This window comes from Phalangium opilio, unplaced genomic scaffold, assembly GCF_054372755.1.
Source record: "Phalangium opilio isolate 3A_F unplaced genomic scaffold, DU_Popi_V2 ptg000098l_1, whole genome shotgun sequence".
In the NCBI taxonomy this organism is placed as follows: domain Eukaryota; kingdom Metazoa; phylum Arthropoda; class Arachnida; order Opiliones; family Phalangiidae; genus Phalangium; species Phalangium opilio.
Genome location: NW_028324201.1, coordinates 1,599,706 through 2,103,564, shown reverse-complemented (window position 1 = coordinate 2,103,564; position 503,859 = coordinate 1,599,706). Strand labels below are relative to the sequence as shown.

At 40.8% G+C, this 503,859-nt stretch overlaps 9 protein-coding genes, 2 long non-coding RNA genes and 580 other non-coding genes across 591 annotated transcripts; 308 read left to right on the top strand and 283 right to left on the bottom strand.

The window, feature by feature from the left end:
• The first annotated feature begins 40,227 nt into the window (after positions 1-40,227).
• On the top strand, positions 40,228-41,494 carry LOC149633729 (uncharacterized). The gene is made up of 2 exons (XM_089851022.1): positions 40,228-40,735; positions 40,827-41,494. Exons 1-2 carry the CDS (start codon positions 40,228-40,230, stop codon positions 41,492-41,494), a joined length of 1,176 nt encoding a protein of 391 aa, XP_089707148.1.
• A 28,321-nt stretch (positions 41,495-69,815) lies between these two features.
• Positions 69,816-71,389, bottom strand: LOC149633728 (uncharacterized). The gene is made up of 2 exons (XM_089851021.1): positions 70,901-71,389; positions 69,816-70,397 (listed from the first exon to the last, which is right to left on the bottom strand). Exons 1-2 carry the CDS (start codon positions 71,387-71,389, stop codon positions 69,816-69,818), a joined length of 1,071 nt encoding a protein of 356 aa, XP_089707147.1.
• Positions 71,390-119,578: 48,189 nt separating this feature from the next.
• On the top strand, positions 119,579-119,700 carry TRNAL-CAA (transfer RNA leucine (anticodon CAA)). The gene is made up of 2 exons: positions 119,579-119,616; positions 119,655-119,700. It is a non-coding gene; the product is annotated as a tRNA-Leu (tRNA).
• Positions 119,701-119,956: 256 nt separating this feature from the next.
• TRNAL-CAA (transfer RNA leucine (anticodon CAA)) lies at positions 119,957-120,078 on the top strand. The gene is made up of 2 exons: positions 119,957-119,994; positions 120,033-120,078. It is a non-coding gene; the product is annotated as a tRNA-Leu (tRNA).
• Positions 120,079-121,089: 1,011 nt separating this feature from the next.
• TRNAL-CAA (transfer RNA leucine (anticodon CAA)) lies at positions 121,090-121,211 on the top strand. The gene is made up of 2 exons: positions 121,090-121,127; positions 121,166-121,211. It is a non-coding gene; the product is annotated as a tRNA-Leu (tRNA).
• A 1,387-nt stretch (positions 121,212-122,598) lies between these two features.
• On the top strand, positions 122,599-122,720 carry TRNAL-CAA (transfer RNA leucine (anticodon CAA)). The gene is made up of 2 exons: positions 122,599-122,636; positions 122,675-122,720. It is a non-coding gene; the product is annotated as a tRNA-Leu (tRNA).
• Positions 122,721-122,787: 67 nt separating this feature from the next.
• TRNAL-CAA (transfer RNA leucine (anticodon CAA)) lies at positions 122,788-122,909 on the top strand. The gene is made up of 2 exons: positions 122,788-122,825; positions 122,864-122,909. It is a non-coding gene; the product is annotated as a tRNA-Leu (tRNA).
• A 67-nt stretch (positions 122,910-122,976) lies between these two features.
• On the top strand, positions 122,977-123,098 carry TRNAL-CAA (transfer RNA leucine (anticodon CAA)). Its single transcript has 2 exons — positions 122,977-123,014; positions 123,053-123,098. It is a non-coding gene; the product is annotated as a tRNA-Leu (tRNA).
• Positions 123,099-124,486: 1,388 nt separating this feature from the next.
• TRNAL-CAA (transfer RNA leucine (anticodon CAA)) lies at positions 124,487-124,608 on the top strand. Its single transcript has 2 exons — positions 124,487-124,524; positions 124,563-124,608. It is a non-coding gene; the product is annotated as a tRNA-Leu (tRNA).
• Positions 124,609-124,864: 256 nt separating this feature from the next.
• On the top strand, positions 124,865-124,986 carry TRNAL-CAA (transfer RNA leucine (anticodon CAA)). The gene is made up of 2 exons: positions 124,865-124,902; positions 124,941-124,986. It is a non-coding gene; the product is annotated as a tRNA-Leu (tRNA).
• A 256-nt stretch (positions 124,987-125,242) lies between these two features.
• Positions 125,243-125,364, top strand: TRNAL-CAA (transfer RNA leucine (anticodon CAA)). Its single transcript has 2 exons — positions 125,243-125,280; positions 125,319-125,364. It is a non-coding gene; the product is annotated as a tRNA-Leu (tRNA).
• A 1,199-nt stretch (positions 125,365-126,563) lies between these two features.
• Positions 126,564-126,685, top strand: TRNAL-CAA (transfer RNA leucine (anticodon CAA)). Its single transcript has 2 exons — positions 126,564-126,601; positions 126,640-126,685. It is a non-coding gene; the product is annotated as a tRNA-Leu (tRNA).
• A 2,709-nt stretch (positions 126,686-129,394) lies between these two features.
• Positions 129,395-129,516, top strand: TRNAL-CAA (transfer RNA leucine (anticodon CAA)). Its single transcript has 2 exons — positions 129,395-129,432; positions 129,471-129,516. It is a non-coding gene; the product is annotated as a tRNA-Leu (tRNA).
• Positions 129,517-130,715: 1,199 nt separating this feature from the next.
• Positions 130,716-130,837, top strand: TRNAL-CAA (transfer RNA leucine (anticodon CAA)). Its single transcript has 2 exons — positions 130,716-130,753; positions 130,792-130,837. It is a non-coding gene; the product is annotated as a tRNA-Leu (tRNA).
• A 256-nt stretch (positions 130,838-131,093) lies between these two features.
• TRNAL-CAA (transfer RNA leucine (anticodon CAA)) lies at positions 131,094-131,215 on the top strand. The gene is made up of 2 exons: positions 131,094-131,131; positions 131,170-131,215. It is a non-coding gene; the product is annotated as a tRNA-Leu (tRNA).
• Positions 131,216-132,414: 1,199 nt separating this feature from the next.
• Positions 132,415-132,536, top strand: TRNAL-CAA (transfer RNA leucine (anticodon CAA)). Its single transcript has 2 exons — positions 132,415-132,452; positions 132,491-132,536. It is a non-coding gene; the product is annotated as a tRNA-Leu (tRNA).
• Positions 132,537-135,999: 3,463 nt separating this feature from the next.
• TRNAL-CAA (transfer RNA leucine (anticodon CAA)) lies at positions 136,000-136,121 on the top strand. The gene is made up of 2 exons: positions 136,000-136,037; positions 136,076-136,121. It is a non-coding gene; the product is annotated as a tRNA-Leu (tRNA).
• Positions 136,122-136,943: 822 nt separating this feature from the next.
• On the top strand, positions 136,944-137,065 carry TRNAL-CAA (transfer RNA leucine (anticodon CAA)). Its single transcript has 2 exons — positions 136,944-136,981; positions 137,020-137,065. It is a non-coding gene; the product is annotated as a tRNA-Leu (tRNA).
• Positions 137,066-137,321: 256 nt separating this feature from the next.
• Positions 137,322-137,443, top strand: TRNAL-CAA (transfer RNA leucine (anticodon CAA)). The gene is made up of 2 exons: positions 137,322-137,359; positions 137,398-137,443. It is a non-coding gene; the product is annotated as a tRNA-Leu (tRNA).
• A 1,953-nt stretch (positions 137,444-139,396) lies between these two features.
• Positions 139,397-139,518, top strand: TRNAL-CAA (transfer RNA leucine (anticodon CAA)). Its single transcript has 2 exons — positions 139,397-139,434; positions 139,473-139,518. It is a non-coding gene; the product is annotated as a tRNA-Leu (tRNA).
• Positions 139,519-140,904: 1,386 nt separating this feature from the next.
• Positions 140,905-141,026, top strand: TRNAL-CAA (transfer RNA leucine (anticodon CAA)). Its single transcript has 2 exons — positions 140,905-140,942; positions 140,981-141,026. It is a non-coding gene; the product is annotated as a tRNA-Leu (tRNA).
• An 822-nt stretch (positions 141,027-141,848) lies between these two features.
• TRNAL-CAA (transfer RNA leucine (anticodon CAA)) lies at positions 141,849-141,970 on the top strand. Its single transcript has 2 exons — positions 141,849-141,886; positions 141,925-141,970. It is a non-coding gene; the product is annotated as a tRNA-Leu (tRNA).
• A 67-nt stretch (positions 141,971-142,037) lies between these two features.
• On the top strand, positions 142,038-142,159 carry TRNAL-CAA (transfer RNA leucine (anticodon CAA)). Its single transcript has 2 exons — positions 142,038-142,075; positions 142,114-142,159. It is a non-coding gene; the product is annotated as a tRNA-Leu (tRNA).
• A 67-nt stretch (positions 142,160-142,226) lies between these two features.
• TRNAL-CAA (transfer RNA leucine (anticodon CAA)) lies at positions 142,227-142,348 on the top strand. Its single transcript has 2 exons — positions 142,227-142,264; positions 142,303-142,348. It is a non-coding gene; the product is annotated as a tRNA-Leu (tRNA).
• An 810-nt stretch (positions 142,349-143,158) lies between these two features.
• TRNAL-CAA (transfer RNA leucine (anticodon CAA)) lies at positions 143,159-143,280 on the top strand. Its single transcript has 2 exons — positions 143,159-143,196; positions 143,235-143,280. It is a non-coding gene; the product is annotated as a tRNA-Leu (tRNA).
• A 1,192-nt stretch (positions 143,281-144,472) lies between these two features.
• Positions 144,473-144,594, top strand: TRNAL-CAA (transfer RNA leucine (anticodon CAA)). Its single transcript has 2 exons — positions 144,473-144,510; positions 144,549-144,594. It is a non-coding gene; the product is annotated as a tRNA-Leu (tRNA).
• A 623-nt stretch (positions 144,595-145,217) lies between these two features.
• Positions 145,218-145,339, top strand: TRNAL-CAA (transfer RNA leucine (anticodon CAA)). Its single transcript has 2 exons — positions 145,218-145,255; positions 145,294-145,339. It is a non-coding gene; the product is annotated as a tRNA-Leu (tRNA).
• A 636-nt stretch (positions 145,340-145,975) lies between these two features.
• Positions 145,976-146,097, top strand: TRNAL-CAA (transfer RNA leucine (anticodon CAA)). The gene is made up of 2 exons: positions 145,976-146,013; positions 146,052-146,097. It is a non-coding gene; the product is annotated as a tRNA-Leu (tRNA).
• Positions 146,098-147,301: 1,204 nt separating this feature from the next.
• On the top strand, positions 147,302-147,423 carry TRNAL-CAA (transfer RNA leucine (anticodon CAA)). Its single transcript has 2 exons — positions 147,302-147,339; positions 147,378-147,423. It is a non-coding gene; the product is annotated as a tRNA-Leu (tRNA).
• A 1,388-nt stretch (positions 147,424-148,811) lies between these two features.
• TRNAL-CAA (transfer RNA leucine (anticodon CAA)) lies at positions 148,812-148,933 on the top strand. The gene is made up of 2 exons: positions 148,812-148,849; positions 148,888-148,933. It is a non-coding gene; the product is annotated as a tRNA-Leu (tRNA).
• Positions 148,934-148,999: 66 nt separating this feature from the next.
• TRNAL-CAA (transfer RNA leucine (anticodon CAA)) lies at positions 149,000-149,121 on the top strand. Its single transcript has 2 exons — positions 149,000-149,037; positions 149,076-149,121. It is a non-coding gene; the product is annotated as a tRNA-Leu (tRNA).
• A 252-nt stretch (positions 149,122-149,373) lies between these two features.
• On the top strand, positions 149,374-149,495 carry TRNAL-CAA (transfer RNA leucine (anticodon CAA)). The gene is made up of 2 exons: positions 149,374-149,411; positions 149,450-149,495. It is a non-coding gene; the product is annotated as a tRNA-Leu (tRNA).
• Positions 149,496-149,562: 67 nt separating this feature from the next.
• On the top strand, positions 149,563-149,684 carry TRNAL-CAA (transfer RNA leucine (anticodon CAA)). The gene is made up of 2 exons: positions 149,563-149,600; positions 149,639-149,684. It is a non-coding gene; the product is annotated as a tRNA-Leu (tRNA).
• A 67-nt stretch (positions 149,685-149,751) lies between these two features.
• On the top strand, positions 149,752-149,873 carry TRNAL-CAA (transfer RNA leucine (anticodon CAA)). Its single transcript has 2 exons — positions 149,752-149,789; positions 149,828-149,873. It is a non-coding gene; the product is annotated as a tRNA-Leu (tRNA).
• Positions 149,874-150,317: 444 nt separating this feature from the next.
• Positions 150,318-150,439, top strand: TRNAL-CAA (transfer RNA leucine (anticodon CAA)). Its single transcript has 2 exons — positions 150,318-150,355; positions 150,394-150,439. It is a non-coding gene; the product is annotated as a tRNA-Leu (tRNA).
• Positions 150,440-150,506: 67 nt separating this feature from the next.
• Positions 150,507-150,628, top strand: TRNAL-CAA (transfer RNA leucine (anticodon CAA)). The gene is made up of 2 exons: positions 150,507-150,544; positions 150,583-150,628. It is a non-coding gene; the product is annotated as a tRNA-Leu (tRNA).
• A 66-nt stretch (positions 150,629-150,694) lies between these two features.
• TRNAL-CAA (transfer RNA leucine (anticodon CAA)) lies at positions 150,695-150,816 on the top strand. The gene is made up of 2 exons: positions 150,695-150,732; positions 150,771-150,816. It is a non-coding gene; the product is annotated as a tRNA-Leu (tRNA).
• Positions 150,817-151,636: 820 nt separating this feature from the next.
• Positions 151,637-151,758, top strand: TRNAL-CAA (transfer RNA leucine (anticodon CAA)). The gene is made up of 2 exons: positions 151,637-151,674; positions 151,713-151,758. It is a non-coding gene; the product is annotated as a tRNA-Leu (tRNA).
• A 67-nt stretch (positions 151,759-151,825) lies between these two features.
• On the top strand, positions 151,826-151,947 carry TRNAL-CAA (transfer RNA leucine (anticodon CAA)). The gene is made up of 2 exons: positions 151,826-151,863; positions 151,902-151,947. It is a non-coding gene; the product is annotated as a tRNA-Leu (tRNA).
• Positions 151,948-152,202: 255 nt separating this feature from the next.
• Positions 152,203-152,324, top strand: TRNAL-CAA (transfer RNA leucine (anticodon CAA)). The gene is made up of 2 exons: positions 152,203-152,240; positions 152,279-152,324. It is a non-coding gene; the product is annotated as a tRNA-Leu (tRNA).
• Positions 152,325-152,955: 631 nt separating this feature from the next.
• On the top strand, positions 152,956-153,077 carry TRNAL-CAA (transfer RNA leucine (anticodon CAA)). Its single transcript has 2 exons — positions 152,956-152,993; positions 153,032-153,077. It is a non-coding gene; the product is annotated as a tRNA-Leu (tRNA).
• A 256-nt stretch (positions 153,078-153,333) lies between these two features.
• TRNAL-CAA (transfer RNA leucine (anticodon CAA)) lies at positions 153,334-153,455 on the top strand. The gene is made up of 2 exons: positions 153,334-153,371; positions 153,410-153,455. It is a non-coding gene; the product is annotated as a tRNA-Leu (tRNA).
• A 67-nt stretch (positions 153,456-153,522) lies between these two features.
• On the top strand, positions 153,523-153,644 carry TRNAL-CAA (transfer RNA leucine (anticodon CAA)). Its single transcript has 2 exons — positions 153,523-153,560; positions 153,599-153,644. It is a non-coding gene; the product is annotated as a tRNA-Leu (tRNA).
• A 66-nt stretch (positions 153,645-153,710) lies between these two features.
• Positions 153,711-153,832, top strand: TRNAL-CAA (transfer RNA leucine (anticodon CAA)). Its single transcript has 2 exons — positions 153,711-153,748; positions 153,787-153,832. It is a non-coding gene; the product is annotated as a tRNA-Leu (tRNA).
• An 820-nt stretch (positions 153,833-154,652) lies between these two features.
• Positions 154,653-154,774, top strand: TRNAL-CAA (transfer RNA leucine (anticodon CAA)). The gene is made up of 2 exons: positions 154,653-154,690; positions 154,729-154,774. It is a non-coding gene; the product is annotated as a tRNA-Leu (tRNA).
• Positions 154,775-154,841: 67 nt separating this feature from the next.
• Positions 154,842-154,963, top strand: TRNAL-CAA (transfer RNA leucine (anticodon CAA)). Its single transcript has 2 exons — positions 154,842-154,879; positions 154,918-154,963. It is a non-coding gene; the product is annotated as a tRNA-Leu (tRNA).
• Positions 154,964-155,218: 255 nt separating this feature from the next.
• Positions 155,219-155,340, top strand: TRNAL-CAA (transfer RNA leucine (anticodon CAA)). Its single transcript has 2 exons — positions 155,219-155,256; positions 155,295-155,340. It is a non-coding gene; the product is annotated as a tRNA-Leu (tRNA).
• Positions 155,341-155,971: 631 nt separating this feature from the next.
• TRNAL-CAA (transfer RNA leucine (anticodon CAA)) lies at positions 155,972-156,093 on the top strand. Its single transcript has 2 exons — positions 155,972-156,009; positions 156,048-156,093. It is a non-coding gene; the product is annotated as a tRNA-Leu (tRNA).
• Positions 156,094-156,349: 256 nt separating this feature from the next.
• TRNAL-CAA (transfer RNA leucine (anticodon CAA)) lies at positions 156,350-156,471 on the top strand. Its single transcript has 2 exons — positions 156,350-156,387; positions 156,426-156,471. It is a non-coding gene; the product is annotated as a tRNA-Leu (tRNA).
• Positions 156,472-156,538: 67 nt separating this feature from the next.
• Positions 156,539-156,660, top strand: TRNAL-CAA (transfer RNA leucine (anticodon CAA)). The gene is made up of 2 exons: positions 156,539-156,576; positions 156,615-156,660. It is a non-coding gene; the product is annotated as a tRNA-Leu (tRNA).
• A 67-nt stretch (positions 156,661-156,727) lies between these two features.
• TRNAL-CAA (transfer RNA leucine (anticodon CAA)) lies at positions 156,728-156,849 on the top strand. Its single transcript has 2 exons — positions 156,728-156,765; positions 156,804-156,849. It is a non-coding gene; the product is annotated as a tRNA-Leu (tRNA).
• A 67-nt stretch (positions 156,850-156,916) lies between these two features.
• TRNAL-CAA (transfer RNA leucine (anticodon CAA)) lies at positions 156,917-157,038 on the top strand. Its single transcript has 2 exons — positions 156,917-156,954; positions 156,993-157,038. It is a non-coding gene; the product is annotated as a tRNA-Leu (tRNA).
• A 67-nt stretch (positions 157,039-157,105) lies between these two features.
• Positions 157,106-157,227, top strand: TRNAL-CAA (transfer RNA leucine (anticodon CAA)). The gene is made up of 2 exons: positions 157,106-157,143; positions 157,182-157,227. It is a non-coding gene; the product is annotated as a tRNA-Leu (tRNA).
• A 255-nt stretch (positions 157,228-157,482) lies between these two features.
• TRNAL-CAA (transfer RNA leucine (anticodon CAA)) lies at positions 157,483-157,604 on the top strand. The gene is made up of 2 exons: positions 157,483-157,520; positions 157,559-157,604. It is a non-coding gene; the product is annotated as a tRNA-Leu (tRNA).
• A 256-nt stretch (positions 157,605-157,860) lies between these two features.
• Positions 157,861-157,982, top strand: TRNAL-CAA (transfer RNA leucine (anticodon CAA)). The gene is made up of 2 exons: positions 157,861-157,898; positions 157,937-157,982. It is a non-coding gene; the product is annotated as a tRNA-Leu (tRNA).
• A 67-nt stretch (positions 157,983-158,049) lies between these two features.
• Positions 158,050-158,171, top strand: TRNAL-CAA (transfer RNA leucine (anticodon CAA)). The gene is made up of 2 exons: positions 158,050-158,087; positions 158,126-158,171. It is a non-coding gene; the product is annotated as a tRNA-Leu (tRNA).
• Positions 158,172-158,802: 631 nt separating this feature from the next.
• Positions 158,803-158,924, top strand: TRNAL-CAA (transfer RNA leucine (anticodon CAA)). The gene is made up of 2 exons: positions 158,803-158,840; positions 158,879-158,924. It is a non-coding gene; the product is annotated as a tRNA-Leu (tRNA).
• Positions 158,925-159,180: 256 nt separating this feature from the next.
• TRNAL-CAA (transfer RNA leucine (anticodon CAA)) lies at positions 159,181-159,302 on the top strand. Its single transcript has 2 exons — positions 159,181-159,218; positions 159,257-159,302. It is a non-coding gene; the product is annotated as a tRNA-Leu (tRNA).
• Positions 159,303-159,369: 67 nt separating this feature from the next.
• On the top strand, positions 159,370-159,491 carry TRNAL-CAA (transfer RNA leucine (anticodon CAA)). Its single transcript has 2 exons — positions 159,370-159,407; positions 159,446-159,491. It is a non-coding gene; the product is annotated as a tRNA-Leu (tRNA).
• A 66-nt stretch (positions 159,492-159,557) lies between these two features.
• TRNAL-CAA (transfer RNA leucine (anticodon CAA)) lies at positions 159,558-159,679 on the top strand. The gene is made up of 2 exons: positions 159,558-159,595; positions 159,634-159,679. It is a non-coding gene; the product is annotated as a tRNA-Leu (tRNA).
• Positions 159,680-160,499: 820 nt separating this feature from the next.
• TRNAL-CAA (transfer RNA leucine (anticodon CAA)) lies at positions 160,500-160,621 on the top strand. The gene is made up of 2 exons: positions 160,500-160,537; positions 160,576-160,621. It is a non-coding gene; the product is annotated as a tRNA-Leu (tRNA).
• A 67-nt stretch (positions 160,622-160,688) lies between these two features.
• TRNAL-CAA (transfer RNA leucine (anticodon CAA)) lies at positions 160,689-160,810 on the top strand. Its single transcript has 2 exons — positions 160,689-160,726; positions 160,765-160,810. It is a non-coding gene; the product is annotated as a tRNA-Leu (tRNA).
• A 255-nt stretch (positions 160,811-161,065) lies between these two features.
• TRNAL-CAA (transfer RNA leucine (anticodon CAA)) lies at positions 161,066-161,187 on the top strand. The gene is made up of 2 exons: positions 161,066-161,103; positions 161,142-161,187. It is a non-coding gene; the product is annotated as a tRNA-Leu (tRNA).
• A 631-nt stretch (positions 161,188-161,818) lies between these two features.
• TRNAL-CAA (transfer RNA leucine (anticodon CAA)) lies at positions 161,819-161,940 on the top strand. The gene is made up of 2 exons: positions 161,819-161,856; positions 161,895-161,940. It is a non-coding gene; the product is annotated as a tRNA-Leu (tRNA).
• Positions 161,941-162,196: 256 nt separating this feature from the next.
• Positions 162,197-162,318, top strand: TRNAL-CAA (transfer RNA leucine (anticodon CAA)). Its single transcript has 2 exons — positions 162,197-162,234; positions 162,273-162,318. It is a non-coding gene; the product is annotated as a tRNA-Leu (tRNA).
• A 67-nt stretch (positions 162,319-162,385) lies between these two features.
• TRNAL-CAA (transfer RNA leucine (anticodon CAA)) lies at positions 162,386-162,507 on the top strand. The gene is made up of 2 exons: positions 162,386-162,423; positions 162,462-162,507. It is a non-coding gene; the product is annotated as a tRNA-Leu (tRNA).
• A 67-nt stretch (positions 162,508-162,574) lies between these two features.
• Positions 162,575-162,696, top strand: TRNAL-CAA (transfer RNA leucine (anticodon CAA)). Its single transcript has 2 exons — positions 162,575-162,612; positions 162,651-162,696. It is a non-coding gene; the product is annotated as a tRNA-Leu (tRNA).
• Positions 162,697-162,763: 67 nt separating this feature from the next.
• On the top strand, positions 162,764-162,885 carry TRNAL-CAA (transfer RNA leucine (anticodon CAA)). The gene is made up of 2 exons: positions 162,764-162,801; positions 162,840-162,885. It is a non-coding gene; the product is annotated as a tRNA-Leu (tRNA).
• A 67-nt stretch (positions 162,886-162,952) lies between these two features.
• TRNAL-CAA (transfer RNA leucine (anticodon CAA)) lies at positions 162,953-163,074 on the top strand. The gene is made up of 2 exons: positions 162,953-162,990; positions 163,029-163,074. It is a non-coding gene; the product is annotated as a tRNA-Leu (tRNA).
• Positions 163,075-163,329: 255 nt separating this feature from the next.
• TRNAL-CAA (transfer RNA leucine (anticodon CAA)) lies at positions 163,330-163,451 on the top strand. The gene is made up of 2 exons: positions 163,330-163,367; positions 163,406-163,451. It is a non-coding gene; the product is annotated as a tRNA-Leu (tRNA).
• A 1,198-nt stretch (positions 163,452-164,649) lies between these two features.
• Positions 164,650-164,771, top strand: TRNAL-CAA (transfer RNA leucine (anticodon CAA)). The gene is made up of 2 exons: positions 164,650-164,687; positions 164,726-164,771. It is a non-coding gene; the product is annotated as a tRNA-Leu (tRNA).
• Positions 164,772-164,838: 67 nt separating this feature from the next.
• On the top strand, positions 164,839-164,960 carry TRNAL-CAA (transfer RNA leucine (anticodon CAA)). The gene is made up of 2 exons: positions 164,839-164,876; positions 164,915-164,960. It is a non-coding gene; the product is annotated as a tRNA-Leu (tRNA).
• Positions 164,961-165,215: 255 nt separating this feature from the next.
• On the top strand, positions 165,216-165,337 carry TRNAL-CAA (transfer RNA leucine (anticodon CAA)). The gene is made up of 2 exons: positions 165,216-165,253; positions 165,292-165,337. It is a non-coding gene; the product is annotated as a tRNA-Leu (tRNA).
• Positions 165,338-165,968: 631 nt separating this feature from the next.
• On the top strand, positions 165,969-166,090 carry TRNAL-CAA (transfer RNA leucine (anticodon CAA)). The gene is made up of 2 exons: positions 165,969-166,006; positions 166,045-166,090. It is a non-coding gene; the product is annotated as a tRNA-Leu (tRNA).
• A 67-nt stretch (positions 166,091-166,157) lies between these two features.
• Positions 166,158-166,279, top strand: TRNAL-CAA (transfer RNA leucine (anticodon CAA)). The gene is made up of 2 exons: positions 166,158-166,195; positions 166,234-166,279. It is a non-coding gene; the product is annotated as a tRNA-Leu (tRNA).
• A 67-nt stretch (positions 166,280-166,346) lies between these two features.
• TRNAL-CAA (transfer RNA leucine (anticodon CAA)) lies at positions 166,347-166,468 on the top strand. The gene is made up of 2 exons: positions 166,347-166,384; positions 166,423-166,468. It is a non-coding gene; the product is annotated as a tRNA-Leu (tRNA).
• A 1,954-nt stretch (positions 166,469-168,422) lies between these two features.
• On the top strand, positions 168,423-168,544 carry TRNAL-CAA (transfer RNA leucine (anticodon CAA)). Its single transcript has 2 exons — positions 168,423-168,460; positions 168,499-168,544. It is a non-coding gene; the product is annotated as a tRNA-Leu (tRNA).
• A 67-nt stretch (positions 168,545-168,611) lies between these two features.
• On the top strand, positions 168,612-168,733 carry TRNAL-CAA (transfer RNA leucine (anticodon CAA)). Its single transcript has 2 exons — positions 168,612-168,649; positions 168,688-168,733. It is a non-coding gene; the product is annotated as a tRNA-Leu (tRNA).
• A 255-nt stretch (positions 168,734-168,988) lies between these two features.
• On the top strand, positions 168,989-169,110 carry TRNAL-CAA (transfer RNA leucine (anticodon CAA)). Its single transcript has 2 exons — positions 168,989-169,026; positions 169,065-169,110. It is a non-coding gene; the product is annotated as a tRNA-Leu (tRNA).
• Positions 169,111-169,741: 631 nt separating this feature from the next.
• On the top strand, positions 169,742-169,863 carry TRNAL-CAA (transfer RNA leucine (anticodon CAA)). The gene is made up of 2 exons: positions 169,742-169,779; positions 169,818-169,863. It is a non-coding gene; the product is annotated as a tRNA-Leu (tRNA).
• A 256-nt stretch (positions 169,864-170,119) lies between these two features.
• Positions 170,120-170,241, top strand: TRNAL-CAA (transfer RNA leucine (anticodon CAA)). The gene is made up of 2 exons: positions 170,120-170,157; positions 170,196-170,241. It is a non-coding gene; the product is annotated as a tRNA-Leu (tRNA).
• A 67-nt stretch (positions 170,242-170,308) lies between these two features.
• On the top strand, positions 170,309-170,430 carry TRNAL-CAA (transfer RNA leucine (anticodon CAA)). Its single transcript has 2 exons — positions 170,309-170,346; positions 170,385-170,430. It is a non-coding gene; the product is annotated as a tRNA-Leu (tRNA).
• Positions 170,431-170,497: 67 nt separating this feature from the next.
• Positions 170,498-170,619, top strand: TRNAL-CAA (transfer RNA leucine (anticodon CAA)). Its single transcript has 2 exons — positions 170,498-170,535; positions 170,574-170,619. It is a non-coding gene; the product is annotated as a tRNA-Leu (tRNA).
• Positions 170,620-170,686: 67 nt separating this feature from the next.
• TRNAL-CAA (transfer RNA leucine (anticodon CAA)) lies at positions 170,687-170,808 on the top strand. Its single transcript has 2 exons — positions 170,687-170,724; positions 170,763-170,808. It is a non-coding gene; the product is annotated as a tRNA-Leu (tRNA).
• Positions 170,809-170,875: 67 nt separating this feature from the next.
• On the top strand, positions 170,876-170,997 carry TRNAL-CAA (transfer RNA leucine (anticodon CAA)). Its single transcript has 2 exons — positions 170,876-170,913; positions 170,952-170,997. It is a non-coding gene; the product is annotated as a tRNA-Leu (tRNA).
• Positions 170,998-171,252: 255 nt separating this feature from the next.
• On the top strand, positions 171,253-171,374 carry TRNAL-CAA (transfer RNA leucine (anticodon CAA)). The gene is made up of 2 exons: positions 171,253-171,290; positions 171,329-171,374. It is a non-coding gene; the product is annotated as a tRNA-Leu (tRNA).
• A 1,198-nt stretch (positions 171,375-172,572) lies between these two features.
• Positions 172,573-172,694, top strand: TRNAL-CAA (transfer RNA leucine (anticodon CAA)). Its single transcript has 2 exons — positions 172,573-172,610; positions 172,649-172,694. It is a non-coding gene; the product is annotated as a tRNA-Leu (tRNA).
• Positions 172,695-172,761: 67 nt separating this feature from the next.
• Positions 172,762-172,883, top strand: TRNAL-CAA (transfer RNA leucine (anticodon CAA)). Its single transcript has 2 exons — positions 172,762-172,799; positions 172,838-172,883. It is a non-coding gene; the product is annotated as a tRNA-Leu (tRNA).
• Positions 172,884-173,138: 255 nt separating this feature from the next.
• Positions 173,139-173,260, top strand: TRNAL-CAA (transfer RNA leucine (anticodon CAA)). Its single transcript has 2 exons — positions 173,139-173,176; positions 173,215-173,260. It is a non-coding gene; the product is annotated as a tRNA-Leu (tRNA).
• An 820-nt stretch (positions 173,261-174,080) lies between these two features.
• TRNAL-CAA (transfer RNA leucine (anticodon CAA)) lies at positions 174,081-174,202 on the top strand. Its single transcript has 2 exons — positions 174,081-174,118; positions 174,157-174,202. It is a non-coding gene; the product is annotated as a tRNA-Leu (tRNA).
• Positions 174,203-174,269: 67 nt separating this feature from the next.
• Positions 174,270-174,391, top strand: TRNAL-CAA (transfer RNA leucine (anticodon CAA)). The gene is made up of 2 exons: positions 174,270-174,307; positions 174,346-174,391. It is a non-coding gene; the product is annotated as a tRNA-Leu (tRNA).
• Positions 174,392-174,458: 67 nt separating this feature from the next.
• On the top strand, positions 174,459-174,580 carry TRNAL-CAA (transfer RNA leucine (anticodon CAA)). Its single transcript has 2 exons — positions 174,459-174,496; positions 174,535-174,580. It is a non-coding gene; the product is annotated as a tRNA-Leu (tRNA).
• A 1,575-nt stretch (positions 174,581-176,155) lies between these two features.
• Positions 176,156-176,277, top strand: TRNAL-CAA (transfer RNA leucine (anticodon CAA)). Its single transcript has 2 exons — positions 176,156-176,193; positions 176,232-176,277. It is a non-coding gene; the product is annotated as a tRNA-Leu (tRNA).
• A 255-nt stretch (positions 176,278-176,532) lies between these two features.
• TRNAL-CAA (transfer RNA leucine (anticodon CAA)) lies at positions 176,533-176,654 on the top strand. The gene is made up of 2 exons: positions 176,533-176,570; positions 176,609-176,654. It is a non-coding gene; the product is annotated as a tRNA-Leu (tRNA).
• Positions 176,655-176,910: 256 nt separating this feature from the next.
• TRNAL-CAA (transfer RNA leucine (anticodon CAA)) lies at positions 176,911-177,032 on the top strand. Its single transcript has 2 exons — positions 176,911-176,948; positions 176,987-177,032. It is a non-coding gene; the product is annotated as a tRNA-Leu (tRNA).
• Positions 177,033-177,666: 634 nt separating this feature from the next.
• On the top strand, positions 177,667-177,788 carry TRNAL-CAA (transfer RNA leucine (anticodon CAA)). The gene is made up of 2 exons: positions 177,667-177,704; positions 177,743-177,788. It is a non-coding gene; the product is annotated as a tRNA-Leu (tRNA).
• A 67-nt stretch (positions 177,789-177,855) lies between these two features.
• On the top strand, positions 177,856-177,977 carry TRNAL-CAA (transfer RNA leucine (anticodon CAA)). Its single transcript has 2 exons — positions 177,856-177,893; positions 177,932-177,977. It is a non-coding gene; the product is annotated as a tRNA-Leu (tRNA).
• A 67-nt stretch (positions 177,978-178,044) lies between these two features.
• TRNAL-CAA (transfer RNA leucine (anticodon CAA)) lies at positions 178,045-178,166 on the top strand. Its single transcript has 2 exons — positions 178,045-178,082; positions 178,121-178,166. It is a non-coding gene; the product is annotated as a tRNA-Leu (tRNA).
• Positions 178,167-178,422: 256 nt separating this feature from the next.
• On the top strand, positions 178,423-178,544 carry TRNAL-CAA (transfer RNA leucine (anticodon CAA)). Its single transcript has 2 exons — positions 178,423-178,460; positions 178,499-178,544. It is a non-coding gene; the product is annotated as a tRNA-Leu (tRNA).
• A 67-nt stretch (positions 178,545-178,611) lies between these two features.
• Positions 178,612-178,733, top strand: TRNAL-CAA (transfer RNA leucine (anticodon CAA)). The gene is made up of 2 exons: positions 178,612-178,649; positions 178,688-178,733. It is a non-coding gene; the product is annotated as a tRNA-Leu (tRNA).
• Positions 178,734-178,989: 256 nt separating this feature from the next.
• TRNAL-CAA (transfer RNA leucine (anticodon CAA)) lies at positions 178,990-179,111 on the top strand. The gene is made up of 2 exons: positions 178,990-179,027; positions 179,066-179,111. It is a non-coding gene; the product is annotated as a tRNA-Leu (tRNA).
• A 67-nt stretch (positions 179,112-179,178) lies between these two features.
• On the top strand, positions 179,179-179,300 carry TRNAL-CAA (transfer RNA leucine (anticodon CAA)). Its single transcript has 2 exons — positions 179,179-179,216; positions 179,255-179,300. It is a non-coding gene; the product is annotated as a tRNA-Leu (tRNA).
• A 634-nt stretch (positions 179,301-179,934) lies between these two features.
• On the top strand, positions 179,935-180,056 carry TRNAL-CAA (transfer RNA leucine (anticodon CAA)). The gene is made up of 2 exons: positions 179,935-179,972; positions 180,011-180,056. It is a non-coding gene; the product is annotated as a tRNA-Leu (tRNA).
• Positions 180,057-181,064: 1,008 nt separating this feature from the next.
• On the top strand, positions 181,065-181,186 carry TRNAL-CAA (transfer RNA leucine (anticodon CAA)). Its single transcript has 2 exons — positions 181,065-181,102; positions 181,141-181,186. It is a non-coding gene; the product is annotated as a tRNA-Leu (tRNA).
• A 255-nt stretch (positions 181,187-181,441) lies between these two features.
• Positions 181,442-181,563, top strand: TRNAL-CAA (transfer RNA leucine (anticodon CAA)). The gene is made up of 2 exons: positions 181,442-181,479; positions 181,518-181,563. It is a non-coding gene; the product is annotated as a tRNA-Leu (tRNA).
• A 1,009-nt stretch (positions 181,564-182,572) lies between these two features.
• TRNAL-CAA (transfer RNA leucine (anticodon CAA)) lies at positions 182,573-182,694 on the top strand. The gene is made up of 2 exons: positions 182,573-182,610; positions 182,649-182,694. It is a non-coding gene; the product is annotated as a tRNA-Leu (tRNA).
• Positions 182,695-182,761: 67 nt separating this feature from the next.
• TRNAL-CAA (transfer RNA leucine (anticodon CAA)) lies at positions 182,762-182,883 on the top strand. The gene is made up of 2 exons: positions 182,762-182,799; positions 182,838-182,883. It is a non-coding gene; the product is annotated as a tRNA-Leu (tRNA).
• Positions 182,884-182,950: 67 nt separating this feature from the next.
• TRNAL-CAA (transfer RNA leucine (anticodon CAA)) lies at positions 182,951-183,072 on the top strand. The gene is made up of 2 exons: positions 182,951-182,988; positions 183,027-183,072. It is a non-coding gene; the product is annotated as a tRNA-Leu (tRNA).
• Positions 183,073-183,328: 256 nt separating this feature from the next.
• On the top strand, positions 183,329-183,450 carry TRNAL-CAA (transfer RNA leucine (anticodon CAA)). The gene is made up of 2 exons: positions 183,329-183,366; positions 183,405-183,450. It is a non-coding gene; the product is annotated as a tRNA-Leu (tRNA).
• Positions 183,451-183,517: 67 nt separating this feature from the next.
• TRNAL-CAA (transfer RNA leucine (anticodon CAA)) lies at positions 183,518-183,639 on the top strand. Its single transcript has 2 exons — positions 183,518-183,555; positions 183,594-183,639. It is a non-coding gene; the product is annotated as a tRNA-Leu (tRNA).
• Positions 183,640-184,273: 634 nt separating this feature from the next.
• TRNAL-CAA (transfer RNA leucine (anticodon CAA)) lies at positions 184,274-184,395 on the top strand. The gene is made up of 2 exons: positions 184,274-184,311; positions 184,350-184,395. It is a non-coding gene; the product is annotated as a tRNA-Leu (tRNA).
• A 1,008-nt stretch (positions 184,396-185,403) lies between these two features.
• TRNAL-CAA (transfer RNA leucine (anticodon CAA)) lies at positions 185,404-185,525 on the top strand. The gene is made up of 2 exons: positions 185,404-185,441; positions 185,480-185,525. It is a non-coding gene; the product is annotated as a tRNA-Leu (tRNA).
• A 255-nt stretch (positions 185,526-185,780) lies between these two features.
• TRNAL-CAA (transfer RNA leucine (anticodon CAA)) lies at positions 185,781-185,902 on the top strand. The gene is made up of 2 exons: positions 185,781-185,818; positions 185,857-185,902. It is a non-coding gene; the product is annotated as a tRNA-Leu (tRNA).
• Positions 185,903-186,158: 256 nt separating this feature from the next.
• TRNAL-CAA (transfer RNA leucine (anticodon CAA)) lies at positions 186,159-186,280 on the top strand. Its single transcript has 2 exons — positions 186,159-186,196; positions 186,235-186,280. It is a non-coding gene; the product is annotated as a tRNA-Leu (tRNA).
• Positions 186,281-186,911: 631 nt separating this feature from the next.
• TRNAL-CAA (transfer RNA leucine (anticodon CAA)) lies at positions 186,912-187,033 on the top strand. Its single transcript has 2 exons — positions 186,912-186,949; positions 186,988-187,033. It is a non-coding gene; the product is annotated as a tRNA-Leu (tRNA).
• Positions 187,034-187,100: 67 nt separating this feature from the next.
• TRNAL-CAA (transfer RNA leucine (anticodon CAA)) lies at positions 187,101-187,222 on the top strand. Its single transcript has 2 exons — positions 187,101-187,138; positions 187,177-187,222. It is a non-coding gene; the product is annotated as a tRNA-Leu (tRNA).
• A 67-nt stretch (positions 187,223-187,289) lies between these two features.
• On the top strand, positions 187,290-187,411 carry TRNAL-CAA (transfer RNA leucine (anticodon CAA)). Its single transcript has 2 exons — positions 187,290-187,327; positions 187,366-187,411. It is a non-coding gene; the product is annotated as a tRNA-Leu (tRNA).
• Positions 187,412-187,667: 256 nt separating this feature from the next.
• On the top strand, positions 187,668-187,789 carry TRNAL-CAA (transfer RNA leucine (anticodon CAA)). Its single transcript has 2 exons — positions 187,668-187,705; positions 187,744-187,789. It is a non-coding gene; the product is annotated as a tRNA-Leu (tRNA).
• Positions 187,790-187,856: 67 nt separating this feature from the next.
• Positions 187,857-187,978, top strand: TRNAL-CAA (transfer RNA leucine (anticodon CAA)). Its single transcript has 2 exons — positions 187,857-187,894; positions 187,933-187,978. It is a non-coding gene; the product is annotated as a tRNA-Leu (tRNA).
• Positions 187,979-188,234: 256 nt separating this feature from the next.
• TRNAL-CAA (transfer RNA leucine (anticodon CAA)) lies at positions 188,235-188,356 on the top strand. Its single transcript has 2 exons — positions 188,235-188,272; positions 188,311-188,356. It is a non-coding gene; the product is annotated as a tRNA-Leu (tRNA).
• Positions 188,357-188,988: 632 nt separating this feature from the next.
• TRNAL-CAA (transfer RNA leucine (anticodon CAA)) lies at positions 188,989-189,110 on the top strand. Its single transcript has 2 exons — positions 188,989-189,026; positions 189,065-189,110. It is a non-coding gene; the product is annotated as a tRNA-Leu (tRNA).
• Positions 189,111-189,366: 256 nt separating this feature from the next.
• Positions 189,367-189,488, top strand: TRNAL-CAA (transfer RNA leucine (anticodon CAA)). The gene is made up of 2 exons: positions 189,367-189,404; positions 189,443-189,488. It is a non-coding gene; the product is annotated as a tRNA-Leu (tRNA).
• Positions 189,489-189,744: 256 nt separating this feature from the next.
• TRNAL-CAA (transfer RNA leucine (anticodon CAA)) lies at positions 189,745-189,866 on the top strand. The gene is made up of 2 exons: positions 189,745-189,782; positions 189,821-189,866. It is a non-coding gene; the product is annotated as a tRNA-Leu (tRNA).
• Positions 189,867-190,122: 256 nt separating this feature from the next.
• On the top strand, positions 190,123-190,244 carry TRNAL-CAA (transfer RNA leucine (anticodon CAA)). The gene is made up of 2 exons: positions 190,123-190,160; positions 190,199-190,244. It is a non-coding gene; the product is annotated as a tRNA-Leu (tRNA).
• Positions 190,245-190,500: 256 nt separating this feature from the next.
• TRNAL-CAA (transfer RNA leucine (anticodon CAA)) lies at positions 190,501-190,622 on the top strand. Its single transcript has 2 exons — positions 190,501-190,538; positions 190,577-190,622. It is a non-coding gene; the product is annotated as a tRNA-Leu (tRNA).
• Positions 190,623-191,067: 445 nt separating this feature from the next.
• TRNAL-CAA (transfer RNA leucine (anticodon CAA)) lies at positions 191,068-191,189 on the top strand. Its single transcript has 2 exons — positions 191,068-191,105; positions 191,144-191,189. It is a non-coding gene; the product is annotated as a tRNA-Leu (tRNA).
• Positions 191,190-193,140: 1,951 nt separating this feature from the next.
• TRNAL-CAA (transfer RNA leucine (anticodon CAA)) lies at positions 193,141-193,262 on the top strand. The gene is made up of 2 exons: positions 193,141-193,178; positions 193,217-193,262. It is a non-coding gene; the product is annotated as a tRNA-Leu (tRNA).
• Positions 193,263-193,329: 67 nt separating this feature from the next.
• TRNAL-CAA (transfer RNA leucine (anticodon CAA)) lies at positions 193,330-193,451 on the top strand. Its single transcript has 2 exons — positions 193,330-193,367; positions 193,406-193,451. It is a non-coding gene; the product is annotated as a tRNA-Leu (tRNA).
• An 853-nt stretch (positions 193,452-194,304) lies between these two features.
• On the top strand, positions 194,305-194,426 carry TRNAL-CAA (transfer RNA leucine (anticodon CAA)). Its single transcript has 2 exons — positions 194,305-194,342; positions 194,381-194,426. It is a non-coding gene; the product is annotated as a tRNA-Leu (tRNA).
• A 256-nt stretch (positions 194,427-194,682) lies between these two features.
• On the top strand, positions 194,683-194,804 carry TRNAL-CAA (transfer RNA leucine (anticodon CAA)). The gene is made up of 2 exons: positions 194,683-194,720; positions 194,759-194,804. It is a non-coding gene; the product is annotated as a tRNA-Leu (tRNA).
• Positions 194,805-195,626: 822 nt separating this feature from the next.
• TRNAL-CAA (transfer RNA leucine (anticodon CAA)) lies at positions 195,627-195,748 on the top strand. The gene is made up of 2 exons: positions 195,627-195,664; positions 195,703-195,748. It is a non-coding gene; the product is annotated as a tRNA-Leu (tRNA).
• Positions 195,749-195,815: 67 nt separating this feature from the next.
• TRNAL-CAA (transfer RNA leucine (anticodon CAA)) lies at positions 195,816-195,937 on the top strand. Its single transcript has 2 exons — positions 195,816-195,853; positions 195,892-195,937. It is a non-coding gene; the product is annotated as a tRNA-Leu (tRNA).
• Positions 195,938-196,004: 67 nt separating this feature from the next.
• TRNAL-CAA (transfer RNA leucine (anticodon CAA)) lies at positions 196,005-196,126 on the top strand. The gene is made up of 2 exons: positions 196,005-196,042; positions 196,081-196,126. It is a non-coding gene; the product is annotated as a tRNA-Leu (tRNA).
• Positions 196,127-196,382: 256 nt separating this feature from the next.
• TRNAL-CAA (transfer RNA leucine (anticodon CAA)) lies at positions 196,383-196,504 on the top strand. The gene is made up of 2 exons: positions 196,383-196,420; positions 196,459-196,504. It is a non-coding gene; the product is annotated as a tRNA-Leu (tRNA).
• A 67-nt stretch (positions 196,505-196,571) lies between these two features.
• Positions 196,572-196,693, top strand: TRNAL-CAA (transfer RNA leucine (anticodon CAA)). Its single transcript has 2 exons — positions 196,572-196,609; positions 196,648-196,693. It is a non-coding gene; the product is annotated as a tRNA-Leu (tRNA).
• A 256-nt stretch (positions 196,694-196,949) lies between these two features.
• On the top strand, positions 196,950-197,071 carry TRNAL-CAA (transfer RNA leucine (anticodon CAA)). The gene is made up of 2 exons: positions 196,950-196,987; positions 197,026-197,071. It is a non-coding gene; the product is annotated as a tRNA-Leu (tRNA).
• A 632-nt stretch (positions 197,072-197,703) lies between these two features.
• Positions 197,704-197,825, top strand: TRNAL-CAA (transfer RNA leucine (anticodon CAA)). Its single transcript has 2 exons — positions 197,704-197,741; positions 197,780-197,825. It is a non-coding gene; the product is annotated as a tRNA-Leu (tRNA).
• Positions 197,826-198,081: 256 nt separating this feature from the next.
• TRNAL-CAA (transfer RNA leucine (anticodon CAA)) lies at positions 198,082-198,203 on the top strand. The gene is made up of 2 exons: positions 198,082-198,119; positions 198,158-198,203. It is a non-coding gene; the product is annotated as a tRNA-Leu (tRNA).
• Positions 198,204-198,459: 256 nt separating this feature from the next.
• On the top strand, positions 198,460-198,581 carry TRNAL-CAA (transfer RNA leucine (anticodon CAA)). Its single transcript has 2 exons — positions 198,460-198,497; positions 198,536-198,581. It is a non-coding gene; the product is annotated as a tRNA-Leu (tRNA).
• Positions 198,582-200,532: 1,951 nt separating this feature from the next.
• Positions 200,533-200,654, top strand: TRNAL-CAA (transfer RNA leucine (anticodon CAA)). The gene is made up of 2 exons: positions 200,533-200,570; positions 200,609-200,654. It is a non-coding gene; the product is annotated as a tRNA-Leu (tRNA).
• Positions 200,655-200,721: 67 nt separating this feature from the next.
• TRNAL-CAA (transfer RNA leucine (anticodon CAA)) lies at positions 200,722-200,843 on the top strand. Its single transcript has 2 exons — positions 200,722-200,759; positions 200,798-200,843. It is a non-coding gene; the product is annotated as a tRNA-Leu (tRNA).
• Positions 200,844-201,508: 665 nt separating this feature from the next.
• On the top strand, positions 201,509-201,630 carry TRNAL-CAA (transfer RNA leucine (anticodon CAA)). The gene is made up of 2 exons: positions 201,509-201,546; positions 201,585-201,630. It is a non-coding gene; the product is annotated as a tRNA-Leu (tRNA).
• A 256-nt stretch (positions 201,631-201,886) lies between these two features.
• Positions 201,887-202,008, top strand: TRNAL-CAA (transfer RNA leucine (anticodon CAA)). The gene is made up of 2 exons: positions 201,887-201,924; positions 201,963-202,008. It is a non-coding gene; the product is annotated as a tRNA-Leu (tRNA).
• A 1,198-nt stretch (positions 202,009-203,206) lies between these two features.
• On the top strand, positions 203,207-203,328 carry TRNAL-CAA (transfer RNA leucine (anticodon CAA)). The gene is made up of 2 exons: positions 203,207-203,244; positions 203,283-203,328. It is a non-coding gene; the product is annotated as a tRNA-Leu (tRNA).
• Positions 203,329-203,773: 445 nt separating this feature from the next.
• TRNAL-CAA (transfer RNA leucine (anticodon CAA)) lies at positions 203,774-203,895 on the top strand. Its single transcript has 2 exons — positions 203,774-203,811; positions 203,850-203,895. It is a non-coding gene; the product is annotated as a tRNA-Leu (tRNA).
• Positions 203,896-203,962: 67 nt separating this feature from the next.
• Positions 203,963-204,084, top strand: TRNAL-CAA (transfer RNA leucine (anticodon CAA)). Its single transcript has 2 exons — positions 203,963-204,000; positions 204,039-204,084. It is a non-coding gene; the product is annotated as a tRNA-Leu (tRNA).
• A 633-nt stretch (positions 204,085-204,717) lies between these two features.
• On the top strand, positions 204,718-204,839 carry TRNAL-CAA (transfer RNA leucine (anticodon CAA)). Its single transcript has 2 exons — positions 204,718-204,755; positions 204,794-204,839. It is a non-coding gene; the product is annotated as a tRNA-Leu (tRNA).
• Positions 204,840-204,906: 67 nt separating this feature from the next.
• TRNAL-CAA (transfer RNA leucine (anticodon CAA)) lies at positions 204,907-205,028 on the top strand. The gene is made up of 2 exons: positions 204,907-204,944; positions 204,983-205,028. It is a non-coding gene; the product is annotated as a tRNA-Leu (tRNA).
• Positions 205,029-205,472: 444 nt separating this feature from the next.
• On the top strand, positions 205,473-205,594 carry TRNAL-CAA (transfer RNA leucine (anticodon CAA)). The gene is made up of 2 exons: positions 205,473-205,510; positions 205,549-205,594. It is a non-coding gene; the product is annotated as a tRNA-Leu (tRNA).
• A 256-nt stretch (positions 205,595-205,850) lies between these two features.
• On the top strand, positions 205,851-205,972 carry TRNAL-CAA (transfer RNA leucine (anticodon CAA)). Its single transcript has 2 exons — positions 205,851-205,888; positions 205,927-205,972. It is a non-coding gene; the product is annotated as a tRNA-Leu (tRNA).
• A 1,386-nt stretch (positions 205,973-207,358) lies between these two features.
• TRNAL-CAA (transfer RNA leucine (anticodon CAA)) lies at positions 207,359-207,480 on the top strand. Its single transcript has 2 exons — positions 207,359-207,396; positions 207,435-207,480. It is a non-coding gene; the product is annotated as a tRNA-Leu (tRNA).
• Positions 207,481-207,923: 443 nt separating this feature from the next.
• TRNAL-CAA (transfer RNA leucine (anticodon CAA)) lies at positions 207,924-208,045 on the top strand. Its single transcript has 2 exons — positions 207,924-207,961; positions 208,000-208,045. It is a non-coding gene; the product is annotated as a tRNA-Leu (tRNA).
• A 67-nt stretch (positions 208,046-208,112) lies between these two features.
• Positions 208,113-208,234, top strand: TRNAL-CAA (transfer RNA leucine (anticodon CAA)). Its single transcript has 2 exons — positions 208,113-208,150; positions 208,189-208,234. It is a non-coding gene; the product is annotated as a tRNA-Leu (tRNA).
• Positions 208,235-208,488: 254 nt separating this feature from the next.
• On the top strand, positions 208,489-208,610 carry TRNAL-CAA (transfer RNA leucine (anticodon CAA)). Its single transcript has 2 exons — positions 208,489-208,526; positions 208,565-208,610. It is a non-coding gene; the product is annotated as a tRNA-Leu (tRNA).
• A 256-nt stretch (positions 208,611-208,866) lies between these two features.
• Positions 208,867-208,988, top strand: TRNAL-CAA (transfer RNA leucine (anticodon CAA)). The gene is made up of 2 exons: positions 208,867-208,904; positions 208,943-208,988. It is a non-coding gene; the product is annotated as a tRNA-Leu (tRNA).
• An 819-nt stretch (positions 208,989-209,807) lies between these two features.
• TRNAL-CAA (transfer RNA leucine (anticodon CAA)) lies at positions 209,808-209,929 on the top strand. Its single transcript has 2 exons — positions 209,808-209,845; positions 209,884-209,929. It is a non-coding gene; the product is annotated as a tRNA-Leu (tRNA).
• Positions 209,930-210,183: 254 nt separating this feature from the next.
• TRNAL-CAA (transfer RNA leucine (anticodon CAA)) lies at positions 210,184-210,305 on the top strand. The gene is made up of 2 exons: positions 210,184-210,221; positions 210,260-210,305. It is a non-coding gene; the product is annotated as a tRNA-Leu (tRNA).
• Positions 210,306-211,124: 819 nt separating this feature from the next.
• TRNAL-CAA (transfer RNA leucine (anticodon CAA)) lies at positions 211,125-211,246 on the top strand. Its single transcript has 2 exons — positions 211,125-211,162; positions 211,201-211,246. It is a non-coding gene; the product is annotated as a tRNA-Leu (tRNA).
• Positions 211,247-211,313: 67 nt separating this feature from the next.
• TRNAL-CAA (transfer RNA leucine (anticodon CAA)) lies at positions 211,314-211,435 on the top strand. Its single transcript has 2 exons — positions 211,314-211,351; positions 211,390-211,435. It is a non-coding gene; the product is annotated as a tRNA-Leu (tRNA).
• A 67-nt stretch (positions 211,436-211,502) lies between these two features.
• Positions 211,503-211,624, top strand: TRNAL-CAA (transfer RNA leucine (anticodon CAA)). The gene is made up of 2 exons: positions 211,503-211,540; positions 211,579-211,624. It is a non-coding gene; the product is annotated as a tRNA-Leu (tRNA).
• Positions 211,625-212,068: 444 nt separating this feature from the next.
• TRNAL-CAA (transfer RNA leucine (anticodon CAA)) lies at positions 212,069-212,190 on the top strand. The gene is made up of 2 exons: positions 212,069-212,106; positions 212,145-212,190. It is a non-coding gene; the product is annotated as a tRNA-Leu (tRNA).
• Positions 212,191-212,635: 445 nt separating this feature from the next.
• TRNAL-CAA (transfer RNA leucine (anticodon CAA)) lies at positions 212,636-212,757 on the top strand. Its single transcript has 2 exons — positions 212,636-212,673; positions 212,712-212,757. It is a non-coding gene; the product is annotated as a tRNA-Leu (tRNA).
• Positions 212,758-213,391: 634 nt separating this feature from the next.
• TRNAL-CAA (transfer RNA leucine (anticodon CAA)) lies at positions 213,392-213,513 on the top strand. The gene is made up of 2 exons: positions 213,392-213,429; positions 213,468-213,513. It is a non-coding gene; the product is annotated as a tRNA-Leu (tRNA).
• Positions 213,514-215,276: 1,763 nt separating this feature from the next.
• TRNAL-CAA (transfer RNA leucine (anticodon CAA)) lies at positions 215,277-215,398 on the top strand. Its single transcript has 2 exons — positions 215,277-215,314; positions 215,353-215,398. It is a non-coding gene; the product is annotated as a tRNA-Leu (tRNA).
• A 630-nt stretch (positions 215,399-216,028) lies between these two features.
• TRNAL-CAA (transfer RNA leucine (anticodon CAA)) lies at positions 216,029-216,150 on the top strand. Its single transcript has 2 exons — positions 216,029-216,066; positions 216,105-216,150. It is a non-coding gene; the product is annotated as a tRNA-Leu (tRNA).
• Positions 216,151-216,969: 819 nt separating this feature from the next.
• Positions 216,970-217,091, top strand: TRNAL-CAA (transfer RNA leucine (anticodon CAA)). Its single transcript has 2 exons — positions 216,970-217,007; positions 217,046-217,091. It is a non-coding gene; the product is annotated as a tRNA-Leu (tRNA).
• Positions 217,092-217,535: 444 nt separating this feature from the next.
• Positions 217,536-217,657, top strand: TRNAL-CAA (transfer RNA leucine (anticodon CAA)). Its single transcript has 2 exons — positions 217,536-217,573; positions 217,612-217,657. It is a non-coding gene; the product is annotated as a tRNA-Leu (tRNA).
• Positions 217,658-218,479: 822 nt separating this feature from the next.
• Positions 218,480-218,601, top strand: TRNAL-CAA (transfer RNA leucine (anticodon CAA)). The gene is made up of 2 exons: positions 218,480-218,517; positions 218,556-218,601. It is a non-coding gene; the product is annotated as a tRNA-Leu (tRNA).
• Positions 218,602-218,856: 255 nt separating this feature from the next.
• Positions 218,857-218,978, top strand: TRNAL-CAA (transfer RNA leucine (anticodon CAA)). The gene is made up of 2 exons: positions 218,857-218,894; positions 218,933-218,978. It is a non-coding gene; the product is annotated as a tRNA-Leu (tRNA).
• A 632-nt stretch (positions 218,979-219,610) lies between these two features.
• Positions 219,611-219,732, top strand: TRNAL-CAA (transfer RNA leucine (anticodon CAA)). Its single transcript has 2 exons — positions 219,611-219,648; positions 219,687-219,732. It is a non-coding gene; the product is annotated as a tRNA-Leu (tRNA).
• A 256-nt stretch (positions 219,733-219,988) lies between these two features.
• TRNAL-CAA (transfer RNA leucine (anticodon CAA)) lies at positions 219,989-220,110 on the top strand. Its single transcript has 2 exons — positions 219,989-220,026; positions 220,065-220,110. It is a non-coding gene; the product is annotated as a tRNA-Leu (tRNA).
• A 1,388-nt stretch (positions 220,111-221,498) lies between these two features.
• TRNAL-CAA (transfer RNA leucine (anticodon CAA)) lies at positions 221,499-221,620 on the top strand. The gene is made up of 2 exons: positions 221,499-221,536; positions 221,575-221,620. It is a non-coding gene; the product is annotated as a tRNA-Leu (tRNA).
• Positions 221,621-222,064: 444 nt separating this feature from the next.
• Positions 222,065-222,186, top strand: TRNAL-CAA (transfer RNA leucine (anticodon CAA)). Its single transcript has 2 exons — positions 222,065-222,102; positions 222,141-222,186. It is a non-coding gene; the product is annotated as a tRNA-Leu (tRNA).
• A 444-nt stretch (positions 222,187-222,630) lies between these two features.
• On the top strand, positions 222,631-222,752 carry TRNAL-CAA (transfer RNA leucine (anticodon CAA)). Its single transcript has 2 exons — positions 222,631-222,668; positions 222,707-222,752. It is a non-coding gene; the product is annotated as a tRNA-Leu (tRNA).
• Positions 222,753-223,008: 256 nt separating this feature from the next.
• Positions 223,009-223,130, top strand: TRNAL-CAA (transfer RNA leucine (anticodon CAA)). Its single transcript has 2 exons — positions 223,009-223,046; positions 223,085-223,130. It is a non-coding gene; the product is annotated as a tRNA-Leu (tRNA).
• A 633-nt stretch (positions 223,131-223,763) lies between these two features.
• Positions 223,764-223,885, top strand: TRNAL-CAA (transfer RNA leucine (anticodon CAA)). Its single transcript has 2 exons — positions 223,764-223,801; positions 223,840-223,885. It is a non-coding gene; the product is annotated as a tRNA-Leu (tRNA).
• Positions 223,886-224,139: 254 nt separating this feature from the next.
• TRNAL-CAA (transfer RNA leucine (anticodon CAA)) lies at positions 224,140-224,261 on the top strand. The gene is made up of 2 exons: positions 224,140-224,177; positions 224,216-224,261. It is a non-coding gene; the product is annotated as a tRNA-Leu (tRNA).
• Positions 224,262-224,328: 67 nt separating this feature from the next.
• On the top strand, positions 224,329-224,450 carry TRNAL-CAA (transfer RNA leucine (anticodon CAA)). The gene is made up of 2 exons: positions 224,329-224,366; positions 224,405-224,450. It is a non-coding gene; the product is annotated as a tRNA-Leu (tRNA).
• Positions 224,451-224,705: 255 nt separating this feature from the next.
• On the top strand, positions 224,706-224,827 carry TRNAL-CAA (transfer RNA leucine (anticodon CAA)). Its single transcript has 2 exons — positions 224,706-224,743; positions 224,782-224,827. It is a non-coding gene; the product is annotated as a tRNA-Leu (tRNA).
• Positions 224,828-225,649: 822 nt separating this feature from the next.
• TRNAL-CAA (transfer RNA leucine (anticodon CAA)) lies at positions 225,650-225,771 on the top strand. The gene is made up of 2 exons: positions 225,650-225,687; positions 225,726-225,771. It is a non-coding gene; the product is annotated as a tRNA-Leu (tRNA).
• Positions 225,772-226,215: 444 nt separating this feature from the next.
• On the top strand, positions 226,216-226,337 carry TRNAL-CAA (transfer RNA leucine (anticodon CAA)). The gene is made up of 2 exons: positions 226,216-226,253; positions 226,292-226,337. It is a non-coding gene; the product is annotated as a tRNA-Leu (tRNA).
• A 633-nt stretch (positions 226,338-226,970) lies between these two features.
• On the top strand, positions 226,971-227,092 carry TRNAL-CAA (transfer RNA leucine (anticodon CAA)). Its single transcript has 2 exons — positions 226,971-227,008; positions 227,047-227,092. It is a non-coding gene; the product is annotated as a tRNA-Leu (tRNA).
• A 67-nt stretch (positions 227,093-227,159) lies between these two features.
• TRNAL-CAA (transfer RNA leucine (anticodon CAA)) lies at positions 227,160-227,281 on the top strand. Its single transcript has 2 exons — positions 227,160-227,197; positions 227,236-227,281. It is a non-coding gene; the product is annotated as a tRNA-Leu (tRNA).
• Positions 227,282-227,725: 444 nt separating this feature from the next.
• Positions 227,726-227,847, top strand: TRNAL-CAA (transfer RNA leucine (anticodon CAA)). Its single transcript has 2 exons — positions 227,726-227,763; positions 227,802-227,847. It is a non-coding gene; the product is annotated as a tRNA-Leu (tRNA).
• Positions 227,848-229,047: 1,200 nt separating this feature from the next.
• TRNAL-CAA (transfer RNA leucine (anticodon CAA)) lies at positions 229,048-229,169 on the top strand. The gene is made up of 2 exons: positions 229,048-229,085; positions 229,124-229,169. It is a non-coding gene; the product is annotated as a tRNA-Leu (tRNA).
• Positions 229,170-229,236: 67 nt separating this feature from the next.
• Positions 229,237-229,358, top strand: TRNAL-CAA (transfer RNA leucine (anticodon CAA)). Its single transcript has 2 exons — positions 229,237-229,274; positions 229,313-229,358. It is a non-coding gene; the product is annotated as a tRNA-Leu (tRNA).
• Positions 229,359-229,802: 444 nt separating this feature from the next.
• On the top strand, positions 229,803-229,924 carry TRNAL-CAA (transfer RNA leucine (anticodon CAA)). Its single transcript has 2 exons — positions 229,803-229,840; positions 229,879-229,924. It is a non-coding gene; the product is annotated as a tRNA-Leu (tRNA).
• Positions 229,925-231,124: 1,200 nt separating this feature from the next.
• TRNAL-CAA (transfer RNA leucine (anticodon CAA)) lies at positions 231,125-231,246 on the top strand. The gene is made up of 2 exons: positions 231,125-231,162; positions 231,201-231,246. It is a non-coding gene; the product is annotated as a tRNA-Leu (tRNA).
• A 67-nt stretch (positions 231,247-231,313) lies between these two features.
• TRNAL-CAA (transfer RNA leucine (anticodon CAA)) lies at positions 231,314-231,435 on the top strand. The gene is made up of 2 exons: positions 231,314-231,351; positions 231,390-231,435. It is a non-coding gene; the product is annotated as a tRNA-Leu (tRNA).
• A 444-nt stretch (positions 231,436-231,879) lies between these two features.
• TRNAL-CAA (transfer RNA leucine (anticodon CAA)) lies at positions 231,880-232,001 on the top strand. The gene is made up of 2 exons: positions 231,880-231,917; positions 231,956-232,001. It is a non-coding gene; the product is annotated as a tRNA-Leu (tRNA).
• A 444-nt stretch (positions 232,002-232,445) lies between these two features.
• On the top strand, positions 232,446-232,567 carry TRNAL-CAA (transfer RNA leucine (anticodon CAA)). Its single transcript has 2 exons — positions 232,446-232,483; positions 232,522-232,567. It is a non-coding gene; the product is annotated as a tRNA-Leu (tRNA).
• A 444-nt stretch (positions 232,568-233,011) lies between these two features.
• On the top strand, positions 233,012-233,133 carry TRNAL-CAA (transfer RNA leucine (anticodon CAA)). Its single transcript has 2 exons — positions 233,012-233,049; positions 233,088-233,133. It is a non-coding gene; the product is annotated as a tRNA-Leu (tRNA).
• Positions 233,134-233,200: 67 nt separating this feature from the next.
• Positions 233,201-233,322, top strand: TRNAL-CAA (transfer RNA leucine (anticodon CAA)). Its single transcript has 2 exons — positions 233,201-233,238; positions 233,277-233,322. It is a non-coding gene; the product is annotated as a tRNA-Leu (tRNA).
• Positions 233,323-233,766: 444 nt separating this feature from the next.
• On the top strand, positions 233,767-233,888 carry TRNAL-CAA (transfer RNA leucine (anticodon CAA)). The gene is made up of 2 exons: positions 233,767-233,804; positions 233,843-233,888. It is a non-coding gene; the product is annotated as a tRNA-Leu (tRNA).
• Positions 233,889-234,332: 444 nt separating this feature from the next.
• TRNAL-CAA (transfer RNA leucine (anticodon CAA)) lies at positions 234,333-234,454 on the top strand. Its single transcript has 2 exons — positions 234,333-234,370; positions 234,409-234,454. It is a non-coding gene; the product is annotated as a tRNA-Leu (tRNA).
• A 67-nt stretch (positions 234,455-234,521) lies between these two features.
• Positions 234,522-234,643, top strand: TRNAL-CAA (transfer RNA leucine (anticodon CAA)). Its single transcript has 2 exons — positions 234,522-234,559; positions 234,598-234,643. It is a non-coding gene; the product is annotated as a tRNA-Leu (tRNA).
• A 253-nt stretch (positions 234,644-234,896) lies between these two features.
• TRNAL-CAA (transfer RNA leucine (anticodon CAA)) lies at positions 234,897-235,018 on the top strand. The gene is made up of 2 exons: positions 234,897-234,934; positions 234,973-235,018. It is a non-coding gene; the product is annotated as a tRNA-Leu (tRNA).
• A 1,011-nt stretch (positions 235,019-236,029) lies between these two features.
• TRNAL-CAA (transfer RNA leucine (anticodon CAA)) lies at positions 236,030-236,151 on the top strand. Its single transcript has 2 exons — positions 236,030-236,067; positions 236,106-236,151. It is a non-coding gene; the product is annotated as a tRNA-Leu (tRNA).
• Positions 236,152-236,785: 634 nt separating this feature from the next.
• Positions 236,786-236,906, top strand: TRNAL-UAA (transfer RNA leucine (anticodon UAA)). The gene is made up of 2 exons: positions 236,786-236,823; positions 236,861-236,906. It is a non-coding gene; the product is annotated as a tRNA-Leu (tRNA).
• Positions 236,907-237,161: 255 nt separating this feature from the next.
• Positions 237,162-237,283, top strand: TRNAL-CAA (transfer RNA leucine (anticodon CAA)). The gene is made up of 2 exons: positions 237,162-237,199; positions 237,238-237,283. It is a non-coding gene; the product is annotated as a tRNA-Leu (tRNA).
• A 67-nt stretch (positions 237,284-237,350) lies between these two features.
• TRNAL-CAA (transfer RNA leucine (anticodon CAA)) lies at positions 237,351-237,472 on the top strand. Its single transcript has 2 exons — positions 237,351-237,388; positions 237,427-237,472. It is a non-coding gene; the product is annotated as a tRNA-Leu (tRNA).
• Positions 237,473-237,539: 67 nt separating this feature from the next.
• TRNAL-CAA (transfer RNA leucine (anticodon CAA)) lies at positions 237,540-237,661 on the top strand. Its single transcript has 2 exons — positions 237,540-237,577; positions 237,616-237,661. It is a non-coding gene; the product is annotated as a tRNA-Leu (tRNA).
• Positions 237,662-238,103: 442 nt separating this feature from the next.
• Positions 238,104-238,225, top strand: TRNAL-CAA (transfer RNA leucine (anticodon CAA)). The gene is made up of 2 exons: positions 238,104-238,141; positions 238,180-238,225. It is a non-coding gene; the product is annotated as a tRNA-Leu (tRNA).
• A 1,011-nt stretch (positions 238,226-239,236) lies between these two features.
• Positions 239,237-239,358, top strand: TRNAL-CAA (transfer RNA leucine (anticodon CAA)). Its single transcript has 2 exons — positions 239,237-239,274; positions 239,313-239,358. It is a non-coding gene; the product is annotated as a tRNA-Leu (tRNA).
• A 2,144-nt stretch (positions 239,359-241,502) lies between these two features.
• On the top strand, positions 241,503-241,624 carry TRNAL-CAA (transfer RNA leucine (anticodon CAA)). Its single transcript has 2 exons — positions 241,503-241,540; positions 241,579-241,624. It is a non-coding gene; the product is annotated as a tRNA-Leu (tRNA).
• A 2,711-nt stretch (positions 241,625-244,335) lies between these two features.
• On the top strand, positions 244,336-244,457 carry TRNAL-CAA (transfer RNA leucine (anticodon CAA)). Its single transcript has 2 exons — positions 244,336-244,373; positions 244,412-244,457. It is a non-coding gene; the product is annotated as a tRNA-Leu (tRNA).
• A 256-nt stretch (positions 244,458-244,713) lies between these two features.
• TRNAL-CAA (transfer RNA leucine (anticodon CAA)) lies at positions 244,714-244,835 on the top strand. Its single transcript has 2 exons — positions 244,714-244,751; positions 244,790-244,835. It is a non-coding gene; the product is annotated as a tRNA-Leu (tRNA).
• Positions 244,836-246,034: 1,199 nt separating this feature from the next.
• TRNAL-CAA (transfer RNA leucine (anticodon CAA)) lies at positions 246,035-246,156 on the top strand. Its single transcript has 2 exons — positions 246,035-246,072; positions 246,111-246,156. It is a non-coding gene; the product is annotated as a tRNA-Leu (tRNA).
• Positions 246,157-246,601: 445 nt separating this feature from the next.
• On the top strand, positions 246,602-246,723 carry TRNAL-CAA (transfer RNA leucine (anticodon CAA)). Its single transcript has 2 exons — positions 246,602-246,639; positions 246,678-246,723. It is a non-coding gene; the product is annotated as a tRNA-Leu (tRNA).
• Positions 246,724-246,979: 256 nt separating this feature from the next.
• Positions 246,980-247,101, top strand: TRNAL-CAA (transfer RNA leucine (anticodon CAA)). The gene is made up of 2 exons: positions 246,980-247,017; positions 247,056-247,101. It is a non-coding gene; the product is annotated as a tRNA-Leu (tRNA).
• A 633-nt stretch (positions 247,102-247,734) lies between these two features.
• Positions 247,735-247,856, top strand: TRNAL-CAA (transfer RNA leucine (anticodon CAA)). Its single transcript has 2 exons — positions 247,735-247,772; positions 247,811-247,856. It is a non-coding gene; the product is annotated as a tRNA-Leu (tRNA).
• A 256-nt stretch (positions 247,857-248,112) lies between these two features.
• On the top strand, positions 248,113-248,234 carry TRNAL-CAA (transfer RNA leucine (anticodon CAA)). Its single transcript has 2 exons — positions 248,113-248,150; positions 248,189-248,234. It is a non-coding gene; the product is annotated as a tRNA-Leu (tRNA).
• Positions 248,235-249,056: 822 nt separating this feature from the next.
• On the top strand, positions 249,057-249,178 carry TRNAL-CAA (transfer RNA leucine (anticodon CAA)). Its single transcript has 2 exons — positions 249,057-249,094; positions 249,133-249,178. It is a non-coding gene; the product is annotated as a tRNA-Leu (tRNA).
• A 633-nt stretch (positions 249,179-249,811) lies between these two features.
• TRNAL-CAA (transfer RNA leucine (anticodon CAA)) lies at positions 249,812-249,933 on the top strand. Its single transcript has 2 exons — positions 249,812-249,849; positions 249,888-249,933. It is a non-coding gene; the product is annotated as a tRNA-Leu (tRNA).
• A 1,578-nt stretch (positions 249,934-251,511) lies between these two features.
• Positions 251,512-251,633, top strand: TRNAL-CAA (transfer RNA leucine (anticodon CAA)). The gene is made up of 2 exons: positions 251,512-251,549; positions 251,588-251,633. It is a non-coding gene; the product is annotated as a tRNA-Leu (tRNA).
• A 256-nt stretch (positions 251,634-251,889) lies between these two features.
• On the top strand, positions 251,890-252,011 carry TRNAL-CAA (transfer RNA leucine (anticodon CAA)). The gene is made up of 2 exons: positions 251,890-251,927; positions 251,966-252,011. It is a non-coding gene; the product is annotated as a tRNA-Leu (tRNA).
• An 822-nt stretch (positions 252,012-252,833) lies between these two features.
• TRNAL-CAA (transfer RNA leucine (anticodon CAA)) lies at positions 252,834-252,955 on the top strand. The gene is made up of 2 exons: positions 252,834-252,871; positions 252,910-252,955. It is a non-coding gene; the product is annotated as a tRNA-Leu (tRNA).
• A 256-nt stretch (positions 252,956-253,211) lies between these two features.
• TRNAL-CAA (transfer RNA leucine (anticodon CAA)) lies at positions 253,212-253,333 on the top strand. The gene is made up of 2 exons: positions 253,212-253,249; positions 253,288-253,333. It is a non-coding gene; the product is annotated as a tRNA-Leu (tRNA).
• An 822-nt stretch (positions 253,334-254,155) lies between these two features.
• TRNAL-CAA (transfer RNA leucine (anticodon CAA)) lies at positions 254,156-254,277 on the top strand. Its single transcript has 2 exons — positions 254,156-254,193; positions 254,232-254,277. It is a non-coding gene; the product is annotated as a tRNA-Leu (tRNA).
• An 822-nt stretch (positions 254,278-255,099) lies between these two features.
• TRNAL-CAA (transfer RNA leucine (anticodon CAA)) lies at positions 255,100-255,221 on the top strand. Its single transcript has 2 exons — positions 255,100-255,137; positions 255,176-255,221. It is a non-coding gene; the product is annotated as a tRNA-Leu (tRNA).
• A 1,221-nt stretch (positions 255,222-256,442) lies between these two features.
• TRNAL-CAA (transfer RNA leucine (anticodon CAA)) lies at positions 256,443-256,564 on the top strand. The gene is made up of 2 exons: positions 256,443-256,480; positions 256,519-256,564. It is a non-coding gene; the product is annotated as a tRNA-Leu (tRNA).
• A 256-nt stretch (positions 256,565-256,820) lies between these two features.
• On the top strand, positions 256,821-256,942 carry TRNAL-CAA (transfer RNA leucine (anticodon CAA)). Its single transcript has 2 exons — positions 256,821-256,858; positions 256,897-256,942. It is a non-coding gene; the product is annotated as a tRNA-Leu (tRNA).
• An 822-nt stretch (positions 256,943-257,764) lies between these two features.
• On the top strand, positions 257,765-257,886 carry TRNAL-CAA (transfer RNA leucine (anticodon CAA)). Its single transcript has 2 exons — positions 257,765-257,802; positions 257,841-257,886. It is a non-coding gene; the product is annotated as a tRNA-Leu (tRNA).
• A 1,011-nt stretch (positions 257,887-258,897) lies between these two features.
• On the top strand, positions 258,898-259,019 carry TRNAL-CAA (transfer RNA leucine (anticodon CAA)). Its single transcript has 2 exons — positions 258,898-258,935; positions 258,974-259,019. It is a non-coding gene; the product is annotated as a tRNA-Leu (tRNA).
• Positions 259,020-259,652: 633 nt separating this feature from the next.
• Positions 259,653-259,774, top strand: TRNAL-CAA (transfer RNA leucine (anticodon CAA)). The gene is made up of 2 exons: positions 259,653-259,690; positions 259,729-259,774. It is a non-coding gene; the product is annotated as a tRNA-Leu (tRNA).
• Positions 259,775-260,974: 1,200 nt separating this feature from the next.
• Positions 260,975-261,096, top strand: TRNAL-CAA (transfer RNA leucine (anticodon CAA)). Its single transcript has 2 exons — positions 260,975-261,012; positions 261,051-261,096. It is a non-coding gene; the product is annotated as a tRNA-Leu (tRNA).
• Positions 261,097-261,352: 256 nt separating this feature from the next.
• On the top strand, positions 261,353-261,474 carry TRNAL-CAA (transfer RNA leucine (anticodon CAA)). Its single transcript has 2 exons — positions 261,353-261,390; positions 261,429-261,474. It is a non-coding gene; the product is annotated as a tRNA-Leu (tRNA).
• An 822-nt stretch (positions 261,475-262,296) lies between these two features.
• TRNAL-CAA (transfer RNA leucine (anticodon CAA)) lies at positions 262,297-262,418 on the top strand. The gene is made up of 2 exons: positions 262,297-262,334; positions 262,373-262,418. It is a non-coding gene; the product is annotated as a tRNA-Leu (tRNA).
• Positions 262,419-263,051: 633 nt separating this feature from the next.
• On the top strand, positions 263,052-263,173 carry TRNAL-CAA (transfer RNA leucine (anticodon CAA)). Its single transcript has 2 exons — positions 263,052-263,089; positions 263,128-263,173. It is a non-coding gene; the product is annotated as a tRNA-Leu (tRNA).
• Positions 263,174-264,373: 1,200 nt separating this feature from the next.
• TRNAL-CAA (transfer RNA leucine (anticodon CAA)) lies at positions 264,374-264,495 on the top strand. The gene is made up of 2 exons: positions 264,374-264,411; positions 264,450-264,495. It is a non-coding gene; the product is annotated as a tRNA-Leu (tRNA).
• A 256-nt stretch (positions 264,496-264,751) lies between these two features.
• Positions 264,752-264,873, top strand: TRNAL-CAA (transfer RNA leucine (anticodon CAA)). Its single transcript has 2 exons — positions 264,752-264,789; positions 264,828-264,873. It is a non-coding gene; the product is annotated as a tRNA-Leu (tRNA).
• A 1,576-nt stretch (positions 264,874-266,449) lies between these two features.
• TRNAL-CAA (transfer RNA leucine (anticodon CAA)) lies at positions 266,450-266,571 on the top strand. The gene is made up of 2 exons: positions 266,450-266,487; positions 266,526-266,571. It is a non-coding gene; the product is annotated as a tRNA-Leu (tRNA).
• A 256-nt stretch (positions 266,572-266,827) lies between these two features.
• Positions 266,828-266,949, top strand: TRNAL-CAA (transfer RNA leucine (anticodon CAA)). The gene is made up of 2 exons: positions 266,828-266,865; positions 266,904-266,949. It is a non-coding gene; the product is annotated as a tRNA-Leu (tRNA).
• An 822-nt stretch (positions 266,950-267,771) lies between these two features.
• TRNAL-CAA (transfer RNA leucine (anticodon CAA)) lies at positions 267,772-267,893 on the top strand. The gene is made up of 2 exons: positions 267,772-267,809; positions 267,848-267,893. It is a non-coding gene; the product is annotated as a tRNA-Leu (tRNA).
• A 256-nt stretch (positions 267,894-268,149) lies between these two features.
• Positions 268,150-268,271, top strand: TRNAL-CAA (transfer RNA leucine (anticodon CAA)). Its single transcript has 2 exons — positions 268,150-268,187; positions 268,226-268,271. It is a non-coding gene; the product is annotated as a tRNA-Leu (tRNA).
• A 443-nt stretch (positions 268,272-268,714) lies between these two features.
• Positions 268,715-268,836, top strand: TRNAL-CAA (transfer RNA leucine (anticodon CAA)). The gene is made up of 2 exons: positions 268,715-268,752; positions 268,791-268,836. It is a non-coding gene; the product is annotated as a tRNA-Leu (tRNA).
• A 1,200-nt stretch (positions 268,837-270,036) lies between these two features.
• On the top strand, positions 270,037-270,158 carry TRNAL-CAA (transfer RNA leucine (anticodon CAA)). The gene is made up of 2 exons: positions 270,037-270,074; positions 270,113-270,158. It is a non-coding gene; the product is annotated as a tRNA-Leu (tRNA).
• Positions 270,159-270,414: 256 nt separating this feature from the next.
• Positions 270,415-270,536, top strand: TRNAL-CAA (transfer RNA leucine (anticodon CAA)). Its single transcript has 2 exons — positions 270,415-270,452; positions 270,491-270,536. It is a non-coding gene; the product is annotated as a tRNA-Leu (tRNA).
• An 822-nt stretch (positions 270,537-271,358) lies between these two features.
• On the top strand, positions 271,359-271,480 carry TRNAL-CAA (transfer RNA leucine (anticodon CAA)). Its single transcript has 2 exons — positions 271,359-271,396; positions 271,435-271,480. It is a non-coding gene; the product is annotated as a tRNA-Leu (tRNA).
• Positions 271,481-271,736: 256 nt separating this feature from the next.
• TRNAL-CAA (transfer RNA leucine (anticodon CAA)) lies at positions 271,737-271,858 on the top strand. The gene is made up of 2 exons: positions 271,737-271,774; positions 271,813-271,858. It is a non-coding gene; the product is annotated as a tRNA-Leu (tRNA).
• A 1,200-nt stretch (positions 271,859-273,058) lies between these two features.
• On the top strand, positions 273,059-273,180 carry TRNAL-CAA (transfer RNA leucine (anticodon CAA)). Its single transcript has 2 exons — positions 273,059-273,096; positions 273,135-273,180. It is a non-coding gene; the product is annotated as a tRNA-Leu (tRNA).
• A 634-nt stretch (positions 273,181-273,814) lies between these two features.
• Positions 273,815-273,936, top strand: TRNAL-CAA (transfer RNA leucine (anticodon CAA)). The gene is made up of 2 exons: positions 273,815-273,852; positions 273,891-273,936. It is a non-coding gene; the product is annotated as a tRNA-Leu (tRNA).
• A 1,011-nt stretch (positions 273,937-274,947) lies between these two features.
• TRNAL-CAA (transfer RNA leucine (anticodon CAA)) lies at positions 274,948-275,069 on the top strand. Its single transcript has 2 exons — positions 274,948-274,985; positions 275,024-275,069. It is a non-coding gene; the product is annotated as a tRNA-Leu (tRNA).
• A 634-nt stretch (positions 275,070-275,703) lies between these two features.
• On the top strand, positions 275,704-275,825 carry TRNAL-CAA (transfer RNA leucine (anticodon CAA)). Its single transcript has 2 exons — positions 275,704-275,741; positions 275,780-275,825. It is a non-coding gene; the product is annotated as a tRNA-Leu (tRNA).
• An 8,556-nt stretch (positions 275,826-284,381) lies between these two features.
• On the top strand, positions 284,382-284,503 carry TRNAL-CAA (transfer RNA leucine (anticodon CAA)). The gene is made up of 2 exons: positions 284,382-284,419; positions 284,458-284,503. It is a non-coding gene; the product is annotated as a tRNA-Leu (tRNA).
• A 256-nt stretch (positions 284,504-284,759) lies between these two features.
• On the top strand, positions 284,760-284,881 carry TRNAL-CAA (transfer RNA leucine (anticodon CAA)). Its single transcript has 2 exons — positions 284,760-284,797; positions 284,836-284,881. It is a non-coding gene; the product is annotated as a tRNA-Leu (tRNA).
• An 822-nt stretch (positions 284,882-285,703) lies between these two features.
• Positions 285,704-285,825, top strand: TRNAL-CAA (transfer RNA leucine (anticodon CAA)). Its single transcript has 2 exons — positions 285,704-285,741; positions 285,780-285,825. It is a non-coding gene; the product is annotated as a tRNA-Leu (tRNA).
• A 1,577-nt stretch (positions 285,826-287,402) lies between these two features.
• TRNAL-CAA (transfer RNA leucine (anticodon CAA)) lies at positions 287,403-287,524 on the top strand. The gene is made up of 2 exons: positions 287,403-287,440; positions 287,479-287,524. It is a non-coding gene; the product is annotated as a tRNA-Leu (tRNA).
• Positions 287,525-289,290: 1,766 nt separating this feature from the next.
• TRNAL-CAA (transfer RNA leucine (anticodon CAA)) lies at positions 289,291-289,412 on the top strand. The gene is made up of 2 exons: positions 289,291-289,328; positions 289,367-289,412. It is a non-coding gene; the product is annotated as a tRNA-Leu (tRNA).
• Positions 289,413-289,479: 67 nt separating this feature from the next.
• TRNAL-CAA (transfer RNA leucine (anticodon CAA)) lies at positions 289,480-289,601 on the top strand. Its single transcript has 2 exons — positions 289,480-289,517; positions 289,556-289,601. It is a non-coding gene; the product is annotated as a tRNA-Leu (tRNA).
• Positions 289,602-290,046: 445 nt separating this feature from the next.
• Positions 290,047-290,168, top strand: TRNAL-CAA (transfer RNA leucine (anticodon CAA)). The gene is made up of 2 exons: positions 290,047-290,084; positions 290,123-290,168. It is a non-coding gene; the product is annotated as a tRNA-Leu (tRNA).
• Positions 290,169-290,613: 445 nt separating this feature from the next.
• Positions 290,614-290,735, top strand: TRNAL-CAA (transfer RNA leucine (anticodon CAA)). The gene is made up of 2 exons: positions 290,614-290,651; positions 290,690-290,735. It is a non-coding gene; the product is annotated as a tRNA-Leu (tRNA).
• A 1,199-nt stretch (positions 290,736-291,934) lies between these two features.
• TRNAL-CAA (transfer RNA leucine (anticodon CAA)) lies at positions 291,935-292,056 on the top strand. The gene is made up of 2 exons: positions 291,935-291,972; positions 292,011-292,056. It is a non-coding gene; the product is annotated as a tRNA-Leu (tRNA).
• Positions 292,057-292,312: 256 nt separating this feature from the next.
• On the top strand, positions 292,313-292,434 carry TRNAL-CAA (transfer RNA leucine (anticodon CAA)). The gene is made up of 2 exons: positions 292,313-292,350; positions 292,389-292,434. It is a non-coding gene; the product is annotated as a tRNA-Leu (tRNA).
• Positions 292,435-292,689: 255 nt separating this feature from the next.
• TRNAL-CAA (transfer RNA leucine (anticodon CAA)) lies at positions 292,690-292,811 on the top strand. The gene is made up of 2 exons: positions 292,690-292,727; positions 292,766-292,811. It is a non-coding gene; the product is annotated as a tRNA-Leu (tRNA).
• Positions 292,812-293,430: 619 nt separating this feature from the next.
• TRNAL-CAA (transfer RNA leucine (anticodon CAA)) lies at positions 293,431-293,552 on the top strand. The gene is made up of 2 exons: positions 293,431-293,468; positions 293,507-293,552. It is a non-coding gene; the product is annotated as a tRNA-Leu (tRNA).
• A 256-nt stretch (positions 293,553-293,808) lies between these two features.
• On the top strand, positions 293,809-293,930 carry TRNAL-CAA (transfer RNA leucine (anticodon CAA)). Its single transcript has 2 exons — positions 293,809-293,846; positions 293,885-293,930. It is a non-coding gene; the product is annotated as a tRNA-Leu (tRNA).
• Positions 293,931-294,563: 633 nt separating this feature from the next.
• On the top strand, positions 294,564-294,685 carry TRNAL-CAA (transfer RNA leucine (anticodon CAA)). Its single transcript has 2 exons — positions 294,564-294,601; positions 294,640-294,685. It is a non-coding gene; the product is annotated as a tRNA-Leu (tRNA).
• A 256-nt stretch (positions 294,686-294,941) lies between these two features.
• TRNAL-CAA (transfer RNA leucine (anticodon CAA)) lies at positions 294,942-295,063 on the top strand. The gene is made up of 2 exons: positions 294,942-294,979; positions 295,018-295,063. It is a non-coding gene; the product is annotated as a tRNA-Leu (tRNA).
• Positions 295,064-295,319: 256 nt separating this feature from the next.
• Positions 295,320-295,441, top strand: TRNAL-CAA (transfer RNA leucine (anticodon CAA)). The gene is made up of 2 exons: positions 295,320-295,357; positions 295,396-295,441. It is a non-coding gene; the product is annotated as a tRNA-Leu (tRNA).
• Positions 295,442-296,056: 615 nt separating this feature from the next.
• Positions 296,057-296,178, top strand: TRNAL-CAA (transfer RNA leucine (anticodon CAA)). Its single transcript has 2 exons — positions 296,057-296,094; positions 296,133-296,178. It is a non-coding gene; the product is annotated as a tRNA-Leu (tRNA).
• A 444-nt stretch (positions 296,179-296,622) lies between these two features.
• Positions 296,623-296,744, top strand: TRNAL-CAA (transfer RNA leucine (anticodon CAA)). The gene is made up of 2 exons: positions 296,623-296,660; positions 296,699-296,744. It is a non-coding gene; the product is annotated as a tRNA-Leu (tRNA).
• A 256-nt stretch (positions 296,745-297,000) lies between these two features.
• On the top strand, positions 297,001-297,122 carry TRNAL-CAA (transfer RNA leucine (anticodon CAA)). Its single transcript has 2 exons — positions 297,001-297,038; positions 297,077-297,122. It is a non-coding gene; the product is annotated as a tRNA-Leu (tRNA).
• Positions 297,123-297,566: 444 nt separating this feature from the next.
• TRNAL-CAA (transfer RNA leucine (anticodon CAA)) lies at positions 297,567-297,688 on the top strand. The gene is made up of 2 exons: positions 297,567-297,604; positions 297,643-297,688. It is a non-coding gene; the product is annotated as a tRNA-Leu (tRNA).
• A 1,185-nt stretch (positions 297,689-298,873) lies between these two features.
• Positions 298,874-298,995, top strand: TRNAL-CAA (transfer RNA leucine (anticodon CAA)). The gene is made up of 2 exons: positions 298,874-298,911; positions 298,950-298,995. It is a non-coding gene; the product is annotated as a tRNA-Leu (tRNA).
• A 445-nt stretch (positions 298,996-299,440) lies between these two features.
• On the top strand, positions 299,441-299,562 carry TRNAL-CAA (transfer RNA leucine (anticodon CAA)). The gene is made up of 2 exons: positions 299,441-299,478; positions 299,517-299,562. It is a non-coding gene; the product is annotated as a tRNA-Leu (tRNA).
• A 256-nt stretch (positions 299,563-299,818) lies between these two features.
• TRNAL-CAA (transfer RNA leucine (anticodon CAA)) lies at positions 299,819-299,940 on the top strand. Its single transcript has 2 exons — positions 299,819-299,856; positions 299,895-299,940. It is a non-coding gene; the product is annotated as a tRNA-Leu (tRNA).
• A 255-nt stretch (positions 299,941-300,195) lies between these two features.
• On the top strand, positions 300,196-300,317 carry TRNAL-CAA (transfer RNA leucine (anticodon CAA)). Its single transcript has 2 exons — positions 300,196-300,233; positions 300,272-300,317. It is a non-coding gene; the product is annotated as a tRNA-Leu (tRNA).
• A 67-nt stretch (positions 300,318-300,384) lies between these two features.
• TRNAL-CAA (transfer RNA leucine (anticodon CAA)) lies at positions 300,385-300,506 on the top strand. The gene is made up of 2 exons: positions 300,385-300,422; positions 300,461-300,506. It is a non-coding gene; the product is annotated as a tRNA-Leu (tRNA).
• Positions 300,507-302,272: 1,766 nt separating this feature from the next.
• TRNAL-CAA (transfer RNA leucine (anticodon CAA)) lies at positions 302,273-302,394 on the top strand. Its single transcript has 2 exons — positions 302,273-302,310; positions 302,349-302,394. It is a non-coding gene; the product is annotated as a tRNA-Leu (tRNA).
• A 256-nt stretch (positions 302,395-302,650) lies between these two features.
• Positions 302,651-302,772, top strand: TRNAL-CAA (transfer RNA leucine (anticodon CAA)). The gene is made up of 2 exons: positions 302,651-302,688; positions 302,727-302,772. It is a non-coding gene; the product is annotated as a tRNA-Leu (tRNA).
• Positions 302,773-303,027: 255 nt separating this feature from the next.
• On the top strand, positions 303,028-303,149 carry TRNAL-CAA (transfer RNA leucine (anticodon CAA)). Its single transcript has 2 exons — positions 303,028-303,065; positions 303,104-303,149. It is a non-coding gene; the product is annotated as a tRNA-Leu (tRNA).
• A 67-nt stretch (positions 303,150-303,216) lies between these two features.
• Positions 303,217-303,338, top strand: TRNAL-CAA (transfer RNA leucine (anticodon CAA)). Its single transcript has 2 exons — positions 303,217-303,254; positions 303,293-303,338. It is a non-coding gene; the product is annotated as a tRNA-Leu (tRNA).
• An 821-nt stretch (positions 303,339-304,159) lies between these two features.
• Positions 304,160-304,281, top strand: TRNAL-CAA (transfer RNA leucine (anticodon CAA)). The gene is made up of 2 exons: positions 304,160-304,197; positions 304,236-304,281. It is a non-coding gene; the product is annotated as a tRNA-Leu (tRNA).
• A 256-nt stretch (positions 304,282-304,537) lies between these two features.
• Positions 304,538-304,659, top strand: TRNAL-CAA (transfer RNA leucine (anticodon CAA)). Its single transcript has 2 exons — positions 304,538-304,575; positions 304,614-304,659. It is a non-coding gene; the product is annotated as a tRNA-Leu (tRNA).
• Positions 304,660-305,480: 821 nt separating this feature from the next.
• Positions 305,481-305,602, top strand: TRNAL-CAA (transfer RNA leucine (anticodon CAA)). Its single transcript has 2 exons — positions 305,481-305,518; positions 305,557-305,602. It is a non-coding gene; the product is annotated as a tRNA-Leu (tRNA).
• Positions 305,603-305,858: 256 nt separating this feature from the next.
• On the top strand, positions 305,859-305,980 carry TRNAL-CAA (transfer RNA leucine (anticodon CAA)). Its single transcript has 2 exons — positions 305,859-305,896; positions 305,935-305,980. It is a non-coding gene; the product is annotated as a tRNA-Leu (tRNA).
• A 444-nt stretch (positions 305,981-306,424) lies between these two features.
• Positions 306,425-306,546, top strand: TRNAL-CAA (transfer RNA leucine (anticodon CAA)). The gene is made up of 2 exons: positions 306,425-306,462; positions 306,501-306,546. It is a non-coding gene; the product is annotated as a tRNA-Leu (tRNA).
• Positions 306,547-307,179: 633 nt separating this feature from the next.
• TRNAL-CAA (transfer RNA leucine (anticodon CAA)) lies at positions 307,180-307,301 on the top strand. Its single transcript has 2 exons — positions 307,180-307,217; positions 307,256-307,301. It is a non-coding gene; the product is annotated as a tRNA-Leu (tRNA).
• Positions 307,302-307,935: 634 nt separating this feature from the next.
• On the top strand, positions 307,936-308,057 carry TRNAL-CAA (transfer RNA leucine (anticodon CAA)). The gene is made up of 2 exons: positions 307,936-307,973; positions 308,012-308,057. It is a non-coding gene; the product is annotated as a tRNA-Leu (tRNA).
• An 823-nt stretch (positions 308,058-308,880) lies between these two features.
• Positions 308,881-309,002, top strand: TRNAL-CAA (transfer RNA leucine (anticodon CAA)). The gene is made up of 2 exons: positions 308,881-308,918; positions 308,957-309,002. It is a non-coding gene; the product is annotated as a tRNA-Leu (tRNA).
• A 633-nt stretch (positions 309,003-309,635) lies between these two features.
• TRNAL-CAA (transfer RNA leucine (anticodon CAA)) lies at positions 309,636-309,757 on the top strand. The gene is made up of 2 exons: positions 309,636-309,673; positions 309,712-309,757. It is a non-coding gene; the product is annotated as a tRNA-Leu (tRNA).
• Positions 309,758-309,824: 67 nt separating this feature from the next.
• TRNAL-CAA (transfer RNA leucine (anticodon CAA)) lies at positions 309,825-309,946 on the top strand. The gene is made up of 2 exons: positions 309,825-309,862; positions 309,901-309,946. It is a non-coding gene; the product is annotated as a tRNA-Leu (tRNA).
• Positions 309,947-310,202: 256 nt separating this feature from the next.
• Positions 310,203-310,324, top strand: TRNAL-CAA (transfer RNA leucine (anticodon CAA)). The gene is made up of 2 exons: positions 310,203-310,240; positions 310,279-310,324. It is a non-coding gene; the product is annotated as a tRNA-Leu (tRNA).
• Positions 310,325-310,579: 255 nt separating this feature from the next.
• On the top strand, positions 310,580-310,701 carry TRNAL-CAA (transfer RNA leucine (anticodon CAA)). Its single transcript has 2 exons — positions 310,580-310,617; positions 310,656-310,701. It is a non-coding gene; the product is annotated as a tRNA-Leu (tRNA).
• A 67-nt stretch (positions 310,702-310,768) lies between these two features.
• On the top strand, positions 310,769-310,890 carry TRNAL-CAA (transfer RNA leucine (anticodon CAA)). The gene is made up of 2 exons: positions 310,769-310,806; positions 310,845-310,890. It is a non-coding gene; the product is annotated as a tRNA-Leu (tRNA).
• Positions 310,891-311,146: 256 nt separating this feature from the next.
• TRNAL-CAA (transfer RNA leucine (anticodon CAA)) lies at positions 311,147-311,268 on the top strand. Its single transcript has 2 exons — positions 311,147-311,184; positions 311,223-311,268. It is a non-coding gene; the product is annotated as a tRNA-Leu (tRNA).
• A 634-nt stretch (positions 311,269-311,902) lies between these two features.
• Positions 311,903-312,024, top strand: TRNAL-CAA (transfer RNA leucine (anticodon CAA)). The gene is made up of 2 exons: positions 311,903-311,940; positions 311,979-312,024. It is a non-coding gene; the product is annotated as a tRNA-Leu (tRNA).
• A 633-nt stretch (positions 312,025-312,657) lies between these two features.
• TRNAL-CAA (transfer RNA leucine (anticodon CAA)) lies at positions 312,658-312,779 on the top strand. Its single transcript has 2 exons — positions 312,658-312,695; positions 312,734-312,779. It is a non-coding gene; the product is annotated as a tRNA-Leu (tRNA).
• Positions 312,780-312,846: 67 nt separating this feature from the next.
• Positions 312,847-312,968, top strand: TRNAL-CAA (transfer RNA leucine (anticodon CAA)). Its single transcript has 2 exons — positions 312,847-312,884; positions 312,923-312,968. It is a non-coding gene; the product is annotated as a tRNA-Leu (tRNA).
• Positions 312,969-313,224: 256 nt separating this feature from the next.
• TRNAL-CAA (transfer RNA leucine (anticodon CAA)) lies at positions 313,225-313,346 on the top strand. The gene is made up of 2 exons: positions 313,225-313,262; positions 313,301-313,346. It is a non-coding gene; the product is annotated as a tRNA-Leu (tRNA).
• Positions 313,347-314,355: 1,009 nt separating this feature from the next.
• Positions 314,356-314,477, top strand: TRNAL-CAA (transfer RNA leucine (anticodon CAA)). The gene is made up of 2 exons: positions 314,356-314,393; positions 314,432-314,477. It is a non-coding gene; the product is annotated as a tRNA-Leu (tRNA).
• Positions 314,478-315,866: 1,389 nt separating this feature from the next.
• TRNAL-CAA (transfer RNA leucine (anticodon CAA)) lies at positions 315,867-315,988 on the top strand. Its single transcript has 2 exons — positions 315,867-315,904; positions 315,943-315,988. It is a non-coding gene; the product is annotated as a tRNA-Leu (tRNA).
• Positions 315,989-316,244: 256 nt separating this feature from the next.
• TRNAL-CAA (transfer RNA leucine (anticodon CAA)) lies at positions 316,245-316,366 on the top strand. The gene is made up of 2 exons: positions 316,245-316,282; positions 316,321-316,366. It is a non-coding gene; the product is annotated as a tRNA-Leu (tRNA).
• Positions 316,367-316,433: 67 nt separating this feature from the next.
• TRNAL-CAA (transfer RNA leucine (anticodon CAA)) lies at positions 316,434-316,555 on the top strand. The gene is made up of 2 exons: positions 316,434-316,471; positions 316,510-316,555. It is a non-coding gene; the product is annotated as a tRNA-Leu (tRNA).
• A 67-nt stretch (positions 316,556-316,622) lies between these two features.
• TRNAL-CAA (transfer RNA leucine (anticodon CAA)) lies at positions 316,623-316,744 on the top strand. The gene is made up of 2 exons: positions 316,623-316,660; positions 316,699-316,744. It is a non-coding gene; the product is annotated as a tRNA-Leu (tRNA).
• A 67-nt stretch (positions 316,745-316,811) lies between these two features.
• Positions 316,812-316,933, top strand: TRNAL-CAA (transfer RNA leucine (anticodon CAA)). The gene is made up of 2 exons: positions 316,812-316,849; positions 316,888-316,933. It is a non-coding gene; the product is annotated as a tRNA-Leu (tRNA).
• Positions 316,934-317,377: 444 nt separating this feature from the next.
• TRNAL-CAA (transfer RNA leucine (anticodon CAA)) lies at positions 317,378-317,499 on the top strand. Its single transcript has 2 exons — positions 317,378-317,415; positions 317,454-317,499. It is a non-coding gene; the product is annotated as a tRNA-Leu (tRNA).
• Positions 317,500-317,566: 67 nt separating this feature from the next.
• TRNAL-CAA (transfer RNA leucine (anticodon CAA)) lies at positions 317,567-317,688 on the top strand. Its single transcript has 2 exons — positions 317,567-317,604; positions 317,643-317,688. It is a non-coding gene; the product is annotated as a tRNA-Leu (tRNA).
• A 67-nt stretch (positions 317,689-317,755) lies between these two features.
• On the top strand, positions 317,756-317,877 carry TRNAL-CAA (transfer RNA leucine (anticodon CAA)). The gene is made up of 2 exons: positions 317,756-317,793; positions 317,832-317,877. It is a non-coding gene; the product is annotated as a tRNA-Leu (tRNA).
• A 67-nt stretch (positions 317,878-317,944) lies between these two features.
• Positions 317,945-318,064, top strand: TRNAL-CAA (transfer RNA leucine (anticodon CAA)). Its single transcript has 2 exons — positions 317,945-317,982; positions 318,019-318,064. It is a non-coding gene; the product is annotated as a tRNA-Leu (tRNA).
• Positions 318,065-318,334: 270 nt separating this feature from the next.
• Positions 318,335-318,456, top strand: TRNAL-CAA (transfer RNA leucine (anticodon CAA)). Its single transcript has 2 exons — positions 318,335-318,372; positions 318,411-318,456. It is a non-coding gene; the product is annotated as a tRNA-Leu (tRNA).
• A 1,012-nt stretch (positions 318,457-319,468) lies between these two features.
• Positions 319,469-319,590, top strand: TRNAL-CAA (transfer RNA leucine (anticodon CAA)). Its single transcript has 2 exons — positions 319,469-319,506; positions 319,545-319,590. It is a non-coding gene; the product is annotated as a tRNA-Leu (tRNA).
• Positions 319,591-319,845: 255 nt separating this feature from the next.
• Positions 319,846-319,967, top strand: TRNAL-CAA (transfer RNA leucine (anticodon CAA)). The gene is made up of 2 exons: positions 319,846-319,883; positions 319,922-319,967. It is a non-coding gene; the product is annotated as a tRNA-Leu (tRNA).
• Positions 319,968-320,034: 67 nt separating this feature from the next.
• TRNAL-CAA (transfer RNA leucine (anticodon CAA)) lies at positions 320,035-320,156 on the top strand. Its single transcript has 2 exons — positions 320,035-320,072; positions 320,111-320,156. It is a non-coding gene; the product is annotated as a tRNA-Leu (tRNA).
• A 255-nt stretch (positions 320,157-320,411) lies between these two features.
• TRNAL-CAA (transfer RNA leucine (anticodon CAA)) lies at positions 320,412-320,533 on the top strand. Its single transcript has 2 exons — positions 320,412-320,449; positions 320,488-320,533. It is a non-coding gene; the product is annotated as a tRNA-Leu (tRNA).
• A 67-nt stretch (positions 320,534-320,600) lies between these two features.
• Positions 320,601-320,722, top strand: TRNAL-CAA (transfer RNA leucine (anticodon CAA)). Its single transcript has 2 exons — positions 320,601-320,638; positions 320,677-320,722. It is a non-coding gene; the product is annotated as a tRNA-Leu (tRNA).
• Positions 320,723-320,972: 250 nt separating this feature from the next.
• On the bottom strand, positions 320,973-321,054 carry TRNAS-UGA (transfer RNA serine (anticodon UGA)). Its single transcript has one exon. It is a non-coding gene; the product is annotated as a tRNA-Ser (tRNA).
• A 75-nt stretch (positions 321,055-321,129) lies between these two features.
• On the bottom strand, positions 321,130-321,211 carry TRNAS-CGA (transfer RNA serine (anticodon CGA)). Its single transcript has one exon. It is a non-coding gene; the product is annotated as a tRNA-Ser (tRNA).
• A 75-nt stretch (positions 321,212-321,286) lies between these two features.
• On the bottom strand, positions 321,287-321,368 carry TRNAS-AGA (transfer RNA serine (anticodon AGA)). Its single transcript has one exon. It is a non-coding gene; the product is annotated as a tRNA-Ser (tRNA).
• A 74-nt stretch (positions 321,369-321,442) lies between these two features.
• Positions 321,443-321,524, bottom strand: TRNAS-CGA (transfer RNA serine (anticodon CGA)). The gene has a single exon. It is a non-coding gene; the product is annotated as a tRNA-Ser (tRNA).
• Positions 321,525-321,599: 75 nt separating this feature from the next.
• On the bottom strand, positions 321,600-321,681 carry TRNAS-CGA (transfer RNA serine (anticodon CGA)). Its single transcript has one exon. It is a non-coding gene; the product is annotated as a tRNA-Ser (tRNA).
• Positions 321,682-321,756: 75 nt separating this feature from the next.
• Positions 321,757-321,838, bottom strand: TRNAS-AGA (transfer RNA serine (anticodon AGA)). The gene has a single exon. It is a non-coding gene; the product is annotated as a tRNA-Ser (tRNA).
• A 74-nt stretch (positions 321,839-321,912) lies between these two features.
• TRNAS-UGA (transfer RNA serine (anticodon UGA)) lies at positions 321,913-321,994 on the bottom strand. Its single transcript has one exon. It is a non-coding gene; the product is annotated as a tRNA-Ser (tRNA).
• A 75-nt stretch (positions 321,995-322,069) lies between these two features.
• On the bottom strand, positions 322,070-322,151 carry TRNAS-AGA (transfer RNA serine (anticodon AGA)). Its single transcript has one exon. It is a non-coding gene; the product is annotated as a tRNA-Ser (tRNA).
• A 74-nt stretch (positions 322,152-322,225) lies between these two features.
• On the bottom strand, positions 322,226-322,307 carry TRNAS-UGA (transfer RNA serine (anticodon UGA)). Its single transcript has one exon. It is a non-coding gene; the product is annotated as a tRNA-Ser (tRNA).
• A 75-nt stretch (positions 322,308-322,382) lies between these two features.
• TRNAS-CGA (transfer RNA serine (anticodon CGA)) lies at positions 322,383-322,464 on the bottom strand. The gene has a single exon. It is a non-coding gene; the product is annotated as a tRNA-Ser (tRNA).
• Positions 322,465-322,538: 74 nt separating this feature from the next.
• Positions 322,539-322,620, bottom strand: TRNAS-AGA (transfer RNA serine (anticodon AGA)). The gene has a single exon. It is a non-coding gene; the product is annotated as a tRNA-Ser (tRNA).
• Positions 322,621-322,694: 74 nt separating this feature from the next.
• On the bottom strand, positions 322,695-322,776 carry TRNAS-UGA (transfer RNA serine (anticodon UGA)). Its single transcript has one exon. It is a non-coding gene; the product is annotated as a tRNA-Ser (tRNA).
• Positions 322,777-322,851: 75 nt separating this feature from the next.
• Positions 322,852-322,933, bottom strand: TRNAS-CGA (transfer RNA serine (anticodon CGA)). Its single transcript has one exon. It is a non-coding gene; the product is annotated as a tRNA-Ser (tRNA).
• A 75-nt stretch (positions 322,934-323,008) lies between these two features.
• TRNAS-AGA (transfer RNA serine (anticodon AGA)) lies at positions 323,009-323,090 on the bottom strand. The gene has a single exon. It is a non-coding gene; the product is annotated as a tRNA-Ser (tRNA).
• A 74-nt stretch (positions 323,091-323,164) lies between these two features.
• On the bottom strand, positions 323,165-323,246 carry TRNAS-AGA (transfer RNA serine (anticodon AGA)). The gene has a single exon. It is a non-coding gene; the product is annotated as a tRNA-Ser (tRNA).
• Positions 323,247-323,321: 75 nt separating this feature from the next.
• TRNAS-CGA (transfer RNA serine (anticodon CGA)) lies at positions 323,322-323,403 on the bottom strand. Its single transcript has one exon. It is a non-coding gene; the product is annotated as a tRNA-Ser (tRNA).
• A 75-nt stretch (positions 323,404-323,478) lies between these two features.
• On the bottom strand, positions 323,479-323,560 carry TRNAS-AGA (transfer RNA serine (anticodon AGA)). The gene has a single exon. It is a non-coding gene; the product is annotated as a tRNA-Ser (tRNA).
• Positions 323,561-323,634: 74 nt separating this feature from the next.
• TRNAS-UGA (transfer RNA serine (anticodon UGA)) lies at positions 323,635-323,716 on the bottom strand. Its single transcript has one exon. It is a non-coding gene; the product is annotated as a tRNA-Ser (tRNA).
• A 67-nt stretch (positions 323,717-323,783) lies between these two features.
• TRNAS-AGA (transfer RNA serine (anticodon AGA)) lies at positions 323,784-323,872 on the bottom strand. Its single transcript has one exon. It is a non-coding gene; the product is annotated as a tRNA-Ser (tRNA).
• A 74-nt stretch (positions 323,873-323,946) lies between these two features.
• Positions 323,947-324,028, bottom strand: TRNAS-UGA (transfer RNA serine (anticodon UGA)). The gene has a single exon. It is a non-coding gene; the product is annotated as a tRNA-Ser (tRNA).
• A 75-nt stretch (positions 324,029-324,103) lies between these two features.
• TRNAS-CGA (transfer RNA serine (anticodon CGA)) lies at positions 324,104-324,185 on the bottom strand. Its single transcript has one exon. It is a non-coding gene; the product is annotated as a tRNA-Ser (tRNA).
• Positions 324,186-324,259: 74 nt separating this feature from the next.
• Positions 324,260-324,341, bottom strand: TRNAS-AGA (transfer RNA serine (anticodon AGA)). Its single transcript has one exon. It is a non-coding gene; the product is annotated as a tRNA-Ser (tRNA).
• Positions 324,342-324,415: 74 nt separating this feature from the next.
• TRNAS-AGA (transfer RNA serine (anticodon AGA)) lies at positions 324,416-324,497 on the bottom strand. Its single transcript has one exon. It is a non-coding gene; the product is annotated as a tRNA-Ser (tRNA).
• Positions 324,498-324,571: 74 nt separating this feature from the next.
• Positions 324,572-324,653, bottom strand: TRNAS-UGA (transfer RNA serine (anticodon UGA)). The gene has a single exon. It is a non-coding gene; the product is annotated as a tRNA-Ser (tRNA).
• A 75-nt stretch (positions 324,654-324,728) lies between these two features.
• Positions 324,729-324,810, bottom strand: TRNAS-UGA (transfer RNA serine (anticodon UGA)). The gene has a single exon. It is a non-coding gene; the product is annotated as a tRNA-Ser (tRNA).
• Positions 324,811-324,884: 74 nt separating this feature from the next.
• On the bottom strand, positions 324,885-324,966 carry TRNAS-UGA (transfer RNA serine (anticodon UGA)). Its single transcript has one exon. It is a non-coding gene; the product is annotated as a tRNA-Ser (tRNA).
• A 67-nt stretch (positions 324,967-325,033) lies between these two features.
• TRNAS-AGA (transfer RNA serine (anticodon AGA)) lies at positions 325,034-325,122 on the bottom strand. The gene has a single exon. It is a non-coding gene; the product is annotated as a tRNA-Ser (tRNA).
• A 74-nt stretch (positions 325,123-325,196) lies between these two features.
• Positions 325,197-325,278, bottom strand: TRNAS-UGA (transfer RNA serine (anticodon UGA)). Its single transcript has one exon. It is a non-coding gene; the product is annotated as a tRNA-Ser (tRNA).
• Positions 325,279-325,353: 75 nt separating this feature from the next.
• Positions 325,354-325,435, bottom strand: TRNAS-CGA (transfer RNA serine (anticodon CGA)). The gene has a single exon. It is a non-coding gene; the product is annotated as a tRNA-Ser (tRNA).
• Positions 325,436-325,509: 74 nt separating this feature from the next.
• Positions 325,510-325,591, bottom strand: TRNAS-UGA (transfer RNA serine (anticodon UGA)). The gene has a single exon. It is a non-coding gene; the product is annotated as a tRNA-Ser (tRNA).
• Positions 325,592-325,666: 75 nt separating this feature from the next.
• On the bottom strand, positions 325,667-325,748 carry TRNAS-CGA (transfer RNA serine (anticodon CGA)). Its single transcript has one exon. It is a non-coding gene; the product is annotated as a tRNA-Ser (tRNA).
• Positions 325,749-325,822: 74 nt separating this feature from the next.
• TRNAS-AGA (transfer RNA serine (anticodon AGA)) lies at positions 325,823-325,904 on the bottom strand. The gene has a single exon. It is a non-coding gene; the product is annotated as a tRNA-Ser (tRNA).
• Positions 325,905-325,978: 74 nt separating this feature from the next.
• Positions 325,979-326,060, bottom strand: TRNAS-UGA (transfer RNA serine (anticodon UGA)). Its single transcript has one exon. It is a non-coding gene; the product is annotated as a tRNA-Ser (tRNA).
• A 75-nt stretch (positions 326,061-326,135) lies between these two features.
• Positions 326,136-326,217, bottom strand: TRNAS-UGA (transfer RNA serine (anticodon UGA)). The gene has a single exon. It is a non-coding gene; the product is annotated as a tRNA-Ser (tRNA).
• A 74-nt stretch (positions 326,218-326,291) lies between these two features.
• On the bottom strand, positions 326,292-326,373 carry TRNAS-UGA (transfer RNA serine (anticodon UGA)). The gene has a single exon. It is a non-coding gene; the product is annotated as a tRNA-Ser (tRNA).
• A 67-nt stretch (positions 326,374-326,440) lies between these two features.
• Positions 326,441-326,529, bottom strand: TRNAS-AGA (transfer RNA serine (anticodon AGA)). Its single transcript has one exon. It is a non-coding gene; the product is annotated as a tRNA-Ser (tRNA).
• Positions 326,530-326,603: 74 nt separating this feature from the next.
• TRNAS-UGA (transfer RNA serine (anticodon UGA)) lies at positions 326,604-326,685 on the bottom strand. The gene has a single exon. It is a non-coding gene; the product is annotated as a tRNA-Ser (tRNA).
• A 75-nt stretch (positions 326,686-326,760) lies between these two features.
• TRNAS-CGA (transfer RNA serine (anticodon CGA)) lies at positions 326,761-326,842 on the bottom strand. Its single transcript has one exon. It is a non-coding gene; the product is annotated as a tRNA-Ser (tRNA).
• Positions 326,843-326,916: 74 nt separating this feature from the next.
• TRNAS-UGA (transfer RNA serine (anticodon UGA)) lies at positions 326,917-326,998 on the bottom strand. Its single transcript has one exon. It is a non-coding gene; the product is annotated as a tRNA-Ser (tRNA).
• Positions 326,999-327,073: 75 nt separating this feature from the next.
• Positions 327,074-327,155, bottom strand: TRNAS-CGA (transfer RNA serine (anticodon CGA)). Its single transcript has one exon. It is a non-coding gene; the product is annotated as a tRNA-Ser (tRNA).
• A 74-nt stretch (positions 327,156-327,229) lies between these two features.
• Positions 327,230-327,311, bottom strand: TRNAS-AGA (transfer RNA serine (anticodon AGA)). Its single transcript has one exon. It is a non-coding gene; the product is annotated as a tRNA-Ser (tRNA).
• Positions 327,312-327,385: 74 nt separating this feature from the next.
• On the bottom strand, positions 327,386-327,467 carry TRNAS-UGA (transfer RNA serine (anticodon UGA)). The gene has a single exon. It is a non-coding gene; the product is annotated as a tRNA-Ser (tRNA).
• Positions 327,468-327,542: 75 nt separating this feature from the next.
• Positions 327,543-327,624, bottom strand: TRNAS-CGA (transfer RNA serine (anticodon CGA)). Its single transcript has one exon. It is a non-coding gene; the product is annotated as a tRNA-Ser (tRNA).
• Positions 327,625-327,699: 75 nt separating this feature from the next.
• Positions 327,700-327,781, bottom strand: TRNAS-CGA (transfer RNA serine (anticodon CGA)). Its single transcript has one exon. It is a non-coding gene; the product is annotated as a tRNA-Ser (tRNA).
• Positions 327,782-327,856: 75 nt separating this feature from the next.
• On the bottom strand, positions 327,857-327,938 carry TRNAS-AGA (transfer RNA serine (anticodon AGA)). Its single transcript has one exon. It is a non-coding gene; the product is annotated as a tRNA-Ser (tRNA).
• A 74-nt stretch (positions 327,939-328,012) lies between these two features.
• On the bottom strand, positions 328,013-328,094 carry TRNAS-UGA (transfer RNA serine (anticodon UGA)). The gene has a single exon. It is a non-coding gene; the product is annotated as a tRNA-Ser (tRNA).
• A 74-nt stretch (positions 328,095-328,168) lies between these two features.
• TRNAS-CGA (transfer RNA serine (anticodon CGA)) lies at positions 328,169-328,250 on the bottom strand. Its single transcript has one exon. It is a non-coding gene; the product is annotated as a tRNA-Ser (tRNA).
• Positions 328,251-328,325: 75 nt separating this feature from the next.
• TRNAS-AGA (transfer RNA serine (anticodon AGA)) lies at positions 328,326-328,407 on the bottom strand. The gene has a single exon. It is a non-coding gene; the product is annotated as a tRNA-Ser (tRNA).
• A 74-nt stretch (positions 328,408-328,481) lies between these two features.
• On the bottom strand, positions 328,482-328,563 carry TRNAS-CGA (transfer RNA serine (anticodon CGA)). Its single transcript has one exon. It is a non-coding gene; the product is annotated as a tRNA-Ser (tRNA).
• A 75-nt stretch (positions 328,564-328,638) lies between these two features.
• On the bottom strand, positions 328,639-328,719 carry TRNAS-AGA (transfer RNA serine (anticodon AGA)). Its single transcript has one exon. It is a non-coding gene; the product is annotated as a tRNA-Ser (tRNA).
• A 74-nt stretch (positions 328,720-328,793) lies between these two features.
• On the bottom strand, positions 328,794-328,876 carry TRNAS-CGA (transfer RNA serine (anticodon CGA)). Its single transcript has one exon. It is a non-coding gene; the product is annotated as a tRNA-Ser (tRNA).
• Positions 328,877-328,950: 74 nt separating this feature from the next.
• TRNAS-CGA (transfer RNA serine (anticodon CGA)) lies at positions 328,951-329,032 on the bottom strand. Its single transcript has one exon. It is a non-coding gene; the product is annotated as a tRNA-Ser (tRNA).
• Positions 329,033-329,107: 75 nt separating this feature from the next.
• On the bottom strand, positions 329,108-329,189 carry TRNAF-AAA (transfer RNA phenylalanine (anticodon AAA)). The gene has a single exon. It is a non-coding gene; the product is annotated as a tRNA-Phe (tRNA).
• A 74-nt stretch (positions 329,190-329,263) lies between these two features.
• Positions 329,264-329,345, bottom strand: TRNAS-UGA (transfer RNA serine (anticodon UGA)). The gene has a single exon. It is a non-coding gene; the product is annotated as a tRNA-Ser (tRNA).
• Positions 329,346-329,420: 75 nt separating this feature from the next.
• On the bottom strand, positions 329,421-329,502 carry TRNAS-AGA (transfer RNA serine (anticodon AGA)). Its single transcript has one exon. It is a non-coding gene; the product is annotated as a tRNA-Ser (tRNA).
• Positions 329,503-329,576: 74 nt separating this feature from the next.
• TRNAS-UGA (transfer RNA serine (anticodon UGA)) lies at positions 329,577-329,658 on the bottom strand. The gene has a single exon. It is a non-coding gene; the product is annotated as a tRNA-Ser (tRNA).
• A 75-nt stretch (positions 329,659-329,733) lies between these two features.
• TRNAS-AGA (transfer RNA serine (anticodon AGA)) lies at positions 329,734-329,815 on the bottom strand. Its single transcript has one exon. It is a non-coding gene; the product is annotated as a tRNA-Ser (tRNA).
• Positions 329,816-329,890: 75 nt separating this feature from the next.
• Positions 329,891-329,972, bottom strand: TRNAS-AGA (transfer RNA serine (anticodon AGA)). The gene has a single exon. It is a non-coding gene; the product is annotated as a tRNA-Ser (tRNA).
• Positions 329,973-330,046: 74 nt separating this feature from the next.
• Positions 330,047-330,128, bottom strand: TRNAS-CGA (transfer RNA serine (anticodon CGA)). Its single transcript has one exon. It is a non-coding gene; the product is annotated as a tRNA-Ser (tRNA).
• A 75-nt stretch (positions 330,129-330,203) lies between these two features.
• TRNAS-AGA (transfer RNA serine (anticodon AGA)) lies at positions 330,204-330,284 on the bottom strand. The gene has a single exon. It is a non-coding gene; the product is annotated as a tRNA-Ser (tRNA).
• Positions 330,285-330,358: 74 nt separating this feature from the next.
• TRNAS-CGA (transfer RNA serine (anticodon CGA)) lies at positions 330,359-330,441 on the bottom strand. Its single transcript has one exon. It is a non-coding gene; the product is annotated as a tRNA-Ser (tRNA).
• A 74-nt stretch (positions 330,442-330,515) lies between these two features.
• TRNAS-CGA (transfer RNA serine (anticodon CGA)) lies at positions 330,516-330,597 on the bottom strand. Its single transcript has one exon. It is a non-coding gene; the product is annotated as a tRNA-Ser (tRNA).
• A 75-nt stretch (positions 330,598-330,672) lies between these two features.
• TRNAF-AAA (transfer RNA phenylalanine (anticodon AAA)) lies at positions 330,673-330,754 on the bottom strand. The gene has a single exon. It is a non-coding gene; the product is annotated as a tRNA-Phe (tRNA).
• Positions 330,755-330,828: 74 nt separating this feature from the next.
• On the bottom strand, positions 330,829-330,910 carry TRNAS-UGA (transfer RNA serine (anticodon UGA)). Its single transcript has one exon. It is a non-coding gene; the product is annotated as a tRNA-Ser (tRNA).
• Positions 330,911-330,985: 75 nt separating this feature from the next.
• Positions 330,986-331,067, bottom strand: TRNAS-AGA (transfer RNA serine (anticodon AGA)). Its single transcript has one exon. It is a non-coding gene; the product is annotated as a tRNA-Ser (tRNA).
• A 74-nt stretch (positions 331,068-331,141) lies between these two features.
• On the bottom strand, positions 331,142-331,223 carry TRNAS-UGA (transfer RNA serine (anticodon UGA)). The gene has a single exon. It is a non-coding gene; the product is annotated as a tRNA-Ser (tRNA).
• Positions 331,224-331,298: 75 nt separating this feature from the next.
• Positions 331,299-331,380, bottom strand: TRNAS-AGA (transfer RNA serine (anticodon AGA)). The gene has a single exon. It is a non-coding gene; the product is annotated as a tRNA-Ser (tRNA).
• Positions 331,381-331,455: 75 nt separating this feature from the next.
• Positions 331,456-331,537, bottom strand: TRNAS-AGA (transfer RNA serine (anticodon AGA)). Its single transcript has one exon. It is a non-coding gene; the product is annotated as a tRNA-Ser (tRNA).
• Positions 331,538-331,611: 74 nt separating this feature from the next.
• Positions 331,612-331,693, bottom strand: TRNAC-ACA (transfer RNA cysteine (anticodon ACA)). Its single transcript has one exon. It is a non-coding gene; the product is annotated as a tRNA-Cys (tRNA).
• A 230-nt stretch (positions 331,694-331,923) lies between these two features.
• TRNAS-UGA (transfer RNA serine (anticodon UGA)) lies at positions 331,924-332,005 on the bottom strand. The gene has a single exon. It is a non-coding gene; the product is annotated as a tRNA-Ser (tRNA).
• Positions 332,006-332,236: 231 nt separating this feature from the next.
• On the bottom strand, positions 332,237-332,317 carry TRNAS-AGA (transfer RNA serine (anticodon AGA)). Its single transcript has one exon. It is a non-coding gene; the product is annotated as a tRNA-Ser (tRNA).
• Positions 332,318-332,391: 74 nt separating this feature from the next.
• TRNAS-AGA (transfer RNA serine (anticodon AGA)) lies at positions 332,392-332,473 on the bottom strand. Its single transcript has one exon. It is a non-coding gene; the product is annotated as a tRNA-Ser (tRNA).
• A 72-nt stretch (positions 332,474-332,545) lies between these two features.
• On the bottom strand, positions 332,546-332,628 carry TRNAS-CGA (transfer RNA serine (anticodon CGA)). The gene has a single exon. It is a non-coding gene; the product is annotated as a tRNA-Ser (tRNA).
• Positions 332,629-332,701: 73 nt separating this feature from the next.
• TRNAS-CGA (transfer RNA serine (anticodon CGA)) lies at positions 332,702-332,783 on the bottom strand. The gene has a single exon. It is a non-coding gene; the product is annotated as a tRNA-Ser (tRNA).
• A 75-nt stretch (positions 332,784-332,858) lies between these two features.
• TRNAF-AAA (transfer RNA phenylalanine (anticodon AAA)) lies at positions 332,859-332,940 on the bottom strand. The gene has a single exon. It is a non-coding gene; the product is annotated as a tRNA-Phe (tRNA).
• A 74-nt stretch (positions 332,941-333,014) lies between these two features.
• Positions 333,015-333,096, bottom strand: TRNAS-UGA (transfer RNA serine (anticodon UGA)). Its single transcript has one exon. It is a non-coding gene; the product is annotated as a tRNA-Ser (tRNA).
• Positions 333,097-333,171: 75 nt separating this feature from the next.
• On the bottom strand, positions 333,172-333,253 carry TRNAS-AGA (transfer RNA serine (anticodon AGA)). The gene has a single exon. It is a non-coding gene; the product is annotated as a tRNA-Ser (tRNA).
• A 74-nt stretch (positions 333,254-333,327) lies between these two features.
• Positions 333,328-333,409, bottom strand: TRNAS-UGA (transfer RNA serine (anticodon UGA)). Its single transcript has one exon. It is a non-coding gene; the product is annotated as a tRNA-Ser (tRNA).
• A 75-nt stretch (positions 333,410-333,484) lies between these two features.
• On the bottom strand, positions 333,485-333,566 carry TRNAS-AGA (transfer RNA serine (anticodon AGA)). Its single transcript has one exon. It is a non-coding gene; the product is annotated as a tRNA-Ser (tRNA).
• Positions 333,567-333,641: 75 nt separating this feature from the next.
• On the bottom strand, positions 333,642-333,723 carry TRNAS-AGA (transfer RNA serine (anticodon AGA)). The gene has a single exon. It is a non-coding gene; the product is annotated as a tRNA-Ser (tRNA).
• A 74-nt stretch (positions 333,724-333,797) lies between these two features.
• On the bottom strand, positions 333,798-333,879 carry TRNAC-ACA (transfer RNA cysteine (anticodon ACA)). Its single transcript has one exon. It is a non-coding gene; the product is annotated as a tRNA-Cys (tRNA).
• A 230-nt stretch (positions 333,880-334,109) lies between these two features.
• Positions 334,110-334,191, bottom strand: TRNAS-CGA (transfer RNA serine (anticodon CGA)). Its single transcript has one exon. It is a non-coding gene; the product is annotated as a tRNA-Ser (tRNA).
• A 73-nt stretch (positions 334,192-334,264) lies between these two features.
• Positions 334,265-334,346, bottom strand: TRNAS-CGA (transfer RNA serine (anticodon CGA)). Its single transcript has one exon. It is a non-coding gene; the product is annotated as a tRNA-Ser (tRNA).
• Positions 334,347-334,421: 75 nt separating this feature from the next.
• On the bottom strand, positions 334,422-334,502 carry TRNAS-AGA (transfer RNA serine (anticodon AGA)). Its single transcript has one exon. It is a non-coding gene; the product is annotated as a tRNA-Ser (tRNA).
• Positions 334,503-334,576: 74 nt separating this feature from the next.
• TRNAA-UGC (transfer RNA alanine (anticodon UGC)) lies at positions 334,577-334,658 on the bottom strand. Its single transcript has one exon. It is a non-coding gene; the product is annotated as a tRNA-Ala (tRNA).
• Positions 334,659-334,716: 58 nt separating this feature from the next.
• Positions 334,717-334,798, bottom strand: TRNAS-UGA (transfer RNA serine (anticodon UGA)). Its single transcript has one exon. It is a non-coding gene; the product is annotated as a tRNA-Ser (tRNA).
• A 75-nt stretch (positions 334,799-334,873) lies between these two features.
• Positions 334,874-334,955, bottom strand: TRNAS-AGA (transfer RNA serine (anticodon AGA)). The gene has a single exon. It is a non-coding gene; the product is annotated as a tRNA-Ser (tRNA).
• A 74-nt stretch (positions 334,956-335,029) lies between these two features.
• On the bottom strand, positions 335,030-335,111 carry TRNAS-UGA (transfer RNA serine (anticodon UGA)). The gene has a single exon. It is a non-coding gene; the product is annotated as a tRNA-Ser (tRNA).
• Positions 335,112-335,186: 75 nt separating this feature from the next.
• Positions 335,187-335,268, bottom strand: TRNAS-AGA (transfer RNA serine (anticodon AGA)). Its single transcript has one exon. It is a non-coding gene; the product is annotated as a tRNA-Ser (tRNA).
• Positions 335,269-335,343: 75 nt separating this feature from the next.
• On the bottom strand, positions 335,344-335,425 carry TRNAS-AGA (transfer RNA serine (anticodon AGA)). The gene has a single exon. It is a non-coding gene; the product is annotated as a tRNA-Ser (tRNA).
• Positions 335,426-335,498: 73 nt separating this feature from the next.
• On the bottom strand, positions 335,499-335,581 carry TRNAS-UGA (transfer RNA serine (anticodon UGA)). Its single transcript has one exon. It is a non-coding gene; the product is annotated as a tRNA-Ser (tRNA).
• A 75-nt stretch (positions 335,582-335,656) lies between these two features.
• On the bottom strand, positions 335,657-335,738 carry TRNAS-CGA (transfer RNA serine (anticodon CGA)). The gene has a single exon. It is a non-coding gene; the product is annotated as a tRNA-Ser (tRNA).
• Positions 335,739-335,813: 75 nt separating this feature from the next.
• Positions 335,814-335,894, bottom strand: TRNAS-AGA (transfer RNA serine (anticodon AGA)). The gene has a single exon. It is a non-coding gene; the product is annotated as a tRNA-Ser (tRNA).
• Positions 335,895-335,968: 74 nt separating this feature from the next.
• Positions 335,969-336,050, bottom strand: TRNAS-UGA (transfer RNA serine (anticodon UGA)). Its single transcript has one exon. It is a non-coding gene; the product is annotated as a tRNA-Ser (tRNA).
• Positions 336,051-336,124: 74 nt separating this feature from the next.
• TRNAS-UGA (transfer RNA serine (anticodon UGA)) lies at positions 336,125-336,206 on the bottom strand. Its single transcript has one exon. It is a non-coding gene; the product is annotated as a tRNA-Ser (tRNA).
• Positions 336,207-336,281: 75 nt separating this feature from the next.
• TRNAS-AGA (transfer RNA serine (anticodon AGA)) lies at positions 336,282-336,363 on the bottom strand. Its single transcript has one exon. It is a non-coding gene; the product is annotated as a tRNA-Ser (tRNA).
• Positions 336,364-336,438: 75 nt separating this feature from the next.
• Positions 336,439-336,520, bottom strand: TRNAS-AGA (transfer RNA serine (anticodon AGA)). The gene has a single exon. It is a non-coding gene; the product is annotated as a tRNA-Ser (tRNA).
• A 75-nt stretch (positions 336,521-336,595) lies between these two features.
• On the bottom strand, positions 336,596-336,676 carry TRNAF-AAA (transfer RNA phenylalanine (anticodon AAA)). The gene has a single exon. It is a non-coding gene; the product is annotated as a tRNA-Phe (tRNA).
• A 388-nt stretch (positions 336,677-337,064) lies between these two features.
• TRNAS-UGA (transfer RNA serine (anticodon UGA)) lies at positions 337,065-337,146 on the bottom strand. Its single transcript has one exon. It is a non-coding gene; the product is annotated as a tRNA-Ser (tRNA).
• A 73-nt stretch (positions 337,147-337,219) lies between these two features.
• TRNAS-CGA (transfer RNA serine (anticodon CGA)) lies at positions 337,220-337,301 on the bottom strand. Its single transcript has one exon. It is a non-coding gene; the product is annotated as a tRNA-Ser (tRNA).
• Positions 337,302-337,376: 75 nt separating this feature from the next.
• On the bottom strand, positions 337,377-337,458 carry TRNAS-AGA (transfer RNA serine (anticodon AGA)). Its single transcript has one exon. It is a non-coding gene; the product is annotated as a tRNA-Ser (tRNA).
• Positions 337,459-337,532: 74 nt separating this feature from the next.
• TRNAS-UGA (transfer RNA serine (anticodon UGA)) lies at positions 337,533-337,614 on the bottom strand. Its single transcript has one exon. It is a non-coding gene; the product is annotated as a tRNA-Ser (tRNA).
• A 75-nt stretch (positions 337,615-337,689) lies between these two features.
• TRNAS-CGA (transfer RNA serine (anticodon CGA)) lies at positions 337,690-337,771 on the bottom strand. Its single transcript has one exon. It is a non-coding gene; the product is annotated as a tRNA-Ser (tRNA).
• Positions 337,772-337,846: 75 nt separating this feature from the next.
• TRNAS-UGA (transfer RNA serine (anticodon UGA)) lies at positions 337,847-337,927 on the bottom strand. Its single transcript has one exon. It is a non-coding gene; the product is annotated as a tRNA-Ser (tRNA).
• Positions 337,928-338,002: 75 nt separating this feature from the next.
• Positions 338,003-338,084, bottom strand: TRNAS-AGA (transfer RNA serine (anticodon AGA)). Its single transcript has one exon. It is a non-coding gene; the product is annotated as a tRNA-Ser (tRNA).
• Positions 338,085-338,159: 75 nt separating this feature from the next.
• On the bottom strand, positions 338,160-338,241 carry TRNAS-CGA (transfer RNA serine (anticodon CGA)). The gene has a single exon. It is a non-coding gene; the product is annotated as a tRNA-Ser (tRNA).
• A 75-nt stretch (positions 338,242-338,316) lies between these two features.
• Positions 338,317-338,398, bottom strand: TRNAS-AGA (transfer RNA serine (anticodon AGA)). The gene has a single exon. It is a non-coding gene; the product is annotated as a tRNA-Ser (tRNA).
• A 75-nt stretch (positions 338,399-338,473) lies between these two features.
• Positions 338,474-338,554, bottom strand: TRNAS-AGA (transfer RNA serine (anticodon AGA)). Its single transcript has one exon. It is a non-coding gene; the product is annotated as a tRNA-Ser (tRNA).
• Positions 338,555-338,628: 74 nt separating this feature from the next.
• On the bottom strand, positions 338,629-338,710 carry TRNAT-UGU (transfer RNA threonine (anticodon UGU)). The gene has a single exon. It is a non-coding gene; the product is annotated as a tRNA-Thr (tRNA).
• A 232-nt stretch (positions 338,711-338,942) lies between these two features.
• TRNAS-UGA (transfer RNA serine (anticodon UGA)) lies at positions 338,943-339,024 on the bottom strand. The gene has a single exon. It is a non-coding gene; the product is annotated as a tRNA-Ser (tRNA).
• Positions 339,025-339,099: 75 nt separating this feature from the next.
• Positions 339,100-339,181, bottom strand: TRNAS-CGA (transfer RNA serine (anticodon CGA)). The gene has a single exon. It is a non-coding gene; the product is annotated as a tRNA-Ser (tRNA).
• Positions 339,182-339,256: 75 nt separating this feature from the next.
• On the bottom strand, positions 339,257-339,338 carry TRNAS-AGA (transfer RNA serine (anticodon AGA)). Its single transcript has one exon. It is a non-coding gene; the product is annotated as a tRNA-Ser (tRNA).
• Positions 339,339-339,412: 74 nt separating this feature from the next.
• On the bottom strand, positions 339,413-339,494 carry TRNAS-UGA (transfer RNA serine (anticodon UGA)). The gene has a single exon. It is a non-coding gene; the product is annotated as a tRNA-Ser (tRNA).
• Positions 339,495-339,569: 75 nt separating this feature from the next.
• Positions 339,570-339,651, bottom strand: TRNAS-AGA (transfer RNA serine (anticodon AGA)). Its single transcript has one exon. It is a non-coding gene; the product is annotated as a tRNA-Ser (tRNA).
• A 74-nt stretch (positions 339,652-339,725) lies between these two features.
• Positions 339,726-339,807, bottom strand: TRNAS-AGA (transfer RNA serine (anticodon AGA)). The gene has a single exon. It is a non-coding gene; the product is annotated as a tRNA-Ser (tRNA).
• Positions 339,808-339,879: 72 nt separating this feature from the next.
• On the bottom strand, positions 339,880-339,961 carry TRNAS-CGA (transfer RNA serine (anticodon CGA)). The gene has a single exon. It is a non-coding gene; the product is annotated as a tRNA-Ser (tRNA).
• A 75-nt stretch (positions 339,962-340,036) lies between these two features.
• Positions 340,037-340,117, bottom strand: TRNAS-AGA (transfer RNA serine (anticodon AGA)). Its single transcript has one exon. It is a non-coding gene; the product is annotated as a tRNA-Ser (tRNA).
• A 73-nt stretch (positions 340,118-340,190) lies between these two features.
• TRNAS-CGA (transfer RNA serine (anticodon CGA)) lies at positions 340,191-340,272 on the bottom strand. Its single transcript has one exon. It is a non-coding gene; the product is annotated as a tRNA-Ser (tRNA).
• A 75-nt stretch (positions 340,273-340,347) lies between these two features.
• Positions 340,348-340,428, bottom strand: TRNAS-AGA (transfer RNA serine (anticodon AGA)). Its single transcript has one exon. It is a non-coding gene; the product is annotated as a tRNA-Ser (tRNA).
• Positions 340,429-340,501: 73 nt separating this feature from the next.
• TRNAT-UGU (transfer RNA threonine (anticodon UGU)) lies at positions 340,502-340,583 on the bottom strand. The gene has a single exon. It is a non-coding gene; the product is annotated as a tRNA-Thr (tRNA).
• A 75-nt stretch (positions 340,584-340,658) lies between these two features.
• TRNAS-AGA (transfer RNA serine (anticodon AGA)) lies at positions 340,659-340,740 on the bottom strand. Its single transcript has one exon. It is a non-coding gene; the product is annotated as a tRNA-Ser (tRNA).
• A 75-nt stretch (positions 340,741-340,815) lies between these two features.
• On the bottom strand, positions 340,816-340,897 carry TRNAS-CGA (transfer RNA serine (anticodon CGA)). Its single transcript has one exon. It is a non-coding gene; the product is annotated as a tRNA-Ser (tRNA).
• A 75-nt stretch (positions 340,898-340,972) lies between these two features.
• TRNAS-UGA (transfer RNA serine (anticodon UGA)) lies at positions 340,973-341,054 on the bottom strand. The gene has a single exon. It is a non-coding gene; the product is annotated as a tRNA-Ser (tRNA).
• A 74-nt stretch (positions 341,055-341,128) lies between these two features.
• Positions 341,129-341,210, bottom strand: TRNAS-UGA (transfer RNA serine (anticodon UGA)). The gene has a single exon. It is a non-coding gene; the product is annotated as a tRNA-Ser (tRNA).
• A 75-nt stretch (positions 341,211-341,285) lies between these two features.
• On the bottom strand, positions 341,286-341,367 carry TRNAS-AGA (transfer RNA serine (anticodon AGA)). Its single transcript has one exon. It is a non-coding gene; the product is annotated as a tRNA-Ser (tRNA).
• Positions 341,368-341,442: 75 nt separating this feature from the next.
• On the bottom strand, positions 341,443-341,524 carry TRNAS-AGA (transfer RNA serine (anticodon AGA)). The gene has a single exon. It is a non-coding gene; the product is annotated as a tRNA-Ser (tRNA).
• Positions 341,525-341,598: 74 nt separating this feature from the next.
• Positions 341,599-341,680, bottom strand: TRNAS-UGA (transfer RNA serine (anticodon UGA)). The gene has a single exon. It is a non-coding gene; the product is annotated as a tRNA-Ser (tRNA).
• Positions 341,681-341,755: 75 nt separating this feature from the next.
• On the bottom strand, positions 341,756-341,837 carry TRNAS-AGA (transfer RNA serine (anticodon AGA)). The gene has a single exon. It is a non-coding gene; the product is annotated as a tRNA-Ser (tRNA).
• Positions 341,838-341,912: 75 nt separating this feature from the next.
• Positions 341,913-341,994, bottom strand: TRNAS-AGA (transfer RNA serine (anticodon AGA)). The gene has a single exon. It is a non-coding gene; the product is annotated as a tRNA-Ser (tRNA).
• A 230-nt stretch (positions 341,995-342,224) lies between these two features.
• On the bottom strand, positions 342,225-342,306 carry TRNAS-UGA (transfer RNA serine (anticodon UGA)). Its single transcript has one exon. It is a non-coding gene; the product is annotated as a tRNA-Ser (tRNA).
• Positions 342,307-342,381: 75 nt separating this feature from the next.
• Positions 342,382-342,463, bottom strand: TRNAS-AGA (transfer RNA serine (anticodon AGA)). The gene has a single exon. It is a non-coding gene; the product is annotated as a tRNA-Ser (tRNA).
• A 74-nt stretch (positions 342,464-342,537) lies between these two features.
• On the bottom strand, positions 342,538-342,619 carry TRNAS-CGA (transfer RNA serine (anticodon CGA)). Its single transcript has one exon. It is a non-coding gene; the product is annotated as a tRNA-Ser (tRNA).
• A 75-nt stretch (positions 342,620-342,694) lies between these two features.
• TRNAS-AGA (transfer RNA serine (anticodon AGA)) lies at positions 342,695-342,776 on the bottom strand. Its single transcript has one exon. It is a non-coding gene; the product is annotated as a tRNA-Ser (tRNA).
• A 74-nt stretch (positions 342,777-342,850) lies between these two features.
• Positions 342,851-342,932, bottom strand: TRNAS-UGA (transfer RNA serine (anticodon UGA)). The gene has a single exon. It is a non-coding gene; the product is annotated as a tRNA-Ser (tRNA).
• A 75-nt stretch (positions 342,933-343,007) lies between these two features.
• TRNAS-AGA (transfer RNA serine (anticodon AGA)) lies at positions 343,008-343,089 on the bottom strand. The gene has a single exon. It is a non-coding gene; the product is annotated as a tRNA-Ser (tRNA).
• A 75-nt stretch (positions 343,090-343,164) lies between these two features.
• Positions 343,165-343,246, bottom strand: TRNAS-AGA (transfer RNA serine (anticodon AGA)). Its single transcript has one exon. It is a non-coding gene; the product is annotated as a tRNA-Ser (tRNA).
• Positions 343,247-343,319: 73 nt separating this feature from the next.
• Positions 343,320-343,402, bottom strand: TRNAS-UGA (transfer RNA serine (anticodon UGA)). The gene has a single exon. It is a non-coding gene; the product is annotated as a tRNA-Ser (tRNA).
• Positions 343,403-343,477: 75 nt separating this feature from the next.
• Positions 343,478-343,559, bottom strand: TRNAS-CGA (transfer RNA serine (anticodon CGA)). The gene has a single exon. It is a non-coding gene; the product is annotated as a tRNA-Ser (tRNA).
• A 230-nt stretch (positions 343,560-343,789) lies between these two features.
• TRNAS-UGA (transfer RNA serine (anticodon UGA)) lies at positions 343,790-343,871 on the bottom strand. The gene has a single exon. It is a non-coding gene; the product is annotated as a tRNA-Ser (tRNA).
• Positions 343,872-343,945: 74 nt separating this feature from the next.
• On the bottom strand, positions 343,946-344,027 carry TRNAS-UGA (transfer RNA serine (anticodon UGA)). The gene has a single exon. It is a non-coding gene; the product is annotated as a tRNA-Ser (tRNA).
• Positions 344,028-344,102: 75 nt separating this feature from the next.
• Positions 344,103-344,184, bottom strand: TRNAS-AGA (transfer RNA serine (anticodon AGA)). Its single transcript has one exon. It is a non-coding gene; the product is annotated as a tRNA-Ser (tRNA).
• A 75-nt stretch (positions 344,185-344,259) lies between these two features.
• On the bottom strand, positions 344,260-344,341 carry TRNAS-AGA (transfer RNA serine (anticodon AGA)). The gene has a single exon. It is a non-coding gene; the product is annotated as a tRNA-Ser (tRNA).
• Positions 344,342-344,416: 75 nt separating this feature from the next.
• TRNAS-AGA (transfer RNA serine (anticodon AGA)) lies at positions 344,417-344,497 on the bottom strand. Its single transcript has one exon. It is a non-coding gene; the product is annotated as a tRNA-Ser (tRNA).
• Positions 344,498-344,571: 74 nt separating this feature from the next.
• On the bottom strand, positions 344,572-344,653 carry TRNAT-UGU (transfer RNA threonine (anticodon UGU)). Its single transcript has one exon. It is a non-coding gene; the product is annotated as a tRNA-Thr (tRNA).
• A 232-nt stretch (positions 344,654-344,885) lies between these two features.
• Positions 344,886-344,967, bottom strand: TRNAS-CGA (transfer RNA serine (anticodon CGA)). The gene has a single exon. It is a non-coding gene; the product is annotated as a tRNA-Ser (tRNA).
• Positions 344,968-345,042: 75 nt separating this feature from the next.
• TRNAS-AGA (transfer RNA serine (anticodon AGA)) lies at positions 345,043-345,124 on the bottom strand. Its single transcript has one exon. It is a non-coding gene; the product is annotated as a tRNA-Ser (tRNA).
• Positions 345,125-345,198: 74 nt separating this feature from the next.
• On the bottom strand, positions 345,199-345,280 carry TRNAS-UGA (transfer RNA serine (anticodon UGA)). The gene has a single exon. It is a non-coding gene; the product is annotated as a tRNA-Ser (tRNA).
• A 75-nt stretch (positions 345,281-345,355) lies between these two features.
• Positions 345,356-345,437, bottom strand: TRNAS-AGA (transfer RNA serine (anticodon AGA)). Its single transcript has one exon. It is a non-coding gene; the product is annotated as a tRNA-Ser (tRNA).
• A 75-nt stretch (positions 345,438-345,512) lies between these two features.
• TRNAS-AGA (transfer RNA serine (anticodon AGA)) lies at positions 345,513-345,594 on the bottom strand. The gene has a single exon. It is a non-coding gene; the product is annotated as a tRNA-Ser (tRNA).
• Positions 345,595-345,667: 73 nt separating this feature from the next.
• TRNAS-UGA (transfer RNA serine (anticodon UGA)) lies at positions 345,668-345,750 on the bottom strand. The gene has a single exon. It is a non-coding gene; the product is annotated as a tRNA-Ser (tRNA).
• Positions 345,751-345,825: 75 nt separating this feature from the next.
• Positions 345,826-345,907, bottom strand: TRNAS-CGA (transfer RNA serine (anticodon CGA)). Its single transcript has one exon. It is a non-coding gene; the product is annotated as a tRNA-Ser (tRNA).
• A 230-nt stretch (positions 345,908-346,137) lies between these two features.
• TRNAS-UGA (transfer RNA serine (anticodon UGA)) lies at positions 346,138-346,219 on the bottom strand. Its single transcript has one exon. It is a non-coding gene; the product is annotated as a tRNA-Ser (tRNA).
• A 74-nt stretch (positions 346,220-346,293) lies between these two features.
• On the bottom strand, positions 346,294-346,375 carry TRNAS-UGA (transfer RNA serine (anticodon UGA)). Its single transcript has one exon. It is a non-coding gene; the product is annotated as a tRNA-Ser (tRNA).
• A 75-nt stretch (positions 346,376-346,450) lies between these two features.
• On the bottom strand, positions 346,451-346,532 carry TRNAS-AGA (transfer RNA serine (anticodon AGA)). The gene has a single exon. It is a non-coding gene; the product is annotated as a tRNA-Ser (tRNA).
• A 75-nt stretch (positions 346,533-346,607) lies between these two features.
• On the bottom strand, positions 346,608-346,689 carry TRNAS-AGA (transfer RNA serine (anticodon AGA)). Its single transcript has one exon. It is a non-coding gene; the product is annotated as a tRNA-Ser (tRNA).
• Positions 346,690-346,764: 75 nt separating this feature from the next.
• TRNAS-AGA (transfer RNA serine (anticodon AGA)) lies at positions 346,765-346,845 on the bottom strand. The gene has a single exon. It is a non-coding gene; the product is annotated as a tRNA-Ser (tRNA).
• Positions 346,846-347,233: 388 nt separating this feature from the next.
• On the bottom strand, positions 347,234-347,315 carry TRNAS-UGA (transfer RNA serine (anticodon UGA)). Its single transcript has one exon. It is a non-coding gene; the product is annotated as a tRNA-Ser (tRNA).
• A 73-nt stretch (positions 347,316-347,388) lies between these two features.
• TRNAS-AGA (transfer RNA serine (anticodon AGA)) lies at positions 347,389-347,470 on the bottom strand. Its single transcript has one exon. It is a non-coding gene; the product is annotated as a tRNA-Ser (tRNA).
• Positions 347,471-347,545: 75 nt separating this feature from the next.
• TRNAS-AGA (transfer RNA serine (anticodon AGA)) lies at positions 347,546-347,627 on the bottom strand. Its single transcript has one exon. It is a non-coding gene; the product is annotated as a tRNA-Ser (tRNA).
• A 74-nt stretch (positions 347,628-347,701) lies between these two features.
• On the bottom strand, positions 347,702-347,783 carry TRNAS-UGA (transfer RNA serine (anticodon UGA)). The gene has a single exon. It is a non-coding gene; the product is annotated as a tRNA-Ser (tRNA).
• A 75-nt stretch (positions 347,784-347,858) lies between these two features.
• Positions 347,859-347,940, bottom strand: TRNAS-AGA (transfer RNA serine (anticodon AGA)). The gene has a single exon. It is a non-coding gene; the product is annotated as a tRNA-Ser (tRNA).
• Positions 347,941-348,015: 75 nt separating this feature from the next.
• Positions 348,016-348,097, bottom strand: TRNAS-CGA (transfer RNA serine (anticodon CGA)). The gene has a single exon. It is a non-coding gene; the product is annotated as a tRNA-Ser (tRNA).
• A 75-nt stretch (positions 348,098-348,172) lies between these two features.
• TRNAS-AGA (transfer RNA serine (anticodon AGA)) lies at positions 348,173-348,253 on the bottom strand. The gene has a single exon. It is a non-coding gene; the product is annotated as a tRNA-Ser (tRNA).
• A 74-nt stretch (positions 348,254-348,327) lies between these two features.
• TRNAS-UGA (transfer RNA serine (anticodon UGA)) lies at positions 348,328-348,409 on the bottom strand. The gene has a single exon. It is a non-coding gene; the product is annotated as a tRNA-Ser (tRNA).
• Positions 348,410-348,483: 74 nt separating this feature from the next.
• Positions 348,484-348,565, bottom strand: TRNAS-UGA (transfer RNA serine (anticodon UGA)). The gene has a single exon. It is a non-coding gene; the product is annotated as a tRNA-Ser (tRNA).
• Positions 348,566-348,640: 75 nt separating this feature from the next.
• TRNAS-AGA (transfer RNA serine (anticodon AGA)) lies at positions 348,641-348,722 on the bottom strand. Its single transcript has one exon. It is a non-coding gene; the product is annotated as a tRNA-Ser (tRNA).
• A 75-nt stretch (positions 348,723-348,797) lies between these two features.
• TRNAS-CGA (transfer RNA serine (anticodon CGA)) lies at positions 348,798-348,879 on the bottom strand. Its single transcript has one exon. It is a non-coding gene; the product is annotated as a tRNA-Ser (tRNA).
• Positions 348,880-348,954: 75 nt separating this feature from the next.
• Positions 348,955-349,036, bottom strand: TRNAS-AGA (transfer RNA serine (anticodon AGA)). The gene has a single exon. It is a non-coding gene; the product is annotated as a tRNA-Ser (tRNA).
• Positions 349,037-349,111: 75 nt separating this feature from the next.
• TRNAS-AGA (transfer RNA serine (anticodon AGA)) lies at positions 349,112-349,192 on the bottom strand. The gene has a single exon. It is a non-coding gene; the product is annotated as a tRNA-Ser (tRNA).
• Positions 349,193-349,266: 74 nt separating this feature from the next.
• Positions 349,267-349,348, bottom strand: TRNAT-UGU (transfer RNA threonine (anticodon UGU)). The gene has a single exon. It is a non-coding gene; the product is annotated as a tRNA-Thr (tRNA).
• A 232-nt stretch (positions 349,349-349,580) lies between these two features.
• TRNAS-UGA (transfer RNA serine (anticodon UGA)) lies at positions 349,581-349,662 on the bottom strand. The gene has a single exon. It is a non-coding gene; the product is annotated as a tRNA-Ser (tRNA).
• A 75-nt stretch (positions 349,663-349,737) lies between these two features.
• Positions 349,738-349,819, bottom strand: TRNAS-CGA (transfer RNA serine (anticodon CGA)). Its single transcript has one exon. It is a non-coding gene; the product is annotated as a tRNA-Ser (tRNA).
• A 75-nt stretch (positions 349,820-349,894) lies between these two features.
• On the bottom strand, positions 349,895-349,976 carry TRNAS-AGA (transfer RNA serine (anticodon AGA)). Its single transcript has one exon. It is a non-coding gene; the product is annotated as a tRNA-Ser (tRNA).
• A 74-nt stretch (positions 349,977-350,050) lies between these two features.
• TRNAS-UGA (transfer RNA serine (anticodon UGA)) lies at positions 350,051-350,132 on the bottom strand. Its single transcript has one exon. It is a non-coding gene; the product is annotated as a tRNA-Ser (tRNA).
• Positions 350,133-350,207: 75 nt separating this feature from the next.
• TRNAS-CGA (transfer RNA serine (anticodon CGA)) lies at positions 350,208-350,289 on the bottom strand. Its single transcript has one exon. It is a non-coding gene; the product is annotated as a tRNA-Ser (tRNA).
• A 75-nt stretch (positions 350,290-350,364) lies between these two features.
• Positions 350,365-350,446, bottom strand: TRNAT-UGU (transfer RNA threonine (anticodon UGU)). The gene has a single exon. It is a non-coding gene; the product is annotated as a tRNA-Thr (tRNA).
• Positions 350,447-350,521: 75 nt separating this feature from the next.
• On the bottom strand, positions 350,522-350,603 carry TRNAS-UGA (transfer RNA serine (anticodon UGA)). Its single transcript has one exon. It is a non-coding gene; the product is annotated as a tRNA-Ser (tRNA).
• Positions 350,604-350,677: 74 nt separating this feature from the next.
• On the bottom strand, positions 350,678-350,759 carry TRNAS-AGA (transfer RNA serine (anticodon AGA)). Its single transcript has one exon. It is a non-coding gene; the product is annotated as a tRNA-Ser (tRNA).
• Positions 350,760-350,833: 74 nt separating this feature from the next.
• Positions 350,834-350,915, bottom strand: TRNAS-UGA (transfer RNA serine (anticodon UGA)). The gene has a single exon. It is a non-coding gene; the product is annotated as a tRNA-Ser (tRNA).
• A 75-nt stretch (positions 350,916-350,990) lies between these two features.
• TRNAS-AGA (transfer RNA serine (anticodon AGA)) lies at positions 350,991-351,072 on the bottom strand. Its single transcript has one exon. It is a non-coding gene; the product is annotated as a tRNA-Ser (tRNA).
• Positions 351,073-351,147: 75 nt separating this feature from the next.
• TRNAS-UGA (transfer RNA serine (anticodon UGA)) lies at positions 351,148-351,229 on the bottom strand. The gene has a single exon. It is a non-coding gene; the product is annotated as a tRNA-Ser (tRNA).
• A 75-nt stretch (positions 351,230-351,304) lies between these two features.
• On the bottom strand, positions 351,305-351,386 carry TRNAS-AGA (transfer RNA serine (anticodon AGA)). The gene has a single exon. It is a non-coding gene; the product is annotated as a tRNA-Ser (tRNA).
• Positions 351,387-351,460: 74 nt separating this feature from the next.
• Positions 351,461-351,542, bottom strand: TRNAS-UGA (transfer RNA serine (anticodon UGA)). The gene has a single exon. It is a non-coding gene; the product is annotated as a tRNA-Ser (tRNA).
• Positions 351,543-351,617: 75 nt separating this feature from the next.
• On the bottom strand, positions 351,618-351,699 carry TRNAS-AGA (transfer RNA serine (anticodon AGA)). The gene has a single exon. It is a non-coding gene; the product is annotated as a tRNA-Ser (tRNA).
• Positions 351,700-351,774: 75 nt separating this feature from the next.
• On the bottom strand, positions 351,775-351,856 carry TRNAS-CGA (transfer RNA serine (anticodon CGA)). The gene has a single exon. It is a non-coding gene; the product is annotated as a tRNA-Ser (tRNA).
• Positions 351,857-351,931: 75 nt separating this feature from the next.
• Positions 351,932-352,013, bottom strand: TRNAS-AGA (transfer RNA serine (anticodon AGA)). The gene has a single exon. It is a non-coding gene; the product is annotated as a tRNA-Ser (tRNA).
• Positions 352,014-352,088: 75 nt separating this feature from the next.
• TRNAS-AGA (transfer RNA serine (anticodon AGA)) lies at positions 352,089-352,169 on the bottom strand. The gene has a single exon. It is a non-coding gene; the product is annotated as a tRNA-Ser (tRNA).
• A 74-nt stretch (positions 352,170-352,243) lies between these two features.
• TRNAT-UGU (transfer RNA threonine (anticodon UGU)) lies at positions 352,244-352,325 on the bottom strand. The gene has a single exon. It is a non-coding gene; the product is annotated as a tRNA-Thr (tRNA).
• Positions 352,326-352,557: 232 nt separating this feature from the next.
• TRNAS-UGA (transfer RNA serine (anticodon UGA)) lies at positions 352,558-352,639 on the bottom strand. Its single transcript has one exon. It is a non-coding gene; the product is annotated as a tRNA-Ser (tRNA).
• Positions 352,640-352,714: 75 nt separating this feature from the next.
• Positions 352,715-352,796, bottom strand: TRNAS-CGA (transfer RNA serine (anticodon CGA)). The gene has a single exon. It is a non-coding gene; the product is annotated as a tRNA-Ser (tRNA).
• A 75-nt stretch (positions 352,797-352,871) lies between these two features.
• TRNAS-AGA (transfer RNA serine (anticodon AGA)) lies at positions 352,872-352,953 on the bottom strand. The gene has a single exon. It is a non-coding gene; the product is annotated as a tRNA-Ser (tRNA).
• A 74-nt stretch (positions 352,954-353,027) lies between these two features.
• TRNAS-UGA (transfer RNA serine (anticodon UGA)) lies at positions 353,028-353,109 on the bottom strand. The gene has a single exon. It is a non-coding gene; the product is annotated as a tRNA-Ser (tRNA).
• A 75-nt stretch (positions 353,110-353,184) lies between these two features.
• TRNAS-CGA (transfer RNA serine (anticodon CGA)) lies at positions 353,185-353,266 on the bottom strand. The gene has a single exon. It is a non-coding gene; the product is annotated as a tRNA-Ser (tRNA).
• A 75-nt stretch (positions 353,267-353,341) lies between these two features.
• On the bottom strand, positions 353,342-353,423 carry TRNAT-UGU (transfer RNA threonine (anticodon UGU)). The gene has a single exon. It is a non-coding gene; the product is annotated as a tRNA-Thr (tRNA).
• Positions 353,424-353,498: 75 nt separating this feature from the next.
• TRNAS-UGA (transfer RNA serine (anticodon UGA)) lies at positions 353,499-353,580 on the bottom strand. Its single transcript has one exon. It is a non-coding gene; the product is annotated as a tRNA-Ser (tRNA).
• Positions 353,581-353,654: 74 nt separating this feature from the next.
• Positions 353,655-353,736, bottom strand: TRNAS-AGA (transfer RNA serine (anticodon AGA)). Its single transcript has one exon. It is a non-coding gene; the product is annotated as a tRNA-Ser (tRNA).
• Positions 353,737-353,810: 74 nt separating this feature from the next.
• Positions 353,811-353,892, bottom strand: TRNAS-UGA (transfer RNA serine (anticodon UGA)). The gene has a single exon. It is a non-coding gene; the product is annotated as a tRNA-Ser (tRNA).
• Positions 353,893-353,967: 75 nt separating this feature from the next.
• Positions 353,968-354,049, bottom strand: TRNAS-AGA (transfer RNA serine (anticodon AGA)). The gene has a single exon. It is a non-coding gene; the product is annotated as a tRNA-Ser (tRNA).
• Positions 354,050-354,124: 75 nt separating this feature from the next.
• On the bottom strand, positions 354,125-354,206 carry TRNAS-UGA (transfer RNA serine (anticodon UGA)). Its single transcript has one exon. It is a non-coding gene; the product is annotated as a tRNA-Ser (tRNA).
• Positions 354,207-354,281: 75 nt separating this feature from the next.
• TRNAS-AGA (transfer RNA serine (anticodon AGA)) lies at positions 354,282-354,363 on the bottom strand. Its single transcript has one exon. It is a non-coding gene; the product is annotated as a tRNA-Ser (tRNA).
• Positions 354,364-354,437: 74 nt separating this feature from the next.
• On the bottom strand, positions 354,438-354,519 carry TRNAS-CGA (transfer RNA serine (anticodon CGA)). The gene has a single exon. It is a non-coding gene; the product is annotated as a tRNA-Ser (tRNA).
• Positions 354,520-354,593: 74 nt separating this feature from the next.
• Positions 354,594-354,675, bottom strand: TRNAS-CGA (transfer RNA serine (anticodon CGA)). The gene has a single exon. It is a non-coding gene; the product is annotated as a tRNA-Ser (tRNA).
• A 75-nt stretch (positions 354,676-354,750) lies between these two features.
• TRNAS-CGA (transfer RNA serine (anticodon CGA)) lies at positions 354,751-354,832 on the bottom strand. Its single transcript has one exon. It is a non-coding gene; the product is annotated as a tRNA-Ser (tRNA).
• Positions 354,833-355,064: 232 nt separating this feature from the next.
• TRNAS-UGA (transfer RNA serine (anticodon UGA)) lies at positions 355,065-355,146 on the bottom strand. Its single transcript has one exon. It is a non-coding gene; the product is annotated as a tRNA-Ser (tRNA).
• A 75-nt stretch (positions 355,147-355,221) lies between these two features.
• Positions 355,222-355,303, bottom strand: TRNAS-CGA (transfer RNA serine (anticodon CGA)). The gene has a single exon. It is a non-coding gene; the product is annotated as a tRNA-Ser (tRNA).
• A 73-nt stretch (positions 355,304-355,376) lies between these two features.
• On the bottom strand, positions 355,377-355,458 carry TRNAS-CGA (transfer RNA serine (anticodon CGA)). Its single transcript has one exon. It is a non-coding gene; the product is annotated as a tRNA-Ser (tRNA).
• A 230-nt stretch (positions 355,459-355,688) lies between these two features.
• On the bottom strand, positions 355,689-355,770 carry TRNAS-UGA (transfer RNA serine (anticodon UGA)). Its single transcript has one exon. It is a non-coding gene; the product is annotated as a tRNA-Ser (tRNA).
• A 75-nt stretch (positions 355,771-355,845) lies between these two features.
• Positions 355,846-355,927, bottom strand: TRNAS-AGA (transfer RNA serine (anticodon AGA)). Its single transcript has one exon. It is a non-coding gene; the product is annotated as a tRNA-Ser (tRNA).
• A 74-nt stretch (positions 355,928-356,001) lies between these two features.
• Positions 356,002-356,083, bottom strand: TRNAS-UGA (transfer RNA serine (anticodon UGA)). Its single transcript has one exon. It is a non-coding gene; the product is annotated as a tRNA-Ser (tRNA).
• A 75-nt stretch (positions 356,084-356,158) lies between these two features.
• Positions 356,159-356,240, bottom strand: TRNAS-AGA (transfer RNA serine (anticodon AGA)). Its single transcript has one exon. It is a non-coding gene; the product is annotated as a tRNA-Ser (tRNA).
• A 75-nt stretch (positions 356,241-356,315) lies between these two features.
• TRNAS-AGA (transfer RNA serine (anticodon AGA)) lies at positions 356,316-356,397 on the bottom strand. Its single transcript has one exon. It is a non-coding gene; the product is annotated as a tRNA-Ser (tRNA).
• Positions 356,398-356,476: 79 nt separating this feature from the next.
• Positions 356,477-356,548, bottom strand: TRNAP-AGG (transfer RNA proline (anticodon AGG)). Its single transcript has one exon. It is a non-coding gene; the product is annotated as a tRNA-Pro (tRNA).
• Positions 356,549-357,116: 568 nt separating this feature from the next.
• On the bottom strand, positions 357,117-357,188 carry TRNAP-AGG (transfer RNA proline (anticodon AGG)). The gene has a single exon. It is a non-coding gene; the product is annotated as a tRNA-Pro (tRNA).
• An 89-nt stretch (positions 357,189-357,277) lies between these two features.
• Positions 357,278-357,349, bottom strand: TRNAP-AGG (transfer RNA proline (anticodon AGG)). The gene has a single exon. It is a non-coding gene; the product is annotated as a tRNA-Pro (tRNA).
• Positions 357,350-357,437: 88 nt separating this feature from the next.
• Positions 357,438-357,510, bottom strand: TRNAP-AGG (transfer RNA proline (anticodon AGG)). Its single transcript has one exon. It is a non-coding gene; the product is annotated as a tRNA-Pro (tRNA).
• An 88-nt stretch (positions 357,511-357,598) lies between these two features.
• On the bottom strand, positions 357,599-357,670 carry TRNAP-AGG (transfer RNA proline (anticodon AGG)). Its single transcript has one exon. It is a non-coding gene; the product is annotated as a tRNA-Pro (tRNA).
• Positions 357,671-357,758: 88 nt separating this feature from the next.
• On the bottom strand, positions 357,759-357,830 carry TRNAP-AGG (transfer RNA proline (anticodon AGG)). Its single transcript has one exon. It is a non-coding gene; the product is annotated as a tRNA-Pro (tRNA).
• A 248-nt stretch (positions 357,831-358,078) lies between these two features.
• Positions 358,079-358,150, bottom strand: TRNAP-AGG (transfer RNA proline (anticodon AGG)). Its single transcript has one exon. It is a non-coding gene; the product is annotated as a tRNA-Pro (tRNA).
• A 249-nt stretch (positions 358,151-358,399) lies between these two features.
• On the bottom strand, positions 358,400-358,471 carry TRNAP-UGG (transfer RNA proline (anticodon UGG)). Its single transcript has one exon. It is a non-coding gene; the product is annotated as a tRNA-Pro (tRNA).
• A 247-nt stretch (positions 358,472-358,718) lies between these two features.
• On the bottom strand, positions 358,719-358,791 carry TRNAP-AGG (transfer RNA proline (anticodon AGG)). The gene has a single exon. It is a non-coding gene; the product is annotated as a tRNA-Pro (tRNA).
• An 88-nt stretch (positions 358,792-358,879) lies between these two features.
• Positions 358,880-358,951, bottom strand: TRNAP-AGG (transfer RNA proline (anticodon AGG)). The gene has a single exon. It is a non-coding gene; the product is annotated as a tRNA-Pro (tRNA).
• An 88-nt stretch (positions 358,952-359,039) lies between these two features.
• On the bottom strand, positions 359,040-359,111 carry TRNAP-AGG (transfer RNA proline (anticodon AGG)). The gene has a single exon. It is a non-coding gene; the product is annotated as a tRNA-Pro (tRNA).
• Positions 359,112-359,520: 409 nt separating this feature from the next.
• TRNAP-AGG (transfer RNA proline (anticodon AGG)) lies at positions 359,521-359,592 on the bottom strand. The gene has a single exon. It is a non-coding gene; the product is annotated as a tRNA-Pro (tRNA).
• Positions 359,593-359,678: 86 nt separating this feature from the next.
• TRNAP-AGG (transfer RNA proline (anticodon AGG)) lies at positions 359,679-359,751 on the bottom strand. The gene has a single exon. It is a non-coding gene; the product is annotated as a tRNA-Pro (tRNA).
• Positions 359,752-359,839: 88 nt separating this feature from the next.
• Positions 359,840-359,911, bottom strand: TRNAP-AGG (transfer RNA proline (anticodon AGG)). Its single transcript has one exon. It is a non-coding gene; the product is annotated as a tRNA-Pro (tRNA).
• An 88-nt stretch (positions 359,912-359,999) lies between these two features.
• TRNAP-AGG (transfer RNA proline (anticodon AGG)) lies at positions 360,000-360,071 on the bottom strand. The gene has a single exon. It is a non-coding gene; the product is annotated as a tRNA-Pro (tRNA).
• Positions 360,072-360,160: 89 nt separating this feature from the next.
• Positions 360,161-360,232, bottom strand: TRNAP-AGG (transfer RNA proline (anticodon AGG)). Its single transcript has one exon. It is a non-coding gene; the product is annotated as a tRNA-Pro (tRNA).
• A 247-nt stretch (positions 360,233-360,479) lies between these two features.
• On the bottom strand, positions 360,480-360,551 carry TRNAP-AGG (transfer RNA proline (anticodon AGG)). The gene has a single exon. It is a non-coding gene; the product is annotated as a tRNA-Pro (tRNA).
• Positions 360,552-360,959: 408 nt separating this feature from the next.
• Positions 360,960-361,031, bottom strand: TRNAP-AGG (transfer RNA proline (anticodon AGG)). Its single transcript has one exon. It is a non-coding gene; the product is annotated as a tRNA-Pro (tRNA).
• A 568-nt stretch (positions 361,032-361,599) lies between these two features.
• TRNAP-AGG (transfer RNA proline (anticodon AGG)) lies at positions 361,600-361,671 on the bottom strand. The gene has a single exon. It is a non-coding gene; the product is annotated as a tRNA-Pro (tRNA).
• Positions 361,672-362,079: 408 nt separating this feature from the next.
• Positions 362,080-362,151, bottom strand: TRNAP-AGG (transfer RNA proline (anticodon AGG)). The gene has a single exon. It is a non-coding gene; the product is annotated as a tRNA-Pro (tRNA).
• An 88-nt stretch (positions 362,152-362,239) lies between these two features.
• Positions 362,240-362,311, bottom strand: TRNAP-AGG (transfer RNA proline (anticodon AGG)). The gene has a single exon. It is a non-coding gene; the product is annotated as a tRNA-Pro (tRNA).
• An 89-nt stretch (positions 362,312-362,400) lies between these two features.
• Positions 362,401-362,472, bottom strand: TRNAP-AGG (transfer RNA proline (anticodon AGG)). Its single transcript has one exon. It is a non-coding gene; the product is annotated as a tRNA-Pro (tRNA).
• Positions 362,473-362,719: 247 nt separating this feature from the next.
• On the bottom strand, positions 362,720-362,791 carry TRNAP-AGG (transfer RNA proline (anticodon AGG)). Its single transcript has one exon. It is a non-coding gene; the product is annotated as a tRNA-Pro (tRNA).
• A 567-nt stretch (positions 362,792-363,358) lies between these two features.
• TRNAP-AGG (transfer RNA proline (anticodon AGG)) lies at positions 363,359-363,431 on the bottom strand. The gene has a single exon. It is a non-coding gene; the product is annotated as a tRNA-Pro (tRNA).
• A 408-nt stretch (positions 363,432-363,839) lies between these two features.
• Positions 363,840-363,911, bottom strand: TRNAP-AGG (transfer RNA proline (anticodon AGG)). Its single transcript has one exon. It is a non-coding gene; the product is annotated as a tRNA-Pro (tRNA).
• A 729-nt stretch (positions 363,912-364,640) lies between these two features.
• TRNAP-AGG (transfer RNA proline (anticodon AGG)) lies at positions 364,641-364,712 on the bottom strand. The gene has a single exon. It is a non-coding gene; the product is annotated as a tRNA-Pro (tRNA).
• Positions 364,713-364,800: 88 nt separating this feature from the next.
• On the bottom strand, positions 364,801-364,873 carry TRNAP-AGG (transfer RNA proline (anticodon AGG)). Its single transcript has one exon. It is a non-coding gene; the product is annotated as a tRNA-Pro (tRNA).
• An 88-nt stretch (positions 364,874-364,961) lies between these two features.
• On the bottom strand, positions 364,962-365,033 carry TRNAP-AGG (transfer RNA proline (anticodon AGG)). The gene has a single exon. It is a non-coding gene; the product is annotated as a tRNA-Pro (tRNA).
• Positions 365,034-365,121: 88 nt separating this feature from the next.
• On the bottom strand, positions 365,122-365,193 carry TRNAP-AGG (transfer RNA proline (anticodon AGG)). Its single transcript has one exon. It is a non-coding gene; the product is annotated as a tRNA-Pro (tRNA).
• Positions 365,194-365,440: 247 nt separating this feature from the next.
• TRNAP-AGG (transfer RNA proline (anticodon AGG)) lies at positions 365,441-365,513 on the bottom strand. Its single transcript has one exon. It is a non-coding gene; the product is annotated as a tRNA-Pro (tRNA).
• An 88-nt stretch (positions 365,514-365,601) lies between these two features.
• Positions 365,602-365,673, bottom strand: TRNAP-AGG (transfer RNA proline (anticodon AGG)). Its single transcript has one exon. It is a non-coding gene; the product is annotated as a tRNA-Pro (tRNA).
• Positions 365,674-365,922: 249 nt separating this feature from the next.
• Positions 365,923-365,994, bottom strand: TRNAP-UGG (transfer RNA proline (anticodon UGG)). Its single transcript has one exon. It is a non-coding gene; the product is annotated as a tRNA-Pro (tRNA).
• A 248-nt stretch (positions 365,995-366,242) lies between these two features.
• Positions 366,243-366,315, bottom strand: TRNAP-AGG (transfer RNA proline (anticodon AGG)). The gene has a single exon. It is a non-coding gene; the product is annotated as a tRNA-Pro (tRNA).
• An 87-nt stretch (positions 366,316-366,402) lies between these two features.
• TRNAP-AGG (transfer RNA proline (anticodon AGG)) lies at positions 366,403-366,474 on the bottom strand. Its single transcript has one exon. It is a non-coding gene; the product is annotated as a tRNA-Pro (tRNA).
• Positions 366,475-366,562: 88 nt separating this feature from the next.
• On the bottom strand, positions 366,563-366,634 carry TRNAP-AGG (transfer RNA proline (anticodon AGG)). The gene has a single exon. It is a non-coding gene; the product is annotated as a tRNA-Pro (tRNA).
• Positions 366,635-367,043: 409 nt separating this feature from the next.
• On the bottom strand, positions 367,044-367,115 carry TRNAP-AGG (transfer RNA proline (anticodon AGG)). Its single transcript has one exon. It is a non-coding gene; the product is annotated as a tRNA-Pro (tRNA).
• Positions 367,116-367,201: 86 nt separating this feature from the next.
• Positions 367,202-367,274, bottom strand: TRNAP-AGG (transfer RNA proline (anticodon AGG)). Its single transcript has one exon. It is a non-coding gene; the product is annotated as a tRNA-Pro (tRNA).
• An 88-nt stretch (positions 367,275-367,362) lies between these two features.
• Positions 367,363-367,434, bottom strand: TRNAP-AGG (transfer RNA proline (anticodon AGG)). Its single transcript has one exon. It is a non-coding gene; the product is annotated as a tRNA-Pro (tRNA).
• Positions 367,435-367,522: 88 nt separating this feature from the next.
• TRNAP-AGG (transfer RNA proline (anticodon AGG)) lies at positions 367,523-367,594 on the bottom strand. Its single transcript has one exon. It is a non-coding gene; the product is annotated as a tRNA-Pro (tRNA).
• An 89-nt stretch (positions 367,595-367,683) lies between these two features.
• TRNAP-AGG (transfer RNA proline (anticodon AGG)) lies at positions 367,684-367,755 on the bottom strand. Its single transcript has one exon. It is a non-coding gene; the product is annotated as a tRNA-Pro (tRNA).
• A 247-nt stretch (positions 367,756-368,002) lies between these two features.
• Positions 368,003-368,074, bottom strand: TRNAP-AGG (transfer RNA proline (anticodon AGG)). The gene has a single exon. It is a non-coding gene; the product is annotated as a tRNA-Pro (tRNA).
• Positions 368,075-368,322: 248 nt separating this feature from the next.
• TRNAP-AGG (transfer RNA proline (anticodon AGG)) lies at positions 368,323-368,394 on the bottom strand. Its single transcript has one exon. It is a non-coding gene; the product is annotated as a tRNA-Pro (tRNA).
• Positions 368,395-368,482: 88 nt separating this feature from the next.
• TRNAP-AGG (transfer RNA proline (anticodon AGG)) lies at positions 368,483-368,554 on the bottom strand. Its single transcript has one exon. It is a non-coding gene; the product is annotated as a tRNA-Pro (tRNA).
• Positions 368,555-368,643: 89 nt separating this feature from the next.
• On the bottom strand, positions 368,644-368,715 carry TRNAP-AGG (transfer RNA proline (anticodon AGG)). The gene has a single exon. It is a non-coding gene; the product is annotated as a tRNA-Pro (tRNA).
• A 407-nt stretch (positions 368,716-369,122) lies between these two features.
• Positions 369,123-369,194, bottom strand: TRNAP-AGG (transfer RNA proline (anticodon AGG)). The gene has a single exon. It is a non-coding gene; the product is annotated as a tRNA-Pro (tRNA).
• An 88-nt stretch (positions 369,195-369,282) lies between these two features.
• On the bottom strand, positions 369,283-369,355 carry TRNAP-AGG (transfer RNA proline (anticodon AGG)). Its single transcript has one exon. It is a non-coding gene; the product is annotated as a tRNA-Pro (tRNA).
• Positions 369,356-369,443: 88 nt separating this feature from the next.
• Positions 369,444-369,515, bottom strand: TRNAP-AGG (transfer RNA proline (anticodon AGG)). The gene has a single exon. It is a non-coding gene; the product is annotated as a tRNA-Pro (tRNA).
• Positions 369,516-369,603: 88 nt separating this feature from the next.
• Positions 369,604-369,675, bottom strand: TRNAP-AGG (transfer RNA proline (anticodon AGG)). Its single transcript has one exon. It is a non-coding gene; the product is annotated as a tRNA-Pro (tRNA).
• A 247-nt stretch (positions 369,676-369,922) lies between these two features.
• On the bottom strand, positions 369,923-369,995 carry TRNAP-AGG (transfer RNA proline (anticodon AGG)). Its single transcript has one exon. It is a non-coding gene; the product is annotated as a tRNA-Pro (tRNA).
• Positions 369,996-370,083: 88 nt separating this feature from the next.
• TRNAP-AGG (transfer RNA proline (anticodon AGG)) lies at positions 370,084-370,155 on the bottom strand. The gene has a single exon. It is a non-coding gene; the product is annotated as a tRNA-Pro (tRNA).
• Positions 370,156-370,404: 249 nt separating this feature from the next.
• Positions 370,405-370,476, bottom strand: TRNAP-UGG (transfer RNA proline (anticodon UGG)). Its single transcript has one exon. It is a non-coding gene; the product is annotated as a tRNA-Pro (tRNA).
• Positions 370,477-370,724: 248 nt separating this feature from the next.
• On the bottom strand, positions 370,725-370,797 carry TRNAP-AGG (transfer RNA proline (anticodon AGG)). Its single transcript has one exon. It is a non-coding gene; the product is annotated as a tRNA-Pro (tRNA).
• Positions 370,798-370,884: 87 nt separating this feature from the next.
• On the bottom strand, positions 370,885-370,956 carry TRNAP-AGG (transfer RNA proline (anticodon AGG)). The gene has a single exon. It is a non-coding gene; the product is annotated as a tRNA-Pro (tRNA).
• Positions 370,957-371,044: 88 nt separating this feature from the next.
• On the bottom strand, positions 371,045-371,116 carry TRNAP-AGG (transfer RNA proline (anticodon AGG)). The gene has a single exon. It is a non-coding gene; the product is annotated as a tRNA-Pro (tRNA).
• A 409-nt stretch (positions 371,117-371,525) lies between these two features.
• Positions 371,526-371,597, bottom strand: TRNAP-AGG (transfer RNA proline (anticodon AGG)). The gene has a single exon. It is a non-coding gene; the product is annotated as a tRNA-Pro (tRNA).
• An 86-nt stretch (positions 371,598-371,683) lies between these two features.
• Positions 371,684-371,756, bottom strand: TRNAP-AGG (transfer RNA proline (anticodon AGG)). Its single transcript has one exon. It is a non-coding gene; the product is annotated as a tRNA-Pro (tRNA).
• An 88-nt stretch (positions 371,757-371,844) lies between these two features.
• On the bottom strand, positions 371,845-371,916 carry TRNAP-AGG (transfer RNA proline (anticodon AGG)). The gene has a single exon. It is a non-coding gene; the product is annotated as a tRNA-Pro (tRNA).
• An 88-nt stretch (positions 371,917-372,004) lies between these two features.
• On the bottom strand, positions 372,005-372,076 carry TRNAP-AGG (transfer RNA proline (anticodon AGG)). The gene has a single exon. It is a non-coding gene; the product is annotated as a tRNA-Pro (tRNA).
• Positions 372,077-372,165: 89 nt separating this feature from the next.
• Positions 372,166-372,237, bottom strand: TRNAP-AGG (transfer RNA proline (anticodon AGG)). Its single transcript has one exon. It is a non-coding gene; the product is annotated as a tRNA-Pro (tRNA).
• Positions 372,238-372,484: 247 nt separating this feature from the next.
• Positions 372,485-372,556, bottom strand: TRNAP-AGG (transfer RNA proline (anticodon AGG)). Its single transcript has one exon. It is a non-coding gene; the product is annotated as a tRNA-Pro (tRNA).
• Positions 372,557-372,804: 248 nt separating this feature from the next.
• TRNAP-AGG (transfer RNA proline (anticodon AGG)) lies at positions 372,805-372,876 on the bottom strand. Its single transcript has one exon. It is a non-coding gene; the product is annotated as a tRNA-Pro (tRNA).
• Positions 372,877-372,964: 88 nt separating this feature from the next.
• TRNAP-AGG (transfer RNA proline (anticodon AGG)) lies at positions 372,965-373,036 on the bottom strand. Its single transcript has one exon. It is a non-coding gene; the product is annotated as a tRNA-Pro (tRNA).
• Positions 373,037-373,125: 89 nt separating this feature from the next.
• On the bottom strand, positions 373,126-373,197 carry TRNAP-AGG (transfer RNA proline (anticodon AGG)). Its single transcript has one exon. It is a non-coding gene; the product is annotated as a tRNA-Pro (tRNA).
• A 247-nt stretch (positions 373,198-373,444) lies between these two features.
• On the bottom strand, positions 373,445-373,516 carry TRNAP-AGG (transfer RNA proline (anticodon AGG)). The gene has a single exon. It is a non-coding gene; the product is annotated as a tRNA-Pro (tRNA).
• A 26,329-nt stretch (positions 373,517-399,845) lies between these two features.
• Positions 399,846-400,730, bottom strand: LOC149633147 (uncharacterized). The gene is made up of 3 exons (XM_089851020.1): positions 400,221-400,730; positions 399,973-400,158; positions 399,846-399,912 (listed from the first exon to the last, which is right to left on the bottom strand). Exons 1-3 carry the CDS (start codon positions 400,271-400,273, stop codon positions 399,846-399,848), a joined length of 306 nt encoding a protein of 101 aa, XP_089707146.1. The 5' UTR covers positions 400,274-400,730.
• A 5,195-nt stretch (positions 400,731-405,925) lies between these two features.
• Positions 405,926-407,131, bottom strand: LOC149633146 (zinc finger BED domain-containing protein 4-like). The gene is made up of 3 exons (XM_089851019.1): positions 406,375-407,131; positions 406,158-406,315; positions 405,926-406,111 (listed from the first exon to the last, which is right to left on the bottom strand). Exons 1-3 carry the CDS (start codon positions 407,129-407,131, stop codon positions 405,926-405,928), a joined length of 1,101 nt encoding a protein of 366 aa, XP_089707145.1.
• Positions 407,132-411,950: 4,819 nt separating this feature from the next.
• LOC149633145 (uncharacterized) lies at positions 411,951-416,922 on the bottom strand. The gene is made up of 2 exons (XM_089851018.1): positions 416,088-416,922; positions 411,951-412,825 (listed from the first exon to the last, which is right to left on the bottom strand). Exons 1-2 carry the CDS (start codon positions 416,920-416,922, stop codon positions 411,987-411,989), a joined length of 1,674 nt encoding a protein of 557 aa, XP_089707144.1. The 3' UTR covers positions 411,951-411,986.
• Positions 416,923-421,347: 4,425 nt separating this feature from the next.
• Positions 421,348-422,658, top strand: LOC149633144 (uncharacterized protein F54H12.2-like). The gene has a single exon (XM_089851017.1). The coding sequence runs from the start codon at positions 421,348-421,350 to the stop codon at positions 422,656-422,658; it is 1,311 nt and encodes a 436-aa protein (XP_089707143.1).
• Positions 422,659-426,630: 3,972 nt separating this feature from the next.
• On the bottom strand, positions 426,631-428,718 carry LOC149633143 (uncharacterized). The gene has a single exon (XM_089851016.1). The coding sequence runs from the start codon at positions 428,716-428,718 to the stop codon at positions 426,631-426,633; it is 2,088 nt and encodes a 695-aa protein (XP_089707142.1).
• A 40,797-nt stretch (positions 428,719-469,515) lies between these two features.
• LOC149633142 (uncharacterized) lies at positions 469,516-474,954 on the bottom strand. The gene is made up of 2 exons (XM_089850992.1): positions 474,709-474,954; positions 469,516-474,648 (listed from the first exon to the last, which is right to left on the bottom strand). The coding sequence occupies exons 1-2, from the start codon at positions 474,952-474,954 to the stop codon at positions 469,516-469,518; spliced, it is 5,379 nt and encodes a 1,792-aa protein (XP_089707118.1).
• Positions 474,955-481,190: 6,236 nt separating this feature from the next.
• On the top strand, positions 481,191-482,814 carry LOC149633141 (uncharacterized). Its single transcript, XM_089850991.1, has 2 exons — positions 481,191-481,789; positions 481,860-482,814. Exons 1-2 carry the CDS (start codon positions 481,191-481,193, stop codon positions 482,812-482,814), a joined length of 1,554 nt encoding a protein of 517 aa, XP_089707117.1.
• A 13,134-nt stretch (positions 482,815-495,948) lies between these two features.
• On the bottom strand, positions 495,949-499,424 carry LOC149633140 (uncharacterized). Its single transcript, XR_016373574.1, has 3 exons — positions 499,354-499,424; positions 499,182-499,277; positions 495,949-496,356 (listed from the first exon to the last, which is right to left on the bottom strand). It is a non-coding gene; the product is annotated as an uncharacterized LOC149633140 (long non-coding RNA).
• Positions 499,425-499,495: 71 nt separating this feature from the next.
• LOC149633139 (uncharacterized) lies at positions 499,496-500,209 on the bottom strand. Its single transcript, XR_016373573.1, has 4 exons — positions 500,123-500,209; positions 499,959-500,056; positions 499,779-499,886; positions 499,496-499,702 (listed from the first exon to the last, which is right to left on the bottom strand). It is a non-coding gene; the product is annotated as an uncharacterized LOC149633139 (long non-coding RNA).
• Positions 500,210-503,859: the final 3,650 nt, after the last annotated feature.

The following is a 503,859-nucleotide window of genomic DNA, read 5'->3' as shown; positions in this document are numbered from 1 at the left end:
TATAATCGATCTTCGATACTATGAACGAGGCAGCGGCAGTCGTTATTTCCTGAACTTTAGCACCAGCGAAGGATTCAGCCTGAACAAAACAGGATGGCAGACATTGATTGATTTAAAGCCGCTGATTGACGAGGATCTCAAAGCTAAAGGGATAGCTGTCTGTCGCATGCGCGAATTAATTTTAAACGAGCTCACTACCACTTTGTTTGACGTCACTTCCACTTGCGCCAACGTCGAGTGTCGAAAACAAATATGCCACTCTCAAAGCTGCTCGGAATTTGACACAAATTTCAGCGATCGAGTCGAACGTAATTTGCACGAAGCGCTGCCTCAATTGGATCGTGAGAAAATTTTGCATCAATTTGAGACTGAACACGGATGGATCGAGGATCAAGAGGATATTTACGCTTATTTTGTCAACAGTTTTGCCGATTTAAAGAATGCCTTGATTTATGGCTATTAAAATGTACTGATATAGCGTATTTGTTTAACTGATATTGTTTTTATAAAATACCTTTGTGTGTATTAAATAAAGTTGTTTATTGGGAAACCATTTAGTCGTTATTTATACTTGTTGAGACATGGACGCTAAAATTAGAAAAATTTATTACGACGTGGCTAATCCGGCCGCCTATGGGTCGCTAGCGAGGTTACAAAAGGCCTTACCGCACGTGCCAAAAGCAAAATTAGTCGCCTTTCTCGAGAAACAACCGGCCTACACGAAACACCGATTTCGACGTTTCCGATTCAAAACCAACCAGGTGTACGCTTCGAGCATGGACGATGTTTTTCAAGCTGATTTGTTGGATCTACCGAAATTGAAACGTTTTAATAAAAATGTTCGCTATGTTTTGTGCGTCATTGACGTCTTAAGCCGCTACGGATGGACAATACCTCTTAGAAACAAAACATCTGGCGAGGTTATCGAAGCTTTTAAAAAAATATTTCGAGAGAGGATCCCTTTAAAAATATACACTGACTTTGGTGGGGAATTTAGTTCGCGCAACTTTGCTTCCTTCTTGAAACGGCACAATGTGCAAATACATTTTGCCCGGAGTCAGCATAAGGCTAGTTTAGCCGAGCGTTTTATTAGAACAATTAAGGAACAAATTGCCCGGGTTATTACAGCCACAGGGAATAAAAATTACGTTAAATATTTACCTTTAATTACTCAAGCCTATAATGAACGGGTTCATTCAACTACTGGAATTGCACCGGCTCATGTTAATATAGATAACGAGTCAATCATTTGGAATAAACTGTACGGGAAATCAAGCGGCATTAATCGATACGCACCGAGGCTTAAAGTTGGCGATCACGTGCGTCTCTCTATAGCTAGTCGGGTATTTAGAAAAATTAGCTCGGGAGGTACGTTTACTGACGAAATATTCCGCGTTGTTGACGTCATACCCAGGTCACCACCCGTCTATCGCGTAGCGGATTTAAAGGGGGAGCAAATTTTGGGTGTTTTCTACGGCGCCGAACTACAAAAAGTCTCGTTACCCGAGACTAAATTATGAACACTTCGCAAATAAACGCTCTTTTAACTTGCGACAAAAGAACGCGACCCTACTATTTAGGATGCTTCCCAGTAGACAGACTCCCAGAACGTCCTAAAAGGCCAAAATTTTGCTTTATATTCAATAACGAAGCTGCTGGAGAGGCTGGAGAACATTGGATAGCATGCTTTTCTAACAATGACACGGTAGAAATGTTTTGCACTTACGGAAAGTCGCCGCGATACTATAAAGTTAATTTAAAACGATACGGGAAACGAGTTGTTTACAATAAACAACAAATTCAACATCCATTTTTTCAACTGTGCGGTCTGCATTGTAGTCTGTACCTAGCGCTCCGTTGCGAGGGCGTGGCTAGACAGACGATATTAGATGCCATCTATGACCAGAATCTTAAACTTAACGATTATGTCGCCTTATTATATTTATCTTTACATTTAAAAAAACATGTACACAGATATTGTTCGCAATAAAACAATTTTTTATTTGTCTTAATTTTACATTTTATTATTTAATATCACGCCATTTATGGTGTTTAGCTCTTCGTTCGTTAGATGGCACTACTGGACCGAGATTTTGAAGTTCGTCTTTCTTTTTCCGAGGTTTTTTCTGTTTTTTCTTGTTCTTCTGTTTAGCGGAGGCCGTCTCAAACAGGTTTTCCAAGTCCGTTAAATTGTCCCCGTTTGCCTCCGCTAAATTCTCTTGTTCATCGACAATTTCTTCTTGAAAAGCGTCCGGATTTGCATAACCGACAGCCCCTTCTTCTAGTTCTCTTTTTGGCGTAAAAAATGTGTTTTGCAAACGATTTGCAAGAACTTCGGCCTGCCGTTTCACCATATCTCCAACATAGGTCGGCCCATATTGCTGGTAAAAATCTTCTCGTGTTGGTGTCCCCGCCGCCGTTTCGCTTTTAAAAACCTTTTGCCGAGGCTCGGTTCGTTTAGGCGTAGTAAAAGAACTGCCAGGCGTGCTTGTTGTCGGTGATGACGTGGCATAGTTCGGCCATGACAATTGTTTTTTTCGCGGGGGCATTTTAGGGGTGACCGGTAATGGCGGCGTGGGGACATTGGACATTGCTTGTGTTACGACCTCAAATTTAGGTAAAGGAATTTGTTTCTCGATACTTAAATATTTCTTAAAAGCGTCTAAATATTTATATAATTTATCGTAAGCATTCAATGGCGATTTTAAAATATCATCAATCTCTCGGTCCAAAGCCGAGTGTTCTTGGGCAGCTGTTGAAGTTACTGCGCTAGCGGGGACAAGAACCATTTGTTTCATAGTTTAGCAGCTATGGCTTGGACAATTGAAGGCAAGATTGCGGCAAGCAACGTCGTAAGAAAACCACCTGATTGCTGCAACAACAGCTTTTTTTTGCTTTTCTGCGACAAGGTACTTGATCCGAGTTGTCTAATAATTTTCTTGTACTTTGCTAGCTTTTTCTTACGGTCTTTACTCAAATAAATGCCCCCGCCCTTTAAATTCTTACAAATTGTCTGAAGGCTCTTTAATTGGGGCGTGCTACTATTGTTTAAGAGGGTTCGCCGTTGTTTACAGCTAGTTTGACGCAAACTTTGTAAATAAGGGACAAATTTGGCAAACTTTGTCGAGGGACGGGCTACGAAGAGTCGGGAGCCTTTTCCTGATCGATGTTTAACGCGCGGGGCCATTATTCAAATGACAATTAAATTTAATCGACATAGACATACATAGGCGATTCGTGAGGTAGAACACGCGACCTTAATCGTAAATTTTCCGGAGTTTCTTGTTTTAAATCAATTAACAAATAACTATAGGGTTCTTTAGTGGCTAGCCTGTACGCATCCGTAATACGTCTCGGGTTATCTGGACTTATTTGTTGCGCTAAATATCTAATAGAGGCAACATCGCGAGGATTTTTCATTATTATAAAATAGGAAGAGTTTTGAGAAATTATCCGCGATTGGCTACCCTTGGGAAACAGTTGTTGAGTAATAATAATGACCGTATACCCTAAATGATGCGACGTCACGCACACTAAATCGGCAATATGAGTTTGCTTAAATAATTGGCTAGCTAAGTCGTCTAGTATCAAGTAGGAATCGCGATTCATTTCCCAAAAGTCCGGATCGGCCGTTGGCAAGCCTTGAATAAATTGAATTCCCGGAATCAATTGTTTCAATTTTTCGTAGTTTGGCTGCCAGGCCGCGTAGCAATAAATAACCTTTTTATGCGGTGGGTCAAACATAAGCTGATGATTTTGCAATAAGTTACTTAAAAGAAAACTCTTCCCCGCTTGCGTTGGCCCCACGATTAGAAACTGAGCGGGTGTTTGGAACTTTAAAGAATGCGAGACTGACTCGGTTGGATTCATCTTGATTAATAAACATTTTTATTTTAATTAACAGTTTATATATATATATATAATATATATAATCAAAAATACAATTAACCCAAAGACCCTTAATAAACACAAATTAGAAAATCTTTAAACAAAATAAACGAAACCCTTTTACCCAAAAAAAAAAATTCCCCTATGAAGTAATTGTTTTTTTTAAAAGTTTCTCTTCTAATTCCAGACAACGCTGGCGGAAGCGTTGGGCGTTGAGGAGGTTAAAGTTGACGCGCGACTCGGAGGGTGGTAAGATGTAAACACGCACTACTGTAGCGAACACGACGGATGGATGCGCACGCGCACTTTTTCGGTTCCCGACCGCTCTTCGTTGGTGGTTGGGCATGTCTGAACCAGATGGTCACAAACATCCGTGCCATCGTTGGTCGGGAAGTCGGGAAACCCTTGCCGCAGTGGTTTGTTGTTGCACGGCTTTTTGGAAACCATCGCGCACGATGGACTGTGCTTACGATGTTCCCTGGATGGACTGTCCGTGCAACGCCACTGGTACAGGGCAATGCCGCAAAAGGCGCAGCGCGTCGTCTGTGTTTCTACATCTGCAAGATAGAAACCGTCTTTGGCCAGGGCTTCGATGGGAACGCAAGATTCCCACAAGCCCTCGAAAGTATGTCTTCGCCTAGCCTCGTAATTCATGCGAAAGAGATGTTGAAGCGGATGCTGACTCTTTAAAACCGTACGGTCGACTGGTTGTCAAATCGGCGTTCAACAATCTCTTATTCGAGGTTTGGCGAAATCTTTTGGTGATTTTAACGGCCTCTAGCTGCAACTTGTATTTGTCCCGTTTAAAATTAAAAGGGACATTGACTGTAACTTCCTTTTCCGGATTCATCGCCACACTTTCAAAGGTTTCAAAGTCAAGTTTTTCCAGATTTTCTCGATTTAACGTCAACCCTTTAATTTTCTTGACTTCTTTTCCTTTGCTAGTGCGAAACGAGTAACTTTTGGCACCGGTACTACAAAAGGAAGTTATATAATCACCGCCGAGTTCGTCCGCCCAGCAACCAATATGATTGCCAGTTGGAATGTCAAACTTTCCCGGTAGATGGCGGTAGATTATAGAGTCGGTGTCACAATACAAAGCTGCGCGGTCTAATTGAAGCAGCATCTTGTTCAATTCGAGTCGCCCGTAGCAAGAAACGAAGCTCCCCACGATGGCCGACCCCAGTTTGTAGTCTAGAACGTAATCGCTTTTGGCTTTGTACGATAAGAGAGCGATTGACTCCGTAACTGGCCGTAAGTCGACTAATTCCAGAGTGTAATCGCTCGCGTATCGTATCAATTCGTAATAATTGTTGATAAAGATGCTGCGAATCTTTCCCGTATTTAGCGCCATGCGACCCCAAAGAGAATTTAAATTAATTTTTGCGATATTACGCAGGGAAGGATTTGATTGAATATCCGCCACTGTTAGAGAAAGCTTTTCATTCCGGTTCATATCAGCGATATAGGCCTCTTTCTGCAGAGGTGTTTGCGCGTGAGCGGGAAATCCGGAATTCTTCACTTTCAAGGCGATAAAATCAGTCATGTACTGCGAGAAGAAATATTCCTTTTTGGGATAGTGATAAACTTCGAATATATCGAGGAGTTTATAACCATGTTCCAAAGCGGCATAGACTTCGACCGTTGGCCAGACTGATTCGAAAGCCCGCTCATTGACCGTATGATCGCAGATTTCCGCTCGCAGTTCTAAACACGTGCGACAGAGGGCGTAGGCTAATTTACCACCGCTGCGGAAAGGAATTAAGGGGATGTGAAGATCTTGAGGGGCCAGCAGGCGACAACTCATAACACCAAAATACCACCCTGGCGATTTGTCAAAATCTCTGTTATAGATAATGGGATGGCCGCTAGGGTACGGAAAATCACGACAGACTTTCGGATACAAAGAAATAATATCCTTGTAGAAAATTTTCTCCTCGCCTTGCACGTGGCAGTTGAGAACAAAATTTTCCGTTCGTCCCCCATAGAGAGCGCTACGAGCTGATATTTGAGGTCGAAAAGTTAAACTTTTGCAGAAAGCCTTAGCTTCGGCGTTTTCTTTTAAAAGCTTAACAAATTGACACTCAAAAATCGATGTGTACTCGTAGCCGGGCATATTCTCTTTAATAAAAAGCTCTCTATCTAGAGTCCGCTCGTACAGAAATCTGTTGCTAGCCTTGAGTTGGGTATTGTAGACATTTAGTTTTTGACATGGACAACCGTGAAAGTAGCAACCGTGGAAATCAAAGATTTTGGGCGGAGTTTCGCTATAACCATCGACTAAATAGCGACCCACGCGATATTCTCCACCGTAGCTTAAAGCAGTGCGCAATTTTATATCTTCCGTTTTCTCCACCCAAGCGAGATATTTTAAGCTAATTTGACTGTGATTAAATTTTGCGTTATACCCATTAGAAGGAACGATACCCATGCTGTAAGGTTTATAGTAATTGTTAAGATAAATAGTTGTTAGAGCACCCGCCAAAGTGATATTTTTTAAGCAGAAAGGGTCTAATTTTGTTAGATCAACGTAGATTTTTCTAAAAGCTTCGACGCCTTGTCTCAGGACTCGGACATCTTGAATGCAATATTTAATAAGCTCCTCTTTGATGTTGTAAATAGATCCTTCCATTGACGCGTACCAAGTTTGAAAATCTCGATAATCATTGGCCTTCATTTGAGCTACGTTAAAGTACGAAGCTTCAGGGATGACACCAATGTAATTAAGATTTTCTTCGGTATGAAAATCAAATGGAAAGAATCCTTTCGCCACATCGCCGAGGCTAAACATGCTGGTGAAATTACGCAAAGGCTGACTAATATAGTTATAGCTATCGAGAAATCTAATTTGCGGTCCCTCGAGATGAATCATAAGAATTTTACTGCCGTCAAAAATAACGGCAGGGGTGACGTGTCTATGAACTAAAGCGTTAAGAATTAAGAAGTTATCAAAAGCTTTCGCGTAATGAGCTACGACTTGCGTGTTAGTAAAGCGTGGTCGGTACGTTTTACGTTTTTGTCCAGTCAAAACTACCTGCTCTACGCTAAATAAATAATTTAAAAATTGCTCGACGCAATTGGCGCCGTAAAAAATTTTGGTTTCAAAGCCATCTTCAGTCTCTACGTCGCAAACTAGTAAAATGGGGACGTGGATATTATTTCTAAGAATAGTCTCAATGTCGTAATAAATAAACCGCGAGGCTTTCATTTTGGTTTCCAAAGGCATAACAAAATGTTCACCTGGCGGATGAGCTATTTTACACTGAGAGCATTCGGGATTGCAATCGTGGTCCTCACCCATCAGTCGCCCACATTCTAAACATCGTTTTTGGCTATCGCAGGTGCCATTAAGAACATGAGTGTCGAAGCAGGGGCCGGGGAAGAAATAGCGGTGGCATTTGTCACAGCGTTTTAAAACGTCCTCGCTGGTCGAATGAAAAGCTTCTCCTTGGCAGCGGAAACAGATATAGGGTTTTGTATCCTCGGGGCATTTATGCTCTTTTAACAATTCGTATTTATAAAACGATTTTAAGCATAAATCGCAAGAGATACAACCCCCCATCATGCCGTGCCAAGTTTTTGCAGGGTGGATATGGTCACCAATTTTTAAGAGATAGATAAATTTAGGAGCTTGGGGTCCTTTGAAAAATATGGTAAAATTATTCGCAGCATCAACTATTACGATCCGATAATGGGGAGCTAAATAATTTTGAAATTTTTGAATATCCTCTAGAGTAACGAAACCTTCGGGGACGCCGGCTTTTCGGTGCAAGATTTTCGCAATGTTACCTTGAAGGTCACTATTGCGTCTCAGTTTGTCAAAATTGTTCCGATTAAAGGGAGGACCTTGCTTATTTTGACGATAAAAATTGCGATCGGCCAGCTCTTTACCCAAAACTAAACTCCGAGCAAAACAAAGGTTATCATTATTTTCCATAAAAATAAATTGGTTATTTTGTTTAACGAAATAATCCAAATTAACCAAAGTTCTATTTTTTATGGACTTATAATAAACTCCTATATTCGCGTCGAGGTTTAAAAAAATAATGTCAAACTGAAAATCTTCACCATTAAAGACAAAGTCTCGACTAGATTGCGTTACTCTATAGATGGTGCGCATAATTCGTTTACTGGTGAATTTATCAATTTTTATAAATTTAATATTAACGGGGGTCGTCAATCCGGGGGAGCTTAAAACAAATCGAACCCGATTATACCCGGGATTCTCGGTTACTAATTTCCGTATAACTTCGTCGAGAATTTTTCGAAAAATTCGAAAAAAATCTCTTGTTGGGATGTCATTCAAATTTTTGAAAGCTATACGCAAATCGATTTGTTTACAGTGCCATTTGCGACTCATTTTGTCTAGCTGCCGCTCAATTGTGTAGTACCGGTTTACCTGCGCGTGTTCTTCTCTCTCACTACCCTCCGAGTCGCTGTCGCTGCTACTGCTGTCGCTCATTTTTTAAATTTCTATCAGAAATAAAACAATTAGAAAAGACTTGGCTTGCAGATTTATTGTTAAATAGATACGTACTTTACCGGGGGGCTGCTGTTTAGCTTCCTCGTCCTGTTTGACGGTCTCCACCAGCTTCTTGAAGGCGTTAAGGAATTTAACGCCTTCTTTGTTGTTTTTTTTTAAAACTATTTTCAGTCTTTTGTGGTTACACTCCCAGACCTTATCAGGCTGGGAGTTTCTAATATCGAAAAATTTATAGACTGCCGCGTCTATAAAGTAATCCCCCTGGCGTGGGGGGACTTTAGTTTCGTAGTACTGTCCTTCCTTTCTAACGCGAAAGGAGCCCTCAATACCACTGGACCCGACAATATTTTTCTGCAGGACGTCCTGCACAAAGCTTTCGTCGTCCGAGTCCAGCAGTATTTCGAGGGGTTCTGGCTTCAGGAACTGGGTGATGGTTCTTTTTCCACTGCTGGTAGAAGGGGCTGGAAAATTTTCTTGCGACGACGGCGGTGAATTAAGGAGCGATTGTGATAGAGACTGCGATTCTTGATACTTGTTCATGGTGGCAAGTTAGATTGTGAAAATACAATGCCGATGCTCCAGCTTTTATACCAAAATCTCAGGGCCATTTTTTTAGAATACAGGCCCAGATATGGTTTTTTTTTTATAAAACCACCTTATTTTACTTTTATTAAGTGTATCAACAAGCGATTTGTTAATTTAACCTTAAATGCATTTTTTATTGACGAGTTGATACTGGAGATTATGAAGGATATTAGCGTAGATTCGCATATAAAAAACACCTCTATAGTTTAATATTAATATACGTTTATTCATATTTAAATCATGTTAAAAATAATTTCACTTCCTTCCAGAATAATTACTTTTAACCTTCATCAAAAAATTTTGCCTATAAGGAAATCTTATGCATATTATTCGAATTATATTATTCCAATCACACCCAGACAGGCTCAAACAAACTTTGCAGACCCATAAAAAAAAACCTGCCCCCCTCGGCCTTCTGTCAAGGTAACTCCTTCTTAACCTTCGTGCATAAATTTTTAATATCACACGATCTTATTTTAATTACTTAAATCGTGACTAGACAAGTTTTGCATATAGAAAAATAAACCTAGACCTTGGAGAGATTTCTCATTCTATGAATATATACCTAATTAACTTTTTCCTTTTTATCGAAAAAAATAGTTTCTTAACAATCTTGAAAGCTAGACACTATTAGAATTAACCTCCATAATTTACTATATAAGCCCCGTGTTTCAAGGTGAAAGTTATCAGTTGTTTAACTTCTGTTACTTAAAAAACAATCCCAACCAAGATGTCTTTCTCTACCGCTCCTCGATTACCCGCCCTGTCGTTTGTCAAAATTCATCCGGCAGCGCTTACTCCTCGTCGTGCCACTCCCCACTCGGCTGGACTGGACTTATATTGTCCAGTAGATACCATGATTGAACCGCATGGTGTCAAAATCTTGTCGACCGGGTTAGCCGTTATGCTACCGGCGAACAGCTACGGTCGCATTGTTGGCCGTAGTAGCTTAACGGTCCAAGGGCTGTTTGTCGCCGAAGGGACTATAGGTATGTTTATTAGTTATTTTATAATGCCCAACAGTATAATATTTCTAAAGAATAACAATAGACGCCGACTATCGGGGCCCCCTGAAAGTGGTCATAGCCAACGTAGGGGAAACCCCCTACACTGTCCGGCGGGGCGATAGAGTTGCCCAATTAATAGTTACACCGGTGCTATTGTTAAGGCCGTTGGAAGCAGCGGTAAATAACTTTAGTTTTAATTTAGGATTCAGCGTGTAACACGTTTTATATATTGTTTCTAGAATCTAACCCCAACGCTTCGTGGGAGTGGGGGGTTTGGCTCGACTGGTGTCTAGTCATTTTTTAATGGTGGTGGGTTCTTTTGTAAATATCTTTGTTATTATTATACATGTCTTTTTGCTAGTTATTGTATATACTTTATGTTATTAAAAATTTTTATTTGTAAATTTGTATTTTCTTTTCAGACTTATAATTATAGGCTTATTGTACTAGCTATTTCAATATCATTTACTATTGGAACCCTCCCAATATGCTGTGCCGCATTTTCTTTTTTGTTTACGGGTTCATTAACTCTTTACGAAATCGAGCACATTACTAGCAAGCCAGCGATGAATATAGTTTAAGTTTTGGTTTGAGTTAATAAGATGACGTCATGGGGTTTAAAAATAGCCTGTAAGAGCTCGGGCCAGTCCGGACTTGTCTCAAAACCTTGGTTTGAAACCAATCTAGGGTTGGAAGTTTGGTTGGAGTTGGTTGGATGGCGGCCATCTTGGGGTGGCGGCCATCTTGGATCCATGCGTATTTGTATAGCTATCACTACTAGTTTTCAGCTTCATTTTGAACCTAATTTCATAATTTTACATAAATTATTTCGCTTTCAATAAATTATTGTTCCTAAGCCTTGGCCATGTTTTTGTTTAAGCAAGCCGGGACAACACGGGTCGAGCTAAAATAAGTTTCTAATGCTATATCTATGGAAAATGGTTTCGAAAGTGGACTCTACCTGTATTTAGGAGTCGTTTTCAAAATGTTTTCGATTTTTATTAACTCTGGGTATTTTATGAGACGTGAAGTAGGTTTTGAGCTTCATTTTGAACCTAATTTCATAATTTTAAATTGTATTGTTTCACTCTCACTAATTTTTTAATCCTGGCTCTTGGTACTTTTTTGTGTTATTTAAAAATATTACACAACGGTATTGTTTGTTTTCTAAAATAACATTTAATATTATATATGTGCGTAATTTTAATTAGTGTATTGCATTGCAATAAACAATGTTTAAACTGTGAATGTTTGTCATATGATTTGTTGTTACAACTTTAAAACTGTACGACTAACTGGTTTATATTGGAGGTGTTTAGCCTTTTCAAACTTTTGGGAAAATGTTGTGTAGTAAATTGTCCAGAAGAGGGGGAACCAGGCGTTTCACAATAGGGTCAGCCATTTTCTGGATGTGTTGTTGATTCCCACAGTTTAATACAGGGCTCTTTTCGAGCTTGGGAATTAATAAAGACTCTAGTTTTTTCAGGATTCTTGATCTTGGCAAGTACGGTATTGTAACTTCCACAAAATTTTGAATCACCTCGAATGTCGCTACTAAAGCTCTACTGGGATTCCGAAGATTCCCTCTATTAGCAATGTCAATGAGCCCAAATAGAGGTGAATCAGATGCTGGCACACTTATATTTACATAGCAACATGGCTCAAAACTATCATCCTTTTCACAGAAGCGAAGAATTACCCCTCCAATGTAGGCCAAACTAGCTTGCTTGATGAAAGGGGACTGAGTTTCAGGGAGTTGGGCAAGTTCATCAAGTGTAGCCATGATGGTGTCAGGTATGACTTTTGAGACGTCATACTCTTCTAAGGGGAAAATATCTTCATCATGGAAGGTTTTTTCTTCTTCAGGCAATCCCAAGATTGGTGTGAGGCTATCTTGTCGGCCGTTGGCACCAACAAACTTGTTAAATTTTTTGGAACCGCAACGTAGAATGTTTTCAATGGCAAAAACTGCTGCCCTGGCATCTATTAGATCGTTTCCCCCGGAAGATTGTCGCAAATTGCAAAAAAACATTTCAACACAATCGCTTGTAAGTTTGCTTGTTAGAATGAAGTGGAAACCATTAGACAAAAGATATTTTACGCATGCTGTTGTAGATTGCGACGGTAGAATGAGACATTCAAGGGTTTCCTTGGTTAAAATATTGGGTTGGTTATCTTTTAGATCCTTTATGTAGTCAATGAATGTGTTTTCCAGCCAGTCGATTCGTTCATCGCTTATTGAAAAGAATGGCATTTTGTCTATATTTTGACTTTGTAGATAATGGGACCGATTTCTAATGTTATGCATGTCAAACCACTTCTTCATTACTCGTAAGTAGTCAATTGTTGGCTGACAATTTTTAAATTTAAATGCTTGTGGGTGCGAAAATCTATTATCTTTTAAATATTGTAATGCTGTTATAACTTCAGTTGAAAAGATGTCTAAAGCTCTACCAACATTCTTTTTTTCAAATTTGTTGGATACACGTGCTTTCTTGTTAATTTTTTGACCGGTTTGATGCTCATATCTTTTTGAAGCTCGTATAAGGTCTTAATGTATGACCCGGATATGTCAGTTGGATGGTTCTCTTGTTCAGTTGCCTCCAGTAATTGTGTTCGGTCATTTTTAATTGCATGACTTGGATCAAAACTTAGGAATAATTTTTTACTGTTGTCTTTAGGATGAGTGACCTCCGCCTTAAGGACTCTTGCACCACCACCAAACCTTCTAAATAAAGCGACATTTGTTTTGGCATTGTCAGCAACGAGTCTAATGACAATAAACCCGCAATTTTCGACTTCACGAATAACTGTGACGGTTAGATCATAGAGGTCTCTTCCTGTAAGCTGCTTAGAGAAGAAAAATGCTGCTGGTAATGAAATGGATGTTGAGATGCCATTGATGAGGAAACAGAGAAGTTGATTAGCAACAACTGGATCACGCTTGGAATTTTGAAGTTCTTCCGCGGCTTTAGAATTGTACCTAGCAAATTTCTCTTCGATGAACTGTGTTGTGTCTTTTAAGCCAAATAAACGGTCTAGTTTTCGATCATATATAAGTTGACTGTTCAGTGACATTTCATCAATAGCGATTTTTCATGATCATTTAATTTTTTGGTTTCGAGTGTTAGCCTCTTTTAAATGAGGTCAGTGACGCCACTTTCTCCATCCATCTTCACCACATGAGATTTTAAAGTTGAATTGCATGGTAGCTTAATTAAAGTCCTTGCAAATCTGTAACCCTTTGGTGAACAATATCTCCAAAGCACGCATTGCCTAATATTGTCATAATCCCATCTAGGGCATTTCTTGGGGAAGTTCCGAATTAAATCTAATAAAAACAGCGCCTGGCTAGACTCATTTTCATCAGCTGTTTGTTGAATAATTTTTACTGAAATGTGAAACAGGTATATTTTAGTTGAATTTATAATTGAAATTCTTTAAAAAAATCTAATTGTTCTATCAGGAAGCGATCCAGTATCTGCAAAAGATGATGGTGACGAGCAAATTTTGACAACTTCAGGGTCTATATCTACCAATAAACCAATTTCTTCTTCAACATCTCTGAGTAATTCGGCAGTACCATCCCAAGAGATTGGAGAACATCATCTATATATTTAAACTTAAGTAAGTTAATGATATAACTTGTGAAAAAGGTACTGATGGTATTTGATTAAAGGCAGCAACACTGGCGATGAAGAGACTGATGATATTTCCCAAGAAGGCCCTCACAAGGCTAGAGATAATGACAACTATGGGCAAAGTCCCAATAGGCATGATGCTGATTTCTGTATTATTGATGATCCATTTGTTTCCAATGGTTTGATTTTCAGCTATTTTTACAATGATTATTTGAATAGTACTTATTTTTAAAGGACTATTGGACTCTTATTAAAAACGAGGACTACCGCGCCGCCATGGCGTCTGCTCTTGAGAATCTTAAACCATAGATAATAAAGAGAAGGATCGGAAGGTATGCCTTCCGCTTACGCGCTGACGAGGATGCCGCCGCGCATGCGCTGGTTTCAGGAAGTAGAACTTACCCAGTTTGTTATCATTGTTGAAGCGCGGCGAGCTCTTGCCCTACCTTCCGATCCTTCTCTTTATTATATATGCTTAAAAAAAGAATTCACAACAAACAAAGAAAATGGAATTGGATTTGATCAAAATCTGGATCAGCCAGAAGATTTGGGTAATGAGCAGGAAACATTTGTGGATAAACCTAGCGGAAAAGTATATTTCCCCTGTTTTGAGTTGTTCATGCAGCTGCTTGATATAAAATTGTGGCGAACTGACAACAAACTAATTTTGATTAACAGTTATATTTAGGATCAGGACTTCACTTGGATTCTCACAAATGGAACGATTGCTTGCTAGCACAGAATGAGTCCAAGTTTACCAAGAATCTTGCACTGATGATTTGGGGGAGCAAGGAGCTTAGTGGGAGAAGCGTTGCTGGTATTGCGTCTAACAGAAAAGGACCAAATCAAAACGAACTTCCTAGGCCCCCACTTACCCCTCAAAAGCTGAATATCATAAAGGGTAAATTTGAATTGTTTTATGAATAGCCAATTGTTGCTAAAATAGAGGAGGAAAACAGCAACAATCTTGTCTTTGTGAATACCAGAAATGACCGTAACTTTTTCTTATTATAACCATTTAGACTGCGTTCGGTACCATGCCAAAAATAATGGCAAAACCGATGATAATCAAGAGGCTGCTACAAAAAAGGTGAATAAAGTGTTGTCCGAAAAAATTTCCGATCTCCGACGGACACTGATCAAAAAATAATTTATTTGTCAATATTTAACAATAAAATTTTCAAGTTTTATATGGCGTAAAATCATTGATACATTTTACTGTAAATTTTTTAATACCAGTGAACACCATCTGGTTGATACCATTAGGTACACCAACAGCCCCAGTTGGATAAAACCATTCTGCATACCAATAACCACCATTTGAATAAAACCATTAGGCATACCAATAACCACCATTTGGATAAAACCATAAAAATACCACTAACCACTAGTTGGATAAAACCATTAGAAATACCAATAACTACCATTTGGATAAAACCATTAGAAATACCAACAACCATCATTCGGATAAAACCATTGAAAAACCAACAACCACCATTTGGATAAAACCAGTAAGCACCATCTGGAGATATGTTCCAAAACACATATGGAACCATTAAACCACAAAGATATGGTACCAATGGGAGAATTCTAACTGTTTTTTATAAGGGCATCCTCTTGTCTAGCACGTCAGTCCAAATTAAGAGAAAACTCAGTCCTAAATGGGCAGGTCCCTTTAGAATAGTTGACAAACATTCTACTGTAGTCTACGAGTTAGAGAAAGCTAACTCTGGACAGAATGTAGGAAAAGTCAACTAAGAGCATCTAAAACTTTATTGGACAAACGTTGGTGTCTTCGACAATCAATCGTTTCACAGTCACAAGTTGCAGATGATCCTGAGCCAAGTTTATCAACGGGCGGTGGTCGCGCGCATCACCCCCTGCGGAGACTTCCTCAACCTTATCATCTGATACGTCAGAATGAACAACGCTGGACAATCAGACAAAAGATCAACAGATCATTCCTGCAGTTCCACTCGCACCTAGCCTACCTACTGTCTATGATAGTGAACCAGGCATGGCCCCACCAATCACGATATGCAAGCTTTTCAGCTCACTAGTCCTTAAGGTGCATTCGCAAAGGCGCTGAAAGCTGAATCCAAAATCAGTTTTAAGCTTACCCTTTTGCATACAGTCAGAAACTGGTTTTTTCAAGCCGAAGAGCAAAGCAGACGATGAAAGCAGGCTTATTTTAAGTTTCCGCCGAGATCAAACCGAGGTTGATCTTTCAGCTTCTAAGCCGTACCACGTGACGCCGCGAGCCAATCAAAATAGTGGCGCAGGGGTGAACGTTTTGAAATTATTTAGGCGCAAATTTTAAAACGGTGAAAGTTGCGTTTTTGGCTTGGGCCTCAAAATGTTTTCCGGAAATACCGTAAAAGAATTAATGGAAAAAGAGAATGATGAAAAAAAGCGTCAAATATTTGACAGAAGAGAAAAAATAATAAGCGCCGTTCAAACCTGCGATATTATATGGAACAAGTGTTTACCGGAACATAAGGATAATATTGCTGTAGATGCAGCTTGGGATCATGTTTCCAAAGTGACTGGCTTATCAAGTAAGTACAATTCCTTTAAATATCAGCAGGTAGAAATATAGACTTTTTCTACTTGCTAAAAGGGAAGTAATTTTTAATGCAACCATAATGTTTGACTATGATGACATTTTTCATAGAAATTCTTGCAAAAAAAGAGTGGAAGTATTTGCGAGACCAGTTTCGCAACACTTTAACATTAATAAATGTTAAAAAATGTGGATCAGGATATGATCCTGCTAAAGATTTGAAAAAGCGAAGTGGCCATACTTCAAACAAATGTTCTTCTTGAAGGATATACTTGCAAAAAGAGAGTATGTAAATCACACCCATAAGAAAAAAACAAAGGGGGTGGGACAATATTCACGGTTTTGGGTAGTTCCTGCTGTTATCGACCGGTTTCTAGGAAAAATCCAATTGAATTTTTTGCATATTATAAAAGTTTAACATTTTTTGCTATTATTTAGTTTTTCAAGCAACATAGAACTTGAGGTAAAACAAGATGAATTGTGCAGCGGTTTCGCCCAGAAACCGTTGCAGACGACAGTGGACGAAAGCTTAAACTTTTAAACCTTTGGCTTATGCTCAGTCCACTGCCGTCTTGTAACTACCACGACCCCACACATCTAGTTTTTTCCGATTGCCACCCATCCCCCTTTTGCGGAAAGGAGTTAGCATCCCACTGGGAAGGAATAAAAGAGAAATTTTATATTGTTAGAACGCATTCGCAGTCGCATTCACGGACAGAATGTAGTCGTCACCGTTGCTGAACCGCGTGGTTCAGACAGATTTATGTTTAATTTATGTTTAAGTTATGTTAATAAAAGTTCAAAGAGTTTTTGATCTATCGCTATGTCTTCTAATTTGAAATAAGGTTAAAAGTTAGTCTCTAACCAAGGACCTCCGAAAGCGGCACATCCAAGAAAGAACCTGGGTAACATGATTTTAACACTTAGCGTTGTGACTACGGTCCTCCTTTATAAGGATTGACTGAACGCCTTGTTAACGGACGTCGATTCCGTTGCAATTGGATGCTCAAAAAATGACTCAGAAGCGACCAAAGTGAGTCCTAAGAATTCTCACCACTCTGAACTTCATAAACTAACTGCTTATGTGTTTCAGATTCTTTCAGACCTTGCTGCAGGTGGGACGCTTGAAACTGAACAAGGGGAAGAAATTGAGGTTCCACCTCAAATTGATTTAGAAAACCCATGTCCCTCTACATCACAAGCATCAATTTTGAAACCGCAAACTTTGCCCCATTCTCATTTTCGACCACCGGTGTGCGGCAAGCGCAAAGCAAAGAAAAGACACCTTGAAGATGACGATATTGATGAGCAAATAGCTCAAATTGACAAGTAATCATTGTCAGGGAAGCCAAAGTCGGTATGAAATAATATGGCTGTTTTGGAACTATAATTTTAGAGTTACGCTGAAAGTCGCAGAAAGTACTTCCAATAATGTACAAGAGGACGCATTTGATAGATTTGGGAAGTACATTGCGGACATTGCCAGGAGAGTTAAAGCAGAAAAGCGAAACCAATTTGAACTGAAACTTATTCAAACAGCCTTTTCTTTTTTCTCAGACTATGAATAATAATAACATGATACATTGTAAATAGTAGTATTTAATAAAAATTCGCGTAATATATATTCACAGAACCACAATACAATTATTAATTTATTTACTAAATTTTAACGAAGTGTTTTGAGTGTGTCTGGTTTGGTTACGCCTGGTATATTCCATTGCCATTCAACCTGTCCATTTTCTGAAAAGAAATATTCGGCAAACTGATCGCGAACGGCAGCAGCGTCTTTTAAAAAATTCCTTGCTCGAGTTGACTGTACATTTGCAAAGGCATTAGATTGTTCATTTCTCCACAATTCATTTTCCACATAACCAGGGGGGCAGAAAACCTTTTTTGGTCCATCCACAACCGCTTCTTCTGTCATTAGATAATTATGTAGTACCACCGCGCCTTTGGTGACCAGATCAACATTGTTTGGTGCTAGAATTATTGGTCTCCTAAAAATTCGCCACCTAGCTCCCAATATTCCGAAGGCGTTTTCACTACACCTCCTTTGAGAAAATCATTACATTTATACATATTTAATCTAGAGATTTAAAAAGGTTGTTTAAGAAAGTTACCATGCTCGACTGAGCCGATAGTTAAAGACCCGTTTTTGATTATCCAGGGCTTCCCGGTTGTATGGTTTTAAAAAATCAGGGCGCAATTGGAATGCGTCATCACCAACCATGACATGGGGTGCTAGTATTGTTGTACCTGGCAGAAGCGCTGGTCCTGGCATATTTAATTTATTTTTTCTAAGGCATTTCCAATATCTGAAGCTTTAAACACCCCCCCATACCAGCTTGAACCATAAGCACCAATATCAACGGCAAGAAATTTATAATCAGCATTAACTACCGCCATTAGGTTGATAGAGTTTGTTCCCTAGAAATGGTTAAGAAAATTTACTATAAAAAGTTAAATTAACATTATTTTAAATTCGAGTGCTCATACTTTATAATTATAATACATGGATCCTGTGTGTGCTGAATTAAAATATGCTTTCCGTCTACAGCACCAATGCAATTTGGGTATTGCCATATTCCATAGTATTTTGCCACAGCATCAGCCCATGTTTTTTCAGTAGGCATCTGAAAAGTGATATTAATTGTGTAAAGAGGAAACTATAAATAGTTTGAACTATATAATTACGGGAAAATAAATGGGTCCTAAAACATCCCATAAAGCTTGGCACGTTTCTTTCACTATATAGTGTGTCGTGGATATACCGGTTCTAAAAGCGTATGCAATAGATACCAGACTATTTCCAGTAGCCAGATATCTTCACAATTCAATTAATTAATTAATTAATTATGAATATAATTATTTAAATTACTAAAATTAACTAATTAACTGTGCTTACCTTAATGTGAGTGCCAATCTTTGAGCTGGGGAAATCGGCTCTCTTGAAACAGGGTACTTTTTCAAGGAAGTTTTTAATAAAATCAACAGTTTGTCAAACTGTTCTGGTGCCATACGGGTGTAGTTTTTAAAATAGGCGGGGTCATGCAATCTCATTGCTTTTAACTGTAAAAACCAAGAGAGGGTAAATTAAAGTCCCCCATCAGAATGAATATGTCATGATTGTGTATAACCTCAGAGATGCCGGTCAGGGCAGCACATAGCGCAACTACGTACTCTTTTTTAACTGGCGTTGGAACATACGCACAACCAGTTAATATTGACCTTGTGTTACACTTGGCCGAGGCGAGCCATAATTCAACTTGGACCCCTGATGATGTTGTCAATAAATCCGAGTTAATTGTTTGTCCAATAGGATGAAATTTCTCGTGTATTGCAAGCATAACACCACCTCCACGCTGGCGAAAGACAACATAATGGCTGCTAAATAATTCCGAATTTGTCACATTCGCATCCAACCAGGTTTCCGTAAGCGCAAAAATATCCGAACTAAGGTTTTCCGATACCAACTCTATATCGCGTAGTTTGTTTTTTACACTCCGAACGTTTGATAAAAAAACGATAGAAAATGCGATTTTTTAAAACAAGATTTGGTATAAGGTTTGTCTCTAGCCCTAAAGCCATTGACTGGCAACTCTTGAGCAAGATTCAAATCATTAAAAAAAATGAATCGTTCAACTGTGGGAGACCACAATTCAAACAAGTAAAGCATTATTGCAGTTGAAATTTCAAAAATTACGTTCTGAATATACGCACTTTGAATGAAAATAATTGCAGCACGAGGAGCACATAGTTCTTTTCTGATTTCACCGAATGACCTTTGAACAAGAATTACAAGTACTACGTTTTCCCGACATAGTTTTTAAAACGGCTATATCAGCGCGAGGCTTAAGCATACACGGCGCGAGGCCTAACAACCAATATTAAAAATACTGAGACTGGAGCACTAAAAAAATGCGACTGCTCTCGATGAAATCCAAACACCCAATCATTTGGGTCCAATAAAAACTGCGGCAAAAACATTGACTTAAGAATTGAGTAATTGGTTTTGATGCAACTCCTCAATACAGGCATATTTTCATCATTAGCCGAACATATGTTTGACGATGAATTGGACTCCCAACATCATGTCAACGCTTTAATAAAACGAATTTTCAAAATTTACTTAAAAATTCGTTTACATAAAATCAGCAAAGACATTAACAAGAAGCTGTTAGTAAAAAAATTAACAAATTAATCCTTTTTCAAGGGCAATAAAGTGTTGCAAAGGCTAGCAGTTTGTTAAATAATAAAATATATATTCCTCTCTCTCCCCAGAGAAACACTGTTATAGTTGCTTTCCATTGATTTATTTTTTATCTTGAACATAAATATATAAATTAACTCGAATATTTAATTAAAATAATTAATATCAGGGCCCACAGCATACGTGTTCCAAGATATGTTTCCTCTCTCCGAATTTTTCTTTCGTGACGCTGGTGCGCATGACTGAAATAAGTTAACCAATCATATTCCAGCATTAAATTCAAGAAATATATTTTAGCTACCGCTGCCGCCGCATAGTATCGCATGGCCTTTTTCCCCATAATGACGTAAAATACATAAATCCTGTGGCGTCAGCAAAAACCGCCCTCAATTGTGAAAATTCAACAGTAACTCTATGTATCTCTGTGGGTCAGCCTTTTTCTCGAAAAAAAAACGAAACCACAGATGTCGGCAGGCAGATTACAGAGATGGGGCTAGTACTATCAGTTTACTACTATCACATCGAATACAAGAAAAGGATTATACATAGAAACGCCGACCCTTTCCGTCGCCTACCTCTACCTGTGCAACACACGGAACCACCATTGCCAACGGAATAGTTTCTTTTGACGGAGAGAATTGACAGCAGTCCTACACCCACTGCAACTATAAGAAGAGAAACAAAATAGATCTACTACTACTAAAAAAGTCTATCTATACGAAAAAAGTTACGGCCAATCAAAGAACCCTCCTTTAGCATTAGAGGCGGTATCAAGTCTTATCTAAGAGAGCGACCGCTCTCCTAGAATCTACTTCTGATAAAAATTCTCGACAACGTAATGAACGGGTGGAATCGTCATGACAAAGAAGCTGGAAATGAAACCTTACTACACCCGACATGACGAACTATCGACTATGCAAGGCGTAGTAATGATTTATTATTATTTTTATTGGTGGAGAGAGGGGCTCACGTCCTAGCGCCGATGCCACAGACATATCGCGCACTTCATATTCAGGCCTTGAAGGGACCCGTGGCCGCGGCGTAACGTAGAATTCGTTCCACCGTCATGGAATAGACCAGAGAGGGCTGCACAGTATGTGAATCAAAGTGATCTAGTCTGAGTGAGGCGAACTAATCGCACTCGCACAGTATGTGACAGGGGGTTTCTTCCATTCCCCCGGCACGACCGGCAGAGAGGGTCCTCAGCAAGGCCCATCAAAAGGAGGTGTCTATTTAGCCGACAGTGTCCGGTCAAAAGACCGGTGGCCAGCTTAGTATCACATCTGCTGAGAGAAATAAGGTACCTAGCCCGAGACCTGCAGGGGCCATTGGCAAACTGTTTCGTCTGTCTCTGGCCCTCCATATTACGCCAGAGCTGATTTTGAATGACATTCAACCTGTCATGCAGGCTTCGTCTAGCGTACCCGTAGGGGATGGGGACGACCGGCGCCGGTCCCAAGAACTTGGCCTCCGACCTCTTTTTGCAAACCTGTCGGCTTGCTCATTTCCATGATGGCCGCTATGCCGAGGCACCCAGTACAACTGGATCCTGTTGAGAGACGCCAGTCGCACAAGCAGATCAAGGCAGCTGCGCACCAGTTGAGAGGTAATCTGACACTGGTTCAGCGCTTTCAGGGCGGCCTGACTGTCAGAGTAAATTCTCACAGTCCGTCCTTTATACCCTTTCTTGGTGCAGTAGTCCGCGCAATAACAGATCGCGGATATTTCCGCCTGAAACACAGTCTGGCAGTAGTGGCCGGCACCAGCGCCGGAATCAGTCTTAGAACCATCGGTGAACCAAATAGTTTCACTCCCGGTACCAAGAGGCAGCGGGTTAGTCCACTCGGTCCGACTGGGAAGGTGGATGCTGAATGGGTTTGTAAAATCAAAGCTGGTAACGGTTTTGTCAGAGCACTTCGTCAGCGATGGCTCAAGTGCAGCATACTCCCGGAAGAGCTTAGCATGGCCGTTATCCCAAAGTCTGGGTGCCCAGCAGCCATAATTGTAGAGTCTGTAGGACCCCATGGCAGCCCCCTCCTCAACGAAGAGATGAAGAGGAAGCATGTCAAGGAGTATCTCCAGGGAAGCAGTCGGGGTCGAACTCATGGCCCCCGTGATACCAATGCAGGCCAGCCTTTGAAGCTTGCGTAGGACAGCCTGCACCGTCTTGAGCCGGACCCTCGTCCACCAGACAAGCGCCCTGTAGGATACATTATGGGTCTAATGATCCCATTGTAAAGCCAGTGTACGGCCATGGGGTTGAGACCCCGTTTGCCGACAGAGCTCGTGGTTCTCCAGAAAAGAATTTTGGCCTTCTTGATGCTCCGATCAAGGTGCTGCTTCCATGTAAGTCTGCAATCGAAAGTCACCCCCAGGTAATGCACCTCGGAGGACATTGTCAGGGCCTGACAAAAAAAGGAGATATCATTGAACAGGTCTTTAGTATTCTTCCTCGTAATAGAAACAAGGGCAGTTTTGCCAGGATGATCAGAGAAGTTAACCACCCGGCACCATTGCTCCACGTTAGAGAGAGCAGAGCTCATAAGCGTGGTGTTAGTAGCCGGGAATTTCCCGGAAACCACTATCACAACATCGTCCGCATACCCGAAGCACCGGCAGCCCCTACACCCTCGAGGAAACCCCGGATTTCTTCCACCACCAGGCTCTACAACAGGGGAAGAGAACTCCACCATGAGGGCAGACCACGCTGGTGGTCAACCCCCAGAGAGTCCCCAAAGAGGGACGCCGTCACCTCGCGGCTGATAAGTATGGTCTTGGTTCAAAGGCCAAGAGTGTCGCTGATACCATATATCTTAACAGCTTCAGTAATAACTGAGCTGGAGACCTTATCAAAGGCCCTCTCAATATCGAGGATGATGGCCAGTGAAATTTCCTGAAACTCGAATGCCCTATCCAGGCAATTCGTGAGGCCGTGAAGGGCCGTCTCAGTGGATTTGCCTTAGGCAAAATGTGCAGAGGAGAGGGGTTACCGAGAGTACCTCGTCTCTATTGTCCCTGTCCACCAACTTATCTAGAGTTTTGAGGAAGAAGGACGTCAGGCATATGGGTCTAAATGCCTTCGTCTCGAGATAGCAACATTTTCCAGGCTTAAGAATAAAGATGACCCTAGAGCGCTTCCAGTCACGAGGTATGTGACCGAGAGCAATGCAAAGTCTAAATATCTTGCATAACGGAGAGACGATGTGATCAAAGCCCTCCTAAAAAGCCGAGGGAAGACCCCATCGGGTCCCGGAGACTTGTAGGGCTCAAAACAATCGACAGCCCAACCGAAGCTTAGGAATCGTAACAACCTGCGTGGCTACTAGCCAGTCCTCTCTCTTCGCCCTGTGCGGAACAGGGAAGAGAGAGTCAGGTCTTGTTGGATTGATTAAAGTAAAGTTGGGAAAATGGACCCCCAGCATATGCTTGAGAGTCTCAGCCCCAGACTTAGTGTACACACCCTCTTGCAACTTAATAGTATCAAGTCGATGCGTATTATCATTCGCGAGAATCTTCATGACCTTTGCAGTAGCCGGGACACTAGAGACTTGCTCACAGAAGGTCTTCCAAGAGTCCCTCTTGGCAGCCCTAATGGCCCTGTTGTAGGTATTAAGAGACTGTCTATAGCTAGCCCAGTCTCCCTTACGCTTGACTTTATTAAAAAGCCTTCGAGTGCATTTCCGAAACCGACTAAGATCCGCATTCCACCAAGGAACAAGCCTTGAGTGGTTTACGGTCTTAAGTGGACAGTTTTGGTGATAGGATTCAATAATAGAACACTGTAGGAAACCAGCCGCCCTCTCAAGATCCTTAGGTGAAGTTAGCTTAGGGGTATGACCCTCTCCGTAGCGTAGGGTTAGGTCTTCCCTATAGCCGGCCCAATTGGTCCGCTTTGTACTCTTTCCCTACTTTTACCGTCCCACCAGACCCAATCGTTTCCGAAGTTACGGCGCGTATTTCTCTCAGAATTCGAATCCACCCCCTATCATCCTTGGTTAAATCATGGGAAAGTGAGAGACATATTGAAAAATCGAGTGGTAACAGTAAATGAAAACTGACCCAAGTCCAAAATTTATCATTTTACGTAGGTAGAAAAACAAGGCACTTGAGTAACTCTCCCGCCAAGCCTTCTTCTACAACCCACTTCTTTATACCCTCTTTTGTGGTAGGGACAATAGGAAACGGTAGAAGTGGGATCGTTTCGAGTTCCTACCTGACGTCATCCGGTTCGCGAAAACAAAACCAACACCTGAAAAATATTTTTGCCGCCAAGCCCGACTTGATCCGGGCGGAAAGTGTTTTCCCAAAACTAGGCGAACAAGATGGACCAAGGGCTGTGCCTTAATACTAGTTTTACACGGCTCACGTGGCCCCCAATATGGTTGATCTCCTTAAGGTATTATTAAAATAAACCGTACCACTAAAAAACATTACTGAAACACAATCTTGCATCCTTAATTTCTAATAACGTCACATTTCAAATATTATTAGTATAATTTTTTAAACCATACGATTCAAATAATGTATCTAAAACCAAATCTTCCCTTCACTCAAAAAGTCCGCGAAATTTAAACTACCTTTCTTTCCTCTCTCTCTCTCCTCTCCGAGCGGGAAGCCCCTTCCCTATTCCCCAGGCAGGAAGTTCTCTCTCTCTCTAGTCTCTACGTCGCGCTTTCATTCGCTTCTCTCCGAGCTTCTCTCTCCAAATCATGTACGCTCTCTCCGTATCGTGTACGCGTCCGGCACAGGTACAGGCGCTTGGGCCCTTTCTTATATTTTACCGGAATTAAAATTCCTTGTAAAATTAACAATATGGCCCCGGCCAAAAAACGTTTTGCCTAGGCTAGCTAAATTTATTGTAAGGTGACCCCGGCCTAAACCTTACAAAAATCTCCTAATTTTTGGCACTAATATTTGTGCCAAAAAAGTTAATTTAACAACTATTTTATATGCATAAAAGCATTTATCTTTTTTGTTTTTATACAATTTTAGAATTAAAAATGAGGTTGAAGGGATGCTCAGCCAGCCAGGGTCGGACCTATATTTTGCAGAACCTCTAAAACGCGAATAAGTAAAAACCTGGATAAAGGAAGCGCGTGAGGAAACTTTTTTTACGCTTAGAGGATAGGCAACTCCCTATCATCGACGGCAGCTTATTCGATATTTAATGTGTTACAACTTTGGTTCTGCGTGCTGATAACATACGAAAGAAATATTTCGAGACAACAGACAAAAAATACTCATCTTCAGGATTTAAAATGTCGAGGTTTTAAATAATGTAAATCAGTATTTCCTTTGTCTGTTGTCTGCACGCACAAAGCTACGTTAATGATCGCCACTAAGCCGCTTCAACATAGAAATCTGGGTTTGCGCGTGCTGACAACCAAAGCTGGAACAGATTATATATCGAATAAGCTGCCGTCGGAGATAGGGAGTTGCCTATCCTCTAAGCGTGAAAACAAGTATCCTCACGCTCCTCCTTTATCCCTGGTGAAAACATTACTGAATTTTTAAAAAATTCTGCCCTCTCGTGAAACCCTTAATTACCATCATTAAATTTACTATTTAAATTAAATAAAATTACTTAAATAATAAATACATTAGCAATATATAATTATTTAACTTTAAATCATCACGATCAATTAATTGAAATTATAATGCTAAAAATAGATAGATGGCTGGCTATATAGCTAGATTTGAAAATTTGATCTTGCTGAGGTTGCATAGTTTACAGACTAGGAGGATTCATACCATTTACGCGAGGAGGCCCAACTTTAAACTCACCCTGTGAGTCAGGCCTCCTTGTGTAAATAGTATGAATCCTACTAGTCTGTAAACTATGTATTCTCCCTTATTATCTAAATGTTCATTTTTTTGAGGAGCTTAAGTTGTAGATTTTTTATTTGATTTATTCATAGTAACGTTATTTTAACCACCAATACCCTTTTATTTATAGTTGAGTAACTATGTTTTTAGAATGATAACTTAATTTAAATGTGATGTCAGTTTGTAAATCTAGCTAATTGAATTCCCCCTTTCCCACAGAGGTCTGAAATTTAAATCACTTGGCAGAGAAAAGAGGTCGTTAACGTTTAGTTACAGACTCTCAATGGGTATTTTAAAAACTAGGATTCTTAAAATTGAAATTCCAAATTATAATTAAATACTTTTTGTTTGATACGATCTGGGGTTGGCAACCAGTCTGGGTGAGTATCGGGCTAAACTTTACTTTAGCTCACGCATTTAAAATACAGTTTTTTCAATAAATATCATTTATTCAAGGTTAATTTTAGGCTAATTTCGTAATTTGTTAAAATTAAGGTGCGGAAACTAATTAAAATATCTAAACTTTACTTTAGCTCGTGCATATTAAATACAGTTTTGTTCAACAAATATCATTTATTCAAGGTTAATTATAGGCTAATTTGTTAAATTTAAGGTGCGGAAACTAATTAAAATATATATTTTCCATGTTTTTTAATATTTTACCCTTTACCTTTTGGTTAGATTATTTTAGTTTTTCAAATAATATCACACCTTTTCCATAATATTGTTGTTTATCTTCATTTACTTCCCAAATAATATTATGCATTTTCCAATATATTGTATTTTGTTATCTTCATTTAAGTTCCGAAATAATATTGCCCCTTTTCCAAAATTTTGATTAGGTTAAGGTTTGGCCGTCATTTAAGGGTTATATTTTTAGAAATCCTTCTAATAAACTCTGCCAATTATGGACGACAAAAGCTATGAAAATATTGATTAAAATAGTTTCCGCAACTTAAATGTAATTAATTAACATAAAACTGGGTCCTACGGTCCATTACATTCAATTCTGGCCGTGTCTGGGTACATCTGTCAACAGAAAAATTAGACATTCTAATATCACACACATCCTGTGAACTCTGGCCAACATTTCCTATCACTGTTTCATTTTCAGCTTCAGAGCAAATCTCTTCTTCTAACAATACATCATCAGCTTCAGATGTAGAGTCTAAATTACGAAATACCGAAGATTTTCAAAATAAGCTAATAATATATAACAAAAATCAGTATGGAGTAACTGATCTTACCAATAATATTTATTATGAACCAGTCTGGGTGAGTATGGTCAAACAGTGTTAAGGACAACCTATCAAATGAATTTTTATTTTAATATATAACATCATTATAAAACCATTCTACTTACCCGAGACGAAATGCATTGAACATATTCTAGTATGTTCTCTTAAGGACTCAGGTCCAAGGCCCAACTTTTGTAACCAAAGTTTACGTCGCTTAGCGCATAATTTGTACGATGCTTCTCCTTGGTTTTTTAAAATGCCCGGTATTCGAAAGAAGCGAGTTTTCTGTTTTACTTGAGCAGCTTCTACAACTCTTCAAAGAACAAATTCTAACCGTTTTATTCTTAAAAACTGGGTACACAACACGTTAAACCGACAAGCCTATATCTACCAAAATGTCGTCGGCACAAGACGAAGGGGAATCGGAGCTGGTTCAGTGTTAACGCAGTTTCTTAAACCAAACTGAAATGACTCAGTTTGGGTTGAGAACTTGAGAGTGACTCTGTATTTATGACATCTCATTTTGCCCTCTATTGGATGTATCAAAACTTTCGTTAAATTCAGAAAAATAATTTCAATTGAAATTAAATACGTTACGCCACCTATGAGGTGTAACGTGACCTACGGGTGAATTTCGAGTTGAAAATTCGCGGGAAATTTAAAATTCGAAATATTCATTTATGAAAAAATTCATCAGTTCACAACATTTCCAGTCACAACATATCCAGCCAGCCGTCCAGCCAACAGAGGTCGGAACAATAAGTTTTTCAGCTCTAAAGAGCGGCAAAACTTAAAAAAACTATTGGCTGAAAATGAACACTGTATCTCAATAGGGGCCGGAAAACGCCCCCTTCCACTGTAAAACCGAGCCCTCTTTAGCATAGAATCAGGAGAAGGGATGGGGGTGTTAATTTTGAAACAGTCGTGGTCATTCTGTTTTTTTGACTCTTCATAAATATTGAAAAAAAACTATTTAACGACCTTGGCCGTTCCTTTTTTATTTTTTTATAAAGCAAACAATCTACCCTTTAGAGATCTCGCGTTCATGGGCTGAAAAAGTCACGGCCCGCTCACGTCAAGAAAGGCTTTCTAAAGAGGAGTTCGAGATTTCTAACAGTGTTAAGAAAGGGGGAAAAATTTAACCCCCTATCTATGGAGTTAGAAGTAGTTCTTACCCCAGGAGAGACATACGCTATACCAGCTATTGTAATTGTTTACTTCCTTGGCTAATTTAATGGTCTTCTGCCATTAGCTAAAATGTGTATCAATAACAAAAGAGACTCAACTAACATTAAGACATGTGCAGTTAGGTTTGTAAACGACAATAAATAAGTCAAATGACGAAATGTTCATTTCCAAGTGTACAGGGTCGATCCCTTGGGGACAGGGGGAGGCTCCCCCTTAAAATTATATTTAGTTGGCAAATTGACGCTCACTTGGCAAAGTGAAGATCAGGGAGATTGAAAATGGACCTAAAAGTTAAGGGAAAAATATTTTGGAGTGAAATTGAAATTCTGGAAAACAGTATCAGAGTGACCGGAAAATGTATTTTCTGAGATTTGAGCAGAGACCAAAAATCGTGGAGCTCGCTTCGCTCGCTCCGAATATAACCTTAATTGAATTCAAACAATACAGTTTTCTTACATTTATAACAATAATGACTCTTGTCAAAATAATTCGAGTCATTTTACAATATTCATTGTACGAGGGACCATTTGACCTCATTTTCTCAGCCCATAGACTGTGGTTCATTACAAGACACACTTTTATAACGTTTTTAATTACAAACAGAAGTCCAAATTAAGGAAATCAGTGAAGTGATTTGCTTTGAAAGAGTGTTGGCAACTTAGTAGGATTTTTCCCGACCCAGGTCTTTTAGGTATCTTCATTTAGTAATTTTAAGTTACTTTCGGTTCACTATTTTTTAAATAATTAGTTACTTTTTCACTTACTAGTAAATTATTATCAGGCCTGCGTATTATCCTATAATTTCGACAATTTTATAAAATATCTAGATTCAAAGTCTTTGTTAGCCATGTAAGTTATTGCAAATGGTCAGGGAAAATTGATAAATTTAGTCAAGACAATTTGATGAATTTGGTCAGTGAAACTTGATAAATTTGATCAGGAAAACTTGAAAAATTTGAATATTTTATCTGGGAAATCGGTTAAATGTGGGAATTTCACTGTTTAAGTGTTAATAGTGCAGATTATGCAGTTAAAATTAGTGCATTTTCGAATTTGCTCGGTTAAAAAGTTGCAAGTGACATTTTGAAATAAATTCAGTGATTTTAAATTTGACACTGGAAAAAGAGTAGCATATTTTGAGAATTTTAAAGCTTTATAGCGTTTTGGCGCATATTTACATATTGTCAAAGCCATGCGGAGTGATATTCCATATTAAACCTAGTAGGAAAAAATAGTCCAGATATATGACTGTAACTTTTCTTCCATATTTTAGCTGGGGGTGGGGCTAAAAAAGGGGTGTGGGAAATGTTTCAAATGGAAGTAGGAAAATCCACTTTCAAACATTGGCAACACTGGAATCATCTACCCTACCGTCTACGAAGAGTGTGCCAATTTGCCAAAGCTTGGCAAAAACGTTTTTTACGCCATGACAATAATTTTTGAAATTTCTTTTTAATTATATAGGATTTATAGGCTTATCATAATGCCATGAACGTAGTCTGGTGAGGTTACACTGTTAAAAATAAAGGTATTTTGAAGGTACTACAAAATACCTCCGCGACCTTTTTAGTACCCATAATCGTATTCTATTAGTTGTCTCACAGTGCAGGTATTAAATGATTTCGAAAAAGGTATTTTAGAAATATAAGGTATGTAATGAAACCTTTTAGGGTTTCAGCGCATCTGGTGGTATGTTATCGTACCCTTGAAGTAGAAAAGGACTTAACAGATTCCTTTATAAGGATTTTTCAGCTCCGGCGTGCTGATTATAACTAACACTACTAAAGTAAAATACATGATATAATACTTCTATGCCAAAATCTCTAACACTGACTGTTTACTTCACCATTAGCACTGGTAATGGCAGCGTAGACGAAATCTCTATTGGAATATTATATATAAAAATAAGGAAAAGGTTCGGTAGGGTAGAATAGGGTAGTAGTTTTCTACCCGAGATTTCAATTTAAATCTCAAGTTTCCTAGCTAGTGGTTTTTCTTAAATATTTAGTTACATATAATTAATAATAATTAATATAAATTAATGTGTGTTTATTATGAGGAATATAACATACAAGCTTGGCCAACAACCTCCTAAAGGGTAGTGGATTTACAGGCGCTGTTAAGGTAATTAAACGAGTAGTTGAAATATTTCTAATTTGCATATGAAAACTACGAGAAAGCAATGTGAGTTTGACTGGGCGTTGATGGTCCAGTCAAGTACAGATAATCAAATTTTCAGATTTGAAGACATGATTATAAACCGTGAAGTATTTGAAAAAATTCTTATCATAGTTTTTTTCACCATAATTTCATTTCCTCAACATTGTTTCAACATGTATTTTGCTCTGAATGGTAGTTCTAGAAAAAATGGCATCTTCAAGAATTTTTATGGGTTACTAGTTTTTCACTAGAAAAAACGGATTTATGCAAGAAGAATGTTCGACGTAGCAAATTCCCTACCCATCCTCGACTACTTTGTAAGTTTTGATGGGAGTGGCTTTTAATTTCAAAACTCGCGCTCGCCATCTATCGGCATTATCCTCATATATTTTAGTCTTTAAATATAGATACTGCATAAGGCAAGTAAATAATAACAATTATAGTACAAAGAAATAAAATCCAGGACTTATAAGGCAAGTAAATAATAACAATTATAGTACAAAGAAATAAAATCCAGGACTTAAAGTAAATATTTAAAGAGACATCAATTATATATATTCTTAACTTTGAAACTTAATTCCACTAAATCGGGAGTTATATCGCATTGTTGTCCACTTTACTTTTTTACCACTGGCGCACTTTCGGAAAAATTATCTTACCACGAAAATAGAAATAAGAATAACGAGAAGTCGCTATATACAAAATTTTTAGGTGGGGTCAAAATATAAGCAGAGGAAGTTTCTCAATAAAGTATGCGAGGATGGTACCAGAGGCTAAAGCTATGATCCGACGTTCTTAGTACATAAATCCGTTTTTGATACTAGGTACTATTTTAAACTAACATTTGTTATTAGGGGTTTCAAATACTCGGATATCTAAAAAATTGAGCTTGATTAGTTAAAATGTTTACGTTTTAAAATCGGAAATATTGCGAAGCGGAAATTTAAATAGGCCGTTTTACTGCGATATAGTTATTAGTGTTCGAAAATATCTGTAGGTTAATCGTGATCTTTTGTGAGCTATCAACGAGTTTCTTTCCATTCGGCATGAGATTCGCTCACAACTGGTCTGTATAGAGCGACAGATCGCTCGCTAAATCTGTAAAGACGCTTAGGTGAAAAAGAACAAACACTGTTATTGGAAAAGGTTCAGATGGCGTTCGGTTTTTAACCATGGAGGGTTCAATCGACACAAATGGTGCTATAAAAAACCTAAAATGGTAAAATCTAAAACAATGGTTCACTGGTGTACCTTAAAGGGTTCATCCGCATGAAAGGCTCCTATATAAACCTTTTAAGGTTCAAATTATCTCGATGCAAGGTTCAGAGATAAACCTTACGAAGTTCATTTGAATAAAAGGTTCAATCCTAAATCTTGTAAGGTTGAATGACAAACCTCACATGGGTCATATGAAAAAAGATTCAATGCTAAACCATGGAAGGTTCAAGTATAAACCATGGAAGGTTCAGGTATAAACCTTGCATGGTTCATTTAAATATAAGGTTCAATTCTAAACCATCGAAGGTGTAGTAAGAAACCATACAAAGTTAATCTAAATAAAAGGTTCAATGCTAAACCATGGATGGTTCAATGCTAAACCATGGAAGGTTCAGGTATAAACCTAGCAAGGTTCATTTAAATATAAGGTTCAAATCTAAACCATCGAAGGTGGAGTAAGAAACCATGCAAACTTAATTTAAATAAAAGGTTCAATGCTAAATCAGGGAAGGTTCAGTGAGAAACCTCACAAGGTTCAATGCTAAATCAGGGAAGGTTCAGTGAGAAACCTCACAAGGTTCAATGCCATAACACTAAATGTTAATTTTTATTAAGGTTCAAATTAAAAAAAATTGAAGGTGCTTAATCACAATTTTAAACGTTTAATGATAAACCATTACGGGCGCCTCAGGTTGCGGCTCGTAATATTTCTTGACGGAGATTTATATACTCCTTTTAGCACGTTTGAAGGGGAATAATAATACATATCACAAATTTAACGTAACGAGTTTTGAATTTGAGGGGCTTACAAATTTGAAATATATTTTTAAAATGTATGCTCTTATAACCACTAAATAATGTGTACATTTGAGGTCGCATTATGTCACCGTTTTTAAGTGCATATAGCGGTGTTTTTTACGTACGATACTACTGTTCTTTAAATTTTACTAAGCGGTATATTTAGCGCTGTCAAGCTGGAAGTAGCCTATTTCTAAGTATTTTGTTTCAGAACCTTTTAGCTCAAAATGCACAAGAAATTCAATGGACGAAACCATTTTGGGTTGAAAAGGTAGGTTTTTGGTTTTGAGGAGTCGGAAACTTGCTTATTTATAAGATTTTGCAACATTATTAGCACGAATCATTTTCTATAGAGTATTTCGGCTCACTGCCTTTATTAGAGCTTGTGGGAAGTTAACATGGAGTGATACTACTCTATTGACAGTTTTGGTTTTCTAGTTTGGTCACAAGACTACAGTTTTTGATGCATTTCCTTTCTCTCGGTTTATTCTCTCTTGCACCCTGCTACTTTGATTGAAAGGCGTGATAAGAATGTCGTCCGCGAAACTAGCATTTGCAGAAAGGATGGTACAGTCGACGCAATTAAAAACTTTCTCTCCCGCGACGTCTTGTTTTAACAATAAGCCGCAAATTATTGATCTGATACAATTGATAAAAAACCTATCTTATATTATTGTTTGAATATATTTTTTACAAAGTGTTTTTTTTTAAAGTCGCCACTTCCCATTTCCAAATGCTAAATAAGGGGTTTTGAATCATTAGGGATGATTTTAAAGAGAAAGTGAACAGTTGAACATAGCTCGTCCAAATAACCGAATGACATTCCAGTAAAGGGGCAGTGATGTTAACTGTAATGTTCTGAATACACGTCCACCACGGAATCAATGCATTGAGCCATATTCATATACCCTTTAATATTACACAAATGTATACGTCAACAATTGTAGAATGATACTTCAAATCTGCCTTTGGTGAAGATGTGGCCACCGGTGCGACATTCTGTTCCACTATGGTTCGCAAAGGCCAGAGGGTGGAAAGAGATTTCCATCTAGATTAGTAGCGATTCTTCAATTCTTGATGTCAGTTTCAACATAAGTCTGCATGAACGTTTGGTTGAAAACCGCGCATTTCGGAGAGAACCATCTAGAAATTCAATGCCCAAGCAATTCCCTCAATATGTCGCCCATTGAAAACCGCTTGTCGGAAATAGATGTTTACACATTCAAAGCAGAAAGGGTCACAAAATAGTGCCTACATTTGAGAAAGTGGTCGTGTTCATTGTATTCAACTAATTGGGGTTCGCAATAAACAAGATGACGAACCTTTCAACACTCTAAGAAATGAAAGTGTTAGAAACGTGTTAAAACGGTGTAAACACCGTAAAAACACCCGAAAGAGAGTTTTATTACCTTGATTTTTAGGGGCCAATTAAAAGTGTAAATACGGTGTAAAATAACACTATTAAAACACCGTTTGAAATTAAACATGAACAAGTTGGGAAACCAAAATAAACCTCTCCGAGCCGAGACGAATTTACTTTCCAAACACAGGTCCACCAGCCAATGAGACAAACCGGAAATACATAGTTCTAATCGGCGAGATATTGCCATGATCATTTGTAAAGTTTAAAGCGTTTAATAATTTCCTTCGTATCCTCAATAATTCTAATGAGGACCTAATATCTATCACTTAAATGTGTATTTAACTTTCGGCTCACTCTGAACCGTTAAGACCTCCTATAAGAGGACATGAAACAAGGACAATTATGGTTAAGATCTAGGTTATCTTATCTCATAGACCCAGTCGTTTCAACACGTATGGAGAGATGAAGTATTAACATCCTTATTATTTAATGAAGCTAAAAGTTACGTTTACACTATATATAAATGTAGTAAAGATGAATTAAAAAGTAAACACCAAATTTTAAATGTTAATATCAAAAGATGTTCTTGGAATATTGAGATGAAACAGCTTTATAGCTACACAACTACTAAAAGAATCGTAATGCCGAAAATTATTTAAGTATTTCCATTTAATATTCTGCAAAAAGAAAATGTTATCGTTTTGTAAGAGATCTTTTCACCCTACTCGCTTTATATTAACTTTGATATGCGTGTACTGTTTCGATTCAGATGCATTCATTACTCGTTCTATATTAACTCTTACTTGTGTCAGTACATAGAAATAAGTTTATCTTAAATAATTAATTAAATATAAATGATATTAATTATTTTAATCGCCAGTAAATAACTTTAAAAATAGTTAAATCCTTTAAAATAAAGTTGTTCCTATTTTCTTTCGAAACTTTGCTAATATTGACGTTTAAAGTGAAGGGTACCCCTCTTGCCCGCTTTATTCAAATTTTGGGGTATATATACGATTCGTTTCCATTATAATAATAGATAAAAACGCATTCGCGTGCACCGATGGTGGAAGCCCTGCCATTGGGAGGCTAGACGTTTCTCGTAACCCTAGCCGATCGCCGCGTATATCTTGAAACCAATAATAGATAAAAACGCATTCGCGTGAACCGATGGTGGAAGCCCTGCCATTGGGAGGCTAGACGTTTCTCGTAACCCTAGCCGATCGCCGCGTATGTCTTGAAACCAAACGATGACGAAGGAAAAGAAGCCAGAATGGACTGACTGGCGTCCATGTGGAATGGACAAAGACCTGAAGATGGTGGTGCATAGAAGCTGGTGTCAATGTGGAATTGACGAAGAACAGAAGATGGTGGTGCATAGAAGCTGGTGTCAAGGTGAAATTGACGAAGAACAGAAGATGTTTGTGCTTGGAAGCTAGCAAGTACAGACTAGTGTCTATGTGGAGTGGACGAAAACCAAAGCTGGTGGTGTTGGAACTCAAGTAGAATAGCCAGAGGAGACAAACCCAAATTTCCGTGAACTGTCAATGCAGTCCGGAAATTGGGAACACGTTTGCTCCGATACGCAAACTGCGAACGCGGTCACGTGGGGTCTGACAGACAGACACACAGACACACAGACAGACACGGCCGGTGTAATACCTCTCCGTGACATACGTCACTCGGAGAGGTAAAAATTATAATACTGCGGGTTTCTTAAATAAGGCCTTTCATTTTCATTAATATTTTAATTTTAAAGTCAATACAAACAGTAAAAAAATTATTGAAAAACGTAATTGTTAAACCTTTTTTTAAAGATGATATTCATGAAAGAAAACAGTTTCATCCTTTAAATAAAACTACCAAAGAAATTGGTAATCTGGCGGTGTTGTACCTTCATAAAACTATGCTCTTACAGGTGTTAAGCGACACTCTTAATAGTGTTAGGCGATACTCTTAAAAAACGAGACTAGGTTTGGTATTGGCCTCACAGTAGGGCCAGCTATTGAAGCCAAAGTGGGGCACTTGCTTTTGTGACATGTTTTATCATTATTTTGAGAAAAATTAGAGTACTAAATGGATTTTTTTGTAAAATCTGTAGTGCAAATTAGATTAAACGCGTTTCTGGTGCTCGAAAAACTCTTAATGAAAAGAGATTATTAAATTTAACAAGAACGTCTATATCTACTGCTTGAATATTATAGCCTCCAAAACTAATTTAATACCCTATGCATTTGTACAAATCAAAAACTTTCTGCCTTTTACAGAAGTTTATAAACCCGTTAAAATGGCTTTATATGCAACAACCCTCGCTTAAAGAGGTATAGTTCTGCATGTGAGAACTTTCCTTTCTATAGGGGATGAAGTTCTCTCAAGATGGAACCCTGCTATGAATATAGCACCAATTGCTAATAATACTGCGGATAGTCAAAATTTTATTAAACAGTAAAACCACAAATGTTAAACTTTTTCGAAGCCATAGTGTAACGTTAATAATTAAATTTTGTTAAAAAGAAGAGAGGACTTATGGCAATAAAATACAAGTACTTTATTAGGTGTAAATTGCCTAATGAAAATACACTTGAGATGAGAGCTTTCGGCTCGAGAGCCTTCATCAGTCATACTAAAATCTAAAACGCGTGACACACACGAGGTAACCTCGGTTTTTTAAAAAATCATATCACGCCCTCTTTTGAACAAGATGCCTGTCGTCTATGACTCCCCAATATTTTGCTTCAGCACAGCCTTGATTTAAATTTAATATCCCTGATTTTTTAATAAATATACCTTCAATGAATTTTCTTTTTCGCCAATTTTTTTCCCGATATAAAAATTTCTGGATATTTAAAATCCATTACGTGACCTTTCGACTCCCAAACATGAACCGCTATGCCGTTTTCTTTATCAAAATTTTTAATGCATTGCTTATGCCCTGAGAACCTATTTTTTAACGTTTGTTGTGTTTCACCAACATACGTTTCGCCGCATGTTTCACATTTTACTTGGTAAACAACGCAGCGATTATCCAATAGGTTAATATCTCTTTTAGGCCTATTTTTAACTAAGTGATTGTTTAAATTTTGTCCACGTATATTTAATAATTTAATGTTGAATTTATTTTTTAATAATCTACCTAATTTTTCACTAATTCCCCTAATATACGGAAGCGCTAAGCATGGTTGAGAGTCTCTAGGTCTGTTGTAGTCGTTATTAACAATATTATTTTTAAAAATCGAATCAATTAAACCATTTGGGTAATTACTATTAATTAACTGATTTTTAACGATGGCTTTATCAGTCTCAGGTTCGTCGGAGATATTTTCTATGCGGTGTTTTAAGCTTTTTACTATACCTAACTTTACAATTTGGCTATGGCAGGAGTTATAATCTAGAAATTTTTTACAGTGAGTGGGTTTTTGAAAAAGAGTACATTTTAAACTATTGTCATTATTTAATCTTTTGGTCATTATGTCTAGAAAGGGTAGACTGCCATTATTTTCTAATTCGATTGTAAATTTAATAGAATTATCTACCATATGATTTTTGATGGTGTGACGTAGCGCATGACTGTTGAACACTTGACAGACGAAAAGTTGGCACGGGACTTCAAAATTAAATTCCAATAATCCAATTCCAACAATAATTGTATTAGTTTTCTTTACAAAGCTACTTCTACCATTCAAATGGACATCATTTTCTAAAAGAATTTCATTATTTGCGAGCTCGTTAATAATTGAATAGAGGCATTTCAAAATTTCCTGGCCACCGCCGCGTTTTGTTCAAAAGGTTTCATGACACGTGAGACTGAGCAGGGGCGGACTGGCCACGGGGCTGGTGGGCAATATCCCACGGAGCCGGAGGCAAAATAAGGGTTTGGGGGCCGGTCGGTCGGCCACGCCGACTGACCGTGGCGTTGATCTAAATGTCTTAGTACTAATTGTTTGGTAATTTTTATTTTGAATCAATTCAAAAACAGTTTGAAAACAAAAAGATAGGAAATTGGGGGAAGAAGCCTCAAGAAGAAGGTTATGAACTTGCAAGGCAATGCAAGCCATTGGACTTGTATTTTTTTCTATATGATATTAGCAGCCTAGGCGAAAGATAAGCTTTACGACCGCTCTTTACAAATTTACAATCGTAAAAAATTGGTTCCCACCGTCCCACGGCCCACGCCAATATAGCCACAGAGAGAAAAGTTTCAAAAGGCTTTATGGGGAAGGGGGAAGAAAGTGGCTAGTGCACGTGACATGAGTCACTGAGTTGAGAAGCAAAAATATTTTTACTTTCGGTTTTCGTTTTCAAAGCCATAATAATGCACACATTTAGTGGTTAGCGTAATAGCGTTATTTTGTACTTTTAAATTTTCCAAACTTATCAAAATGTCGAGCCCTGAAAAATCAAAAAAACCAAAGAAAAGAGTATATAAGGGAGGCGCAGAAAAAGCTAGGGCTAAGAATGTAGAAGGTTTAAAAACTGCAGCTTCTGATCCTAAACAGAGAAAATTGAGTTTTGGACCAGTGCCTATAAAATCTCCTGACCAAGAATTGTTCCCAGTTAATGCGGATCAAGATCATGATGCTGACGAATCAGAACTTCTCGATCGACCTACATCATGTCTGGAATTAGAGCCTTTAGTGACAAGTGAGATTAGTGAAGAGACTGACGTTAGGTCCGCTGATGGTGATTCCACTGAACCACCGACAGAGTTTCGTCAAATTCTTCCAGAACTTCCTGATAACGAGCTCGTAACAACGAAAACAGATGAATGTAAATTGCAACAATCAGACCAGCAATCGCAACATGGAAGTCAAGGATCCCAAACCAAAGAAATTATTTCACTATCACCGGAGAGAAGTTTGCATAGTTTCTTCCAAATAACTATAAACTGCAGTACAATACAAAAATTGGAATTCATTCAGAAACATCCAGTACAGCCTGAATCAACCGACGTGGATTTGTATTTTAAAACAGATCGCTTGTATAACAGAACCGTTGGAAGTCGAAAGATACATAGGAAGTGGCTAACAATCCATGTTATTGATAAGAAAATTCAAGCTCTTTATTGCAGTATTTGCCTGGCATTTTCCAACAAAGACAGCAGTTTCAAAAGTGGTTGCACAAATTTCCGTCACATTTACGATGCGGTTGAAAAACACGAAAAAAGCGTGAATCACAGCTCGTCAGTAGAAAGCTACATAGCCGCAACTAGTGATAAGTCTATAGCGGGCCTCATTATCCCGAACCTTGTGTCAGCCAAAAGAGCCCAAATAGAGCAGAACATTCATGTTTTGAAAAAGGTTTTCGATGTTGTTAAGCTAATTGGCCGACAAAATTTACCTTTTAGAGGAAGTTCATCACACGAAACCTTAAGCAGATTAGACGACGAAAGCGTGAATCATGGGAACTTTCTTGAAATTATGCGACTTTTAGCTGATAGCGATCCCATTCTTCGTCATCATTTAGAACTATCCATTGCAAAAAGTAAGAAAAGACAAGAACAACTAAAAGATCAGGGAAAATCAGGGGCCTTGGCTCGTGGAAGAGGAGGCCTAGTAACAATGCTTTCAAAAACAACTGTTAACAAGGTGATTTGTGGTACGTTAAATTCAATTCGAAAACAAATTGTTAAAGAGATAGGGAATGGAAAATTTAGCGTGCAAATGGACAGCACTCAAGATATCGGTGTTTTCGATCAAGCAGCGGTTTGCTTGCGCTATATTTGCGATGATAAAATTAGAGAAAGGCTATTTGCTATCTTAAAAGTTAAAGAATCGTCCGGTGTCGCTTTGCACACTCTACTTAAAGAATGTTTTGATGAGCATGGTTTAAAGTTTGAAAATTGCATTGGAGTATCTTTCGATGGCGCTGCAAATATGAGAAGTGAAAATAAAGGGCTAAGAGCCCAGATAGCAAAAAATAACGAGAAAAACGTTTATATTTGGTGCTAAAGTCACTTGCTTAATCTATGCATATGCGATAGCTGTGATAATTTGGAAGCGAAGAAATTTTTTGGGTTTTTAAATAGACTTGCAACTTTCTTCGGTGACTCTTACAAAAGAATGAGTGTTTGGATTCAACTAAACGAGAACATCTTTGGCCATAATCAACTTCGGCGCCTTCAGAAAATAGGCGAAACAAGATGGTGGGCTCGCGAGAAAGCTGTTGATTGGGTGTATGGAGAAAGTCCCCTGTTTTGTACCGTAACTAGCGCACTGCATTTTATTACGAAGTCTTCCAATTTCGATCCCAAATGCTCATCAGAGGCAAGCTCCCTTCTTGAAATACTTTGCGATTTTAAAGTCATTTTGACAGCGCACGTATACTTGGCCATTTTTGTTCAAGCTGGACCTGTGGCTAGATACTTACAAACTAAAAATATAGATTTTCTTACTGCGTGGAACATGGTTGAAGATTTGAAAGATGAATTGTCTAAGCTGGATTTCAAGAAAATTTTAGATAAAGCTACATTGTTTGCCAATCTTAAAAATCTCGACCTTAATCGTTACGGCCTACCTGACAACATTTTGGTAAGAAATGAACTGAAGATCCAACGTCTTTCTCGAAAACGTAAACAAACAACATGGCGAACTGTGCGAAGATGAGAGCCTTGAAAGCCCAATTGATCGTTTTAGAGTGGAGGTGTTCCGCGTTATACAAGACCAACTATTTAGTAGCTTAACGGAGCGTTTCTCCGATAACCGCAAACTAATTTCGAGTGCGCAATACCTACACCCACGTCATTTTTCGGAAATTCAAGAAAGAGGCATACCCCAGATAGCTCTTTCAGAGATATCAAGACTAGCGAATATTGACGAAGATCCTTTGACGAAAGAGCTGGTCTCATTTACCAAAATATTCCAAGGCTTAAGAGCATCCCTCAATTCAAAAAATGAAGAAATTTACGGAGATAGAGAGCCTGGTTCTGATGTAAGCCTTGATGGTCAGGACCTGTTAGGAGAACCAGAGGCTCCAGAGCCAGAGGCCAGTATTTCAAAAGCACAAGTAGCGCAACCAAAATCTCAACCTCGTTTTACAGCTTCATGTTCCAATGTTGATTGTCACGGATGTCTGATTTGTTGCTTTCAGCTTCTTCATAAATTTAATCTACATTCCGCAGCTTACACTAACCTATATCTGGCCTACGAATATTTATTAACATTGTCATTTAGCCAAGTTAGCTGCGAAAGAGCATTTTCAAAATTGAAAATTATAAAAAACAGACTGAGATCGTCCCTTGGACAAGAAAATCTTGAAGCATTGATGTTGATTTCGGTTGAAAGAGAACTACTTTACAACGTACCATTAGCGATATACATCAGTATGTAGTAAATTCTTCCCAACTAATGAGAAGTATCTTAACATAAAATGCTTTTAATCAAAACAGTGTGAAAATAAAAAGTTGCTACTACTGAAATGTTTTTTAATTACTTACTGTGAATTTAAATTGTTAATTACTGTCAATTTAAATTGCTAATTAGTCACATTTAAATGTTATTTAGTCACATTTAAATTCATAATTAGTCACATTTAAATTGTTAATTAGTCACAAATGTTTTAGCCGTTTTATAGGGTTTTATGGTTAATTCACCTTATAATGTAAAAGTGAAACGTGGCTGGAGAACGGTTTTGGTCCTTTTGGGAAATTGGGGGCCGCTAAGATATGAAATTTTAGGGGCCGCGACCCTTCAATGCCCACCTCACGAAAACACCGCCAGTCCGCCCCTGAGACTGAGTTGTCGCTTATTTATCTGGCGCTCTCATAAAGATGGTTACTAACCCTTTACTGTCACTCTCTACACTATTAAAATATGTTGTCCAAAATTGGATGTAAATGGATCCAAACGGCTGACTCTGAGACAGCACAGTTTTTGGTCTATTTTTGGATAACGTAATTTGTGTCCAAAAACGGACGGCCAAATGATAAGCCAGATTTGGAGTCTCATCCAAAATTGGATACAGAATAATCTATTAATGGATCAATTTTTACCCAGAAATGGTCAGGATGTTATCCAATTTTTACCCAAGTGGGCAAAAATGCACTAGTATCCTCCCAATATTGGACTAATATCAAGCCAATATTGGATTTATATCAAGCCAATATTTGACATATCAAGCCAATATTTGACTAATATCAAGCCAATATTTGACTGATATCAAGCCAATATTGGACTAAATTCAAGACAAGATTGGACAAATTTCTAAACGATATTGGACTAATATCAAGCTCATATTGGACTTATATCGAGCCCAATTGGTGTGATACCTAACCTACACTGGACAAATGTCGAACAATATTTGGCTCATATGAAGCCAATATGGATGCTAGATTCTTTACTTCACCGAGTGATGTATGCTCTGGAGAGGTTCTGTTCTCGACATATCCATCTTTCTGAGTGTGTGTGTTTGTGCCTGTCTGTCTGTTGTTACACCCCAAGGGATTGCTTTGGCAGTTTCCTAATCTGAACAAAAGTGTTCTCAATTTCACAGTTCAAGTGTTCAAATTCACAGTTAACCGAATTGTGGAATATTATAAAACTGTACAACCGCAGGTACATGGACCACTATTTCTGTCATCCCTAATCTAACTCCACCAATTTCTGGTCTTTTAGACACTCGCGAAAGAGGCATATTCTAGGAGTCAAACGTCAATAATAGCTAGGTTCAAATGATAATAGGGAAAACCTCTCTTAAAACGATACAACTAAAAGTATGATAAGTAACTCTCGATAAAAATAAATAATATCAAATAGTTTTAATAAAATATTTGAGAAAAACCTATCTTAACCAAAAAATCTGTAGTCAAATTTTATATAGGACGAGTAAGGAAGATTGGGTCACTGAAGCTCTTTCCAAAGTTAATGTAAGACGAGTATTGATATCGTTAGTTAATAGAAACGGAATAAAGAAGTCGTTTTGAGGTAAATGACCAAAAGATGTTTCAATTGTGACTCTCTGAAATATTGTAGGGGAAGTGGATTTTTACCTCTCTCTGGGGAGAGGCTTTTGTGTCTGTGTTTTGTTTTAACTTCTGCAATAGCTTATCAATAAAGAGAAATGATTGATGAGAAATAGGTAAATATTTATGTAGGTGATCCTCAAATATCATTTCGCTCGCCCCTTTTTACCTTAACCATTTTATATACCTTAACCCCTCTTTGTTCGAGTCAAATCGTGAGATATGGATGGGTTTCGCACCAAGAATCGAAGGCATACATTTTTGGATTAAAGCTACCATTTTTGGACCGTTACATCACTTCCCATCCAAATTTGGACTATTTGTGCAAATTTGGATAGTTTTAGCACCAAGAATCGAAAGCATCCATTTTTGGAATAAGGCTACCATTTTTGGACCCTTACATCACTTGCCATCCAAATTTGGATTACTTTGTGCAATATTGGACAGTCATTGGACTCTTTTTTCTAACAGTGTATAGCTCACTAAAATTGTTCCACAATTTCAGCACGGGTGTCCGCATATTTCTACTTAGTTACCGCGAGTGTTCGAACCTCAAACACTTCTCGATAAATAAAAAAATTTAACACTGAATTGCATCCTGGTGGTAGAATTGATTTCAATACCCTCCTCCCCTGAATATCTCATCCAGTAAGCCCCTTCGATGTAAGAGTTGTACAAGAAGGTTGACCCATAGCCGTCTCTGCGCACTCTCTCGACCCAAAGTGCCAAAAAGTGAGATGGAAGTCAGAGTTTTACCCTTTGCAGATAAGAGGCTTATTGCAAAACAATAGGAACAGACCTTGAAAATGAACAGTAATGGTTAATTTTCGCCAAGTTGGTTTCTTCAAAATCCAGACTGTACGCTGACTGTGATTCTATGAAAACGAACGCTGCTACACGTTTTGTTGCGCGATCTGACCTATGACGAAGAGGAGATTAACGATTTATTCCAGGCTTCACGAAGCGAACTTACATAAAATGTTTAATATCACTAAGAGGTCCGTTTGCGTGCCGTTACTATGCATATATAATGAACAAATGCACTCTTTGTTTACCCGGAAGAGAAAAATCGTCATCTTTTAAATATTAGAAATGGGCCTCATTACAGCAAAATGAGTATATTCAAGAAGGGATTTAAATAAGAAGGCATAAGTCGCGAGATTTTACTCTAATACTCTTACGCCAGTGTCAGTGGACAAGAAAGCCGCATCCCTTTAATGTCCGTCATTGCTCTGCGCTTTCCTGTTGGATCCCTTGGGGATAGGTCATACAGTCGCGAATATCGCATTCCGACTAGAGAAAAAACAAACCTCGAGCAAAGAAAACAGAAAATGGAGGCTTCTGCCGTTGCTTAAACGGTAAGACGCTTGTTTTTAACTGGCATTAAGAAGTTAGTGAAAGATTTTGAACCTATCTTGAGAGATTTTGAGTATGCGTCTCTACGTGAAAATCGTTCATTCTAAAATTATTTCTAAATCGAATCAAGTGTCCTGTATTTATGATTTCGTGAGTTCCAAAAACCAAACCAAGGCTTAACGAAAAGGTAAAAGAGACAAATGGTGGAAAACATAAAGTAAGATAAAATATTAAAGTCTCGCTTCCGATTCCTACCCACCCATGAAGGGGGGATTGCCGACTATCACGCGCGCACCGGACGCTGTCATATGCCTTCTTTTATAAATTCCTTTTTGGTATATTTTTATTCCTTCAGATTTTAGTATTATTACCCAAACCATTACTATGCATATATATTCTTCAAATGAGCTCTTTGTTTACCCAAGAGAGAGATAATGATCGTTTTAAGTATCTTGTTTGAAATGCGCGATCATTACAGCAAATGCGTACTCTCAATTATTTTAGATTTTAGGAATATTAAGGGGATTTAGATTTATGGCAGATACTAGAAGGTGATAATAGAAGAAGGATGACACTCTGAATCCTCTTAACACTTTAGATACGCAACGTCATTTTTCCCAGCCTCTCACATTTTTTGTTTGCTCTTTCGCTCATCAAACTTCAGATGGGCATGGCTTCGTATTAGGCTGAATTCCATTTAACTGTTTGGTATCAATCTTCAGATATCAAACCACAGGCCTTGAATGTCTCGACGTGGGATAAAAATCCACAAGTACGCCTAGGCAAATAGTTAAGGAGCACTGATAGAGTAATGATGAGGGAACTATTTATCGCATATGTGATTCGGTTTAGTACCCTTGCTCCAAAATGTTAAGGGATGTTGGGAAGAGTAACGTTACACTTACCCCACTTTGTGGTACACTTCTCTCGAAGGAAAGTATTATATACTTCTGCAGTTACTGAGATAAAGAGAAAATAAGAGAGTATAATGCTTGGGTCAAAATTTAAGTTTAGCCCTGCTTTCTAACTTGCATGAAGGTCTTCCTGTTTTTTCACTTTTCTAGGCCTTCAAGTGGCCAATCAGGAGGCTAAAGGTTAGGTATTGTGTTTCTGGAAAGCAGCGCGGGACAGTATTTTTAATAATAATAGCTACAAAACTAGTTAACGCATAGAAATTCCGATAAACCTATCTTTATCATACAAAGCGAAAGAAAACTCAGAATATATTACTTTTTGTCCTATATATTTGGTTAACCTCAGTTCAATTGAACAGTTTTTCGGAAAGGAACTATTTAGTCGGCAAACCTACGAATCAAGTCGGGACCAATTGATTTTATAACGGAATTTTAAAGTCGGGCATAAGGTTATATTTCGGACAGTCATAAGATATCAAAGTCGCCACTATTTTACCCTTCATTTTTCCAAGGGCCATCGCTAATTAGCTACAGTACATTCGGCATTTTTTTTATAAATATAATTTTTTCTATAATCAAAATAGAATTTTAGCTTAGCAAGTTAACTTTGGAAACATGAAAAATCAATAAAATTTACGGAAATCGTTTTAGTATTATATTATTGATCTAATTTGTTCCAAAAATTAATGTCTGGTCATTTCATTCTCTCTTTAATGGTAACACTTGCGTGTAACTTTATCGTTCTGTTTCGTTACTTGTTCAATTTATCGTCAAAATGTTCAAATGGACAATTTTCCAAGGATGAAAGTTCAAAAAGTTGCACGGATGGTATGTACAATGGCAAAATTAGCCATTTAAATTAACCCATTTGGAAGGGCCTAAATAAATACTAAGACTAGGTTGAGATATGAATATAGTTTTTCATCAAATTTTCAATAAACCCGTTTGAATAGTAGATGAACAATCTTTATTAATCAAAAATGTCTTGATTAGAATCAAGACTTAAAAAAGTATCGATAAGACTGAGGTTATCACTTGACTTAAGGTTCAGATATTAATTTTTCTTTTTAATTGAAACTTAAAGACATGCTTAAGAAAAAACAACGTTCCATTACCGTTTTCCGTTGAAATAACTTATTTTACAGGTTATCAATTTCAAAAATTTACTTATCTCGGGTTTTCGGGCACAATTCCATTCCCCCAAAACATTTTATCATTACATTAATTACTTTTGAGAGAGTACGTGTATGACTTTGAGTTTTAAAAGGTTCCCCCATTTGTGCCCGGCATGCTTCGCACTTCGCAGTGGAACAGTTGAAAACAATGGCGGAAAATTAAGTAGGGACAGTTAGATTTCTACTCGTGGTTATGTAAAATGATGTAATGTCTAGTGTGCTTCAGTCAACAGTCATACTGTTCATTCTCATAGCTCAGGACATGATTAATGGTACTCACCTATTTCTCTCTCTAGTTTCAAACAATGGTTAGAGACTATTCAGTGCCGCTGGTCGCACATGATGATATTTCAACTACAGTTTACATCAATTCTCCGTAGTCGTACTAGCGGGATTTGTTCTGGACATGTCTCGAAAGGGTGCTTGTTGTAACTTTTTAAAGCAGTGTTGCCAATGTGTGGGTAATTTCTCACAGTGGGAAATTTAAGTTTGATGTTAGGCTCTGTGGGGAAAAGGTAATATTTTTCCGAAATCGATCAAATGTCGGAATTTTCCTGTTAAAGGGTTAATAGTGCAGACTGTGCAATTAAAATTAGTGTATTTTCGAAAATTTTAACCGGTTTAATAATTTCAAGCGACATTTTGAAAAAAACTCGGTGATTTTAAGTTTGGCGCTGAAAAAAAAAAGAAAGCCTATTTTGAGAATTTTAAAGCTTTATAGCATTTTGGCGCATTTGTACATATTGTCAAAGCCATGCGAAGTGATATTCCATATTAAACTTAGTATGATAAAATAGTCCAGATAAATATAACTGTAAAAAAGGGGTGTGGGAAATGCGGCAAATTTTTAAAATGGAAGTGGGAAAATCCACTTTCTAACATTGGCAACACTGATTTGAAGGTTTTGGTCATGGCTAAACAGACCGCTTATTCAGTTTTTTTAAAGCTTATTTTGACACTTTATCTCTCAAAAGTAATTAATGTAATGATAAAATGTTTTGGGGGAATGGAATTGTGAACGAAAACCCGAGATAATTAAATTTTTGAAATTGATTACCTGTAAAATAACGGAAAACGGTAATGGAACGCTGTTTTTTCTTAAGCATGCCTATAAGTTTCAATTAAAAAGAAAAATTAATATCTGATCCTTCAGTCAAGTGATAGCCTTAGTTTTATCGATACTTTTTAGGACTTGATTCTAATCAAGACATTTTTGATTAATATCTGTTCCTTCAGTCTTCATTTTAGTTAAGATTGTTAAGAAACTGTTTTACATTTTCAAAATCTGCACTAAGCAGAAACATATATAAAGGGGACCGTAACTTTGCTTTGGTCCCATTGAACCGAATTCCCATTCGACAGAAGGGGGTTTTTTTGGGGGTCCCATTCGACCGAACGTAGCCAAAGGTGCGATTTTATTATAGTCCCATTGGACCGATATTCTATTGAAGACATACTGTGTGGTTTTGCATTAAATATATTTTTAATTTCACAACTTATTATTGTTAAAATAAATGTGAGTTGAAAATGTATTACTGCACTTATTTTAACTACGTTTTAATTACGGCGAACCTCACCTACCCTAGCCTAACCTAACCTAACCTAACCTAACCAAACGTAACCTAACCTAACCTAACCTAACCCAACCCAACCTTGTTTGGAAGTAAAAAGATTATTTATATGAGTATTAAAAGCCCGCCTCTTACCACGAACAATTTATTAGCAATAATAGAAATATTTTGGAAAAGATGTCAGATAATTAATTGGAGAATATTTTGGAAAAGGTGGCAGCTAATTAATAGGAGAATATTTTGGAAAAGGTGGCAGCTAATTAATAGGAAAATCTTTTGGAAAAGGTGGCAGCTAATTAATATGACAATATTTTAGAAAAGGTGGTAGCTAATTAAAAGGAGAATATTTTGGAAAATGTGGCAGCTAATTAGTAGGAGAGTGTTTTGAAAAAGGTTGCAGCTAATGAATAGGAGAATATTTTGGAAAAGGTGGCAGCTAATTACTAGGAGAATGTTTTGTAAAAGGTGGTAGCTTATTAAAAGGAGAATATTTTGGAAAAGGTGGTAGCTAGTTAAAAGGAGAATAGTTTGGAAAATGTGGTAGCTAATTAGTAGGAGAATGTTTTGGAAAAGGTTGCAGCTAATTAATAGGAGAATATTTTGAAAAAGGTGGCAGCTAATTAATAGGAAAATCATGGGAAAAGGTGACAGCTAATTAATAGGAGAATGTTTTGGAAAAGGTGGCAGCTATTTAAAGGGAGAATATTTTGGAAATGGTGGTAGCTAATTAAAAGGAGCATATTTTGGAAAAGGTGTCAACGAATTATTGGAACCAAACCTTAACTAACCTAAGCTAACCTAACCTATGCTAACCTAACCTAACTTAACCTAACCTAACCTAACCTAACTTAACCTATGCTAACCTAACCTAACTTAACCTAACCTAACCTAACCTATGCTAACCTAACCTAACCTAACCTAATCTAACCTAACCTAACCTAACCTAACCAAAAGCACCCGAAACCAAAATATTAAAATTTTAATTTAAAGACATTGATGGAACTACCATTAAGACTGTACTTCATTTTAAGCACAATTTGTTTATTAATTCTATATATCTCTTGCCTTGAAAGGAATGAAAGTGAGCGTTTTAATTACTATCACGAAACATTTACATTTAATATTATTAACATACCTTTCAGAGATTCGAACCAACAACCTATCGCTTCGCAGTCCAACATCGTATCCACTACACCACCGAATCGCAGACGGCTACAGTGTTTCAAGTTATATTCATGTATTTTTTAGGGGCATATTCGGACGATTGGGATTTCGGTCCATCGGGAATATAGCCATTGGGCTGGAAATCTAAAATCATTGCGGGATATTCGGTCGAATGGGATTTTGGTCCATTGGGAATTCGGTTGAAAGGAACGATACCGTAACTTTAGCTCAATCAGTCATTTATTTATAATGATACTACAAAAAAAAACATAACTCATTAAAAGTTTATATTCTTATTATAATTAATATAATACAATTTTTTACAACCGTTTATTGAAACGCGAGGCGCACCCCTAAAAATTCCAGAAATAGGACCAAATTGACAGTTTTACACAATTTTTTAAAACGCTGATTTATGCCTGTTTAACCTTTAGCTCATACTTTTCATAAGCCCAATATGAAATTCGGATATCCTTAAAACTTCTCAAAGACGATCCGAGATTATCAATTTCAAACTTTTTTGTAGCATAAACCAACGTCTGTTTGATATTAAGCTTATAAATCTTAAACACAATATAGTCAGGGCAATGCCGACTCAATTTATAAGGGCTACCTTAAAAGTCCACAAAGATGATCCAAGATTGTTAATACGCCTAAAAAGTGCCCTCTTCAAAATATGTAGCCGGGGAAAAGAGAGCGTGGTCGAGTGGGCTATGCTAGTGGGTATTTGGGTAGTAAGTAGCGGGGGTTGGCACTCGACAACGCAAGGCAATTCGCGCCAGCGTGGGAAATAAGGCGGTAACACAGGGCAAATGGCCAGTTTAAAAATTGCCTGGTACAGTTCAAAAATTAAATCGGAGGGGGTCAGTGGCCCACGAGACTACTTAAAAAATTCAATGGTAATCAGAGTCCACACCTTAAAATTCTAATATTTTAATTATCCACTTCTTTAGCTTAACAGACGACGTGCTCTGGTCAATGGTCACGGAGCAGTTTATTTATTCCAAGTCAGGAGGGTCGCTGGCCTAATGTCCAGTTTTAAAAAAATCCTTATTTCCCACCCCTACTCGCGCTATAGCGCAAGCAGCCTGCGACGTGTTGCGCGTGATCGAGTAGGCTATGCTCCGGGCAAAAGAAATCTTCAGTTCAGCGTTGTAAATAAGGCGGTGGCACAAGGAAAATGACCAGTTTAAAAATTAAATCGGAGGGGGAGCAGTGGTCCACGGGACCACTAATGAAATTCTAGGGTAACCAGGGTCCAGACATTATCTTAACTATTTTAATTACCCACTTCTTTAGTTTAGCAGACGCCGCGCCCTGGACAATGGTCAAGGACCAGTTCATTTATTCCAGGGCAGGGGGGTCGCTGGCCCAATGTCTAGTTTTAAGAAAATCCCTATTTCCTACCCTGCTTCAGTTGGGAGTCCTGGAGCTCCTAAAGACCAGAGATGCATATGACAAGGATTCATTTCTCATAAGCGAGAATGGCCAACCCTGTTGTGTTAGATACAGCCTGGCAGCCCGGTATTGGTTTACTTCTAAGTCAGCTGGGTTTTCACCTTTAAAAGTTAATACAGCCCTTTGAATTTAAATAATTAGAAATGAGAAATGTTATTAAATGAATAAATCTCTACGGTTGCAGTTGTGTCGAAATGAGAGCAATTAAATATGTGTCTTTGATATTTAGCTCTGATAATTTCAGAAACTTAATAAAAAATAGTGTTACGTATTTAACCGGAATTTATTTTAATTAATTTATCATTTAACCAGAATTGATTTTAATTAATTTAAGAATAAAGTGCTATAAAGTAAAAAGCCCGAGAATGGTATCCTCTTAAAAGCAGAACTTCGGCCCATAAACGTAAGTTTCAAACAATTTTTGGTAACGTACACTTGCGTCTAAAAAACATCTATTCCCAATAATTTCTGAAACTTTGACTTCTTTGAGAAGGATTAATAGCAGAACCGCTGAACAGTGTGTTACATATTTAACTAAAACCGAAAATAATATCATTTAATTAAACATTGCGTTATAAAAGACAACACAGCCACAAATTGGAGGAGCTACCTCGGTCGGTATGTCGAAATTAAGAAAACGTTGTAACAAATCAAATCATACTCCCCTCCCTAGTTTATTATGTTTTGGTTGTTTACCTTCTATTAATTTTGACAGTTAGGCCTACTTAAAAATAATCTAGTTCTTAACCTTTTTTTGTTGACACTTTTAGGCCTACAGGAATTTTTTGACCTATTTTTTTTGCCCTTATCTCGCCGCCTGCACATGCGCATTCAGCTCTCCTAAATGATAAAAAGGGGGTGCAGACGACGGGACGGGGGCAGTAGTTCATTTTATGGCAGTGTGTTCACCGGGATTATTTGTTGCCTAGTCGGCTTAAATAAAATTATTTATTATTTATTATTATTTATTCCTCTTAGTACCCTTTTTGCTAGGATTTATATGGAACTATGTCCTTAGCCGCCCTGGTAAGAAACGCTGCCCCTCTTTAAGTTTTATTAGTAGCCTGCAACTATTTCCCCCTTCGAGGTCCTGTTTAAACAGGTTCAGCTTTAACCTAGTAAAAGCTTGCACGAATCCGTTACAACGTGTTAGAGATCCAATGAACAGCAATGGTTTTTACCTTTAATATAGAATTTGAATTTAGATAATTCCAATGTAAAATGTTATTAAATGAAAGAATCTATGCAGTTCTGTTTGTCATAATTTCCCTCGAAAACTTATCGCCAACGTTTAGTCATCGGAGGTTTCATCATTAAGGTGTAAAATTTACCTCTAAAGCTTATTAATGTGTCCTAGCTGTCCCAAATAACACTGTAGTAATTGATAGATCTACCAGTAAGAGTAACAATTAATTTGTTTATAATTTATTTGGACCTACCGACAGTATTCGTAATGTCTGGCTTTTATCCCAACGTTTAGTCATCGGAGGTTTCATCATTAAGGTGTATAATTTACTTCTAAAGCTTATTAATGTGACCTAGCTGTCACAAATAACACTGTAGTAATTGATAGATCTACCAGTAAGAGTAATAATTAATTAGTTTATAATTTATTAGGACCTACCGACAGTATTCGTAATGTCTGGCTTTTATCCCAAATAACCGAAGATGATGTTGCATATAACAAGGCACCCTAGATAAAATAACGGCTGGAGCGCGCTTATTTTTTTCAACCCAAAAGTGTAATTTTTGTTTGCCAATTTTCGCCAGTAGAGGTGCACGTTTTCAATTGTATTTTCGCGCCAAAACGGGAATTTAAACGGGAGTCAGACCAAGATGGTGGGCTGAAACGAACAAATGAGGCCAGGATTTTCGAGGTAAGTTTCATTATTATTAATAAATTATACAAAACAACTATAAATATTTCTTTAGTTTTATGAGATACACTCACATTTCATATATACTAAAAACAATTTATAAGAAATAAAACTTTTTAACATAACTATAGTTTATTTAGGAAAGCATGCTGTTGTCAGGGCTAAAAGTAATTTGTTAACCGAAGATAGCTTTTTCTATTATTAATTATTATTAATTACTACTAATTATATTATTTTTCGATGTAGATTTCTAAGCACAAAACATATTAGAGTTCCTATATCACACGTCAGAATGGTTATGTGCATTGTGCCAAATTGTAAACAAAAGGAATGCAAAGGAATGAAACACCTTCTAGATGAGCAGAATGCAATTAGCTTTCATTCTTTTCCTAAAGATGAGACTAGGAAGGCTAAATGGATAAGTGAAATATTTGGTGAAGACATAAAATGTATAAAATTATCTCGTGTTAAAATGTATAAAATGATCTCATGTGTTAAAATGTATAAAATGATCTCATGTGTTAAAATGTATAAAATGATCTCGTGTTAAAATGTATAAAATGATCTCATGTGTTAAAATGTATCAAATGATCTCATGTGTTAAAATGTATCAAATGATCTCATGTGTTAAAATGTATCAAATGATCTCATGTGTTAAAATTTATCAAATGATCTCATGTGTTAAAATGTATCAAATGATCTCGTGTTAAAATGGATCAAATGATCTCATGTGTTAAAATGTATAAAATGATCTCGTGTTAAAATGTATAAAATGATCTCGTGTTAAAATGTATAAAATGATCTCATGTGTTAAAATGTATCAAATGATCTCATGCGTTAAAATGTATCAAATGATCTCATGTGTTAAAATGTATAAAATGATCTCGTGTTAAAATGTATAAAATTATCCCATGTGTTAAAACTGAAAGCATAAAATTGTCTCATGGGTTAAAAAAATTACAAATAAAGTTTTTTAAACCTTAAAAAATATATAAAGTTATTGAATATTATCACCTTTGAGCTGTCCGTTACTTGCTAAGTTTCTACTGCTTCAAAAGTTCGCGCCTTGAAATTGATGAATTGTAACGCCATCTAGGTATAAGATGGCCCTTTTCTATACAAGCTCCGGCCGCCCCTTACTAGAGCAGCGTGCACCAGCCGTTATTTTATCAGTACGACCGTGGCCGTTTGTAGCAAAATGCTAACGCTAGGGGGTTCGCTCATTCCTCCCTGTACTATACTATGGCTTCCAGCTTCCTCTGTTAAGGTATTTTGCCCTCTCTCTCTCCTCTTTTGGCGCTCTCGTCTTTCTCTCTTGCCTCGCATATCGCCGTGTGATGTCGCCTTTGGCAATGGTCGCATTTTACTTTCGCTTTGCAGTATTTCGACATGTGATTCGCTCTTAGGCATCGGAAACACTTTCGCTTTCTCTTTGAAACCTCTATTTTTTCGGCTAGTGTTTTTCCGTTGCACTCAATGGCGCTATGAGCTTTGTCGCAAAATTGGCAAATTACTTCTACGCTATTTGACAGAGCCAAGGACGTTGTTTTCTTGGGTCTCTGCTGAAACGAATATTTTTCGTATCCCTTGCTTCCAGTAGCGTCGCTAGGGTTTGAAATTTGGGGGGGGGGCTAAATCTGGGCAAACTAGTTATTATAAGAACTTAATAAAAAAAATTTATAAAACTATCCGTAAATTTGTGTCAACGTGAAATTATTCGTATTTTAAAGATATACAACCTTTTATTGAAAAAGAGTACGGAACCGAACTCGTTTTAAGTTTATTTTTAATTTGTGTTAGCTTTTAGTGCACACTATTGGGACTCCCTTCGAAAGAACATGAAACATTTTACTTGTCTCAATCTGTTTTTTCTCAAAATTGTACTGTTTGATATTGAAATTCATCTCTGCTGAGATTAAACTTAACGAATCTATCATTATAATCTTTTATATATTGCTACAGAATTTTAGGTTGGTAACAGCAATTATATGGTAGGGTTTACGGATTATTTTGGGGGGGCTAAGTTTGGAATTTGGGGGGCTATAGCCCCCCAAAAAAGGCCAAGTGACGCCACTGCTTGCTTCTATACTCCTTGGAGGCATTTCTATAATTGTTTTGTTCGCTACTCTCTAAGACTCTTCCGTTCGACCTTGTAAATGCCTGGGCCCTTTCTCTGCTCTCTAACTCTTTCCTGATGAATTCTAATAGTTTAGCTACTACTAATTGGTTTGAACCGTCAAGTTTTCTGCTGTATTCTAACGCTAGGTCGTAGGGAATCATCTTTGTGATTGTGTGGTGCAAAAATCATCCATCTGTCGCTAACCCTAAAGATTCCAAACTCCTTACTTCAACGATACATTGGTCATAGAATGTACGCAAGGCTGATATGTCGCTAGAACGCGTAACTGGAGCCAAACTGGATATATTGTTCATGTGGGCGCTAATAAGCTATTGCCTTATAATAATTTTCTCCAGTTGAGGCTAGACCTGACACGGAACTTGCTGCCAGTCCCTTTATGTACGACTTTAAATATGTAAATGTATCTACCTTTGAAAGCGATCCATTGTCATGAATTGTTATTTTATATAGATCCCAAAAGCTTAGCCATTTTCCTGGATCACCATAAAATGGTTCGAGATTTATTTTGGGAAGCTTTAACCGAGACGCGAGTCCGCTATTATACCCGATCGCGATTCCGTTATTAGTCCCGCTTGAAGGTCCTTGATTTTGAATCACGACACCTTGTTGACTTCCGGCGCTTTGCTGTTGACTTCCGGAGCTCTGCTGTTGACTTCCGGAGCTCTGTGGTTGATTTCCGGTGATCTGCTGTTGATTTCCGGTGCTCTGTGGTTGAATTCCGGCGCTTTGCTGTAGACTTCCGGTGCCTGTAGGGGTATTAAATCCCGTCGGTGTAGCGTTAATTGCATTTGCACCCGTTATTAAAGCAGAAGCTGATGATTCTATATGTTCTTCGATGGTATTCTCAGCTTCGTCTCTGCAGTCATTAATCTCGTCTTCATACTTTAGGACACTCTGTAGTTCGTTGTCTAATTCCTCTATAGTCGTCAGTTCATACACCATTTTGTCCAATTCTTTTAATTCTTCTTCTCTGTTTCGAAGATGGGCTAAGTCTTTTTGTAAACATCTTACATCTGGTGCGCTATTTGCAAGTTCATTGTTAATCTTCGTTATGTATTTGGTCACTGACGATCGCTTTGACGCACGAACCTTCTTTAGTCGCTCTAAACTTTCCATTTTTGTTCACCTCTGTTGACCGATTAAACTAACTTTATCTAAAATTTTCTACGCTTAAGTACCGAATTTTCTCTATCTATTTAACTGTCCCGGGTTTCGGCACCATAAAATAACTCATAAACTCTTTGGTTATTTTAACTAAGGCTCTGGTTTGGACTTACGTTAAATAAAAACTCGGATTTAGAAATTAAGAAAAATTGTTTAATTGAAAAAAATGGAGATCGAACTTGTCGCTCTGGTTTCGCTTTATGCACTGAAGTTTTTTCCCTCCAAAATCTCTCTCGTTTTCACCCTTTTACCTGGGAGGGGCTAGACCCCACACCGCGATAAGTTTCTCTTTCTTTTTGGGTTTTGAAAAACTTTCCCTAGATTCTCTACTTTCTCTACTTTTTCGCTGAGTCAGAAGCAACAAATTCGATAAGACACAATTACAAGTTTCACAAAATAAACAAAATAAACAAAATAAACTCTAAATCCCCACACTCAATAGACCAAGCCATACAATTCACATTAGAAATAGAAAAAAAATAGATCAATGCCATTTTTAGACATTCTAATCAAAAAAGAACTGAATACAAGTTGAGCACCCAAGTATACAGAAAACCATATTCAGTAGCCATGCCACCACATGCAAACTCTCAGCACCCCCTTAGCCAAAAACTTAACCTCCTCCTATTTTTTTATTGACCGGGCAACAAAAATTTGCTCCAACCAAGCAAATTTTAACCAAGAAATTAATTTTATCAAAGAAATAGCAAAAAATCGGGGTTTGACAATTCTATATTAAATAGAGGCATCGACCGAATAACCCACAGGAGCTTAATAGAAAAAACACCACTTTCAAAAACGAATTTAAAACCGCTGAATACATTATACTCCCTTACTTCTACAACGTCTCAAACAAAATCGGCAATGAGTTCAGAAAAATTAAGTAAAAACCCATTTATAGACCCATTAAAAAATTAAATAACAATCTCATACCACTTAAAGAAAAAGTCAACCCTTTAGACAATTACGGTATTTATAAAACTAATTGTAGCTGCGATAGATTTTATATTGGCCAAAACGTAACTTAAAATATAGACTCAACGAACATAAGGCCAATGTCCGAAACAGAAGAACAGCCACATCTGCCTTAGCTGAACTCATTGCCGACACCAACCATAAACCCGGTTTTGAAACTACAAAAATTATCAGCAAAACAGACAATTACCTAAAATTAAACATAAGGGAGTCCATTGAAATATTAAAAAGTAAAACACTAAACCCAAACTGTATACTTAATAGAGACGACGGCCAAGGTAGCATTATAGCACAAATATGGCTTGACAGCCCGATATTCTGAGTAATTAACCACTTAAATCTAAAATATAAAAAATCACGTGTACCTTTAAAAACATTAGCTTAAAATATTTGTGTAATTTAAAAAATACGAGATTTCGTAGAATGTACTGCTAACTGTCAGTCTGAGACCTGAAGAAGCCCCCGAATGGGTCGGCGAAACTAGTCGACATTTTAAAATAAAGTGAATTTTATTATCCATTAAGTGGAATTTCAATCCTTTTTAACTTTTTATTAACTGGTCCGAGAGAGAGCCCATTGCTGTATGCTTTTTCAAGGAACCACTATGCTTGGCTCTCGATCCCCTGTATTGACCGCATCCGGGTTAAAAATACTGCCAGCCCAGTGCTGTTTCAACACGTTGATGATAACACTTTGTTATTGGCATCTACGTCCGCCATATCGCACGTCGTTCGGAGTTATGAGGAGTATGGCCTGGCTTCCGGTGCGAAAATATACCTTGACAAGAGTTCCGGCCAATGGATTGGCTCCTGGGCCACTAACGCGGCGACCACCATTTCAGGAGTGACGGTATCATCTTATCCCCGTAAGTTTCTAGGAGTTCATTTAACCCATGATGTGTTCTCGAATAATGTAATTAACACACACTTAATGTTTATTCGATACAACCGATTAAAATCTAATTACAAATTATGGTAAAACTTTATCGTTCGCGTCGGCTCTCCGAATGCCCCTTATCGCCTTTCGTCTACAGTATTTATAGTTGGCTGATACATTGGTTTTTTACTATATACATTCTAGTTTTTTCCTACTCTATACAGTGATAGTTTTTTATGTGGAGTAGACGTAACAAATACCCTCCCTTTTTTTACATAGCGTGATTAGTAACTGTCAATTAGTTTTAGGTAGTTTGGTACCGCGCTGGGGTTTTCTTGTCCGTTGGGCTTTCGTTTTGGCGATAGAGGTAGCGGTAGTGTCCAAAGATTCGGGAACTACTTTCAAACTTTGTCGGATGGATGATTCATCTATGATGTGTCTTCTGAATTCGGCGGACGATTCTGCTATGATGTCCAATCCGGGTTCGGTGGATGGTACGGTTCTTGCTTGCGGTATACTTGATGTCATCTCTCTAGCTGGTGACTGAGTTGACTGGAAGGGTCTAATGGGTTGACTGGCTAGTAAGCGATTGTCCGGTGGTTCTGGCATTTGATGTTCTCTTTCGGTGAAAGAAAATAGTCCCGTATGTCCGTAACTGAAGTCTATGTCAGCAGAAGGGTTGTTTGACGTCGCTTCAAGATGACATCTGACTCGTGGACGGATCTGATTTCTGTGTCGTCTCACTTCGCCGTACATGGTGGTGACGGAATACATCATATTGCCCATGACGTTGACGATGGTACCCGTAATCCATTTATCGCCGGATCCGAAATGGCGTACGTAGACCGAGTCGCTCACGAAATATTTGGGTAGAGCCGTGTTCGGCACATGCGTCGAATTTCTCGGATGGCATATATCGAGATGCGTCGTCACGTTCCGGCCCAGCATTATTTCCGCGGGCAAAGGTCCGTTTGACGTTGGTGTCCGTCTATGGTTGAAGAGAATAGTAGCAATTCTCTTCTTCAGAGGTCCGGCCGTATGCATGTTGAGACCGCTTTTGATGATGCTTTCTGCATCTGACGCGTGAGAGATCTTCTTGAGACTGTCTTTTATGGTCCTGACACCTCGTTCTGCGGTTCCGTTAGACGCCGGATGGTAAGGTGCGGATCGCAAATGCGTAATCCCGTTCTGATGAATAAATGACGCAAATTCAGCACTTGTAAAACATGTGCCGTTGTCCGTGACGAGTGTGTTCATTACTCCAAAACGGGCAATTAACTCGCGAATAAAGGTGATGACGGCGTGAGAGGTTTGAGATGACGTGATCGCAACTTCGAACCATTTACTATAGGTGTCGACGACAATTAGGAGATAGCGTCCGTCAATCGGACCAGCGAAGTCCGCGTGCACGCGTTCCCAAGGCTTCCTTGATGGCGGCCACGGATGATAGTGAGTTGCGGGCATGCTGGCGTGACGCTGACAAGAAGCGCAGGATTTCGAGAGATCTTCTATGTCTTTGTTAATTTGGGGCCACCAGAACAGGGATCTCGCAACTGTCTTCATTGCCACAATACCCTGATGGGAACTGTGTAGTTCTTGAAGGAACTTCTTTCGCATCGCCTGGGGAATGACAACTCTATTTCCCATTAGGATGATATCTCCGAAGGTTGAGAGATCGTTCTTGCGTTTCCGGAAGGATTCCAGTTCTGATGAAGCTTTGGATCTCGGCCATCCGAGGGTCTTATAGCCTCGTAGGGTAACAAGCGTCTGATCAACAACAGTGGATTCGGCCAGTTTTTCAGCCGTGACCGGGCCGTTGATCGTGGTATCTCTGAGGGCGAAAACGTATTCCACTGGTGCTGGAGTGTCCGTGATATTCCCAATGGGCAGAGGTGACCGACTTAGGGCATCAGCATTTGCATTGGCTGAGCCTTTCCGGAATCGTATCTCATACGAATATGCTGCAATGATCAATGACCATCTTTGAATCCTTGCTGCCGCCATAGGAAGTACTGGTTTATTGGCAGCGAAGAGCGTGATGAGAGGCTGGTGGTCCGTGTATATGATAAATCTTTTTCCGTAGATGTAGTCCTTGAATTTCTTTACTGCGGATAATACGGCTAACCCCTCTCTATCTAGCTGAGAATAGTTTCTTTCGGCCGCTGTCAGACTCCGCGACGCAAAAGCGATGGGCCTCTCAACGCCGTTGATGACGTGCGAAATGACCGCCCCGATTCCTGTTGGAGAGGCATCCGAAGCTATGGTAATTTCTTTTTCTACGTCATAATGGACCATCACGCCGGACGATCTGATGGCTTCCTTTGCTTCGTGGAATGCGGAGGCTTCCCGGTCACTCCAGGTCCATGGTGCATCTTTCTTTAGTAGTGCATATAGCGGAGCCAGTCGTGTGGCGTTCTTCGGTATGAATCGTGCGTAGTAATTTAGTAGTCCGAGAAATGACCTCAATGTTTCCACGTTACGCGGAGTAGGCGCGTCCATTATGGCGGTCATCTTCTGATTTTGTGGGTGAATACCGTATTCGTCGAGAGTATGTCCGAGGAATTCAATTTCAGTCTTGAGGAATTGACATTTCTCTTTCTTCAGTTTAAGGCCAAAGTCCCTTAGTTTTTGAAGGACTTGGTCCAGGACTCTCAGGTGTTCTTGTTTGTCACGCCTGCCTATGAGCGTGTCATTTTGGAACGGCGTGACTTGATGGACGTCATTAAATATGGTCTCCATGATGCGTTGGAAGATGGCCGACGCCGAGGCCACGCCAAAGGGGAGGCGGTTGAAGCGGAATAATCCCAGTGTGGTGTTTATCACTGCGTATTTTCTGGATTCCTCGTCTAACTGTATCTGATTATACGCTTCCTTCAGATCTAGCTTGGAAAAGAATCGGCAACCGGCCAGCGTAGCGAATATCTCTTCGGCCCTTGGGAGCGGGTACGTGTCAATATTCAGCATCAGAACTTTGGCATTTGGCGAGGGTTCTTCCTTGCCCTGCGTCCTTCCTATCCGAATTGAAGAAACTATTTGTGGAGTTTATTTGGGGCTCAGCGTACCACGCTATTGACAACGTTACTCTTACACGAGGGGACAAACTAATCATTGGCTGCGACGCCAATGTTCATCACATCACGTGGGGCAACTCTGACTGCAACAGGAGAGGTGATAATCTACTAGAATATTTAGTTGGTTGTAAACTCTATATTCTCAATCAAAACAATGAACCTACTTTTGTTACTTCAAATATAAGGGAGGTAATTGACCTCACGCCAGCCACAGAAAACCTCGCGTCTTCCGTGTCTAACTGACATGTGTCTAATGAGCCGTCTCTGTAGGACCACAGGCACATCTGCTTCACTGTCGCGACTACCTCTGTCCCGGTGGAGACGGAGATACGCAATCCAAAACGGACCAATTGGGCCGGCTATAGGGAAGACCTAATCCTACGCTACGGAGATGGTCACACCCCTAAACTTACCTCACCTAGGGATTTTGATAGGGCTGCTGGTGACTTACAGTGCTCCATTGTTAAGTCGTTTCACCGGAACTGCCTACTTAAGACCGTTAACCGCTCGAGGCTTTTCCCCTGGTGGAACGCGGATCTCAGCCGGCTTCGGAAATACACGCGCAGGCTCTTTAACAAAGCCAAGCGAACGAGTGACTGGACTGGATATAGACAGTCCCTTAATACCTTCAACAGGGCCATTAGAGCTGCTATGAAGGACTCCTGGCGGACCTTCTGTGAGCAAGTCTCTAATGTCGCTAGACATGAAGGTCCTAGCGCACGATAACACACATCGACTCAATACTATTAAGTTGTAGGAGCATGTGTACACTAAGTCTGGGGCTGACACTCTCAAGCATATGCTGGAGGTCCATTTCCCTGACTCTACTTTAATCAATTCAACAAACCCTGACTCTCTCTACCCTGTTCTGCACAAGGCTAAGAGGGACGACTGGCTTGTAGCCAGACGGTTTGTTACGATTCCCAAGCTTCGGTGGGCTCTCAATTTTTTTGAGCCCTACAAGTCTCCTGGACCCGATGGGGTCTCCCCTCTGCTTTTGCAGGAGGGCTTTGACCACATCGCCTCTCCGTTATGCAAGATCTATAGACTTTGCATTGCTCTCGGTCACATACTTCGTGACTGGAAGCGCTCTAGGGTCATCTTTATTTCCAAGCGCGGCAAGGTTTCCTATTTCGAGGCGAAGGCATTTAGGCCCATATGCGTGACCTACTTCTTCCTCAAAATTCTGGAGAAGCTGGTGGACAGGTACATTAGAGACGAGGTACTTTCGTTAACTCCTCTCTGATGGGTCTTGCTGACGACCCTCTCTCCAGGTCGTGCCGGGAGAAGGAAGAAACATCTGATCACGTACTTTGCGAGTGGGACTGCTTCGCCTCGCTTAGACTAGAACATTTTGATTCACACACTGTAGGGCCCTCGCGGGTCTCCTCTATTACGGTAGAGCGAATTCTTCGCTACGCTTCGGCTACGGGCCTATTCAAGGCCTGAATATGAGGTTGCACAATATGCCTTCGGCACCGGTGCTAGGGCGTGAGCCCCCCTCAATAATAATAATAATAATAATAATAATAATACACGTCCCAGGTCCTAGGGTGGCTTTGGACTGGTCGATGTTGCTTTCAAATGACAAGCCTTCCGCCTGCATGAGGCATGTGGTCTTCCATTGGACGAGTTGGCCGCTTACGATCGCGCCATTCATGTCTTACTGCTCAAGGAATATGGAGGTTGGCTTATTTCTTGGTACCACGCTTTTCGCTTATCATTTCGACACGCCGCCTCGTTATGGCGAAATATTGCGCAGTTAGTGGTCGTTTTTGCAAAACCGGAACTTGCACGTCGCACCGGTCGAAAACCCTCTTGAAGAACCCCTCTTCTTTAATTCTCGCATCCCGCTGCCTCCTACTCTTGGCCTCGAGCGTATAGTACTGGCACGCGCTGGGTTCCGCACCCTTCGCGACATCCACCATGGTGTTGGACCGGGCTTCTTGCCACCTGCCGCTATTTCGGAACAATATTTTCTGACTGATCTCTACATGCAGGTTCCGACGCCTCGGATGCACCGCTTATATGAAGGCGATAAAGACCAGTTTGCCTCCCGAGTGGGTACGCCTCTGCTTGCGTCCGGCGCCATCTCTGGACTGCAATGCTTTAAGGTACGGTTGATCTCGGGTGATGGCACGACGCGTCCGTTCTCGGTTGAATCCGTTGGTTCTTTGCATCGCGCACTCCTGCCCCCACCTCCTCATCTTCGGGCGAGCACCGGTGGAATCTTTTTATACACGATCCTCAGCCACGGCTAAAATTCAAGGACCTCACGAACAGCCATCTGGGTCCGGTGCTATACCCTTTGGGAGTCAATTTTCCAAGCATTTTGTGTGTATACTTTTGATCCTGGGTTTAAATTTAATTGTACCAGATATAACTTATGTAATTTTTCATTGTTACGCGTCTTCTAACGATAAACCTATCTTATTTTAGCAGGCTGACTTGAAGTTAATTAGTATTGTTAAGCATGTATTATGGAAATATCGTGGTCAATTGGCTGTCAAGGCGGGCCTTGGTATAGTTCAGCCTTTTAGTGTTCCAGTATTGCTTGCCAGGGTACGTTCCTTGCCCAAAAATGTATTCCATTATTATTGCACCAGCAAGCGCAGGGAGGAATAACAGCGACGAATGTATTCACTTTTAAATTGAGGTGGAGTTTTACCTCTGCATTGCCAAGATGTAACTAAGAGGGGGGTCGGCTGTTCTTTAATAACTGGGGCAACTAGAAAATTATGAAGCCAATATACTAACGTAGATAATAGTATGGACTGTGTTCAGATCTATGCAACATTGTACTAACAATAGTATTTGGACATAACGTTAACAAAGTTAATTTTGTCTGTTTTTCATCGAATAAAATGAAAATGTGGGGAATATTTTTTGATAATTCGAGGCAGAATGTAATTCTGTAGCTAGTAAAGACAATTTTAACTCAATATTACGATAATTTTGGTTAATTATTGCATTTCAAAATGAATTTGATCCAAACTTAGCTAGACCAAAATGGATATATATACTAAGCCAAATCATCTCCACGGCACCGAGCTCAGTATCCTAAGCTTGGAGCAGGTAAATCCTGTTGCCTCGAAATCGAGGCTTTAACGGTCTGGAGTGGACCGAAAGTTAATTACACGCTTAAATTATGCCTACATTTAAGATTAATGTAATAGTCAGATTTCATTAGATGGCCTCTTTTATTTCAGGGATATTTGAGTCATACCTAATTTTAACACATTTAAGAAAGTGAAAAAACCAATTCATCTCCACATCCTAAAGCTTCACGGCGCCACAAATACTCGCATAGGTGCATGTCCAAGTCCTTGGTTAGAACACCTCCTCGACAAATACTCCTTTTCAATATAAAGTAATAGTCAATAATTTAGTACTATCGCGGCGATTATCCGGACATAATTCGATGCGAAACCTTCCTCCACGGCGTTCGCTTCCAGTTTGAAGCTCTATCATCCCAACAAACCATAGTCCGTCAACTTTACGGCCTCGATGGTACTTAATTTTGCCAATTTTGGTTTCGTCTATCTCTACCACCAAACCCTCACCCCCAATTTGGTATTCCTCCACCATCATTTTATCTATTGTCCTAATAGTTAGCTACCACCTTTTCTACAATATTCTCCTATTAATTAGTTGCCACCTTTTCCAAAATATTCTCCTAGTAGTTAGCTGCCACCTTTTCCAAAACAATGGTTCCAATAATTCGTTGCCACCTTTTCCAAAATATTCTGCTATTAATTAGCTGCCACCTTTTCCAAAACAATGGTTACAATAATTCGTTGCCACCTTTTCCAAAATATTCTGCTATCAATTAGCTACCACCTTTTCCAAAATATTCTCCTATTAATTAGCTGCCACCTTTTCCAAAATATTCTTAAATATGTTAAAAATGTGTTTGACCCTAATAACCCTGAAATAAAAGAGGCGATGTAATGAAATCTGACTATTCCATTAATCTTAAATGTAGGCATAATTTAAGTGTGTAATTAACTTTCGGTCCACTCCAGACCGTTAAAGCCTCGATTTCTAGGCAGCAGGATTTACCTGCTCCAAGCTTAGGATACTGAGCTCGGTGCCGTGGAACGGTGGTGGAGATGATTTGGCTTAGTATATCTATGCATGTTGGTCTAGCTAAGTTAGGATCAAAACACATTTAGAAATGCAAAAGTTAACCAAAATTATCGTAATATTGAGTTAAAATTGTCTTTACTGGCTACAGAGTTACACTCTGCCTCGAATTATCAAAAAATTTCCCCACATTTTCCTTTCATTCGATGGAAAACAGACAAAATTAACTTTGTCCAAATACTATTGTTAGTACAATGTTGCATATATCTGAACACAGTCCATACTATTATCTACGGTGCCATTTTAGCTGCATAATTTTCTAGTTGCCCCAGTTACTAAAGAAACCCCAAGGGGTCGACTACAAGAGCAAAAAGGTTTGAGGAACGGGACTGACTAAACGCGGAGGGATAAGCAATGTTGAAACGGCTGAAGTCGAAAATAGTTTGGATACCTTTTCATTAAACAAGTCGTTTCTCTAAGAGTCAAAAGTAACGAAGTTTGTCTGTCTGATTTAGTGTATTACAGCGCGTTCTGTACCGAGAGAAATGATCTGCTTTGGGAATAATTTAAATTTTTATACTTTCAAAGTTATAATATCATAACTTTTTGTGACTAATGAAGTATCATTTTTTGTATGACGTAAAAATATGTTAGCTGAACTTTTCCTTTAACGAATACTGAATGAAGTATACTAAAGCTATGTTCGCACTTCCACGGGAGTCAGTTGACAACTCGTTAAACCAACTAGTTTTGAAACACTCTTTATAGCTAGTTCGAAGCGATTTCAACAGCCTCGGTTCACACCTTTTCTGTTAGTGAGCTGCCTACTTATCTTTTCGTTGGTGCTGTTTGCTAATACTAGTCTCACCCCATGTAAAATACCCCTGAAAACTAGAAACTAGCTTCTGAAGCCGCTTTAAGTTGGTTCGCGAAGCAACTTCAAGAAACCGTGTTTGCAATTAGCTTCTCGAGTATCAGGTTTGTTCACACTTAACTTTCAAAGCGTTTTGAATCGCTTCGAACCTGTTTCCCATGCAAGTGTGAACGTGGCTATAGTAGTGCGAGGCCAAATGGCGCTACAGAGAGATGATAACTAATTTACTAAACCCCTTTTTAATTGTTGCGCTCTACAGTTCGTGACTGATGTTTTCAGACGCGCGCTTTGACCTCTAGATCATAATTTCATAAGTTCTCTCCGTCATACGTTCATTCCATAAGTTTGGGCACTGCTTACAAACTGGAGCTTGTCACGAAGTGGCCTAGGTAGGCCATAGATTCAGGGTAAAGCGACGTACGCCTGGTGGGTGAGGCGCTGCTGTCAGAGGCTTAGAAATGCAGACTAAATAGGACATAGATGGAGGAAGTCCTGCAAAATTTACGAACACCGAGTGTAGGCCTAGTCAATTGACTCGCTTCCGTCGTTCTGGTAGAACTAGCTCGAGCTGTAAGTCTCTCAGTAGCAATACGAACTTGTATAGGAAGTGCACTCATACTTATGTAACGTATCTTATACATAGTTTACAGGCATGGAGGATTCCTACCATTAACACTAGGATACCAAGCGACTTAGAGTGTAATATTGTCCGCTATTTTACGCTCTAATTTGCCTGGTCTCTTTGTGCAAATGATATGAACCCTCCTTGCGTGTAAAATATGTTTAAACTTATTTCTGCAGCGTTTAAGATTGTATATTAATCGTCTGTAGCTTTCTACGTAATGTCAAGTACCTTTGAACTAAAGTATAACATCTAGCAAAAATGCTGCGTCACGCCATCTTGTTTATTACACAAACGCGTCATTTTTTCTGTACATTAATTTATCCATTTAATTCGATCCTTCCCTGTTAATAAAAACCTATTTAATATATAGTTTTTGAGTGGCTTGGTTTGTAACAACTTGCAATTAAAAAAACTGATTTTACGTTTCAGAAATAAAGTGTAAAAACTGGATTTTTTAGAGATATTTGCTGCTTTTTTTTACATTGGCATTTTCTATAGAGTATTTGCATTGATTTTAGAATGAAAGTTTCATCGAAAGTACCTTACATTGAGGCTAGATCTCCCGTAATATTTCTCCATGCTGGCAGATTGTTAGTAGGCAAAGAAGAAACGGAATTCCCAGTTCTTATCCCACCACTGAGATCCCTGACTTGGGGGATATATATACGATTCTATGCTCGAGTTAAGGAGTTTCTGCTTTGCTACATGAACAGTCGAGTCGTAATCCGTATGCAAAAATCCAAGTTAATCAACAGGCTTTTCGGTAATGTTTATGAATATTTATTAGAAATATCGTCGACATTTTTATTTTCGAGCCGTATTTGAAGGTGTTTCGAACCAGATCAGAGGATATTCGAAGATCTATTGAAGAATTAGAGAAAGTATTGGACGAATTTGAAGATTTTTCGCCAAAAATGCGACGAAACTTAAGTAAAAGAATGGAATAAAACCTAGAACTAAAGAAAAATGCGATAATCTCAGTATTAAGTAAGTTTCTGAGCTAATTTTGACTTGACATTAAGCCTAATGACCATATAATAAACCTGAAATTAGTGAATCTAACGAAAAGCAATGTCACTTCATTTTTTTGCAGCGCGAAATCAGATCCTGTCAGGCAGTCTTTAGACATCCTGGATACCGTTCTGGCCCAAATTGAAGACGAAATTAATGATACCAAAGATAGATATGATTCTTGCAATGATGAAGACAGTTTTGACGAGTAGGTTCAATATAGACTCTTTTTTTATAAATACGATTTCAGTTTTATTTGTTTTAAACTCTAAAATGCAAGAAGGAAAATGAAGAGATTTCCTTTCTGTTTTTTGTCTTTGCTAGGTCAACAGAGATAGGAGGCAACGAAGCGGAAAGAGAGTCACAAGGATCAAATTATAACCTAGCTAGTCCATCATCCAAACAGGTTTATTTAAAGGGTTTGTCTGGAATATTTTTTGCGAGAATTAAAAAAAAGGGAGGAAATTTTTGTTTGATTGTTCAAATAAATGTATAGCAATTAAAGTTCAACCCCTCTAGATTTAAAGGTTAATAAATGTTTCTTATATTTAATACTACAATAGAAGATTGAAAAACGTGTGTTTTTCAGTCCTTGAAATTCTATTCGAGAAATAGTCATAAGATTTATACTGAAGTCCTCTATCGTTCAGTCAAATGGACATACGAAAATTCGAGAATTCGAATATTATTCGCCTGTTTTGAAATTTATGAAACTGACAATTATTCATCAAAATGCATTAAGTAGTACCTCAAGAGTAAGATAAAGTTTCGCCCGCAAACTTATTGACAGTTATAAAATCATGTTAATATTTTACTGTAATATAATTTTGTCGATTGTTTTATAGGGTATTTTACGAAGAGCATAAAATAAGCGCTTTTGAAATTTCTAAATTAGATACCGCACCTGATTTTTCAACGTAAGTGAAAGGGCAATTAGATCAAAATTGAAGTATACTAAAGTACAAATTTTGAATAACCTTTAATCTTGTTTTAGAATGCTAATGTTATCATAATACCAAAGCAACTCTCATTTTTCGATGGTCGACAAGAATACTAGTCCAGCTCCGGTGTTCGATACGGCCAGGACGATTATCGTGTCCGCTGCCCCCAAGAAAGTGATGTACACTTCCTTGTCCTTCTTAAATATGGACACTGTAAGCCCCACAAAACTGGTAGGCTTACCTAGAGTGAATACACGTACTTTTATAATCAAAATTTATAATTGACTCACCCAGCCATCTCTCAAAAATATTACAAAGTAAAAACATTAAAGTAAATAAACAAAAAGGTGCTCGGGCCTTCTCTCTTCGTCGCTGGAGCCATAAGATATCCCTCGTCCCATCGGTTCCTCTCTTTTATACACAGGGTCTTGAGTCGGTACTAAGGGTTCCTACCCCCTTTGACTTTTGGTCAAGGGGTTAAGTCTCTGTCGGGATTCCGACGAGGACAGCTGCGCGTGTTGTTTTGCAAGCGTGTGATCGTTCCATCGATACCCCAAATGCGCCAAATTTAACGCTAAGGGCACGGCGGCCTACCAGGGGTAACGGTTTTTCGCGCTTGCGAAATGGCCGTTACAGCTCCCCCACCCAAAAATTACTTATTGGGCAGGGCTGCGTTCCTCTAATGCCGGGAAGAAAAGGTCATCCTCCTCTTCCCTGCTGCTGAAATGGTGCAGCGCGTCCGAGAATTTGTACGAACTCGACGGAACCGATGACGTTTCCGACAACCTGGGAACCGCGGCTGCGGCCCCCTCATTCCCCCCACTCACCCCGATGAAATCATCAGGGTTGAGTGTCCTTCCCCTAAATATATTTGGGGTGGGACCCTCAACACGGCAGGCCATTTGGCCAGCCGGCCACCGGCCTTCACTAAAATAGATCTGGCCCGCATGGCACCAAGTAGCGACACTATGCTTACTTGGCTGGCTTCTTATGGGCAACGGGGTTCGTGCCAAGCCTCGCCGCCACGCTCTGCGCTGATGCGCCTGGTGTGCGCCTTTGCTGCTGTTGTTGGTGCTGCTGCTGCAGCCGTTGCTGTGGGGCTCCGCCACACCGGGACCTGCTCCTAGCCCCGTCCTTGCCGCAATTGCATGTGCAGGTACAACTATTTAAATTGCACGTATGCGCCATTTATATTAGTCATCGAATATTTATAGGGGTTCTTATAATCTCTCGGAAATCGAAAATCAAAAGAGTGTACCCCCACCCAAAAACTTTACAAAGGGTTTCCTCTGTTAGAACGTAAATTGTACGAATGCCTAGGGGGGCTCTTTTCGCTCTCTCCGCTCTCTCCTATTACGTCTAGGCCGAACTTTACTGATAGCATTGTCAGGCGAGTTTTCACCGGCGACTTTGCTATCCAGCAGAGGCTCCCGTCCGGGGTGGAGCGTACGCTTTCAAGTTAGAAACATGCGAGACACCTGCGAATTTTCGCGAGGTTTTATCCTCCAGCCTGTACGTCAACGGGGTTGTTCTTTCCTGCACTTCAAATGAGCCGTCGTACTTTTTCGCGATCGAAGCCGTGAAACCACGACTCGCATCGAAAAGTGGGTGCGAACGGCGCAAAACAAGGGCGCCACGTCGAAAATACACGTGTCTCCAACGCTTGTCGTAGTGCAGTTTCTTCTTCAGCTTTGACTCCTGCAGGTTACGCCTTGCATGATCGATAACATCATGAAGTCTAACCTTCAGTCTCTCAGCAAGCAGATCTGGGTCTCGGTTCTGGTAAGTATTTACCGGTTCCAATTCCCAATCTAACGGAGCGCACAGCTCCCTACCGAAATTAATCGCCGCGGGCGTGAACCCAGTCGAGCTGTTTTCAGCCGACCTTAAGGCGAAGCCCAACTCAGGAATACGAGCATCCCAATCCCTATGTTTCTCAATATAAGAAATAATCATAGGCTTGATACTCCTATTCATGCGCTCAGTAATGTTTGCCTGAGCATGATACGGAGATATATTTTTCGGGCGTATACCCAATCTTTTTCATGTCTCCTTGAATTTCGGACTGGAAAACACAGAAGCATTATCAGTAATCAGTTCCTTTGGGAATCCCGATCGACAGAAAACTTCAAATAACTTCTCCCATATTTTCTCCGTAGTCATTTTTCCACCCACTTAGTGAAATGGTCTACGATGACGAGCAGGTATTGATTACCCTTGGAGCTGCGGGTATAGGGACCCATGAGATCACAGGTCACTAATTCCCACGGCCTTTCGCAACGAACGCTTGATAGCAATCCGGGCGTTAATTAGGCAGATGGCTTCGCTTTTTAACACATCTCACAACCCCGAAAATACCTCAAAACGTCGCGCTTCATACCCGACCACGTTACTCGGGATTGTAAACGTTTATACGTTTGACAAACACCCAGGTGGCCGGCAAGGGGCTCGTCGTGAAAATATTTGTTTACCTCTAGTCTTAAGCTTCGAGGTATTACCACCTTCCAAGCTTTCTCTAGGGCATCCTCATCCTCCTCGTCCCATGGTGCAAAGTATCTTAATAGCAACCCATCCTTATCCATTATGTACTGATCTAAAACTGCCCCGGCTTGAACCGCTGTTTCCAGGTCTACAGAGCTTCTAACCCGCTCTAATTCCTCGATTAAACGAGATAACTCTTGATCAGTAACTTGGGATTTTATTATGGTTTCTCTATTAAAGGGTAAACCCAACTTGGGTTTGTCACCCCCTACTGTTGCTACCAATATGACGGCTTCTTCGTCGGCCAAATCGGTTTCAATTGGAGCCCGACTTAGAGCATCGGCTACCAAATTTAATTTACCAGGGCGGTATCGCACCTCGTAATTAAATGGTTGCCGGCCTAGAGACCATCGGGCTAATCTATCAACTGGTTCCTTCATCTTCTTAAGCCATTGAAGGGCCTGATGGTCGGTTTCGATTATCACACAAGTACCTTCAACATACATTTTGAATTTCTCGAGAGCGAATACTACTGCAAGACATTCTAACTCCGTAGTGGAATAATTACGCTTAGCTAGAGTCAGGATACGACTTAAAAACCAGATAGGCATTAATCTTCTATCTGTCTCTTGTGCCAATACTGCACCCAAGCCGTGGCTACTAGCATCGGTTTGAATAAGAAATTTCTTATTCAAATCAGGGAGAGCTAATTCCGGGGTACTCTACCTTTTCCACTAATTCCCGCATAGCGTTGGTATGGGTTTCCTCCCAACGCCACGTGCAATCCTTCTTAAACAGGTTATATAAAGTACGAGCTATTCCCGCAAAGTTTGGTATAAACTGTCGGTAATAACCTATCATGCCAAGAAATCTTTGTAATGATTTCACGTCTCGAGGGATCGGGAATTCCTCAATCGCTCGAAACTTATCCGGATTTGGCATACAGCGCCCTGGACCAACCTTATAACCATGAAGATTAACGGTATTGGTGAAAAGTTGCATCTTGCTTGGATTAATAGTTAATCCGACATCTTTAAGGCGGCCTAGAATTTCTCGAATGTGAATCAAATGATCCTCAAACGTCTCGGAATATATGGTGATATTATCATAAAAACCGAGAGCGAAATTCCATTTACAGGGTCCTAACACGCGGTCAACTAATCGCATGAAAGTTGCCGGTGCGTTTTAAAATCCAAAGGGCATCTTTACGAATTCGTAAAGTCCCCTATGGCACACGAAAGCTGTCTTTTGTATATCACTATCTTTCATCCTCACTTGGAGGAACCCCTTTGTGAGATCTATTGTCGTGAAATACCGCGCCTTCCCTAAGTACGCTAAAATATCAGGTATCGAAGGCATTGGATACCCTCGGCGGTTGTCACGTCGTTTAACCTCCGCACATCTACACAAAGCCGTTTGATCTCACCCGGCTTTGGGTTAGCTTTCTCAACAAGAACTATCGGAGACGCCCAGGGACTATTGGATGGTCGAATAACTCCCAGTTCCAACAACTCATCAAAGGCCCTGTCGATCTCCTCCCTCTTCTTATTGCTAACCGGACGGGGATGACACGCTTTAGGCCTAGCGTCACCCGTCTCTATAGAGTGCTCAATTAGCGAGGTTTCGCCAGGTTTCTTTGTGAATATACTTTGGAATTCGAAAGCATATCCACCAACCTAGCTCTTTCATCTTTGCTACAGGTCGATTTCGACGCTAAAGCTTTTAACACATTTAAGGGGTCTTTTTCGCTTTTGACAATTTCGCCAAAGCAAGTAGACGCCCCTTTTTCCATTTCTTCGGTATCGAACGGGATGACTTTTTGAGGGAAGGGACCGATTGACCACCCACCTTCACTTAACCTAATTTCTATCCCCGATCCTCGAAGAAATTTCTCCCAAAAATAACTGAGGGTGTAAGACCTCGCACAATAAGAAAGCGCTGCCGTCTTTTCCCTCCGGGCCAATATACCTGGAGACGGATATCTCCGGCTACGCGGCATGTGCCGCGACCGAATCTAACCATTGTTCTATTAGCTTTTATCGCCATTTCTCGTTCTTCGAATATGGGTATGAATTCATCGCCCAACAAAGAAACTGACGATCCGCTATCTAACAAGCCAAGGAACGATTGCCCCATAGCTTGAAATCTCAACAATGGGGGAGTTTTCCTGCCAAAATCGGAACAGCGATTAACCGATGGCGCGAAAAGTCGACTTTTCGAATTTCTTGCCTGGTTTTTGGCCCTCGTTATTTTGGTTTAAATTATATCACGAGGCCCCTCCCAAGAACAATTCGGATTTCCGATTATCTTGGTTGCCTCGTTTGCCCATTTCCCGGATTAGTACACTCCCTTTTGAAATGGCCGGGTTGGTTACACTTGTAACAGCGCCCAATACCCTGATTACCCCTCCTTTGGACTGGATTTCCGCCATTGGATTGTGCATTAAAAGTTGCACCAGAATTATTACCTGAGCGAGTATTTACTCCGCTCATCACTTGTATCAGTACTCTAAAATAAGAGTACGGATCCAAGGCTGCTTATCCTACTCCCACCTGGTTTCCCGCAAATGCATTTGCATCCGCAGAAACAGACATAGTGACGGCTTTACTAACCGATTGATGCGATTGCTCAATCGTAGCGCTTGCCCCATATGCCAAACCAGGTTCTAACGATTCCGCCATTGACGGTGAGGGTCTGTACATTACCTCGGCTAGGAGATCAGATTGAATAATCTTAGCCTCCTCAGCCAATTCAGCATGGGTAGCGAATGCTTTCCCCCTTAGAATTCTACGGTATGTCGGATGACACTGCCGTAGGACTCGCTGAATTTGTACCGACTCAGACTCCGGTGTTTCTAATCGGTGAGAATACTCCGATAAACAATGGATGTACTGAGTCAATGGTTCATTTTCTCCTTGAGTTCAGTTATCCAACTCAATTTGAATGCGCCTAGAGTAATCAGTAGCCTGATACTCTTTTCTAAAACAATCTCGGAATTCCGAAAAGTTTTTGAAAGCGGCTGAACCCCCCCACAAATTTAAACCAGCGATCGGCCGGCCCTGACCTGGGGAGTTTGCGTTGGATTTCCAACGTTAGCTGCCCCACTACCTGAGACAAAACCTTGGAAAGCTAGACGCAGGGCATCACGAATAATTTGACTCATTTGCAGCGCCGGGTCTCCGGACCTTGCTCCTTCGTCATTATTAGAAGAACCCCCGGATCTAGTTCCCGGCATAACTAAATAATAGCGAAATCGCTATATCTAATTTTACTTAACTCTACTAACTAACTATCAATCAACTAAATCGGCTCGCGACCACAACACTCTTTCAAATTAAACTTAGAGAAAAATTAAACTAAGTACATGAATTACTCTATGTTCTCAAAGCCCCACGTTGGGCGCCAGTTTGTAAGCCCCACAAAACTGGTAGGCTTACCCTAGAGTAATACAGCACTGTTTTTCAATACAATAATTTATTTCCACTCACCCAGTCATCGTTTAAAGTAAAAAAGTAAGAAGTAACGTAACAAAAAATATAAGTAAAAAAGTGAGCTTCCTCTCCTCTGTCAGCAGCCAAAAGATGTCTTTTTCGTCCCCGGCCCCTCCTTTTATAGACACAGGGTCTCGAATCGGGTCTAAGGGTTCCTTCCCCCTTGACTTTTGGTCAAGGGGTTAAGTTTCTGTCGGGATTCCGACGAGGACAGTTGCGCGGTGCAATAGAACTTTCTTAGACCCCCATGATAGTTTTACAAGCGTATGCACGTTCCGCTGCCACCCCAAGCTCGCTAATTTTAACGTTATGAGGAGCAACGGCCTACCAGGGTTAACGCCATTTCGCGTTTGCGATATGGCTGTTACACGCCTTACCGGTTATTGCCGCCAAATATGCCAATGATCCAGCCACCGCTGAAACACTTGCTCGCCAGGTGCTCGTTGTGGCAATGAGCGATACCGTTATCTCTGCCATTGCATCTTACGCCCAAAGGCGCAATGCGCGAAACCCTTACTACCGACTCGCCAACAACCTACGTTAACTCTTCTCTATTTCTATTGAACGCTCCGACACCGACCAACCTTCAGACGCCGAATCCATCTGCTCCCAATAATCTTCCCGCCTCGTTTATTCCTGATTTTACTTTATCCCGTTATTTTAAGTTTAAACGCCCGCGGTGTCGGTACACCGCTGAGTTCAATACGCGCTCGTGACAACGTCTCCCGTTTCAATCCGGCCGTCCTCTGTCTCCAAGAAACTAACATTTCTAAAGCTTTCTCGTTATCGTACATTTGGGCCCAGTGGCCTTTTGTGTTTCACCACGCGTGTGCTCCGTCCCCTCGCGGTACTGGTGTCTCCGTCGGTTTACATCCGTCCATCAATAACCGTCTCACAGCTTTCGATTCTTTTGATGGCCGTTGCATTTATCTACGTTTTCGCCCGGGTACCCTAGGTTCATCAACTGACATCCATCTTTTTAACATTTATCTATCAGCCACTAATGACACTTTGGCTATTGCCACGATAGAGTTCGTTTCTCAGAAGTTACGTACCATAGATCCCTCCGACACCATCATTCTTGCTGGTGACTTTAAATGCTGCCTCCACCCGGACTTTGACCGCTCCAACTGCCGTGAATCCCGTTTTGAGCTATGCGTCCCCTTACGTGCCTTATTAACAACATATGAACTTAGTGACGTTTACCGTTCCCTAAAATTTTATCGGCAAGACTTGATCGCATTTACATAAACTCATCGTGCCGGGTCCATAGCATAGAGCACGTACCAAGATTTTTTCGGATCATGACGCGGTTCTTTGTAAACTCGTACCAGTCGTCGGTAGTCTAGCTCAATTACCAGTCGACGGTAGTCTAGCCTTATTACCAGTCGTCGGTAGTCTAGCCTTATTACCAGTCGTCGGTAATCTAGCCTTATTACCAGTCGTCGGTAGTCTAGCCTTATTACCAGTCGTCGGTAATCTAGCTTAATTACCAGTCGTCGGTAATCTAGCTTAATTACCAGTCGTCGATAATGTGGCTTGATTACCTGTCATCGATAATCTGGCTTAATTACCGGTCGTCGGTAGTCTGGCCTAACTACCAGTCGTCGATAATGCGGCTTGATTACCTGTCGTCGATTATCTGGCTTAATTACCAGCCGTCGGTAATCTAGCTTAATTACCAGTCGTCGGTAGTCTAGCTCAATTACCAGTCGTCGGTAGTCTAGCTCAATTACCAGTCGTCGGTAGTCTAGCTCAATTACCAGTCGTCGGTAGTCTAGCTCAATTACCAGTCGTCGGTAGTCTAGCTCAATTACCAGTCGTCGGTAGTCAAGCTCAATTACCAGTCGTCGGTAGTCTAGCTTAACTACCAGTCGTCGGTAGTCTAGCTCAATTACCAGTCGTCGGTAATCTAGCTTAATTACCAGTCGTCGGTAATCTAGCTTAATTACCAGTCGTCGGTAATCTAGCTTAATTACCAGTCGTCGGTAGTCTAGCTCAATTACCAGTCGTCGGTAATCTAGCTTAATTACCAGTCGTCGGTAATCTAGCTTAATTACCAGTCGTCGGTAATCTAGCTTAATTACCAGTCGTCGGTAATCTAGCTTAATTACCAGTCGTCGGTAATCTAGCTTAATTACCAGTCGTCGGTAATCTAGCTTAATTACCAGTCGTCGGTAATCTAGCTTAATTACCAGTCGTCGGTAATCTAGCTTAATTACCAGTCGTCGGTAATCTAGCTTAATTACCAGTCGTCGGTAATCTAGCTTAATTACCAGTCGTCGGTATTCTAGCTTAATTACCAGTCGTCGGTAGTCTAGCTTAATTACCAGTCGTCGGTAGTCTAGCTTAATTACCAGTCGTCGGTAATCTAGCTTAATTGCCACTCGTCGGTAATCTAGCTTAATTACCAGTCGTCGGTAATCTAGCTTAATTACCAGTCGTCGGTAATCTAGCTTAATTACCAGTCGTCGGTAATCTAGCTTAATTACCAGTCGTCGGTAGTCTAGCTTAATTACCAGTCGTCGGTAGTCTAGCTTAATTACCAGTCGTCGGTAGTCTAGCTTAATTACCAGTCGTCGGTAGTCTAGCTTAATTACCAGTCGTCGGTAGTCTAGCTTAATTACCAGTCGTCGGTAATCTTGTTAAATCACCTTTATTGTTACTGTCTCTAAGGCAGTTGGTATTTTTATATTTATTTGTGGGGTTCTTTTCCAACTTAACTTGTTAGCTAACACAAGCTTAGGTCTGCTTGTTTTTTAACCACCACGAAAATGGGACCAAATAGGCTTAACCGTGCTAACATTATAAACTGACTCTTATCCATGCTAAAATATTGCAGATTGGAATGGTTTGGAAAATTTGAAATTAAACAAACTTAAACTTAAATTTAATCAATGGAAGTTGGTAAGCCGAAAATCTTAATACCAGGCTTTCGTTTAAAACCGTTTTCTAGTCAAACAAACGAATAGTTATTGCATTACTGCTACCACAAAAAGGTTATTTGTAAAATATTTTCCAATGTTATTTCTATGGAAACATTTTGAGGTTTTCGTCAAAATCTATGATTATTTTTATTGAAATGAAAACCTTAGCAACTTCATTTTTTATAAAATAAACTATTAAATGGATCTCTTTGAAATTTTAACCATATAATGAGGGCCCGAATTGTAGTTCTGTGGATTTTTTTCCAAACAATAAATACAATACAAAAAATTATATCCAATCAATAACTCTTCCTTATACATTAAAGTCAGTATGAAGTCTTATCTAAGAGAGCTACCGCTCTCATAGAATAAGACTTCTAATGTATAAGGGTATTGGATGTAACATTTTTAAAATTCTGTTAACTATTTTGAAAAAATTCAGCAAAACTACAATTCGAGCCCTTATTGTGTGTTTAATCCACCGAATGGTTTATTTTATAAAAAATAAAGTTGCTAAGTGTGTTTTCATTTCCGTATCTTTTAACGAATAAACAGGAAATTTTCTCATAGAAATAACATGGGAATTTTTTGGAAAAAAACCAATTTCTTACTAGTGTTTAAGAAAAACTATACGTTTGCTAGTTTTGGGAACAGTCTTAAATGATCTTTACACTATAATCTAGGATAATTGTTCTTGTTATTAAGAACAGTTAATTTTAAGTATGTTTAATTTGAATTTAAATACCCTGATTTTTTTACCATGGATGTGCTATGGGTGTACCTCGTATGAGCAGTTCTCGAAATAGCAACCGCGTTTCCAAAAGCGGTGTTTTTCTAAAGTGCTGTTTTAGAAATAAAGGCTGCTTTTTTGGGAAAGAGCAGTGTTTCTGTTGAGTTTTGCGCATTTTTTAACAATACAGATGTATTCGTTAGTTTCAAAAACTCCCTTTTTCTGTGATCATTTAATCAGTAATGTGCCCTACTAACGGATCGTGTTTATGAATTTTTTTTCAAAGTACACTTGAATATTGTACTATTCTTCAGGCTGTACCAGTTTACGATTCTCATACCAGGATAGAAAAATAATTCGTGAAAGATTATTTAATTTCGAAAGTAGATAGTTGTAAACAGTAATTTTTTTAAAAACTATTTTACTATTTGTGAAGTCAGTGAAGATAAACAACAATATTTTAGAAAAGTAATATATATATATATATTACTAACCTAAGTCTAACCAAACGATACAAAACCTAACATCACCTGAACTAAAACAATTTAGTTGCAATAATCAATTTTAACCTAACCAAATTATCCATATCTGACCTAGTTCTATTTGAGTTCATATAACCCAGCTGGGCCAGCTTACACCATAATAAACAACTATCGTTTTGCTCTTTAAAGAACTGCTGTAACGGTACGCCTAGTTTACAAAAACCGCTTTATCGGTAATTGCTGTAACGTGTAACTGCCGTTTCGGGAAACCACAATTTAGGGAACTGCTGTTATGAGGACCGAAATTTTGAAATCCGCTTATACGGAAACTGCTCATGTGAGGGATTCCCTGTGCTATTACACTCGAATAGGTTAGCACAATCAAGTTCAGCCTTTGACTAGGTTAATATTCCATATAGTATTTCCAGTAAATCTACTTGATGATTTTACAAGGAAATGCCCTAGTGAAGGTGAATTAAACTTCAGTAATGCCACCTTCAGCCTGTTAAAATCGTCGAATCTAAAACCGTTAACTTTAGTTATAATAAATTGAATTTCCTAAGCCTTAGACTACCGATAACACGTATTCTAAATTAACGATTAAAGGTAACTTTGCTAGATTACCTATTAAGGCTAATAAAACTAGATTACCGACGGCGGGTAACTACGCTAGATTACCGATTAAGGCTATTAAAACTAGATTACCGACGGCAGGTAATTACGCTAGATCGCCAACTAAAGGTAATTAAGCTAGATTACCGACGGTTGGTAATTAACCAAGATAGAAGGATTTGGTGGTCAACACAATCAAAAAACTATGCCTACGTATCTACCCTGTTCTAGTCCGTCAATTATTCGTTCATGTAAATTTAATGCACCAGTTAATGTAGAATGTCCAGGCACGAAACCTGATTGCATGTTGTTACACAGACTATTATCGAGGGCAAATTTCATAATTTGGTGATCTGCACATTTTTTTATAACTTTTGACACCGTTTGAAGAATAGAGTTATCTCTATAGTTATTTAAATCCATATGATCACCTGACTTATAAAGTGGTACCACCTTAGCTTCTTTCAATTTTTCTGGGTAGGTTCCAGTGGAAATTGATAGGTTTACAATTTTGGTTAGAATTGGGGCGTTAAGAATTGCTAAACCCTTTAGTAGGCAGACTGAGATGCCGTCTGTACTTATGGCTCTACTATTTTCGAGTTTCTTTAATATATTGAAGACCATATCTTCTGAAGGAATGACATTTCATGGTTGAAGGGAATAAAACAGTACGGGTCAACTTTTTGAATGGCTTGATTTTTGGTAAAATGGTCGTTAAATAATCTGCAATATCGTCGTTTTCTGTAACTATAATGTTATTAACTAACAGGGATGTGACAGTATTATTTTTACTTTTTTATATATGGCTTCAAACTCCAAATGCTTTTTGAATCGGGTGATTTTGCAACCTTATATTTAAAGAAACTATTTTTAGAATTTTACCTCTCCGAGTGACGTATGTCACGGAGAGGTTCTAATTTCGACGTGTCGGTGTGTGTGTGTCTGTCTGTTGCTATTGACTTACACCCCAGGGGACCGCGTTCGCAGTTTGAAAATCGGAGCAAACGTGTTCTCAATTTCCGGAAATTTCGAAAATTGTATTATACTTATAGGCTATTACTCCATTGCCTGTCTAACACCAACAGCCTCTGGTCTATGCCCATCCCACATGGACAACAGTCTGTACACACTGGCTTCTAATCACCACCTTCTTATGGTCTTTGTCCATCCTACATGGACACCAGTCTGTACACACTGGCTTCTAATCACCACCGTCATCTGCTCTATGTCCATCCCACATGGACACCAGTCTGTACTTACTGGCTTCTAACACCACCATCTTCTGATCTTTGTTTTTGTCCATCCCACATGGAAACCAGTCTGTACACCTGGCTTCTACTCCATCATCATTCTTAAGGTTAAGACATACGCGGCGATCGGCCAGGGTTACGAGAAACGTCTGACCTCCCGATGGTGGGGCTTCCACCAAAGGTTCACGCAATTGCGCTGTTCTTATCCATAGCTGCGATTCGAAACCCTTATATACTACCTATTTGAGTAACGCGAAGCAACCGGCGTATGCTTCATTTCAAACGCCAATATTAGTAAAGTCTCTCAAGAATGTTTAATTGTTCTTTATCAAAACGATGTAACGCTCTATAAGGCGAACAACTAACGAAGAAAATACTTAATATTAATTATATTTATTTAATTATTTAAGATAATCTTGTTTCTCAACTCAAAATTAATACGGAAAGAGTTAAAAAGCAGTCTATGCTTTTGTCTGTGTGTGTCCGTCCATTGTTACACTAGTGCGTCGCGTTAGCAGTTAGCCTTGTGTGTTAAGAAATCACACAGAACCTTAATATTCCCTTTTTCCATAATATAAAGTGAATATGTGGAAGTATTTTTCGTAATTATGATGCATTTAGTACTTTTGTAGCTTTAAAGCTCCGTTTCATTTTGATATACCAAAGATTTTTTTTAATATTGTTATTTGAAATGGCTGTTTTGTATATTACTTAAGCTATACTACATCTGTATATAGAATAATCCTTGGTATAGTGATTTCATGAAGAAAATTAAGACTTAGACTCCGGCCGGTATATCAAGTATTATCCGCAATAGGCTTAGTGAAACAAAGAGTAAATAATTGAGGCCTGAGGTGAAGTAAACTTTGAGCTTTGATTTTTGTGTCTGAAATGAAGAGACATTAAAGGTTCAGAGTGAGCCGAAAGTTAAATACACTCTTAAATAATCAGGTTAAGATTTGATAATAGAAGAAAAGATCGTGGTGGCAATTAGAATAGTAAAAGGGCTAATGGTAAACGGGTAGTAGCTACAGACTTTTTATTCTCTTTATGGTGCGCATTGACTATTAGTGCGTCTAGCTACAATTTAGCTTTGGTGTTATTTAACGTTAACATTCATGTTGGCAAACTAAGAATATTGTTGAGGTGAGACGAGACGATAGTGTTTACACTGCAAACCAGTTGTGAATGTAGCTATCAGAATATACGGTAAACAGCTGAAGCGTAGACTTCATTTCCTCTTCTTTCCCCATTGACTGATTTCCATATGTCCAAGATTTATCCTTATTGGATGTAAAATGTCGTCTGCTTTACTGTATATTCGCTATGCTTGGAATACTGCTTCAATATTTCGTAAATTTTTACTTCAAAAAAGATAAATGATTCCATATCTAGGTAAATAAGTTTGTAGTAGTAGACCTCTTGACTCGGAGAGGTTATATTTTGGTTTTCCCAACTCTTTTAAACATTAAATTAACAGTATTTCTTAGATTCCGATACGTTAATAGTTTTGAAGGGTTTAAATAGGATTTGTTGTTTGCAATGTCACGTTCGTGCATCATATTTTTTATTACGTTAGTGAGCCATGGTGGTTAGTTAATAAATTTACCTCATTACTTTAGTGGCATAAAACTATCTAAATTGTACATCAATATATCATTTAACTGAGTGACGGCCTGACTAATTTCAATAATATTTAACTTCTCTAAGTCTGTCGTAAAGGATACTATATTAATGTAATTGTTTATTTTTAGGTTCGAACAGTTTAGGAATCATGTAGTAATATTTGTAAGGAAATTTTAACATCAATAATTGTAAGCCTGCACATTTTAAGTTACATATTTTAAACAGTTGTACTTGTGTTTTAGAATCATAAGCTTGTACCTTGTGCCTATTTACACGACGAATTGGAAGTTACATCAATGCAGTTTTACTATAAAGATTTGACAACATTAACAGCGCATATACATAAGACGGATGTTTCTTCTGATGTATTTGGAGCGTTTCCCAGGGAAGTAAGTTCTGATCTTTCCTATAAGCCTCTTCAATGTAACTAAGAGGGAAAGACAGGGAGGTAAAACTTTGCCTTTTCTCTTGGTTTTCGGCGCCTGAAAAGAATACTCTTCTGAAAAAACCGAGTAATCAAATTTCGAGTACTTTTTTTGAAAAAAACTAGTACTGCTAGGTGTAGTTAGAAAACAATTAATCTTTTTGAAACGAATTTTCGTTCGAGGTAAAACCGAGTGATCCACCTCAAAGATATTGTTGGAGCTACCATTAAGACTATACTTCATTTTACGCACCAATTGCTCATTATTTCTACATATCTCTTGCCTTGAAAGTAATGAAAGTGAACGTTTTAATTACCATGACAAAACATTCCTTTCGGAGATTCGAATCAACAATCCTTCACTTCGCAGTCCAACACCGTATCCTCTACACCTCCCAATCGATGACGGCGTTAGTGTTTCAAGTTATATTCATGTATTTATTACGGGCATATTCAGACGATTGCGATTTCTGTTCATCGGAAATATAGCCATTGGGTTAGAAATCTAAAAATCATTGCGGGATATTCGGGCGAATGGGATTTCGGTTGAAAGGGAACATACCTTCGAACTCGGGTGTAGTGCAACGATTTCATCCGGTTGGACCCAAATCCCATTCGGTCGAAGAAAAATGCGCAGTTCAAATTGCTAAAGTATGTAGTAAAAGTCTACATCGGACAAATGTCTTTTGCATAAATGTATGGTATAAGTCAACATCGGGTAGGGTTACGAGTAATCATTTTAGCACTGTCAAAGATAACTTATCGAGAGGTTATTCACTCACACTAAACATTTCTTTACGCTTATGAAGCTTATGAGCTGTTTAATGGTCTTGGGTTTGAGCGGCGGGTAATTTTATAGCACTGTTGAAGGTAAAGAGGAGACATCGGGGAGCTATTAGCTCTCAAAAAAATTTAGGCACGCCGATTAAGGTATATTTATAAGTTACGGGTAATAATTTTAGCACTGTCGAAGGTAGTAAATTGAAGGGCTAATATCTAAGTGTATATGGGAACAATGCTGCGTTAATATATTTCTAGACCATTAGAGAAGGAATATTCCCTACTCATTGGGTATTACCTAACCACACGTAGCTAAAAAGGGGTTAGCATCAAAGTTTTATCATCGATTTTTCATCAAAAATTGATAAAATCGATGGTGCTGATCAACCCGGTAGCATTTTTGAGTTAAGCAATTAACAAATCCATTTTTTATTAATAGGTGTACCACTGGACACTTGCTTCTTATTTTCTTTGGGCATTATATTTAAGTGTATTAGACAATCTCACTCAATCATTGTTCGCTCACAAGAAAAACAACTTCCTTTATAAGTAATGTAAGAAAAACGTGGATATACTTGGATTTTTAACACTAAACAGTAAGTTAGTTACCAAATTACTAAACAGAATATAAAATAAAATGTTTTCAAATTGAGGTTGGTGATAGTGAAGAGGAGATACTTACAAAAGCTTCAATCAAAGAATATATAGTTTGAAATTTCATTTTCGTTAAATTTTATCTTCATCCACTTATCTTCTCCAAAGCCGTAGCAAGTAGTATTTTATGTTCAAACCTCGAATTTATATTATTTTGTTTATGGGGATGGAGTGGGGTGTTCGACTTCTTACTAGAGGGATTTATATGCAAGACAAACACCTACGTCTTTTCACTTATGATTCAACCTCGCTAAGGCTAGACAAGATGTTAGAATGCAGTCAGTTGTGGAGAGTTAAGGCCTTTTAACGAGAACGAGGGGCTTATAAAATTTCTGAATCAAAAGTGAGCGCGTTTGATGGTATGTGTCAATTGAGAGTCAAAATAGATTCTAATCCAAATTTTAATATTCAACATAATACTCAATTTTGTACATAAAGTTTAACAAACTTTTATAGGGGTCAAAATAAAAAATCAAACATATATCTAAGGGAGGTTTGTACTTTATAACCTCAATGGAATGTCTCCTTTTAAGTTTTAAACTTAATTTTATGGGTATTTAATTTTATAGTGATGCACTAAAATAATAATGTTCAAAAATAGAAAGTTAAGATTTTTTAAAATTGAATCAGTCCGTCAACCATAACCTAAGTTCTTTAACCATAGTTTAAAGTCAGTTTATCAAAACAGTTTCAAGTTTTGAATTTCTTACGACAAGTGTTCTTCTTCCACATTCTTATTAGGGGCAAAGGTTTCTTCTTTTCTTCTAACACGATTTAAATGTTAATTATTTTTTTCTTTTAATATTTCGCGCACTCGCGCTTCTTCTCTTCTTTTTAGGGGTAAAAAAATTCTCCGAGATTTTCTCCAAAAAGTAATAATTCAAAAATTAATAAAATTGAAGGTTTCAATATAAAATAATATTCCGTACTTATAAGGTTTTCTTAAGGATTTCTAAGGATGAGGCGACAGGGTTTCGTTTAAGTGTTTCAGGTATCGACTGAGGGTGGGACAAGAGGGACTTCGTATATATAACTTCTAGTTTCTCGCAAGGATCTCTGGGACAATGACGTTTCTTGATTGACTTTGGTTTGGCCAATAGTGGTCCATATTCATGACATAGCCGGGCGGATTCATGTTATCAACGGTTAGGCAAAACTTTTAAATCTGGGACCAAATACGGATTGGTCAGTTCAAGGGATAAAAAATATTCTAGAAGTTTATTGGGCCAGGTACCAGGATAGTGACCAAGGATCTTGTTGCTTGGGGTCCAAAAAAGCGTGACATTTCTCTGCTTTCTTGGAAAATGCTTTAGTGGCCAGGTGTTTCACTTTGTACTGTGGATATAGGGGTATAGGATAGTTCTAGAAAATTCGGTGTCAATTTTGCTGGGCTAGTTCCTCCTTTATTGCACGAAACCGTGAATTTCTTTCAGATCATTTAAAGGGATAAGGTTAAGTTTAGAGGGTTAATATTTTCTTTATAATGTTAATTTAAGGTATTTTGTTATAAATTTAATGATTAATTGTAAATTTTATCTGATTTTTTAGTTAAGATGGTTATACCGTTTAAAGCAAATGTTGGACCGGGTGCTGGCTAACCTTCTATGCATGAAGCTCGACACAAGGCTATGCCTATGTTATTCTGGGTGTGGCGAGGTATCGCTACATAAGTGAATCATCTTACAGAAAGTTTACCAAATTAGGGCTTAAAGTTCATAGGGGGACCTTTCCTAAAACAACCGTGATTCACGTAGGGACATTCACCAAGGTACCCATTACAGCCCCCCCCCTCCAAAATTGGGGCACAACTTCGACAACATTCTTCATTATACATTAGCACGATTATCTTTAAACAATGACAAAAGTTGGCCAAACCAACAAACAAAACAAAACCAAAATACAGTATACTGAAAATCCAACTACTAATTGAACAAAGACAGGAACTTATGGTAACGAAAAAAACTAAGAAAAACAATTTATGGTTTGGTCTACTTTGCTCTTTTATAAGTTTTCTCACTGCTAGAATATTTAGGTCAATCTCATTTGAAGGCTTTAAGGCCGCAAATGGGGACATTTCATTTCATGTTCGGTCACCCATTTCTCTACCTACTCTAGTTTCACTCGGGGAATTTTTAACGACTCCTATTAAGCGAGAGTGAAATTGAGGACCCTTGTTATCCACCTCCTCCGAAGCCATTTGATTTTTCTCAAAACTTAGCTCTTCATAAGCTACTTCTACCGCATTATCTGGCTGAATGTCCGGGTCCCGCCCTTTACCGATGGTCGATACTTTGGGTATAGACGGTCTATAGTTATCGTTCATACTAGCACGACAACTAATAGATGTATGACCGAACCTGTTACACTTATAACATTGTAAACCCGAATCTTGTTTTCTCGGTAAATAATTATTAGGGGGCTTACCACAATTACCCCAATTTTCACTTTCACCCAAATTTTGCCTATTTCCGTTATACCTTTAATTTGCTTGAGCACTAAGTTTAAAATTTTGATTGTTTCCTCTATGACGAGCTATTGCCACTACCAGACAAAGAGGGAGGACTATCCTATCATATTCTGTAATTCGTTCATTTAGACTTTGAGCTCTTTGACCTACCTAGCGATGCTAAATAAACTCATTTTCGGTTCAATTTGACGACGTAAGCGCTCCTTTTCTAACATATACGTCAGAACGCATTCATTTGGCTTTTGCTTCCTACGCGCTAATTTGTCTTCAAGTTGATTTCAGTAATCGATACCAACAAACGCCCTGCAAAAACTATCGCGAAATTCCTCCCATGTACCGAAATCGACGTGTGCCCTATCCCACCAAAGATCTCCTTACAAAAATCTTCTTTAGAACTCTTTAGAAAATTCCTTGGGAAATTTCTTTAGAAATCCTTAAGGGGTTCTTTGGGAAATTGGGGAATATTGGCCTCTTTTTCTTTGGAAATATCTTTGGAATTTCCTTGGGAAATAAGTTTGGAATTTCCTTGGGAAATAAGTTTGGAATTTCCTTGGGAAATAAGTTTGGAATTTCCTTGGGAAATAAGTTTGGAATTTCCTTGGGAAATAAGTTTGGAATTTCCTTGGGAAATAAGTTTGGAATTTCCTTGGGAAATAAGTTTGGAATTTCCTTGGGAAATAACTTTGGAATTTCCTTGGGAAATAACTTTGGAATTTCCTTGGGAAATAACTTTGGAATTTCCTTGGGAAATAAGTTTGGAATTTCCTTGGGAAATAAGTTTGGAATTTCCTTGTGAAATAACTTTGGAATTTCCTTGGGAAATAACTTTGGAATTTCCTTGGGAAATAACTTTGGAATTTCCTTGGGAAATAAGTTTGGAATTTCCTTGGGAAATAAGTTTGGAATTTCCTTGGGAAATAAGTTTGGAATTTCCTTGGGAAATAAGTTTGGAATTTCCTTGGGAAATAAGTTTGGAATTTCCTTGGGAAATAAGTTTGGAATTTCCTTGGGAAATAAGTTTGGAATTTCCTTGGGAAATAAGTTTGGAATTTCCTTGGGAAATAAGTTTGGAATTTCCTTGGGAAATAAGTTTGGAATTTCCTGGGGAAATAAGTTTGGAATTTCCTGGGGAAATAAGTTTGGAATTTCCTTGGGAAATAAGTTTGGAATTTCCTTGGGAAATAAGTTTGGAATTTCCTTGGGAAATAAGTTTGGAATTTCCTTGGGAAATAAGTTTGGAATTTCCTTGGGAAATAAGTTTGGAATTTCCTTGGGAAATAAGTTTGGAATTTCCTTGGGAAATAAGTTTGGAATTTCCTTGGGAAATAACTTTGGAATTTCCTTGGGAAATAAGTTTGGAATTTCCTTGGGAAATAAGTTTGGAATTTCCTTGGGAAATAAGTTTGGAATTTCCTTGGGAAATAAGTTTGGAATTTCCTTGGGAAATAAGTTTGGAATTTCCTTGGGAAATAACTTTGGAATTTCCTTGGGAAATAACTTTGGAATTTCCTTGGGAAATAAGTTTGGAATTTCCTTGGGAAATAAGTTTGGAATTTCCTTGGGAAATAAGTTTGGAATTTCCTTGGGAAATAAGTTTGGAATTTCCTTGGGAAATAAGTTTGGAATTTCCTTGGGAAATAAGTTTGGAATTTCCTTGGGAAATAAGTTTGGAATTTCCTTGGGAAATAAGTTTGGAATTTCCTTGGGAAATAAGTTTGGAATTTCCTTGGGAAATAAGTTTGGAATTTCCTTGGGAAATAAGTTTGGAATTTCCTTGGGAAATAAGTTTGGAATTTCCTTGGGAAATAAGTTTGGAATTTCCTTGGGAAATAAGTTTGGAATTTCCTTGGGAAATAAGTTTGGAATTTCCTTGGGAAATAAGTTTGGAATTTCCTTGGGAAATAACTTTGGAATTTCCTTGGGAAATAACTTTGGAATTTCCTTGGGAAATAACTTTGGAATTTCCTTGGGAAATAACTTTGGAATTTCCTTGGGAAATAACTTTGGAATTTCCTTGGGAAATAACTTTGGAATTTCCTTGGGAAATAACTTTGTAATTTCCTTGGGAAATAAGTTTGGAATTTCCTTGGGAAATAAGTTTGGAATTTCCTTGGGAAATAACTTTGGAATTTCCTTGGGAAATAACTTTGGAATTTCCTTGGGAAATAACTTTAATTTTTCTTGGGAAATATAGGGAAGATTATGAGGTAAATTGATTTAGCCCTCTAGAAACGAGGATAGTTCTCACATGCAGTACCATATCCCAATGCAGGGAGTGCAGTTCTTAAATGCTGAACAACACCCCTTAAAGCGCGCGCAGTTCTCGCATGCAGTGCGAAACTGCTTATAAAGTCAAACATTTGATCGAGTTAGAAACATCCGAAAACGGCAGAAAGTTTTAACCTTGTGCTAATGTATGAGGTACTAAGTGGGTTTTGGAAGCTTAAATGACCAAGCAGTAGATACAGATGTTGTTGCTAAGTTTAATAATGTATTTTCACTGAGAGTTTTTTCAGTACCAGAAACGCGTTTAACCTAATTTTATCTACAATATTTATAAAAAAAAATTATTTGGGACTCTAATTACGCTCGACATAAAGTTAAAACATGTCACAAAAGAATTAATTTTAGGTTAGTTTTACTTTTCAAAAGCGAAAGTTTCGACTGCCAGTTTATACTCCCTACAAATCAAAACATAAAATTTTAAATACGCGTATTCTACTTTTAATTTAATTTATCCTTTGCATAAACACCTCACGGATTATTAAAGGCAAAAAACCAAAATGGGTAAATACGATAGATCATTACACTCTGTGTAATCGGTGTGCCCGGCTGAACATTAGACACTGAATATGCGTAATCTTTAAAGCCCTGCCCTTGACAGTGCTAAAATGATCAAACTTAGTTTTTTCTTAGCGATTTCCGGGAGTAAAGATAATGCGTTCAGGGTTGGCGGTGGTTTAGGCACTAAAATGATGTTATATTTATATTAAAATATATGCTCAAAAACTACGAGGTTTAAAATTATTAGGTGGTATCATTTAAATTACTACTAAAGCAATTGTCATTTTTCTCGTTTTATATAATAAGGAAAACATACTGAGAGTGAGCTTAATTTTTGCTCTTGTAGGGTTCGATATTTCTTCGTCACAAGCCATTCGCTTCAGCGTTGGACCTTTCATCTTGATAATTGTCATTATCGTCAATTTGTTCAACGGAGTCTTGAAAGCCAACTACTCATCTCAGAAAAGAGAAAATATCAACAGTGTAACCGATGCCTTGAGATTATCTGAGGACATCCCGATTTATTTAAATCCTGGACCTATAATTGATAATGAAGTTTGTCAACGGGTAAGGATTTTATACTTTTTTCAAAGAAGATTTTTAGAGTCAGTCAAAGTAATATTCGAATCATTTCAGACTGAAACTGCAATGAAAATGCTCTGCGGCAAACTGTGGCGGCAAGGAAACACATCTCCTAATTTCGAAAAACTATCTAGAGGAAAGGAAATTTGTTTTGCGGATATATCTCTGTTTCAGATGTCGTCCGTTTTCTCAGAAATTGATAACAAACCCACTCTTCTGGATCTTTACCTTGGTTCTAAGAAGTACTTCGATAAACCGATGGTTTTTCACGCAAAATGGCCAATGAATCCTGAAGCTCTGAAGTATATAAACCGAAGGTTGGTTTCCTTACTATCATAGTTCAGTAATACTCTGCGTGCTAATGTTTTTCATTCAGAACAATTAAAAATCGCAGAAACTGTTATCCCGTCTAATAACGGTTTCAATTAGTAGAACTTTATTAAAGACTAGCAACAAAGGTGTTGCAGTTGGGACGTTTTTATTACTTTTCTGATCGCCATTTTAAACGATGACGACAAATCGAACTTAGGCCCGTTGATAGAAAGGGTGTAACACGTAAAATCATTACCCGAAATAGGAACCGCTGTTCTGAAAAACAGCGGTGTAGTTCAAAAGTTCTCTTTTTGAAAGAGCGGTTGCGATTTTAGCCAATAGCGGTTTTTACCTACAATTTTGAACCATTCCTAATCCTACGGTTTTTTTAAGTAAAAAATCATAGCCTATCAAGTGCAACGAAACCTAAAATTGCTTATAAAGTAGAAAGAAACCTAAAATTACCTATAAAAAAAACCTCTCCTCACCTATCAAGTAACCTAACCTCACCAATCATGTAGCCCAATGTTACCTGTCATGTAACTTAACATATTACCTATCAAGTATCCTAATCTTACCTGTCAAAAACAAGCAAAATTAGCCTTACCAATCAAGATAAACCTGGTTCAACGTAACTTAATACTATTGGGGTTTAAAATAACCAAACTTAACCTTACCTAATACTATTAGGGTTTCAATTAACAAAATTTAACCTGATCTAATTATTCTAACTGACCTGGTACTATTTAAGTTCAAATAACGCAACATAAACCATCCTAAATGACAATTGTTTTTCAAACCCTGGTTGTAGTGCTCTCAAGGGAGTTGCTGCAACCTTCAGGTTTACGAGAAGCGCTGTGCAGGGATCTGTCGTTATGGGTAAACGGAATTTTGAGGAAAGAGCTTTTTAGGGAAGCGCGGTTATGAGAACCTCTATCATAGGATCCGCTCATACGGGAACGGCTTAAATGAGGGTTTATTCACAGAATAAAGGGAGGGTGTGAACTAATTACTAGAGAAATCGGTTGAAATGAGCTTACGCCATTCAAAACCGAAAGGTTTTTCCATCTGTGACCACCAAGATGGCAAAGGATTGGAATAATCATTGTTTAAAAGAGTAACTTCCTTGCCTATTTCAGTCTCCTAAAGCGGTTTTGGGCTCAGCGTTGATTATCAATTGTTCAGCCTAAATCTATATAAACAGAACTAAATAATTGGGAGAGGCTCCGCAAGACGACGTATTTAATTTACCTACTAGCTGTTACCCTCGACTTTGTTCGCTTAAAATTAATAGAGTTTCAAACAACGAAACTTGAATCATAAACGCAATGCAAAAGAAATTGAACGGCGCTCAAAGATCAGATTTTTAGGCTCACTCGGATTCCACCTGTTTTACGCTGCTGATTAGAAAACTTTAATTATGACCTATTCGTGATTACAGAATGCGGGCTTTCTTCGAAACTGGTCAATTGACACCGTGGCTACGCTCCCTCAGGAGAGACTACCACATCGTATTGGACCATTCGGAGAATGAGAACGAAGTACATGTACTCAGGTTCAAGGACATTGCAGCGAAGTTGGCAATGTGGGCGGCAATGCTTGGAGTCGCTTCTTTCGTCTTCATCATGGAGATGCTGACAATGTTCATGTTTCATTAAACACTGGGATGATGGGAACATTATAAGAATGTAACCAGGTTATTAAGGGTTTTTAGGGCAGCTGATCAAATCCAAAAAAGATTTCTAAAACAGCTTGGTTTTCGAAGTTTACTCGTAAAAATTTAGCTATAGCTAGGTATTGACGATAAAATCTAAAACAGAGTTAATCTGCATACGATCGCCATGTTCATTCTCTTTTTAGCTTATTTGTATAAAAAAACACTTAACAAACAAGAAGTATCGATATCGCATCTTCCTAGTGGCGCTTGCTATTGTTGGGTTTAATACTTTTAGCTATTCTTCAGGGCCGCTTTCTTGTCAAAATTTAAATGTGAAATTAAAACTCTCTGCTCTAGCGTGCAATGTCGAAAAATAATGTTAAAATTCATGTTAAAATATTTTGGGCAAATGGAATTATGGTGAGAAAACGAAGATGAGTAAAATTTTCAACTATTTCCTTTTTCATCATCACGTCTCTAAACCGAAAAGTTTAAATATCTTTAGATTAGACTCAGAGAGGTCGTGACATTATTTGTGGTCACTGATGACATAAAGTATCCTCGTAACTTGCACTATTAACTGTATTATACAATTTACATTTAGACCACGAATCCTATGAAGTATTTTTGACGCGATATATTAAAAATGCGTATCAACGTAGCGTCTGGAAAGCACTGATACATTATTAAATATAGTAGATGTTTTAAAGTGGAACACTCACGTTAAATCAGTATTAAGAGATTATAATATTTATATTACACAATTGTAACCGTAAACATGTTCTTGTTCAGCATTGTATATTTTAATTACAATCTGCAATGTAATGAGTAAATTGCTTAGGGCAATTCTCAAAATTTTATCCCCGATCTAATAGAGCATTAAATAACAAAATGTTACGCACGCCTTCATAAACCCATCGATTTCCAAAAAAAATATTATGTGGAGCAGATCGGACGAAGACGTAGTTTCACTATTCACGAGCTCGAGCTGCACGAAGAATAAAAACGAGCAAGCCCTTTTCCAGGGTTGGCAAAAATTGAGTTTTTTTTAAAAAAAACAAAAGTTGTGTTTTTTATTGTTTAAAACACGATTTGTTGTTTTAAACTGTTTTTTAAACAAGTAGAAAAAAAACAGTAAAAAACACAAAAAAACCTAGTTTAAAACATGTTTAAAATCACTCTTGCCCATCTAATAGCCTATATATTATACATCGCGGCTCTCCATTTAAGCCACTACTCCCGCTAGCGCAAGGCGCTTATTTTCACAGCCTACCTGATTAAAAAAAGGTCTTGGTTTGGACCAAGAAAGAAAAAACAAACGATGAGAGTGACGTTTATCAATTGACTGAAGATCCGATATTGCGATTTTTCTTTATTTATATAATTTATTCCTTAATCACAATTTAATTCAATCAACCTATTTAATTGTTAATCGATTTATTCCCTCCAAATTAATTGAAAAATAACATATTTGAGCTTTTTCAAGAACAAATTAGATTTTCCGAAATTATTTTATGATATTAATTATTTTGAAGGTAGTGCGTGTTAAACGATCAATACAGAATATGTGAAATATTCTACTGACTGTTTAAAAAGAGCAAGAGCTCCTTAAATTTAGAATTTCAAGGTGTAAGAAATTGTCCGTGTGGAATTAGAACCAGGGACCACTTGAACCCAAAGCGAGTATCATACAGCTTGACCAACGGACCACGAAAACGTATTGAGAAGAAAAACACGAAAAGACGAAATCAAGAGCTCCTAAAATTTAGAATTTGAAGGTGTAAGAAACGGTCCTTGCCAGGGTTGGCAAAAATGTAGTGAAAAAAGTTTTGTTTTTATTGTTTAAAACACGATTTAAAATTAGATTTTCCGAAAACATTTTATCATGAAATGAATTATTTAAAAGGGAGTACGTGTTGAGGGATCAAATTTGAATATTTGAAATGTTCTACTGACTGTTTAAAAAGAGCAACTGATCTTTTCAAAACGAAAATGTAATTTTTTAATAGCGCATGCAAAATGAGGGTGATGGGTAAAATTGTTCATTTAACCCCAAATGTCCAAATGCTTGATTTCTTTTGTGGCCACTATTAAGGAATTTTCGCTTCCATACTGCAGAGTTTCTTGGTCAGAACTCATACATTTCAAACTTCACCACCCCTTTCTACTTTGTAGGCGCTTCACGTTTTCCGTTTACGGATTAAGCGTATTAATTTTAGCACTGTCAAGGGCCTGGCTTTAAATATTACGCGTAAGCACTTTAGAACAGTAAAATGTACCAACAGTGTAGAAAAACGTAGTTCCTTTACCTTAGATGGACGACAAAATAAGTTATTCTTAATCAAATTATTGAATATCAGTCTTCAATACAGACTGGTAACGGATAAATCAACTGGTAGGGTTTCCAAACAATTAAACACTCATATGAAACAGTCAAATTATTGCAAGGTTTTGACTGAAGCTTATTATTTCTATTATATAATATTTTCGCTCATTTTGCAAAAAAAACGAGTTAAAAATATTCGAAATTCCTCTCCATAAAAAACATGTTTTAAAGTGTTTGTTTAAAACGTTTTAAACAAATTAATGTTTTTTTATGGCTGTTTAAAAGAAGTTTTAAACCAAAGTTTAAAACAATTTGTTTAAAACTAGCCAACCCTGGTATAGCTGCACAATGTCATGATTATTTTGCTTTTTTTTTTCATTTTGACTCAAATGTTTTCAGTTTTGTAATCTACTAACTAGCAGTTCAATAATCTACTAACTAGCAGTTCAATAAAAATCAACTACCCTTTTTAAGAGTAAACTCGAACATGTCGCCACAAGCATCGTCGTATATAAATATCTCAGGCTGGGTTCGAAATTTCAGACTCCGTTTTAACCGAAGGATCCGGCATTTACACGAAATCACGTACGCTTCTAGAAAAATGGCAGTCTTTGAAAATATCACGAAATTACGAAATAAAAGAGGAAATTTCGACATCTTTGGCTAAATCATGAAATCAAGAAGAAATGACGAAATCGTTGGCAACATCGTGAAATCAGTAAAGAAATCCTGAAATATTTGGTGAAATCGCAAAATCAAAGAAAAAAATCTTTTGGCAAAATCAAAGATGAGATCCCGAAATCTTGGTCGAAATCACGATATCTTTCCGAAATCGTGAAATAACGAAATAACGTACGCTTTTTGGGAATGTCAGAACCCTCGATTTCAACCCCTCAGCCGGAACTAGAAAATATTTTCCGTTGAGCTTTCTGAGGTGGTGGAGGCTCCGGCCTGGCTAAAAGGGGTGGGTAAGAGGTGTGTTTTAAGTGGTAAAGTTTGAATACAATTGAGTCTGATGGACCTTTCACTCTCCAGACTCGATTTTTTATTTTAGTAAAAGACTGGTGATTTGGGTAGTCTTTTGATACGAAAGAAGGGACAAAACTCATGTCTTTCTTTTTTGTGACATAGCTCGTCGTTAAGCTGAAAATACGCGACTAAAAGCTGGCGTCGCAAGTTGCTTTTGAGGTTTCAAATAACCAGGTATATCTCTTAAAGATAAAGACATACAGCTCAAATTTCTAATGTATCAGGGATACATATGAATTGTGAAGTAAACACATCCAAGTGAATCACGGATACATATCAAGGGTGAAGTAAAAACATAGAAGTCAATCAGGGATTACCTTAAGGATAAAGGCAAATTTAAAAAAGCCTATTATATCAAAGATATACATCAAGGGTAAAGACCATAAAGTTTAAAATATTTTAATATAAAGACTAAATAGTTTTAAAATGTTAGTACAAAATAAAAATATTTATTACAGTGGCATCGTAATAGCCTGTATGTCTTTCAAACTCTTAACTAAAAACGATTATTCAGTTATATATTGAAGTTTTCAACAACTATAAATAAATAACAGCAACTTAGCCTTCACACGTAGTGCCCTTTGCTCTTTCTGTATGAAAATGAATCTCTCACTACTGTTATTCGATTATAGCCTGTACGAAACGACAAGCACTTTTCCCGACGGCCTTTTCCCGACGGCCTTTTTCCTAGGTACCAAAGTATCTACACACGAAGGAATCTGATCCACGAACCGCTTAAAATCTTTCTAGACACGTTTTTTATTGTAAAATGGATCTTTTTACCGTGACCTTTGTTACTCTTTTTACAAAAGAAAAAAATCAAAGAATTTTTTTCCCCAGGGGATTAAAAAAAAAAGAAAAAAAGAGAAAAAAGAAGGGAAAATAAAGTAAAATTGGAGGTTACTAATTCACCTTTTTAAAGCATTCCATTTCTCTGAGGACCGACATCTTTAAACATTGAGAAATATAATAATCTATTTGATAAAAAAGGAGAAAATTACAGAATGGCAGGCCCTGACTATTTAAGAAGCACTTTGGTAGTAACCTCGGTTGCTTAACCTTCGATAACAATTGCTGGGATCTTTAATTCAGAGAATTATGGTTTTGTGGTACAAAAGCTAACTCAATCTGGTCTCCATTACACTGATGCACAGACCTATATTCCTTCTGAGTCAACAAATCAAATGAATTTTGTAGGGACTCCTGCTCAAATTGCTGACATGACTCAACCAAATGAAATACCTCCTGCTATTGCCAGATTTTTTGAAGAAACACTATGACCTGCAGCACCTACCCCTTATCAGATTTACTATATGACAAAGAAGGTGCCAGAAACATCAAGAGCTTTTCTTTTGCAAGATGAGGATGTAGCTGCCTTATCAGAGTCATATGACACTTTCCTACCAGCAGGTGCGACCCTTACTGATCCTGGATTGTTGAATAACTACAGAAATGCAGTCCGAAAATTCAGGAGAGCTTTGCCCACACTCCCTTACTGCTCTGTCATGACTGGAAATATTGAGACGAATTTTGAAGTGGGAATCTGTGCCCATGAGATATAGCAAATGGTCAGAATAATGATCCATCAACAGAATCAGAGTTGAGATAGTAAGTTCAGAGTCTCATGTTGCAGACACTGTAAGAAAATTCAAGATCGGAATGGAATCTCAAACACTGGCTGTTCCAATTGATAAGAGATCAAATAGAGTATCAGATTTCGCTATGACTCTGGATGAAAATGGTGCCCTGGTCGAAATTGAGAATTCTGGCACAATGCTTTTGTCAACAGCAATTGCAAAGAATATTCAAACTGGTGATGGGTCTTTGAAAGTGAAAGTTCTGGCTTCCTGTGACCAACTGGAAGAACTTTTGCTTGCAATTATCTTGAAGTTGATGTTGCTGTAGCAACATTAGAGCAAAAAAGAGATGCTACAAGATTTGCAAGATTGCATTACCATAGATGTATGGAAGGTCAGCCAAACAACAGTGCAGGTCAGCCTGTTATATATGTGACTGAAAATTGTACTTTTGAAACTGATCACTATGAACTCTGGACTAACTACTAAATAGCAATTGCTGAAGCAAATTGCATGATTGAGGAGGCCAGAGGATTTAGTCCTCAAATTGCTAACATAGACCAGCTTTTCTTAACACATTTTATCATCTTCAAAGTGTTAAGAATTGGGTTTGCTGGATTCTACAGACTCCAAAGAATCATCTATGGGATGGGCCAAAGAATCAGAGGGAAGGCTAAGTACATTTTGCAAAAAAGCAGAAGCAGACATGCCAGAGAGATGGCATCAAAAATCTCTGCCGGTACTGAGATTTACTTACCTACTTGGATTCTAAATGGACATAGACTCCAAGATATGATTGGTATACTTAGTTGTGGAGAGTTCTGCAATTTAGAGGATACAATAACTGAGCCAGCATTGTCATGGAGATACATCAACAACTTCAAGAGAGAAACAACCTATGGCACTGGCATTGCTGTTATTGCATTCCTCTTTGAGAATAGACTAGCTGAGCTAAAAAACCAACCAATGAATGATCCCATTTACTCAAGCCTCCATGCTCTCCATCAGCTGATAATGGGGCGAAGGTCCAATTTTGACAACAACAACTTCATTAGAGGAAACGCACTCGGAGTCAAACTGATTCACAATGGAGTGGTGGTCCCGAAGCTTGCGGTGGAGCTAGGGTCGGACAATACGGACGAATATCTCCCACCTGATTGCATTTCTGACACGTGAGATTAGCATTAAAATGTGTGTTTTCTGCCCACGATTTGAGGGTTGATTGGATTGTCTAAACCGACCGCTATTAGACGTATTGGTCTGCAATGGTCGAAAACTGTGATAATTTGATCGCCCGGCATTCCCATATTTACTTCTCTAGGGTCTATCTGACCCGTTATTCAAAGGACGTGGGTGTTGCGGTTTACTAGATTTTCTATTTGCGCCATCGGCGGCAGCTTCCTCCCGTTTCTCACTTCGTACGACCTGTTCAATACCTCAAGCATCATCGAGTAGGTCAAGAATATTATAATACGTTTTTGTCAAAAGATATTTCTTAATCTTATTCCGCAAATTACTACGAATATGAGCAGTTTGTTTCACCTCAGAGGGTGGCACGTTTAATTGGCGGAAAAATTTCTGAATTTGTTCAACGTTTTCACATACGATTATCCCCCCGTTGTGACGTGTAAATTTTTAAAACATTTTTTCGTGGTCTGATTAAACTTAACGTTATTTTCTTGAACCACAATATCAAATTTTGGTCACAATGGTCGCGATTAATTGTCGCGGTCCGGGTATCACCTGCCCTTGCAATATTGGTGGTGGTGACTATTTTAAATTTTATTTACTTTGGTTCGTATTGTCTAGGGGTATGTTATTTGATAAGAGCTTCTCTTAAGGAGAGCCAAATGTATCTTATTCATATACAAATATAACAAACTAATATTGTTCGCGTTGTATTTTACGCGAAAGTCAAATTGCAAATCAAAGATAGAAACCATAACGAAACAAATCCTTGGCGGCGCTGCGTGGGTCGGCTTTTCGAGCTCCTGGCGTGTACCTTCGATGATGAAAAGTCGCCTCGTGTTCGACCTCGTTCTGCTTGCGATGTACCGATAAACGTGAAGGATCTTCTCGGTCTTGGTCAGACACACGGATCTCGTGTAGAAGAGGTAAAAAAAGGGCAAAAGGCGCTCTCTTTAACCTTCGCAATCTCTTTTATTAATTTTCGACGAGCTGGTCCGAAACGGGGTTCCCATCACATTCGCGGAATGCCGGTTTTAAAAAGGTCACGTGGGTCATGACAACAGCGTGACGACATTAATGCTCTTAGTGATTGGTGCTTACCCCCTTCTTACGGTTTGGGCAGCCAACCAACACTTTTTTCTGCATTAAAGGTCACTGGACCTCGCCGCGTCCCTACGCTGACTGTCGCGTCTTCGTGGCGCGCATGAGACACAAAATGTCCCTTTAAGTTTGATTAATGCACTCACGCACAAATACTGAAGCCGGACGCCAAAGTTATCGTGCGATCTAAAGGGGAGGTTGTCAATGTATAGGGGGAAGCTACCCGTCCAGCAGGCAACCTTCCCAAAATTCACAAAAGGAAACGTAGAAAGGGTTTTTTCTTGAAAGTGCGAAGTAAGCCTCGGTTTGCTTCATTGTCACCGTCATATCATGGTGGTCTCGTGTTTTCCAATCGAGTTTTTATCCAATACCTTATCAGTCACTTCAGACTTTCCCGTCAATACCCCACATTCGCCACCTCTTGGTTCGGAAGACTGTTTAATTCATTCTGCTATTAAGATCACAAATTGTTCTAAACTCCTGGGCTGCGTTCAGTAACTGCTAGCGTACGCAGCGCTGCGCGCACGGAGACCGATTTTTTTACTGTGCGGTTTTTCGCACTTCCGGTTTCTACGTCACGCTAAGCATCGGTGGGACACCGATCGCAGCGGCTGGAAGAGCAGGTTTTTCCGATGCGAATAGGATTGATGACGTCTTTAGTTGAAGTTCAACATTACGAGCAATGCTTACAAAAAGTATTAAAATATTTCTTTATCAGACAATAATGGAAACACACAATTTTGCTGTATCAGTTGAGGACTACAATCGAATCATTACTGGAAAGAGTTATATTCATTCCATTTAAGAGTAGGCGAAGCGCGATAACGACCTGGATTCGAGTTTATTTGCTAAGCCTTTGCACAAACAATGACCGCTTTAGCTTGGGTTTTACATTCTACTGAACAGTCATGCTACATTTTATAATTATTAACAGAACCAAAATTTGCTGCTGCTTGTCTCAATAAAGCAATCAAAATAGGTGTGAAACCTGGGACTCGATTCTAAACCTATCGTTAGGCCACGTAACGACAAAGAATTGTCGTTATCGTTCAAAATTGTCGTTACAATGAGAAAATTGTATTCTAAGGTTCTCGTTAAGAAAATTGTCGGCTGATGGCGACGTAAATTGTCGGTAACTGTAACTATAGTAAAAAGTTACCGTTAGCGAGGCTAGGCTATCGTTATGTGCGAGAAATTAGAAATTTATTTTAAAAATGGCGGATCTTTTGCGAAGACGGGTTTTAGCTTTGGCAATTGAAGCCGATAATTATGAAATTAATAGTGATTTGCGAAGGCAAAGAGTTTTCCGTGATCGTAGTCAAGCGTTTGAACTAGATGACTATAGATTTAAGCGTCTGTATAGATTGAGAAAACAAATGGTGTTCACCATTTGTGATAGGCTTGCCGACCGATTATCGGGCAACAATGCGTTGGCAATACCAGCTAACGTTAAGGTAGGTTTCTATTATAAACAAATATTAAACATCGGTGTGTTTTTAAGTTTCTACCATTTTAGATTTTAATTGCCTTGCGATTTTATGCTGTGGGGTGTTACCAAAAGGGTATTGGTCAAGACCTGTTTTTGGCAGTCAGTCAGTCTACTGTATGTCGTTGTGTTACAGCTGTCAGTAAAGCTATTATTGACGTACTCATGACAGAAGCCATCAAATTTCCAACTACCGATGACGAACAAATGGAAATTAAGCTTGGGTATAATTTTACGTTCCTCTTTGCTTAATTTATTTATTTGTCTATGATATTGAACGGTATTAAGTCAGCATATATGTGGTATATATATCTATATGTTAACTTTATTTCAGTTTTAGTAAGATTGCTTCTTTCCCTGGGATAATTGGAATAATAGATGGTTCTCACATTGCTATTGTCGCTCCACCATCCAATGATGACCATTTTCGTGAAAATCTTTACGTGAATCGTAAAGGTTTTCATTCATTGAATGTGCAGTTTGTGAGTATTATACACAATAAATAAGAATAGCATCAAACAACCCATTATTTGTTATTTTGTAGATCTGTGACCATAAATTAAAGTTTACAAATGTAAACGCACGTTTTCCTGGGTCAGCTCATGATTCCCATGTCTTTCGCATGTCCCAAGTTTCAACATTTTAGAAAGATTCATATGTCAGAGGGAGAAAGAGCTCATGGTTGATTGGTGATAGTGGCTATCCCTTAAGACCATGGCTGCAAACTCCCATTATTAATCCCCCAGAAGGTTCGGCTCAACTTATTTTCACGAATGCTCTATGTAAAACTCGACAAATTGTGGAGCGTAGTATTGGCGTCTTGAAACAAGTATTCCGCTGTCTACTTCAGCACAGAACACTACATTACCATCCAATTCAAGCAGCACAAATTATATATGCCTGCTCTACCCTACACAATATGAGAAGAGATGATGAACATCAACCCGAAGATGATGAATTTTCTGATAGTGATAGTGACAATGAGAGTGACAGTGATTATGATGCCGAGGACTTAGGGCCCGAGGAGAGACAAAGGCGGAGAATTAGGCGACGAAGGAGAAGGGAGAGGGAGGCACCAAGAAGGGAAAGGAGAGCCTGTGTTTGGTATATTCCAAATTATGTAGCCCAACCAAATGAAACATGGTTGCAGCCTGGTAAAGATGTGCGTACACATTTAATTCGGCGGTTTTAGTCTCACAAAGAACGATATTGGAGACGAAAAAGGAAAATGTATGTTAGCAACTAAAAAACGAGACGAGCAAAAAAAATAAAATATGGTTTTAACAATAGTTATTTGAAGTTTTTATTTCACAAAAAAGGTTTTTTTTAATTCAATTTGAGCTATTTTTGGTTTTGAGAGAAAGATGTAGCCAGTGAGACAAGGGCAGTAGCTAGGGATTCTATTGCAGAAACTTTCCTCTCTTCGATTACATTCTTCTGTTCCATAGCGTGAGCAATTTTTTCTAAAGCATTACATCCCCTCTCCACTGACTGACTTAAATCTTTCTTAATAATCATTTTGTTTTCTTCTGTCTGTCAACATTTTGCTTTCAACTTCAAAATTGCCCTCAGATTCAGAGTATTTTCCAGGGTTAAAACAACTTATCTTACCAAATAAGAACGTTACAATGTATTGCAACTCCTACAACCATACTTTGTTCCCTTTGGGGGTTGGCGCAGCCTGATAGTTTGTGGCAGAAGATGTACTTGGCTCTGGGTTTTCATTGAGAGGTTTATTTGGGGTTTCCTGTTCTGCACTTTTTTCTACCAAAAAATTTCGTTCACTTTGGCTTCAGACACAGAAACACTTTATATTACCATAATTTGGAATATCTAGAAAGGCATTTTGTAGCGCGGTGTCCCCTGTTAATATGGTCTCCTGAAAATCATACTATTGAGTCTACCTATTTTAGAACAATGTAAAATTGACTAAACTTACCTCTGATATTACTTCAAATCCCGCTTCAACTACTGAAGTATTTCCTTCAATGGCCAAATGCCCAATAAGAGCAACTAGACGTTGCTCTAAAGCGGTTAATTCAGAATTATCACCTCCTCCAGTTTTTTTCAATGACATCACCGCCGCTGCTGCCTTTCCTTTTACGTCGGATTTCCAATCAGTAAATGACTATGCAATATATTAGAAAAACTATAATATTGGCACCTTACTAGTTGTTAATTTGGGTATTTTGCGTTTGACTCGCAATAAGAAATGCACATATCCTTCTTCCAAGATCATAATGAGAACATCTTGACACTCACCTTTTTCCATTTAAGTTTATCTTTCACGGCACCTGAGCCTACGTTGTTTAATTTTGAAACCAATTCATCCCACAACCTATCGGAAACAACTTTGGTGAATTCGGATGAGAATTTCTGAGTTGTTAATTGTGGGTGTTTTTCCATAAAATCAGCAATGATTTCTCTTTGAGCTTCGCTCACCCGCGCACCTCTTTTGCTTGCCATGCTATAATAAAATAATGTTAAATTTCTTTCTAAAGTTTGAAAGCCACGAATTCACTCACACGAACCTCTCTTCTTAGAACTAATATCAAATTTTTGAAATTCTTGTAATGCGTCGACTGCTTCTTTCGACTAAAAAACGAAGCTCCGCGATTGGTTGTAAAAATAAACGAAAACAAGTGACTAAAATATAGGTCTCGTTATCCTTTCTCTCTTGTCATAGCACACTCGATCGTTCACGTTCGTAACGACAGTCTACCGATGGATCCTTAGAATACGAATTTCTTTATCGGTAGAAAATTCTCGTTAAGAGCATTGTCGTTACACCTATCACCGTTAGAATTGTCGTTAGCCTAACGACTTTCTTAGAATCGAGTCCCAGAAGGTATAAAACCACCACTAAATTCAACAATCTCCGAAGAAGTGAGTGACATACAGAGTGAAAGGAATGAGTCTAATGTCTCTACGGAGTTTGATAAACCAGGAAAAGACAACAATATCTTACATTAGGGTCCTTTAAAGTGTTAGTCACCAAATATCGCTATTTTTAAAACTAAAAGGTTTTATTCCCATCTGAAAGATCAAATCTTTCTGATTCAGAATATCTATTTATATAATGCATTATAATTTTTCAAATATTATTAAAACCCCGGCTTTCGGAACCTACTCGCAGAATTTTTTCAAACTATTTTGAATTTCGCGGTACTCCATATACCCCTGGTGACGTCACGATTCGAGCGCGTGTGAGCACGCGGCACTTCCTATTGCGCCAACCTTAACCCATTAAAATAATATCAAAGATAAAATAAGACTGTGAACCGTCCGCAAACAATCACAACATTTCTGAAACGTCGTCTGCTTATAATGTCTACCTTTCCGTTAAAAGTTTCATTGGTTGATCCCCTTTTCCGGTTTTTTACCGGAAATACGTAAGCGCCGAGAGTAGTTCTATTTTCTCTCATTGGGGGTCGCATATAGGTAACACATTTTTGTCAAGAAGAAAATGCTGGATACATTAGGTCAGTGTGGCTGAGTAACTTATAGAGAGCTAAGATTTGATTCACTCATGGTGTTATATATCTTACTTATAGCTGTTTTCTTTTTACCTCTCCGAGTGACGTATCTGTCGGAGAGGTTCTAATTTCGACGTGTGTGTGAGGGTGTCTGTCTGTTGTTACACCCCACGGGGCGTACTATTAGCGTCGAAAAGATTAGCATCGAATGAGAATAGCGTCGAAAATTTTATTTTGGAGCAATAGCACCGAATAGAAGGGAATCGAAAATCTTAGCATCGAATAGCATAGTGTCGAAAGGAATAGCATCGAGGGCGTCAAGCCCGCCATTGGAATAGTTTCGAAAATATTTTAGAAAATTTGGATTAATGGCTAAAGGAATATCGTTGAATTTATGTGAATGAGATTAGTATCGAAAAGATTTGTATTTAAATAAGCCAATACTTGACATTTGCTCATCAGTGAAAAGTAAGCTTTCACGACCACTGTCCGAATCAATTTTTCCAGCGTAAAAATCCCCTCTGTGCAGGGTTTTAGAATACCAATTTGTACCTCTTTGGTAGGATTTTAACCCAACCAACACTTGATTCGGATTAATTAGACCACGGGGAGTCGACAAAAATCGTGAAAATATTCTAAACCCTCCGCAAGTTGGTCAAAACCTTTTTTGGAAAATTTTAAAATTGCATATTATTATTGAGACCGCTGACCGCCAAAACGCGTTATGTCTCTTTATGGGCCGAGGCTCCCTTTTATGTCCGCGAGGGGTTCGTTTTTACCTCTCCGAGTGACGTAAGTAACTAATTTCGACGTATCTGTCTGTCTGTTGTTACACCTTAGGGGACCGCGTGCGCAGTTGGCAAATCGGGGCAAATGTGTTCTCAATATGGGAACCGGAAATTTGGAAAATTGTATTCCACTTATAATGGCTATTACTCCATCGTCTGTCTAACACCGCCATCCTCATGTCTTTTGTCCATCCCTCATGGACACCAGTTTGTACTTACTGGCTTCTAAACACCTCCATCATCCGGTCTTTTATCCATCCCACATGGACACCAGTTTAAACTTACTGGCTTCTAAACACCACCATCATCCGGTCTTTTGTCCATCCCACATGGACACCGGTCTGTACCTACTGGCTTCTAAAGACCACCTTCATGCCCTCTTTTGTCCATCCCACATTAACACCAGTCTGTACAAACTGGCTTCTAAACACCACCATCATCTGGCCTTTTGTCCATCCCACAAGGACACCAGTCTGTGCGCACTGGTGGGGCTTCCACCATAGGTTCATGCAATTGCGCGGTTTTTTTCCTATAGCTGTGATTCGAATACTTTATATACTACCTATTTGAGTAAGGCGAAGCAGCAGTCGTATGCTTCATTTCAAGTCAAGTCTCTCAAGGATGATTAATTGTCCTTTTTTAAAAAGATGTAACGCTCAATAAGGCGAGTAACTAAGGAAGAAAATGTTTAATATTAATTATATTTATTTTAGAATTTAAGAAAATCTTGTTTCTCAAATCAAATTTAATATGAAAAGAGTTAAGAAGCAGTCTATGTGATTGTCTGTGTGTGTCCGTCCGTTGCTACACTACTGCGCCGCGTCAGCAGTTCGCCTTGTGTTGATGTGTAAAGAAATCCTACAGAACCTTAATATTTCCTTTTTTTCCTAATATAAAGTGAATATGTGAAAATATTTTTCGTAATTACGATGCCTTTCGTAGTTTTGTAGCTTTAAAGCTCTGTTTCATTTGGATATTACATGGATATTTTTAATATTCATAAGATATTTTTAATATTCATAGGATATTTTTAATATTCCAAGGATATTTTTAATATTCCAAGGATATTTTTAATATTCCAAGGATATTTTTAATATTCCAAGGATATTTTAATATTCCAAGGATATTTTTAATATTCCAAGGATATTTTTAATATTTCTAGGATATTTTTAATATTCCAAGGATATTTTTAATATTCCAAGGATATTTTTAATATTCCAAGGATATTTTTAATATTCCAAGGATGTTTTTAATATTCCAAGGATATTTTTAATATTCATAGGATATTTTTAATATTCCAAGGATATTTTTAATATTCCAAGGATATTTTAATATTCCAAGGATATTTTTAATATTCCAAGGATATTTTTAATATTCCAAGGATATTTTTAATATTCCAAGGATATTTTTAATATTCCAAGGATATTTTTAATATTCCAAGGATATTTTTAATATTCCAAGGATGTTTTTAATATTCCAAGGATGTTTTTAATATTCCAAGGATATTTTTAATATTATTATTTGAAATGGTTGTTTATATATTACATAAGCTATACAACATATGTATATAGTATAATCCTTGCTATAGTGTTTACATAAAGAAAGTTAAAGCCTGGACTCCGTCGGGTAAATAGGCTTAGTGAACCAAAGAGGAAATAATTGACACCCGAGATTTAGTAAATTATGGGTTTTGATTTTCTTGTCTGTAATGAAGAGACATTAACGGTTCAGAGTGAACCGAAAGTTAAGTACACATTTAGATAAGGTCATGTTTTTATAATAGAAGCATGAGTGAATAATATGTTAGCTCCCTATAAGTTACTCAGGCTCCATAGGCGTAATGTATCCATCGATTTCTTCTTAATTCGCCCGCTCGTAAAAAAAATCCGAATGTTGCGCTATCTCTTGTCGAAAAAAATCCCGCTCGTACGGCTCCTCGACCTCGAGTCGTCGGCTACTTTTTCACCAAGGGTGTGTTTTAGTCGTGAATGTTTATGTTTTAACAATTTTACATTAAATCATGACGTTTGTGTCAGTACTGAGACAAAAAATTGCAGGAACTCTATGCAAATTACCGATATTGATAAAGAATCATGAGAGTTGTTATTGTGACTTGAAACCAGAAAATTATACAACTGAGCTAAATCCAATCCACTGATCTCTTAACTGTTTTCTTAACCGAGGCTACTGAGCGAAATATTCGGCTGCTTACATAGCTCCGATATCATTGGCAAGCTTCCACTACACGCGCTTCCGGGGAAAAACCGGAAAGAAGTGTAAATAAGATTTTCGTTCACGTGGCGGCCGCAGAGCGTCGCATATAATTGGAAAGCCGAGAAAACGCTGGAGTATACAAATGAATTGCCTGAGTAACTTATAGGGAGCTAACATATTATTAACTCATGATAGAAGTAAGCACCATGGTGGCAATTAGATCAGTGAAAGGGCTAATCGTAATCGGGTTGTAGCTTCGGAGTTTTCATTCTTGTTATGGTACGCATTGACTTTCATTGCGTCTAACCACAAATCAGCTTTGGTGATATGTAACGTTAACACTCGCGTTGGCAAACTAAGAATATATATGAGGTGAAACGAGACAATAGTATTTATACTACAAAACCCATTGTGAATGTAGCAATGAGAATATAGGGTTAACAGTTGAGGCGTAGACAACTTGGCCTTTTCAAACACATAAAGGTTATATTTCTCCCAAAGTTTACAATTAATTTCCAGTTTTTTCCCCATTGACTGATTTCATGTGTCTAAGGCACATTCTTATTGGATGTAAAATGTCATCTGCTTTACTATATACTCTCTGGTTCACGGGTAGTTGAGCGGTTTTCAATAGAGCGTTTTGGAATAAAACGGTTCCCAAAACAGCGGTGTGCAAAACTGCGTGGAAGCAAAACCGCGGTTGCTGTTTCCGCGTTTCTCAATACAGCGTTATTTCACAAAACAGCGGTTGCTGTTTCCGCCCAAACTGTGCTTGATAGGGAGGGAAATCTCTATTATAATAAGTATATAGAACAAAGAACAATATTATGCAAAAAGGAGTAATGTTATATCGGAAGTAAATATAAAATATAATTTTTTGGAAAAGGCATATTATTTTGGGAAGTCAAAGAAGATAAACAACAATATTTTGGAAAATGCGTACGAAACAACGCTCAAGATATAAACGCTGTAATCAAAATGCGCTAAAACGAGAAATGGCTATAATGGCAAACGCGTTTATGAAAAAGCCGTTTTGGACAATGCTGTTTTGATAACACGCCCAATCGATAGCATACCATATTCTCTATGCTTGGAATACTGCTTTAATAATTCGTAAATTTTTACTTCAAAAAAAAAGAGAGAAATAATTCCTAATCTATGTAAATAAGTTTGAAAGTAGTCCTCTTGACTCGGAGAGGTAATAATTTGGTTTTTCCAACTTTTTTCTCTACTAGAGGGGTGTTCCCCTTTCCTCCGCTAGTGTTCCTCATTTCCTCCGCTAGAGGGGTGTTCCCCCTTTCTTCTAGTGCAGGTCAACGGGAGAGGGTTTACATATTTGTGCTTTTAGAGCAGTTTTGAGTAAGGTTCACGGCGTAACGGATCAACTCGGGAGACCAAGTGGCGAAGTTTATTTACATTAAGCTGTTGCTAGAGTGAACACAATGTCTGATCATTCAGTCACGTGATAGCCTCAGTCTTATCAATAATTTTTCAATCTTGGTTCTAATCACGACATTTTTAATTTATATGCATGGAAAGGAAAGTAGGGAACGAGGTTTTTATACGATGCAATAACGCAGTTTAGGATGATTTTGAGTTTTTGAGGGGAGGAATCGATGAGTTTTTTATGGAGAAAAGTTGCAGTTTAGACAGATAGATCAAAGTTTACTAATTGGTGGCGCGCCTGGAGGAGACAGATCGCAGATTATACAGGGTTAAAGGAGGGAGAACGATGTTTTCTTTTCCTGAGAATAATCTCCGTTTGATGTATTTCATTGAGATTCATACACTGTTGGAAAAATAGGTGTTTCATGGGTGTTTGGAAATACCTTGATGTATTTATATGTATACTCTTTTAAGAGTGTTTTTTAACTGAGATGGGGTTTTCTAGTGCTAGTTGACTCTTTTTAGGTATTTGTTAAAGGAAATGGTGATTCACGGGTACGTAGAAACACCTCTAGGTTTTTTTAACTCTTTCAGGTGTGCTGTAATATGAATAGTTTTTTGTTTCACTTCGTAAGTGTTCTATCAACGGGTACTTAGAAAAACGGTAGGGTCTTAAATGACCCTTATTGAAATGTTTTTAATATAAAACTGTTTGAAGGTTTCGGATAAACAATGTTTGGGCTTTACTTAACAATGTTTTAGCTGATATGGTGTTTTTTAAGTGAAATGTTTTTCGATATTAGCCAAGAGGAAAATCATCTACAAATTCTACCTGCATCCTAAAAATATTCCAAAGATTTTATATATCAAAATTTGTTTATATTCCTTCCGGTATACTCCTATTACATAGAATCCCCTTTTCATCGAATTCAGATTTCTACAATTGTAGCCAAAATTTAAACAATTTATAGCCCAAAGAGCGATTTTCTACTGAATGGGAATATTTCTATGGAAGATCTTTCGACAGAATGGGATGGGTTTAAACATGAAAAATCATAGCGTTTTCCTTGAGTTGCCGAGCTCCAGTAGCACAATGGATAAAGTGATTTGGATGATCGAAGAAGTTAAGCAGCATCGAGCGCCGTCAGTACTTGCGAGGGTGATCTCTTGAAGGTTAGGTTAGGTTACGTTAGGTATGGTTAGGTTAGGGTTAGACCATTTCTAAAAATGGATGTTATTTACGGAAATTTATTGAAGAATGTTATTTGCTGCAATATCAAGAAGTTTAATAAGAAAATCAATTTTATTTTTAGGTTTGGGTTGGGTTGGGTTGGGTTAGGTTTGGTTAGGTTATGTTAGACAATTTCCAACAATGAAAATTATTTACTGAAATTTATTGAAGAATGTTATTGTTGAATATACATATTATTTGCAGCAATATCAAGAAGTTTTATAAGAAAATCAATTTTATTTTTAGGTTAGGTTAGGTTTGGTTTGGTTTGGTTAGGAAAGGTTAGGTTATTTTAGGTAAAGTTTGGTTAGGTTAGGTTAGGTTAGGTAAAAGTTTGGTTAGGTTAAGTTAGGTTAGGTTTGGTTTGGTTCGGTTAGGTTTGGTTAGACAATTTCCAACAATGAAAATTATTTACTGAAATTTATTGAAGAATGTTATTGGTGAACATACATACTACTTGCTGCAATATCAAGAAGTTTAATAACAAAATCAATTGAAAAATAGGAATGAAAGGAAAATTCATGATTGTTAAACCGCCCAAATTGCGGTATTCGGTCGAACAAGACATTCGATCCAATGGAATTCGACCCAATGGTAGACAGTCATTTCTTCGGACTACCTTATACCAAATATTTGAAGGAATTCATACTTGTTTTCATTTTAATAATTCTCGGGGAGTTCAATATGCTTGAATGTCTTGGAATTAGAGGAATTCATTTTAAATTCCCCTTGACAAAGGTTTTTATCTCTCCGAGTGACGGTGACGTCACGAAGAGCAGTGGCGCCGCCAGGATTTTTTTACAGATAGGCTAAGGAAGATTTGGGGGCCCCTTATAAAATTTCAAGAGAAAAATTTAGTTGCACAGCCTTGATAATATTAAATTAAAAACTATTTTATCATATTATTCATAAAGAGAAATTTGCGAAAATAATAAAAACACGGAGTCGGAGAGAGAGGGGGATTTTCAGTTAAACACCCTATGAGGTCACTGTGCACTGTCGATGTGGTGAGGAAAAGGAAAATCGGTTTACAAAAGGAGTCTGACCTCGAAGTTTTATGGGGCCAGAAGGAACGGGAGAGAACAAGGTTAGGAAAAGAGCGCGAAACAAACAAGATGACCCAAGGGATGGGCTCATAATTTTAGCCTACTCGTAACGAATAGAAAATTCCAGTGAATAGCTCCTCTATGCGCTACCTTTAAGTGTGACATAATGATAAATAGTAATCCAAACTTCGATTCATTTTCTTCTGTTATAATTATAATAGTGCGACACAAATAGGAAACTTGCGCACCCTTTAACAAAGCAAAAATGATTAATCGTAACGCATAACTAAAACTCTTAATTGAAGTAGAAAAAATCAGACTGATTGGTCCCTCGATGCACTATCTTTAACTGTGTTAAAATGATTGCCCATAATGTGTACATATAAATAACCTTCTCAGGGCTCCCACAGAAATTTCTTAAAATAATAGTGAAAAAAGAGACCTTCGGTAAAAATAGGGTAAAAGAAGGACCAATTTCTTGGAAATAGGAACCAAATAGAGACCAATTCAAAATCAAAATTAGATCTTTATTTGTACGGAAGTATCACAAAAAATGTTGGGAAACCAAAATAAACCTCTCCGAGCCAAGACGAATTTACTTTCTAAACACAGTTCCACCAGCCAATGAGAAAAACCGGAAACACATAGTTCAAATAGGCAAGATATTGCCAAGGTCATTTGTAAAGGTTAAAGCGTTTAATAATTCCCTGTGGATCGGAGTGAGAATAGTTATACTGTTGCAAAAAATTTTAGATGGAATATTACAAACGGGAATTTTTGAAAATAGGGTGGTTTAGAGACCAAATAGCGATTTTAGGGTGGTTTAGAGACCTACCCAAAAAGTAGAGACTTTTAGGTATTTTAGAGACCAGATGGGAGCCCTGCCTTCTTTTATAATTGTAATAGTGCGACACAAACAGAAAACTTGAGTGAGTAGCCCCAAAATAACGCATACCTAAACCTTATTTGAAGTACAGAAAATCTAAGTGATTAGCCTTTCGTTTCCCTGACCTAAATATAATTACCTGGGCCAAAATCCGTACGTTCATAAATTTACTTATGTTAAAATTGTAATACACTAAATTAAAAATATAAAGATACTATATACTTCCTTTCGCTTTTAAAATTATTATCGCTTTCTGGAGAAATACACGTAAATTCTGGGATCGTGATAAACACCGCCTTAAGACCATTCAAAAAATATACCATCAATATATACTTGCTTTTGCATTTAAAGTTAACCTTGATTCCCTTGAATGTTTTAATAGAGGAGCGGGATTGAATGCGTGAAATCCTTATTGTCGACGGGTGACAGTAATTTTAAAGGGAGAGTTTACAACCTTCCATTATATTAAGGCAATCCAATAATCGTTTCTTTCGCTTTAGATATATCGAGGAAACGTAAAACAATTCACAATTATTAACCTCACTTGTACAATAGAGTGAAAGGCTTAAACTTACTATTAAACAAAAACGTCTTTGTTTGGACCAAGACCGAAAAAAGCAACGATATGAGTGAGGTTTATCAATTGACTGAAGTTCAGATATTAAAATTGTTCATTTAGAATTTTTAGTAGTTTAATCCTTAATCACTATTTAATTCAATCAACTGATTTTACTCTTAATCGATCTATTCTCTCTAAATTTATTCAAAAAATTGCATATCTCCGCTTTTTCAAGAACAATTACATTTTCCGAAAACATTTTATCAGAAGGGAATAAGAGAGAAGGGAGACATTGGAGCCTGCTTTGGTAACGAGAGTCCGACCAACCTCAAGAAAACAGCGAAAACTTTGCGCGAGTACACAGCTTTTAACCAATTTACTGCAAATATAGTTCTTCAAGTTCTACGCGGTATCAGGCGGCCTATTTTTCTGCTAGATTTACATTCTCCAAAGGGCTGTCGATGTTTCGTTCCTGTGTAATTATAACCTCAAGTATGTATTTTATTGAAATTCTTTTTATTTTTTAATATTAATTCAGAATTATTAGTTTTCATCTATTTATTACCTTCATATTATCTGATTTTGGTATGTTCTCAATTCCAGTGTATCTAAATTAATTGCACAGCTTAATTTCGTTTATCAACATGAAATTCGGCCATTTTTATCTCCTTCAATTTAAAGTTGTAAACAAAACTACTTTTTGTTCGTCAACCGAGACGTCACCGCTAAGACAGAAGTTAGATAGCCAATCAGTGAAGGGTAGTTGATTTGAGATGAGTAAGACTGCTGTTACGAGTGTAAAGCATTATGGAGATATAAAATGTGTCCCTTCTTTTTTATTCCCTTCTGATTTTATCATGAAATTAATTATTTTGAAGGGAGTACGTTTAGAGGGATCAATAATTAATATTTAAAATATTCTACTGAATTTCTAAGAAAAGCACCCATACACTGCAAACACGGATGATTGCAAAATATTATATCATAACTCATTTAGAGTAAAGTGATTTATGTATTAATTCCGCTGAAAAGAATATAAAATGACATTGTACAGTACTGAGAAATGTTTCTTTTTATGGAATCTTTACACTAACCTTTGGTTATTTTTATGCTTACATAATATTTTTCCAGTCCATGAAAGAGAGCTACCTACTAAAAGCAACCACATGGGACAAAAGTTGTTCCTTTTCCTTTGGTAAACGACTTCACTTTATTAGTCCGAGCAAAATAAATTACTCTTAATCATATTTTATCGAGTATCAGTCTTCACAACAAATTGTCCATTGAAAAACATTTTGGTGCAAACTTGAAAATTTCTCAAGCCACTAATATTTCAACCAATGTCCGTCAAGGTGCTTACAAGTTAAGGAACATTGATACGAAATCCCTTCAAAATAATTCATTTATGATAAAATGTTTTCGGAAAGTAAGTGTTCTTGAAAAAGCGAAGATATGCAATTTTTTGAATAAACTTAGAGGGAATAGATCGATTAAGAGTAAAATCAGTTGATTGAATTAAATAGTGATTAAGGATTAAACTACTAAAAATACTTAAAAAAAATTTTAATATCTGAATTCAGTCAATTGATAAACCTCACTCATATCGTTGGTTTTTTCGGTCTGGGTCCAAACAAAGACATTTTTGTATAATATCTGTCACTTCAGTCTTACGGCGGTAGTCAACTCTTAACAGGCTGAAAAAAGTCATTTCCCGTCGCTATTTTCTAAGGAACCAAATATGCTATTAGTTAGCGGTTTTGAATAAAATATAAATCGAAATCATCTTTGATGATGGCACGAGATATTAGTGAGTATTAATTAAAATTAATAGCCTCTTCAAAACCGTAAAGTTAATTTCGTAGAACTGTTTACTTCTTAAATAAGTGCATTGATTATGGCTAAAAGTGCGCCTCTTTTTAGGGTAGAAAGAAGCTAAAATACCATTTTTTTTAGAAAATTTGTGGCAATAAACGGCTGTTCTTTAATAACTGGGGCAACTAGAAAATTATGAAGCTAATATACTAACGTAGATAATAGTATGGACTGCGTTCAGATCTAAGCAACATTGTAAATATACTAACGTAGATAATAGTATGGACTGTGTTCAGATCTAAGCAACATTGTACTAACAATAGTATTTGGACATATCGTTAACAAAGTTAATTTTGTCTGTTTTTCATCGAATAAAATGAAAATGTGGGGAAATGTTTTGATAATTGGAGGCAAAATGTAATTCTGTAGCTAGTTAAGACAATTGTAACTCAATATAACGATAATTTTGGTTAATTTTTGCATTTCAAAATGAATTTGATCCTTACTTAGCTAGACGAAAATGGATATATATACTAAGCCAAATCATCTCCACAGCACCGAGCTCAGTATCCTAAGCTTGGAGCAGGTATATCCTGCTGCCTCGAAATCGAGGCTTTAACGGTCTGGAGTGGACCGAAAGTTAATTACACACTTAAATTTTGCATACATTTAAGATTAATGGAATAGTCAGATTTCATTACATGGCCTCTTTTTATCAGGGTTATTAGGGTCATACACATTTTTAACACATTTACGAAAGTGAAAAAACACGTATTCACCACTTGCTTCACGGCGCCATAAATACTCGCATAGGTGCATGTTCAAGTCCTTGGTTTGAACACCTCCTCGACAAATACCAGCTTTTCCAAAATATTGTGCTATTAATTAGCTGCTACCTTTTCCTAAATATTCTCCTTTTAATTAGCTGCTACCTTCTCCTACTAATTAGCTGCCACCTTTTCCAAAATATTGTCCTAATAGTTAGCTTTCACCTTTTCTAAAATATTCTCCTAATAGGTAGCTTTCACCTTTTCCAAAATATTCTCCTATTAATTAGCTGACACCTTTTCCAAAATATTATTGCTAATAAATTGTTCGTGATAAGAGGCGGGCTTTTAATACTCATAAGTAATCTTCGTACCTCCAAACAACGTTGGGTTGGGTTAGGTTAGGATAGATAGGCAGTGTATTTAACTTTCGATCCTAAATGTGTTAAAAATGTGTATGACCCTAATAACCCTGAAAAAAAAATAGAGGCCATGTAATGAAATCTGACTATTCCACTAATCTTAAATGTAGGCATAATTTAAGTGTGTTATTAACTTTCGGTCCACTCCAGACCGTTAAAGCCTCGATTGAGGCAGCAGGATTTACCTGCTCCAAGCTTAGGATACTGAGCTCGGTGCCGTGGAGATGATTTGGCTTAGTATATATATCCATTTTGGTCTAGCTAAGTTATGATCAAAACACATTTTGAAATGCAAAAATTAACCAAAATTATCGTAATATTGAGTTAAAATTGTCTTTACTGGCTACAGAATTACACTCTGCCTCGAATTATCAAAAATATTCCCCACATTTTCATATTATTCGATGGAAAACAGACAAAATTAACTTTGTTAACGGTATGTCCAAATACTATTGTAAGTAAAATGTTGCATAGATCTGAACACAGTCCATACTATTATCTACGTGATCATTTTAGCTGCATAATTTTCTAGTTGCCCCAGTTACTAAAGAAACCCCCAATAAACAAGATAATTAGCAATAATCAGGGGTAAAAACAAATCCAATTCAGTAAAATTTTGGAAAAGGGGAAATATATTCAGTTGATAATTCCAAAAACAGGTGAGCATTTAGCCGCTAATAACAACATAGCCTAACATAAGCCTATCTAAACATTAAGCTGTATCTAAACCTAACATGATCTATTATATCATAAATCAAATGGGTCTTAGGTTGCCTATTTATACCCTTGATGATCTATACATATTTTTGATTATTATAAAAATTTGCCCTAAAATGTTAAACTTACAGTTTTGGAGACTTGGGAGACCACAAAAATCCGAAATTGCGTTCTAACATATGAATGCTCACTGAGAATAGCCAAAATAAAATTAATATATAATTAAACAAGTTGGGAAAACCAAAATATTACCTCTCCGAGTCGGGGAAAAGACAAGTATAAGACTCAATATCGAAATACTAGAGCAACATTTTCTCGCTTTGTTTTGTCTAACGAGGCTTAAGCCATTGAATAGTTTTCTCAACATTGTCAAAATATATAATCATCCGCTAATCCTAGGTTTCATATCATTATTTACAGAGAGTATATAAGTTCTATGTTAAATTTTATTCTCTGATGCATACCACTAACCCGATAACGATTAGCCCTTTCACTGATCTAATTGCTACCATGATGCTTTCTTCTATTATAATATCTAATTCTGATTATTTAAACGTGTATTTAACTTTCGGCTCACTCTGAACCGTTAATATCCCTTCAATACAGACACGATAATCAAAACCCAAAGTTTACTCCACCTCAGGTCTCAATTATTTACTCTTTGGTTCACTAAGCCTATTGCGGATCAAACTTGATTTACCCGACAGAATCCAGGCCTTAGGTTTCTTCTTGAAATAACTAAACCAAGGATTATTCTATATACAGATGTAGTATAGCTTAAGTAATAAGTAAACAGCCATTTCAAATAATAATTTTAAAAAACATCCGTGGAATATCAAAATGAAACAGAGCTTTAAAGCTACAAAAGTACTAAATGCATCGTAATTACGAAAAAGATTTCCACATATTCACTTTATATTATGGAAAAAGTGAAAATTAAGGTTCTGTAGGATTTCTTAACACATCAAAACAAAGCGAACTGCTAACTCGGAGCACTAGTGTGACAACGGACAGACACACAGACAAAAAATAGACTGCTTTTTAACTCTTTCCGTATTAATTTTGAATTGAGAAAAGAGATTATCTTAAATATTAAACTAAATATAATTAGTATTTAATATTTTCTTCGTTTGTTGTTCGCCTTATTGAGCGTTACATCGTTTTAAAAAAGAATAATTAAACAACCTTGAGAGACTTGACTAATATTGACGTTTGAATTGAAGGATATGACTGTTCTTTCGCCTTACTGAAATAGGTAGTATATAAAGGATTCGAATCGCAGCTGTAGATAAAACATCGCAATTGCGTGAACCTTGGAGGAAGACCCCTCCATTGGAAGGCTAGACGTTTCTCGTAACCCTAGCCGATCGCCGCGTATGTCTTAACCTTAAGGATGATGGTGGTGTTAGAAGCCAGGTGTACAGACTGTTGTCCATGTGGGATGGACAGAAACAAAGACCACAAGATGGTGGTGTTAGAAGCCAGGTGTACAGACTGGTGTCCATGTGCGATGGACAAAAACAAAGACCAGAAGATGGTGGTGTTAGAAGCCAGGTGTACAGACTGGTGTCCATGTGCGATGGACAAAAACAAAGACCAGAAGATGGTGGTGTTAGAAGCCAGGTGTACAGACTGGTGTCCATGTGGAATGGACTAAAACAAAGACCAGAAGGTGGTGGTGTTTAGAAGCCAGTAAGTACAGACTGGTGTGCATTTGAAATGGGCGAAAGACTAGAAGATGGTGGTGTTTAGAAGCCAGCAAGTTCAGACTGGTGTCCGTGTGGGGTGGACAAATGAACAGAGTTGTTAGACAGGTAATAGCCTGTAAGTGGAATACAATTTCCGGGACTGTAAATGCGGTCTGGAAATTGAATACACGTTTGCTCCGATTTGCAAACTGCGAACGCGGTCACGTGGGTGTAACAACGGACAGACAGACAGACAGACAGACACGTCGAAATTAGAACCTCTCCGTGACATACGTCACTCGGAGACGTAAAAATAATGAAACCCTGTATAACTCATATGGAAGTGTTCAATTAACTGCGCTTACGTAAACACCACTGTCTTAACTGCCAAGCGAAAACACTTTTTGTCATCTTTCCAGTAGTATTTTAAAGTGTAAAACCTAGGGTTAGGATTTTAGGATATGTTTCTAGCATGAAACGTAGCAGACTATATCAAATTCCAAAACAGAGCTGGAAATCAGCTTTTTTTTATAATCTTAAAGGACGAAAGACGCTGTAAAGAGTATATTACACCGACTTACCAAAATTCAACTTAAGCCTTGGCCAAAACGAACGTCGAAAAATTACTTCAAACGATATTAAAACCTCTATTAACTGTAATTATTTACCTGAATTACTTTTTTAAACGAAAATTGGACCTGATAAAAACAATTTTGGTTTTTAAGGGCGTTATAATTCATTAGAAAATCCAAATAAAGGTGTTAAAGCTCGGATAAAATATCAAAAAAATAATTAGCGTTGCCTTACTGTCGTCTGCTATCATAGCCCACTCGATCACGCGCGTCACGACGCAAGCTGCTCGCGCTCGAGAGCGCGGATCGAGTGGGCTATGCTGCAATGATAAACTTTCTTACTGTCGTCTGCTATGAAATAGGGAATTCGAGGCATAATTAATTAGTTAAATTACAAAAATTAGACTTCATTTATTTAAAAACTAAGCAGGTAAGTTTCTCATATAGTAAATTCTTGTTAATTTGAAAGTATTCCGAAAACTAACTTCGCTGTAGTTTTTCCGTATCGCCTATGACAATTTCCCCAAAAAACCGGGTAAAATGTAATGCTTTTTCTATGGGACGCTAACCCTAAAAAGGTGATTTTTTCGTTTAGCATTACAAACGGGTATCAAGTCATATCTACAAGGGCCTACCGGCCCTGTAGAATAAATTTACTGCAAGAGCTGTAATTTATAAATCGTTCAAATTACAATAGACCACGTCTGGATGGCCGAGCGGTCTAAGGCGCCAGACTCAAGGGGCTTAGTTTCCTTCGTTCACAACGTGAATCTGTGTTTTCTGGTCCTCGTACGAAAGCGTGGGTTCGAATCCCACTTCTGACACGATATATTTTAATAAATTAACTGGAAGAAATGTAATTTATAAAACGTCCAAAATACAAGAGACCACGTCAGTATGGCCGAGCGGTATAAGGCGCCAGACTCAAGGGGCTTACTTTCCTTCGTTCACAACGTGAATCTGTGTTTTCTGGTCCTCGTATGAGGGCGTGGGTTCGAATCCCTCTTCTGACACGATATATTTTAATAAATTAACTGCAAGAGATGTAATTTATAAAACGTCCAAATTACAATAGACCACGTCAGGATGGCCGAGCGATCTAAGGCGCCAGACTCAAGGGGCTTAGTTTCCTTCGTTCACAACGTGAATCTGTGTTTTCTGGTCCTCGTATAAGGGCGTGGGTTCGAATCCCACTTCTGACACGATATATTTTAATAAATTAACTGGAAGAGATGTAATTTATAAAATGTTCAAATTACGATAGACCACGTCAGGATGGCCGAGCGGTCTAAGGCGCCAGACTCAAAGGCTTAGTTTCCTTCGTTCACAACGTGAATCTGTGTCTTCTGGTCCTCGTATAAGGGCGTGGGTTCCAATGCCACTTTTGACACGATATATTTTAATAAATTAACTGCAAGAGATGTAATTTATAAAACGTCCAAATTACAAGAGACCACGTCAGGATGGCCGAGCGGTCTAAGGCACCAGACTCAAGGGGGTTAGTTTCCTTCGTTCACAACGTGAATCTGTGTTTTCTGGTCCTCGTATAAGAGCGTGGGTTCGAGTCCCACTTCTGACACGATATGTTTTATGAAATTAACTGGAAGAGATGTAATTCAAAAAACGTCCAAATTACAAGAGACCACGTCGGGATGGCCGAGCGGTCTAAGGCGCCAGACTCAAGGGGGTTAGTTTCCTTCGTTCACAACGTGAATCTGTGTTTTCTGGTCCTCGTATGAGGGCGTGGGTTCGAATCCCACTTCTGACACGATATGTTTTAATAAATTAACTAGAAGAGATGTAATTTATAAAACGTCAAAATTAAAAGAGACCACGTCAGGACTGCCCAGCGGTCTATGGCGCCAGACTTTAGGGGGTTAGTTTCCTTCGTTCACAACGTGAATCAATGTTTTCTGGTCCTCGTATGAGGGCGTGGGTTCGAATCCCACTTCTGACACGAAATATTTTAATAAATTAACTGCAAGAGATGTAATTTATAAAACGTCCAAATTACAAGAGACCACGTCAGGATGGCCGAGCGGTCTAAGGCGCCAGACTCAAGGGGGTTAGTTTCCTTCGTTCACAACGTGAATCTGTGTTTTCTGGTCCTCGTATGAGGGCGTGGGTTTGAATCCCACTTCTGACACGATATATTTTAATAAATTAACTGGAAGAAATGTAATTTATAAAACGTCCAAAATACAAGAGACCACGTCAGTATGGCCGAGCGGTCTAAGGCGCCAGACTCAAGGGGCTTACTTTCCTTCGTTCACAACGTGAATCTGTGTTTTCTGGTCCTCGTATGAGGGCGTGGGTTCGAATCCCTCTTCTGACACGATATATTTTAATAAATTAACTGCAAGAGATGTAATTTATAAAACGTCCAAATTACAATAGACCACGTCAGGATGGCCGAGCGATCTAAGGCGCCAGACTCAAGGGGCTTAGTTTCCTTCGTTCACAACGTGAATCTGTGTTTTCTGGTCCTCGTATAAGGGCGTGGGTTCAAATCCCACTTCTGACACGATATGTTTTAATAAATTAACTAGAAGAGATGTAATTTATAAAACGTCAAAATTAAAAGAGACCACGTCAGGAGGGCCCAGCGGTCTAAGGCGCCAGACTTTAGGGGGTTAGTTTCCTTCGTTCACAACGTGAATGTGTGTTTTCTGGTCCTCGTATGAGGGCGTGGGTTCGAATCCCACTTCTGACACGATATATTTTAATAAATTAACTGGAAGAGACGTAATTTATAAAATGTTCAAATTACGATAGACCACGTCAGGATGGCCGAGCGGTCTAAGGCGCCAGACTCAAAGGCTTAGTTTCCTTCGTTCACAACGTGAATCTGTGTTTTCTGGTCCTCGTATAAGGGCGTGGGTTCCAATGCCACTTTTGACACGATATATTTTAATAAAATAACTGCAAGAGATGTAATTTATAAAACGTCCAAATTACAAGAGACCACGTCAGGATGGCCGAGCGGTCTAAGGCACCAGACTCAAGGGGGTTAGTTTCCTTCGTTCACAACGTGAATCTGTGTTTTCTGGTCCTCGTATAAGAGCGTGGGTTCGAGTCCCACTTCTGACACGATATGTTTTATGAAATTAACTGGAAGAGATGTAATTCAAAAAACGTCCAAGTTACAAGAGACCACGTCGGGATGGCCGAGCGGTCTAAGGCGCCAGACTCAAGGGGGTTAGTTTCCTTCGTTCACAACGTGAATCTGTGTTTTCTGGTCCTCGTATGAGGGCGTGGGTTCGAATCCCACTTCTGACACGATATATTTTAATAAATTAACTGCAAGAGATGTAATTTATAAAACGTCCAAATTACAATAGACCACGTCAGGATGGCCGAGCGGTCTAAGGCGCCAGACTTAAGGGGCTTAGTTCTTTCGTTCACAACATGAATCCGTGTATTCTGGTCCTCGTTTGAGGGCAAGGGTTCAAATCCCACTTCTGACACGATATATTTTAATAAATTAACTGCAAGAGATGTAATTTATAAAACGTCCAAATTACAATAGACCACGTCAGGATTGCCGAGCGGTCTAAGGCGCCAGACTTAAGGGGCTTAGTTCTTTCGTTCACAACGTGAATCCGTGTATTCTGGTCCTCGTTTGAGGGCAAGGGTTCAAATCCCACTTTTGACACGATATGTTTTATGAAATTAACTAGAAGAGATGTAATTTATAAATCGTCCAAATTACAAGAGACCACGTCAGGATGGCCGAGCGGTCTAAGGCGCCAGACTCAAAGGCTTAGTTTCCTTCGTTCACAACGTGAATCTGTGTTTTCTGGTGCTCGTATAAGGGCGTGGGTTCTAATCGCACTTTTGACACGATATATTTTAATAAATTAACTGCAAGAGATGTAATTTATAAATCGTCCAAATTTCAAGAGACCACGTCAGGATGGCCGAGCGGTCTAAGGCGCCAGACTCAAGGGGCTTAGTTTCCTTCGTTCACAACGTGAATCTGTGTTTTCTGGTCCTCGTATAAGGGCGTGGGTTCGAATGACACTTCTGACACGATATGTTTTATGAAATTAACTAGAAGAGATGTAATTTATAAAACGTCCAAATTACAATAGACCACGTCAGGATAGCCGAGCGGTCTAAGGCGCCAGACTCAAGAGGCTTAGTTTCCTTCGTTCACAACGTGAATGTGTGTTTTCTGGTCCTCGTATGAGGGCGTGGGTTCGAATATCACTTTTGACACGATATATTTTAATAAATTATTTGCAAGAGATGTAATTTATAAAACCTCCAAATTACAAGAGACCACGTCAGGAAGGCCGAGCGGTATAAGGCGCCAGACTCAAGGGGCTTACTTTCCTTCGTTCACAACGTGAATCTGTGTTTTCTGGTCCTCGTATGAGGGCGTGGGTTCGAATCCCACTTCTGACACGATATATTTTAATAAATTAACTGGAAGAAATGTAATTTATAAAACGTCCAAAATACAAGAGACCACGTCAGGATGGCCGAGCGGTCTAATGCGCCAGACTCAAGGGGCGTACTTTCCTTCGTTCACAACGTGAATCTGTGTTTTCTGGTCCTCGTATGAGGGCGTGGGTTCGAATCCCACTTCTGACACGATGTATTTTAATAAATTAACTGCAAGAGATGTAATTTATAAAACGTCCAAATTACAATAGACCACGTCAGGATGGCCGAGCGGTCTAAGGCGCCAGACTCAAGGGGCTTACTTTCCTTCGTTCACAACGTGAATCTGTGTTTTCTGGTCCTCGTATGAGGGCGTGGGTTCGAATCCCACTTCTGACACGATATATTTTAATAAATTAATTGCAAGAGATGTAATTTATAAAACTTCCAAATTACAATAGACCACGTCAGGATGGCCGAGCGGTCTAAGGCGCCAGACTCAAGGGGCTTAGTTTCCTGCGTTCACAACGTGAATCTGTGTTTTCTGGTCCTCGTATGAAGGCGTGGGTTCGAATCCCACTTCTGACACGATATATTTTAATAAATGATTTGCAAGAGATGTAATTTATAAAATCTCCAAATTACTAGAGACCACGTCAGGATGGCCGAGCGGTCTAAGGCGCCAGACTCAAGGGGCTTACTTTCCTTCGTTCACAACGTGAATCTGTGTTTTCTGGTCCTCGTATGAGGGCGTGGGTTCAAATCCCACTTCTGACACGATATATTTTAATAAATTAACTGGAAGAAATGTAATTTATAAAACGTCCAAAATACAAGAGACCACGTCAGGATGGCCGAGCGGTCTAAGGCACCAGACTCAAGGGGCTTACTTTCCTTCGTTCACAACGTGAACCTGTGTTTTCTGGTCCTCGTATGAGGGCGTGGGTTCGAATCCTACTTCTGACACGATATATTTTAATAAATTAACTGCAAGAGATGTAATTTATAAAACGTCCTAATTACAATAGACCACGTCAGGATGCCCGAGCGGTCTAAGGCGCCAGACTTAAGGGGCTTAGTTCTTTCGTTCACAACGTGAATCCGTGTATTCTGGTCCTCGTTTGAGGGCAAGGGTTCAAATCCCACTTCTGACACGATATGTTTTATGAAATTAACTAGAAGAGATGTAATTTATAAATCGTCCAAATTACAAGAGACCACGTCAGGATGGCCGAGCGGTCTAAGGCGCCAGACTCAAGGGGCATAGATTCCTTCGTTCACAACGTGAATCTGTGTTTTCTGGTCCTCGTATAAGGGCGTGGGTTCGAATGACACTTCTGACACGATATGTTTTATGAAATTAACTAGAAGAGATGTAATTTATAAAACGTCCAAATTACAATAGACCACGTCAGGATAGCCGAGCGGTCTAAGGTGCCAGACTCAAGAGGCTTAGTTTCCTTCGTTCACAACGTGAATCTGTGTTTTCTGGTCCTCGTATGAGGGCGTGGGTTCGAATATCACTTCTGACACGATATATTTTAATAAATTATTTGCAAGAGATGTAATTTATAAAACCTCCAAATTACAAGAGACCACGTCAGGAAGGCCGAGCGGTATAAGGCGCCAGACTCAAGGGGCTTACTTTCCTTCGTTCACAACGTGAATCTGTGTTTTCTGGTCCTCGTATGAGGGCGTGGGTTCGAATCCCACTTCTGACACGATATATTTTAATAAATTAACTGCAAGAGATGTAATTTATAAAACGTCCAAATAACAATAGACCACGTCAGGATGGCCGAGTGGTCTAAGGCGCCAGACTTAAGGGGCTTAGTTCTTTCGTTCACAACGTGAATCCGTGTATTCTGGTCCTCGTTTGAGGGCAAGGGTTCAAATCCCACTTCTGACATCATATGTTTTATGAAATTAACTAGAAGAGATGTAATTTATAAATCGTCCAAATTACAAGAGACCACGTCAGGATGGCCGAGCGGTCTAAGGCGCCAGACTCAAGGGGCTTAGTTTCCTTCGTTCACAACGTGAATCTGTGTTTTCTGGTCCTCGTATAAGGGCGTGGGTTCGAATGACACTTCTGACACGATATGTTTTATGAAATTAACTAGAAGAGATGTAATTTATAAAACGTCCAAATTACAATAGACCACGTCAGGATAGCCGAGCGGTATAAGGCGCCAGACTCAAGGGGCTTACTTTCCTTCGTTCACAACGTGAATCTGTGTTTTCTGGTTCTCATATGAGGGCGTGGGTTCGAATCCCACTTCTGACACGATATATTTTAATAAATTAACTGGAAGAAATGTAATTTATAAAACGTCCAAAATGCAAGGGACCACGTCAGGATGGCCGAGCGGTCTAATGCGCCAGACTCAAGGGGCGTACTTTCCTTCGTTCACAACGTGAATCTGTGTTTTCTGGTCCTCGTATGAGGGCGTGGGTTCGAATCCCACTTCTGACACGATGTATTTTAATAAATTAACTGCAAGAGATGTAATTTATAAAACGTCCAAATTACAATAGACCACGTCAGGATGGCCGAGCGGTCTAAGGCGCCAGACTCAAGGGGCTTACTTTCCTTCGTTCACAACGTGAATCTGTGTTTTCTGGTCCTCGTATGAGGGCGTGGGTTCGAATCCCACTTCTGACACGATATATTTTAATAAATTAATTGCAAGAGATGTAATTTATAAAACGTCCAAATTACAATAGACCACGTCAGGATGGCCGAGCGGTCTAAGGCGCCAGACTCAAGGGGCTTAGTTTCCTGCGTTCACAACGTGAATCTGTGTTTTTTGGTCCTCGTATGCAGGCGTGGGTTCGAATCCCACTTCTGACACGATAAATTTTAATAGATTATTTGCATGAGATGTAATTTATAAAATCTCCAAATTACAAGAGACCACGTCAGGATGGCCGAGCGGTCTAAGGCGCCAGACTCAAGGGGCTTACTTTCCTTCGTTCACAACGTGAATCTGTGTTTTCTGGTCCTCGTATGAGGGCGTGGGTTCAAATCCCACTTCTGACACGATATATTTTAATAAATTAACTGGAAGAAATGTAATTTATAAAACGTCCAAAATACAAGAGTCCACGTCAGGATGGCCGAGCGGTCTAAGGCACCAGACTCAAGGGGCTTACTTTCCTTCGTTCACAACGTGAATCTGTGTATTCTGGTCTTCGTATGAGGGCGTGGGTTCGAATACTACTTCTGACACGATATATTTTAATAAATTAACTGCAAGAGATGTAATTTATAAAACGTCCTAATTACAATAGACCACGTCAGGATGGCCGAGCGGTCTAAGGCGCCAGACTTAAGGGGCTTAGTTCTTTCGTTCACAACGTGAATCCGTGTATTCTGGTCCTCGTTTGAGGGCAAGGGTTCAAATCCCACTTCTGACACGATATGTTTTATGAAATTAACTAGAAGAGATGTAATTTATAAATCGTCCAAATTTCAAGAGACCACGTCAGGATGGCCGAGCGGTCTAAGGCGCCAGACTCAAGGGGCATAGTTTCCTTCGTTCACAACGTGAATCTGTGTTTTCTGGTCCTCGTATAAGAGCGTGGGTTCGAGTCCCACTTCTGACACGATATGATTTATGAAATTAACTGGAAGAGATGTAATTTATAAATCGTTCAAATTACAAGAGACCACGTCAGGATGGCCGAGCGGTCTAGGGCGCCAGACTCAAGGGGCTTAGTTTCCTTCGTTCACAACGTGAATCTGTGTTTTCTGGTCCTCGTATAAGGGCGTGGGTTCGAATCCCACTTCTGACACGATATGTTTTAATAAATTAACTAGAAGAGATGTAATTTATAAAACGTCAAAATTAAAAGAGACCACGTCAGGAGGGCCCAGCGGTCTAAGGCGCCAGACTTTAGGGGGTTAGTTTCCTTCGTTCACAACGTGAATCAATGTTTTCTGGTCCTCGTATGAGGGCGTGGTTTCGAATCCCACTTCTGACACGATATATTTTAATAAATTAACTGGAAGAGATGTAATTTATAAAACGTTCAAATTACGATAGACCACGTCAGGATGGCCGAGCGGTCTAAGGCGCCAGACTCAAAGGCTTAGTTTCCTTCGTTCACAACGTGAATCTGTGTTTTTTGGTCCTCGTATAAGGGCGTGGGTTCCAATCCCACTTTTGACACGATATATTTTAATAAATTAACTGCAAGAGATGTAATTTATAAAACGTCCAAATTTCAAGAGACCACGTCAGGATGGCCGAGCGGTCTAAGGCGCCAGACTCAAGGGGGTTAGTTTCCTTCGTTCACAACGTGAATCTGTGTTTTCTGGTCCTCGTATGAGGGCGTGGGTTCAAATCCCACTTCTGACACGATATATTTTAATAAATTAACTGGAAGAAATGTAATTTATAAAACGTCCAAAATACAAGAGACCACGTCAGTATGGCCGAGCGGTCTAAGGCGCCAGACTCAAGGGGCTTACTTTCCTTCTTTCACAACGTGAATCTGTGTTTTCTGGTCCTCGTATAAGGGCGTGGGTTCGAATCCCACTTCTGACACGATAAGTTTTAATAAATTAACTAGAAGAGATGTAATTTATAAAACGTCAAAATTAAAAGAGACCACGTCAGGAGGGCCCAGCGGTCCAAGGCGCCAGACTTTAGGGGGTTAGTTTCCTTCGTTCGCAACGTGAATCTGTGTTTTCTGGTCCTCGTATGAGGGCGTGGGTTCGTATCCCACTTCTGACACGATATATTTTAATAAATTAACTGGAAGAAATGTAATTTATAAAACGTCCAAAATACAAGAGACCACGTCAGGATGGCCGAGCGGTCTAAGGCGTCAGACTCAAGGGGCTTACTTTCCTTCGTTCACAACGTGAATCTGTGTTTTCTGGTCCTCGTATGAGGGCGTGGGTTCGAATCACACTTCTGACACGATATATTTTAATAAATTAACTGCAAGAGATGTAATTTATAAAACGTCCGAATACAATAGACCACGTCAGGATTGCCGAGCGGTCTAAGGCGCCAGACTTAAGGGGCTTAGTTCTTTCGTTCACAACGTGAATCCGTGTATTCTGGTCCTCGTTTGAGGGCAAGGGTTCAAATCCCACTTCTGACACGATATGTTTTATGAAATTAACTAGAAGAGATGTAATTTATAAATCGTCCAAATTTCAAGAGACCACGTCAGGATGGCCGAGCGGTCTAAGGCGCCAGACTCAAGGGGCATAGTTTCCTTCGTTCACAACGTGAATCTGTGTTTTCTGGTCCTCGTATAAGGGCGTGGGTTCGAATCCCACTTCTGACACGATATGTTTTATGAAATTAACTGGAAGAGATGTAATTTAAAAAACGTCCAAATTACAAGAGACCACGTCAGGATGGCCGAGCGGTCTAAGGCACCAGACTCAAGGGGGTTAGTTTCCTTCGTTCACAACGTGAATCTGTGTTTTCTGGTCCTCGTATAAGAGCGTGGGTTCGAGTCCCACTTCTGACACGATATGATTTATGAAATTAACTGGAAGAGATGTAATTTATAAATTGTCCAAATTACAAGAGACCACGTCAGGATGGCCGAGCGGTCTAGGGCGCCAGACTCAAGGGGCTTAGTTTCCTTCGTTCACAACGTGAATCTGTGTTTTCTGGTCCTCGTATAAGGGCGTGGGTTCGAATCCCACTTCTGACACGATATGTTTTAATAAATTAACTAGAAGAGATGTAATTTATAAAACGTCAAAATTAAAAGAGACCACGTCAGGAGGGCCCATCGGTCTAAGGCGCCAGACTTTAGGGGGTTAGTTTCCTTCGTTCACAACGTGAATCAATGTTTTCTGGTCCTCGTATGAGGGCGTGGTTTCGAATCCCACTTCTGACACGATATATTTTAATAAATTAACTGGAAGAGATGTAATTTATAAAACGTTCAAATTACGATAGACCACGTCAGGATGGCCCAGCGGTCTAAGGCGCCAGACTCAAAGGCTTAGTTTCCTTCGTTCACAACGTGAATCTGTGTTTTTTGGTCCTCGTATAAGGGCGTGGGTTCCAATCCCACTTTTGACACGATATATTTTAATAAATTAACTGCAAGAGATGTAATTTATAAAACGTCCAAATTTCAAGAGACCACGTCAGGATGGCCGAGCGGTCTAAGGCGCCAGACTCAAGGGGCATAGTTTCCTTCGTTCACAACGTGAATCTGTGTTTTCTGGTCCTCGTATAAGGGCGTGGGTTCGAATCCCACTTCTGACACGATATGTTTTATGAAATTAACTGGAAGAGATGTAATTTAAAAAACGTCCAAATTACAAGAGACCACGTCAGGATGGCCGAGCGGTCTAAGGCACCAGACTCAAGGGGGTTAGTTTCCTTCGTTCACAACGTGAATCTGTGTTTTCTGGTCCTCGTATAAGAGCGTGGGTTCGAGTCCCACTTCTGACACGATATGATTTATGAAATTAACTGGAAGAGATGTAATTTATAAATTGTCCAAATTACAAGAGACCACGTCAGGATGGCCGAGCGGTCTAGGGCGCCAGACTCAAGGGGCTTAGTTTCCTTCGTTCACAACGTGAATCTGTGTTTTCTGGTCCTCGTATAAGGGCGTGGGTTCGAATCCCACTTCTGACACGATATGTTTTAATAAATTAACTAGAAGAGATGTAATTTATAAAACGTCAAAATTAAAAGAGACCACGTCAGGAGGGCCCATCGGTCTAAGGCGCCAGACTTTAGGGGGTTAGTTTCCTTCGTTCACAACGTGAATCAATGTTTTCTGGTCCTCGTATGAGGGCGTGGTTTCGAATCCCACTTCTGACACGATATATTTTAATAAATTAACTGGAAGAGATGTAATTTATAAAACGTTCAAATTACGATAGACCACGTCAGGATGGCCCAGCGGTCTAAGGCGCCAGACTCAAAGGCTTAGTTTCCTTCGTTCACAACGTGAATCTGTGTTTTTTGGTCCTCGTATAAGGGCGTGGGTTCCAATCCCACTTTTGACACGATATATTTTAATAAATTAACTGCAAGAGATGTAATTTATAAAACGTCCAAATTTCAAGAGACCACGTCAGGATGGCCGAGCGGTCTAAGGCGCCAGACTCAAGGGGGTTAGTTTCCTTCGTTCACAACGTGAATCTGTGTTTTCTGGTCCTCGTATGAGGGCGTGGGTTCGAATCCCACTTCTGACACGATATATTTTAATAAATTAACTGGAAGAAATGTAATTTATAAAACGTCCAAAATACAAGAGACCACGTCAGTATGGCCGAGCGGTCTAAGGCGCCAGACTCAAGGGGCTTACTTTCCTTCTTTCACAACGTGAATCTGTGTTTTCTGGTCCTCGTATAAGGGCGTGGGTTCGAATCCCACTTCTGACACGATATATTTTAATAAATTAACTGCAAGAGATGTAATTTATAAAACGTCCAAATAACAATAGACCACGTCAGGATGGCCGAGTGGTCTAAGGCGCCAGACTTAAGGGGCTTAGTTCTTTCGTTCACAACGTGAATCCGTGTATTCTGGTCCTCGTTTAGGGCAAGGGTTCAAATCCCACTTCTGACATCATATGTTTTATGAAATTAACTAGAAGAGATGTAATTTATAAATCGTCCAAATTACAAGAGACCACGTCAGGATGGCCGAGCGGTCTAAGGCGCCAGACTCAAGGGGCTTAGTTTCCTTCGTTCACAACGTGAATCTGTGTTTTCTGGTCCTCGTATAAGGGCGTGGGTTCGAATGACACTTCTGACACGATATGTTTTATGAAATTAACTAGAAGAGATGTAATTTATAAAACGTCCAAATTACAATAGACCACGTCAGGATAGCCGAGCGGTCTAAGGCGCCAGACTCAAGAGGCTTAGTTTCCTTCGTTCACAACGTGAATGTGTGTTTTCTGGTCCTCGTATGAGGGCGTGGGTTCGAATATCACTTCTGACACGATATATTTTAATAAATTATTTGCAAGAGATGTAATTTATAAAACCTCCAAATTACAAGAGACCACGTCAGGAAGGGCGAGCGGTATAAGGCGCCAGACTCAAGGGGCTTACTTTCCTTCGTTCACAACGTGAATCTGTGTTTTCTGGTTCTCATATGAGGGCGTGGGTTCGAATCCCACTTCTGACACGATATATTTTAATAAATTAACTGGAAGAAATGTAATTTATAAAACGTCCAAAATGCAAGAGACCACGTCAGGATGGCCGAGCGGTCTAATGCGCCAGACTCAAGGGGCATACTTTCCTTCGTTCACAACGTGAATCTGTGTTTTCTGGTCCTCGTATGAGGGCGTGGGTTCGAATCCCACTTCTGACACGATGTATTTTAATAAATTAACTGCAAGAGATGTAATTTATAAAACGTCCAAATTACAATAGACCACGTCAGGATGGCCGAGCGGTCTAAGGCGCCAGACTCAAGGGGCTTACTTTCCTTCGTTCACAACGTGAATCTGTGTTTTCTGGTCCTCGTATGAGGGCGTGGGTTCGAATCCCACTTCTGACACGATATATTTTAATAAATTAATTGCAAGAGATGTAATTTATAAAACGTCCAAATTACAATAGACCACGTCAGGATGGCCGAGCGGTCTAAGGCGCCAGACTCAAGGGGCTTAGTTTCCTGCGTTCACAACGTGAATCTGTGTTTTTTGGTCCTCGTATGCAGGCGTGGGTTCGAATCCCACTTCTGACACGATAAATTTTAATAGATTATTTGCATGAGATGTAATTTATAAAATCTCCAAATTACAAGAGACCACGTCAGGATGGCCGAGCGGTCTAAGGCGCCAGACTCAAGGGGCTTACTTTCCTTCGTTCACAACGTGAATCTGTGTTTTCTGGTCCTCGTATGAGGGCGTGGGTTCAAATCCCACTTCTGACACGATATATTTTAATAAATTAACTGGAAGAAATGTAATTTATAAAACGTCCAAAATACAAGAGTCCACGTCAGGATGGCCGAGCGGTCTAAGGCACCAGACTCAAGGGGCTTACTTTCCTTCGTTCACAACGTGAATCTGTGTATTCTGGTCTTCGTATGAGGGCGTGGGTTCGAATACTACTTCTGACACGATATATTTTAATAAATTAACTGCAAGAGATGTAATTTATAAAACGTCCTAATTACAATAGACCACGTCAGGATGGCCGAGCGGTCTAAGGCGCCAGACTTAAGGGGCTTAGCTCTTTCGTTCACAACGTGAATCCGTGTATTCTGGTCCTCGTTTGAGGGCAAGGGTTCAAATCCCACTTCTGACACGATATGTTTTATGAAATTAACTAGAAGAGATGTAATTTATAAATCGTCCAAATTTCAAGAGACCACGTCAGGATGGCCGAGCGGTCTAAGGCGCCAGACTCAAGGGGCATAGTTTCCTTCGTTCACAACGTGAATCTGTGTTTTCTGGTCCTCGTATAAGAGCGTGGGTTCGAGTCCCACTTCTGACACGATATGATTTATGAAATTAACTGGAAGAGATGTAATTTATAAATCGTCCAAATTACAAGAGACCACGTCAGGATGGCCGAGCGGTCTAGGGCGCCAGACTCAAGGGGCTTAGTTTCCTTCGTTCACAACGTGAATCTGTGTTTTCTGGTCCTCGTATAAGGGCGTGGGTTCGAATCCCACTTCTGACACGATATGTTTTAATAAATTAACTAGAAGAGATGTAATTTATAAAACGTCAAAATTAAAAGAGACCACGTCAGGAGGGCCCAGCGGTCTAAGGCGCCAGACTTTAGGGGGTTAGTTTCCTTCGTTCACAACGTGAATCAATGTTTTCTGGTCCTCGTATGAGGGCGTGGTTTCGAATCCCACTTCTGACACGATATATTTTAATAAATTAACTGGAAGAGATGTAATTTATAAAACGTTCAAATTACGATAGACCACGTCAGGATGGCCGAGCGGTCTAAGGCGCCAGACTCAAAGGCTTAGTTTCCTTCGTTCACAACGTGAATCTGTGTTTTTTGGTCCTCGTATAAGGGCGTGGGTTCCAATCCCACTTTTGACACGATATATTTTAATAAATTAACTGCAAGAGATGTAATTTATAAAACGTCCAAATTTCAAGAGACCACGTCAGGATGGCCGAGCGGTCTAAGGCGCCAGACTCAAGGGGGTTAGTTTCCTTCGTTCACAACGTGAATCTGTGTTTTCTGGTCCTCGTATGAGGGCGTGGGTTCAAATCCCACTTCTGACACGATATATTTTAATAAATTAACTGGAAGAAATGTAATTTATAAAACGTCCAAAATACAAGAGACCACGTCAGTATGGCCGAGCGGTCTAAGGCGCCAGACTCAAGGGGCTTACTTTCCTTCTTTCACAACGTGAATCTGTGTTTTCTGGTCCTCGTATAAGGGCGTGGGTTCGAATCCCACTTCTGACACGATAAGTTTTAATAAATTAACTAGAAGAGATGTAATTTATAAAACGTCAAAATTAAAAGAGACCACGTCAGGAGGGCCCAGCGGTCCAAGGCGCCAGACTTTAGGGGGTTAGTTTCCTTCGTTCGCAACGTGAATCTGTGTTTTCTGGTCCTCGTATGAGGGCGTGGGTTCGTATACCACTTCTGACACGATATATTTTAATAAATTAACTGGAAGAAATGTAATTTATAAAACGTCCAAAATACAAGAGACCACGTCAGGATGGCCGAGCGGTCTAAGGCGTCAGACTCAAGGGGCTTACTTTCCTTCGTTCACAACGTGAATCTGTGTTTTCTGGTCCTCGTATGAGGGCGTGGGTTCGAATCACACTTCTGACACGATATATTTTAATAAATTAACTGCAAGAGATGTAATTTATAAAACGTCCGAATACAATAGACCACGTCAGGATTGCCGAGCGGTCTAAGGCGCCAGACTTAAGGGGCTTAGTTCTTTCGTTCACAACGTGAATCCGTGTATTCTGGTCCTCGTTTGAGGGCAAGGGTTCAAATCCCACTTCTGACACGATATGTTTTATGAAATTAACTAGAAGAGATGTAATTTATAAATCGTCCAAATTTCAAGAGACCACGTCAGGATGGCCGAGCGGTCTAAGGCGCCAGACTCAAGGGGCATAGTTTCCTTCGTTCACAACGTGAATCTGTGTTTTCTGGTCCTCGTATAAGGGCGTGGGTTCGAATCCCACTTCTGACACGATATGTTTTATGAAATTAACTGGAAGAGATGTAATTTAAAAAACGTCCAAATTACAAGAGACCACGTCAGGATGGCCGAGCGGTCTAAGGCACCAGACTCAAGGGGGTTAGTTTCCTTCGTTCACAACGTGAATCTGTGTTTTCTGGTCCTCGTATAAGAGCGTGGGTTCGAGTCCCACTTCTGACACGATATGATTTATGAAATTAACTGGAAGAGATGTAATTTATAAATTGTCCAAATTACAAGAGACCACGTCAGGATGGCCGAGCGGTCTAGGGCGCCAGACTCAAGGGGCTTAGTTTCCTTCGTTCACAACGTGAATCTGTGTTTTCTGGTCCTCGTATAAGGGCGTGGGTTCGAATCCCACTTCTGACACGATATGTTTTAATAAATTAACTAGAAGAGATGTAATTTATAAAACGTCAAAATTAAAAGAGACCACGTCAGGAGGGCCCATCGGTCTAAGGCGCCAGACTTTAGGGGGTTAGTTTCCTTCGTTCACAACGTGAATCAATGTTTTCTGGTCCTCGTATGAGGGCGTGGTTTCGAATCCCACTTCTGACACGATATATTTTAATAAATTAACTGGAAGAGATGTAATTTATAAAACGTTCAAATTACGATAGACCACGTCAGGATGGCCCAGCGGTCTAAGGCGCCAGACTCAAAGGCTTAGTTTCCTTCGTTCACAACGTGAATCTGTGTTTTTTGGTCCTCGTATAAGGGCGTGGGTTCCAATCCCACTTTTGACACGATATATTTTAATAAATTAACTGCAAGAGATGTAATTTATAAAACGTCCAAATTTCAAGAGACCACGTCAGGATGGCCGAGCGGTCTAAGGCGCCAGACTCAAGGGGGTTAGTTTGCTTCGTTCACAACGTGAACCTGTGTTTTCTGGTCCTCGTATGAGGGCGTGGGTTCGAATCCCACTTCTGAAACGATATATTTTAATAAATTAACTGGAAGAAATGTAATTTATAAAACGTCCAAAATACAAGAGACCACGTCAGTATGGCCGAGCGGTCTAAGGCGCCAGACTCAAGGGGCTTACTTTCCTTCTTTCACAACGTGAATCTGTGTTTTCTGGTCCTCGTATAAGGGCGTGGGTTCGAATCCCACTTCTGACACGATAAGTTTTAATAAATTAACTAGAAGAGATGTAATTTATAAAACGTCAAAATTAAAAGAGACCACGTCAGGAGGGCCCAGCGGTCCAAGGCGCCAGACTTCAGGGGGTTAGTTTCCCTCGTTCGCAACGTGAATCTGTGTTTTCTGGTCCTCGTATGAGGGCGTGGGCTCGAATCCCACTTCTGACACGATATATTTTAATAAATTAACTGGAAGAGATGTAATTTATAAAACGTTCAAATTACGATAGACCACGTCAGGATGGCCCAGCGGTCTAAGGCGCCAGACTCAAAGGCTTAGTTTCCTTCGTTCACAACGTGAATCTGTGTTTTTTGGTCCTCGTATAAGGGCGTGGGTTCCAATCCCACTTTTGACACGATATATTTTAATAAATTAACTGCAAGAGATGTAATTTATAAAACGTCCAAAATACAAGAGACCACGTCAGTATGGCCGAGCGGTCTAAGGCGCCAGACTCAAGGGGCTTACTTTCCTTCTTTCACAACGTGAATCTGTGTTTTCTGGTCCTCGTATAAGGGCGTGGGTTCGAATCCCACTTCTGACACGATAAGTTTTAATAAATTAACTAGAAGAGATGTAATTTATAAAACGTCAAAATTAAAAGAGACCACGTCAGGAGGGCCCAGCGGTCCAAGGCGCCAGACTTCAGGGGGTTAGTTTCCTTCGTTCGCAACGTGAATCTGTGTTTTCTGGTCCTCGTATGAGGGCGTGGGTTCGAATCCCACTTCTGATACGATATATTTTAATAAATTAACTGGAAGAGATGTAATTTATAAAACGTTCAAATTACGATAGACCACGTCAGGATGGCCGAGCGGTCTAAGGCGCCAGACTCAAAGGCTTAGTTTCCTTCGTTCACAACGTGAATCTGTGATTTCTGGTGCTCGTATAAGGGCGTGGGTTCCAATCCTACTTTTGACACGATATATTTTAATAAATTAGCTGCAAGAGATGTAATTTATAAAACGTTCAAATTACGATAGACCACGTCAGGATGGCCGAGCGGTCTAAGGCGCCAGACTCAAAGGCTTAGTTTCCTTCGTTCACAACGTGAATCTGTGTTTTCTGGTGCTCGTATAAGGGCGTGGGTTCCAATCCCACTTCTGACACGATATGTTTTATGAAATTAACTGGAAGAGATGTAATTCAAAAAACGTCCAAATTAAAAGAGACCACGTTGGGATGGCGGAGCGGTCTAAGGCGCCATACTCAAGGGGGTTAGTTTCCTTCGTTCACGACGTGAATCTGTGTTTTCTGGTCCTCGTATGAGGGCGTGGGTTCGAATCCCACTTCTGACACGATATATTTTAATAAATTAACTGGAAGAAATGTAATTTATAAAACGTCCAAAATACAAGGGACCACGTCAGTATGGCCGAGCGGTCTAAGGCGCCAGACTCAAGGGGCTTACTTTCCTTCGTTCACAACGTGAATCTGTGTTTTCTGGTCCTCGTATGAGGGCGTGGGTTCGAATCCCACTTCTGACACGATATATTTTAATAAATTAACTGCAAGAGATGTAATTTATAAAACGTCCAAATAACAATTGACCACGTCAGGATGGCCGAGTGGTCTAAGGCGCCAGACTTAAGGGGCTTAGTTCTTTTGTTCACAACGTGAATCCGTGTATTCTGGTCCTCGTTTGAGGGCAAGGGTTCAAATCCCACTTCTGACACGATATGTTGTATGAAATTAACTAGAAGAGATGTAATTTATAAATCGTCCAAATTACAAGAGACCACGTCAGGATGGCCGAGCGGTCTAAGGCGCCAGACTCAAGGGGCTTAGTTTCCTTCGTTCACAACGTGAATCTGTGTTTTCTAGTCCTCGTATAAGGGCGTGGGTTTGAATGACACTTCTGACACGATATGTTTTATGAAATTAACTAGAAGAGATGTAATTTATAAAACGTCCAAATTACAATAGACCACGTCAGGATAGCCGAGCGGTCTAAGGCGCCAGACTCAAGAGGCTTAGTTTCCTTCGTTCACAACGTGAATCTGTGTTTTCTGGTCCTCGTATGAGGGCGTGGGTTCGAATATCACTTCTGACACGATATATTTTAATAAATTATTTGCAAGAGATGTAATTTATAAAACCTCCAAATTACAAGAGACCACGTCAGGATGGCCGAGCGGTATAAGGCGCCAGACTCAAGGGGCTTACTTTCCTTCGTTCACAACGGGAATGTGTGTTTTCTCATCCTCGTATGAGGGCGTGGGTTCGAATCCCACTTCTGACACGATATATTTTAATAAATTAACTGGAAGAAATGTAATTTATAAAACGTCCAAAATACAAGAGACCACGTTAGGATGGCCGAGCGGTCTAAGGCGCCAGACTCAAGGGGCTTACTTTCCTTCGTTCACACCGTGAATCTGTGTTTTCTGGTCCTCGTATGAGGGCGTGGGTTCGAATCCCACTTCTGACACGATGTATTTTAATAAATTAACTGCAAGAGATGTAATTTATAAAACGTCCAAATTACAATAGACCACGTCAGGATGGCCGAGCGGTCTAAGGCGCCAGACTCAAGGGGCTTACTTTCCTTCGTTCACAACGTGAATCTGCGTTTTCTGGTCCTCGTATGAGGGCGTGGATTCGAATCCCACTTCTGACACGATATATTTTAATAAATTAACTGCAAGAGATGTAATTTATAAAACGTCCAAATTACAATAGCCCACGTCAGGATGGCCGAGCGGTCTAAGGCGCCAGACTCAAGGGGCTTGGTTTCCTTCGTTCACAACGTGAATCTGTGTTTTCTGGTCCTCGTATGAGGGCGTGGGTTCGAATCCCACTTCTGACACGATATATTTTAATAAATTAACTGGAAGAAATGTAATTTATAAAACGTCCAAAATACAAGAGACCACGTCAGTATGGCCGAGCGGTCTAAGGCGCCAGACTCAAGGGGCTTACTTTCCTTCTTTCACAACGTGAATCTGTGTTTTCTGGTCCTCGTATAAGGGCGTGGGTTCGAATCCCACTTCTGACACGATAAGTTTTAATAAATTAACTAGAAGAGATGTAATTTATAAAACGTCAAAATTAAAAGAGACCACGTCAGGAGGGCCCAGCGGTCCAAGGCGCCAGACTTCAGGGGGTTAGTTTCCTTCGTTCGCAACGTGAATCTGTGTTTTCTGGTCCTCGTATGAGGGCGTGGGTTCGAATCCCACTTCTGACACGATATATTTTAATAAATTAACTGGAAGAGATGTAATTTATAAAACGTTCAAATTACGATAGACCACGTCAGGATGGCCGAGCGGTCTAAGGCGCCAGATTCAAAGGCTTAGTTTCCTTCGTTCACAACGTGAATCTGTGTTTTCTGGTCCTCGTATAAGGGCGTGGGTTCCAATGCCACTTTTGACACGATATATTTTAATAAATTAACTGCAAGAGATGTAATTTATAAAACGTCCAAATTACAAGAGACCACGTCAGGATGGCCGAGCGGTCTAAGGCACCAGACTCAAGGGGGTTAGTTTCCTTCGTTCACAACGTGAATCTGTGTTTTCTGGTCCTCGTATAAGAGCGTGGGTTCGAGTCCCACTTCTGACACGATATGTTTTATGAAATTAACTGGAAGAGATGTAATTCAAAAAACGTCCAAATTACAAGAGACCACGTCGGGATGGCCGAGCGGTCTAAGGCGCCAGACTCAAGGGGGTTAGTTTCCTTCGTTCACAACGTGAATCTGTGTTTTCTAGTCCTCGTATGAGGGCGTGGGTTCGAATCCCACTTCTGACACGATATATTTTAATAAATTAACTGCAAGAGATGTAATTTATAAAACGTCCAATTTACAATATACCACGTCAGGATGGCCGAGCGGTCTAAGGCGCCAGACTTAAGGGGCTTAGTTCTTTCGTTCACAACGTCAATCCGTGTATTCTGGTCCTCGTTTGAGGGCAAGGGTTCAAATCCCACTTCTGACACGATATGTTTTATGAAATTAACTAGAAGAGATGTAATTTATAAATCGTCCAAAATACAAGAGACCTCGTCAGGATGGCCGAGCGGTCTAAGTCGCCAGACGCAAGGGGTTTAGTTTCCTTCGTTCACAACGTGAACCTGTGTTTTCTAGCCCTCGTATGAGGGCGTGGGTTCGTATCCCACTTCTGACACGATATATTTTAATAAATTAACTGGAAGAAATGTAATTTATAAAACGTCCAAAATACAAGAGACCACGTCAGGATGGCCGAGCGGTCTAAGGCGCCAGACTCAAGGGGCTTACTTTCCTTCGTTCACAACGTGAATCTGTGTTTTCAGGTCCTCGTATGAGGGCGTGGGTTCGAATCACACTTCTGACACGATATATTTTAATAAATTAACTGCAAGAGATGTAATTTATAAAACGTCCAAATACAATAGACCACGTCAGGATTGCCGAGCGGTCTAAGGCGCCAGACTTAAGGGGCTTAGTTCTTTCGTTCACAACGTGAATCCGTGTATTCTGGTCCTCGTTTGAGGGCAAGGGTTCAAATCCCACTTTTGACACGATATGTTTTATGAAATTAACTAGAAGAGATGTAATTTATAAATCGTCCAAATTACAAGAGAACACGTCAGAATGGCCGAGCGGTCTAAGGCGCCAGACTCAAGGGGCTTAGTTTCCTCCGTTCACAACGTGAATCTGTGTTTTCTGGTCCTCGTATAAGGGCGGGGGTTCGAATCCCACTTCTGACACGATATATTTTAATAAATTAACTGGAAGAAATGTAATTTATAAAACGTCCAAAATACAAGAGACCACGTCAGGATGGCCGAGCGGTCTAAGGCGCCAGACTCAAGGGGGTTAGTTTCCTTCGTTCACAACGTGAATCTGTGTTTTCTGGTCCTCGTATGAGGGCGTGGGTTCGAATCCCACTTCTGACACGATATATTTTAATAAATTAACTGGAAGAAATGTAATTTATAAAACGTCCAAAATACAAGAGACCATGTCAGTATGGCCGAGCGGTCTAAGGCGCCAGACTCAAGGGGCTTACTTTCCTTCTTTCGCAACGTGAATCTGTGTTTTCTGGTCCTCGTATAAGGGCGTGGGTTCGAATCACACTTCTGACACGATATATTTTAATAAATTAACTGCAAGAGATGTAATTTATAAAACGTCCAAATACAATAGACCACGTCAGGATTGCCGAGCGGTCTAAGGCGCCAGACTTAAGGGGCTTAGTTCTTTCGTTCACAACGTGAATCCGTGTATTCTGGTCCTCGTTTGAGGGCAAGGGTTCAAAGCCCACTTTTGACACGATATGTTTTATGAAATTAACTAGAAGAGATGTAATTTATAAATCGTCCAAATTACAAGAGACCACGTCAGAATGGCCGAGCGGTCTAAGGCGCCAGACTGAAGGGGCTTAGTTTCCTCCGTTCAAAACGTGAATCTGTGTTTTCTGGTCCTCGTATAAGGGCGTGGGTTCGAATCCCACTTCTGACACGATATGTTTTAATAAATTAACTAGAAGAGATGTAATTTATAAAACGTCAAAATTAAAAGAGACTACGTTAGGAGGGCCCAGCGGTCTAAGGCGCCAGACTTTAGGGGGTTAGTTTCCTTCGTTCACAACGTGAATCTTTGTTTTCTGGTCCTCGTATGAGGGCGTGGGTTCGAATCCCACTTCTGATACGATATATTTTAATAAATTAACTGGAAGAGATGTAATTTATAAAACGTTCAAATTACGATAGACCACGTCAGGATGGCCGAGCGGTCTAAGGCGCCAGACTCAAAGGCTTAGTTTCCTTCGTTCACAACGTGAATCTGTGATTTCTGGTGCTCGTATAAGGGCGTGGGTTCCAATCCCACTTTTGACACGATATATTTTAATAAATTAGCTGCAAGAGATGTAATTTATAAAACGTTCAAATTACGATAGACCACGTCAGGATGGCCGAGCGGTCTAAGGCGCCAGACTCAAAGGCTTAGTTTCCTTCGTTCACAACGTGAATCTGTGTTTTCTGGTGCTCGTATAAGGGCGTGGGTTCCAATCCCACTTCTGACACGATATGTTTTATGAAATTAACTGGAAGAGATGTAATTTAAAAAACGTCCAAATTAAAAGAGACCACGTTGGGATGGCGGAGCGGTCTAAGGCGCCATACTCAAGGGGGTTAGTTTCCTTCGTTCACGACGTGAATCTGTGTTTTCTGGTCCTCGTATGAGGGCGTGGGTTCGAATCCCACTTCTGACACGATATATTTTAATAAATTAACTGGAAGAAATGTAATTTATAAAACGTCCAAAATACAAGGGACCACGTCAGTATGGCCGAGCGGTCTAAGGCGCCAGACTCAAGGGGCTTACTTTCCTTCGTTCACAACGTGAATCTGTGTTTTCTGGTCCTCGTATGAGGGCGTGGGTTCGAATCCCACTTCTGACACGATATATTTTAATAAATTAACTGCAAGAGATGTAATTTATAAAACGTCCAAATAACAATTGACCACGTCAGGATGGCCGTGTGGTCTAAGGCGCCAGACTTAAGGGGCTTAGTTCTTTTGTTCACAACGTGAATCCGTGTATTCTGGTCCTCGTTTGAGGGCAAGGGTTCAAATCCCACTTCTGACACGATATGTTGTATGAAATTAACTAGAAGAGATGTAATTTATAAATCGTCCAAATTACAAGAGACCACGTCAGGATGGCCGAGCGGTCTAAGGCGCCAGACTCAAGGGGCTTAGTTTCCTTCGTTCACAACGTGAATCTGTGTTTTCTAGTCCTCGTATAAGGGCGTGGGTTTGAATGACACTTCTGACACGATATGTTTTATGAAATTAACTAGAAGAGATGTAATTTATAAATCGTCCAAATTACAATAGACCACGTCAGGATAGCCGAGCGGTCTAAGGCGCCAGACTCAAGAGGCTTAGTTTCCTTCGTTCACAACGTGAATCTGTGTTTTCTGGTCCTCGTATGAGGGCGTGGGTTCGAATATCACTTCTGACACGATATATTTTAATAAATTATTTGCAAGAGATGTAATTTATAAAACCTCCAAATTACAAGAGACCACGTCAGGATGGCCGAGCGGTATAAGGCGCCAGACTCAAGGGGCTTACTTTCCTTCGTTCACAACGGGAATGTGTGTTTTCTCATCCTCGTATGAGGGCGTGGGTTCGAATCCCACTTCTGACACGATATATTTTAATAAATTAACTGGAAGAAATGTAATTTATAAAACGTCCAAAATACAAGAGACCACGTCAGGATGGCCGAGCGGTCTAAGGCGCCAGACTCAAGGGGCTTACTTTCCTTCGTTCACAACGTGAATCTGTGTTTTCTGGTCCTCGTATGAGGGCGTGGGTTCGAATCCCACTTCTGACACGATGTATTTTAATAAATTAACTGCAAGAGATGTAATTTATAAAACGTCCAAATTACAATAGACCACGTCAGGATGGCCGAGCGGTCTAAGGCGCCAGACTCAAGGGGCTTACTTTCCTTCGTTCACAACGTGAATCTGCGTTTTCTGGTCCTCGTATGAGGGCGTGGGTTCGAATCCCACTTCTGACACGATATATTTTAATAAATTAACTGCAAGAGATGTAATTTATAAAACGTCCAAATTACAATAGCCCACGTCAGGATGGCCGAGCGGTCTAAGGCGCCAGACTCAAGGGGCTTGGTTTCCTTCGTTCACAACGTGAATCTGTGTTTTCTGGTCCTCGTATGAAGGCGTGGGTTCGAATCCCACTTCTGACACGATATATTTTAATAAATTATTTGCAAGAGATGTAATTTATAAAATCTCCAAATTACGAGACCACGTCAGGATGGCCGAGCGGTCTAAGGCGCCAGACTCAAGGGGCTTACTTTCCTTCGTTCACAACGTGAGTCTGTGTTTTGGTCCTCGTATGAGGGCGTGGGTTCGAAGCCCACTTCTGACACGATATAATTTAATAAATTAACTGCAAGAGATGAAATTTATAAAACGTCCAAAATACAAGAGACCACGTCAGGATGGTCGAGCGGTCTAAGGCGCCAGACTCAATGGGCTTACTTTTCTTCGTTCACAACGTGAATCTGTGTTTTCTGGTCCTCGTTTGAGGGCAAGGGTTCAAATCCCACTTCTGACACGATATATTTTAATAAATTAACTGCAAGAGATGTAATTTATAAAACGTCCAAATTACAATAGACCACGTCAGGATTGCCGAGCGGTCTAAGGCGCCAGACTTAAGGGGCTTAGTTCACAACGTGAATCCGTGTATTCTGGTCCTCGTTTGAGGGCAAGTGTTCAAATCCCACTTTTGACACGATATGTTTTATGAAATTAACTAGAAGAGATGTAATTTATAAATCGTCCAAATTACAAGAGACCACGTCAGGATGGCCGAGCGGTCTAAGGCGCCAGACTCAAGGGGCTTAGTTTCCTTCGTTCACAACGTGAATCTGTGTTTTCTGGTCCTCGTATAAGGGCGTGGGTTCGAATCCCACTTCTGACACGATATGTTTTAATAAATTAACTAGAAGAGATGTAATTTATAAAACGTCCAAATTACAAGAGACCACGTCAGGATGGCCGAGCGGTCTAAGGCGCCAGACTCAAGGGGGTTAGTTTCCTTCGTTCACAACGTGAATCTGTGTTTTCTGGTCCTCGTATGAGGGCGTGGGTTCGAATCCCACTTCTGACACGATATATTTTAATAAATTAACTGGAAGAAATGTAATTTATAAAACGTCCAAAATACAAGAGACCACGTCAGTATGGCCGAGCGGTCTATGGCGCCAGACTCAAGGGGCTTACTTTCCTTCTTTCACAACGTGAATCTGTGTTTTCTGGTCCTCGTATATGGGCGTGGGCTCGAATCCCACTTCTGACACGATATGTTTTAATAAATTAACTAGAAGAGATGTAATTTATAAAAACGTCGAAATTAAAAGAGACCACGTCAGGAGGGCCCAGCGGTCCAAGGCGCCAGACTTTAGGGGGTTAGTTTCCTTCGTTCGCAACGTGAATCTGTGTTTTCTGGTCCTCGTATGAGGGCGTGGGTTCGAATCCCACTTCTGACACGATATATTTTAATAAATTAACTGGAAGAGATGTAATTTATAAAACGTTCAAATTACGATAGACCACGTCAGGATAGCCGAGCGGTCTAAGGCGCCAGATTCAAAGGCTTAGTTTCCTTCGTTCACAACGTGAATCTGTGTTTTCTGGTCCTCGTATAAGGGCGTGGGTTCCAATGCCACTTTTGACACGATATATTTTAATAAATTAACTGCAAGAGATGTAATTTATAAAACCTCCAAATTACAAGAGACCACGTCAGGATGGCCGAGCGGTCTAAGGCACCAGACTCAAGGGGGTTAGTTTCCTTCGTTCACAACGTGAATCTGTGTTTTCTGGTCCTCGTTTGAGGGCAAGGGTTCAAATCCCACTTCTGACACGATATATTTTAATAAATTAACTGCAAGAGATGTAATTTATAAAACGTCCAAATTACAATAGACCACGTCAGGATTGCCGAGCGGTCTAAGGCGCCAGACTTAAGGGGCTTAGTTCACAACGTGAATCCGTGTATTCTGGTCCTCGTTTGAGGGCAAGGGTTCAAATCCCACTTTTGACACGATATGTTTTATGAAATTAACTAGAAGAGATGTAATTTATAAATCGTCCAAATTACAAGAGACCACGTCAGGATGGCCGAGCGGTCTAAGGCGCCAGACTCAAGGGGCTTAGTTTCCTTCGTTCACAACGTGAATCTGTGTTTTCTGGTCCTCGTATAAGGGCGTGGGTTCGAATCCCACTTCTGACACGATATGTTTTAATAAATTAACTAGAAGAGATGTAATTTATAAAACGTCCAAATTACAAGAGACCACGTCAGGATGGCCGAGCGGTCTAAGGCGCCAGACTCAAGGGGGTTAGTTTCCTTCGTTCACAACGTGAATCTGTGTTTTCTGGTCCTCGTATGAGGGCGTGGGTTCGAATCCCACTTCTGACACGATATATTTTAATAAATTAACTGGAAGAAATGTAATTTATAAAACGTCCAAAATACAAGAGACCACGTCAGTATGGCCGAGCGGTCTAAGGCACCAGACTCAAGGGGGTTAGTTTCCTTCGTTCACAACGTGAATCTGTGTTTTCTGGTCCTCGTTTGAGGGCAAGGGTTCAAATCCCACTTCTGACACGATATATTTTAATAAATTAACTGCAAGAGATGTAATTTATAAAACGTCCAAATTACAATAGACCACGTCAGGATTGCCGAGCGGTCTAAGGCGCCAGACTTAAGGGGCTTAGTTCACAACGTGAATCCGTGTATTCTGGTCCTCGTTTGAGGGCAAGGGTTCAAATCCCACTTTTGACACGATATGTTTTATGAAATTAACTAGAAGAGATGTAATTTATAAATCGTCCAAATTACAAGAGACCACGTCAGGATGGCCGAGCGGTCTAAGGCGCCAGACTCAAGGGGCTTAGTTTCCTTCGTTCACAACGTGAATCTGTGTTTTCTGGTCCTCGTATAAGGGCGTGGGTTCGAATCCCACTTCTGACACGATGTTTTAATAAATTAACTAGAAGAGATGTAATTTATAAAACGTCCAAATTACAAGAGACCACGTCAGGATGGCCGAGCGGTCTAAGGCGCCAGACTCAAGGGGGTTAGTTTCCTTCGTTCACAACGTGAATCTGTGTTTTCTGGTCCTCGTATGAGGGCGTGGGTTCGAATCCCACTTCTGACACGATATGTTTTAATAAATTAACTAGAAGAGATGTAATTTATAAAAACGTCGAAATTAAAAGAGACCACGTCAGGAGGGCCCAGCGGTCCAAGGCGCCAGACTTTAGGGGGTTAGTTTCCTTCGTTCGCAACGTGAATCTGTGTTTTCTGGTCCTCGTATGAGGGCGTGGGTTCGAATCCCACTTCTGACACGATATGTTTTAATAAATTAACTAGAAGAGATGTAATTTATAAAAACGTCGAAATTAAAAGAGACCACGTCAGGAGGGCCCAGCGGTCCAAGGCGCCAGACTTTAGGGGGTTAGTTTCCTTCGTTCGCAACGTGAATCTGTGTTTTCTGGTCCTCGTATGAGGGCGTGGGTTCGAATCCCACTTCTGACACGATATGTTTTAATAAATTAACTGGAAGAAATGTAATTTATAAAACGTCCAAAATACAAGAGACCACGTCAGTATGGCCGAGCGGTCTATGGCGCCAGACTCAAGGGGCTTACTTTCCTTCTTTCACAACGTGAATCTGTGTTTTCTGGTCCTCGTATATGGGCGTGGGTTCGAATCCCACTTCTGACACGATATGTTTTAATAAATTAACTAGAAGAGATGTAATTTATAAAACGTCCAAATTACAAGAGACCACGTCAGGATGGCCGAGCGGTCTAAGGCGCCAGACTCAAGGGGGTTAGTTTCCTTCGTTCACAACGTGAATCTGTGTTTTCTGGTCCTCGTATGAGGGCGTGGGTTCGAATCCCACTTCTGACACGATATGTTTTAATAAATTAACTAGAAGAGATGTAATTTATAAAAACGTCGAAATTAAAAGAGACCACGTCAGGAGGGCCCAGCGGTCCAAGGCGCCAGACTTTAGGGGGTTAGTTTCCTTCGTTCGCAACGTGAATCTGTGTTTTCTGGTCCTCGTATGAGGGCGTGGGTTCGAATCCCACTTCTGACACGATATGTTTTAATAAATTAACTAGAAGAGATGTAATTTATAAAAACGTCGAAATTAAAAGAGACCACGTCAGGAGGGCCCAGCGGTCCAAGGCGCCAGACTTTAGGGGGTTAGTTTCCTTCGTTCGCAACGTGAATCTGTGTTTTCTGGTCCTCGTATGAGGGCGTGGGTTCGAATCCCACTTCTGACACGATATGTTTTAATAAATTAACTAGAAGAGATGTAATTTATAAAAACGTCGAAATTAAAAGAGACCACGTCAGGAGGGCCCAGCGGTCCAAGGCGCCAGACTTTAGGGGGTTAGTTTCCTTCGTTCGCAACGTGAATCTGTGTTTTCTGGTCCTCGTATGAGGGCGTGGGTTCGAATCCCACTTCTGACACGATATGTTTTAATAAATTAACTGGAAGAAATGTAATTTATAAAACGTCCAAAATACAAGAGACCACGTCAGTATGGCCGAGCGGTCTATGGCGCCAGACTCAAGGGGCTTACTTTCCTTCTTTCACAACGTGAATCTGTGTTTTCTGGTCCTCGTATATGGGCGTGGGTTCGAATCCCACTTCTGACACGATATGTTTTAATAAATTAACTAGAAGAGATGTAATTTATAAAAACGTCCAAATTACAATAGACCACGTCAGGATGGACGAGCGGTCTAAGGCGCCAGACTTAAGGGGCTTAGTTCTTTCGTTCACAACGTCAATCCGTGTATTCTGGTCCTCGTTTGAGGGTAAGGGTTCAAATCCCACTTCTGACACGATATGTTTTATGAAATTAACTAGAAGAGATGTAATTTATAAATCGTCCAAAATACAAGAGACCTCGTCAGGATGGCCGAGCGGTCTAAGTCGCCAGACGCAAGGGGGTTAGTTTCCTTCGTTCACAACGTGAACCTGTGTTTTCTAGTCCTCGTATGAGGGCGTGAGTTCGTATCCCACTTCTGACACGATCTATTTTAATAAATTAACTGGAAGAAATGTAATTTATAAAACGACCAAAATACAAGAGACCACGTCAGTATGGCCGAGCGGTCTAAGGCGCCAGACTCAAGGGGCTTACTTTCCTTCGTTCACAACGTGAATCTGTGTTTTCTGGTCCTCGTATGAGGGCGTGGGTTCGAATCCCACTTCTGACACGAAATATTTTAATAAATTAACTGCAAGAGATGTAATTTATAAAACGTCCAAATAACAATTGACCACGTCAGGATGGCCGAGTGGTCTAAGGCGCCAGACTTAAGGGGCTTAGTTCTTTTGTTCACAACGTGAATCCGTGTATTCTGGTCCTCGTTTGAGGGCAAGGGTTCAAATCCCACTTCTGACACGATATGTTGTATGAAATTAACTAGAAGAGATGTAATTTATAAATCGTCCAAATTACAAGAGACCACGTCAGGATGGCCGAGCGGTCTAAGGCGCCAGACTCAAGGGGCTTAGTTTCCTTCGTTCACAACGTGAATCTGTGTTTTCTAGTCCTCGTATAAGGGCGTGGGTTTGAATGACACTTCTGACACGATATGTTTTATGAAATTAACTAGAAGAGATGTAATTTATAAAACGTCCAAATTACAATAGACCACGTCAGGATAGCCGAGCGGTCTAAAGCGCCAGACTCAAGAGGCTTAGTTTCCTTCGTTCACAACGTGAGTCTGTGTTTTCTGGTCCTCGTATGAGGGCGTGGGTTCGAATATCACTTCTGACACGATATATTTTAATAAATTATTTGCAAGAGATGTAATTTATAAAACCTCCAAATTACAATAGACCACGTCAGGATAGCCGAGCGGTATAAGGCGCCAGACTCAAGGGGCTTACTTTCCTTCGTTCACAACGGGAATGTGTGTTTTCTGGTCCTCGTATGAGGGCGTAGGTTCGAATCCCACTTCTGACACGATATATTTTAATAAATTAACTGCAAGAGATGTAATTTATAAAACGTCCAAATAACAATTGACCACGTCAGGATGGCCGAGTGGTCTAAGGCGCCAGACTTAAGGGGCTTAGTTCTTTTGTTCACAACGTGAATCCGTGTATTCTGGTCCTCGTTTGAGGGCAAGGGTTCAAATCCCACTTCTGACACGATATGTTGTATGAAATTAACTAGAAGAGATGTAATTTATAAATCGTCCAAATTACAAGAGACCACGTCAGGATGGCCGAGCGGTCTAAGGCGCCAGACTCAAGGGGCTTAGTTTCCTTCGTTCACAACGTGAATCTGTGTTTTCTAGTCCTCGTATAAGGGCGTGGGTTTGAATGACACTTCTGACACGATATGTTTTATGAAATTAACTAGAAGAGATGTAATTTATAAAACGTCCAAATTACAATAGACCACGTCAGGATAGCCGAGCGGTCTAAAGCGCCAGACTCAAGAGGCTTAGTTTCCTTCGTTCACAACGTGAGTCTGTGTTTTCTGGTCCTCGTATGAGGGCGTGGGTTCGAATATCACTTCTGACACGATATATTTTAATAAATTATTTGCAAGAGATGTAATTTATAAAACCTCCAAATTACAATAGACCACGTCAGGATAGCCGAGCGGTATAAGGCGCCAGACTCAAGGGGCTTACTTTCCTTCGTTCACAACGGGAATGTGTGTTTTCTGGTCCTCGTATGAGGGCGTGGGTTCGAATCCCACTTCTGACGCGATATATTTTAATAAATTAACTGGAAGAGATGTAATTATAAAACGTCCAAATTACAATAGCCCACGTCAGGATGGCCGAGCGGTCTAAGGCGCCAGACTCAAGGAGCTTAGTTTCCTTCGTTCACAACGTGAATCTGTGTTTTCTGGTCCTCGCATGAAGGCGTGGGTTCGAATCCCACTTCTGACACGATATATTTTAATAAATTATTTGCAAGAGATGTAATTTATAAAATCTCCAAATTACGAGACCACGTCAGGATGGCCGAGCGGTCTAAGGCGCCAGACTCAAGGGGCTTACTTTCCTTCGTTCACAACGTGAGTCTGTGTTTTGGTCCTCGTATGAGGGCGTGGGTTCGAAGCCCACTTCTGACACGATATAATTTAATAAATTAACTGCAAGAGATGTAATTTATAAAATGTCCAAAATGCAAGAGACCACGTCAGGATGGCCGAGCGGTCTAAGGCGCCAGACTCAATGGGCTTACTTTTCTTCGTTCACAACGTGAATCTGTGTTTTCTGGTCCTCGTATGAGGGCGTGGGTTCGAATCCCACTTCTGACACGATATATTTTAATAAATTAACTGCAAGAGATGTAATTTATAAAACGTCCAAATTACAATAGACCACGTCAGGATGGCCGAGCGGTCTAAGGCGCCAGACTCAAGGGGCATACTTTCCTTCGTTCACAACGTGAATCTGTGTTTTCTGGTCCTCGTTTAAGGGCGTGGGTTCGAATCCCACTTCTGACACGATATATTTTAATAAATTAACTGGAAGAAATGTAATTTATAAAACGTCCAAAATACAAGAGACCACGTCAGGATGGCCGAGCGGTCTAAGGCGCCAGACTCAAGGGGCTTACTTTCCTCCGTTCACAACGTGAATCTGTGTTTTCTGGTCCTCGTATGAGGGCGTGGGTTCGAATCCCACTTCTGACACGATATATTTTAATAAATTAACTGCAAGAGATGTAATCTATAAAACGTCCAAATTACAATAGACCACGTCAAGATGGCCGAGCGGTCTAAGGCGTCAGACTCAAGGGGCTTAGTTTCCTTCGTTCACAACGTGAATCTGTGTTTTCTGGTCCTCGTATAAGGGCGTGGGTTCGAATCTCACTTCTGACACGATATAATTTAATAAATTAACTGCAAGAGATGTAATTTATAAAACGTCCAAATTACAATAGACCACGTCAGGATTGCCGAGCGGTCTAAGGCGCCAGACTTAAGGGGCTTAGTTCTTTCGTTCACAACGTGAATCCGTGTATTCTGGTCCTCGTTTGAGGGCAAGCGTTCAAATCCCACTTCTGACACGATATGTTCTATGAATTTAACTAGAAGAGATGTAATTTATAAATCGTCAAAATTACAAAAGACCACGTCAGGATGGCCGAGCGGTCTAAGGCGCCAGACTCAAGGGGCTTACTTTCCTTCGTTCACAACGGGAATGTGTGTTTTCTGGTCCTCGTATGAGGGCGTGGGTTCGAATCCCACTTCTGACACGATATATTTTAATAAATTAACTGGAAGAAATGTAATTTATAAAACGTCCACAATACAAGAGACCACGTCAGGATGGCCGAGCGGTCTAAGGCGCCAGACTCAAGGGGCTTACTTTCCTCCGTTCACAACGTGAATCTGTGTTTTCTGGTCCTCGTATGAGGGCGTGGGTTCGAATCCCACTTCTGACACGATATATTTTAATAAATTAACTGGAAGAGATGTAATTATAAAACGTCCAAATTACAAGAGACCACGTCAGGATGGCCGAGCGGTCTAAGGCGCCAGACTCAAGGGGGTTAGTTTCCTTCGTTCACAACGTGTATCTGTGTTTTCTGGTCCTCGTATGAGGGCGTGGGTTCGAATCCCACTTCTGACACGATATATTTTAATAAATTAACTGCAAGAGATATAATTTATAAAACGTCCAAAATACAACAGACCACGTCAGGATGGCCGAGCGGTCTAAGGCGCCAGACTCAAGGGGCTTACTTTCCTTCGTTCACAACGTGAGTCTGTGCTTTGGTCCTCGTATGAGGGCGTGGGTTCGAAGCCCACTTCTGACACGATATAATTAAATAAATTAACTGCAAGAGATGTAATTTATAAAACGTCCAAATTACAATAGACCACGTCAGGATTGCCGAGCGGTCTAAGGCGCCAGACTTAAGGGGCTTAGTTCTTTCGTTCACAACGTGAATCCGTGTATTCTGGTCCTCGTTTGAGGGCGTGGGTTCGAATCCCACTTCTGACACGATATATTTTAATAAATTAACTGCAAAAGATGTAATTTATAAAACGTTCAAATTACAATAGACCACGTCAGGATGGCCGAGCGGTCTAAGGCGCCAAACTCAAGGGGCTTACTTTCCTTCGTTCACAACGTGAATCTGTGTTTTCTGGTCCTCGTATAAGGGCGTGGGTTCGAATCCCACTTCTGACACGATATGTTTTATGAAATTAACTGGAAGAGATGTAATTTATAAAACATCCAAATTACAAAAGACCACGTCAGGATGGCCGAGCGGTCTAAGGTGCCAGACTCAAGGGGCTTACTTTCCTTCGTTCAAAACGGGAATGTGTGTTTTCTGGTCCTCGTATGAGGGCGTGGGTTCGAATCTCACTTCTGACACGATATGTTTTATGAAATTAACTAGAAGAGATGTAATTTACAAATCGTCAAAATTACATGAGACCACGTCAGGATGGCCGAGCGGTCTAAGGCGCCAGACTCAAGGGGCTTACTTTCCTTCATTCACAACGTGAATGTGTGTTTTCTGGTCCTCGTATGAGGGCGTGGGTTCGAAACCCACTTCTGACACGATATATTTTAATAAATTAACTGCAAGAGATGTAATTTTTAAAACGTCCAAATTACAATAGACCACGTCAGGATGGCCGAGCGGTCTAAGGCGCCAGACTCAAGGGGCTTACTTTCCTTCGTTCACAACGTGAATCTGTGTTTTCTGGTCCTCGTATGAGGGCGTGGGTTCGAATCCCACTTCTGACACGATATAATTTAATAAATTAACTGTAAGAGACGTAATTTATAAAACGTCCAAATTACAATAGACCACGTCAGGATTGCCGAGCGGTCTAAGGCGCCAGACTTAAGGGGCTTAGTTCTTTCGTTCACAACGTGAATCCGTGTTTTCTGGTCCTCGTATAAGGGCGTGGGTTCGAATCCCACTTCTGACACGATATATTTTAATAAATTAACTGCAAGAGATGTAATTTATAAAACGTCCAAATTACAAAAGACCACGTCAGGATGGCCGAGCGGTCTAAGGTGCCAGACTCAAGGGGCTTACTTTCCCTCGTTCAAAACGGGAATGTGTATTTTCTGGTCCTCGTATGAGGGCGTGGGTTCGAATCCCACTTCTGACACGATATATTTTAATAAATTAACTGCAAGAGATGTAATTTATAAAACGTCCAAATTACAAGAGACCACGTCAGGATTGCCGAGCGGTCTAAGGTGCCAGACTCAAGGGGCTTACTTTCCTTCGTTCAAAACGGAAATGTGTGTTTTCTGGTCCTCGTATGAGGGCGTGGGTTCGAATCCCACTTCTGACACGATATATTTTAATAAATTAACTGCAAGAGATGTAATTTATAAAACGTCCAAATTACAAGAGACCACGTCAGGATGGCCGAGCGGGCCAAGGCGCCAGACTCAAGGGGCTTACTTTCCTTCGTTCACAAAGTGAGTCTGTGTTTTGGTCCTCGTATGAGGGCGTGGGTTCGAAGCCCACTTCTGACACGATATAATTTAATAAATTAACTGCAAGAGATGTAATTTATAAAACGTCCAAATTACAATAGACCACGTCAGGATTGCCGAGCGGTCTAAGGCGCCAGACTTAAGGGGCTTAGTTCTTTCGTTCACAACAAGAATCCGTGTATTCTGGTCCTCGTTTGAGGGCAAGGGTTCAAATCTCACTTCTGACACGATATGTTTTATGAAATTAACTAGAAGAGATGTAATTTATAAATCGTCCAAATTACAAAAGACCACGTCAGGATGGCCGAGCGGTCTAAGGTGCCAGACTCAAGGGGCTTACTTTCCTTCGTTCAAAACGGGAATGTGTGTTTTCTGGTCCTCGTATGAGGGCGTGGGTTCGAATCCCACTTCTGACACGATATATTTTAATAAATTAACTGCAAGAGATGTAATTTATAAAACGTCCAAATTACAATAGACCACGTCAGGATGGCCGAGCGGTCTAAGGCGCCAAACTCAAGGGGCTTACTTTCCTTCGTTCACAACGTGAATCTGTGTTTTCTGGTCCTCGTATAAGGGCGTGGGTTCGAATCCCACTTCTGACACGATATGTTCTATGAATTTAACTAGAAGAGATGTAATTTATAAATCGTCAAAATTACAAAAGACCACGTCAGGATGGCCGAGCGGTCTAAGGCGCCAGACTCAAGGGGCTTACTTTCCTTCGTTCACAACGGGAATGTGTGTTTTCTGGTCCTCGTATGAGGGCGTGGGTTCGAATCCCACTTCTGACACGATATATTTTAATAAATTAACTGGAAGAAATGTAATTTATAAAACGTCCACAATACAAGAGACCACGTCAGGATGGCCGAGCGGTCTAAGGCGCCAGACTCAAGGGGCTTACTTTCCTCCGTTCACAACGTGAATCTGTGTTTTCTGGTCCTCGTATGAGGGCGTGGGTTCGAATCCCACTTCTGACACGATATATTTTAATAAATTAACTGGAAGAGATGTAATTATAAAACGTCCAAATTACAAGAGACCACGTCAGGATGGCCGAGCGGTCTAAGGCGCCAGACTCAAGGGGGTTAGTTTCCTTCGTTCACAACGTGTATCTGTGTTTTCTGGTCCTCGTATGAGGGCGTGGGTTCGAATCCCACTTCTGACACGATATATTTTAATAAATTAACTGCAAGAGATATAATTTATAAAACGTCCAAAATACAACAGACCACGTCAGGATGGCCGAGCGGTCTAAGGCGCCAGACTCAAGGGGCTTACTTTCCTTCGTTCACAACGTGAGTCTGTGCTTTGGTCCTCGTATGAGGGCGTGGGTTCGAAGCCCACTTCTGACACGATATAATTAAATAAATTAACTGCAAGAGATGTAATTTATAAAACGTCCAAATTACAATAGACCACGTCAGGATTGCCGAGCGGTCTAAGGCGCCAGACTTAAGGGGCTTAGTTCTTTCGTTCACAACGTGAATCCGTGTATTCTGGTCCTCGTTTGAGGGCGTGGGTTCGAATCCCACTTCTGACACGATATATTTTAATAAATTAACTGCAAAAGATGTAATTTATAAAACGTTCAAATTACAATAGACCACGTCAGGATGGCCGAGCGGTCTAAGGCGCCAAACTCAAGGGGCTTACTTTCCTTCGTTCACAACGTGAATCTGTGTTTTCTGGTCCTCGTATAAGGGCGTGGGTTCGAATCCCACTTCTGACACGATATGTTTTATGAAATTAACTGGAAGAGATGTAATTTATAAAACATCCAAATTACAAAAGACCACGTCAGGATGGCCGAGCGGTCTAAGGTGCCAGACTCAAGGGGCTTACTTTCCTTCGTTCAAAACGGGAATGTGTGTTTTCTGGTCCTCGTATGAGGGCGTGGGTTCGAATCTCACTTCTGACACGATATGTTTTATGAAATTAACTAGAAGAGATGTAATTTACAAATCGTCAAAATTACATGAGACCACGTCAGGATGGCCGAGCGGTCTAAGGCGCCAGACTCAAGGGGCTTACTTTCCTTCATTCACAACGTGAATGTGTGTTTTCTGGTCCTCGTATGAGGGCGTGGGTTCGAAACCCACTTCTGACACGATATATTTTAATAAATTAACTGCAAGAGATGTAATTTTTAAAACGTCCAAATTACAATAGACCACGTCAGGATGGCCGAGCGGTCTAAGGCGCCAGACTCAAGGGGCTTACTTTCCTTCGTTCACAACGTGAATCTGTGTTTTCTGGTCCTCGTATGAGGGCGTGGGTTCGAATCCCACTTCTGACACGATATAATTTAATAAATTAACTGTAAGAGACGTAATTTATAAAACGTCCAAATTACAATAGACCACGTCAGGATTGCCGAGCGGTCTAAGGCGCCAGACTTAAGGGGCTTAGTTCTTTCGTTCACAACGTGAATCCGTGTTTTCTGGTCCTCGTATAAGGGCGTGGGTTCGAATCCCACTTCTGACACGATATATTTTAATAAATTAACTGCAAGAGATGTAATTTATAAAACGTCCAAATTACAAAAGACCACGTCAGGATGGCCGAGCGGTCTAAGGTGCCAGACTCAAGGGGCTTACTTTCCCTCGTTCAAAACGGGAATGTGTATTTTCTGGTCCTCGTATGAGGGCGTGGGTTCGAATCCCACTTCTGACACGATATATTTTAATAAATTAACTGCAAGAGATGTAATTTATAAAACGTCCAAATTACAAGAGACCACGTCAGGATTGCCGAGCGGTCTAAGGTGCCAGACTCAAGGGGCTTACTTTCCTTCGTTCAAAACGGAAATGTGTGTTTTCTGGTCCTCGTATGAGGGCGTGGGTTCGAATCCCACTTCTGACACGATATATTTTAATAAATTAACTGCAAGAGATGTAATTTATAAAACGTCCAAATTACAAGAGACCACGTCAGGATGGCCGAGCGGGCCAAGGCGCCAGACTCAAGGGGCTTACTTTCCTTCGTTCACAAAGTGAGTCTGTGTTTTGGTCCTCGTATGAGGGCGTGGGTTCGAAGCCCACTTCTGACACGATATAATTTAATAAATTAACTGCAAGAGATGTAATTTATAAAACGTCCAAATTACAATAGACCACGTCAGGATTGCCGAGCGGTCTAAGGCGCCAGACTTAAGGGGCTTAGTTCTTTCGTTCACAACAAGAATCCGTGTATTCTGGTCCTCGTTTGAGGGCAAGGGTTCAAATCTCACTTCTGACACGATATGTTTTATGAAATTAACTAGAAGAGATGTAATTTATAAATCGTCCAAATTACAAAAGACCACGTCAGGATGGCCGAGCGGTCTAAGGTGCCAGACTCAAGGGGCTTACTTTCCTTCGTTCAAAACGGGAATGTGTGTTTTCTGGTCCTCGTATGAGGGCGTGGGTTCGAATCCCACTTCTGACACGATATATTTTAATAAATTAACTGCAAGAGATGTAATTTATAAAACGTCCAAATTACAATAGACCACGTCAGGATGGCCGAGCGGTCTAAGGCGCCAAACTCAAGGGGCTTACTTTCCTTCGTTCACAACGTGAATCTGTGTTTTCTGGTCCTCGTATAAGGGCGTGGGTTCGAATCCCACTTCTGACACGATATGTTTTATGAAATTAACTGGAAGAGATGTAATTTATAAAACGTCCAAATTACAAAAGACCACGTCAGGATGGCCGAGCGGTCTAAGGTGCCAGACTCAAGGGGCTTACTTTCCTTCGTTCAAAACGGGAATGTGTGTTTTCTGGTCCTCGTATGAGGGCGTGGGTTCGAATCCCACTTCTGACACGATATGTTTTATGAAATTAACTAGAAGAGATGTAATTTACAAATCGTCAAAATTTCAAGAGACCACGTCAGGATGGCCGAGCGGTCTAAGGCGCCAGACTCAAGGGGCTTACTTTCCTTCATTCACAACGTGAATGTGTGTTTTCTGGTCCTCGTATGAGGGTGTGGGTTCGAATCCCACTTCTGACACGATATATTTTAATAAATTAACTGCAAGAGATGTAATTTATAAAACGTCCAAATTACAATAGACCACGTCAGGATGGCCGAGCGGTCTAAGGCGCCAGACTCAAGGGGCTTAATTTCCTTCGTTCACAACGTGAATCTGTGTTTTCTGGTCCTCGTATGAGGGCGTGGGTTCGAATCCCACTTCTGACACGATACGTTTTATGAAATTAACTAGAAGAGATGTAATTTACAAATCGTCAAAATTACATGAGACCACGTCAGGATGGCCGAGCGGTCTAAGGCGCCAGACTCAAGGGGCTTACTTTCCTTCATTCACAACGTGAATGTGTGTTTTCTGGTCCTCGTATGAGGGCGTGGGTTCGAAACCCACTTCTGACACGATATATTTTAATAAATTAACTGCAAGAGATGTAATTTATAAAACGTCCAAATTACAATAGACCACGTCAGGATGGCCGAGCGGTCTAAGGCGCCAGACTCAAGGGGCTTACTTTCCTTCGTTCATAACGTGAATCTGTGTTTTCTGGTCCTCGTACGAGGGCGTGGGTTCGAATCCCACTTCTGACACGATATAATTTAATAAATTAACTGTAAGAGACGTAATTTATAAAACGTCCAAATTACAATAGACCACGTCAGGATTGCCGAGCGGTCTAAGGCGCCAGACTTAAGGGGCTTAGTTCTTTCGTTCACAACGTGAATCCGTGTTTTCTGGTCCTCGTATGAGGGCGTGGGTTCGAATCCCACTTCTGACACGATATATTTTAATAATTTAACTGCAAGAGATGTAATTTATAAAACGTCCAAATTACAAAAGACCACGTCAGGATGGCCGAGCGGTCTAAGGTGCCAGACTCAAGGGGCTTACTTTCCTTCGTTCAAAACGGGAATGTGTACTTTCTGGTCCTCGTATGAGGGCGTGGGTTCGAATCCCACTTCTGACACGATATATTTTAATAAATTAACTGCAAGAGATGTAATTTATAAAACGTCCAAATTACAATAGACCACGTCAGGATGGCCGAGCGGTCTAAGGCGCCAGACTCAAGGGGCTTAGTTTCCTTCGTTCACAACGTGAATCTGTATTTTCTGGTCCTCGTATAAGGGCGTGGGTTCGAATCCCACTTCTGACACGATATGTTTTATGAAATTAACTAGAAGAGATGTAATTTATAAATCGTCAAAATTACAAGAGACCACGTCAGGATGGCCGAGCGGTCTAAGGCGCCAGACTCAAGGGGCTTACTTTCCTTCATTCACAACGTGAATGTGTGTTTTCTGGTCCTCGTATGAGGGCGTGGGTTCGAATCCCACTTCTGACACGATATATTTTAATAAATTAACTGGAAGAGATGTAATTAATAAAACGTCCAAATTACAAGAGACCACGTCAGGATGGCCGAGCGGTCTAAGGTGCCAGACTCAAGGGGCTTACTTTCCCTCGTTCAAAACGGGAATGTGTATTTTCTGGTCCTCGTATGAGGGCGTGGGTTCGAATCCCACTTCTGACACGATATATTTTAATAAATTAACTGCAAGAGATGTAATTTATAAAACGTCCAAATTACAAGAGACCACGTCAGGATTGCCGAGCGGTCTAAGGTGCCAGACTCAAGGGGCTTACTTTCCTTCGTTCAAAACGGAAATGTGTGTTTTCTGGTCCTCGTATGAGGGCGTGGGTTCGAATCCCACTTCTGACACGATATATTTTAATAAATTAACTGCAAGAGATGTAATTTATAAAACGTCCAAATTACAAGAGACCACGTCAGGATGGCCGAGCGGGCCAAGGCGCCAGACTCAAGGGGCTTACTTTCCTTCGTTCACAAAGTGAGTCTGTGTTTTGGTCCTCGTATGAGGGCGTGGGTTCGAAGCCCACTTCTGACACGATATAATTTAATAAATTAACTGCAAGAGATGTAATTTATAAAACGTCCAAATTACAATAGACCACGTCAGGATTGCCGAGCGGTCTAAGGCGCCAGACTTAAGGGGCTTAGTTCTTTCGTTCACAACAAGAATCCGTGTATTCTGGTCCTCGTTTGAGGGCAAGGGTTCAAATCTCACTTCTGACACGATATGTTTTATGAAATTAACTAGAAGAGATGTAATTTATAAATCGTCCAAATTACAAAAGACCACGTCAGGATGGCCGAGCGGTCTAAGGTGCCAGACTCAAGGGGCTTACTTTCCTTCGTTCAAAACGGGAATGTGTGTTTTCTGGTCCTCGTATGAGGGCGTGGGTTCGAATCCCACTTCTGACACGATATATTTTAATAAATTAACTGCAAGAGATGTAATTTATAAAACGTCCAAATTACAATAGACCACGTCAGGATGGCCGAGCGGTCTAAGGCGCCAAACTCAAGGGGCTTACTTTCCTTCGTTCACAACGTGAATCTGTGTTTTCTGGTCCTCGTATAAGGGCGTGGGTTCGAATCCCACTTCTGACACGATATGTTCTATGAATTTAACTAGAAGAGATGTAATTTATAAATCGTCAAAATTACAAAAGACCACGTCAGGATGGCCGAGCGGTCTAAGGCGCCAGACTCAAGGGGCTTACTTTCCTTCGTTCACAACGGGAATGTGTGTTTTCTGGTCCTCGTATGAGGGCGTGGGTTCGAATCCCACTTCTGACACGATATATTTTAATAAATTAACTGGAAGAAATGTAATTTATAAAACGTCCACAATACAAGAGACCACGTCAGGATGGCCGAGCGGTCTAAGGCGCCAGACTCAAGGGGCTTACTTTCCTCCGTTCACAACGTGAATCTGTGTTTTCTGGTCCTCGTATGAGGGCGTGGGTTCGAATCCCACTTCTGACACGATATATTTTAATAAATTAACTGGAAGAGATGTAATTATAAAACGTCCAAATTACAAGAGACCACGTCAGGATGGCCGAGCGGTCTAAGGCGCCAGACTCAAGGGGGTTAGTTTCCTTCGTTCACAACGTGTATCTGTGTTTTCTGGTCCTCGTATGAGGGCGTGGGTTCGAATCCCACTTCTGACACGATATATTTTAATAAATTAACTGCAAGAGATATAATTTATAAAACGTCCAAAATACAACAGACCACGTCAGGATGGCCGAGCGGTCTAAGGCGCCAGACTCAAGGGGCTTACTTTCCTTCGTTCACAACGTGAGTCTGTGCTTTGGTCCTCGTATGAGGGCGTGGGTTCGAAGCCCACTTCTGACACGATATAATTAAATAAATTAACTGCAAGAGATGTAATTTATAAAACGTCCAAATTACAATAGACCACGTCAGGATTGCCGAGCGGTCTAAGGCGCCAGACTTAAGGGGCTTAGTTCTTTCGTTCACAACGTGAATCCGTGTATTCTGGTCCTCGTTTGAGGGCGTGGGTTCGAATCCCACTTCTGACACGATATATTTTAATAAATTAACTGCAAAAGATGTAATTTATAAAACGTTCAAATTACAATAGACCACGTCAGGATGGCCGAGCGGTCTAAGGCGCCAAACTCAAGGGGCTTACTTTCCTTCGTTCACAACGTGAATCTGTGTTTTCTGGTCCTCGTATAAGGGCGTGGGTTCGAATCCCACTTCTGACACGATATGTTTTATGAAATTAACTGGAAGAGATGTAATTTATAAAACATCCAAATTACAAAAGACCACGTCAGGATGGCCGAGCGGTCTAAGGTGCCAGACTCAAGGGGCTTACTTTCCTTCGTTCAAAACGGGAATGTGTGTTTTCTGGTCCTCGTATGAGGGCGTGGGTTCGAATCTCACTTCTGACACGATATGTTTTATGAAATTAACTAGAAGAGATGTAATTTACAAATCGTCAAAATTACATGAGACCACGTCAGGATGGCCGAGCGGTCTAAGGCGCCAGACTCAAGGGGCTTACTTTCCTTCATTCACAACGTGAATGTGTGTTTTCTGGTCCTCGTATGAGGGCGTGGGTTCGAAACCCACTTCTGACACGATATATTTTAATAAATTAACTGCAAGAGATGTAATTTTTAAAACGTCCAAATTACAATAGACCACGTCAGGATGGCCGAGCGGTCTAAGGCGCCAGACTCAAGGGGCTTACTTTCCTTCGTTCACAACGTGAATCTGTGTTTTCTGGTCCTCGTATGAGGGCGTGGGTTCGAATCCCACTTCTGACACGATATAATTTAATAAATTAACTGTAAGAGACGTAATTTATAAAACGTCCAAATTACAATAGACCACGTCAGGATTGCCGAGCGGTCTAAGGCGCCAGACTTAAGGGGCTTAGTTCTTTCGTTCACAACGTGAATCCGTGTTTTCTGGTCCTCGTATAAGGGCGTGGGTTCGAATCCCACTTCTGACACGATATATTTTAATAAATTAACTGCAAGAGATGTAATTTATAAAACGTCCAAATTACAAAAGACCACGTCAGGATGGCCGAGCGGTCTAAGGTGCCAGACTCAAGGGGCTTACTTTCCCTCGTTCAAAACGGGAATGTGTATTTTCTGGTCCTCGTATGAGGGCGTGGGTTCGAATCCCACTTCTGACACGATATATTTTAATAAATTAACTGCAAGAGATGTAATTTATAAAACGTCCAAATTACAAGAGACCACGTCAGGATTGCCGAGCGGTCTAAGGTGCCAGACTCAAGGGGCTTACTTTCCTTCGTTCAAAACGGAAATGTGTGTTTTCTGGTCCTCGTATGAGGGCGTGGGTTCGAATCCCACTTCTGACACGATATATTTTAATAAATTAACTGCAAGAGATGTAATTTATAAAACGTCCAAATTACAAGAGACCACGTCAGGATGGCCGAGCGGGCCAAGGCGCCAGACTCAAGGGGCTTACTTTCCTTCGTTCACAAAGTGAGTCTGTGTTTTGGTCCTCGTATGAGGGCGTGGGTTCGAAGCCCACTTCTGACACGATATAATTTAATAAATTAACTGCAAGAGATGTAATTTATAAAACGTCCAAATTACAATAGACCACGTCAGGATTGCCGAGCGGTCTAAGGCGCCAGACTTAAGGGGCTTAGTTCTTTCGTTCACAACAAGAATCCGTGTATTCTGGTCCTCGTTTGAGGGCAAGGGTTCAAATCTCACTTCTGACACGATATGTTTTATGAAATTAACTAGAAGAGATGTAATTTATAAATCGTCCAAATTACAAAAGACCACGTCAGGATGGCCGAGCGGTCTAAGGTGCCAGACTCAAGGGGCTTACTTTCCTTCGTTCAAAACGGGAATGTGTGTTTTCTGGTCCTCGTATGAGGGCGTGGGTTCGAATCCCACTTCTGACACGATATATTTTAATAAATTAACTGCAAGAGATGTAATTTATAAAACGTCCAAATTACAATAGACCACGTCAGGATGGCCGAGCGGTCTAAGGCGCCAAACTCAAGGGGCTTACTTTCCTTCGTTCACAACGTGAATCTGTGTTTTCTGGTCCTCGTATAAGGGCGTGGGTTCGAATCCCACTTCTGACACGATATGTTTTATGAAATTAACTGGAAGAGATGTAATTTATAAAACGTCCAAATTACAAAAGACCACGTCAGGATGGCCGAGCGGTCTAAGGTGCCAGACTCAAGGGGCTTACTTTCCTTCGTTCAAAACGGGAATGTGTGTTTTCTGGTCCTCGTATGAGGGCGTGGGTTCGAATCCCACTTCTGACACGATATGTTTTATGAAATTAACTAGAAGAGATGTAATTTACAAATCGTCAAAATTTCAAGAGACCACGTCAGGATGGCCGAGCGGTCTAAGGCGCCAGACTCAAGGGGCTTACTTTCCTTCATTCACAACGTGAATGTGTGTTTTCTGGTCCTCGTATGAGGGTGTGGGTTCGAATCCCACTTCTGACACGATATATTTTAATAAATTAACTGCAAGAGATGTAATTTATAAAACGTCCAAATTACAATAGACCACGTCAGGATGGCCGAGCGGTCTAAGGCGCCAGACTCAAGGGGCTTAATTTCCTTCGTTCACAACGTGAATCTGTGTTTTCTGGTCCTCGTATGAGGGCGTGGGTTCGAATCCCACTTCTGACACGATACGTTTTATGAAATTAACTAGAAGAGATGTAATTTACAAATCGTCAAAATTACATGAGACCACGTCAGGATGGCCGAGCGGTCTAAGGCGCCAGACTCAAGGGGCTTACTTTCCTTCATTCACAACGTGAATGTGTGTTTTCTGGTCCTCGTATGAGGGCGTGGGTTCGAAACCCACTTCTGACACGATATATTTTAATAAATTAACTGCAAGAGATGTAATTTATAAAACGTCCAAATTACAATAGACCACGTCAGGATGGCCGAGCGGTCTAAGGCGCCAGACTCAAGGGGCTTACTTTCCTTCGTTCATAACGTGAATCTGTGTTTTCTGGTCCTCGTACGAGGGCGTGGGTTCGAATCCCACTTCTGACACGATATAATTTAATAAATTAACTGTAAGAGACGTAATTTATAAAACGTCCAAATTACAATAGACCACGTCAGGATTGCCGAGCGGTCTAAGGCGCCAGACTTAAGGGGCTTAGTTCTTTCGTTCACAACGTGAATCCGTGTTTTCTGGTCCTCGTATGAGGGCGTGGGTTCGAATCCCACTTCTGACACGATATATTTTAATAATTTAACTGCAAGAGATGTAATTTATAAAACGTCCAAATTACAAAAGACCACGTCAGGATGGCCGAGCGGTCTAAGGTGCCAGACTCAAGGGGCTTACTTTCCTTCGTTCAAAACGGGAATGTGTACTTTCTGGTCCTCGTATGAGGGCGTGGGTTCGAATCCCACTTCTGACACGATATATTTTAATAAATTAACTGCAAGAGATGTAATTTATAAAACGTCCAAATTACAATAGACCACGTCAGGATGGCCGAGCGGTCTAAGGCGCCAGACTCAAGGGGCTTAGTTTCCTTCGTTCACAACGTGAATCTGTATTTTCTGGTCCTCGTATAAGGGCGTGGGTTCGAATCCCACTTCTGACACGATATGTTTTATGAAATTAACTAGAAGAGATGTAATTTATAAATCGTCAAAATTACAAGAGACCACGTCAGGATGGCCGAGCGGTCTAAGGCGCCAGACTCAAGGGGCTTACTTTCCTTCATTCACAACGTGAATGTGTGTTTTCTGGTCCTCGTATGAGGGCGTGGGTTCGAATCCTACTTCTGACACGATATATTTTAATAAATTAACTGCAAGAGATGTAATTTATAAAACGTCCAAATTACAAGAGACCACGTCGGGATTGCCGAGCGGTCTAAGGTGCCAGACTCAAGGGGCTTACTTTCCTTCGTTCAAAACGGGAATGTGTGTTTTCTGGTCCTCGTATGAGGGCGTGGGTTCGAATCCCACTTCTGACACGATATATTTTAATAAATTAACTGCAAGAGATGTAATTTATAAAACGTCCAAATTACAAGAGACCACGTCAGGATGGCCGAGCGGTCCAAGGCGCCAGACTCAAGGGGCTTACTTTCCTTCGTTCACAACGTGAGTCTGTGTTTTGGTCCTCGTATGAGGGCGTGGGTTCGAAGCCCACTTCTGACACGATATAATTTAATAAATTAACTGCAAGAGATGTAATTTATAAAACGTCCAAATTACAATAGACCACGTCAGGATTGCCGAGCGGTCTAAGGCGCCAGACTTAAGGGGCTTAGTTCTTTCGTTCACAACGTGAATCCGTGTATTCTGGTCCTCGTTTGAGGGCAAGGGTTCAAATCTCACTTCTGACACGATATGTTTTATGAAATTAACTAGAAGAGATGTAATTTATAAATCGTCCAAATTACAAAGGACCACGTCAGGATGGCCGAGCGGTCTAAGGTGCCAGACTCAAGGGGCTTACTTTCCTTCGTTCAAAACGGGAATGTGTGTTTTCTGGTCCTCGTATAAGGGCGTGGGTTCGAATCCCACTTCTGACACGATATATTTTAATAAATTAACTGCAAGAGATGTAATTTATAAAACGTCCAAATTACTAAAGACCACGTCAGGATGGCCGAGCGGTCTAAGGCGCCAGACTCAAGGGACTTACTTTCCTTCATTCACAACGTGAATGTGTGTTTTCTGGTCCTCGTATGAGGGCGTGGGTTCGAAACCCACTTCTGACACGATATATTTTAATAAATTAACTGCAAGAGATGTAATTTATAAAACGTCCAAATTACAATAGACCACGTCAGGATGGCCGAGCGGTCTAAGGCGCCAGACTCAAGGGGCTTACTTTCCTTCGTTCATAACGTGAATCTGTGTTTTCTGGTGCTCGTACGAGGGCGTGGGTTCGAATCCCACTTCTGACACGATATAATTTAATAAATTAACTGTAAGAGACGTAATTTATAAAACGTCCAAATTACAATAGACCACGTCAGGATTGCCGAGCGGTCTAAGGCGCCAGACTTAAGGGGCTTAGTTCTTTCGTTCACAACGTGAATCCGTGTTTTCTGGTCCTCGTATGAGGGCGTGGGTTCGAATCCCACTTCTGACACGATATATTTTAATAATTTAACTGCAAGAGATGTAATTTATAAAACGTCCAAATTACAAAAGACCACGTCAGGATGGCCGAGCGGTCTAAGGTGCCAGACTCAAGGGGCTTACTTTCCTTCGTTCAAAACGGGAATGTGTACTTTCTGGTCCTCGTATGAGGGCGTGGGTTCGAATCCCACTTCTGACACGATATATTTTAATAAATTAACTGCAAGAGATGTAATTTATAAAACGTCCAAATTACAATAGACCACGTCAGGATGGCCGAGCGGTCTAAGGCGCCAGACTCAAGGGGCTTAGTTTCCTTCGTTCACAACGTGAATCTGTATTTTCTGGTCCTCGTATAAGGGCGTGGGTTCGAATCCCACTTCTGACACGATATGTTTTATGAAATTAACTAGAAGAGATGTAATTTATAAAACGTCCAAATTACAAGAGACCACGTCAGGATTGCCGAGCGGTCTAAGGTGCCAGACTCAAGGGGCTTACTTTCCTTCGTTCCCAACGTGAGTCTGTGTTTTGGTCCTCGTATGAGGGCGTGGGTTCGAAGCCCACTTCTGACACGATATAATTTAATAAATTAACTGCAAGAGATGTAATTTATAAAACGTCCAAATTACAATAGACCACGTCAGGATTGCCGAGCGGTCTAAGGCGCCAGACTTAAGGGGCTTAGTTCTTTCGTTCACAACGTGAATCCGTGTATTCTGGTCCTCGTTTGAGGGCAAGGGTTCAAATCTCACTTCTGACACGATATGTTTTATGAAATTAACTAGAAGAGATGTAATTTATAAATCGTCCAAATTACAAAAGACCACGTCAGGATGGCCGAGCGGTCTAAGGTGCCAGACTCAAGGGGCTTACTTTCCTTCGTTCAAAACGGGAATGTGTGTTTTCTGGTCCTCGTATGAGGGCGTGGGTTCGAATCCCACTTCTGACACGATATATTTTAATAAATTAACTGCAAGAGATGTAATTTATAAAACGTCCAAATTACAAAAGACCACGTCAGGATGGCCGAGCGGTCTAAGGTGCCAGACTCAAGGGGCTTACTTTCCTTCGTTCAAAACGGGAATGTGTCTTTTCTGGTCCTCGTATGAGGGCGTGGGTTCGAATCCCACTTCTGACACGATATGTTTTATGAAATTAACTAGAAGAGATGTAATTTACAAATCGTCAAAATTACAAGAGACCACGTCAGGATGGCCGAGCGGTCTAAGGCGCCAGACTCAAGGGGCTTACTTTCCTTCATTCACAACGTGAATGTGTGTTTTCTGGTCCTCGTATGAGGGCGTGGGTTCGAATCCCACTTCTGACACGATATATTTTAATAAATTAACTGCAAGAGATGTAATTTATAAAACGTCCAAATTACAATAGACCACGTCAGGATGGCCGAGCGGTCTAAGGCGCCAGTTTCAAGGGGCTTACTTTCCTTCGTTCACAACGTGAATCTGTGTTTTCTGGTCCTCGTATGAGCGCGTGGGTTCGAATCCCACTTCTGACACGATATAATTTAATAAATTAACTGCAAGAGACGTAATTTATAAAACGTCCAAATTACAATAGACCACGTCAGGATTGCCGAGCGGTCTAAGGTGCCAGACTCAATGGGCTTACTTTCCTTCGTTCAAAACGGGAATGTGTGTTTTCTGGTCCTCGTATGAGGGCGTGGGTTCGAATCCCACTTCTGACACGATATATTTTAATAAATTAACTGCAAGAGATGTAATTTATAAAACGTCCAAATTACAATAGACCACGTCAGGATGGCCGAGCGGTCTAAGGCGCCAGACTCAAGGGGCTTAGTTTCCTTCGTTCACAACGTGAATCTGTGTTTTCTGGTCCTCGTATAAGGGCGTGGGTTCGAATCCCACTTCTGACACGATATGTTTTATGAATTTAACTAGAAGAGATGTAATTTATAAATCGTCAAAATTACAAGAGACCACGTCAGGATGCCCGAGCGGTCTAAGGCGCCAGACTCAAGGGGCTTACTTTCCTTCATTCACAACGTGAATGTGTGTTTTCTGGTCCTCGTATGAGGGCGTGGGTTCGAATCCCACTTCTGACACGATATATTTTAATAAATTAACTGCAAGAGATGTAATTTATAAAACGTCCAAATTACAATAGACCACGTCAGGATGGCCGAGCGGTCTAAGGCGCCAGTTTCAAGGGGCTTACTTTCCTTCGTTCACAACGTGAATCTGTGTTTTCTGGTCCTCGTATGAGCGCCTGGGTTCGAATCCCACTTCTGACACGATATAATTTAATAAATTAACTGCAAGAGACGTAATTTATAAAACGTCTAAATTACAATAGACCACGTCAGGATTGCCGAGCGGTCTAAGGTGCCAGACTCAAGGGGCTTACTTTCCTTCGTTCAAAACGGGAATGTGTGTTTTCTGGTCCTCGTATGAGGACGTGGGTTCGAATCCCACTTCTGACACGATATATTTTATAAATTAACTGCAAGAGATGTAATTTATAAAACGTCCAAATTACAAGAGACCACGTCAGGATTGCCGAGCGGTCTAAGGCGCCAGACTTAAGGGGCTTAGTTCTTTCGTTCACAACGTGAATCCGTGTTTTCTGGTCCTCGTATGAGGGCGTGGGTTCGAAGCCCACTTCTGACACGATATAATTAAATAAATTAACTGCAAGAGATGTAATTTATAAAACGTCCAAATTACAATAGACCACGTCAGGATTGCCGAGCGGTCTAAGGCGCCAGACTTAAGGGGCTTAGTTCTTTCGTTCACAACGTGAATCCGTGTATTCTGGTCCTCGTTTGAGGGCGTGGGTTCGAATCCCACTTCTGACACGATATATTTTAATAAATTAACTGCAAAAGATGTAATTTATAAAACGTTCAAATTACAATAGACCACGTCAGGATGGCCGAGCGGTCTAAGGCGCCAAACTCAAGGGGCTTACTTTCCTTCGTTCACAACGTGAATCTGTGTTTTCTGGTCCTCGTATAAGGGCGTGGGTTCGAATCCCACTTCTGACACGATATGTTTTATGAAATTAACTGGAAGAGATGTAATTTATAAAACATCCAAATTACAAAAGACCACGTCAGGATGGCCGAGCGGTCTAAGGTGCCAGACTCAAGGGGCTTACTTTCCTTCGTTCAAAACGGGAATGTGTGTTTTCTGGTCCTCGTATGAGGGCGTGGGTTCGAATCTCACTTCTGACACGATATGTTTTATGAAATTAACTAGAAGAGATGTAATTTACAAATCGTCAAAATTACATGAGACCACGTCAGGATGGCCGAGCGGTCTAAGGCGCCAGACTCAAGGGGCTTACTTTCCTTCATTCACAACGTGAATGTGTGTTTTCTGGTCCTCGTATGAGGGCGTGGGTTCGAAACCCACTTCTGACACGATATATTTTAATAAATTAACTGCAAGAGATGTAATTTTTAAAACGTCCAAATTACAATAGACCACGTCAGGATGGCCGAGCGGTCTAAGGCGCCAGACTCAAGGGGCTTACTTTCCTTCGTTCACAACGTGAATCTGTGTTTTCTGGTCCTCGTATGAGGGCGTGGGTTCGAATCCCACTTCTGACACGATATAATTTAATAAATTAACTGTAAGAGACGTAATTTATAAAACGTCCAAATTACAATAGACCACGTCAGGATTGCCGAGCGGTCTAAGGCGCCAGACTTAAGGGGCTTAGTTCTTTCGTTCACAACGTGAATCCGTGTTTTCTGGTCCTCGTATAAGGGCGTGGGTTCGAATCCCACTTCTGACACGATATATTTTAATAAATTAACTGCAAGAGATGTAATTTATAAAACGTCCAAATTACAAAAGACCACGTCAGGATGGCCGAGCGGTCTAAGGTGCCAGACTCAAGGGGCTTACTTTCCCTCGTTCAAAACGGGAATGTGTATTTTCTGGTCCTCGTATGAGGGCGTGGGTTCGAATCCCACTTCTGACACGATATATTTTAATAAATTAACTGCAAGAGATGTAATTTATAAAACGTCCAAATTACAAGAGACCACGTCAGGATTGCCGAGCGGTCTAAGGTGCCAGACTCAAGGGGCTTACTTTCCTTCGTTCAAAACGGAAATGTGTGTTTTCTGGTCCTCGTATGAGGGCGTGGGTTCGAATCCCACTTCTGACACGATATATTTTAATAAATTAACTGCAAGAGATGTAATTTATAAAACGTCCAAATTACAAGAGACCACGTCAGGATGGCCGAGCGGGCCAAGGCGCCAGACTCAAGGGGCTTACTTTCCTTCGTTCACAAAGTGAGTCTGTGTTTTGGTCCTCGTATGAGGGCGTGGGTTCGAAGCCCACTTCTGACACGATATAATTTAATAAATTAACTGCAAGAGATGTAATTTATAAAACGTCCAAATTACAATAGACCACGTCAGGATTGCCGAGCGGTCTAAGGCGCCAGACTTAAGGGGCTTAGTTCTTTCGTTCACAACAAGAATCCGTGTATTCTGGTCCTCGTTTGAGGGCAAGGGTTCAAATCTCACTTCTGACACGATATGTTTTATGAAATTAACTAGAAGAGATGTAATTTATAAATCGTCCAAATTACAAAAGACCACGTCAGGATGGCCGAGCGGTCTAAGGTGCCAGACTCAAGGGGCTTACTTTCCTTCGTTCAAAACGGGAATGTGTGTTTTCTGGTCCTCGTATGAGGGCGTGGGTTCGAATCCCACTTCTGACACGATATATTTTAATAAATTAACTGCAAGAGATGTAATTTATAAAACGTCCAAATTACAATAGACCACGTCAGGATGGCCGAGCGGTCTAAGGCGCCAAACTCAAGGGGCTTACTTTCCTTCGTTCACAACGTGAATCTGTGTTTTCTGGTCCTCGTATAAGGGCGTGGGTTCGAATCCCACTTCTGACACGATATGTTTTATGAAATTAACTGGAAGAGATGTAATTTATAAAACGTCCAAATTACAAAAGACCACGTCAGGATGGCCGAGCGGTCTAAGGTGCCAGACTCAAGGGGCTTACTTTCCTTCGTTCAAAACGGGAATGTGTGTTTTCTGGTCCTCGTATGAGGGCGTGGGTTCGAATCCCACTTCTGACACGATATGTTTTATGAAATTAACTAGAAGAGATGTAATTTACAAATCGTCAAAATTTCAAGAGACCACGTCAGGATGGCCGAGCGGTCTAAGGCGCCAGACTCAAGGGGCTTACTTTCCTTCATTCACAACGTGAATGTGTGTTTTCTGGTCCTCGTATGAGGGTGTGGGTTCGAATCCCACTTCTGACACGATATATTTTAATAAATTAACTGCAAGAGATGTAATTTATAAAACGTCCAAATTACAATAGACCACGTCAGGATGGCCGAGCGGTCTAAGGCGCCAGACTCAAGGGGCTTAATTTCCTTCGTTCACAACGTGAATCTGTGTTTTCTGGTCCTCGTATGAGGGCGTGGGTTCGAATCCCACTTCTGACACGATACGTTTTATGAAATTAACTAGAAGAGATGTAATTTACAAATCGTCAAAATTACATGAGACCACGTCAGGATGGCCGAGCGGTCTAAGGCGCCAGACTCAAGGGGCTTACTTTCCTTCATTCACAACGTGAATGTGTGTTTTCTGGTCCTCGTATGAGGGCGTGGGTTCGAAACCCACTTCTGACACGATATATTTTAATAAATTAACTGCAAGAGATGTAATTTATAAAACGTCCAAATTACAATAGACCACGTCAGGATGGCCGAGCGGTCTAAGGCGCCAGACTCAAGGGGCTTACTTTCCTTCGTTCATAACGTGAATCTGTGTTTTCTGGTCCTCGTACGAGGGCGTGGGTTCGAATCCCACTTCTGACACGATATAATTTAATAAATTAACTGTAAGAGACGTAATTTATAAAACGTCCAAATTACAATAGACCACGTCAGGATTGCCGAGCGGTCTAAGGCGCCAGACTTAAGGGGCTTAGTTCTTTCGTTCACAACGTGAATCCGTGTTTTCTGGTCCTCGTATGAGGGCGTGGGTTCGAATCCCACTTCTGACACGATATATTTTAATAATTTAACTGCAAGAGATGTAATTTATAAAACGTCCAAATTACAAAAGACCACGTCAGGATGGCCGAGCGGTCTAAGGTGCCAGACTCAAGGGGCTTACTTTCCTTCGTTCAAAACGGGAATGTGTACTTTCTGGTCCTCGTATGAGGGCGTGGGTTCGAATCCCACTTCTGACACGATATATTTTAATAAATTAACTGCAAGAGATGTAATTTATAAAACGTCCAAATTACAATAGACCACGTCAGGATGGCCGAGCGGTCTAAGGCGCCAGACTCAAGGGGCTTAGTTTCCTTCGTTCACAACGTGAATCTGTATTTTCTGGTCCTCGTATAAGGGCGTGGGTTCGAATCCCACTTCTGACACGATATGTTTTATGAAATTAACTAGAAGAGATGTAATTTATAAATCGTCAAAATTACAAGAGACCACGTCAGGATGGCCGAGCGGTCTAAGGCGCCAGACTCAAGGGGCTTACTTTCCTTCATTCACAACGTGAATGTGTGTTTTCTGGTCCTCGTATGAGGGCGTGGGTTCGAATCCTACTTCTGACACGATATATTTTAATAAATTAACTGCAAGAGATGTAATTTATAAAACGTCCAAATTACAAGAGACCACGTCGGGATTGCCGAGCGGTCTAAGGTGCCAGACTCAAGGGGCTTACTTTCCTTCGTTCAAAACGGGAATGTGTGTTTTCTGGTCCTCGTATGAGGGCGTGGGTTCGAATCCCACTTCTGACACGATATATTTTAATAAATTAACTGCAAGAGATGTAATTTATAAAACGTCCAAATTACAAGAGACCACGTCAGGATGGCCGAGCGGTCCAAGGCGCCAGACTCAAGGGGCTTACTTTCCTTCGTTCACAACGTGAGTCTGTGTTTTGGTCCTCGTATGAGGGCGTGGGTTCGAAGCCCACTTCTGACACGATATAATTTAATAAATTAACTGCAAGAGATGTAATTTATAAAACGTCCAAATTACAATAGACCACGTCAGGATTGCCGAGCGGTCTAAGGCGCCAGACTTAAGGGGCTTAGTTCTTTCGTTCACAACGTGAATCCGTGTATTCTGGTCCTCGTTTGAGGGCAAGGGTTCAAATCTCACTTCTGACACGATATGTTTTATGAAATTAACTAGAAGAGATGTAATTTATAAATCGTCCAAATTACAAAGGACCACGTCAGGATGGCCGAGCGGTCTAAGGTGCCAGACTCAAGGGGCTTACTTTCCTTCGTTCAAAACGGGAATGTGTGTTTTCTGGTCCTCGTATAAGGGCGTGGGTTCGAATCCCACTTCTGACACGATATATTTTAATAAATTAACTGCAAGAGATGTAATTTATAAAACGTCCAAATTACTAAAGACCACGTCAGGATGGCCGAGCGGTCTAAGGCGCCAGACTCAAGGGACTTACTTTCCTTCATTCACAACGTGAATGTGTGTTTTCTGGTCCTCGTATGAGGGCGTGGGTTCGAAACCCACTTCTGACACGATATATTTTAATAAATTAACTGCAAGAGATGTAATTTATAAAACGTCCAAATTACAATAGACCACGTCAGGATGGCCGAGCGGTCTAAGGCGCCAGACTCAAGGGGCTTACTTTCCTTCGTTCATAACGTGAATCTGTGTTTTCTGGTGCTCGTACGAGGGCGTGGGTTCGAATCCCACTTCTGACACGATATAATTTAATAAATTAACTGTAAGAGACGTAATTTATAAAACGTCCAAATTACAATAGACCACGTCAGGATTGCCGAGCGGTCTAAGGCGCCAGACTTAAGGGGCTTAGTTCTTTCGTTCACAACGTGAATCCGTGTTTTCTGGTCCTCGTATGAGGGCGTGGGTTCGAATCCCACTTCTGACACGATATATTTTAATAATTTAACTGCAAGAGATGTAATTTATAAAACGTCCAAATTACAAAAGACCACGTCAGGATGGCCGAGCGGTCTAAGGTGCCAGACTCAAGGGGCTTACTTTCCTTCGTTCAAAACGGGAATGTGTACTTTCTGGTCCTCGTATGAGGGCGTGGGTTCGAATCCCACTTCTGACACGATATATTTTAATAAATTAACTGCAAGAGATGTAATTTATAAAACGTCCAAATTACAATAGACCACGTCAGGATGGCCGAGCGGTCTAAGGCGCCAGACTCAAGGGGCTTAGTTTCCTTCGTTCACAACGTGAATCTGTATTTTCTGGTCCTCGTATAAGGGCGTGGGTTCGAATCCCACTTCTGACACGATATGTTTTATGAAATTAACTAGAAGAGATGTAATTTATAAAACGTCCAAATTACAAGAGACCACGTCAGGATTGCCGAGCGGTCTAAGGTGCCAGACTCAAGGGGCTTACTTTCCTTCGTTCAAAACAGGAATGTGTGTTTTCTGGTCCTCGTATAAGGGCGTGGGTTCGAATCCCACTTCTGACACGATATATTTTAATAAATTAACTGCAAGAGATGTAATTTATAAAACGTCCAAATTACAAGAGACCACGTCAGGATGGCCGAGCGGTCCAAGGCGCCAGACTCAAGGGGCTTACTTTCCTTCGTTCCCAACGTGAGTCTGTGTTTTGGTCCTCGTATGAGGGCGTGGGTTCGAAGCCCACTTCTGACACGATATAATTTAATAAATTAACTGCAAGAGATGTAATTTATAAAACGTCCAAATTACAATAGACCACGTCAGGATTGCCGAGCGGTCTAAGGCGCCAGACTTAAGGGGCTTAGTTCTTTCGTTCACAACGTGAATCCGTGTATTCTGGTCCTCGTTTGAGGGCAAGGGTTCAAATCTCACTTCTGACACGATATGTTTTATGAAATTAACTAGAAGAGATGTAATTTATAAATCGTCCAAATTACAAAAGACCACGTCAGGATGGCCGAGCGGTCTAAGGTGCCAGACTCAAGGGGCTTACTTTCCTTCGTTCAAAACGGGAATGTGTGTTTTCTGGTCCTCGTATGAGGGCGTGGGTTCGAATCCCACTTCTGACACGATATATTTTAATAAATTAACTGCAAGAGATGTAATTTATAAAACGTCCAAATTACAAAAGACCACGTCAGGATGGCCGAGCGGTCTAAGGTGCCAGACTCAAGGGGCTTACTTTCCTTCGTTCAAAACGGGAATGTGTGTTTTCTGGTCCTCGTATGAGGGCGTGGGTTCGAATCCCACTTCTGACACGATATGTTTTATGAAATTAACTAGAAGAGATGTAATTTACAAATCGTCAAAATTACAAGAGACCACGTCAGGATGGCCGAGCGGTCTAAGGCGCCAGACTCAAGGGGCTTACTTTCCTTCATTCACAACGTGAATGTGTGTTTTCTGGTCCTCGTATGAGGGCGTGGGTTCGAATCCCACTTCTGACACGATATATTTTAATAAATTAACTGCAAGAGATGTAATTTATAAAACGTCCAAATTACAATAGACCACGTCAGGATGGCCGAGCGGTCTAAGGCGCCAGTTTCAAGGGGCTTACTTTCCTTCGTTCACAACGTGAATCTGTGTTTTCTGGTCCTCGTATGAGCGCGTGGGTTCGAATCCCACTTCTGACACGATATAATTTAATAAATTAACTGCAAGAGACGTAATTTATAAAACGTCCAAATTACAATAGACCACGTCAGGATTGCCGAGCGGTCTAAGGTGCCAGACTCAATGGGCTTACTTTCCTTCGTTCAAAACGGGAATGTGTGTTTTCTGGTCCTCGTATGAGGGCGTGGGTTCGAATCCCACTTCTGACACGATATATTTTAATAAATTAACTGCAAGAGATGTAATTTATAAAACGTCCAAATTACAATAGACCACGTCAGGATGGCCGAGCGGTCTAAGGCGCCAGACTCAAGGGGCTTAGTTTCCTTCGTTCACAACGTGAATCTGTGTTTTCTGGTCCTCGTATAAGGGCGTGGGTTCGAATCCCACTTCTGACACGATATGTTTTATGAATTTAACTAGAAGAGATGTAATTTATAAATCGTCAAAATTACAAGAGACCACGTCAGGATGCCCGAGCGGTCTAAGGCGCCAGACTCAAGGGGCTTACTTTCCTTCATTCACAACGTGAATGTGTGTTTTCTGGTCCTCGTATGAGGGCGTGGGTTCGAATCCCACTTCTGACACGATATATTTTAATAAATTAACTGCAAGAGATGTAATTTATAAAACGTCCAAATTACAATAGACCACGTCAGGATGGCCGAGCGGTCTAAGGCGCCAGTTTCAAGGGGCTTACTTTCCTTCGTTCACAACGTGAATCTGTGTTTTCTGGTCCTCGTATGAGCGCCTGGGTTCGAATCCCACTTCTGACACGATATAATTTAATAAATTAACTGCAAGAGACGTAATTTATAAAACGTCTAAATTACAATAGACCACGTCAGGATTGCCGAGCGGTCTAAGGTGCCAGACTCAAGGGGCTTACTTTCCTTCGTTCAAAACGGGAATGTGTGTTTTCTGGTCCTCGTATGAGGACGTGGGTTCGAATCCCACTTCTGACACGATATATTTTATAAATTAACTGCAAGAGATGTAATTTATAAAACGTCCAAATTACAAGAGACCACGTCAGGATTGCCGAGCGGTCTAAGGCGCCAGACTTAAGGGGCTTAGTTCTTTCGTTCACAACGTGAATCCGTGTTTTCTGGTCCTCGTATGAGGGCGTGGGTTCGAAGCCCACTTCTGACACGATATAATTTAATAAATTAACTGCAAGAGACGTAATTTATAAAACGTCCAAATTACAATAGACCACGTCACGATGGCCGAGCGGTCCAAGGCGCCAGACTCAAGGGGCTTACTTTCCTTCGTTCACAACGTGAGTCTGTGTTTTGGTCCTCGTATGAGGGCGTGGGTTCGAAGCCCACTTCTGACACGATATAATTTAATAAATTAACTGCAAGAGATGTAATTTATAAAACGTCCAAATTACAATAGACCACGTCAGGATGGCCGAGCGGTCTAAGGCACCAGACTCAAGGGGCTTAATTTCCTTCGTTCACAACGTGAATCTGTGTTTTCTGGTCCTCGTATGAGGGCGTGGGTTCGAATCCCACTTCTGACACGATATAATTTAATAAATTAACTGCAAGAGACGTAATTTATAAAACGTCCAAATTACAATAGACCACGTCAGGATTGCCGAGCGGTCTAAGGCGCCAGACTTAAGGGGCTTAGTTCTTTCGTTCACAACGTGAATCCGTGTTTTCTGGTCCTCGTATGAGGGCGTGGGTTCGAATCCCACTTCTGACACGATATATTTTAATAAATTAACTGCAAGAGATGTAATTTATAAAACGTCCAAATTACAAAAGACCACGTCAGGATGGCCGAGCGGTCTAAGGTGCCAGACTCAAGGGGCTTACTTTCCTTCGTTCAAAACGGGAATGTGTGTTTTCTGGTCCTCGTATGAGGGCGTGGGTTCGAATCCCACTTCTGACACGATATATTTTAATAAATTAACTGCAAGAGATGTAATTTATAAAACGTCCAAATTACAATAGACCACGTCAGGATGGCCGAGCGGTCTAAGGCGCCAGACTCAAGGGGCTTAGTTTCCTTCGTTCACAACGTGAATCTGTGTTTTCTGGTCCTCGTATAAGGGCGTGGGTTCGAATCCCACTTCTGACACGATATGTTTTATGAATTTAACTAGAAGAGATGTAATTTATAAATCGTCAAAATTTCAAGAGACCACGTCAGGATGGCCGAGCGGTCTAAGGCGCCAGACTCAAGGGGCTTACTTTCCTTCATTCACAACGTGAATGTGTGTTTTCTGGTCCTCGTATGAGGGCGTGGGTTCGAATCCCACTTCTGACACGATATATTTTAATAAATTAACTGCAAGAGATGTAATTTATAAAACGTCCAAATTACAATAGACCACGTCAGGATGGCCGAGCGGTCTAAGGCGCCAGTTTCAAGGGGCTTACTTTCCTTCGTTCACAACGTGAATCTGTGTTTTCTGGTCCTCGTATGAGCGCGTGGGTTCGAATCCCACTTCTGACACGATATAATTTAATAAATTAACTGCAAGAGACGTAATTTATAAAACGTCCAAATTACAATAGACCACGTCAGGATTGCCGAGCGGTCTAAGGTGCCAGACTCAATGGGCTTACTTTCCTTCGTTCAAAACGGGAATGTGTGTTTTCTGGTCCTCGTATGAGGGCGTGGGTTCGAATCCCACTTCTGACACGATATGTTTTATGAAATTAACTAGAAGAGATGTAATTTACAAATCGTCAAAATTACAAGAGACCACGTCAGGATGGCCTAGCGGTCTAAGGCGCCAGACTCAAGGGGCTTAGTTTCCTTCGTTCACAACGTGAATCTGTGTTTTCTGGTCCTCGTATAAGGGCGTGGGTTCGAATCCCACTTCTGACACGATATGTTTTATGAATTTAACTAGAAGAGATGTAATTTATAAATCGTCAAAATTTCAAGAGACCACGTCAGGATGGCCGAGCGGTCTAAGGCGCCAGACTCAAGGGGCTTACTTTCCTTCATTCACAACGTGAATGTGTGTTTTCTGGTCCTCGTATGAGGACGTGGGTTCGAATCCCACTTCTGACACGATATATTTTAATAAATTAACTGCAAGAGATGTAATTTATAAAACGTCCAAATTGCAATAGACCACGTCAGGATGGCCGAGCGGTCTAAGGCGCCAGACTCAAGGGGCTTACTTTCCTTCATTCACAACGTGAATGTGTGTTTTCTGGTCCTCGTATGAGGGCGTGGGTTCGAATCCCACTTCTGACACGATATAATTTAATAAATTAACTGCAAGAGATGTAATTTATAAAACGTCCAAATTACAATAGACCGCGTCAGGATGGCCGAGCGGTCTAAGGCGCCAGACTCAAGGGGCTTAATTTCCTTCGTTCACAACGTGAATCTGTGTTTTCTGGTCCTCGTATGAGGGCGTGGGTTCGAATCCCACTTCTGACACGATATGTTTTATGAAATTAACTGCAAGAGACGTAATTTATAAAACGTCCAAATTACAATAGACCACGTCAGGATTGCCGAGCGGTCTAAGGCGCCAGACTCAAGGGGCTTACTTTCCTTCATTCACAACGTGAATGTGTGTTTTCTGGTCCTCGTATGAGGGCGTGGGTTCGAATCCCACTTCTGACACGATATATTTTAATAAATTAACTGCAAGAGATGTAATTTATAAAACGTCCAAATTACAATAGACCACGTCAGGATGGCCGAGCGGTCTAAGGCGCCAGACTCAAGGGGCTTACTTTCCTTCATTCACAACGCGAATGTGTGTTTTCTGGTCCTCGTATGAGGGCGTGGGTTCGAATCCCACTTCTGACACGATATAATTTAATAAATTAACTGCAAGAGATGTAATTTATAAAACGTCCAAATTACAATAGACCACGTCAGGATGGCCGAGCGGTCTAAGGCGCCAGACTCAAGGGGCTTAATTTCCTTCGTTCACAACGTGAATCTGTGTTTTCTGGTCCTCGTATGAGGGCGTGGGTTCGAATCCCACTTCTGACACGATATGTTTTATGAAATTAACTGCAAGAGACGTAATTTATAAAACGTCCAAATTACAATAGACCACGTCAGGATTGCCGAGCGGTCTAAGGCGCCAGACTCAAGGGGCTTACTTTCCTTCATTCACAACGTGAATGTGTGTTTTCTGGTCCTCGTATGAGGGCGTGGGTTCGAATCCCACTTCTGACACGATATATTTTAATAAATTAACTGCAAGAGATGTAATTTATAAAACGTCCAAATTACAATAGACCACGTCAGGATGGCCGAGCGGTCTAAGGCGCCAGACTCAAGGGGCTTACTTTCCTTCATTCACAACGCGAATGTGTGTTTTCTGGTCCTCGTATGAGGGCGTGGGTTCGAATCCCACTTCTGACACGATATAATTTAATAAATTAACTGCAAGAGATGTAATTTATAAAACGTCCAAATTACAATAGACCACGTCAGGATGGCCGAGCGGTCTAAGGCGCCAGACTCAAGGGGCTTAATTTCCTTCGTTCACAACGTGAATCTGTGTTTTCTGGTCCTCGTATGAGGGCGTGGGTTCGAATCCCACTTCTGACACGATATGTTTTATGAAATTAACTGCAAGAGACGTAATTTATAAAACGTCCAAATTACAATAGACCACGTCAGGATTGCCGAGCGGTCTAAGGCGCCAGACTCAAGGGGCTTACTTTCCTTCGTTCAAAACGGGAATGTGTGTTTTCTGGTCCTCGTATGAGGGCGTGGGTTCGAATCCCACTTGTGACACGATATATTTTAATAAATTAACTGCAAGAGATGTAATTTTTAAAACGTCCAAATTACAAAAGACCACGTCAGGATGGCCGAGCGGTCTAAGGTGCCAGACGCAAGGGACTTACTTTCCTTCGTTCAAAACGGGAATGTGTGTTTTCTGGTCCTCGTATGAGGGCGTGGGTTCGAATCCCACTACTGACACGATATATTTTAATAAATTAACTGCAAGAGATGTAATTTATAAAACGTCCAAATTACAATAGACCACGTCAGGATGGCCGAGCGGTATAAGGCGCCAGACTCAAGGGGCTTAGTTTCCTTCGTTCACAACGTGAATCTGTGTTTTCTGGTCCTCGTATAAGGGCGTGGGTTCGAATCCCACTTCTGACACGATATGTTTTATGAAATTAACTAGAAGAGATGTAATTTATAAATCGTCAAAATTACAAGAGACCACGTCAGGATGGCCGAGCGGTCTAAGGCGCCAGACTCAAGGGGCTTACTTTCCTTCATTCACAACGTGAATGTGTGTTTTCTGGTCCTCGTATGAGGGCGTGGGTTCGAATCCCACTTCTGACACGATATAATTTAATAAATTAACTGCAAGAGACGTAATTTATAAAACGTCCAAATTACAATAGACCACGTCAGGATTGCCGAGCGGTCTAAGGTGCCAGACTCAAGGGGCTTACTTTCCTTCGTTCAAAACGGGAATGTGTGTTTTCTGGTCCTCGTATGAGGACGTGGGTTCGAATCCCACTTCTGACACGATATATTTTATAAATTAACTGCAAGAGATGTAATTTATAAAACGTCCAAATTACAAGAGACCACGTCAGGATTGCCGAGCGGTCTAAGGCGCCAGACTCAAGGGGCTTACTTTCCTTCATTCACAACGTGAATGTGTGTTTTCTGGTCCTCGTATGAGGGCGTGGGTTCGAATCCCACTTCTGACACGATATAATTTAATAAATTAACTGCAAGAGACGTAATTTATAAAACGTCCAAATTACAATAGACCACGTCACGATGGCCGAGCGGTCTAAGGTGCCAGACTCAAGGGGCTTACTTTCCTTCGTTCAAAACGGGAATGTGTGTTTTCTGGTCCTCGTATGAGGACGTGGGTTCGAATCCCACTTCTGACACGATATATTTTATAAATTAACTGCAAGAGATGTAATTTATAAAACGTCCAAATTACAAGAGACCACGTCAGGATTGCCGAGCGGTCTAAGGCGCCAGACTCAAGGGGCTTACTTTCCTTCATTCACAACGTGAATGTGTGTTTTCTGGTCCTCGTATGAGGGCGTGGGTTCGAATCCCACTTCTGACACGATATAATTTAATAAATTAACTGCAAGAGACGTAATTTATAAAACGTCCAAATTACAATAGACCACGTCACGATGGCCGAGCGGTCCAAGGCGCCAGACTCAAGGGGCTTACTTTCCTTCGTTCACAACGTGAGTCTGTGTTTTGGTCCTCGTATGAGGGCGTGGGTTCGAAGCCCACTTCTGACACGATATAATTTAATAAATTAACTGCAAGAGATGTAATTTATAAAACGTCCAAATTACAATAGACCACGTCAGGATGGCCGAGCGGTCTAAGGCGCCAGACTCAAGGGGCTTAATTTCCTTCGTTCACAACGTGAATCTGTGTTTTCTGGTCCTCGTATGAGGGCGTGGGTTCGAATCCCACTTCTGACACGATATAATTTAATAAATTAACTGCAAGAGACGTAATTTATAAAACGTCCAAATTACAATAGACCACGTCAGGATTGCCGAGCGGTCTAAGGCGCCAGACTTAAGGGGCTTAGTTCTTTCGTTCACAACGTGAATCCGTGTTTTCTGGTCCTCGTATGAGGGCGTGGGTTCGAATCCCACTTCTGACACGATATATTTTAATAAATTAACTGCAAGAGATGTAATTTATAAAACGTCCAAATTACAAAAGACCACGTCAGGATGGCCGAGCGGTCTAAGGTGCCAGACTCAAGGGGCTTACTTTCCTTCGTTCAAAACGGGAATGTGTGTTTTCTGGTCCTCGTATGAGGGCGTGGGTTCGAATCCCACTTCTGACACGATATATTTTAATAAATTAACTGCAAGAGATGTAATTTATAAAACGTCCAAATTACAATAGACCACGTCAGGATGGCCGAGCGGTCTAAGGCGCCAGACTCAAGGGGCTTAGTTTCCTTCGTTCACAACGTGAATCTGTGTTTTCTGGTCCTCGTATAAGGGCGTGGGTTCGAATCCCACTTCTGACACGATATGTTTTATGAATTTAACTAGAAGAGATGTAATTTATAAATCGTCAAAATTTCAAGAGACCACGTCAGGATGGCCGGGCGGTCTAAGGCGCCAGACTCAAGGGGCTTACTTTCCTTCATTCACAACGTGAATGTGTGTTTTCTGGTCCTCGTATGAGGGCGTGGGTTCGAATCCCACTTCTGACACGATATATTTTAATAAATTAACTGCAAGAGATGTAATTTATAAAACGTCCAAATTACAATAGACCACGTCAGGATGGCCGAGCGGTCTAAGGCGCCAGTTTCAAGGGGCTTACTTTCCTTCGTTCACAACGTGAATCTGTGTTTTCTGGTCCTCGTATGAGCGCGTGGGTTCGAATCCCACTTCTGACACGATATAATTTAATAAATTAACTGCAAGAGACGTAATTTATAAAACGTCCAAATTACAATAGACCACGTCAGGATTGCCGAGCGGTCTAAGGTGCCAGACTCAATGGGCTTACTTTCCTTCGTTCAAAACGGGAATGTGTGTTTTCTGGTCCTCGTATGAGGGCGTGGGTTCGAATCCCACTTCTGACACATGTTTTATGAAATTAACTAGAAGAGATGTAATTTACAAATCGTCAAAATTACAAGAGACCACGTCAGGATGGCCTAGCGGTCTAAGGCGCCAGACTCAAGGGGCTTAGTTTCCTTCGTTCACAACGTGAATCTGTGTTTTCTGGTCCTCGTATAAGGGCGTGGGTTCGAATCCCACTTCTGACACGATATGTTTTATGAATTTAACTAGAAGAGATGTAATTTATAAATCGTCAAAATTTCAAGAGACCACGTCAGGATGGCCGAGCGGTCTAAGGCGCCAGACTCAAGGGGCTTACTTTCCTTCATTCACAACGTGAATGTGTGTTTTCTGGTCCTCGTATGAGGGCGTGGGTTCGAATCCCACTTCTGACACGATATATTTTAATAAATTAACTGCAAGAGATGTAATTTATAAAACGTCCAAATTACAATAGACCACGTCAGGATGGCCGAGCGGTCTAAGGCGCCAGACTCAAGGGGCTTACTTTCCTTCATTCACAACGTGAATGTGTGTTTTCTGGTCCTCGTATGAGGGCGTGGGTTCGAATCCCACTTCTGACACGATATAATTTAATAAATTAACTGCAAGAGATGTAATTTATAAAACGTCCAAATTACAATAGACCACGTCAGGATGGCCGAGCGGTCTAAGGCGCCAGACTCAAGGGGCTTAATTTCCTTCGTTCACAACGTGAATCTGTGTTTTCTGGTCCTCGTATGAGGGCGTGGGTTCGAATCCCACTTCTGACACGATATGTTTTATGAAATTAACTGCAAGAGACGTAATTTATAAAACGTCCAAATTACAATAGACCACGTCAGGATTGCCGAGCGGTCTAAGGCGCCAGACTCAAGGGGCTTACTTTCCTTCATTCACAACGTGAATGTGTGTTTTCTGGTCCTCGTATGAGGGCGTGGGTTCGAATCCCACTTCTGACACGATATATTTTAATAAATTAACTGCAAGAGATGTAATTTATAAAACGTCCAAATTACAATAGACCACGTCAGGATGGCCGAGCGGTCTAAGGCGCCAGACTCAAGGGGCTTACTTTCCTTCATTCACAACGCGAATGTGTGTTTTCTGGTCCTCGTATGAGGGCGTGGGTTCGAATCCCACTTCTGACACGATATAATTTAATAAATTAACTGCAAGAGATGTAATTTATAAAACGTCCAAATTACAATAGACCACGTCAGGATGGCCGAGCGGTCTAAGGCGCCAGACTCAAGGGGCTTAATTTCCTTCGTTCACAACGTGAATCTGTGTTTTCTGGTCCTCGTATGAGGGCGTGGGTTCGAATCCCACTTCTGACACGATATGTTTTATGAAATTAACTGCAAGAGACGTAATTTATAAAACGTCCAAATTACAATAGACCACGTCAGGATTGCCGAGCGGTCTAAGGCGCCAGACTCAAGGGGCTTACTTTCCTTCGTTCAAAACGGGAATGTGTGTTTTCTGGTCCTCGTATGAGGGCGTGGGTTCGAATCCCACTTGTGACACGATATATTTTAATAAATTAACTGCAAGAGATGTAATTTTTAAAACGTCCAAATTACAAAAGACCACGTCAGGATGGCCGAGCGGTCTAAGGTGCCAGACTCAAGGGACTTACTTTCCTTCGTTCAAAACGGGAATGTGTGTTTTCTGGTCCTCGTATGAGGGCGTGGGTTCGAATCCCACTACTGACACGATATATTTTAATAAATTAACTGCAAGAGATGTAATTTATAAAACGTCCAAATTACAATAGACCACGTCAGGATGGCCGAGCGGTATAAGGCGCCAGACTCAAGGGGCTTAGTTTCCTTCGTTCACAACGTGAATCTGTGTTTTCTGGTCCTCGTATAAGGGCGTGGGTTCGAATCCCACTTCTGACACGATATGTTTTATGAAATTAACTAGAAGAGATGTAATTTATAAATCGTCAAAATTACAAGAGACCACGTCAGGATGGCCGAGCGGTCTAAGGCGCCAGACTCAAGGGGCTTACTTTCCTTCATTCACAACGTGAATGTGTGTTTTCTGGTCCTCGTATGAGGGCGTGGGTTCGAATCCCACTTCTGACACGATATAATTTAATAAATTAACTGCAAGAGACGTAATTTATAAAACGTCCAAATTACAATAGACCACGTCAGGATTGCCGAGCGGTCTAAGGTGCCAGACTCAAGGGGCTTACTTTCCTTCGTTCAAAACGGGAATGTGTGTTTTCTGGTCCTCGTATGAGGACGTGGGTTCGAATCCCACTTCTGACACGATATATTTTATAAATTAACTGCAAGAGATGTAATTTATAAAACGTCCAAATTACAAGAGACCACGTCAGGATTGCCGAGCGGTCTAAGGCGCCAGACTCAAGGGGCTTACTTTCCTTCATTCACAACGTGAATGTGTGTTTTCTGGTCCTCGTATGAGGGCGTGGGTTCGAATCCCACTTCTGACACGATATAATTTAATAAATTAACTGCAAGAGACGTAATTTATAAAACGTCCAAATTACAATAGACCACGTCACGATGGCCGAGCGGTCTAAGGTGCCAGACTCAAGGGGCTTACTTTCCTTCGTTCAAAACGGGAATGTGTGTTTTCTGGTCCTCGTATGAGGACGTGGGTTCGAATCCCACTTCTGACACGATATATTTTATAAATTAACTGCAAGAGATGTAATTTATAAAACGTCCAAATTACAAGAGACCACGTCAGGATTGCCGAGCGGTCTAAGGCGCCAGACTCAAGGGGCTTACTTTCCTTCATTCACAACGTGAATGTGTGTTTTCTGGTCCTCGTATGAGGGCGTGGGTTCGAATCCCACTTCTGACACGATATAATTTAATAAATTAACTGCAAGAGACGTAATTTATAAAACGTCCAAATTACAATAGACCACGTCACGATGGCCGAGCGGTCCAAGGCGCCAGACTCAAGGGGCTTACTTTCCTTCGTTCACAACGTGAGTCTGTGTTTTGGTCCTCGTATGAGGGCGTGGGTTCGAAGCCCACTTCTGACACGATATAATTTAATAAATTAACTGCAAGAGATGTAATTTATAAAACGTCCAAATTACAATAGACCACGTCAGGATGGCCGAGCGGTCTAAGGCGCCAGACTCAAGGGGCTTAATTTCCTTCGTTCACAACGTGAATCTGTGTTTTCTGGTCCTCGTATGAGGGCGTGGGTTCGAATCCCACTTCTGACACGATATAATTTAATAAATTAACTGCAAGAGACGTAATTTATAAAACGTCCAAATTACAATAGACCACGTCAGGATTGCCGAGCGGTCTAAGGCGCCAGACTTAAGGGGCTTAGTTCTTTCGTTCACAACGTGAATCCGTGTTTTCTGGTCCTCGTATGAGGGCGTGGGTTCGAATCCCACTTCTGACACGATATATTTTAATAAATTAACTGCAAGAGATGTAATTTATAAAACGTCCAAATTACAAAAGACCACGTCAGGATGGCCGAGCGGTCTAAGGTGCCAGACTCAAGGGGCTTACTTTCCTTCGTTCAAAACGGGAATGTGTGTTTTCTGGTCCTCGTATGAGGGCGTGGGTTCGAATCCCACTTCTGACACGATATATTTTAATAAATTAACTGCAAGAGATGTAATTTATAAAACGTCCAAATTACAATAGACCACGTCAGGATGGCCGAGCGGTCTAAGGCGCCAGACTCAAGGGGCTTAGTTTCCTTCGTTCACAACGTGAATCTGTGTTTTCTGGTCCTCGTATAAGGGCGTGGGTTCGAATCCCACTTCTGACACGATATGTTTTATGAATTTAACTAGAAGAGATGTAATTTATAAATCGTCAAAATTTCAAGAGACCACGTCAGGATGGCCGAGCGGTCTAAGGCGCCAGACTCAAGGGGCTTACTTTCCTTCATTCACAACGTGAATGTGTGTTTTCTGGTCCTCGTATGAGGGCGTGGGTTCGAATCCCACTTCTGACACGATATATTTTAATAAATTAACTGCAAGAGATGTAATTTATAAAACGTCCAAATTACAATAGACCACGTCAGGATGGCCGAGCGGTCTAAGGCGCCAGTTTCAAGGGGCTTACTTTCCTTCGTTCACAACGTGAATCTGTGTTTTCTGGTCCTCGTATGAGCGCGTGGGTTCGAATCCCACTTCTGACACGATATAATTTAATAAATTAACTGCAAGAGACGTAATTTATAAAACGTCCAAATTACAATAGACCACGTCAGGATTGCCGAGCGGTCTAAGGTGCCAGACTCAATGGGCTTACTTTCCTTCGTTCAAAACGGGAATGTGTGTTTTCTGGTCCTCGTATGAGGGCGTGGGTTCGAATCCCACTTCTGACACATGTTTTATGAAATTAACTAGAAGAGATGTAATTTACAAATCGTCAAAATTACAAGAGACCACGTCAGGATGGCCTAGCGGTCTAAGGCGCCAGACTCAAGGGGCTTAGTTTCCTTCGTTCACAACGTGAATCTGTGTTTTCTGGTCCTCGTATAAGGGCGTGGGTTCGAATCCCACTTCTGACACGATATGTTTTATGAATTTAACTAGAAGAGATGTAATTTATAAATCGTCAAAATTTCAAGAGACCACGTCAGGATGGCCGAGCGGTATAAGGCGCCAGACTCAAGGGGCTTACTTTCCTTCATTCACAACGTGAATGTGTGTTTTCTGGTCCTCGTATGAGGGCGTGGGTTCGAATCCCACTTCTGACACGATATATTTTAATAAATTAACTGCAAGAGATGTAATTTATAAAACGTCCAAATTACAATAGACCACGTCAGGATGGCCGAGCGGTCTAAGGCGCCAGACTCAAGGGGCTTACTTTCCTTCATTCACAACGTGAATGTGTGTTTTCTGGTCCTCGTATGAGGGCGTGGGTTCGAATCCCACTTCTGACACGATATAATTTAATAAATTAACTGCAAGAGATGTAATTTATAAAACGTCCAAATTACAATAGACCACGTCAGGATGGCCGAGCGGTCTAAGGCGCCAGACTCAAGGGGCTTAATTTCCTTCGTTCACAACGTGAATCTGTGTTTTCTGGTCCTCGTATGAGGGCGTGGGTTCGAATCCCACTTCTGACACGATATGTTTTATGAAATTAACTGCAAGAGACGTAATTTATAAAACGTCCAAATTACAATAGACCACGTCAGGATTGCCGAGCGGTCTAAGGCGCCAGACTCAAGGGGCTTACTTTCCTTCATTCACAACGTGAATGTGTGTTTTCTGGTCCTCGTATGAGGGCGTGGGTTCGAATCCCACTTCTGACACGATATATTTTAATAAATTAACTGCAAGAGATGTAATTTATAAAACGTCCAAATTACAATAGACCACGTCAGGATGGCCGAGCGGTCTAAGGCGCCAGACTCAAGGGGCTTACTTTCCTTCATTCACAACGTGAATGTGTGTTTTCTGGTCCTCGTATGAGGGCGTGGGTTCGAATCCCACTTCTGACACGATATAATTTAATAAATTAACTGCAAGAGATGTAATTTATAAAACGTCCAAATTACAATAGACCACGTCAGGATGGCCGAGCGGTCTAAGGCGCCAGACTCAAGGGGCTTAATTTCCTTCGTTCACAACGTGAATCTGTGTTTTCTGGTCCTCGTATGAGGGCGTGGGTTCGAATCCCACTTCTGACACGATATGTTTTATGAAATTAACTGCAAGAGACGTAATTTATAAAACGTCCAAATTACAATAGACCACGTCAGGATTGCCGAGCGGTCTAAGGCGCCAGACTCAAGGGGCTTACTTTCCTTCGTTCAAAACGGGAATGTGTGTTTTCTGGTCCTCGTATGAGGGCGTGGGTTCGAATCCCACTTCTGACACGATATATTTTAATAAATTAACTGCAAGAGATGTAATTTTTAAAACGTCCAAATTACAAAAGATCACGTCAGGATGGCCGAGCGGTCTAAGGTGCCAGACTCAAGGGGCTTACTTTCCTTCGTTCAAAACGGGAATGTGTGTTTTCTGGTCCTCGTATGAGGGCGTGGGTTCGAATCCCACTTCTGACACGATATGTTTTAATAAATTAACTGCAAGAGATGTAATTTATAAAACGTCCAAATTACAATAGACCACGTCACGATGGCCGAGCGGTCCAAGGCGCCAGACTCAAGGGGCTTACTTTCCTTCGTTCACAACGTGAGTCTGTGTTTTGGTCCTCGTATGAGGGCGTGGGTTCGAAGCCCACTTCTGACACGATATAATTTAATAAATTAACTGCAAGAGATGTAATTTATAAAACGTCCAAATTACAATAGACCACGTCAGGATGGCCGAGCGGTCTAAGGTGCCAGACTCAATGGGCTTACTTTCCTTCGTTCAAAACGGGAATGTGTGTTTTCTGGTCCTCGTATGAGGGCGTGGGTTCGAATCCCACTTCTGACACGATATGTTTTATGAAATTAACTAGAAGAGATGTAATTTACAAATCGTCAAAATTACAAGAGACCACGTCAGGATGGCCGAGCGGTCTAAGGCGCCAGACTCAAGGGGCTTAGTTTCCTTCGTTCACAACGTGAATCTGTGTTTTCTGGTCCTCGTATAAGGGCGTGGGTTCGAATCCCACTTCTGACACGATATGTTTTATGAATTTAACTAGAAGAGATATAATTTATAAATCGTCAAAATTTCAAGAGACCACGTCAGGATGGCCGAGCGGTCTAAGGCGCCAGACTCAAGGGGCTTAATTTCCTTCGCTCACAACGTGAATCTGTGTTTTCTGGTCCTCGTATGAGGGCGTGGGTTCGAATCCCACTTCTGACACGATATGTTTTATGAAATTAACTGCAAGAGACGTAATTTATAAAACGTCCAAATTACAATAGACCACGTCAGGATTGCCGAGCGGTCTAAGGCGCCAGACTCAAGGGGCTTACTTTCCTTCGTTCAAAACGGGAATGTGTGTTTTCTGGTCCTCGTATGAGGGCGTGGGTTCGAATCCCACTTCTGACACGATATATTTTAATAAATTAACTGCAAGAGATGTAATTTTTATAACGTCCAAATTACAAAAGACCACGTCAGGATGGCCGAGCGGTCTAAGGTGCCAGACTCAAGGGGCTTACTTTCCTTCGTTCAAAACGGGAATGTGTGTTTTCTGGTCCTCGTATGAGGGCGTGGGTTCGAATCCCACTTCTGACACGATATATTTTAATAAATTAACTGCAAGAGATGTAATTTATAAAACGTCCAAATTACAATAGACCACGTCAGGATGGCCGAGCGGTCTAAGGCGCCAGACTCAAGGGGCTTAGTTTCCTTCGTTCACAACGTGAATCTGTGTTTTCTGGTCCTCGTATAAGGGCGTGGGTTCGAATCCCACTTCTGACACGATATGTTTTATGAAATTAACTAGAAGAGATGTAATTTATAAATCGTCAAAATTACAAGAGACCACGTCAGGATGGCCGAGCGGTCTAAGGCGCCAGACTCAAGGGGCTTACTTTCCTTCATTCACAACGTGAATGTGTGTTTTCTGGTCCTCGTATGAGGGCGTGGGTTCGAATCCCACTTCTGACACGATATATTTTAATAAATTAACTGCAAGAGATGTAATTTATAAATCGTCCAAATTACAATAGACCACGTCAGGATGGCCGAGCGGTCTAAGGCGCCAGTTTCAAGGGGCTTACTTTCCTTCGTTCACAACGTGAATCTGTGTTTTCTGGTCCTCGTATGAGCGCGTGGGTTCGAATCCCACTTCTGACACGATATAATTTAATAAATTAACTGCAAGAGATGTAATTTTTATAACGTCCAAATTACAAAAGACCACGTCAGGATGGCCGAGCGGTCTAAGGTGCCAGACTCAAGGGGCTTACTTTCCTTCGTTCAAAACGGGAATGTGTGTTTTCTGGTCCTCGTATGAGGGCGTGGGTTCGAATCCCACTTCTGACACGATATATTTTAATAAATTAACTGCAAGAGATGTAATTTATAAAACGTCCAAATTACAATAGACCACGTCAGGATGGCCGAGCGGTCTAAGGCGCCAGACTCAAGGGGCTTAGTTTCCTTCGTTCACAACGTGAATCTGTGTTTTCTGGTCCTCGTATAAGGGCGTGGGTTCGAATCCCACTTCTGACACGATATGTTTTATGAAATTAACTAGAAGAGATGTAATTTATAAATCGTCAAAATTACAAGAGACCACGTCAGGATGGCCGAGCGGTCTAAGGCGCCAGACTCAAGGGGCTTACTTTCCTTCATTCACAACGTGAATGTGTGTTTTCTGGTCCTCGTATGAGGGCGTGGGTTCGAATCCCACTTCTGACACGATATATTTTAATAAATTAACTGCAAGAGATGTAATTTATAAATCGTCCAAATTACAATAGACCACGTCAGGATGGCCGAGCGGTCTAAGGCGCCAGTTTCAAGGGGCTTACTTTCCTTCGTTCACAACGTGAATCTGTGTTTTCTGGTCCTCGTATGAGCGCGTGGGTTCGAATCCCACTTCTGACACGATATAATTTAATAAATTAACTGCAAGAGACGTAATTTATAAAACGTCCAAATTACAATAGACCACGTCAGGATTGCCGAGCGGTCTAAGGCGCCAGACTCAAGGGGCTTAGTTTCCTTCGTTCACAACGTGAATCTGTGTTTTCTGGTCCTCGTATAAGGGCGTGGGTTCGAATCCCACTTCTGACACGATATGTTTTATGAAATTAACTAGAAGAGATGTAATTTATAAATCGTCAAAATTACAAGAGACCACGTCAGGATGGCCGAGCGGTCTAAGGCGCCAGACTCAAGGGGCTTACTTTCCTTCATTCACAACGTGAATGTGTGTTTTCTGGTCCTCGTATGAGGGCGTGGGTTCGAATCCCACTTCTGACACGATATATTTTAATAAATTAACTGCAAGAGATGTAATTTATAAATCGTCCAAATTACAATAGACCACGTCAGGATGGCCGAGCGGTCTAAGGCGCCAGTTTCAAGGGGCTTACTTTCCTTCGTTCACAACGTGAATCTGTGTTTTCTGGTCCTCGTATGAGCGCGTGGGTTCGAATCCCACTTCTGACACGATATAATTTAATAAATTAACTGCAAGAGACGTAATTTATAAAACGTCCAAATTACAATAGACCACGTCAGGATTGCCGAGCGGTCTAATGTGCCAGACTCAAGGGGCTTACTTTCCTTCGTTCAAAACGGGAATGTGTGTTTTCTGGTCCTCGTATGAGGACGTGGGTTCGAATCCCACTTCTGACACGGTATATTTTATAAATTAACTGCAAGAGATGTAATTTATAAAACGTCCAAATTACAAGAGACCACGTCAGGATTGCCGAGCGGTCTAAGGCGCCAGACTCAAGGGGCTTACTTTCCTTCATTCACAACGTGAATGTGTGTTTTCTGGTCCTCGTATGAGGGCGTGGGTTCGAATCCCACTTCTGACACGATAAATTTTAATAAATTAACTGCAAGAGATGTAATTTATAAAACGTCCAAATTACAATAGACCACGTCACGATGGCCGAGCGGTCCAAGGCGCCAGACTCAAGGGGCTTACTTTCCTTCGTTCACAACGTGAGTCTGTGTTTTGGTCCTCGTATGAGGGCGTGGGTTCGAAGCCCACTTCTGACACGATATAATTTAATAAATTAACTGCAAGAGATGTAATTTATAAAACGTCCAAATTACAATAGACCACGTCAGGATGGCCGAGCGGTCTAAGGTGCCAGACTCAATGGGCTTACTTTCCTTCGTTCAAAACGGGAATGTGTGTTTTCTGGTCCTCGTATGAGGGCGTGGGTTCGAATCCCACTTCTGACACGATATGTTTTATGAAATTAACTAGAAGAGATGTAATTTACAAATCGTCAAAATTACAAGAGACCACGTCAGGATTGCCGAGCGGTCTAATGTGCCAGACTCAAGGGGCTTACTTTCCTTCGTTCAAAACGGGAATGTGTGTTTTCTGGTCCTCGTATGAGGACGTGGGTTCGAATCCCACTTCTGACACGGTATATTTTATAAATTAACTGCAAGAGATGTAATTTATAAAACGTCCAAATTACAAGAGACCACGTCAGGATTGCCGAGCGGTCTAAGGCGCCAGACTCAAGGGGCTTACTTTCCTTCATTCACAACGTGAATGTGTGTTTTCTGGTCCTCGTATGAGGGCGTGGGTTCGAATCCCACTTCTGACACGATAAATTTTAATAAATTAACTGCAAGAGATGTAATTTATAAAACGTCCAAATTACAATAGACCACGTCACGATGGCCGAGCGGTCCAAGGCGCCAGACTCAAGGGGCTTACTTTCCTTCGTTCACAACGTGAGTCTGTGTTTTGGTCCTCGTATGAGGGCGTGGGTTCGAAGCCCACTTCTGACACGATATAATTTAATAAATTAACTGCAAGAGATGTAATTTATAAAACGTCCAAATTACAATAGACCACGTCAGGATGGCCGAGCGGTCTAAGGTGCCAGACTCAATGGGCTTACTTTCCTTCGTTCAAAACGGGAATGTGTGTTTTCTGGTCCTCGTATGAGGGCGTGGGTTCGAATCCCACTTCTGACACGATATGTTTTATGAAATTAACTAGAAGAGATGTAATTTACAAATCGTCAAAATTACAAGAGACCACGTCAGGATGGCCGAGCGGTCTAAGGCGCCAGACTCAAGGGGCTTAGTTTCCTTCGTTCACAACGTGAATCTGTGTTTTCTGGTACTCGTATAAGGGCGTGGGTTCGAATCCCACTTCTGACACGATATGTTTTATGAATTTAACTAGAAGAGATGTAATTTATAAATCGTCAAAATTTCAAGAGACCACGTCAGGATGGCCGAGCGGTCTAAGGCGCCAGACTCAAGGGGCTTACTTTCCTTCATTCACAACGTGAATGTGTGTTTTCTGGTCCTCGTATGAGGGCGTGGGTTCGAATCCCACTTCTGACACGATATATTTTAATAAATTAACTGCAAGAGATGTAATTTATAAAACGTCCAAATTACAATAGACCACGTCAGGATGGCCGAGCGGTCTAAGGCGCCAGACTCAAGGGGCTTACTTTCCTTCATTCACAACGTGAATTTGTGCTTTCTGGTCCTCGTATGAGGGCGTGGGTTCGAATCCCACTTCTGACACGATATAATTTAATAAATTAACTGCAAGAGATGTAATTTATAAAACGTCCAAATTACAATAGACCACGTCAGGATGGCCGAGCGGTCTAAGGCGCCAGACTCAAGGGGCTTAATTTCCTTCGTTCACAACGTGAATCTGTGTTTTCTGGTCCTCGTATGAGGGCGTGGGTTCGATCCCACTTCTGACACGATATGTTTTATGAAATTAACTGCAAGAGACGTAATTTATAAAACGTCCAAATTACATTAGACCACGTCAGGATTGCCGAGCGGTCTAAAGCTTTGTCCACATTGAACTCGCGCTCGCGTGTTCGCGCCTTCGTCTATTAGCATCTTCGCAACAGATCACGAAAAACATTTGCACTTCTGTTCTGATACACTCAAAAATTTTGCTTTTCCCATTCTGAGAGCCAATAAAGTTTGAGCAATCATTGCGCCATCTGCCCCTCTCCATCGACGTTGTAAAAAGAGTAAAACTAAACTAATCGCCCCAGCCTTCCTCTCGTCTGTGATTGGCGCTGCTCTCGCGAAGACGCGAAATTCTTGGCCTAGTCGCAAGAAATTTGTATCTTCGCGAGTTGAGGACGCAAAGTAGTGAAAAACCCAATGTGGACAGTAGCGCGATCTTGCAAACAAGCAAAGCGAAGATGCGAACTCGCAAAATGTGTCAGTCTGGACAGGCCTTTAGGCGCCAGACTCAAGGGGCTTACTTTCCTTCGTTCAAAACGGGAATGTGTGTTTTCTGGTCCTCGTATGAGGGCGTGGGTTCGAATCCCACTTCTGACACGATATATTTTAATAAATTAACTGCAAGAGATGTAATTTTTAAAACGTCCAAATTACAAAAGACCACGTCAGGATGGCCGAGCGGTCTAAGGTGCCAGACTCAAGGGGCTTACTTTCCTTCGTTCAAAACGGGAATGTGTGTTTTCTGGTCCTCGTATGAGGGCGTGGGTTCGAATCCCACTTCTGACACGATATATTTTAATAAATTAACTGCAAGAGATGTAATTTATAAAACGTCCAAATTACAATAGACCACGTCAGGATGGCCGAGCGGTCTAAGGCGCCAGACTCAAGGGGCTTAGTTTCCTTCGTTCACAACGTGAATCTGTGTTTTCTGGTCCTCGTATAAGGGCGTGGGTTCGAATCCCACTTCTGACACGATATGTTTTATGAAATTAACTAGAAGAGATGTAATTTATAAATCGTCAAAATTACAAGAGACCACGTCAGGATGGCCGAGCGGTCTAAGGCGCCAGACTCAAGGGGCTTACTTTCCTTCATTCACAACGTGAATGTGTGTTTTCTGGTCCTCGTATGAGGGCGTGGGTTCGAATCCCACTTCTGACACGATATATTTTAATAAATTAACTGCAAGAGATGTAATTTATAAATCGTCCAAATTACAATAGACCACGTCAGGATGGCCGAGCGGTCTAAGGCGCCAGTTTCAAGGGGCTTACTTTCCTTCGTTCACAACGTGAATCTGTGTTTTCTGGTCCTCGTATGAGCGCGTGGGTTCGAATCCCACTTCTGACACGATATAATTTAATAAATTAACTGCAAGAGACGTAATTTATAAAACGTCCAAATTACAATAGACCACGTCAGGATTGCCGAGCGGTCTAAGGTGCCAGACTCAAGGGGCTTGATTTCCTTCGTTCAAAACGGGAATGTGTGTTTTCTGGTCCTCGTATGAGGACGTGGGTTCGAATCCCACTTCTGACACGATATATTTTATAAATTAACTGCAAGAGATGTAATTTATAAAACGTCCAAATTACAAGAGACCACGTCAGGATTGCCGAGCGGTCTAAGGCGCCAGACTCAAGGGGCTTACTTTCCTTCATTCACAACGTGAATATGTGTTTTCTGGTCCTCGTATGAGGGCGTGGGTTCGAATCCCACTTCTGACACGATATATTTTAATAAATTAACTGCAAGAGATGTAATTTATAAAACGTCCAAATTACAATAGATCACGTCACGATGGCCGAGCGGTCCAAGGCGCCAGACTCAAGGGGCTTACTTTCCTTCGTTCACAACGTGAATCTGTGTTTTCTGGTCCTCGTATAAGGGCGTGGGTTCGAATCCCACTTCTGACACGATATGTTTTATGAATTTAACTAGAAGAGATGTAATTTATAAATCGTCAAAATTTCAAGAGACCACGTCAGGATGGCCGAGCGGTCTAAGGCGCCAGACTCAAGGGGCTTACTTTCCTTCATTCACAACGTGAATGTGTGTTTTCTGGTCCTCGTATGAGGGCGTGGGTTCGAATCCCACTTCTGACACGATATATTTTAATAAATTAACTGCAAGAGATGTAATTTATAAAACGTCCAAATTACAATAGACCACGTCAGGATGGCCGAGCGGTCTAAGGCGCCAGACTCAAGGGGCTTACTTTCCTTCATTCACAACGTGAATGTGTGTTTTCTGGTCCTCGTATGAGGGCGTGGGTTCGAATCCCACTTCTGACACGATATAATTTAATAAATTAACTGCAAGAGATGTAATTTATAAAACGTCCAAATTACAATAGACCACGTCAGGATGGCCGAGCGGTCTAAGGCGCCAGACTCAAGGGGCTTAATTTCCTTCGTTCACAACGTGAATCTGTGTTTTCTGGTCCTCGTATGAGGGCGTGGGTTCGAATCCCACTTCTGACACGATATGTTTTATGAAATTAACTGCAAGAGACGTAATTTATAAAACGTCCAAATTACAATAGACCACGTCAGGATTGCCGAGCGGTCTAAGGCGCCAGACTCAAGGGGCTTACTTTCCTTCATTCACAACGTGAATGTGTGTTTTCTGGTCCTCGTATGAGGGCGTGGGTTCGAATCCCACTTCTGACACGATATATTTTAATAAATTAACTGCAAGAGATGTAATTTATAAAACGTCCAAATTACAATAGACCACGTCAGGATGGCCGAGCGGTCTAAGGCGCCAGACTCAAGGGGCTTACTTTCCTTCATTCACAACGTGAATGTGTGTTTTCTGGTCCTCGTATGAGGGCGTGGGTTCGAATCCCACTTCTGACACGATATAATTTAATAAATTAACTGCAAGAGATGTAATTTATAAAACGTCCAAATTACAATAGACCACGTCAGGATGGCCGAGCGGTCTAAGGCGCCAGACTCAAGGGGCTTAATTTCCTTCGTTCACAACGTGAATCTGTGTTTTCTGGTCCTCGTATGAGGGCGTGGGTTCGAATCCCACTTCTGACACGATATGTTTTATGAAATTAACTGCAAGAGACGTAATTTATAAAACGTCCAAATTACAATAGACCACGTCAGGATTGCCGAGCGGTCTAAGGCGCCAGACTCAAGGGGCTTACTTTCCTTCGTTCAAAACGGGAATGTGTGTTTTCTGGTCCTCGTATGAGGGCGTGGGTTCGAATCCCACTTCTGACACGATATATTTTAATAAATTAACTGCAAGAGATGTAATTTTTAAAACGTCCAAATTACAAAAGATCACGTCAGGATGGCCGAGCGGTCTAAGGTGCCAGACTCAAGGGGCTTACTTTCCTTCGTTCAAAACGGGAATGTGTGTTTTCTGGTCCTCGTATGAGGGCGTGGGTTCGAATCCCACTTCTGACACGATATGTTTTAATAAATTAACTGCAAGAGATGTAATTTATAAAACGTCCAAATTACAATAGACCACGTCACGATGGCCGAGCGGTCCAAGGCGCCAGACTCAAGGGGCTTACTTTCCTTCGTTCACAACGTGAGTCTGTGTTTTGGTCCTCGTATGAGGGCGTGGGTTCGAAGCCCACTTCTGACACGATATAATTTAATAAATTAACTGCAAGAGATGTAATTTATAAAACGTCCAAATTACAATAGACCACGTCAGGATGGCCGAGCGGTCTAAGGTGCCAGACTCAATGGGCTTACTTTCCTTCGTTCAAAACGGGAATGTGTGTTTTCTGGTCCTCGTATGAGGGCGTGGGTTCGAATCCCACTTCTGACACGATATGTTTTATGAAATTAACTAGAAGAGATGTAATTTACAAATCGTCAAAATTACAAGAGACCACGTCAGGATGGCCGAGCGGTCTAAGGCGCCAGACTCAAGGGGCTTAGTTTCCTTCGTTCACAACGTGAATCTGTGTTTTCTGGTCCTCGTATAAGGGCGTGGGTTCGAATCCCACTTCTGACACGATATGTTTTATGAATTTAACTAGAAGAGATGTAATTTATAAATCGTCAAAATTTCAAGAGACCACGTCAGGATGGCCGAGCGGTCTAAGGCGCCAGACTCAAGGGGCTTAATTTTCTTCGCTCACAACGTGAATCTGTGTTTTCTGGTCCTCGTATGAGGGCGTGGGTTCGAATCCCACTTCTGACACGATATGTTTTATGAAATTAACTGCAAGAGACGTAATTTATAAAACGTCCAAATTACAATAGACCACGTCAGGATTGCCGAGCGGTCTAAGGCGCCAGACTCAAGGGGCTTACTTTCCTTCGTTCAAAACGGGAATGTGTGTTTTCTGGTCCTCGTATGAGGGCGTGGGTTCGAATCCCACTTCTGACACGATATATTTTAATAAATTAACTGCAAGAGATGTAATTTTTATAACGTCCAAATTACAAAAGACCACGTCAGGATGGCCGAGCGGTCTAAGGTGCCAGACTCAAGGGGCTTACTTTCCTTCGTTCAAAACGGGAATGTGTGTTTTCTGGTCCTCGTATGAGGGCGTGGGTTCGAATCCCACTTCTGACACGATATATTTTAATAAATTAACTGCAAGAGATGTAATTTATAAAACGTCCAAATTACAATAGACCACGTCAGGATGGCCGAGCGGTCTAAGGCGCCAGACTCAAGGGGCTTAGTTTCCTTCGTTCACAACGGGAATCTGTGTTTTCTGGTCCTCGTATAAGGGCGTGGGTTCGAATCCCACTTCTGACACGATATGTTTTATGAAATTAACTAGAAGAGATGTAATTTATAAATCGTCAAAATTACAAGAGACCACGTCAGGATGGCCGAGCGGTCTAAGGCGCCAGACTCAAGGGGCTTACTTTCCTTCATTCACAACGTGAATGTGTGTTTTCTGGTCCTCGTATGAGGGCGTGGGTTCGAATCCCACTTCTGACACGATATATTTTAATAAATTAACTGCAAGAGATGTAATTTATAAATCGTCCAAATTACAATAGACCACGTCAGGATGGCCGAGCGGTCTAAGGCGCCAGTTTCAAGGGGCTTACTTTCCTTCGTTCACAACGTGAATCTGTGTTTTCTGGTCCTCGTATGAGCGCGTGGGTTCGAATCCCACTTCTGACACGATATAATTTAATAAATTAACTGCAAGAGACGTAATTTATAAAACGTCCAAATTACAATAGACCACGTCAGGATTGCCGAGCGGTCTAATGTGCCAGACTCAAGGGGCTTACTTTCCTTCGTTCAAAACGGGAATGTGTGTTTTCTGGTCCTCGTATGAGGACGTGGGTTCGAATCCCACTTCTGACACGGTATATTTTATAAATTAACTGCAAGAGATGTAATTTATAAAACGTCCAAATTACAAGAGACCACGTCAGGATTGCCGAGCGGTCTAAGGCGCCAGACTCAAGGGGCTTACTTTCCTTCATTCACAACGTGAATGTGTGTTTTCTGGTCCTCGTATGAGGGCGTGGGTTCGAATCCCACTTCTGACACGATAAATTTTAATAAATTAACTGCAAGAGATGTAATTTATAAAACGTCCAAATTACAATAGACCACGTCACGATGGCCGAGCGGTCCAAGGCGCCAGACTCAAGGGGCTTACTTTCCTTCGTTCACAACGTGAGTCTGTGTTTTGGTCCTCGTATGAGGGCGTGGGTTCGAAGCCCACTTCTGACACGATATAATTTAATAAATTAACTGCAAGAGATGTAATTTATAAAACGTCCAAATTACAATAGACCACGTCAGGATGGCCGAGCGGTCTAAGGTGCCAGACTCAATGGGCTTACTTTCCTTCGTTCAAAACGGGAATGTGTGTTTTCTGGTCCTCGTATGAGGGCGTGGGTTCGAATCCCACTTCTGACACGATATGTTTTATGAAATTAACTAGAAGAGATGTAATTTACAAATCGTCAAAATTACAAGAGACCACGTCAGGATTGCCGAGCGGTCTAATGTGCCAGACTCAAGGGGCTTACTTTCCTTCGTTCAAAACGGGAATGTGTGTTTTCTGGTCCTCGTATGAGGACGTGGGTTCGAATCCCACTTCTGACACGGTATATTTTATAAATTAACTGCAAGAGATGTAATTTATAAAACGTCCAAATTACAAGAGACCACGTCAGGATTGCCGAGCGGTCTAAGGCGCCAGACTCAAGGGGCTTACTTTCCTTCATTCACAACGTGAATGTGTGTTTTCTGGTCCTCGTATGAGGGCGTGGGTTCGAATCCCACTTCTGACACGATAAATTTTAATAAATTAACTGCAAGAGATGTAATTTATAAAACGTCCAAATTACAATAGACCACGTCACGATGGCCGAGCGGTCCAAGGCGCCAGACTCAAGGGGCTTACTTTCCTTCGTTCACAACGTGAGTCTGTGTTTTGGTCCTCGTATGAGGGCGTGGGTTCGAAGCCCACTTCTGACACGATATAATTTAATAAATTAACTGCAAGAGATGTAATTTATAAAACGTCCAAATTACAATAGACCACGTCAGGATGGCCGAGCGGTCTAAGGTGCCAGACTCAATGGGCTTACTTTCCTTCGTTCAAAACGGGAATGTGTGTTTTCTGGTCCTCGTATGAGGGCGTGGGTTCGAATCCCACTTCTGACACGATATGTTTTATGAAATTAACTAGAAGAGATGTAATTTACAAATCGTCAAAATTACAAGAGACCACGTCAGGATGGCCGAGCGGTCTAAGGTGCCAGACTCAATGGGCTTACTTTCCTTCGTTCAAAACGGGAATGTGTGTTTTCTGGTCCTCGTATGAGGGCGTGGGTTCGAATCCCACTTCTGACACGATATGTTTTATGAAATTAACTAGAAGAGATGTAATTTACAAATCGTCAAAATTACAAGAGACCACGTCAGGATGGCCGAGCGGTCTAAGGCGCCAGACTCAAGGGGCTTACTTTCCTTCATTCACAACGTGAATGTGTGTTTTCTGGTCCTCGTATGAGGGCGTGGGTTCGAATCCCACTTCTGACACGATATATTTTAATAAATTAACTGCAAGAGATGTAATTTATAAAACGTCCAAATTACAATAGACCACGTCAGGATGGCCGAGCGGTCTAAGGCGCCAGACTCAAGGGGCTTACTTTCCTTCATTCACAACGTGAATGTGTGTTTTCTGGTCCTCGTATGAGGGCGTGGGTTCGAATCCCACTTCTGACACGATATGTTTTATGAAATTAACTGCAAGAGACGTAATTTATAAAACGTCCAAATTACATTAGACCACGTCAGGATTGCCGAGCGGTCTAAAGCTTTGTCCACATTGAACTCGCGCTCGCGTGTTCGCGCCTTCGTCTATTAGCATCTTCGCAACAGATCACGAAAAACATTTGCACTTCTGTTCTGATACACTCAAAAATTTTGCTTTTCCCATTCTGAGAGCCAATAAAGTTTGAGCAATCATTGCGCCATCTGCCCCTCTCCATCGACGTTGTAAAAAGAGTAAAACTAAACTAATCGCCCCAGCCTTCCTCTCGTCTGTGATTGGCGCTGCTCTCGCGAAGACGCGAAATTCTTGGCCTAGTCGCAAGAAATTTGTATCTTCGCGAGTTGAGGACGCAAAGTAGTGAAAAACCCAATGTGGACAGTAGCGCGATCTTGCAAACAAGCAAAGCGAAGATGCGAACTCGCAAAATGTGTCAGTCTGGACAGGCCTTTAGGCGCCAGACTCAAGGGGCTTACTTTCCTTCGTTCAAAACGGGAATGTGTGTTTTCTGGTCCTCGTATGAGGGCGTGGGTTCGAATCCCACTTCTGACACGATATATTTTAATAAATTAACTGCAAGAGATGTAATTTTTAAAACGTCCAAATTACAAAAGACCACGTCAGGATGGCCGAGCGGTCTAAGGTGCCAGACTCAAGGGGCTTACTTTCCTTCGTTCAAAACGGGAATGTGTGTTTTCTGGTCCTCGTATGAGGGCGTGGGTTCGAATCCCACTTCTGACACGATATATTTTAATAAATTAACTGCAAGAGATGTAATTTATAAAACGTCCAAATTACAATAGACCACGTCAGGATGGCCGAGCGGTCTAAGGCGCCAGACTCAAGGGGCTTAGTTTCCTTCGTTCACAACGTGAATCTGTGTTTTCTGCTCCTCGTATAAGGGCGTGGGTTCGAATCCCACTTCTGACACGATATGTTTTATGAAATTAACTAGAAGAGATGTAATTTATAAATCGTCAAAATTACAAGAGACCACGTCAGGATGGCCGAGCGGTCTAAGGCGCCAGACTCAAGGGGCTTACTTTCCTTCATTCACAACGTGAATGTGTGTTTTCTGGTCCTCGTATGAGGGCGTGGGTTCGAATCCCACTTCTGACACGATATATTTTAATAAATTAACTGCAAGAGATGTAATTTATAAATCGTCCAAATTACAATAGACCACGTCAGGATGGCCGAGCGGTCTAAGGCGCCAGTTTCAAGGGGCTTACTTTCCTTCGTTCACAACGTGAATCTGTGTTTTCTGGTCCTCGTATGAGCGCGTGGGTTCGAATCCCACTTCTGACACGATATAATTTAATAAATTAACTGCAAGAGACGTAATTTATAAAACGTCCAAATTACAATAGACCACGTCAGGATTGCCGAGCGGTCTAAGGTGCCAGACTCAAGGGGCTTGATTTCCTTCGTTCAAAACGGGAATGTGTGTTTTCTGGTCCTCGTATGAGGACGTGGGTTCGAATCCCACTTCTGACACGATATATTTTATAAATTAACTGCAAGAGATGTAATTTATAAAACGTCCAAATTACAAGAGACCACGTCAGGATTGCCGAGCGGTCTAAGGCGCCAGACTCAAGGGGCTTACTTTCCTTCATTCACAACGTGAATATGTGTTTTCTGGTCCTCGTATGAGGGCGTGGGTTCGAATCCCACTTCTGACACGATATATTTTAATAAATTAACTGCAAGAGATGTAATTTATAAAACGTCCAAATTACAATAGACCACGTCACGATGGCCGAGCGGTCCAAGGCGCCAGACTCAAGGGGCTTACTTTCCTTCGTTCACAACGTGAGTCTGTGTTTTGGTCCTCGTATGAGGGCGTGGGTTCGAAGCCCACTTCTGACACGATATAATTTAATAAATTAACTGCAAGAGATGTAATTTATAAAACGTCCAAATTACAATAGACCACGTCAGGATGGCCGAGCGGTCTAAGGTGCCAGACTCAATGGGCTTACTTTCCTTCGTTCAAAACGGGAATGTGTGTTTTCTGGTCCTCGTATGAGGGCGTGGGTTCGAATCCCACTTCTGACACGATATGTTTTATGAAATTAACTAGAAGAGATGTAATTTACAAATCGTCAAAATTACAAGAGACCACGTCAGGATGGCCGAGCGGTCTAAGGCGCCAGACTCAAGGGGCTTAGTTTCCTTCGTTCACAACGTGAATCTGTGTTTTCTGGTCCTCGTATAAGGGCGTGGGTTCGAATCCCACTTCTGACACGATATGTTTTATGAATTTAACTAGAAGAGATGTAATTTATAAATCGTCAAAATTACAAGAGACCACGTCAGGATGGCCGAGCGGTCTAAGGCGCCAGACTCAAGGGGCTTACATTCCTTCATTCACAACGTGAATGTGTGTTTTCTGGTCCTCGTATGAGGGCGTGGGTTCGAATCCCACTTCTGACACGATGTATTTTAATAAATTAACTGCAAGAGATGTAATTTATAAATCGTCCAAATTACAATAGACCACGTCAGGATGGCCGAGCGGTCTAAGGTGCCAGACTCAATGGGCTTACTTTCCTTCGTTCAAAACGGGAATGTGTGTTTTCTGGTCCTCGTATGAGGGCGTGGGTTCGAATCCCACTTCTGACACGATATGTTTTATGAAATTAACTAGAAGAGATGTAATTTACAAATCGTCCAAATTACAATAGACCACGTCAGGATGGCCGAGCGGTCTAAGGTGCCAGACTCAATGGGCTTACTTTCCTTCGTTCAAAACGGGAATGTGTGTTTTCTGGTCCTCGTATGAGGGCGTGGGTTCGAATCCCACTTCTGACACGATATGTTTTATGAAATTAACTAGAAGAGATGTAATTTACAAATCGTCAAAATTACAAGAGACCACGTCAGGATGGCCGAGCGGTCTAAGGCGCCAGACTCAAGGGGCTTACTTTCCTTCATTCACAACGTGAATGTGTGTTTTCTGGTCCTCGTATGAGGGCGTGGGTTCGAATCCCACTTCTGACACGATATATTTTAATAAATTAACTGCAAGAGATGTAATTTATAAAACGTCCAAATTACAATAGACCACGTCAGGATGGCCGAGCGGTCTAAGGCGCCAGACTCAAGGGGCTTACTTTCCTTCATTCACAACGTGAATGTGTGTTTTCTGGTCCTCGTATGAGGGCGTGGGTTCGAATCCCACTTCTGACACGATATAATTTAATAAATTAACTGCAAGAGATGTAATTCATAAAACGTCCAAATTACAATAGACCACGTCAGGATGGCCGAGCGGTCTAAGGCGCCAGACTCAAGGGGCTTAATTTCCTTCGTTCACAACGTGAATCTGTGTTTTCTGGTCCTCGTATGAGGGCGTGGGTTCGATCCCACTTCTGACACGATATGTTTTATGAAATTAACTGCAAGAGACGTAATTTATAAAACGTCCAAATTACATTAGACCACGTCAGGATTGCCGAGCGGTCTAAGGCGCCAGACTCAAGGGGCTTACTTTCCTTCGTTCAAAACGGGAATGTGTGTTTTCTGGTCCTCGTATGAGGGCGTGGGTTCGAATCCCACTTCTGACACGATATGTTTTATGAAATTAACTAGAAGAGATGTAATTTACAAATCGTCCAAATTACAATAGACCACGTCAGGATGGCCGAGCGGTCTAAGGTGCCAGACTCAATGGGCTTACTTTCCTTCGTTCAAAACGGGAATGTGTGTTTTCTGGTCCTCGTATGAGGGCGTGGGTTCGAATCCCACTTCTGACACGATATGTTTTATGAAATTAACTAGAAGAGATGTAATTTACAAATCGTCAAAATTACAAGAGACCACGTCAGGATGGCCGAGCGGTCTAAGGCGCCAGACTCAAGGGGCTTACTTTCCTTCATTCACAACGTGAATGTGTGTTTTCTGGTCCTCGTATGAGGGCGTGGGTTCGAATCCCACTTCTGACACGATATATTTTAATAAATTAACTGCAAGAGATGTAATTTATAAAACGTCCAAATTACAATAGACCACGTCAGGATGGCCGAGCGGTCTAAGGCGCCAGACTCAAGGGGCTTACTTTCCTTCATTCACAACGTGAATGTGTGTTTTCTGGTCCTCGTATGAGGGCGTGGGTTCGAATCCCACTTCTGACACGATATAATTTAATAAATTAACTGCAAGAGATGTAATTTATAAAACGTCCAAATTACAATAGACCACGTCAGGATGGCCGAGCGGTCTAAGGCGCCAGACTCAAGGGGCTTAATTTCCTTCGTTCACAACGTGAATCTGTGTTTTCTGGTTCTCGTATGAGGGCGTGGGTTCGATCCCACTTCTGACACGATATGTTTTATGAAATTAACTGCAAGAGACGTAATTTATAAAACGTCCAAATTACATTAGACCACGTCAGGATTGCCGAGCGGTCTAAGGCGCCAGACTCAAGGGGCTTACTTTCCTTCGTTCAAAACGGGAATGTGTGTTTTCTGGTCCTCGTATGAGGGCGTGGGTTCGAATCCCACTTCTGACACGATATATTTTAATAAATTAACTGCAAGAGATGTAATTTTTAAAACGTCCAAATTAAAAAAGACCACGTCAGGATGGCCGAGCGGTCTAAGGTGCCAGACTCAAGGGGCTTACTTTCCTTCGTTCAAAACGGGAATGTGTGTTTTCTGGTCCTCGTATGAGGGCGTGGGTTCGAATCCCACTTCTGACACGATATATTTTAATAAATTAACTGCAAGAGATGTAATTTATAAAACGTCCAAATTACAATAGACCACGTCAGGATGGCCGAGCGGTCTAAGGCGCCAGACTCAAGGGGCTTAGTTTCCTTCGTTCACAACGTGAATCTGTGTTTTCTGGTCCTCGTATAAGGGCGTGGGTTCGAATCCCACTTCTGACACGATATGTTTTATGAAATTAACTAGAAGAGATGTAATTTATAAATCGTCAAAATTACAAGAGACCACGTCAGGATGGCCGAGCGGTCTAAGGCGCCAGACTCAAGGGGCTTACTTTCCTTCATTCACAACGTGAATGTGTGTTTTCTGGTCCTCGTATGAGGGCGTGGGTTCGAATCCCACTTCTGACACGATATATTTTAATAAATTAACTGCAAGAGATGTAATTTATAAATCGTCCAAATTACAATAGACCACGTCAGGATGGCCGAGCGGTCTAAGGCGCCAGTTTCAAGGGGCTTACTTTCCTTCGTTCACAACGTGAATCTGTGTTTTCTGGTCCTCGTATGAGCGCGTGGGTTCGAATCCCACTTCTGACACGATATAATTTAATAAATTAACTGCAAGAGACGTAATTTATGAAACGTCCAAATTACAATAGACCACGTCAGGATTGCCGAGCGGTCTAAGGTGCCAGACTCAAGGGGCTTGATTTCCTTCGTTCAAAACGGGAATGTGTGTTTTCTGGTCCTCGTATGAGGACGTGGGTTCGAATCCCACTTCTGACACGATATATTTTATAAATTAACTGCAAGAGATGTAATTTATAAAACGTCCAAATTACAAGAGACCACGTCAGGATTGCCGAGCGGTCTAAGGCGCCAGACTCAAGGGGCTTACTTTCCTTCATTCACAACGTGAATGTGTGTTTTCTGGTCCTCGTATGAGGGCGTGGGTTCGAATCCCACTTCTGACACGATATATTTTAATAAATTAACTGCAAGAGATGTAATTTATAAAACGTCCAAATTACAATAGACCACGTCACGATGGCCGAGCGGTCCAAGGCGCCAGACTCAAGGGGCTTACTTTCCTTCGTTCACAACGTGAGTCTGTGTTTTGGTCCTCGTATGAGGGCGTGGGTTCGAAGCCCACTTCTGACACGATATAATTTAATAAATTAACTGCAAGAGATGTAATTTATAAAACGTCCAAATTACAATAGACCACGTCAGGATGGCCGAGCGGTCTAAGGCGCCAGACTTAAGGAGCTTAGTTCTTTCGTTCACAACGTGAATCAGTGTATTCTGGTCCTCGTTTGAGGGCAAGGGTTCAAATCTCACTTCTGACACGATATGTTTTATGAAATTAACTAGAAGAGATGTAATTTATAAATCGTCCAAATTGCAAAAGACAACGTAAGGATGGCCGAGCGGTCTAAGGTGCCAGACTCAAGGGGCTTACTTTCCTTCGTTCAAAACGGGAATGTGGGTTTTCTGGTCCTCGTATGAGGGCGTGGGTTCGAATCCCACTTTTGACACGATATATTTTAATAAATTAACTGCAAGAGATGTAATTTATAAAACGTCCAAATTACAATAGACCACGTCAGGATGGCCGAGCGGTCTAAGGCGCCAGACTCAAGGGGCTTAGTTTCCTTCGTTCACAACGTGAATCTGTGTTTTCTGGTCCTCGTATAAGGGCAAGGGTTCGAATCCCACTTCTGACACGATATATTTAAATAAATTAACTGCAAGAGATGTAATTTACAAATCGTCAAAATTACAAGAGACCACGTCAGGATGGCCGAGCGGTCTAAGGCGCCAGACTCAAGGGGCTTACTTTCCTTCGTTCACAACGTGAATCTGTGTTTTCTGGTCCTCGTATGAGGGCGTGGGTTCGAATCCCACTTCTGACACGATATAATTTAATAAATTAACTGCAAGAGACGTAATTTATAAAACGTCCAAATTACAATAGACCACGTCAGGATTGCCGAGCGGTCTAAGGTGCCAGACTCAAGGGGCTTACTTTCCTTCATTCACAACGTGAATGTGTGTTCTCTGGTCTTCGTATGAGGGCGTGGGTTCGAATCCCACTTCTGACACGATATATTTTAATAAATTAACTGCAAGAGATGTAATTTATAAAACGTCCAAATTACAATAGACCACGTCAGGATGGCCGAGCGGTCTAAGGCGCCAGACTCAAGGGGCTTACTTTCCTTCGTTCACAACGTGAATCTGTGTTTTGGTCCTCGTATGAGGGCGTGGGTTCGAAGCCCACTTCTGACACGATATGTTTTATGAAATTAACTGGAAGAGATGTAATTTATAAAACGTCCAAATTACAAAAGACCACGTCAGGATGGCCGAGCGGTCTAAGGTGCCAGACTCAAGGGGCTTACTTTCCTTCGTTCAAAACGGGAATGTGTGTTTTCTGGTCCTCGTATGAGGGCGTGGGTTCGAATCCCACTTCTGACACGATATGTTTTATGAAATTAACTAGAAGAGATGTAATTTACAAATCGTCAAAATTACAAGAGACCACGTCAGGATGGCCGAGCGGTCTAAGGTGCCAGACTCAAGGGGCTTACTTTCCTTCGTTCAAAACGGGAATGTGTGTTTTCTGGTCCTCGTATGAGGGCGTGGGTTCGAATCCCACTTCTGACACGATATATTTTAATAAATTAACTGCAAGAGATGTAATTTATAAAACGTCCAAATTACAATAGACCACGTCAGGATGGCCGAGCGGTCTAAGGCGCCAGACTTAAGGGGCTTAGTTCTTTCGTTCACAACGTGAATCCGTGTATTCTGGTCCTCGTTTGAGGGCATGGGTTCAAATCTCACTTCTGACACGATATGTTTTATGAAGTTAACTAGAAGAGATGTAATTTCAAATCGTCAAAATTACAAGAGACCACGTCAGGATGGCCGAGCGGTCTAAGGTGCCAGACTCAAGGGGCTTACTTTCCTTCGTTCAAAACGGGAATGTGTGTTTTCTGGTCCTCGTATGAGGGCGTGGGTTCGAATCCCACTTCTGACACGATATATTTTAATAAATTAACTGCAAGAGATGTAATTTATAAAACGTCCAAATTACAATAGACCACGTCAGGATGGCCGAGCGGTCTAAGGCGCCAGACTCAAGGGGCTTAGTTTCCTTCGTTCACAACGTGAATCTGTGTTTTCTGGTCCTCGTATAAGGGCGTGGGTTCGAATCCCACTTCTGACACGATATGTTTTATGAAATTAACTAGAAGAGATGTAATTTATAAATCGTCAAAATTACAAGAGACCACGTCAGGATGGCCGAGCGGTCTAAGGCGCCAGACTCAAGGGGCTTACTTTCCTTCATTCACAACGTGAGTGTGTGTTTTCTGGTCCTCGTATGAGGGCGTGGGTTCGAATCCCACTTCTGACACGATATATTTTAATAAATTAACTGCAAGAGATGTAATTTATAAATCGTCCAAATTACAATAGACCACGTCAGGATGGCCGAGCGGTCTAAGGCGCCAGTTTCAAGGGGCTTACTTTCCTTCGTTCACAACGTGAATCTGTGTTTTCTGGTCCTCGTATGAGCGCGTGGGTTCGAATACCACTTCTGACACGATATAATTTAATAAATTAACTGGAAGAGATGTAATTAATAAAACGTCCAAATTACAATAGACCACGTCACGATGGCCGAGCGGTCCAAGGCGCCAGACTCAAGGGGCTTACTTTCCTTCGTTCACAACGTGAGTCTGTGTTTTGGTCCTCGTATGAGGGCGTGGGTTCGAAGCCCACTTCTGACACGATATAATTTAATAAATTAACTGCAAGAGATGTAATTTATAAAACGTCCAAATTACAATAGACCACGTCAGGATTGCCGAGCGGTCTAAGGCGCCAGACTCAAGGGGCTTACTTTCCTTCATTCACAACGTGAATGTGTGTTTTCTGGTCCTCGTATGAGGGCGTGGGTTCGAATCCCACTTCTGACACGATATATTTTAATAAATTAACTGCAAGAGATGTAATTTATAAAACGTCCAAATTACAATAGACCACGTCAGGATGGCCGAGCGGTCTAAGGCGCCAGACTTAAGGGGCTTAGTTCTTTCGTTCACAACGTGAATCCGTGTATTCTGGTCCTCGTTTGAGGGCATGGGTTCAAATCTCACTTCTGACACGATATGTTTTATGAAGTTAACTAGAAGAGATGTAATTTCAAATCGTCAAAATTACAAGAGACCACGTCAGGATGGCCGAGCGGTCTAAGGTGCCAGACTCAAGGGGCTTACTTTCCTTCGTTCAAAACGGGAATGTGTGTTTTCTGGTCCTCGTATGAGGGCGTGGGTTCGAATCCCACTTCTGACACGATATATTTTAATAAATTAACTGCAAGAGATGTAATTTATAAAACGTCCAAATTACAATAGACCACGTCAGGATGGCCGAGCGGTCTAAGGCGCCAGACTTAAGGGGCTTAGTTCTTTCGTTCACAACGTGAATCCGTGTATTCTGGTCCTCGTTTGAGGGCATGGGTTCAAATCTCACTTCTGACACGATATGTTTTATGAAGTTAACTAGAAGAGATGTAATTTCAAATCGTCAAAATTACAAGAGACCACGTCAGGATGGCCGAGCGGTCTAAGGTGCCAGACTCAAGGGGCTTACTTTCCTTCGTTCAAAACGGGAATGTGTGTTTTCTGGTCCTCGTATGAGGGCGTGGGTTCGAATCCCACTTCTGACACGATATATTTTAATAAATTAACTGCAAGAGATGTAATTTATAAAACGTCCAAATTACAATAGACCACGTCAGGATGGCCGAGCGGTCTAAGGCGCCAGACTCAAGGGGCTTAGTTTCCTTCGTTCACAACGTGAATCTGTGTTTTCTGGTCCTCGTATGAGCGCGTGGGTTCGAATACCACTTCTGACACGATATAATTTAATAAATTAACTGGAAGAGATGTAATTAATAAAACGTCCAAATTACAATAGACCACGTCACGATGGCCGAGCGGTCCAAGGCGCCAGACTCAAGGGGCTTACTTTCCTTCGTTCACAACGTGAGTCTGTGTTTTGGTCCTCGTATGAGGGCGTGGGTTCGAAGCCCACTTCTGACACGATATAATTTAATAAATTAACTGCAAGAGATGTAATTTATAAAACGTCCAAATTACAATAGACCACGTCAGGATTGCCGAGCGGTCTAAGGCGCCAGACTCAAGGGGCTTACTTTCCTTCATTCACAACGTGAATGTGTGTTTTCTGGTCCTCGTATGAGGGCGTGGGTTCGAATCCCACTTCTGACACGATATATTTTAATAAATTAACTGCAAGAGATGTAATTTATAAAACGTCCAAATTACAATAGACCACGTCAGGATGGCCGAGCGGTCTAAGGCGCCAGACTTAAGGGGCTTAGTTCTTTCGTTCACAACGTGAATCCGTGTATTCTGGTCCTCGTTTGAGGGCATGGGTTCAAATCTCACTTCTGACACGATATGTTTTATGAAGTTAACTAGAAGAGATGTAATTTCAAATCGTCAAAATTACAAGAGACCACGTCAGGATGGCCGAGCGGTCTAAGGTGCCAGACTCAAGGGGCTTACTTTCCTTCGTTCAAAACGGGAATGTGTGTTTTCTGGTCCTCGTATGAGGGCGTGGGTTCGAATCCCACTTCTGACACGATATATTTTAATAAATTAACTGCAAGAGATGTAATTTATAAAACGTCCAAATTACAATAGACCACGTCAGGATGGCCGAGCGGTCTAAGGTGCCAGACTCAAGGGGCTTACTTTCCTTCGTTCAAAACGGGAATGTGTGTTTTCTGGTCCTCGTATGAGGGCGTGGGTTCGAATCCCACTTCTGACACGATATATTTTAATAAATTAACTGCAAGAGATGTAATTTATAAAACGTCCAAATTACAATAGACCACGTCAGGATGGCCGAGCGGTCTAAGGCGCCAGACTCAAGGGGCTTAATTTCCTTCGTTCACAACGTGAATCTGTGTTTTCTGGTCCTCGTATGAGGGCGTGGGTTCGAATCCCACTTCTGACACGATATAATTTAATAAATTAACTGCAAGAGACGTAATTTATAAAACGTCCAAATTACAATAGACCACGTCAGGATTGCCGAGCGGTCTAAGGCGCCAGACTTAAGGGGCTTAGTTCTTTCGTTCACAACGTGAATCCGTGTTTTCTGGTCCTCGTATGAGGGCGTGGGTTCGAATCCCACTTCTGACACGATATGTTTTAATAAATTATCTGCAAGAGATGTAATTTATAAAACGTCCAAATTACAAAAGACCACGTCAGGATGGCCGAGCGGTCTAAGGTGCCAGACTCAAGGGGCTTACTTTCCTTCGTTCACAACGTGAATCTGTGTTTTCTGGTCCTCGTATAAGGGCGTGGGTTCGAATCCCACTTCTGACACGATATGTTTTATGAATTTAACTAGAAGAGATGTAATTTATAAATCGTCAAAATTACAAGAGACCACGTCAGGATGGCCGAGCGGTCTAAGGCGCCAGACTCAAGGGGCTTACTTTCCTTCATTCACAACGTGAATGTGTGTTTTCTGGTCCTCGTATGAGGGCGTGGGTTCGAATCCCACTTCTGACACGATATATTTTAATAAATTAACTGCAAGAGATGTAATTTATAAAACGTCCAAATTACAATAGACCACGTCAGGATGGCTGAGCGGTCTAAGGCGCCAGTTTCAAGGGGCTTACTTTCCTTCGTTCACAACGTGAATCTGTGTTTTCTGGTCCTCGTATGAGCGCGTGGGTTCGAATCCCACTTCTGACACGATATAATTTAATAAATTAACTGCAAGAGACGTAATTTATAAAACGTCCAAATTACAATAGACCACGTCAGGATTGCCGAGCGGTCTAAGGTGCCAGACTCAATGGGCTTACTTTCCTTCGTTCAAAACGAGAATGTGTGTTTTCTGGTCCTCGTATGAGGGCGTGGGTTCGAATCCCACTTCTGACACGATATGTTTTATGAAATTAACTAGAAGAGATGTAATTTACAAATCGTCAAAATTACAAGAGACCACGTCAGGATGGCCGAGCGGTCTAAGGCGCCAGACTCAAGGGGCTTACTTTCCTTCATTCACAACGTGAATGTGTGTTTTCTGGTCCTCGTATGAGGGCGTGGGTTCGAATCCCACTTCTGACACGATATAATTTAATAAATTAACTGCAAGAGACGTAATTTATAAAACGTCCAAATTACAATAGACCACGTCAGGATTGCCGAGCGGTCTAAGGTGCCAGACTCAAGGGGCTTACTTTCCTTCGTTCAAAACGGGAATGTGTGTTTTCTGGTCCTCGTATGAGGGCGTGGGTTCGAATCCCACTTCTGACACGATATATTTTAATAAATTAACTGCAAGAGATGTAATTTATAAAACGTCCAAATTACAATAGACCACGTCAGGATGGCTGAGCGGTCTAAGGCGCCAGTTTCAAGGGGCTTACTTTCCTTCGTTCACAACGTGAATCTGTGTTTTCTGGTCCTCGTATGAGCGCGTGGGTTCGAATCCCACTTCTGACACGATATAATTTAATAAATTAACTGCAAGAGACGTAATTTATAAAACGTCCAAATTACAATAGACCACGTCAGGATTGCCGAGCGGTCTAAGGTGCCAGACTCAATGGGCTTACTTTCCTTCGTTCAAAACGAGAATGTGTGTTTTCTGGTTCTCGTATGAGGGCGTGGGTTCGAATCCCACTTCTGACACGATATGTTTTATGAAATTAACTAGAAGAGATGTAATTTACAAATCGTCAAAATTACAAGAGACCACGTCAGGATGGCCGAGCGGTCTAAGGCGCCAGACTCAAGGGGCTTACTTTCCTTCATTCACAACGTGAATGTGTGTTTTCTGGTCCTCGTATGAGGGCGTGGGTTCGAATCCCACTTCTGACACGATATAATTTAATAAATTAACTGCAAGAGACGTAATTTATAAAACGTCCAAATTACAATAGACCACGTCAGGATTGCCGAGCGGTCTAAGGTGCCAGACTCAAGGGGCTTACTTTCCTTCGTTCAAAACGGGAATGTGTGTTTTCTGGTCCTCGTATGAGGACGTGGGTTCGAATCCCACTTCTGACACGATATATTTTATAAATTAACTGCAAGAGATGTAATTTATAAAACGTCCAAATTACAAGAGACCACGTCAGGATTGCCGAGCGGTCTAAGGCGCCAGACTCAAGGGGCTTACTTTCCTTCATTCACAACGTGAATGTGTGTTTTCTGGTCCTCGTATGAGGGCGTGGGTTCGAATACCACTTCTGACACGATATATTTTATAAAATTAACTAGAAGAGATGTAATTTATAAATCGTCAAAATTACAAGAGACCACGTCAGGATGGCCGAGCGGTCTAAGGCGCCAGTTTCAAGGGGCTTACTTTCCTTCGTTCACAACGTGAATCTGTGTTTTCTGGTCCTCGTATGAGCGCGTGGGTTCGAATCCCACTTCTGACACGATATAATTTAATAAATTAACTGCAAGAGACGTAATTTATAAAACGTCCAAATTACAATAGACCACGTCAGGATTGCCGAGCGGTCTAAGATGCCAGACTCAAGGGGCTTACTTTCCTTCGTTCAAAACGGGAATGTGTGTTTTCTGGTCCTCGTATGAGGACGTGGGTTCGAATCCCACTTCTGACACGATATATTTTATAAATTAACTGCAAGAGATGTAATTTATAAAACGTCCAAATTACAAGAGACCACGTCAGGATTGCCGAGCGGTCTAAGGCGCCAGACTCAAGGGGCTTACTTTCCTTCATTCACAACGTGAATGTGTGTTTTCTGGTCCTCGTATGAGGGCGTGGGTTCGAATACCACTTCTGACACGATATATTTTAATAAATTAACTGCAAGAGATGTAATTTATAAAACGTCCAAATTACAATAGACCACGTCACGATGGCCGAGCGGTCCAAGGCGCCAGACTCAAGGGGCTTACTTTCCTTCGTTCACAACGTGAGTCTGTGTTTTGGTCCTCGTATGAGGGCGTGGGTTCGAAGCCCACTTCAGACACGATATAATTTAATAAATTAACTGCAAGAGATGTAATTTATAAAACGTCCAAATTACAATAGACCACGTCAGGATGGCCGAGCGGTCTAAGGCGCCAGACTTAAGGGGCTTAGTTCTTTTGTTCACAACGTGAATCCGTGTATTCTGGTCCTCGTTTGAGGGCAAGGGTTCAAATCTCACTTCTGACACGATATGTTTTATGAAATTAACTAGAAGAGATGTAATTTATAAATCGTCCAAATTACAAAAGACCACGTAAGGATGGCCGAGCGGTCTAAGGTGCCAGACTCAAGCGGCTTACTTTCCTTCGTTCAAAACGGGAATGTGGGTTTTCTGGTCCTCGTATGAGGGCGTGGGTTCGAATCCCACTTCTGACACGATATATTTTAATAAATTAACTGCAAGAGATGTAATTTATAAAACGTCCAAATTACAATAGACCACGTCAGGATGGCCGAGCGGTCTAAGGCGCCAGACTCAAGGGGCTTAGTTTCCTTCGTTCACAACGTGAATCTGTGTTTTCTGGTCCTCGTATAAGGGCAAGGGTTCGAATCCCACTTCTGACACGATATATTTATATAAATTAACTGCAAGAGATGTGATTTACAAATCGTCAAAATTACAAGAGACCACGTCAGGATGGCCGAGCGGTCTAAGGCGCCAGACTCAAGGGGCTTACTTTCCTTCGTTCACAACGTGAATCTGTGTTTTCTGGTCCTCGTATGAGGGCGTGGGTTCGAATCCCACTTCTGACACGATATAATTTAATAAATTAACTGCAAGAGACGTAATTTATAAAACGTCCAAATTACAATAGACCACGTCAGGATGGCCGAGCGGTCTAAGGCGCCAGACTTAAAGGGCTTAGTTCTTTCGTTCACAACGTGAATCCGTGTATTCTGGTCCTCGTTTGAGGGCAAGGGTTCAAATCTCACTTCTGACACGATATGTTTTATGAAATTAACTAGAAGAGATGTAATTTCAAATCGTCAAAATTACAAGAGACCACGTCAGGATGGCCGAGCGGTCAAAGGCGCCAGACTCAAGGGGCTTACTTTCCTTCATTCACAACGTGAATGTGTGTTCTCTGGTCCTCGTATGAGGGCGTGGGTTCGAATCTTACTTCTGACACGATATATTTTAATAAATTAACTGCAAGAGATGTAATTTATAAAACGTCCAAATTACAATAGACCACGTCAGGATGGCCGAGCGGTCTAAGGCGCCAGACTCAAGGGGCTTACTTTCCTTCGTTCACAACGTGAATCTGTGTTTTGGTCCTCGTATGAGGGCGTGGGTTCGAAGCCCACTTCTGACACGATATGTTTTATGAAATTAACTGGAAGAGATGTAATTTATAAAACGTCCAAATTACAAAAGACCACGTCAGGATGGCCGAGCGGTCTAAGGTGCCAGACTCAAGGGGCTTACTTTCCTTCGTTCAAAACGGGAATGTGTGTTTTCTGGTCCTCGTATGAGGGCGTGGGTTCAAATCCCACTTCTGACACGATATGTTTTATGAAACTAACTAGAAGAGATGTAATTTACAAATCGTCAAAATTACAAGAGACCACGTCAGGATGGCCGAGCGGTCTAAGGTGCCAGACTTAAGGGGCTTACTTTCCTTCGTTCAAAACGGGAATGTGTGTTTTCTAGTCCTCGTATGAGGGCGTGGGTTAGAATCCCACTTCTGACACGATACATTTTAATAAATTAACTGCAAGAGATGTAATTTATAAAACGTCCAAATTACAATAGACCACGTCAGGATGGCCGAGCGGTCTAAGGCGCCAGACTTAAAGGGCTTAGTTCTTTCGTTCACAACGTGAATCCGTGTATTCTGGTCCTCGTTTGAGGGCAAGGGTTCAAATCTCACTTCTGACACGATATGTTTTATGAAATTAACTAGAAGAGATGTAATTTCAAATCGTCAAAATTACAAGAGACCACGTCAGGATGGCCGAGCGGTCTAAGGCGCCAGACTCAAGGGGCTTACTTTCCTTCATTCACAACGTGAATGTGTGTTTTCTGGTCCTCGTATGAGGGCGTGCTTTCGAATCCCACTTCTGACACGATATATTTTAATAAATTAACTGCAAGAGATGTAATTTATAAAACGTCCAAATTACAATAGACCACGTCAGGATGGCCGAGCGGTCTAAGGCGCCAGACTTAAGGGGCTTAGTTCTTTCGTTCACAACGTGAATCCGTGTATTCTGGTCCTCGTTTGAGGGCAAGGGTTCAAATCTCACTTCTGACACGATATGTTTTATGAAATTAACTAGAAGAGATGTAATTTCAAATCGTCAAAATTACAAGAGACCACGTCAGGATGGCCGAGCGGTCAAAGGCGCCAGACTCAAGGGGCTTACTTTCCTTCATTCACAACGTGAATGTGTGTTTTCTGGTCCTCGTATGAGGGCGTGGGTTCGAATCCCACTTCTGACACGATATATTTTAATAAATTAACTGCAAGAGATGTAATTTATAAAACGTCCAAATTACAATAGACCACGTCAGGATGGCCGAGCGGTCTAAGGCGCCAGACTCAAGGGGCTTACTTTCCTTCGTTCACATTGTGAATCTGTGTTTTCTGGTCCGAGTATGAGGGCGTGGGTTCGAATCCCACTTCTGACACGATATAATTTAATAAATTAACTGCAAGAGACGTAATTTATAAAACGTCCAAATTAAAATAGACCACGTCAGGATTGCCGAGCGGTCTAAGGCGCCAGACTTAAGGGGCTTAGTTCTTTCGTTCACAACGTGAATCCGTGTATTCTGGTCCCCGTTTGAGGGCAAGGGTTCAAAACCCACTTCTGACACGATATGTTTTATGAAATTAACTAGAAGAGATGTAATTTATAAATCGTCAAAATTACAAAAGACCACGTCAGGATGGCCGAGCGGTCTAAGGCGCCAGACTCAAGGGGCTTACTTTCCTTCGTTCAAAACGGGAATGTGTGTTTTCTGGCCCTCGTATGAGGGCGTGGGTTCGAATCCCACTTCTGACACGATATATTTTAAAAAATTAACTGCAAGAGATGTAATTTATAAAACGTCCAAATTACAAAAGACCACGTCAGGATGGCCGAGCGGTCTAAGGCGCCAGACTCAAGGGGCTTACTTTCCTTCGTTCAAAACGGGAATGTGTGTTTTCTGGTCCTCGTATGAGGGCGTGGGTTCGAATCCCACTTCTAACACGATATGTTTTATGAAATTAACTAGAAGAGATGTAATTTATAAATCGTCCAAATTACAAGAGACCACGTCAGGATTTCCGAGCGGTCTAAGGCGCCAGACTCAAGGGGCTTACTTTCCTTCGTTCACAACGTGAATTTGTGTTTTCTGGTCCTCGTATGAGGGCGTGGGTTCGAATCCCACTTCTGACACGATATTTTATAAAAAATTAACTGGAAGAGATGTAATTAATAAAACGTCCAAATTACAAGAGACCACGTCAGGATGGCCGAGCGGTCTAAGGCGCCAGACTCAAGGGGGTTAGTTTCCTTCGTTCACATTGTGAATCTGTGTTTTCTGGTCCTCGTATGAGGGCGTAGGTTCGAATCCCACTTCTGACACGATATATTTTAATAAATTAACTGCAAGAGATGTAATTTATAAAACGTGCAAATTACAATAGACCACGTCAGGATGGCCGAGCGGTCTAAGGCGCCAGACTTAAGGGGCTTAGTTCTTTCGTTCACAACGTGAATCCGTGTATTCTGGTCCTCGTTTGAGGGCAAGGGTTCAAATCTCACTTCTGACACGTTATGTTTTATGAAATTAACTAGAAGAGATGTAATTTATAAATCGTCCAAATTACAAAAGACCACGTCAGGATGGCCGAGCGGTCTAAGGTGCCAGACTCAAGGGGCTTACTTTCCTTCGTTCAAAACGAGAATGTGTGTTTTCTGGTCCTCGTATGAGGGCGTGGGTTCGAATCCCACTTCTGACACGATATATTTTAATAAATTAACTGCAAGAGATGTAATTTATAAAACGTGCAAATTACAATAGACCACGTCAGGATGGCCGAGCGGTCTAAGGCGCCTGACTTAAGGGGCTTAGTTCTTTCCTTCACAACGTGAATCCGTGTATTCTGGTCCTCGTTTGAGGGCAAGGGTTCAAATCTCACTTCTGACACGATATGTTTTATGAAATTAACTAGAAGAGATGTAATTTATAAATCGTCCAAATTACAAAAGACCACGTCAGGATGGCCGAGCGGTCTAAGGTGCCAGACTCAAGGGGCTTACTTTCCTTCGTTCAAAACGGGAATGTGTGTTTTCTGGTCCTCGTATGAGGGCGTGGGTTCGAATCCCACTTCTGACACGATATATTTTAATAAATTAACTGCAAGAGATGTAATTTATAAAACGTGCAAATTACAATAGACCACGTCAGGATGGCCGAGCGGTCTAAGGCGCCAAACTTAAGGGGCTTAGTTCTTTCGTTCACAACGTGAATCCGTGTATTCTGGTCCTCGTTTGAGGGCAAGGGTTCAAATCTCAGTTCTGACACGATATGTTTTATGAAATTAACTAGAAGAGATGTAATTTATAAATCGTCCAAATTACAAAAGACCACGTCAGGATGGCCGAGCGGTCTAAGGCGCCAGACTCAAGGGGCTTACTTTCCTTCGTTCACATTGTGAATCTGTGTTTTCTGGTCCGAGTATGAGGGCGTGGTTTCGAATCCCACTTCTGACACGATATATTTTAATAAATTAACTGCAAGAGATGTAATTTATAAAACGTGCAAATTACAATAGACCACGTCAGGATGGCCGAGCGGTCTAAGGCGCCAGACTTAAGGGGCTTAGTTCTTTCGTTCACAACGTGAATCCGTGTATTCTGGTCCTCGTTTGAGGGCAAGGGTTCAAATCTCACTTCTGACACGATATGTTTTATGAAATTAACTAGAAGAGATGTAATTTATAAATCGTCCAAATTACAAAAGACCACGTCAGGATGGCCGAGCGGTCTAAGGTGCCAGACTCAAGGGGCTTACTTTCCTTCGTTCAAAACGGGAATGTGTGTTTTCTGGTCCTCGTATGAGGGCGTGGGTTCGAATCCCACTTCTGACACGATATATTTTAATAAATTAACTGCAAGAGATGTAATTTATAAAACGTCCAAATTACAATAGACCACGTCAGGATGGCCGAGCGGTCTAAGGTGCCAGACTCAAGGGGCTTAGTTTCCTTCGTTCACAACGTCAATCTGTGTTTTCTGGTCCTCGTATAAGGGCGTGGGTTCGAATCCCACTTCTAACACGATATGTTTTATGAAATTAACTAGAAGAGATGTAATTTATAAATCGTCCAAATTACAAGAGACCACGTCAGGATGGCTGAGCGGTCTAAGGCGCCAGACTCAAGGGGCTTACTTTCCTTCGTTCACAACGTGAATTTGTGTTTTCTGGTCCTCGTATGAGGGCGTGGGTTCGAATCCCACTTCTGACACGATATTTTATAAAAAAATAACTGGAAGAGATGTAATTAATAAAACGTCCAAATTACAAGAGACCACGTCAGGATGGCCGAGCGGTCTAAGGCGCCAGACTCAAGGGGGTTAGTTTCCTTCGTTCACAACGTGAATCTGTGTTTTCTGGTCCTCGTATGAGGGCGTGGGTTGGAAACCCACTTCTGACACGATATATTTTAATAAATTAACTGCAAGAGATGTAATTTATAAAACCTCCAAATTACAAGTGACCACGTCAGGATGGCCGAGCGGTATAAGGCGCCAGACTCAAGGGGCTTACTTTCCTTCGTTCACAACGGGAATGTGTGTTTTCTGGTCCTCGTATGAGGGCGTGGTTTCGAATCCCACTTCTGACACGATATATTTTAATAAATTAACTGGAAGAGATGTAATTAATAAAACGTCCAAATTACAAGAGACCACGTCAGGATTGCCGAGAGGTCTAAGGCGCCAGACTCAAGGGGGTTAGTTTCCTTCGTTCACAACGTGAATCTGTGTTTTCAGGTCCTCGTATGAGGGCGTGCGTTCGAATCCCACTTCTGACACGATATATTTTAATAAATTAACTGGAAGAAATGTAATTTATAAAACGTCCAAAATACAAGAGACCACGTCAGGATGGCCGCGCGGTCTAAGGCGCCAGACTCAAGGGGCTTACTTTCCTTCGTTCACAGCGTGAATCTGTGTTTTCTGGTCCTCGTATGAGGGCGTGGGTTCGAATCCCACTTCTGACACGATATATTTTAATAAATTAACTGCAAGAGATGTAATTTATAAAACGTGCAAATTACAATAGACCACGTCAGGATGGCCGAGCGGTCTAAGGCGCCAGACTTAAGGGGCTTAGTTCTTTCGTTCACAACGTGAATTCGTGTATTCTGGTCCTCGTTTGAGGGCAAGGGTTCAAATCTCACTTCTGACACGATATGTTTTATGAAATTAACTAGAAGAGATGTAATTTATAAATCGTCCAAATTACAAAAGACCACGTCAGGATGGCCGAGCGGTCTAAGGTGCCAGACTCAAGGGGCTTACTTTCCTTCGTTCAAAACGGGAATGTGTGTTTTCTGGTCCTCGTATGAGGGCGTGGGTTCGAATACCACTTCTGACACGATATATTTTAATAAATTAACTGCAAGAGATGTAATTTATAAAACGTGCAAATTACAATAGACCACGTCAGGATGGCCGAGCGGTCTAAGGCGCCAGACTTAAGGGGCTTAGTTCTTTCGTTCACAACGTGAATCCGTGTATTCTGGTCCTCGTTTGAGGGCAAGGGTTCAAATCTCACTTCTGACACGATATGTTTTATGAAATTAACTAGAAGAGATGTAATTTATAAATCGTCCAAATTACAAAAGACCACGTCAGGATGGCCGAGCGGTCTAAGGTGCCAGACTCAAGGGGCTTACTTTCCTTCGTTCAAAACGGGAATGTGTGTTTTCTGGTCCTCGTATGAGGGCGTGGGTTCGAATCCCACTTCTGACACGATATATTTTAATAAATTAACTGCAAGAGATGTAATTTATAGAACGTCCAAATTACAATAGACCACGTCAGGATGGCCGAGCGGTCTAAGGTGCCAGACTCAAGGGGCTTAGTTTCCTTCGTTCACAACGTCAATCTGTGTTTTCTGGTCCTCGTATAAGGGCGTGGGTTCGAATCCCACTTCTAACACGATATGTTTTATGAAATTAACTTGAAGAGATGTAATTTATAAATCGTCCAAATTACAAGAGACCACGTCAGGATGGCCGAGCGGTCTAAGGCGCCAGACTCAAGGGGCTTAGTTCTTTCGTTCACAACGTGAATCCGTGTATTCTGGTCCTCGTTTGAGGGCAAGGGTTCAAATCTCACTTCTGACACGATATGTTTTATGAAATTAACTAGAAGAGATGTAATTTATAAATCGTCCAAATTACAAAAGACCACGTCAGGATGGCCGAGCGGTCAAAGGCGCCAGACTCAAGGGGCTTACTTTCCTTCATTCACAACGTGAATGTGCGTTTTCTGGTCCTCGTATGAGGGCGTGGGTTCGAATCCCACTTCTGACACGATATATTTTAATAAATTAACTGCAAGAGATGTAATTTATAAAACGTCCAAATTACAATAGACCACGTCAGGATGGCCGAGCGGTCTACGGCGCCAGACTCAAGGGGCTTACTTTCCTTCGTTCACATTGTGAATCTGTGTTTTCTGGTCCTCGTATGAGGGCGTGGGTTCGAATCCCACTTCTGACACGATATAATTTAATAAATTAACTGCAAGAGACGTAATTTATAAAACGTCCAAATTAAAATAGACCACGTCAGGATTGCCGAGCGGTCTAAGGCGCCAGACTTAAGGGGCTTAGTTCTTTCGTTCACAACGTGAATCCGTGTATTCTGGTCCCCGTTTGAGGGCAAGGGTTCAAAACCCACTTCTGACACGATATGTTTTATGAAATTAACTAGAAGAGATGTAATTTATAAATCGTCAAAATTACAAAAGACCACGTCAGGATGGCCGAGCGGTCTAAGGCGCCAGACTCAAGGGGCTTACTTTCCTTCGTTCAAAACGGGAATGTGTGTTTTCTGGCCCTCGTATGAGGGCGTGGGTTCGAATCCCACTTCTGACACGATATATTTTAAAAAATTAACTGCAAGAGATGTAATTTATAAAACGTCCAAATTACAAAAGACCACGTCAGGATGGCCGAGCGGTCTAAGGTGCCAGACTCAAGGGGCTTACTTTCCTTCGTTCAAAACGGGAATGTGTGTTTTCTGGTCCTCGTATGAGGGCGTGGGTTCGAATCCCACTTCTAACACGATATGTTTTATGAAATTAACTAGAAGAGATGTAATTTATAAATCGTCCAAATTACAAGAGACCACGTCAGGATGGCCGAGCGGTCTAAGGCGCCAGACTCAAGGGGCTTACTTTCCTTCGTTCACAACGTGAATTTGTGTTTTCTGGTCCTCGTATGAGGGCGTGGGTTCGAATCCCACTTCTGACACGATATTTTATAAAAAATTAACTGGAAGAGATGTAATTAATGAAACGTCCAAATTACAAGAGACCACGTCAGGATGGCCGAGCGGTCTAAGGCGCCAGACTCAAGGGGGTTAGTTTCCTTCGTTCACAACGTGAATCTGTGTTTTCTGGTCCTCGTATGAGGGCGTGGGTTGGAAACCCACTTCTGACACGATATATTTTAATAAATTAACTGCAAGAGATGTAATTTATAAAACGTCCAAATTACAATAGACCACGTCAGGATGGCCGAGCGGTCTAAGGCGCCAGACTCAAGGGGCTTAGTTTCCTTCGTTCACAACGTGAATCTGTGTTTTCTGGTCCTCGTATAAGGGCGTGGGTTCGAATCCCACTTCTAACACGATATGTTTTATGAAATTAACTAGAAGAGATGTAATTTATAAATCGTCCAAATTACAAGAGACCACGTCAGGATGGCCGAGCGGTCTAAGGCGCCAGACTCAAGGGGCTTAGTTCTTTCGTTCACAACGTGAATCCGTGTATTCTGGTCCTCGTTTGAGGGCAAGGGTTCAAATCTCACTTCTGACACGATATGTTTTATGAAATTAACTAGAAGAGATGTAATTTATAAATCGTCCATATTACAAAAGACCACGTCAGGATGGCCGAGCGGTCTAAGGTGCCAGACTCAAGGGGCTTACTTTCCTTCGTTCAAAACGGGAATGTGTGTTTTCTGGTCCTCGTATGAGGGCGTGGGTTCGAATCCCACTTCTGACACGATATATTTTAATAAATTAACTGCAAGAGATGTAATTTATAAAACGTCCAAATTACAATAGACCACGTCAGGATGGCCGAGCGGTCTAAGGCGCCAGACTTAAGGGGCTTAGTTCTTTCGTTCACAACGTGAATCCGTGTATTCTGGTCCTCGTTTGAGGGCAAGGGTTCAAATCTCACTTCTGACACGATATGTTTTATGAAATTAACTAGAAGAGATGTAATTTCAAATCGTCAAAATTACAAGAGACCACGTCAGGATGGCCGAGCGGTCAAAGGCGCCAGACTCAAGGGGCTTACTTTCCTTCATTCACAACGTGAATGTGCGTTTTCTGGTCCTCGTATGAGGGCGTGGGTTCGAATCCCACTTCTGACACGATATATTTTAATAAATTAACTGCAAGAGATGTAATTTATAAAACGTCCAAATTACAATAGACCACGTCAGGATGGCCGAGCGGTCTAAGGCGCCAGACTCAAGGGGCTTACTTTCCTTCGTTCACATTGTGAATCTGTGTTTTCTGGTCCTCGTATGAGGGCGTGGGTTCGAATCCCACTTCTGACACGATATAATTTAATAAATTAACTGCAAGAGACGTAATTTATAAAACGTCCAAATTAAAATAGACCACGTCAGGATTGCCGAGCGGTCTAAGGCGCCAGACTTAAGGGGCTTAGTTCATTCGTTCACAACGTGAATCCGTGTATTCTGGTCCCCGTTTGAGGGCAAGGGTTCAAAACCCACTTCTGACACGATATGTTTTATGAAATTAACTAGAAGAGATGTAATTTATAAATCGTCAAAATTACAAAAGACCACGTCAGGATGGCCGAGCGGTCTAAGGCGCCAGACTCAAGGGGCTTACTTTCCTTCGTTCAAAACGGGAATGTGTGTTTTCTGGCCCTCTTATGAGGGCGTGGGTTCGAATCCCACTTCTGACACGTTATATTTTAAAAAATTAACTGCAAGAGATGTAATTTATAAAACGTCCAAATTACAAAAGACCACGTCAGGATGGCCGAGCGGTCTAAGGTGCCAGACTCAAGGGGCTTACTTTCCTTCGTTCTAAACGGGAATGTGTGTTTTCTGGTCCTCGTATGAGGGCGTGGGTTCGAATCCCACTTCTAACACGATATGTTTTATGAAATTAACTAGAAGAGATGTAATTTATAAATCGTCCAAATTACAAGAGACCACGTCAGGATGGCCGAGCGGTCTAAGGCGCCAGACTCAAGGGGCTTACTGTCCTTCGTTCACAACGAGAATCTGTGTTTTCAGGTCCTCGTATGAGGGCGTGGGTTCGAATCCCACTTCTGACACGATATATTTTAATAAATTAACTGGAAGAAATGTAATTTATAAAACGTCCAAAATACAAGAGACCACGTCAGGATGGCCGCGCGGTCTAAGGCGCCAGACTCAAGGGGCTTACTTTCCTTCGTTCACAGCGTGAATCTGTGTTTTCTGGTCCTCGTATGAGGGCGTGGGTTCGAATCCCACTTCTGACACGATATATTTTAATAAATTAACTGCAAGAGATGTAATTTATAAAACGTGCAAATTACAATAGACCACGTCAGGATGGCCGAGCGGTCTAAGGCGCCAGACTTAAGGGGCTTAGTTCTTTCGTTCACAACGTGAATCCGTGTATTCTGGTCCTCGTTTGAGGGCAAGGGTTCAAATCTCACTTCTGACACGATATGTTTTATGAAATTAACTAGAAGAGATATAATTTATAAATCGTCCAAATTACAAAAGACCACGTCAGGATAACCGAGCGGTCTAAGGTGCCAGACTCAAGGGGCTTACTTTCCTTCGTTCAAAACGGGAATGTGTGTTTTCTGGTCCTCGTATGAGGGCGTGGGTTCGAATCCCACTTCTGACACGATATATTTTAATAAATTAACTGCAAGAGATGTAATTTATAAAACGTCCAAATTACAATAGACCACGTCAGGATGGCCGAGCGGTCTAAGGCGCCAGACTCAAGGGGCTTAGTTTCCTTCGTTCACAACGTGAATCTGTGTTTTCTGGTCCTCGTATAAGGGCGTGGGTTCGAATCCCACTTCTAACACGATATGTTTTATGAAATTAACTAGAAGAGATGTAATTTATAAATCGTCCAAATTACAAGAGACCACGTCAGGATGGCCGAGCGGTCTAAGGCGCCAGACTCAAGGGGCTTAGTTCTTTCGTTCACAACGTGAATCCGTGTATTCTGGTCCTCGTTTGAGGGCAAGGGTTCAAATCTCACTTCTGACACGATATGTTTTATGAAATTAACTAGAAGAGATGTAATTTATAAATCGTCCAAATTACAAAAGACCACGTCAGGATGGCCGAGCGGTCTAAGGTGCCAGACTCAAGGGGCTTACTTTCCTTCGTTCAAAACGGGAATGTGTGTTTTCTGGTCCTCGTATGAGGGCGTGGGTTCGAATCCCACTTCTGACACGATATATTTTAATAAATTATTTGCAAGAGATGTAATTTATAAAACGTCCAAATTACAATAGACCACGTCAGGATGGCCGAGCGGTCTAAGGCGCCAGACTCAAGGGGCTTAGTTTCCTTCGTTCACAACGTGAATCTGTGTTTTCTGGTCCTCGTATAAGGGCGTGGGTTCGAATCCCACTTCTGACACGATATATTTTAATAAATTAACTGGAAGAAATGTAATTTATAAAACGTCTAAAATACAAGAGACCACGTCAGGATGGCCGCGCGGTCTAAGGCGCCAGACTCAAGGGGCTTACCTTCCTTCGTTCACAACGTGAATCTGTGTTTTCTGGTCCTCGTATGAGGGCGTGGGTTCGAATCCCACTTCTGACACGATATAATTTAATAAATTAACTGCAAGAGATGTAATTTATAAAACGTGCAAATTACAATAGACCACGTCAGGATGGCCGAGCGGTCTAAGGCGCCAGACTTAAGGGGCTTAGTTCTTTCGTTCACAACGTGAATCCGTGTATTCTGGTCCTCGTTTGAGGGCAAGGGTTCAAATCTCACTTCTGACACGATATGTTTTATGAAATTAACTAGAAGAGATGTAATTTATAAATCGTCCAAATTACAAAAGACCACGTCAGGATGGCCGAGCGGTCTAAGGTGCCAGACTCAAGGGGCTTACTTTCCTTCGTTCAAAACGGGAATGTGTGTTTTCTGGTCCTCGTATGAGGGCGTGGGTTCGAATCCCACTTCTGACACGATACATTTTAATAAATTAACTGCAAGAGATGTAATTTATAAAACGTCCAAATTACAATAGACCACGTCAGGATGGCCGAGCGGTCTAAGGCGCCAGACTCAAGGGGCTTAGTTTCCTTCGTTCACAACGTGAATCTGTGTTTTCTGGTCCTCGTATGAGGGCGTGGGTTCGAATCCCACTTCTGACAAGATATAATTTAATAAATTAACTGCAAGAGACGTAATTTATAAAACGTCCAAATTAAAATAGACCACGTCAGGATTGCCGAGCGGTCTAAGGCGCCAGACTTAAGGGGCTTAGTTCTTTCGTTCACAACGTGAATCCGTGTATTCTGGTCCTCGTTTGAGGGCAAGGGTTCAAAACCCACTTCTGACACGATATATTTTAATAAATTAACTGCAAGAGATGTAATTTATAAAACGTCCAAATTACAATAGACCACGTCAGGATGGCCGAGCGGTCTAAGGCGCCAGACTGAAGGGGCTTAGTTTCCTTCGTTCATAACGTGAATCTGTGTTTTCTGGTCCTCGTATAAGGGCGTGGGTTCGAATCCCACTTCTAACACGATATGTTTTATGAAATTAACTAGAAGAGATGTAATTTATAAATCGTCCAAATTTCAAGAGACCACGTCAGGATGGCCGAGCGGTCTAAGGCGCCAGACTCAAGGGGCTTACTTTCCTTCGTTCACAACGTGAATCTGTGTTTTCTGGTCCTCGTATGAGGGCGTGGGTTCGAATCCCACTTCTGACACGATATATTTTAATAAATTAACTGGAAGAGATGTAATTAATAAAACGTCCAAATTACAAGAGACCACGTCAGGATGGCCGAGCGGTCTAAGGCGCCAGACTCAAGGGGGTTAGTTTCCTTCGTTCACAACGTGAATCTGTGTTTTCTGGTCCTCTTATGAGGGCGTGGGTTGGAAACCCACTTCTGACACGATATATTTTAATAAATTAACTGCAAGAGATGTAATTTATAAAACCTCCAAATTACAAGAGACCACGTCAGGATGGCCGAGCGGTCTAAGGCGCCAGACTCAAGGGGGTTAGTTTCCTTCGTTCACAACGTGAATCTGTGTTTTCTGGTCCTCGTATGAGGGCGTGGGTTGGAAACCCACTTCTGACACGATATATTTTAATAAATTAACTGCAAGAGATGTAATTTATAAAACCTCCAAATTACAAGTGACCACGTCAGGATGGCCGAGCGGTATAAGGCGCCAGACTCAAGGGGCTTACTTTCCTTCGTTCACAACGGGAATGTGTGTTTTCTCGTCCTCGTATGAGGGCGTGGGTTCGAATCCCACTTCTGACACGATATATTTTAATAAATTAACTGGAAGAGATGTAATTAATAAAACGTCCAAATTACAAGAGACCACGTCAGGATGGCCGAGCGGTCTAAGGCGCCAGACTCAAGGGGGTAAGTTTCCTTCGTTCACAACGTGAATCTGTGTTTTCAGGTCCTCGTATGACGGCGTGGGTTCGAATCCCACTTCTGACACGATATATTTTAATAAATTAACTGGAAGAAATGTAATTTATAAAACGTCTAAAATACAAGAGACCACGTCAGGATGGCCGCGCGGTCTAAGGCGCCAGACTCAAGGGGCTTACTTTCCTTCGTTCACAACGTGAATCTGTGTTTTCTGGTCCTCGTATGAGGGCGTGGGTTCGAATCCCACTTCTGACACGATATAATTTAATAAATTAACTGCAAGAGATGTAATTTATAAAACGTGCAAATTACAATAGACCACGTCAGGATGGCCGAGCGGTCTAAGGCGCCAGACTTAAGGGGCTTAGTTCTTTCGTTCACAACGTGAATCCGTGTATTCTGGTCCTCGTTTGAGGGCAAGGGTTCAAATCTCACTTCTGACACGATATGTTTTATGAAATTAACTAGAAGAGATGCAATTTATAAATCGTCCAAATTACAAAAGACCACGTCAGGATGGCCGAGCGGTCTAAGGTGCCAGACTCAAGGGGCTTACTTTCCTTCGTTCAAAACGGGAATGTGTGTTTTCTGGTCCTCGTATGAGGGCGTGGGTTCGAATCCCACTTCTGACACGATACATTTTAATAAATTAACTGCAAGAGATGTAATTTATAAAACGTCCAAATTACAATAGACCACGTCAGGATGGCCGAGCGGTCTAAGGCGCCAGACTCAAGGGGCTTAGTTTCCTTCGTTCACAACGTGAATCTGTGTTTTCTGGTCCTCGTATGAGGGCGTGGGTTCGAATCCCACTTCTGACAAGATATAATTTAATAAATTAACTGCAAGAGACGTAATTTATAAAACGTCCAAATTAAAATAGACCACGTCAGGATTGCCGGTCGGTCTAAGGCGCCAGACTTAAGGGGCTTAGTTCTTTCGTTCACAACGTGAATCCGTGTATTCTGGTCCTCGTTTGAGGGCAAGGGTTCAAAACCCACTTCTGACACGATATATTTTAATAAATTAACTGCAAGAGATGTAATTTATAAAACGTCCAAATTACAATAGACCACGTCAGGATGGCCGAGCGGTCTAAGGCGCCAGACTCAAGGGGCTTAGTTTCCTTCGTTCATAACGTGAATCTGTGTTTTCTGGTCCTCGTATAAGGGCGTGGGTTCGAATCCCACTTCTAACACGATATGTTTTATGAAATTAACTAGAAGAGATGTAATTTATAAATCGTCCAAATTTCAAGAGACCACGTCAGGATGGCCGAGCGGTCTAAGGCGCCAGACTCAAGGGGCTTACTTTCCTTCGTTCACAACGTGAATCTGTGTTTTCTGGTCCTCGTATGAGGGCGTGGGTTCGAATCCCACTTCTGACACGATATATTTTAATAAATTAACTGGAAGAGATGTAATTAATAAAACGTCCAAATTACAAGAGACCACGTCAGGATGGCCGAGCGGTCTAAGGCGCCAGACTCAAGGGGGTTAGTTTCCTTCGTTCACAACGTGAATCTGTGTTTTCTGGTCCTCGTATGAGGGCGTGGGTTGGAAACCCACTTCTGACACGATATATTTTAATAAATTAACTGCAAGAGATGTAATTTATAAAACCTCCAAATTACAAGAGACCACGTCAGGATGGCCGAGCGGTCTAAGGCGCCAGACTCAAGGGGGTTAGTTTCCTTCGTTCACAACGTGAATCTGTGTTTTCTGGTCCTCGTATGAGGGCGTGGGTTGGAAACCCACTTCTGACACGATATATTTTAATAAATTAACTGCAAGAGATGTAATTTATAAAACCTCCAAATTACAAGTGACCACGTCAGGATGGCCGAGCGGTATAAGGCGCCAGACTCAAGGGGCTTACTTTCCTTCGTTCACAACGGGAATGTGTGTTTTCTCGTCCTCGTATGAGGGCGTGGGTTCGAATCCCACTTCTGACACGATATATTTTAATAAATTAACTGGAAGAGATGTAATTAATAAAACGTCCAAATTACAAGAGACCACGTCAGGATGGCCGAGCGGTCTAAGGCGCCAGACTCAAGGGGGTAAGTTTCCTTCGTTCACAACGTGAATCTGTGTTTTCAGGTCCTCGTATGACGGCGTGGGTTCGAATCCCACTTCTGACACGATATATTTTAATAAATTAACTGGAAGAAATGTAATTTATAAAACGTCTAAAATACAAGAGACCACGTCAGGATGGCCGCGCGGTCTAAGGCGCCAGACTCAAGGGGCTTACTTTCCTTCGTTCACAACGTGAATCTGTGTTTTCTGGTCCTCGTATGAGGGCGTGGGTTCGAATCCCACTTCTGACACGATATAATTTAATAAATTAACTGCAAGAGATGTAATTTATAAAACGTGCAAATTACAATAGACCACGTCAGGATGGCCGAGCGGTCTAAGGCGCCAGACTTAAGGGGCTTAGTTCTTTCGTTCACAACGTGAATCCGTGTATTCTGGTCCTCGTTTGAGGGCAAGGGTTCAAATCTCACTTCTGACACGATATGTTTTATGAAATTAACTAGAAGAGATGTAATTTATAAATCGTCCAAATTACAAAAGACCACGTCAGGATGGCCGAGCGGTCTAAGGTGCCAGACTCAAGGGGCTTACTTTCCTTCGTTCAAAACGGGAATGTGTGTTTTCTGGTCCTCGTATGAGGGCGTGGGTTCGAATCCCACTTCTGACACGATACATTTTAATAAATTAACTGCAAGAGATGTAATTTATAAAACGTCCAAATTACAATAGACCACGTCAGGATGGCCGAGCGGTCTAAGGCGCCAGACTCAAGGGGCTTAGTTTCCTTCGTTCACAACGTGAATCTGTGTTTTCTGGTCCTCGTATGAGGGCGTGGGTTCGAATCCCACTTCTGACAAGATATAATTTAATAAATTAACTGCAAGAGACGTAATTTATAAAACGTCCAAATTAAAATAGACCACGTCAGGATTGCCGAGCGGTCTAAGGCGCCAGACTTAAGGGGCTTAGTTCTTTCGTTCACAACGTGAATCCGTGTATTCTGGTCCTCGTTTGAGGGCAAGGGTTCAAAACCCACTTCTGACACGATATATTTTAATAAATTAACTGCAAGAGATGTAATTTATAAAACGTCCAAATTACAATAGACCACGTCAGGATGGCCGAGCGGTCTAAGGCGCCAGACTCAAGGGGCTTAGTTTCCTTCGTTCATAACGTGAATCTGTGTTTTCTGGTCCTCGTATAAGGGCGTGGGTTCGAATCCCACTTCTAACACGATATGTTTTATGAAATTAACTAGAAGAGATGTAATTTATAAATCGTCCAAATTTCAAGAGACCACGTCAGGATGGCCGAGGGGTCTAAGGCGCCAGACTCAAGGGGCTTACTTTCCTTCGTTCACAACGTGAATCTGTGTTTTCTGGTCCTCGTATGAGGGCGTGGGTTCGAATCCCACTTCTGACACGATATATTTTAATAAATTAACTGGAAGAGATGTAATTAATAAAACGTCCAAATTACAAGAGACCACGTCAGGATTGCCGAGCGGTCTAAGGCGCCAGACTTAAGGGGCTTAGTTCTTTCGTTCACAACGTGAATCCGTGTATTCTGGTCCTCGTTTGAGGGCAAGGGTTCAAAACCCACTTCTGACACGATATATTTTAATAAATTAACTGCAAGAGATGTAATTTATAAAACGTCCAAATTACAATAGACCACGTCAGGATGGCCGAGCGGTCTAAGGCGCCAGACTCAAGGGGCTTAGTTTCCTTCGTTCATAACGTGAATCTGTGTTTTCTGGTCCTCGTATAAGGGCGTGGGTTCGAATCCCACTTCTAACACGATATGTTTTATGAAATTAACTAGAAGAGATGTAATTTATAAATCGTCCAAATTTCAAGAGACCACGTCAGGATGGCCGAGCGGTCTAAGGCGCCAGACTCAAGGGGCTTACTTTCCTTCGTTCACAACGTGAATCTGTGTTTTCTGGTCCTCGTATGAGGGCGTGGGTTCGAATCCCACTTCTGACACGATATATTTTAATAAATTAACTGGAAGAAATGTAATTTATAAAACGTCTAAAATACAAGAGACCACGTCAGGATGGCCGCGCGGTCTAAGGCGCCAGACTCAAGGGGCTTACTTTCCTTCGTTCACAACGTGAATCTGTGTTTTCTGGTCCTCGTATGAGGGCGTGGGTTCGAATCCCACTTCTGACACGATATAATTTAATAAATTAACTGCAAGAGATGTAATTTATAAAACGTGCAAATTACAATAGACCACGTCAGGATGGCCGAGCGGTCTAAGGCGCCAGACTTAAGGGGCTTAGTTCTTTCGTTCACAACGTGAATCCGTGTATTCTGGTCCTCGTTTGAGGGCAAGGGTTCAAATCTCACTTCTGACACGATATGTTTTATGAAATTAACTAGAAGAGATGTAATTTATAAATCGTCCAAATTACAAAAGACCACGTCAGGATGGCCGAGCGGTCTAAGGTGCCAGACTCAAGGGGCTTACTTTCCTTCGTTCAAAACGGGAATGTGTGTTTTCTGGTCCTCGTATGAGGGCGTGGGTTCGAATCCCACTTCTGACACGATACATTTTAATAAATTAACTGCAAGAGATGTAATTTATAAAACGTCCAAATTACAATAGACCACGTCAGGATGGCCGAGCGGTCTAAGGCGCCAGACTCAAGGGGCTTAGTTTCCTTCGTTCACAACGTGAATCTGTGTTTTCTGGTCCTCGTATGAGGGCGTGGGTTCGAATCCCACTTCTGACAAGATATAATTTAATAAATTAACTGCAAGAGACGTAATTTATAAAACGTCCAAATTAAAATAGACCACGTCAGGATTGCCGAGCGGTCTAAGGCGCCAGACTTAAGGGGCTTAGTTCTTTCGTTCACAACGTGAATCCGTGTATTCTGGTCCTCGTTTGAGGGCAAGGGTTCAAAACCCACTTCTGACACGATATATTTTAATAAATTAACTGCAAGAGATGTAATTTATAAAACGTCCAAATTACAATAGACCACGTCAGGATGGCCGAGCGGTCTAAGGCGCCAGACTCAAGGGGCTTAGTTTCCTTCGTTCATAACGTGAATCTGTGTTTTCTGGTCCTCGTATAAGGGCGTGGGTTCGAATCCCACTTCTAACACGATATGTTTTATGAAATTAACTAGAAGAGATGTAATTTATAAATCGTCCAAATTTCAAGAGACCACGTCAGGATGGCCGAGCGGTCTAAGGCGCCAGACTCAAGGGGCTTACTTTCCTTCGTTCACAACGTGAATCTGTGTTTTCTGGTCCTCGTATGAGGGCGTGGGTTCGAATCCCACTTCTGACACGATATATTTTAATAAATTAACTGGAAGAGATGTAATTAATAAAACGTCCAAATTACAAGAGACCGCGTCAGGATTGCCGAGCGGTCTAAGGCGCCAGACTTAAGGGGCTTAGTTCTTTCGTTCACAACGTGAATCCGTGTATTCTGGTCCTCGTTTGAGGGCAAGGGTTCAAAACCCACTTCTGACACGATATATTTTAATAAATTAACTGCAAGAGATGTAATTTATAAAACGTCCAAATTACAATAGACCACGTCAGGATGGCCGAGCGGTCTAAGGCGCCAGACTCAAGGGGCTTAGTTTCCTTCGTTCATAACGTGAATCTGTGTTTTCTGGTCCTCGTATAAGGGCGTGGGTTCGAATCCCACTTCTAACACGATATGTTTTATGAAATTAACTAGAAGAGATGTAATTTATAAATCGTCCAAATTTCAAGAGACCACGTCAGGATGGCCGAGCGGTCTAAGGCGCCAGACTCAAGGGGCTTACTTTCCTTCGTTCACAACGTGAATCTGTGTTTTCTGGTCCTCGTATGAGGGCGTGGGTTCGAATCCCACTTCTGACACGATATATTTTAATAAATTAACTGGAAGAGATGTAATTAATAAAACGTCCAAATTACAAGAGACCACGTCAGGATGGCCGAGCGGTCTAAGGCGCCAGATTCAAGGGGCTTACTTTCCTTCGTTCACAACGTGAATCTGTGTTTTCTGGTCCTCGTATGAGGGCGTGGGTTCGAATCCCACTTCTGACACGATATATTTTAATAAATTAACTGCAAGAGATGTAATTTATAAAACGTGCAATTACAATAGACCACGTCAGGATGGCCGAGCGGTCTAAGGCGCCAGACTTAAGGGCTTAGTTCTTTCGTTCACAACGTGAATCCGTGTATTCTGGTCCTCGTTTGAGGGCAAGGGTTCAAATCTCACTTCTGACACGATATGTTTTATGAAATTAACTAGAAGAGATGTAATTTATAAATCGTCCAAATTACAAAAGACCACGTCAGGATGGCCGAGCGGTCTAAGGTGCCAGACTCAAGGGGCTTACTTTCCTTCGTTCAAAACGGGAATGTGTGTTTTCTGGTCCTCGTATGAGGGCGTGGGTTCGAATCCCACTTCTGACACGATACATTTTAATAAATTAACTGCAAGAGATGTAATTTATAAAACGTCCAAATTACAATAGACCACGTCAGGATGGCCGAGCGGTCTAAGGCGCCAAACTCAAGGGGCTTACTTTCCTTCGTTCACAACGTGGATCTGTGTTTTCTGGTCCTCGTATAAGGGCGTGGGTTCGAATCCCACTTCTGACACGATATGTTTTATGAAATTAACTGGAAGAGATGTAATTTATAAAACGTCCAAATTACAAAAGACCACGTCTGGATGGCCGAGCGGTCTAAGGTGCCAGACTCAAGGGGCTTACTTTCCTTCGTTCAAAACGGGAATGTGTGTTTTCTGGTCCTCGTATGAGGGCGTGGGTTCGAATCCCACTTCTGACACGATACATTTTAATAAATTAACTGCAAGAGATGTAATTTATAAAACGTCCAAATTACAATAGACCACGTCAGGATGGCCGAGCGGTCTAAGGCGCCAAACTCAAGGGGCTTACTTTCCTTCGTTCACAACGTGAATCTGTGTTTTCTGGTCCTCGTATAAGGGCGTGGGTTCGAATCCCACTTCTGACACGATATGTTTTATGAAATTAACTGGAAGAGATGTAATTTATAAAACGTCCAAATTACAAAAGACCACGTCTGGATGGCCGAGCGGTCTAAGGTGCCAGACTCAAGGGGCTTACTTTCCTTCGTTCAAAACGTGAATCTGTGTTTTCTGGTCCTCGTATGAGGGCGTGGGTTCGAATCCCACTTCTGACACGATATATTTTAATAAATTAACTGCAAGAGATGTAATTTATAAAACGTGCAAATTACAATAGACCACGTCAGGATGGCCGAGCGGTCTAAGGCGCCAGACTTAAGGGGCTTAGTTCTTTCGTTCACAACGTGAAGCCGTGTATTCTGGTCCTCGTTTGAGGGCAAGGGTTCAAATCTCACTTCTGACACGATATGTTTTATGAAATTAACTAGAAGAGATGTAATTTATAAATCGTCCAAATTACAAAAGACCACGTCAGGATGGCCGAGCGGTCTAAGGTGCCAGACTCAAGGGGCTTACTTTCCTTCGTTCAAAACGGGAATGTGTGTTTTCTGGTCCTCGTATGAGGGCGTGGGTTCGAATCCCACTTCTGACACGATACATTTTAATAAATTAACTGCAAGAGATGTAATTTATAAAACGTCCAAATTACAATAGACCACGTCAGGATGGCCGAGCGGTCTAAGGCGCCAAACTCAAGGGGCTTACTTTCCTTCGTTCACAACGTGAATCTGTGTTTTCTGGTCCTCGTATAAGGGCGTGGGTTCGAATCCCACTTCTGACACGATATGTTTTATGAAATTAACTGGAAGAGATGTAATTTATAAAACGTCCAAATTACAAAAGACCACGTCTGGATGGCCGAGCGGTCTAAGGTGCCAGACTCAAGGGGGTTAGTTTCCTTCGTTCACAACGTGAATCTGTGTTTTCAGGTCCTCGTATGAGGGCGTGGGTTCGAATCCCACTTCTGACACGATATATTTTAATAAATTAACTGGAAGAAATGTAATTTATAAAACGTCTAAAATGCAAGAGACCACGTCAGGATGGCCGCGCGGTCTAAGGCGCCAGACTCAAGGGGCTTACTTTCCTTCGTTCACAACGTGAATCTGTGTTTTCTGGTCCTCGTATGAGGGCGTGGGTTCGAATCCCACTTCTGACACGATATATTTTAATAAATTAACTGCAAGAGATGTAATTTATAAACCGTGCAAATTACAATAGACCACGTCAGGATGGCCGAGCGGTCTAAGGCGCCAGACTTAAGGGGCTTAGTTCTTTCGTTCACAACGTGAATCCGTGTATTCTGGTCCTCTTATGAGGGCGTGGGTTCGAATCCCACTTCTGACACGATATATTTTAATAAATTAACTGCAAGAGATGTAATTTATAAAACGTCCAAATTAAAATAGCCCACGTCAGGATTGCCGAGCGGTCTAAGGCGCCAGACTTAAGGGGCTTAGTTCTTTCGTTCACAACATGAATCTGTGTTTTCTGGTCCTCGTATAAGGGCGTGGGTTCGAATCCCACTTCTAACACGATATGTTTTATGAAATTAACTAGAAGAGATGTAATTTATAAATCGTCCAAATTTCAAGAGACCGCGTCAGGATGGCCGAGCGGTCTAAGGCGCCAGACTCAAGGGGCTTACTTTCCTTCGTTCACAACGTGAATCTGTGTTTTCTGGTCCTCGTATGAGGGCGTGGGTTCGAATCCCACTTCTGACACGATATATTTTAATAAATTAACTGGAAGAGATGTAATTAATAAAACGTCCAAATTACAAGAGACCACGTCAGGATGGCCGAGCGGTCTAAGGCGCCAGACTCAAGGGGCTTACTTTCCTTCGTTCACAACGTGAATCTGTGTTTTCTGGTCCTCGTATGAGGGCGTGGGTTCGAATCCCACTTCTGACACGATATATTTTAATAAAATAACTGGAAGAGATGTAATTAATAAAACGTCCAAATTACAAGAGACCACGTCAGGATGGCCGAGCGGTCTAAGGCGCCAGACTCAAGGGGGTTAGTTTCCTTCGTTCACAACGTGAATCTGTGTTTTCTGGTCCTCGTATGAGGGCGTGGGTTCGAATCCCACTTCTGACACGATATATTTTAATAAATTAACTGGAAGAAATGTAATTTATAAAACGTCTAAAATACAAGAGACCACGTCAGGATGGCCGCGCGGTCTAAGGCGCCAGATTCAAGGGGCTTACTTTCCTTCGTTCACAACGTGAATCTGTGTTTTCTGGTCCTCGTATGAGGGCGTGGGTTCGAATCCCACTTCTGACACGATATATTTTAATAAATTAACTGCAAGAGATGTAATTTATAAAACGTGCAATTACAATAGACCACGTCAGGATGGCCGAGCGGTCTAAGGCGCCAGACTTAAGGGCTTAGTTCTTTCGTTCACAACGTGAATCCGTGTATTCTGGTCCTCGTTTGAGGGCAAGGGTTCAAATCTCACTTCTGACACGATATGTTTTATGAAATTAACTAGAAGAGATGTAATTTATAAATCGTCCAAATTACAAAAGACCACGTCAGGATGGCCGAGCGGTCTAAGGTGCCAGACTCAAGGGGCTTACTTTCCTTCGTTCAAAACGGGAATGTGTGTTTTCTGGTCCTCGTATGAGGGCGTGGGTTCGAATCCCACTTCTGACACGATACATTTTAATAAATTAACTGCAAGAGATGTAATTTATAAAACGTCCAAATTACAATAGACCACGTCAGGATGGCCGAGCGGTCTAAGGCGCCAAACTCAAGGGGCTTACTTTCCTTCGTTCACAACGTGGATCTGTGTTTTCTGGTCCTCGTATAAGGGCGTGGGTTCGAATCCCACTTCTGACACGATATGTTTTATGAAATTAACTGGAAGAGATGTAATTTATAAAACGTCCAAATTACAAAAGACCACGTCTGGATGGCCGAGCGGTCTAAGGTGCCAGACTCAAGGGGCTTACTTTCCTTCGTTCAAAACGGGAATGTGTGTTTTCTGGTCCTCGTATGAGGGCGTGGGTTCGAATCCCACTTCTGACACGATACATTTTAATAAATTAACTGCAAGAGATGTAATTTATAAAACGTCCAAATTACAATAGACCACGTCAGGATGGCCGAGCGGTCTAAGGCGCCAAACTCAAGGGGCTTACTTTCCTTCGTTCACAACGTGAATCTGTGTTTTCTGGTCCTCGTATAAGGGCGTGGGTTCGAATCCCACTTCTGACACGATATGTTTTATGAAATTAACTGGAAGAGATGTAATTTATAAAACGTCCAAATTACAAAAGACCACGTCTGGATGGCCGAGCGGTCTAAGGTGCCAGACTCAAGGGGCTTACTTTCCTTCGTTCAAAACGTGAATCTGTGTTTTCTGGTCCTCGTATGAGGGCGTGGGTTCGAATCCCACTTCTGACACGATATATTTTAATAAATTAACTGCAAGAGATGTAATTTATAAAACGTGCAAATTACAATAGACCACGTCAGGATGGCCGAGCGGTCTAAGGCGCCAGACTTAAGGGGCTTAGTTCTTTCGTTCACAACGTGAATCCGTGTATTCTGGTCCTCGTTTGAGGGCAAGGGTTCAAATCTCACTTCTGACACGATATGTTTTATGAAATTAACTAGAAGAGATGTAATTTATAAATCGTCCAAATTACAAAAGACCACGTCAGGATGGCCGAGCGGTCTAAGGTGCCAGACTCAAGGGGCTTACTTTCCTTCGTTCAAAACGGGAATGTGTGTTTTCTGGTCCTCGTATGAGGGCGTGGGTTCGAATCCCACTTCTGACACGATACATTTTAATAAATTAACTGCAAGAGATGTAATTTATAAAACGTCCAAATTACAATAGACCACGTCAGGATGGCCGAGCGGTCTAAGGCGCCAAACTCAAGGGGCTTACTTTCCTTCGTTCACAACGTGAATCTGTGTTTTCTGGTCCTCGTATAAGGGCGTGGGTTCGAATCCCACTTCTGACACGATATGTTTTATGAAATTAACTGGAAGAGATGTAATTTATAAAACGTCCAAATTACAAAAGACCACGTCTGGATGGCCGAGCGGTCTAAGGTGCCAGACTCAAGGGGCTTACATTCCTTCGTTCAAAACGGGAATGTGTGTTTTCTGGTCCTCGTATGAGGGCGTGGGTTCGAATCCCACTTCTGACACGATACATTTTAATAAATTAACTGCAAGAGATGTAATTTATAAAACGTCCAAATTACAATAGACCACGTCAGGATGGCCGAGCGGTCTAAGGCGCCAAACTCAAGGGGCTTACTTTCCTTCGTTCACAACGTGAATCTGTGTTTTCTGGGCCTCGTATAAGGGCGTGGGTTCGAATCCCACTTCTGACACGATATGTTTTATGAAATTAACTGGAAGAGATGTAATTTATAAAACGTCCAAATTACAAAAGACCACGTCTGGATGGCCGAGCGGTCTAAGGTGCCAGACTCAAGGGGCTTACTTTCCTTCGTTCAAAACGGGAATGTGTGTTTTCTGGTCCTCGTATGAGGGCGTGGGTTCGAATCCCACTTCTGACACGATATATTTTAATAAATTAACTGGAAGAGATGTAATTTATAAAACGTCCAAATTACAATACACTACGTCAGGATGGCCGAGCGGTCTAAGGCGCCAGACTCAAGGGGGTTAGTTTGCTTCGTTCACAACGTGAATCTGTGTTTTCTGGTCCTCGTATGAGGGCGTGGGTTCGAAGCCCACTTCTGACACGATATAATTTAATAAATTAACTGCAAGAGATGTAATTTATAAAACGTCCAAATTACAATAGACCACGTCAGTATTGCCGAGCGGTCTAAGGCGCCAGACTTAAGGGGCTTAGTTCTTTCGTTCACAACGTGAATCCGTGTATTCTGGTCCTCGTTTGAGGGCAAGGGTTCAAATCCCACTTCTGACACGATATGTTTTATGAAATTAACTAGAAGAGATGTAATTTATAAATCGTCCAAATTAAAACAGACCACGTCAGGATGGCCGAGCGGTCTAAGGCGCCAGAATCAAGGGGCCTAGTTTTCTTCGTTCACAACGTGAATCTGTGTTTTCTGGTCCTCGTATAAGGGCGTGGGTTCGAATCCCACTTCTGACACGATATGTTTTAATAAATTAACTAGAAGAGATGTAATTTATCAAACGTCAAAATTAAAATAGACCACGTTAGGAGGGCCCAGCGGTCTAAAGCGCCAGACTTAAGGGGCTTAGTTCTTTCGTTCACAACGTGAATCCGTGTATTCTGGTCCTCGTTTGAGGGCAAGGGTTCAAATCCCACTTCTGACACGATATGTTTTATGAAATTAACTAGAAGAGATGTAATTTATAAATCGTCCAAATTAAAACAGACCACGTCAGGATGGCCGAGCGGTCTAAGGCGCCAGAATCAAGGGGCCTAGTTTTCTTCGTTCACAACGTGAATCTGTGTTTTCTGGTCCTCGTATAAGGGCGTGGGTTCGAATCCCACTTCTGACACGATATGTTTTAATAAATTAACTAGAAGAGATGTAATTTATCAAACGTCAAAATTAAAATAGACCACGTTAGGAGGGCCCAGCGGTCTAAAGCGCCAGACTTAAGGGGGTTAGTTTCCTTCGTTCACAACGTGAATCTATGTTGTCTGGTCCTCGTATGAGGGCGTGGGTTCGAATCCCACTTCTGACACGATATATTTTAATAAATTAACTACAAGAGATGTAATTTATAAAACGTCCAAATTACAATAGACCACGTCAGGATAGCCGAGCGGTCTAAGGCGCCAGACTCAAGGGGCTTAGTTTCCTTCGTTCACAACGTGAATCTGTGTTTTCTGGTCCTCGTATAAGGGCGTGGGTTCGAATCCCACTTCTAACACGATATGTTTTATGAAATTAACTAGAAGAGATGTAATTTATAAATCGTCCAAATTTCAAGAGACCACGTCAGGATGGCCGAGCGGTCTAAGGCGCCAGACTCAAGGGGCTTACTTTCCTTCGTTCACAACGTGAATCTGTGTTTTCTGGTCCTCGTATGAGGGCGTGGGTTCGAATCCCACTTCTGACACGATGTATTTTAATAAATTAACTGGAAGAGATGTAATTAATAAAACGTCCAAATTACAAGAGACCACGTCAGGATGGCCGAGCGGTCTAAGGCGCCAGACTCAAGGGGGTTAGTTTCCTTCGTTCACAACGTGAATCTGTGTTTTCTGGTCCTCGTTTGAGGGCGTGGGTTGGAAACCCACTTCTGGCACGATATATTTTAATAAATTAACTGCAAGAGATGTAATTTATAAAACCTCCAAATTACAAGTGACCACGTCAGGATGGCCGAGCGGTATAAGGCGCCAGACTCAAGGGGCTTACTTTCCTTCGTTCACAACGGGAATGTGTGTTTTCTCGTCCTCGTATGAGGGCGTGGGTTCGAATCCCACTTCTGACACGATATATTTTAATAAATTAACTGGAAGAGATGTAATTAATAAAACGTCCAAATTACAAGAGACCACGTCAGGATGGCCGAGCGGTCTAAGGCGCCAGACTCAAGGGGGTTAGTTTCCTTCGTTCACAACGTGAATCTGTGTTTTCAGGTCCTCGTATGAGGGCGTGGGTTCGAATCCCACTTCTGACACGATATATTTTAATAAATTAACTGGAAGAAATGTAATTTATAAAACGTCTAAAATACAAGAGACCACATCAGGATGGCCGCGCGGTCTAAGGCGCCAGACTCAAGGGGCTTACTTTCCTTCGTTCACAACGTGAATCTGTGTTTTCTGGTCCTCGTATGAGGGCGTGGGTTCGAATCCCACTTCTGACACGATATATTTTAATAAATTAACTGCAAGAGATGTAATTTATAAAACGTGCAAATTACAATAGACCACGTCAGGATGGCCGAGCGGTCTAAGGCGCCAGACTTAAGGGGCTTAGTTCTTTCGTTCACAACGTGAATCCGTGTATTCTGGTCCTCGTTTGAGGGCAAGGGTTCAAATCTCACTTCTGACACGATATGTTTTATGAAATTAACTAGAAGAGATGTAATTTATAAATCGTCCAAATTACAAAAGACCACGTCAGGTTGGCCGAGCGGTCTAAGGTGCCAGACTCAAGGGGCTTACTTTCCTTCGTTCAAAACGGGAATGTGTGTTTTCTGGTCCTCGTATGAGGGCGTGGGTTCGAATCCCACTTCTGACACGATACATTTTAATAAATTAACTGCAAGAGATGTAATTTATAAAACGTCCAAATTACAATAGACCACGTCAGGATGGCCGAGCGGTCTAAGGCGCCAAACTCAAGGGGCTTACTTTCCTTCGTTCACAACGTGAATCTGTGTTTTCTGGTCCTCGTATAAGGGCGTGGGTTCGAATCCCACTTCTGACACGATATGTTTTATGAAATTAACTGGAAGAGATGTAATTTATAAAACGTCCAAATTAGAAAAGACCACGTCTGGATGGCCGAGCGGTCTAAGGTGCCAGACTCAAGGGGCTTACTTTCCTTCGTTCAAAACGGGAATGTGTGTTTTCTGGTCCTCGTATGAGGGCGTGGGTTCGAATCCCACTTCTGACACGATACATTTTAATAAATTAACTGCAAGAGATGTAATTTATAAAACGTCCAAATTACAATAGACCACGTCAGGATGGCCGAGCGGTCTAAGGCGCCAAACTCAAGGGGCTTACTTTCCTTCGTTCACAACGTGAATCTGTGTTTTCTGGTCCTCGTATAAGGGCGTGGGTTCGAATCCCACTTCTGACACGATATGTTTTATGAAATTAACTGGAAGAGATGTAATTTATAAAACGTCCAAATTACAAAAGACCACGTCTGGATGGCCGAGCGGTCTAAGGTGCCAGACTCAAGGGGCTTACTTTCCTTCGTTCAAAACGGGAATGTGTGTTTTCTGGTCCTCGTATGAGGGCGTGGGTTCGAATCCCACTTCTGACACGATATATTTTAATAAATTAACTGGAAGAGATGTAATTTATAAAACGTCCAAATTACAAAACACAACGTCAGGATGGCCGAGCGGTCTAAGGCGCCAGACTCAAGGGGGTTAGTTTGCTTCGTTCACAACGTGAAGCTGTGTTTTCTGGTCCTCGTATGAGGGCGTGGGTTCGAAGCCCACTTCTGACACGATATAATTTAATAAATTAACTGCAAGAGATGTAATTTATAAAACGTCCAAATTACAATAGACCACGTCAGTATTGCCGAGCGGTCTAAGGCGCCAGACTTAAGGGGCTTAGTTCTTTCGTTCACAACGTGAATCCGTGTATTCTGGTCCTCGTTTGAGGGCAAGGGTTCAAATCCCACTTCTGACCCGATATGTTTTATGAAATTAACTAGAAGAGATGTAATTTATAAATCGTCCAAATTAAAACAGACCACGTCAGGATGGCCGAGCGGTCTAAGGCGCCAGAATCAAGGGGCCTAGTTTTCTTCGTTCACAACGTGAATCTGTGTTTTCTGGTCCTCGTATAAGGGCGTGGGTTCGAATCCCACTTCTGACACGATATGTTTTAATAAATTAACTAGAAGAGATGTAATTTATCAAACGTCAAAATTAAAATAGACCACGTTAGGAGGGCCCAGCGGTCTAAAGCGCCAGACTTAAGGGGGTTAGTTTCCTTCGTTCACAACGTGAATCTATGTTGTCTGGTCCTCGTATGAGGGCGTGGGTTCGAATCCCACTTCTGACACGATATATTTTAATAAATTAACTACAAGAGATGTAATTTATAAAACGTCCAAATTACAATAGACCACGTCAGGATAGCCGAGCGGTCTAAGGCGCCAGACTCAAGGGGCTTAGTTTCCTTCGTTCACAACGTCAATCTGTGTTTTCTGGTCCTCGTATGAGGGCGTGGGTTCGAATCCCACTTCTGACACGATATATTTTAATAAATTAACTGGAAGAGATGTAATTTATAAAACGTCCAAATTACAATAGACCACGTCAGGATGGCCGAGTGGTCTAAGGCGCCAGAATCAAGGGGGTTACTTTCCTTCGTTCACAACGTGAATCTGTGTTTTCTGGTCCTCGTATGAGGGCGTGGGTTCGAATCCCACTTCTGACACGATATGTTTTAATAAATTAACTGGAAGAAATGTAATTTATAAAACGTCCAAAATACAAGAGACCACGTCAGGATGGCCGAGCGGTCTAAGGCGCCAGACTCAAGGGGCTTACTTTCTTTCGTTCACAACGCGAATCTGTGTTTTCTGGTCCTCGTATGAGGGCGTGGGTTCGAATCCCACTTCTGACACGATACATTTTAATAAATTAACTGCAAGAGATGTAATTTATAAAACGTCCAAATTACAATAGACCACGTCAGGATGGTCGAGCGGTCTAAGGCGCCAAACTCAAGGGGCTTACTTTCCTTTGTTCACAACGTGAATCTGTGTTTTCTGGTCCTCGTATAAGGGCGTGGGTTCGAATCCCACTTCTGACACGATATATTTTAATAAATCAACTGCAAGAGATGTAATTTATAAAACGTGCAAATTACAATAGACCACGTCAGGATGGCCGAGCGGTCTAAGGCGCCAGACTTAAGGGGCTTAGTTCTTTCGTTCACAACGTGAATCCGTGTATTCTGGTCCTCGTTTGAGGGCAAGGGTTCAAATCTCACTTCTGACACGATATGTTTTATGAAATTAACTAGAAGAGATGTAATTTATAAATCGTCCAAATTAAAAAAGACCACGTCAGGATGGCCGAGCGGTCTAAGGCGCCAGAATCAAGGGGCCTAGTTTTCTTCGTTCACAACGTGAATCTGTGTTTTCTGGTCCTCGTATAAGGGCGTGGGTTCGAATCCCACTTCTGACACGATATGTTTTAATAAATTAACTAGAAGAGATGTAATTTATCAAACGTCAAAATTAAAATAGACCACGTTAGGAGGGCCCAGCGGTCTAAAGCGCCAGACTTAAGGGGGTTAGTTTCCTTCGTTCACAACGTGAATCTATGTTGTCTGGTCCTCGTATGAGGGCGTGGGTTCGAATCCCACTTCTGACACGATATATTTTAATAAATTAACTACAAGAGATGTAATTTATAAAACGTCCAAATTACAATAGACCACGTCAGGATAGCCGAGCGGTCTAAGGCGCCAGACTCAAGGGGCTTAGTTTCCTTCGTTCACAACGTGAATCTGTGTTTTCTGGTCCTCGTATGTGGGCGTGGGTTGGAAACCCACTTCTGACACGATATATTTTAATAAATTAACTGCAAGAGATGTAATTTATAAAACCTCCAAATTACAAGTGACCACGTCAGGATGGCCGAGCGGTATAAGGCGCCAGAATTAAGGGGCTTAGTTCTTTCGTTCTCAACGTTTATCCGTGTATTCTGGTCCTCGTTTGAGGGCAAGGGGTCTAATCCCACTTCTGACACGATATGTTTTATGAAATTAACTAGAAGAGATGTAATTTATAAATCGTCCAAATTACAAGAGACCACGTCAGGATGGCCGAGCGGTCTAAGGCGCCAGACTCAAGGGGCTTACTTTCCTTCGTTCAAAACGGGAATGTGTGTTTTCTGGTCCTCGTATGAGGGCGTGGGTTCGAATCCCACTTCTGACACGATATATTTTAATAAATTAACTGCAAGAGATGTAATTTATAAAACGTCCAAATTACAATAGACCACGTCAGGATGGCCGAGCGATCTAAGGCGCCAGACTCAAGGGGCTTACTTTCCTTCGTTCACAACGTGGATCTGTGTTTTCTGGTCCTCGTATGAGGGCGTGGGTTTGTATCCCACTTCTGACACGATATATTTTAATAAATTAACTGGAAGAGATGTAATTAATAAAACGTCAAAATTACAAGAGACCACGTCAGGATGGCCGAGCGGTCTAAGGCGCCAGACTCAAGGGGGTTAGGTTCCTTCGTTCACAACGTGAATCTGTGTTTTCTGGTCCTCGTATGTGGGCGTGGGTTGGAAACCCACTTCTGACACGATATATTTTAATAAATTAACTGCAAGAGATGTAATTTATAAAACCTCCAAATTACAAGTGACCACGTCAGGATGGCCGAGCGGTATAAGGCGCCAGACTCAAGGGGCTTACTTTCCTTCGTTCACAACGGGAATGTGTGTTTTCTGGTCCTCGTATGAGGGCGTGGGTTCGAATCCCACTTCTGACACGATATATTTTAATAAATTAACTGGAAGAGATGTAATTAATAAAACGTCCAAATTACAAGAGACCACGTCAGGATGGCCGAGCGGTCTAAGGCGCCAGACTCAAGGGGGTTAGTTTCCTTCGTTCACAACGTGAATCTGTGTTTTCAGGTCCTCGTATGAGGGCGTGGGTTCGAATCCCACTTCTGACACGGTATATTTTAATAAATTAACTGGAAGAAATGTAATTTATAAAACGTCCAAAATACAAGAGACCACGTCAGGATGGCCGAGCGGTCTAAGGCGCCAGACTCAAGGGGCTTACTTACCTTCGTTCACAACGTGAATCTGTGTTTTCTGGTCCTCGTATGAGGGCGTGGGTTCGAATCCCACTTCTGACACGATATATTTTAATAAATTAACTGCAAGAGATGTAATTTATAAAACGTCCAAATTACAATAGACCACGTCAGTATTGCCGAGCGGTCTAAGGCGCCAGACTTAAGGGGCTTAGTTCTTTCGTTCACAACGTGAATCCGTGTATTCTGGTCCTCGTTTGAGGGCAAGGGTTCAAATCCCACTTCTGACACGATATGTTTTATGAAATTAACTAGAAGAGATGTAATTTATAAATCGTCCAAATTAAAACAGACCACGTCAGGATGGCCGAGCGGTCTAAGGCGCCAGAATCAAGGGGCCTAGTTTTCTTCGTTCACAACGTGAATCTGTGTTTTCTGGTCCTCGTATAAGGGCGTGGGTTCGAATCCCACTTCTGACACGATATGTTTTAATAAATTAACTAGAAGAGATGTAATTTATCAAACGTCAAAATTAAAATAGACCACGTTAGAAGGGCCCAGCGGTCTAAAGCGCCAGACTTAAGGGGGTTAGTTTCCTTCGTTCACAACGTGAATCTATGTTGTCTGGTCCTCGTATGAGGGCGTGGGTTCGAATCCCACTTCTGACACGATATATTTTAATAAATTAACTACAAGAGATGTAATTTATAAAACGTCCAAATTACAATAGACCACGTCAGGATAGCCGAGCGGTCTAAGGCGCCAGACTCAAGGGGCTTAGTTTCCTTCGTTCACAACGTGAATCTGTGTTTTCTGGTCCTCGTATGAGGGCGTGGGTTCGAATCCCACTTCTGACACGATATATTTTAATAAATTAACTGGAAGAGATGTAATTTATAAAACGTCCAAATTACAATAGACCACGTCAGGATGGCCGAGTGGTCTAAGGCGCCAGAATCAAGGGGGTTACTTTCCTTCGTTCACAACGTGAATCTGTGTTTTCTGGTCCTCGTATGAGGGCGTGGGTTCGAATCCCACTTCTGACACGATATGTTTTAATAAATTAACTGGAAGAAATGTAATTTATAAAACGTCCAAAATACAAGAGACCACGTCAGGATGGCCGAGCGGTCTAAGGCGCCAGACTCAAGGGGCTTACTTTCTTTCGTTCACAACGCGAATCTGTGTTTTCTGGTTCTCGTATGAGGGCGTGGGTTCGAATCCCACTTCTGACACGATACATTTTAATAAATTAACTGCAAGAGATGTAATTTATAAAACGTCCAAATTACAATAGACCACGTCAGGATGGTCGAGCGGTCTAAGGCGCCAAACTCAAGGGGCTTACTTTCCTTAGTTCACAACGTGAATCTGTGTTTTCTGGTCCTCGTATAAGGGCGTGGGTTCGAATCCCACTTCTGACACGATATATTTTAATAAATCAACTGCAAGAGATGTAATTTATAAAACGTGCAAATTACAATAGACCACGTCAGGATGGCCGAGCGGTCTAAGGCGCCAGACTTAAGGGGCTTAGTTCTTTCGTTCACAACGTGAATCCGTGTATTCTGGTCCTCGTTTGAGGGCAAGGGTTCAAATCTCACTTCTGACACGATATGTTTTATGAAATTAACTAGAAGAGATGTAATTTATAAATCGTCCAAATTAAAAAAGACCACGTCAGGATGGCCGAGCGGTCTAAGGCGCCAGAATCAAGGGGCCTAGTTTTCTTCGTTCACAACGTGAATCTGTGTTTTCTGGTCCTCGTATAAGGGCGTGGGTTCGAATCCCACTTCTGACACGATATGTTTTAATAAATTAACTAGAAGAGATGTAATTTATCAAACGTCAAAATTAAAATAGACCACGTTAGGAGGGCCCAGCGGTCTAAAGCGCCAGACTTAAGGGGGTTAGTTTCCTTCGTTCACAACGTGAATCTATGTTGTCTGGTCCTCGTATGAGGGCGTGGGTTCGAATCCCACTTCTGACACGATATATTTTAATAAATTAACTACAAGAGATGTAATTTATAAAACGTCCAAATTACAATAGACCACGTCAGGATAGCCGAGCGGTCTAAGGCGCCAGACTCAAGGGGCTTAGTTTCCTTCGTTCACAACGTGAATCTGTGTTTTCTGGTCCTCGTATGAGGGCGTGGGTTCGAATCCCACTTCTGACACGATATATTTTAATAAATTAACTGGAAGAGATGTAATTAATAAAACGTCCAAATTACAAGAGACCACGTCAGGATGGCCGAGCGGTCTAAGGCGCCAGACTCAAGGGGGTTAGTTTCCTTCGTTCACAACGTGAATCTGTGTTTTCAGGTCCTCGTATGAGGGCGTGGGTTCGAATCCCACTTCTGACACGATATATTTTAATAAATTAACTGGAAGAAATGTAATTTATAAAACGTCTAAAATACAAGAGACCACGTCAGGATGGCCGTGCGGTCTAAGGCGCCAGACTCAAGGGGCTTACTTTCCTTCGTTCACAACGTGAATCTGTGTTTTCTGGTCCTCGTATGAGGGAGTGGGTTCGAATCCCACTTCTGACACGATATATTTTAATAAATTAACTGCAAGAGATGTAATTTATAAAACGTGCAAATTACAATAGACCACGTCAGGATGGCCGAGCGGTCTAAGGCGCCAGACTTAAGGGGCTTAGTTCTTTCGTTCACAACGTGAATCCGTGTATTCTGGTCCTCGTTTGAGGGCAAGGGTTCAAATCTCACTTCTGACACGATATGTTTTATGAAATTAACTAGAAGAGATGTAATTTATAAATCGTCCAAATTACAAAAGACCACGTCAGGATGGCCGAGCGGTCTAAGGTGCCAGACTCAAGGGGCTTACTTTCCTTCGTTCAAAACGGGAATGTGTGTTTTCTGGTCCTCGTATGAGGGCGTGGGTTCGAATCCCACTTCTGACACGATACATTTTAATAAATTAACTGCAAGAGATGTAATTTATAAAACGTCCAAATTACAATAGACCACGTCAGGATGGCCGAGCGGTCTAAGGCGCCAAACTCAAGGGGCTTACTTTCCTTCGTTCACAACGTGAATCTGTGTTTTCTGGTCCTCGAATAAGGGCGTGGGTTCGAATCCCACTTCTGACACGATATGTTTTATGAAATTAACTGGAAGAGATGTAATTTATAAAACGTCCAAATTAGAAAAGACCACGTCTGGATGGCCGAGCGGTCTAAGGTGCCAGACTCAAGGGGCTTACTTTCCTTCGTTCAAAACGGGAATGTGTGTTTTCTGGTCCTCGTATGAGGGCGTGGGTTCGAATCCCACTTCTGACACGATACATTTTAATAAATTAACTGCAAGAGATGTAATTTATAAAACGTCCAAATTACAATAGACCACGTCAGGATGGCCGAGCGGTCTAAGGCGCCAAACTCAAGGGGCTTACTTTCCTTCGTTCACAACGTGAATCTGTGTTTTCTGGTCCTCGTATAAGGGCGTGGGTTCGAATCCCACTTCTGACACGATATGTTTTATGAAATTAACTGGAAGAGATGTAATTTATAAAACGTCCAAATTACAAAAGACCACGTCTGGATGGCCGAGCGGTCTAAGGTGCCAGACTCAAGGGGCTTACTTTCCTTCGTTCAAAACGGGAATGTGTGTTTTCTGGTCCTCGTATGAGGGCGTGGGTTCGAATCCCACTTCTGACACGATATATTTTAATAAATTAACTGGAAGAGATGTAATTTATAAAACGTCCAAATTACAATACACTACGTCAGGATGGCCGAGCGGTCTAAGGCGCCAGACTCAAGGGGGTTAGTTTGCTTCGTTCACAACGTGAATCTGTGTTTTCTGGTCCTCGTATGAGGGCGTGGGTTCGAAGCCCACTTCTGACACGATATAATTTAATAAATTAACTGCAAGAGATGTAATTTATAAAACGTCCAAATTACAATAGACCACGTCAGTATTGCCGAGCGGTCTAAGGCGCCAGACTTAAGGGGCTTAGTTCTTTCGTTCACAACGTGAATCCGTGTATTCTGGTCCTCGTTTGAGGGCAAGGGTTCAAATCCCACTTCTGACACGATATGTTTTATGAAATTAACTAGAAGAGATGTAATTTATAAATCGTCCAAATTAAAACAGACCACGTCAGGATGGCCGAGCGGTCTAAGGCGCCAGAATCAAGGGGCCTAGTTTTCTTCGTTCACAACGTGAATCTGTGTTTTCTGGTCCTCGTATAAGGGCGTGGGTTCGAATCCCACTTCTGACACGATATGTTTTAATAAATTAACTAGAAGAGATGTAATTTATCAAACGTCAAAATTAAAATAGACCACGTTAGGAGGGCCCAGCGGTCTAAAGCGCCAGACTTAAGGGGGTTAGTTTCCTTCGTTCACAACGTGAATCTATGTTGTCTGGTCCTCGTATGAGGGCGTGGGTTCGAATCCCACTTCTGACACGATATATTTTAATAAATTAACTACAAGAGATGTAATTTATAAAACGTCCAAATTACAATAGACCACGTCAGGATAGCCGAGCGGTCTAAGGCGCCAGACTCAAGGGGCTTAGTTTCCTTCGTTCACAACGTCAATCTGTGTTTTCTGGTCCTCGTATGAGGGCGTGGGTTCGAATCCCACTTCTGACACGATATATTTTAATAAATTAACTGGAAGAGATGTAATTTATAAAACGTCCAAATTACAATAGACCACGTCAGGATGGCCGAGTGGTCTAAGGCGCCAGAATCAAGGGGGTTACTTTCCTTCGTTCACAACGTGAATCTGTGTTTTCTGGTCCTCGTATGAGGGCGTGGGTTCGAATCCCACTTCTGACACGATATGTTTTAATAAATTAACTGGAAGAAATGTAATTTATAAAACGTCCAAAATACAAGAGACCACGTCAGGATGGCCGAGCGGTCTAAGGCGCCAGACTCAAGGGGCTTACTTTCTTTCGTTCAAAACGCGAATCTGTGTTTTCTGGTCCTCGTATGAGGGCGTGGGTTCGAATCCCACTTCTGACACGATACATTTTAATAAATTAACTGCAAGAGATGTAATTTATAAAACGTCCAAATTACAATAGACCACGTCAGGATGGTCGAGCGGTCTAAGGCGCCAAACTCAAGGGGCTTACTTTCCTTCGTTCACAACGTGAATCTGTGTTTTCTGGTCCTCGTATAAGGGCGTGGGTTCGAATCCCACTTCTGACACGATATATTTTAATAAATCAACTGCAAGAGATGTAATTTATAAAACGTGCAAATTACAATAGACCACGTCAGGATGGCCGAGCGGTCTAAGGCGCCAGACTTAAGGGGCTTAGTTCTTTCGTTCACAACGTGAATCCGTGTATTCTGGTCCTCGTTTGAGGGCAAGGGTTCAAATCTCACTTCTGACACGATATGTTTTATGAAATTAACTAGAAGAGATGTAATTTATAAATCGTCCAAATTAAAAAAGACCACGTCAGGATGGCCGAGCGGTCTAAGGCGCCAGAATCAAGGGGCCTAGTTTTCTTCGTTCACAACGTGAATCTGTGTTTTCTGGTCCTCGTATAAGGGCGTGGGTTCGAATCCCACTTCTGACACGATATGTTTTAATAAATTAACTAGAAGAGATGTAATTTATCAAACGTCAAAATTAAAATAGACCACGTTAGGAGGGCCCAGCGGTCTAAAGCGCCAGACTTAAGGGGGTTAGTTTCCTTCGTTCACAACGTGAATCTATGTTGTCTGGTCCTCGTATGAGGGCGTGGGTTCGAATCCCACTTCTGACACGATATATTTTAATAAATTAACTACAAGAGATGTAATTTATAAAACGTCCAAATTACAATAGACCACGTCAGGATAGCCGAGCGGTCTAAGGCGCCAGACTCAAGGGGCTTAGTTTCCTTCGTTCACAACGTGAATCTGTGTTTTCTGGTCCTCGTATGAGGGCGTGGGTTCGAATCCCACTTCTGACACGATATATTTTAATAAATTAACTGGAAGAGATGTAATTTATAAAACGTCCAAATTACAATAGACCACGTCAGGATGGCCGAGTGGTCTAAGGCGCCAGAATCAAGGGGGTTACTTTCCTTCGTTCACAACGTGAATCTGTGTTTTCTGGTCCTCGTATGAGGGCGTGGGTTCGAATCCCACTTCTGACACGATATGTTTTAATAAATTAACTGGAAGAAATGTAATTTATAAAACGTCCAAAATACAAGAGACCACGTCAGGATGGCCGAGCGGTCTAAGGCGCCAGACTCAAGGGGCTTACTTTCTTTCGTTCACAACGCGAATCTGTGTTTTCTGGTCCTCGTATGAGGGCGTGGGTTCGAATCCCACTTCTGACACGATACATTTTAATAAATTAACTGCAAGAGATGTAATTTATAAAACGTCCAAATTACAATAGACCACGTCAGGATGGTCGAGCGGTCTAAGGCGCCAAACTCAAGGGGCTTACTTTCCTTTGTTCACAACGTGAATCTGTGTTTTCTGGTCCTCGTATAAGGGCGTGGGTTCGAATCCCACTTCTGACACGATATATTTTAATAAATCAACTGCAAGAGATGTAATTTATAAAACGTGCAAATTACAATAGACCACGTCAGGATGGCCGAGCGGTCTAAGGCGCCAGACTTAAGGGGCTTAGTTCTTTCGTTCACAACGTGAATCCGTGTATTCTGGTCCTCGTTTGAGGGCAAGGGTTCAAATCTCACTTCTGACACGATATGTTTTATGAAATTAACTAGAAGAGATGTAATTTATAAATCGTCCAAATTAAAAAAGACCACGTCAGGATGGCCGAGCGGTCTAAGGCGCCAGAATCAAGGGGCCTAGTTTTCTTCGTTCACAACGTGAATCTGTGTTTTCTGGTCCTCGTATAAGGGCGTGGGTTCGAATCCCACTTCTGACACGATATGTTTTAATAAATTAACTAGAAGAGATGTAATTTATCAAACGTCAAAATTAAAATAGACCACGTTAGGAGGGCCCAGCGGTCTAAAGCGCCAGACTTAAGGGGGTTAGTTTCCTTCGTTCACAACGTGAATCTATGTTGTCTGGTCCTCGTATGAGGGCGTGGGTTCGAATCCCACTTCTGACACGATATATTTTAATAAATTAACTACAAGAGATGTAATTTATAAAACGTCCAAATTACAATAGACCACGTCAGGATAGCCGAGCGGTCTAAGGCGCCAGACTCAAGGGGCTTAGTTTCCTTCGTTCACAACGTGAATCTGTGTTTTCTGGTCCTCGTATGAGGGCGTGGGTTCGAATCCCACTTCTGACACGATATATTTTAATAAATTAACTGGAAGAGATGTAATTAATAAAACGTCCAAATTACAAGAGACCACGTCAGGATGGCCGAGCGGTCTAAGGCGCCAGACTCAAGGGGGTTAGTTTCCTTCGTTCACAACGTGAATCTGTGTTTTCAGGTCCTCGTATGACGGCGTGGGTTCGAATCCCACTTCTGACACGATATATTTTAATAAATTAACTGGAAGAAATGTAATTTATAAAACGTCTAAAATACAAGAGACCACGTCAGGATGGCCGCGCGGTCTAAGGCGCCAGACTTAAGGGGGTTAGTTTCCTTCGTTCACAACGTGAATCTGTGTTTTCAGGTCCTCGTATGACGGCGTGGGTTCGAATCCCACTTCTGACACGATATATTTTAATAAATTAACTGGAAGAAATGTAATTTATAAAACGTCTAAAATACAAGAGACCACGTCAGGATGGCCGCGCGGTCTAAGGCGCCAGACTCAAGGGGCTTACTTTCCTTCGTTCACAACGTGAATCTGTGTTTTCTGGTCCTCGTATGAGGGCGTGGGTTCGAATCCCACTTCTGACACGATATATTTTAATAAATTAACTGCAAGAGATGTAATTTATAAAACGTGCAAATTACAATAGACCACGTCAGGATGGCCGAGCGGTCTAAGGCGCCAGACTTAAGGGGCTTAGTTCTTTCGTTCACAACGTGAATCCGTGTATTCTGGTCCTCGTTTGAGGGCAAGGGTTCAAATCTCACTTCTGACACGATATGTTTTATGAAATTAACTAGAAGAGATGTAATTTATAAATCGTCCAAATTACAAAAGACCACGTCAGGATGGCCGAGCGGTCTAAGGTGCCAGACTCAAGGGGCTTACTTTCCTTCGTTCAAAACGGGAATGTGTGTTTTCTGGTCCTCGTATGAGGGCGTGGGTTCGAATCCCACTTCTGACACGATACATTTTAATAAATTAACTGCAAGAGATGTAATTTATAAAACGTCCAAATTACAATAGACCACGTCAGGATGGCCGAGCGGTCTAAGGCGCCAAACTCAAGGGGCTTACTTTCCTTCGTTCACAACGTGAATCTGTGTTTTCTGGTCCTCGTATAAGGGCGTGGGTTCGAATCCCACTTCTGACACGATATGTTTTATGAAATTAACTGGAAGAGATGTAATTTATAAAACGTCCAAATTACAAAAGACCACGTCTGGATGGCCGAGCGGTCTAAGGTGCCAGACTCAAGGGGCTTACTTTCCTTCGTTCAAAACGGGAATGTGTGTTTTCTGGTCCTCGTATGAGGGCGTGGGTTCGAATCCCACTTCTGACACGATATATTTTAATAAATTAACTGGAAGAGATGTAATTTATAAAACGTCCAACTTACAATACACTACGTCAGGATGGCCGAGCGGTCTAAGGCGCCAGACTCAAGGGGGTTAGTTTGCTTCGTTCACAACGTGAATCTGTGTTTTCTGGTCCTCGTATGAGGGCGTGGGTTCGAAGCCCACTTCTGACACGATATAATTTAATAAATTAACTGCAAGAGATGTAATTTATAAAACGTCCAAATTACAATAGACCACGTCAGTATTGCCGAGCGGTCTAAGGCGCCAGACTTAAGGGGCTTAGTTCTTTCGTTCACAACGTGAATCCGTGTATTCTGGTCCTCGTTTGAGGGCAAGGGTTCAAATCCCACTTCTGACACGATATGTTTTATGAAATTAACTAGAAGAGATGTAATTTATAAATCGTCCAAATTAAAACAGACCACGTCAGGATGGCCGAGCGGTCTAAGGCGCCAGAATCAAGGGGCCTAGTTTTCTTCGTTCACAACGTGAATCTGTGTTTTCTGGTCCTCGTATAAGGGCGTGGGTTCGAATCCCACTTCTGACACGATATGTTTTAATAAATTAACTAGAAGAGATGTAATTTATCAAACGTCAAAATTAAAATAGACCACGTTAGGAGGGCCCAGCGGTCTAAAGCGCCAGACTTAAGGGGGTTAGTTTCCTTCGTTCACAACGTGAATCTATGTTGTCTGGTCCTCGTATGAGGGCGTGGGTTCGAATCCCACTTCTGACACGATATATTTTAATAAATTAACTACAAGAGATGTAATTTATAAAACGTCCAAATTACAATAGACCACGTCCAAATTACAATAGACCACGTCAGGATAGCCGAGCGGTCTAAGGCGCCAGACTCAAGGGGCTTAGTTTCCTTCGTTCACAACGTGAATCTGTGTTTTCTGGTCCTCGTATGAGGGCGTGGGTTCGAATCCCACTTCTGACACGATATATTTTAATAAATTAACTGGAAGAGATGTAATTTATAAAACGTCCAAATTACAATAGACCACGTCAGGATGGCCGAGTGGTCTAAGGCGCCAGAATCAAGGGGGTTACTTTCCTTCGTTCACAACGTGAATCTGTGTTTTCTGGTCCTCCTATGAGGGCGTGGGTTCGAATCCCACTTCTGACACGATATGTTTTAATAAATTAACTGGAAGAAATGTAATTTATAAAACGTCCAAAATACAAGAGACCACGTCAGGATGGCCGAGCGGTCTAAGGCGCCAGACTCAAGGGGCTTACTTTCTTTCGTTCACAACGCGAATCTGTGTTTTCTGGTCCTCGTATGAGGGCGTGGGTTCGAATCCCACTTCTGACACGATACATTTTAATAAATTAACTGCAAGAGATGTAATTTATAAAACGTCCAAATTACAATAGACCACGTCAGGATGGTCGAGCGGTCTAAGGCGCCAAACTCAAGGGGCTTACTTTCCTTCGTTCACAACGTGAATCTGTGTTTTCTGGTCCTTGTATAAGGGCGTGGGTTCGAATCCCACTTCTGACACGATATATTTTAATAAATCAACTGCAAGAGATGTAATTTATAAAACGTGCAAATTACAATAGACCACGTCAGGATGGCCGAGCGGTCTAAGGCGCCAGACTTAAGGGGCTTAGTTCTTTCGTTCACAACGTGAATCCGTGTATTCTGGTCCTCGTTTGAGGGCAAGGGTTCAAATCTCACTTCTGACACGATATGTTTTATGAAATTAACTAGAAGAGATGTAATTTATAAATCGTCCAAATTAAAAAAGACCACGTCAGGATGGCCGAGCGGTCTAAGGCGCCAGAATCAAGGGGCCTAGTTTTCTTCGTTCACAACGTGAATCTGTGTTTTCTGGTCCTCGTATAAGGGCGTGGGTTCGAATCCCACTTCTGACACGATATGTTTTAATAAATTAACTAGAAGAGATGTAATTTATCAAACGTCAAAATTAAAATAGACCACGTTAGGAGGGCCCAGCGGTCTAAAGCGCCAGACTTAAGGGGGTTAGTTTCCTTCGTTCACAACGTGAATCTATGTTGTCTGGTCCTCGTATGAGGGCGTGGGTTCGAATCCCACTTCTGACACGATATATTTTAATAAATTAACTACAAGAGATGTAATTTATAAAACGTCCAAATTACAATAGACCACGTCAGGATAGCCGAGCGGTCTAAGGCGCCAGACTCAAGGGGCTTAGTTTCCTTCGTTCACAACGTGAATCTGTGTTTTCTGGTCCTCGTATGAGGGCGTGGGTTCGAATCCCACTTCTGACACGATATATTTTAATAAATTAACTGGAAGAGATGTAATTAATAAAACGTCCAAATTACAAGAGACCACGTCACGATGGCCGAGCGGTCTAAGGCGCCAGACTCAAGGGGGTTAGTTTCCTTCGTTCACAACGTGAATCTGTGTTTTCAGGTCCTCGTATGAGGGCGTGGGTTCGAATCCCACTTCTGACACGATATATTTTAATAAATTAACTGGAAGAAATGTAATTTATAAAACGTCTAAAATACAAGAGACCACGTCAGGATGGCCGTGCGGTCTAAGGCGCCAGACTCAAGGGGCTTACTTTCCTTCGTTCACAACGTGAATCTGTGTTTTCTGGTCCTCGTATGAGGGCGTGGGTTCGAATCCCACTTCTGACACGATATATTTTAATAAATTAACTGCAAGAGATGTAATTTATAAAACGTGCAAATTACAATGGACCACGTCAGGATGGCCGAGCGGTCTAAGGCGCCAGACTTAAGGGGCTTAGTTCTTTCGTTCACAACGTGAATCCGTGTATTCTGGTCCTCGTTTGAGGGCAAGGGTTCAAATCTCACTTCTGACACGATATGTTTTATGAAATTAACTAGAAGAGATGTAATTTATAAATCGTCCAAATTAAAAAAGACCACGTCAGGATGGCCGAGCGGTCTAAGGCGCCAGAATCAAGGGGCCTAGTTTTCTTCGTTCACAACGTGAATCTGTGTTTTCTGGTCCTCGTATAAGGGCGTGGGTTCGAATCCCACTTCTGACACGATATGTTTTAATAAATTAACTAGAAGAGATGTAATTTATCAAACGTCAAAATTAAAATAGACCACGTTAGGAGGGCCCAGCGGTCTAAAGCGCCAGACTTAAGGGGGTTAGTTTCCTTCGTTCACAACGTGAATCTATGTTGTCTGGTCCTCGTATGAGGGCGTGGGTTCGAATCCCACTTCTGACACGATATATTTTAATAAATTAACTACAAGAGATGTAATTTATAAAACGTCCAAATTACAATAGACCACGTCAGGATAGCCGAGCGGTCTAAGGCGCCAGACTCAAGGGGCTTAGTTTCCTTCGTTCACAACGTGAATCTGTGTTTTCTGGTCCTCGTATGAGGGCGTGGGTTCGAATCCCACTTCTGACACGATATATTTTAATAAATTAACTGGAAGAGATGTAATTAATAAAACGTCCAAATTACAAGAGACCACGTCACGATGGCCGAGCGGTCTAAGGCGCCAGACTCAAGGGGGTTAGTTTCCTTCGTTCACAACGTGAATCTGTGTTTTCAGGTCCTCGTATGAGGGCGTGGGTTCGAATCCCACTTCTGACACGATATATTTTAATAAATTAACTGGAAGAAATGTAATTTATAAAACGTCTAAAATACAAGAGACCACGTCAGGATGGCCGTGCGGTCTAAGGCGCCAGACTCAAGGGGCTTACTTTCCTTCGTTCACAACGTGAATCTGTGTTTTCTGGTCCTCGTATGAGGGCGTGGGTTCGAATCCCACTTCTGACACGATATATTTTAATAAATTAACTGCAAGAGATGTAATTTATAAAACGTGCAAATTACAATGGACCACGTCAGGATGGCCGAGCGGTCTAAGGCGCCAGACTTAAGGGGCTTAGTTCTTTCGTTCACAACGTGAATCCGTGTATTCTGGTCCTCGTTTGAGGGCAAGGGTTCAAATCTCACTTCTGACACGATATGTTTTATGAAATTAACTAGAAGAGATGTAATTTATAAATCGTCCAAATTACAAAAGACCACGTCAGGATGGCCGAGCGGTCTAAGGTGCCAGACTCAAGGGGCTTACTTTCCTTCGTTCAAAACGGGAATGTGTGTTTTCTGGTCCTCGTATGAGGGCGTGGGTTCGAATCCCACTTCTGACACGATACATTTTAATAAATTAACTGCAAGAGATGTAATTTATAAAACGTCCAAATTACAATAGACCACGTCAGGATGGCCGAGCGGTCTAAGGCGCCAAACTCAAGGGGCTTACTTTCCTTCGTTCACAACGTGAATCTGTGTTTTCTGGTCCTCGTATAAGGGCGTGGGTTCGAATCCCACTTCTGACACGATATGTTTTATGAAATTAACTGGAAGAGATGTAATTTATAAAACGTCCAAATTACAAAAGACCACGTCTGGATGGCCGAGCGGTCTAAGGTGCCAGACTCAAGGGGCTTACTTTCCTTCGTTCAAAACGGGAATGTGTGTTTTCTGGTCCTCGTATGAGGGCGTGGGTTCGAATCCCACTTCTGACACGATATATTTTAATAAATTAACTGGAAGAGATGTAATTTATAAAACGTCCAAATTACAATACACTACGTCAGGATGGCCGAGCGGTCTAAGGCGCCAGACTCAAGGGGGTTAGTTTGCTTCGTTCACAACGTGAATCTGTGTTTTCTGGTCCTCGTATGAGGGCGTGGGTTCGAAGCCCACTTCTGACACGATATAATTTAATAAATTAACTGCAAGAGATGTAATTTATAAAACGTCCAAATTACAATAGACCACGTCAGTATTGCCGAGCGGTCTAAGGCGCCAGACTTAAGGGGCTTAGTTCTTTCGTTCACAACGTGAATCCGTGTATTCTGGTCCTCGTTTGAGGGCAAGGGTTCAAATCCCACTTCTGACACGATATGTTTTATGAAATTAACTAGAAGAGATGTAATTTATAAATCGTCCAAATTAAAACAGACCACGTCAGGATGGCCGAGCGGTCTAAGGCGCCAGAATCAAGGGGCCAAGTTTTCTTCGTTCACAACGTGAATCTGTGTTTTCTGGTCCTCGTATAAGGGCGTGGGTTCGAATCCCACTTCTGACACGATATGTTTTAATAAATTAACTAGAAGAGATGTAATTTATCAAACGTCAAAATTAAAATAGACCACGTTAGGAGGGCCCAGCGGTCTAAAGCGCCAGACTTAAGGGGGTTAGTTTCCTTCGTTCACAACGTGAATCTATGTTGTCTGGTCCTCGTATGAGGGCGTGGGTTCGAATCCCACTTCTGACACGATATATTTTAATAAATTAACTACAAGAGATGTAATTTATAAAACGTCCAAATTACAATAGACCACGTCAGGATAGCCGAGCGGTCTAAGGCGCCAGACTCAAGGGGCTTAGTTTCCTTCGTTCACAACGTGAATCTGTGTTTTCTGGTCCTCGTATGAGGGCGTGGGTTCGAATCCCACTTCTGACACGATATATTTTAATAAATTAACTGGAAGAGATGTAATTTATAAAACGTCCAAATTACAATAGACCACGTCAGGATGGCCGAGTGGTCTAAGGCGCCAGAATCAAGGGGGTTACTTTCCTTCGTTCACAACGTGAATCTGTGTTTTCTGGTCCTCGTATGAGGGCGTGGGTTCGAATCCCACTTCTGACACGATATGTTTTAATAAATTAACTGGAAGAAATGTAATTTATAAAACGTCCAAAATACAAGAGACCACGTCAGGATGGCCGAGCGGTCTAAGGCGCCAGACTCAAGGGGCTTACTTTCTTTCGTTCACAACGCGAATCTGTGTTTTCTGGTCCTCGTATGAGGGCGTGGGTTCGAATCCCACTTCTGACACGATACATTTTAATAAATTAACTGCAAGAGATGTAATTTATAAAACGTCCAAATTACAATAGACCACGTCAGGATGGTCGAGCGGTCTAAGGCGCCAAACTCAAGGGGCTTACTTTCCTTCGTTCACAACGTGAATCTGTGTTTTCTGGTCCTCGTATAAGGGCGTGGGTTCGAATCCCACTTCTGACACGATATATTTTAATAAATCAACTGCAAGAGATGTAATTTATAAAACGTGCAAATTACAATAGACCACGTCAGGATGGCCGAGCGGTCTAAGGCGCCAGACTTAAGGGGCTTAGTTCTTTCGTTCACAACGTGAATCCGTGTATTCTGGTCCTCGTTTGAGGGCAAGGGTTCAAATCTCACTTCTGACACGATATGTTTTATGAAATTAACTAGAAGAGATGTAATTTATAAATCGTCCAAATTAAAAAAGACCACGTCAGGATGGCCGAGCGGTCTAAGGCGCCAGAATCAAGGGGCCTAGTTTTCTTCGTTCACAACGTGAATCTGTGTTTTCTGGTCCTCGTATAAGGGCGTGGGTTCGAATCCCACTTCTGACACGATATGTTTTAATAAATTAACTAGAAGAGATGTAATTTATCAAACGTCAAAATTAAAATAGACCACGTTAGGAGGGCCCAGCGGTCTAAAGCGCCAGACTTAAGGGGGTTAGTTTCCTTCGTTCACAACGTGAATCTATGTTGTCTGGTCCTCGTATGAGGGCGTGGGTTCGAATCCCACTTCTGACACGATATATTTTAATAAATTAACTACAAGAGATGTAATTTATAAAACGTCCAAATTACAATAGACCACGTCAGGATAGCCGAGCGGTCTAAGGCGCCAGACTCAAGGGGCTTAGTTTCCTTCGTTCACAACGTGAATCTGTGTTTTCTGGTCCTCGTATGAGGGCGTGGGTTCGAATCCCACTTCTGACACGATATATTTTAATAAATTAACTGGAAGAGATGTAATTAATAAAACGTCCAAATTACAAGAGACCACGTCAGGATGGCCGAGCGGTCTAAGGCGCCAGACTCAAGGGGGTTAGTTTCCTTCGTTCACAACGTGAATCTGTGTTTTCAGGTCCTCGTATGAGGGCGTGGGTTCGAATCCCACTTCTGACACGATATATTTTAATAAATTAACTGGAAGAAATGTAATTTATAAAACGTCTAAAATACAAGAGACCACGTCAGGATGGCCGTGCGGTCTAAGGCGCCAGACTCAAGGGGCTTACTTTCCTTCGTTCACAACGTGAATCTGTGTTTTCTGGTCCTCGTATGAGGGCGTGGGTTCGAATCCCACTTCTGACACGATATATTTTAATAAATTAACTGCAAGAGATGTAATTTATAAAACGTGCAAATTACAATGGACCACGTCAGGATGGCCGAGCGGTCTAAGGCGCCAGACTTAAGGGGCTTAGTTCTTTCGTTCACAACGTGAATCCGTGTATTCTGGTCCTCGTTTGAGGGCAAGGGTTCAAATCTCACTTCTGACACGATATGTTTTATGAAATTAACTAGAAGAGATGTAATTTATAAATCGTCCAAATTACAAAAGACCACGTCAGGATGGCCGAGCGGTCTAAGGTGCCAGACTCAAGGGGCTTACTTTCCTTCGTTCAAAACGGGAATGTGTGTTTTCTGGTCCTCGTATGAGGGCGTGGGTTCGAATCCCACTTCTGACACGATACATTTTAATAAATTAACTGCAAGAGATGTAATTTATAAAACGTCCAAATTACAATAGACCACGTCAGGATGGCCGAGCGGTCTAAGGCGCCAAACTCAAGGGGCTTACTTTCCTTCGTTCACAACGTGAATCTGTGTTTTCTGGTCCTCGTATAAGGGCGTGGGTTCGAATCCCACTTCTGACACGATATGTTTTATGAAATTAACTGGAAGAGATGTAATTTATAAAACGTCCAAATTACAAAAGACCACGTCTGGATGGCCGAGCGGTCTAAGGTGCCAGACTCAAGGGGCTTACTTTCCTTCGTTCAAAACGGGAATGTGTGTTTTCTGGTCCTCGTATGAGGGCGTGGGTTCGAATCCCACTTCTGACACGATATATTTTAATAAATTAACTGGAAGAGATGTAATTTATAAAACGTCCAAATTACAATACACTACGTCAGGATGGCCGAGCGGTCTAAGGCGCCAGACTCAAGGGGGTTAGTTTGCTTCGTTCACAACGTGAATCTGTGTTTTCTGGTCCTCGTATGAGGGCGTGGGTTCGAAGCCCACTTCTGACACGATATAATTTAATAAATTAACTGCAAGAGATGTAATTTATAAAACGTCCAAATTACAATAGACCACGTCAGTATTGCCGAGCGGTCTAAGGCGCCAGACTTAAGGGGCTTAGTTCTTTCGTTCACAACGTGAATCCGTGTATTCTGGTCCTCGTTTGAGGGCAAGGGTTCAAATCCCACTTCTGACACGATATGTTTTATGAAATTAACTAGAAGAGATGTAATTTATAAATCGTCCAAATTAAAACAGACCACGTCAGGATGGCCGAGCGGTCTAAGGCGCCAGAATCAAGGGGCCAAGTTTTCTTCGTTCACAACGTGAATCTGTGTTTTCTGGTCCTCGTATAAGGGCGTGGGTTCGAATCCCACTTCTGACACGATATGTTTTAATAAATTAACTAGAAGAGATGTAATTTATCAAACGTCAAAATTAAAATAGACCACGTTAGGAGGGCCCAGCGGTCTAAAGCGCCAGACTTAAGGGGGTTAGTTTCCTTCGTTCACAACGTGAATCTATGTTGTCTGGTCCTCGTATGAGGGCGTGGGTTCGAATCCCACTTCTGACACGATATATTTTAATAAATTAACTACAAGAGATATAATTTATAAAACGTCCAAATTACAATAGACCACGTCAGGATAGCCGAGCGGTCTAAGGCGCCAGACTCAAGGGGCTTAGTTTCCTTCGTTCACAACGTGAATCTGTGTTTTCTGGTCCTCGTATGAGGGCGTGGGTTCGAATCCCACTTCTGACACGATATATTTTAATAAATTAACTGGAAGAGATGTAATTTATAAAACGTCCAAATTACAATAGACCACGTGAGGATGGCCGAGTGGTCTAAGGCGCCAGAATCAAGGGGGTTACTTTCCTTCGTTCACAACGTGAATCTGTGTTTTCTGGTCCTCGTATGAGGGCGTGGGTTCGAATCCCACTTCTGACACGATATGTTTTAATAAATTAACTGGAAGAAATGTAATTTATAAAACGTCCAAAATACAAGAGACCACGTCAGGATGGCCGAGCGGTCTAAGGCGCCAGACTCAAGGGGCTTACTTTCTTTCGTTCACAACGCGAATCTGTGTTTTCTGGTCCTCGTATGAGGGCGTGGGTTCGAATCCCACTTCTGACACGATACATTTTAATAAATTAACTGCAAGAGATGTAATTTATAAAACGTCCAAATTACAATAGACCACGTCAGGATGGTCGAGCGGTCTAAGGCGCCAGACTTAAGGGGCTTAGTTCTTTCGTTCACAACGTGAATCCGTGTATTCTGGTCCTCGTATGAGGGCGTGGGTTCGAATCCCACTTCTGACACGATATATTTTAATAAATTAACTGCAAGAGATGTAATTTATAAAACGTCCAAATTACAATAGACCACGTCAGGATGGCCGAGCGGTCTAAGGCGCCAGATTTAAGGGGCTTAGTTCTTTCGTTCACAACGTGAATCCGTGTATTCTGGTCCTCGTTTGAGGGCAAGGGTTCAAATCTCACTTCTGACACGATATGTTTTATGAAATTAACTAGAAGAGATGTAATTTATAAATCGTCCAAATTACAAAAGACCACGTCAGGATGGCCGAGCGGTCTAAGGTGCCAGACTCAAGGGGCTTACTTTCCTTCGTTCAAAACGGGAATGTGTGTTTTCTGGTCCTCGTATAAGGGCGTGGGTTCGAATCCCACTTCTGACACGATATGTTTTATGAAATTAACTGGAAGAGATGTAATTTATAAAACGTCCAAATTACAAAAGACCACGTCTGGATGGCCGAGCGGTCTAAGGTGCCAGACTCAAGGGGCTTACTTTCCTTCGTTCAAAACGGGAATGTGTGTTTTCTGGTCCTCGTATGAGGGCGTGGGTTCGAATCCCACTTCTGACACGATATATTTTAATAAATTAACTGGAAGAGATGTAATTTATAAAACGTCCAAATTACAATACACTACGTCAGGATGGCCGAGCGGTCTAAGGCGCCAGACTCAAGGGGGTTAGTTTGCTTCGTTCACAACGTGAATCTGTGTTTTCTGGTCCTCGTATGAGGGCGTGGGTTCGAAGCCCACTTCTGACACGATATAATTTAATAAATTAACTGCAAGAGATGTAATTTATAAAACGTCCAAATTACAATAGACCACGTCAGTATTGCCGAGCGGTCTAAGGCGCCAGACTTAAGGGGCTTAGTTCTTTCGTTCACAACGTGAATCCGTGTATTCTGGTCCTCGTTTGAGGGCAAGGGTTCAAATCCCACTTCTGACACGATATGTTTTATGAAATTAACTAGAAGAGATGTAATTTATAAATCGTCCAAATTAAAACAGACCACGTCAGGATGGCCGAGCGGTCTAAGGCGCCAGAATCAAGGGGCCAAGTTTTCTTCGTTCACAACGTGAATCTGTGTTTTCTGGTCCTCGTATAAGGGCGTGGGTTCGAATCCCACTTCTGACACGATATGTTTTAATAAATTAACTAGAAGAGATGTAATTTATCAAACGTCAAAATTAAAATAGACCACGTTAGGAGGGCCCAGCGGTCTAAAGCGCCAGACTTAAGGGGGTTAGTTTCCTTCGTTCACAACGTGAATCTATGTTGTCTGGTCCTCGTATGAGGGCGTGGGTTCGAATCCCACTTCTGACACGATATATTTTAATAAATTAACTACAAGAGATATAATTTATAAAACGTCCAAATTACAATAGACCACGTCAGGATAGCCGAGCGGTCTAAGGCGCCAGACTCAAGGGGCTTAGTTCCCTTCGTTCACAACGTGAATCTGTGTTTTCTGGTCCTCGTATGAGGGCGTGGGTTCGAATCCCACTTCTGACACGATATATTTTAATAAATTAACTGGAAGAGATGTAATTTATAAAACGTCCAAATTACAATAGACCACGTCAGGATGGCCGAGTGGTCTAAGGCGCCAGAATCAAGGGGGTTACTTTCCTTCGTTCACAACGTGAATCTGTGTTTTCTGGTCCTCGTATGAGGGCGTGGGTTCGAATCCCACTTCTGACACGATATGTTTTAATAAATTAACTGGAAGAAATGTAATTTATAAAACGTCCAAAATACAAGAGACCACGTCAGGATGGCCGAGCGGTCTAAGGCGCCAGACTCAAGGGGCTTACTTTCTTTCGTTCACAACGCGAATCTGTGTTTTCTGGTCCTCGTATGAGGGCGTGGGTTCGAATCCCACTTCTGACACGATACATTTTAATAAATTAACTGCAAGAGATGTAATTTATAAAACGTCCAAATTACAATAGACCACGTCAGGATGGTCGAGCGGTCTAAGGCGCCAGACTCAAGGGGGTTAGTTTGCTTCGTTCACAACGTGAATCTGTGTTTTCTGGTCCTCGTATGAGGGCGTGGGTTCGAAGCCCACTTCTGACACGATATAATTTAATAAATTAACTGCAAGAGATGTAATTTATAAAACGTCCAAATTACAATAGACCACGTCAGTATTGCCGAGCGGTCTAAGGCGCCAGACTTAAGGGGCTTAGTTCTTTCGTTCACAACGTGAATCCGTGTATTCTGGTCCTCGTTTGAGGGCAAGGGTTCAAATCCCACTTCTGACACGATATGTTTTATGAAATTAACTAGAAGAGATGTAATTTATAAATCGTCCAAATTAAAACAGACCACGTCAGGATGGCCGAGCGGTCTAAGGCGCCAGAATCAAGGGGCCAAGTTTTCTTCGTTCACAACGTGAATCTGTGTTTTCTGGTCCTCGTATAAGGGCGTGGGTTCGAATCCCACTTCTGACACGATATGTTTTAATAAATTAACTAGAAGAGATGTAATTTATCAAACGTCAAAATTAAAATAGACCACGTTAGGAGGGCCCAGCGGTCTAAAGCGCCAGACTTAAGGGGGTTAGTTTCCTTCGTTCACAACGTGAATCTATGTTGTCTGGTCCTCGTATGAGGGCGTGGGTTCGAATCCCACTTCTGACACGATATATTTTAATAAATTAACTACAAGAGATATAATTTATAAAACGTCCAAATTACAATAGACCACGTCAGGATAGCCGAGCGGTCTAAGGCGCCAGACTCAAGGGGCTTAGTTTCCTTCGTTCACAACGTGAATCTGTGTTTTCTGGTCCTCGTATGAGGGCGTGGGTTCGAATCCCACTTCTGACACGATATATTTTAATAAATTAACTGGAAGAGATGTAATTTATAAAACGTCCAAATTACAATAGACCACGTGAGGATGGCCGAGTGGTCTAAGGCGCCAGAATCAAGGGGGTTACTTTCCTTCGTTCACAACGTGAATCTGTGTTTTCTGGTCCTCGTATGAGGGCGTGGGTTCGAATCCCACTTCTGACACGATATGTTTTAATAAATTAACTGGAAGAAATGTAATTTATAAAACGTCCAAAATACAAGAGACCACGTCAGGATGGCCGAGCGGTCTAAGGCGCCAGACTCAAGGGGCTTACTTTCTTTCGTTCACAACGCGAATCTGTGTTTTCTGGTCCTCGTATGAGGGCGTGGGTTCGAATCCCACTTCTGACACGATACATTTTAATAAATTAACTGCAAGAGATGTAATTTATAAAACGTCCAAATTACAATAGACCACGTCAGGATGGTCGAGCGGTCTAAGGCGCCAGACTTAAGGGGCTTAGTTCTTTCGTTCACAACGTGAATCCGTGTATTCTGGTCCTCGTATGAGGGCGTGGGTTCGAATCCCACTTCTGACACGATATATTTTAATAAATTAACTGCAAGAGATGTAATTTATAAAACGTCCAAATTACAATAGACCACGTCAGGATGGCCGAGCGGTCTAAGGCGCCAGATTTAAGGGGCTTAGTTCTTTCGTTCACAACGTGAATCCGTGTATTCTGGTCCTCGTTTGAGGGCAAGGGTTCAAATCTCACTTCTGACACGATATGTTTTATGAAATTAACTAGAAGAGATGTAATTTATAAATCGTCCAAATTACAAAAGACCACGTCAGGATGGCCGAGCGGTCTAAGGTGCCAGACTCAAGGGGCTTACTTTCCTTCGTTCAAAACGGGAATGTGTGTTTTCTGGTCCTCGTATGAGGGCGTGGGTTCGAATCCCACTTCTGACACGATACATTTTAATAAATTAACTGCAAGAGATGTAATTTATAAAACGTCCAAATTACAATAGACCACGTCAGGATGGCCGAGCGGTCTAAGGCGCCAAACTCAAGGGGCTTACTTTCCTTCGTTCACAACGTGAATCTGTGTTTTCTGGTCCTCGTATAAGGGCGTGGGTTCGAATCCCACTTCTGACACGATATGTTTTATGAAATTAACTGGAAGAGATGTAATTTATAAAACGTCCAAATTACAAAAGACCACGTCTGGATGGCCGAGCGGTCTAAGGTGCCAGACTCAAGGGGCTTACTTTCCTTCGTTCAAAACGGGAATGTGTGTTTTCTGGTCCTCGTATGAGGGCGTGGGTTCGAATCCCACTTCTGACACGATATATTTTAATAAATTAACTGGAAGAGATGTAATTTATAAAACGTCCAAATTACAATACACTACGTCAGGATGGCCGAGCGGTCTAAGGCGCCAGACTCAAGGGGGTTAGTTTGCTTCGTTCACAACGTGAATCTGTGTTTTCTGGTCCTCGTATGAGGGCGTGGGTTCGAAGCCCACTTCTGACACGATATAATTTAATAAATTAACTGCAAGAGATGTAATTTATAAAACGTCCAAATTACAATAGACCACGTCAGTATTGCCGAGCGGTCTAAGGCGCCAGACTTAAGGGGCTTAGTTCTTTCGTTCACAACGTGAATCCGTGTATTCTGGTCCTCGTTTGAGGGCAAGGGTTCAAATCCCACTTCTGACACGATATGTTTTATGAAATTAACTAGAAGAGATGTAATTTATAAATCGTCCAAATTAAAACAGACCACGTCAGGATGGCCGAGCGGTCTAAGGCGCCAGAATCAAGGGGCCAAGTTTTCTTCGTTCACAACGTGAATCTGTGTTTTCTGGTCCTCGTATAAGGGCGTGGGTTCGAATCCCACTTCTGACACGATATGTTTTAATAAATTAACTAGAAGAGATGTAATTTATCAAACGTCAAAATTAAAATAGACCACGTTAGGAGGGCCCAGCGGTCTAAAGCGCCAGACTTAAGGGGGTTAGTTTCCTTCGTTCACAACGTGAATCTATGTTGTCTGGTCCTCGTATGAGGGCGTGGGTTCGAATCCCACTTCTGACACGATATATTTTAATAAATTAACTACAAGAGATATAATTTATAAAACGTCCAAATTACAATAGACCACGTCAGGATAGCCGAGCGGTCTAAGGCGCCAGACTCAAGGGGCTTAGTTCCCTTCGTTCACAACGTGAATCTGTGTTTTCTGGTCCTCGTATGAGGGCGTGGGTTCGAATCCCACTTCTGACACGATATATTTTAATAAATTAACTGGAAGAGATGTAATTTATAAAACGTCCAAATTACAATAGACCACGTCAGGATGGCCGAGTGGTCTAAGGCGCCAGAATCAAGGGGGTTACTTTCCTTCGTTCACAACGTGAATCTGTGTTTTCTGGTCCTCGTATGAGGGCGTGGGTTCGAATCCCACTTCTGACACGATATGTTTTAATAAATTAACTGGAAGAAATGTAATTTATAAAACGTCCAAAATACAAGAGACCACGTCAGGATGGCCGAGCGGTCTAAGGCGCCAGACTCAAGGGGCTTACTTTCTTTCGTTCACAACGCGAATCTGTGTTTTCTGGTCCTCGTATGAGGGCGTGGGTTCGAATCCCACTTCTGACACGATACATTTTAATAAATTAACTGCAAGAGATGTAATTTATAAAACGTCCAAATTACAATAGACCACGTCAGGATGGTCGAGCGGTCTAAGGCGCCAAACTCAAGGGGCTTACTTTCCTTCGTTCACAACGTGAATCTGTGTTTTCTGGTCCTCGTATAAGGGCGTGGGTTCGAATCCCACTTCTGACACGATATATTTTAATAAATCAACTGCAAGAGATGTAATTTATAAAACGTGCAAATTACAATAGACCACGTCAGGATGGCCGAGCGGTCTAAGGCGCCAGACTTAAGGGGCTTAGTTCTTTCGTTCACAACGTGAATCCGTGTATTCTGGTCCTCGTTTGAGGGCAAGGGTTCAAATCTCACTTCTGACACGATATGTTTTATGAAATTAACTAGAAGAGATGTAATTTATAAATCGTCCAAATTTAAAAAGACCACGTCAGGATGGCCGAGCGGTCTAAGGCGCCAGAATCAAGGGGCCTAGTTTTCTTCGTTCACAACGTGAATCTGTGTTTTCTGGTCCTCGTATAAGGGCGTGGGTTCGAATCCCACTTCTGACACGATATGTTTTAATAAATTAACTAGAAGAGATGTAATTTATCAAACGTCAAAATTAAAATAGACCACGTTAGGAGGGCCCAGCGGTCTAAAGCGCCAGACTTAAGGGGGTTAGTTTCCTTCGTTCACAACGTGAATCTATGTTGTCTGGTCCTCGTATGAGGGCGTGGGTTCGAATCCCACTTCTGACACGATATATTTTAATAAATTAACTACAAGAGATATAATTTATAAAACGTCCAAATTACAATAGACCACGTCAGGATAGCCGAGCGGTCTAAGGCGCCAGACTCAAGGGGCTTAGTTTCCTTCGTTCACAACGTGAATCTGTGTTTTCTGGTCCTCGTATGAGGGCGTGGGTTCGAATCCCACTTCTGACACGATATATTTTAATAAATTAACTGGAAGAGATGTAATTTATAAAACGTCCAAATTACAATAGACCACGTCAGGATGGCCGAGTGGTCTAAGGCGCCAGAATCAAGGGGGTTACTTTCCTTCGTTCACAACGTGAATCTGTGTTTTCTGGTCCTCGTATGAGGGCGTGGGTTCGAATCCCACTTCTGACACGATATGTTTTAATAAATTAACTGGAAGAAATGTAATTTATAAAACGTCCAAAATACAAGAGACCACGTCAGGATGGCCGAGCGGTCTAAGGCGCCAGACTCAAGGGGCTTACTTTCTTTCGTTCACAACGCGAATCTGTGTTTTCTGGTCCTCGTATGAGGGCGTGGGTTCGAATCCCACTTCTGACACGATACATTTTAATAAATTAACTGCAAGAGATGTAATTTATAAAACGTCCAAATTACAATAGACCACGTCAGGATGGTCGAGCGGTCTAAGGCGCCAAACTCAAGGGGCTTACTTTCCTTCGTTCACAACGTGAATCTGTGTTTTCTGGTCCTCGTATAAGGGCGTGGGTTCGAATCCCACTTCTGACACGATATATTTTAATAAATCAACTGCAAGAGATGTAATTTATAAAACGTGCAAATTACAATAGACCACGTCAGGATGGCCGAGCGGTCTAAGGCGCCAGACTTAAGGGGCTTAGTTCTTTCGTTCACAACGTGAATCCGTGTATTCTGGTCCTCGTTTGAGGGCAAGGGTTCAAATCTCACTTCTGACACGATATGTTTTATGAAATTAACTAGAAGAGATGTAATTTATAAATCGTCCAAATTTAAAAAGACCACGTCAGGATGGCCGAGCGGTCTAAGGCGCCAGAATCAAGGGGCCTAGTTTTCTTCGTTCACAACGTGAATCTGTGTTTTCTGGTCCTCGTATAAGGGCGTGGGTTCGAATCCCACTTCTGACACGATATGTTTTAATAAATTAACTAGAAGAGATGTAATTTATCAAACGTCAAAATTAAAATAGACCACGTTAGGAGGGCCCAGCGGTCTAAAGCGCCAGACTTAAGGGGGTTAGTTTCCTTCGTTCACAACGTGAATCTATGTTGTCTGGTCCTCGTATGAGGGCGTGGGTTCGAATCCCACTTCTGACACGATATATTTTAATAAATTAACTACAAGAGATGTAATTTATAAAACGTCCAAATTACAATAGACCACGTCAGGATAGCCGAGCGGTCTAAGTCGCCAGACTCAAGGGGCTTAGTTTCCTTCGTTCACAACGTCAATCTGTGTTTTCTGGTCCTCGTATGAGGGCGTGGGTTCGAATCCCACTTCTGACACGATATATTTTAATAAATTAACTGGAAGAGATGTAATTTATAAAACGTCCAAATTACAATAGACCACGTCAGGATGGCCGAGTGGTCTAAGGCGCCAGAATCAAGGGGGCTACTTTCCTTCGTTCACAACGTGAATCTGTGTTTTCTGGTCCTCGTATGAGGGCGTGGGTTCGAATCCCACTTCTGACACGATATGTTTTAATAAATTAACTGGAAGAAATGTAATTTATAAAACGTCCAAAATACAAGAGACCACGTCAGGATGGCCGAGCGGTCTAAGGCGCCAGACTCAAGGGGCTTACTTTCTTTCGTTCACAACGCGAATCTGTGTTTTCTGGTCCTCGTATGAGGGCGTGGGTTCGAATCCCACTTCTGACACGATACATTTTAATAAATTAACTGCAAGAGATGTAATTTATAAAACGTCTAAATTACAATAGACCACGTCAGGATGGTCGAGCGGTCTAAGGCGCCAAACTCAAGGGGCTTACTTTCCTTCGTTCACAACGTGAATCTGTGCTTTCTGGTCCTCGTATGAGGGCGTGGGTTCGAAGCCCACTTCTGACACGATATGTTTTATGAAATTAACTGGAAGAGATGTAATTTATAAATCGTCCAAATTAAAACAGACCACGTCAGGATGGCCGAGCGGTCTAAGGCGCCAGAATCAAGGGGCCAAGTTTTCTTCGTTCACAACGTGAATCTGTGTTTTCTGGTCCTCGTATAAGGGCGTGGGTTCGAATCCCACTTCTGACACGATATGTTTTAATAAATTAACTAGAAGAGATGTAATTTATCAAACGTCAAAATTAAAATAGACCACGTTAGGAGGGCCCAGCGGTCTAAAGCGCCAGACTTAAGGGGGTTAGTTTCCTTCGTTCACAACGTGAATCTATGTTGTCTGGTCCTCGTATGAGGGCGTGGGTTCGAATCCCACTTCTGACACGATATATTTTAATAAATTAACTACAAGAGATGTAATTTATAAAACGTCCAAATTACAATAGACCACGTCAGGATAGCCGAGCGGTCTAAGGCGCCAGACTCAAGGGGCTTAGTTTCCTTCGTTCACAACGTGAATCTGTGTTTTCTGGTCCTCGTATGAGGGCGTGGGTTCGAATCCCACTTCTGACACGATATATTTTAATAAATTAACTGGAAGAGATGTAATTTATAAAACGTCCAAATTACAATAGACCACGTCAGGATGGCCGAGTGGTCTAAGGCGCCAGAATCAAGGGGGTTACTTTCCTTCGTTCACAACGTGAATCTGTGTTTTCTGGTCCTCGTATGAGGGCGTGGGTTCGAATCCCACTTCTGACACGATATGTTTTAATAAATTAACTGGAAGAAATGTAATTTATAAAACGTCCAAAATACAAGAGACCACGTCAGGATGGCCGAGCGGTCTAAGGCGCCAGACTCAAGGGGCTTACTTTCCTTCGTTCACAACGTGAATCTGTGTTTTCTGGTCCTCGTATAAGGGCGTGGGTTCGAATCCCACTTCTGACACGATATATTTTAATAAATCAACTGCAAGAGATGTAATTTATAAAACGTGCAAATTACAATAGACCACGTCAGGATGGCCGAGCGGTCTAAGGCGCCAGACTTAAGGGGCTTAGTTCTTTCGTTCACAACGTGAATCCGTGTATTCTGGTCCTCGTTTGAGGGCAAGGGTTCAAATCTCACTTCTGACACGATATGTTTTATGAAATTAACTAGAAGAGATGTAATTTATAAATCGTCCAAATTAAAAAAGACCACGTCAGGATGGCCGAGCGGTCTAAGGCGCCAGAATCAAGGGGCCTAGTTTTCTTCGTTCACAACGTGAATCTGTGTTTTCTGGTCCTCGTATAAGGGCGTGGGTTCGAATCCCACTTCTGACACGATATGTTTTAATAAATTAACTAGAAGAGATGTAATTTATCAAACGTCAAAATTAAAATAGACCACGTTAGGAGGGCCCAGCGGTCTAAAGCGCCAGACTTAAGGGGGTTAGTTTCCTTCGTTCACAACGTGAATCTATGTTGTCTGGTCCTCGTATGAGGGCGTGGGTTCGAATCCCACTTCTGACACGATATATTTTAATAAATTAACTACAAGAGATGTAATTTATAAAACGTCCAAATTACAATAGACCACGTCAGGATAGCCGAGCGGTCTAAGGCGCCAGACTCAAGGGGCTTAGTTTCCTTCGTTCACAACGTGAATCTGTGTTTTCTGGTCCTCGTATGAGGGCGTGGGTTCGAATCCCACTTCTGACACGATATATTTTAATAAATTAACTGGAAGAGATGTAATTTATAAAACGTCCAAATTACAATAGACCACGTCAGGATGGCCGAGTGGTCTAAGGCGCCAGAATCAAGGGGGTTACTTTCCTTCGTTCACAACGTGAATCTGTGTTTTCTGGTCCTCGTATGAGGGCGTGGGTTCGAATCCCACTTCTGACACGATATGTTTTAATAAATTAACAGGAAGAAATGTAATTTATAAAACGTCCAAAATACAAGAGACCACGTCAGGATGGCCGAGCGGTCTAAGGCGCCAGACTCAAGGGGCTTACTTTCTTTCGTTCACAACGCGAATCTGTGTTTTCTGGTCCTCGTATTAGGGCGTGGGTTCGAATCCCACTTCTGACACGATACATTTTAATAAATTAACTGCAAGAGATGTAATTTATAAAACGTCCAAATTACAATAGACCACGTCAGGATGGTCGAGCGGTCTAAGGCGCCAAACTCAAGGGGCTTACTTTCCTTCGTTCACAACGTGAATCTGTGTTTTCTGGTCCTCGTATGAGGGCGTGGGTTCGAAGCCCACTTCTGACACGATATGTTTTATGAAATTAACTGGAAGAGATGTAATTTATAAAACGTCCAAATTAAAAAAGACCACGTCAGGATAGCCGAGCGGTCTAAGGCGCCAGACTCAAGGGGCTTAGTTTCCTTCGTTCACAACGTGAATCTGTGTTTTCTGGTCCTCGTATGAGGGCGTGGGTTCGAATCCCACTTCTGACACGATATATTTTAATAAATTAACTGGAAGAGATGTAATTTATAAAACGTGCAAATTACAATAGACCACGTCAGGATGGCCGAGCAGTCTAAGGCGCCAGACTTAAGGGGCTTAGTTCTTTCGTTCACAACGTGAATCCGTGTATTCTGGTCCTCGTTTGAGGGCAAGGGTTCAAATCTCACTTCTGACACGATATGTTTTATGAAATTAACTAGAAGAGATGTAATTTATAAATCGTCCAAATTAAAAAAGACCACGTCAGGATGGCCGAGCGGTCTAAGGTGCCAGACTCAAGGGGCTTACTTTCCTTCGTTCAAAACGGGAATGTGTGTTTTCTGGTCCTCGTATGAGGGCGTGGGTTCGAATCACACTTCTGACACGATACATTTTAATAAATTAACTGCAAGAGATGTAATTTATAAAACGTCCAAATTACAATAGACCACGTCAGGATGGCCGAGCGGTCTAAGGCGCCAAACTCAAGGGGCTTACTTTCCTTCGTTCACAACGTGAATCTGTGTTTTCTGGTCCTCGTATGAGGGCGTGGGTTCGAAGCCCACTTCTGACACGATATGTTTTATGAAATTAACTGGAAGAGATGTAATTTATAAAACGTCCAAATTACAAAGGCCACGTCTGGATGGCCGAGCGGTCTAAGGTGCCAGACTCAAGGGGCTTACTTTCCTTCGTTCAAAACGGGAATGTGTGTTTTCTGGTCCTCGTATGAGGGCGTGGGTTCGAATCCCACTTCTGACACGATATATTTTAATAAATTAACTGGAAGAGATGTAATTTATAAAACGTCCAAATTACAATACACTACGTCAGGATGGCCGAGCGGTCTAAGGCGCCAGACTCAAGGGGGTTAGTTTCCTTCGTTCACAACGTGAATCTGTGTTTTCTGGTCCTCGTATGAGGGCGTGGGTTCGAAGCCCACTTCTGACACGATATAATTTAATAAATTAACTGCAAGAGATGTAATTTATAAAACGTCCAAATTACAATAGACCACGTCAGTATTGCCGAGCGGTCTAAGGCGCCAGACTTAAGGGGCTTAGTTCTTTCGTTCACAACGTGAATCCGTGTATTCTGGTCCTCGTTTGAGGGCAAGGGTTCAAATCCCACTTCTGACACGATATGTTTTATGAAATTAACTAGAAGAGATGTAATTTATAAATCGTCCAAATTACAACAGACCACGTCAGGATGGCCGAGCGGTCTAAGGCGCCAGAATCAAAGGGCCTAGTTTTCTTCGTTCACAACGTGAATCTGTGTTTTCTGGTCCTCGTATAAGGGCGTGGGTTCGAATCCCACTTCTGACACGATATGTTTTAATAAATTAACTAGAAGAGATGTAATTTATCAAACGTCAAAATTAAAAGAGACCACGTTAGGAGGGCCCAGCGGTCTAAAGCGCCAGACTTAAGGGGGTTAGTTTCCTTCGTTCACAACGTGAATCTATGTTGTCTGGTCCTCGTATGAGGGCGTGGGTTCGAATCCTACTTCTGACACGATACATTTTAATAAATTAACTGCAAGAGATGTAATTTATAAAACGTCCAAATTACAATAGACCACGTCAGGATGGTCGAGCGGTCTAAGGCGCCAAACTCAAGGGGCTTACTTTCCTTCGTTCACAACGTGAATCTGTGTTTTCTGGTCCTCGTATAAGGGCGTGGGTTCGAATCCCACTTCTGACACGATATATTTTAATAAATCAACTGCAAGAGATGTAATTTATAAAACGTGCAAATTACAATAGACCACGTCAGGATGGCCGAGCGGTCTAAGGCACCAGACTTAAGGGGCTTAGTTCTTTCGTTCCCAACGTGAATCCGTGTATTCTGGTCCTCGTTTGAGGGCAAGGGTTCAAATCTCACTTCTGACACGATATGTTTTATGAAATTAACTAGAAGAGATGTAATTTATAAATCGTCCAAATTAAAAAAGACCACGTCAGGATGGCCGAGCGGTCTAAGGTGCCAGACTCAAGGGGCTTACTTTCCTTCGTTCAAAACGGGAATGTGTGTTTTCTGGTCCTCGTATGAGGGCGTGGGTTCGAATCACACTTCTGACACGATACATTTTAATAAATTAACTGCAAGAGATGTAATTTATAAAACGTCCAAATTACAATAGACCACGTCAGGATGGCCGAGCGGTCTAAGGCGCCAAACTCAAGGGGCTTACTTTCCTTCGTTCACAACGTGAATCTGTGTTTTCTGGTCCTCGTATAAGGGCGTGGGTTCGAATCCCACTTCTGACACGATATGTTTTATGAAATTAACTGGAAGAGATGTAATTTATAAAACGTCCAAATTACAAAGACCACGTCTGGATGGCCGAGCGGTCTAAGGTGCCAGACTCAAGGGGCTTACTTTCCTTCGTTCAAAACGGGAATGTGTGTTTTCTGGTCCTCGTATGAGGGCGTGGGTTCGAATCCCACTTCTGACACGATATATTTTAATAAATTAACTGGAAGAGATGTAATTTATAAAACGTCCAAATTACAATACACTACGTCAGTATGGCCGAGCGGTCTAAGGCGCCAGACTCAAGGGGGTTAGTTTCCTTCGTTCACAACGTGAATCTGTGTTTTCTGGTCCTCGTATGAGGGCGTGGGTTCGAAGCCCACTTCTGACACGATATAATTTAATAAATTAACTGCAAGAGATGTAATTTATAAAACGTCCAAATTACAATAGACCACGTCAGTATTGCCGAGCGGTCTAAGGCGCCAGACTTAAGGGGCTTAGTTCTTTCGTTCACAACGTGAATCCGTGTATTCTGGTCCTCGTTTGAGGGCAAGGGTTCAAATCCCACTTCTGACACGATATGTTTTATGAAATTAACTAGAAGAGATGTAATTTATAAATCGTCCAAATTACAACAGACCACGTCAGGATGGCCGAGCGGTCTAAGGCGCCAGAATCAAAGGGCCTAGTTTTCTTCGTTCACAACGTGAATCTGTGTTTTCTGGTCCTCGTATAAGGGCGTGGGTTCGAATCCCACTTCTGACACGATATGTTTTAATAAATTAACTAGAAGAGATGTAATTTATCAAACGTCAAAATTAAAAGAGACCACGTTAGGAGGGCCCAGCGGTCTAAAGCGCCAGACTTAAGGGGGTTAGTTTCCTTCGTTCACAACGTGAATCTATGTTGTCTGGTCCTCGTATGAGGGCGTGGGTTCGAATCCCACTTCTGACACGATACATTTTAATAAATTAACTGCAAGAGATGTAATTTATAAAACGTCCAAATTACAATAGACCACGTCAGGATGGTCGAGCGGTCTAAGGCGCCAAACTCAAGGGGCTTACTTTCCTTCGTTCACAACGTGAATCTGTGTTTTCTGGTCCTCGTATAAGGGCGTGGGTTCGAATCCCACTTCTGACACGATATATTTTAATAAATCAACTGCAAGAGATGTAATTTATAAAACGTGCAAATTACAATAGACCACGTCAGGATGGCCGAGCGGTCTAAGGCACCAGACTTAAGGGGCTTAGTTCTTTCGTTCCCAACGTGAATCCGTGTATTCTGGTCCTCGTTTGAGGGCAAGGGTTCAAATCTCACTTCTGACACGATATGTTTTATGAAATTAACTAGAAGAGATGTAATTTATAAATCGTCCAAATTAAAAAAGACCACGTCAGGATGGCCGAGCGGTCTAAGGTGCCAGACTCAAGGGGCTTACTTTCCTTCGTTCAAAACGGGAATGTGTGTTTTCTGGTCCTCGTATGAGGGCGTGGGTTCGAATCACACTTCTGACACGATACATTTTAATAAATTAACTGCAAGAGATGTAATTTATAAAACGTCCAAATTACAATAGACCACGTCAGGATGGCCGAGCGGTCTAAGGCGCCAAACTCAAGGGGCTTACTTTCCTTCGTTCACAACGTGAATCTGTGTTTTCTGGTCCTCGTATAAGGGCGTGGGTTCGAATCCCACTTCTGACACGATATGTTTTATGAAATTAACTGGAAGAGATGTAATTTATAAAACGTCCAAATTACAAAGACCACGTCTGGATGGCCGAGCGGTCTAAGGTGCCAGACTCAAGGGGCTTACTTTCCTTCGTTCAAAACGGGAATGTGTGTTTTCTGGTCCTCGTATGAGGGCGTGGGTTCGAATCCCACTTCTGACACGATATATTTTAATAAATTAACTGGAAGAGATGTAATTTATAAAACGTCCAAATTACAATACACTACGTCAGGATGGCCGAGCGGTCTAAGGCGCCAGACTCAAGGGGGTTAGTTTCCTTCGTTCACAACGTGAATCTGTGTTTTCTGGTCCTCGTATGAGGGCGTGGGTTCGAAGCCCACTTCTGACACGATATAATTTAATAAATTAACTGCAAGAGATGTAATTTATAAAACGTCCAAATTACAATAGACCACGTCAGTATTGCCGAGCGGTCTAAGGCGCCAGACTTAAGGGGCTTAGTTCTTTCGTTCACAACGTGAATCCGTGTATTCTGGTCCTCGTTTGAGGGCAAGGGTTCAAATCCCACTTCTGACACGATATGTTTTATGAAATTAACTAGAAGAGATGTAATTTATAAATCGTCCAAATTACAACAGACCACGTCAGGATGGCCGAGCGGTCTAAGGCGCCAGAATCAAAGGGCCTAGTTTTCTTCGTTCACAACGTGAATCTGTGTTTTCTGGTCCTCGTATAAGGGCGTGGGTTCGAATCCCACTTCTGACACGATATGTTTTAATAAATTAACTAGAAGAGATGTAATTTATCAAACGTCAAAATTAAAAGAGACCACGTTAGGAGGGCCCAGCGGTCTAAAGCGCCAGACTTAAGGGGGTTAGTTTCCTTCGTTCACAACGTGAATCTATGTTGTCTGGTCCTCGTATGAGGGCGTGGGTTCGAATCCCACTTCTGACACGATACATTTTAATAAATTAACTGCAAGAGATGTAATTTATAAAACGTCCAAATTACAATAGACCACGTCAGGATGGTCGAGCGGTCTAAGGCGCCAAACTCAAGGGGCTTACTTTCCTTCGTTCACAACGTGAATCTGTGTTTTCTGGTCCTCGTATAAGGGCGTGGGTTCGAATCCAACTTCTGACACGATATATTTTAATAAATCAACTGCAAGAGATGTAATTTATTAAACGTGCAAATTACAATAGACCACGTCAGGATGGCCGAGCGGTCTAAGGCACCAGACTTAAGGGGCTTAGTTCTTTCGTTCCCAACGTGAATCCGTGTATTCTGGTCCTCGTTTGAGGGCAAGGGTTCAAATCTCACTTCTGACACGATATGTTTTATGAAATTAACTAGAAGAGATGTAATTTATAAATCGTCCAAATTAAAAAAGACCACGTCAGGATGGCCGAGCGGTCTAAGGTGCCAGACTCAAGGGGCTTACTTTCCTTCGTTCAAAACGGGAATGTGTGTTTTCTGGTCCTCGTATGAGGGCGTGGGTTCGAATCACACTTCTGACACGATACATTTTAATAAATTAACTGCAAGAGATGTAATTTATAAAACGTCCAAATTACAATAGACCACGTCAGGATGGCCGAGCGGTCTAAGGCGCCAAACTCAAGGGGCTTACTTTCCTTCGTTCACAACGTGAATCTGTGTTTTCTGGTCCTCGCATAAGGGCGTGGGTTCGAATCCCACTTCTGACACGATATGTTTTATGAAATTAACTGGAAGAGATGTAATTTATAAAACGTCCAAATTACAAAGACCACGTCTGGATGGCCGAGCGGTCTAAGGTGCCAGACTCAAGGGGCTTACTTTCCTTCGTTCAAAACGGGAATGTGTGTTTTCTGGTCCTCGTATGAGGGCGTGGGTTCGAATCCCACTTCTGACACGATATATTTTAATAAATTAACTGGAAGAGATGTAATTTATAAAACGTCCAAATAACAATACACTACGTCAGTATGGCCGAGCGGTCTAAGGCGCCAGACTCAAGGGGGTTAGTTTCCTTCGTTCACAACGTGAATCTGTGTTTTCTGGTCCTCGTATGAGGGCGTGGGTTCGAAGCCCACTTCTGACACGATATAATTTAATAAATTAACTGCAAGAGATGTAATTTATAAAACGTCCAAATTACAATAGACCACGTCAGTATTGCCGAGCGGTCTAAGGCGCCAGACTTAAGGGGCTTAGTTCTTTCGTTCACAACGTGAATCCGTGTATTCTGGTCCTCGTTTGAGGGCAAGGGTTCAAATCCCACTTCTGACACGATATGTTTTATGAAATTAACTAGAAGAGATGTAATTTATAAATCGTCCAAATTACAACAGACCACGTCAGGATGGCCGAGCGGTCTAAGGCGCCAGAATCAAGGGGCCTAGTTTTCTTCGTTCACAACGTGAATCTGTGTTTTCTGGTCCTCGTATAAGGGCGTGGGTTCGAATCCCACTTCTGACACGATATGTTTTAATAAATTAACTAGAAGAGATGTAATTTATCAAACGTCAAAATTAAAAGAGACCACGTTAGGAGGGCCCAGCGGTCTAAAGCGCCAGACTTAAGGGGGTTAGTTTCCTTCGTTCACAACGTGAATCTATGTTGTCTGGTCCTCGTATGAGGGCGTGGGTTCGAATCCCACTTCTGACACGATATATTTTAATAAATTAACTACAAGAGATGTAATTTATAAAACGTCCAAATTACAATAGACCACGTCAGGATAGCCGAGCGGTCTAAGGCGCCAGACTTAAGGGGGTTAGTTTCCTTCGTTCACAACGTGAATCTATGTTGTCTGGTCCTCGTATGAGGGCGTGGGTTCGAATCCCACTTCTGACACGATACATTTTAATAAATTAACTGCAAGAGATGTAATTTATAAAACGTCCAAATTACAATAGACCACGTCAGGATGGTCGAGCGGTCTAAGGCGCCAAACTCAAGGGGCTTACTTTCCTTCGTTCACAACGTGAATCTGTGTTTTCTGGTCCTCGTATAAGGGCGTGGGTTCGAATCCCACTTCTGACACGATATATTTTAATAAATCAACTGCAAGAGATGTAATTTATTAAACGTGCAAATTACAATAGACCACGTCAGGATGGCCGAGCGGTCTAAGGCACCAGACTTAAGGGGCTTAGTTCTTTCGTTCCCAACGTGAATCCGTGTATTCTGGTCCTCGTTTGAGGGCAAGGGTTCAAATCTAACTTCTGACACGATATGTTTTATGAAATTAACTAGAAGAGATGTAATTTATAAATCGTCCAAATTAAAAAAGACCACGTCAGGATGGCCGAGCGGTCTAAGGTGCCAGACTCAAGGGGCTTACTTTCCTTCGTTCAAAACGGGAATGTGTGTTTTCTGGTCCTCGTATGAGGGCGTGGGTTCGAATCACACTTCTGACACGATACATTTTAATAAATTAACTGCAAGAGATGTAATTTATAAAACGTCCAAATTACAATAGACCATGTCAGGATGGCCGAGCGGTCTAAGGCGCCAAACTCAAGGGGCTTACTTTCCTTCGTTCACAACGTGAATCTGTGTTTTCTGGTCCTCGTATAAGGGCGTGGGTTCGAATCCCACTTCTGACACGATATGTTTATGAAATTAACTGGAAGAGATGTAATTTATAAAACGTCCAAATTACAAAGACCACGTCTGGATGGCCGAGCGGTCTAAGGTGCCAGACTCAAGGGGCTTACTTTCCTTCGTTCAAAACGGGAATGTGTGTTTTCTGGTCCTCGTATGAGGGCGTGGGTTCGAATCCCACTTCTGACACGATATATTTTAATAAATTAACTGGAAGAGATGTAATTTATAAAACGTCCAAATTACAATACACTACGTCAGTATGGCCGAGCGGTCTAAGGCGCCAGACTCAAGGGGGTTAGTTTCCTTCGTTCACAACGTGAATCTGTGTTTTCTGGTCCTCGTATGAGGGCGTGGGTTCGAAGCCCACTTCTGACACGATATAATTTAATAAATTAACTGCAAGAGATGTAATTTATAAAACGTCCAAATTACAATAGACCACGTCAGTATTGCCGAGCGGTCTAAGGCGCCAGACTTAAGGGGCTTAGTTCTTTCGTTCACAACGTGAATCCGTGTATTCTGGTCCTCGTTTGAGGGCAAGGGTTCAAATCCCACTTCTGACACGATATGTTTTATGAAATTAACTAGAAGAGATGTAATTTATAAATCGTCCAAATTACAACAGACCACGTCAGGATGGCCGAGCGGTCTAAGGCGCCAGAATCAAGGGGCCTAGTTTTCTTCGTTCACAACGTGAATCTGTGTTTTCTGGTCCTCGTATAAGGGCGTGGGTTCGAATCCCACTTCTGACACGATATGTTTTAATAAATTAACTAGAAGAGATGTAATTTATCAAACGTCAAAATTAAAAGAGACCACGTTAGGAGGGCCCAGCGGTCTAAAGCGCCAGACTTAAGGGGGTTAGTTTCCTTCGTTCACAACGTGAATCTATGTTGTCTGTTCCTCGTATGAGGGCGTGGGTTCGAATCCCACTTCTGACACGATATATTTTAATAAATTAACTACAAGAGATGTAATTTATAAAACGTCCAAATTACAATAGACCACGTCAGGATAGCCGAGCGGTCTAAGGCGCCAGACTCAAGGGGCTTAGTTTCCTTCGTTCACAACGTGAATCTGTGTTTTCTGGTCCTCGTATGAGGGCGTGGGTTCAAATCCCACTTCTGACACGATATATTTTAATAAATTAACTGGAAGAGATGTAATTTATAAAACGTCCAAATTACAATAGACCACGTCAGGATGGCCGAGTGGTCTAAGGCGCCAGAATCAAGGGGGTTAGTTTCCTTCGTTCACAACGTGAATCTGTGTTTTCTGGTCCTCGTATGAGGGCGTGGGTTCGAATCCCACTTCTGACACGATATGTTTTAATAAATTAACTGGAAGAAATGTAATTTATAAAACGTCCAAAATACAAGAGACCACGTCAGGATGGCCGAGCGGTCTAAGGCGCCAGACTCAAGGGGCTTACTTTCTTTCGTTCACAACGCGAATCTGTGTTTTCTGGTCCTCGTATGAGGGCGTGGGTTCGAATCCCACTTCTGACACGATATGTTTTAATAAATTAACTAGAAGAGATGTAATTTATAAAACGTCCAAATTACAATAGACCACGTCAGGATAGCCGAGCGGTCTAAGGAGCCAGACTCAAGGGGCTTAGTTTCCTTCGTTCACAACGTGAATCTGTGTTTTCTGGTCCTCGTATGAGGGCGTGGGTTCGAATCCCACTTCTGACACGATATATTTTAATAAATTAACTGCAAGAGATGTAATTTATAAAACGTCCAAATTACAATAGACCACGTCAGGATGGCCGAGCGGTCTAAGGCGCCAGACTCAAGGGGCTTAGTTTCCTTCGTTCACAACGTGAATCTGTGTTTTCTGTTCCTCGTATAAGGGCGTGGGTTCGAATCCCACTTCTAACACGATATGTTTTATGAAATTAACTAGAAGAGGTGTAATTTATAAATCGTCCAAATTACAAGAGACCACGTCAGGATGGCCGAGCGGTCTAAGGCGCCAGACTTAAGGGGCTTAGTTCGATCGTTCACAACGTGAATCCGTGTATTCTGGTCCTCGTTTGAGGGCAATGGTTCAAATCCCACTTCTGACACGATATGTTTTATGAAATTAACTAGAAGAGATGTAATTTATAAATCGTCCAAATTACAAAAGACCACGTCAGGATGGCCGAGCGGTCTAAGGCGCCAGACTCAAGGGGGTTAGTTTCCTTCGTTCACAACGTGAATGTGTGTTATCTAGTCCTCGCATGAGGGCGTCGGTTCGAATCCCACTTCTGACACGAAATGTTTTAATAAATTAACTGGAAGAAATGTAATTTATAAAACGTCCAAAATACAAGAGACCACGTCAGGATGGCCGAGCGGTCTAAGGCGCCAGACTCAAGGGGCTTACTTTCTTTCGTTCACAACGCGAATCTGTGTTTTCTGGTCCTCGTATGAGGGCGTGGGTTCGAATCCCACTTCTGACACGATATGTTTTAATAAATTAACTAGAAGAGATGTAATTTATAAAACGTCAAAATTAAAAGAGACCACGTTAGGAGGGCCCAGCGGTCTAAGGCGCCAGACTTAAGGGGGTTAGTTTCCTTCATTCACAACGTGAATCTTTGTTTTCTGGTCCTCGTATGAGGGCGTGGGTTCGAATCCCACTTCTGACACGATATGTTTTATGAAATTAACTAGAAGAGATGTAATTTATAAATCGTCCAAATTACAAGAGACCACGTCAGGATGGCCGAGCGGTCTAAGGCGCCAGACTCAAGGGGCTTACTTTCCTTCGTTCAAAACGGGAATGTGTGTTTTCTGGTCCTCGTATGAGGGCGTGGGTTCGAATCACACTTCTGACACGATATATTTTAATAAATTAACTGCAAGAGATGTAATTTATAAAACGTCCAAATTACAATAGACCACGTCAAGATGGCCGAGCGGTCTAAGGCGCCAGACTCAAGGGGCTTAGTTTCCTTCGTTCACAACGTGAATCTGTGTTTTCTGGTCCTCGTATAAGGGCGTGGGTTCGAATCCCACTTCTGACACGATATGTTTTATGAAATTAACTGGAAGAGATGTAATTTATAAAACGTCCAAATTACAAAGACCACGTCTGGATGGCCGAGCGGTCTAAGGTGCCAGACTCAAGGGGCTTACTTTCCTTCGTTCAAAACGGGAATGTGTGTTTTCTGGTCCTCGTATGAGGGCGTGGGTTCGAATCCCACTTCTGACACGATATATTTTAATAAATTAACTAGAAGAGATGTAATTTATAAAACGTCCAAATTACAATAGACCACGTCAGGATAGCCGAGCGGTCTAAGGAGCCAGACTCAAGGGGCTTAGTTTCCTTCGTTCACAACGTGAATCTGTGTTTTCTGGTCCTCGTATGAGGGCGTGGGTTCGAATCCCACTTCTGACACGATATATTTTAATAAATTAACTGCAAGAGATGTAATTTATAAAACGTCCAAATTACAATAGACCACGTCAGGATGGCCGAGCGGTCTAAGGCGCCAGACTCAAGGGGCTTAGTTTCCTTCGTTCACAACGTGAATCTGTGTTTTCTGGTCCTCGTATAAGGGCGTGGGTTCGAATCCCACTTCTAACACGATATGTTTTATGAAATTAACTAGAAGAGGTGTAATTTATAAATCGTCCAAATTACAAGAGACCACGTCAGGATGGCCGAGCGGTCTAAGGCGCCAGACTTAAGGGGCTTAGTTCTTTCGTTCACAACGTGAATCCGTGTATTCTGGTCCTCGTTTGAGGGCAATGGTTCAAATCCCACTTCTGACACGATATGTTTTATGAAATTAACTAGAAGAGATGTAATTTATAAATCGTCCAAATTACAAAAGACCACGTCAGGATGGCCGAGCGGTCTAAGGCGCCAGACTCAAGGGGGTTAGTTTCCTTCGTTCACAACGTGAATGTGTGTTATCTAGTCCTCGCATGAGGGCGTGGGTTCGAATCCCACTTCTGACACGATATGTATTAATAAATTAACTGGAAGAAATGTAATTTATAAAACGTCCAAAATACAAGAGACCACGTCAGGATGGCCGAGCGGTCTAAGGCGCCAGACTCAAGGGGCTTACTTTCTTTCGTTCACAACGCGAATCTGTGTTTTCTGGTCCTCGTATGAGGGCGTGGGTTCGAATCCCACTTCTGACACGATATGTTTTAATAAATTAACTAGAAGAGATGTAATTTATAAAACGTCAAAATTAAAAGAGACCACGTTAGGAGGGCCCAGCGGTCTAAGGCGCCAGACTTAAGGGGGTTAGTTTCCTTCATTCACAACGTGAATCTTTGTTTTCTGGTCCTCGTATGAGGGCGTGGGTTCGAATCCCACTTCTGACACGATATGTTTTATGAAATTAACTAGAAGAGATGTAATTTATAAATCGTCCAAATTACAAGAGACCACGTCAGGATGGCCGAGCGGTCTAAGGCGCCAGACTCAAGGGGCTTACTTTCCTTCGTTCAAAACGGGAATGTGTGTTTTCTGGTCCTCGTATGAGGGCGTGGGTTCGAATCACACTTCTGACACGATATATTTTAATAAATTAACTGCAAGAGATGTAATTTATAAAACGTCCAAATTACAATAGACCACGTCAGGATGGCCGAGCGGTCTAAGGCGCCAGACTCAAGGGGCTTAGTTTCCTTCGTTCACAACGTGAATCTGTGTTTTCTGGTCCTCGTATAAGGGCGTGGGTTCGAATCCCACTTCTAACACGATATGTTTTATGAAATTAACTAGAAGAGGTGTAATTTATAAATCGTCCAAATTACAAGAGACCACGTCAGGATGGCCGAGCGGTCTAAGGCGCCAGACTTAAGGGGCTTAGTTCTTTCGTTCACAACGTGAATCCGTGTATTCTGGTCCTCGTTTGAGGGCAATGGTTCAAATCCCACTTCTGACACGATATGTTTTATGAAATTAACTAGAAGAGATGTAATTTATAAATCGTCCAAATTACAAGAGACCACGTCAGGATGGCCGAGCGGTCTAAGGCGCCAGACTCAAGGGGGTTAGTTTCCTTCGTTCACAACGTGAATGTGTGTTTTCTAGTCCTCGCATGAGGGCGTGGGTTCGAATCCCACTTCTGACACGATATATTTTAATAAATTAACTGGAAGAGATGTAATTTATAAAACGTCCAAATTACAATACGCTACGTCAGGATGGCCGAGCGGTCTAAGGCGCCAGACTCAAGGGGGTTAGTTTCCTTCGTTTACAACGTGAATCTGTGTTTTCTGGTCCTCGTATGAGGGCGTGGGTTCGAAGCCCACTTCTGACACGATATAATTTAATAAATTAACTGCAAGAGATGTAATTTATAAAACGTCCAAATTACAATAGACCACGTCAGTATTGCCGAGCGAACTAAGGCGCCAGATTTAAGGGGCTTAGTTCTTCCGTTCACAACGTGAATCCGTGTATTCTGGTCCTCGTTTGAGGGCAAGGGTTCAAATCCCACTTCTGACACGATATGTTTTAATAAATTAACTGCAAGAGATGTAATTTATAAAACGTCCAAATTACAATAGACCACGTCAGGATAGCCGAGCGGTCTAAGGCGCCAGAATCAAGGGGCCTAGTTTCCTTCGTTCACAACGTGAATCTGTGTTTTCTGGTCCTCGTAAAAAGGCGTGGGTTCGAATCCCACTTCTGACACGATATGTTTTAATAAATTAACTAGAAGAGATGTAATTTATCAAACGTCAAAATTAAAAGAGACCGCGTTAGGAGGGCCCAGCGGTCTAAAGCGCCAGACTTAAGGGGGTTAGTTTCCTTCGTTCACAACGTGAATCTGTGTTTTCTGGTCCTCGTATGAGGGCGTGGGTTCGAATCCCACTTCTGACACGACATATTTTAATAAATTAACTGCAAGAGATGTAATTTATAAAACGTCCAAATTACAATAGACCACGTCAGGATAGCCGAGCGGTCTAAGGCGCCAGACTCAAGGGGCTTACTTTCCTTCGTTCACAACGTGAATCTGTGTTTTCTGGTCCTCGTATGAGGGCGTGGGTTCGAATCCCACTTCTGACACGATATGTTTTGTGAAATTAACTAGAAGAGATGTAATTTATAAATCGTCCAAATTACAAGAGACCACGTCAGGATGGCCGAGCGGTCTAAGGCGCCAGACTCAAGGGGCTTACTTTCCTTCGTTCAAAACGGGAATGTGTGTTTTCTGGTCCTCGTATGAGGGCGTGGGTTCGAATCCCACTTCTGACACGATATATTTTAATAAATTAACTGCAAGAGATGTAATTTATAAAACGTCCAAATTGCAATAGACCACGTCAGGATGGCCGAGCGGTCTAAGGCGCCAGACTCAAGGGGCTTAGTTTCCATCGTTCACAACGTGAATCTGTGTTTTCTGGTCCTCGTATAAGGGCGTGGGTTCGAATCCCACTTCTGACACGATATGTTTTATGAAATTAACTAGAAGAGATGTAATTTATAAATCGTCCAAATTACAAAAGACCACGTCAGGATGGCCGAGCGGTCTAAGGCGCCAGACTCAAGGGGGTTAGTTTCCTTCGTTCACAACGTGAATGTGTGTTATCTAGTCCTCGCATGAGGGCGTGGGTTCGAATCCCACTTCTGACACGATATGTTTTAATAAATTAACTGGAAGAAATGTAATTTATAAAACGTCCAAAATACAAGAGACCACGTCAGGATGGCCGAGCGGTCTAAGGCGCCAGACTCAAGGGGCTTACTTTCTTTCGTTCACAACGCGAATCTGTGTTTTCTGGTCCTCGTATGAGGGCGTGGGTTCGAATCCCACTTCTGACACGATATGTTTTAATAAATTAACTAGAAGAGATGTAATTTATAAAACGTCAAAATTAAAAGAGACCACGTTAGGAGGGCCCAGCGGTCTAAGGCGCCAGATTTAAGGGGGTTAGTTTCCTTCATTCACAACGTGAATCTTTGTTTTCTGGTCCTCGTATGAGGGCGTGGGTTCGAATCCCACTTCTGACACGATATGTTTTATGAAATTAACTAGAAGAGATGTAATTTATAAATCGTCCAAATTACAAGAGACCACGTCAGGATGGCCGAGCGGTCTAAGGCGCCAGACTCAAGGGGCTTACTTTCCTTCGTTCAAAACGGGAATGTGTGTTTTCTGGTCCTCGTATGAGGGCGTGGGTTCGAATCACACTTCTGACACGATATATTTTAATAAATTAACTGCAAGAGATGTAATTTATAAAACGTCCAAATTACAATAAACCACGTCAAGATGGCCGAGCGGTCTAAGGCGCCAGACTCAAGGGGCTTAGTTTCCTTCGTTCACAACGTGAATCTGTGTTTTCTGGTCCTCGTATGAGGGCGTGGGTTCGAATCCCACTTCTGACACGATATATTTTAATAAATTAACTGCAAGAGATGTAATTTATAAAACGTCCAAATTACAATAGACCACGTCAGGATGGCCGAGCGGTCTAAGGCGCCAGACTCAAGGGGCTTAGTTTCCTTCGTTCACAACGTGAATCTGTGTTTTCTGGTCCTCGTATAAGGGCGTGGGTTCGAATCCCACTTCTAACACGATATGTTTTATGAAATTAACTAGAAGAGGTGTAATTTATAAATCGTCCAAATTACAAGAGACCACGTCAGGATGGCCGAGCGGTCTAAGGCGCCAGACTTAAGGGGCTTAGTTCTTTCGTTCACAACGTGAATCCGTGTATTCTGGTCCTCGTTTGAGGGCAATGGTTCAAATCCCACTTCTGACACGATATGTTTTATGAAATTAACTAGAAGAGATGTAATTTATAAATCGTCCAAATTACAAAAGACCACGTCAGGATGGCCGAGCGGTCTAAGGCGCCAGACTCAAGGGGGTTAGTTTCCTTCGTTCACAACGTGAATGTGTGTTTTCTAGTCCTCGCATGAGGGCGTGGGTTCGAATCCCACTTCTGACACGATATATTTTAATAAATTAACTGGAAGAGATGTAATTTATAAAACGTCCAAATTACAATACGCTACGTCAGGATGGCCGAGCGGTCTAAGGCGCCAGACTCAAGGGGGTTAGTTTCCTTCGTTTACAACGTGAATCTGTGTTTTCTGGTCCTCGTATGAGGGCGTGGGTTCGAAGCCCACTTCTGACACGATATAATTTAATAAATTAACTGCAAGAGATGTAATTTATAAAACGTCCAAATTACAATAGACCACGTCAGTATTGCCGAGCGAACTAAGGCGGCAGATTTAAGGGGCTTAGTTCTTTCGTTCACAACGTGAATCCGTGTATTCTGGTCCTCGTTTGAGGGCAAGGGTTCAAATCCCACTTCTGACACGATATGTTTTAATAAATTAACTGCAAGAGATGTAATTTATAAAACGTCCAAATTACAATAGACCACGTCAGGATAGCCGAGCGGTCTAAGGCGCCAGAATCAAGGGGCCTAGTTTCCTTCGTTCACAACGTGAATCTGTGTTTTCTGGTCCTCGTATGAGGGCGTGGGTTCGAATCCCACTTCTGACACGATATGTTTTGTGAAATTAACTAGAAGAGATGTAATTTATAAATCGTCCAAATTACAAGAGACCACGTCAGGATGGCCGAGCGGTCTAAGGCGCCAGACTCAAGGGGCTTACTTTCCTTCGTTCAAAACGGGAATGTGTGTTTTCTGGTCCTCGTATGAGGGCGTGGGTTCGAATCCCACTTCTGACACGATATATTTTAATAAATTAACTGCAAGAGATGTAATTTATAAAACGTCCAAATTGCAATAGACCACGTCAGGATGGCCGAGCGGTCTAAGGCGCCAGACTCAAGGGGCTTAGTTTCCATCGTTCACAACGTGAATCTGTGTTTTCTGGTCCTCGTATAAGGGCGTGGGTTCGAATCCCACTTCTGACACGATATGTTTTATGAAATTAACTAGAAGAGATGTAATTTATAAATCGTCCAAATTACAAGAGACCACGTCAGGATGGCCGAGCGGTCTAAGGCGCCAGACTCAAGGGGCTTACTTTCCTTCGTTCACAACGTGAATCTGTGTTTTCTGGTCCTCGTATGAGGGCGTGGGTTCGAATCCCACTTCTGACACGATATATTTTAATAAATTAACTGGAAGAGATGTAATTTATAAAACGTCCAAATTACAATAGACCACGTCAGGATTGCCGAGCGGTCTAAGGCGCCAGAATTAAGGGGCTTAGTTCTTTCGTTCACAACGTGAATCCGTGTATTCTGGTCCTCGTTTGAGGGCAAGGGTTCTAATCCCACTTCTGACACGATATGTTTTATGAAATTAACTAGAAGAGATGTAATTTATAAATCGTCCAAATTACAAGAGACCACGTCAGGATGGCCGAGCGGTCTAAGGCGCCAGACTCAAGGGGCTTACAATCCTTCGTTCAAAACGGGAATGTGTGTTTTCTGGTCCTCGTATGAGGGCGTGGGTTCGAATCCCACTTCTGACACGATATATTTTAAGAGATGTAATTTATAAATCGTCCAAATTACAAGAGACCACGTCAGGATGGCCGAGCGGTCTAAGGCGCCAGACTCAAGGGGCTTAGTTTACTTCGTTCACAACGTGAATGTGTGTTTTCTGGTCCTCGTATGAGGGCGTGGGTTCGAATAAAACTTCTGACACGATATGTTTTAATAAATTAACGGGAAGAGATGTAATTTATAAAACGTCCAAATGACAACAGACCACGTCAGGATGGCCGAGCGGTCTAAGGCGCCAGACTCAAGGGGCTTACTTTCCTTCGTTCTCAACGTGAATCTGTGTTTTCTGGTCCTCGTATGAGGGCGTGGGTTCGAATCCCACTTCTGAAACGATATAATTTAATAAATTAACTGCAAGAGATGTAATTTATAAAACGTCCAAATTATAATAGACAACGTCAGGATTGCCGAGCGGTCTAAGGCACCAGAATTAAGGGGCTTAGTTCTTTCGTTCACAACGTGAATCCGTGTATTCTGGTCCTCGTTTGAGGGCAAGGGTTCTAATCCCACTTCTGACACGATATGTTTTATGAAATTAACTAGAAGAGATGTAATTTATAAATCGTCCAAATTACAAGAGACCACGTCAGGATGGCCGAGCGGTCTAAGGCGCCAGACTCAAGGGGCTTACTTTCCTTCGTTCAAAACGGGAATGTGTGTTTTCTGGTCCTCGTATGAGGGCGTGGGTTCGAATCCCACTTCTGACACGATATATTTTAATAAATTAACTGCAAGAGATGTAATTTATAAAACGTCCAAATTACAATAGACCACGTCAGGATGGCCGAGCGGTCTAAGGCGCCAGACTCAAGGGGCTTAGTTTCCTTCGTTCACAACGTGAATCTGTGTTTTCTGGTCCTCGTATAAGGGCGTGGGTTCGAATCCCACTTCTGACACGATATGTTTTATGAAATTAACTAGAAGAGATGTAATTTATAAATCGTCCAAATTACAAGAGACCACGTCAGGATGGCCGAGCGGTCTAAGGCGCCAGACTCAAGGGGCTTAGTTTACTTCGTTCACAACGTGAATGTGTGTTTTCTGGTCCTCGTATGAGGGCGTGGGTTCGAATCCCACTTCTGACACGATATGTTTTAATAAATTAACGGGAAGAGATGTAATTTATAAAACGTCCAAATGACAAGAGACCACGTCAGGATGGCCGAGCGGTCTAAGGCGCCAGACTCAAGGGGCTTACTTTCCTTCGTTCACAACGTGAATCTGTGTTTTCTGGTCCTCGTATGAGGGCGTGGGTTCGAATCCCACTTCTGAAACGATATAATTTAATAAATTAACTGCAAGAGATGTAATTTATAAAACGTCCAAATTACAATAGACAACGTCAGGATTGCCGAGCGGTCTAAGGCGCCAGAATTAAGGGGCTTAGTTCTTTCGTTCACAACGTGAATCCGTGTATTCTGGTCCTCGTTTGAAAGCAAGGGTTCTAATCCCACTTCTGACACGATATGTTTTAATAAATTAACTAGAAGAGATGTAATTTATAAAACCTCAAAATTAAAAGAGACCACGTTAGGAGGGCCCAGCGGTCTAAGGCGCCAGACTTAAGGGGGTTAGTTTCCTTCGTTCACAAGGTGAATCTTTGTTTTCTGGTCCTCGTATGAGGGCGTGGGTTCGAATCCCACTTCTGACACGATATGTTTTATGAAATTAACTAGAAGAGATTTAATTTATAAATCGTCGAAATTACAAGAGACCACGTCAGGATGGCCGAGCGGTCTAAGGCGCCAGACTCAAGGGGCTTACTTTCCTTCGTTCAAAACGGGAATGTGTGTTTTCTGGTCCTCGTATGAGGGCGTGGGTTCGAATCCCACTTCTGACACGATATATTTTAATAAATTAACTGCAAGAGATGTAATTTATAAAACGTCCAAATTACAATAGACCACGTCAGGATGGCCGAGCGGTCTAAGGCGCCAGACTCAAGGGGCTTAGTTTCCTTCGTTCACAACGTGAATCTGTGTTTTCTGGTCCTCGTATAAGGGCGTGGGTTCGAATCCCACTTCTGACACGATATGTTTTATGAAATTAACTAGAACAGATGTTATTTATAAATCGTCCAAATTACAAGAGACCACGTCAGGATGGCCGAGTGGTCTAAGGTGCCAGACTCAAGGGGCTTACTTTCCTTCCTTCACAACGTGAATCTGTGTTTTCTGGTCCTCGTATGAGGGCGTGGGTTCGAATCCCACTTCTGACACGATATATTTTAATAAATTAACTGCAAGAGATGTAATTTATAAAACCTCCAAATTACAACAGACCACGTCAGGATGGCCGAGCGGTCTAAGGCGCCAGACTCAAGGGGTTTTGTTGCCTTCGTTCACAAAGTGAATCTGTGTTTTCTGGTACTCGTATGAGGGCGTGGGTTCGAATCCCACGTCTGACACGATATATTTTAATAAATTAACTGCAAGAGATGTAATTTATAAAACGTCCAAATTACAATAGACCACGTCAGGATGGCCGAGCGGTCTAAGGCGCCAGACTCAAGGGGCTTACTTTCTTTCGTTCACAACGCGAATCTGTGTTTTCTGGTCCTCGTATGAGGGCGTGGGTTCGAATCCCACTTCTGACACGATGTGTTTTAATAAATTAACTAGAAGAGATGTAATTTATAAAACGTCAAAATTAAAAGAGACCACGTTAGGAGGGCCCAGCGGTCTAAGGCGCCAGACTTAAGGGGGTTAGTTTCCTTCGTTCACAACGTGAATCTTTGTTTTCTGGTCCTCGTATGAGGGCGTGGGTTCGAATCCCACTTCTGACACGATATATTTTAATAAATTAACTGCAAGAGATGTAATTTATAAAACGTCCAAATTACAATAGACCACGTCAGGATAGCCGAGCGGTCTAAGGCGCCACACTCAAGGGGCTTAGTTTCCTTCGTTCATAACGTGAATCTGTGTTTTCTGGGTTCGAATCCCACTTCTGACACGATATATTTTAATAAATTAACTGCAAGAGATGTAATTTATAAAACGTCCAAATTACAATGGACCACGTCAGGATGGCCGAGCGGTCTAAGGCGCCAGACTCAAGGGGCTTAGTTTCCTTCGTTCACAACGTGAATCTGTGTTTTCTGGTCCTCGTATAAGGGCGTGGGTTCGAATCCCACTTCTAACACGATATGTTTTATGAAATTAACTAGAAGAGATGTAATTTGTAAATCGTCCAAATTACAAGAGACCACGTCAGGATGGCCGAGCGGTCTAAGGCGCCAGACTCAAGGGGCTTAGTTTACTTCGTTCACAACGTGAATGTGTGTTTTCTGGTCCTCGTATGAGGGCGTGGGTTCGAATCCCACTTCTGACACGATATGTTTTAATAAATTAACGGGAAGAGATGTAATTTATAAAACGTCCAAATGACAAGAGACCACGTCAGGATGGCCGAGCGGTCTAAGGCGCCAGACTCAAGGGGCTTACTTTCCTTCGTTCACAACGTGAATCTGTGTGTTCTGGTCCTCGTATGAGGGCGTGGGTTCGAATCCCACTTCTGAAACGATATAATTTAATAAATTAACTGCAAGAGATGTAATTTATAAAACGTCCAAATTACAATAGACAACGTCAGGATTGCCGAGCGGTCTAAGGCGCCAGAACTAAGGGGCTTAGTTCTTTCGTTCACAACGTGAATCCGTGTATTCTGGTCCTCGTTTGAGGGCAAGGGTTCTAATCCCACTTCTGACACGATATGTTTTATGAAATTAACTAGAAGAGATGTAATTTATAAATCGTCCAAATTACAAGAGACCACGTCAGGATGGCCGAGCGGTCTAAGGCGCCAGACTCAAGGGGCTTACTTTCCTTCGTTCAAAACGGGAATGTGTGTTTTCTGGTCCTCGTATGAGGGCGTGGGTTCGAATCCCACTTCTGACACGATATATTTTAATAAATTAACTGCAAGAGATGTAATTTATAAAACGTCCAAATTACAATAGACCACGTCAGGATGGCCGAGCGGTCTAAGGCGCCAGACTCAAGGGGCTTAGTTTCCTTCGTTCACAACGTGAATCTGTGTTTTCTGGTCCTCGTATAAGGGCGTGGGTTCGAATCCCACTTCTGACACGATATGTTTTATGAAATTAACTAGAAGAGATGTAATTTATAAATCGTCCAAATTACAAGAGACCACGTCAGGATGGCCGAGCGGTCTAAGGCGCCAGACTCAAGGGGCTTAGTTTACTTCGTTCACAACGTGAATGTGTGTTTTCTGGTCCTCGTATGAGGGCGTGGGTTCGAATCCCACTTCTGACACGATATGTTTTAATAAATTAACGGGAAGAGATGTAATTTATAAAACGTCCAAATGACAAGAGACCACGTCAGGATGGCCGAGCGGTCTAAGGCGCCAGACTCAAGGGGCTTACTATGCTTCGTTCACAACGTGAATCTGTGTTTTCTGGTCCTCGTATGAGGGCGTGGGTTCGAATCCCACTTCTGAAACGATATAATTTAATAAATTAACTGCAAGAGATGTAATTTATAAAACGTCCAAATTACAATAGACAACGTCAGGATTGCCGAGCGGTCTAAGGCGCCAGAATTAAGGGGCTTAGTTCTTTCGTTCACAACGTGAATCCGTGTATTCTGGTCCTCGTTTGAGGGCAAGGGTTCTAATCCCACTTCTGACACGATATGTTTTATGAAATTAACTAGAAGAGATGTAATTTATAAATCGTCCAAATTACAAGAGACCACGTCAGGATGGCCGAGCGGTCTAAGGCGCCAGACTCAAGGGGCTTACAATCCTTCGTTCAAAACGGGAATGTGTGTTTTCTGGTCCTCGTATGAGGGCGTGGGTTCGAATCCCACTTCTGACACGATATATTTTAAGAGATGTAATTTATAAATCGTCCAAATTACAAGAGACCACGTCAGGATGGCCGAGCGGTCTAAGGCGCCAAACTCAAGGGGCTTAGTTTACTTCGTTCACAACGTGAATGTGTGTTTTCTGGTCCTCGTATGAGGGCGTGGGTTCGAATCCCACTTCTGAAACGATATGTTTTAATAAATTAACGGGAAGAGATGTAATTTATAAAACGTCCAAATGACAAGAGACCACGTCAAGATGGCCGAGCGGTCTAAGGCGCCAGACTCAAGGGGCTTACTTTCCTTCGTTCACAACGTGAATCTGTGTTTTCTGGTCCTCGTATGAGGGCGTGGGTTCGAATCCCACTTCTGAAACGATATAATTTAATAAATTAACTGCAAGAGATGTAATTTATAAAACGTCCAAATTACAATAGACCACGTCAGGATTGCCGAGCGGTCTAAGGCGCCAGAATTAAGGGGCTTAGTTCTTTCGTTCTCAACGTGAATCCGTGTATTCTGGTTCTCGTTTGAGGGCAAGGGTTCTAATCCCACTTCTGACACGATATGTTTTATGAAATTAACTAGAAGAGATGTAATTTATAAATCGTCCAAATTACAAGAGACCACGTCAGGATGGCCGAGCGGTCTAAGGCGCCAGACTCAAGGGGCTTACTTTCCTTCGTTCACAACGTGAATCTGTGTTTTCTGGTCCTCGTATGAGGGCGTGGGTTTGTATCCCACTTCTGACACGATATATTTTAATAAATTAACTGGAAGAGATGTAATTAATAAAACGTCCAAATTACAAGAGACCACGTCAGGATGGCCGAGCGGTCTAAGGCGCCAGACTCAAGGGGGTTAGGTTCCTTCGTTCACAACGTGAATCTGTGTTTTCTGGTCCTCGTATGTGGGCGTGGGTTGGAAACCCACTTCTGACACGATATATTTTAATAAATTAACTGCAAGAGATGTAATTTATAAAACCTCCAAATTACAAGTGACCACGTCAGGATGGCCGAGCGGTATAAGGCGCCAGAATTAAGGGGCTTAGTTCTTTCGTTCTCAACGTTTATCCGTGTATTCTGGTCCTCGTTTGAGGGCAAGGGGTCTAATCCCACTTCTGACACGATATGTTTTATGAAATTAACTAGAAGAGATGTAATTTATAAATCGTCCAAATTACAAGAGACCACGTCAGGATGGCCGAGCGGTCTAAGGCGCCAGACTCAAGGGGCTTACTTTCCTTCGTTCAAAACGGGAATGTGTGTTTTCTGGTCCTCGTATGAGGGCGTGGGTTCGAATCCCACTTCTGACACGATATATTTTAATAAATTAACTGCAAGAGATGTAATTTATAAAACGTCCAAATTACAATAGACCACGTCAGGATGGCCGAGCGATCTAAGGCGCCAGACTCAAGGGGCTTACTTTCCTTCGTTCACAACGTGGATCTGTGTTTTCTGGTCCTCGTATGAGGGCGTGGGTTTGTATCCCACTTCTGACACGATATATTTTAATAAATTAACTGGAAGAGATGTAATTAATAAAACGTCAAAATTACAAGAGACCACGTCAGGATGGCCGAGCGGTCTAAGGCGCCAGACTCAAGGGGGTTAGGTTCCTTCGTTCACAACGTGAATCTGTGTTTTCTGGTCCTCGTATGTGGGCGTGGGTTGGAAACCCACTTCTGACACGATATATTTTAATAAATTAACTGCAAGAGATGTAATTTATAAAACCTCCAAATTACAAGTGACCACGTCAGGATGGCCGAGCGGTATAAGGCGCCAGACTCAAGGGGCTTACTTTCCTTCGTTCACAACGGGAATGTGTGTTTTCTGGTCCTCGTATGAGGGCGTGGGTTCGAATCCCACTTCTGACACGATATATTTTAATAAATTAACTGGAAGAGATGTAATTAATAAAACGTCCAAATTACAAGAGACCACGTCAGGATGGCCGAGCGGTCTAAGGCGCCAGACTCAAGGGGGTTAGTTTCCTTCGTTCACAACGTGAATCTGTGTTTTCAGGTCCTCGTATGAGGGCGTGGGTTCGAATCCCACTTCTGACACGGTATATTTTAATAAATTAACTGGAAGAAATGTAATTTATAAAACGTCCAAAATACAAGAGACCACGTCAGGATGGCCGAGCGGTCTAAGGCGCCAGACTCAAGGGGCTTACTTACCTTCGTTCACAACGTGAATCTGTGTTTTCTGGTCCTCGTATGAGGGCGTGGGTTCGAATCCCACTTCTGACACGATATATTTTAATAAATTAACTGCAAGAGATGTAATTTATAAAACGTCCAAATTACAATAGACCACGTCAGGATGGCCGAGCGGTCTAAGGCGCCAGATTTAAGGGGCTTAGTTCTTTCGTTCACAACGTGAATCCGTGTATTCTGGTCCTCGTTTGAGGGCAAGGATTCAAATCCCACTTCTGACACGATATGTTTTATGAAATTAACTAGAAGAGATGTAATTTATAAATCGTCCAAATTACAAGAGACCACGTCAGGATGGCCGAGCGGTCTAAGGCGCCAGACTCAAGGGGGTTAGTTTCCTTCGTTCACAACGTGAATGTGTGTTTTCTGGTCCTCGCATGAGGGCGTGGGTTCGAATCCCACTTCTGACACGATATATTTTAATAAATTAACTGGAAGAGATGTAATTTATAAAACGTCCAAATTACAATACACCACGTCAGGATGGCCGAGCGGTCTAAGGCGCCAGACTCAAGGGGGTTAGTTTCCTTCGTTCACAACGCGAATCTGTGTTTTTTGGTCCTCGTATGAGGGCGTGGGTTCGAATCCCACTTCTGACACGATATAATTTAATAAATTAACTGGAAGAAATGTTATTTATAAAACGTCCAAAATACAAGAGACCACGTCAGGATTGCCGAGCGGTCTAAGGCGCCAGACTTAAGGGGCTTAGTTCTATCGTTCACAACGTGAATCCGTGTATTCTGGTCCTCGTTTGAGGGCAAGGGTTCAAATCCCACTTCTGACACGATATGGTTTATGAAATTAACTAGAAGAGATGTAATTTATAAATCGTCCAAATTACAACAGACCACGTCAGGATGGCCGAGCGGTTCAAGGCGCCAGAATCAAGGGGCTTAGTTTCCTTCGTTCACAACGTGAATCTGTGTTTTCTGGTAAAAGTACAAGGGCGTGGGTTCGAATCCCACTTCTGACACGATATGTTTTAATAAATTAACTAGAAAAGATGTAATTTATCAAACGTCAAAATTAAAAGAGACCACGTCAGGAGGGCCCAGCGGTCTAAAGCGCCAGACTTAAGGGGGTTAGTTTCCTTCGTTCACAACGTGAATCTGTGTTTTCTGGTCCTCGTATGAGGGCGTGGGTTCGATTCCCACTTCTGACACGATATATTTTAATAAATTAACTACAAGAGATGTAATTTATAAAACGTCCAAATTACAACAGACCACGTCAGGATGGCCGAGCGGTCTAAGGCGCCAGACTCAAGGGGTTTTGTTGCCTTCGTTCACAAAGTGAATCTGTGTTTTCTGGTCCTCGTATATGGGCGTGGGTTCGAATCCCACTTCTGACACGATATGTTTTATGAAATTAACTAGAAGAGATGTAATTTATAAATCGTCCAAATTACAAGAGACCACGTCAGGATGGCCGAGCGGTCTAAGGCGCCAGACTCAAGGGGCTTACTTTCCTTCGTTCACAACGTGAATCTGTGTTTTCTGGTCCTCGTATGAGGGCGTGGGTTTGTATCCCACTTCTGACACGATATATTTTAATAAATTAACTGGAAGAGATGTAATTAATAAAACGTCCAAATTACAAGAGACCACGTCAGGATGGCCGAGCGGTCTAAGGCGCCAGACTCAAGGGGGTTAGGTTCCTTCGTTCACAACGTGAATCTGTGTTTTCTGGTCCTCGTATGTGGGCGTGGGTTGGAAACCCACTTCTGACACGATATATTTTAATAAATTAACTGCAAGAGATGTAATTTATAAAACGTCCAAATTACAATAGACCACGTCAGGATTGCCGAGCGGTCTAAGGCGCCAGAATTAAGGGGCTTAGTTCTTTCGTTCTCAACGTGAATCCGTGTATTCTGGTCCTCGTTTGAGGGCAAGGGTTCTAATCCCACTTCTGACACGATATGTTTTATGAAATTAACTAGAAGAGATGTAATTTATAAATCGTCCAAATTACAAGAGACCACGTCAGGATGGCCGAGCGGTCTAAGGCGCCAGACTCAAGGGGGTTAGGTTCCTTCGTTCACAACGTGGATCTGTGTTTTCTGGTCCTCGTATGAGGGCGTGGGTTCGAATCCCACGTCTGACACGATATATTTTAATAAATTAACTGCAAGAGATGTAATTTATAAAACGTCCAAATTACAATAGACCACGTCAGGATGGCCGAGCGATCTAAGGCGCCAGACTCAAGGGGCTTACTTTCCTTCGTTCACAACGTGAATCTGTGTTTTCTGGTCCTCGTATGTGGGCGTGGGTTGGAAACCCACTTCTGACACGATATATTTTAATAAATTAACTGCAAGAGATGTAATTTATAAAACCTCCAAATTACAAGTGACCACGTCAGGATGGCCGAGCGGTATAAGGCGCCAGACTCAAGGGGCTTACTTTCCTTCGTTCACAACGGGAATGTGTGTTTTCTGGTCCTCGTATGAGGGCGTGGGTTCGAATCCCACTTCTGACACGATATATTTTAATAAATTAACTGGAAGAGATGTAATTAATAAAACGTCCAAATTACAAGAGACCACGTCAGGATGGCCGAGCGGTCTAAGGCGCCAGACTCAAGGGGGTTAGTTTCCTTCGTTCACAACGTGAAACTGTGTTTTCAGGTCCTCGTATGAGGGCGTGGGTTCGAATCCCACTTCTGACACGGTATATTTTAATAAATTAACTGGAAGAAATGTAATTTATAAAACGTCCAAAATACAAGAGACCACGTCAGGATGGCCGAGCGGTCTAAGGCGCCAGACTCAAGGGGCTTACTTTCCTTCGTTCACAACGTGAATCTGTGTTTTCTGGTCCTCGTATGAGGGCGTGGGTTCGAATCCCACTTCTGACACGATATATTTTAATAAATTAACTGCAAGAGATGTAATTTATAAAACGTCCAAATTACAATAGACCACGTCAGGATGGCCGAGCGGTCTAAGGCGCCAGATTAAAGGGGCTTAGTTCTTTCGTTCACAACGTGAATCCGTGTATTCTGGTCCTCGTTTGAGGGCAAGGATTCAAATCCCACTTCTGACATTATATGTTTTATGAAATTAACTAGAAGAGATGTAATTTATAAATCGTCCAAATTACAAGATACCACGTCAGGATGGCCGAGCGGTCTAAGGCGCCAGACTCAAGGGGGTTAGTTTCCTTCGTTCACAACGTGAATCTGTGTTTTCTGGTCCTCGTATGAGGGCGTGGGTTCGATTCCCACTTCTGACACGATATATTTTAATAAATTAACTACAAGAGATGTAATTTATAAAACGTCCAAATTACAATAGACCACGTCAGGATAGCCGAGCGGTCTAAGGCGCCAGACTCAAGGGGCTTAGTTTCCTTCGTTCACAACGTGAATCTGTGTTTTCTGGTCCTCGTATGAGGGCGTGGGTTCGAATCCCACTTCTGACACGATATATTTTAATAAATTAACTGGAAGAGATGTAATTTATAAAACGTCCAAATGACAAGAGACCACGTCAAGATGGCCGAGCGGTCTAAGGCGCCAGACTCAAGGGGCTTACTTTCCTTCGTTCACAACGTGAATCTGTGTTTTCTGGTCCTCGTATGAGGGCGTGGGTTCGAATCCCACTTCTGAAACGATATAATTTAATAAATTAACAGCAAGAGATGTAATTTATAAAACGTCCAAATTACAATAGACCACGTCAGGATTGCCGAGCGGTCTAAGGCGCCAGAATTAAGGGGCTTAGTTCTTTCGTTCACAACGTGAATCCGTGTATTCTGGTCCTCCTTTGAGGGCAAGGGTTCTAATCCCACTTCTGACACGATATATTTTAATAAATTAACTGGAAGAAATGTAATTTATAAAACGTCCAAAATACAAGAGACCACGTCAGGATGGCCGAGCGGTCTAAGGCGCCAGACTCAAGGGGGTTAGGTTCCTTCGTTCACAACGTGAATCTGTGTTTTCTGGTCCTCGTATGTGGGCGTGGGTTGGAAACCCACTTCTGACACGATATATTTTAATAAATTAACTGCAAGAGATGTAATTTATAAAACCTCCAAATTACAAGTGACCACGTCAGGATGGCCGAGCGGTATAAGGCGCCAGAATTAAGGGGCTTAGTTCTTTCGTTCTCAACGTGAATCCGTGTATTCTGGTCCTCGTTTGAGGGCAAGGGTTCTAATCCCACTTCTGACACGATATGTTTTATGAAATTAACTAGAAGAGATGTAATTTATAAATCGTCCAAATTACAAGAGACCACGTCAGGATGGCCGAGCGGTCTAAGGCGCCAGACTCAAGGGGCTTACTTTCCTTCGTTCAAAACGGGAATGTGTGTTTTCTGGTCCTCGTATGAGGGCGTGGGTTCGAATCCCACTTCTGACACGATATATTTTAATAAATTAACTGCAAGAGATGTAATTTATAAAACGTCTAAATTACAATAGACCACGTCAGGGTGGCCGAGCGATCTAAGGCGCCAGACTCAAGGGGCTTACTTTCCTTCGTTCACAACGTGGATCTGTGTTTTCTGGTCCTCGTATGAGGGCGTGGGTTTGTATCCCACTTCTGACACGATATATTTTAATAAATTAACTGGAAGAGATGTAATTTATAAAACGTCCAAATTACAATAGACCACGTCAGGATAGCCGAGCGGTCTAAGGCGCCAGACTCAAGGGGCTTAGTTTCCTTCGTTCACAACGTGAATCTGTGTTTTCTGGTCCTCGTATGAGGGCGTGGGTTTGAATCCCACTTCTGACACGATATATTTTAATAAATTAACTGGAAGAGATGTAATTTATAAAACGTCCAAATGACAGGAGACCACGTCAAGATGGCCGAGCGGTCTAAGGCGCCAGACTCAAGGGGCTTACTTTCCTTCGTTCACAACGTGAATCTGTGTTTTCTGGTCCTCGTATGAGGGCGTGGGTTCGAATCCCACTTCTGAAACGATATAATTTAATAAATTAACAGCAAGAGATGTAATTTATAAAACGTCCAAATTACAATAGACCACGTCAGGATTGCCGAGCGGTCTAAGGCGCCAGAATTAAGGGGCTTAGTTCTTTCGTTCACAACGTGAATCCGTGTATTCTGGTCCTCCTTTGAGGGCAAGGGTTCTAATCCCACTTCTGACACGATATATTTTAATAAATTAACTGGAAGAAATGTAATTTATAAAACGTCCAAAATACAAGAGACCACGTCAGGATGGCCGAGCGGTCTAAGGCGCCAGACTCAAGGGGGTTGGGTTCCTTCGTTCACAACGTGAATCTGTGTTTTCTGGTCCTCGTATGTGGGCGTGGGTTGGAAACCCACTTCTGACACGATATATTTTAATAAATTAACTGCAAGAGATGTAATTTATAAAACCTCCAAATTACAAGTGACCACGTCAGGATGGCCGAGCGGTATAAGGCGCCAGAATTAAGGGGCTTAGTTCTTTCGTTCTCAACGTGAATCCGTGTATTCTGGTCCTCGTTTGAGGGCAAGGGTTCTAATCCCACTTCTGACACGATATGTTTTATGAAATTAACTAGAAGAGATGTAATTTATAAATCGTCCAAATTACAAGAGACCACGTCAGGATGGCCGAGCGGTCTAAGGCGCCAGACTCAAGGGGCTTACTTTCCTTCGTTCAAAACGGGAATGTGTGTTTTCTGGTCCTCGTATGAGGACGTGGGTTCGAATCCCACTTCTGACACGTTATATTTTAATAAATTAACTGCAAGAGATGTAATTTATAAAACGTCCAAATTACAATAGACCACGTCAGGATGGCCGAGCGATCTAAGGCGCCAGACTCAAGGGGCTTACTTTCCTTCGTTCACAACGTGGATCTGTGTTTTCTGGTCCTCGTATGAGGGCGTGGGTTTGTATCCCACTTCTGACACGATATATTTTAATAAATTAACTAGAAGAGATGTAATTAATAAAACGTCCAAATTACAAGAGACCACGTCAGGATGGCCGAGCGGTCTAAGGCGCCAGACTCAAGGGGGTTAGGTTCCTTCGTTCACAACGTGAATCTGTGTTTTCTGGTCCTCGTATGAGGGCGTGGGTTCGAATCCCACTTCTGACACGATATATTTTAATAAATTAACTGCAAGAGATGTAATTTATAAAACGTCCAAATTACAATAGACCACGTCAGGATGGCCGAGCGATCTAAGGCGCCAGACTCAAGGGGCTTACTTTCCTTCGTTCACAACGTGGATCTGTGTTTTCTGGTCCTCGTATGAGGGCGTGGGTTCGAATCCCACTTCTGACACGATATATTTTAATAAATTAACTGCAAGAGATGTAATTTATAAAACCTCCAAATTACAAGTGACCACGTCAGGATGGCCGAGCGGTATAAGGCGCCAGAATTAAGGGGCTTAGTTCTTTCGTTCTCAACGTGAATCCGTGTATTCTGGTCCTCGTTTGAGGGCAAGGGTTCTAATCCCACTTCTGACACGATATGTTTTATGAAATTAACTAGAAGAGATGTAATTTATAAATCGTCCAAATTACAAGAGACCACGTCAGGATGGCCGAGCGGTCTAAGGCGCCAGACTCAAGGGGCTTACTTTCCTTCGTTCAAAACGGGAATGTGTGTTTTCTGGTCCTCGTATGAGGACGTGGGTTCGAATCCCACTTCTGACACGTTATATTTTAATAAATTAACTGCAAGAGATGTAATTTATAAAACGTCCAAATTACAATAGACCACGTCAGGATGGCCGAGCGATCTAAGGCGCCAGACTCAAGGGGCTTACTTTCCTTCGTTCACAACGTGGATCTGTGTTTTCTGGTCCTCGTATGAGGGCGTGGGTTTGTATCCCACTTCTGACACGATATATTTTAATAAATTAACTGGAAGAGATGTAATTAATAAAACGTCCAAATTACAAGAGACCACGTCAGGATGGCCGAGCGGTCTAAGGCGCCAGACTCAAGGGGGTTAGGTTCCTTCGTTCACAACGTGAATCTGTGTTTTCTGGTCCTCGTATGTGGGCGTGGGTTGGAAACCCACTTCTGACACGATATATTTTAATAAATTAACTGCAAGAGATGTAATTTATAAAACGTCCAAATTACAATAGACCACGTCAGGATTGCCGAGCGGTCTAAGGCGCCAGAATTAAGGGGCTTAGTTCTTTCGTTCTCAACGTGAATCCGTGTATTCTGGTCCTCGTTTGAGGGCAAGGGTTCTAATCCCACTTCTGACACGATATGTTTTATGAAATTAACTAGAAGAGATGTAATTTATAAATCGTCCAAATTACAAGAGACCACGTCAGGATGGCCGAGCGGTCTAAGGCGCCAGACTCAAGGGGCTTACTTTCCTTCGTTCACAACGTGGATCTGTGTTTTCTGGTCCTCGTATGAGGGCGTGGGTTCGAATCCCACTTCTGACACGATATATTTTAATAAATTAACTGCAAGAGATGTAATTTATAAAACGTCCAAATTACAATAGACCACGTCAGGATGGCCGAGCGATCTAAGGCGCCAGACTCAAGGGGCTTACTTTCCTTCGTTCACAACGTGGATCTGTGTTTTCTGGTCCTCGTATGAGGGCGTGGGTTCGAATCCCACTTCTGACACGATATATTTTAATAAATTAACTGCAAGAGATGTAATTTATAAAACGTCCAAATTACAATAGACCACGTCAGGATAGCCGAGCGGTCTAAGGCGCCAGACTCAAGGGGGTTAGGTTCCTTCGTTCACAACGTGAATCTGTGTTTTGTGGTCCTCGTATGAGGGCGTGGGTTTGTATCCCACTTCTGACACGATATATTTTAATAAATTAACTGGAAGAGATGTAATTAATAAAACGTCCAAATTACAAGAGACCACGTCAGGATGGCCGAGCGGTCTAAGGCGCCAGACTCAAGGGGGTTAGGTTCCTTCGTTCACAACGTGAATCTGTGTTTTCTGGTCCTCGTATGTGGGCGTGGGTTGGAAACCCACTTCTGACACGATATATTTTAATAAATTAACTGCAAGAGATGTAATTTATAAAACCTCCAAATTACAAGTGACCACGTCAGGATGGCCGAGCGGTATAAGGCGCCAGACTCAAGGGGCTTACTTTCCTTCGTTCACAACGGGAATGTGTGTTTTCTGGTCCTCGTATGAGGGCGTGGGTTCGAATCCCACTTCTGACACGATATATTTTAATAAATTAACTGGAAGAGATGTAATTAATAAAACGTCCAAATTACAAGAGACCACGTAAGGATGGCCGAGCGGTCTAAGGCGCCAGACTCAAGGGGGTTAGTTTCCTTCGTTCACAACGTGGATCTGTGTTTTCTGGTCCTCGTATGAGGGCGTGGGTTCGAATCCCACTTCTGACACGATATATTTTAATAAATTAACTGCAAGAGATGTAATTTATAAAACGTCCAAATTACAATAGACCACGTCAGGATGGCCGAGCGATCTAAGGCGCCAGACTCAAGGGGCTTACTTTCCTTCGTTCACAACGTGGATCTGTGTTTTCTGGTCCTCGTATGAGGGCGTGGGTTCGAATCCCACTTCTGACACGATATATTTTAATAAATTAACTGCAAGAGATGTAATTTATAAAACGTCCAAATTACAATAGACCACGTCAGGATAGCCGAGAGGTCTAAGGCGCCAGACTCAAGGGGCTTACTTTCCTTCGTTCACAACGTGAATCTGTGTTTTGTGGTCCTCGTATGAGGGCGTGGGTTTGTATCCCACTTCTGACACGATATATTTTAATAAATTAACTGGAAGAGATGTAATTAATAAAACGTCCAAATTACAAGAGACCACGTCAGGATGGCCGAGCGGTCTAAGGCGCCAGACTCAAGGGGGTTAGGTTCCTTCGTTCACAACGTGAATCTGTGTTTTCTGGTCCTCGTATGTGGGCGTGGGTTGGAAACCCACTTCTGACACGATATATTTTAATAAATTAACTGCAAGAGATGTAATTTATAAAACCTCCAAATTACAAGTGACCACGTCAGGATGGCCGAGCGGTATAAGGCGCCAGACTCAAGGGGCTTACTTTCCTTCGTTCACAACGGGAATGTGTGTTTTCTGGTCCTCGTATGAGGGCGTGGGTTCGAATCCCACTTCTGACACGATATATTTTAATAAATTAACTGGAAGAGATGTAATTAATAAAACGTCCAAATTACAAGAGACCACGTAAGGATGGCCGAGCGGTCTAAGGCGCCAGACTCAAGGGGGTTAGTTTCCTTCGTTCACAACGTGAAACTGTGTTTTCAGGTCCTCGTATGAGGGCGTGGGTTCGAATCCCATTTCTGACACGGTATATTTTAATAAATTAACTGGAAGAAATGTAATTTATAAAACGTCCAAAATACAAGAGACCACGTCACGATGGCCGAGCGGTCTAAGGCGCCAGACTCAAGGGGCTTACTTTCCTTCGTTCACAACGTGAATCTGTGTTTTCTGGTCCTCGTATGAGGGCGTGGGTTCGAATCCCACTTCTGACACGATATATTTTAATAAATTAACTGCAAGAGATGTAATTTATAAAACGTCCAAATTACAATAGACCACGTCAGGATGGCCGAGCGGTCTAAGGCGCCAGATTTAAGGGGCTTAGTTCTTTCGTTCACAACGTGAATCCGTGTATTCTGGTCCTCGTTTGAGGGCAAGGATTCAAATCCCACTTCTGACACGATATGTTTTATGAAATTAACTAGAAGAGATGTAATTTATAAATCGTCCAAATTACAAGAGACCACGTCAGGATGGCCGAGCGGTCTAAGGCGCCAGACTCAAGGGGGTTAGTTTCCTTCGTTCACAACGTGAATGTGTGTTTTCTGGTCCTCGCATGAGGGCGTGGGTTCGAATCCCACTTCTGACACGATATATTTTAATAAATTAACTGGAAGAGATGTAATTTATAAAACGTCCAAATTACAATACACCACGTCAGGATGGCCGAGCGGTCTAAGGCGCCAGACTCAAGGGGGTTAGTTTCCTTCGTTCACAACGCGAATCTGTGTTTTTTGGTCCTCGTATGAGGGCGTGGGTTCGAATCCCACTTCTGACACGATATATTTTAATAAATTAACTGGAAGAGATGTAATTTATCAAACGTCAAAATTAAAAGAGACCACGTTAGGAGGGCCCAGCGGTCTAAAGCGCCAGACTTAAGGGGGTTAGTTTCCTTCGTTCACAACGTGAATCTGTGTTTTCTGGTCCTCGTATGAGGGCGTGGGTTCGATTCCCACTTCTGACATGATATATTTTAATAAATTAACTACAAGAGATGTAATTTATAAAACGTCCAAATTACAATAGACCACGTCAGGATAGCCGAGCGGTCTAAGGCGCCAGACTCAAGGGGCTTAGTTTCCTTCGTTCACAACGTGAATCTGTGTTTTCTGGTCCTCGTATGAGGGCGTGGGTTCGAATCCCACTTCTGACACGATATATTTTAATAAATTAACTGCAAGAGATGTAATTTATAAAACGTCCAAATTACAATAGACCACGTCAGGATGGCCGAGCGGTCTAAGGCGCCAGATTTAAGGGGCTTAGTTCTTTCGTTCACAACGTGAATCCGTGTATTCTGGTCCTCGTTTGAGGGCAAGGATTCAAATCCCACTTCTGACACGATATGTTTTATGAAATTAACTAGAAGAGATGTAATTTATAAATCGTCCAAATTACAAGAGACCACGTCAGGATGGCCGAGCGGTCTAAGGCGCCAGACTCAAGGGGGTTAGTTTCCTTCGTTCACAACGTGAATGTGTGTTTTCTGGTCCTCGCATGAGGGCGTGGGTTCGAATCCCACTTCTGACACGATATATTTTAATAAATTAACTGGAAGAGATGTAATTTATAAAACGTCCAAATTACAATACACCACGTCAGGATGGCCGAGCGGTCTAAGGCGCCAGACTCAAGGGGGTTAGTTTCCTTCGTTCACAACGCGAATCTGTGTTTTTTGGTCCTCGTATGAGGGCGTGGGTTCGAATCCCACTTCTGACACGATATATTTTAATAAATTAACTGGAAGAGATGTAATTTATCAAACGTCAAAATTAAAAGAGACCACGTTAGGAGGGCCCAGCGGTCTAAAGCGCCAGACTTAAGGGGGTTAGTTTCCTTCGTTCACAACGTGAATCTGTGTTTTCTGGTCCTCGTATGAGGGCGTGGGTTCGATTCCCACTTCTGACATGATATATTTTAATAAATTAACTACAAGAGATGTAATTTATAAAACGTCCAAATTACAATAGACCACGTCAGGATAGCCGAGCGGTCTAAGGCGCCAGACTCAAGGGGGTTAGTTTCCTTCGTTCACAACGTGGATCTGTGTTTTCTGGTCCTCGTATGAGGGCGTGGGTTCGAATCCCACTTCTGACACGATATATTTTAATAAATTAACTGCAAGAGATGTAATTTATAAAACGTCCAAATTACAATAGACCACGTCAGGATGGCCGAGCGATCTAAGGCGCCAGACTCAAGGGGCTTACTTTCCTTCGTTCACAACGTGGATCTGTGTTTTCTGGTCCTCGTATGAGGGCGTGGGTTCGAATCCCACTTCTGACACGATATATTTTAATAAATTAACTGCAAGAGATGTAATTTATAAAACGTCCAAATTACAATAGACCACGTCAGGATAGCCGAGAGGTCTAAGGCGCCAGACTCAAGGGGCTTACTTTCCTTCGTTCACAACGTGAATCTGTGTTTTGTGGTCCTCGTATGAGGGCGTGGGTTTGTATCCCACTTCTGACACGATATATTTTAATAAATTAACTGGAAGAGATGTAATTAATAAAACGTCCAAATTACAAGAGACCACGTCAGGATGGCCGAGCGGTCTAAGGCGCCAGACTCAAGGGGGTTAGGTTCCTTCGTTCACAACGTGAATCTGTGTTTTCTGGTCCTCGTATGTGGGCGTGGGTTGGAAACCCACTTCTGACACGATATATTTTAATAAATTAACTGCAAGAGATGTAATTTATAAAACCTCCAAATTACAAGTGACCACGTCAGGATGGCCGAGCGGTATAAGGCGCCAGACTCAAGGGGCTTACTTTCCTTCGTTCACAACGGGAATGTGTGTTTTCTGGTCCTCGTATGAGGGCGTGGGTTCGAATCCCACTTCTGACACGATATATTTTAATAAATTAACTGGAAGAGATGTAATTAATAAAACGTCCAAATTACAAGAGACCACGTAAGGATGGCCGAGCGGTCTAAGGCGCCAGACTCAAGGGGGTTAGTTTCCTTCGTTCACAACGTGAAACTGTGTTTTCAGGTCCTCGTATGAGGGCGTGGGTTCGAATCCCATTTCTGACACGGTATATTTTAATAAATTAACTGGAAGAAATGTAATTTATAAAACGTCCAAAATACAAGAGACCACGTCACGATGGCCGAGCGGTCTAAGGCGCCAGACTCAAGGGGCTTACTTTCCTTCGTTCACAACGTGAATCTGTGTTTTCTGGTCCTCGTATGAGGGCGTGGGTTCGAATCCCACTTCTGACACGATATATTTTAATAAATTAACTGCAAGAGATGTAATTTATAAAACGTCCAAATTACAATAGACCACGTCAGGATGGCCGAGCGGTCTAAGGCGCCAGATTTAAGGGGCTTAGTTCTTTCGTTCACAACGTGAATCCGTGTATTCTGGTCCTCGTTTGAGGGCAAGGATTCAAATCCCACTTCTGACACGATATGTTTTATGAAATTAACTAGAAGAGATGTAATTTATAAATCGTCCAAATTACAAGAGACCACGTCAGGATGGCCGAGCGGTCTAAGGCGCCAGACTCAAGGGGGTTAGTTTCCTTCGTTCACAACGTGAATGTGTGTTTTCTGGTCCTCGCATGAGGGCGTGGGTTCGAATCCCACTTCTGACACGATATATTTTAATAAATTAACTGGAAGAGATGTAATTTATAAAACGTCCAAATTACAATACACCACGTCAGGATGGCCGAGCGGTCTAAGGCGCCAGACTCAAGGGGGTTAGTTTCCTTCGTTCACAACGCGAATCTGTGTTTTTTGGTCCTCGTATGAGGGCGTGGGTTCGAATCCCACTTCTGACACGATATATTTTAATAAATTAACTGGAAGAGATGTAATTTATCAAACGTCAAAATTAAAAGAGACCACGTTAGGAGGGCCCAGCGGTCTAAAGCGCCAGACTTAAGGGGGTTAGTTTCCTTCGTTCACAACGTGAATCTGTGTTTTCTGGTCCTCGTATGAGGGCGTGGGTTCGATTCCCACTTCTGACATGATATATTTTAATAAATTAACTACAAGAGATGTAATTTATAAAACGTCCAAATTACAATAGACCACGTCAGGATAGCCGAGCGGTCTAAGGCGCCAGACTCAAGGGGCTTAGTTTCCTTCGTTCACAACGTGAATCTGTGTTTTCTGGTCCTCGTATGAGGGCGTGGGTTCGAATCCCACTTCTGACACGATATATTTTAATAAATTAACTGGAAGAGATGTAATTTATAAAACGTCCAAATGACAAGAGACCACGTCAAGATGGCCGAGCGGTCTAAGGCGCCAGACTCAAGGGGCTTACTTTCCTTCGTTCACAACGTGAATCTGTGTTTTCTGGTCCTCGTATGAGGGCGTGGGTTCGAATCCCACTTCTGAAACGATATAATTTAATAAATTAACAGCAAGAGATGTAATTTATAAAACGTCCAAATTACAATAGACCACGTCAGGATTGCCGAGCGGTCTAAGGCGCCAGAATTAAGGGGCTTAGTTCTTTCGTTCACAACGTGAATCCGTGTATTCTGGTCCTCCTTTGAGGGCAAGGGTTCTAATCCCACTTCTGACACGATATATTTTAATAAATTAACTGGAAGAAATGTAATTTATAAAACGTCCAAAATACAAGAGACCACGTCAGGATTGCCGAGCGGTCTAAGGCGCCAGACTTAAAGGGCTTAGTTCTATCGTTCACAACGTGAATCCGTGTATTCTGGTCCTCGTTTGAGGGCAAGGGTTCAAATCCCACTTCTGACACGATATGGTTTATGAAATTAACTAGAAGAGATGTAATTTATAAATCGTCCAAATTACAACAGACCACGTCAGGATGGCCGAGCGGTCTAAGGCGCCAGAATCAAGGGGCTTAGTTTCCTTCGTTCACAACGTGAATCTGTGTTTTCTGGTAAACGTGCAAGGGCGTGGGTTCGAATCCCACTTCTGACACGATATGTTTTAATAAATTAACTAGAAGAGATGTAATTTATCAAACGTCAAAATTAAAAGAGACCACGTTAGGAGTCCCAGCGGTCTAAAGCGCCAGACTTAAGGGGGTTAGTTTCCTTCGTTCACAACGTCAATCTGTATTTTCTGGTCCTTGTATGAGGGCGTGGGTTCGAATCCCACTTCTGACACGATATAATTTAATAAATTAACTGCAAGAGATGTAATTTATAAATCGTCCAAATTACAAGAGACCACGTCAGGATGGCCGAGCGGTCTAAGGCGCCAGACTCAAGGGGCTTACTTTCCTTCGTTCAAAACGGGAATGTGTGTTTTCTGGTCCTCGTATGAGGGCGTGGGTTCGAATCCCACTTCTGACACGATATATTTTAATAAATTAACTGCAAGAGATGTAATTTATAAAACGTCCAAATGACAAGAGACCACGTCAGGATGGCCGAGCGGTCTAAGGCGCCAGACTCAAGGGGCTTACTTTCCTTCGTTCACAACGTGAATCTGTATTTTCTGGTCCTCGTATGAGGGCGTGGGTTCGAATCCCACTTCTGAAACGATATAATTTAATAAATTAACTGCAAGAGATGTAATTTATAAATCGTCCAAATTACAAGAGACCACGTCAGGATGGCCGAGCGGTCTAAGGCGCCAGACTCAAGGGGCTTACTTTCCTTCGTTCACAACGTGAATCTGTGTTTTCTGGTCCTCGTATGAGGGCGTGGGTTTGTATCCCACTTCTGACACGATATATTTTAATAAATTAACTGGAAGAGATGTAATTAATAAAACGTCCAAAATACAAGAGACCACGTCAGGATGGCCGAGCGGTCTAAGGCGCCAGACTCAAGGGGGTTAGTTTCCTTCGTTCACAACGTGAATCTGTGTTTTCTGGTCCTCGTATGAGGGCGTGGGTTGGAAACCCACTTCTGACACGATATGTTTTAATAAATTAACAGCAAGAGATGTTATTTATAAAACCTCCAAATTACAAGTAACCACGTCAGGATGGCCGAGCGGTATAAGGCGCCAGTCTCAAGGGGCTTACTTTCCTTCGTTCACAACGGGAATGTGTGTTTTCTGGTCCTCGTATGAGGGCGTGGGTTCTAATCCCACTTCTGACACGATATATTTTAATAAATTAACTGGAAGAAATGTAATTTATAAAACGTCCAAAATACAAGAGACCACGTCAGGATTGCCGAGCGGTCTAAGGCGCCAGACTTAAGGGGCTTAGTTCTATCGTTCACAACGTGAATCCGTGTATTCTGGTCCTCGTTTGAGGGCAAGGGTTCAAATCCCACTTCTGACACGATATGGTTTATGAAATTAACTAGAAGAGATGTAATTTATAAATCGTCCAAATTACAACAGACCACGTCAGGATGGCCGAGCGGTCTAAGGCGCCAGAATCAAGGGGCTTAGTTTCCTTCGTTCACAACGTGAATCTGTGTTTTCTGGTAAACGTACAAGGGCGTGGGTTCGAATCCCACTTCTGAAACGATATGTTTTAATAAATTAACTAGAAGAGATGTAATTTATCAAAGCTCAAAATTAAAAGAGACCACGTTAGGAGGGCCCAGCGGTCTAAAGCGCCAGACTTAAGGGGGTTAGTTTCCTTCGTTCACAACGTGAATCTGTGTTTTCTGGTCCTCGTATGAGGGCGTGGGTTCGAATCCCACTTCTGACACGATATATTTTAATAAATTAACTACAAGAGATGTAATTTATAAAACGTCCAAATTACAATAGACCACGTCAGGATAGCCGAGCGGTCTAAGGCGCCAGACTCAAGGGGCTTAGTTTCCTTCGTTCACAACGTGAATCTGTGTTTTCTGGTCCTCGTATGAGGGCGTGGGTTCGAATCCCACTTCTGACACGATATATTTTAATAAATTAACTGGAAGAGATGTAATTTATAAAACGTCCAAATTACAATAGACCACGTCAGGATGGCCGAGTGGTCTAAGGCGCCAGACTCAAGGGGGTTGGTTTCCTTCGTTCACAACGTGAATCTGTGTTTTCTGCTCCTCGTATGAGGGCGTGGGTTCGAATCCCACTTCTGACACGATATATTTTAATAAATTAACTACAAGAGATGTAATTTATAAAACGTCCAAATTACAATAGACCACGTCAGGATAGCCGAGCGGTCTAAGGCGCCAGACTCAAGGGGCTTAGTTTCCTTCGTTCACAACGTGAATCTGTGTTTTCTGGTCCTCGTATGAGGGCGTGGGTTCGAATCCCACTTCTGACACGATATATTTTAATAAATTAACTGGAAGAGATGTAATTTATAAAACGTCCAAATTACAATAGACCACGTCAGGATGGCCGAGTGGTCCAAGGCGCCAGACTCAAGGGGGTTAGTTTCCTTCGTTCACAACGTGAATCTGTGTTTTCTGGTCCTCGTATGAGGGCGTGGGTTCGAATCCCACTTCTGACACGATATATTTTAATAAATTAACTGGAAGAAATGTAATTTATAAAACGTCCAAAATATAAGAGACCACGTCAGGATGGCCGAGCGGTCTAAGGCGCCAGACTCAAGGGGCTTACTTTCTTTCGTTCACAACGCGAATCTGTGTTTTCTGGTCCTCGTATGAGGGCGTGGGTTCGAATCCCACTTCTGACACGATATGTTTTAATAAATTAACTTCAAGAGATGTAATTTATAAAACGTCCAAATTACAATAGACCACGTCAGGATAGCCGAGCGGTCTAAGGCGCCAGACTCAAGGGGCTTAGTTTCCTTCGTTCACAACGTGAATCTGTGTTTTCTGGTACTCGTATGAGGGCGTGGGTTCGAATCCCACTTCTGACACGATATATTTTAATAAATTAACTGCAAGAGATGTAATTTATAAAACCTCCAAATTACAACAGACCACGTCAGGATGGCCGAGCGGTCTAAGGCGCCAGACTCAAGGGGCTTACTTTCCTTCGTTCACAACGTGAATCTGTGTTTTCTGGTCCTCGTATGAGGGCGTGGGTTCGAATCCCACTTCTGAAACGATATAATTTAATAAATTAACTGCAAGAGATGTAATTTATAAAACGTCCAAATTACAATAGACCACGTCAGGATTGCCGAGCGGTCTAAGGCGCCAGAATAAAGGGGCTTAGTTCTTTCGTTCACAACGTGAATCCGTGTATTCTGGTCCTCGTCTGAGGGCAAGGGTTCTAATCCCACTTCTGACACGATATGTTTTATGAAATTAACTAGAAGAGATGTAATTTATAAATCGTCCAAATTACAAGACACCACGTCAGGATGGCCGAGCGGTCTAAGGCGCCAGACTCAAGGGGCTTACTTTCCTTCGTTCAAAACGGGAATGTGTGTTTTCTGGTCCTCGTATGAGGGCGTGGGTTCGAATCCCACTTCTGACACGATATATTTTAATAAATTAACTGCAAGAGATGTAATTTATAAAACGTCCAAATTACAATAGACCACGTCAGGATAGCCGAGCGGTCTAAGGCGCCAGACTCAAGGGGCTTAGTTTCCTTCGTTCACAACGTGAATCTGTGTTTTCTGGTCCTCGTATGAGGGCGTGGGTTCGAATCCCACTTCTGACACGATATATTTTAATAAATTAACTGCAAGAGATGTAATTTATAAAACCTCCAAATTACAACAGACCACGTCAGGATGGCCGAGCGGTCTAAGGCGCCAGACTCAAGGGGCTTAGTTTACTTTGTTCACAACGTGAATGTGTGTTTTCTGGTCTTCGTATGAGGGCGTGGGTTCGAATCCCACTTCTGACACGATATGTTTTAATAAATTAACGGGAAGAGATGTAATTTATAAAACGTCCAAATGACAAGAGACCACGTCAGGATGGCCGAGCGGTCTAAGGCGCCAGACTCAAGGGGCTTACCTTCCTTCGTTCACAACGTGAATCTGTTTTCTGGTCCTCGTATGAGGGCGTGGGTTCGAATCCCACTTCTGACACGATATATTTTAATAAATTAACTGCAAGAGATGTAATTTATAAAACGTCCAAATTACAATAGACCACGTCAGGATTGCCGAGCGGTCTAAGGCGCCAGAATTAAGGGGCTTAGTTCTTTCGTTCACAACGTGAATCCGTGTATTCAGGTTCTCGTTTGAGGGCAAGGGTTCTAATCCCACTTCTGACACGATATGTTTTATGAAATTAACTAGTATGAAATTAACTAGAAGAGATGTAATTTATAAATCGTCCAAATTTCAAGAGACCACGTCAGGATGGCCGAGCGGTCTAAGGCGCCAGACTCAAGGGGCTTACTTTCCTTCGTTCAAAACGGGAATGTGTGTTTTCTGGTCCTCGTATGAGGGCGTGGGTTCGAATCCCACTTCTGACACGATATATTTTAATAAATTAACTGCAAGAGATGTAATTTATAAAACGTCCAAATTACAATAGACCACGTCAGGATGGCCGAGCGGTCTAAGGCGCCAGACTCAAGGGGCTTAGTTTCCTTCGTTCACAACGTGAATCTGTGTTTTCTGGTCCTCGTATATGGGCGTGGGTTCGAATCCCACTTCTGACACGATATGTTTTATGAAATTAACTAGAAGAGATGTAATTTATAAATCGTCCAAATTACAAGAGACCACGTCAGGATGGCCGAGCGGTCTAAGGCGCCAGACTCAAAGGGCTTACTTTCCTTCGTTCACAACGTGAATCTGTGTTTTCTGGTCCTCGTATGAGGGCGTGGGTTTGTATCCCACTTCTGACACGATATATTTTAATAAATTAACTGGAAGAGATGTAATTAATAAAACGTCCAAATTACAAGAGACCACGTCAGGATGGCCGAGCGGTCTAAGGCGCCAGACTCAAGAGGGTTAGTTTCCTTCGTTCAGAACGTGAATCTGTGTTTTCTGGTCCTCGTATGAGGGCGTGGGTTGGAAACCCACTTCTGACACGATACATTTTAATAAATTAACTGCAAGAGATGTAATTTATAAAACCTCCAAATTACAAGTGACCACGTCAGGATGGCCGAGCGGTATAAGGCGCCAGACTCAAGGGGCTTACTTTCCTTCGTTCACAACGGGAATGTGTGTTTTCTGGTCCTCGTATATGGGCGTGGGTTCGAATCCCACTTCTGACACGATATATTTTAATAAATTAACTGGAAGAGATGTAATTAATAAAACGTCCAAATTACAATAGACCACGTCAGGATGGCCGAGCGGTCTAAGGCGCCAGACTCAAGGGGGTTAGTTTCCTTCGTTCACAACGTGAATCTGTGTTTTCAGGTCCTCGTATGAGGGCGTGGGTTCGAATGCCACTTCTGACACGATATATTTTAATAAATTAACTGGAAGAAATGTAATTTATAAAACGTCCAAAATACAAGAGACCACGTCAGGATGGCCGAGCGGTCTAAGGCGCCAGACTCAAGGGGCTTACTTTCCTTCGTTCACAACGTGAATCTGTGTTTTCTGGTCCTCGTATGAGGGCGTGGGTTCGAATCCCACTTCTGACACGATATATTTTAATAAATTAACTGCAAGAGATGTAATTTATAAAACGTCCAAATTACAATAGACCACGTCAGGATGGCCGAGCGGTCTAAGGCGCCAGATTTAAGGGGCTTAGTTCTTTCGTTCACAACGTGAATCCGTGTATTCTGGTCTTCGTTTGAGGGCAAGGGTTCAAATCCCACTTCTGAAACGATATGTTTTATGAAATTAACTAGAAGAGATGTAATTTATAAATCGTCCAAATTACAAAAGACCACGTCAGGATGGCCGAGCGGTCTAAGGCGCCAGACTCAAGGGGGTTAGTTTCCTTCGTTCACAACGTGAATCTTTGTTTTCTGGTCCTCGTATGAGGGCGTGGGTTCAAATCCCACTTCTGACACGATATATTTTAATAAATTAACTGTAAGAGATGTAATTTATAAAACGTCCAAATTACAATAGACCACGTCAGGATAGCCGAGCGGTCTAAGGTGCCAGACTCAAGGGGCTTACTTTCCTTCGTTCACAGCGTGAATCTGTGTTTTCTGGTCCTCGTATGAGGGCGTGGGTTCGAATCCCACTTCTGACACGATATATTTTAATAAATTAACTGCAAGAGATGTAATTTATAAAACGTCCAAATTACAATAGACCACGTCAGGATGGCCGAGCGGTCTAAGGCGCCAGATTTAAGGGGCTTAGTTCTTTCGTTCACAACGTGAATCCGTGTATTCTGGTCCTCGTTTGAGGGCAAGGGTTCAAATCCCACTTCTGACACGATATGTTTTATGAAATTAACTAGAAGAGATGTAATTTATAAATCGTCCAAATTACAAGAGACCACGTCAGGATGGCCGAGCGGTCTAAGGCGCCAGACTCAAGGGGGTTAGTTTCCTTCGTTCACAACGTGAATCTTTGTTTTCTGGTCCTCGTATGAGGGCGTGGGTTCGAATCCCACTTCTGACACAATATATTTTAATAAATTAACTGCAAGAGATGTAATTTATAAATCGTCCAAATTACAATAGACCACGTCAGGATAGCCGAGCGGTCTAAGGCGCCAGACTCAAGGGGCTTAGTTTCCTTCGTTCACAACGTGAATCTGTGTTTTCTGGTCCTCGTATGAGGGCGTGGGTTCGAATCCCACTTCTGACACGATATATTTTAATAAATTATCTGCAAGAGATGTAATTTAAAAAACGTCCAAATTACAATAGACCACGTCAGGATGGCCGAGCGGTCTAAGGCGCCAGACTCAAGGGGCTTAGTTTCCTTCGTTCACAACGTGAATCTGTGTTTTCTGGTCCTCGTATAAGGGCGTGGGTTCGAATCCCACTTCTGACACGATATGTTTTATGAAATTAACTAGAAGAGATGTAATTTATAAAACCACCAAATTACAAATCGCAATCGGCAGGATTCGAACCTGCGCGGGAATATCCCAACAGATTTCAAGTCTATCGCCTTAACCACTCGGTCACGACTGCTTCGGTTAACCCAGACCCCTCAGATATCTGTGAAACCACTAAAGGTATTATAGTAATAAGAAATCTTTGCTCAATCGCATTCGGCAGGATTCGAACCTGCGCGGGAATATCCCAACAGATTTCGAGTCTGTCGCCTTAACCTCTCGGCCACGACTTCATCGGTTAACCGAGACAACTCATAAATCTCTGAAACCACTAAAGGTGTAATTGAAAAAAAAAACCTTTGCTCAATCGCAGTCGGCAGGATTCGAACCTGCGCGGGAATATCCCAACAGATTTCTAGTCTGCCGCCTTAACCACTCGGCCACGACTGCTTCTGTTAACCGAGACCACTTAAAAAAGTGTGGAACTTCTAAAGCTATCATTGGAATAAAAATGTTAGTTCGAACGCAGTCGGCAGGATTCGAACCTTCGCGGGAATATCCCAACAGAAATCGAGTCTGTCGCCTTAACCACTCGGCCACGACTGCTTCGGTTAACCCAGACCACTCAGAAATCTGTGAAACCACTAAAGGTATTATTGTAATAAGAAATCTTTGCTCAATCGCATTCGGCAGGATTCGAACCTGGGCGGGAATATCCCAACAGATTTCGAGTCTGTTGCCTTAACCTCTCGGCCACGACTGCATCGGTTAACCGAGACAACTCATAAATCTCTGAAACCACTAAAGGTGTAATTGAAAAAAAAAACCTTCGCTCAATCGCAGTCGGCAGGATTCGAACCTGCGCGGGAATATCCCAACAGATTTCTAGTCTGTCGCCTTAACCACTCGGCCACGACTGCTTCTGTTAATCAAGTCCACTCAAAAAAATGTGGAAGTACTAAAGCTATCATTGGAATAAGTATGTGACTTCAAACGCAGTCGGCAGGATTCGAACCTGCGCGGGAATATCCCAACATATTTCAAGTCTGTCGCCTTAACCACTCGGCCACGACTGCTCCGATTAACAGAGACTACTCAGAAATCTGTGAAACCACTAAGGGTAATATTGAAATAAAAAATCTTTGCTCAATCGCAGTCGGCAGGATTCAAACCTGCGCGGGAATATCCCAACAGATTTCTAGTCTGCCGCCTTAACCACTCGGCCACGACTGCTTCTGTTAACCGAGACCACTTAAAAAAGTGTGGAACTTCTAAAGCTATCATTGGAATAAAAATGTTAGTTCGAACGCAGTCGGCAGGATTCGAACCTGCGCGGGAATATCCCAACAGATTTCAAGTCTATCGCCTTAACCACTCGGTCACGACTGCTTCGGTTAACCCAGACCACTCAGAAATCTATGAAACCACTAAAGGTATTATAGTAATAAGAAATCTTTGCTCAATCGCATTCGGCAGGATTCGAACCTGGGCGGGAATATCCCAACAGATTTCGAGTCTGTCGCCTTAACCTCTCGGCCACGACTTCATCGGTTAAACGAGACAACTCATAAATCTCTGAAACCACTAAAGGTATTATTGAAAAAAAAACCTTTGCTCAATCGCAGTCGGCAGGATTCGAACCTGCGCGGGAATATCCCAACAGATTTCTAGTCTGTCGCCTTAAACACTCGGCCACGACTGCTTCTGTAAATCAAGTCCACTCAAAGAAATGTGGAAGTACTAAAGCTATCATTGGAATAAGTATGCGAGTTTAAACGCAGTCGGCCGGATTCGAACCTGCGCGGGAATCTCCCAACATATTTCAAGTCTGTCGCCATAACCACTCGGCCACGACTGCTTCAGTTAACCGCGACCACTCGAAAATCCGTGAAACCACTAAAGGTATCATTGAAATAAAAATTCTTTGCTCAATCGCAGTCGGCCGAATTCGAACCTGCGTGGGAATATCCCGACAGATTTCGAGTCTGTCGCCTTAACCACTCGGCCACGACTGCTCCGATTAACCGAGACTACTCAGAAATCTGTGAAACCACTAAGGGTATTATTGAAATAGAAAATCTTCGCTCAATCGCAGTCGGCAGGATTCAAACCTGCGCGGGAATATCCCAACAGATTTCTAGTCTGCCGCCTTAACCACTCGGCCACGACTGCTTCTGTTAACCGAGACCACTTAAAAAAGTTTGGAACTTCTAAAGCTATCATTGGAATAAAAATGTTAGTTCGAACGCAGTCGGCAGGATTCGAACCTGCGCGGGAATATCCCAACAGGTTTCTAGTCTGTCACCTTAACCACTCGGCCACGACTGCTTCGGTTAACCGCGACCACTCGAAAATCCGTGAAACCACTAAAGGTATCTTTGAAATAAAAAATCTTTGCTCAATCGCAGTCGGCCGGATTCGAACCTGCGTGGGAATATCCCGACAGACTTCGAGTCTGTCGCCTTAACCACTCGGCCACGACTGCTCCGATTAACCGAGACTACTCAGAAATCTGTGAAACCACTAAGGGTATTATTGAAATAGAAAATCTTTGCTCAATCGCAGTCGGCAGGATTCAAACCTGCGCGGGAATATCCCAACAGATTTCTAGTCTGCCGCCTTAACCACTCGGCCACGACTGCTTCTGTTAACCGAGACCACTTAAAAAAGTGTGGAACTTCTAAAGCTATCATTGGAATAAAAATGTTAGTTCGAACGCAGTCGGCAGGATTCGAACCTGCGCGGGAATATCCCAACAGATTTCAAGTCTGTCACCTTAACCACTCGGCCACGACGGCTTCGGTTAACCCAGACCACTCAGAAATCTGTGAAACCACTTAAGGTATTATAGTAATAACAAATCTTTGCTCAATCGAGTCGGCAGGATTCAAACATGCGCGGGAATATCCCAACAGATTTCTAGTCTGTCGCCTTAACCACTCGGCCACGACTGCTTCTGTTAACCAAGTCCACTCAAAAAATTGTGGAACTACTAAAGCTATCATTGGAATAAGTATGTGAGTTCGAACGCAGTCGGCAGGATTCGAACCTGCGCGTGAATATCCAAACAGATTTCAATTCTGTCGCCTTAACCACTCGGCCACGACTGCTTCGGTTAACCGCGACCACTCGAAAATCCGTGAAACCACTAAAGGTATCATTGAAATAAAAAATCTTTGCTCAATCGCAGTCGGCAGGATTCGAACCTGCGCGGGAATATCCCAACAGATTTCGAGTCTGTCGCCTTAACCTCTCGGCCACGACTGCATCGGTTAACCGAGACAACTCATAAATCTCTGAAACCACTAAAGGTATTATTGAAAAAAAAACTTTTGCTCAATCGCAGTCGGCATGATTCGAACCTGCGCGGGAATATCCCAACAGATTTCTAGTCTGTCGCCTTAACCACTCGGCCACGACTGCTTCTTTTAATCAAGTCCACTCAAAAAATTGTGGAACTACTAAAGCTCTCATTGGAATAAGTATGTGAATTCGAACGCAGTCGGCAGGATTCGAGCCTGCGCGGGAATATGCCAACAGATTTCTAGCCTGCCGCATTAACCATTCGGCCACGACTGCTTCTGTTAACCGAGACCACTTAAAAAAGTGTGGAACTTCTAAAGCTATCATTGGAATAAGTATGTGAGTTCGAACGCAGTCGGCAGGATTCGAACCTGCGCGGGAATATCCCAACAGATTTCAAGTCTGTCGCCTTAACCACTCGGCCACGACTGCATCGGTTAACCGCGACCACTCGAAAATCCGTGAAACCACTTAAGGTATCTTTGAAATAAAAAATCTCTGCTCAATCGCAGTCGGCCGGATTCGAACCTGCGCGAGAATATTCCAACAGATTTCAAGTCTGTCGCCTTAACCACTCGGCCACGACTGCTTCTGTTAACCGAGACCACTTAAAAAAGTGTGGAACTTCTAAAGATATCATTGGAATAAAAATGTTAGTTCGAATGCAGTCGGCAGGATTCGAACCTGCGCGGGAATATCCCAACAGATTTCAAGTCTGTCACCTTAACCACTCGGCCACGACTGCTTCGGTTAACCCAGACCACTCAGAAATCTGTGAAACCACTTAAGGTATTATAGTAATAAGAAATCTTTGCTCAATCGAGTCGGCAGGATTCGAACCTGCGCGGGAATATCCCAACAGATTTCTAGTCTGTCGCCTTAACCACTCGGCCACGACTGCTTCTGTTAACCAAGTCCACTCAAAAAATTGTGGAACTACTAAAGCTATCATTGGAATAAGTATGTGAGTTCGAACGCAGTCGGCAGGATTCGAACCTGCGCGTGAATATCCAAACAGATTTCAATTCTGTCGCCTTAACCACTCGGCCACGACTGCTTCGGTTAACCGCGACCACTCGAAAATCCGTGAAACCAATAAAGGTATCATTGAAATAAAAAATCTTTGCTCAATCGCAGTCGGCAGGATTCGAACCTGCGCGGGAATATCCCAACAGATTTCGAGTCTGTCGCCTTAACCACTCGGCCACGACTGCTTCTGTTAACCAAGTCCACTCAAAAAATTGTGGAACTACTAAAGCTATCATTGGAATAAGTATGTGAGTTCGAACGCAGTCGGCAGGATTCGAACCTGCGCGTGAATATCCAAACAGATTTCAATTCTATCGCCTTAACCACTCGGCCACGACTGCTTCGGTTAACCGCGACCACTCGAAAATCCGTGAAACCAATAAAGGTATCATTGAAATAAAAAATCTTTGCTCAATCGCAGTCGGCAGGATTCGAACCTGCGCGGGAATATCCCAACAGATTTCGAGTCTGTCCCCTTAACCACTCGGCCACGACTGCTTCTTTTAATCAAGTCCACTCAAAAAATTGTGGAACTACTAAAGCAATCATTGGAATAAGTATGTGAGTTCGAACGCAGTCGGCAGGATTCGAGCCTGCGCGGGAATATGCCAACAGATTTCTAGCCTGCCGCATTAACCACTCGGCCACGACTGCTTCTGTTAACCGAGACCACTTAAAAAAGTGTGGAACTTCTAAAGCTATCATTGGAATAAGTATGTGAGTTCGAACGCAGTCGGCAGGATTCGAACCTGCGCGGGAATATCCCAACAGATTTCAAGTCTGTCGCCTTAACCACTCGGCCACGACTGCATCGGTTAACCGCGACCACTCGAAAATCCGTGAAACCACTTAAGGTATCTTTGAAATAAAAAATCTCTGCTCAATCGCAGTCGGCCGGATTCGAACCTGCGCGAGAATATTCCAACAGATTTCAAGTCTGTCGCCTTAACCACTCGGCCACGACTGCTTCTGTTAACCGAGACCACTTAAAAAAGTGTGGAACTTCTAAAGATATCATTGGAATAAAAATGTTAGTTCGAATGCAGTCGGCAGGATTCGAACCTGCGCGGGAATATCCCAACAGATTTCAAGTCTGTCACCTTAACCACTCGGCCACGACTGCTTCGGTTAACCCAGACCACTCAGAAATCTGTGAAACCACTTAAGGTATTATAGTAATAAGAAATCTTTGCTCAATCGAGTCGGCAGGATTCGAACCTGCGCGGGAATATCCCAACAGATTTCTAGTCTGTCGCCTTAACCACTCGGCCACGACTGCTTCTGTTAACCAAGTCCACTCAAAAAATTGTGGAACTACTAAAGCTATCATTGGAATAAGTATGTGAGTTCGAACGCAGTCGGCAGGATTCGAACCTGCGCGTGAATATCCAAACAGATTTCAATTCTGTCGCCTTAACCACTCGGCCACGACTGCTTCGGTTAACCGCGACCACTCGAAAATCCGTGAAACCAATAAAGGTATCATTGAAATAAAAAATCTTTGCTCAATCGCAGTCGGCAGGATTCGAACCTGCGCGGGAATATCCCAACAGATTTCGAGTCTGTCGCCTTAACCACTCGGCCACGACTGCTTCTGTTAACCAAGTCCACTCAAAAAATTGTGGAACTACTAAAGCTATCATTGGAATAAGTATGTGAGTTCGAACGCAGTCGGCAGGATTCGAACCTGCGCGTGAATATCCAAACAGATTTCAATTCTATCGCCTTAACCACTCGGCCACGACTGCTTCGGTTAACCGCGACCACTCGAAAATCCGTGAAACCAATAAAGGTATCATTGAAATAAAAAATCTTTGCTCAATCGCAGTCGGCAGGATTCGAACCTGCGCGGGAATATCCCAACAGATTTCGAGTCTGTCCCCTTAACCACTCGGCCACGACTGCTTCTTTTAATCAAGTCCACTCAAAAAATTGTGGAACTACTAAAGCAATCATTGGAATAAGTATGTGAGTTCGAACGCAGTCGGCAGGATTCGAGCCTGCGCGGGAATATGCCAACAGATTTCTAGCCTGCCGCATTAACCACTCGGCCACGACTGCTTCTGTTAACCGAGACCACTTAAAAAAGTGTGGAACTTCTAAAGCTATCATTGGAATAAGTATGTGAGTTCGAACGCAGTCGGCAGGATTCGAACCTGCGCGGGAATATCCCAACAGATTTCAAGTCTGTCGCCTTAACCACTCGGCCACGACTGCATCGGTTAACCGCGACCACTCGAAAATCCGTGAAACCACTTAAGGTATCTTTGAAATAAAAAATCTCTGCTCAATCGCAGTCGGCCGGATTCGAACCTGCGCGAGAATATTCCAACAGATTTCGAGTCTGTCGCCTTAACCACTCGGCCACGACTGCTCCGATTAACCGAAACTACTCAGAAATCTGTGAAACCACTAAGGGTATTATTGAAATAGAAAATCTTTGCTCAATCGCAGTCGGCAGGATTCGAACCTGCGCGGGAATATCCCAACAGATTTCGAGTCTGTCGCCTTAACCTCTCGGCCACGACTGCATCGGTTAACCGAGACAACTCATAAATCTCTGAAACCACTAAAGGTATTATTGAAAAAAAAAACCTTTGCTCAATCGCAGTCGGCAGGATTCGAACCTGCGCGGGTATATCCCAACAGATTTCTAGTCTGTCGCCTTAACCTCTCGGCCACGACTGCTTCTTTTACTCTAGTCCACTCAAAAAATTGTGGAACTACTAAAGCTATCATTGGAATAAGTATGTGAGTTCGAACGCATTTGGCAGGATTCGAACCTGCGCGGGAATATCCCAACAGATTTCAAGTCTGTCGCCTTAACCACTCGGCCACGACTGCTTCGGTTAACCCTGACCACTCGAAAATCCGCGAAACCACTTAAGGTATCTTTGAAATAAAAATTTTTGCTCAATCGCAGTCGGCCGGATTCGAACCTGCGCGAGAATATCCCAACAGATTTCGAGTCTGTCGCCTTAACCACTCGTCCACGACTGCTCCGATTGACCGAGACTACTCAGAAATCTGTGAAACCACTAAGGGTATTATTGAAATAGAAAATCTTTGCTCAATCGCAGTCGGCAGGATTCAAACCTGCGCGGGAATATCCCAACAGATTTCTAGTCTGCCGCCTTAACCACTCGGCCACGACTGCTTCTGTTAACCCAGACCACTCGAAAATCCGCGAAACCACTTAAGGTATCTTTGAAATAAAAATTTTTGCTCAATCGCAGTCGGCCGGATTCGAACCTGCGCGAGAATATCCCAACAGATTTCGAGTCTGTCGCCTTAACCACTCGTCCACGACTGCTCCGATTAACCGAAACTACTCAGAAATCTGTGAAACCACTAAAGGTATTATTGAAATAAAAAATGTTTGCTCAGTCGCAGTCGGCAGGATTTGAACCTGACGGGAATATCCCAACAGATGTCTAGTCTGCCGCCTTAACCACTCGGCCACGACTGCTTCTGTTAACCGAGACCACTTAAAAAAGTGTCTAACTTCTAAAGCTATCATTGGAATAAAAATGTTAGTACGAACGCAGTCGGGCAGGATTCGAACCTGCGCGGGAATATCCCAACAGATTTCGAGTCTGTCGCCTTAACCTCTCGGCCACGACTGCATCGGTTAACCGAGACAACTCATAAATCTCTGAAACCACTAAAGGTATTATTGAAAAAAAAACCTTTGCTCAATCGCAGTCGGCAGGATTCGAACCTGCACGGGAATATCCCAACAGATTTCGAGTCTGTCGCCTTAACCACTCGGCCACGACTGCTTCGGTTACCCCAGACCACTCAGAAATCTGTGAAACCACTAAAGGTATTATAGTAATAAAAAATCTTTGCTCAATCGCAGTTGGCAGGATTCGAACCTGCGCGGGAATATCCCAACAGATTTTTAGTCTGTCGCCTTAACCACTCGGCCACGACTGCCTCCGTTAACCGAGACCACTTAAAAAAGTGTGGAACTTCTAAAGCTATCATTGGAATAAAAATGTTAGTTCGACCGCAGTCGGCAGGATTCGAACTTGCGCGGGAATATCCCAACAGATTTCAAGTCTGTCGCCTTAACCACTCGGCCACGACTGCATCGGTTAACCCAGACCACTCAGAAATCTGTGAAACCACTTAAGGTATTATAGTAATAAGAAATCTTTGCTCAAACGCAGTCGGCAGGATTCGAACCTGCGCGGGAATATCCCAACAGATTTCTAGTCTGTCGCCTTAACCACTCGGCCACGACTGCTTCTGTTAACCAAGTCCACTCAAAAAATTGTGGAACTACTAAAGCGATCATTGGAATAAGTATGTGAGTTCGAACGCAGTCGGCAGGATTCGAACCTGCGCGTGAATATCCCAACAGATTTCAAGTCTGTCGCCTTAACCACTCGGCCACGACTGCTTCGGTTAACCGCGACCACTCGAAAATCCGTGAAACCACTAAAGGTATCATTGAAATAAAAAATCTTTGCTCAATCGCAGTCGGCAGGATTCGAACCTGCGCGGGAATATCCCAACAGATTTCTAGTCTGTCGCCTTAACCACTCGGCCACGACTGCTCCGATTGACCGAGACTACTCAGAAATCTGTGAAACCACTAAGGGTATTATTGAAATAGAAAATCTTTGCTCAATCGCAGTCGGCAGGATTCAAACCTGCGCGGGAATATCCCAACAGATTTCTAGTCTGCCGCCTTAACCACTCGGCCACGACTGCTTCTGTTAACCCAGACCACTCGAAAATCCGCGAAACCACTTAAGGTATCTTTGAAATAAAAATTTTTGCTCAATCGCAGTCGGCCGGATTCGAACCTGCGCGAGAATATCCCAACAGATTTCGAGTCTGTCGCCTTAACCACTCGTCCACGACTGCTCCGATTAACCGAAACTACTCAGAAATCTGTGAAACCACTAAAGGTATTATTGAAATAAAAAATGTTTGCTCAGTCGCAGTCGGCAGGATTTGAACCTGACGGGAAAATCCCAACAGATGTCTAGTCTGCCGCCTTAACCACTCGGCCACGACTGCTTCTGTTAACCGAGACCACTTAAAAAAGTGTCTAACTTCTAAAGCTATCATTGGAATAAAAATGTTAGTACGAACGCAGTCGGGCAGGATTCGAACCTGCGCGGGAATATCCCAACAGATCTCGAGTCTGTCGCCTTAACCTCTCGGCCACGACTGCATCGGTTAACCGAGACAACTCATAAATCTCTGAAACCACTAAAGGTATTATTGAAAAAAAAACCTTTGCTCAATCGCAGTCGGCAGGATTCGAACCTGCACGGGAATATCCCAACAGATTTCGAGTCTGTCGCCTTAACCACTCGGCCACGACTGCTTCGGTTACCCCAGACCACTCAGAAATCTGTGAAACCACTAAAGGTATTATAGTAATAAAAAATCTTTGCTCAATCGCAGTTGGCAGGATTCGAACCTGCGCGGGAATATCCCAACAGATTTTTAGTCTGTCGCCTTAACCACTCGGCCACGACTGCCTCCGTTAACCGAGACCACTTAAAAAAGTGTGGAACTTCTAAAGCTATCATTGGAATAAAAATGTTAGTTCGACCGCAGTCGGCAGGATTCGAACTTGCGCGGGAATATCCCAACAGATTTCAAGTCTGTCGCCTTAACCACTCGGCCACGACTGCATCGGTTAACCCAGACCACTCAGAAATCTGTGAAACCACTTAAGGTATTATAGTAATAAGAAATCTTTGCTCAAACGCAGTCGGCAGGATTCGAACCTGCGCGGGAATATCCCAACAGATTTCTAGTCTGTCGCCTTAACCACTCGGCCACGATTGCTTCTGTTAACCAAGTCCACTCAAAAAATTGTGGAACTACTAAAGCGATCATTGGAATAAGTATGTGAGTTCGAACGCAGTCGGCAGGATTCGAACCTGCGCGTGAATATCCCAACAGATTTCAAGTCTGTCGCCTTAACCACTCGGCCACGACTGCTTCGGTTAACCGCGACCACTCGAAAATCCGTGAAACCACTAAAGGTATCATTGAAATAAAAAATCTTTGCTCAATCGCAGTCGGCAGGATTCGAACCTGCGCGGGAATATCCCAACAGATTTCTAGTCTGTCGCCTTAACCACTCGGCCACGACTGCTCCGATTGACCGAGACTACTCAGAAATCTGTGAAACCACTAAGGGTATTATTGAAATAGAAAATCTTTGCTCAATCGCAGTCGGCAGGATTCAAACCTGCGCGGGAATATCCCAACAGATTTCTAGTCTGCCGCCTTAACCACTCGGCCACGACTGCTTCTGTTAACCCAGACACCATAAAAAAGTGTCTAACTTCTAAAGCTATCATTGGAATAAAAATGTTAGTTCAAACGCAGTCGGCAGGATTTGAACCTGCGCGGGAATATCTCAACAGATTTGTAGTCTGCCGCCTTAACCACACGGCCACGACTGCTTCTATTAATCGAGACCACTTAAAAAGTGTGGAACTTCTAAAGCTATCATGGAATAAAAATGTTAGTTCGAACGCAGTCGGGCAGGATCCGAACCTGCGCGGGAATATCCCAACAGATTTAAAGTCTGTCGCCTTAACCACTCGGCCACGACTGCTTCGGTTAACCCACACCACTCAGAAATCTGTGAAACCACTAAAGGTAGTATAGTAATAAGAAAACTTTGCCCAATCGCAGTCGGCAGGATTCAAACCTGCGCGGGAATATCCCAACAGATTTCAAGTCTGTCGCCTTAACCACTCGGCCACGACTGCTTCGATTAACCCTGACCACTCGAAAATCCGCGAAACCACTTAAGGTATCTTTGAAATAAAAATTTTTGCTCAATCGCAGTCGGCCGGATTCGAACCTGCGCGAGAATATCCCAACAGATTTCGAGTCTGTCGCCCTAACCACTCGTCCACGACTGCTCCGATTAACCGAAACTACTCAGAAATCTTTGAAACCACCAAAGGTATTATTGAAATAAAAAATGTTTGCTCAGTCGCAGTCGGCAGGATTTGAACCTGACGGGAATATCCCAACAGATGTCTAGTCTGCCGCCTTAACCACTCGGCCACGACTGCTTCTGTTAACCGAGACCACTTAAAAAAGTGTCTAACTTCTAAAGCTATCATTGGAATAAAAATGTTAGTTCGAACGCAGTCGGCAGGATTTGAACCTGCGCGGGAATATCTCAACAGATTTCTAGTCTGCCGCCTTAACCACACGGCCACGACTGCTTCTGTTGACCGAGAGCACTTAAAAAGTGTGGAACTTCTAAAGCTATCATGGAATAAAAATGTTAGTTCGAACGCAGTCGGGCAGGATTCGAACCTGCGCGGGAATATCCCAACAGATTTCGAGTCTGTCGCCTTAACCTCTCGGCCACGACTGCATCGGTTAACCGAGACAACTCATAAATCTCTGAAACCACTAAAGGTATTATTGAAAAAAAACCTTTGCTCAATCGCAGTCGGCAGGATTCGAACCTGCACGGGAATATCCCAACAGATTTCGAGTCTGTCGCCTTAACCACTCGGCCACGACTGCTTCGGTTACCCCAGACCACTCAGAAATCTGTGAAACCACTAAAGGTATTATAGTAATAAAAAATCTTTGCTCAATCGCAGTTGGCAGGATTCGAACCTGCGCGGGAATATCCCAACAGATTTTTAGTCTGTCGCCTTAACCACTCGGCCACGACTGCCTCCGTTAACCGTGACCACTTAAAAAAGTGTGGAACTTCTAAAGCTATCATTGGAATAAAAATGTTAGTTCGACCGCAGTCGGCAGGATTCGAACTTGCGCGGGAATATCCCAACAGATTTCAAGTCTGTCGCCTTAACCACTCGGCCACGACTGCATCGGTTAACCCAGACCACTCAAAAATCTGTGAAACCACTTAAGGTATTATAGTAATAAGAAATCTTTGCTCAAACGCAGTCGGCAGGATTCGAACCTGCGCGGGAATATCCCAACAGATTTCTAGTCTGTCGCCTTAACCACTCGGCCACGACTGCTTCTGTTAACCAAGTCCACTCAAAAAATTGTGGAACTACTAAAGCGATCATTGGAATAAGTATGTGAGTTCGAACGCAGTCGGCAGGATTCGAACCCGCGCGTGAATATCCCAACAGATTTCAAGTCTGTCGCCTTAACCACTCGGCCACGACTGCTTCGGTTAACCGCGACCACTCGAAAATCCGTGAAACCACTAAAGGTATCATTGAAATAAAAAATCTTTGCTCAATCGCAGTCGGCAGGATTCGAACCTGCGCGGGAATATCCCAACAGATTTCTAGTCTGTCGCTTTAACCACTCGGCCACGACTGCTCCGATTGACCGAGACTACTCAGAAATCTGTGAAACCACTAAGGGTATTATTGAAATAGAAAATCTTTACTCAATCGCAGTCGGCAGGATTCGAACCTGCGCGGGAATATCCCAACAGATTTCTAGTCTGCCGCCTTAACCACTCGGCCACGACTGCTTCTGTTAACCCAGACACCTTAAAAAAGTGTCTAACTTCTAAAGCTATCATTGGAATAAAAATGTTAGTTCGAACGCAGTCGGCAGGATTTGAACCTGCGCGGGAATATCTCAACAGATTTGTAGTCTGCCGCCTTAACCACACGGCCACGACTGCTTCTATTAATCGAGACCACTTAAAAAGTGTGGAACTTCTAAAGCTATCATGGAATAAAAATGTTAGTTCGAACGCAGTCGGGCAGGATCCGAACCTGCGCGGGAATATCCCAACAGATTTAAAGTCTGTCGCCTTAACCACTCGGCCACGACCGCTTCGGTTAACCCACACCACTCAGAAATCTGTGAAACCACTAAAGGAAGTATAGTAATAAGAAAACTTTGCCCAATCGCAGTCGGCAGGATTCAAACCTGCGCGGGAATATCCCAACAGATTTCGAGTCTGTCGCCTTAACCTCTCGGCCACGACTGCATCGGTTAACCGAGACAACTCATAAATCTCTGAAACCACTAAAGGTATTATTGAAAAAAAACCTTTGCACAATCGCAGTCGGCAGGATTCGAACCTTCGCGGGAATATCCCAACAGATTTCGAGTCTGTCGCCTTAACCACTCGGCCACGACTGCTTCGGTACACCGAGACCACTCAGAAATCTGTGAAAACACTAAAGGTATTATTGAAATAAAAGATGTTTGCTCAGTCGCAGTCGGCAAGATTTGAACCTGACGGGAATATCCCAACAGAATTCTAGTCAGCCGCCTTAACCACTCGGCCACGACTGCTTCCGTTAGCCGAGACCACTTAAAAAAGTGTCTAACTTCTAAAGCTATCATTGGAATAAAAATGTTAGTTCGAACGCAGTCGGCAGGATTTGAACCTGCGCGGAAATATACCAACAGAAAGCAAGTCTGTCGCCTTAACCACTCGGCCACGACTGCTATGATTAACCGAGACTACTCAGAAATCTGTGAAACCATTAAAAAATCTTTGCTCAATCGCAGTCGACAGGATTCGAACCTGCGCGGGAATATCCCAACAGTTTTCAAGTCTGTCGCCTTAACCACTCGGTTACGACTGCTTCGGTTAACCCAGACCACTCAGAAATCAGTGAAACCACTTAAGGTATTATAGTAATAAGAAATCTTTGCTCAATCGCAGTCGGCAGGATTCGAACCTGCGCGGGAATATCCCAACAGATTTCTAGTCTGTCGCCTTAACCACTCGGCCACGACTGCTTCTGTTAACCAAGTCCACTCAAAAAATTGTGGAACTACTAAAGCTATCATTGGAATAAGTATGTGAGTTCGAACGCAGTCGGCAGGATTCGAACCTGCGCGTGAATATCCCAACAGATTTCAAGTCTGTCGCCTTAACCACTCGGCCACGACTGCTCCGATTAACCGAGACTACTCAGAAATCTGTGAAACCACTAAGGGTATTATTGAAATAAAAAATCTTTGCTCAATCGCAGTCGGCAGGATTCGAACCTGCGCGGGAATATCCCAACAGATTTCTAGTCTGTCGCCTTAACCACTCGGCCCCGACTGCTCCGATTAACCGAGACTACTCAGAAATCTGTGAAACCACTAAGGGTATTATTGAAATAGAAAATCTTTGCTCAATCGCAGTCGGCAGGATTCGAACCTACGCGGGTATATCCCAACAGATTTCTAGTCTGCCGCCTTAACCACTCGGCCACGACTGCTTCTGTTAACCGAGACCACTTAAAAAATTGTGGAACTTCTAAAGCTATCATGGAATAAAAATGTTAGTTCGAACGCAGTCGGGCAGGATCCGAACCTGCGCGGGAATATCCCAACAGATTTCAAGTCTGTCGCCTTAACCACTCGGCCACGACTGCTTCGGTTAACCCAGACCACTCAGAAATCTGTGAAACCACTAAAGGTATTATAGTAACAAGAAAACTTTGCCCAATCGCAGTCGGCAGGATTCGAACCAGCGCGGGAATATCCCAACACATTTCGAGACTGTCGCCTTAACCACTCGGCCACGACTGCTTCGGTACACCGAGACCACTCAGAAATCTGTGAAAACACTAAAGGTATTATTGAAATAAAAGATGTTTGCTCAGTCGCAGTCGGCAAGATTTGAACCTGACGGGAATATCCCAACAGAATTCTAGTCAGCCGCCTTAACCACTCGGCCACGACTGCTTCCGTTAGCCTAGACCACTTAAAATAGTGTGGAACTTCTAAAGCTATCATTGGAATAAAAATGTTAGTTCGACCACAGTCGGCAGGATCCGAACCTGCGCAGGAATATCCCAACAGATTTCAAGTCTGTCGCCTTAACCACTCGGCCACGACTGCTTCTGTTAACCAAGTCCACTCAAAAAATTGTGGAACTACTAAAGCTATCATTGGAATAAGTATGTGAGTTCGAACGCATTCGGCAGGACTCGAACCTGCGCGTGAATATCCCAACAGATTTCAAGTCTGTCGCCTTAACCACTCTGCCACGACTGCTTCGGTTAACCGCGACCACTCGAAAATCCGTGAAACCACTAAAGGTATCATTGAAATAAAAAATCTTTGCTCAATCGCAGTCGGCAGGATTCGAACCTGCACGGGAATATCCCAACAGATTTCTAGTCTGTCGCCCTAACCACTCGGCCACGACTGCTCCGATTACCCCAGACCACTCACAAATCTGTGAAACCACTAAAGGTATTATAGTAATAAAAAATCTTTGCTCAATCGCAGTCGGCAGGATTCGAACCTGCGCGGGAATACCCCAACAGATTTCTAGTCTGTCGCCTTAACCACTCGGCCACGACTGCTTCGGTACACCGAGACCACTCAGAAATCTGTGAAAACACTAAAGGTATTATTGAAATAAAAGATGTTTGCTCAGTTGCAGTCGGCAGGATTTGAACCTGACGGGAATATCCCAACAGAATTTTAGTCAGCCGCCTTAACCGCTCGGCCACGACAGCTTTTGTTAACCGAGACCACTTAAAAAAGTGTCTCACTTCTAAAGCTATCATTGGAATAAAAATGTTAGTTCGAACGCCGTCGGCAGGAATTGAACCTGCGCGGGAATATACCAACAGAAAACAAGTCTGTCGCCTTAACCACTCGGCGACCACTGCTCCGATTAACCGAGACTACTCAGAAATCTGTGAAACCACTAAGGGTATTATTGAAATAAAAAATCTTTGCTCAATCGCAGTCGGCCGGATTCGAACCTGCGCGGGAATATCCCAACAGATTTCGTGTTTGTCGCCTTAACCACTCGGCCACGACTGATCCGATTAACCGAAACTACTCAGAAATCTGTGAAACCACTAAAGGTATTATTGAATTAAAAAATCTTTGCTCAATCGCAGTCGACAGAATTCGAACCTGCGCGGGAATATCCCAACAGATTTCAAGTCTGTCGCCTTAACCACTCGGCCACGACCGCTTCAGTTTACCGAGACAACTCATAAATCTCTGAAACCACTAAAGGTATTATTGAAAAAAAACCTTTGCTCAATCGCAGTCGGCAGGATTCGAACCTGCGCGGGAATATCCCAACAGATTTCGAGTCTGTCGCCTTAACCACTCGGCCACGACTGCTTCGGTTTCCCCAGACCACTCAGAAATCTGTGAAAGCACTAAAGGTATTATAGTAATAAAAAATCTTTGCTCAATCACAGTCGGCAGGATTCGAACCTGCGCGGGAATATCCCAACAGATTTCTAGTCTGTCGCCTTAACCACTCGGCCACGACTGCTTCCGTTAGCCGAGACCACTTAAAAAAGTGTGGAACTTCTAAAGCTATCATTGGAATAAAAATGTTAGTTCGACCGCAGTCGGCAGGATCCGAACCTGCGCGGGCATATCCCAACAGATTTCAAGTCTGTCGCCTTAACCACTCGGCCACGACTGCTTCTGTTAACCGCGACCACTCGAAAATCCGTGAAACCACCAAAGGTATCATTGAAATAAATAATCTTTGCTCAATCGCAGTCGGCAGGATTCGAACCTGCGCGGGAATATCCCAACAGATTTCGAGTCTGTCGCCTTAACCACTCGGCCACGACTGCTTCGGTTACCCCAGACCACTCAGAAATCTGTGAAACCACTAAAGGTATTATTGAAATAAAAGATGTTTGCTCAGTCGCAGTCGGCAAGATTTGAACCTGACGTGAATATCCCAACAGATTTCAAGTCTGTCGCCTTAACCACTCTGCCACGACTGCTTCGGTTAACCGCGACCACTCGAAAATCCGTGAAACCACTAAAGGTATCATTGAAATAAAAAATCTTTGCTCAATCGCAGTCGGCAGGATTCGAACCTGCACGGGAATATCCCAAAAGATTTCTAGTCTGTCGCCTTAACCACTCGGCCACGACTGCTCCGATTAACCGAGACTACTCAGAAATCTGTGAAACCACTAAGGGTATTATTGAAATAGAAAATCTTTGCTCAATCGCAGTCGGCAGGATTCGAACCTACGCGGGAATATCCCAACAGATTTCGAGTCTGTCGAGTTAACCACTAGGCCACGACTGCTTCGGTTACCCCAGACCACTCACAAATCTGTGAAACCACTAAAGGTATTATAGTAATAAAAAATCTTTGCTCAATCGCAGTCGGCAAGATTCGAACCTGCGCGGGAATACCCCAACAGATTTCTAGTCTGTCGCCTTAACCACTCGGCCACGACTGCTTCGGTACACCGAGACCACTCACAAATCTGTGAAACCACTAAAGGTATTATTGAAATAAAAGATGTTTGCTCAGTTGCGGTCGGCAGGATTTGAACCTGACGGGAATATCCCAACAGAATTCTAGTCAGCCGCCTTAACCACTCGGCCACGACAGCTTCTGTTAACCGAGACCACTTAAAAAAGTGTCTAACTTCTAAAGCTATCATTGGAATAAAAATGTTAGTTCGAACGCCGTCGGCAGGAATTGAACCTACGCGGGAATATACCAACAGAAAACAAGTCTGTCGCCTTAACCACTCGGCCACGACTGCTCCGATTAACCTAGACTACTCAGAAATCTGTGAAACCACTAAGGGTATTATTGAAATAAAAAATCTTTGCTTAATCGCAGTCGGCCGGATTCGAACCTGCGCGGGAATATCCCAACAGATTTCGTGTTTGTCGCCTTAACCACTCGGCCACGACTGATCCGATTAACCGAAACTACTCAGAAATCTGTGAAACCACTAAAGGTATTATTGAATTAAAAAATGTTTGCTCAATCGCAGTCGACAGGATTCGAACCTGCGCGGGAATATCCCAACAGATTTCAAGTCTGTCGCCTTAACCACTCGGTCACGACCGCTTCGGTTAACCGAGACAACTCATAAATCTGTGAAACCACTAAGGGTATTATTGAAATAGAAAATCTTTGCTCAATCGCAGTCGGCAGGATACGAACCTGCGCGTGAATATCCCAACAGATTTCGAGTCTGTCGCCTTAACCACTCGGCCACGACTGCTTCGGTTACCCCAGACCACTCAGAAATCTGTGAAACCACTAAAGGTATTATAGTAATAAAAAATCTTTGCTCAATCGCAGTCGGCAGGATTCGAACCTGCGCGGGAATACCCCAACAGATTTCTAGTCTGTCGCCTTAACCACTCGGCCACGACTGCTTCCGTTAACCGCGACCACTTAAAAAAGTGTGGAACTTCTAAAGCTATCATTGGAATAAAAATGTTAGTTCGACCGCAGTCGGCAGGATTCGAACCTGCGCGGGAATATCCCAACAGTTTTCAAGTCTGTCGCCTTAACCACTCGGCCACGACTGCTTCGGTTAACCCAGACCACTCAGAAATCTGTGAAACTACTTAAGGTATTATAGTAATAAGAAATCTTTGCTCAATCGCAGTCGGCAGGATTCGAACCTACGCGGGAATATCCCAACAGATTTCTAGTCTGCCGCCTTAACCACTCGGCCACGACTGCTTCTGTTAACCGAGACCACTTAAAAAAGTGTCTAACTTCTAAAGCTATCATTGGAATAAAAATGTTAGTTCGAACGCAGTCGGCAGGATTTGAACCTGCGCGGGAATATCTCAACAGATTTCTAGTCTGCTGCCTTAACCACACGGCCACGACTTCTTCTGTTAACCGAGACCACTTAAAAAGTGTGGAACTTCTAAAGCTATCATGGAATAAAAATGTTAGTTCGAACGCAGTCGGCAGGATTCGAACCTGCGCGGGAATATCCCAACAGATTTCGAGTCTGTCGCCTTAACCTCTCGGCCACGCCTGCTTCGGTACACCGAGACCACTCAGAAATCTGTGAAAACACTAAAGGTATTATTGAAATAAAACATGTTTGCTCAGTCGCAGTCGGCAGGATTTGAACCTGACGGGAATATCCCAACAGAATTCTAGTCAGCCGCCTTAACCACTCGGCCACGACAGCTTCTGTTAACCGAGACCACTTAAAAAGTGTCTAACTTCTAAAGCTATCATTGGAATAAAAATGTTAGTTCGAACGCAGTCGGCAGGATTCGAACCTGCGCGGGAATATCCCAACAGATTTCGAGTCTGTCGCCTTAACCTCTCGGCCACGCCTGCTTCGGTACACCGAGACCACTCAGAAATCTGTGAAAACACTAAAGGTATTATTGAAATAAAACATGTTTGCTCAGTCGCAGTCGGCAGGATTTGAACCTGACGGGAATATCCCAACAGAATTCTAGTCAGCCGCCTTAACCACTCGGCCACGACAGCTTCTGTTAACCGAGACCACTTAAAAAGTGTCTAACTTCTAAAGCTATCATTGGAATAAAAATGTTAGTTCGAACGCAGTCGGCAGGATTTGAACCTGCGCGGGAATATACCAACAGAAAACAATTCTGTCGCCTTAACCACTCGGCCACGACTGCTCCGATTAGCCGAGACTACTCAGAAATCTGTGAAACCACTAAGGGTATTATTGAAATAAAACATCTTTGCTCAATCGCAGTCGGCAGGATTCGAACCTGCGCGGGAATATCCCAACAGATTTCTAGTCTGTCGCCTTAACCACTCGACCACGACTGCTCCGATTAACCGAGACTACTCAGAAATCTGTGAAACCACTAAGGGTATTATTGAAATAGAAAATCTTTGCTCAATCGCAGTCGGCAGGATTCGAACCTGCGCGGGAATATCCTAACAGATTTCGAGTCTGTCGCCTTAACCACTCGGCCACGACTGCTTCGGTTACCCCAGACCACTCAGAAATCTGTGAAACCACTAAAGGTATTATAGTAATAAAAAATCTTTGCTCAATCGCAGTCGGCAGGATTCGAACCTGCGCGGGAATATCCCAACAGATTTCAAATCTGTCGCCTTAACCACTCGGCCACGACTGCTTCTGTTAACCAAGTCCACTCAAAAAATTGTGGAACTACTAAAGCTATCATTGGAATAAGTATGTGAGTTCGAACGCAGTCGGCAGGATTCGAACCTGCGCGTGAATATCCCAACAGATTTCAAGTCTGTCGCCTTAACCACTCGGCCACGATGGCTTCGGTTAACCGCGACCACTCGAAAATCCGTGAAACCACTAAAGGTATCATTGAAATAAAAAATCTTTGCTCAATCGCAGTCGGCAGGATTCGAACCTGCGCGGGAATATCCCAACAGATTTCTAGTCTGTTGCCTTAACCACTCGGCCACGACTGCTCCGATTAACCGAGACTACTCAGAAATCTGTGAAACCACTAAGGGTATTATTGAAATAGAAAATCTTTGCTCAATCGCAGTCGGCAGGACTCGAACCTACGCGGGAATATCCAAACAGATTTCTAGTCTGTCGCCTTAACCACTCGGCCACGACTGCTTCTGTTAACCAAGTCCACTCAAAAAATTGTGGAACTACTAAAGCTATCATTGGAATAAGTATGTGAGTTTGAACGCAGTCGGCAGGATTCGAACCTGCGCGTGAATATCCCAACAGATTTCAAGTCTGTCGCCTTAACCACTCGGCCACGATGGCTTCGGTTAACCGCGACCACTCGAAAATCCGTGAAACCACTAAAGGTATCATTGAAATAAAAAATCTTTGCTCAATCGCAGTCGGCAGGATTCGAACCTGCGCGGGAATATCCCAACAGATTTCTAGTCTGTCGCCTTAACCACTCGGCCACGACTGCTCCGATTAACCGAGACTACTCAGAAATCTGTGAAACCACTAAGCGTATTATTGAAATAGAAAATCTTTGCTCAATCGCAGTCGGCAGGATTCGAACCTACGCGGGAATATCCCAACAGATTTCTAGTCTGCCGCCTTAACCACTCGGCCACGACTGCTTCTGTTAACCGAGACCACTTAATAAAGTGTCTAACTTCTAAAGCTATCATTGGAATAAAAATGTTAGTTCGAACGCAGTCGGCAGGATTTGAACCTAAGCGGGAATATCTCAACAGATTTCTAGTCTGTCGCCTTAACCACACGGCCACGACTGCTTCCGTTAACCGAGACCACTTAAAAAAGTGTGGAACTTCTAAAGCTATCATTGGAATAAAAATGTTAGTTCGACCGCAGTCGGCAGGCTTCGAACCTGCGCGAGAATATCCCAACAGATTTCAAGACTGTCGCCTTAACCACTCGGCCACGACTGCTTCGGTTAACCCAGACCACTCAGAAATCTGTGAAAGCACTTAAGGTATTATAGTAATAAGAAATCTTTGCTCAATCGCAGTCGGCAGGATTCGAACCTGCGCGGGAATATCCCAACAGATTTCTAGTCTGTCGTCTTAACCACTCGGCCACGACTGCTCCGATTAACCGAGACTACTCAGAAATCTGTGAAACCACTAAGGTATTATTGAAATAAAAAATCTTTGCTCAATCACAGTCGGCCGGATTCGAACCTGCGCGGGATTATCCCAACAGATTTCGAGTTTGTCGCCTTAACCACTCGGCCACGACTGATCCGATTAACCGAAACTACTCAGAAATCTGTGAAACCACTAAAGGTATTATTGAATTAAAAAATCTTTGCTCAATCGCAGTCGACAGGATTCGAACCTGCGCGGGAATATCCCAACAGATTTCTAGTCTGTCGCCTTAACCACTCGGCCACGACTGCTTCTGTTAACCAAGTCCACTCAAAAAATTGTGGAACTACTAAAGCTATCATTGGAATAAGTATGTGAGTTCGAACGCAGTCGGCAGGATTCGAACCTTCGCGTGAATATCCCAACAGATTTCAAGTCTGTCGCCTTAACCACTCGGCCACGACTGCTCCGATTAACCGAGACTACTCAGAAATCTGTGAAACCACTAAGGGTATTATTGAAATAAAAAATCTTTGCTCAATCACAGTCGGCAGGATTCGAACCTGCGCGGGAATATCCCAACAGATTTCTAGTCTGTCGCCTTAACCACTCGGCCACGACTGCTCCGATTAACCGAGACTACTCAGAAATCTGTGAAACCACTAAGGGTATTATTGAAATAGAAAATCTTTGCTCAATCGCAGTCGGCAGGATTCGAACCTACGCGGGAATATCCCAACAGATTTCTAGTCTGCCGCCTTAACCACTCGGCCACGACTGCTTCTGTTAACCGAGACCACTTAAAAAATTGTGGAACTTCTAAAGCTATCATGGAATAAAAATGTTAGTTCGAACGCAGTCGGGCAGGATCCGAACCTGCGCGGGAATATCCCAACAGATTTCAAGTCTGTCGCCTTAACCACTCGGCCACGACTGCTTCGGTTAACCCAGACCACTCAGAAATCTGTGAAACCACTAAAGGTATTATAGTAATAAGAAAACTTTGCCCAATCGCAGTCGGCAGGATTCGAACCAGCGCGGGAATATCCCAACAGATTTCGAGACTGTCGCCTTAACCACTCGGCCACGACTGCTTCGGTACACCGAGACCACTCAGAAATCTGTGAAAACACTAAAGGTATTATTGAAATAAAAGATGTTTGCTCAGTCGCAGTCGGCAAGATTTGAACCTGACGGGAATATCCCAACAGAATTCTAGTCAGCCGCCTTATCCACTCGGCCACGACTGCTTCCGTTAGCCTAGACCACTTAAAAAAGTGTGGAACTTCTAAAGCTATCATTGGAATAAAAATGTTAGTTCGACCGCAGTCGGCAGGATCCGAACCTGCGCAGGAATATCCCAACAGATTTCAAGTCTGTCGCCTTAACCACTCGGCCACGACTGCTTCTGTAAACCAAGTCCACTCAAAAAATTGTGGAACTACTAAAGCTATCATTGGAATAAGTATGTGAGTTCGAACGCATTCGGCAGGACTCGAACCTGCGCGTGAATATCCCAACAGATTTCAAGTCTGTCGCCTTAACCACTCTGCCACGACTGCTTCGGTTAACCGCGACCACTCGAAAATCCGTGAAACCACTAAAGGTATCATTGAAATAAAAAATCTTTGCTCAATCGCAGTCGGCAGGATTCGAACCTGCACGGGAATATCCCAACAGATTTCTAGTCTGTCGCCTTAACCACTCGGCCACGACTGCTCCGATTAACCCAGACCACTCACAAATCTGTGAAACCACTAAAGGTATTATAGTAATAAAAAATCTTTGCTCAATCGCAGTCGGCAGGATTCGAACCTGCGCGGGAATACCCCAACAGATTTCTAGTCTGTCGCCTTAACCACTCGGCCACGACTGCTTCGGTACACCGAGACCACTCACAAATCTGTGAAACCACTAAAGGTATTATTGAAATAAAAGATGTTTGCTCAGTTGCGGTCGGCAGGATTTGAACCTGACGGGAATATCCCAACAGAATTCTAGTCAGCCGCCTTAACCACTCGGCCACGACAGCTTCTGTTAACCGAGACCACTTAAAAAAGTGTCTAACTTCTAAAGCTATCATTGGAATAAAAATGTTAGTTCGAACGCCGTCGGCAGGAATTGAACCTACGCGGGAATATACCAACAGAAAACAAGTCTGTCGCCTTAACCACTCGGCCACGACTGCTCCGATTAACCTAGACTACTCAGAAATCTGTGAAACCACTAAGGGTATTATTGAAATAAAAAATCTTTGCTTAATCGCAGTCGGCCGGATTCGAACCTGCGCGGGAATATCCCAACAGATTTCGTGTTTGTCGCCTTAACCACTCGGCCACGACTGATCCGATTAACCGAAACTACTCAGAAATCTGTGAAACCACTAAAGGTATTATTGAATTAAAAAATGTTTGCTCAATCGCAGTCGACAGGATTCGAACCTGCGCGGGATTATCCCAACAGATTTCGAGTTTGTCGCCTTAACCACTCGGCCACGACTGATCCGATTAACCGAAACTACTCAGAAATCTGTGAAACCACTAAAGGTATTATTGAATTAAAAAATCTTTGCTCAATCGCAGTCGACAGGATTCGAACCTGCGCGGGAATATCCCAACAGATTTCTAGTCTGTCGCCTTAACCACTCGGCCACGACTGCTTCTGTTAACCAAGTCCACTCAAAAAATTGTGGAACTACTAAAGCTATCATTGGAATAAGTATGTGAGTTCGAACGCAGTCGGCAGGATTCGAACCTTCGCGTGAATATCCCAACAGATTTCAAGTCTGTCGCCTTAACCACTCGGCCACGACTGCTCCGATTAACCGAGACTACTCAGAAATCTGTGAAACCACTAAGGGTATTATTGAAATAAAAAATCTTTGCTCAATCGCAGTCGGCAGGATTCGAACCTGCGCGGGAATATCCCAACAGATTTCTAGTCTGTCGCCTTAACCACTCGGCCACGACTGCTCCGATTAACCGAGACTACTCAGAAATCTGTGAAACCACTAAGGGTATTATTGAAATAGAAAATCTTTGCTCAATCGCAGTCGGCAGGATTCGAACCTACGCGGGAATATCCCAACAGATTTCTAGTCTGCCGCCTTAACCACTCGGCCACGACTGCTTCTGTTAACCGAGACCACTTAAAAAATTGTGGAACTTCTAAAGCTATCATGGAATAAAAATGTTAGTTCGAACGCAGTCGGGCAGGATCCGAACCTGCGCGGGAATATCCCAACAGATTTCAAGTCTGTCGCCTTAACCACTCGGCCACGACTGCTTCGGTTAACCCAGACCACTCAGAAATCTGTGAAACCACTAAAGGTATTATAGTAATAAGAAAACTTTGCCCAATCGCAGTCGGCAGGATTCGAACCAGCGCGGGAATATCCCAACAGATTTCGAGACTGTCGCCTTAACCACTCGGCCACGACTGCTTCGGTACACCGAGACCACTCAGAAATCTGTGAAAACACTAAAGGTATTATTGAAATAAAAGATGTTTGCTCAGTCGCAGTCGGCAAGATTTGAACCTGACGGGAATATCCCAACAGAATTCTAGTCAGCCGCCTTATCCACTCGGCCACGACTGCTTCCGTTAGCCTAGACCACTTAAAAAAGTGTGGAACTTCTAAAGCTATCATTGGAATAAAAATGTTAGTTCGACCGCAGTCGGCAGGATCCGAACCTGCGCAGGAATATCCCAACAGATTTCAAGTCTGTCGCCTTAACCACTCGGCCACGACTGCTTCTGTAAACCAAGTCCACTCAAAAAATTGTGGAACTACTAAAGCTATCATTGGAATAAGTATGTGAGTTCGAACGCATTCGGCAGGACTCGAACCTGCGCGTGAATATCCCAACAGATTTCAAGTCTGTCGCCTTAACCACTCTGCCACGACTGCTTCGGTTAACCGCGACCACTCGAAAATCCGTGAAACCACTAAAGGTATCATTGAAATAAAAAATCTTTGCTCAATCGCAGTCGGCAGGATTCGAACCTGCACGGGAATATCCCAACAGATTTCTAGTCTGTCGCCTTAACCACTCGGCCACGACTGCTCCGATTAACCCAGACCACTCACAAATCTGTGAAACCACTAAAGGTATTATAGTAATAAAAAATCTTTGCTCAATCGCAGTCGGCAGGATTCGAACCTGCGCGGGAATACCCCAACAGATTTCTAGTCTGTCGCCTTAACCACTCGGCCACGACTGCTTCGGTACACCGAGACCACTCAGAAATCTGTGAAAACACTAAAGGTATTATTGAAATAAAAGATGTTTGCTCAGTTGCAGTCGGCAGGATTTGAACCTGACGGGAATATCCCAACAGAATTCTAGTCAGCCGCCTTAACCGCTCGGCCACGACAGCTTTTGTTAACCGAGACCACTTAAAAAAGTGTCTCACTTCTAAAGCTATCATTGGAATAAAAATGTTAGTTCGAACGCCGTCGGCAGGAATTGAACCTGCGCGGGAATATACCAACAGAAAACAAGTCTGTCGCCTTAACCACTCGGCGACCACTGCTCCGATTAACCGAGACTACTCAGAAATCTGTGAAGCCACTAAGGGTATTATTGAAATAAAAAATCTTTGCTCAATCGCAGTCGGCCGGATTCGAACCTGCGCGGGAATATCCCAACAGATTTCGTGTTTGTCGCCTTAACCACTCGGCCACGACTGATCCGATTAACCGAAACTACTCAGAAATCTGTGAAACCACTAAAGGTATTATTGAATTAAAAAATCTTTGCTCAATCGCAATCGACAGAATTCGAACCTGCGCGGGAATATCCCAACAGATTTCAAGTCTGTCGCCTTAACCACTCGGCCACGACCGCTTCAGTTAACCGACACAACTCATAAATCTCTGAAACCACTAAAGGTATTATTGAAAAAAAACCTTTGCTCAATCGCAGTCGGCAGGATTCGAACCTGCGCGGGAATATCCCAACAGATTTCTAGTCTGTCGCCTTAACCACTCGGCCACGACTACTTCGGTTTCCCCAGACCACTCAGAAATCTGTGAAACCACTAAAGGTATTATAGTAAAAAAAAATCTTTGCTCAATCACAGTCGGCAGGATTCGAACCTGCGCGGGAATATCCCAACAGATTTCTAGTCTGTCGCCTTAACCACTCGGCCACGACTGCTTTCGTTAGCCGAGACCACTTAAAAAAGTGTGGAACTTCTAAAGCTGTCATTGGAATAAAAATGTTAGTTCGACCGCAGTCGGCAGGATCCGAACCTGCGCGGGCATATCCCAACAGATTTCAAGTCTGTCGCCTTAACCACTCGGCCACGACTGCTTCTGTTAACCGCGACCACTCGAAAATCCGTGAAACCACCAAAGGTATCATTGAAATAAATAATCTTTGCTCAATCGCAGTCGGCAGGATTCGAACCTGCGCGGGAATATCAAAACAGATTTCTAGTCTGTCGCCTTAACCACTCGGCCACGACTGCTCCGATTAACCGAGACTACTCAGAAATCTGTGAAACCACTAAGGGTATTATTGAAATAGAAAATCTTTGCTCAATCGCAGTCGGCAGGATTCGAACCTGCGCATGAATATCCCAACAGATTTCGAGTCTGTCGCCTTAACCACTCGGCCACGACTGCTTCGGTTACCCTAGACCACTCAGAAATCTGTGAAACCACTAAAGGTATTATTGAAATAAAAGATGTTTGCTCAGTCGCAGTCGGCAAGATTTGAACCTGACGGGAATATCCCAACAGAATTCTAGTCAGCCGCCTTAACCACTCGGCCACGACTGCTTCCGTTAGCCGAGACCACTTAAAAAAGTATGGAACTTCTAAAGCTATCATTGGAATAAAAATGTTAGTTCGACCGCAGTCGGCAGGATCCGAACCTGCGCGGGAATATCCCAACAGATTTCAAGTCTGTCGCCTTAACCACTCGGCCACGACTGCTTCTGTTAACCAAGTCCACTCAAAAAATTGTGGAACTACTAAAGCTATCATTGGAATAAGTATGTGAGTTCGAACGCATTCGGCAGGACTCGAACCTGCGCGTGAATATCCCAACAGATTTCAAGTCCGTCGCCTTAACCACTCTGCCACGACTGCTTCGGTTAACCGCGACCACTCGAAAATCCGTGAAACCACTAAAGGTATCATTGAAATAAAAAATCTTTGCTCAATCGCAGTCGGCAGGATTCGAACCTGCACGGGAATATCCCAAAAGATTTCTAGTCTGTCGCCTTAACCACTCGCCCACGACTGCTCCGATTAACCGAGACTACTCAGAAATCTGTGAAACCACTAAGGGTATTATTGAAATAGAAAACCTTTGCTCAATCGCAGTCGGCAGGATTCGAACCTGCGCGGGAATATCCCAACAGATTTCGAGTCTGTCGAGTTAACCACTAGGCCACGACTGCTTCGGTTACCCCAGACCACTCACAAATCTGTGAAACCACTAAAGGTATTATAGTAATAAAAAATCTTTGCTCAATCGCAGTCGGCAGGATTCGAACCTGCGCGGGAATACCCCAACAGATTTCTAGTCTGTCGCCTTAACCACTCGGCCACGACTGCTTCGGTACACCGAGACCACTCAGAAATCTGTGAAAACACTAAAGGTATTATTGAAATAAAAGATGTTTGCTCAGTTGCGGTCGGCAGGATTTGAACCTGACGGGAATATCCCAACAGAATTCTAGTCAGCCGCCTTAACCACTCGGCCACGACAGCTTCTGTTAACCGAGACCACTTAAAAAAGTGTCTAACTTCTAAAGCTATCATTGGAATAAAAATGTTAGTTCGAACGCCGTCGGCAGGAATTGAACCTACGCGGGAATATACCAACAGAAAACAAGTCTGTCGCCTTAACCACTCGGCCACGACTGCTCCGATTAACCGACACTACTCAGAAATCTGTGAAACCACTAAGGGTATTATTGAAATAAAAAATCTTTGCTTAATCGCAGTCGGCCGGATTCGAACCTGCGCGGGAATATCCCAACAGATTTCGTGTTTGTCGCCTTAACCACTCGGCCACGACTGATCCGATTAACCGAAACTAATCAGAAATCTGTGAAACCACTAAAGGTATTATTGAATTAAAAAATGTTTGCTCAATCGCAGTCGACAGGATTCGAACCTGCGCGGGAATATCCCAACAGATTTCAAGTCTGTCGCCTTAACCACTCGGTCACGACCGCTTCGGTTAACCGAGACAACTCATAAATCTGTGAAACCACTAAGGGTATTATTGAAATAGAAAATCTTTGCTCAATCGCAGTCGGCAGGATTCGAACCTGCGCGTGAATATCCCAACAGATTTCGAGTCTGTCGCCTTAACCACTCGGCCACGACTGCTTCGGTTACCCCAGACCACTCAGAAATCTGTGAAACCACTAAAGGTATTATAGTAATAAAAAATCTTTGCTCAATCGCAGTCGGCAGGATTCGAACCTGCGCGGGAATACCCCAACAGATTTCTAGTCTGTCGCCTTAACCACTCGGCCACGACTGCTTCCGTTAAACGAGACCACTTAAAAAATTGTGGAACTTCTAAAGCTATCATTGGAATAAAAATGTTAGTTCGACCGCAGTCGGCAGGATTCGAACCTGCGCGGGAATATCCCAACAGATTTCAAGTCTGTCGCCTTAACCACTCGGCCACGACTGCTTCGGTTAACCCAGACCACTCAGAAATCTGTGAAACCACTAAGGGTATTATTGAAATAGAAAATCTTTGCTCAATCGCAGTCGGCAGGATTCGAACCTGCGCGTGAATATCCCAACAGATTTCGAGTCTGTCGCCTTAACCACTCGGCCACGACTGCTTCGGTTACCCCAGACCACTCAGAAATCTGTGAAACCACTAAAGGTATTATAGTTATAAAAAATCTTTGCTCAATCGCAGTCGGCAGGATTCGAACCTGCGCGGGAATATCCCAACAGAAAACAAGTCTGTGGCCTTAACCACTCGGCCACGACTGCTCCGATTAACCGAGAATACTCAGAAATCTGTGAAACCACTAAGGGTATTATTGAAATAAAAAATCTTTGCTCAACCGCAGTCGGCAGGATTCGAACCTACGCGGGAATATCCCAACAGATTTCAAGTCTGTCGCCTTAACCACTCGGCCACGACTGCTTCGGTTAACCGAGACAACTCATAAATCTCTGAATCCACTAAAGGTATTATTGAAAAAAAAACCTTTGCTCAATCGCAGTCGGCAGGATTCGAACCTGCGCGGGAATATCCCAACAGATTTCTAGTCTGTCGCCTTAACCACTCGGCCACGACTGCTTCCGTTAACCGAGACCACTTAAAAAAGTGTGGAACTTCTAAAGCTATCATTGGAATAAAAATGTTAGTTCGACCGCAGTCGGCAGGATTCGAACCTGCGCGGGAATATTCCAACAGATTTCAAGTCTTTCGCCTTAACCACTCGGCCACGACTGCTTCGGTTTACCCAGACCACTCAGAAATCTGTGAATACACTTAAGGTATTATAGTAATAAGAAATCTTTGCTCAATCGCAGTCGGCAGGATTCGAACCTGCGCGGGAATATCCCAACAGATTTCTAGTCAGTCGCCTTAACCACTCGGCCACGACTGCTTCGGTTAACCGCGACCACTCGAAAATCCGTGAAACCACTAAAGGTATCATTGAAATAAAAAATCTTTGCTCAATCGCAGTCGGCAGGATTCGAACCTGCGCGTGAATATCCCAACAGATTTCAAGTCTGTCGCCTTAACCACTCGGCCACGACTGCTCCGATTAACCGAGACTACTCAGAAATCTGTGAAACTACTAAGGGTATTATTGAAATAGAAAATCTTTGCTCAATCGCAGTCGGCAGGATTCAAACCTGCGCGGGAATATCCCAACAGATTTCTAGTCTGCCGCCTTAACCACTCGGCCACGACTGCTTCTGTTAACCGAGACCACTTAAAAAAGTGTGGAACTTCTAAAGCTATCATTGGAATAAAAATGTTAGTTCGAACGCAGTCGGCAGTATTCGAACCTGCGCGGGAATATCCCAACAGATTTCAAGTCCGTCGCCTTAACCACTCTGCCACGACTGCTTCGGTTAACCGCGACCACTCGAAAATCCGTGAAACCACTAAAGGTATCATTGAAATAAAAAATCTTTGCTCAATCGCAGTCGGCAGGATTCGAACCTGCACGGGAATATCCCAAAAGATTTCTAGTCTGTCGCCTTAACCACTCGCCCACGACTGCTCCGATTAACCGAGACTACTCAGAAATCTGTGAAACCACTAAGGGTATTATTGAAATAGAAAACCTTTGCTCAATCGCAGTCGGCAGGATTCGAACCTGCGCGGGAATATCCCAACAGATTTCGAGTCTGTCGAGTTAACCACTAGGCCACGACTGCTTCGGTTACCCCAGACCACTCACAAATCTGTGAAACCACTAAAGGTATTATAGTAATAAAAAATCTTTGCTCAATCGCAGTCGGCAGGATTCGAACCTGCGCGGGAATACCCCAACAGATTTCTAGTCTGTCGCCTTAACCACTCGGCCACGACTGCTTCGGTACACCGAGACCACTCAGAAATCTGTGAAAACACTAAAGGTATTATTGAAATAAAAGATGTTTGCTCAGTTGCGGTCGGCAGGATTTGAACCTGACGGGAATATCCCAACAGAATTCTAGTCAGCCGCCTTAACCACTCGGCCACGACAGCTTCTGTTAACCGAGACCACTTAAAAAAGTGTCTAACTTCTAAAGCTATCATTGGAATAAAAATGTTAGTTCGAACGCCGTCGGCAGGAATTGAACCTACGCGGGAATATACCAACAGAAAACAAGTCTGTCGCCTTAACCACTCGGCCACGACTGCTCCGATTAACCGAGACTACTCAGAAATCTGTGAAACCACTAAGGGTATTATTGAAATAAAAAATCTTTGCTTAATCGCAGTCGGCCGGATTCGAACCTGCGCGGGAATATCCCAACAGATTTCGTGTTTGTCGCCTTAACCACTCGGCCACGACTGATCCGATTAACCGAAACTACTCAGAAATCTGTGAAACCACTAAAGGTATTATTGAATTAAAAAATGTTTGCTCAATCGCAGTCGACAGGATTCGAACCTGCGCGGGAATATCCCAACAGATTTCAAGTCTGTCGCCTTAACCACTCGGTCACGACCGCTTCGGTTAACCGAGACAACTCATAAATCTGTGAAACCACTAAGGGTATTATTGAAATAGAAAATCTTTGCTCAATCGCAGTCGGCAGGATTCGAACCTGCGCGTGAATATCCCAACAGATTTCGAGTCTGTCGCCTTAACCACTCGGCCACGACTGCTTCGGTTACCCCAGACCACTCAGAAATCTGTGAAACCACTAAAGGTATTATAGTAATAAAAAATCTTTGCTCAATCGCAGTCGGCAGGATTCGAACCTGCGCGGGAATACCCCAACAGATTTCTAGTCTGTCGCCTTAACCACTCGGCCACGACTGCTTCCGTTAAACGAGACCACTTAAAAAATTGTGGAACTTCTAAAGCTATCATTGGAATAAAAATGTTAGTTCGACCGCAGTCGGCAGGATTCGAACCTGCGCGGGAATATCCCAACAGATTTCAAGTCTGTCGCCTTAACCACTCGGCCACGACTGCTTCGGTTAACCCAGACCACTCAGAAATCTGTGAAACCACTAAGGGTATTATTGAAATAGAAAATCTTTGCTCAATCGCAGTCGGCAGGATTCGAACCTGCGCGTGAATATCCCAACAGATTTCGAGTCTGTCGCCTTAACCACTCGGCCACGACTGCTTCGGTTACCCCAGACCACTCAGAAATCTGTGAAACCACTAAAGGTATTATAGTTATAAAAAATCTTTGCTCAATCGCAGTCGGCAGGATTCGAACCTGCGCGGGAATATCCCAACAGAAAACAAGTCTGTGGCCTTAACCACTCGGCCACGACTGCTCCGATTAACCGAGAATACTCAGAAATCTGTGAAACCACTAAGGGTATTATTGAAATAAAAAATCTTTGCTCAACCGCAGTCGGCAGGATTCGAACCTACGCGGGAATATCCCAACAGATTTCAAGTCTGTCGCCTTAACCACTCGGCCACGACTGCTTCGGTTAACCGAGACAACTCATAAATCTCTGAATCCACTAAAGGTATTATTGAAAAAAAAACCTTTGCTCAATCGCAGTCGGCAGGATTCGAACCTGCGCGGGAATATCCCAACAGATTTCTAGTCTGTCGCCTTAACCACTCGGCCACGACTGCTTCCGTTAACCGAGACCACTTAAAAAAGTGTGGAACTTCTAAAGCTATCATTGGAATAAAAATGTTAGTTCGACCGCAGTCGGCAGGATTCGAACCTGCGCGGGAATATTCCAACAGATTTCAAGTCTTTCGCCTTAACCACTCGGCCACGACTGCTTCGGTTTACCCAGACCACTCAGAAATCTGTGAATACACTTAAGGTATTATAGTAATAAGAAATCTTTGCTCAATCGCAGTCGGCAGGATTCGAACCTGCGCGGGAATATCCCAACAGATTTCTAGTCAGTCGCCTTAACCACTCGGCCACGACTGCTTCGGTTAACCGCGACCACTCGAAAATCCGTGAAACCACTAAAGGTATCATTGAAATAAAAAATCTTTGCTCAATCGCAGTCGGCAGGATTCGAACCTGCGCGTGAATATCCCAACAGATTTCAAGTCTGTCGCCTTAACCACTCGGCCACGACTGCTCCGATTAACCGAGACTACTAAGAAATCTGTGAAACTACTAAGGGTATTATTGAAATAGAAAATCTTTGCTCAATCGCAGTCGGCAGGATTCAAACCTGCGCGGGAATATCCCAACAGATTTCTAGTCTGCCGCCTTAACCACTCGGCCACGACTGCTTCTGTTAACCGAGACCACTTAAAAAAGTGTGGAACTTCTAAAGCTATCATTGGAATAAAAATGTTAGTTCGAACGCAGTCGGCAGTATTCGAACCTGCGCGGGAATATCCCAACAGATTTCGAGTCTGTCGCCTTAACCTCTCGGCCACGACTGCATCGGTTAACCGAGACAACTCATAAATCTCTAAAACCACTAAAGGTATTATTGAAAAAAAAACCTTTGCTCAATCGCAGTCGGCAGGATTCGAACCTGCGCGGGAATATCCCAACAGATTTCGAGTCTGTCGCCTTAACCACTCGGCCACGACTGCTTCGGTTAACCGCGACCACTCGAAAATCCGCGAAACTACTAAAGGTATCATTGAAATAAAAAATCTTCGCTCAATCGCAGTCGGCAGGATTCGAACCTGCGCGGGAATATCCCATCAGATTTCGAGTCTGTCGCCTTAACCACTCGGCCACGACTGCTCCGATTAACCGAAACTACTCAGAAATCTGTGAAACCACTAAAGGTATTATTGAAATAAAAAAACTTTGCCCAATCGCAGTCGGCAGGATTCTAACCTGCGCGGGAATATACCAACAGATTTCGAGTCTGTCGCCTTAACCTCGCGCCCACGACTGCATCGGTTAACCGAGACAACTCATAAATCTCTGAAACCACTAAAGGTATTATTGAAATAAAAAATGTTTGCTCAGTCGCAGTCGGCAGGATTTGAACCTGCGCGGGAATATCCCAACAGATTTCAAGTCTGTCGCCTTAACCACTCGGCCACGACTGCTGCGGTTAACCCAGACCACTCAGAAATCTGTGAAACCACTAAAGGTAGTATAGTAACAAGAAAACTTTGCCCAATCGCAGTCGGCAGGATTCGAACCTGCGCGGGAATATCCCAACAGATTTCGAGTCTGTCGCCTTAACCTCTCGGCCACGACTGCATCGGTTAACCGAGACAACTCATAAATCTCTGAAACCACTAAAGGTATTATTGAAAAAAAACCTTTGCTCAATCGCAGTCGGCAGGATTCGAACCTGCGCGGGAATATCCCAACAGATTTCGAGTCTGTCGCTTTAACCACTCGGCCACGACTGTTTCGGTACACCGAGACCACTCAGAAATCTGTGAAAACACTAAAGGTATTATTGAAATAAAAGATGTTTGCTCAGTCGCAGTCGGCAGGATTTGAACCTGACGGGAATATCCCAACAGAATACTAGTCTGCCGCCTTAACCTTTCGGCCACGACTGCTTCTGTTAACCGAGACCACTTAAAAAAGTGTCTAACTTCTAAAGCTATCATTGGAATAAAATTGTTAGTTCGAACGCCGTCGGCAGGATTCGAACCTCCGCGGGAATATCCCAACAGATTTCAAGTCTGTCGCCTTAACCACTCGGCCACGACTGCTTCGGTTAACCGAGACCACTCATGAATCTCTGAAACCACTAAAGGTATTATTGAAAAAAAAAACCTTTGCTCAATCGCAGTCGGCAGGATTCGAACCTGCGCGGGAATATCCCAACAGATTTCTAGTCTGTCGCCTTAACCACTCGGCCACGACTGCTTCCGTTAACCGAGACCACTTAAAAAAGTGTGGAACTTCTAAAGCTATCATTGGAATAAAAATGTTAGTTCGACCGCAGTCGGCAGGATTCGAACCTGCGCGGGAATATCCCAACAGATTTCAAGTCTGTCGCCTTAACCACTCGGCCACGACCGCTTCGGTTAACCGCGACCACTCGAAAATCCGTGAAACCACTAAAGGTATCATTGAAATAAAAAATCTTTGCTCAATCGCAGTCGGCAGGATTCGAACCTGCGCGTGAATATCCCAACAGATTTCTAGTCTGTCGCCTTAACCACTCGGCCACGACTGCTCCGATTAACCGAGACTACTAAGAAATCTGTGAAACTACTAAGGGTATTATTGAAATAGAAAATCTTTGCTCAATCGCAGTCGGCAGGATTCAAACCTGCGCGGGAATATCCCAACAGATTTCTAGTCTGCCCCCTTAACCACTCGGCCACGACTGCTTCTGTTAACCGAGACCACTTAAAAAAGTGTGGAACTTCTAAAGCTTAAATAGTCACTAAATTACCTCTGCAAAAACTTGGGTCCGTCCGGGATTTGAACCTGGGACCACTCGCACCCTAAGCGAGTATCATACCCCTAGACCAACGGACCATGTATGAAATAAAACATGCTCAACTCATAGGCCTACCCTGTAGTTAGTTGCATTTATATAGTCACTAAATTACCTCTGCAAAAACTCGGGTCCGTCCGGGATTTGAATCTGGGACCACTCGCACCCTCAGCGAGTATCATACCCCTAGACCAACGTACCACTTATGAAATAAAACATGCTCAACTCATAGGCCCACCCTGTAGTTAGTTGCATTTAAATAGTCACTAAATTACCTCTGCAAAAACTCGGTTCCGTCCGCGATTTCAACCCGGGACCACTCACACCCTAAGCGAGTATCATACCCCTAGACCAACAGATCATGAATGACTGCGAGACATGCTCAAGTCGTAGTCCTAAAATTTAACTAGTTGCATTTAAATAGTCACTAATTTACTTCTGCAAAACTCGGGGCCGTCCGGGATTTGAACCCGGAACCACCCGCACCCAAAGCGAGTATCATACCCCTAGACCAACGGACCATGTATGACACTGAAACATGCTCAACTCGTAGTCCTACAATTTAACTAGTTGCATTTAAATAGTCACCAAATTACTTCTGCAAAACTCGGGTCCGTCCGGGATTTGAACCCGGGACCACTCGCACCCTAAGCGAGTATCATACCCCTAGACCAACGGACCATGTATGAAACTAAAACATGCTCTAATCATAGGCCTACCCTGTAGTTAGTTGCATTTAAATAGTCACTAAATTACCTCTGCAAAAACTCGGGTCCGTCCGGGATTTGAACCCGGGACCACTCGCACCCTAAGCGAGTATCATACCCCTAGACCAACGGACCATGTATGAAACTAAAACATGCTCTAATCATAGGCCTACCCTGTAGTTAGTTGCATTTAAATAGTCCCTAAATTACCTCTGCAAAAACTCGTGTCCGTCCGGGATTTGAACCCGGGACCACTCGCACCCTAAGCGAGTATCATACCCCTAGACCAACGGACCATGTATGAAATAAAACATGCTCAACTCATAGGCCTACCCTGTAGTTAGTTGCATTTAAATAGTCACCAAATTACCTCTGCAAAAACTTGGGTCCGTCCGGGATTTGAACCTGGGACCACTCGCACCCTAAGCGAGTATCATACCCCTAGACCAACGGACCATGTATGAAATAAAACATGCTCAACTCATAGGCCTACCCTGTAGTTAGTTGCATTTAAATAGTCACTAAATTACCTCTGCAAAAACTCGGGTCCGTCCGGGATTTGAACCTGGGACCACTCGCACCCTAAGCGAGTATCATACCCCTAGACCAACGGACCACTTATGAAATAAAACATGCTCAACTCATAGGCCTACCCTGTAGTTAGTTGCATTTAAATAGTCACTAAATTACCTCTGCAAAAACTCGGGTCCGTCCGGGATTTTAACCCGGGACCACTCACACCCTAAGCGAGTATCATACCCCTAGACCAACGGATCATGTATGGCACTGAAACATGCTCAACTCGTAGTCCTACAATTTAAATAGTTGTATTTAAATAGTCACCAATTTACTTCTGCAAAACTCGGGTCCAACCGGGATTTGAACCCGGGACCACTCGCACCCTAAGCGAGTATCATACCCCTAGACCAACGGACCATGTATGAAACTAAATCATGCTCTACTCATAGGCCTACCCTGTAGTTAGTTGCATTTAAATTGTCACTAAATTACCTCTGCAAAAACTCAGGTCCGTCCGGGATTTGAACACGGGACCACTCGCACCCTAAGCGTGTGTCATACCCCTAAACCAACAGATCATGAATGACAGCGAGACATGCTCAAGTCGTAGTCCTACAATTTAACTAGTTGCATTTAAATAGTCACCAATTTACTTCTGCAAAACTCGGGTCCGTCCGGGATTTGAACCCGGGACCACTCGCACCCAAAGCGAGTATCATACCCCTAGACCAACGGACCATGTATGAAATAAAACATGCTCAACTCATAGGCCCACCCTGTAGTTAGTTGCATTTAAATAGTCACTAAATTACCTCTGCAAAAACTCGGTTCCGTCCGCGATTTCAACCCGGGACCACTCGCACCCTAAGCGAGTATCATACCCCTAGACCAACGGACCATGTATAACACTGAAACATGCTGAACTCGTAGTCCTACAATTTAACTAGTTGCATTTAAATAGTCACCAAATTACTTCTGCAAAACTCGTGTCCGTCCGGGATTTGAACCCGGGACCACTCGCACCCTAAGCGAGTATCATACCCCTAGACCAACGGACCATGTATGACACTGAAACATGCTCAACTCGTAGTCCTACAATTTAACTAGTTGCATTTAAATAGTCACCAATTTACTTCTGCAAAACTCGGGTCCAACCGGGATTTGAACCCGGGACCACTCGCACCCTAAGCGAGTATCATACCCCTAGACCAACGGACCATGTATGACACAGAAACATGCTCAACTCGTAGTCCTACAATTTAACTAGTTGCATTTAAATAGTCACCAAATTACTTCTGCAAAACTCGGGTCCGTCCGGGATTTGAACCCGGGACCACTCGCACCCTAAGCGAGTATCATACCCCTAGACCAACGGACCATGTATGAAACTAAAACATGCTCTACTCTTAGGCCTACCCTGTAGTTAGTTGCATTTAAATAGTCACTAAATTACCTCTGCAAAAACTCGGGTCCGTCCGGGATTTCAACCCGGGACCACTCACACCCTAAGCGAGTATCATACCCCTAGAGCAACAGATCATGAATGACTGCGAGACATGCTCAAGTCGTAGTCCTAAAATTTAACTAGTTGCATTTAAATAGTCACCAATTTACTTCTGCAAAACTCGGGTCCAACCGGGATTTGAACCTGGGACCACTCGCACCCTAAGCGAGTATCATACCCCTAGACCAACGGACCACTTATGAAATAAAACATGCTCAACTAATAGGCCTACCCTGTAGTTAGTTGCATTTAAATAGTCACTAAATTACCTCTGCAAAAACTCGGGTCCGTCCGGGATTTGAACCTGGGACCACTCGCACCCTAGGCGAGTATCATACCCCTAGACCAACGGACCACTTATGAAATAAAACATGCTCAACTCATAGGCCTACCCTGTAGTTAGTTGCATTTAAATAGTCACCAAATTACTTCTGCAAAACTCGTGTCCGTCCGGGATTTGAACCCGGGACCACTCGCACCCTAAACGAGTATCATACCCCTAGACCAACGGACCATGTATAACACTGAAACATGCTGAACTCGTAGTCCTACAATTTAACTAGTTGCATTTAAATAGTCACCAAATTACTTCTGCAAAACTCGGGTCCGTCCGGGATTTGAACCCGGGACCACTCGCACCCTAAGCGAGTATCATACCCCTAGACCAACGGACCATGTATGACACTGAAACATGCTCAACTCGTAGTCCTACAATTTAACTTGTTGCATTTAAATAGTCACCAATTTACTTCTGCAAAACTGGGGTCCAACCGGGATTTGAACCCGGGACCACTCGCACCCTAAGCGAGTATCATACCCCTAGACCAACGGACCATGTATGAAATTAAAACATGCTCTGCTCTTAGGCCTACCCTGTAGTTAGTTGCATTTAAATATTCACTAAATTACCTCTGCAAAAACTCAGGTCCGTCCAGGATTTGAACCTGGGACCACTCGCACCCTAAGCGAGTATCATACCCCTAGACCAACGGACCACTTATGAAATAAAACATGCTCAACTCATAGGCCTACCCTGTAGTTAGTTGCATTTAAATAGTCACCAAATTACTTCTGCAAAACTCGTGTCCGTCCGGGATTTGAACCCGGTACCACTCGCACCCTAAACTAGTATCATACCCCTAGACCAACGGACCATGTATAACACTGAAACATGCTGAACTCGTAGTCCTACAATTTAACTAGTTGCATTTAAATAGTCACCAAATTACTTCTGCAAAACTCGGGTCCGTCCGGGATTTGAACCCGGGACCACTCGCACCCTAAGCGAGTATCATACCCCTAGACCAACGGACCATGTATGACACTGAAACATGCTCAACTCGTAGTCCTACAATTTAACTTGTTGCATTTAAATAGTCACCAATTTACTTCTGCAAAACTGGGGTCCAACCGGGATTTGAACCCGGGACCACTCACACCCTAAGCGAGTATCATACCCCTAGACCAACAGATCATGAATGACTGCGAGACATGCTCAAGTCGTAGTCCTAAAATTTAACTAGTTGCATTTAAATAGTCACCAATTTACTTCTGCAAAACTCGGGTCCAACCGGGATTTGAACCTGGGACCACTCGCACCCTAAGCGAGTATCATACCCCTAGACCAACGGACCTCTTATGAAATAAAACATGCTCAACTCATAGGCCTACCCTGTAGTTAGTTGCATTTAAATTGTCACTAAATTACCTCTGCAAAAACTCGGGTCCGTCCGGGATTTGAACCCGGGACCACTCGCACCCTAAGCGAGTATCATACCCCTAGACCAACGGACCATGTATGACACTGAAACATGCTCAACTCGTAGTCCTACAATTTAACTTGTTGCATTTAAATAGTCACCAATTTACTTCTGCAAAACTGGGGTCCAACCGGGATTTGAACCCGGGACCACTCGCACCCTCAGCGAGTATCATACCCCTAGACCAACGTACCACTTATGAAATAAAACATGCTCAACTCATAGGCCCACCCTGTAGTTAGTTGCATTTAAATAGTCACTAAATTACCTCTGCAAAAACTCGGTTCCGTCCGCGATTTCAACCCGGGACCACTCACACCCTAAGCGAGTATCATACCCCTAGACCAACAGATCATGAATGACTGCGAGACATGCTCAAGTCGTAGTCCTAAAATTTAACTAGTTGCATTTAAATAGTCACTAATTTACTTCTGCAAAACTCGGGGCCGTCCGGGATTTGAACCCGGAACCACCCGCACCCAAAGCGAGTATCATACCCCTAGACCAACGGACCATGTATGACACTGAAACATGCTCAACTCGTAGTCCTACAATTTAACTAGTTGCATTTAAATAGTCACCAAATTACTTCTGCAAAACTCGGGTCCGTCCGGGATTTGAACCCGGGACCACTCGCACCCTAAGCGAGTATCATACCCCTAGACCAACGGACCATGTATGACACTGAAACATGCTCAACTCGTAGTCCTACAATTTAACTTGTTGCATTTAAATAGTCACCAATTTACTTCTGCAAAACTGGGGTCCAACCGGGATTTGAACCCGGGACCACTCACACCCTAAGCGAGTATCATACCCCTAGACCAACAGATCATGAATGACTGCGAGACATGCTCAAGTCGTAGTCCTAAAATTTAACTAGTTGCATTTAAATAGTCACCAATTTACTTCTGCAAAACTCGGGTCCAACCGGGATTTGAACCTGGGACCACTCGCACCCTAAGCGAGTATCATACCCCTAGACCAACGGACCTCTTATGAAATAAAACATGCTCAACTCATAGGCCTACCCTGTAGTTAGTTGCATTTAAATTGTCACTAAATTACCTCTGCAAAAACTCGGGTCCGTCCGGGATTTGAACCCGGGACCACTCGCACCCTAAGCGAGTATCATACCCCTAGACCAACGGACCATGTATGACACTGAAACATGCTCAACTCGTAGTCCTACAATTTAACTTGTTGCATTTAAATAGTCACCAATTTACTTCTGCAAAACTGGGGTCCAACCGGGATTTGAACCCGGGACCACTCGCACCCTAAGCGAGTATCATACCCCTAGACCAACGGACCATGTATGAAATTAAAACATGCTCTGCTCTTAGGCCTACCCTGTAGTTAGTTGCATTTAAATATTCACTAAATTACCTCTGCAAAAACTCAGGTCCGTCCAGGATTTGAACCTGGGACCACTCGCACCCTAAGCGAGTATCATACCCCTAGACCAACGGACCACTTATGAAATAAAACATGCTCAACTCATAGGCCTACCCTGTAGTTAGTTGCATTTAAATAGTCACCAAATTACTTCTGCAAAACTCGTGTCCGTCCGGGATTTGAACCCGGTACCACTCGCACCCTAAACTAGTATCATACCCCTAGACCAACGGACCATGTATAACACTGAAACATGCTGAACTCGTAGTCCTACAATTTAACTAGTTGCATTTAAATAGTCACCAAATTACTTCTGCAAAACTCGGGTCCGTCCGGGATTTGAACCCGGGACCACTCGCACCCTAAGCGAGTATCATACCCCTAGACCAACGGACCATGTATGACACTGAAACATGCTCAACTCGTAGTCCTACAATTTAACTTGTTGCATTTAAATAGTCACCAATTTACTTCTGCAAAACTGGGGTCCAACCGGGATTTGAACCCGGGACCACTCACACCCTAAGCGAGTATCATACCCCTAGACCAACAGATCATGAATGACTGCGAGACATGCTCAAGTCGTAGTCCTAAAATTTAACTAGTTGCATTTAAATAGTCACCAATTTACTTCTGCAAAACTCGGGTCCAACCGGGATTTGAACCTGGGACCACTCGCACCCTAAGCGAGTATCATACCCCTAGACCAACGGACCTCTTATGAAATAAAACATGCTCAACTCATAGGCCTACCCTGTAGTTAGTTGCATTTAAATTGTCACTAAATTACCTCTGCAAAAACTCGGGTCCGTCCGGGATTTGAACCTGGGACCACTCGCACCCTAAGCGAGTATCATACCCCTAGACCAACGGATCATGTATGGCACTGAAACATGCTCAACTCGTAGTCCTACAATTTAAATAGTTGCATTTAAATAGTCACCAAATTACTTCTGCAAAACTCGTGTCCGTCCGGGATTCGAACCCGGGACCACTCGCACCCTAAGCGAGTATCATACCCCTAGACCAACGGACCATGTATGACACTGAAACATGCTCAACTCGTAGTCCTACAATTTAACTAGTTGCATTTAAATAGTCACCAATTTACTTCTGCAAAACTCGGGTCCAACCGGGATTTGAACCCGGGACCACTCGCACCCTAAGCGAGTATCATAGCCCTAGACCAACGGACCATGTATGACACAGAAACATGCTCAACTCGTAGTCCTACAATTTAACTAGTTGCATTTAAATAGTCACAAATTTACTTCTGCAAAACTCGGGTCCAACCGGGATTTGAACCCGGGACCACTCGCACCCTAAGCGAGTATCATAGCCCTAGACCAACGGACCATGTATGACACAGAAACATGCTCAACTCGTAGTCCTACAATTTAACTAGTTGCATTTAAATAGTCACCAAATTACTTCTGCAAAACTCGGGTCCGTCCGGGATTCGAACCCGGGACCACTCGCACCCTAAGCGAGTATCATACCCCTAGACCAACGGACCATGTATGAAACTAAAACATGCTCTACTCACAGGCCTACCCTGTAGTTAGTTGCATTTAAATAGTCACTAATTTACTTCTGCAAAACTCGGGTTCGTCCGGGATTTGAACCCGGAACCACTCGCACCCAAAGCGAGTATCATACCCCTGGACCAACGGACCATGTATGACACTGAAACATGCTGAACTCATAGGCCTACCCTGTAGTTAGTTGCATTTATATAGTCACTAAATTACCTCTGCAAAAACTCGGGTCCGTCCGGGATTTGAACCTGGGACCACTCGCACCCTCAGCGAGTATCATACCCCTAGACCAACGTACCACTTATGAAATAAAACATGCTCAACTCATAGGCCCACCCTGTAGTTAGTTGCATTTAAATAGTCACTAAATTACCTCTGCAAAAACTCGGTTCCGTCCGCGATTTCAACCCGGGACCACTCACACCCTAAGCGAGTATCATACCCCTAGACCAACAGATCATGAATGACTGCGAGACATGCTCAAGTCGTAGTCCTAAAATTTAACTAGTTGCATTTAAATAGTCACTAATTTACTTCTGCAAAACTCGGGGCCGTCCGGGATTTGAACCCGGAACCACCCGCACCCAAAGCGAGTATCATACCCCTAGACCAACGGACCATGTATGACACTGAAACATGCTCAACTCGTAGTCCTACAATTTAACTAGTTGCATTTAAATAGTCACCAAATTACTTCTGCAAAACTCGGGTCCGTCCGGGATTTGAACCCGGGACCACTCGCACCCTAAGCGAGTATCATACCCCTAGACCAACGGACCATGTATCAAACTAAAACATGCTCTAATCATAGGCCTACCCTGTAGTTAGTTGCATTTAAATAGTCCCTAAATTACCTCTGCAAAAACTCGTGTCCGTCCGGGATTTGAACCCGGGACCACTCGCACCCTAAGCGAGTATCATACCCCTAGACCAACGGACCATGTATGAAATAAAACATGCTCAACTCATAGGCCTACCCTGTAGTTAGTTGCATTTAAATAGTCACCAAATTACCTCTGCAAAAACTTGGGTCCGTCCGGGATTTGAACCTGGGACCACTCGCACCCTAAGCGAGTATCATACCCCTAGACCAACGGACCATGTATGAAATAAAACATGCTCAACTCATAGGCCTACCCTGTAGTTAGTTGCATTTAAATAGTCACTAAATTACCTCTGCAAAAACTCGGGTCCGTCCGGGATTTGAACCTGGGACCACTCGCACCCTAAGCGAGTATCATACCCCTAGACCAACGGACCACTTATGAAATAAAACATGCTCAACTCATAGGCCTACCCTGTAGTTAGTTGCATTTAAATAGTCACTAAATTACCTCTGCAAAAACTCGGGTCCGTCCGGGATTTTAACCCGGGACCACTCGCACCCTAAGCGAGTATCATACCCCTAGACCAACGGATCATGTATGGCACTGAAACATGCTCAACTCGTAGTCCTACAATTTAAATAGTTGCATTTAAATAGTCACCAAATTACTTCTGCAAAACTCGTGTCCGTCCGGGATTTGAACCCGGGACCACTCGCACCCTAAGCGAGTATCATACCCCTAGACCAACGGACCATGTATGACACTGAAACATGCTCAACTCGTAGTCCTACAATTTAACTAGTTGCATTTAAATAGTCACCAATTTACTTCTGCAAAACTCGGGTCCAACCGGGATTTGAACCCGGGACCACTCGCACCCTAAGCGAGTATCATACCCCTAGACCAACGGACCATGTATGAAACTAAATCATGCTCTACTCATAGGCCTACCCTGTAGTTAGTTGCATTTAAATTGTCACTAAATTACCTCTGCAAAAACTCAGGTCCGTCCGGGATTTGAACACGGGACCACTCGCACCCTAAGCGTGTGTCATACCCCTAAACCTACAGATCATGAATGACTGCGAGACATGCTCAAGTCGTAGTCCTACAATTTAACTAGTTGCATTTAAATAGTCACCAATTTACTTCTGCAAAACTCGGGTCCGTCCGGGATTTGAACCCGGGACCACTCGCACCCAAAGCGAGTATCATACCCCTAGACCAACGGACCATGTATGAAATAAAACATGCTCAACTCATAGGCCCACCCTGTAGTTAGTTGCATTTAAATAGTCACTAAATTACCTCTGCAAAAACTCGGTTCCGTCCGCGATTTCAACCCGGGACCACTCGCACCCTAAGCGAGTATCATACCCCTAGACCAACGGACCATGTATAACACTGAAACATGCTGAACTCGTAGTCCTACAATTTAACTAGTTGCATTTAAATAGTCACCAAATTACTTCTGCAAAACTCGTGGCCGTCCGGGATTTGAACCCGGGACCACTCGCACCCTAAGCGAGTATCATACCCCTAGACCAACGGACCATGTATGACACTGAAACATGCTCAACTCGTAGTCCTACAATTTAACTAGTTGCATTTAAATAGTCACCAATTTACTTCTGCAAAACTCGGGTCCAACCGGGATTTGAACCCGGGACCACTCGCACCCTAAGCGAGTATCATACCCCTAGACCAACGGACCATGTATGACACAGAAACATGCTCAACTCGTAGTCCTACAATTTAACTAGTTGCATTTAAATAGTCACCAAATTACTTCTGCAAAACTCGGGTCCGTCCGGGATTTGAACCCGGGACCACTCGCACCCTAAGCGAGTATCATACCCCTAGACCAACGGACCATGTATGAAACTAAAACATGCTCTACTCTTAGGCCTACCCTGTAGTTAGTTGCATTTAAATAGTCACTAAATTAACTCTGCAAAAACTCGGGTCCGTCCGGGATTTCAACCCGGGACCACTCACACCCTAAGCGAGTATCATACCCCTAGACCAACAGATCATGAATGACTGCGAGACATGCTCAAGTCGTAGTCCTAAAATTTAACTAGTTGCATTTAAATAGTCACCAATTTACTTCTGCAAAACTCGGGTCCAACCGGGATTTGAACCTGGGACCACTCGCACCCTAAGCGAGTATCATACCCCTAGACCAACGGACCACTTATGAAATAAAACATGCTCAACTAATAGGCCTACCCTGTAGTTAGTTGCATTTAAATAGTCACTAAATTACCTCTGCAAAAACTCGGGTCCGTCCGGGATTTGAACCTGGGACCACTCGCACCCTAAGCGAGTATCATACCCCTAGACCAACGGACCACTTATGAAATAAAACATGCTCAACTCATAGGCCTACCCTGTAGTTAGTTGCATTTAAATAGTCACCAAATTACTTCTGCAAAACTCGTGTCCGTCCGGGATTTGAACCCGGGACCACTCGCACCCTAAACGAGTATCATACCCCTAGACCAACGGACCATGTATAACACTGAAACATGCTGAACTCGTAGTCCTACAATTTAACTAGTTGCATTTAAATAGTCACCAAATTACTTCTGCAAAACTCGGGTCCGTCCGGGATTTGAACCCGGGACCACTCGCACCCTAAGCGAGTATCATACCCCTAGACCAACGGACCATATATGACACTGAAACATGCTCAACTCGTAGTCCTACAATTTAACTTGTTGCATTTAAATAGTCACCAATTTACTTCTGCAAAACTGGGGTCCAACCGGGATTTGAACCCGGGACCACTCGCACCCTAAGCGAGTATCATACCCCTAGACCAACGGACCATGTATGAAATTAAAACATGCTCTACTCTTAGGCCTACCCTGTAGTTATTTGCATTTAAATAGTCACTAAATTACCTCTGCAAAAACTCAGGTCCGTCCGGGATTTGAACCTGGGACCACTCGCACCCTAAGCGAGTATCATACCCCTAGACCAACGGACCACTTATGAAATAAAACATGCTCAACTCATAGGCCTACCCTGTAGTTAGTTGCATTTAAATAGTCACCAAATTACTTCTGCAAAACTCGTGTCCGTCCGGGATTTGAACCCGGGACCACTCGCACCCTAAACTAGTATCATACCCCTAGACCAACGGACCATGTATAACACTGAAACATGCTGAACTCGTAGTCCTACAATTTAACTAGTTGCATTTAAATAGTCACCAAATTACTTCTGCAAAACTCGGGTCCGTCCGGGATTTGAACCCGGGACCACTCGCACCCTAAGCGAGTATCATACCCCTAGACCAACGGACCATGTATGACACTGAAACATGCTCAACTCGTAGTCCTAAAATTTAACTAGTTGCATTTAAATAGTCACCAATTTACTTCTGCAAAACTCGGGTCCAACCGGGATTTGAACCTGGGACCACTCGCACCCTAAGCGAGTATCATACCCCTAGACCAACGGACCTCTTATGAAATAAAACATGCTCAACTCATAGGCCTACCCTGTAGTTAGTTGCATTTAAATTGTCACTAAATTACCTCTGCAAAAACTCGGGTCCGTCCGGGATTTGAACCCGGGACCACTCGCACCCTAAGCGAGTATCATACCCCTAGACCAACGGACCATGTATGACACTGAAACATGCTCAACTCGTAGTCCTACAATTTAACTTGTTGCATTTAAATAGTCACCAATTTACTTCTGCAAAACTGGGGTCCAACCGGGATTTGAACCCGGGACCACTCGCACCCTAAGCGAGTATCATACCCCTAGACCAACGGACCATGTATGAAATTAAAACATGCTCTGCTCTTAGGCCTACCCTGTAGTTAGTTGCATTTAAATATTCACTAAATTACCTCTGCAAAAACTCAGGTCCGTCCAGGATTTGAACCTGGGACCACTCGCACCCTAAGCGAGTATCATACCCCTAGACCAACGGACCACTTATGAAATAAAACATGCTCAACTCATAGGCCTACCCTGTAGTTAGTTGCATTTAAATAGTCACCAAATTACTTCTGCAAAACTCGTGTCCGTCCGCGATTTCAACCCGGGACCACTCACACCCTAAGCGAGTATCATACCCCTAGACCAACAGATCATGAATGACTGCGAGACATGCTCAAGTCGTAGTCCTAAAATTTAACTAGTTGCATTTAAATAGTCACTAATTTACTTCTGCAAAACTCGGGGCCGTCCGGGATTTGAACCCGGAACCACCCGCACCCAAAGCGAGTATCATACCCCTAGACCAACGGACCATGTATGACACTGAAACATGCTCAACTCGTAGTCCTACAATTTAACTAGTTGCATTTAAATAGTCACCAAATTACTTCTGCAAAACTCGGGTCCGTCCGGGATTTGAACCCGGGACCACTCGCACCCTAAGCGAGTATCATACCCCTAGACCAACGGACCATGTATCAAACTAAAACATGCTCTAATCATAGGCCTACCCTGTAGTTAGTTGCATTTAAATAGTCCCTAAATTACCTCTGCAAAAACTCGTGTCCGTCCGGGATTTGAACCCGGGACCACTCGCACCCTAAGCGAGTATCATACCCCTAGACCAACGGACCATGTATGAAATAAAACATGCTCAACTCATAGGCCTACCCTGTAGTTAGTTGCATTTAAATAGTCACCAAATTACCTCTGCAAAAACTTGGGTCCGTCCGGGATTTGAACCTGGGACCACTCGCACCCTAAGCGAGTATCATACCCCTAGACCAACGGACCATGTATGAAATAAAACATGCTCAACTCATAGGCCTACCCTGTAGTTAGTTGCATTTAAATAGTCACTAAATTACCTCTGCAAAAACTCGGGTCCGTCCGGGATTTGAACCTGGGACCACTCGCACCCTAAGCGAGTATCATACCCCTAGACCAACGGACCACTTATGAAATAAAACATGCTCAACTCATAGGCCTACCCTGTAGTTAGTTGCATTTAAATAGTCACTAAATTACCTCTGCAAAAACTCGGGTCCGTCCGGGATTTTAACCCGGGACCACTCGCACCCTAAGCGAGTATCATACCCCTAGACCAACGGATCATGTATGGCACTGAAACATGCTCAACTCGTAGTCCTACAATTTAAATAGTTGCATTTAAATAGTCACCAAATTACTTCTGCAAAACTCGTGTCCGTCCGGGATTTGAACCCGGGACCACTCGCACCCTAAGCGAGTATCATACCCCTAGACCAACGGACCATGTATGACACTGAAACATGCTCAACTCGTAGTCCTACAATTTAACTAGTTGCATTTAAATAGTCACCAATTTACTTCTGCAAAACTCGGGTCCAACCGGGATTTGAACCCGGGACCACTCGCACCCTAAGCGAGTATCATACCCCTAGACCAACGGACCATGTATGAAACTAAATCATGCTCTACTCATAGGCCTACCCTGTAGTTAGTTGCATTTAAATTGTCACTAAATTACCTCTGCAAAAACTCAGGTCCGTCCGGGATTTGAACACGGGACCACTCGCACCCTAAGCGTGTGTCATACCCCTAAACCTACAGATCATGAATGACTGCGAGACATGCTCAAGTCGTAGTCCTACAATTTAACTAGTTGCATTTAAATAGTCACCAATTTACTTCTGCAAAACTCGGGTCCGTCCGGGATTTGAACCCGGGACCACTCGCACCCAAAGCGAGTATCATACCCCTAGACCAACGGACCATGTATGAAATAAAACATGCTCAACTCATAGGCCCACCCTGTAGTTAGTTGCATTTAAATAGTCACTAAATTACCTCTGCAAAAACTCGGTTCCGTCCGCGATTTCAACCCGGGACCACTCGCACCCTAAGCGAGTATCATACCCCTAGACCAACGGACCATGTATAACACTGAAACATGCTGAACTCGTAGTCCTACAATTTAACTAGTTGCATTTAAATAGTCACCAAATTACTTCTGCAAAACTCGTGGCCGTCCGGGATTTGAACCCGGGACCACTCGCACCCTAAGCGAGTATCATACCCCTAGACCAACGGACCATGTATGACACTGAAACATGCTCAACTCGTAGTCCTACAATTTAACTAGTTGCATTTAAATAGTCACCAATTTACTTCTGCAAAACTCGGGTCCAACCGGGATTTGAACCCGGGACCACTCGCACCCTAAGCGAGTATCATACCCCTAGACCAACGGACCATGTATGACACAGAAACATGCTCAACTCGTAGTCCTACAATTTAACTAGTTGCATTTAAATAGTCACCAAATTACTTCTGCAAAACTCGGGTCCGTCCGGGATTTGAACCCGGGACCACTCGCACCCTAAGCGAGTATCATACCCCTAGACCAACGGACCATGTATGAAACTAAAACATGCTCTACTCTTAGGCCTACCCTGTAGTTAGTTGCATTTAAATAGTCACTAAATTAACTCTGCAAAAACTCGGGTCCGTCCGGGATTTCAACCCGGGACCACTCACACCCTAAGCGAGTATCATACCCCTAGACCAACAGATCATGAATGACTGCGAGACATGCTCAAGTCGTAGTCCTAAAATTTAACTAGTTGCATTTAAATAGTCACCAATTTACTTCTGCAAAACTCGGGTCCAACCGGGATTTGAACCTGGGACCACTCGCACCCTAAGCGAGTATCATACCCCTAGACCAACGGACCACTTATGAAATAAAACATGCTCAACTAATAGGCCTACCCTGTAGTTAGTTGCATTTAAATAGTCACTAAATTACCTCTGCAAAAACTCGGGTCCGTCCGGGATTTGAACCTGGGACCACTCGCACCCTAAGCGAGTATCATACCCCTAGACCAACGGACCACTTATGAAATAAAACATGCTCAACTCATAGGCCTACCCTGTAGTTAGTTGCATTTAAATAGTCACCAAATTACTTCTGCAAAACTCGTGTCCGTCCGGGATTTGAACCCGGGACCACTCGCACCCTAAACGAGTATCATACCCCTAGACCAACGGACCATGTATAACACTGAAACATGCTGAACTCGTAGTCCTACAATTTAACTAGTTGCATTTAAATAGTCACCAAATTACTTCTGCAAAACTCGGGTCCGTCCGGGATTTGAACCCGGGACCACTCGCACCCTAAGCGAGTATCATACCCCTAGACCAACGGACCATATATGACACTGAAACATGCTCAACTCGTAGTCCTACAATTTAACTTGTTGCATTTAAATAGTCACCAATTTACTTCTGCAAAACTGGGGTCCAACCGGGATTTGAACCCGGGACCACTCGCACCCTAAGCGAGTATCATACCCCTAGACCAACGGACCATGTATGAAATTAAAACATGCTCTACTCTTAGGCCTACCCTGTAGTTATTTGCATTTAAATAGTCACTAAATTACCTCTGCAAAAACTCAGGTCCGTCCGGGATTTGAACCTGGGACCACTCGCACCCTAAGCGAGTATCATACCCCTAGACCAACGGACCACTTATGAAATAAAACATGCTCAACTCATAGGCCTACCCTGTAGTTAGTTGCATTTAAATAGTCACCAAATTACTTCTGCAAAACTCGTGTCCGTCCGGGATTTGAACCCGGGACCACTCGCACCCTAAACTAGTATCATACCCCTAGACCAACGGACCATGTATAACACTGAAACATGCTGAACTCGTAGTCCTACAATTTAACTAGTTGCATTTAAATAGTCACCAAATTACTTCTGCAAAACTCGGGTCCGTCCGGGATTTGAACCCGGGACCACTCGCACCCTAAGCGAGTATCATACCCCTAGACCAACGGACCATGTATGACACTGAAACATGCTCAACTCGTAGTCCTAAAATTTAACTAGTTGCATTTAAATAGTCACCAATTTACTTCTGCAAAACTCGGGTCCAACCGGGATTTGAACCTGGGACCACTCGCACCCTAAGCGAGTATCATACCCCTAGACCAACGGACCTCTTATGAAATAAAACATGCTCAACTCATAGGCCTACCCTGTAGTTAGTTGCATTTAAATTGTCACTAAATTACCTCTGCAAAAACTCGGGTCCGTCCGGGATTTGAACCCGGGACCACTCGCACCCTAAGCGAGTATCATACCCCTAGACCAACGGACCATGTATGACACTGAAACATGCTCAACTCGTAGTCCTACAATTTAACTTGTTGCATTTAAATAGTCACCAATTTACTTCTGCAAAACTGGGGTCCAACCGGGATTTGAACCCGGGACCACTCGCACCCTAAGCGAGTATCATACCCCTAGACCAACGGACCATGTATGAAATTAAAACATGCTCTGCTCTTAGGCCTACCCTGTAGTTAGTTGCATTTAAATATTCACTAAATTACCTCTGCAAAAACTCAGGTCCGTCCAGGATTTGAACCTGGGACCACTCGCACCCTAAGCGAGTATCATACCCCTAGACCAACGGACCACTTATGAAATAAAACATGCTCAACTCATAGGCCTACCCTGTAGTTAGTTGCATTTAAATAGTCACCAAATTACTTCTGCAAAACTCGTGTCCGTCCGGGATTTGAACCCGGTACCACTCGCACCCTAAACTAGTATCATACCCCTAGACCAACGGACCATGTATAACACTGAAACATGCTGAACTCGTAGTCCTACAATTTAACTAGTTGCATTTAAATAGTCACCAAATTACTTCTGCAAAACTCGGGTCCGTCCGGGATTTGAACCCGGGACCACTCGCACCCTAAGCGAGTATCATACCCCTAGACCAACGGACCATGTATGACACTGAAACATGCTCAACTCGTAGTCCTACAATTTAACTTGTTGCATTTAAATAGTCACCAATTTACTTCTGCAAAACTGGGGTCCAACCGGGATTTGAACCCGGGACCACTCACACCCTAAGTGGTTCTGCACAACTTTCTTTTGTCTCAAGAAAAACATCTGAAAAAAGCCCAAAAGGTTTACTGCCCACCAGGTTATGCAGACTTCACGGATAGTTTGGGACGTTACCGCTACGGTACTTGGAATGACGAACCTGACAATGCCTTTCATAATATCCAAGGAACAACGGCTAGAAATTCTACAGAAAAAGCGAAGCAGTGTAGAAACAAGTACACAGAATACTTTTGGTCTGAAGAAGGATCATTTCCTTGGCAGTGGGACATGCCTGGTGTTACAAAAGAATGAAATTACCATATAATAATTACCTTAAGATTTGCTATGAGGATTATAGTAAATCTTTTCACAAAACATTTTCTGTTCGTGGCATTAAATACGATCTTTTATTTTCAAAACATTTTTAATCACTATTTGTGTGGTACAATAAAACCTAATTTACGCATCATTTGCTGCATCTCTTGATTTTGCAATAAATTCATCCACGACAGCTAGTAAATTTTGTTCACATTCTCTTTGCAATGTTGGGTGTACCTCTGATAGCAAATCTGCCAAGTATTTTCAAAATCGATGCGATCTACTTTCCATATTTTTTTCGCATTTGTGAGCAATGGACGCCGCTATGAACCTAAAACAAACACATTTGGGTAAAATGAGGTTACAGCATGACTATGAAATGTATACGTACTGATCCATTTTAGTAATTTCATTCACTATATCATCATCGCTATCATTTTCGGGACGACGTTTTCTTTTTTTATTGGGTTTAGCGGTTGATGCCCTAGTGTTGGACGTTTGTGGTACATTTTCTTCAACTGACGTTTCGTTGATTCTGTTTGTATAAAAGGCATCTATCTTATCTGCTTGCATAGACGTTGAGGGTACAGGTTCATCCACATTATTTATGCAACTGTTATCGTTGTTATTGCCATTGTTGTCGTCTTCTATTCCCATTGCAGCAAATGTCTAATAAGTTTTGAAATAAATTAGTTCTATACTATTTGCTAATTAAGCCTTAAGTAAATATTTCGCTACCCTGTTTTCTTCTTCACCATCATTCATGTTCACAGCTTCCAAGTTGCAGGATGTGCTATTAATCAGTTGTTTCGATATACTTCATTTAGGTCCAACACAAATTGTTAAATGATACCTACTCACGACGCGTTATAACATCTTTTAAAAACAGAAGTTGCTTGAAGAATGGCCACTTAATTAGATTCATGTCTTCATCGGCAATGTATTCTTGTCCTGATTTTTTTTTACTCACAGCATGGAAATTATTCCGAAACTGATCTTTCAAATACTTCCACATATTTTTGACTTCTTTGACTATAAACACCATAATTTTTAGCAAGGTTCACTTAGCATATAGTCTTTTTTGGTCAAACACTTCTCAACCCACGAGTTAACTGAGATATATTTGTCGAATTTAGCCTGTGGGAAGTGTTCAACCAAACACGTTAATATCATTTAATATAATATTAATTACCTGTCATTGTCATTTCCCTGGCAATGGCTTCCCATTTTACGTTTTGTAGGTCCCTATCGCGATAATTAATATTGGATTTGTCCCAAATCTCCGAGTAGTCACGAATTATATTAATTAACTGTTCCTTTCTTTCCGTGTCCTTTTTTCTATTATTGGCTTTTAAAATTTTTTCATGTTCTTTTTTTTCTTTTAAAGACATCTTTATTTCTATACCGTCAAATTACTCTCAAAATCAAGCATGAATGACTAGCAGACGATGAGCAATTAACCGCCGACCATGCGCCGAGTCGCCGACTAAACAAATGCTTGTCATTGGATAGCAAAACTCACGTGACATTCCGATTAGGCTGAACTCGTGCGAGAAAATCTACCTTGGCAGATCGCGAGCTTATTCGGAAAATCAGCTTCATCTCTAGGCAAAAGCTCGTTCAAGTGATATTCTCGCGGGCATGTGAACGGTCATGCGAGAAACAGAAACACGGGTCAGCTTCATCTCTCATCTTTCAGCTTTATATTCTCGCGCTTGTGTAAACGAGCCTTTACTCTACCAGCCCTTTACCGACGATTTACCGTTCCTATACTAAAAAGCCGCGAAATCGTCGGATTAAGCGCGGCTTTAGGTAGGCATAATGACGCCGACATATAGTCGGCCAACAGTAGTTTTATAGTAGCCTCAAAACAGTAGGGAAACCGGCGGGCCGTCGTCCCTCCAGGCAGACATTTCGACTTTCAAACTATTACTCTCCCGACTTATTAGTGACTTTTTACCAACTCGTCGGTAACACACAAAGCCGACCATGTAGGCCCTACGTCGGCAGTGCTACCAGGGTAAGGTGTATGTAAATTTTCAGCCTTCTGCGTAAAGTGGTTTGGGCTGCGCGTTGATCATCAATTACTGACAGTTATTCAGTCAGGTTTTAAACTTAAATAGTCAGGCTATAACTTTAAATCAATATTCAAGTAAAGTTTTGTATCATGAAGCACAAAATCAAATCAAAGGAAATTAAATGGGTGATTATATTAGGCTTGCAAAAGAAATTATAAGTTTTGTAATAATTTTAACTAGCCGCAAGCTAGACGATCGAAACATCACCATCAAGTGTTTTAAGAATCTTGAACCAACTAACTTCTTCAATGTTAGGATGATCTGCACTGGTATGTTATCGATTGGGCGTGTTATCAAAACAGCATTGTCCAAAACGGCTTTTTCATAAGCGCGTTTGCCATTATAGCCATTTCTCGTTTTAGCGCATTTTGATTGCAGCGTTTATATCTTGAGCGTACGAAAGTACGCCTTTTCCAAAATATTGTTGTTTATCTTCATTAACTTTCAAAAATAATATGCCTTTTCCAAAAAATTATATTTTATAATTACTTCCGATATAACATTACTCCTTTTTGCATAATATTGTTCTTTGTCCTATATACTTAATATAATAGATATTTCCCTCCCTATCAATCACAGTTTGGGCGGAAACAGCAACCGCTGTTTTGGGAAATAGCGCTGTATTGAAAAACGCGGAAACAGCAACCGCGGTTTTGCTTCCACGCGGTTTTGCAAACCGCTGTTTTAGGAACCGCTTTATTCCAAAACGCTCTTTTGAAAACCGCTCAACTACCCGTGAACCATCTGCACTAACGAAAGTAAGTATCCAGTTAGCAGAATCAAGAACGGCAAGACTAACACGTCCATCTTCATCGCAGTTTCCCCGTCCTCGAAGGCTTTAGGTGGTTCAGCAAAAGCGTTTCTTGCCCCGAAACGGATTTTGTCCAAACTTTTATAAAACATTCCGGAACTGAAGAGTACGTTCGTTATACAATTGTAAAAATTTACATATTTAAGTTTAACATTTTGGTCTTATAATTTTACTAATTTAAAACCATAAGCCTATCATACTTTCTGTAAGTCTGGGTCAAAAGAATTTTTACCACACTTTATAAAACGGCAGAGCGGAGTATTTCTTGCATATTGCTATCCTGGTGGCGGATATGTCATAAACAGAACAATACTATGGTTATAAATAAAATAAGTCGTTTAAAGGGACGGAGGCTAAACTGGATAATCGGTCCTTGTCTGTAGAATATGATGGACGCTCGCAAGCTCAAGAATAGACCAGTGCTTTGTGCTTTTTCCAATTTTTATGTAAGGATACTGTGACTAAAAATCTCTTTTTGAAACCCGAATAGCATTAGGTTAGATGACATTCCCAAGTAGCACACCCGTAACGGCTCAGAGCGTGTTGGCCCCCATGCACCGTTGCTTCACCTCTCTGATATTATATTAAAAAGACTTGGTTTGCCCAAGCCTAAAAAACAAAACGATAAGAGTTTTTCCAGTTGACTGAAGCGCAGATATTATTTTTACCTCTCCGAGTGACGTATGTCATGGAGAGGTTCTAATTTCGACGTGTGTGTCTGTCTGTGTGTGTGGTTGTCTGTTTGTGTCTGTGACCGCCTTCGCAGTTTCCAAATCGGAGCAAACGTGTTCGCCATTTCCAAACTGCTTTCACAGTCACGGAAATGGCTCCTCTACTTGAGTTCTCACACCACCATCTTCTGGTCTTTGTCCATCCCACATGGACACCAGTCTGTACTTACTGGCCTCTAATCACCACCATCTTTTGGTCTTCGTCCATCCCACATGGACACCAGTCTGTACATACTGGCTTCTAATCACCACCATCTTCGGGTCTTCGTCCATTCCACTTGGACACCAGTCTGTACATACTGGCTTCTATTCACCAACATCTTTTGGTCTTCGTCCATCCCACATGGACACCAGTCTGTAGATACTGGCTTCTAATCACCACCATCTTCTGGTCTTCGTCCATTCCACTTGGACACCAGTCTGTACACCTGGCTTCTACTCCATCGTCATCGTTGGGTTTATGACATTCGCGGCGATCAGCTAGGGTTACGAGAAACGTCTAGCCTCCCTAAGGTGGGATCGCCACCAAAGGTTTTCGCAATTGCGGTTGTTCTTGCTTTAAACTATAGTTCGACACCCTTATATACTACCTATTTGAGTAAGGCGAAGCAACCGGCGTATGCTTCATTTCAAACGCCAATATTAGTCAAGTCTGACAAGAATGTTTAATTGTTCTTTATCAAAACGATGTAACGCTCAATAAGGCAAACAACTGACGAAGAAAATATTTAATATTAATTATATTTATTTTAATACTTAAGATAATCTTGTTTCTCAACTCAAAATTAATACGGAAAGAGTTAAAAAGCAGTCTATCTTTTGTCTGTGTGTGTCCATCCATTGTTACATTAGTGCGTCGCGTTAGCAGTTATTCTTGTGATGATGTGTTTAGAAATCATACAGAACCTTAATATTCCGTTTTTCCATAATATAAAGTGAATATGTGGAAGTATTTTTCGTAATTATGATGCATTTAGTACTTTTGTAGCTTTAAAGCTCTGTTTTATTTTGATATTCCAAAGATTTTGTTTAATATTGTTATTTGAAATGGCTGTTTATATATTGCTTAAGCTATACTACATCTATAAATAGAATAATCCTTGGTTTAGTGATTTCATGAAGAAAACTAAGACCTAGACTGCGGCGGGTATAACAAGTATTATCCGCAATAGGCTTAGTGAAACAAAGAGTAAATAATTGAGGCCTGAGGTGAAGTAAACTTTTGGCTTTGATTTTCGTGTCTGAAATGAAGAGACATCAACGGTTTAGAGTGAGCCGAAAGTTAAATACACTATTAAATAATCAGGTTAAGATTTTACAATAGAAGAAAAGATTATGGTGGCAATTAGAATAGTAAAAGGGCTAATGGTAAACGGGTAGTAGCTACAGACTTTTTATTCTCTTTATGGTGCGCATTGACTATTAGTGCGTCTAGCTAGAATTTAGCTTTGGTGTTAATTAACGTTAACATTCATGTTGGCAAACTAAGAATATTGTTGAGGTGAGACGAGATGAAAATGTTTACATTGCAAACCAGTGGTGAATGTAGCTATCAGAATATACGGTAAACAGCTGAAGCGTAGGCTTCATTTCCTGATCTTTTCCCCATTGACTGATTTCCATGTGTCCAAGATTTATCCTTATTGGATATAAAATGTCGTCTGCTTTACTTTATTATTCGCTATGCTTGGAATACTGCTTCAATATTTCGTAAATTTTTACTTCAAAAAAGAGAAATAATTCCATATGTAGGTAAATATGTTTGTAGTAGTAGACCTCTTGACTCGGAGAGGTAATATTTTGGTTTTCCCAACTTGTTTTACATCTACGATTCATAGTAACAGAAGTATATAACACTTCTCTTCGAGAAAAGTGTACCACCATAAAGCGGGGCAATGTAACGTCATTCCTCCCAACATCATTTTACATTTGGAGCAAGGTTACTAAACCAAATCATATACTTGATAAATAGTTCCCCATCATCATTACTCTATTTGCGTTAAACTATTTGACAATACGCGCTTGTGGATTTTTGTCTCACCTCAAAACGAGGTTAGGGAGTTGATTGCTGAGGATTTATTATAGAATTAACCCCGTGCACGGTGCTATGCCCATCTGAAGCTTGTTGAGCGGGAGATGAAACAAAAAGGGAAGAATGACGTTACGTAACTAATGTATTAAGATGATACAGAGTGGCATCCTTCTTCTATTATCCCCTTCTGATAATAACAAAACATGGAAAAACTATGCGGAGAAATGTAAAAAAGTTTTATTACTCATATTTTAACCGTATATTAACCGTTAGTTTTAATTATTTTCTAAATTTCGGCATTTTTAGCAATTTTTTTGTATCAATTGATTTTTGGGTTTTTCTTTTGTGCGCTTTCTTTGCATTTTCTTTTTTTTTCTTGAGAAACATCAGACCAGTTACCGGTACTGGGCGCTTCCAATTCCTTTGTTTTTTCAAGTTCTTTTTGACTTGCTTCCAGCTCGGCTCCTCCGCTACTTAACGGATGTTCTTCACCTAGAGTAAAATAATACGAACGTACGTAAGTTCATGATCCAGGTCTCGTGTCGAAGCTACTCAGAAAAATTGATCAAATGGGCTATACTTATTCTCCGAAGCGCTTTTGTCGGATGACCCACTTTCAACTTGCTTTCCGGTTGTAGCCGGACTCTCGTCTTCACCTGCAATCGCGTAACATAATTAACGCCTAATTTAAGGTAAATGATTAATATAAAATATTCTTACTCTCCGAAGTTTTGCCCGGAGTATGCGGGGCCGAGTCGTGTTCGTGTTCACTCGTATATGACGATTCAATTTCTTCTTGAAATTCTAAACGAAAAAAAAACAGTTACTTTTTCATTACGGAATAATATTTATAATACCAACCATTAGGTGGGGATTTCGACAAGCTCGCGGTCGCGGGTTCTTCATAATCTAAAAAAAATTCAAGTTATTATTGCCAGAAAATATAAGAGAAGCTTAAGCGCTTCCCCGGCACTGTAAATTAGCGCGCGGTTGTCGGGAATGCTTAAACACTTAGAATTGGTAAATATGTCTAACCAGAATCATCGGGGCTTATAAGCCCTTTGCTTGACTCTAACTGTCTAAGAGTTGTCAATAGATCTCCTCCGGTCTTTTGTGTAATCTTTTCGACGATCGAAAGGCATTTGTTAAACTCTGCTGGTGTCGAGTTGTTTGTGGCCAATCTCAGTCGCAACTGCTCCGCCTCTTTCTTTTCTACCATGAGTTTTTTCAAATTTTTAATTTTCTCCTTGTGGTCTTCTACCATTTTATCTGTGGCGCGGAGGGCCACCTCAAATCTCTCTCGATTATTTTCCAAAATGGATAACCCCTTTTCATAAAGATTTATCATAGTTGGTAGAGTAGAATGCTCTTCCGAGCTTTCCTCCGGAATAATTGGAAGCTCTTCGATTTCTAAGAGTCGTCAAAATTGTACAAATAATTATATTTTATTACATCATCATGATATACTTTATAATGCAATAATTACCGGTAACCGGGAACCTAGCGTGAGGAACGTTCGCGTGGGGCTCTTGGAAACATCCGCTTTCCATTTGGAAGGGTTTACGCCAATTCGGATATTTTTCGCATACCTTATGGTACACCACCACAACCTCTTCCGGGAAAAGTTCCCTTAGATTCGTTTCAGGGCCTAGTTTCGCCTCTACAATGAATGAGCAATATCAAATTTTAAAATGTCATATTTGTCAACCATAACAATGTAAGACTTACGGACTAGTTTCACAACGAAACAAAGATTAAATACACGAAATAGTGCTTTTCAATTTTTCCCTCCTTTATTAGGAAAACTTGGGAAAACTTCTGAATATTGTCAGAAATTGCTTTATAAACTGTTCGCGACGGCCTGTAAACGTAAACGGATGAAGTTTGTGTCTCGCTTATTGGTTGTAAACACTCACTGTTCCAATTCTCCTCTTGTGAACAACTGCTTAAAAATTTCCTTCCAAGTAAAGGAATGACTTGTTTTTCGAAATAAGTCCAATTGTTCCCGGCTATTCGGGAACAGTTTTACTGAGCCGGCATTGTTGAAAGTTTTTTGAAAAATTAAGACCATGGCGTCCACCAACTGGCTCGTCGTGAATAGTTTGCTTGTAGACCCAGGCATGGGCCTTCTGTGGCATTTTGCAAGTTCTTCTTTGACGAACCCGATCGTAATGAAGTTCATTTTGAAGACTAAACGATAAACGGATATTCAATGAATAAACGGAAGTAGCCACCTGCATTTAACATAAGCCAATCAGCGGTATAAGTTAACGGCAATAAGTTTGCCGTTGTAACGCGACAACAGTATTAAAAGTCTTTGAATAGATCGGGGCTTCTAAAAGGTTAGGTATGGCTAAAACAATATTACCTACGCAATACTTTTTCACCCAAATAACATTCTCGGCCAAAGGGGTTTCGGCTAATCAAGAATGTTATTTGAGTCAAGCTTGACCCTGGTAATGTATGGCTAATAGTGTTACCTTTATATTACCTTTTCACCCATACGACTCTTTCCCCATTAAAATTAAAACGGCAACCATCTACGTAGCTATACTAGCGTTGCCCATTCCATACAGCTAAGAGGAATCATTCTGTAGCCTCCCCGACTCCCTTTTATAAGTCGCCAAAGACTGAGTGAGTAGCCCCTCGACTACCATTAAAAACAGGCAATGATTAAGCGAGTAGCCCCTCGACTCCCTATTAAAATCTCCAAAGATAAAGTGAGTAGCCCCTCGACACCCACTAAAACAGGCAATGATTAAGTTAGTAGCCCCTCAACTCCCTTTATAAATCGGCTATGAATAAGTAGGTTGCCTCTCGACACCCACTAAAACAGGCAATGATTAAGTAAGAAGCCCCTTGACACCCACTAAAACAGGCAATGATTAACTTAGTAGCCCCTCGACTCCCTATTAAAATCTCCAAAGATAAAGTGAGTAGCCCCTCGACACCCACTAAAACAGGCAATGATTAACTTAGTAGCCCCTCAACTCCCTTTATAAATCGGCTATGAATAAGTAGGTTGCCTCTCGACACTTTTGAAATCGAAAATGATTGAGTTAGTAGTCCCTCGAATCGCCAATCATTACTTTTTCACTAATAGCTCCTCGATGCCCTTTAAATATTACCAATTATTAAGTATCAAAAAATATAACAAGCCTAAACAGAATCGTTCCTAAACCAAAACTTTCCCACGCTCGGAGCCTCGGATGGGGAAAGAAATTCAAATAAACCCGGTACGAGAGAGAGGAAAGACGCGAGATTTTCCAAAATTCGGACCCCCAAACCCAGCGCTTCTGCAAGCCACGGTTTCTGTTATATTTCTCAGTCCCTAATGTAAGGTCTTTGTACCACGTGACTCAATTGGCCAATGGGGGGCTGATGTACATATTTCAAATAAAACGTACACGCCCCCTGAACATCTCGCCATCTAGCGTTAAAAATCGGTACTTTACGGAGTAGAGTATTCCTTTAAAACAAACTCAACAGGATATGCGTGGTTAAACTTATCATTATATGTGATAATGTAAGATAATCTGACGAAGCGGCTCAGTGAAAGTTGGGGAATGTCCTCAGAGTTTTGCTTGCAATGGTCAAGCTAAAATCCTCTTATTAAATAAACAACACTTGACGCAATTTTCTAAGGAGCTATTAGTAAAATAATATATTACGAACAAAAATGGTCTCACTTAGACCACAAAAATTATACTTAGCTTGAAAAATTAATATTTAAATCAAAGTAGAAAATTCAGTTAAGCAAAGGCTTAGAGCATTGACGTCGGCAATTCGAATCGCCGTGAAAGCGAGCGTTGCCTACGAGATTCCCGCGTACATAACACTCCCGGTCTCCCGCTGTCAAAGCCGAAAGGCGAAAGCTCGCGGCTCGCGCAGCTAAAATTCCAAACAACACTTGACGCAATCTTCTAAGGAGCTATTAGTAAAATAATATATTACGAACAAAAATGGTCTCACTTAGATCACAAAAATTAAACTTAGCTTGAAAAATTTATATTTAAATCGAAGTAGAAAATTCAGTTAAGCAAAGGCTTAGAGCTTGACGACAGCAATGAAGATAGGACTCCCCGCGTACATAATATAAGACTACCGGAGTAGTAAGTTACCACACTTTTAGGCATGCAAATTAGCAGAAAATGATCCCAATTTGCATAATTCAGAAATCTCACTTTTGACTATGCAAATTAGGATCTAAATTTGTATAATTCAGAGATCCGACCTTAAACATGTAAATGAACCGAAAATGATTATAATTTACATAATTCAGAATCATACCTGTCAATCAAAAACTGTTAATAAAAGCAATTAGTAAATTGATGAATAAGTCATTAGCAATAAATAACTCGACAAGTAAACATGGCAATGTTAGCACCCGCTTACGATTCCTTTTACATTACTTTACCTAGTAATGCCTCGATGCAATTATATCCTGAAAATACTAAAACAAGTTATAGAACTGAACTACCTACAACGTATAATTTATCGGAGGGAAATTGGGAGGTTGGATTGTCGGAAATAAATATGCCTTCAAAGTGGGATAACATAACTGATTGTTTTGATGAATTTGTCGTTAGATCGGTGGATCTTGATTATGAGTACGAAATTGGTGAAGGGGGTTGTGGTAAATTGGGTAATATAGTTAGGGGACCGAACGACGAACCTACTAGTATATACCAAAAATTATTCGAAACGTTTAAACAGTCAATAACAACAAAAGCTGGGGATGACATAAATTTTGAAATAATGACGAAAGAGGGAATGACATTTATGCAAATTAAAATTAGCGGAGACAAACAAACAGCTATTAAGTTTCCTAAAGAATATGGAAAAGTACTTGGAATAGCGGAATTAGATTGGGATCGATGGATTTTTCGGGAAACATATAGCTAGTAATCCTTTAGACACTGCACGGGATCAATTAGATACCAGAAATTTGGGTAAATTCCAAGTCAAACAATTTGTTCCAAGGGATCGAAATAGACCCGTTGACGTTAATAAAGATGTTAATAAAGCATCAATCGAAACGAAAGCTTATAAGATACCTCACGGAACGTATGAAAGTATAGATACCGTACTCGAAGCAATGAAAATGGTTTTACCCGAATCGAAACGAAAATATTTCGATTTTGTGTATAATAAAACAGGAACAGTAACAATCAAATGCGGGGTTGGAATTGTTAAAGAGAATACCCCATGGCATAAAATTACCAAAAATGAGGCTAAATATATGGATTATTTTTCAATTACATTTCCAAAAGATAATCCCGGATTAGGTTACATGTTAGGGTTTGATAAGAGTCAAGTAGACACTCCGTTGAGGAACAATACGGAAAGTAAACATCTCGGAGATATAAATAGAGGTGTACAAACCTTATTCATTTATACGAGTCTCATATACCCCCAGGTAATAGGTGACTCTTGGGGTGGGCTTTTACGTACAATTCCAAGACCTGAAAACAGTCGAGATAATAAACCTCACGTGTTAACATTCAACCCAATTAATTATTATCCAGTAAGTACACCTAATTTTAATTTAGTTGAGATAGATATAACAACAGATTCGGGAACGAAAATCCCATTCAAACTCGGAAAAACCGTTACGACTTTACATTTTAGAAGGATCCGTAATCACTAATAATGTCTGTTCGGAATAGATATTATAATTATTATTTACAACAATCGGGTGAGGCGTTTGTTGGGCCAGTATTTCAAAGAGGAAACGGGTTAGGATCTATATTTAAGAGTTTAGTTCGCTTCATAACCCCGATACTCAAACCAGCAGCAAAAGCTGTTGGACGAGAAGCGATAGGTGTCGGAAGTAGATGGTTCGGCGACATATCAACGGGAGCAGATCCTAAAAGCTCTTTCAAAAAGAATATTAAAATTGCGGGGTCTAATTTATTACATAAAGCGGGTGATAAAATAGGGGAAGCGCAATTTGGGAGTGGAAGACGTAAAAGAAGAAGAAGAACCAGTAAGCTAGGAAAGAGAAAAGTGAAAAGAATAAGGAAGAAGACTGATTTTTTAGCTTAAAGAAGTACCCTTAAAAATCAAAGGGGGGTATAAAAGTAGGGAATTTACACGAGTAGTAAATAGTTTACGTTTAAACAGTGACAAATAAAGTTATTCAAAAATGGAAGGAATGATGTCGGAATTATATTTTTTCGCTAAACCCGTCACTAATTTGAATATTGTGGCCAGTAACGACATACAACTACAAACTGTTAATGCTATAACGGATGGTGGTCCATTGGAATTTTTTATTCCCGGAACTCCCGATAGTTATATAGACACTTCAAAAATTAAACTGTACGTTAAGGCTCAAATATTAGGATTTAACACAACTGATAATAAATGGGTAGAAATCGCGGGCAACGATAAACTCGGACCGGTTAATTTAACCTTATGGAGTTTATTTGATCAAATAGAAGTTATGTTTAACGATACTCAGGTTCAAGTCGTGAATAATTTAGCCCCATATATCGCTTATTTCGAAACAATGTTAAATTATGGGAAAGAAGCTAAAGACACGCAATTGGCATTAGAAATGTTTTACAAAGATACAAAACTAACAAATGCCGATTCACACCATGCCGAGAATAGCGGAATGAAATCTAGAAGAACCAGAACCGGAGCATCTAAAATATTTGAAATGATAGGGAGATTACACGTTGATGTATGTAAGATGAACAAGTTCTTATTGAACAACGTTGATATAAAGTTTAAATTTATTAGATCAGCGGATACTTTTCCAATAATTTATCAACCTGGCGCTGCTGCTGCTGATCCAATTACTAATTATAAAATCGTTATTAAATCAGCTTCTTTATTTGTACGGAAAATAAAACCAAACTCTGAAATTATGCTAGCGCATGCTATGGTTTTGGAAAAAACACCGTGTGTGTATCCCATTAATCAAACTGTAGCAAAGTATTTTAGTATCGAAGCAGGGAACAGTGACACGATTAAAGAAAACCTATTTTTAGGTAGAATTCCTAATCGAATGATTATCGGATTCGTTAAAACATCAGCCTTCAATGGGCGTATATCTCAAAATCCATTTTATTTCGAACACTTAGATTTGAACTTTTTATCAGTTACAGTAGGGAATAAAAATTATCCAGATCAACCTTTCACACCGGATTTTACTCACGATCAATACTGTAGGGAATACGCTTCCTTATTTACGGCTCTAGATATGTATGGGAAAAATAAAGGAAACTACATTAGTCTTTTTGATTATCCTAGAGGCAACACTTTATACGCTGTTGATTTTACTCCGGAAGAGCAGGCTAGTGCCGAGCATTGTTCTTTAGAAAAACACGGTAGTTTAAGGTTGACTATACGTTTTAACAAAGCACTCACGTTTGCGGTAACAGCCATAGTATACGCCGAGTTCGAAAACGAGTTATTAATAACGAGGGATCGTAACGTTTTGTACAAACTAGAGTGAGAGTATGGACGAGTACGTTTATTTACCAACTCGAAAAGATAATAATCTTCTCGTAACAGTTAGAAATAACAAAAGACACGTAACTATCGTCGGTAATTGTTGGGATTTTAAGGAAATTAAAAAGGTGTTGAAAGAAATATAAAATTAAACGTCTTCAACGAATTAGCGTCAAATGATCGCGTGAAAATCATGAAACAACAACAGTACAATCTCTCCGATAAACAAACTATCGAGATAGCCGAAGCTGGCGATGATCTAATTATTTCCATTTCCGATAATGCGAGAACGGAGTATATGGTTACAATTAGTAACAAAGTATATCAAAACTTATGGTTGCTGGTGGATTATATAAACTTGTTTTTCCAAGACGTCTTACCCCGCTTCCACAGTACCCTACCGGAAAATTTTCAAGTTGAAGGTTACGTATCTGGAACCGGAACAAAGTATATCGACATTCGACAATACGTATGCGAAAATTCGAATATTCATCGCTACGATTTACTGTGGATGGCTACGTGTAAAGGATTTTGTTTAAATAAAACCACGTGGAGTCGATTGAAACAAATAAAACCGGAATTGGACCGGCAATTGGAAATAAAAGCCAATACCAAGGAATTATTCAGAACAATGATTTTGCGAGACATTACCGAAAATTTACTGGAAAAGACCAACTGCTGCGGTAATCTTAATTGCCAAGGCGAAATCGAACACCACGTATCCTGCACCTCAAATTCTAATACTGACTTGAATATCCTACAAGCGATATCGATGTTAAATAAGACGAACCTGAAGAATGAGTTTGAAAAACGATTTGGAGAGAAGAACGAAAATTTGGATCAATTATTTCTTATTATTACCGACAATGTAACGGAATTGAAAAGAGATGTTTTTTACAATTACGTTTGATAAATAAAAAGCTTATTCACAGATGGTTTTTTTCTTTATTTCCCAAATACCTTCAAAGATGGTTAGTAAACGAATTGCGCGTAAAATCGAAAATATATATTACGATCCGCAACATCCCGCGAGTTTAGGTTCGGTGAGAAAATTACAAAAAGCTCTACCAAATATATCAAAGGAAGATATCGAGCAATGGTTGATTTCCCAACCCGCGTATACGAAACATAAACCCAGAAGAAAAATATATCCTAGAAATCAAACGTACGTCACTAGTATGAACGAGGTTTTCCAATGCGATTTAATCGATCTACCCCAATTATCCAAATACAATAACAAATATCGTTACATTCTAACCGTCATTGACGTCTTGTCGAGATACGCGTGGGCTTTACCGTTAAAAACAAAGGGGGCGAAAGAAATCATAAAAGCTCTCGGCACAATCTTTAAGCAACGTACACCTTCGAGGTTAAATTCCGACGAAGGAAGCGAGTTTAAAAACAAAAAAGTGCAAGCCTATCTTAAAAGTAAGGATATCCATTGGTACGCTAGTTACGGTAATTTAAAATGCGCCATGATAGAAAGATGGAATAGAACGTTGAAAACGCGAATGTTTCGATTAATGACGAGAAATAACAATTATAATGACACGAAACATTTACAAAAAATTGTAAAATGGATATAACGACACTGTTCATTCAACAATCGGTATAGCTCCGAAAAACGTAAATATAAATAACGAACATTTAATATGGAAACGATTATACTACAAGAAGAAACGTACAAGCAACAAGCCAAAATTACGCAAGGGTGATTTGGTGAGAATTACGTCCGACAAAGGCGCTTTTGGTAAAGGATACACTGGATATTGGACGAATGAAATTTTTGTCGTGCATAAAGTACTACTACGTACTCCAACTGCTTACATAATAAAAGACGAAAACGACGAAATAATAAAAGGATCATTCTACGAACCGGAATTACAAAAAGTCGCTAAATGAACACGGAAGAATTAAACCTTTTTTTAAGCACAGATCCTCGAACGAGACCCTACTTCATAGGAGTGTTCCCGAAAGATATTTTACCCGACCCACCAGAACGGAAACCCTATTGTTTCGTAGTCAATTCGGAACCATCCTCAAACGAAGGATTGCATTGGTTAGGAGTCTATATCGATACTAACGATAACGGTTATTTCTTTTGCTCGTACGGTAAAGACCCTAGTTATTACGGTTTTAATCTATCAAGCTACGCTTCCAATTGGTATTACAATAATTGTCAAATACAGCCGAATAGTTCATTTACATGCGGGGGACACGTTATTTTTGTTTTATCAAGTTTGTGTCACGGATTTTCTTTTAATGAAATAATACGAGAATTGTACGACGTGAAAGATAAACCTTACAACGACGTGATTATTATGTTAAATATGTGTATACATTTATTGAATCAAGAGAAAAAATGAAATAAAATATTTTTTATTTTAAAAAAATTGGTACATATTCATTTAGACCATTTTATCGGTGTTTTGACTTTTCGCAATTTCATACCAGTAAGGAGACGTCTCGGGCGATAAGGATGACCGTCACCATCATCACCATCACCATCATCACCCTCCTCCTCCGGTATACCTCTGGTATATCGTCGATGTCTTTTCGATTTCGGAGTCGACGTGAGTTCAGGCCGTGGGAATGACTTCTTAATCGTCGAGGGCACCCTCGAGGGTGACCTCGGCGTTGACCTTGAGAGAGCCAGGGGGGTCCCTTGAGGTGATTGTTGTTGCGAAGGCGGCTGTTGCAATACTGAAAACGGATTAGGTGTTAGAAATTGCGGTGGTTGAACGGGTTGTTGTTGTTGTTGAACTTGGAAAACTGGTGGAATATTTGCAACGTTGACGTTAGGAGGTTCTATCAGGCTCTTCATAGTCAAATACTTTTGTAAAGTTAATAAATAATGTCGAAGTTTATCCTCCGAAGAGGTGTTTTGTTTTAAAATCCGACTCATTTCACGATCCAACTCTGTCGCTTCTTTTTCAGCTCCCGATAAAACAGCGGATTCGGGTAGTAATACCATTCGTTTCATCTCGCTAATGAAGTGATCTTAGATATCAAGGTCGGTACCAAAGCAGCTATTAACCCGGGTAAAAATCCTCCCGCCTGTTTTATAAGAAGTTTCCGTTTGTTTTTAGCCAGACCTCTTTTATTAGCGATTTTTCTTATATATACTGGATGTTTTTTAATATAAATTCTATCCTTTTCGGGTAATGGAATATTTCCCTTTAACAAATTATAAAACGTGTTGTGAACGGCTTTGATTTGACTTTGCTTGGCTTTTTTCAGTACCTTGGTTAATTTTCCTCCGCCACTTTGACTGGCGCGTACCAATCCACGAAAAAATGGTAAATGTCTATGTAGCGGATGACGTCCTCTCTTTCGAATTTTTCGTTTAAAATTTCTTTTTAATACTTTTTTTAACAAACTCGATTTACGCTTACTCTTAACCATTCCAACTCCTCGAACGTTCCAACGCGAAATAAAAGACATACGGAAACGATAAATAGTTTTATATACAAAATTTTATTTGTCATCGCATACAATAATCATATTTCCTTCATGCGGAAAAATATTTGTTCTTAAACGCAAATCATCGTGAATGTTTTGTTTTAAATCGATACACAAGTAAGAATAGGGAGTACCCTTGGTAACAAAATCATACGCTCTAGTTACGAGGTTTTTATTATTCGGAAATATTTGTCTGCTCAAGTAAGTTATTTGAGACCCGTCTCGCGGGTTTTTAAAAACAATTATGTACGAAGAGTTAAGACTAATGGTTCGACTCTCTTTACCTTGACCAAAAAGATTTTGAGTTAAAAGAGCGACGGATAAATTTTTATGATGAGAGCCGACGCAAAATATATTAGCGATATGGGAACTATTATAACAAGAGAATGCCAGATCATCTATTATTAGAAAATTATTAATACTTTCATCCCAAAATGAAGAATCATCTGGGGGGAGTCCTTCCAAAAATTCAATGTTTTTAATTTCATTTTTCGCAATGTCAAATTTCGGTTGATATTCTTTATAACAGTACACTATCCTGTCCGGAGGTGGTTCGATCAAACAATGGGCGTGTTTCAAAAGGTTAAATATCCACGTCGTTTTACCAGCCATAGTACTACCGGCCAGTAAAATTTGCATGGGGGCTTGGAATTTTATTCTACAAGCATCAAACATTTCTCAAAAAGTTTATTAAAATCGTCAATCCGTTTTTGAAAATGGAGTTTGTTTATTTCTCTCCAATTAACGCGATCTTCGTACGGAATAATAAAAACCACGGGGATATCGTCGAAAGTCACTTTTTTTCTTTTAGAGTTGAAATTCCGTGTTGAAAGCATCTATCGACGATTCGAGAATTAAATCGACGAAACTCGACGTAAACGTTTTGATGGATTCGTCAAAATATTCCACGATTTCTTCCTTTAATCTTCTCTTTTCCCCTTCTTCATCAGCCAGACTCACGTTAGTAATATCGAGTCCGAGAATATAATTACAAAATGGAGCTTGTTTTTGATGCACTTCGTGAGGATTAGTCTCATTCGATCCTCCCCAATCGAATAAGTTATGACAGCTGAAACACATGGTTTTTAAACCATCGTTCAAGTAAAAGAGACCCGACGCTGCTAGTTCCGCGGGGATAACTTCCAACTCCGACGAATTGGAAGTCCAATGACCATTGAATGATTTTAAACGAAGACTTTCACGATGCATCTTGCTTTAACGAGTATCCAAACGGATATGTTAAAAAATTGTTCGCGATTATTCTCTTATTAAAAGTCACGCCGAAACTTTTTTTCAGATTTCCTAAAAGTAGTTTCGCGCGAGCTTTGTCACGCACAACGTTAAAGGGGATTTCCAAAGTGTAACTAGTTCCCGGAGTGTCTAAAGCCGATTTGATCGAATCAAAGTTAATTATCTGTTCGTTTTTCCTGTTTAACGAAATTCCTTTCATTTTCGTAACGCAATGCCCGGTATTTGTTTTGTAACTGTACGATTTCGGACCCGAAGTAACGAATTCCGATATATACCCATTCGGAACTTCGTCGGTCCAATCACCCATAAATTGTCCGACGGGTGGAAGAAATTCGTCACTTTCTTTGTGAATAAATATAATACTATCCGTATCGCAGTACAAAACCCTTTCTTTTAATTTATTCAGAGTTCGAAATAATTCGATCCGACCGTACGAACTAACGAAACTCCCCAACACTGCCGATCCTTTGTAATATGTCGGGCAAAAATCTTTTTTGAATTTGTAGGTCATTAAACAAACGTCATCGTCGTTAATTGGCCGCATATCCGTTAATTCCAATGTCGGATCCATTATAATTTTAATGAAATCTTGATAATCCTTGACGAAAACCGATTTTGGTTTATCGTTGTTTAAGCAATGTCGACCCCATAACGAGTTTAAAGCTAATTTCGACAACGCGCGTAGAGCTGAATTGTTTGTTACATCTTCGGGTCTAATCTCGATATCTTCTCGTTCTTTAATCAGTCTTAAATATTCCGTTTTTTCCTCGTCGGTGGTAACGTTGCGAGGCCAGCCAGAGTTTTGGATTTTTAGATTCAAAAATGTATTAATGTAACTGCCGAAAAAACCAGGATCTTTATCCTTGATATAGGTGTACCTTTCGGGGTAATGGTGAACCTCGAAGATTTCCAATATAACGTAACCGGTTTCGACCGCCATATATATTTCTGGGGTGGGCCAAATCCCTTCGAAAGCTCGCTCGGAGTCGTTATGCGCGCAGGCTGTTTGTATATCGTTTTCCACGCAAGTACGACACAAAGCGAAAAATAGTTTTTTTCTGGTTCGAATTGGTAATGCCGGTATGTAAGCGTCTTTCGGAGCTAATATTTTACAAGACATTACCCCAAAGTAATGATTCAAATCGAATGAAAAATCTCTCGTAATAATCTCCGGGTGATTTTTAGGATAGTCTCTGTTCTTACATACAAAGGGGTACAAACTACAAACATCGTAATATAGAATTTTTTCGTTTGGTTTGGTTTTATGATACAGCCTGAAGCATTCAGTACGACCACCGTATAATGCCGATCTTGGACCTATCGGATCTCGAAAGTGTAACGAATCGCAAAACTTTCTTACCTCGATTCTGTTTTTCAACATTTCGTCAAACTCGCAACTCCATATTCTAACATATTCAGCGTTCGGTGCATTACACATGATATCATCATCTCGATCCAGAGTTCTCTCGTATAAATTTTTAAACGTATCTTGCAATAACGGATTCCATTCGCCTCCTTTCGTATGTTTCGGACATCCGTGAATAAAATCTCCGTCAAATTGAAATATTATTTCGGGTTGAGAAGAATAACCATCTACCGGGTATCGTCCAATCTTTTTTTCCCCTTCCAACGAGAGAACCGATTGAATTTTTATTCCGCGTTCTTTTTCTTCCCACGCCAACCATTTTAAAGCAGATTTGCTTTGATTGTAGTTATTCCTGTAGCCGTTACACGGTACTACTCCGAGTGTAAATTCTTCCAAGTATTTATGAAGGAAAATATTCGTGCAGGCCCCCGCTATGGTTAAGGCGTTCATATTTAAAACATCGAAACCAGTTTCCTTCTCGAACAATTGTCTAAATTTATCCATACCCTGTTGTAAAACCTTAACATCCATGATAGTATAATATTCCAATTCTTCGCGTAAATTATAGACCGATTGTCTCGATTTCGTCGCGTACCATTCGAGAAAATCTTTATAATCTTTTTCTTTCATATGTTCCGGTTGAAAATACTCTTTCGGCGGTAGTGGACCGACATAATCCAAAGTTTCTTCGGTGTGGAATATGTAAGGGAAAAATTCTTTTCTATTTTCGCCCAAAGAAAACGTCGCGGGGAACGATCTTAATGGTTGCGAGACGAAATTGAAAGAGTCGATAAATTTCATTTTTTGATTTTTCAAAAAAATGGCCAACATTTTGCTTCCGTCAAAAACAATATCCGGTATGATGTTCAATTTTAATAACCCACGAAGAATAAAGAACGAATCGAAACCTTTACTGTTATGGGCTAACAACGTAATATTTTCAAAAACCGGTTTAGTTGCTTTAAGCCGTTTTGTCGCGTGTTGGAAAACCATTTCTTTCGTCCGGAATAAATAATTTAGAAATTTATCGACGCAGTCGAACCCCCGAAATATCTCGTACTCGTAATTGTTCCCTTCATTTTCTTGCATAGCGCTTACGAGTAAGACAGGGACGTGTTCGTTATTTTTAACGATTGATTCGGTATCGAAATAACAATATCTGGTTTTTTCGTACGTTCTCGAAAGAGGCATAACGTAACAACGGTTCCTCTCGTGTACGCGTAAACAGTTTTTACATGGTTTCGAGCAAGAGTGTTTTTCTTTCAGTTCTAGTCCACATTTTAAACACCTTTTAAAGTTATCACACGTTCCGTTAGATATATGAAAATTCAAACATTCTTCTCCTTTAAAATAACGATGGCATTTTCGACATTTAACAGGTTTAATTAGTTTATCTTCGTGGAATACATTTAAAGTTCTACATCTACTACATTTAACTCGAGTTTCGCAAAAGTGATTATTCTTTTGATTAGTTCCGTGAAATACTTTTAAACATTTAGAACAATAAGATATACCGCCAAACATTGTATGCAATTCCTTAACTACATGCACGTGATCATTAACTAACAATAGAAAAATTTGTTTTTCCTTGAAAGGTCCGACAAAATATTTTTCTAAATTATCAGCTCTGAATATAATAATTTGATATTCGTTTAAGTAAGTTTGAAAATTTTGAATATCTAATAAATTAACGGTATCCGGAGAAATATTAGCGTTTTTATATAATTGCTCCGCTTTTTCTTTTTGGAGGGGGTGATTACATTTTTTTATCTTTCTAAAATAATTAATTGACTCGTTCGTTGTTTGATACTTTTCATTCGTATTCTTTTCGAATCTCTTATCAGCCAAATAAATTCCTATCACCAAAGCTCTTCCAAAACATAAGTTATCGGTATTGTCAATGTAAATATAATTTGGACTCGTTTTTATAAACGTATCCAAAATTACTATATTTCTATTTTTTAATGATTTTGATCGACGTCCAACGGGTACGTCGCAATGTAAAAAAATAACGTCAAAAACTAAAGAGCTTTGTAAATGGAAATTTCGATTTGATTGCGCAACTTGACTTATAGCTCCTATTACTCTTTCAGCCGTTAATTTATTAATATTCATAAACCTTAAATTTATCGGACTATCCAACTCATCCGAACGAATACAAAATCTAACTCTATTGTATCCTTGATGATTGCGTAATAATTCAAAGAGTATGGAATTAATTATACTAACAAACGTTTCGTTTACTTCGGTTAATTTAATACGTTCTAAATTTTTAAATTTAATTTTACATTCTACTTGATTACATTTGTATTTTCGAGATTTTTTATCTAATATTTTTTCGCAAGTATAAAATTGTTTAGGATTAGCTTTAACACTTAAATTTAGCGGTTCTTCATTTTCGGAATCGCTCGAACTACTCATCTTAAAATGAGTAAGTTTATCAAATTGTTTAGAGTTTTATATATTTTTTTTTCGTTTTTCTTCTTTTTCTTTTAAATCGATTTCGACTCTGTGTTGTAACATGGCCGCGTAAGGTGATAGTTGTACTCTGGTAGGATGATTTTCCGGTCCCGTGAAGTCCCTTTCAATTTCCTCGAAAAAATTACGACCAATGATAGGGACGTTTCCACACCTCATTCCTGACCGAAAAACAAATCTGCATAACGGTTGTTCGTAGCCATGAACAGCCAATGGATGATTGTCGGCTCTCCATCCAGTCAAGGCGGTAAGGCACGAAAAACAACGAACGGTTTTAGGGCTAATGCAATAAAAACCGCTGGCTGCCATGTCATCCACGCTAATACCTTCGACAGACCATATCTTGAACGTTGATAGTCTGTTAACTTCGAGTCTCATATCCATCCCATCAACCATGTAATAATTGTCTTCTTTTTTATATTAAATAGTAGTGATAATTGATATATTGGGTATATAGTATATATAGATACGTTAATAGATATACGAGTAATAGATATTGGGATTCCATATTGATTAATTATTCGTTTTTGCTAAAAAACGAATAATTTTTCGTGATCTTGTCGGGATTATCGATCATATGCTTGGCGATCTTGTTCACGATAGATCGAATTTGTTTACATTCGATGCTATCTTTAGACGCGACAAATCTTAATCTTCTTCCATCGCATTGCCAAATATCTTTATTATCTCTATCTTTTATATCCTCGTACTTGTATATTTGAATATCGAAATAAAAATCGTCACGCGACGCTGGTAATGAAGTCACGTAACTAGCTAAACCTCGTTTAATATCGTATCGAGGGACAATGCCGGCTTTTTCGATAGTAGTTTCCTCTTTAACGTTTTTAATTTGCTCAAAAATATCTATTTCCTCCTCATCATCTGATATATTAAGTTTTCGCTTACCGAGTGAAGATGAAGATGCCATAACGAACGTCGAGTGAAGAACGAATGAAATATCCGAAAATCCCGAGAGTTTATATACACCGTCCCCTGCCGCCCCCGGGGGAGGGGGGTGACACACGGCGTCCCCGCGCGCTAGCGCGGGGAACGCTTAATTATACGGTTAAAAATATTTTTTTCCCAGTAATAATTACGATAGGAATTCTCGTAGATAATTATAGCCTCTATAAAATTTTTTAAAAGTTAGAATTCTCATGGATAATTATACGATACCTCTTGGTTATAAAAATATATTTTGAATTCTCGTCGTTAATGATACTTAATGATACCTCTTGGTTATAAAATATATTTTGAATTCTCGTCGTTAATGATACTTAATGATACCTCTTGATTATAAAATATATTTTGAATTCTCGTCGTTAATGATACTTAATGATACCCTAGGTATATACAATGTAACAAAAATAATTGCTGGCTGCGGGTATACTTTTTAATGATGGGTAGATATACGATTTCAAACACCTGGATACCCCTAGGTTATCAAATATATTTTTTAAAAGTAATTTACCGAGAATTCTAGTCGTTAATTATACTTAATGATACTTTTAGGTTGTAAAATATATTTTTTGTATTACAATGTATCAAAAATAATTGCTTTTTTTATCTGGCTGCGGGTATACTTTTTAATGATATTAGATATACGATTGGAACACCTGAATTCCCCTAGGTTACAAAATATATTTTTTAAATTACATTGTATCAAAAATAATTGCTTTTTTATACGATGCACCTGGGTGTAATTACCGAGAAGTATTTTTTGCTTCGATTTGGGTGGAGTTTATGTAGAAGGCTAAAGACGCTTTCCAATACACGTCCTACACAGATGGAAAGCTTTAATTGGTATTTAATGGTTTTATAAAAAACGAAAAAGTGTGGGAATTTAAAGGTGCTCCGATCTTAAAATGGATGATATTTTTGGAAAAAGGTCGAAGGGTCAAAAACTTAAAAAAAAAAAAAAAAAAAAAAAAAAAAAAATTCTCTCTCGTAGATAATTATACTTTCAAAAATCACGTGTGAATTCTCCCATGGTTTTTATTTTCTCGTAATTATCAGGTATAAGAATTTCTATCGCTTAAGGGTAATATTATAGAATTTTTAAGTGGAGATATTTTACTATAAAAAGACCCCGAGTTTTTGTTAGGAAAGTCAATCGAAAGTAAATGTTTGAATCTGCACTGCTCGTTCCTGAATAAAAATACCCGTGATGTGTTGTGAGTAATACTATTTTTATAAAAATATGGCTACGTTTCGCGATTTGAACTTACACTTAACAAAAAGCGGTGTAACGGTAACTGTTTGTCCGCGGGGAAGAGACGTAGAACCAACAGTTATTGTTGAAATTGGAAACTTTATTTTAATACCGTATAAAATATGGTACATCTTGAACAAACGTAAATCTGAATTCGCGGCCTGTATGCAGAAATCGTCAATTAAATTTTGTCGTTGTCAGAACATCTATATATCTATTACGAATTTGGGTCTTGTCTTTACGTATGACGAAAGCGTTCCAGTGACAATTAAACCCGAAGTATTTGCGCTTATTATGCAAGACCCCGTGAACGGGTTTATTTCAACCCATATTAACTTTATTATTAATCAAAGAATTTTCATAAAAAATATGCCACTCACCTTTCGAATTCTTTTGGGTGATTTTGAAAAAAAACTATTGGATGTTAAGCGCGAGTATAAAACTACCTTACACGCATTTTGCAGCACGTTAAATTTAACCGATCTGTTAAAATCTTTCGAAAATAATTTACGTAATCCTCAAAATATTCAATGTGTTTTAAGCATTCAACAAATGATTTCGTACTGTTTAATTGAATTTTAAAAAATCTTTTAATAACATGTAAAATTAAAATACAACAATAATAAATGGTATATATTTGGAAAAAGTTAATATTTTTTTTTAGAAAAAGAGTTAAACGTTTAAAGGATAATCAAACATTTCCATAAATGCCGTATTAAAATCATCGGGATGGCCGCGACAGGGGTAATGAATATTAAACCTAAAAACGGGGATGCAAATACCCACTATCTTATTATATCGGGGACAGGATAGAGTTCTACAATAGAAAGCCTTTGAAATATTTCTATCGATTTCAGAAACCTCTCTTCCTTTACAAACGCAACACGGTACGAATGCGTATGAATGAGTTTCGAAGATTCTAAAATACATAGCTACTTTTACTTAACTATACTTTTTAATGGTAAAAATATCACTTACCCTGCAGATGCCCTTTCTACCGCTAAAGCTGCGGTAATTTCTAACGGTACTTGGGTTCTATAAAAAACACTCTTAAGAAACTAGAAGCTTAAAAACAACTAGTAAACTTTTAGCTTACAGAGAGTCCATCTCCTGTAACTGCGGCTGAGGATTATCTTCTGGGAGACCCATGTTTTTTAAAAGACTTTCTCGGATGAAGCGTTAAAAGAAAATGATAAAGTTTTCCCCGAGATATCTACTATTTCAAAAGAATTATTATTGGGCGTTGTCTCAAGGTTAACTACTTTTTTAAGCAATGTTTGGTACTACGGTTGTTTAAGAGAGGGGATTCTTATAGAGTGTTTAAGCTTAATATAAAAAGATAAGAGACAAGTTTCGTTATAAATATATATTTTTATTGAGAATTAATTTGAGATAATAATTTAGGTAAGCGTCTACGATCAATAAGAAAACAGAAATGAGAATTATTTAAAATATGAACAGGATAATATTTTTGATGATAGGAGAAGCAGATGAGATGTTGATATAAAGGACACTCTCGAATAGGACAGAAGTAGAGCTTGTAGACAGTTGTACGTCGTTCCGGAACGCAGACAGTTTCCCTGATAGTGTAGTGGTTTGGAGTACGGCAATAACAATTAGGGCAGCGAGTAGGAATATCGTAGGTAGAACTATAAAAATAGGTTAAAATTAGTTTTTTATATACAATAAGACTCATTTCCAACTTACTTTAAGTCAATTTGTAGATCTTTTTCGTATAGGGGAAGCCGGTGTGCTTTATATTTAGAAAGGAAATAGGTGTCTAGGAAAATGTTAATTGGATAGAAATTAGACTGATCCCAGGTAAGGCAGATGATAGTTCGGAAAAGAGGGCAATTAGGAGTAGCGCAAAAGTATAATATATAGCGGGATTCAATAGTACGAAAAATGACATGAGAATTAAATTCGGTGGAAAAACAACAAGAACACAATGTAGGATAGGGATATTTAAGACTGTAAAAACATGTATTAGTTTATTAATTTTTAGATAATAATTTATTTTGCTTTACTTTAAATCAATTTGCATGCATGGGTATTCTTGAATCATAGCGTTGTAAAGTTCTTCGCTTTCGCTGTTTTAAAAATTTCTTGTTAGGTATCTTACAATTCCTCAAACTTATTTAAAACCTTACGTTTCTTCATCCGAGGATGATTCGGTAGAGACCACATCCGGGTCGTCCGCTTCGGAGAACATATCAATACTCGCGATTAATTCGTTTATTTCCTCCTCCACTCCATCTGTGATATCATGCTCCTCGTGGATGATGATTGGTTCTACTTCCAATTCATCATCGATATCCCAGAGTTGGGGTAAAGCGCTATATATAAAATAGATCCGGTATTAAAAAATAATTTTAACTTGCTAGCTAAAATAACTTACAATTCCTCAACCGGTTGAAGAGCGTTTGAGTCAAAAGATTTTGCTGGACACATTTTTCTAGTAGTACTCTAGACTTTGAAGATATTTTCAAACTTAAAGTTTTTTGCGTTATGATGTGAAACTTTGAAATCCGTTCAGTTTATATATGAAATTTTCAAGGTTGTTAGCTTAAGAAGTCTAGTTAGGAATTTGTAATGAGCGTCGAGGTCATCCCTGGTTTTCTTTGAAAAAATATTTAACTGTTGGTTTTTTATGTATTAACGATTTTAAAGAAGGGTCCATATTAATGAGCGTCCCTATCGAAAAATATTTATCAGTCGTTTTAAGAAGGGTGCATATTATAAATGTATAATTTTAAAAGAGGCCCTCACAACGTACGTGTTTCTTATAAGATATTATTACTTTTCACAGACTTGAATGAAAAACAATTTTCGGAATTAAATACCACAGGCCAAACTGAGTTACAGAGTGGTCAGGATCTAAACTGTCTTTTTTGTGAAAAAGACGATATTGCTAGTTGATTACTGCGTTAACAATAATTGTGAAAAATTTAAAAAAGCCATTTATAAACAATACGGTAAAGTTTTAATCACCAATATTGAAAACGCTTACGCGATTCTGGACAATAGTTTTTTTTGTATCAATTGTAACCAGTTTTGTTACAAAGCTCAACGCCAAGAAAAAGAGTGTTCATACTGGGACAGTGAAGAGGAACCAAACTATTATTTGTGTAGCTTCCCCAAAAAATGAGAGAAATTTATTCGTACAATTTTAATGAAAAAAATATTATTGAACATGATTGTAAAAATAACGTACCTCGGTTAGGGACGTTATGTCTAATCGAAATTGAAGACAATCGTCAGAAATTTGCGCGAAAGTATAAAATAACTCACACAGTGATTAGAAAACTCGTTTGTGAAGAAATTTTGAAAAACAAGCGGGAGAGTTATGTTGTAGAACTATCTTGGGTCACTTTCTGTACAGTTGACTCATTATGTCAAATCGATACGGTTGATTGTGGTATTTACATCCCTACAACGGAGTGTAAACTAGGTCGGATTCATAAGTACTATAACAAACAAAACTGGCGTTGTCAACATCGAAAAGAGGCGGCCTACGTTCTGGGATACGTTTGTCACGACAGTGAGGCTGTTCAAGCAGTAATTAACACGGCGATTGTTAAAATCATTTACGAATGCAACTCTACGCTGACGTATAAAAACCCATTTCGCAAGAATTACGCAACATCTAACAGCTTCAGCTCAAATTTCTTGAAGCTGTTATATATTAGTGTTGTAATCGATTCTTTACGGTTCGGTAATTACTCTAAATCATCCTTATCAAATACACTGTCTAGATTTAGGGATACATTTTTTAAGGTTCGATACTCTTTTTGTAAAACCGGGCACTTTCGTGACAATGTATCCATTGATAACGTGTCTGAAGTGATTTTTTCAAAGAATGCCACCAATAAATCTTACGAAGATTTTCAAAATGCCAATCCATCTTTCCTAGAACTTGAAGGTGAAGATTGGGATTGGTAAATATGCCTCAATTCGGGAGTTACGTTTTTAATCAAGCTCTTGGTATCCATGTTGATGTTGTGCCCGCAGTACCGCGACTGGGTACGTTATGTTTAATCACAATTGAGGATAATCGTGAAAAATTTGGTGGAAAGAAGAGAATTGCCAAGTACGCTATCGAACAGCTTGTGTGTCGGGAAATGTTAAAAAACGTGTATGAAAGCAGGGTCGTGCGTTTGAATTGGCCACACGCGTGGATAGAGTCGTGTCAAATCGATCCTAGAGATTGCGGTCGTCACGTTGTTACGACAGAATGTAAACTTGGTCGAATTCATAAATTCGATCCCAAAAAACAGTGGCGTTGTCAGCATTCGAATGAAGCAGCCTATATTTTCCAGTACGTGTGTCACGACAGTGATAGTGTTCAAGCAGTTATTAACACCGCTATAATCAAACTTTTATACGAACTAAACTCTCCTTTAATTGTAAAAAACCAATCGATTTTTGTTGGTAACTTTTCTCCTACTACTTTTTCAGTAGTATTTTTGAAATTTGCGTATTTATATTCTGCAATTACGGAATTGAACAAATTCAATTTTTCGTTTATGGACTTGACATTCACTTTTAAAAATTATAAAAGAAAGTTTGCTTTTCTCGTACACCGTCATCATCCGTTTAAAGGTGTTAGCGGTGTATTTTATAACCCGATGATTACAATGTTTAAAAATGACCACTTAACGTATTTCAACAACGACTTGGAAAAACTAGATAAAATATTAAAACGTAATTTTCCAAATTTTTCGTTTTACTATCGAAGAATTTAACCCCAGAAAGAACACTGTCAATTATAATTTACGAGATAGTGACAAATAATTTTACCTTTTGGTGAAATAAAAATTCAAAAATGGAGAACGTTTTTGGTATTGAATCACGTAAAAATATAAATCATCGGTTTTCGAGTTACGTGTGTTACAAACCTATTAGTATTAAATCAGAAGGTGCAAACGCGATACCTCGATTAGGTACATTATGTTTGATCGAAATTGAGAACAATCGTATAAAGTTTGAAGGAAACAACCAAATATCAAAGCATGTTATTAATAAACTTGTACGTCGCGAAATGTTAAAAAACTTGTGGACCAACCACATTGTTAAAATATCTTACTATCGAAGTGTATCTCCCCGCTTACGAAATGGTGAATGGTTTGAATGGACCTCTATCAATACCCGAGATTGTGGACGCTACGTTTGTAGTTCGGCATGTAAACTAGGAAGTATACATAAATACGACCCTAATGAACTTGATCAATGTTATCGAGCAGCGTACGTTTTAGGGTATGTGTGTCACGATCAAGCGAGTGTTGAATCGGTATTAAATACTGCAATTATAAAACTTTTGTATGAATTCAACACTCGTTTGACTATAAAGAACAGACAATGCAATGACAACCCCCATATTAAATATATTATTACACCTGTTAGTTATACTGTTAATTTGTTAAAATTATTATATATTAGCGTAGTTATTGAAGAATTGCATAAATATAATCATTCTTTAATGGATTTAACTTTCACTTTCGAAAAATTTAAAAATAAATTTAGTCTCATTACAAGATCTCCATATCTTCCAAGTATTTTGGAAGATACAAACTTGAGATTAGCGTATGACCCCACTTTTAATGTATTTTCAAAAGACGCTATTGATTATTATTATCGTCAAGACTTGGAGCAGATGGAAGGAAGGTTTTTAAATTTATTTCCAAATTTTTGGAATATTTATCGCAGAATTTAATCGTGATGTAATCAATACAAATAAACATTGTTTTTTAAAAAATTTATTTCATCCTTTGATTTGTTTTTTACACCATTGACACAATCCTGTTTTAAAAAAATTCTGATCTAAAATAGGTAAGAGTACAGGATAAAAACCAAGAAGCGCTACTCCTGGGTTCATAGATAACATTCCACAAATAATTCCTACAGGTACAGTTATGGGAAGGATAAGTAATAACCCACCTAAACAGACATTTTCTTTTACAACCTGTAAAACACGCTGCGTACAACATCGATTATTACAATATTCTTCAGTCTTGGATTTGCTTGTAGTTGAAACGTATTTCTCCGTTGGTGGTACATCTCTACCTATCTCATCGATAGAACAATGTATAGGTATGTTGCATGTCGAAAACCCTTTCACAATTGGGCATTCCGGGGAATATTTCCGATGCTCCTCATTTACTTTATCATTAGCTTTCCAACTATGTAATGTTATATCGCAATAAAAACATTTAACGGCGTCGCCTTTCTTTAAATAATAAAAACCATGTTTCGCAAACTCTGACGGTCTTATATTACTAACGGGGTAATCTTTAAAAGTTTCGAGCCGTAGTTTTTCCCAGTTCATTATAGCTTTACGTTTTGTCCCGAACTAATATCATTTCAAACCCTGTTGCTGATATATCTTACAAATTTTACCTACGTCACAACACTACACGTGACTCACACGTGACTCGCATTTGATTGACAGGCGTGGGATTCTGAATTATGTAAATTATAATCATTTTCGGTTCATTTACATGTTTAAGGTCGGATCTCTGAATTATACAAATTTAGATCCTAATTTGCATAGTCAAAAGTGAGATTTCTGAATTATGCAAATTGGGATCATTTTCTGCTAATTTGCATGCCTAAAAGTGTGGTAACTTACTACTTACCGGGTACCGGTAAAGCTGAGCCTGAGCTGCCTGACGCGCCGCGGCAATATCTAATTAGTTTATTCTCAGTATCATCTTAAGCTTAAAATTCGAGGTTACCTACGTACATAATATCGAGTCAATCCATAATCAATTCAATAATGCGAAGAATTATTTTACGAACCTTGAATTCAATCGGCTTTCGGCTCTAAGCCTTTGTGAAAATACGATGTTGGCTACGTAGTACGTACATAATATAAATTCAAATTGGAAACAAGCCCAAAAACCGCCCAAACAAGTCAAAAATTTGGAATTCCTGCCAATATTTTAGAGAAGCAGCCCAATTGGCGGTTTTCCCGTCCAATATGGCATCCCTGCAGGCTGCAGAAGGACCCCCCCCGCAGCCGCACTGCAGAACGTCGCGGACTGCAGAACGACGCGCTTGAGCGGCTCGCACTGCAGAACGACGCTCTCGAGGGATCGAGAAAATAGCGTCGTCCGAGGGATCAGCCACTGGCGTATTCTCCCGGTATTACCTCTTTGGAGGTTTTAATGCCGTAAATTCGGGCGATATGCCTACAATCCGTTCTAATATTGAATTAAAAACTGTAGAAAGTAATCCCGAGTGTATTTCCGCGTTATACGGCGTTATACGCTTCACATCTTACACCCTCAGAAAGACTTTATCGCCGAGTGGCTTCTCCCTCGTCAATTAACCCGTATAGAGACTAACATTTTTGCTCCGCCAGATGGCGTGTTCAAAAATAAAAATCACAGGGCCTGTCGAAAATTGTAGGGCTGTGCGAATAGTGGTTTTCCAAACCGAGTCGAATACGAATCGAATAGTAAATCTCCTATTCGAAATGCGAATCGAGTACTCGTTCAAACGAATATTACTCGTTTTCCAAAAAATCGAATTCGAGAATTTGTTTTTTTCAAAACGAATACTCGAAAGTTCGATTACTCGGTTTTTGTTGACGAATATTCGATTCCAAACGATTAATCGTTTTTTTTAATACATATAGCAGTTTAATGAAAGTCAGGGATATGTAGAGAAAACGGAACTTCGCTTAATAATTTAAAGAAATATAATTTTACATATTTAAATAACAATTTAAATATGTAATACAGAAAAATAACAAGAATTGAACTAGCACTTATCTTAAGACCTTAAAAATTTACTTTTCAGTTACAAATTTGTTACTTATTTTGAACTTTCAAAATAGAAATTTATGTTCAAAATGAAAATATTATGCAGTAAACTGAATAGTGAAATTGTTTGAAACAGGAGGGTAACTTAGCTTCTCCACGAAAAAAAGAAAAATACAGTAATGGAATGGAAAATAGAAATGCAGTTATCTTGCTAATGTTATTATTAAAAAAGTTAAGGAGCGTAACTTAGCTGCTTAAAAAAATAATAGAATGGAAAATAGTAAATAAAGTAATAGTTTCTCACTCACAACTAAGGCCCTTATAGGAGATTTTACTATTAATTCTTCTTGAAAAAGTTGTACTGATTGCCAACCAAATTTTTATGGAGAAATACAAGATTCTCAACATTTTCAGGAAGCAATGATTTCCTCCCATCAACGATGTTTTCAAACGTTGAAAACATTTTTTCGCTATCAACAGAACTTGCTCGAATTGAGATGTACAACCTGGCCATTTCAGCAAGCTTTGGATATTTTTCTTTTTTTCATTTTCCACCATTTAAGGATTACGTTGGTTTCCGCGTTCAAAGCGAAAGGTCCAATTGGGTCCTCTTCGAGATATAGGTTAATCATTTCAGATTCGCTTACACCAGCAGCTCTACAGGTTTTTTCTTTCAACTTTTGATAATACAAGTTGAAGAGTGAAGATCTCTGGCCGTATATTTCTTCTGACAAACAAAAATGTAAATAACCTTTAAATTAAGCACACTTGAAAATTAATATATACCTGAAGTGTTGATGTTCAAGTTTGCGTCACTAAACGTTTGTTCAACAGATTCGTCTTCGGTAGCTGTGTTAACTGAAAAGCTGGCAGCTTCTTCTTTAAGTAAATTGATTGCAAAATCACTGGACTCTTTATCCTTGAAAATAATCGTTTTAAAACGAGGATCCAAAAGCATTGATAGAAGGTAAAGCTTGTTTTGTCTCAAGTCCGGAAATCTGCGTCTTAAACTTTGCAACAAGGTTTTTGACTCATCTTCAGAACAGAATGGTGGAGTAGTAAGAGATATTTCCAAACTATCAAGAATCACATAAATCAGGGACAATGTAGGGTAAAGAGTTCCACTTATTTGGACTGTTGCTTCCTCGAAAGTCTTCAGAATGGAAACAAGATTAAAGACCTTGTTCCATTCCAATCCTGTTAAGTTGTAAATTTTTGTGTTAGAAGATAACTCCATTGATAGTGGCTCCTTTATTTCGAGAAGTCTTTTCAACGTGTAATATGTCGAATTCCATCTAGTTGGAACATCTTGAATGACCTTGAGTGGTTTTAAAATTAAACTCTTCTGCCTTAACTTAAGGCTCTCATTTGCAACGTAACTCATTTTAAAATGGCCAACAATTCTTCGGCATTTGCTCGAAAGCTTTGATGTTCTGGGTCTTCCTGGATCTTCATCTAAATCTTTCTTCCCAGGACTCAGGGTGTCCTTCACCACAAGATTCAGAGTGTGTGCGAAACATGGAATATGTGTCCATGTGGACATCCTCATCGCCTTTACAGTATTCTTTCCATTGTCAGATATAACAAAGATAGGCATAGATGGCCTTAGTTTCAAATCATTTAAAGTGGTTTTCATTCATTCGAGCATGTTTTCACCCGTGTGTTGTTGAGTGAACGAATAGGAATTAAGTGTGAGTTCCCTCATTTCAAAATCTCTGGTGATGAAGTGACTAGTGAGTGACATATAAGAGTCCAATGCACTTGAACTCCAAAAATCAGTTGTGAATGACATTGATTGAATTCCTTCAGTATGATTTACAATTCCTTGAATGCTTTTAATATCTTCATTGACCAAGTTTTTGACTTGTGCGTACAGCTCTGGTATTATTTTTCTTGAGAATGTGGTTCGTGAAGAGGGCTCATACTGTGGTTCCATAGTATATAATTAAATTTTGTTAAAAAGAAGAGAGGACTTATGGCAATAAAATACAGGTACTTTATTAGGTGTAAATTGCCTAATGAAAATACACTTGAGATGAGAGCTTTCGGCTCGAGAGCCTTCATCAGTCATACTAAAATCTAAAACGCGTGACACATACGAGGTAACCTCGGTTTTTAAAAAATCATATCACGCCCTCTTTTGAACAAGATGCCTGTCGTCTATGACTCCCCAATATTTTGCTTCAGCACAGCCTTGATTTAAATTTAATATCCCTGATTTTTTAATAAATATACCTTCAATAAATTTTCTTTTTCGCCAATTTTTTTCCCGATATAGAACTTCTGGATATTTAAAATCCATTACGTGACCTTTCGACTCCCAAACATGAACCGCTATGCCGTTTTCTTTATCAAAATTTTTAATGCATTGCTTATGCCCTGAGAACCTATTTTTTAACGTTTGTTGTGTTTCACCAACATACGTTTCGCCGCATGTTTCACATTTTACTTGGTAAACAACGCAGCGATTATCCAATAGGTTAATATCTCTTTTAGGCCTATTTTTAACTAAGTGATTGTTTAAATTTTGTCCACCTATATTTAATAATTTAATGTTGAATTTATTTTTTAATAATCTACCTAATTTTTCACTAATTCCCCTAATATACGGAAGCGCTAAGCATGGTTGAGAGTCTCTAGGTCTGTTGTAGTCGTTATTAACAATGTTATTTTTAAAAATCGAATCAATTAAACCATTTGGGTAATTACTATTAATTAACTGATTTTTAACGATGGCTTTATCAGTCTCAGGTTCGTCGGAGATATTTTCTATGCGGTGTTTTAAGCTTTTTACTATACCTAACTTTACAATTTGGCTGTGGCAGGAGTTAGTATGAAGCACTTTCAGGAAACTCTGCCTTTCCACAATTGAATACGGAAGTATTCGTAATTGATTTTGTTTTAGGGTGCTCAGATTGCCACTTCTGACTCTTCTCAAAAAGTGAAACGATGTTTTCAATCTGGGAACTTGGTTCTACTTGTGCTCCTTGACTAGTTGATTTCTTTTTCTTGGCCAACTGTTGCTCTTCTATCATTTTGTAGCTCAACGAATGTTTCAATTTTAGATGGTTTAGCATCGAACTCGTACTGTTGTCTATCCTTTTCAGTTCTTTTCCGCAACCTTCAATTTTGCATTTGGTAATGAAAGTGCCACTTACTGTACCACAATTTTCAAAGAAAGCCCATACACCACTCCTGTTTTTTCTTGTGCCGTCGGAACAAGTGTTAGCAGGCACTTCTGTCTCCAAAAGGTTACACGAAGCTAGTGTTGAATTAGCAGACTGTTCTTCTTCAATGTCATCCTCGTTTGATTTGCGACAACGCTTCGCCATTTTTTAGATTTTTTCAAATAGGAGTTAAAGCTTTAATTCAGTTTTAACATAACCTAAGATGGCGAGTTGCTGAACAGGCGACCGACAACTACTTTGCTCCTTTAACTTCTAGTTCTAGTTCCCAGAGTTTTAGTAGTAGAATGGAATTTATTTTTTCCGTTCTCTTTTGGTTCCCACGAGTTTAGTATAGAATGAAATTTCCCACGCTAAGACCTTGGAGGAAAGAGGTGAGATGGAGTCACATGATGATAATGTACGATCTGCGGCATTAAGTATATATTTTGCCGTTAGGTAGGGACGTAGGGTCAAGGTAAAGGGACTCTGGGAAAACTCTGACACGCTCCTACCGAAACGGTGAATATGCTGGGAGGACTTCGTTTCCGTAGTTGAAGGTAGAGAGGTCAGGCATTATTCCATATCACCTACTTCCTCCAAGGAAAGACTGGATATAGCGAGAGAGAAAAACCGAACACCGCGATCTGCGCAATCGCGTTGAATTCCAAAAATAAACGCTTGAAATACATTAGGTCTACTACAATACCTCTTTTCATTTACGAAGATAAAAGGATTTTGAACATTTTACAACTCTTTTACATATTTACATAACGTTTTCTACTAAATTTAATTCTATAAGCCCAATCTGTCCGGTATGATTCTCAACCGGGATGATCGACGTAGTGACTGATTTTGGGTATCAATGTCCGGCGGTTTGTTTGTGGAACCTCTCTTTCCTTCTGTATCTGCTGTGGTTAAATGGCTCTCTGGTTTGGCCAATGAGACTAACGGCTGGGCGACCGGAAGCAACGAGTGGGCAACCGGAACCGACGAGTGGGCAACCGGAACCGACGACTGGGCAACCGGAACCGTGTCGTACCTTTTCCGGATCTGGTCGCGGTGTCTTCTTAATGTGCCTCGAAGCGTTTCTATGTCGTACATCGTAGTTCCTGTTTTCCCGTTTATTCTGCCCTTAATCCATTTGGATCCTTTGCCGTAGTTCCTAGCATATACTGTTTCCCCTTCCTTGAAGGTTTCGGTGTTTGGTTCTTGATTCTTTTGTTCCATTTCATCGTTTTGGGGATCAATCAAGTCCAGCCGTGTCCTCATTTTTCTCCCGAACATCGATTCAGCCGGTGATTTCCCTGTGGCTGTTGGTGTTCTCCTGTGGTTCATCAGAAATCTGGCCAATCTTGTGTTTAGGCTTCCGGACCCATTTTCTTCCAACCCCTTTTTTATCAAATGGACCGCTTCGAGCTTCTCTCCGGATATCTTCTTCAACGCACTTTTGACCGTCCTTACGTTACGCTCCGCGAGCCCGTTCGACTGAGGATGATAAGGTGCCGTTAGTACGTGCCGTATCGCGTTCTTTGTCGTGAATTCCTTGAATTCATTGCTGCTGAAACACGTGGCGTTGTCTGACACTATGGTGACGGGTAGACCGAATCTCGCAAATATTTGTCGAAGTGATTCAGTAACGGTCAAGGTGGACGTTGTGTTACAAATGGGTACCTCTATCCATTTGGAGTAGGAGTCTACGACTATTAGCAGGTATTTCCCTTCCATGGGACCAGCGAAGTCTACGTGTATTCGGATCCACGGTGCTTCTGTTTCTCTCCATGGTGATAACTTCTGGGCAGGCATCGGGGCATGTTCTTGGCAGACTGGGCACTGTTTGACTGTCTGATCTATTAGAGCATCAAGTCCTGGCCACCAAACTTTCGACCGGGCTACTGCTTTCATGTGCGTCATTCCTTGATGTGATCTGTGCAGCTCTCTTATGATTGCCTCTTGGTATGTTTGTGGTACGATGACCCGATTGTTCCAAAGGAGGATGTCGTTGGTCATGGATATTTCATCCTTGCGTCTTTGATATTCCTTTAAATCTTTAGATGTCGTTCTCGGCCATCCCCTTTTCGTGAACTGGAGGATTTGTTTCAGCAGTGGATCATTTAAAGTTGAGTGTCTGATGTCCTCGCAGGTAACAGCAAAGGATTCGCTGAAGGTTGACATGTAGAAAACATGCTCCTCCGGTATAGGCGTTTTGAACTCGGGTGTTGCCAACGGTAACCGGCTTAGGGCATCGGCATTCGCGTGATGTATTCCCTTCTTGTATCGGATTTCGTAATGGTAGGCTGATAGCGTCAATGCCCATCGTTGTATTCTTGCCGCTGCCATTATAGGTATGTTTTTGTTTTCCGCAAAAAGGGTTATGAGTGGCTGATGATCCGTCAGCAAAGTGAATTTCCGGCCCAGCAAATAGTTCTTGAATTTCGCTACGCCGAATACAATGGCCAGTGCTTCTCTCTCGATATGTGGATAGTTTCTTTCAGCTTTCGTGAGTGATCTCGATGTGAAGGCTATGGGTTGCTCTTGGCCTTTTTCGTCCAAATGGGATATTACCGCGCCAATGCCATACGGTGATGCGTCACATGCTAGGACGACCGGCTTGTCCTGGTCGTAGTGGACCAGTATATTTGAGGTATGCAGTGCTGTTTTGGCGTCTTTGAATGCTTGTTTTTGCTGTTCGTTCCATTCCCAATTTCTTCCTTTCTCCTGTAGTTGGTGCAAGGGGGCTAACCTCGTTGATACGTTCGGGATAAATCTTCGGTAGTACCCTAGCAATCCAAGGAATGACCGCAGTTGCTCAACATTTATAGGTTCCGGCGCGTCTGATATTGCTTTGATTTTGTCGTCCAATGGGTGTAAACCTTCTTCGTCTATACGATGTCCGAGGATCTCGACCGTTTTCTGGAGGAATTGACATTTTTCCTTGCGCAACTTCAATCCAGCCGTTTCCAGCGCGTCTAGGACTGCCTCTAGTCTTTCCAAGTGTTCTTCCACCGTTCTTCCGCCTATTGGAATGTCATCCTGAAAGACTGCTGTTCCTTTTAGTCCTTGTACAACCGATTCGATGTGTCTCTGGAAGAGTGCGGAGGCTGATGTCACTCCATATGGTAAGCGGTTAGGTTGGTACAATCCTTTGTGCGTGTTGATGACCACGATTTTTTTGATTCGTCATCAAGTTCCAATTGTGTGTATGCTTCTCTTAGGTTCAATTTGGAGAAGTATTTACATCCCGTCATTAGCAAATATGTCTTCGGCTCGCGGTAAGGGGTATTGTTCTACGTCGATGACCTGGATTGCCGTCGTTTTATAGTCCCCGCAGACCCTGAGACTTTTAGTTGGCTTCACCAACGGTACTATAGGCGATGCATACTCTGAGTGTGGTACGCTCTCAATGATGCCTTCCCTTTCTAAACGTGTGAGTTCTTCGTCCAGTTTCTCTCTCATCGCATACGGTACTGGCCGAGCCTTGCAGAACTTTGGTTTGGCATTTCGTTTGACATGAAGATGCACCTTGACTCCCTTCAACCGCCCTAATCCTGGAGTGAATAGCTCTTGATGCTTACGCAATATGTTCTTCAACGCTTCGTTCTCTGTTTCGATATGATCCACCTTCAGAGTGCGTGTGTCCAGACTAGTCCTCAAGATGTCCAACTTGGAGAAGATCCATTGTCTACCCACGAGCGTGGGTCCTTCTCCTTCATAGATCAGCAACGGTAGTGTCTCGATTCTGCTGTCAAATTCCACTTTGACGTTAGTTTTCCCCAGAATCTTCACTTTATGTCCTGAGAATGAGGTGAGGTTGTTGTGGAATGGTTCTAGTTTTAAATTGTGTCCGTCCATCGTGAATTTTGCTTCAGGCATAAGAGAGTACGCCGACCCGGTGTCCAGTTCCATCTGGATGGGGAAATTGTTGATGCGGCACGTGATATGTATAGGATCCATGGCTTGACTATGAGTCGGGAAGTTGCCAGCTTTAATGTGATACATCGAGTATTCGCTGGGTGTCTCGCCGTGCTCGAGGGTACAGTCGCCGCAATTAAAAACTTTCTCTCTCGCGACGTCTTGTTTCAATCATAAGCCGCAAATTATTGATCTGATACAATGGGTATAAAAAAACCTATCTTATATTGTTGTTTCAATAAATTTTTTACTAAGCGTTTTTTTTCACTCTCCACTTTCCATTTCCAACTGCTAAATAGGGGGTTTTGAATGATTGGGATGATTTTAAAAAGAAGGTGAACAGTTGAGCATAGCTCGTCCGAATTACCGAATGACATTCCAGTAAAGGGAGAGTGATGTTAATTGCAATTTTCTGAATACACGTCCCCCACGGAATCAATGCCTTGAGCCATATTTTTATGGATAGAGATCCCCTTTAATGTTGCACAAATATATAATCAACAATTGTGGAATGAAACTTCAAATTTTCCTCCGGTGAAGATATGGCCACGGGTGCGACATTCTGTTCCACTATTGTTCGCAAATGCCAGGGGGTGGAGAATGATTTCTATCTAGATTAGTGGGCGATTCTTGATGTCAGTTTCAACATAAGTCTGCACGAACGTTTGGTTGAAAACGGCGCATTTCGGAGAGAACCATCTAGAAATTCAATGGCCAACCAATTCCCTCAATATGTCACCCATTGAAAACCGCTTGGTGGAGGAAATACAGGTTCACTGAAAAGGAGAATACCCACATTCAAAGCATAGCATGGGTCACAAAGTGGTGCCTACATTTGAGGAAGTGGTTGTGTTCATTGTATTCAACAAATTGGGATTCGCCATAACGAAGATGACGAACCTTTCTCAAGAAACACTTTATTTACAATGCGAAATTAGCATTATACTAAAGTTCCACTAGTCTTAACAGTGTATCCGATGGCAAATTATGGTCTTTTTGAGAATCAATGGAATCTGCTGAGCGCCACGAAGTATTAAATCCTTAAAGGTTAAGTAAGGACGCAATGTAGAGTGTGTATATATTTTATTGAGAACTACCCAACCAACATAACTAGTTAAATAAAGAATAAAGACACTTTGCTAATTACTATCGAACATTTATTCTTAATTATGAACATGGTTAGGATAAATACATTTATGCGTTTTCATTTTTAATTTCATTATGCGATTAATATTTGATCATCTTACCGTTGGCGTTTACAACCTGTTGCATTCTCTGCGGCATTGATGAAAACAGATTGTTTATATAATCGGGCCGCTCACCAACCTCTTCCCATGCGGCCTGGATGATGGTGAAAAGTTCGTCCTTATCATTGGGAATTATATTGTTCTGGGATACAATCCTTTTCATAATCGCCCAGACGTTTTCGATTGGAGATAAGTCGGGTGAATTTCTTGGCCAGGTAATTAGATCTATTTCCGGATGATTCTCCTTCAAATACGCCATGGTTGCACGTGACTTGTGTATACTCGAATTATCTCGTTGAAATATAAATTTACCGTCCGGAAAATGATTGTCTACAACATGAGGGAAAAACGTATGTTCCAATACATCAATATACTTATCGGAATTTAGGTGCCCTTCTATTCGTGCTAAGGTGCCAATTTCATGTTTTGAAATATAACCCCACACTGGCACAGAAAACCGTCCGCTATTCCGGATTGAATGAATGTTAGCCGCATCATATCGGGTCCCTTTCTCTCTCTCCACACTCTTACGTGATGGTCCGTAGATGAACAAAATGTTGATTCGTCGCTGATGACAACTTCATCCCATTCGTTCCTCCAGTGCAGGTGAGCGCGCGCAAATGCTCGGCGTTCTTGTTCGTGCTCTGGTTTGAGATATGGCTTCTCCGCGGCGATACGACTGTGTAGCCCAACGTCACGTAATCGGTTTCTAATCGTTGTTTCCGACGCTTCCAATTCCATGATGGATTTTACAGATCGAACCGTGGTGGTAGGATTATTCACAACAAGAGCAGCAATAACGTCGTCTTCTTCTGCAGTGGTTAGGCGTGGAGTTCCAGGTCTTGGTTTGTCGGTCAATCGCCCATTTTCACCATAAGCGGCGATTATGAAAAGGATTGTATCCCAGAACAATATAATTCCCAATGATAAGGACGAACTTTTCACCATCATCCAGGCCGCATGGGAAGAGGTTGGTGAGCGGCCCGATTATATAAACAATCTGTTTTCATCAATGCCGCAGAGAATGCAACAGGTTGTAAACGCCAACGGTAAGATGATCAAATATTAATCGCATAATGAAATTAAAAATGAAAACGCATAAATGTATTTATCCTAACCATGTTCATAATTAAGAATAAATGTTCGATAGTAATTAGCAAAGTGTCTTTATTCTTTATTTAACTAGTTATGTTGGTTGGGTAGTTCTCAATAAAATATATACACACTCTACATTGCGTCCTTACTTAACCTTTAAGGATTTAATACTTCGTGCAGCTCAGCAGATTCCATTGATTCTCAAAAAGACCATAATTTGCCATCGGATACACTGCTAAGACTAGTGGAACTTTAGTATAATGCTAATTTCGCATTGTAAATAAAGTGTTTCTTGAGAAAGGTTCGTCATCTTCGTTATGGCGAATCCCAATTAGTTGAATACAATGAACACAACCACTTCCTCAAATGTAGGCACCACTTTGTGACCCATGCTATGCTTTGAATGTGGGTATTCTCCTTTTCAGTGAACCTGTATTTCCTCCACCAAGCTGTTTTCAATGGGTGACATATTGAGGGAATTGGTTGGCCATTGAATTTCTAGATGGTTCTCTCCGAAATGCGCCGTTTTCAACCAAACGTTCGTGCAGACTTATGTTGAAACTGACATCAAGAATCGCCCACTAATCTAGATAGAAATCATTCTCCACCCCCTGGCATTTGCGAACCATAGTGGAACAGAATGTCGCACCCGTGGCCATATCTTCACCGGAGGAAAATTTGAAGTTTCATTCCACAATTGTTGATTATATATTTGTGCAACATTAAAGGGGATCTCTATCCATAAAAATATGGCTCAAGGCATTGATTCCGTGGCGGACGTGTATTCAGAAAATTGCAATTAACATCACTCTCCCTTTACTGGAATGTCATTCGGTAATTCGGACGAGCTATGCTCAACTGTTCACCTTCTCTTTAAAATCATCCCAATCATTCAAAACCCCCTATTTAGCAGTTGGAAATGGAAAGTGGAGAGTGAAAAAAAAACGCTTAGTAAAAAATTTATTGAAACAACAATATAAGATACGTTTTTTTATACCCATTGTATCAGATCAATAATTTGCGGCTTATGATTGAAACAAGACGTCGCGAGAGAGAAAGTTTTTAATTGCGGCGACTGTACATGGTTGGATGGTGTGAACCGTTTCGTGCTGTTCGGATAGTGGCATGATGCTGTGTACTTCGCGGTGGGAATTCGTTCTGGCTCCTCTGCGGCAGGCTCTTTGCAAATGACCCTTCTTCCTGCAATTGTCGCAAGTGTACTCCTTGTATGGGCAATGTATCGCTTGGTGCTCGTACGATAGGCATCTCATACATTCCGTGGGTCTACGTGATAGGGTTTTATCCGACCGTCTGGCTGGCCGGCCTTTATGTTCTTCCCGTTGCGATATTTTGTTGATTGCATCCATGTGGTTTCCATTTTTGCCCTTAATCTCCTGTGTGCTTTTAGCTGCTGCCTCGATTGATTGCGCTAGTGCTAAGGCTTTATTCAGTGATATGGAATGTTCCGAAAGTAGTCTGTTCTGAATAGTTTCTTCTTGTATGCCGCATATGAATCGATCCCGCAGCATTCGATCCAGAAATTTGCCGAAGTTGCAAAATTCCGTCATTTTGCGAAGTTCCGATAAGTACATCGTGGTGGATTCCTCCGGTAAGCGGTTGCGATTAAAGAATTTGAACGTTTCCATGATCTCCGACGGGTTGGGATTGAAGTGGGCGGACAACGTGTCTGTCAGTTCCTTCGTTGTTTTGTCCGTGACTTTGACTGGTGCCAATAATCCCCGCAGAAGACTGTACGTGGGACCACCAATGGCCGTCAGGAACATCGCCCTCTTCTTACCCTCCATTTCTTCCGTGTCGATGTCATTGGCTGTGAAAAGCAGCTCTAATCTCTCGGAGTAGACTGCCCACGTCTGCGATGACTCGTGAAATGGGTCGACTTTGCCAAACATAGACATGCTGATTTCTTTGGTCGTTTTCTTTTAAGCGTTGGAAAGCAGAGTCCTGCACGGGCCGGGCTCAAGCCCGGTCCGGCCCGAGGCCCGGCCCGATCGGGTCGGGCCGAGCCGGGCTTTCCACTTTTGAAAGTTGTATCGGGCCGGGCCGGGTCGGGCTTTTAAAATTTTGGAAATTAACGGGCCGGGCCGGGTCGGGCTTTTAAAATTTTGGAAATTAACGGGTAGGGCCGGGCCGGGCTTTTGTTGATTATCATTTAATCCTAAGTTCAAATGAAAGATACTTTAAGTGAGTATAAGCTTCTAAGGACAAATATAACGAACAATTATCAAAAGTAATGAAAAATGCACGACGCTAAAACAAATATGAATTCATATCATTGATTTTATGTATAAAAAATATAAAAATTACAACTGAACTACGTGTAACGGGCCGGGCCTTTTCAATTCATGCAACGTGTCGGGCCGGACCGGGCCGGGCTTGGTTAATGCACGTAACGGGCCGGGCCGGACCGGGCCGAAAAACCAACTATGTACTCGGACTCGGGCCGGGTTTCGGGCTTATTCAAAATGCTAAAACCGGGCCGGGCTTGGGTCGGGCCTGAAAAACTCGGCCCGTGCAGGTCTCTGTTGGAAAGTGGAAGTCCCCCACAACGTGGTGAATAAGTTCTTCGTGTAGTTATGGCGATTCGTACTGGTCACAATTATCACGATCTCGCCTCCGTCGCCATTGTTGTGTCTGTTGCTTAAAGTAATCAAGACTGGTTTTAAATCAACGTTGATTTATTTGGTTCTATGTTTTAGTGCAATACACCGCACGCGTCTTTGTACAATATTTACATCTAGCCGTGACCCGTCAACTGATAACTTTAAGCCCATCTGCCCCTGTTTATATACGTTGCTCGTTATCAGTTTTGGTCTACTGTTGTTATCTCTCGCCCAGGTCTACTATATATATATTTTTACATTAGGTCTACTACAGACATGTGACCATAGTTCCTCCCATTTTTAATCGAATACTCGTTTTATATTCGAATTTAACCCCATGAAAACGATTACTCGGTTAAGGAAACAATATTCGTATTTAAATCGGTTATTCGAATTTCTTTTCGAATAATCGTTTTGTAATTCGAATACTCGTTTTTCCCCAAATGTCAAATTCGATTCGTCGAAGCGATTACTCGATTCGAATTAAACGAATACTATTCGAAAATTCGAGTATTCGCACAGCCCTACTAAAAATGTTAGGTTGGGCCACAGTAGGGCCCAGGAAAATGGACTTTATTTGCGGCTAGAGCTTTGGAACATTTCCCATAAAAATTAAGAAGTCGGTCGTAAATTAACACGGTGATTACGTTTCCGTATTTTACCCGAGAAAATCGTAAATTAGAATTACGCGGGTAAATTACTATGGCAATTTACCGATTTAGAACCCTAGTTTTTCTGTTAAACCCCTGTGAAAGTGTGACTACAGAGTCCAGATGGTAGGATTTCACTTTACGCTACCCCATCAACAAACACTGGTTTCGGACGAATTAGACCATGGGGAGTTCCTAAAAAATACTGAAACAATTCCTAGCGTGCCGCAAGTATTTTTAATAAATTTTTGAAAATTTTAAATTTCATGTACTAACCACTATTGAGACTAAAGGCATACTGCACACTCAATATTGCAATAAAAGTATTGGGACTTAGCAAATTGAAGGACTCGCGACGTTAGCATAACTATGAAATATTAAAGACCTACTGAAACAATTCATTTCTGAAAGAAAATAGAAAAAATATTTTGAAAGAGGGGTCAAATTCTTGGTGGAAAATATTTTTTCTTACATAGCGTATGGAAAAAATGTCAAATTATTGGTTTAAGTAACAATATGTAAGCAAAAATAAGTTAGGTTAGGTTGAAACCTTTTCCAAAATATTGTTGCTTACATATTGTAACTTAAAGCAATAAATGTTACCTTTAGTAGTTAAACCCTGTACTTTAAGAGAAAAGTAAACAACCACGCCCCCAAAATAAACAAGTGTCGTGTTAGCGAGCCCACCTCCCCGGGGTAGATATTTTTCCCGACTATAAAGTATGCACTTTATATGTAAAACAACAACACCGAGAGGATCTTAGTCGACTATCTATAATAACCTTTGCTCCTGCATGTTTATTTAAGCGACGTTCGAGATATATTTACTTCCTGAATTATGTAGCTTGTAAGATACGAGTCGAGTTAATTTTATTAGCCAATCAGTGATCAAAAAATGTCGTAGGTATTTGTACCACAATATCTTTACGTCTAAATATAATTACTTCAATTTCTTCTTCTTAACTATGTGATAAATAATACACAAATGTAATATTTTAGATTCATATAAGAAAAATACGCATATAAGTTCAAATTTACTGTTAACATTATTCAACATGGGGGAGAAACCGCGCCGCAGCGCGCCGCTGGGGGTGAAATGGTTAAATACTACTACCCCGACTATAAAACCTTCACTCTTTCACCATTCTGACTCAGTATTCTTCAAATCTCTTAATTATGGAAGACTCGTTTTACGTCACTTTGCCCAGTAATGCGTCTATGGACGATTTCCCCGAGAACAACCAATCATCTTTTAAGGTGAAGTTGCCGCAACCTATTAAACTCTTATCAAACTGGAAGGTTGGTTTGGCTGAAGTGGTTTTACCACCAGTTTGGGATAATGTTACTCAGGGTTATGATAGATTTTTAACCATGGCACCCTCTATCGACGATGATGCTAATTGGTTTACTTACAAGTTAGAAATACCACCAGGTGATTATGAGTGCAAAAGAACGAAAAAAGGTCATACGGTTAAATATTCTTTACATAAAACTTTAATTGATATCCTGCGCGATCAAATAAAACCCAAATATAGAGATTTATTGCAAATGAAGGTGGATCGCCATCCGAATGTCGTTGGTCGAAAATCGGAAGAAAGGTTTCTTTTGATGAATATACACCCGGATGTGCAAGTAAGAATCCCGGAAGGACCTCTCTCTCTAGTGCTAGAGTTTCGAGAGAAAAATTTCGTCTCGGGTCGGTACGTTTCCCGTTTCCCCTTATCGCGTCACGCCAAAACTTTATCCATTTCTTACAAGGATAATTATATCGAAATAAGGTCCAGAAAAAAGGATTTCAAAGCCGTAAATCTACAAAGAACGGGAAGCGTAGACGATGAAGATGACAATCCGATTGATGCACCCAAAACTGTCGATGACGAGCTCAAAGCGATTGATATTAACGTAATACCAATTAGAAATAGAGGTCTTAGAGAAAAAGATGTAGCTCTTAACGATGCAAAAGGTGATCTACCTGATGATCATCCCTCTAATGATCAACCAGCTAAAGAGGGTGATACGTTTAAGGATGAATTACTTGACGATCAGCCTATGATGGATTCCAGCGACGACGATTTGCCAAATGATCAAGCCATCAAGCCAAAGATTAATCAATTGACGCATATCATACCCGCGGGTGTTTATCATGATATTGAAGATATTTTAAGAGCTATGAAAAAAACCATTCCCGATGCTTATAGAGAAAAATTTCGATTTTTCGTTAATGAAGACCAAACCGTTACTATTTGGTGCGACAAAGGGTATAGCCTGGCTTTTCCCACTGGTTTTCCGGGTCTTGGTTTAATGTTAGGCTTCGCGAAGAGTCAACTCGGGGTTCAGCTGAAAGATCATACTACCGGAGAATACATTGCGGATTTAAACAGAGGTATCGAAGCCCTGTTCGTGTATACGAATATTATTCAATAACAATTTGTGGGTGACGTCGCTGCTCCTCTTTTACGAATCGTTGCTAGACCGGATAATGCTGACAAGAAAACGTTCATTCAAACGTTTACTAATATTGATTACTATCCGCTAAGACTTAACGAACTAGAAATTATCGAGGTAGAAATAAAAACCGACGCAAATTTACACGTACCATTTAAACTAGGTAAGACTATCCTCAAGCTACATTTCGTAAAAGATGGTTCAAAGGGATAGTTATCTACAGTATTACCTGCAGCTATCAGGTAGTGGAAGCTTTCCAGTATTTTCAGGACCTGTTTTCCAACGCGGGAGGGGTCTTGGAAATTTATTTCGCAAGCTAATTAAATTCATTACACCAATTGTAAAACCCGTGGCTAAGGCCGTCGGACGCGAGGCTTTAGGTATCGGTACCAGAATGTATACCGATATCCAGTCTGGAGAAGACCCGAAAAAGGCTTTTAAAAAGAATCTAAAACTAGCTGGAGGTAATCTTTTACATAAAGCTGGTGATCACGTAGCTAGTTCGCAGTTCGGTTCTGGTGCTCGTCGAAAAAGGAAAAGAAATTCACAAGGCGGAGCTAAAAAGAAAAGTAAACGCGTTAAGAAGAATCGCACTAAGAGAGATTTTCTACCATAATCAAAAACCATGGAGGTGAGAGAGGGGATTCGTAACGAGCTAGACATTTTTGAAATTCCAACGGAAAACAGCAATGTCATATCATCTACCGAAGTAACCTATCAACCGATTAGCGCGATTACAGACTCTGGACCGATAACCTTTTACGTTAAATCGAACGAAGAAGAGTATATGGATTTTGCCGAGACAAAGCTTAAAGTCAAAGCTAGAATTCTTCACGAAGACGGAACGGTACTCGAACCTAACGAGGTTAACGTTGGACCAGTCAATCTGTTTTTATTCTCCCTATTCAGTCAAATCGATGTTTTGGCTCAAAATACACCGACTCAAGCATCGAGCAACTGCGCTCAATACGGACCGCTTATTGAAACAGTTTTAAGCTGTTCCGAAGATGCTAAAAAATCTCAACTCGGTTTACAATGTTATTACAAAGACTCGCCAACTTCCCCGGACGAAATGTTTACTCAACAAAACAAAACAAATGAAAATGGAATGTTGAAAAGAGCCGCTAGAACAAAATTATCAAATCAAATTGAAATGATTGGGCATTTACCGGCAGATTTATTTCGTACGAATAAGTACATGCTTCCTGGAGTTGACCTTATGATTCGACTTTTCCGATCTCCTAAACATTTCCCTATTATTTCCAAAGTACCCAATAAGACGTACCATGTTGTTATTGATGAAGCTGTTCTCATAGCTAAATTGGTTAAGGTACGCCCGGAAATTCTTTTGGCTCACGCTAAAGTTTTAGAGCAATACCCAGCTCGATATCCGATTAAGCAAACGGTTATTAAACATTTCCCAATATCTAAAGGCGAAGTCGATTGCACTAGGGAAAATGTTTTCATTGGGAGAATGCCCGATCTTATGATAGTTTTCTTCGTACCCACGAACGCTTTCAACGGTACGTTAGATACCAATCCTTACCATCTCACTCATAATGATTTGAGACATATGTCGGTCGCTATTGGCTCGACAAATTTTCCAGACATTCCTTTCGAACCCAACTTTGACAAAAGACAATATACCAGAGAATATGCCTCACTGTTCGACGTGTTAGATATACTAGGTAAAAACAAAGGCAATTATATTTCTTACGAAGACTATGGTAACGGTTATACCATATTCGCGTACGATTTAACAGCTGCCGGCGATTGTCAAGGTGATTTTATCAACCCTCCTAAGCAGGGAAATCTTCGTCTTAGTATGAAGTTTGCTAAACCACTCAACACCAACACCACTTGCGTAATTTATGCTGTATTTAACAAAGAGCTCTACGTGACCAGAGACAGAAGCGTTATTTATCCACTTGATTAAAACACAGATGTCAGCATCTAATTAAGAAAATAGCGACTATAAATGGAAAAATATCTCGACCAACTCTTCATTAATCTTCAAGATGTTCGTCAGTCACAATCTTTCCAGCGATCTGGAGATCGTAGTAAGGAATATCGTCGATCCTTACGTTACCATTCGAAGACGAGACAACGACTCGGAAGTTTCGTTTCATCATTCTATTTGGAACGATCTTTGGAAGGTGCAACCCGAAATTGATTCTCACTTCGATGGGGAATCTGAAAGGTTTCACACTTGGATGAGTAAAGATAATATTCTGCTAGAGTGTCTCACCGTTGGAAAAGAAAAGCAGTTGGACCTTAGACAATACGTTCGCGGCGCGAATCATAACTATCACATTATGTACTCTTCCGCTCGCGGATTCTCCCTGAATCAAGAATCGTGGAAAAGTTTAAAGTCTTTGAAAAGTACCATCGATCGCGAAGTCAAAGTTTTACTCGACGCTAAGGATGTTATGAAAAGGATCGTTTTGGAAAAATTGACGAATATACTTTATTCAATTACCATCAAATGCGAAAACAGTTGTTGTCATCACAAGTTAGCTCACGATATTTCCTGCGGAGCCGATAATATCAACTGGTGTCAAGCGGTGGAACAGAATATCGAACAAGCGCTTCCGCGGATGAATTACGACGAGGTTTTGGTCGAATTTTACGAAGAAATGGATGGAACGAAATTAGAAGACGTGTACATCCTTTATAGCGATATTATTAATAATTTAACCAATTTGAAAAATATGATTGTGTACGGATAAAATGTTCTGAATAAAGAAATATAAATTTCACCTGATTGAAAGTTATTTACTCATTTTCCACACCAATGTCGAGACTCGATGAGTTGGCGAAAGTTTATTACAATCTCTCTCACCCGGCTGGGTTAGGAAGTATAAAGAAATTACAAAATAGTGTTAAAGGAATTTCGAAAAAGGAGACTAGAAATTGGTTGTTAGCTCAGGATACCTACATAACTCACCGACCTAGAAAACTCAAATTCCCCAGAAATCAAGTCTATGTAACTTCTAAAGATGAACAATGGATGTGCGATCTTATGGATTTCAACCGGTTTAAGCGGTATAATAATAAAAAACGCTACGTATTAACTATCATCGACGTGTTATCGCGCTTCGCTTGGGCTATCCCTCTTCGAGATAAAAAACCGGAAAGTATTGTTAAAGCTTTCACTAGTATTTTTAAATCTCGCAAACCTTCCAAACTCACTTTCGATCAAGGCGGAGAATTTGTAAATAAAAGGTTTGACAATTTTTTAAAGAAACACAACGTCAGTTCATTCGCTTTAGTAAATGATACAAAAGCGTCCTTAGTAGAGAGATTCAATGCTACACTGTCGTCAAAGATATACAAATACTTTACCAGAAGCGGGAAGTATGATTACGTTAAAGTTTTGCCAAACTTGGTTAAAAGTTACAATTCGAGCGTCCATTCGACAACTGGTTTTAAACCAAAAGATGTTAATATCAATAACGAGCATTTAGTTTGGTTTAGATTATACGGAGATAAGAAGAAGGGAAAGAAACCCGCTCTCAAACCAGGCATGATAGTTAAATTAGCAACTTCGAAAACTAGATTCGAAAAGGGAGGAACTGCCAACTGGACCAAAGAGAATTTCATCATAGATAAAGTCCTGCATCGGAGTCCTCCAGCGTACAACGTTAAAGATGGTCAAGGTGTATCAATCAGAGGCGCTTTTTACGAACCGCAATTATTACAAGTGAGGTTATGAATACGCAACAACTCTCCGAAGTCTTGCACTGCGATCCTCGAACTTCACCATTTTTTATCGGTGTTTTTCCTTCGGACAAGCTACCACCACCACCTCTAGAGAAAAATGTTTATCTTTTCGTCGTTAATACTTCACCTTCTTATATCGCCGATGGACACTGGGTTGCTTTCTTTATCAACCGAGAAAGAGCGGAATTCTTTTGCTCCTTTGGAAGGAATCCTACCCATTACGGATTTGATTTGACCCCCTACGCTTCAGAATGGATCTACAACGATTGTGTAATTCAGCCTATCGATAGCGATTTTTGCGGTTTGCATACTTTAATGTACTGTTTCGCCAAATGCGAGGGTTACAGTATGAAAGAAATAATCCAATTGCTTTATAAGAAAAACCTTTATTATAACGATAGCATATCATTGTTAAATTTGTGTACACATTTGTTAAATCACGAGTTTCGATATTGTAATGAATAAAATCAAAATTCTAGCCATTTGTTGGGTTTTTTTCCTTTCTCTCGCCTTAATTCATACGGGGATCTCTTGACAGTCCTTGGTGTTTTTATCTCTTTTAGAACAGGAGACGATTTTGCTGCTTCTAGAGATGGATTTGAAAGCTTAATTTTCTTTTTCTTCATCTTTTGAGAACGTCGAACTTGATAATTACTTCCAATGGTCTTTTTAACTAACACAATTTTTTTCGAGGTTTCGTTTTGACAATTACTGGAACCGGTGGTTCGTACGATTGTCCGGTATATTGGTGAGATTTTAGATAGCTTGATGAAGGCATGGATGTTGACGATACAGGCGTTGGCTGAGGAGCTATTCTAACTTCGGGAGGTTCAACCAAGTTTTTCATTGTAAGGTATTGTTGAAGAGATTTCAGATATTGTCTGGCTTTATCATCGGCATTCCCAGGTTGGTTGAGAATGGTGGTAATTTCATTATCCAACGAAGAAACCTGTTTTTCAACATCGGTCATAATTGAGGACGCCGGAACTAGAATCATTTTCTTCATTCTCCACCGGTAATAGCTGACAAAAGAGTTGGAATTATAGCACCAATCAGGCTTGGTAGAAAAAATCCTCCAGTCTGCTTGTACAACAACTGTCGAACCTGATTTGGGCTACGGCGTTTATTAGATAGCGATTTTATAACTTTTTCGTACCGCCTCAAATTTCTTTTTTTGCTTTGCGGAAGAGCGATGGCGTTTCTTTTCAAGTTGTAACATATAGTGCAAATAGATTTTAACTGATCTTTGCTAGATAACGATATTAAAGTTTTCCTTTGTTGAGGATTAATATCTCTCAGTAGTTTAAGGTAAGGATAATGTTTCCGAAATGACTTGGATGGCATCTTTCACTACAATGAATTGAATCTCCACCAGGGACTTTGTTTTAAAAAAACTATTTGTTATTCCACAAAAAATATCATGTTTCCTTCATTGGGAAGTGCATTTGTTCTTAATCTCAAAGAGTCGTCGCAAGTTTGGCGCAAATCGCAAATTATGTAACTATACGGTTTGTCAGATGTAGCCATTTCATACGCTTTTGACATTATTTTTTTACCCGGAAATATCTGTCTTTCCAAGTGGGAAATCTGACTCCGAGACCTTAAATTTTTAAATATTACAAAATAAGAAGTATTCAAACTTATAACTCTAGATTCCTTCCCCATCGAGAATAGATTATGAGTAATTAAAATTAAACTTAAATTTAAATGATGACAACCAACCGTAAAAAGGTAAGAAATGAACGAACTAGCATTAGCAACAGGGGCTAAATCGTCCAACACTAGCAGGTTATTAACTTTGGGGTTAAAGAAATCCGTATCATCAGGCGGCAATCCTTCCAGGAATTCAATTTCTGGTATTTCTTTGCGTATTTCGTGAAACTTTTCTTGAAACAGAGAGTAGCAATATACGATCCTGTGAGGGGGTGGGTCTATCATTTTTTGACGATTTTTCAATAACTCCAAAACAAAATTCGTCTTTCCGCTCATAGACGCGCCGGAAACAATCATTTGAAAGGGTGCTACGAATTTCAACCGACAGGACATTGTCGACTATGATTCTTTTAATTTTCGTTCAAAAATTGGTTTCAAAAGGTTGTTCAAAAGAAATACTCTATCTTTAAATCGCGCGGCGGTGTACAGCCACTCGTTCCTTCGATCTTCGCTATCGGGTAGCCAATGAACTTTAACAATGTGATGAAAGGTAACTCGCTTCTTCTTCTTGGCAATAACTTGCTTCTTCTTCTTGGCAATACCCAAAGGGTAATGTAGTAAAGTCATCTAGAAGAATCCTTTTAGAGAAGGTGACCCCAAATTGTTTTTTTAAATTTCCTAAGAGTAAAGTTAAGTCCCGCTTGCGTCGAACAACGTTAAACGGGATATCTACCGTATACCGTTTTTCTGGATTTTGTAAGGCGTCTACCATAGATTCAAAATTTATAATTTTTTCATTTTCGCGAGAAAGCGTGATACCTTTCGACTTCACCACGCATTGATTGTCTGATGTTTTATAAGCGTACGATTTTGGTCCTGTACTGACAAATTCCGTTATATGCGAAGCGCCTATTTCTGATTTCCACTCTCCCAAACTACTTCCTTCGGGAGGGATCCAATCATCTTTCCCTCCTTCTAAAAATATGGCACCATCAGTATCGATATAAAGCAAACGTTTCCCAAGCTTGTGAATAACGTTAAATAGCTCTATTCGAGCGTAGGTTGTGATAAAACCTCCAATAACAGGACTGCCACTTCGTAAAGAAGGAACGAAAGGTTTCTTATGTTTGTAAGTTAGCAAAGCCAATGAATCGTTCAGAGGTCGAATATCTTCCAGATCTTTAGTCTCATCGGTTAATATAGCCACTAGTTCTTCGTATTTATCTATAATAACAGTCTTTCCTCTGTCCAGATTTTGACACATTTTACCGAAAAGCGAGTTTAACGTTAGCTTGCAAATATTCCTTAAAGCTGGATTGTTAGTCACTTCTTCGATTGATATCGAGATGCCTTCTTTTTCGTAAATGGATTGTAAATAATTCTTTTTCTGACTTTCAGTCTCTACATTGTCAGGCCAACCGCTATTACAAATTTTCAATTTCAAAAACTTGTCAATGTAATCCCCAAACAATCCAGAACTTTGGTTTTTCACGTATCTGAATCGCTCAGGGTAATGCCAAACTTCGGATATAGAAATCAGCTCGTAACCGAATTCCATTGCCAAATAAATTTCGGGAGTATTGAACACACCTTCGAATATACGCTGCTCTCTCGAATGCTGACAAGGGCTTGATAAGCTTTTTTCCGCGCAGGTGCGACATAGACTAAACAATAATTTTGAATTAGATTTAAATGCAAGAATCGGAATGTATAGTTTTTTGGGGGCTAAAACCTTGCATTTTAACACGCCAAAATATTTATCTTTTTCTAAACTACAATTTCGCGTAAATATAGTAGGGTGCCCTTTTGGGAAGTCTTTAAATTTCATGACGAAACTATAAAGACTGCAGACGTCTCGATACAGTATCTTTTCACCCGGTTGACAGATATGCAACAATTTGAAGTTTTCTACCCTACCCCCGACAATCATTTCTCTCGATCCTATAGAAGAAGGAAATGATACGGTATCGCAATAAGATTTATCTTCCTGATGGTTTCGAAGATATTCTTCAAAATCACAACTCCACATGGTTTTAAATTCGGCATTCGGAGCGGCGTTTTTGATGTATTCTTCAATGTCTAGAGTTCTTTCGTATAACGCTTTGTTGGTTTTTCCAAGAAATGAATTGAAGCTAGACTGCTTTGTGTGTCTAACGCATCCGTGAAAAAAATCATTATGATATTGGAGAATAATTTCAGGATCGGGACAATAAGCATCGACTGGGAACTTTCCAAAGTATTTTTCACCCTGGATAGAAAAAGTAGTTTGGAAATTTACATTCCTTTGTTTAGCCTCGAGGGAGATCCATTTCATAGCTTCACGACTTTGATTTTGATGTTGGTATAGGTACCCATTTTGCGGCACGATAGCTAAAGCGTATTCTTTCAAGTATGTGTGAAGGAAAAAACGTAGACAAGCACCCGAAATGGATATAGCGTTCATATTGAAAGGGTCGAAATTGGTAGCTTTTAGAAAAAGATTTTTAAATTTAACCATCGCTTCCTTTAAAACGGAAACATCCATTTGACAGTATTCCTCCAGCTCCTTGTTCATATCGTACTCGGTCTTACGCTTTTCTTCGTACCAAATTTCGAATTCTTTGTAATCCTTAGTCTTCATTTTTTCAGGTTGAAAATAAGATTTGTCAGGCAATTTTCCCTTATAATTCATCGTGTCGTGAGTCAAGAAAATATACGGGAAAAACTGTTACTTACATTCCCCCAGTTCAAAGGTTTTATTCAAAGATCTAAGAGAGCCGGCGACGAAATTCATCGAGTCCAAAAACTTGATATTTTGGTTTTTGATAAAAACAGCTAAAGCGCGGCTGCCGTTGAAAATTACTTGAGGTTTAATAAAGTAGTGATTAACTAAAGTGTTTAAAATCCAATACGAGTCGAAACGGGAACCGTTATGAGAAAAAATGACGTAGTTCTCAAATCGCGGTTTAATTTTCTTCATTCTTTTGGTATCATGCTGAACAAACGATTCCTCTGTTTGAAACAAGTAGTCCAAGTACTGTTTACAACAATCTTGCCCTTTGAAAGTCTTAAATTCGTATGTTTCATCATCCATCTCCATAGCACTGACAAGTAGGATGGCTACATGTTCTTTAGAGTCGGATACGTAGCTTTCGCAATCGAAAAATCCATATTTCACGGGAGGATATTTTTCTTTTAAAGGCATAACGTAACACTGGTTCTTTTCATGCACAATCAAGCATTGCTTACATTTTTTTTCGCATTCGTGAATGCTATTGCTCAGAGTTTCAATTTCTTGACCGCATTGCTGACAACGTTTTAGTCGATCGCAAGTACCATTCGAAATATGTAACGATAAACACTCACTACCTTTAAAATAACGATTGCAAGATTTACACCTGATAACCTGAATTTCTTTAATCTCATGGAAGACGTTAAGTGATGAACATCTTTTACAATTTAATTCACCCTGCGAACAATGGTGGGCCCTTTTTTCGCTAGACTTATAAAAAACAACAAGGCATTTTGAACAATAACTTTCGCCGCCAAACATTCTCGAAATACTCTTTATCGCTACAGCGTGGTTTCGTAAAAGCAAAATAAAAATTTGTTTTCTACTCCATGGGCCGACGTAGTACTTTTGAAAGTTATCTTCCGCGTTGTATACAATAATTTGATATTCTCCTTGCAAATAATTTTGAAACCTTTGAATACCCGCTAAATTTACTGGACCGGGTAGTACACGAGCGTATGTAATCAGTTTAAGAGCTTCCACCTTCTGTAATGAACTCGTGGAGCTTTTCATTTTAACGAAATAGGTATAAAGATCCGATCTCTCTTTCGATTTACAACATCTCAAATCCGCCAAAACTTTCCCAATCACTAACGTCCTAGCAAAACAAAGATCGTCGCTATTTTGGAGAGTGATAAAATTTTTGTCAGCTTTAACAAATTTTTCCATTTCTACTATAGTTCTATTTCTAACACTTTTTCGGTTGGAAAGCCCGGATATCTCAAAATCGCAGTCGAGGAAAACAACATCAAATCTTAAAGAACTATCTAAAATAAAACCCCTTCTCGATTGTGCTACGTGCTCAATTGCAGCCAAAACGCGTTCGCTAGTAAGCGAATTTAACGCCATTAATTTTAGATTTATAGGAGATTCGAGCTCCTCGGATTGAATGCATAAGCGAACTCTATCGTACGTTGGGTATTCATTTTTGATTTCCTTTAAAACACAATCGAGAATGTTTTGCAAATCTTCGTACATATGCGTTAATCTAATTTCGTCCGTGTTTTCGATATCAACGCGAAAATTAACCTGGTTACACTTGTATTTTCTTGAAGTTTTAACTGAAAGTTTCTCTATCTTGTAAAAATGTTTATAGTCTCGAATGGCTTCGTTTATCGAAACCATTCTGGGTAATGCGAAATATTAAATGCGCTCGAAAGAAAACAACGTAAGGTTAAATATTAAAAACCGTCACCATTTACCTATAATATTAATAATACGAAAAAATTATCTGGTAAGCAAAAAGTGTTTAGTCGTGCGATTTTCCCTTTTTAGCTTTGACGATATTTAAGATTTTCTTATGGGGATTTTCTTTTATCTTTTCTCCGAGCTTTTTCATTAAAATTAAAATACCTTTTAAATCATTTTCGCTCAAATCGCCTATGTACTGTACGCGCTTTGAAGGCGCTGTCCAAACATCCTGCTTGGCACATCGTTTTAAATCTTTATATTTAGTAGCTTTAATATCTAGGTAATATTCACCCTTTTTCTGCGGTATTTTAACAATCGAAGCGCATTGGTTAGAGCTTCGAGTATATACGCTTTCTAAACCACCTTCGTCATCCACGCAACTAACTTCAAAACAGTCATCATCGGAAGATTCATACTTTTCATTATCTAAAGATAAATATTCAGACTTGCCAGAACGTTTTCCCTTGCTAGAATCCATTTGGTTTTCTTCTTTTCTTGATCCAAACGCGGTAAAGACTTGATCCACTCGAAGTGAAGATTGGAATGGATTTTGGGTGTTATCCATACCAGCTTTTATACACCATTTTTTTTCATACCCCATTTTCGGTATTATGAAATTTGATTTCATAAAATGGTTATCATAAATTTAAGAACAGAGATTAGGCAATAGAGGGAATTACCAACATAATTACTTGAAATACCATGTCAAGATAAATTGCGGAATATATGTCAAGGAGAAAATTCTTGCATAAATTTATGCCATAATGAAATACCAAAGAAGTACAAAAAAATTTCAAGAAAAAATTAATTAATTCTATACCATGATAAATTTTCGTGTCTAAAATTGAGTAATTATGTTGAAAAATTAAACTCGACTTGCGAAAATCATTTTAAAATTATTAAGCAAGAAATGCTAAGATTTTTTAAGATAATATACAGATGAATATATATTGAACAACGCTACACCCATTTGAGAAGAGTATATAAACGGAGGAGGAAAAATGGAGAAGTTCATCAAATTTTGAATCCCGATCAAGAAAGATCTGGTAAGTTAATGCTTTGTATATCGCGTATTTCTAAGTTAGCTAGTTTTAAACAGTTTAATGGCTTTTCAAGAGCGTATATTCGCTCATTTTCAATCAAATTTAATTAAAGTTAGCGTTGGTTTGAGAGGTATGGACAATTTTGCTAAGAAACGAAAACATCATTTTAACCCCTTACGATGAAAATAAACAATATTCGGTTATTTTTTTGCCAACTCATCCAGAATACTTTGAAAAAATGCTTGTAGATTTTAAATTGAAAATAGAGAAAGATGGAGTTCATCTTAGACACGAAGTCCTTCCTATGTCTCAAAAACGCGGACTATGGAACCACGTAAAAGAGTTTTTCATTGAGAGAAAATGTATGGAAGATTTGTTTGGTTTTCGAGAATTGATTAACAATCACATCGCGCTGCTTGAATCTCAAAGAGATGAAATAAAACAAGCGTACGAGATAGTGTATGAGAAATTATCAAACTTCAAAGATGGCATAAACTTTTTAGAAATTAAGTCCCTCTCCGATGCAAAACCATCTATGAGAGAAATTTTAGAAATATTTTTCAATATCAGCGAGTATGACAATCTAGTTAACGCTCTGTCGCATCTCAATCTCGTCTTCGATGTTAGAGATGTTATAGGTTTTATTTTAACTCAGATTGAGTATTTGCATTCAAAATGTAACTGTTCAATATATTATTAAATCTAAAATAAGAAAACTTTATACCGGTATATTAAATATTTTTTATCTCGATTTTAATTTTTTTATTTTCTATTCAACTACATACAACACACCATGCCTGATTTTATAAATAATACAACCGTATCTTGTACAATGGTTGTTTTTACAAAATACGATCGTTTTTCGTCTACATACTGTTACCCTGATGTGGCTCGCGTTGTTGCAGTAAACACACATCAAAATGTCGCCCATTTTTGGCACTCGACAATACCCAATTTGGGCGACTTGGTTCCAGTTGTAGACACTGCAAAAGATAAAAACTAATCAATTTTTGAATCCAATGAAATTTTCTAATTGCTTTAACTTGGACTAGAAATATATCGTAAGCTAAACCACTGAACTAACACGAGAGTTTAAATTAAAGTGTTCGGAAAGTTAAAAATAGACTGTACTCAGGTCTTATAAGTGTAAGCGCTCCTGCATTAGTTCTGTCAGATCTCAAAAAGCCTCTTATTGCTTCCTCCCCATTGAATTCTTCAAATGCGTCCTCGCTAAATTATCATTAGTATCGCAATCAGTTATAGGTTTAATTGTAGAGATAAAGCAAACAATATACAATAGGGGGGACGGTGGAGATAAATTCTCCACAAACTCTCGAAGAAGTTCTTCATCTCGCAGAATAGGGCGTACAATCTGCGTTCTCCGCCTAATGTAGAAACAAAAACGGTGTTTATCATCTTATAGCTGTACTATTTTAAAACTTAAAATTTCTTTACTCACGCAGAATTGGATTGGGTGGAAGAGCTAACAGTGAAATAAATAAATAATAATTAAATATAGGGATATTTCTTAAAATAATTAGTCATAGATAATAATAAACCCTACACCTTCAGTACATAAGCTATCTCCTTACAAGATTTAGTAAATAATTGTTAGAAATATTTTAAACTTACCATTCATTTGATTGAGCATTAGACATTTTTTTTTTATTTATTTCGGATGTACTAGAGAAAGAATTTATGATGAAATATACTGATTTTCTTTAGCTTATATACCTTTTGAAAAAAACCCCGAGGTATAATAAAATACTAGTTCTAACTTAAATTAACTGGAGTTATTTCAGTTATTGCGAAAGTGTAGTTAAATTTTACTATAGTAAAAACGAATCCGCCCCTTGACACAAGAAAAGGCGGTTGGTTTTATGTAGATTACCAAATTAAAGAATTTATTTTGAAAGCTGAGAAGGTAAAAAAAATTATTTGACCCTTGACATAAGAAAAGGCGGCTGGTTTTATGTAGAATACCAAATTAAAGAATTTATTTTGAAAGCTGAGAAGGTAAAAAAAAATTATTTGACCCTTGACATAAGAAAAGGCGGTTGATTTTATGGTAATAATAAATTAAAGAATTGATTTTGAAAGCTGACAAAGATAAATATTTTATAAAAGTAATTACATTGTTACAGTTATTATAAAGTTTTTATCATATTTTATATTCCAATTAAACTAAAAATATATATAATTTAACACAGGTTTAGCGAAGTGTTTTAATAATATCTTTTGATTACAGATTTATACGAAAAAATGGATTTAATTCTAAACCAACCGCTAACATTGGCAGCTTTAGCCATGGACTATATCGAAACAAATAAAATCACACATTACGGTTATGCGCGAGAAGACGCTTTAAATATCCTATCTATAGGATATCACAATATATTGATGAAATATTCGACAAAATATTCATCAATATCGAATATATTTTTTTTTTGGGCGGCAATCGGTGTTAAAAATTGATTTGCGCGATTATGGAAGACATGTTTTAACATCAAAGTGTTACTCTCGCGCGCATCATAAAAACCAGATTTGTTGCGGACGACATGTGCTAATATACGAAAATATATTAGTACATGATCAAGAGATGGCTCAGGGAGCTATAAAATATTTTATCTTAAAAACTTTATACAAAATTTACAACAAACATGCAATGCCAAATCTTTTTGACATTGATTTATATTTGAGACAAATCAGCACTCATGTTGAATACATGAGATGCAATTATGAGCTCTGTTTTTCTCAGGAAATACAGCTTCCAGATGGAAAGCCTGTATTTCCTATACTACCGCAAAACAAGTTCGTCCATTTCGGTTTTTCTCAAAGTAAAGACAATGGTAGAAATATCTTCATAATAGCAAAAAAATAATTTTACGAAACATGTCCCATTTTTTTTAAAAAAAACTGTAATTTATCTGGTTAGGCGTTATTCAAATTAACACCCTGTTCCAAATAAAAAAATTAGTTAACATAAGAACAACAGGGCAAATGTTAAACTTTAACCTCGCATATCTCCAGAATTGAATTAAAAAGGTAAATAATAGTATATTTTACGTTGGAGAGATTTAGTATAAATACCCCAAAAAATCATAGTTAAATCACTCATTCCTCGCTGAGAGTTTCACTGGGATCGACGAAATGATTTTCAACGTCATTGCTGTGATAATCAGCGCCAGTAAAATCGTTTTGGCAGTCTTTCTTGGTGCTGTTATCTTGGTAAGTCTCACTATATAATATTTTAATCACTACATTTGAATAAAATGTTCGGAGAATAATTAATATGGGTTTACAGCTAATCCACATTCATACCAAAGTTTGGAGAAGAGTAGCCTAACTTCTTGGTACCTCGGATCGGTAAGCCCACAGTCTTGAATGCATTATTTTAATCAGCTCATTTGAGTAAAATGTTCGGAGAAAAATAAATATCCAGGACTGTGGGTTTACAGATATCTATTCGATCATAGAGAAGAAACGCTACTGTTCAACATTTTCGAGATTTCTTCAGTCATTTTAGGAATAATCCACGTTGAAATTCCTGTTTGAAGACACTGAAACTCTACGTATACGGTAAACCAAACTTCTTAATTGTATTAATCTAATCTATTGTGTTCCGAAAAACGCTTAGACGAATGTTAAATTAATTAAGAAGTTTGGTTTACAGAAACAACACTCACCGTGGCTTTCGAATTCTATTCTCCAGCGCGTTATAGCAAGTAATGCTATAGAGAATTACATTATAGACTACTTGAACTTAAATCTCGTCTCTTTTACAGAGCTTTCGCTATAAAAGTTCCGTGGCGCGTTGAAATTCCTGTTTGGAGACATTGAAACTCTACATATACGGTAAACCAAACTTCTTAATTGTATTAATCTAATCTATTGTGTTCCGAAAAAACGCTTAGACGAACGTTAAATTAATTAATAAGTTTGGCTTACAGAAAAAACACGCACCGTGGTTTTCGACTTCTATTCTCCAGCGCGTTATAGCAAGTAATGTTATTTAGAATTATATTATATTCTAGTTGAACACCTTTTTTTTCCCTCTCTCACTCCATACAGCGCGCCCGCCCTACACCTCCGCGGCGGCTAAACTGGTTTGGATGACTTTCACTTTCTCTCCGAGAGAGCGCGTGGGAGGATATTTCGGTTTAAAAGAAAATTCTTGAAACCATGTATAATTATCAATAAAAAATGTTTTATTTTTACAAAATTACTTATTTGATTTCGGTACAGAGTAAAAATTCATACGGGTGACATATTTATAATACTCGTGACTTAAACAAAATAACGATTCGGCTAACCAATATGGTAACAAAATTACTTTCTTTAATATCTCGTAGATGATGCGACAAATAAATAATAATGGCGAAAAAAATACGAGTAGAAAATATATATCATTTGTTAGCAAGGCTATTACGAATGATATAGGGATAGTAATCGGCATTAACAATACCAAAAACACCGCGATAGGATACTTTGACGGTGTGTTTAAAACCATAATTACTATAATACCCACGGATATTAATACATGCTCAAAACAAAAATAAATTGGAGCATCTGGTGAACCTTTCATCTTGTCCTGTTTTATCGATGAAATGAGGCTTTTCACCAAAATCCGTCATTTATAGTCAGGAAAAATATCTACCCCGGGGAGGTGGGCTCGCTAACACGACACTTGTTTATTTTGGGGGCGTGGTTGTTTACTTTTCTCTTAAAGTACAGGGTTTAACTACTACCTTTCCTAAATATTATTGCTTTCATATTGTTACTTCACTCAAGAGTTTGACGCGTTTTTCAAAATATTTTCTCTATTGTTTAAGTAGGTCTTTAATATTTCAAAGTTATACTACCGTTGCGAGTCCTTCAATTAGTTGAAGTCCAACTACTTATAGTATTGCCTTTAGTTTCAACATAAAATTTAAAATCTTCCAAAATACTTGCGACGTGCTAGGAAGGTTTTCTGTATTTTTTATGAACTCCCGGTGATCTAATTAGTTAGAAACAATTGTTAGTTGATGGGGTACCGCAAAGTGAAATCCTACCATACAGGTTACTTGGTGAATTTCCGTGATTTCATTACAAATATTTAGAGGTGTGCAGTTAACCTATTCAATCGAATATTTCTATCGAATACCGAACCAAATAATTCGATCCGGTATTCGATAAGCCCTTTTTCACTATTCGATACAAATATTGAATACCGAAAAGACTATTAAAAACTATCAGCAAGTGCCTAGGAAAATTTTAAGAAATATTTGGCGAACAATGAGGAGAGGTATTTAGAAATTATGGAGCTTCTAAATGTTTTTCTCCTTGAATTGTATTAGCTATTCGCAAATATTAGGGTCACTACCTGATTAGTCGCGAATAGTTAGGCCTAGTATTCACGAGTATTAGGGTTAACTATTCGCGCGAATACTAGACTTAACTATTCGCGATTAATCGGGAAGTAAAAAAAAATAATCAAGGCCTAACTATTCGGTTTTCGACTGTTCGTTTCAGTATTTGATAAGGAAAGTTTTTTGGGTATTCGGTATCCGTTTCGATACCCAAAAAGTGGCATTCGCACACCCCTACAAATATGGCATCGAAGATAAGAACGCGTGGCAATAGCCGGAAACTCCATCTCTCAAATATGCGGTCAAATATTCCTTCTATCACCGAGTGATCATTCCGTGGAGTAATCTACCTGAGGATGTCGTCAATGCGGGTTCTACAGCCATTTAAAACTCAAACGCTTGCATTTCATGCACCCCAGGCTATATGGCTAATCAGCCCCAGCCTGTCCCTGGACATAGAGCAAAAAAATGGTTACCATCATTTGTACTGCATATCGAGCTTAAAATAGGGGATTCACCATCATGGCTCAATTCTTTATCGGGTTTAGGTTTAGGTGGAAAGAATCTTCTCAAGACTAAGGTCCGCGAGAGATAAGAGGCTGTTTAGATCTTAAAGCGGGTTTCGGTTTTAATTGGGTTTCACAACTATTAAGGCTCGTCTAAAATTGACGACTATCCACGCAACTATTCAATTTGACCGCACTATCCAGCCGAACGATATTTACTCACTGCCACGATTCACTAACAGCTGCATCCGCCAAATTTCGGATTCGGAGTACTTTTTCGAAGGGATGATGACGACGATAATACGATTCTGATTTGAAGACTTAGAGACTTCTTTAAAAAGTACCACCAATTTGGTCTGTTTTGATATTTTAGCCTTTTAAAGTGCACATAGATCAGCTAAGCACATATTGTCAAGAAAATATAATTTGACCTTAATTATAAAAGCCTGATTTTGAAGGTTAAAAATGGTACGTGACCAGCTTTTAAATTAAACTACCTTGGCTCTACTGGCCACAGCTCCAGTTAAAAAAAAATCGCTTATTTCTCAGCCTGATATAGCTGCTTTTCACACATGGAGGATTCATACCATTCACACAAGGAAAGAAAGCTGCCTGGAGGTCAAAAAGCAGATTTTTTGTGCCCTCCTCCCTCCAGGTAAATGGCCCATTCTCTTAGTGAAAATGGTATTTTGGTCAGAATTTTCTAATCATCTAAATCAGAATTGCAATTACTTTTAAAAATTCCAAGACGTCACATCACATTTAACATTTTATCGCAGAAATTAGATGTTCTGTCTTCTACCAAAAGTATATTTAGGGCCAGCCATTCCATATTTTTCCCCCATGAATTTCATAGGGAGGGCCAAACCAACTGCAGAGTGGGCCTGGCCCACCTGTACCTCCCTGATTATGCTACACTCTTAAAGGTGTTATGCTACACTCTGAAAGGTGCTATGTGACACTGAAAGGTGTTAAATAAATAGTTCTAGGTTTATTAATAGAGTCATGGAACGTTACCATAACTTGTTCGCTGTAGTGAAAGGTTTGATCAAGCAATACTTTCATTATTTTATTCATATTCTCGTTTTTTGCGGCAAGAGATATTTCAGCTGAAGTATTTAGAAAAATTGGCAATTATTCTGTCTATTGAGGTATAATGAGAGGAAAGTGTTTTCATAGCATCCGAGTTGTGAATAGAACTTTTTATTACACTTGAATAACTTGTTTTTTTAGCTATAAAGCAGGCAAATGCTTATCAATATTTCAGTTGGGTAGATAAGTAAGAAGATAGTTCTCATTTTGACTTGGTGAGGTAAAATGTTCATTTCTCTAACTTGTTTTGCTTCAACTAGAAGGGTTTAGAAAATCGATCCAATTTGTTAAGTATTCGTTTCCTCTACTAGGTAATGTTTTGGAAATCGCTTGAGGATTCCGTGTTTTAAAATGATCATTAGCAAAGTTTTAAATCACAAGTAGAATAACACGAGTTCAGATATGATTCCTTTGTTGACTAATGGATAAATTCATTTACATCATGAATATTGATTGTTCTGTTTTTCATCTTTCACCCCTGCTCAAGTGAGAATACTAGATAAGAAAAACACGAACCCTGAAAATATTCATGAGATGCGAACCAGCTTGAAAGGTGGCAATGTTAGATCGCGTGTTATATAGCACTTTAAAGCTGATTGCTATCTTTCTGACACTTTATATTTTAACGCGTACGTGGAACTACGCAATTCGAGTTTAAGTTGCGAATTGGCATATTCTACAGTCGAGTGTAACAGAGCCTAAACCTAGATGTGAAAACGGAAAAATATTTATTTCGTTGACATATTATAAAACTAAAATTTCTTTTATTAACTTTAATCAAAGCAAATTTTCTATGAGAGAGTCTTGGTATCACTTTTTGACGACCACCAGAATTTTAGTAAGTGGAAATAACATTCACTCAAAATTTCGATTTCCCAAGGCTGAAAATTGGAACAGATTTTTGATGAAAACCACTCACTTTCATTTTACGGAAGGGCAGGGTGCTACCGGTTATCGTAAAGAACTTGCTAAGGAAAATTTAACAATTTTTCCGCGCTCAAATTGAATGTCCCTTCTTAGTAGGATGACTATTATTTCAAATAATGTAAACATTTAAGTATAAGAAAACTATTTATTTGCAAGTAAACAATTAAAATCAACTGATCACTAGATTTTGCTTTCTATTTAACCGTTTATAAACTACGTCACACCCCAAACTTTGCGATTAATGATATTATTTACTAATCATTGCGATTAGTGGTATTATTTACTAAACATTACGATTAATGGTATTATCTACTAAACATTGCTTTAACGTTGCGAACTCTCGATTTTGAAGTTATATACTGTCAAATGACACTTGAAGTTCCGACTTAATCTTATAAATAGACTAGCATCGTTAGCCGATATCGTAAATTAACCGATGTCAATATCAAAGCTTAACTGAAATACTGATCCAGTTTTTTAAACTCAATGAATCTGAAATATCAATATAATCAAGATCTCATTCAAGTAAAGAGAGAACGTTCGAGTCAGTCTAATCCGCTTCCATGAAGTCAAAGTTATCTTTGTTTCTGGGAGGGGCCGATTTTAAGTCGGTTTAGCCATAGCCCACTCGATCCGCGCAACCAGACGCTGCGCTGCACGTGCTATAGCTATAGCGAGAGCAGGTTGCGTCGTGACGCGCGTGATCGAGGTGGGTATGGGTTTAGCGCACCACCTACTAAGCGGAAATTACTGAATAAAATGTTAAATGGACAGGCCAGTAGCCACTCGAGAGTCGGCCTAGGCAAGAAGTCGAAAGAAACTATTGACAACAATGTTAAGTATTAGTATACGATTCAGATTAATAACATCGGATCGGCCTTATTAAAAATATATTTTTTATCAATCGGGATAGGAACAGATAAAAATAACGTGGTATTATATTAAAATATGGCTATTTACCTGAAGTTTCAAACGTAAGCCTTGGTTGTTCTGGCACTTAAGGAATATAATAGTGGCCTTTCCTATTTTCCTTGTTATAATAATCGAATAACTATTGTCTATTTTACTATTTACTATTCGGTCTACATTAATATCGACATAACCAGCACTATCAACTGTTGCTCTAATAAACATTTCTACTAATTCTGGAGTCAGTTTCCCTCACATCGAGATCGAGTACGACAATTTTGATAAATAATGAATGGATGGTCCACCTGGCGGTGTTAGTGTATCGATAAAATGGCTGGAATTTTTTTAGGGAGGGGCCTAGGTAGTTCTTGATGTCAGCGAAGATGAAGGTAAACTCGACCATTCTCTCTTTACAAGAATGAGATCTTGATATAATCCTTAATATTTATAAATATTAATGCAATAACGCAGTGTAATCGTCTCAATTAGTAAAATCTATTATCGGTAAGTGTACTGATACAATTGGCTTTTTGATAAAAGTTCCTATATAGAAACTATTTCAAAGAAACGAAAATTATAGTTATATTTCTACTTTAATATCACAAAACGTTAAACTTTCTTTTTAGAGTAGAAAACAATTCAGGAATTGAGCAAAAAAGTTGCCAATTTTTGTGTCTGAAAATAATAAAATTCATCTTCTTTTGAAACTTAACTTGAAAAATTTAAATTAAATAATAACTTGATATCTTTTCCATTAGATTATTTGTTTAATATTGATTTTTTAGTTTCGTTGATTTAAAAAAAATTGGTAACGATATTGGTAAATTGACCATCACCAATTGTGTAACTAAATAATTTTAATTAAACGGTTCAAAACCTTTAGGAAAAGCGTAGTTTTGAAATGAGTTAAATTCTAATTTTAAATATATGGGCTAACTAAATTTATCGTAGATAAATAATTTCTAATGTTGTTAATTTCAATAAGGACTGGTACTTCATGGAGTAAATTTTATATGTTTATTTATAATTTAATATTTAAAACTTTGGGGGCTTTCGGAACTCATGAGTTCATTTTAAAAATTGGCTGAGGAAGGACCGCGGTTCGAAAGCTCCCAAAGTTTTAAATTTTAAATAAACATATAAAATTTACTCCATGAAGTAGCAGTCCTTATTGAAATTAACAACATTAGAAATATTAAAATACCATGGATCAGAAATTCAATATCTACGATAAATAATTTATTGTCCTATGATGGGTTAATGTTTGGCGAGAGATTCAAATGTCGATTTGGATTTGGGTTAGAGATATATGAGAATACGGTTTTAAGCACCCTTTCCAAATGGAACCAACATTAATTTTAACTAATTATTGCAAGTGTTTATATTTTCTTATGATCTAACAAAGTTTACAGTAATGGAAATGCGTCTAATGCCAAAGAGGAAAGTAAAGAAAGAATGAGAAGGTTGCGTCTCAATCCCGAATAAAGAGAAAAAGAAAGTGCACGCAATCGAGAAAGAAGGGTTGAAAAAAGGGTCGCTAGCATTTCCCGGTTTCTAATCTCTTGTCTCTTTTCTTTGGGTTTGTTTTACTGAGTGAGTTATTGTGTAGGTAATCTTCTAAGCACGGACGGAAATAAGATAACTTTGAGACAACTAAAGGGGTCACTGCTTATAAATTTATTAGGTGTGCAAAAATGTTATAGTGTGCGTCGCCCATCTTGTTTAGTGTCCCGAAGCTCTCAGAAATTGTCCACGAAGCCTTAAAAATAGTGTGTGTTTTTCTTCCACTTTTCCATTTCCAAATTTAGTGTGTCCGTCATAGTCTACTTGAGTTTTCTTTTTTTATTATAGTCTGCGTCATGGATCCCAGAACTATAATGAAAGTCTTAGTGTTAGTGGTAAGTACTGTCAACTAAATTATTCAACTTTGACCAGAGTAAAATTGCACTATATTAAATTAAAATGTAATTACGTCAATTGTTTTGATATTACCTGTGATCATTTGATATTCGTACCTGTGAGGCAGATTGAACAGAGAATTAAAGATTCCAGAATATAGTAATAGACGAAAACGTGAAAAAGGAAGTGTTAAAAGGGAAAAGTTAATTAAAACCAATTTAAAATTTTTAGTTTTAAATACTTGATCATTAAAAATCAGTTATTTGAAAAAATTACTCAAGAAATTTTCATTTCCGAAAAATGTTTTATGATAAATTTTGAGCATCATTTTAATAACAGTACCAATAACGATCTAGTTTATATCTTACATTTCCCTATTAAAATTAACAGTGATGTATATTCTGTCCTCAAAGAGAGAATGAAATGGAATTAAAATCATCTTTAATTGACAACATCTTCAATTTATATGTTAACATATAAACTGGGTGGGTATTCTTGGAAACTGAATTACAGGAAACTTCTTCGATTGTCGACTGGAAGCATTTACTCTGACTTCCTGTGTCATGAGTTTAGGGCTTGCAAATGTATTGCAAGACATGGACAGTTGTTTAGAAGTGAGCGTCCACAGTAATGGTAGACACATCGAATACTTGAGGTGTTTACCAAAGAGATTAGAGGTTGTAATTTGAGGCCTAAGATCTAAAAGACTGAGCTTTAAAACGTTTTGTTGCATTCAGACATATTCTCCATTCTATTCGTATTTTGTCACCTGTTGTCACTTGCATACAATAAAACATGAATTACAAACTTTTATTTAAACCCTGTATTATTTAGTATAGTGACGTCATCCGTTGGCAGTATTGAGGGCTGTTCACAAAGGAAGGTGTTGATCTGATCTCGACCACGCTGTATATAGGGTACATTTAAATTTGACAATCGAGGCTTTTAATTCGAAATCATAATATCTGTAAATGAAGTCGTGCGATCACAAAATATACCTGAAAATAATGTAGCCCATAATTAGGCAACATTTTTCTAGTGAAAAATGCTCCACTATATCAGTTAGGGGGGAATAATTTTTCTTTCGCAACGAGGCAACGAGAACCACACGTCACCGATGCCCTACTTTCTTCCTCAATGCCGATTTTTCTCTTTGCCTTTGCGTTTTGTTAATACTTCTAATACTGCTACTAATGTAGAACTATTAGTTCCATCAGGAATAGATATCTTCTTCTTGGAATCTTTAAGAGACCATAGACCCCATACTAATAACTGAGTGAATGTATGGGGAAGGGCTTGAAAATTTGTTTAACAGCCCGCGCCTCCTTCCTCGCCTTTCATTCGCTCTTCACATGTATAGGAACAAAAAAATTTATTTTAAAATTCCCAAAATCCTAGTTCTACTAGTTCAGAACACACGCAAAGAGAATTTGTTTAAATTTGGGTTTGGCGCTCAGAGGTCACGCGAATCACGGTGAAGGTCGCTAGCTATGTTAATATCACGTGGATTTTTAGTTTAAATACATGTAAAAATAACACACACTTTCCAACCCCAAAAATAAGGAATCACGTTGAAAAACTTGGAGTATTTATTAAATATGGTGAGATAACGGTGTGTAAATAAGCAAATAGTTGTAAAGTGATCTATATATAACGCATGAATAGTAATAACCACAGTTCCTTATTATTAATAGCAGAAAGTGTTGCATATTCGGGTAAAACTATTGGGAAGCTAGTATTTGACTCGGCTTGAAGAGGTTTTTCGGTTTCAATACTTGTCTCCCGTTTTGGTTTTTCTAGAAATACTTCAACTTCATTACGAAAAAATTATATTTGAGCAAATACGAAGAGAGCCTTTACTATGAATTCCTATTGTATCCGAGAGGCCGGTAATTGTTTCCAGCGTTTTCCAAAAATATGTAAACATAAGAGATAAATTATTAGTTTTTTTAGGGTTAACATAACGTACTCACCTGTCGTCGATGATATCGACTTGGCAAGTATTGTTTTTCTACATGACACACGGTATATTATATTGGTTTAAGGTTTGTTTTGTTTTAGTACGGCGATTTAGTCTCTACACCTTGGATGCATTCTACCTTTAACTTTCCGATGCCCCCGAACAAATCCTACACTCACCCATTTGAGCTCTTCGAACGAAAAGTTCTGTCAATTTATCGCAACGCTGAATACCAAGTATCATTAACCGGACTATTTGAAGTTTTCCAGCCTCAGGTATGTCTCTTTGCTATAATTTATTTTCCGGTCAGAGGGTCGATGCCCATGCCTAAATCTCGATCTTGAATTTCAATTAACTATGCGAATACTGAGCTCGAGTCTCGAGTTGGGTATCGAGCCTTTGAAAATGATGAGCCTAGGCTCGAGTAAGACTCGAAGCCAAAGTTCAAGGTGCTTTGAGTAGTCGTGTTTTTCTTTGAAGGAAAATTCCTAATCGCAGAGGGTACAGGTATTAGCTAGCCAACTACTTCGAAATTTAGTGGTTTTTGTTAAGGGAAACTAGATGGTAAATCTAGATAATGAAGCCATCGAGATCTTCGCACGATGCCATTGTAGTTCAATTTCCTAAATTTTACGTTCACTCCATTTCAAATGTATTTTCCGTTGTTTTAATTTATTTATTTATTTATTAATATTTTCGTTAATTCAAGATCTCTTCAGCATAAAGATATGATACCTGAAGCTATGACACTTAATATATTTGTCCATCAAAAAAAAAACACTAATTTGAAGTCAAAAGTCCAAAATCGTACTAAAAATGCAGAAATGTTCCCAAATATGAAATTTTACTAATAATTAAATATTAACTTTAGAATAATGTGAAAACGATTATCGATATCAGCGAAGGGGATTTCTACGTGGATATTCTCTAGGTTTTCTTTGTATTTTTAATAGTGTACGCAATGTTTATATTTGTAAAGTTGAGAATCACCTAAGTTCCACAAAAATTGAAAATTAAAACGATTTTTCCATGCAGGATGTTTCTTCCTATTTTTTAGTTTTATGACGAATTAGTTAACAGGTAATAAAGTTTAATTATACAAATACTTGAAAAAGAGCTTCTTTGTTTGTATTTTTTCTTGATGCACAATTCGTTGAGAATTTGACAAACTGCGCGTTTTACATCATCAACACCATAGGAAGGTTTCATATTTTGTTTAGATAAGTTTCTCAAGATTCCGTCCACGAATAAAGCAAAGTTTTTATCTGGTTTGCCAGTATGTAGAAAATTAAGTGAAATCTATTTTTATGGTTAACCGTGCTAGGTTCTTTAAATAAATTGAAATATCCCGTAAACATAGAAAAGATTATAATATAAATCGGCATCACTGACATCGAAAATCATAATAATTTTCTGCTAAAGATAAAATTTAGGAAACGTTCCTGAAATTCGACTACATATTGAGTCTATTTTGATGGGCAACTATATTATGTATCATACTCTCGAGTATCAATTCTCTATGCTGAATAGTGTTTGAGCTATCGAAGGATTAAAAAAGGAACGGACAAAGACCTAGAAAAAGGTAGTACATGTATGTTAAGGGCAGAAAAAGTTGAAAATGAATGAGGCTTATGAAAAATGTGAATATTGTCCTTACGGAAATATTTCTGAATTTCTTACTTCTAAACGAGTCTCCTGTACTAAATTAGCCTAGGAAGTAAGCAATTATAATACCTGGTATAGCGTACGTCTCTGCTGGGGTAAGAACTCCTTTTAACTCCGTGGATGAGGGTTATTTTTCCCCCCTTTTCTAATCCTGTTAGAAATCTCGAAGTCTTTCTTCACGGGGCGTGACTTCTTCAGCCCACGAATGCTGGATCTCTAAAGGGACCGGAAAATAGGGTGGATTCCTACATATAGCAAATTTGCTTTATAAAAAAATAGAGAAGGGAACGGGCCCGGTCGTTTTCAAAAGGTTTATGTAGAATTATAAAAAACTGAAATGCCTTGACTGAAGGCTCGGTTTTATAATGGAACGAGGTCCTTTTTCGGTCCCTTTAGAGATCCAACGTTCATTTTCAGCCAATAGCTATTTCTCTCTCAATAGGGAAAATTTTTGCGTGCGTGCCGCACCTAAACCGGAGATCTGAGAAAAGTTATCGCTCTTCTTCAGGATTGCTACACAAGAGAGGGGAGACCCAAACCCCGCTTTTATTTACTTCCTAGGCTAATTTAATGGACTTCTGCCTGTACTAATAACAAAACTGAATTTGTGAATTTGAAACATCAAATATATTAATACAAGGAAGTTCTGTTAATTTTCAAATTCACTTTACGTCTCGAATAAAATATTTTGACTTGTGAAAAAGGTTCGAGTACGCAACATCACATTTACTTAATAAATTGTTACGGCTCGAACTTGCCACGAAACCAAAGTCAAGTCTCACACCCGTGGGCCGCAAAAGTTAACATTTTTAAATTTAAATGGCGTATTTTTACTTTATAGGTGTGGATTTTCATTGTCTTGTTGAATTACACTCTTTGGAAACTCATCTTTGCGATTGCAAAACAATTCGAGCCGCAACTACCCCGGGCGTTCCTTGGTGTCTCTGATGTTTGGGAGAACAAATGCGAAACTATCAAGAACATTGTATTGGCCATCTATTTTATGGGTTGTTTCATTTTGGTGGAAAACTTTAAAGCCAACCTGTCGACCAAACTGACCGTGGACATTGATCGCAACATAAATAACTTAAACGATATCTTAAAATATCCCGACATGCCCATTTTATTTGATCCTTATGACTTAGAACTATATCATTTCATTAAGGTAAAATGTCGCTTTTTGTTAAGCGCATTCTTATTTTTTCGGTTCTCTGAACTAGAGAGAAAGTCTGACCACGATAATGGTGACTTTTATACACAATAAATATTACGGAAATAGTTAGGTTCTAGAGGTAGAGAAAATACTCGTGTGTTGATGGAAAACATTTTGTACCTTTGCTCAGCAGAAAGGTATAAAATGTATTGATGTATGCCTTCGACGGTAATGTTCTTTCATGGTGCTTGATAATCTCCCAGCACCCGTTGCATTCCATCAATTTTTGAATTCATTGTTGCACTGTAATTAATTAGCTAAACACCATGAAATTTGGGATTGGCTTAACATTCCCGTTGTAGGCATACTTCTACACATTTCATAACCTTCCGCAGATAAGATACAAAACGTTTTTAGATTGAACTTTGAAGGCTATTGAAATTGTCTTATAGTTCTGAACAAGCTGGTTACTCGGTTTAAAGTCGTACTAAAAATGCTGGATTTTTCTTTGTTATAGGGGAAATTGTTTGGGGGACATATCTCCGTAGCCATATGTTGTGCACCCCATGTTCATTGATATTTTCCACTCAGTTGGGCCCAATAAACAAGCTCCTTCATAATTGATGGGCTTTTCAAAAATCTATCGAGGGATGGTTCGTGAAATACGTCACACTCCAAAGGGAGGAGGCAGTTTCTAAATTTCTGATAGGTCCGAGACAAAGGGGTGGAGTTCAACTATGCGTGACGTCACACTTAACTTTAATTTTGTTAAGAAGTCATTAAGAAAACACAATATTTCAAAGTGCACCTTGGAACCAATGTCTACAATTATTTACCAAAATTTATGTTCCATCATGATTGAGTGGGCTATGCTTTAACTCCAGCTGTTATTCGCCAATAGTGTTAGCGAGGATGAATCGGATTCCCCTTTCGATTGAAATGGTTCCGTTTCTTTCCCAATTTTTGAAATCTGAATCCCACGCTCGATTAGACTAAGTTGTTCGTGTGATAATGTAGAACCCTATACACTGTTAGAAAAAACCGACATTATTCATAGTCAATATAAAGCAAGTAATTAAGACGTGTCACCATAGATTTACAAATGCTGGAAAATATTAATTACGGACGAGTAATGATATCGTTGCCATGATTATGGCTTGACATCTGCAACATCCGAGGAGCTGGTCACTAAGTATGGTCGTTGTACACGGCGGTACATTGGAAAAAGATTATGCGTAATCTATAAAATCCTGCCCTTGACAGTGCTAAAATTATTACGCGTAATCAGTAGTACAGTCAATCTGGGGTTTGACCCGGAACAAATTGCGATAGTTTTGAAATTGGGGACTCTTGTAGAACTTGAAGCGCTCATTCACATGGTGCAATCTCCCCCAATCAGCAACTTGAGGAATATCCGCCATCTTGAAAAATGGCCGCCACAATTACTAAAGTTCTACGTAACTTTGGCTGTAATTATCGGATTGAATCCCAAAAAATCTTATAGTGTAGCTTAAGACATTCCACACGATTTACCTTATATTCATTTTTAGCGTTAAACCAACCGGAAGCTGACAAACATCCATTAAAACCGGCTAAATTGATAAATTTCGTGAAATGCAAAGTTTCTACCGAAAGAATTTAAAGATTTCTTTAAAATTTCGCTGTTCAAATAGTAGGAAGCGCTCTTCTAAGACTTTTTGTCGATCCTACGATTAAAGAGGGCTAAAAGTGTCCGCCATCTTGAAAAATGGCCGCCCAATTACGCTAAAATGATCATAACTCGTGATCTAATCATCCAATTCAGAATTATACTTTTTTTTAATTACTTGATAAGATTGATTTATTTTGTGAAGAAAATCAGTGGCGGCGCCAGGATATTCTTTGGTGTAGGCTAAAGGTTTTTCACAAATATGGGTTCCTTTTAATTATTGTTAAGGAAATTTTAGAATTCATTGTTTAAATTGTTTGTGAGTATTTATTATCGTAACTCAAAGCCGGTCTGTGCTTTTTTTGTAAGCTTCAAAACATTTTCCATAAAGCTTAGTTAAAGGGGCACACTTTATAGGTTTCGACATTGATAGACAAATACCTTAGTCTAATCGATCATGATATTCAGATTTCAAAAATGTGCGAAAGAAACGAAACCATTTCAATCCGAAAGGGGATCCGGCTCATCCTAGCTAATGCTAGTGGCGAATAAACAGTTGCATTAGAGAGTTTAAGCTGAAACTACGCGTACTCTATATTTAGCAGTCCTTAAGGCCCGTTTTCCATCGAGCTTTTCAAGGTTTTGCTTCAAAAACTGAAGCATAACACTATAGCGAAATCAGAACCCGTTTTCAAACGCGCTTTTTTGGGCGCTTTTCAATCAGATTCGTGTGAAATAATCGAAAAGCTGATATGCTACATGGGTAGATATTTGCTTTCCCTTTTATCCTAAAAAGCGCTGACCAGGTAGTCAAGTGGTTACGTTATTTCTCTCGACCAATAGAGTAGTGGCACTCCATGTTAATTTCTCATAGAGTGTAACATAGCCAAGGCATGCAGATGGCATTACTCTATAGATCATCAATATTTTCTAGCATCATATTTATTGCGATTTTTTTTTCGACAGCCGCGGGTTTTAATAACAATAATAGTAATAATAACAATAGCTTTATTTCATGGATATTCCTATCAGTTTACAACTGGTTTACTTAGGAGTCCGGTTTAAGTTAAATATGTTACTTAAAATTAAACAATATCTTTGACATATTCCAGGATCTTTGTTTTAAAAACAGATATTGAATTAATTCTTTTTATGTCGTGTGGGATAGAGTTCCATAATTTTATTCCCCTGCTTTTTACGGAATAGAAGAATTTGGATTTTGAAACATAGTCTTTATGTACTCGGGATACTTATTGTTAAAAACCTTTTGCATAAAAAAAGTTAAATGCAATGTATGGAGTTGGTTAAGTGTTAATCTCACTCGCATTTAATTACATTCAACTACACAACAGTCCTAACTTCGTATCAAAATTAATGTTAAATCTGACACCACCCCCCATTTGTCACGGACCGTCACAAATTTCGAAACCCCTTCCCTCAATAAGAATGTGACGTAGTTTATTTACGATCCCTTAGACATGTTTATTTTTACGTGAAATTTTTCACATCCTTTTTGTCAGTAGAAACAATGGGCTTTAATAATTTCCCTTCTCAACGAAAGTGGGGCCAAAATATACTACATTAAAATTCAGGGCGTCGCTGGGCCCCTAACGGCGTTTATGGGCCCCCAAATTGAAACGAAAAGTAGGCTGTAGCCTGTGTCGCCTACCCCTGGCGCCGCCACTGAAAAGGATGATAACATTCGATTATGAGTGCAGGTGTACTCTGTACTGGGACGTCAATGGCTATTAGTTCCAGTTCCAGTTAAAGTTAATGTTAGGAGGGAAAGATGGCGCTAGAGTGTAATTACGAATTTTAAAGCTCATGAATGAGAACTGAAAATTCATTTCAAAGTAAATTATTTATTTAAAACAATTTGTTATTATGAAAATTAGTTATATTATTTAAAATATCAATTAAAATTAAACAACGGTGCAAAAAATGACCAAAACTCTTAGAAGTTAAACTTTAGGAAATATTATAACAAACAATTTGTGGTATGAAACGTGTGAATTGGATGATTGGATCACGAGTTATGATCATTTTAGCGTAATTGGGCGGCCATTTTTCAAGATGGCGGACACTTTTAGCCCTCTTTAATCGTAGGATAGACAAAAAGTCTTAGAAGAGCGCTTCCTACTATTTGAACAGCGAAATTTTAAAGAAATCTTTAATTACTTTCGGTAGAAACTTTGCATTTCACGAAATTTATCAATTTAGCCGGTTTTAATGGATGTTTGCCAGCTTCCGGTTGGTTTAACGCTAAAAATTAATATAAGGTAAATCGTGTGGAATGTCTTAAGCTACACTATAAGATTTTTTATGATTCAATCCGATAATTACAGCCAAAGTTACGTAGCACTTTAGTAATTTTGGCGGCCATTTTTCAAGATGGCGGATTTTCCTCAAGTTGCTGATTGGGGGAGATTGCACCATGTGAAAGAGCGCTTCAAGTTCTATATAAGGCCCCAATTTCAAAACTATCGCAATTTGTTTCGGGTAAGGCCCTTTTTGCTTTGCGCCATCTATCGGATGGTGCAAAGGTTTAGTCCGACTATTTTTTACGGCTGGGCGTGCCTTTTTCCCCCATTTTCCCCCATTTTCCCCCCTGTTTTTCCCGTGCGGAATTCAGAAATTTTTAAAAAGTACTCAGAATCACACTTAGGTGGCTCTGCAACGTGAAAGAATTTTATTTATTTATGAAATTATTTTCCTCCTCGATCGGGTTTCGATCCCGCACCATCCACAGAGCTCTCACTCCACGGATTGACGCCTTTACGCTCTCGGCCGTCTAGTCATATAAACAAGCTCGAGTTATGTCGCTTAAACCTAGCATCTCTCTCACGTCGGCAGTCGGCGCGTTCCTCTCGCGTCTTGCTTAGTTGGGGCAGGGAGGAGGGAACTTTGTTCGAGGCGGCGTCGCGGCGAGTCTCTCGTTTCCATGGTAGCGCGCCTATACAATGCCGAGAATTGAAATCTCTTGGCGGGAAATTCGCGAATGGTAGATAGGCAGTTTAAAACGGGTAGCGCTACAATTATAAAATACGTCGCGTTTTTAGCATTAGAAGGTTTACAAAATAGTTTTAGGAATTGTACTCGTCGGAAAGTCTGAAATATAATAAAAACTAAACACATTTTTAAAGTAAGAGATATTTGATTTGTAAACCAAAAGAAATTAATACCGTAGTCTCTGGAGAGTGTATCAGGGAAACCTCTGTAACTAAGCAAGTTTATGATATTACCATCTCTGTAAGTGTTCGAATTAAATAAATAAATATTTATATTGTAAGTTAATTAAATTAACTTGCAAGTGCTTCTAGACAGACACATTTTTGACGTTAACCATACCTGTACATTTAATTTGGGAATTTAGGTTTTGGGATTAGATAAGACAATTTTGGACAAACAAAGACGATAATTTGATGTTTAATTTTAGTATTGGCATTCGCAATAAAATCTTTCTATTAACGTTTGATTACTCAAATAATCCTAATAATAAATTTTACGAAGCACAAGCACTTTCTAAGGTTCTTTTCACTTTTCAGTAACAAATTTTGACAATGAAAAATTATCATTTTAAGTTTAAATTTGCCTAAAAACGATAATGATAATTTATTTAATTAACTCTTAATTGGATTCTTTTCAGTTACATATTTGCCAAAGACAAAATATCGTTTCAAGTTTAAATTTACCTATAACCGTTAATGATAATTTATTTAATAACTTCTTAATTTTAACTAATAAGAGTAATCAATTACTAATCATCACTTATGATCACTAACTTTAAGAAAAAAAGTTCAATATTATTTTTATAAACGTAATAAAAATAAGCATTGTTAACATGATAATTCAAAACCTAATACTACAACTTCACATTAAGTAATGAGTTCAGAAATAAATGTACTTGTTTCTCTCACCAGAAGGAAAACAATTATCTAGACATCAAGAAAAAATATCAATATCATCATCCCATTCGTAAACGCAACAGTTATGAACCAAATTTCAAAATTTGCAAAAAAATATCTTCGAACTCACTTCCTTGCTGATTGCAGACGCTTTTCTATGCCTAGCAGCCTACCGGCGTTTCCCTATTGTAGCGTCATCTACGTACACTACTATTTTAGCAATTTGGAAGAAATAATTATTCATTGTTAACTATCTATTAAATTTAGTTTTTTAATTGTAAATTTTATGTATGAGCAAAACAGTTTAAAATTACTTTGGCATATGTATTAAAATTAGGCCGACATGATGGCGCTAAATAGAGCCTAGATCTGACTTAGATAACCAGCCTTCATTCCGACTCTCAGAGCATTCCACCCCCATTTTTCCTTATAACTACACCCCCAGTTCAAAGAATTCGATTTACATGTATAAGCGCGACTTTTGAAGAAAATTCGAAGGAACCGAAAATTAACATTAATTTTTATGGGAGGAGGTAGGTATTTTTGCCAGATCCTTTCTTTGACCTATTGATTCAAATGACTTTAAATTGTAGTGAGACGTGTGTTTCAATGTGTTTTATTATACTGAGAAAGATTAAAGAAAGGCCAAACTGATGATATCTTCGGATCTACTGATCCAAATGTCCTGAAATTTCACCCCGAGGTGTGTTACAATCTATTCTATTACATTAAATAGGATAAATATTTGAATAAAAATGAATTTCTAATGTAAAAATTGTAAATTCAGTATTTCTAATGTAAAAATTGTAAATTCAGTATTTCTAATGTGAAAATTGTAAATTCAGTATTTCTAATGTGAAAATTGTAAATTCAGTATTTAATCCACAATTCAGTACTTACAACCATTTTCCAAGAAAGAAACCCAGCCCCATCCTTGTCCAAAACAGGCCTTTTAGAGAGTAATAGATTATAAAACCAAGACCTCTTGAACCAATATTCTTAGATTTGTAAACGTGCCGAGGGGCTGGTCTCGCGAAACCTGATCAGTTGAATAACACATATAATGAGAACGTTCTGCGTTCGTTACCAAATGATACTGATAAAAAATTATTGCATTAAAATGTAAGGTCTCCCTCGCAAGAAGCTTCAGAATGTCATCGAAAAAGTAGAGTACCGCTGAGAGGAAGCTTTTTTCTTCTTGGACCTGCTTGACAACTAAGTATAATTTAAAACTATATCTCAAGTAAATCCTGGTTTTTTTTACCAACAGTAACTGATATTGTGATACTTTTCCCCCACCCTTTCAGTTAGTTTCTTAACATAGTAACGTTTACTTGGTAGAAACACAAGGGCTTTTCTGAACTTTCCCATTTAGATGTGTTGTAAGCTTTATGGCCTGTAATTTGGTTTAGTTACAGGATTTTTAGTGCCATGTGTAAGCGATATGTTTAATCTTGGAAAGGGCCTGAAAGTACTAAATTTATCATTTTGACAAAACTAATTAATTTGAAAGTTTTTAACCATTTTTAGATATAATAGATAGTAGCACATCTCTCATTAAAGTTTCATTACATTTGGACCATTAGACCTAAATATATTGTGGATTGAATACTGAATTTACAATTTTGGCATTGGATATTATTTATCAACAAGAGGAAAAAAATGATACTTGAACTTCATATCACATTATTTGTGTTTTTGCTTTTGCGCTTCGAGTTGCAAAACTATTGGCCCGGCCCTTGCTGGCAGGCTGGCTGGGTGCCTTTCCGCCCTTTTTCGCGCGCGGAATTAGATTTAAATTTATTAATAGCATTTAGAACCATACTTATGTGGCTTTGCAACGTCAACGTATTTTATTTATTTAAGAAACTATTAAGATTAGTCATTGTAAGTAATTGACTACACTTATTATAAGTTAAAACAACAGATAATTAAATAAATTATTAAGAACGCTTACAGGCAAATTTAAACTTCAAATAATAATTTTGGTTTGTCAAAAATTGTATGTGAAAAGAACCTTACAAACTGCCTGGTCCAATTTATTATTAAGGATTATTTGAGTAATCAGACGTTAATAGAACGATTTTGTTGCGAATACTAATGCTTATAATTTAATCTACAAATTATCATGTTTGTTTATAAAAAATTGTAACTGAAAATAACCGTTGAAACTGCTTTGTCGAAACTATCATTGAGTTTATCAAACCGCACTAGAAAGATTTTATTGTGAATACTAATTCAAAAATAGTTTGTATAGTATAAAACAACTGTAATTGTTTTTGTTAAAGAATTTATTTTAAGGTCAATGATTATATTAAACCAAAGTCATACTAAATTGATTTTGTTCATAATCGAAAGGATATTTGATAAGGAAAAAGAGAATACCGCCAAAAATATTTGCCGAAATCACACCAGTTCTAGCCAAAAGAGGGCGCGCAAAGCATAATATGGCCGGGCCCATCTTGTTTTAGCTAGATTGACTGTACTTAGCGTAATCCGTAGCCGGTGAACAAGAAGTACCTACAAAGTAGCAAGAGGTGGTGACGTTTCAAATGTAGAATGAGTTACGACCTAGAAACTCAAAAGTACGGAGGCGGAAATTTATTGATAGTGGCGCCAGTTTATAAGTAGTATTTCGATATCCGACTTTAAATGCATAAATTCGCGCACCACTCCAATTTTCCATCAACTTTAAAGTAGGTAGAAATAATCAACCTAGTCTAAAGTTGATTTTATGATTGATATGAATGACTACAATTCAAACTCTTCTTTTATCAGGGCACTAATGAAAGGTTCTTTGAAGAATACGAGCGAAGATTAGAAAAATTGCACGAAAACAGGGCACTACCCACATTTACCGTTTTCAACAAAGGAAAGGCAGTCATTTTGGGCATGATTTCTAATTTGGACGTTATTTGTCATCGGTCGTACACTTTGGGAAAGCCCTTACATTACGGAAAAAACTCTTTCTTACCGTCCTTTGCATATTTTTTTATGTCAACTAACGCAACCACTTTCATGAAAAACGTCATAAACATAAGGTAATGTATTCTGTTAGTTTAAAAGAGACAATAAGAACCTTCATTTCGTTTGGCTCTCCAAAACCTTTACTTCACTTCAAACTTAAACGAAAACAAAAATAATTTTTGTTTCTATTGAACCTATAAAGACATAGAACATTTACTGTCATTTTGCATAAGGTAGTCACGATCTAGATAACATAAACTCGAGAAGAAACAAGACTGTGGTTCGCCAGGTGCCCCAAATAGATATAAAAAATATTGTTATCGAACGAAACAAAGCTTAAGTTTTTATTCTGGTTTTATAATACACTAGGCCCCCTAGCTGTTACCTGCGGCGTCGCTCGCGTGTAATAAGAAGATTGGCTTAACATTCCCGTTGTAGGCATACTTCTGCACATTTCATAACCTTCCGCAGATACGATACAAAACGTTTTTAGATTGAACTTTGAAGGCTATTGAAATTGTCTAATAGTTCTGAACAAGCTGGTTACTCGGTTTAAAGTCGTACTAAAAATGCTGGATTTTTCTTTGTTATAGGGGAAATTGTTTGGGGGACATATCTCCGTAGCCATATGTTGTGCACCCCATGTTCATTACACGCGAGCGACGCCGCAGGTAACAGCTAGGGGGCCTAGTGTATTATAAAACCAGAATAAAAACTTAAGTTTTGTTTCGTTCGATAACAATATTTTTTATATCTATTTGGGGCACCTGGCGAACCACAGTCTTGTTTCTTCTCGAGTTTATGTTATCTAGATCGTGACTACCTTATGCAAAATGACAGTAAATGTTCTATGTCTTTATAGGTTCAAAAGAAACAAAAATTATTTTTGTTTTCGTTTAAGTTCGAAGTGAAGTAAAGGTTTTGTGTAGTTTTAAAGATATCCGAATTTCATATTGGTCTTATGAAAATTTTGAGCTAAAGGTTAAACGGACATAAATCAGCCTTTTTAAAAATTTTCTAAAATTGTCAATTTGGTCCTATTTCTGTAATTATTAGTGGAGCGCCTCGCGCTTCAATAAACGATTGTAAAAAATTGTATTATGTTAATTATAAAAAGAATACAAACTTTTAATGATTTAATGATTTAATATATTTTTTCTGAAGTATCATTATAAATAAATGTTTGATGGAGCTAAAGTTATGGTCCCCTTTATATATGTTTCTGCTTAGTGCAGGTTTTGAAAATGTAAAACAGTTTCTTAAAAATCTTAACTAAAATGAAGACTGGAGGTACGGATATTAATCAAAGATGTCTTGATTAGAATCAAGACCTGAAAAGTATCGATAAGACTGAGACTATCACTTGTCTGAAGGATCAGATATTAATTTTTCTTTTTAATTGAAACTTAAATGCATGCTTAAGAAAAAACAACGTTCCATTACCGTTTTCCGTTGAAATAAATTATTTTACTGGTAATCAATTTCAAAAATTTACTTATCTCGGCTTTTCGACCACAATTCCATTCCCCGAAAACATTTTATCATTACATTAATTACTTTTCGGAGATAACGCGTCAAATTATCTATAAAACAATAAAAAACTGTAATAGCGGTCTGTTAACAAGCACCATATAACCCTTTCAAGACTAACAGGACCTGAACAAACTAGAGCTTAACCCACTACTAGTACAACCAGGGAGATTTGATATAAACGAGTTGAAATAACATCTTGTGCAACCTGTGGCACTGAAACTCTCCCAGTGTACCTTGTGATGCATCATCTAAACGCTGAGGATGCTGGGAGGACTTCGGGGCCTGGCGTAGCCCACTCGATCACGCACGCTTAACGACACAAGCTGCAATAGCGCGAACAGCTTTCGCCCGTGATCATGGATCGAGTGGGCTATGATCCATGGAATTTTTTCGCTGTTATCTGCTATTTTCACGGACCACTCGTTCACGCCAAATCAATCTTTCACCTCACTTGAATTTTTCATGATTACATAAACATTTGAACGAACAATATTGCAGATTACTATTTTAACTACCATCTCCCTCTGCTAACTTGAAGCAAACTTTCCTCTCATTTTGCTGCTCATTACCGGTGTCATTCCCTTGACTTTTAGTTCTTTATAACACTGATCATGCCCTGAACTATGAGAAAGAACAATACGACGGTTGACTAAAGTACACTTGATATCACATCATTTTGCAAAACCACGAGTAAAAATCTTACTGTCCCTATTGAATTTGCCGCCATTGGTTTTAGAATTATTAAAGTGTTTCACTGCAAAGCGTGCCGGGCACGAATGGGGATGTAACGTCTTTAGTAACCTTTAAAAATGCAAATCCATTCACGTACTCTCTCAAAAGTAATTAATGTAATAATAAAATGTTTTCAGGGAATAGAATCTAAGACCATTAAACACAGATGGACTAGAATGATAAGCTAAAAACCCTATCTATAAACTTCAGTGCGTATCGTCGCCCCTAGTGGGAGAGTCCCGAAACTTTTCAAAGCATAGATCATGTCACCTTTATTATGTCGTCTATTCTGTTGAATTTTTATGATTGTATGGTCTAGGTACGGTTAGGTTTTTCCTCTCGCTTTTTCGCCTTTTATGTTGGTTTTCATATAAGTAACTCAACGATTAGTTTGGGTATTTAAGATGCCAAGCAAAAGGTGTGCTTTCGGAGTTTGTAAAAATGACCAACGTTATTCTGATAAATCCCATATGAAATGTATTAATTTCTACAAAATACCAAACCCCAAATATCAACTTTCTAAAAGTGTACCTAACATAGACTTTCGAGCTTTAACGGGCCTAATGTCGTCTGCTATTTCACGCGCCTGTTTGTTTGATTGGAAATAGTTTCAATATTGGTCGCGGCGTGGCGCTAGAGAGACGCTTCCCACAAGGAACCACCCGCCATATCTCCATTCCAGTCCATCTGTGTTTAATGGTCTTAGATGGAATTGTGGTCGAAAAGCCGAGATAAGTAAATTTTTGAAATTGATTACCAGTAAAATAAGTTATTTCAACGGAAAACGGTAATGGAACGTTGTTTTTTCTTAAGCATGCATTTAAGTTTCAATTAAAAAGAAAAATTAATATCTGATCCTTCAGTCAAGTGATAACCTCAGTCTTATCGATACTTTTCAGGTCTTGATTCTAATCAAGACATTTTTGATTAATTTAATAATGAATTCAGTTCATCTACAGCCACAGACTAAATCGATAACTGCCTAAAGAGCTAAGCCTAGCAATAGCAGACACCTAATTTTTGTAATCCCGATCTCCAAAGGTCTCAGATGGCGCGTCAGATAGAATCCCATCAACCGTTGCACGACCTTTCTCAGAAGAGAATGGGGAACAAATGCATCAATGTTTCAACCCCCATCGACGGGGCCAATGTATTTGGTTAATTATCTATTCTTTGATAACTTCGGTTCATTTACTTCTGATGTGGCTAAAAAGTGATTGAAAACGTTTGCAGGGAGAGATTGTTTTCACTGGTGAAAACGCCGCGTAATCAAGCGTCAAAAAACGTCGTACTTAAAATATACGCAAACCAGTGCGTAGAGCTCGGCGTTTTCTATCTATTATCGACAAATTAGTGGATAAGCGATTATTTATTAAGAAAGTTGTGGATATTATACGACTTATTAAGTTCTATGGATAATTTTTAAGTGAGGATAAAGATATAGTGACGTGGATAATGGATTGAGCTTTACCAGTGCAGAAGAACGTTTTCACCATGTAGGTGGCGCCACGATTTGCGCGCAAACACCGGTATTTAAAAAAGGAGAGAGAAGAGCATGAAGTTGAAAAAATCAAGACCTTTGCTTTAATTTATTGCCTGAAGTACAGATATTCAAATTTTCACTTTCGAAGACAAATTTATAAAATATCAATTATTTGATAAATTTCTCATTTTAGTTACTTCAGTAAAGTAAAATATGAGCATCATTTTAAAAAAAGTAAGCATTTGCAATTTAGTTTCTCTTAAAAATTTACAATTAGGTTGAGAAATTGGCCCTATAAAGAGAATAAAATGGGCAAAAATCGTTAAGAGCTGATAAAATATAAACCGTATGAAACATTAACAAAACGTATACGTCAATTGTAAAGATTTCGAAATTATTGAAAGTAATCGTGTTGTATAGCTCTCACAGATCACGAACAATCAAATTTTTTAGATATTTTCAACACTAACCTCACAATGAAAAAGCCTTTGTTATTTTCCGCTTCGCGATATTTCCAATTTTATAATGTGGAAATGTAAACTCATCAAGCTAAATTTTTTCAGATATCAGATCATTTGAATCTCCCAAAAGCAAATACTAGTCGATAGTAAAACCTAGTATCCCTTTAGAACTGCTATTGAGAGCAAAATATTTGGATGATAGTGTTGAGAAATATTTTGGGTAAATGAAATTTTGGTGAAATAACTAAGCTCAGACTTTTTTCAAATAATTGATGTTTTATAATCAAGTCTTCAAAAGTGAAAATTTGAATATCTGTACTACAGGCAATTAATGTTCTACACTTACCTTTTAGACTTTGCCGTCTTTGTTTACAATGACAGTTTTTATAAATATCTGCTTTAAATTAAAATTGTTAAAACCATAGGAGAGAAAGTCTTAGGGCGTTGACGGTCCGTCGCTAATCTAGCTTAATTACCAGCAGTAAGTAATCTAGCTTAATTACCAGCAGTCGTTAATCTAGCTTAATTACCAGCAGTCGGTAATCTAGCTTAATTACCAGCAGTCGTTAATCTAGCTTGATTACCAGCAGTCGGTAATCTAGCTCAATTACCCGCAGTCGGTAATCTAGCTTAATTACCAATAGTCGGTAGTCTAGTTTAATTACCATCAGTCGGTAATCTAGCTTAATTGCCAGGAGTCGGTAATCTAGCTTAATTGCCAGGAGTCGGTAATCTAGCTTAATTACCAGCAGTCGGTAATCTAGCTTAATTTCCAGGAATCGGTAATCTAGCTTAATTGCCAGGAGTCGGTAATCTAGATTAATTGCCAGGAGTCGGTAATCTAGATTAATTGCCAGGAGTCGGTAATCTCGATTAATTGCCAGAAGTTGGTAATCTAGCTTAATTACCAGCAGTCGGTAATCTAGCTTAATTACCAGCAGTCGGTAATCTAGCTTAATTACCAGCAGTCGGTAATCTAGCTTAATTACAAGCAGTCGGTAATCTAGCTTAATTGCCAGCAGTTGGTAGTCTAGCTTAATTACCATTAATCGGTAATCTAGTTTAAATACCTTTACCGATTGAAATTTAGGGAAATCAAAAATTACCGTTCAGCCGGTAATTTTTGGTAATTTATATTTCCCCGTACTTACAATCCATTACTTTAAACAACGTTTAATTGTGAGCACTATCTTGACTGCTTTACACGTATTTGCGGCATTTGCTACCAAGACGGCAGCCGTGGCCTTTCTAATCTGATCTCTTACTAAAAATTTATTAAAAGACTAATTTCTAGCGCAAGTTTGTAAGTACTGGCTAGCGAATAGTGCCTATTGAGTCATTTTGGAAGTAAACACAGAAATAATTGATCTTTTAAGTGTTAAATGGAGTTTTAAGGCGTAATAAATATGTTTGGTAATTTACCACGGTAAATTACCATTGTAAAATCAGGGTAAGATATAAAACGGTAATTTACCCGGTATTTCATCAATGGGCAACGGTACTGTTGATGATTACTTGAAAGAAAAGTAACTACAAATTCTCTACGAGAATTGCAGGAGAGAAGGTACGGTTCATAAGTGGATGAACAGGCAACAAAATCAGAATAATAAACCTAACAAAAGAACTCAATTATGAATTGCGTATCAAAATGTGAGAGGCCTACGAACCAAACTTGACGCGGTGAGGCTAGATCTACTTAACACTCACAAGGACGGAATCTGTTTGACCGAAACCTTTCTGAATCACACTCACTTCGTCCCATCGGATATGACTGTTTTTAGAGCATACCGACTTCAGACAAGTCACAAAGATAAGAGGGGAGGAGGGAGTCTTATCCTAGTGAAGAAAACTCTAAACGTAAAGAGGCGAACTGACCTGGAACTGAGATCAGAATCCGTTTGGATCGAAGTAGCATCCAATAATAAAACAAAACACTAATCGGAAACCACTACTTCGCGCCACAAATACCTAAGGAAGAATATATGACCTATTTTGAAGAGTTAAGCAAAATGCTGGAAGATTCGGACAGACATATCTTAATGGTTGGGGACTTTAATATACCTGGAACAGATTGGGACCTTGGGTCGACAAATCACTGCAATTCAGCGGTAAAGCCCAAAGCGGTAAGCTGTACTTCATTTCCTTCTGAGAACAAATCTCTACCAGTATAATTTCATACGCAATATATCCGGAAAGTCCTAGATCTTGTAATGAGCAATTGTCCATGCCTCCAACTTAGTGAATATGATTCACCATTGACGCCAATTGACAGTTATCACCCTCCGTTGCTGATATCGGTTCAATCAAGTGAAGAATATAAGGGGAGCGGTACTGAAAAACGAACTAGTGATTACAATTTCAAAAAAGGAGACTATATCAACCTTTATACTTACTTGCGGGATCAATCCTGGGCTCAGATACTGTCAACCAAAATACATTGCAATGGCTGTTGCAAATCTGCACGACACTATTCAGTATGGCATGGAACTGTACATACCAAAACAATGTCGCAAACCTTCAAGGTATCCTCACTGGTTCTCACAAGAATTACGAAAAACATTAGGCCGAAAACAATATTTCCACAGAAAATTCAAACGAACAAATAATAAGAAAGACATAGAGAAATTCCAGGAAGCACGGAGACAAGCACAAAGATTGTTACGAATCGACAAGGAAAAATGTGGCTGCTCAATTGTAATTGAACTAAAAAACAAACCTCAAAATCTGTGGGGCTATGTGAATAGCAGACTGAAACCTAGGGCTACGTACATCATACGGTTAGCGAGGGAAAACGACGAGACTCTTACCGAACCTGTACAAATTGCAAAATGTTTTAAACGGCACTTTGAGGAAATATGTGGCTCCAAAAGGACAGAAATTGCTATGGAGGAGAGAAAAACTTTAAATGCAAATATGAGCGGGCACGAGTTACAACCGTTCCTAAAACTTCAATTGACCGAGGAAGACATCGAAGAAGGCATAAAAAAGCTGAAACCTAAAAAAGCCAGTGGTATCGACAATATTCCTGGCTTTGTCGTGAAAGCTTGCGCAGAATCTTTCATAACCCGCTTCGATATATATTTAACGTATCCCTCGAGCAAGGAGTCTTTCCAAAACAATGGAAAACATCTGTGTCTGTCCCAATACACAAAAAGGGTCCAAAAGGAGAAGTGAATAACTATCGATCAATTACAATCATCTCCGTCTTTGCAAAAACTTTTGAGTCAATAATCCATAAATACGTTAGTGGCTGGTTTTTCGCTACATTGGCACGGATTCTGTAAAGGAAGGTCTATTTACACAAACCTGATCGCATTTACCAACTACCTATTACCAAGAGTCAGAAATCAAAAGCAAGTAGATTGTATATACATGGATCTCAGTAAGGCCTTCGACCGTATGGACCATGATATATTACTCTTAAAACTATCATGGTACGAAATGGACGGATCAATGCTGAAATGGATTTCTGACTACTTAAAAGACCGGAAAAAGTTCCTCAAGATAAACGAAGTATTCACCAAAATCAGCTACGAAACGACAGTAGGAGTACCTCAAGGCTCCGCCCTAGGACCGCTGTTGTTCGTTATATTTATTAATGACTTACTCTGGACCAATAAAGACGACTGTCTGGCGTACACCGATGATAGCAAGACTTTCAGCGACATAAGCACTCCAGAAGATTGTCAAAAGCTAAACAACACATTATAAACCTTCAACGACTGGGGAAAGACCAATAAACTTACGCTAAATGCCGATAAAACGTATATAGTAACATTCACCAGGAAAAATAACTATTTTCAGTACCCATACCAAATCGATGGGAAAATTCTGCAAAGAAGCTCAAATATGGTGGATCTAGGGGTCCTGATGGACTCCAAACTGCTATTTGGCCAAAAAATTCAAGCCATCCAATCTCAAAGTCTGAGAAGGTTATACGCTGTATTAAGAATAGCAAAAAAATTTAAAATGCCCTAAAGTGTTCCTTCTTCTATACGTCGCCTTAGTTCGTGTTCGTTTGGACTATGGGCTGGCTCACTGGTATATGGCGGGAGCAGTGAATATAACATTATGAAATGAAATAGAAGTTTATTGTGCATAATAAAAGTTGGGTCACGACTCACGAGATTATACACATTAATTAAAAATACAGTTACAAAATCAACATTGTGCATACCAGGTGAATAACATAGTGAATTTATCTAAATAGAAAATAGATTAAGCTTGTAAAAATCATTAAGCATCCCGTAACTTGGTCCGAATTTGCTTTTTCACATCAGGTAATTTGTCAGAATAGAGATCAATAAGTGAAGAGAACAAATTGCATTTAGTTTGCATTCTAATGATAGGATTTATACTTTTCCGCGGAATATAAAACAATGTGGGATTTCGCAAGTTTTTGGAACAGAGAAATGAATGGCACTTAACAGATTTGAGAGGGGAATGATCGTATGTAGCAATTTATATACAAATGTTATATCATTAATAGTTAGACAATCAACAATTTTAGTTAGGTCAAGAATGGACAACAAGAAAGTGTAATTATAGGGGCTTTGGGCACAAAACACCTATGACAATACTCCATGAATTTGCGTTGCACAACCTCCATCTTATTAACTAGGTACTGGCTACAACCACTCCAGGCAAATCGCGAACAAACAAGGCTTATATACAGTAGACGAAAGTGATGCAGTGATCGTAACTGTCTGCAGAGTTTGAGTGAAACCGCTAAGGTACGCCGACATCTGCTGACAGTCTTCGTCACGTGATTAAAGAATAGTAACTTAGCGTCAAAAATAACACCCAAGTCTTTAGTTTCAGTTGCAGTTCGAATGGGTGTGGAGTCTATAACATATGAATTCAGCAATGTCCGACAATTTCGCCTAGTAAATGTAACATGTATTGATTTCGAAGGGTTAACCGGAATATTATTATTCTGGCACCAAAGAGACAGGGCGTTTATGTCCTCCTGCAATTGAACTCTATGACGGTCGGTTTCGATCACCTTACAAAGTTTGTTGTCATCCGCAAATTGAAGAAGGCTGGAATGACGAATGCGGAATTGTAGGTCGTAGAGGTAAATATTGAAGAGCAAAGGCCCCAAGGAAGATCCCTGGGGAACCCCGCAACTTTATAAAATTAGAAAGAGTGCAAAGAAAATTCGTGGAGGTGTACTGCAAAAATTTTAAAAATAATCATAAGTACAACTATCTGGAAGTCTTGCAAGATCTAAACCTAATGACAGTGAAAACCAGACTTAAATATATGGAAATCTTATTTCTCTATAATTTAGTCCATAAAAACATAGACAGTAGTGAGCTCTTGAGCAGTATAAATTTTAAAATACCTTGCAAACAAACGAGAAATGCATCACTTTTCTATGAACCGTTCCATAAATATCTGAACCCTATATACATAATGCAAAATATTTTCAATAAAATGAAAGAATCAACGGATATTTTTGAAAATGTTAAGTCTCGTTTTGTTACCAATCTCAAGAAGGCGCTATTGTGAACATTAAGCCCTTTACTTTCTTTTGCTCTCATTTATTTATTTATTTATTTACTTATTTAACTTATGTTAATTTTAATCTTATTTAAGAGGACGCTATTTAAGTCTACAACATTGAATTAAGTCTTTCCCCTTTCGTTGTATTTTATATTTTATCTTTTATATTTTATCTTATACCTTGCTCTAAATTTTAATTTTAACTTTAGTTTTTTTCTCAATTGTTGGTTCACTTGACGTTACATTATAAGTAGAGAGATATAACATATATTTATATAAAACAAATTTAAAACGTGTTTGACTATAAAAAGTACAATTTCCAATGTTGTTTTACACGTAGTAAACGCCAATTCAAATTCAAAAATTCAATATTTTAAGAAATATTATACTGCAGTTTATGATAACTTTATAATAAATGATCTAGCTTAATTATAAGCTTAAAATCAACCGATTGAGGAAGTAACTATAGTTTAATGAAAATTATTCTGTAATTTAATTAAGATAAGGTACTATAGTTCAAGTTTCAAATTAATCTAATGAGTAAGTTACTGTAGTTTAATTACTTGCTCATGATTTTATTCACAATAGTAATGCCAATTTATAACCAAAGAATACATAAAATCGAAAATTTTTAATTAGCCGGGGTCATCATATAATGAATATAGTAATACTAATTTCAGTCACTAGAAGGCGCGAAAAAGTGTAATGCGAACCGGGGTCATCTTGTTGGAAGAAAGTACACATGTTTTCTCATAACTCTGGTCTCCGTCTTGCTCTTTCTCGTACATGCTCGACCTGGACGGTTAGTAACTTAACCCCAGCATCATACTAGAAATTGTGTAAATTTCTTTAAAAAATATTTTAATGTCGGTATCTTTCCTATAATATATATTTCTTAGTTTGCTTAAACAAACTTATCTCGTCATATTCCATCAATGCATTTTTGAGATTTGGTTTCAATTCTGATTTCAGACTTCAGAATTATTGGGAAACTGGACATGAAATCCGACAGAAGTATCTAATGCATGGGAATGCGTGCTCAAAGTATATGAAGAAAGAACAAAGCATGGTATTCTCGAAGACGTCCTTTCATGATATCAGCATCATGTTTATACTATTCGCGGTTTTAAACATACTGTCCATTTTTATCTTTTTCGCTGAAATCTGGTATGCGCGGAAGAATTCAAGGGTAGAGCAAGCTCTCAGAGAAATGGAGCTGGATATATATTTCAGTTGAATCACGGGCTTTGATTTCCTTGTAACTGCAATGGATTGGTTCATATGCATTGGCGTTATAACATATGAAAAGAGAGTGGAATGTTCAATATTTTTTCTCAAACTTTGCACTCCTCACTAACATGAAACAAGGTAGAAGAAATAGCGTTAAATATTTCGAATATACGCGTAAACAGCTTTGAAATAAAAACTTGAAATATAAGTCGCCGATAACCAAGACATTTTATTTCCAAATTTTTAAAGATTTATAATCTGTGCAACTATTAAGATTGTTTAATGTTTAACCCATTTTTTATGATGCTAACCATGTCGAAATCATGAGTTCATTTCTTGATATTTTAACTTAAATCTGAAAGTTTTGCTTAATGTCTTTCCTGATATTGATGACTGATCTGTTCTTAGTGGACTGAAAAGAAAACACTAAATTTCCGACAAGAGCTGAATTAAATTTTGTTTTTCCTGTCCTATTTGTAGAGACTCAACGGTTCAATCTGATTAATTAACCCCAAATTAATGTTATTCTGAGGTTAAACACACATAAAAATGAGTAGTTTTAGGTATTTTCATGGAACCAACTGTCATGAAAACAACAATAATCGGGTTTCAACTTAGGAGGAGGTTCCACTATTTCAGTGCGGCTTGAGATAAATCGGTTCCAGAATGATCAAACATTAACAATGACACTGGCTCAGGGTATCGTGAAAGTATAATTCGAGGATAGTGCTTACACACCAATGTAAAGAGAGCTTTGTATAATTAATTAATTTAACTTCTGCAGTTGATTTTCAATAAAGAAAAATAATTACATATATAGTGTGTTTCTGAAAAGTCTATCAGAGATTAAGGGTGATGTTCTTTGGGCCATCTTGAGTCGAAAATGTTCTATGGCATTTATTCACGGTTTTCAAAGTTAAGATTGGAGTTATTGACGGATTACCCCTTAAATTTCTTTATAAAATTAAAAGACAATGTTAATTTAATTAAGGAGTCATCCATAAAGCATTCAAATTATAACTTGATGACAGTGGCTCGGATGGCAAAATGCCATAGAACAAAATGGCTCGAAGAACATCACCCCTAATTTTTGATAGACTTTTCAGAAAAACCCTGCATAGGCAGAGAAGTTTGCGGTTAGACCTCCACTCGCCTCAGAGAGATAGTATTTTGGTTTCCCAACTTCTATTTAAGTAGCATCATGTGCGTAGTTGGCAATCAATGGCCTAAAAGTCTACTTAATAAAGTTTGTGTTAGGGAAAGATAATGATCCGATCATGATTATAGTTGCCTATCGATTAGATCATCTAACGACAGTAACAATTATCTTTGTGAAACTTTATATTTTTAAAGCATGTGTGTACAGACCTACACTTGAAAATGAAAATAGTGAATTTACTTGTGATAAAAATCATCCTAACCTCTAAATATTTATAATAGTAGAGTGGCAAGACAGTGCTTGCTTTTCGAATTTTCCCCTTATATATTTGTCCAGGAATACTTAGATTTACTACTTGGAATTTTTAAGAGGACATAGACCCCACACAAATATCTGATTGACTGTGAGGGGAAGCGTCAAAAACTTTTAAACCGCCTGCTCCTCCTTCCTCGCGTCTCATATCTGTTTGTTTTATCTTTATCATAATTTGAAATTATCCACGGGAAATCTATGATTAATGCAATGTAATCACGAATAATTATCTGATTATTATTCATGAATAACTGATTAACCAAAATTCTGTGGATTATCTTGTCCAAACGCCGACCACTAAGCGGGAAATTCTCTAACTGTAACTAAAGTCGACGATTTAGAAGTTAGTGTAGCTCGAAATTCAGTATTGAAAACGAATGCTTTAATAATCTCGAGGAAAGATGACGTTTACCTCCCCTTCAAACCCTTTGGACACAATGCAGTGTGTTTTCAGCTTTTTAACACTTCAAAATTTTCCACAATATCATTTTTCCCAAACCCTTAGAAAACCCCAAATCTGAACAGTCACTGGTAGATGTAAACACCCTGACCCAAAGTATTGAACGAGGGACCCAAATGTGAACACCAATGATAATAAAATGGGAGGAATAAAAAAGGCCCTAGGAAAAAAGGTACCAATAAGTAAATAAATTTTCTAAACATTATATTTTGAAATAATAAGAGAAGTAAAAATTCCATGTTGACACCCAAGTGACGTTCCTGTTACACCAACGTTTCTGCACTTGTTCAATCGATAAAAAGGTTAAATTCAACTCAATCATTGTGACGGAATGTTCAAAGATGGGAGAACTAAAGTGAATTAATTCTCGGCTGATTTGGGAGAGCTATAAAAGAATGCCTACCGACTGAAAAATAGGTATTCTAGGTTCGATTTTGAATCTACGTGTGAAGAAGGTCTTAAATAAAAACTAAACTGACTAAATTAAATATGAAAAATGGGAAAACTGATTTAACTTTAATTGCAACTAAGTCATAAAATAAAACAAAAGAAAACAAAACAAAACTTATCTACTCAAAGATGGTCCAGAGTGGCGTGGCTCTAACTGGGGAACTTTCTCTAAAGGGGCCCACGTGGGGCATAGTCACGGTAAGGAGAGAAAGTTCCGTGGTCCGCATTCCAGGTCGCAAAAAGGAGAAAGAGCAACTAATAAAGGGTTGTTGGCCCTTTTATACAAAAATCTCAAAATATTCCACTCTGGCCACCAGTAGTACGAAAACGAGAGGCGCGCTGGGTTTTTGGTGACGTAGCCAGCGTCCTCGCTTCTTCGCAAACAAAAAAGGGGTAAAGCCCGTACAAAGGTAAAAGCGAAAACAAGATTTTTCTGTAGGCTTAAGGCCCAAGTTGAAAACACTTATGAATAGTCAAAAATCTTACATAAATATTTAAGAAACTAACATATGAATATATAACTTAAAATTATTTCTCAACACAAACTCCCCGCCTTGAACTAGTTTAGTTCAAATTAAAATGTTCATTAGAGTACTTAGTTATTAATGTTCGTCGAGTTCAAGAAAATATAGAAGCTTGATTGGTCTGCGCATCTCTGTTCCATCTGGTAATTTAAGTAGGCAGGATCGTACTTGGCCGTCCCGACCCATCTGGGCTTCCTTTACTCTTGCTAGCTTCCATAGAAGCCTAGGCGTGCGAGGTTCCTCTATGAGAACAACATCTCCATCTTTTAGGGTTCTCGTTGGTCTGTCCTTGGTTTGGTGGTGCGCTGACCGAAGGTCCAAAAGGTAATCGGCCTTCCATCTTCTCCAGAATTGATCCAATAAGGTCTGGCGGTACTTAAGGCGTTTCGTCAGATCTTTTCTCGTAGATGGTTGGATTACGCTAGTTGGAAATGATTGCGAAGGTAAAGACGTCAACCTTCCTCCAACTAGAAAGTGCGCTGGCGTAAGCGGCGCGGGCTCATCGGCTTCGTTATAGACAAATGACAGCGGTCGCGAATTGACTATGGCTTCCGCTTCTGTTAAAACGGTTTCTATTTCCTCGTATGTCAGACGCGATGTACCGAGCACTTTGCGTAGCGCGTTTTTCGTCGATTTAACCATACGTTCCCAAAAGCCTCCTACCCAGGGGGCTCGCTCCGTTATGAAAGTCCATTTTATCCTATGCTCCGCCGCGAAATTTTGTACTTCTGGACTTCTGACCGTTTTCGCGAGAATTTTTAAATCTTCATTGGCGCGCTTGAATGTTTTCGCGTTGTCAGAAAACACGTGGCGCACGATTCCGCGACGCGAAATAAAACGTCTAAATGCTAATAAAAAGTTTTCGGTAGTTAAATCTGAAACTAATTCGAGGTGAACTGCGCGGGTTACCGCGCACGTAAAAAGGGCTATATAACTTTTTGTTCCCGACTTGGTATATAGCGGACCCGCGTAATCTAATCCGCACGTTTCGAAGGGCGGTGTTCTCGTGACACGGTCTGCCGGAAGAGAAGCCATGGTTGCTACCGAGGGTTTGGCGCGAAATCTCTTGCACTTGTTACAATTGTTAATAGTTTTCTTTACCAACTGACGGGCCTTCGGTATCCAAAAACGTTCTCGTAACTCTACTATTGTTTCGTTTGCACCTCCGTGCATGATTCGGTTGTGGACTCCTCGAACGATGAGTTCTGACAGCTGATGTTTCGATGACAGAAGCCAAGGATGCTTCTCCTCGTAGGAGAATTTGGTTTGGTCTAATCGTCCGCCTATGCGAAGTAATCCGTACGGATCTAAAAAGGGGCTTAACGTGTAGATTTTCGAATTAACTGATATTCTGTCACCCTTTTTAAGGGAAGCCACTTCTTCGGGAAAACTATTCCCTTGGGCGTTCTTGATGAGGGTGTGCTCTGCTTGTGATATCTCCTCCGCTGACAGTTCGCCTTTCTTACGGTTCTGAGGGTTTCTGCAGTTGTGGATGAAACGGTGAACCCATGCAACTGTACGATTCAACCTTGAGTGATTGCTGAATCGGTTAAGGTCCAAGAGTGTATCTTCTGTTCCCTCACTAGCTACTAGTATGGCAATGGCATTTTTCGAGACGCTTCTCCTCTCTTCCTCCAGGGCCTCGCTTGGGGTTTCTCTTAAGTCTAGGGGCTCGGCCTGATTTTCATACTCTTGACGGAGCCATGGGGGTCCAAACCACCATAGCTTGCTTTCTACCAGCTCCCTCATCTTGATACCTCTGGAAGGGAGGTCCGCCGGATTGTGGTCTCCCCTGCAATGCTTCCATAATTGCGGGTCTGTCAGCTCTTGAATTTCTCGGACGCGGTTGCTGACAAACGGCTTCCATCTTGAGGAGGATCCCTTGATCCATTGCAACGTGATGGTCGAGTCGGACCAAAGATGTATGCTAGTGGGCTTATTAGTAAGTGTTTTGCTTACGTGGGTGACTAAACGTGCACCAATGACGGCGGCCATGAGTTCCAAGCGAGGGATGGTTAACTTCTTAATGGGTGCGACTCGGGTTTTAGAGGTGACGAGGCACGTGGTAACTTTCCCCGCGGAATCTTCGTAACGTAGGTAAACGGTAGCGGCGTACGCTTTCTCGCTAGCATCTACGAAACAGTGCAGTTGTCTTGAGATGATCTCCTTGGTGCTGGCTTCTCTGTAGTAGAAACGCGGAATCTTCAATTCTTTTATGTCCGTCAATTCTTCACACCAACTGTCAAATTGGGAGGCCAGGTCTTGAGGAAGCTCGTCGTCCCATGTTAATCCTCGTTCCCACAGTACTTGGAACATCATCTTGCCTCGTATTGTGTAAGGGGCGAGTAGACCCAAGGGGTCATACATCCTCGCTACGGCCTGGATGAGTCCCCTCTTGGTCATTGTGGGACTGCTAAAATACTGCAAAAGTGGCTGTGAATCATAATTAAGGAGGTCTTTACCAGCGTCCCAAGACTTCCCCAAAATCTTCAGAGGGGTGTCGTTCTCCAAGTTTTGCTGCTGTAGGCCGTTCTGCTGCCATAATTCCCTTAATTCAACAGAATTAGTGTTCCATTTTCGGAGGTGCATCCCTCCCTCTAGCAGGACATCCGCTGTGCTTTTCGATAACTCGAGTGCTTTCTCTACGTCATCTTCGCCTCCCAATAGATCGTCAACATATAGCTGTTGGTCTATCAATCGCTTGACTTGTGGCTTGGCTTCTTCATATTTTTTGACGTGGTGTCTTACAGTGAACGCCAATAGGCAGGGGCTCGCGGTTACCCCGAAAGGGACTCGTTTAATCCGGTAGGTACGGAGTTTGAATGGCGTTTCTACTTCGTTAACATTTATCCATAAGAACCGAACGCAGTCTTGATCTTCTTCTTTCAGCGCGATTTGCAGAAAAGCCTCTTGTATATCGGCTGTAAACGCGATCTCTTTTTCTCTGAAGCGAAGGAGAATGTCTATAATTTCCGCGTTCAAATTCGGCCCTGATTCCATGCAATCGTTAAGGGATGGTCGCCCAGCTGGGTGCGACGACGCATCGTGTACTACTCTAAGGGGGGTCGAACTTGATTCTCGTAGAATGTGACGGTGGGGGAGGTAAAAATAAGCCTTTCCTGTGTCTCTATCTTCGTTCTCTGGCACGAGCTCTATGACGCCTTCTTGCAGTTGGTCTTTAATAACTTTGTTATATTCGTTTAACAGAAGTGGTTCTTGTTCTAACTTAGATAGCAGTCTCATTGTTCTAGTCTTGGCGTTAGCTAGGTTGTCCCCTAATTCAGATTTCTTCTCGTTCCATGGGAAACCTATCTTATATCGCCCGTCCTGGAATTCTATCATGGATTCTAATTGCTCTAGTACTTCATTCTCAGAAAGGGACTCTTTTCTCGAGTCATTAATCCCTAGGGTTTCAATATCCCAAAAACTTTGTAATTGCTCTGACACTGGGTCTAATTCCGGAACTGTGGCTAACATTACGGCTACTGAGTTAACGCTAATAGTGGCTGGACCTCGTGTAGCGGTTCTTCCGTGTACCACCCAACCCAGTCGGGTTTCCATAGCGGCTAAAGATTTTCCTAGCATTTCTGTTCTGCCTGTTACAACTTCCCAAAAGTAGTCTGCCCCTATCATGATGTCAATTGAAGACCTGTATCTAATTTCTTCATTAACTTTGGGGTCATCTGCCATGAGTAGACCTCTCCTATTCATTTCTTTCGCTATTATCTGGCTAGGAACTGCGAATACGGCGCCATTGACCTCGGGGGTTTCTAATGCGATGACTCTAACGGTGACCTTCGGGTCATGAATGCTAATCATATCTACTTGAATCTTTCTTCTAGTCGAATAAATGGGAGTCTCGCTCTCAAAGGGGAAAATCTCGAGGGTTTCTTCGCCTACTACTGGCAGCTGTAATTTTCTCGAGAGTTCAGCGTTTATAAAGGTGCGATGGCTCGCCCCGTCCAAGAGGCAACGGTAACGGTTACTCCCCCCTCCTTTCACTAAAGCTTGAGCGGTTTTCAAGAATATTTCCCCTCTCTGGTTTTCGTGCGTTATTGTTGACAATGCTGCCGTATTTTCTACAGGTGGGGGTGGGGGATTCTCTCGACTTGTTTCTTCGCGCGCCCTCTCTCTCGCTAAGCTACCGCTATTTTCTTGGCCTTCAAAACACAACGTGTGGTGGTGTCTTTTGTTACACTTTTTACAGTTCTTTATTCTGGCTCTACAGAACTTAGCCCGGTGATGCTCGCGTAAACAAATGAAGCATCTTCTTTTTCTTTGAATAATGTCTCTTCTTTCCTCGGGGGTAAAATGTTTGCATTCATTCGTGCTATGGGAGGATTTTTCGCAAAAGATGCATATTCTATCCGAAACGACCGTGTTTAGGGCTGCCGCGGTTGAGGGGTGCTTCGGTTCTCTCGCGAACCCCGATCTTGAGCTAAGCCTATCTGGGGGGGCTCGTTCGTTTGCCATCGTGGTTGTTTGGGACGTGAAAGCTCTTTCCATACTGGCTATTTCTCGGCTGAGGAAATTTAAAAAGTCACGTGCCGTCCACTTGTTTTGAGGTCCTATCATTCTCGTAAACATCAATGCCGTTTCTTTTGGGACTAGCTTTATCAAAACTGGGCATAAAAGGGCACCGAAGGTATCTAGCGCGATTCCAACTGACTCTAAACTACGTATTTCGATTTCACAAGTGTCGTGTAGTTTTCTAAGGGCGCTTACATCATGTGCCTTCCTAACTGGTGTTAAATTTATTAAATTGTACATGTGGTTATCGATGATTACGTCTTCCTGCCCGTAACGGTTTTTCAAATTCCTAATGGCTGTCTCGTAATTTGGTACCGTATTTGTTAGTCCTTTAATAGATAGGGCAGCTTCGCCTTCTAAGTACGATTTGAGATAACTGAACTTCTCAATGTTATCTAATTGTGGGTTAAGGTGGATCGTTGTCTCATACACGCTCCAAAAATTCTGCCATTCCATAATGTCCCCGGAAAATCGTTTAATTTCTAATTTTGGTAGCCTGACTGATGGGGCCCACCTAGCTGGCCTTTCGCCTTGTCTCTCTCCACCATTAAAGGTCGGCTCGCGTTCGATTCGTCCACGGGCTATCTCCCCGCCGGTCGGCTCCTCGAATCTTTCGGACGCCGTCGAATCGGCCTGCGATACTACCGAGTTTCTACGGCTACGTCGTTCTTTGTTCATTTCCTTTGTATGGAATTCTACCCTAGTCTTAAATTCTAGAATTGCTGCTCGCTATTTTTGTACTTCCTCTATTTCTATCTCGTAATTTTCTTCATCTAACTCAAGAACCAATGGCTCTATCATGTTGTCTAATTCTGCTAGTTCTTCGCCCTTGATGGTTAGCTGTTGTAAGCTAATTACTAATGTCTCTTCGTCTAAAGGTTCCTCGTTAAGGTGGTTCTTGATAGAACCGATTATTCTCGTAACTGCCGCGCGGAAAACTTTGCGCTTTCTTTTGTGTGCCACTAAAGGGGTTGCTGATGTCGCCATATTGTTAATTTAGTCCGCGAAAGTCTCTATTTAAACAAATTTGCACTGATCACACGCGATTCCCGGGTTTCGGCACCATAAAATGTGACGGAATGTTCAAAGATGGGAGAACTAAAGTGAATTAATTCTCGGCTGATTTGGGAGAGCTATAAAAGAATGCCTACCGACTGAAAAATAGGTATTCTAGGTTCGATTTTGAATCTACGTGTGAAGAAGGTCTTAAATAAAAACTAAACTGACTAAATTAAATATGAAAAATGGGAAAACTGATTTAACTTTAATTGCAACTAAGTCATAAAATAAAACAAAAGAAAACAAAACAAAACTTATCTACTCAAAGATGGTCCAGAGTGGCGTGGCTCTAACTGGGGAACTTTCTCTAAAGGGGCCCACGTGGGGCATAGTCACGGTAAGGAGAGAAAGTTCCGTGGTCCGCATTCCAGGTCGCAAAAAGGAGAAAGAGCAACTAATAAAGGGTTGTTGGCCCTTTTATACAAAAAATCTCAAAATATTCCACTCTGGCCACCAGTAGTACGAAAACGAGAGGCGCGCTGGGTTTTTGGTGACGTAGCCAGCGTCCTCGCTTCTTCGCAAACAAAAAAGGGGTAAAGCCCGTACAAAGGTAAAAGCGAAAACAAGATTTTTCTGTAGGCTTAAGGCCCAAGTTGAAAACACTTATGAATAGTCAAAAATCTTACATGAATATTTAAGAAACTAACATATGAATATATAACTTAAAATTATTTTTCAACAATCATCAAGGTTTTGTTTGATGATAAGCAATATTAATGGATAAAGTTAAAATTGGCGTTTTCCCGGTTGCCTGTTTTCTCATTTGTAACAAAACAAAAGTATGTCTTTTCAATGGTATTTCTAGGTGTTTCTATGTAAAATATGATTTTCTCCAACCTACGTCATATTTTTGAAACTTTAATAGATGTAGCACCTGGTGAACCAAATTGTGACACTATATTTTATGTGATATAATCTTTCGTGTAATTATAAAAAAATGCAAAAGAAATCAAATGTGAAATATTGATACAATGCTTAGAAGTAAATATAGATTCCTTTGCAAATTAACAAATTTAAAAAGATCATTTTTTAGCAAATTACAAAGATTCCAAAATCAAATATAATTAAAATGCTCGAAATGAAAAACTTATATTTAATTTCGTTACTTATAATTCGATCGAAAACTGTATAATATATATATAGGCATAAACATATCGGAGTTGTCGTTTTGGCATAAAGTTTTATTTAAACATGGTTTATCATGAAGTGCAAAGAAGTATTTTGTTAGCTTAGACCTTGTACAAACATAGAAGGCTATATTTAAAATTGTAATTGAAAATAAAGCTCTGGAACTTCGAGCGCAACTCAAACCACAAACCTGAAACATATTAAATAATAAAGGTTGGAAACCTTCGGCGGCGACCATTTTAGATGCGTCTTACGAGTCCAGACGGCATGCCATAAAAATAGTAGCAAAGCCTATACTAATATTGGGTCACTTTAATTCTGTTCGTTTGTTACTAACACATCCACGTTACTAGAGGCATTTGCGATTACTAAATGTTTTTATTTTTAAAGCCCATAAATTGTGAAAACTTTTTCCCAGAGCAGCATGAAAGTGGTTGGAGGCGAAGGTTTGCACCCTACTTTTGGTGCGCTACAAAGTCGGCAGTAGCGATTGTACTACATACCTTAATACTGTGTGAATAAAGTATCTAGTGAAATCTTTAAAGCCGAAGTCTTTTTGAATGACATATACTTAAGTATCAATCATGTCCGGATCAATTAAACTTGGCGTTCTATCTGATATTGTAAGAAAATATTTGCTTTCAGGCGAGATTCAAAATAAATACCAGAAACAAGTTCTCTTAAAGCGTGTATAAGATTTTAAATATTAACCATATATCGTCAATGTCAATAAATGAAAGTCTATTTATAATATTTAATAAGACAAAATACACAAAAAATATGATTCTAGTGAGTTATGAAATATGGTTTTTTCTTTTAACTTTCATTTAGTATAAACGTTAGTGATTATGTTTATATTATAGCCCAGGACTTTTAGGGTTTGACGTAGAACATTTGAACATAAAGATGAAAATTGGTACATGTGTTATTTTCGACCCAACAAAAAATATACTAAAATTCCCCTGCTAGAGAGCGCGAGCTTTCGCTGCCACCTTGGAAAATGGCCGCCGGGAATGCCAGCTACAATGAATTCCACGTTCTTCTTCAAAAATTATTAAAATTGGTACACATTATGACTGGGACCGCATGAGCATCATAGAAAAAAAATTTCGATAGTTTGGTCGCCATATTGGAAAATGGCCGCCGTTAATGCTAGGTACAGTATATTTCACCATGTTATTGGAAAATTATGAAAATTTATAGATATTATAATCAGAGCTGTGTAAACCTCATAGTAAAATATTGAAGCCATTCATCACATAGTTTGTCCGCCATGTTGGAGAATGGCCGCCGAGAATGTCATTTAGATACAGTATATTACTCATAAATTATGAAAATTGGTAATAATTATATTGAAGACCGTCTAAACATCATTATTGAATATTGAAGACGTGCTACTGATAGTTTAGGCGCCATCTTGTAAAATTACAGCTGGAAATACTAAATATATTTCAAACATATAAATCTTTTCGAAATTCCTATATTGAGTAGATGATTTTCATTAACGTAATAAACACCAACAAAGAGCCATCTCCAAGTCTATATTATCGACGCCATCTTTAAAAATGACCCTTTGAAAATTATTACCCTAAATTCTGAAAGAAAGAAAAGTTAATCAAAGCTGTAATTCTCAACATGTTGATTAGGGTATGAGGGTTTATACATTCTCGTGTTATTAAGGATTATATTCAAGACAAATCTCTAACAGTTCGTTCATATTCATCTCGTCAGCCGGAAGATGTTTTTCACAATAATTGCATGATTGGGCGCAGCACCTAGCTGGGGCTCATCATATTCCAAATTTAACCTACGGAAACGCCGTCAGGGCACACGGGATCGGCCAGCGGCCCCGACAAACGCACCTTGGGTAGGTGAGAAGCTGGACACCGTCAGCGGCAAACCCAGCCAGAAGGTGGTCGGTGACAGGAAGGCAGCAGGAGGCTAGAGGACGAAGGATTTCCCTTCAAGAACATCAGTGCCAAACGACCGAAACAATGTATCCGCGATCCTCAGAGGGTTGCCAATAGCGGGGTGAGCCAATTAAGGCACAACATGGGAGGGGGCGAAGCGGCCGAGCAAAGCTTCAGGGAACGGGGCAAGGACGGTCTGAACCAAGGGCGAACCCAAGCAACTCCCGAACTGTAACACCGAATTTTGGCCCCCACCGCCACAAGAAGCCCTTTTGCTCTGACCCATCACAGCTAGTACAGCGACAATGTCCCCGCAATGCTGAGCAAACCAATTCGGATCGTCTACATCCACAGTCCTTTACACAAGAGGTTCCGCAGTTACTGATAATGAGTATTAATCGTTGTTCTTGAGTGGCGTGAATGGGACTTAGGATTCGGGATCGCGAACCCATCCCCATTCTTCGCGGTTTAAACGGTTTCCTAGCTATTGTAGTAGCGGAATAGCTTGGTTCTTTTGGTAGACTATCACACCCGAATTGGATCGTCTTCATTCTTAAATCTGAAACCAAAACGACACCAAGAAGAGAATCTCAAATGGAGGCATTTGAGAAAAAAAGGTTCAGAGAACACTTCTTTCATTTACATGCGCTGTAACTGGATTTGGTTATGATAAGGCGGGTTTTTTCTGTCTTGGTCCATACCAAGACCATTTTTTAATCAAGCAGGCTGTGAAAATAAGCGCCTTGCGCTAGCGACAGTAGTGGCTTAAATGGAGAGCCGCGATGTATAATATATAGACTATTCGATCTGCCAAAGTGATTTTAAACATTTTTAAATCTAAAAAATTAAATAATGTAAAAAATATCGTAAAGGTAAATTGATCGCTATTCGGGCATAAAAAATATAGATTTAGTTTTTTATCTTCTGTATATAAACTGTAAACGCTACCATAGAAAATCAGTTATCAGTAAGCTGTCAGTATTCAATTAGTTCACCGCACAGTTGTACGATTAAGGCTTAAATGTTTCCTTTTGATAATTATTGACTATGTCATAAGAGTTCTCGTGACAAATAAAGTTTTTATAATATTTAACTCCAGTTGAAGTTACTTATAAGTTAGCCGCTATCAGTTTATTATAATTAGAATTTAATTACCGCAACGATATATTCAACAAATTAATGGTGCCGAAAATCCGGGAATAATCTGTGGTAACAAAAAATCCGGAAGTAAACTGCTAGTATGGATCCATTGGAAAAACTTAAGAGAAAACGTGGAACTCTGAAGACGTCAATTACAAATCTCATCAAGAAGTCCAGCGACGAATTGAAGGCCGACCCAGTTGATGCGGTGAAGTTGCGAATTTCATTGAACCGTCTAGTGCAAAAGCAAGGGTGCTTACAAGAAGCCGACCACGAGATTCAAGACCTACAGACGGTGCAAGCTGGTTATGACAGGATGTTCAAGAATCACTGGAACTCATGGACAAGATTAGCGAGAGCAGGACACGCATCGAGCTAAAGATCGAAGAGAGTCGAGAGACACGAGTCAGGCGAACTCGGTCAAGAACAAGTAGCGCAAGTAGCGATGACACAGAAATAGCGAGACCAGTTTCAGTGAGGTTACCCAAGTTAACAATTGCAAAGTTTAACGGCGAGAATTAAGTTCAGCTAGCTAATTGGACCAAGTCATCTTGCGACTTATTGCCACTTATCTAACGCCTTTACAATGCATAGAGGGGTGGTGGCTAGCCCCTATGCCACAGCTAACCGACAGCACCCTATACCAAGTGGACAGCTTTCTGGAGCCAGTACAAAGTTGCAGTACACGACAACCAAGGGTTCAGCAATGTAGAGAAGTTCACGTACCTGCAGTCTTACCTAGAAGGGTCAGCAGCCAGATCTATCCAAGGCCTTGCTGTCACTGAAGCGACTTATGACGAAGCGATAACTATTCTCAAGGGAAGATTTGGAGATTAGGGAGATATAGTAGATCGGCATATGGGGAACGTTTTGAAACTAGAGGCCGTAAGAAAATCGAGCCACGTTAATGGACTTCGACGGCTCTACGACACATTGGAAATCGAAATTCGCAGTTTGAAAGCGCTGAAAGTTGGATCAGAGTCTTATGGACAACTACTACAAACAGTCTTGAAGCAGCGTATACCACAAGACATCATGTTGCCATTCTCACGGTCGTAGAAAGGTCAAAAATGGAACGTAATGGATTTAGTGGGCTATTTACGTGACGAGGTGGAGTCAAGAGAACAAGTTCAAGAATTCCAAGAAGACGACACGCCAAACAACAGAGAATCGAGTTCAAGGGCATTCCTGGGGAAGAACAAGTCAAAACCATGGCAGAATCTAAACAATGAGGGACAAGGGAGACTCGCATCAACGGCGGTACTGAGTGCTGGTACTGTTATAAAATGCCTATATTGTCAAGATCCAGGCCACACCCCAGAGTCCTGTAGCAAACCAATCGAAGAGAAGCTACAACTTGTTCAGAAGGAGAGACGATGTTTCATATGCCTCAAGACCAGACACTCTGCGAGAAGCTGTTGGGAGAAATCAAAACTTGAAGTGTGCAAAAGATGCAACAGGAAACATCACCAAAGTCTATGAACAGATGAACGTACCGCCAACAAGGAAAACGAATGTTCATCGTCAGAAGTAATCTCAAGACAAATCTCCAGCCTTTCGACAGTAATGACATCTCCAGCTGTAAGAACAGTGTTGCTGCAAACAGCCCAAGTGAAAATATATGGCGCCAAGGGTCAGAGTAGAAGAGTCCGATGTCTACTTGATGGTGCAGCTCAAGGGACGTTCGTCAATCAAGCATTATCTCGTCACTTGCAATTACCTTTCATGCGAGAAGAAACGATATCATCGTACGGCTTCGAGGAAGATAAACCAACATCCTTAGTCAGAAGAGTTGTGAAGATTACCTTGGAGAACATCAGAGATCCAACAAGGAAGGTCGAAATAGAAGCCATGGCATCACCCAACATCTGAAGCTCTCTCATCGCTATTCCATGCAGAGATACCAATAGTCACTTACGAGAGAAAGGACTAGAAATTGCGGACGAAGAAGGTCAAGGGTTTGATGGTCAAGGCGATATTGGAGTGATGATTGTTGCTGACAACTATTGGACGGTAGTAACTGGCAAGACCGAGCCGTTGGATTCTAAGCTACGAACTGTTGAAACAATCTTTTTATGGGTGATGCATGGACCATCAATTTCGACGACATCAGTTGGAAAAAATATGATGAGCATAATGACCATAGCCATCAATAACGAAAGTCAGTTATCAAGACAGATCCAAGCTTTCTGGGAACTCGATGCCATGGGAGTTACGGACAATGGAAACAACGATATCACAGATGACAGTATCAAATCAGAATTCGAAAAGTCGATCCAATACATAAACAACAGATATGAAGTTTGTCTGCCATGGAATGAAAAGAGAGATAATCTCACGGAGGTTGCCAAACGAACAGACCGTCTGATGTCCAGATTCAGAGCAAACCCCGTATTACATACTCAATACAAGGATGTTATAAACGAACAAAGGGAGCAAGGCGTCATCGAAAGAGTTAATTCACCAGAACGGAACAGCAACAACCCTACTTACTACTTGCCGCATCAAGCAGTCATCAGAGCCGATCACGATACCACCAAGTTGCGTGTAGTCTACGACGCATCGTCCAGTGACAAGGGAAAGCTGTCCCTTAAGGACTGTCTCTCATCAGGGCCGAATCTAAATCCAGAACTGCTGTCGATCCTTCTCAAATAGAGATGCCGTCCGATTCTTATGGAAGGACGATCCTAGACAAGATAATTATGAAGTATGGCGAATTACGAGAGTACCGTTTGGAGTGACGTCGAGTCCTTTTCTGTTATCAGCAACGATCCAACACCATCTGAAGAAACATCAAGATGAAAAGGCCGACCTTTGCGAATTGATCAAGAACAGTCTTTACGTAGATGACTTAATATCTGGAGCATCGGAAGAAGAAACTGCCTATGCGATATCAGTGGATACGAAAAACCTAATGAAAACTGCTGGGATGAATATCAGAAAATGGCGAACGAATTCAAGTCAACTTCAGTCGAGATGGGATGGCGAATGCGTAGATTTAAAAACTCTAACTACGCTTGGACCGAAGACATCAGAAGAAACACAAAAGGTCTTAGGATTGACCTGGAATCCGAAAATGGACACCTTAATCTTCAATTTACGACCATTACTGGAATTCATCACCACACGCCAAAACACCAAGAGAAGCGTTCTTCAATGCGTCTCGAGAATATTCGATCCAGTGGGATTTATTGCGCCATTCACAGTCAGGATGAAGACACTCTTTCAAGAACTTTGGCAGTTGGGCGTACAGTGGGATGATCCGTTACCAATCGAACCGACAAGAAGATTCGAGGACTGGTGTTTGGAACTATCACTGCTGAATAGACTAGCAATTCCTCGACATTATTACAATGGGCTCAGCGTTTCTCAAGTGGAAGAAAAAGAAGTCCATATTTTCTGTGATGCCAGTGAGCACGTTTACGCCGCCGTTTCATACATCCGCTATGTAAGAGAAGACGGAGAAATAAGCATATCAATTATCGCCGCCAAGACTAGAGTCGCCCCGCTACAAAGAATCACCTTGAAACGGCTCGAATTAATGGGAGCAGTAATCGGAGCTCGTCTGGCCCAATATCTCAAACATAATTGGGGTTTCTTTAGTAACTAGGGCAACTAGAAAATTATGCAGCTAAAATGGTTACGTAGATAATAGTATGGACTGTGTTCAGATCTATGCAACATTGTACTAACAATAGTATTTGCACATAGTTAATTTTGTCTGTTTTCCATCGAAAAAAATGAAACTGTGGGGAATATTTTTTGATAATTCGAGGCAGAGTGTAATTCTGTAGCCAGTAAAGACAATTTTATCTCAATATTACGATAATTTTGGTTAATTTATTTCAATTCAAAATGTGTTTTGATCCTATCTTCGCTAGACCAAAATGGATATATATACTAAGCCAAATCATCTCCACGGCACCGAGCTCAGTATCCTAAGCTAGGAGCAGGTAAATCCTGCTGCCTCGAAATCGAGGCTTTAACGGTCTGGCGTGGACCGAAAGTTAATTACACACTTAAATTATGCCTACATTTAAGATTAATGGAATATTCAGATTTCATTACATGACCTCTTTTATTTCAGGGTTATTAGGATCATACACATTTAAGAATGTTTTGGAAAAGGTGGCAGCTAATTAATAGGAGAATATTTTGGTAAAGGTGGCAACTAATTAACAGGATAATATTTTGGAAAAGGTGGCAACTAATTAATAGGAGAATATTTTGGAAAAGGTGGCAACTAATTAATAGGAGAATATTTTGGAAAAGGTGGCAACTAATTAATAGGAGAATATTTTGGAAAAGGTAGCAGCTAACTATTAGGACAATAGATAAAATGATGGTGGAGGAATACCAAATTGGGGGTGAGGGTTTGGTGGTAGAGATAGACGAAACCAAAATTGGCAAAATGAAGTACCATCGAGGCCGTAAATTAGTTGACGGACAATGGGTAGTTGGGATGATAGAGCTTCAAACTGGAAGCGAACGCCGTGGAGGAAGGTTCCGCATCGAATTATGTCCGGATAATCGCCGCGATAGTACTACATTATTGACTATTACTTTATATTGAAAAGAAGTATTTGTCGAGGTGTTCAAACCAAGGACTTGGACTTGCACCTATGCGAGTATTTGTGGCGCCGTGAAGTTTTACGATGTGGAGATGACGGGTTTTTTCACTTTCTTTAATGTGTAAAAATGTGTATGACTCAATAACCCTGAAATAAAAGAGACCATGTAATGAAATCTGACTATTCCATTAATCTTAAATGTAGGCATAATTGAAGTGTGTAATTAACTTTCGGTCCACTCCAGACCGTTAAAGCCTCGATTTCGAGGCAGCAGGATTTACCTGCTCAAGCTTAGGATACTAAGCTCGGTGCCGTGGAGATGATTTGGCTTAGTATATATATCCATTTTGGTCTAGCTAAGTTAGGATCAAATTCATTTTGAAATGCAATAATTAACCAAAATGATCGTAATATTGAGTTAAAATTGTCTTTACTAGCTACAGAATTACATTCTGTCTCGAATTATCCAAAAATATTCCCCACATTTTTATTTTATTCGATGAAAAACAGACAAAATTAACTTTGTTAACGTTAAGTCCAAATACTATTGTTAGTGCAATGTTGCATAGATCTGAACACAGTCCATACTATTATCTTCGTTAGTATGTTGGCTTCATAGTTTTCTAGTTGCACCAGTTATTAAAGAACAGCCCTAAAATCATTGGTTTTAAGAAAGGTTTGTTCAAGTAGGGAGGAAACTTGCATATTGATAAAAATGGCGGAATAATGCAATTCGACCCAAAAAGGCTTAGTGTTCGTATACGCGTACGACATCACAAGAAATCCGGCTGCTCCAGGCGCTCCGTCGATCTCATACGGTTGTGGCCGAGGCTAATCGCGTATTATACGGTAATATTTCAAATGTTTTTCGTTTTTCTCAACAGTATAACTCGATATACTCTTTCCTTGTCCTTTTTCATTACCTTGAGTCATTGCATAAAATTTTTCAATTCTATAATACTTTTTTACGAGTTAACGCCCTAGTTTTGCGAACATTTTACCCCCAAACATTAAAATTCCTCATGCTCGGACCTTACCGTCAACTTGCCTACAACTTCATTCGGAAATCGGTATCTCGCACGAATTTTTCATGCACGCCTTTTTGCGGTTCAACTCATGATGACACATTTTAGCTAGCCCCTCGACTCACTTTTAAAATTGCCAAGAGACTAGCCCCTCGAATTCTCTTTAAGGGGGTTTTCAAAGGCGCGTGTTGAGGGTAAAAATCAAGCGGGTGCGAGAAAAAACTAAAAATTCTCGCGCCCGCTACAGGAGCGAACGTTTTCATAAAAGCGATATTTTTAGCGAGAGCGGGTAAAAGCGGCGAGGAGGGGGAAAAATCGCTACCCGCTCCGATCAAATTCAAGTAGATGTTCTCGCTTCGTTTTTTTTCTCTCTCGCATGGTTAATGACGTCATATTCTACCAAGCCAATAGGAGCGCCGAAACCATTGGTGGGAGATTCAATAAGCGCGTGAGCACGAGACTAAAAAGTTGTAATTTTCAGTTCAGGGTCATTCCATGTGATATGAGTCAAGTCGTTAACCACGGGTCGGCTGATTTTGATGAAATTTGGCACAAATGATCCTGTGGCTATTGGAAAAGAGAAACCGGAATAGTTTTTAAAAAAATTTAGCGGTTTAATTTTTACGTCAAAATTTGTATCACCCCAGAAAAACGGTGTTTCTCAAAAGTCATTTTGGTACCTTTTAGAAAATCTGCAATAACTTTCTAGTTTTCTGTGCGAATTCAATCAAATTTGCATACAATACGTAATATAACCCAGGAAATTGAATAAGCGACTAAAGATTAGCGTATCTAGTTTCGTTCACGAGTTACAGAAGCATTTTTGAGAAAAAATAAATTTTCGGGGGTCTCGTTTTTGGGCCTATGGAGAAAAACGTCCAACTCGAAAAATCTTATAAAATATCCTGAATTATAAAGCTCGAAGAGACCTTTCTAACGGTGTATTCATATATTGGAGTATTTTGTTCCTTATAGTCTAAATATTTAATTTAAATAAACACAAAATTTTCATCAAAATATAAAATATTTATTTGCTTTAATGGTAAATTACGTTTTGATAAGAGCATGAAACATGTTTTGAACTTGCTTAAGGCAATCATCATCTAGTTTATAGTATCTTCTAGAATTGCTAGAAGCCTGTGGCTCGGGTAATTCGCATATAACATTATTAAGTGGGACTAGTTAAAGCGCTCGTCAGTTGTCTTAGGCCATGTGAGCAAATTCGTCTGTGAGTCCCTCACCATAAATTTCAGCATGAAATCGCTTTCATCCTTAAAGGAGGCCAGCACAAGGGCAACGTACAACTCTTAATCGTAAATAGCAGCAACATATTGTCCCACTGATATATCCAAATAAGCAATAGTGTTAATTACCTTAGCGATGATGCAAGCTCACAGTATAAAAATCGGATAAATTATATTAATTTATGTCACCACGAAATTCATTTCGGAATAACAGCAGAATGGAACTTTTTAGCTACCAGCCATGGCAAGAGTGCTTGCGACGGCATAGGACGTACGCCAAAACGCATTGTAGCCAGAGCTTCTCTGCAATTGCCATTACAGAACAAATAGCCACGTCGAATAAATGTTTTGAGTGGTCGAAAGAAAATATAAAACGGATTAGATTTTTTTTGGGTTTCTAAAGAAGAAATTCAACTTCAAATTGAAATGTACCGCGTATCATCAGATACTTGCAGCACAAAATTTTTTATTGGGATAAATGACGATAAAAACACTATTGCTTTTTTGGATATATCAGTGGGACAATATGTTGCTGTTTACGACTGTCGCGACATGACATACTTTTTAAGAAAGTTTAAAATTTGTTTATTGTTTTAAAAAAGTGTAATATTGATTTGTAATGAAAGGTTTATAAAATTTACTTCAAATTATTAACGTTAAAATACTTTAAATGTCTGACCATAAAATGACGAACAGAAATAGAATTTTTTCCAAGAAGGGTAACTTCACCTATGAAATATTTGTGATTTATATCTACAGGCAAAGACTACCTATTGTTAGGGTACGGAAATTTTAAAGAAATATAGAAAAATATGGTCATAGGCAACGTAAAAACGAACGAAAGAAGACGCGTAGTAAGCTCTCCGAAAAGTTTCAAATGTATAAGCTTTTTCCATCAGTTATATTAAAATAAACCAAATTACGACTCGGATTGTTTCTCGAATTATAAAAACGACCAATAGTGGTACGTTGCCCTTGTGCTGGCCTCCTTTAAGGATGAAAGCGATTTCATGCTGAAATTTATGGTGAGGGACTCACAGACGAATTTGCTCACATGGCCTAAGACAACTGACGAGCGCTTTAACTAGTCCCACTTAATAATGTTATATGCGAATTACCCGAGCCACAGGCTTCTAGCAATTCTAGAAGATACTATAAACTAGATGATAATTGCCCTAAGCAAGTTCAAAAAATGTTTCATGCTCTTATCAAAACGTATTTTACCATTAAAGCAAATAAATATTTTATATTTTGAAGAAAATTTTGTGTTTATTTAAATTAAATATTTAGACTATAAGGAACAAAATACTCTAATATATGAATACACCGTTAGAAAGGTCTCTTCGAGCTTTATAATTCAGGATATTTTATAAGATTTTTCGAGTTGGACGTTTTTCTCCATAGGCCCAAAAACGAGACCCCCGAAAATTTATTTTTTTCTCAAAAATGCTTCTGTAACTCGTGAACGAAACTAGATACGCTAATTTTTAGTCACTTATTCAATTTCCTGGGTTATATTGCGTATTGTATGCAAATTTGATTGAATTCGCACAGAAAACTAGAAAGTTATTGCAGATTTTCTAAAAGGTACCAAAATGACTTTTGAGAAACACCGTTTTTCTGGGGTGATACAAATTTTGACGTAAAAATTAAACCGCTAAATTTTTTTAAAAACTATTCCGGTTTCTCTTTTCCAATAGCCACAGGATCATTTGGGCCAAATTTCATCAAAATCCGCCGACCCATGGTTAACGACTTGACTCATATCACATGGAATGACCCTTCACCGAGTTAAGCCTAATATAAATAGACCTATATTTTATAAAAATGAGTAAGAAAACGACAATAAATGATAACTTAAAACAAATTCGAGCTGAAAATAGGAAGGCTTTGGAGGAAACGAAAGAAAAATTAATAGATTTGATTAGAGAAAGAGATATTATTTGGAATAGAAAACTTGTCGCTTATCGGGACACAGATTTAAAGGAACAGAAATTGATGGAAGTGGCTAAAGAAATGGACATGAATAGTAAGTTTTTTAATAACATTTTGTATAGCCTTTTCATAAAAATCAACTTATATTTTTTTTAGGAAACGACTGCAAAAAGATGTGGAAGAACTTAGTAGACCATTTTTGCAATACATTTTATGCAATCACCACAACAAAAAGTGGGCAAGAATTAGACGAAACCCAATCTGATGGGATAAAATGGGCTTACTTCAAGCCACTTTTTTTGAAAGATGTGCTTGCTCGAAGAGAGTAAGAAATTTTGAAGACTCATATTATTGAAATTTTATTTCTATAAACTCGTATATCAATGATTCAGAACTTCGTCAAACTTTGATAAGAATCAAAATAAGGAAAGTGTCGAAGCTACCACTTTTTCAAATCCTGTAGACAGTGATAATGACGAAGAAGAAATGGTATATGCTGGAATGTCTGTAAAACATGTAGCTATCTATTTTGCACTAAATTCTTTGAATGAATTAGGTGATAGAGACAGGAGGAAAAGAATTTACTGTGAGCGATTTTGAAGGCTATAACGATGACAAGGAACAAGGTCCATCCAGACAAAATAAAGAGAAGGGGTTGCCTAAATCACGAAAAAGATCCAACTCTGATGAGAGCGAGTGTTTGAGAGCACCCCAATCTCTCAAAAAACGAAACCCTCATGAAATTTTCTTGAACCAGATGGCCGAATTAAATAGGTCAGAATGTTTGGTTTCACTGGTTGTAGTAGAGATGAGAGACTGTAATTTACTGGTCATTTACCAAATACCGCGGTATATTACCGATTTTCAAATACCGTATTTTTACCGGTATATTACGGTCTTTTTCAGATACGGTATTTTTACCTCTCTAGGCTGTAGCAATAAAAAATGTGGTGTTTTAATTTAAAAAATATGTCCTTTATTGTTTCTCAACGCAATTACTAATTGCCGAATAAAGAGAACTGAAAACATCAGAATATGATAGTGCAGTATTTGGAGATTTTGTGGCCACTATTATGAGAAAAGTTCCAACAAACTTGGTAAATGATTGCCGAATAGAAGTAATGAAACTCATCAACTCGTTTGCTAAAGGGAACCCCATCAGCGTGGAGACCCGTACTTATTTTTAATATTATAAATTATTTTAATTTTATAAAACTACATTTTTAATAATATTTATACATAATATATTGTTTTGAAATAAAGATTTTTCTTAAATGAGCTTCAAAAGAAAGCTTTAAACATCCGGTTTTCTCACTCCTTTCATCTCCCACTGCCAATTTACTTGTCCCACCGGAGAAGAAAAGTAATTCGCAAAAGTTTTTCTAACATGATTAGCTTCATATTTAAAATTTTTAGACGCTGTTGGTTCTAAATTGCGAAGTCCAAAAGCTGGGTTTTCCTCCAAATTTTTAATCCATTTTCCTTCCTTGAGAGTACCGTCCTTACTAACTGAGTCAGCAAAGTCAGCTGGGCAATATTATTTTTTTCATCTTCCATGTGTTTTTCTTCTTCCATTAAATAATTATGGAGTACCACGCACGCTTACACTATTTTATCAGCAGTTTCTGGTTTAAACATTATTGGTTTTCTAAACACTCTCCACCTAGTGGCCAGCAGCCCATATGCGTTTTCACTGCATCTTCTGGCAAAAGGGAAAAAAATGTCATTGAAACCTTTTTTCAAATGAGAATGCGAAGCGCAAAATAGTCTTGCCATCAGGAGAATTATGAAATGTCACCTTGCTCTGCTTAAACGATAATTGAATATTCGGTGAGAGCTCTCAAGATCATCGGCTGCAAAAGGTCTCATAAAATTTTTAAGAAGCTGGAATGCTTCATCTTCCAAGAGGACATGGGGCACAGTTAAGAGTCCCCCATCTGAATGCGAACCAAATCCCCCAACATCGACAACTATAAAACGGTTATTCGCATCGACGGTAGCCATTACACGATGGAGTTAAAGCCCTTAAATTAGAAACGATTTGCTTTTAAAAGTATGTTGTTACATCACTCGCAATACCCACCTTGTAGTTGTGATATTAGCAATTTGTCAAATTTATTCATGGCTCATTCTAGTGAAAATAGAAAACTTGTCGTGGTCGTACTTTCTCATTTTTTGCATCTAAATAAATATGAACCTGTCATATCAAGACTTCGAGAATCTATGAAGCCTACAGTTCTACACTTTTACTCTAGTCTGTCTGTACATTAAAGCAAAGGGTTAACAAAAATCACTTACTAGAGTTCCATAATCCCCTTCATTCTTTCTGTCACGCCATATAGGGTGGACCCACCAGCGTTTCTTTCGGTGCATCCTTTTTCCGGTCCCATAATTTTGCATTGTTAAAATCTTCTTACGAATTATGAAGCGACGACGTCGACTCTTTATCACCGCCATTGCAAGTTTGCTTTGCTACAACCTTTGACTCCCAAATTAGATGGTGCGCAAATGAAAACAGTTGTTCAAAATCATAGCGGGAGTGAAAAGCTAGCGATATGAGCATGAATTTTATAGCGAGGGAAAAAAATCGCCCAACCTGCTTCAAGCTCCAGATATTCCTCAACACGCGCCTTTGAAAACCCCCCTTAAGTCTTCCGTTTATAAATATATAACTTTTGACGCCATCAATAGATGGCGTGCAAAAGTAAAAATTGTTAAGTAATTTGCACAATGATTAATAATTGTAGCAATATACATGTGTTATTAAAAATGGTTTAGTAACTTGCATAATGATTAACAATTGTAGTAATATTTAATATACATGTGTTATTAAAAAGTTGTTAAGTATCTTGCATAATTATTAAAAATTTTAGTAATGTTGTGTTGTGTTGCTGTAAGACATTGTTAAAAGACAGTTAAGTAAACTTGGTATTTTAATGTGATAGGGCTTATTGGTGAAATGGTTACGCAGTCTGAATAATCTAGGAAAGTGCTTTCGTTATTTACGGTACAAACTTGTAGAGATTATTACATTTTTACATAGATTAATACTGATTATATGATTATATGATTAGACTAGATTACTATCATCGCGGGAAGCACTTTTTATGCAACTGCTATATGCACCATTTAAAATCACAATTACCTTATCTTTATTGCAATTAAGACCCTTTTTGGGACAACCTGTATATGTTTAAAGTTTAACAAATTGCGGATAGAGCTTGGAATTTTTAATACTTCATCCGAAAATTTGTAAATAATGCATTATTTATCAAAATCACATTGTGGCTATATAGGGTGTTTCTGATAAGCATGTCATAAATTAGAAGGTGTGTTCTTCGGGTGAAACTGAGTGAAAAGAGTCAAGGAACATGGGTCTACAACGCTTAGTTTCGGAGGTACGGGCCCCCAAACATTGACCCCCAAAACGTGAAATTTCACTAATTGGATTAAGACATATCAGCTTCCTTATCTTGTTTAGAAAATTCCAATATACTCCCATCTTAGAATTCTAATGAGCCATTTTCCAGTAGAAGCGTATTATTAAAGGTAGGAGTGTGCAAGGACTGGGCAATAAAAGTAGGTTCAGAACGACAAACAAAGCAGTTTCCAGTTAATGTATCATTTATTCGTACATGTACACAGTTAGCAGCAGTTTTAGAGGTATTGTTAAAAATTCCTACCATTTGCATTAATGCAAACATGTGCCCGTCTAACGAACGATTCTTGGACATGTTGAAAGATGCCTGGTGTGTTTCGGATTGTTTCACACCCTTCAAGTCGTCCACATCACGGACTTCACTCTTGTACACCAAGTCCTTGAGATGACACCAAAGGTAGAAATCACATGGATTCAACTCGGGAGATCTTGCCGGCCACGCAACTGGTCCTCGTCGTCTAATCCACCTCAAAGGAAATGTAGCGTCTAGATGTTCTCGAACCATACGGCTGAAGTTTGGGGGTGCCCCATTGTGCATAAACCACATGTCACGTAGCAATGCTAACAGTATGTCCTCAAGTAGTTGCAGTAAAGTCTCAAGATATGCCTCGCCATTTAGTCTGGGTGTTAGAAAATGAGGCCCTAATAAATGTGAGCCGACAATTCCGCACCACACATATAAACTAAACTGAACTTGGTGACTCCTAACAGTTGTTGCATGTGGGTTTATCTGACGCCATTCATGGTCGTTGGGATAGTTCATAATACCATCACTGTAGAAAGATGCCTCATCGGTATCAAAAGAGCGCGTGGGATCAGATGATCTTCAACTCTAGCCACAAACCACCGGCAAAAGTCTAGGCGTCTAGGATAATCTTCAGGGTTAAGAGCTTGCACCTTCTGAATGTGATAGGGTGAAACTGATGCCCTTTTAGAATTTTCCATACTAAGACGTGATTGACGCCTAACCGTCGTCCAACTTGTCTGGTTGATGGGTCATCCTCGAACAAGGTAAGAACGTCTTCTTCGATGTCCTCTATGCCTTCTTGAAGATCTCGTTCCCGATCATTTCGTAGTTGTAGTTGACCCGTGTCCCTCAAGCGCCGATCAACAGCCTCGAATATTTGTCTATCCGGTACGCCACGTTGCGAAAGTTGTTACTGATATTGTCTCCGTGCCTCCATAGAATTACCCCGCACAAGTCCATACATAAGATGCATACCTGCATATTCTGCATTAGTGTACGCCATTTTGTCACTACCGGAGGTTCAAAATTGTGGCGCTGACGAAGGTCCTGGAAGAGAGGGTACATCTGAAAGTTCGTAGCCTCCGGCTATCCCAGAAATGGAGGCCCTAGGAATCAATGCAGCCAAACGAGACTCAATGGGTTTGAGCTCGCTGGCACGATTGCTTCCTCCCCCAGTCTTTTTCGTTTCCGAGGCTATTGTAGCCACTTTATTTTTTAAGTAACTCTTTTAAGCAGCCCACTTCTTTCCTATTTCTTCGCCAGTGCGCTGTTGACCACTGATGTGGTTCACACGATCAGCAATCGTTTGCCACATTTTGCGCCTCTTCTCTTGGGATTTCCCGTACTGATTATTTAGTAACGAGGGCACTGCCTCAAGTTGGGAGACAAGACATTCCATCTCGTCATCAGAATATGGACCCTTCCTCAGTTTCGGTGGCATTTCTTAAGCTATATGGCTTACTAATTAGAAACGAATATTAGCAAAACTAGAATGAATGAACATATAACTGCCATCGTGTAAGATGGAGTAAAATGTATCAACCTTGATAACAGTTTCATTAATTTCCTATTTAACAATTTCATTTATTTTTGCATTTGACAAATTACAAACATGACAAGGGAAAACAAAACGATTACAATCATCATTATTACACTACCTTATTTCGTGCAGTAAAAACGATCGAAATGAAAATTCGTGAATTTGTTCAAGTTTGATTAGGGGTTTCGGCGCTAGATGACACGGTACACTGAACAGTAAGGTCAAAGGTGTCTTGTACTGACCTTTAATAGTTCAATACACTTTCAAGTTGTGTTAACTGGCCTTCCACCAAAATATAGTTTCGATTACTTAAAGAACTGAACTAAAGCAGAATGTTCAGGTCCTGCCCATATGGACATCCAATCCCCACCCCTAGGTCGAAATGGCGTCATCAGCAGAATATCCAACCAACGATCCTGACCGACCAATCTGGGGGAGGAGCATACTTTTTCAGCATAATACGGCTGCTGGTCAAGAAAAGTCAAGAAGGTTAACCCCTACTAGAGGTGCCACAAATAAAACAAGGATTCAAAGCTATGTCTAAAGTTTAATGAACGAGTTTGACTAAGAATCCCACGTCAAATAGTACTCCATTCAAAAACCCTTGGCAGAGGCCATCTACAGAAAGGAATTCTGTCCGTATACGTGTAGCGCAGCAATATGGTAGCACGCGCCTATTGCCAACTCCCAAATAGCCATACTAAAGCGAAGTTGAATTACGCCCCAAACCGTTAATTGTCATTCCCCATTACGATGGCGATAATACTGGTAGATTAGGCGCATCATTAAAATTATAACAATCGGTTCCAAACACAGCATTTGGAACTGAAAACTGTATGAAATACAATTTGCTACATGGCCCCAACGAACATTTTCTTCCGCCAGCGGCATATTGCGGAAATTCCCACAAACACACCACCTGTCTTCAGTTGGTTTATCCGATTTAGTTGGGGCCTTCACTCGGACAGATGTTCTCTCCGACCTCCTTCCTTTGCCGCCATCTCGAGCAGCAAGGCCATTAATTGGCTTGGGTGCACAAGCTAATTGGCAGGCCATAGATTCGCCAGAGTCTTTGGTATATCCATATAAATCTTCAGATTCTTCTGGATTAAGGACTATAAAAAAATTCACGTAAAAACTTAAAAATTGGGCTTTAGTTGATTGTCTTCTAGAAATAATAACATTGTATTACTCTTATTTAAAAATGAAGTGGATTCTGGCACCATCTTTGATAATTGAAGGGCAAACTCCTCCAGTGTGCGTCTATACAGACCGTTGATAATTTCCCAAAAGAATTGTGTAATATTATAACCTACTCTTCACAGAATATTTTGGTTACTAAAGTAGGTAATTTTTGACAATCTCATCTGCCCCCTTGAAACATTTCTCTGAAGCAAACCTCTCTCCATAAAGTTAGTGTTTTCTCACAGGCGTCGCCAATGGCGCTAAACTTTCATTTATACAGCTAGTAGCATTTACTTTCCCTTTATATCCCCTCTATACGCGAGATTACGCCATCATAAAATTCAAATAATGGGCTTCATTATGAGTAAAAGTGAAAGAAAATCTTGTTAAATATATTCAGTACCTTCAGGTTTTCATCAACTTGGGCCACTGTTTGTGCCATACCCTCTTCGTTTTGAGCCATTTTATGAAAAGCCTTCGCCCACGTTTAGCGATGCTGGGCTTTTGACTATCCAAGGCATTTTTCTAGTAACAAGGATGTATATAAATAAGGAAAAAAAACTCCACTACCATTATCCAATACATAAAATTCACACAACTACTGTAATTTTAAATTTTTGCCTAGGAAGCTCATCATTTTAATCAACCTAAAAACACAAGATATTACTAATTTTTTACTTACACATTTGCTATGCATAATAATCCAATTTAATCTAACGTCGTCAATGCCATCATCTTCCGAAGAAATTTCTGTTTCGGATGGACAGTATTGGGGTTCATCTTCATCCTCCAAGACAATGTCAGCCATCTCAGGCTCATTACAGCGGGATCACCAAGGTTCCTTAGATTTGGACTTATTTAAACAACTTGGCTGTTTCCCCCAGCGACGCCGCAGCCACATAGTTCTGAACAGATCTTACTAACCTTTTTGCATGTACATTTTTTGGATAGGCATAACGACTTACAGTTACACACATTAGTGGCATCCCACGAATTAACTTCATTTAAATTCATTATAGAAAATAAAAAAGTAAAGTAGTAAAATTTAAGGAAAACCTATCTACCAACCACTTTACAACTCAAGCTCTTTGCTGAAAGTGAATGCTGACAATTTAGAAATTTTCCACTATTCCATTAGCAAAATAAAAAAGCAAGGGGGAGAGCGTTCTGTTTTGTTTGGGTTGGAGAATTTCAGATAAAATTTGAAATTTTCCAACCCTGGCGCCAGCCATCCTGGTAAATCCCTATGTACTTATTTTACAGAAATAGAGGTCCCTGGGGAGCAATATCTGAAAGGCAGGAGATCAGTTCAATAGCCATCCTGCGTTCAACCCTATTGCTTGGACTGAATGGAGCCCTTACAACCCGCCCGCAATGTCAAGCTAAGCCTGAAATTTTACCTAGGCACTGACTTCACAACTGAGAACTGAGATAGCTCTATAAAGTCCCCTATTTCGGGAAAGGGGGGGTGGAAACACCTGTAGCTGTTTCAAAGCTGGCTATATACTGTACCCCTCTCTTGGTAGGTGGAATGACAAGGGAGATTAGACATAGTGGGATATGTTGAAGAACTTATGGGATCATTTATTTTCATTTGAATCTACTTTCATGCAAAAGTATCAATTCTTCTTTGCTTGGTGCATTTATCATGCATCTGTTTTTGTGTATACGAAGGGGATGATCTTGGCCCAGCTCAGTTTTTTTTAAAACTTCCCTGTAATATAAAATTTAATTACTAAACCTGACCTGTAAACCTTTTGCAGTTCCATGAAAAGTTGAAATGGGTACCCCATCATAAAAATTTCCTTTATTCTCCCCACTAGTAACTGGATTCAAACATACCTCAAAGTTTGATCTTTCACCAAAAATTAATTTCAGTAATTGTTGCAAATATGCATAGGTCTTCTGCTGCAATATGGGTCTCGCATACCAAGTTTTTGATCGTTTATTGAATTCTTGAGTAAAACTAATAAAAACCATGTGTGTCACTAATAGTATGTAAGCGGTTGAGAGTAACTAGTAAACTAGTGTATCCCATGGAATTTCCCCTTACAGCTTAATATAGACAAAGCTGGGGCCTGCCTTTACTGTACATCCTTACACATTAAGAGTTTAAAACCGACGCAAAATCCGAGGGGCCAGTCACTCATAATAGTAGTACACTGACAAAAGTCATCACTTGACTACTCCAAAAGTCAAACCCTTGTGATTATTATCGATTTACAGGCATTCTTAAGAGTTAATAGCCCCTCGAAATTATGTTGCTTCAGAAACTCTCCGCAGATAAGAAAAGAAAGAGCCAAAATTCCATCCCTCATGTGTAAACAAAGAGGAGAGAATCAGCTGTGATCCATGGGTGAGAAAAGGGGGTAAATATACGCCTCGGTGCCTCAGCTTTCTGGCGCGGCGCATAGTTGACATAGGGGATGACAGAGACAAGAGGAGGAGGTCCGACCCCCAGGTGCAAAGAATCAGCGTCCTCAAACAACCTACCAAACTAGTTTTTTTTCAGGGATTTTATAAAGCGCGTTTCTATCTCATTCTTTAAAGTTCAGCTAGCTAATTGGACCAAGTCATCTTGCGACTAATTGCCACTTATCTAACGCCTTTACATTGCATAGAGGGGTGGTGGCTAGCCCTATGCCACAGCTAACCGACAGCGCCCTATACTAACTATTACTACTACTACTCTCTCTCTCTCCTCTTTGGGGTAGGGAATTTCTTTTCCAGGTTTTCACAATTTTCGTAGATTTTTAAGCCAAACCATTCCCAAGGTAACAAGATGGCCCAAGGCCGGGCCTTAATAGTAATTTTACAAGGCTCACGTGTCCCCCATATAGTTGGTCTCCCTAAGGCATCATTAAATAAATCGTACAACTAAAAACATTTCTGAAACGCAATCGCCTCCTGTATTTCTCTAGGTATTCATTCTAATGATTTCATATTTCAAATAATATTAATAAAACTAAATTGTGAACCCCACTAAAGAATATTTTTAAAAACCATATGAATCAAAATATGTACCTAAAAATAATTTCCTGGATCCCCTAAACCAGAAGGCACTATGAACTGTCCCCTCTATTATAGAAAACGAACCTAACCATCCAGCATAATTTGATGTATCACTGGCACTAAGTGCACTAAAATTATCATCTTGTTTTCTTCACTCAAAAAGTCCGCGGCCCTGTTTAAACTACCTTTCTTACCTCTCTCCTCTCCGAGCGGGACGCCCCCTCTCCCTCTTCCCCATCTCACTTATATACGCTGCAGGCAGTTTCCCTTCGCTTCTATCTCTCTCAACAAATCGCCCCAATTCTCTTTTTCCCCCTCCCACTTATACACAAGGCAGGTAGTTCTCTCTCTTCCTGGCGCTTCCCTTGTCTCTATCCGAGCTTCTCTCTCCAAATTGTGTATGCGTCCTGCGCAGGGACAGGTCCTTGGGCCCTTAAATTTTACTGGAATTGTAAATCCGTCTAAGGGGTGAGGGGTTATAAGGGGGATTAATTTATTGGCATGTGGGTGTGACACAGACACCCTCCCTAATAGAGGACTGCAAAGGCTTTGGGAGAACTCCAACTCCATAGAAAGCCAAGGGACTCCCTCATTTTTGGTCGGAGTTGGAGTTGGGTAAAATAAATAATTTGGCTTTGGGTGGCTTTGGAAATATTACCCCTGAAATGGAACGGAGTCGGGAGGGAGTGGAAATATTTCGAAAACGTATACGGAAGTCGGTCGGGACTGGCTTATTGTTGGGTTCAGGTGGCTTTGGCTGGCGTTGGCATTTATAGTATCCAAAAGGAGTTGGTGGCATTGAGAGCCAGCCGTAATTTATTCAACCGGACTTGGGTGGCATTAGTGATATTATTCAGTTTTTCCTCTTTGAATTTCCCACGCATTTGTTTTGGCGCCAGCGGGATGCATGATGTTCAACCCCACACAGACGGCACGTGACGGTCGCGGCTGGTACAGCCCTCCCTCCGCAAAAATCACAAATTCATTGCTGTGCGAGAGAAAACGAGACAAAAACTATTTGTTCTTTTTAAGTTCGCGAGTCATAATTTTTCCGTCGCCTTTTAGATTAAACTTAAAAAGGAAAACTACAATTATAAACAATTATCGAGTTTATAAGAAAAATAATTGAAAAAATGCAGTGGGATAACGTTGGAAACCTTCATAACATATAAGTTCATAATATACCACACGGCCAGCTGGGAAACGTTGGGGTAAATATAAACGAAAATTGGTTAGGTTAAATACTTTTGTTTGGAGTAGGACAGTTTGTTGGAGCTCTCATTGGCTTTGGCAGGGATGAAAACTTGTCGGATATCTCATTAGCTTTGTCAAGGATTAGAAAACTTGTCGGATTTCTCATTGGCTTTGGCAGGGATTAGAAAACTTGTCGAATTTCTCATTGGCTTTGGCAGGGATTGGAAAAATTGTCGATTTTCACGTTGGCTTCGGCAGGGATTGGAAAGATTATTGAATTTATCAATTGGCTTAGGCAGGGATTGGAAAGCTTTTTAAATCTGTCAATGGGCTTTGGCAGGGATTGGAATTCGTATGAAACTTCACAATTGGCTTTGGCAGGCATTCAAAAATGAAATGAACCTTAGTGTGGCGTTAGGGAGGAGTTGAAAATATAACAATGGCGTTAGGGTGGCAGTGGCGTTTGTGAAAATTTTACCATTGGAGTTGGCAGGCTTTGGGAATGACTTTTTTCATTTTGCAGCCCTCTACTCCCTAAGACATTTCCTCTTGGTTCTATTAGTGGTAAGGGTAAGACTAAATTACCATTGTTCTCCATTTTCACCAAGTACTGGGGGTCTACCAACATGATGATTATGGTCTATGACTGCAAGCTTTATGCGCATGTCATATGCATCAAAACTAATTGAAATGAGAAACGAAACATTAGTTACATTACAATGAAAAATATTTAAACATTATAGCAATCAGATATAACCTTAGAGCAAATCTTTTGCTGGCATAGGATAAAATTAAACTATGATAGTTTTCAAGGAATCCTGTGTGCCTTTGAGTATGAGAACAAAACATAAATTAAAATTGTCTCTCTTTTCACCAATGCAAAAGTATACCAAAAATTTCACATAGTAATTCATGCGATCCATTCGCCGATCATTCATTACAATACTCCTCAAAGCATTGAAAGGTTTGCTGCCTTCCTCCAGCCAAGGGTGACTTTTTAACTGTTCTTCAGTAAGTTCGTCATGGTCACAAACATTTTTTCAAGCTTTGGGAATTAACCACTCGTGTATGTTTGCAACATGGTATAAACTGCTTGACCAAAGCTCCTTTTATTTAAATAAGGTGAAAATTGATCGAAACTCGAGAAATAAACCTTGTAATATATTATTCTTTATTATTTACCTTTATATCCATTTCATCCCCCTCACAAACTTTGCTGCAGTACCAGAAATGGTTCCTTAGCTGCGGAGCCCAATGCGCCAGATCCCCATTACCTTTAGTTTGAGATCGCTTTCATTTTGTAGAAATGAAGCTCTTTCAATTATCAGTCATAAAAATGCACGTGTTTCTGAAAATTATTACCTCCAATATTTCTTTTAGAAGAAGTTTCCCACCATGCCAAACATCAAAAGAGTGCTTCACTTCAAATGGAAATACACCATTTGTTGTTCCATTTCTCTCTGAATTATCATGAGAATGTTTGGTTTAGTTACTTTTAAAATTAATACATAAACATGAATAGTTACTCATAGCAGCTTCCGTTTGGACATGGCCATCAGTCACCAATTCTGATACTTGGAAATTAAAAATTTCCCCAGCCGTGGTTATTTCCTGCACTGTAAAAAATAACCGTACTGTCTAGAACCTTTAAAGGAATTTTTCGATGCATCTCCAGACGTACCTATAAAGGTACTACAAAATACCGTTGTGTAAAGGTACTCTAAAATACCTCTTTATCAAGGTATTTTGTGATACCGAAATAGGTATCATTTAAACCCGAACAAGGCAACAAAGGTCAGAATAATACTTTAAAATTTTGAAAGGTACTCCTTATTACCGAAAGGGGTACCTGTTAATACTCAGAAAGGTTCGAAAATATACTTTTAAAGGTATTTTGAGATACCGAATTAGGTGTCAAATAAAACCCACAAACAGAACTAAATTATATTTTCGCGCCATCAGAAATATAGGCGGCACATTTGAAACTGGTAAGCTTTTCCTTAATTACCACGGGCTTGAATCATTCTTAGACAAGGTAAGCAATAGACCACTTCTATGTTACTGAGACGGAAAGACGCGAGGGTAAAATTTTCCCTTCCTTCTCGCCTTTTAGTGTCTGTAGGCTCGCAGCACGAGTGTAAATTTTTGTCATCCATCTCGCCTTTTAGTGTCTGTGCTGTAGGCTTACAGGATCATGAAAGTAAGCAAGGGATCAACCGCTATAGATTTGCCCAAGTTTTGCTTACCCCTTGTTAAGGAAGGTGTGGCACTGTTACATCAAAATAGTAATTGAGGGTCACATATACATGGATATTTTCTGAATGGCGACTGAAGGCGTACGCTCGGATTCAAATCTTCATATTAATTATGTATACCTTATATTTTAATTGTACGAAATTTAAATGATGTAACGTATGCTAATGTACATAACTGTAGAAGAAAATAATTAATATTAATTATATCTATTTAAATATTTAAGAAAAACCACTAGCAAGGATGCTTGCGATTGAAATTTAAATCTCGGGTAGAAAACCACTACCCTATTAGGTGGAAGACCTAAAACTAAACCTAACCGAAACTTTTCTTTATGCTTATATATAATATTCCAACAGCGATTCCTTCTGCGCTGTCATTACTAGTGCTAATGGTGAAGTGAGCAGTGTTAGAGAATTTGGACTAGAAGTATTATATCATGTATTATACTTTACTCTAGTAGTGTTAGAAATAATCAGCAGACCGGAGCTAAAAAATCCCTCTAAAGGGATCTGTTAAGTCCTTTTCTACATCCAGGGTACGATAAAATACCGCCAGAAGCGCTGAAACTCTAAAAGGTTTCATTACATACCTTATTTTCCCGAAATACCTTTTTCGAAATCATTTAATACCCGCACTGTGAGACAACTAATAAAATACGTTCATGGGTACTAAAAAGGTCCCGGGGGTATTTTCTAGTACCTTCAAAATACCTTTTTTTTTAACAGTGTGGGCAGCAATCTTCAAACCCTTAATTTCCATGTTTGTACTTTTACCATCTGCGTGGCGTACATCTCGATTACAAAAACTTAGAATTTTTTTTGTTTCGCAATCTGCTAAACTGTTCGTGCAGTACATGGCAGTGTGCCCAGGTGAATCATTTCTCCCATCACCAGCTAAAACCAAAGTTTTCCCAGACACAAGTTGGAAATTGTGTTTTTGCATCTCAGTATAAAACCGATCAACAGCTGGGATTATGAGATGCTTTTGAAATCTACGTAAATGAAAAATTTATGCATTGTAGTTGTCCAGGAAAACATCTAGATTTACAAGTACAAACCTGTAGTATGTGTCTTTCCCAAAAAATTTGACTTTGGCAACATTCATCAATTTGGCAATTTTGCCGTACATATTTCCAGAGAGTGGAATACTGCTTGAGAGCAGAAAATTGCCAGACCGAATTCCGTGAAAAGGGGTTGGGTAGACCACTTTTCCTGTAATTAAAATCATATCACTAAAACTATTAAATCTAGTATTTTAACATCAATTTATTGTTGGACAATTTACCTTGGTGTGACGAGGGCCCTGATTTCTAGCGCAACACCAAGAATATATAATAGCGCTCCCTTCCCCTTTTTTCTTATAAATTAACGGCTCTCTGCAGTTAAAATTTTGAATTATTTTGCCATAAGCCTTTTCTACAAGGGCACTCAAGTTTTTCAAATTAACAATAGCCAGGTTTGAATTCAGGATTTCTTCTGTGAATGAGTCTGCGTTCCTTACGTCTGCTGGTTCCTTTAGAATGTAAAAACTGATTTATTAATTGAACTGAAATCAAATAACGTAACACATTTTTACATTTTCATCTGAAACTATGATTAAACCATCTAATAACTCATCATTTTCTTCATCACTTGTCATTTCCCCCTTCCAATAAAAAGACCAAATAAACAAACTATCTGGCATATGTAAATAGTATCTTTGAATATCATTACATTATGGGTTTCTTCCTCTTCAGTGAATTCATTAGTGAAATTTAGGGGGTCATCATCATTTTGGCGTCTTATTATGGGATAGAACTATTTAGTTGGATTTCAAACCAAATTTACAAATATGAGCTTACTCTTCATCTTCTTCACATGGGACTTCAGTTACAGGTTCTAGCATACTTGGCTTATCCTCAAAAATTGCCTTAACCATTCTAAAAAAATTTATAAAGTGTAAAGCTTCTACTAAAGGGTTTCATTTATGTAAATTTATAATTATACAGGTGACTGCCAAAGCTCATCTAAATTTACTCTACATCTTTTCTCTTTTGGAGTAGAGAAAAGTCTATTTGGTTTCCTTGGGGCAGGAGTTGACCCCATAGGTGATTCAATGGGAAGGCCATATTTTATTTGCGAGCATGGTGATGGTTTGGGATTTGCTTTATATAATCGAATATTTTCAGAAATAGGTTTGTTTTGGTTAGTATCAACAAACAAGCATACCTTCAGAATAAATTAAGTATGTTTTTGAAACCTGATGCTTCATATATGTTTGGTCAGTGCTTGTAGATGCATCAAAATATCCCACATTATCTGTTTGCATACAAGAATCAAGGGTGTATGCTGGAGCCACTAGCGGTTCACAAACCCTGTGGTTTGCGTTGCTTTGGTTGCAGCTTGCGGAACAGTTTGGGCCGATGTGTGAACCAAAGCACTCTTAACAGACAAACTTAAACTAATATAACAAAAATTATAAAAACAAACTAAGCTCGTCACTTGAAAGGAACAAAAAAAAGGGTGCTTTCTATTGACATACAAATTGTGTAGCAGAACTTAAGCAAACTTTTCATTTGAAAAGCCAAGTCTGTCCCTCTCATGGCCCCATTTAGAAAAATGTTCACCAATGTGAACACGGTGGTTGTAATCTTAGGGATTTTTTTATTAACAAAACCAGGCAAAATCAAGTATTTAATCAAACTCATACAATATTACTTTTTCTAGCAAGTGGCACATTAGTTAGTGGTCATTTGTTTGGTCCAAATGAAGCCCTATCCTTTTACTTCAAAGTTTATAAAAAATTTAAATAGTAATTAACAAGCTGAAATTTTAGAAATTTTAAGTCAAACGGAAGAAATACAGATTTACAAGATTAAGTGTCAGTCAAACTTTAATAGCCAATCAGGCGGTATGTACATACAAAATGGCTGCCTCAAATGAAAAGGTTGCCTGAGACATCTAGTGTAAAAAATACTCAACTTTAAGGGTATATATCCCCTTTAAGATAAATGAAAAAGAAATGGATA

Bases quoted from the DNA above. Each gene is read 5' to 3' on its own strand.
- LOC149633142 (XM_089850992.1), bottom strand. From the start codon at position 474,954: ATGGCGACATCAGCAACCCCTTTAGTGGCACACAAAAGAAAGCGCAAA. The intron at 474,649-474,708 runs GTACAAAAATAG...TTCCATACAAAG, and splicing joins ACGAGATAGAAATAGAGGAA to GAAATGAACAAAGAACGACG.
- LOC149633145 (XM_089851018.1), bottom strand. From the start codon at position 416,922: ATGTCTATGTTTGGCAAAGTCGACCCATTTCACGAGTCATCGCAGACG. The intron at 412,826-416,087 runs GTACAGTCGCCG...GATTGAAACAAG, and splicing joins GGTTCACACCATCCAACCAT to ACGTCGCGAGAGAGAAAGTT.
- LOC149633144 (XM_089851017.1), top strand. From the start codon at position 421,348: ATGGAGGTGAGAGAGGGGATTCGTAACGAGCTAGACATTTTTGAAATT.
- LOC149633728 (XM_089851021.1), bottom strand. From the start codon at position 71,389: ATGTATGTTGAAGGTACTTGTGTGATAATCGAAACCGACCATCAGGCC. The intron at 70,398-70,900 runs GTAATACCTCGA...TATCATGCTCAG, and splicing joins TAGAGAAAGCTTGGAAGGTG to GCAAACATTACTGAGCGCAT.
- LOC149633141 (XM_089850991.1), top strand. From the start codon at position 481,191: ATGATTGTTGCTGACAACTATTGGACGGTAGTAACTGGCAAGACCGAG. The intron at 481,790-481,859 runs GTCCCTTAAGGA...CTTCTCAAATAG, and splicing joins TCCAGTGACAAGGGAAAGCT to AGATGCCGTCCGATTCTTAT.
- LOC149633147 (XM_089851020.1), bottom strand. From the start codon at position 400,273: ATGTGTCCAGCAAAATCTTTTGACTCAAACGCTCTTCAACCGGTTGAG. The intron at 400,159-400,220 runs GTAAGTTATTTT...TTTTATATATAG, and splicing joins CTTCAACCGGTTGAGGAATT to CGCTTTACCCCAACTCTGGG. The intron at 399,913-399,972 runs GTAAGGTTTTAA...TTTTTAAAACAG, and splicing joins TCATCCTCGGATGAAGAAAC to CGAAAGCGAAGAACTTTACA.
- LOC149633143 (XM_089851016.1), bottom strand. From the start codon at position 428,718: ATGAAGACTAAGGATTACAAAGAATTCGAAATTTGGTACGAAGAAAAG.
- LOC149633146 (XM_089851019.1), bottom strand. From the start codon at position 407,131: ATGTCCACATGGACACATATTCCATGTTTCGCACACACTCTGAATCTT. The intron at 406,316-406,374 runs GTATATATTAAT...TTTGTTTGTCAG, and splicing joins CTTGAACATCAACACTTCAG to AAGAAATATACGGCCAGAGA. The intron at 406,112-406,157 runs GTAATCCTTAAA...AAATATCCAAAG, and splicing joins CTTTGAACGCGGAAACCAAC to CTTGCTGAAATGGCCAGGTT.
- LOC149633729 (XM_089851022.1), top strand. From the start codon at position 40,228: ATGAGTGTTTGGATTCAACTAAACGAGAACATCTTTGGCCATAATCAA. The intron at 40,736-40,826 runs GTAAACAAACAA...GCGTTATACAAG, and splicing joins CCAACGTCTTTCTCGAAAAC to ACCAACTATTTAGTAGCTTA.